General features: G+C 32.4%; 25 protein-coding genes, 2 long non-coding RNA genes and 1 pseudogene across 69 annotated transcripts; 19 read left to right on the top strand and 9 right to left on the bottom strand.

Annotated features, from left to right (window-relative positions):
- The first annotated feature begins 2110 nt into the window (after positions 1-2110).
- Positions 2111-9885, top strand: LOC105342099 (ventral anterior homeobox 2b). The gene is made up of 3 exons (XM_011448954.4): positions 2111-2419; positions 8559-8746; positions 8943-9885. The coding sequence occupies exons 1-3, from the start codon at positions 2281-2283 to the stop codon at positions 9138-9140; spliced, it is 525 nt and encodes a 174-aa protein (XP_011447256.3). The 5' UTR covers positions 2111-2280; the 3' UTR covers positions 9141-9885.
- A 3020-nt stretch (positions 9886-12905) lies between these two features.
- On the top strand, positions 12906-20195 carry LOC105342100 (putative leucine-rich repeat-containing protein DDB_G0290503). Its single transcript, XM_066070389.1, has 3 exons — positions 12906-15521; positions 15593-15728; positions 18986-20195. The coding sequence occupies exons 1-3, from the start codon at positions 13076-13078 to the stop codon at positions 19152-19154; spliced, it is 2751 nt and encodes a 916-aa protein (XP_065926461.1). The 5' UTR covers positions 12906-13075; the 3' UTR covers positions 19155-20195.
- Positions 20196-29765: 9570 nt separating this feature from the next.
- On the top strand, positions 29766-37964 carry LOC105317131 (uncharacterized). The gene is made up of 3 exons (XM_011413680.4): positions 29766-31525; positions 32782-32923; positions 36712-37964. Exons 1-3 carry the CDS (start codon positions 29962-29964, stop codon positions 36878-36880), a joined length of 1875 nt encoding a protein of 624 aa, XP_011411982.3. The 5' UTR covers positions 29766-29961; the 3' UTR covers positions 36881-37964.
- Positions 37965-43266: 5302 nt separating this feature from the next.
- LOC105330783 (uncharacterized) lies at positions 43267-49037 on the top strand. 2 transcript variants are annotated; one of them, XM_066070391.1, is made up of 4 exons: positions 43267-43928; positions 44481-44637; positions 44940-45057; positions 48150-49037. In XM_066070391.1, the coding sequence occupies exons 1-4, from the start codon at positions 43859-43861 to the stop codon at positions 49035-49037; spliced, it is 1233 nt and encodes a 410-aa protein (XP_065926463.1). In that variant the 5' UTR covers positions 43267-43858. The 2 variants fall into 2 exon arrangements, with proteins under 2 accessions (XP_065926463.1, XP_065926462.1); XM_066070390.1 differs by having other exon boundaries at positions 44476-44637.
- Positions 46246-47541, top strand: LOC117684781 (uncharacterized). The gene is made up of 2 exons (XR_004598493.2): positions 46246-47000; positions 47232-47541. It is a non-coding gene; the product is annotated as an uncharacterized lncRNA (long non-coding RNA).
- Positions 49038-49053: 16 nt separating the features above from the next.
- On the bottom strand, positions 49054-52868 carry LOC117682415 (uncharacterized; annotated as a pseudogene).
- A 16895-nt stretch (positions 52869-69763) lies between these two features.
- On the top strand, positions 69764-73470 carry LOC117689744 (uncharacterized). The gene is made up of 3 exons (XM_034471567.2): positions 69764-71767; positions 71867-72002; positions 72229-73470. Exons 1-3 carry the CDS (start codon positions 69973-69975, stop codon positions 72398-72400), a joined length of 2103 nt encoding a protein of 700 aa, XP_034327458.2. The 5' UTR covers positions 69764-69972; the 3' UTR covers positions 72401-73470.
- Positions 73471-75143: 1673 nt separating this feature from the next.
- LOC105322237 (uncharacterized) lies at positions 75144-84581 on the bottom strand. The gene is made up of 14 exons (XM_011420838.4): positions 84463-84581; positions 83741-83863; positions 83320-83425; positions 82725-82815; positions 81580-81725; positions 80752-80890; positions 80315-80500; positions 78826-79026; positions 78438-78527; positions 78060-78167; positions 77540-77656; positions 76469-76582; positions 75933-76031; positions 75144-75539 (listed from the first exon to the last, which is right to left on the bottom strand). Exons 1-14 carry the CDS (start codon positions 84473-84475, stop codon positions 75327-75329), a joined length of 1746 nt encoding a protein of 581 aa, XP_011419140.3. The 5' UTR covers positions 84476-84581; the 3' UTR covers positions 75144-75326.
- Positions 84582-85443: 862 nt separating this feature from the next.
- Positions 85444-103560, top strand: LOC105322236 (amiloride-sensitive sodium channel subunit alpha). Its single transcript, XM_020064842.3, has 12 exons — positions 85444-85562; positions 89566-90218; positions 91086-91166; positions 93099-93190; positions 93562-93725; positions 94065-94154; positions 94300-94420; positions 94837-94945; positions 95421-95478; positions 97114-97187; positions 97276-97357; positions 99192-103560. The coding sequence occupies exons 2-12, from the start codon at positions 89584-89586 to the stop codon at positions 99366-99368; spliced, it is 1683 nt and encodes a 560-aa protein (XP_019920401.3). The 5' UTR covers positions 85444-85562; positions 89566-89583; the 3' UTR covers positions 99369-103560.
- Positions 103561-113447: 9887 nt separating this feature from the next.
- Positions 113448-119186, top strand: LOC105322235 (degenerin unc-8). Its single transcript, XM_066070437.1, has 9 exons — positions 113448-114129; positions 114660-114823; positions 116160-116249; positions 116490-116610; positions 116843-116954; positions 117428-117485; positions 117871-117956; positions 118063-118144; positions 118564-119186. Exons 1-9 carry the CDS (start codon positions 114102-114104, stop codon positions 118813-118815), a joined length of 993 nt encoding a protein of 330 aa, XP_065926509.1. The 5' UTR covers positions 113448-114101; the 3' UTR covers positions 118816-119186.
- A 12075-nt stretch (positions 119187-131261) lies between these two features.
- Positions 131262-154992, top strand: LOC105322233 (Na(+)/H(+) exchanger beta). Of its 9 annotated transcripts, XM_066070299.1 has the most exons (26): positions 131262-131493; positions 135862-135887; positions 137692-137944; positions 138483-138528; positions 139944-139985; positions 140596-140667; positions 142040-142121; positions 142420-142447; positions 142826-142938; positions 143115-143190; positions 143487-143569; positions 144112-144223; positions 144864-144945; positions 145382-145477; positions 146474-146592; positions 146927-147009; positions 147503-147631; positions 147929-148021; positions 148241-148306; positions 148601-148710; positions 149258-149320; positions 149449-149531; positions 150094-150135; positions 150797-150823; positions 152170-152282; positions 152693-154992. In XM_066070299.1, exons 3-26 carry the CDS (start codon positions 137716-137718, stop codon positions 153173-153175), a joined length of 2472 nt encoding a protein of 823 aa, XP_065926371.1. In that variant the 5' UTR covers positions 131262-131493; positions 135862-135887; positions 137692-137715; the 3' UTR covers positions 153176-154992. The 9 variants fall into 9 exon arrangements, with proteins under 9 accessions (XP_065926371.1, XP_065926368.1, XP_065926376.1 ...); XM_066070296.1 differs by lacking the exon at positions 135862-135887 and having other exon boundaries at positions 131263-131493; XM_066070297.1 differs by lacking the exons at positions 131262-131493; positions 135862-135887 and adding an exon at positions 132636-133199.
- A 457-nt stretch (positions 154993-155449) lies between these two features.
- On the bottom strand, positions 155450-176579 carry LOC105322232 (uncharacterized protein PF3D7_1120000). 2 transcript variants are annotated; one of them, XM_020064836.3, is made up of 6 exons: positions 176407-176579; positions 157927-159248; positions 157664-157729; positions 157114-157227; positions 156349-156467; positions 155450-156201 (listed from the first exon to the last, which is right to left on the bottom strand). In XM_020064836.3, exons 2-6 carry the CDS (start codon positions 159224-159226, stop codon positions 156001-156003), a joined length of 1800 nt encoding a protein of 599 aa, XP_019920395.3. In that variant the 5' UTR covers positions 159227-159248; positions 176407-176579; the 3' UTR covers positions 155450-156000. The 2 variants fall into 2 exon arrangements, with proteins under 2 accessions (XP_019920395.3, XP_019920396.3); XM_020064837.3 differs by lacking the exon at positions 157664-157729 and having other exon boundaries at positions 176407-176577.
- A 5937-nt stretch (positions 176580-182516) lies between these two features.
- On the top strand, positions 182517-184380 carry LOC105324336 (uncharacterized). The gene is made up of 4 exons (XM_011423399.4): positions 182517-182667; positions 182840-182930; positions 183599-183745; positions 184060-184380. Exons 1-4 carry the CDS (start codon positions 182647-182649, stop codon positions 184326-184328), a joined length of 528 nt encoding a protein of 175 aa, XP_011421701.2. The 5' UTR covers positions 182517-182646; the 3' UTR covers positions 184329-184380.
- Positions 184381-189431: 5051 nt separating this feature from the next.
- On the top strand, positions 189432-191690 carry LOC105324337 (uncharacterized). The gene is made up of 4 exons (XM_011423400.4): positions 189432-189533; positions 190129-190219; positions 190455-190589; positions 191371-191690. The coding sequence occupies exons 1-4, from the start codon at positions 189513-189515 to the stop codon at positions 191637-191639; spliced, it is 516 nt and encodes a 171-aa protein (XP_011421702.1). The 5' UTR covers positions 189432-189512; the 3' UTR covers positions 191640-191690.
- A 1595-nt stretch (positions 191691-193285) lies between these two features.
- LOC105322229 (uncharacterized) lies at positions 193286-198289 on the top strand. 2 transcript variants are annotated; one of them, XM_011420824.4, is made up of 4 exons: positions 193286-193421; positions 194847-194940; positions 195386-195532; positions 196981-198289. In XM_011420824.4, exons 1-4 carry the CDS (start codon positions 193401-193403, stop codon positions 197250-197252), a joined length of 534 nt encoding a protein of 177 aa, XP_011419126.3. In that variant the 5' UTR covers positions 193286-193400; the 3' UTR covers positions 197253-198289. The 2 variants fall into 2 exon arrangements, 1 of the variants encoding a protein (XP_011419126.3); XR_010708885.1 differs by lacking the exon at positions 193286-193421 and adding an exon at positions 193517-193535.
- On the bottom strand, positions 198100-206785 carry LOC105338850 (protection of telomeres protein 1). Its single transcript, XM_034471583.2, has 12 exons — positions 206623-206785; positions 206169-206308; positions 205566-205706; positions 205312-205419; positions 203898-203971; positions 203434-203569; positions 201210-201714; positions 200234-200396; positions 199489-199515; positions 199319-199389; positions 198724-198818; positions 198100-198310 (listed from the first exon to the last, which is right to left on the bottom strand). The coding sequence occupies exons 1-12, from the start codon at positions 206750-206752 to the stop codon at positions 198128-198130; spliced, it is 1773 nt and encodes a 590-aa protein (XP_034327474.2). The 5' UTR covers positions 206753-206785; the 3' UTR covers positions 198100-198127.
- A 200-nt stretch (positions 206786-206985) lies between these two features.
- LOC105338849 (inactive ubiquitin carboxyl-terminal hydrolase MINDY-4B) lies at positions 206986-223731 on the top strand. Of its 4 annotated transcripts, XM_034471584.2 has the most exons (16): positions 206986-207112; positions 207957-208146; positions 209920-209940; positions 213410-213521; positions 214368-214438; positions 214709-214828; positions 216705-216799; positions 217725-217890; positions 218498-218563; positions 218900-218970; positions 219125-219284; positions 219619-219642; positions 221321-221407; positions 221757-221934; positions 223096-223192; positions 223624-223731. In XM_034471584.2, exons 2-16 carry the CDS (start codon positions 208027-208029, stop codon positions 223670-223672), a joined length of 1437 nt encoding a protein of 478 aa, XP_034327475.2. In that variant the 5' UTR covers positions 206986-207112; positions 207957-208026; the 3' UTR covers positions 223673-223731. The 4 variants fall into 4 exon arrangements, with proteins under 4 accessions (XP_034327475.2, XP_034327477.2, XP_065926335.1 ...); XM_034471586.2 differs by lacking the exon at positions 209920-209940; XM_066070263.1 differs by lacking the exon at positions 218498-218563.
- LOC105328946 (probable ATP-dependent DNA helicase HFM1) lies at positions 221298-244893 on the bottom strand. 2 transcript variants are annotated; one of them, XM_066070261.1, is made up of 40 exons: positions 244774-244893; positions 243431-243485; positions 242245-242448; positions 241527-241822; positions 241379-241429; positions 241115-241182; positions 240842-240980; positions 240529-240680; positions 240217-240297; positions 239868-240026; positions 239640-239683; positions 239064-239220; positions 238587-238725; positions 238165-238266; positions 237879-238024; positions 237363-237410; positions 236862-236908; positions 236620-236752; positions 236203-236251; positions 235764-235847; positions 235427-235518; positions 234949-235055; positions 234683-234730; positions 234322-234419; positions 233789-233917; positions 233366-233451; positions 233146-233229; positions 232641-232798; positions 232411-232514; positions 232088-232185; positions 231501-231731; positions 231186-231340; positions 230962-231065; positions 230826-230867; positions 230683-230731; positions 230505-230591; positions 229519-230365; positions 229383-229423; positions 229167-229248; positions 221298-221434 (listed from the first exon to the last, which is right to left on the bottom strand). In XM_066070261.1, the coding sequence occupies exons 2-39, from the start codon at positions 243481-243483 to the stop codon at positions 229170-229172; spliced, it is 4791 nt and encodes a 1596-aa protein (XP_065926333.1). In that variant the 5' UTR covers positions 243484-243485; positions 244774-244893; the 3' UTR covers positions 221298-221434; positions 229167-229169. The 2 variants fall into 2 exon arrangements, with proteins under 2 accessions (XP_065926333.1, XP_065926332.1); XM_066070260.1 differs by lacking the exon at positions 221298-221434 and adding an exon at positions 228089-228229.
- Positions 227024-228229, bottom strand: LOC105328923 (glucose-dependent insulinotropic receptor-like). The gene is made up of 2 exons (XM_020067490.3): positions 228040-228229; positions 227024-227904 (listed from the first exon to the last, which is right to left on the bottom strand). Exons 1-2 carry the CDS (start codon positions 228191-228193, stop codon positions 227135-227137), a joined length of 924 nt encoding a protein of 307 aa, XP_019923049.2. The 5' UTR covers positions 228194-228229; the 3' UTR covers positions 227024-227134.
- A 72-nt stretch (positions 244894-244965) lies between the features above and the next one.
- On the top strand, positions 244966-252331 carry LOC105328924 (transcription initiation factor TFIID subunit 6). The gene is made up of 13 exons (XM_011429969.4): positions 244966-245113; positions 246101-246354; positions 246713-246799; positions 247102-247255; positions 247338-247564; positions 247731-247796; positions 248195-248272; positions 249261-249362; positions 249905-250029; positions 250352-250484; positions 250738-250863; positions 251022-251231; positions 251554-252331. The coding sequence occupies exons 2-13, from the start codon at positions 246196-246198 to the stop codon at positions 251998-252000; spliced, it is 1914 nt and encodes a 637-aa protein (XP_011428271.1). The 5' UTR covers positions 244966-245113; positions 246101-246195; the 3' UTR covers positions 252001-252331.
- A 2168-nt stretch (positions 252332-254499) lies between these two features.
- LOC105328926 (vitamin D3 receptor) lies at positions 254500-349011 on the bottom strand. Of its 17 annotated transcripts, none has more exons than XM_034471591.2 (8): positions 348890-349011; positions 338907-339041; positions 316811-316851; positions 310302-310343; positions 288137-288174; positions 262807-263023; positions 259008-259183; positions 254500-258330 (listed from the first exon to the last, which is right to left on the bottom strand). In XM_034471591.2, exons 2-8 carry the CDS (start codon positions 338920-338922, stop codon positions 257520-257522), a joined length of 1341 nt encoding a protein of 446 aa, XP_034327482.2. In that variant the 5' UTR covers positions 338923-339041; positions 348890-349011; the 3' UTR covers positions 254500-257519. The 17 variants fall into 17 exon arrangements, with proteins under 17 accessions (XP_034327482.2, XP_065925308.1, XP_034327483.2 ...); XM_066069236.1 differs by lacking the exon at positions 348890-349011 and adding an exon at positions 339546-339563; XM_034471592.2 differs by lacking the exon at positions 338907-339041 and having other exon boundaries at positions 348890-348908.
- LOC105328925 (uncharacterized) lies at positions 276301-352598 on the top strand. 4 transcript variants are annotated; one of them, XR_010708565.1, is made up of 7 exons: positions 276301-276518; positions 281977-282100; positions 287815-287876; positions 295721-295867; positions 304519-304611; positions 347638-347905; positions 350162-352598. It is a non-coding gene; the product is annotated as an uncharacterized lncRNA (long non-coding RNA). The 4 variants fall into 4 exon arrangements; XR_010708568.1 differs by lacking the exon at positions 350162-352598 and adding an exon at positions 316759-316843 and having other exon boundaries at positions 347638-347836; XR_010708566.1 differs by lacking the exon at positions 350162-352598 and adding an exon at positions 283901-283918 and having other exon boundaries at positions 347638-347836.
- Positions 352599-356197: 3599 nt separating this feature from the next.
- Positions 356198-364087, bottom strand: LOC105328928 (hydroxylysine kinase). Of its 2 annotated transcripts, none has more exons than XM_034471610.2 (6): positions 363960-364046; positions 360982-361251; positions 359654-359764; positions 358525-358652; positions 357993-358167; positions 356198-357136 (listed from the first exon to the last, which is right to left on the bottom strand). In XM_034471610.2, exons 2-6 carry the CDS (start codon positions 361229-361231, stop codon positions 356661-356663), a joined length of 1140 nt encoding a protein of 379 aa, XP_034327501.2. In that variant the 5' UTR covers positions 361232-361251; positions 363960-364046; the 3' UTR covers positions 356198-356660. The 2 variants fall into 2 exon arrangements, with proteins under 2 accessions (XP_034327501.2, XP_011428298.3); XM_011429996.4 differs by having other exon boundaries at positions 356199-357136; positions 363970-364087.
- Positions 364088-388853: 24766 nt separating this feature from the next.
- LOC109618835 (E3 ubiquitin-protein ligase TRIM33) lies at positions 388854-391704 on the top strand. Its single transcript, XM_020067494.3, has one exon. The coding sequence runs from the start codon at positions 389059-389061 to the stop codon at positions 391384-391386; it is 2328 nt and encodes a 775-aa protein (XP_019923053.2). The 5' UTR covers positions 388854-389058; the 3' UTR covers positions 391387-391704.
- Positions 391705-397725: 6021 nt separating this feature from the next.
- On the top strand, positions 397726-404341 carry LOC105328929 (homeobox protein HMX3-B). The gene is made up of 2 exons (XM_011429997.4): positions 397726-398459; positions 402507-404341. The coding sequence occupies exons 1-2, from the start codon at positions 398153-398155 to the stop codon at positions 403148-403150; spliced, it is 951 nt and encodes a 316-aa protein (XP_011428299.1). The 5' UTR covers positions 397726-398152; the 3' UTR covers positions 403151-404341.
- A 16981-nt stretch (positions 404342-421322) lies between these two features.
- LOC105328930 (serine/threonine-protein kinase 36) lies at positions 421323-466139 on the bottom strand. 3 transcript variants are annotated; one of them, XM_034474502.2, is made up of 32 exons: positions 465995-466139; positions 464281-464371; positions 463983-464123; positions 463516-463773; positions 463333-463400; positions 462757-462983; positions 462257-462417; positions 461932-462096; positions 461419-461439; positions 460687-460842; positions 460154-460374; positions 459271-459370; positions 458791-458888; positions 458556-458661; positions 456351-456501; positions 455877-456007; positions 452732-452839; positions 451327-451425; positions 450088-450182; positions 449646-449709; positions 448995-449105; positions 447591-447665; positions 447128-447459; positions 436886-436999; positions 436446-436605; positions 435601-435742; positions 434861-434984; positions 433691-433751; positions 433210-433339; positions 423637-423709; positions 423102-423198; positions 421323-422560 (listed from the first exon to the last, which is right to left on the bottom strand). In XM_034474502.2, exons 2-32 carry the CDS (start codon positions 464362-464364, stop codon positions 422363-422365), a joined length of 4071 nt encoding a protein of 1356 aa, XP_034330393.2. In that variant the 5' UTR covers positions 464365-464371; positions 465995-466139; the 3' UTR covers positions 421323-422362. The 3 variants fall into 3 exon arrangements, with proteins under 3 accessions (XP_034330393.2, XP_065924199.1, XP_034330394.2); XM_066068127.1 differs by having other exon boundaries at positions 466068-466096; XM_034474503.2 differs by lacking the exon at positions 461419-461439.
- Positions 466140-466346: 207 nt separating this feature from the next.
- Positions 466347-473857, top strand: LOC105328931 (GPN-loop GTPase 1). The gene is made up of 12 exons (XM_011430001.4): positions 466347-466514; positions 467785-467878; positions 468348-468387; positions 468657-468723; positions 469598-469635; positions 469752-469830; positions 470529-470669; positions 471376-471522; positions 472092-472174; positions 472580-472704; positions 472878-472964; positions 473512-473857. Exons 1-12 carry the CDS (start codon positions 466362-466364, stop codon positions 473634-473636), a joined length of 1179 nt encoding a protein of 392 aa, XP_011428303.3. The 5' UTR covers positions 466347-466361; the 3' UTR covers positions 473637-473857.
- A 27096-nt stretch (positions 473858-500953) lies between these two features.
- On the top strand, positions 500954-509560 carry LOC136270766 (uncharacterized). 6 transcript variants are annotated; one of them, XM_066069418.1, is made up of 11 exons: positions 500976-501128; positions 501751-501802; positions 501925-502016; positions 502867-503049; positions 503482-503616; positions 503824-503955; positions 505953-506084; positions 506297-506335; positions 506693-506810; positions 506899-506992; positions 507749-509560. In XM_066069418.1, the coding sequence occupies exons 1-11, from the start codon at positions 501101-501103 to the stop codon at positions 507956-507958; spliced, it is 1215 nt and encodes a 404-aa protein (XP_065925490.1). In that variant the 5' UTR covers positions 500976-501100; the 3' UTR covers positions 507959-509560. The 6 variants fall into 6 exon arrangements, with proteins under 6 accessions (XP_065925489.1, XP_065925491.1, XP_065925488.1 ...); XM_066069417.1 differs by lacking the exon at positions 501751-501802 and having other exon boundaries at positions 500954-501128; positions 503485-503616; XM_066069416.1 differs by lacking the exon at positions 501751-501802 and having other exon boundaries at positions 500956-501128.
- Positions 509561-512405: the final 2845 nt, after the last annotated feature.

Here is a 512405-nt window from a genome sequence, read left to right as displayed (position 1 = left end):
GGACAACATTGGGTTAATCTTTTTTTTATTCTTTAATTATAGCTTGCACTTAATTGGTAGAATTAATTTGGGCATGCCGATTCTTTAACAGACAAAAGATGAATACTCATATGCACATACTTCGCCTAACAGCTACAATTTTTGTAAACATGGGAGAGGAGACAAAGAACATGCCTTCTTTACACATTTATTTTCAAACTGGTGATCATTAACATTTTATGTACAGTGTACATGTACAAAATGTAATTATAAACCATTTAATACTGAACTAAAAAAGCCATAATTAATTTAATTCCCCCTCACTACCCCCCCCCCCCCCCTCCCCCCACCAAGTTATGAAATAAAATATTAACGTTGCAAAGTTTGGATGACAAATAAAAGAGTTCCAGTATTATGTAAGGAATGAATTTTAATTTTTTTTTTAAGAAACATGTTAAAAATAATTAAGATCACAGTATATTTTTTTTTAGAAACATGTTAAAAATAATTAAGATCACCATATTTATTTTTTTTTAGAAACATGTTAAAAATAATTAAGATCACAGTAAATAAAAATGAAGAGAAAGAAATCAAGGTATATGAAATCCTTTAAAATTGACAAGAACTTAAGGACACCGCAGCAACAGTTTAAACTCCTAAATGTACAGTTTCCCACGTTCTCATAGCTATTCAACGTATTATATCACTCACAGCAGCTTAAGGAGACTTTATGTTTGCTCGCACCTCTATGACTGTTTTGACCTTCATTTGTTAAAGAGTTCGAGTTGAATAATGCATAATAGTCTGAAGATGCGTCTCAACGGCGTTCATCTACCTCAAGGGTGCTTGAAGATACTTGGATATCCGAAAATGGAAAACGGGCAAACAGAACAATATCTCTCTCTCTCTCTCTCTCTCTCTCTCTCTCTCTCTCTCTCTCTCTCTCTCTCTCTCTTTCTCTCTCTCTCTCATTAAATGATGAGTAGTATACTTATACATGGTGTCCATTGCCACTGGAATGGAAGTTGTATCAAATATTTGTAAATTTTTTGGCATTTAAAGATAAGAAAATTCCATATTCTAATTCCAGATGCTGATATTTTTAACATATTTATCAATAGGTTAATCAATATTACAACTTCTTTATTGTAGAATTGCCAGCTTCATCTCAACTTTAGATGTACACACCTGTCCACCTGGCACACCTTTAATTAACGGACTTGCTCAATCCTCCCTCCTCTTCCTGACACCCCCCGACAATAGCTCTCACCTAATCCTCTTGACCCGTCAGAGGCAGGGTGCCGATGTCTTTTATTGTCGACCCCGCCCAGAAACCTCACTTTCTATTCTGGAAGTACACTTGTATTTGAAAAAAAAATATTTTAATGAGTTCTCAGGAATCCCCACCCCTTAAGACATTTTGTCCACTGTTAAACAGCAAGACTTGTATGTTTTGAATGAAAACATTCGAGTCATAAACATGTAGATGAAATTCCTCTTTAGTAATAAACATATGACATACTTTGATCAATGTCTTTTTCTGTAACATACCCAAATAATATAGCCAACATATAGTTTTTTTTATCTGGTTGTTTCCTTTAATTGTTTGATATTTTCTGTAAATTTCTTGGCATGTTGATTTCAAAACTACTGAGAGGTTTATGATTTTTTTTCTTGCTCAATAAATGTAAATGTTGTTTTTCAGAACTTAAAAATCATCCAAAGATACATGTAGAGCTACTATATGGTGGATAACATGACCTACTTTTGAATCTTATCATTTTCTGCAAAATTAATTAGATTTTATATTTTAAATCAATCATCTCCCTCTCTCCCCCTCTCTCTCTCTGAGAGACAGAGGGTTAAATTTTCCCCAGAATAAATTATTCAATTATATCGTTTTGTATATAATTGAGAAAGGAATCAAAATATACTATTTTGATAGAAATCAATAAGTTCTGCATATCTGTCTGTTATTCTCAAAAGAACGCACTTTGTGTTTGGACCACGAGCTTGATCGCGTGCCCAACATCCACGAAAAATCGACTAAGAGTAAGGGGCGGGGCCGAAGCTGCAGGACCGCAATCACGTGATAATCTAAAATAATGAGACTGGGAGTTACGATAATCTTTGCAGTCATCTAATACATTTAATTTCATAATATCAATAAGTGTCACAATTCGCAAACGTTGTATGATATTATAAATTAAAGATTTTTCAAAATAAGTAAGAGAAGAAATACAAATCCCGATTCAGGGACCATGGCTGTTTAATTCTGATCTTACTATCTGAGACGAAAATATGGACTGCAGTCGAGTTCATGAGACGAGTTCGTATGATAAGTGTATGAAGGAGTGGGATAGAAGTGTGCTAGGACCGCAGGAGAAGGAACAAAGGGCAAGGCAGTACCCCGACTACTGCAGGACCATCAAAGTGCAGGGTGAGTCACGGAAGAAGGTACATGACGATAAAAATGAATAGAGGACCTTTGGTTCGTTATACATGTATTTAAAATAATCATATTGTGATTTTAATACGTATTTATTTGTATTTTGACATGCATCTTGCAATCTGCATGTAGATTATATCTCTCATTTCCAACTCTCTCTCTCTTTGAAAATTAAGAGATCAAATCTTGTCATTTTTAACTTCATATTACAGTTCCTAATTTTTTGTTGTTAAGAATGGAATTTTCTTACCCTTAAAAGCCAGTAAATGTGATACATCTTGCATCACACTGGAAATAGACAACATGAACTAGTCTAATACTTATAATCTTACAAGCCTATAATAATTTTTTTTTTAAACAGGACAACCGGAGAGAGAGAGAGAGAGAGAGAGAGAGAGAGAGAGAGAGAGAGAGAGAGAGAGAGAGAGAGAGAGAGAGAGAGAGAGAGAGAGAGAGAGAGAGAGAGAGAGAGAGAGAGAGAGAGAGAGAGAGAAAGAAAGAGAAGGAAGAGAGAGAGAGAGACTAGTACATAATATTATTCGGTGGTTGTAATGATCTAACAAATTTAAAAGAAAAAAACCTGAAAATGTCGTCTCACGTGTACGATCATCATAGTGTTATAGAACTAAATATTTAAATCCGAATTCGATATTGACATTACATTGTCAATTTTTCATTCTCAAACTAACTGCCTCAAGACTCAAATTCCGCTCTATGTAACCTGCTGAGTTGTATTTCATTAGATTTGATGGTATTGTAAATTTGTTACTTTTTCAAAATGCGATTTCTTTTGGTCGTGGATACGGATGTCAGCTGGATAGCCGCCATAAAAACGAACCTGTTAAATTTGTTATTCATTCCGATTGAAAGCTCATTAGATTCGGCGCGTGAAAGTATTTGCATTTAATTCTTTAGTCACAAATGATTGTTACAAATATTTAAAGAGTTCTTAAAATATAATTGGAAGTCAACAGGAAAGGATAAATATGAAAAGAAGACAAATCGATCATCGATATTTAAAGAAATTGGTCTATGATTACTTTAAAAAAATTAAGAAAATATAAATCTTGACTGAAATAATAACTGTTCAATATTTGAAAGCAGGTTTCTTAAGAAAATGATGAAAGAATTGAAGAAAAAAAAAACCATGAACAAGAATATCGTATTCTACCCTTCGGACATCTCTCGTTAGTGCACTGTTCTCTTAACCCGTAGATGATATTCTACACTTAATTTGGAACAAAAGACTCAAGGTTCGCAGTTGTCAGATAAATCAGTAAAAATACCCTCTATACTATTCTTAAATTTCAAAATCTTTTAGGGTTATGAACATGATTCTTAAACAAAAACTATTTTAAGTTGTTTTTAACCTAATAGAATTTCTAGATTCAACAACCTTCACAGCAATTCGAGTATAAGAGGCACTTTTTTTTAGTGAAAATGCAATAATTTGAAGAAAAAAAATCCTATGCTATTTTATGGAAATATTTTCTTTTTGCAGTTTTGCATTTAAAAAAACCCCACCTGTAATACAAATAAAACAAAAATATCAAAAACAAATTAACTTACAATTTTTAAAACAAAACAGAAAAGGTTTAAAATGACACAACTACTAGATGTACCATATCACTATGTTTTTCATCGATGTACCGGTATATGTTCATCTGCATAAATATGCATGATAAAACCATCTATTAATATAATAATAATAATAATATAATAATAGTTTATTTCCAATTTTGTGCCCAGAGGACATACAAGATTACAGATATTAGATAGAAATGCCTAAAAGAGAGGTATATATGTTCATCTGCATAAAGACGAACGATAAAAAATCATCGACTGATTAACAATAAATGATTGTGTCGTTCACCTACTGAATTTTATTTTATAAATCTAATTACACAATCATATAAATAGTCGTGTACTTATTAAATAAAATAAAATTCAGTAAAAGACAATAATCATTGTTATCCTTTTGACTCCAAAATTATCAACAAACGTGTACACTATTCTTTGTCAATAACTTCATACACTTTTCATTATTTTGACAATTTACAAACTAACAATGATTTAAAAGAAAATGTTTAAAACAATGATAGTAAATACTTAATATTTAATAGTATATTATCTTTAGACTTAAATTTTGTTTTAGTATTGGTTGTTAAAAAATCCACAAATTCTTATTACATGTTCAATTCAATTCAATTCGTTTCTTCTCTCAAAACCAAGTAAACTGTACAAGAGGTACATTATATACACATAACATATTTACTGGGTGAGAACCTAGTAAGTTGCAAGAACTTGTGTTCGAACCCTTTGTATATTATATATACAATAAAATATGTTCAAACCAACATATTTACATACACACAGTCTGAATGAGCAGAGCTGGCTCATTTCGCTTATGGAGAACAGATCAGACTGACCTCATACATTTTGGTAATGAAAATACATAGTTTTTTTTATAAATAAAGAGTTGGTATTCATCAACAGATTACAGAACTTTATAATATTTAGATAATGAAATTCGGTTGTTATTACATAGATTGCAGATTCTTTCGTTAAGTTGTAAACTATTCCAGCGACCAACTTACATCAGAAGGCGATGTGATGTTCTAAATTTCACAGGGTTTAAACTCTTAAGAAGATGTATTTACTTTTAATTTATTTTTTGCGAGTTTAAACCCTTTTTTCATTTATGAATAATAATACAATATTACACCTACTGCAAATGTAATTTCAATTACGTATACCGCCTTATTGACATACTGAGTTCGTATATTTGTTCACACATCTAAATATTTGCGGTTTTTCTATCTATGTAATCTATCTATGTAATACTACACATTGCTCTATTCCACTTAAAGACTACTTTTCACTGTGTTTTTACTTTATGATTTGTTTTAAAGAACTCATTAGTGAAGTGCATTTTCAAGGGAATCATTTTTGAAAGATGATTGCTGATATCATAATGAAATCAGCATTTTAAAATGGGTAGCGTAAAATCTTAACAAACAGTGGATAACGTAAATAAAAATGATAAATAATTATCTTCATTTTTAATGCAATAAATATTTTAAAAAATTAATTTTGAAACATAGGTTGCATTATCAAAAAATTGTAGGAAGATTATTGCTTAAGTTACATGTAATTATAGATGATAGGAAATGTTCTATAAAAAAGTGGTTTTATCTCGGGGACCTTAATTCTTCTAGAAGATCTATAATCTTTATGAAGGTCACTTTCATGGCGGACGGGACGATGACATTGTCACATGTCAATTATGAAAGGCTATTAAAGACTCTATAAAGTATGATTATTTCATGAATTTTCCATTTTAAACTTTTAAAAAGCGTACGTCTTTGCAAGTCTAATTCTTTGCATTTGAATTAAATAAAGGACGCCTTCCCCTTTGTACTTGTTTATAAAACAGATTCATATTAAATACCGGTATATATACAGAATAGTATCAAAGGTCGGTACTGTAATGATGAAGTATCTAAAAGTGTATTTACAATGTAGTAAATTAAAAAAGATGGCAATTCAGCTAAAACACATACGAAAGTCAACAAATGCATTCTCAATTTATGTGATACTTATGAAGTCATCTCCCAAAGACAATACCATATATACTTGTAGTATTTTAATGTAACATGAATTAAATGTATATTAACAACATCATTAACCAAACATTATATCTATCCTTGCATTTTGTGTAAGAAAATGTAAAATTGCTAGTCGACTTCTACTTTACCACAAGAATGTGAAAAAAATGTCTATAATGTAACATTTTAATAAATCTTTCTTTGAAGTACAATTTTGTCTTAGTCTTGTATGCCAGTATATCAAAAACACTATTCCCTTTTTGCATATTTCAACACAGGTCTTCCAAACGATACCACAATGTATCATCTTAATTCTAATTATGATGAATTTATTGGATTTAATACAATAAATCTACGATAATATTAACCATGCGTTAAAATATCAATGTGAATGTGTAAATCATATGTGCAGAGAATCTATAAGAAAACAATTTTCTTTCTTTTTCTTTTTCTTTTTTTTTTCTTTTTTATAAAAGAAATAAGTAAATCCAGAAAAAAATCAACCCGCAGTTTCATTTTAATTAATATTATTTGGACCAAAAAATACTCTTGCTGAGAACATTAAATTTCAAACTAGCAAATGAAGAACTACCGAATGTGTTTATTGACATGTATTGAAATTGGCTCCATTTTGACACAGAGACGACATTTTTTGATACTGAGGTCTTGAAGCGAGGATAAAATGTGTTAAGGTGATCTAATAAAAAAATTACTTTAATCAGTATTCAAAATGAACACTGTTCAATTAGCAACAATACTAATAGTTTACTGACCTTCATTGGTTCATGTTATTTTAGATTCAATTTTGTAAATGTTGTAAAGGAAGTATATGTAAGTGTTCTTTTGCTAAGACAGGAGTTGAGATATTAATAAGTGTAAAAATAATAAAAACAAAATTTCAAGTAAAATGAAATTCAGATTTTTTTTTATTGTGGAAGACACACAACACACATTATAATTCACACCTGTTGCCATTTAAGAAATATTGTTAATAATGAAGTCCTTACCGTCCTTACAAAATCTGATCATCATGCAGGTAGTGAACTACATGTAGTACTGTTTTTCTATATGGAGGCAATATAAGGGAGATCTTTTAATATTACACGTTAGAGCCAATACTTAGCCAATTCTTTGTACATCGTATATAAGTAATATTTAACAGGCAAATGTTAATAAATTTGCATCAAATTAAAAAAAAGAATTGCATATAAATTGATATCATGACCTTTCAGTGACAAGCGAATTATCAATGTGCAATTTCTTTTGCAATCACCCATTCTCTCTCCAACAGATAAAATTGATGTAAAAATCAATATCTCAAAAATAACGATTAGTTAAAAGGCTTACTTACCAAAAAAATTATAACATATCATATTTTCAGAAATAAGACTTCAAACAAAAAAAGATTGTTCTTTATTAAATGTCGAGATACTAGTAATCCCACGTTTTTAAAACTGATTTTTATATTCCTTTACATACACAAAAACGTCTCGAACCATTCTAAACTGTCTCTTTGACAATGTGTAAAAAGCACATACACTTCAATTATTTTTATTTTGATATGATTAATTTCAGAACAATCACACAACTCATTTTCGATTACCAATTTAAAGCAAAACCACCGACACGAACCAGCAATATAATTTTCAGTAATACTACGCGTCGAGCTTAGTGGAATCAATTGGTAATTAGATTTATGAGTTCATATTTCATCGACACAGTCTCTTATATAATGCAGCTAGGCAGCTTTCGTGAGGTAAAATGAACGCCCTTGAATATAACCAGTGGAACCCTATACTCTTGAAAGAGATACAAATGGTTTTTGAATGAAAACTATTAATTGTACTCTGTAGATATTGTCGCTGATTATAGTAGTTGATTGAGCGAGTTTTCCTTGGGTGGTATTTGAACTTGGGCATTCACAATGAGAAAGAGAGGGGAAATCGGTGCAGCCTGTTTTGATGATGTTTGTAATGAAAAGCGAATCTAATTGGTTGTGATTTGCCGAATAATAAGTACCGCAGACATTTTCAGCGTCAATTTATATCCTCAAGATATATCAAACAGAGGTTAGATTAAAATGATAAAAATCTTAACATTTGTACAGTTTAAAAACATCATAGTTTATTGCAGTAAAAAAATTTCGATTTGATTTTCATAAAATATATCTTAAATTTTATTTCATATAAAGTTGAGTTGTTAATATTTTTACATCCATTTTTCCATCAAATTTGAATATGAATTATGTAAATGAATAGCAGAGATGACAAAACTTAATTCACCAAAAAGGACAAGAAAACTGTAACGAGAACAAATTAAAAGACGCTTTGATAAAAAGGATACCCACAAATACTGTATTCTCTCCTTTTTTTAATTAAAAAAGAAACCTTATTATACAGCTTTGTGTTATACCATATACACGGGAGAAATTAATGCTAATACAACTAATAATGGTCTGGACAATTAGTGTGAATTTGCTTGCTTTCTTTGTTTGCTTTATGTATATACTTTGTTCATTTAAGATTCTCACGGAGGAGTTAAGGAGTTAGTTTTTCCAAAAGCTCTTGATTTAGACCGTCCTAAGAGGGCAAGAACGACATTTTCCCCGGAGCAGTTATATCAGCTGGAGAAAGAATTCCAGAGAAACCAGTATCTGGTCGGCAAAGAAAGAACAGAGCTTGCAAAACAATTAAAGTTATCGGAAACTCAGGTTAGTTTTGATATGTACCAGTACATTGTATATTAAACATCTATTTATTAGTTAGATTATTTGATTTCTTACAAAAGTTTATGAAATAATATAACTTCATTTAGGATACTGCTTTTCATTATCATTTTTATTTCATCATATTACATCACGTATTTCTCTTATGATTATGGTACTGAAATCTTCTATTTTCTCCCAGGTGAAGGTGTGGTTTCAAAACAGACGAACGAAATACAAGCGAGATAGGTCACGTGACCATGAATCTGCAGATTCTAAATCTGAAAGTTTAGCGACATGTAATATATTAAGACTTCTGCAAAATCAAGTTCCAAGACCAACTTGCACGAGTTACCTTCCTCCATATCCCTATGGATATTCTGGATTCAGTGTTTCATGATATTTTTTTTTTATTAAAGGAGAAACTGTTGTATATTCAGATCAGTAAAATGGATGTTGTAAATCTTAATTATTTGTTCACATATGTATTTCGTCAGTCAATTTGATGTCATGCTTTGATATTTGTTTTTGCTACCTGTATGTACATATAATCATTTGATTTATTATTTGTAATACTAAAAAAGAATAATGCAATATACAATTTAACTTTAATTCATAGTTTTTTAATTTCTTAAAATCTTTAGTGTTCATACACATATTCAAAAGACTAATCTGAATGATATTCCAGTAGAATGGTTGAAGATGAAGTTGGTTTGATTAGGAAGGTTATGGATATTGTACACCATATCTGCATAAAGATTCTTGTTTCAAAGTGTAAAGCTTTTAGAGAGGGCTTAAATAAAATCAAAATGTAACTTAATTGCATGATGGGCCACCTTTTCAATTTACGCCAAGATAATTCACCGACATTATGTCTTATTGTAAACTTTGAATTAGCTGAACGAACGTAAATGCAAAAATACCGTACATTTTGTATTTACACCCATCCGGTATATTTCAAATGAACAATATATGACAATTACATCTCACAACACCTCCATATATTCTATCTATGCGAATTTAAAAAGTTAGGATCAAAATAATCCAGGAATGAAAAAGCTTATGAAACTTAAACATCTTCAGTTATATGAAAATAAGATAAAATTCTGAACTATACTTTGGCTATAAAAAACGTAAATTATTGTTGATCATACAATGTATTTTTTTAAAATATCTTTAAATAACTTATATATATCAAGAACAATCAAGAACAATAAGAACTATGAATGTGTATGTATGTGTATTTGTGTAACTTAGCAACTTATATTGTCAAACTACTGATGATTGATAATGAAACTAGTTGAGTTTATTTCGGTATTGTGATTTTTTCATATATATATATATATATATATATATATATATATATATATATATATATATATATATATATATATATATATAATCAAAAAAGAAAAAGAAAATGAACAGTTCCAATTTTTTTTATTCAGTAGCGCTTTCTGGGTTTACACCCTTCTTCAGGTGAACGTACATAAGTTTTATATATATATATATATATATATATATATATATATATATATATATATATATATATATAATTTCCCAATACAACAAAAAATAAATCGGCACAGTTTTAAATAATTTAAATATCTTTAAATAATAGGATCAATTTGTGATTTTATTCTGGATATTTATTATTTTTAAATTATATATATATATATATATATATATATATATATATATATATATATATATATATATATATATATATATATATAAAGCATATATATATATATAAAGCACAGGGAAAATTCACTTTTGTTGGAGCTCCACCTCCGCCTCGACCGAGGCTTGAACTCACGACCTCTGGAACCCATTCTCCTAGCAGTAAGCGGCCACCGCGCTACCCACTCGGTCATCTAGACAAGACAAAAATCTTGCTTATTATTTATGTGTGTATCTATGCAATGTGTATCGTTCCAATCCACTCAAATTGTCGTTTAACTGTATTCCACCTGTATCTCAAGCGACTGTATAGTTCGCGGCCAGCGCGCTAGGTTCCGTTTGTCATCGAAAGCAAGATTTTTTGTATATACAGCTTGTTTGTTTTCCTAGTTTTTTGTACACTGTAAATTTGAGGCTTTTTAATGTTTCAACATTTATATTGGATCCGACGGAAACTTTATTCCAAATTAGTGATATCGGGACAGTTGTCCGATTTAAAATGTTGAAAAAAAATCCAAAATTATGCAACAAGTGTAAAAAAGTAAACGGATAGATTAGATTATGACATTTGATTAAGATTAAATTCCTTTAACATTACATAGCCAAATGATTCCCCTTTGAACTATGAATTGCCAAATAATGATTTAAAGAATATCAAGATGACAGGCGAGAAAATCGAGTTATATTATATGCGCTACGACATACATGTATGCTGTGCAGACTAATTACAGACAATTAATATTAACAAGTAAAAAAAAATAATCAAAACTTGTAACGAATTAAAGCGTTCCTAGAAAAGAATCATACTAGCTGTGGGAAAACATTTTGATAAAAATAAGCACTCAAAGGAATGTAAGTTATATTTGAATACGAAATATAACATATCCGACACATAACTTCAGATTATTTAAAAATCAAAATTTGTGTCTACACGGAAATTTCTGTAAATCTTTACACCAATATACTTAATTTAAAATTTAAAATATTACAAAATTTAAAAAATATTGATTGATTGATTGATTACACCTATCTGTGAGATTTGAAGTTAAACAATGGCAAATAAAAGCGAGTTATTTCATGATCTTTGCCCAAATAAATATGTTTTTCATGTTTCTAGCTAATACCAATATCAAAACAACAGACAATTATGATTCAGATATTTACCCTGATGTATATACAAAACTAAATAGACTTTTGTTTGTTTGGCGTAGTTGTCATGGCCGTTTAATCAAATGTGCAAAATTAGATACTAAGTACATGAATATCAGATAGATATCAGTCAGATATATAGTACATGTACATCAGATAGATTTCACACATGTACATTGAACTCGGCATGCGCCGTTCAAACAATATGGCAGCATATATCAAATATATATAATTATGTAATATACAATATTAGAAATACTCTCTTGACCCGAGGAGCTCTCGTGCCAATACACTATTCGAGGCAACTGTATTTGTTCCATTTGGCACGGCTTCGTATGGGCTTCTCGCCTTAGATGCCCTTTGGTTCCTTACCCTCAGCATGATATTGTAATAATATGACGGTATAAATAATCAAACTCGCCGATTATAACGATAAGACTTGATAAATATCTCTTGTTGATTTTTTGTGACCGACTCAGGGAACAGTTGAATATAAAAGGAAGAGCTTAACGCGCACGCTCCAAGACCAGGAAGTTTGGAGTTATTGCCCTTGAATAAACATTACTAGAGTTATAGTTCTTGTCCCAAACAATATGCTTAACTGCATGAAATAACAGAGTTTATCCATATTTGATAAACCTAGTTATTTCTCTTTGCATAACATTGAAGTTATGGAGATTTGCTAATGTATACAAAAATACTATACAGTCTAAAAATTACCGCCACCAATCAGTCCAATCAGCCCTCTTAACATGCACATAAATTTACAAATTAATACTAGTAGTAAAACGATTATCCTCTATTATCTTTTGATTTTTTTTTTGATTGCCTTTCATTTTGATTTCCTCTTGATTCGGGTATTTTGACTTATTTCGGCGAAAAAAATTGGGACGCGATTCACTTTTTGGGGGCAATCGTAACTCTGACTTGTAAAGTTTTTAGATGTGTGAAACTCGATCAATAAGCTGTCATAACAATTTCGAACATTTTTTAACCTGTCCAAATCTGTCACAAGGTAAGGAATGGCGGTTAAATTAAACCTATATCTTTACAATCAAAAGATTTTAGTTCTCAAATAATGTATTTAAATGTGATTTACTTGTATTTTTATATGTAGTTTTATTAACATTTTGATATTTTATTTAGGCGAGTTGAGTAACATGAATAGCTAGTAATGTCATTTCAAGTACGTTTAGGGGGCAATCCCTGGAAAAGGAAACACGGTAGTGTCAACGTGTCAAAATGCTCTACAGAAGTGTCAATGATAATTGTGTTAATAACACGATAAGTGTTTTAAATTCAGTAGATAAAACTGCTAAGAATATTCAAGTATTAACACTCTAACTGAATATAAGCCAGCAGAAAATGTTTAATATAAAAAACAAACTGCTTCATTGCATTTTTTATATTCAAAATACTGGTTGGGCAGAATTCGTCGAAAAAAATCCCAATCATTAGACACTGACAAAAGGCCATTTTTAAAGTTAAAGAACACAAAAGAAGATGGCGAAACTGAATGGGATTCTATTTATTTTGTTTGTTTTAGTAGCCATTAAAAGTGGTGTCGCGCAAATCATTTTTGAAGACCAGGAAAGCGTCGCTGAACCTACAAAACACGTGGATCAAAAGGTAAAGAATCTTTTGCTGTCAAAATTTGCTTCAATTGACTACGAAATAGGGAGAACGTTAAATGACATGAAAAAGCAAATTACCAGTGACTTGGAATATAAATTGATGTTGAATGTTAACAATCGTATTTCTAAAATGGAGGATGAAATACGAATAATGAAGGAAAAGTGCTCATTAAAAGAGAACAGTGAACAAGAATTGATCACAAATATTACAGACACTTTGCACTCGAAAATAAATTTAAGTCTTAAGGAAATGGACCTTTCTTATAATGTATCGTATAATTCAATAGAAGAGAAAATGTCAAAGTTGACAAAGAACTTAAAAATCAAACTAGACCGATTGGAACCAAAAGTAGCCGAGCTTGAAAACAATGTTTCGATTTTACATTCAGAGTTTAAAGATAAACTTAATACCAGTCAGGAAATTTTCCAAATGATAACAAATCAGAGTGAACATGTTCTTCAGGAAAGCTATGCGTTCGCTGTTAACCATTCTGCAAGAATGAAACAGCAACTTGAAACTTATTTCAATGAAAGCGTATCGTCATCTTTAACAAATATCACCAACTTGATACAGATCACAAATGATCGGCTGGACCTTGAAAGTTTTAATAACAGTGTTACGATGTCTTCATTTAAACAAAAAATGCAAGATTTACAAACTGAAAAAAAGGAGCTAATAGCGAATACAACTGAAACTCTTGACTCAAAAATTCATGCAAAATTTCTAGAAACAAGTCTTGCAATAAACAAATCGCTCGTTTTAGTGGGCAAAAATATGTCAAGTCTCGCAGAAAGCATGAAAGTCAAGATAGACCGATGGGAATCAAAAATAGCTGAGATTGGTCAAAATGTTTCAATTTCACAATCAAACTCTCAGGAGGAATTCAATAACAGTTTGACAAGTGTCCGAATGGAAATTATAACAAAAGAAGAAAGTCTAGAGAGAAGCGTATCGATGGCAGTGAATAATTCTTTACAAATGATCCAGGAACTTGAAACCTATTTCAATGAAAAACTTTCGTCATTTTTAAACAACATAACTAAGTTGATACAGATCACAAATGATCGGCTGGACCTTGAAAGTTTTAATAACAGTGTTACGATGTCTTCATTTGAACAAAAAATGCAAGATTTACAAACTGAAGAAAGGGAGCTAATAGCGAATACAACTGAAACTCTTGACTCAAAAATTCATGCAAAATTTCTAGAAACAACCATAACAATGAATAAATCGCTCGTTTTAGTGGACAGAAAGATGTCAAGTCTCGCAGAAAGCATAAAAGTCAAGATAGACCGATGGGAATCAAAAATAGCTGAGATTGGTCAAAATGTTTCAATTTCACAATCAAACTCTCAGGAGGAATTCAATAACAGTTTGACAAGTGTCCGAATGGAAATTATGACAAAAGAAGAAAGTCTACAGAGAAGCGTTTCGATGGCAGTGAATGATTCTTTACGAATGATCCAGGAACTTGAAGCCTATTTCAATGACCAGTATTCGTCATACGTGAAAAACTTCACTGAAATGATTCAGTTTACAGATAAACGCGTTGAACTCGAAAGTTACAACAACAATTTTACAATGTTTTCATTGGAAGAAAAAATAAACACACTACAAAAAGAGAAGGTAAACCTAGAGGATGAATTAATGAAAGCGAAAACAAATTTGTCAGTGTTAAACAGACAAGGCATAGTTAAATGGCAAGTCATGCAATATCAGCTGAACGAAAATTATCAACAAGTTTCTACTTTGATAAACGAAACACGAAAGGATCAGGAGAAAATGGTTCATGAATTTGCAAAAAATTTGTCGGATGTATTAGCTTTGCAACAGGATGTCTTTCAAAATGTGTCAGTAATTTCAGCTGAAGTAAAGAATCTTGGATTAAAAACCATTCCAGAGATTGAAAATCAAGGCATGGAAATAAACAAAACAGCAGAACAAGTTTTACGATTTGAGTTTAATTTAAATTCATGTAATAGTCGTATTGAAACCCTCGAAAAATATCAAAATGTTTTGAGTGTACAGAATAATATCACCATACAAAAGATGGAGTTGATTGAAAGAAATATGTCAACATGGAACAGACAACTTCAAACAGCAATCGATGTACACAATGACGCCAAAGCTCTAAAGAATATAACTATTTTAGAGCTCAATCGAGTGATGTTGAACATATCAAATATACGGGACACTATTCGTGGTTTCGAGACATACCATGCCAACCAAAATTCAAGACTGGGAACCATTGAGAGGCGCCAAACGAGCATTTCTTCAAGCCTTTCCGATATAAAAACTACATTGAACTATGCTGGTAGGTAAATAACATATGATATTTAGTTTGGATCTCTGCCTACATCTGGATTTGATATTTTATTTTCAAAGGCATAATTCGCTTGTCCAGTGGTGGTCGTTATTATGGGAGGATAGAAGTTTACTACAATGGGGCGTGGGGCACTGTTTGTGATGATTCATTTGATAGCCAAGATGCATATGTGGCTTGTCGCATGTTAGGACTAAGGTAAGCATCAATTTGTCGATTAAACTATATATTATCTGTTTTTCATTTCTACACTATGAAACGATGGAAACGTTAACGCCCTTCCATATGTTGTATACGCTTTAAAAAAAGTAATGTCAATTGGCACTTTAATTAAGTTTTAGTGGACTTTTAGTGATCAATGTGCAAAAAAGATTCACGGCGGGACATTAAACAACAACACATTAATTAATCAAGCAAATTTAATAAATTAAGGTAAACTAATATCTAGGTGAAATTTTTATGATATAGATAGATAGATAGATAGATAGATAGATAGATGATATATATATATATATATATATATATATATATATATATATATATATATATATATATATATATATATATATATATATATATATATATAATATTTTGAAATAAAAACTGTAAAAAAATATTTAAGCAGTTATTGATTTTTTTATTTGTTTGGTCTTAACCGAAATGAGACTCTGTCTGTTTCAACCTTAATATCACTTAAACTTTTAACTCAAGAAAGCTTTCTTTAAAAAAAAATGACCTTTTAAGTTTCCAAAGTGACCCATGGACTTTAAAGGAGCATGACGATTTGGTCAAATTCTATTGATCTGTTTTTAACAATTACGTATACAATGCTTGATAATTGCATTTTTAATGATAAAATAAAATTATAAAGTCAGACGTAGAGTTATAAGAAAGATACAGGACTTACAATTATATGTCAAGTATACAAGGTCTTTGCTCTGTTTTTGTTTACATATTCAATATCACAGTAAAAGCTTTTCTAAACCGATTTGTCTATCTTCAAATTCGTTTTAAGCATAATAAAACAGTTTCTAAGGTTAAACACATTCATTTTAGGTCTAAAATTTCACTTCAACATACAAAATTTAAATAAAAGCTTTGTTTACATAATAAAAAATATGCTCTGTAACTTGCTTGCTGTGGTTTCATTGATATTCAAGGGTTTTTCGTGAATAAAGTGAAAATTAAAGTTTCAAGGATACCTAAATTCGTGCCCAATGACCCTATCAATACAAAATGTTAATAGAAATTGCATTTCAATTTCGTGCATCAACTGAATAACGAAATCCAAGAAAATTGGTATTCAACGAATATTGATGAAACCACAGTATCATCCAAGGACTGACACTCAAATTTTGGTTGCCTATTACAAATACCTTACTAAAGCATTATAAACATTAAGTTCGGAAAAATAATTGTTTATCTAAATCGTGACCATGCCCCTGTTCATGTTCATCTTCTTTGAAACCTTCGACTCGTATTCACCTATCGCTTAAATTTATCTCGGTTAAGGAGTCTAGATGGTCAACAATTTAACCATCAGATCTGCTTTAAACTTTTTTACATGATATTTTTGCCATAAACTGTCATTTAGTAAAGAAAAAATCTAAAATCATATCTTCTTTGAAACCTTCGACTCGTATTCACCTATCGCTTAAATTTATCTCGGTTAAAGAGTCTAGATGGTCAACAATTTAACCATCAGATCTGCTTTAAACTTTTTTACATGATATTTTTGCCATAAACTGTCATTTAGTAAAGAAAAAATCTAAAATACATAAGTTTTAAATTTGGACATTTTCCTATATCTTTATATACGACCTCTTCGTATTTAGGAGGTAAATAATGTATAAATAATGCAACGACCATTAAGCCCTCCTAAGGTTTTAAAATGTTACGAATAAAGGACTTATCAATCTTCATATTAAATTGTTATCTTCCGATTAAGAACACTATTCAAACCATTCTTCACTGGGGTTAAGAGAAGAAGAGTGTAGGCAAACCATTACTCACTAAGGGTTAAAATAGATCCAGTGCTCTGTGATGTAATACTTTTTGGTAAATCTCGAATTCTTTAAAATTTGTGCAAGATAGTTTTGCATATTTTATGTGAATACAATCAAATGGAAGTAATTAGAATTATTGTTAAGTTCAAGATATTTTCACAGCTTAATTTTTTCCGACATTTCTAATTTTTGGGAGTTGATTTTAATCAACTCTCCTATACACTTACTCGGGCAAAGCGAAAGTGAAACAGTGTTTGGACCTAAGCACAAGCAGAAATCAATTATACCGCTAACAACACTTAGTTCTTAAAAATAATAGATAAATCCGATGCTTTGTATTTTGAAGCATTGTTTTTCAAGAAAACTTATTTATAAATACCATGAAAATAGACAGATTTTAAATTGTACAAACAGTTTAGATATTTTTTAAAGTCGTATGTATTCGACCTACGCTAGAGTTCAATGTTGTCTCGTTCAACCAGACGCTTGGCTATCTCCGTAAATATCCGACAAAACAGAGTCTCTCTTGCTTGTCGGAGATAAACGGAGACAGTCGAGCGTTTGGTTGAACAAGACAAAAGTTCAATCTTGCCTAAATCCATACAATTTCTCAGAAATATTTCGATTACTGATACTCCTTGCCATGCAAAATCACATATCGTTGATTTTGAATAAATGATAATCGATAAAATCAACTCCCGTCAGTACTTCAATACTTTGATTTATACATGTTATCTATGTTAAGGGGAAATAACTCTTTTTCTGACTTTTCCCGAAGTTGTATGTCTAAATGCTATAGTTTTTCTTATCCGAACAATTTATTTTAAATTATGTTTGTAGTTTTAGTTTTCTGATAAAGTTGACAATAAAATTAAACAAGATAAACAAATTTGAGTGTCCACAATGTGGGATAAAAGTGAAAATTTAATAGGTTAACACTGAACAATTCTGTATGATAATAGAAATGCGACTACAATTATGAACTGCAAAAAGTCAAACACTACAGATATAAATAAGTTTCTGAATTGAATTAACTACAAGAGAACGGGGGAAATTTGACTAACAAAATTGAAGCTAGCAGTTTTGTTAAACAGTGTAAAATGTATCTTATTTTTTTATGTATTTTTTATATTTTTAAAATATACATGTGTATGTGAGCTGATATGAAAAGTATCCGGATAATGGTTGAATAATAAGGGGTAAAAGTGGTTAGAAATGAAAGATATCGTGCCTTGTTGTCTTCTTAATATGATAAGCATTTATATCTACGATTTGATATAAAAAATGATAATCATGCAAATATATTTTACTGGTAGTAAAACGTGTTACTGATTATTTTTTTCATTTCATTTTTCTTTCGTTGCCATTTCTTTCTAAAAATCTTTAGTTAAATTGTTTACTATAAGATTTTTTGAAGAACGTTTTTATTTAAAATTTTATCTTTTCTAGTGGTGGCACACCCAAGCCTTCGGCAACCTACGGTCAAGGGACCGGATCAATCTGGCTAGATGATCTTCAGTGTAGTGGATCTGAGTCCTCTTTGTTTGCCTGTGTTCATCCAGCCGTGGGTTCTCACAACTGCGGACACGGCGAAGACGCAGGAGTTATATGCTCTTGATTCACACATCCTTTGAATAATTTTCATCGCCCTGTATTTTTGTTAGGGAACACAGATGAGAAAAATTAACATCTATTAAAAATTAAAATGAAATAAAAATAAAATTTGTCATCATTGTACTAAAAATCATATAAAAATAATGTTAAAAAAGCAAATTGGGATAAAAAATAAAATAAATGACCTTTTTGAGGTCATTAAGTGCAGATGAATAACCAATTTAAGTTTCGTCTTCTAAAGTTTGACGGGGGGGGGGGGCGTTAAAAACTAACGTTAACGTATAAATAAGATTAATCCCCCATCATTTAGCAGCTCTATTTACAACTATATAGTCTTGCCATTTTCTCTGATAAAACTATAAAATTAACATTACATTGTAAATATTTCATTGAAATACTATTCAAAGTGTCAATAAAAGAAAAAGCAAGGAAAAACTCCCTGACATAAGAGCTTTGTACAGAACAGATTAAATAGACGTCTGTAATTAGTAAGCCATTGCAGTTATAGATGTTCGCTCCTCTCTTTTTGGGTAACTATTTCATGTCACTAGTCTAAATATTCTGCATCATATGTTAATTCTATTTTTATATTTATACCTAATAATACTTATCAAACCATATTGAAGAAAACTGTGTAAAGAAAATTACATATTTACAGAATTTATTAGGGGACTATATTTTGTTGCAAAAGGTTTTCAAGACAAAAAAAAATTAACTCCAACTTTTACCTAAAATTAGCTTATTTCATGTCATATCTTACCCTACTTTTTTACTTTTACATGGGACATTAATTATATGTCTATTAGCATGCAAAACTTTGTAACAATCCCCCACCACCAGTGTAACTTGCCAATATATTACATGTAAAGTCAAGAATTCGTTAGGGAAAACAAGGACTTTATAATTAATGCATGCAAACATTTCTTGTGCCTCTAAAAATGTTATATACAACATCACGCGCAGCGGATGCAAGTTTCAATTTTATATAGAAGATACTGAAACAACTTTTGCACCCGTATTCGTATACACAAACAACACTTCGATATATATATATATATATATATATATATATATATATATATATATATATATATATATATATATATATATATATATATATATATATATATATATTAGACACCCATATGGCTATTTGTACAAATCAAACATTATTGAGTTTTAACCATCAATTATCCTATTGCGGATGGGAAATTCCTCTATTTTGATTGAATAGATTAAATGTACTTAAATGGTATTCATTCGATTATTCGTTATAGTACGATTAATGTACATAAATATGTCATGTTTATATACAGATATCGATTGAACATGCATGTTCAGATTTTCAAATCTTCGTTTTACATATCAATAACTGTATACATAATAGTTTTCGCCCCGTATAATTTTAGCCATTCTACACCTGGAAACAGTTGCGCCCCATCTTGAATTCGCCCACGCATAGTTGTGTTTTGAAGAACCAATTTAAGCCACCTCCCATTCAATTTACCTTGATTGAGATCAATAACATACCGCTTGTCTATCAAATAAGAAACAAAAGCCTGAGTTCTGAATGACAAGTTTGGCCAATCGTGTCAGCTGGGGACACCAAGACCGAGACATGGAAGAATGTTAACCATGTGTTCTCTTTGAGGCCATTTATAAGATAATTGCCTAAACATATATGAACCTAGTTTTTTTGTTTATTTCACCTGGCATGTGAAATGGTTAATTTATAAATAAATATCAAATTGGAAAATGCTAGAAACAAATAAAATTTTGAAAGAAAAATCTTAAGGGGAGACATGACGTTAAACACGTGACTTTTATTGATCATTTGACAGTTATAATTGATTTTATAGTAATATACAAAGTAATTGATTATAAAGATTGTGGAATTCGAGTTGTTGGGAATCGTTAAATAATCTATACATATGATAAAGAAGACATCTTCATCAATAACTTTCGATTACTCTTCAAATAAATATTTGTGATGCACATATTTTATAGATAATATAATTCATGTAATAAAATAATGTTTAAATTCGTTTGTTATTTTAATATTTAATACTTTCACTTAAAATGTAATAATTGTTCATATGAGTATATAATCAGTTCTTCACTCTGTGTTTCACACTTCCTTGTAGATTTTTTGAATTATTTCACCTTATGTGTTAAAACTTAATGTATTAAACCTTACATGTATGTGTAAAATCACTAAAGCTACCTGAAGATTGGCCATTAGAGAGAGAGAGAGAGAGAGAGAGAGAGAGAGAGAGAGAGAGAGAGAGAGGGTTATACTTTGTGTCTATTTTTTCCAGGGAAAGCGACAAGAGGGTGTGTAAGTGTCGTTAAGTGATTTTGTCTTAATTAAATAATTCACCTGACCACCGAAATGTTGAGATAACAATTTTAAAAATAGCCAATTCAATTCAATTTCAATTCAATTTATTTCACTCAAACCGTCAACATGACGGTACATGAGGTACATATATATATATACATGTATATATATATATATATATATATATATATATATATATATATATATATATATATATATATGTATATATATATATATATATATATATATATATATATATATATATATATATATATATATATATATATATATATATATATATATATATACACACAAATGTAGGTATAGAGTCAGAGGTACATGTTCAGTACAAATTAGAGAAAAAAATATGAGAAAAAAGTACAAATGTTCAAGGAGGACAGACTGATTCAAAAATTTCATTTATAAATGAACAGAGTTTTTTTGTTGGGTTTTTTAAGTTTAAAAGTAGACAATAATTCACAAAATTTAAAGGTGTTTGGTCTTTCACAAAATCTAGGTTCCAAGTATTTTTGTCTAATACATGAAAGAGCATTACATTCTAATATAAAGTGCTTTTCATCAGCTATTTGATTGTTATTACAAAATGTGCATAATCTTTCATTTAGAGAAATACCTAACCGGTGAACAATTTCGCCCAGTATGAAACCATTCTAGTATATATATTAACAGATAACGGAAACCTTCCGGTTTCTCCATAAACCATGTATGATGGGGTACAGCCTTTTAAATTCAGTATATGTTTCAAAAATTTCAAATGAATACGTTCTATAATTTCTATGTTTTCAAAGCCTCATACTTCACATCCGTTTAATAATACCAGCATTACTACTTTTTCGAAAAGGTCTAACTGACAATCGACAGGTACATTAAATTACCTTATTTTCCTGATGACCCCATACATAGCCTTCTGTGCCTATTCACATAGATGTGTTTTTGCTTTTCTGAAAGACCCTGAACGTGAAAAAACAGTTCCAAGGTATTTAAACTCTTTCAGGTTTTCAATTATTTCATTTCTGAAGTAAAACTCCCTTTTTATCATTGGACCTTTAGAAAATTTCAATATTTTGTCTTATTTATATTAACCATTAACTTCCATTGGTCACAGTATAAATGAAACTCGTTCAGAGCATTTTGTAAATCATCAGGCGTTTCAGCAAGAATTACAGTGTCGTCAGCATAAAAAAGAATGCATAGTTTAAAATACATAAACAGTCTATCCTCTATAGGTTTGGTAACACTCTGTAACCCAATTATATTTTTATCAATCTTCTTAAGTAATGAAACATATTATTAATATCAACAGCACACTTATTCGATGATTTTGATGTATTTAAGATTTTCCAATATTCCTTGGAGTTTGTAGAGCGCAAGTTCTTAAGTTTTCTAGTTAAATCCGTTTTATAACCTTTGATGCATTTATCTATTGTGTGCTTGTATTTTTTACTAATTGTTTTCAGATGACTGACATTTTTTATGAATACATTTAGCCGCTATTCAATACGGCTCAAACAAGACGTGGGTGAGTTGATCTCACGGACACACACACAAATAGATATATGTACTTTTATAGAAAGTTTTTGATAACATAGGTAGTTCTTACAACCTGAATAAATCCAATAGTTTCAACAGAGTTGGGTCCTTGTTCACAAGACATATGCATATGCAGAGTTACAGTTCTCTTATAGCTGTGTAAGACTTGTTTTTTTTTAAAGTTTTCACTGGAACCCAAAACAACAACGACTTAACGGCTCGATGACCTCTGACCTCTCTCTAGCCCAAACAAGAATCTATTTTATTAGAACAATTACCATTAATATAGGCTCCAAAAAACAATTCATAGAAATCATCAAGCAAGGCTCCCTCAAAGTTCTTTGCCTATTGCCAATATTATTCAATTATAAAATTTTAATCGAATTCTAATTTTCAAGAAATCAATAACAACACTCTATATTGCTTATAATTTGAGATTTGAATTTTAAAAAGCAGTATTAATTATAAAATGTTATTTTATTAAGAATGAAATAAAAAGTCTCAAATTTTCATATTATTCATAATGAAAATACTCCATTTAACCCTAAAACCAAATCAAATGAAGAATTTATACCATATGTTCAGAAGAGGTATCATTCACGTTTAAGTGAATATTAAAAACAAGTAATTGATTATTAATCGATTACCTGTTTTAAGTAATTACATGTATATCAATTACAGGGCAAACATGAGTGAAATCGATCAATAATCGATTAAACAAAATTAAGTTTACCTGCCTATGCCTGGCTGACATATTTTGATCAATTGTATTATGTAAAACTTCTTACTTAAAAGCACACAAGTTGGGAGAACTATAACGTTTTTAATTTTGGAAATGTCGATGTATATATCTAAGTGAGTTGATATAATCATAGATAATAAAATTCTATTTTTGTTGATAAATCCAAAGAATGTATTCCTTTTTTGATGTTTCAGAACAGAAACTGTCACTAAAGTCATAAATCCAGAAAGAGGGATATAGGGAAATTCCTGTTGTAGTATCTCCATTGAATGTAAAGAAAGTGGCCATGATATTTTTATAGGTTATAAAGCACATAGTAAGGTTGATAGATGAAATTTTATAGAAAATTTTATTGAGTTTCTTTTAAGTGCTATCACATTCTGTTAATAAAAAAAATCTCCAAACTTTGATTTGAAGTTTTGATTTCATCAATATTTTTGAACAATAATGATATTGCTATGTACAAAGACAAATGTTGTAATTCATTTTATATGTATTTCTGTTTGTAAAGTTATAAGATAAAAAAAATCCTTCAAATCTATTAATTTATTTAGAAAAAAATGAAACTGTAAATAAAAAAATAAAACCGTAATTCATATCAAAATATCTCCCTTGCAAGGCAGAAAAGTGGCCACAAAAATAATGAATTTTGTCTAGGACATCTTAATGATGATGTGTAAAAGTAAAGCAAAAGAATCATTGACTTCATTGACATTGGTCTTTGACACAGAACAGAAATAATCTTTTGGCACAGAAGAGAAAAAGGGAAACTACATATGTATAAATGAAAGGGGAGTCTCGGTTTAAAGTAAAAATGGTGGTTATACAGGAAACTTTCCAGAGGAATGCTCACAATAATCGGGGGGGGGGGGGGCTTCAGGAGATAATAGAATTACTCATTTTACCGTTTTTCGGTTGATATGTAACTTCGACGGAACTCTCAGTTTACATCAAGATTACGTCAAAAAAATAGAAGTAGATCATTGGATCAAGTCGCCGCTCATACCTTCGCTATTGTAACGGGTAGAATTGAAATAATTATGTAAAATATTGTTTAGGTATTACAACAAAATTATTATTTATTAACACGTTCATCTATTTGAACCTATTTAATAAGAAATTATGACCTATATACATGTAACTAATATTTTTACTGTCTTAATGTGTTACTTGTGTCCAAGTAGTTTACTTCTAAATCTGTATTTACTTCAATCTGATTAAAATGAGATCCTCGATGTTAACGTTTATATGATTTTTTGTTGTATTTTCCCCCATTTTGCTTTAAGCTTTTGCTTTTGTTTTAAGAAAACATTTTTCAGACAGTTTGAAGTTTGAAAAATAAACACAAAAAAAATCGGAAAAATCTTAATAATAAGAATTGATTTACCGTCCAAAAATGGTATGAAAATAGTGTACTGTAAAAATTAGCTGCGTGAGATAATTTGTTTTAATCATATAAAACTACATTTCGGTGGAAGGTTAAATGTGCTTTAAAACTGCGTTAAAAAATAGAAAGTAAATTGTTATAATTTTGTAAAATAAAAAAGGGAAAGAAAAAACCCCCACTTTCTACGTTGATTTTTCCATCCTATTTTTTGAAATTGTCACGATCTTGAACTATTTTATGACCTTAGGGCGTATGATTGCACTCTACGTAAGTATTCACCACATTTAAGTGGACTCTTTATAAACCGGAAAAACACACGGGAGAAGTATCTAAAGAAGCTTGCTAAGAGGACAAATGAACAGGACTTTGAACAAAGGTTAATTTAAGAAAGAATCACTTAAGTATATTAGAGAATATATATCTTATTTTGAAATAGAAATTGAAAGCTCTTGTACAAAGTTCAATGTTGAACTGATGGAAGTCCCGGGTAGCTTCGACGAACAATTGTGATACAGTATTTGTTAGCAGCATATGTTTTAAACAAAATTATATTAATATGTCAGTAATACCGGTATATAATAATTGGAAATCTTAAAAAGGTAATTGATTAAAAATTAAAGGATCAAATGAATACCAACGCATTTTTTAAAGCTGCTTGGTCCGATTTTACATCAAATTTTATGCACTAATTTAAATGATGGTTATGCTTAGTATATGTATAATAATAGACATTGCAGTAGGTTTCTCAGTCAATTAAGCCAAATTTCAATGAAGAGAAATGCGTACAAAATTTGCGACTTTGAAATCGCTATAAATAAAGGTCGAAATGATCAGACAAATTACAAATAAACATGTGTACGTTTTGTTCGCTAATATTTATGAAGTTTGCTTTCTTTACAATCGATGGATAGCATGCGGGTTGAATAACCCCAATTGTTCGGGGGACGAAACCAAACGGTTTCCTTTTCTAAACATCCCCGTGATGCATTTTGGTTTGTTTTCGTTTGCCCAAAAAGAAATTATTTTTATTTACTTTGAATATTTCTAACTTTGAAAGGAAACTGATTCTGCTGGTGTAAATAGGAGAAAGTCCATAACTTTCTAATATAAATGGTTTGTATAGAAAAAAATCCTATACTGTAATTACAAAAAAATCGGACCAAGCAGCTTTAAAAATCTAAAATTAAAAAAAATCGAATCAGTCCGTTGCTTACCAGATGTGCTTCACATTAATAAAGTGTTGTGTAAAAATGATTTTCTGAAAAACTTCCTCTCTCATTTATTTGTTTTCACGTTTATTGCTTACAAATCATATCGGATTTTCAGTGTAACGTGCAATAACCTAATAAATTGTGAATTATTGTAAAAAAATTCCCTAATTAATGCTATATGAACTGTTAGAGTTATCAAGAATGGAATGTGGAAATAACGAACAGTATTCGAAATCAAAAGCCCAAAGGAAAAACACAAAACAGGAGCAGAGCAAACGAGGACCTCTAATAAAATTATAGGTAGGATCAGGTGTTATGTAGGAGTAAGCATCATCTGCTGACCGGTCACACTCGCAGTATGCTCTTTGTCGTAATCGGGAAAACAAGAATACCTAAAGAATATTTAAAAATATTCTGTTTTTTCCCTTAAAATAACTAACTTTTTTTTTGTTTTAAAATGTTATATGAATGCAGTAAAAATCCGATCATATAAATAGTGAAATTTTTTATACATTTTGATTTTGCCTCACTAACGCACTGATCAAAAGGTTAATGGTACGATGTGGTTTGCAAATTAAGTGGCCTGGACTGCTACTAAGTAATCGAAAACAAGTTCAAAGTTTAAATGACAATTTACAGTGACCAAGAGAAATAAAAATATAAAAAAACTAGACACGATCTCGTTGCGAGCAAGGGTCTGATTTTAGAATTTGAGATATATGTTTGATCTTGATTTTGCTATTTCACAGCTAAAAATGATTTAGAATAGAAAAACAGGGTCTACATTCTAAGGGCCAGATACTATTTCTTTTCAGGGATATGAGCTTTGTTTAAGAGATGTCTAAGAAGAAAAAGAGTTTTAGGGGCCGGTCCCTTATATTCTTATTGGAGCTGCTGAACCAAATTTTGAAGGTTGCATTTTGTAAAGTACATCATTTTGAGCATCTTTTCTTGTATATTGCTTTTCAGAATATTTTCCTTTTTGAGATGTAGGTGGTCATAGTTTTGGACTCTTGACCCCTAAAAAATCATTATTACATTACACATGAGTAAATCATTATATTACTTGGATACATTACTGTAAGATAAACATATTTGCTTCTATAGCCTTTTATAAATTTCCCTCAGTGAAGAGTTACAGATAAAATATTTTAGAGCCTTTTGGTTCCGTAATTTAAGGGACTAGCCCCTTTTTCTTGATCTCAAATAAAAGGTCATTTAAATGTATGGGAAAGAACATTATAGGGGCCGATCCCTTAACTCCTTATAGGGGCCGTTTTACGAAATTTGAAAATTGCATATTATTCATTACATCATTCTGAGCATCTTTTCTTTCTATACTGCATTTCAAAATATTTTTCCTTTCTGAGATATATGTGATCAAAATTCTGGACTTTTGGCCCCTAAAAACCCTTATTACGTAGAACATGAAAAAAATCTTTACATTGCTTGGATACATAACTGTAAAATAAACATATTTGCTTCTATAACTGTTCACAAAATATCCCTCAATAAAGGGCTACAGATAAAAAACTTTCAAGCCCTTTGGTCCCCTAATTTGAGGAACCAGCCCCTTTTTCTTGATATCTAATGAAAGATCATTTAAATCTCAATACATTTTATTCAACAACTGTTTATAAATTCGTTACCGTTCTTGTATTATATGGGAAAGAACATTTTAGGGGCTGATCCCTTAACTCCTTATCGGGACCGTTTAGCGAAAGTTTGAAAATTGCATATTATTAAGTACATCATTTTGAGCATCTTTACTTCTATACTGCATTTTAAAATATTTTTCCTTTCTGAGATATATGTGATCGATCAAAATTGTGGAATTTTGGCCCCTAAAAACCCCTAGTTACATGAAACCTGATAAAATCATAACATTGCTTGGATACATAACTGTTAAATAAACATATGTGCTTCTATAACTGTTCACAAAATATCCCTCAATAAAGGGCTACAGATGAAAGATTTTAGAGCCCTTTGGTCCCCTAATTTGAGGGGCCATCCCCTTTTTCTTGATAGCAAATAAAAGGTCTTGTAAATATAAACTTTTTTTGCTTTACATGTGTCAATAAAATATTTTTCAGAAAAGAGATAAACTAAGAAAACCGTGAAAAATTACGACGTTTTTTAGTCTCAAATTTCGGGACAAGGCGAGCTTTAACGCCTTTTGAGGATGACAAATATGAATGCCAAATTGCACATCTGCAACCTCTTGTCTACAATCCCTGAAAGTTTGAATTCAACACTTTTACCGTTTAGAAGGAGATCCCTGGACAAGCAGACACTCTGAAAATCGCTAAAACGTCATTTTCTCTAGAACGGAAATGACATCATAAAAATAAAAAAAGTATATTAAGTTTGGATTAATATCTATTAGATCTGAAAGTTTCACGAAAATCGGCTAAGCCATTTCCGAGAAATCGCCTGCACAAATTTTGTAAGAAAAAACAAAATAATAAATGGGAAAAAGAAACCGAACGAAAACAATAAGGTCTTCCGTTGGAAAACGGAAGACCTTAATTATGAGAATTTTATTTATAGTTAAAGTTATCAAGATCGCGAACGAATAATTAGATAGACACAACTCATATTAGAAGGATTTTAAATCAAAATAAATGGAGGCATTTTTATGCATAACAAATATCATTGGGGTTGCAACTTTTGAACAGAGAGAGAGAGAGAGAGAGAGAGAGAGAGAGAGAGAGAGAGAGAGAGAAAATGAGAGGGAGAATACTAGTATTTAAAAATTTAGCCTTAAGGTCATCTTCCTAAGTCAAGGGGTTCTGATCCTCTCTGCTCTACATAAACCCTTGACCTAAAAGGCAGAGTTTGACGGGGTTAGAAACCTCGCACGCTGGTTGGTGTCATACAAGTTTGCAGGATCCAATTAGAAATGTTGTTTCAATAATGATGTAAATTGTGAATTGATCAGTGTTGAACTGTTGTCAAATAAATAAGAGACGGAATAGTAAGTATTTGACTTACTGTTAACGGTTTTTAGTTTGAGTGAATCCATATTTTCTATGAATTTGATTTTGTTCATGGGAGCAGCCATATTGCTATACTGTTTCTGTTTATAAAGCATTCTCTGATTGGTCAGAACAAGAGGTCACAAAAGTTTAAAAATGAGTACTCTCACTAGATGGCGTAATCGTTAACCCACATATGTGTTGTCTTTTCGGTCAAGGGTTTATGTAGAGCGAAGCGGATCAGAAACCTTTGACTTGGGAAGATGCCTTTAGGCATAGTGGGTTAAGTCGTTATTATTTTAAATACTTATGACTACGAGTATGAAGTGTAAGAAATATCCTGTGACAAGTACATGTACTATCTCACACTTTGGTAATAAGAGAGTTAAAGTTATTTTAAGACCACTTAACTTTTGCTGTTTTGTAACTTATTCATTTGTTTTGCAAATTTATTCAAAATGCGAAACTCAGATTGCTTTCACTAAAAAGGGAATTTTTGACTGAAAACAAATTTGAATAAAGCCAAAAGAAGTAAATACGCTTCTAATACACCGTTAGTCAAGTGGGGAATTAAAAATTCGACAATTTTTAAGTGTATTGCATGCAGGAGCAAGCAACTATTTCCACGACAAGAATGAATGTGTTGATTTGGATGCAGTTTTTCTGTGTTCTGTTGGTGAATACTCAAAGTGGTGATGCACAAGTAATATTTGACGAACTTCAAAGTTCAAATGGACTTGAAACGTCGGGTTATGCTAAGGTAAAAGACATTTTGCTGTCAAACTTTGCTTCAAGAGAAACTGAAAGAAATCATGATAATATTGAAGGACTAAGTCAAAAGGTAAACCTAAATTTAGATCGCATTTTAAAACTGGAAGATGAACTAAAGATTGGAAAAGAAAATTATTCTTTGAATGAAAAAAATACAATTGATCTTATTTCCGATGGATATTCAAATTTAACAAAACAGATTAAAACCCTTGAATCAAAATTGACCTTGACAACTCAAACATCAAGAACATTGTTTAATGAATCTTTGGAAGAGTTCGATGATAAAGTTGTCAAGCTGTCATCAGAAAATGACAATAAGTATGAAATGATAATGGACAAATTGGACATAAAAATAGCCGATCTTATACATAATATAACGATGTCGATGTCAACGTTAGAAAATTATATGAAAGTAAATAGTACAAACATTCAACAGGATATCGCCACAATCGAAAATTATTTTCAGGAACAAATCGCCAAAACTAATGATTCTTTTAAGATGAACCTGGAACTTAAAAAGGAATTGGATGAGAAATATTGCATATTTGCCGAAAACATAACAAATAAGCTACAAAACTTTAATGAGCAATTGAAAACTGAAGGAATAGAGCAAAATATGACACTTCTTTCTCTGCAACAAAGACTGAACGATTTGGTCGAAGACAAGATGATATTATCAGATGAAATTACGAATGCAAAAACTGAAATGAGGAGAAACGTATCTGACGTAATCGCCAAAAATGAACTGTTTAAAAACGACATTTTAAACAATGTTACAAACTTGATGGATGATCAGCAACAAAATATTGTTCAAAACATGTCTGTAATAGAAGAGTCCACTAAACAGAACTTTGAAACGCAGCTAAAGGCAGTTTCAAACAATATGTCATCACAAATTAAAAATATTGAAGATGTGTTCTTTACTCGTTTTGAGGAACTTGGTTCCAAAAGTAACAAAACGATAAAACATACTTTTGATCTTATAGAGGAAGTCAGCGAGAGAAAAAACGAAAAACTGAACGAAACCAGAAGTGGTCTAAAGAATGTTACCGCTGAATTGGAAAATTTCCACCAGAGAATAACATCTGTGGAAAATAATCAAGAACATCTTGGAATAAGCACACATTCTTCACTTGAAAGCATTCAGTTGATTGCAGCTAATATTTCTTCCTTAAACGAATCTTTGACACAAACAATGTCTTCCCTAGATGATGACGTCAAACTCATTTCTAGACTGTTCACTTCCAGATTAAACAGTTTTTCTGAAAACATAACAGAATTGCATAATATGACTACAAGTTTTGAACTAATTCACGACAGTCAGAACATGCGAATAGTGGATATAGAAACTCGACTTTCCATTACAACTGAGACAAGCGTTAACATATATTCTGGTAAGTTTGGTCAATTTTACCAATTACCAATTTTAATCAATTTTTTTAACAGTATGGCTTATCTTGGCTAAAACACTTAAATAAATTTGAGTTTAAATACGTTTTACATAATTCTAATAAGCTTTTCACCGAGTGTGGACTCAATAATCGTCTGCTGTCGTGACGACACATTTGCCTAAATATTTATAGTTCTTGTTGATTTGAAAGACATTTCAATATCTGGTTTTTTATCTGTCTGATTGGATCCAGTAAGTTTTCCTAAATTTTATTGGATTGTGTTTATCAATTTGTCGTCCCAATTGTTGATGATGAAACAAAATAAGAAATTCATGACCACATTAAGTGTTATTAAAGCCAACATGAATTCAGAAAAAGTGTTTTTTCGACTCCTTCACAATTACTCTGGGGTACATGTATATGTACAGGTTGAAAAGTCACGGGCAGATGCTTACCGATCGGAACATTCGAGTCTTCGTGTCTTCTATATACAAATACACGATCTGCACTTTCTAGTAATATATTTAAAAAATATAAACCCGTAGACGACTTTCAACAGAAAAATAGGGTTATTTATTTATTTTTTTAAAGAAAAGTACTTTCTTAGCATCCCCTTCTAACATGTTCATGATCGGCGTTCAAACAGCAAAGGTTACGTTGCTAGATCCAACAAACAATACCAAGTCAAAAAAGTAATAACGGGAAGAGGTTTTTAAAAAAAAATGTTGTCAAATAACACTTCTTTTTCTAAAGTCTAGCATGTCATTCACTACAATTTACGGATATGCGTATATGGAATAATATAATAGTACAACAAAGAGAACGTCTGCAATACTTAACGATTTTTGAAATATTTCTGCTTGCTTCAGCCTGTCTTGTTTATTCTTAATAAAATATTCTCTATCACAACAGCGTTATATATATATATATATATATAAACTTTTAAATATGCAAAATCTTTTAGGCTAAATCTTTTTGTCAAAAGTAACGCGTGTTTGGCGAGTAAATTAAATATCTGAATGTGTGTTCTCGCCCTTAGAAATAAGCGCACTTATAATTTCATGTTAAGTTTTACGCGTTGATAAGATCATTTTGTGACGCAATAGACATCAAATGTGTAAATTGCATAAAAGTCATATGCCTAAATATATAGCTCAGTGAAACTATTTATTTTTCAAAACTTCGATCATGAAATGAAACGCCATACTAATAAAGAAATGAATAAAACTATATATGACTTTCAACCTCTATTTCACTAGATATTATTCGTTTGAGAAACAGCCAGGGTGATCGGACATATGGCAGAGTAGAGGTCCTCAACAATGGTGTTTGGGGAACAGTTTGTGACGATAATTGGGATAACAATGATGCTAAAGTAGCTTGTCGTATGTTGGGATTAGGGTAAGTACAGTAAAATGTCATGTCAATGTCAAAATTATATCATTTTTGGGAGTTGATTTTAATCAACTCTCCTATGCAGTTACTCTGGCAAACCGAAAGTGAAACAGTGTTTGGACCCAAGCACAAATCATCACCGCTGACAAGACTTAGTTCTCGAAAATAATCGATAAATATGCTGTAATGAATTATGAAGCACTGTTTTACAAGGAAACTTATTTATAAATACCGTGAAAATAGTCAGATTATAAATGGTAGGAACAATTTAGATATTTTTTGTAGTGGTATGTATTCCTACGCTGGAGATTACTATAGTCTCGTTCAAACAGACGATCGGTGGTTTCCGTAAATTTTCGACAAGCAGAGAATCTCTCTTGCTTGTCGGAGATTAACGGAGAAAGCCGAGCGTCTGGTTGAACGAAACTAGAGTCCAGTATTTTGCTTGGATCCATACAATTTTTCAGAAATATTTCGATTACTGATACATACATGTACCTTGATGGAATTAATAGTATCTTTAAATATTACACGACATGATTCATACGGGTTTTATCAAAATTATTTTCGGAAAAGTCCGAGTATTCATATTATAAAAATGTGTGTAATTCAAATACATACATATATAAGCAGAGACATAAATATTTATGTCTCTGGTATAAGAAACTACTTGCCATGCAAAATAACGTATCGTTGATTGTAAAATAAATAATCATCGATAAAAATAAAAAAAATCAACTCCCATCAGTACTTCAGTACTTTGATTAGGTTTGTTGTTGATTGACTACGGAAAAATATCAAATTGAACCCCCCGATATATTTATATAGTTAGTCAGTGACAGACCTATTAAGTGTTTTGTTTTCCCAAGGATCGCAAAGGGTGACATTATTCAAAAGAAGCGATTAACTACGCAAATCCATTAAAATTGACCTTCTCGTAAAATACTACTACAAATATCTTTGCTTCACCCTTGTTCACATTGAATGTTTTGCTTTTTTTCCCCCAACGTGTTGCCTCTTTCCTCAGCAAAGGATTGACTGCGCCATTGTATTCCTCTTGTAGACACATCGAAGTTATGTCATTTCAAAGTTGTAACTACTCTATTTCAAAAGTAATTTCAAAGGGCCACTACTCTTAACTCAAATAAATTTGACGGAACGCGGTTTATGTATTAAAAAATTGAAATGTCGGGATAAGTAAGCGAAGCGTCGCCATATTGCCATATATAGATTCACCAGTCGGATATAAAAAATAAATATAAATATATTCACGTGCCATATTCAGTCCAAGGGGAAACAAATACCATAAACAAAAATGCATTCAGACCTCTCATTTGGGATTTAAAGTTAATTTTAAGACAGGTATTTTCAACAGTGCTTTTACATAATTAATTCGATCAAATAGATCCATCTATGATTATTTAATTTCCAAAAAGACATTAGCTACACTAAAAATGCAAAGCACTTTTGAAAAAAATATATAATATTAACTCATTAGCTTTATGGATTCTTGCAGAATTAGATATTACTATCACTTTATGAGCATAAAAGATACACCAAATTTTAATTATCAGTCATATTAAAAAATGGAAGTCTAGTACTGCCACCAATAGGCGACAGTTCTCTTAATGAGAGTACTGCTTAATTATTCACCTAAACAGCTTTTTAGAATATTAGAATCAAAATAATGCAAAACTTTGCTCGTGGGTCCACTGGCTATTATAGCAATTTGATCTATGTCAGTAGCTGGTACTTCTCAAACTCACTGTCTTTAAAGGTAAAAAAGGTTATATTTACAATAAGAAATACAATATCTCTGACAATATATACAGATGAGTCGCATGCATTCTGAACGAAAGGATTCCTGGCCGTCAATCTATAAAGGAGTAGTAACTTGTGGGTTTTTTTTTATTATCTATATGAATAAGTCTAAATTACTCTCACAAATCTCTGTACAGCTGTCTCATATTTTTAATTGTAGACAAAATGGTAAAAAAAATTTAAAGTGTTAAGGTTTGTTAGCATATGCCTTATTAAAAAGATATAATGTGTATGGTCATGTTGCATCATGTATTGTAACAATCCCTCTAAGATGAATCACGAGTCTGTCCACTAGACATACATAAATAAACTTAATTTATCTACAACAAGTGTGCACTCGAACTTTCGCAAGTCTTACATGGTTGAATAAACAATAAGCTTGCAGAGTCAAAGTTCGGAGCAGTAATAGAACACTCCCATCAATCCGATACTCAGCCTTCAAAAAGCACGGATGTCTCACATTGAAAAGTAAACTCTGAAATACAAATTATCGTAAATGAATTAAGGGTTGTAAAGTGATTTGCAAAGAGTAACAAGCATGACGTTCTAAAAATATATTAATCTTCTCTTGTACAGTATGCAAAGGTCAAGATAATTGTGAATCAGAAGGATCATTTTCCTTCCAGCTACCCCTTTTGCATTTGATTAAAAAAGCAGAAACAACCGTAATTAAGCATTACCATAACTATATACCTAATATGCCAACTCTTGTCAGAAAGAAATAATGGATAGTAATATATATGTCATATACCTTTTCCAACGATCGTGCATTGAAATCCACCATTGGTGCAACTCATGCAACCCAGCATGCACAAGACTGTATATTCGTGGATGTTATATTTTCATAGTTTTGGAAGTTCCCTTTACCCAAAATAGGTGATAATGCTTTGTGGGTTTCCGCTACCCAAAAATTATTATTTCCAACATAATCATGAGTCACAAACTTTATTGATCATAAATTTAATCATAGGTACATAAAAACCGCAACAAGCTTACCTAAAAATTGATAATTCGGGAATGTTGGGTTACAATAAGATGAATTGTTTTTTATTTATGAAAATAACAATTATGTCAATAGTAGAATAAGATTTGTTACCTTTTAATCAAGCTACGATTTAGAAAAAAATCTTTTTCCCTATGTATTATTATAGAAAACGCCATGTAAATATAAATGAAAGATTGCAATTATTTATGAGTTATCTTTAATTTAATTTATTCAAAAATGAATTTTTCTCCAGTGCCTTATGTTAGAACAGGGAGACCAAATATTATTTTTTTAAAATGTTTTTTCTTGTTAATTGACAAAAGTAATATTGAACACCTCTTGTCGCATGCATTTTACACACTGACCAAGTTGACGATTTCCACCAAAGTGTATGTTTGTAGAGTTGTATTTGATTGCGACGACTAATTTGGACACTGTAACACCGGTTCGAGGCCGGTCTGTCGCTATCGCGATACAATTGTAACTCTGACATTACATAACCATGTACTTTACTTGTGCACTCTCTCCATTCAGAGGTTAATATGGTTACATGACATATGAGACGAGCTGACTATGTGAATAAAATAGCATTTGTGCCGTTATTTGGCAGCTCTGCTAGTATGCTCCCCAGAGAGTTGAGGATGCTATGGACTGTACAGGTCTCGCCAGGGGGTAGTATATTGAATTAAGTCATGCAAGGCAATTTACTTTGCAAACAAGACTATAAATCCCTACCTTTAATGTTTGTAAAAGAATATAAATATAGTGACTGTCCTTTGCATGTTACTTTTAAATGATTGTTTAAATTGTTGCATAGAAATAGTTGGGTAAGAGGTACCCAGTTAGCTTCTATGATATAAATGCCAGTCATTTTTGCTCATGTGAGATGTATGCGATTATGCCTTTTGGTCAAGATCGTTTTTCAAATTTGACTTCTTTAATCCTGTAATCCTGTATTTAATTCTATGGTCTTAATTTTTTTTTCAAGCGGAGGAAGGGCTATGAAAGAGGCTTATTATGGAGCAGGGACAGGAACTATATGGCTCGATGAAATGGGCTGCAGCGGGAACGAACTGTCTCTGTTCGATTGTCGTCATAACACAATAGGGAGTCATGATTGCAGTCATAGCGAAGATGCCGGTGTTGTTTGTACTTAATCGTATAAATTACTAACGAACGAATTTATGCTTTAAAACGTATCTCCAAATGATTGATTGCGTATGTTGCTTTGTATGAGGGCTAATTTTAACTACTGTTTTTTGTATGAATTGTATATTTTAGAAATGAACAGTTATAATTTACATTTGCTTGTAACACATTCAAAGATATCATTTGTTCTTCGTTGTATATATTAACATTATATTATATTATATTAACATATATTATTCTAGTTGATATGTAGAAAATGTAATTGTAATTTGTCTATATAAAAGGCAGGATTATGGTACGAATAAAAATATCTAGATTGTTTAGAGATATCGAACATAGCTGAGGATTGGGAATCGTTAATATATGAAGAATAATCCATTTTCTATAACTTATTTTAAGAATTGTCCTAGTTTAAATAAACCCGATGGACAAGCCAACATAGCTAAAATTTCATAAGGACATATCCTCAAGTACTTGTTCAGAAATATGAAAAATGTATGCACATATTTTATTTATAATTACACAGTATATATATATTGTAGGGAAAAAACAGTGTCTGTGTTTGTTTGTTTTTTAAAGAATGCGTTAATAATTGAAGCATACTATACCTACTCTTTTTGATTTAGGAATTCCTGCATTGAAGAAATCATGCATATCATTTCTGGTTATTGTTGAGAATAACACATGATATTTTTGAAAACCTAGTATTTAAAACCTAGTATTTAAAATTACTTTTTTAGCATTTAAGGAACTTACCATGAAATACATATTTGTATATCTAATTTATTTGAGACCAGAAACACTGAGGTAATAATTATAAACTACAAAAATCAATATTGCTTTTGTGATTTCACATACTAAAATGAGCTTGATTATATCTCTGTCAGAGAAATCAAATATAATCAACACTTTAATTCACAATGCTTGAGTTACTGTAAATATCTTTAATTCTACGTGTCACGGTGTGCTGTGTTTGTAATTTTCATGATGGTTTTAATTTCAAGGATAATCTATTTTTCTATCAAAATATAATCATGATTATTTCAACTATATTTCTTATGAGTATTAAAAATGTACTTTTTGATTACTTTATCTTTTATTTCTGTGCTTTATTTATTGCTTAAGACAGAATGACACACTTTATTAGCAGTTTGAGAGTAGTTACGTTAAGAAACCGTCAGCTTCCTTTCCACTGATACAAGGAAGATAGATACATTCATAACTGTTATTTATGCACAATAAACATGGTGGCCTAAACCCAAGTCACATTTTCAAAAATGACCAATGGTGGGCGGGTTTTTTTTGTGATTATGATGTTGATTGTCGTTAGTCTTCGCCAATAAAAACCTCTTTTTACGTCAGGATGACATGAACACAAATATTCAACTTTTGAAGATACCAGTGTTACTAGAAATTAATGTGACTGCTTCGCGTCGTTCGATACCAGTGTCGGGTGATAATGTTTCTTCAGCCGACGATACAATGGAAATTTATTCGCCCAACCATTGGCATGAAAGTTCGTGGAAAAAAAATGTAAACTCGTGAATATGGTGATATTAAACACACAGTCATGATTTTTACTTCTACATAATTGTACCTTCAGGGCAGTTAGTTGATAAACTGTGTAACACAATAAAAATACTTACGGAACAAAATGCAAAGATGATAGGTACTGAACAAAATCAAACCATTTCCGAACACTTACATGCATGATTTGATTTATTCCATATAGTAAAAATATAAAAATAGCTAAAGTGATTGCTAACATAACAAAATTAAAAAAAAAATGTCAAACAGACAAAAGTTAATACGATCAATGTCCATTTTGGATGATTAAGTGGATTAAGTGGATTTTCAGAGAGAGAGAGAGAGAGAGAGAGAGAGAGAGAGAGAGAGAGAGATTTCAAATCAGTTTTAATGGATATAAGGAAGTGTCAAAATTTTCTGCTCCTTGCGACAAGTACTTAACTCATGTCAGAAAAGGTGGGTCCTATTACTATCCAGTTTGGGGGGTATAAAAATTGTTAAATAAGAAGAACTTAGCATGCTCTACTATAACAAAACAAGCCTTAATTGAAGAGAAATCAATTAAAAAAAAAGAATTCAGGGTGAGACAAAGTTTTGAATAGTGTTTGGTAATTAAACAGTGATAACTCGTCTATAAACAAACTAAATTGCGCCAATAATAAGTGAGTATTTCTTTCCAAGACAAGAATGGCATTGCTGCTGTGGATGCTTTGGACTTATGTTCTGTTTAAAACCTTTGATTCTGGTAATACACAGATCATATATGAAGAACGGGGTGAGAAAAATTGTGCGCTGGAAAAACTTACTCCAAGCAAGCCTGTAGTAATGCTTTTAAATGAACGCATTTCTAAGTTGGAGGACGAATTACAAATTGTGAAAGAAACAAACTCTCGGCAAGAAATACTTGGCTTTGAGCTTTTAAAGAATGGAAGTCAAAATTCAACGATGCAGATTGAAAATCTCGAAACAAAATTAACTATGACCTTTAATAAAGCAAAGACAATGATTAATGAATCTTTTCAGAAACTCCTCGAAAAAGAAAAAAATTCTACGATTGAAAATAAAAAAATATTGCAGGAAACAGTAGATAGATCTGAAATGAAATTATCTGAGATGGTGAAAAATCTATCAATATCCGTGTCAAAGCTGGAAAATTAAATAAAAGACCAGTTAAAAAGAACTGAACAAGACGTTTTCTCACATAGAAACGATTTCAATAGAAAATTGGAAAATATAACAACTTCAATACAAACTACCAATGAACGACTACAACTTTATGGAGTGAATAACAATTCGACTATCTTCCTCTTAGAACAAAGCATCCAGAATTTGCGTATGGAACAATTAACATTAGTGGAAGACGTAGCTTCGGTGAATAAAAAGATATCAATGTTGAAAAGTTATGTTTCTAACAACTCAGCCGTTTTACAGCATCAGTTTTCCGAATTGACTTCAAATATGTCTTCCTTAACAGACGAAATCAAAAATAGCGCAATGAAAAACGAGGTCTCGTTGATAAAGGTATGGTTAATCAATGCAACAAATGATTTGAATAATTTGATGCAACTTGAGTTAAACAAATCAGAATCAAAAATAGATCTGACGGTTCAAAATATATCGATTTCCATGACAACGCTAGAAAACGAGATAACAGGCAAGTTAAATAATGTTCGACAAGACCTTTTCTCTTATAAAAACGATTTGCAGGGAAATTAAAAAATATAACAACTTCGATACATATACGAATGTACGACTAGAGCTGGGTGAATTGAAAAACAATTCTACTATCTCCCTTCTGGAACAAAACCTACAGAATTTGCATAAAGAACAATTAACATTAGTAGATGACGTAGCTTCGGCGAATAAAGAGATATCAATGTTAAAAAGTAATCTTACTAAAACCTCAAACGTTTTACAGAATCAGTTTTCAGAATTCACATCAAATATGTCTTCCTTGACATAGGAAATTAAAAAATAGCAGCATGATACGTTTGGGTTCGTGGCAAATAACATTTCAAGCACACTGGAAAACGAAGTCTCGTTGATAAAGGCATCGTTAACTAATGCGACAAACACAATGAATAACCTTATTCATCTTGAGTTAAACAAATCGGATTCAAAAATAGACTTAACGGTTCAAAATATATCGATTTTATTGACAATGCTAGAAAACGAGATAACAGGTAAGTTAAAAAATATTCGTCAAGACGTTTCCTCATATAAAAATGATTTGCAAGGAACGTTAGAAAATATAACAACTTCGATACAAACTGCGATTGAACAACTTGAACTTGATGTAGTGAATAACAATTTGACTATTTCCCTTCTGAAACACAACGTACAAAATTTACTAAAAGAACAATTAACATTAGTAGATGACGTGGACTCGGCGAATAAAGAGATATCAATGTTAAAAACTAATCTTACTGAAACCTCAAACGTTTTACAGCAACAGTCTTCCGAATTGACTTCAAATATGTCTTCCTGGACAAAGGAAATCAAAAAAGAGCAGCATGATATGTTTGGGTTAGTGACAAATAACATTTCAAGCGCAATGGACAACGAACTCTCGATGATGACGGTCTTGTTAACTAATGCGACAAACACAATGAATAACCTTATTCAACTTGAGTTAAACAAATCGGAATCAAAAATAGATCTGACGGTTCAAAATATATCCAAATTCCTGTCGGGGTTAGAACTTGAATTAAAGAGCAATATTGAAAATGTTCGACAAGAAGTTATGACAAACAAAAATGATTATCAGGAAAAATGCGAGAAAATGGTTAACGATTCTGCCTTGCTCAACCTGCAACTTGTTATGGAACTAGATGAAAAATGTTCAATATCTGTAGAAAATGTTACAAAAACTCTACTTAAAACCAACGAACGATTGAATTCGGAAGAACGGAAGCACAACTTGGCGTTAATTTCATTTGAGGATAAATTAAACGTTTTTCTAAATGACAAAGTAACATTAGCAGAAAATTTTGATAAAACAAAGCAGGAAATGTCAATGTTGGCGTTTGAAAAGTCTGACTAAAGCGTTTGAAAAGTCTGAAGCAAATAAAATTCAGATTTTAGAACTAACTTCGAACATTTCAACTTTTGCAAAAGAAATGAAAAAGGAGCAAAACGATTGTCAATATTTCCTGTAGGAGAATCGTGTTTCATATGGGAATTATCATTTTCCTTTTGGATATTAATTTTTAAAGGTAAATATCTCAACAGTAAGGTGAAACACACTAAAAACAAAAGTGGTTATTATATACTCTCTAGGCAATAGTCTATCATTCGGTATGAATGGATTTTTCTGAAACTGCATCTTAAGCTGGTGCAAAAATGATACCTTGCACTGGCATAATTATCCGACACAGTGTCCCAAGTTTGTCACTTCTTGCTAATTATATATAATATTTCGATAATTATAAATAATCTTCAAGCCTAAACTACATTCATTTAGTAAAACGAAGAAGTCCAGATATAATGTATTGAAACGCCTCCTTAATCACTTCAGGTTTCAATACAGATCCCAAAATAAAAAAGTTACGAGGATTTTGCATTGCAAACGACTTGAAAAGAACCCTGATGATAGTGTTAAGAATTGTGGGATGAGTCCCGAAAATTTCCGAATGGATTAAAGATGTCAGATTTTTGAATTATACACCCACGTAAGAAATTAATTTTCGTGCCTGTCAATTTTTCAGAGCATAAAGAGAGAAGTTGTGAAAGAAGAAAATAGACAATTTTTGCCTTGCATTGATTTCAATCGTTTTCGTAGCATACGTTTACAGGTACGTGTATTTGTAAAGAAAATCAATAAAAAAGGATGGAAACATTTACATGGGATAGATATAGTATATTGTAATGGAAATAAACTAGCATTGTCATTTGGAACCCTTGGCCTTTTAATTTCTGTCTATTTCACTCTATTTTCTAATTGTCAAAACCACAAAGCTAAAGATTTAAAAAAAAACTTATAAATTTTACTACTACATGTTTAAAACAAGCCAACGCACTAGACCATGACTACATGTACCTTTTAGCAGTGGTCGTAACAAGTTACCAAATTCAGGTAACTACAAAACTGAAATGAAAGTACGCAAAAAAAAAGATTGAATCACCTTTCTTATTGTATTAAGTTTTATTAATGAAAAGCGTAGAAAAATTACTGCACAAAAATAAACAGCACAATTGATCGATTGTAAAAACAATTCAATGTATAGATGAACGTATGAATAAGTTAATGTTAAAAATTCACATCTTCTTGTTTTTCAAAAGGTCTATCATTTATAGACAAAATTAATTTTTTGCACAAACAAATGCTTAAAAATGTCGCATTTAATTTAATTCTACGTTTTTAAATTAAATTGATTGAAATATACCTGTTTGAATTAAATCATATTAAAGTGAAGTGATGACGATTTGAATTAATGTTTTAATTTTCTTATATTTTTCATAAATATCAGTTTCTTTAGCTACATGACAACAAGTAATGCATCGTACTACCCCCCCCCCCCGAAAAAAAAAGAAAAAAGAAAAAAAAGAAAGGAAATGGAAAAATTTTATTAATTCAAAATTTTCAGCTTAAATCCTGACCATGCAGACAATACAGCTAACTACGATTTAAATGTTTTACCTTCAACTGTACTTCAACTGTACTCTGATCATATCGGTAATACTGCTGGAATGCTCCTCCCAATTCTCGCCATTTAGAGATATACATTGCTTGGCATCGACTTCCACTGCCTATATGCACAAGGGAAGTTATTTATTTTTATAAATCATACAAAATACAAGTATACTGGAACATAATTCTTAATAGATGTTGGGATATCAATTACATATAAAGTATAAATTAAACACACGAACGATTAGACCATTTCCGAGTTTCGTTTCGTCAAATCAATGAATCTCATTTTTATACGCGGAATCACGTGACTACGGACAAGAAGTTGCTTAGCGCACGTAAACAATCTCGTAAATGTCGGCTGCCTTCAGCGAAAAAACAGTTCCACAATTGCACGAGTTTCTCAAAACAAAGGGGATTTCAGTTGCTGGGTATAAAAAGAATGAGTTGGTTAAAATAGCAGAATTTATTTTCAACTTTAAATGCCCTACAGATCCTGATTTTACTGGCGATAACACAGAGAAGGTCATCAAAGAGAGATATAAAACAGCAGGCTGCGATGTAAACCCTTTTAAACTTACTGGCTTCACTTCAGACCTTTCCAATATTCCAAACTTTACTCTTTATGATATATTCAATTATCTGCTTTTACACCGGGCTGATTATGACAAGAAGAAGCTCAAAGCTTTCAAAAGCGCAGAAGATTATAGACTGTACTATGACGGGCATGTGGAACATTTAGAATGTGTGCGTAATGGACAAACGTTTGTTTTCAAGACAAGAGTAAAACCTACTCAGAGGGACAAGACATTCGATCAAAAGAAATACTATGAATCTTGGTTTATCATTTCAAATGCCACTGGGGAAGTTTTGGCTGCATACTGTGAATGTCCCGGAGGGTAAGTTGAATAGCCTATGAGCTACTTGCATTTCGTATGTTTTTCTACTTTGCCTTGATATCAAATTCCACATTTTTAAAAGCAATTATTCTGCAGTACAAGCTATTTATGAGTATTTATGTTAGCTGGTTTAATATATATAGCGCATGTAAAAAAATATCATTTTTATAACCACAAAAAAAGCAAACTTCAATATGCTATTGATTATGCAAATTTCAAAATGATTTTAACCATCTACATAAACATATACACTGTCTATGGGTGTTTATAGCGCATGTAAAAAAATATCATTAATATTTTTAATTCCAAACTGCATACATGTGGTTTATTACAGGCATGTAGCATCGTTTTTGAAAGTGGGGGAAGGGGGGGGGCAGGCAAACTCATGCAAAAATTCTTGAAAACAAACAAAACAAACAAACATGATGATTCCACAGTAATTTAAGAATCCCCCTTATGCTATGTGCCTGCAATATCTGCCCACACAATAAAGTTTTGTAAATTTTGGAACTAAGTATTTTATATCAGTTTTATAAACTTATTTTAGAGCAGACGGAGCTTGTAGACATATCGGTGCAAGTTTGTATGAACTGGAAAGTTATGAGCAGAAATCCGTCACGGATGGTCCATGCCAATGGAAAAAAAGGCCACGAGCACATGATCAGCCAGTAGAAATAAGCAAACTAAAGATCCACAAGGCAAGCTACAGGTATAAACAATACAGTATTTAATTATAGAAACCTTGTACATGGAAATGCATGTACATGTACCAAAACAAGATATGTTATCAGATTTTACATTTAAAAATTGTAATTTAGTACAATTATTTTTACTTAACAAATATAAACCTCAATTTTGATTTGTAATGTTCTATTGATTGACAATGAAATTAATTAATTGAAAGTATTTAACATATTGACAACATATATAACCATTTTATAAAAATAAATATATGTTGAAGCAATCTAATCATTAAGAGTTGAATGATATGTTATGTCAATTGTATTTCAGTGACAGGAATGCGCCAATTGAGGAAGTAAAAAATGCCTTCTTTGATCCTCGACATTTAAATGACAGAGCCCCCATTAGCGAGGAAGACAAAACTGACTTTGCTCGTAAACTCCATCAGGTAAAACATAAAATTTCCAGAATCTGCGATTGGTATATTATTAGTTGCTGAAAAATCTTTGACAAAATTTGAAAATTTAGGCTAAAAAATCAAAGTAGACATTTAATATAAGTTGATGTCCAATTGGTTAAAAAATGAATCCCTGAACAAAGAGTGTGTTAAAATTTCAAGTATCTGCAATTAATAGCTGCTGAAAAATCTTTGACAAAAATTTGTTTGAAAATTAAGGCTTTAAATATAAACAAAGTCGTCATTTAACACAGTGAAACAGGTACAAAAAAATGGATCCCATTTTATGGCATGCCTAAACAAAGAGTAGGTATGTTAAAAATTCAAGCACCTGCAATTTATAGTTTCTAAGAAAAATGTGACAGAAATTTTGTTTACAGACAGACGGACGGACAGACAAACACAAGGGCAAAACAGTAAACCCCTCTCTCCTTCGAAAGCAGGGGTGTAAAAAATCATAGTTTGATCATCATCATTATATTAAATACATCCCAGATAGCATGACTACGTTGGGCCAACGTTGGTAATTGGTTGTACCGTTGGTCGATGGTTGGCGTTGGGCACACATTGTTGGCCCAACGTTGGGCCAACATTATTACACATCTTTCATAGCACATTGATTGCTTTGTTGGCATGACAACGTCGGGCCAACGTTGGGCCAACATAAGTAAAACATGTGATCTCTATTTGTTGGTAATGCACAGTTGGCCCAACGTTGGGCCAACATCTTACAATGCCATGAATTTCGACTAAGTGTTTGTTGGTGTAACAATGTTGAGCCAACGTTGGGCCAACATAAATAAAACATATGATCTATATTTGTTGGTAATGCGCAGTTGGCCCAACGTTGGGCCAACATAATAACATGCCATGAATTTCGACTTAGTGTTTGTTGGTGTAACAATGTTGAACCAACGTTGGGCCAACAAAAGTAAAACATATGATCTATATTTGTTGGTGATGCGCAGTTGGCCGAACGTTGGGCCAACATCTTAACATGCCATGAATTCTAACTAAGTGTTTGTTGGCGTAACATTGTTGGGCCATGGGTGGGCCAACGTAGGTAAAACATGTAATCTCATTTAATTGTTGGAAATGGGCAGTTGGGCCAACTTTGGGTCATTATTTTTACATGCTACGAATTATGACAGAGTTAAAAGAAACAAAGATAACATAAATACAACCACAAAAATTTAAGGTATAGGTGAGTAAATAATGTGATTTGCTCTGTTAATTTTGATTGCAATTATAAGGAATTTATAGTGTCTTAATTATGTTTTAACACATGAACATGTTAATTAAAAAGTTTGTATGTATAACTAGTTGAGTTTAATCTATTTTTCTTACTTTGGAATACATAACATCATCATGATAAATTGTATGCATATCGATCTCAGTAATTTGGGTTGAAAAATAGTTAATATATGTTATTAATATAAAAAGTTTTAAACTGTCAAACGTTGGCCCAACGTTGGTTCGTTGTTAGATTTTAAACCCGACAATGAATTTTTTATTTTTTGAGAAATTTAGTGGAGCATTGTAAATTGTATTGGGCTTAATTATTTAAAACTGTTGAGTCATAGATGTTGGCCATTGTTGCTCTGTTGAGGGATGTTTATTGTTTATATAAATCTGATGAGCTGTATGTACACGTGTAGCTGGAGCGCCTATTGCATAACGAATCTTAAAGTGTCGAAATTAAGAGGCAGACGGAGCTCCTTTACTGCCCAAGTATCTAGGTCAGTGCTACTCACAGCATGGGACTGGCCAGTTTCCTTGGAGATCGGTCATCTGATATAACCAGGATGGTCAAAACTGCCACGTTTTATTTTGAATATATTGCAACCGTTGTGCGTGTACACCTATAGTAAATAGTGTTTTTTCTACTCTACGAATTATACATAAGAAGATTGGGGATATATATGCTACAAAAAGTAAGTACATGATAATTTATTATATTAACTTATGCAAGTAATAGTTTTCTTTCAAGAAATCGAATGCTTGTGCAATGTTTCTTTATATTATATAATGTTTGAATTGTCAATGAGTTAAATCAAAAAAATATAGAAGCATTCATAATCATATTATACATTCCTTTACAGTATAACAGATAACGTTAATTCATATTGCACAATAAAAATAACAACTAAAATTTACATTTTCAGCCGCAGTAAGAAAAAAACCAGACTGTGTGCCTCTGCAACAGATGTAGAGATAGGGAAGGACGGGTTCCGTTTTTCAAAGACCGTGAAGGTGAAGGGAAAAAAGGGAAGAAAGAAAAAAAAGCAAGGAGGTAACCCAAGCCACTGAACATGCTGAAGCCAGTGACCCGGACAGTGATCAGACCCTACAGTTCGATTGTTACTAAGGAATTTACATAGACAAAGAAATATGCTAGCGATTCTTTTTAATTCTAAAAAGTGTTTAAATGTATTGTAAATTTTTACTAAGAAAAAATAAAATCTGTATACTATGTTTTCGTTGCATAGAATATTTGAACTCCTGCGTCTTAATAGCCAAACAGCAAACAGGAATTAATTGAACAAGAGTGTTGAATTTAAATTGGGATTACATTGAATAAGTGCCGACATGCTACGTTTAGCCATTGAAAGTTTGATCGTTGTCACTACGTTAGCCCTCACCTGTTTACTAGGATGGACCAACGTTGACAGAGGACGTTGGGCCAATGTTATTTTCCTCGTAATCTTTACGTTGGGCCAACGTTGACCCTCAGTTGTTCATTAAGTTGGACCAATGTTGGCAGGCTACGTTGGGCCAATGTAATTTTGCTCATCGGCCCTACGTTGGTCCAACATGTTGGACCAACGTAGGCCCAACATGTTGGTCGAACGTAGGGCCGATGAGCAAAATTACGTTGGCCCAACGTAGTCTGCCAACGTTGGTACAACGTAATGAACAACTAAGGGCCAACGTTGGCCCAACGTAGTCATGCTATCTGGGATATGAATTACATGTATGACTGATAAGAAAAGAGTATAATTAAATGAAACATTTACCAATTACAAAATACAATTAATGTATGGTATTAATTATGGTCATACAATATTGTTTTCTAATTTCAGATTAACCCAGATGCTTGTGCTCTTGAATTCCTCCCTCTTCCAGAAATACAAGATGTAAACGAAAAAGTTAACAAATCAGCAGTGCCACTTAACATTATAACAAAAGCGAATAACTTCCTGAAAGAAAATCCCGACATCTCTAATACTGATGAGCTTTCTTCTAAATTGTTTGAAAATTTGAAGTTTTCGTGTGAGGAAATATCCAACATACAGGAAATGACTTTGGGCCAAAGTGAAAACAAATGTTGGTTTGAAATGAGGAAAGGTCTCCTGACAGCATCAAATTTTGAAAAAATATGTACCAGTAAATCTTATAATGATAGCTTGCTAGCTGAACTGATGGGTTATGTCCAAAAACCTTCAAACAAATTCAGTACAATGTGTTGTGACTGGGGACTGAAAATGGAACCTAAAGTGCGCAAACTGTATAAAATCAGTGAATGTAGAAAACATAAAAAACTCAAAATCTTTGAGCATGGACTTAAAATTTCTGAGCAACACCCATTTATTGCTTGTAGCATTGATGGAATAGTGTCTTGCTTATGTCATTCTAACAAACTTATTGAAATTAAGTGTCCGTTTTCATTGCGGAACAAGCACCCGAAGGAAGCAGCGCAAATGAAAGGATGCATTCTGGAGAATGGAACATGGCATGTAACAGCAGATGGACCTTATTACCACCAGATTCAAGGCCAGCTTGGTATCTATGGCTTGCAGCAATGTGACTTGATTATCTATACAACTAAAGGATATGTAGTAATACCTGTGTATTATGATGACAATTTCTTTCAGATGATGGTTTCAAAGTTAAAAAAGTTCTATTTTTCAAATGTATTACAAGAGTTGATAACAGGTGATGTAAAAAAAGCAATTGCTCAAGAGTCTTAAAACTACTGTACATGGTACATGTGGTACAAATCCATATAGTGTAATATTGTAACTTAAATTTACAATACTATGTGAATCCTACTTTACTCTTCTGTTGTTTAGATTGCAAAGAGCAGTACATATGCATACAATATGATCTAAATAGGGTTTAATTTTCAATGGAATAATACCTTGAAGAATCTTAAAACTTTTCAAGTCCCCTATAGCTCTTTCCACATGTATTCTGGCTCTTGCTATTCTCCTAGTCTTAGTTGTTGCTCTGCTGCTCAGCTGTTTTCCACATGTAAAGGGTGGTATATTTAAAGTGCAACCTTTAAGAGCGAGAGCACCACTTATCATAAAACCCCTATCAGCCATTATATCATCACCATACTCTAAGTTATTCAGAAACCCAGATTCTTCAACTATCTTTTTATCTGATGCAGAACCAGCCCAAAGTTTTGAAATAAATGTAAATGAGCCTGATGGGGAAATAGAAACCAATAGTTTAACAGTGTTAATGTGTTATGGTGTTTGTATGAACTCCATGTCACACGCTGGCTAGATGGTAGGCTTGGTCGTTGAATAAAAAACTCAGTGCAGTCAATCACAGCTCTAGTTCTCGGAAAGCACTTGAACACTTTAGGTAATTTCAGACAAATTTGATCTCTGGTCGGCCATTGGATTAAAAACTTGAGTTCTAGTTGTAACAAATTAATCCAGGTTATAAATATGCGGCTTATACTCGAGCAAGATATGGCGAAGATGTCAGCCAATACCTCAACATCAAGGCCTCTTCTGATTCTTACAAGGGTTAGCAGAAATTCTTCAAAGGAGGATAGTACACGTACAGGTCCTCTTTTCTAATTGAATGAAAAAGAAAATTATAAATTGCTATGGAGAGAGAGAGAGAGAGAGAGAGAAAGAGAGATATCTCTCTCTCTCTCTCTCTCTCTCTCTGACAAATGTAATAAAAAAAGACTGGCAATAACCAAGACTCTAAGACACATGATAGAGCATGTCAATTAGTTTCAGTTGTTTGTGTTAATCAGTAATCAAAAATTTGTTTCATTTTTGTATAATTAAATTTCAACTACACCATATAAGCAACCATGCTTTTGATATGGATGTCCTTTTATATTTTGCTAAAGACACAGCTAATTGATTGACATTAATACATGCTTAACATATTTAAAGTCTATTATTTATTACCTTGACCTTAGTTTACAGTGGACCACATGCTTGGGCCATATAAGCACCATGCATGCAATGAACATTTTTTATATTTAGCTACTTTTAAATTTGTTCTTGCAAATTACCATAATCGTTCAGTATTAAATTCAAGCAAATTCTTTACATTTCCATTTGGGGCATCAGGTAGGTCTCTTGCACTTCCCTGCCAGTATCTCATTCTCTCTGCCTTGCTTCGGATTACATCAAAGATCAACATCAGAGTGGCCAATGTCACACCTGTAATTCATTGACCAAATTTTAAAGTGCAAATTTAAACATATACATATGCAGATTTTTTTATATTTTAATTACCAAAATATTGACTCTTGAATAAAAAGCTGAGAAGCACACAGGAACAAATCAATTAAATTATCTCCTGGGGGGGGGGGGGAGGGAGTTTTGGAGGGATCATGAATTTCACAATTACATTCTCCTCTTCTATTGTTTGATTAAAAACCAAATTTAGGCAAGTTTGGCTCACAAATTAAAAACTTAATATGTAGATTAATTGGTAAAGGACAGCTTTTTAAAGTTGACAAGGGTCTATGACAATAGAGTGACCTTAAAAAAAGATACACATTTGGTAACCATGCAATGCATATGTTTAAAATGTAATAATTACTGCATGGACTAAATTACATGTATACTAGCTAGCTTTTGTATAGATTTAATATTTTTGAAATGTTCAATATCACCAAGGACCATACATATAAGAATGGTTATATAGGGGTTAAATCAAAAGGATATAAATGTTTGACTACTGTGACATGTACATTCATAAGTTTTTGGGAGCTAGAGGCTTGCAGATACATTTTCTAATTCCCAAAGGGAAAGTAGCTATGCAAAGTTAAGTGACTCATTAGCTCATACTTACTGCACTATTTTCTGGTATTCTAGCTAGCTGTCCTTCAGTGTATATAGGGTACAAACAGACTTGAAGTATTAAATCTGAGATGTGAAATATAAATTAATTGACATATAATATGTACCTGTATAGAATTTACAGGATGTGTCATCCTTGGTAACATTCTTCACAACGATGGTACGGCTCAGACTTCCCCCTTGAAGATCTTGGTCAGTGCAGTCCTTAAGATCATTAAATGTCAAATCTGTCTGCACTGCCATGTCTGTCATGACTCTACCTACAAAATTACAAATTAATAACTTAATAGCCATATAATACTGAAACTGATTAACTGTATTTTTAAATTATACAATAATCATAATGAGGGGTTTTTAAAACGTGAGAATAGATAAATTTAAATGTTGATCTCAAGGGTCAGCTTAAGTGTGTTCAGTGGTGACAGCTGTATAAAACATTAAAATTTATTTCCTTGGTGAATTTCCAATTCACTTAGTACATGAAATAACTGATACAGCATCTTGTAGGCCTTAAATTACACTGAGGCGTTCAATTAAAATGACTTCCTTTTAAAAAAAATTAATGGATCTCACAAGCTAGACCATTATATGACATAAAAAATTTTAACTGTTAATTGTACTGCATGAAACATCTCATAGTAATATGTATATTTATGTTTACTGTCTTTTTAATATACAACCACACTTAATTGTGCCATACAAGTCTCAATTAATAACCTCGATGAATTATATTTATATACAATTAATCTATCTCTGACATTTTATCTAACTTCAAATATTTGCCAATCTCTGTAAAAAGATCAGCTGATTCAAGCTATAACCTGTTTAACACCATTACACATATAGCTTAATATAATTATATACACCTGACACAGGTACCTGTACCATTAAATTATATTATAAACTATTGTAATACAATGTCTGACCTACATATCCATGTGCATATGTATAAAAAATGACATAATATATTTATTTCATACTTACCATTATGTACATCATGCATTGTATTGTTTTCATCTGTAGTGATTTCAATCTCCAGAGTATCCGTTTCTAATGTCAACAACTCCATCTCAGACTCCATCGATGTTTGTACGCTACTAGTGTCACTAGCCACACCCACCTTCAGGCCATCTCCGCTTCCACAGTCTTTTACATGGGATGTGTACATGTTATGATCATGTAAAGCTGTTGGGTTTTGCTTCTGTTTTGGTTCACTTACAAGTTCTTCTGTTTCCGTTTGTATGAAACGCCCAGCTGTAGTTCTTGGCAAGGGGCCTCGTCTTTTCTTGTTTTTGAAGACGAAGTGTTCCATCTCTGGGCCTGTGATACCGTACGGCACAGGGTCTGGATACTTAAAAGTCCCATTTCCGCTGTAAAAATGCTTCGTACAAATGTATGTGTCTCTTGTCACTTTGTCCAAAGTGAAATTAGCACGACCACAGGCTTTGACCCACTTTTTACAGCGGTCTACATCCGTATGTTTACTTGGAAATTTGACAAAATCAACGCCTTGCATATTTTCTTTAAAAGAATATCTATTGTCACTGCGACAATCACCCCACGCACAATGTTTAACGACCATTTTCGAGCTCAGTCACCTATCGTATTCAGTGAAATCGTTCTGAAATAGTGTATTTCAAACTTACCGCTGAAACGTCAAATTGTCCGTAGTCACGTGACATGTTAAACAATTTTTAAGATTTTGTTAAACGAAACGATATCTCGGAAATCGTCTATTAATATAAACCTACTATGAATAAAGATATTTTTTCCCTCAACATTAAAAATTTTATTACATCTAAATTAACTTTTAACATCATCTGTTTCATAAAGAAATCTAAATGTCAGAAAAATAAAATCACTGAATTAATCATTCTTTTAAAATCAATTGGTTGACATATATTGATCTATCCATCATGATTTTCAAATGCAATTATTCATTTACTATTATGAAACGATTTTTTAACAATTTTGTATTTACTATTCAGAAATCAGTAACTTACCTCATCTAATGAGCTCAGTAATTTGGGTATTGAATAAAAAATGTGGTACTTATCACATAGATGTAGTGTCTCAAATATCAACTGTCTCACGTAAAGTTGTGCGCTTGTTATTGCCTGTTTAAGAAATAAAACGAACAAGGTTATCATTTCTGTCAAATGTGAAGTTGGTCTACCCTCTCTTCACTTTTCGTAAACAATTTTCTTTTCAGAATTTATGACTTTACGAAGAATAAAGTTAAAATACAGAGATTGAAATAAAATGCATATCATTTCAACATAAATTTCAAGGCATAATATAATTATTGGATACTGCTTTTTTATCTGACTTAAATGATACAAAGACATCAGATCTTACGATAGTTATCTTTCTTATCTAAGCTGTATTGCGCCTTTAAATACATGTACCATATCACTCATTCGTTATGTTTAATTAAAAAGATGTCTTTACAAACATTATTATTATAGACAATGAAGGCAGATGTAAAATGTTAATATATATGTTTTATTTTGTTGGCGAACGTGGCCACGGCCTTAGGACTGCCGTATGTAAAATGGCTAGCCCTATCATTAAAACATTACATTATGCATTACATTATAGTTTACAGTATGCATTATATTATACATTACATTATGTGTTACATTATACATTACATTATGAATGTCAACCATTAATGACCATTATATCATCCATCACTCATTATGCAATATTCATTATTGAGACAATTAGTCAACATTATACATTAAAGCATCATGCTCATTATACATTATGCCATCATGCATTACATTCTTGGCTAAATGATTTTGCAAGATAGACAAACCAATACTGGTACTGAGAACAGATACTCAGTATTATTTTACTATCAAATCTATAAAACCAAAAGCGTGGCGAAAAATCGCAACATGGTTGTTCGAGTTAAGGGAGAACAACCACCGCCAATAACATTGGAGGATTAGCGACGCTTAGTACACTGGCCGTGTCCTACATTAAAAGAGCAGGTTTGTTGCAATGCACTTTGTAAATTGTATAGTAGTATGTCATTTCCAAGTTCAGTTAGATGAACTCCGTCTTTTCTGAATACGCCATAAGAATCCCATGCAATTTCTGGATAGCTGATGTTAAAACAATCATTTGTACAAACAATTTGCTCATAAAGCTGATAATTCTTTTGGCTGCAAAATTTTGAGATATTAAATTATTGCTATAACGCCACGAAGATCTAGGAAGAATGAGAGACCAACCAAGACTGGTGTTTGGAAGCCTGGTCTGAATTCTTTGAAATATTTCTTTCATGTTTGTACGTAAGTCAAGAAGAGGAACATTACCAATATCATTTCCCCCACAGTGAATAATTAAAATATCAGGAGACGGTTCGTACCTCAACAGCAACTGAATTCGAGGGAACAACTTATTTAACGTTAAACCGCTCTTGCCCTGCCAAAGGATGCGATAATTTTGTCGTTGAAGTCCTAGATGAGCTTTTTCTTCAGAAAGGCGAGCGCGTTGGAAAGCCCACTTGATAAGAAATGAACCTATTATCCAAATGTTCCTTTCTTGACCTATATATGATAACAAATATGTATATAAGGAAAAAACAAAAAATTCTTACTGATTCGATATTTTTAAATTCTAATGTAGCTTTTGTACGCATTTGATGACCATGCCATCTACCTTTTTCATAATTTCTGATTCAGTATTTAAAAAAAACTATTAGAAGCAGTCCCTATTCGAAAAGAGTGGGAAGTGTAGAGTGAATTTGAAAGATCTATGATATCTATTGGTTTATTCAGTACTGACGTAAACAGATTGCGCGTAAGTGAACTGCCATCCATGTGAATAAAGAGTTGCCCACCAATATTTGGCCTGACCGACAGATATCATAGTAAAAGCAAAATAGGGCAAATAGCTCGAGTATCGGATTCAACCAACTGAATTGATGAACTTTTTCCTGATTGGTCAGTTTCGAAAACGGAACAGTAAGCTTTAATAGTTTCCTATTAATTGATTGGTCGTTGATTATCTGTATGTCCTTAATACCAATAATATGGTGAATGTTATTGGTATTGTTCCTTGTAAATTCACCTACTCTCAAAAAGGCGTGATATGCCAAAGAAAATGCAGTATAAAATAGGAAGGTTTCAAAATTAGATGAACAAACATAGCTTGAACTTGATATGAGCTTTTTTAAAATATCTTGAGTTATAGGCAAACGTTGGTCAATTGCTTTGCGTAAACGTTTAACACCTTCTAAAAGTTTTGTAACTAGCAAGTATTTTGTACAATCATTGGTGCATAGAAGTTTGCGTTTGAAACTTATTCCAGCTAAATATGGTGATATTGTACTATATGCTAAACCTTTCAGGGACATATGAGCAATGAAAACACGTAAGTGGGAAACTGGAGGACCCCAAATGTTGGAAAAACCATAGTCTTTTCGAAAACTTGAAAAAATTCTTAAACTGTTATTGTATGAAATTTTTGTTTGCGGCTACAGAGTTTAGTATTAGCAGTTTTATTTCAGCTCTGATATCATCCTCGTGAAATCTTCTGGAATCGGCAAAGGATGAACGTCCGCTTCCGGTGCAAGCGATCTGAACCTTGTTCACTGTTAATATGTTTACGAGAAAAAGAATCGGTGATTGAGTTATTATAGCCACTTTTATGCCTTGATTTGAAAAATGTATTATTAATCACAGCATAAAGAACTAAAGGGCGAACCAATTGCATTGCTCTTTTCGATTTTGATGTCTTCTTGTTGAGAATTGCCACTAAAGCAATCTTGTTTGTATGAAACATAATTTTCTTATTGTGGAAATGGCTTTTGAATAGCATAACTGCCCAACCTATTGGAATAAGTTCTAAAAAAAGTAATATCAGATATAATATCTGTATCCTGCCATTGATGAGGCCATTGGAAATAAGCCCACTGACCCTGTAAATAAACGCCGCAGCCAAGTTGTGGATTACCTGCACTATCCGTGTATGGGTGAAGGTCAAAATCGGAAAGCCAATTTATTTCTAAAAAATTTAAGCTTCCGTTAAATTGTTCAAAAAAGCTTAGCCAAACACGAAGGTCACTCTTCATACATGTACCTTCATTGACCCTTATGAAATGAGATGGGTGCTTAATACCACACATAGCGTCACAGAAACGACGGTTAAAAGCACGAGCTGCAGGAATTGCCATGGCGCAAAAATTCAAAGTACCTACCAGGGACTGTAAAATTTTTAGTGTTATTTTGGATTTGCCCAAAATCTGTAATATACTGGACTTCAGAGCAATTATTTTATCCTCAGGTATACTTATAACCATTTTTTCTGTGTCGATTTCTATGCCTAGAAAAACCAATGACTTTTTAGGCCCAAATGTTTTTTCATCTGCTAGCGGAATTCCAAAATCTCTACAAGTATTCTGAAAACTTGACATTAATAATCTGCACCCTTCAATATCTTTCGCTGCAAAAATGAAATCATCAAGGTAATGACTTAATGTATCTTTACCTGTTTTCGTTATTGTCACCCATTCTAGAAAACTAGTAAATTTTTCCCATAGAGCACAACTTATCGAACAGCCCATAGGGAGGCACATATCAAAAAAACTAGTAAATTTTTCCCATAGAGCACAACTTATCGAACAGCCCATAGGGAGGCACATATCATAATAAAGCTGATTTTTAAATTTAAAACCTAACAATTCTTGATCAGCTGGATGTACGGGTAATTCACGTCAATTTTTGCAAGAAAAGAGTCTTTACCTAAGTTAGCAATCATTTCATTTCTAGAACCTCATCAAACGGTATGTAATGAACCGTGCAATAATCTGGGTCAATGAAATCATTCACACTACTTCCTTCAGGGAATGATAAATGGTGTATTAAACGCCAACCCCCAACTTTCTAAGCATCAATGCCTATGGGTGATAATATAAAATTATGCATAGGTACTTGATCGAATGGACCGGCAACACGACCCCATTCAACTTCTTTGTATATTTATGTCTTACTTCCTCTGGGTGCTGTTTGATTGAAATTAAGTGATCACAGGTTGATGCAAAACGGGGACCTAATAGTTGATTTTAAAACCATATTTAAAGCCATCCCTCAACTTACTAGCATCCAGAGTTTTAGGATACAAAGAAAGGTAAAGATGCATATTACACAATTTAATAGGTGTTGTTCCTGGTTTTTTTTTGATAGTTTGTTGTATGGGACTTTTTCCATGAGCTAAGAGGTGAGGAACGGGCTTGTCAGAGCTTGGTTGCGACACAACTGTTTTGTTGTTTTGATATTTTTCATGACATTTAGTTGCCAGGTGTTTACCAGAACATTTCAAACAGGTATGACTATAATGACAATAGTGTCGCATACAAAACCCCTTATTGTTAAAGTCAAAGCATGCATTTCGCTGAGGCGATTGTTGCCCAGGCGCGCTTGATGGTGAATTAATATACAAAAGCCATGATTCTTGATCGATTTGGTTCCAGGGAATACAATCATTTCTTGCTTTCTTGATGCGAAATTGTCTATCATATTCCCTCCAACCAAATCCATGTGATCGACTAGCAGCAGTTTTTACATTTGCCATATATTTTAGCATCGTTTGTGCTTGGTCGGGATGGGCTACTAAGTATATGCTCATATAAATGAAAAAAGCATCGAGCCTTGTTTGGATATCAAAAATTATGTTTTGGTTCACTGGTTTGAAAGACAATTGACCGTTATTCAAAACAGTTTTGTTTTCCTGGTCATTAACTTGATGTCTTACTAATAAACTTTACAATTCCACGAATTCCCCTTTCATAATGTTTTATTTTGTAGCAGGAACTACGTGCATGCCTAGTTCATCATTAACGCTAATTATGGCATTGAATGAACATTAATGCAATCAAAACTGGTACCTTCACATGAATCTGGCTGATGTGGGTTGATGATTGTTTCAATTTTTTGCTCAGAGTCCGTACTCGGGCCTGCAAGGGATTCCATGTTGATTGCTGGTGAAGATTTTTCAACCAGTTGTTGGTTTATTGAGACCACGCCATTATCTTCCCGCTGGGATATTAATGTCTGAATCGTCTGTGTCAATTCCGGGAGGATCATTTAAGATACAGATACAGCTACTTCCTCGATGCTGACTCCGCTATTCGTCGGGTCTGTTTGGTCCGGTACGTTTTGAAGTTTCGACCTTTTAATCCTACCCGGTAGGCGATCTTTCCCGGCCGATTTCCTTTTTTCGGTACGCCGAACATCCTTTGAATGGGAACCCTGACGGGGCTGCATTTCAAACAATTTTTTCTTCACTTAGTCTACCCAGCTGATCTGTTTACAACCGTTGTAGAATTTGACGCAATGAGAAAAAGTATGACGTCACAATGTATACGGAGAATGAAATTTCCCAGATTTATTTCTAGTGCAGTTAGGTTTGTTCATTGCTATAATTATCTGATTTATTTTGAAAATAAATTTTATTGTATGAAAAAACTTGTTACATGTGTATTGAAATTGAATTACAGTCACTGGATGATAAAAAGCTTTTGATATTCATATCCCTTCACAGAAATATGCATTCGCCAAAAAAAAGAGTTGTAAATCACAGGGGCCAAGACCGTTTTGACATTAATTTCAATGTGTCCATAAATAAAGAAAGGGGTCAAACTCTGACCCACATAAAAAACTACCAGCTCGCTTTAAAAGCCAAATAAATTAATTAATTTTTAAAACACTCGCAATATACATGTATTTTTCAGAAAAGTCATGTCTGAGATACACTCATGCCGAATTTCAAGTTGATGGGTCTTAAAATAGCAGAGATATACGTCATTATTCTCTCGAAGTCGCCAGTTTATTTTTACTCGGACATTTACCGGTCCAGGGCTCCCGGTGGGTTTTCACCTATGAGAGCTGCAGCATTTCGACAACTAGACAAGCATTTGCACTAATTGTTTTAAAAACACACCAACGCACGCTACTGACATTCCCAAACTCTGATAAAATTTCTTAAATACTCTCAGAACTGAACTTTTGTTCTGCACCCACATCGACTTCTGACAAAGCAGGCCATTTTGACGATTTCAAAGTTTTCGAGAAAGAAGGATTTTGATTGGATGAAAATTATCTAATGAAAAAGAGGTTTTCCGTGAAATTCATTTAGCGGACTATTTTGACTGCAGACATGTTTCTCCTGTCATGGTAAATACGAAACAGAAACATTCATACATATATAAATATTTATATTTTATTAGGTGAAGCAAATACCGAAGACTTGTTATTTATTCATATATTATTTAACAACTTACAAAACAGACACGTAGCATTGTTTTTCGGGGGGGGGGGGGGGGGGTCTTACATTGGTTTAAACTTAACATGCAATGATAATAATGTTAAACATTTAAAAAATATGTTAAATCTTCAAAATCATAATTGGAACGACATGTGGGTACATATAACAAACCTTTTTTTTTTAAAGAAAAATGGCGGTACATGTATTAAAGTTTCATTCCTATGTACATGAAATTCTAAATATATACTGACAAAAATGCGTGTCCCCAATGCTAGAATGCTAGGTGCCTACAAAAGGATGTACAATCTATATATATATATATATATATATATATATATATATATATATATATATATATATATATATATATATATATATATATATATCAGGCTTGGGGCGAATTACATTGTAAAGTAATGCATTGCATTACCATTACTTCATGAATTTGGGCATTAAATTACCATTACCATTACTTTATTTTCTTGAAGTAATGCATTACATTAGCATTACTTGAGTAAAGTAATGCATTACCATTACCATTACTTTGTGAAAAGTCAAAAATAAGTCTTAGAAAAGTAAAGCTAAATAAAGAGTTTTTGCAAATGTTTTAAATATAAAACACTCTTTAACATCTCTACAGGTTCATGTTCAGTATCAGGTTCTTAAACATTGTACAAAATTCATTCTTTATTTGCTCAATATATAATCATAATTATGGTATAACGTTGCGGTTATTAAAAGCTAAATAGAGATGTTTCCCCAGATTACTCAAATCTTTAAAATTGTCGACATTTAATTGTATTATTTATACACAGAGAGGCTCTAACAGTAATATTTCTTAATGTATTTTAATCGGATTTGTTAATACTGAGGACACTTAATGATATCATCAAATTTTCAAAGGGTCCGTCTTTCAAATGCATCCTGTCAGGTTTGAAAAAAATCCCAGCTATACTAAATAAACGTTTTACAGGAGCAGTTGAAGCTGGGACTGAAAGATTGTTTGGCAATCTTTATCTTAGGATATATCAAGTGGAATAATAGAAAAAATAGATTAATCTTGTATTTTCTTTCAGTCCAAACTAATATTCTTAATATACAACAGAGAGAAAGAGAGAGAGAGAGAGAGAGAGAGAGAGTAATAATTTTCAAATGGGTAATATTATTGGAAGTGATTTTGATTTCATCATGGAAGGACAGTGATTTCATGTTTTTTTTTAAAGTTGCATGTCTGTCCACTATTCTATTGGAACATGACCAAGGGAAGGGGATTGGGGTGTTTAGCACTTCTTAAAACAATAGATTGTTTCTAAGATTATCCTGGGGGCATAGTGTGTTGTTGACACATTCTTAATTGAAGTGCAAACTAATTGGAGTAAAATTTTTAAAATGGTTTCAAAGTCTTAATAACAAACCCTTAAAAAGATTATTTAATTGTGTTGTTAGATCTATCATTATTAACAATCTAAAAATTATATTTTTAAATCTTTTTTTAATACATGTTTTACATGTACAACTAAAACATTTTTTTTCTCAAGAATTTTTTTTTCTTCTTTAAAATAATATTAATTAAATACAATTTCAGTTATTCATTTATTCATCACATTTTTTTAAGGGAACATGCATAAATAAGCATTGTAATGCAAAGTAATGCCATGTAATGCCAGCATAACACTAGATTTTGGAAAGTAATGCATAACATTAGCATTACTTGTAATGCTAAATTTGTGGCATTACACATTACTAGCATTACCTTGAAAACATGTAATGCATTGCAATGCATTACCATTACTTTTAGCATTACCCCAAGCCTGATATATATATAAAAATGCATATGCACATGGACTTTATAGCGCTGCATCGCATTGAGGGTAGATTAGCTGCAATAATGGAGCCTTCTCCCGATTTTTTTTTTTTGGGAGATGGCTACAACTTCATAGGATCTCCGTAATGGTGCAAGTGCGGGAGTGATTCACTCCCGCAACGATTTCGTGTCAAATCGTATATAAATGACAATAACATTTGCATTTCTTACCTGAACCCAAACATTGTAGATGTCTATGGCATAAATTAATCAAAAATATCAAGTATAGTCCATATATCGGTTATTTTTTGTGTATGTCAACAACATAACTTGAATTTGTCCGCCATGTTTACTGACCTAGACCGGTCTTAATTTTTTGACAGCCAATGAGAATTCAGGAGCGGATCTTGAACTGAATATAGGAATTCCCCTATTATAAACATTATTAACGCGGTGAATATGAATTTTCCATTATATACCATTTCCTTAAATGATGTTTTAGTGATAGAAGGAGGTAAGATCGATTATCTACACTGACATTCACGCGAGAACTGTCATGGCTGCTAAAAAAGACGACTGGTAAACATGCTGACGTGTTTTATCTGGTTTTGATTTATATATGGTTAGTTTGTTCAACCTGAATTTAAAAAATCATTTTATCTAAAGGAAGTCACATATAAAATCGATCTTTTCAGACCAAAGATTCGCACATTTTATAAGTGAACAAATACAAGGATATGATCTTCATATGCATTCTTGGGAGGCAGTTGACAGACTTCAAATGTTTGGTTTTCTATGTTCTTTTATTTCCAGGGATGGGACAGCAAATAATCGTTCTTTTATGAACATAAATGTTGCAGACAAGAATAGCAGAATGGTGAAGAATTCTTGCAACTTTGAAGAAAAAGCTGCATTCCTCATGGACTATTCACATGTTGTAAAAAAGACTAGAAATAATATATTGGCCAGTTGCATTAAAAAGGGTTACACACGGAACCTTAAACTAGTATCAGGAGAACTCATTCAGTGGCAAATGTTCCAAGACTGCTACACCTAAGATAAGAAAAATGCCTTTCAGATACATACACAAGACTTACAAATGAACATTTATATCCATCACAGCAATCAAAAATGAGAAACCATCTAGCAGATGAGGTTTTTGATGAAGAAATGCTTCACCTATTCCTAGAATATCAAAGTACATTGGGATAAAACGGTTTTATTTTAAATTGACCCATCAAACTTCTGCAACAAACAACAGATTTTAAGAATTTTCCGTGATAGAAGACCAGTAATGAGCCTTGTGATGAAAGACTAAGAGATCTCCAACATGTTTTTGCTTGGTTCCAAGAATGGAGGGAAGGGATACAGAAAGACTCTTTATCAAACAGCTGTCTGATGTCTTACCAGTGCATGGATGACATAAAATCCTGCATTGTTGGTTTTCTTGAGCTTTGTTCTGTTCTATTAGGGAGAATAGACTTGGACATTCTTATTACCCCTGCACTAATACACTCTGACATTGTAGAAAACATTTTCTGCCAGCAGCGTTCTACATAGAACGGGGCAAATTCAAACCCAAATGTTCTGCAATACCAAAAAACTCTTAACAGTGTTAATTTAGGACAATCAACTATTTCAAAAAAAGCAAATTCTTCAAAATCTGGAGAAAGAACTTTATCCCTGACTCTCAACAAACCCAAACCTATCAAACAGCAAAAACATACAGCTGTACCTACAGTACCCATTTAAGTTATTCGTCTATGAATGTTAAATCATTAACTGTTTTATGATCAGTAACCAGTTTGTTAAATTGTGCTTATGATTGAAATTTAAAAAAATTTAAAAAATTTTATCAATGAAAACTGTGTATATTGTATTTATCGATGAAGTAAAATATACATGTAGTTTTACCTGCTAAACCGACAGCAAGTGAAGTCATCTATTTGAGTATGACAGGGGGATTCCAGAAAGTCATCAATTATGCTTGGAGGTGGAATACAGGTATTGGCGTTGAAATTGATGTCCCTCACATATTTGGGTGACCTAACTCTGCTGATTGCAACCCCCAACTGTCCAGGCGCAAACATGTTACGGCAGTCCACCTCTACACTGAAAAGAATTTGCACAATAAATATGCATGTATTGGTACATATGTTTTGCTAAAAAACTAAAACATGCTATCGCTTTGACAAGATAAAAGTATGTAAGTGAAACATCCATTGCCTTATAGTGTTTAAAATTCTGAATTAAATTGAAATTTTGAACAGAAAAGTTCATAATAAAATACAGGTTGGAATATTTTTGAATCATGAACTATAGAATATTTAGGTAATGGCAAGAACTTATAGAGATTAAATAAAGATAAAACTAATTGAGAAAATTTTTTTTCCCAAGTTGCTTTATAATAAACAAATGTTTTACTACTATGTTTAACAGAACTGAAAAAGGTGAGAACTACAGATAGACAAAGAGTTATCATTATGATACTAAATGGTATTTATCTTAATTGTTCCAATGTTTATGCTATTCTCTACAAATTTTTCATAATGATTCTGTTTATTGTGAGTCTTTTCAAAACCACAGATGCTTACTGTACATTTCTATATACTTTTACATGTACCTATCTAAAGTCATGCCTTGGACCTTGTGAACTGTCATGGCAAATGCCAATTTCAGAGGAATTCGGACCCTCTCTGCCACATTTTTCTTCAAATCTGGACTGTAAACTGCAAAATTGTAGTTTAAGAATTAATAATAACAAATATATGTGCATTACTTTAAAAATAAGGCTCATGGGAAAGATTTTGAAATATTCAGCATTAAATTAAAGAAAATCTTGAATTTTTTATCAAATGACACATTAAATTTTAAAATTGTTATACCTGAAAATGTTTCTATAGTGTTTTTTCTGGTAATGTTGACGGACTGAAATTGAACAGTTGGCCATCACTGTCGCATGAAATAACTCTGCCCTAAAATCCATTATACAGTTTATCTGAAATGTTTTGCAACAAGATAACTGGACATCCTTTCTTCAGCCAAAGTACTGAAGGTGCTAATAGCCTATGAAGAGATTCAAGTTTACCACTGTCGGTACTTAAATATTCAAATGTTTCTCCGGGTCACCTTAAAATTGAATCCCTCTTATGTTTTTCAACAAGATCATTTGTAGCATATAGTTTGAGAGAATCACATGCTTGAGAACAAAAGTCTTGACTTAATGAATTTACATATTCTTTGGTGTTTAAGCTTACTTTCACCATTGAAATTCCATTCACAACTTTAATAAACTGGGGATCATTTTGTCTGATAACATTATCTAAAATAATTTAATGTGGGATGGCTTGTTGAAATATAGTACTTTCAAAACAGAACTTTCCCTCAGCATGGTACAAAAGATTTCGCACGGGTGGAAGTTGGTAAAAGTCACCACAGAGTATCACTTGTATGCCTCCAAAAGGCAAGTTCTTATTTTTTTTGTAGCACAAGCTTTCTCTAAAAGTTCAAACTGCCTCTGAGACAGCATTGAACATTCATCAACAATAAGTACATAAGTCTCAGAAATTCTTCTGTGTGTCCCCTTCTTATTGTTTTCAACTACACATTGTATCTTGGTTATATCATACCTAAAAAGTAAGAAATAGTATCTTGTGATCAAGTAAAAAAGCACATTTTAAACTGTGTACCGATTATATATCATTTTATTACACACAAGTATTTAATATAAAGTTTCAAAAGTCTGATTTTTAAAATAATAAAAGTTATAACATTGCAGAGTTTAAATGAAGAATGAAACTCTTTACACACTAGTTCAAGGGTGTTATAATATCATGTTATTTTATCAAAAATTGAAGAAAAAACTGAGATCTAGGCATGTGTGTATGTAGCTATATATAATATAACATATATAGTATATTGATTATACTATATTTATACTACATTGCATTACACGTATACAAGTTTGTAATCGCAACCCCCCTCCCCCCAAACACACCCACCCAGCTTAGCTCCGAATCACACACTGCTAAATATGCACATTAGACAGATAATATGTAAAAATAAGAATAAACCAATGCATCTGCCCAATGCTTACCTGCCATCGTCAATTCCACTCCAGCTGTGGACAGTCTGCGCTTTACACACAGCTCCAAAGTTTGAGCAGGCAATGCCTGTCGTGCACGTAACATGTACATTCTTAATTTGGCCAAAAGTCGTGTAAATTCTCTAAAGAAGCCATGTCTTGCACGTCCCTGCTTGACCCCCGATGTACAATGTGTCCAGATACAGCCAAAAAAACGCTCGCTGTTGTGCTTCATCGTTATACTGTCAATGGATTTTTGTTTAAGTCGTTATGTATATTTTACATCTACTTCCGAAAAGTCCGCCAAAATCAAAAGGTCATGGTCAGATATAGCCAAAAATATACACCAATGAAATTGAGTTTAACATTAGCTATAAAAATGGCCGGTTTTGTCAGAAGTCGATGTGGGTGCAGAGTTAAAGTTCAGTTCTGAGAGTATTTAAGGAATTTTATCGGAGTTTAGGAATGTAAGTAGCGTGCGTATGGTGTGTATTTAAAGGAATTAGTGCAAATGCTTGTCCAGTTGTCTAAATGCTGCAGCTCTCATAGGTGAAACCCACCGGGAGCCCTGGACCTGTAAATGTGCGAGTAAAAATAAACTGGCGACTTCGAGAGAATAATGACGTATATCTCCGCTATTTTAAGACCCATCAACTTGAAATTCGGCATGAGTGTATCTCAGACATTGCTTCTCTGAAAAATACATGCATATTGCGAGTGTTTTAAAAATTAATTTATTTGGCTTTTGAAGCGAGCTGCTAGTTTTTTATGTGGGTCAGAGTTTGACCCCTTTCTTTATTTATGGTTACATTGAAATTAATGTCAAAACGGGGTTGACCCCTGTGTTGTAAATAATTTTTATTATGTGTATCAGAAGAGTAAAATCAACGAAGCTATCAATGAATATTTAAGGAATGAATTCAATATTTATTTGTTTTATACGATATAAAATGGTTTGGGGCAGTTTACGCTTCATAAACCGCGAAGCGGTTTATAAAAAAACGTAAACTGTTTCAAACCATTTTATATCGTATAAAACTAATAAATATTGAATTCATTGCTTATAATTTAATTTTTTAACTCTTCATTGTAGATAAAAACGGTTGTTTGACCTTTAAAATGACCTAAAATTGTACAAAATTCAAACGTAAAGTCAGGCGAATTGATACGTTTTTGACGTTAGTCTTACTATGACGTAGGCAACATTCTTTATACGATATAAAACATTTTTTTAGCCAATCAGAAAGCGCGTTACAACCAGAATTAAATAATATAAATATGCATAGTGATCGATTTCCTAGTTAATCAATATTGTCAATATATTTAAAATCAATTCCATGTTTCAAGAGGGACTTCAAGCAGATTTAATATGTATACACCATAATGACAATGTAATTGAAGAATAGAATGTGATAAACAGTCAGTCACTGAATTATCAGAAGATATCAACATTACTTACCAGTCACTTGGGTGTCTTAACTAAGCCTGGAGTCTTGTGTTGTTACCTGATGCTCCCAAGCAGACCAACATTTGTTTGTGAAGTACCATGAGGGCGGATACCCACTGGAAGGGGTACTGGGGTCTGCAAATTTCCTGATCCGCGCATGCCCCCCCCCCCCTCCCTCCTCGAAAAAGAAAATTAATCTTCAAAACCCCTTGTAAAATTAAGTCAATTATAATGATTAAATAAGTTTCTCAAAATAAAATGCACATGCAAAAAACAATACGCGGCGAATCAAACTATTAATAGACAAGTTTTAAAGATCTGTATTTGCTATATACATGTAATATACTACTGTGTTTCTTTTATTCAGCGTTTATACATTTAATATTGTACCATGGTCAGGTATCGATATTTTGTATTACGTCATAAGTATGACGCAGCTACGACTGAAGACCTAATCGTTGCTTGCAACGAGCTCGTCTCTAGTAATATTTATAACTGATATTAATGCACAATAAACACAAATCACATTTTCAAAAACGACTAACAGCGGACGGTTTGATAATTCGCGCGACCGTCGTTAGTATTGGCCTATAAACATCTCTTTTTACGTCAGCATGACATGGACACATGATCGAACGACGATTCAGCAACTAATAAATATTCAAACTTTTGAAGATATCGGTGTTACTAGAAATTAATGTGACTGATCCGATACCAGTGTCGGGCGATCATGTTTCTTCAGCCGCCGATACAAGGAAAATTTCATCGCCCAACCATTGGCTGTAAGATGAACTTGGCATGAAAGTTCGTAGAAAAAATGTAAATTCGTACATTTGAGGATATTAAAAACACAATGATGTTTTTCCACTTCTACAGAATTTACCTTCAGAGCAATTTGTGCAACACAATTAAAATACTTATAAAATGGAACAAAATGCAAAGATGTCATGCATACTGAACAAATCAAACCATTTTCGAACACTCTACATGTGTAATTCACAGGGGCCAAGCCCGTTTTAACATTATTTTCAATGTCACCATAAATAAAGGGGTCGAACTCTGACCCAGATGAAAAAAAAAACTACCAGCTCGCTTAAAAAGCCTTAAGAATCAATTAATTTTTACGATATTTGCAATTTTTATGTAGTGTTTACAAAAATGATGTCTGAGATATACTAATGCCGAATTTCAAGTTGATGGGTCTTAAAATAGCGGAGATATACGTCATTATTCTCTCGTAATCGCCAGTTTATTTTTACTCGGACATTTACCGGTCCAGAGCTCACGGTAAGTTTTGCAGTTATGCCTATGAAAACAACAGTATTTCGACAAATGGAGAAACATTCGCACTAATCTTTAAAATTCTTATATCAAACGCACGCTACTAACATACAAAACCTGAACTCCGATAAAATTCCTAAATCCATGCTGAACTTTCATTCTGCAACCACATTGACTTCTGAGAGGGCCAGCCATTTTGACATCTTCGAGAAAGACTGATTCTATTAACCAATGAAATTGAGTTTAACATTAGCTATCACAATGACCGGTCTTGTCAGAAGTTGATGTGGCTACAGAATAAAAATTCAGTTGGGACACAGGAGTCGGCAATTTTATCAATAAATAATACCTAGAGTCAAAATCAGTAAAAACCCAGCCTGGTGAGCAACTTAACTCTGTCCTAAACTTCGGGTAATTCAACCCCTAAAGCTCTACATCGGCGAATAATTCAGATTTCTGTCAACATTCGATCTACCGAGAGGCCATGTAGTGACGTCACATTCACCCCGAGACTGCGCGGATTGTAAACATTAGAAGGACAGTAATTACCTCCCTTTTATTTTTAAATCATATAAAATAAAAATATAACAAAGCCAACATTGTCCTTGGTTTATTATGTTAAATCATCTTTTGATTTTTAAGGACGTTTTCAATGCTTCAATAATTTTTTAAAACCTGTTAAATGTAAAAATATTTATTTACAATACGCGCAGTCTCGGGGTGAATGTGACGACACTACATGGCTTCTCGGTAGATCGAATGTTGACAGAAATCTGAATAATTCGCCGATGTAGAGCTTTAGGGGTTGAATTATCCAAGGTTTAGGACAGAGTTAAGTTGTTTGACGCTAGTTCTCTTGATTGTTATTGATTTAATCGCCAGGTCAAAGCAAATATCGACGCGACAGCAGATTTGTGAAAAATCGCGTTGCATTCCTGTTCGCTTCGCTCACTTTGTGAGCGAAGCTCACGGCTGGGTTTTTACTTATTTTGACTTAAGGTATTATTTATTGATAAGATTGCCAACTCCTGTGGTTGGGAGAGTATTTAAGGAATTTTATAGGAATTTGAGGATGTAAGTATCGTGCGTTTGGTGTGAAATTTTAAAAGATAAGTGCGAATGTGTCTCAACTTATTGAAATACTGTTGTTGTTGTAGGCAAAATCCCATCGTGAGCCCTTGACCGGTAAATGTCCGAGTAAAAATAAACTGGAGACTTCGAGAGAATAATGACGTATATCTCCGCTAAATTTAAAACCAACCAACTTGAAATTCGGCATGAGTGTATCAGACACCACTTTTCTGAAAACTACATGGATATTGCGAATGTAATAAAAATTAATTGATATTTTGCTTTTGAAGCGAGCTGGTAGATTTTTATCTGGGTCAGAGTTCGACCTCTTTCTTTATTTAAGGTTACATTGAAATTAATGCCAAAACGGGCTTGGCCCCTGTAAAATATACAAAAGTAAATACGATCAATGTCCATCTTGGGTGATTAAGTGGATTATCTGAGAGAGAGAGAGAGAGAGAGAGAGAGAGAGAGAGAGAGAGAGAGAGAGAGATTTGACTTTAAGTGATCAAATTAGTTTTAATATAAAAAGGAAGTGTTCAAATGTTCTGCTCCTTGCGACAAGTACTTAACTCATGTCAGAAAAATTGGGTCCTGTAACTAATCAGTTTGTGCATATCAAAACTGTAAATAAGAAGAACACTTAACATGCCCCTCTATAACAAAACAATCTTTGATTGAAGAGGAACAAATTTAAAAAAAAAGAATTCAGGATGCAACAAAGGTTGAATAGTGTTGGATAATATTGTAAACGTATAATAATTGGCTGTGTATTCTATTTTGCGTTATTGGCGGAAGGTTTTTGAATAGTGATAACTCGCCATCAAACAAACAAAATTGCGCTGATAAGAAGTGAGCGTTTCGTTCCAAGACAAGAATGGCATTGTTGTTCTGGATGCTTTGGATTTCTGTTCTGCTTAAAACCTTTGGTTTTGGTAATACACAGATCATATATGAAGAACGGAGTGAGAAAAATTGTGCGCTGGAAAAACTTACCCCCAGCAATCCTGTAATAATGCTTTTAAATGAACGCATTTCTAAATTGGAGGACGAATTACAAATTGTGAAAGAAACATACTCTCGGCAAGAAATACTGGGCTTTGAGCTTTTAAAGAATGGAAGTCAAAATTCAACGATGCAGATTGAAAATCTCGAAACAAAATTAGCTATGACCTTTAATAAAGCAAAGACAATGATTAATGAATCTTTTCAAAAACTCCTCGTCGAAGAAAAAAATTCTACGATTGAAAATATAAAAATATTGCAGGAAACAGTAGAAAAATCTGAAATGAAATTATCTGAGATGGTGAAAAATCTATCAATATCCGTGTCAAAGCTGGAAAATGAGATAACAGGCCTGTTTAGAAGAACTGAACAAGACGTTTCCTCACATAAATACGATTTCAATGGAAAATTAGAAAATATAACAACTTCGATAAAAACTACGAATGAACGCCTACAACTTGACGCTGTGAATTGCAATTCGACTACCTCCCTCTTGGAACAAAAGGTACAGGATATCCTTAAAGAACAATTATCATTAATGGATGACGTAGCTTCGACGAATAAAGAGATATCAATCTTCAAAAGTAATGTCACTAAAATTTCAAACGTTTCACAGCATCAGTTTTCCGAATTAACTTCAAGTATGTCTTCCTTGACAGAGGAAATAAAAAAAGAGCAGCATGATTTGATTGGGTTTGTGGCAAATAACATTTCCATGGCAATGGAAAACGAAGTCTCGTTGATGAAGGCATCGTTAACTAATGCGACAAACACAATGAATAACCTTATTCAACTTGAGTTAAACCAATCGGAATCAAAAATAGATCTGATGGTTCAAAATATATCCGTTGCAATGACGACGCTAGAAAATAAGATAACAGACCAGTTAAATAATGTTCGACAAGATGTTTCTTCATATAAACCCGATTTGCAGGGAAAGTTACACGAATTTTACAGTCTAATGACGAATAACATGTCTAAAGAAATTGCAAACGAACTTTCGTCTATACTGATCTCCTTAACCACAATGACAAGAAGGATTGATGATCAAGATCGACTAATTGTTCAAAACATGTCTGCAATAGAAGATTTTATCACACAAAAATGTGAAACACAAATTCAGTCGATTGCTATTAATACGTCATCAAAAATCACAGATATTGAGAATATTTTGCTTACTCGACTTGAGAAACAAGGATTCCAAAATAACGAAACGATAAAAGATATGAAACACCTAAACGATTTTAGTGAGGAAATTAATTCGAAGTTGAATGAAACTAGTTATCAACTTATAAATGTTAACGGCGACTTCCGACAAATTCGCCAGCGGATGGATTCCATGGAGAATAATCAAAAACAGCTGGAAATATATACCAATTCCTCCCTTGCACACATTCAAAGTATTGAAGCCAATATTTCTATATTCAAAGAATCTGCGTTCAAAACAATTTCATCTAAGGTTGATGATGCCGCTGTAAATGCTAGACAATTAACCTCGAGATTAAACCAAGTGACAGGAAGTATATCAACTTTGCAAAGCAAAGCAACAAGGTTTGAACAATTTCACAGCAGTCAAAACACTCGGTTGTCAAATATAGAAAGTCGTCTTTCTAGTGCTTCATCATCTCTGACAAACATAAAGAACGATTTAAAAAAGAGATATTCTGGTAAGTAGAATTAAACTTCACTTCTTATTTGAAATTAGGCTGAGACAATACAGGAATACAGGAATAGATAACATTCTATCATTATTTTTTTTTCCTTAGGTGTTATTCGTTTGACAAATGGTGGAAGAACCTATGGAAGAGTTGAGGTGTACCACAATGGGGCTTGGGGAACAGTATGTGACGATGGTTGGGATACCAGTGATGCCAAAGTAGCCTGTCGTATGATGGGACTTAGGTAAGGACATTGAATAACCCTGCTTATATGAAGCAATATAACAAAATATGTGCTGCCACAAAAACTTTCAAAGTTTGTAATCAAAATATATAACTTTTGGAAAACGTGTAAATAAATATTATTGAATAAAGTATGAATAACGTTTTAGACAGTGTATCTACGTGCAATCATTTTAGGACGCGTATAAGTCAAAATTATTAAAACAAGATTTTGTTATGACTTGAAGCGGTGGGACTGCTAGGGGTTCAGCTTACTATGGACAGGGAACAGGGACTATCTGGCTTGACGATCTGGGCTGCACGGGATACGAACCATCTCTGTTCGCCTGCCGTCATCTAACCATTGGAAGTCATAACTGTGGTCATGGTGAAGATGCTGGTGTTTCCTGCAGCTATTGATGATCATAATAAAGATAACCGTTTTACATTTAACAAAACGAACTATGATGTAATATGCATGCTTATTTGTGTTAAAGAGGTTCGTTCCTCTGTTTTGGGGTAGCCATTTTGGATCACCTCTATTCTAGAAAGTATGCATCATATATTTGATTCTACTCATAAATTCAAATTTTATAATGGCAATTAAACTATCTTAAATAACATAGTAAAGGAAAAATTACATATTTACAGAGTTTAGTATGGAACTATATTTTGTGGCGGAAAGTTTTTAAGAAGAAAATGAACATTTTTCATAACTCAGTTGTTTTAGAGTATCGTCACTTTAGCTTCCTTATTTTCAGTGCAAACAAAAATTCCAGATAGTTTGTGCATTTGGGTATCTTCATTTTGTTAGGTAAAACATAATTTTACAATTTTTTATTATTTCTAACGACACATATTGGTAAATTTAACTTGTATTTCATAAAAGTCAAAGAAAAATAAATCCCCATTGTTGGCTCTAATCAGCTTATTTTATGCCATATCTTAAATTTTACATTATAGACCCATACTTTTAGTTTTATTTTCTGATATTTTAAGATTTTTCTGTCAAGTTTATCCTAATTTGAGAAAAAGTTTGTGACTTTTAAATAATTTCATTACATGTTGAATTGGTAATGGAATAAAATAGCGTTTTATCAGTGCAAAAAGGTCAATATATCAATTAGGTGAAGAAATTGTAACATTTTTCTTTATCATATATAATGGTAATTCATCTTAAATAGTATGAATTTGTATTTAATGGCATGGTTCATTTCGATAATAAAATATAGAGGGAAAAGCGATTTATGTGCAGTCTGCACTTTTAGTGCAGAAAGGTCATATTGAATACACTGTAGCACCAATTTAAGCATATGGACCCCAAAAATTTGTTTTGAAATCTGGTAAAGCTGTGCGAGTAGAATTTTAAAAAATACTTTAGAAAAAACTAAAAGACTTTTTATCACAGGATCTAACGTCCTTAAGTTGAGTAATAACAATATGCATTGCTGTAATTCCAATAAAGCCTTTGCAACAGCTACAGAAAAATGTTTCTTTTGTCAAGTCTGTGACTTAAGATCACGAAACGATATATTTTTATGGGCATTTTGGGTAAAATATAGGAAATATACACGTATGATACCTTCATTGGGTTACAAGGTTTAAAGTCACGTGCTCAAGTCATATTTTACTATATTCCAGAATTCCAGAAAGTTTACAACCACCTTTGTTATTATTGTATCTCACATGTCAGGTAAGATATATACCTCTCAAAACAAAATTCCTAGAGGAAAATGATTTTTCCCATTGGAAAAACAGTATTCCTATAGGAAATTAGAAATTTCCTTTCGGAATATAGTACTTCCTGTAGGAATTTGAATTCCGAGAGGATTTGATAAAATCCGATAGAATTTTAATTTTCTATAAGAAAAATTACCTTTTCTGAGTCAAATTTATACAGGAAATAGCTTTTTCCTATAGGAAATATAGTTTGTATAGGATTTTTAGAAAATCCTATAGGATTGTCAATATTTCCTGTAGGAGAATCGTGTTTCATATGGGAATTTTCATTTTCCTATTGGATATTAATTTTTAAAGGTAAATATTTCAACAGCAAGATGAAACACACTAAGAACAAAAGTGGTTATATACTCTCTAGGCAATGGTCTATCATTCGATATGAATGGATTTTTCTGAAACTGCATCTTAAGCTGGTGCAAAAATGACACCTGGCACTGGCATAATTATCCGGCACAGTGTCCCAAGTTAGTCACTTTTTGCTAATTTTATATAATATTTCGATAATTATAAATAATCTTCGAGCCTAAACTACATTCATTTAGTAAAACGAAAAAGTCCAGATATTATGTATTGAAACGCCTCCTTATTCACTTCAGGTTTCAATACATAATTGCAAACGACTTGAAAAGTGCCCTGATGCTTATGTTAAGAATTGTGGGATGGGTCCCGAAAATTTCCGAATGGATTGAAGATGTCAGATTTTTTTTATTATAAACCCACGTAAGAATTTTCGTGCCTGTCAATTTTTCAGAGCATAAAGAGAGAAGTTGTGAAAGAATGAAATTTACAATTTTTTCCTTGCATTGATTTCAATGGTGTACGTAGCATACGTTTACAGGTATGTGTATTTGTAAAGAAAATCAAGAAAAAAGGATGGAAACATTTACCTGGGATAGACTATAGTATATTGTAATGGAAATAAACTAGCACTGCCATTTGGAACCCTTGGCCTTTTAATTTCTGTCGACCGAGGCATTCTATATCCACTCTATTTGCTAATTGTCAAAACCACAAAGCTAACAATTAAAAAAAACTTAAAAAAATAAATTTTACTACTACATGTTTAAAACACGCCAACGCACAAGACCATGACTACATGTACCTTTTAGCAGTGGTCGTAACAAGTTACCAAATTCAGGTAACTACAAAACTGAAATGAAAGTACGCAAAAAATAAAAGATTGAATCCCCTTCCTTACTGTATTAAGTTTTATTAATGAAAAGTGTAGAAAAATTACTGCACAAAAATAAACAGCACAATTGATCTATTGTAATTACAATTCAATAAATAGATGAACGTATGAGTAAGTTAATGTTAAAAATTCGCATCTTCTTGTTTTTCAAAAGGTCTATCATTTATAGACAAACTTAATTTTTTGTACAAACAAATGCTTAAAAATATCGCATTTAATTTAATTCTACGATTTTTAAAAAAAAAACTTCTTGACTTAAATTATATTTCAATTGAATTCAAACATCTGTTTGAAAATACACACAATATACAGAATGCAAAATCTGATTGGTCAAGATATGTAATTCATAGGGCAATAACCGGTCATTTAAAATGGATATTTTACCATTTAGTGCTGTACATATCACTGCGAAAACTACACTGTATGTAGCACAACGCCATTTAAGCTGCTTTTAGTTTTGTCGAGGAAGGATTTCGATGTTTGAAAACTTTTGTCTGTAGATTTCATATCTAGTTGGTCATGCACCTGTTGTAGTGCTTCTCTGGTTCGTTTAGAGATCATCACCATCACGTGGTCATGCGCGCCAGACGATAACTGAGATCGTGATAATTTAATCAACCGGTGGTCCTAGTAAAACCAATAAAAAGATTTCAAAAGTATTTTCTACCCATATTAATCACACTTCATGCAATCAGCACCTCTGCCACCTAAATGAGTGGTTTAAAATACTCACATTAAATTGATTGAAATATACCTGTTTTGAATTAAATCATATTAAAGTGAAGTGATGACGATTGAAATTAATGTTTTAATTTTCTTTTATTTTTCATAAATATCAGTTTCTTTAGCTACATGACAATAAGTAATGCATCGTACTAACCCCCCCCCCCCCCAAAAAAAAAAAAAAAAAAAAAAAAAGAAAAAAAAGAAAGGAAATGGAAAATTTCTTTTAATTCAAAATTTTCAGCTTAAATCCTAACCATGCCAACAAAACAGGTAACTACGATTAAAATGTTTTACCTTCATCTGTACTCTGATCATATCGGTAATACTGCTGGAATGCACCTCCCAATTTTCACCATTTAGAGATATACATTGCTTGGCATCGACTTCCACTGCCTATATGCACAAGGGGAGTTATTTATTTATAAACTTAAGGTTTTATAAATCATACAAAATACATGTATACTGGAACATGATTCTTAATAGATGCTGGGATATCAATTGCATATAAAGTATAAATTAAATAACGAAAGATTCAATTAATATAAACCTACAATGAATATAGAGATATTTTTTCACAACATTAAAAGTTTTATTAGATTTAAATTTACTTTAAACATCATCTGTTTCATAAAGAAATCTAAATGTCAGAAAAATAAAATCACTGAATTAATCATTCTTTTAAAATCTATTGGTTGACATATATTGATCTATCCATCATGATTTTCAACTATTTTGTATCCATGCAATTATTTATGTACTATTATGAAACGATTAATCAGTAAATTTTTAAATACAATTTTGTATTTACTATTTAGAAATCAGTAACTTACCTCATCTAATGAGCTCAGTAATTTGGGTATGGAATCACAAATGTGGTACTTATCACAAAGGTGTAGTGTCTCAAATGTCAACTGTCTAACGTATAGTTGTGCACTTGTTATTGCCTGTTTAAGAAATAAAACGAGGTTATCATTTCTTTTACATGTAAAGTTGGTCAACCTTCTCTTCATCTTTTGTCAAAATTTTACTTTTCAGAAGTTATAACTTTACCGAAAATAAATTTTGAATACAGTGATTGAAATAAAATGCATATTATTTATTATTAACATAAATTTCAAGGCATAATATATTGGATACTGCTTTTTTTATCTGACTTAAATGATACCAGGTCATCAGATCTTTCGATAGTTATCTTTCTTATCTTAGCTAAATTGCGCCTTTAAATACATGTACCATATCACTCATTATACATGTATGATTAAAAAAGATGTCTTTACAAACATTATTGGCATGAAAAAACTTGTTACATGTGTATTGAAATTGAATTACAGTCTGTGGATGATAACAAGCTTTTGATATTCATATCCCTTCACAGAAATATTAATTCGCAAAAAAAAAAAAAAAATGGGTTGTAAATGATTAATATTATGTGTATCAGAAGAGTAAAATCAGCGAAGCTATCAATGAATAGATAAATATGCAGAGTAATCGATTTTTTTGTGAAACACCAATATATAAATGAAGGTGGAATAACACATCATCACAAAATGGCTGACCGCTGATTGAAACGACATTTCATTTTATTAAAATGCTTTTATGGACTGAAACATGTAACTTACTCCATAGCCGAGTAGATAAAGTGTCGGACTTGTAATCCGTACATCCCGAGTTCGAATCCCGCAGGGGCTTTTGTTGTTACTTACTGGAATAATTATTTTAGATATTCAATTTTTAGCCTCAAACTGCAAATTTTTCCCTAATTTGACATTTGTACAGTTTATTTATCATCGTATCTTTTATTATCAAGAAGTTTCCTGTAAATTTTAGTGACTTTTTCCAGGTGTGTTATTCCACCTTAATCAGACAGTAGAAGGCTTCCCTCAGTACTGATGACCACATACATTGAGATCCACCGTTTGCTGAATCACTTGAAGGGTTTCTGCAGGTGCTGACTTCTCTAACTCCCGCTTCAACTTACGAAATGTAAACTGGTTTTCTATATAAAAATCACATTTACTCTGCAAAATAAATGAATAGATAAATTTAAACAAAAACATTATTTGATATATTCTTCAGAAAACAAAAATCAAATTCTCATTTTCTTTATCTATAAAAACAAAAAGGTTGTGTTCTAGAGATATGGAATTCATGTTGATTAAGTCTAGAGATATGGAAATCATGTTGATTAAGTCTAGAGATTGATTAAGATGGTTTTTAACTGTGCCATTTCTTTCTACAAATGAAGAACGCCAAAAAATCATGTACAACTGATGGTATCAAAGCCCTTCACAGTTGAAAGTGAAGTGTTCTTTTTATGAAAATATGACGCTGAAAAGGGTTTTATTAAAGTATTTTATTAAATATAAATTAATATTGTAAATCCTTCTAAAAACCAAACAATTATGAACCCAAAAAACAAACCTTTAAGCAATTTCTGAAGAGCATGGCCTGTGTATTTGTAGAGGGCTTTAGCTGTTTCATTTTCATGATGTTTGTGTTGTATTGTGACAAAAAATCAGCCAGGTCCACCTGTCAATCAAATTAAGAGATTTAAAGAGTACTTGTTCATTGTACTGATTTTTATATAGACTTGATTTTTTAAAACAATTTTGTGTTTATTTCAAACAAAAATATCATTTTCCAAAAACAAGATGATAAATGAGTACATATTATTTTTTGTGATCAGTGCAGAGGCATGGATTTCTTTGATATTTTTTTTATTGTCACGATGAAAACCAAGCATGAATAATGAATCAATTATTTACCATGTGAGATGTCATTACATATAAATAGGCTAACCTGTGCCTTGGCAAGAACTTTAATATTGCTTCTACTGGAATCTGAACTCACTCTGGAGTTGTCCTCAAGAGACTCTATCACAAGTTGATACTGGAGAAAAACCCAAGTTAAAACTTTATTATCTTAGTACCAAGACTGTGCATATTTTGAGTGGGGTCAAGGGGTCCAGACCCCCCCCCCCCCACCCCCCTGGAAAACTCAAACTTATTAAAACAAAGAAAATTAGACAAAAATTAAAAAATAGGCATTGGACACTCCAAACTTCCAAAATTTGTTGGATGCACACATGACTTTAAGAGACAATTCTTTGGTTGCATGCGTTTGATTTTTTAAAAACTAAGTATCAGAGAGAGAGAGAATGATAATGATATTCTAATTGGTTTTTTACTTGCGCTAACTGACTGTCTGTTTTCTGCTCCAGTTTTACACTGTTGTTATGGAGAGCTTCCAATCTGACTAAGTTATCCCCTCCTTCTTGGACCGCATCTTCAGTGGCATTATTATCAATAATTTGTTTGTTGGAAATTTTCTCCTGACAAGGGTTGCAGACTCTCATATACAGAGCTATATCTGGCTCCTTTGCAGGACACTGCATTTAAAAACAATAATTTTAATTTTAGAAGCACTGGACGTTGACCAGCAGCAAACATCATGCTAAAACGCACCGATTTTGTTCTTTAAACCAGTCAAATATTAATAGTAATTTTTATAGTTTCCTCCCCACCACATCATGGTTTCACTGAACAGTACCAATTTCACTATTATGATCAGTGTGGCCCTAAACTTGATAAATATTTAACTTTTCTGTTAAGGTAATTTTATGTGAAAAATTAGGTAAAAACACCTCATTAATAATATCGAAAGAAAGCATTCAAACAAAATTCCTGATCCATTTGTCTATGTGTTACAAATTTCATTAATGCATTCTGTATATATGTACATTTAGATCAAATTCTTAAAGATGGTGTTTTGAATTTAATGGCTTTTTTTACTATCAGTATAAAATTTAGCATAATCTAGTTTTAAATATGTCATTTATGCAAGCATCAGAAACAATCAAAGATGTAAATCTTCAATATCTTAGGCAACTGTGAAAGATAATACTGTAAATAACACAGATGCATAAGTTCAATGTTCTTTAGCCCAAATCCTTTGAGGCTTTTTAAAGTATAACAATTTTAATCAACCAAATCCATTAATGATACAGTAAAGCACGCTTATAACGAAGTCCCAGGAACGGCCAATTTTACTTCGTAGTTAGCGTAATTCTAACGTTATATCCACCAAGTTAACCAAAGATTACATCATTTAATAAAGTCACAAGGAATGAAAATCACTTCACTTTAAGCATCAATTCATTATAAGCATGTTTGCTATAACCTTGTTTTACTGTAATGAGATATATTTACAAAATCTTCCTAGTGACAAAGGCACTAAGTAATGTAAGTAAATAGGAAGTACTAAGGAATCATTATTGTTCGTAGGGGAACAATGTTCATGGTTTTCGTGGGTAACCCTTTCTCAAGAATTTACACCCATAGAATGTATATACAAGCATTTGTTTAATTTCATTGAAATTCTTCCAAACTTGCTACAATAAAATTAAGTTCCTGGGATGAACCAGGAAAAGTTTGGCTGCCCCTGAACATTGACCCCCATGGATTAAAATGATTCCACAGTAATAGTATTTTATTTGTCATTAATATCAATAGTTCACATACATATAGATTATAATGTCCACTCTATGTAATGGCAAACAAAATGAATATAACTTCAGCTTGAATTGTTATTCAATTGCTGATGCAACAAGACAGCTTCCGGAGCTAACCCAACGCCTAAACGGTTGCGGCTCTAAAAATGCAGAGATGAAAACTTACACCAATGACACGAATGATGGCAAGTTGTGGCTCCCCTTCTTTGTTGTTGTTTGGCACATACAGCAGAAGATCTTTGGTGGAGCAGGTTTTACAGACTGCTCGCGCACACACCCTACAGTGTAACTTCTTCCTCATCAGGCCAAACTTACTGCTACAGTTCTGGCAGGACTCCGCCAAGCTCTCTTGCTGTTAATAGAATGACAAATTTTGTAAAAACTGTTTTCCCTTCAGAGATTTAAATCATGAGTTTTCATTATGTGCATGTTTAATGTTCAATGCAAAGCACCGACAACAATTATTTCCTGATTTTAAAAAGTCAGTGATATTCATGTAGTTTAGTTGCAAATTCACTTCTTCACAATTAAAGTGAAAGCCAAATTTACAATTCGATAAATCTGATTTTGAGAGGTTTGAAAATGGCTTGTTCATGTACTTGCCAACCATGTTGATGATTTCTGCCAGCTTGGCATGGTGACTAAGGTGGTCAAATCATGGAGAGTCTTCTTTATTTCTGAAGTACCAATGGCTGTTTTGAAACCTTGAAGCAAACGGGCACACTCTGCATCTAGATCAAGCCTGTTAAATATAAATTCAACTGCTCAAAAAACAAGTACAGCAGTTAAGATAAATTTGGACTAATTTGAAACCAGTCTGATAAGAAATATATTTTGTGATTAAAGAGCAGTACAACTTATCACACAATGTATTCATCCAAAGCCCTGGTCAATAAATAGTGCATAAACTGAACTGAACTTTATTCATTTTACAACGATTGATAGACAAGTTCTACAACTTACATTAATATCTCTCTTTGGCATGGATGTTAGCGTGAGGGGGTCATTGGTGTGAGAAGAATATTACATCGAAAAATGAAGTCTCAGTTACAACTCCAAAACCAAGCATATTTTATAAAGTTACTACTGCTAGATCAAATTCATTGCACACAAAAACAGACCACAATAATATTATCGGTTGTGATATCTTTAAACCTGCAATCATCTTTTCATGTAGTCAACTCTCTCTCTCTCTCCTCTCTCTCATGATCACTTAATTACATGCAAATAAATGTCGTTAAGATTATATTATTTTAGGCTACTACATGTAGTAATCATGTCATTTCTTTTTCATTTATACTATCTTAAAATAAACAAATTCTTAATGCAAACATACAAATTGATAGAACGTACTTTTATTCATTCCAATGAATTCTGATTGTTACACTGTTTGTAATGCAATGTCCTCAAGTGTACACAAAATTATGCTACCTTTGTCTCCAACATTTGGTAACTTTTCCATTTTCATTCACAGTGGCAGTCACTGATGCTTGTTGGCGTAGTCTGTGAAAATATCGGGTGAGGTTCCGACATTGACCTGCCTGCACTTGTCCCTCATCAAAACATGTTTGACACACCTGTAGGGTAAAATAACAACCCAATTTAATCCCCATGCAATGCAAATATGAATTACCATTTTTATTATTGATTACTCAAATAATTGTATATGGGGACTAGTTAGATAAGAAGTTAGTGGAAGTCTAAATTGCATGTAGCATGAAATAAACTTTGACACCAGTGGCGGTGGAAGCAAATTGAATGGGGGGGGCTAGACTTTTCAAAACTCTTGACAAACAAACACTGTTAATACACACTGGTTGTGTATTACACAATATGTACCATTATTTTTGTGTTTGGTGGAAAGATGTTTATAAACTTAATAAAGGACATCACTTAATGTCACACATAAGGATATGCATGTATGAATTACAACATTTAAAAATAAAACATGCTAATCAAAATTCCTTTAATTTAGTTGCAAATTACTTTTTCACTAAACACTGTAAACACTTAATATATATATGTAAATACATAATGTTGTACATTGCAAACATAATCCTATCCATGTGGCCTGTGCCATACAGACTATATATATATATATGAATCATAGAATTGGATAAAAAGCAACATACCAGGGTATTCACTGATAATGGGTTTAAATCATTGAATGAAATTGGTAATGAAGTGTACACTAAGGTAAATCTACTATGTGAATAAAGATAATTATATAGTTCTGCCTTTAAGAATTTTAGAAATATTGTTGACGGAGTTCAATTTTATTATGTTTGTTTGACCCCTCCTATAATATCATAACAGTAACTCGCAGGTAACAGGAATAGGAATGGAGTTCAAGTTTATTTTTAAGCAAAATTTATTAATATAAAAAACAAGAGAACCTTTTTTTGTTTTTTTATCAGTATTGTACAATTGAAAACAAGAAATGTAACTTTTTCTATGTTGTATCATTATATAGAAAATTTGAACCTCCAAAATATCCTTGAATTTACAAAGAAATGTATAATATAGCTTTCTGAGAAAAAAAAAGCATTTATTTGCTTTTAACCTTAAAAAAATACCTTGTAAGACTTTCCCTCTGGATCAAGATGGGCAAGTAAATTTAATTTTCTTTGAAACTGAAGACATGGGTTGCAGAATACCTTCCCACATCTATAAAACCATACCAGAATTAAGGATGTCTATTGTATTCATGTATCGTTGTACAAATTCAACTATCAAATACTTTCTTTTTAAACATTCTAGCAACAAAAGGCAAATTATTAAATAAAGAGGATACATTGAAATAGGTTTATAGGGTTGTAACTAATAAATTGTGACAGTGTTTAAAGACAGGCTATTCTAGATGCTGTAGGCAGTGAAGTTACAATTAAGTGCATTATATAAAATGCATGTACCTTAAGATTTAAAAACCATGTGAAATGTAAAGGATTTGGACAAAATGAGAGGTAAAAATTTCCACAAGTTCAATTTTAAAGAACATTTATATAAAACCCTTTGAAAAATGTACAAGCATTTTACCATTATTACTGCCTGACATTGGTTACATGTACCTTCACATGAATTCATGTGTGAAAATGCCAAAATGTAGAAACCTTGCTGATTGCCCTTAGAATTGAAACAATGATTAGGTGTTTGACAAAGACATCCTTATACCTTCTACAGTGGTGGGGACGATCTAGTAATGAAAATTTCCTCCGACATTGCTTATTACAGCAAGTTGGACAGGTTTCAGAGGGAATCCAGTGAGATTTGGTGATTTCTGGGAAAAAAAAATTATGCAACCATATCCTTTGTATATGCTGAATAAAAGCTGGTTAATACAGTTTTGTCAAATCAGAAATGAAATATAATTCAGCATAATGTTACACCTATTTCGTGATCTAGTTGAGGTATATTTTTGTCGTTTTTAATGAACATTACCAATATGGTCAATATTTAAAATCCGCTCCATGTTTCCAAGAGATTAGCAGATTTCATATGTACATGTATACACCATAATGACAATGTAATTGAAAGAATAGAATGTGATAAACAGTCTGTGACTGAATTATCAGAAGATATCAATCTTACTTACCAGTCACTTGGGTGTCTGAACTAAGCCTGGAGTCTGCTGTTGCTACCTGGTGCTCCCAAGCAGACCGACCTTGGTTTGTGAAGTACCATGAGGGTGGGTACCCATTGGAAGGACTACTGGGGTCTACACATCAATGTAAAGTACAGTGTTAAAAAAAACCATTTCAATGAAAAAAAAGGATTATGCAATCATTTATATCAAGCATGCAATCTTGACAGTGTAGTAGTTGGGGCAAAATCCTAGCCTCTTACATAGACCTCTTCCATGCATGACAGAATATTAAAAAAGCCAAATTCCTGGTCAAATGAGCCTCAACACGCTGTAAAACAGATCTCACCATTAAACAAATGTCCAGAGATGCAGGAAACCTTAAGTCATTTGAGTTTTCAAATTTTGAAGTCATGTCATAAATATAGAAGATAAATGTATATATCATATACATGGCCGAAGAGATCACCACATTTTGTAGAAAATGGCTCTTATAATGACTTATAAGTCTCCGCTTTAATAATATGAGTCGAGTATGGAAACGTGCTGTAGCTTAGAATAATCGTGTTACCATTATACAGCTGTTATATTGTCAATTTGGGATAAATAGAAAAAAGTAAATTGTACAAAATTGCATTTTCAATTATCCTCACCACCCTGACAACAGTAGTAAAACACAAAATAACGCAGTTATATTATCAATCATTCTTTCGTTCTAGGACGCGAAATATTACCTTTGATATTCATTCCGCGACCTCAATCTCGTGATGGGAAGTAAATAAAAGGACACAATTTTGTAAAACCAATGTGTGTAATAAAAATAAATCCGGAATACATTCAATGCCATCACCCGAGACCTCGGCCAATATTAACATAATTATGTGTCTTTTATTCGAATATTCTAATTTTAACTTCCAATTACAAGCTAAAAAATTATCCTGTCGCTGTCACATACTTTGTGTGACTACGCTCTCTCTCTCTCTCTCTCTCTCTCTCTCTCTCTCTCTCATGTGTTGACGCTGCGACTGATTTTAACATTATGGATAGATAAAAAAAAAGTCTCTTATTTTTCAGACGATGATTTGGGCGATTATATCCACCGCCTCATGCATGTTTATTTCTAAAAATCTATGCACTATCAAGAACACAAGATCGCGAATAGATCAACTATTCCTATTGCTTTTGGTCATTGTATATTAAGTACATGTTTGTATTTCGATAACGATTTATTAACGATTCATTTAATCTTTAATCAATTAAATTACTTGATACAAAATAATTAATATTTGAATACTCTATCCTTTTTGTAATTACACTCCTTTTAGGATTTAAACTTTACAATCTAATTAAAATTAGACCTTTCATCTCGCTCTTTGTTGCTCGAGCGATAACCATACATAACATACAGCGAGATGAAAGGTCTATTTTTAATTAGATTGTAAAGTTTACAACCATTGGTTCTAAAGGTTTAAAGTAAGTTAAGTAAATAGATCGAAAAAACATTAAACTTGAGATTTTAAAAGCCGCCGGTACATCTGTTATGATACATTTATGCTAAACTCTGGTTTTATCAAATGGTTCATTCCTATTGTCCCAAGAGACACTTTACAGATTTCGTTGAAGCATTTATCGATTTCAGTTTTTTAAATTCATCATATAACAAGGTATTTTATATGTTTTTATATTGAATAATTCATATAACTGACGATTTATGTTATTTAACGCCTTTCACTAAAATGACTCCATTCCAGACTCCAAATGAATAAATAACGAACAGTAAACTCTGACGAGAGAAAACCCTAGCTAGATGTAGACTTTATGGGACAAGCTAAAGGTAATTTAATTAATATACTTTTGTAAAATTAGTTAGTATTGCTTACTATAATTATGATACCTTCGAGACATAGTTCGAGTAGAAAAAACATACAATGACAATTATATTTAGAACATAAAACCTTTTAATTCTTTTATTTTAATAACTTTCGGTGTAAGACTTTTTTCCTTTATGTTTTAAATAATAACCATTTTCATTTTGGCTATCAGTTTTGGGAACGCAGTTCGCAGGTCGCTATTCTAGAACGCAGTTCGCAATTCAAAATTTACATTCATAATTGGTGCCTCAAATTTGTAGGGTCATCTACTAGTGGTATACCACTACCAACGTGCATATATTGTGAAGTGGCCATCTCTAGTTTATTTTGAGATTAGGGCTTATTCGCAAATGAAAAGTAAACTGCGTTCTAGTTCGCAATTCTAAATTAATAATTCGATCATATTTGGGGCCTCAAATTTTCAGGGTCATCTACTAGTGTTATACCACTGCCACTGTGAAAATATGGTGATGTGATCATCTCTGGTTTTTGAGATTCGGACTTATTCGCAATTGAAAAGGAACTTCGTTGTAGAACGTAGTTTGCAAAATTTTCAAAATTTATAATTTATATTTGGGGCTTGAAATTTTCATGGTCATCTATTAGTGGTATACCACTACCAGTGTGAATATATGGTGAAGTGGTCATCTCTAGTTTTTGAGATTCGGGCTCTCGATTATAGAACACTATTCATTATAATTGCATTTTAAACATCGGGCTCGGAAAACATCGAGGGCCCTTACCCTGGACCCTGAAATTTTCAGGATCATCCACTAGTGGTATACCCCTATAGCTACCACTGTGAACATATTGTGAATTGATAGTCTTTAGTTAATAAAGGTCAGACTCCTTCTGAAAATACACCTGAAATTACACAGTTTACACACTCTTTGGTTTAAAGGTGTATTGAACCATCTCCCAGCCTCCACTGGGAGATGGTGATTTGAGGTTCTAAATTTCATAAAAACCTTTCTGAGCTTATGTGGCAATATATTAATGTAATTTTCATAATTAAAATTTTTCTTAAAAATCTTGTAAATTTGCCCTATTGACGAGTCATTAACTTCACTAGACCATTTTTGGATATATTGGTCTTGTAACCTTTGTTTTACAATTGTAGAAATCCACTGGGTGCGACATTTGGGGTTACGAAAATATAGAAGTTATTGAACGTGTACATCTGAAATGTTTAAAATATGTTTTTAACTTAAAAAGTAGTACACCATTCTATATGGTTTACGGGGAAACAGGTCGTTTTCCTTTATATATCAATGATATATCAATTTCTTTCGCACCCATACAATAACACTGGAACTACAATTTTATTAAATAAGTCAAACTGACAATCGACTGGTAAATTAAATTGTCTTATTTTTCTGATAACACTGTACATCGCTTTCTGTGCCTGTTCACACAAATGTTTTTTAGCTCTAGCAAATGATCCTGTTCTGGAAAAATTATACCTAGGTATATAAAATCTCTGACATTTTCTATAGCAACCTTATTGTAAAATAAAAACTAGAGATGACCACTTCACTATATTTTCACAGTGGTAATGGTATACCACTAGTAGATGACCATGAAAGTTTCAGGCCAAAAATTTGAAAAATAAATCTTGAATTGAGAACTTCGTTCTAGAATGCAGTTCACTTTTGAATTGCGAATAGCAAACTGAACCACTTCACCATATTTTCACAGTGGTAGTGGTATACTACTAGTAGATGATCCTGAAAATTTCAGCGTCCAGGGTAAGGGCCCTCGATTTTTTTCGAGTCCGATGTTTAAAATCCCATTATAATTAATATTTATAGTGTTCTATAATTAAGTGAAAGCTCTAATCTAAAAAAAACTAGAGATGGCAATTTCACCATATATTCACAGTTAAGGGGTATACCACTAGTATATGACCCTTAAAATTTCAGGCCCCCAATTTGAATTGTAAATTCTGAATTGCGAACTGCGTTCCAGAACGCAGATCTCTTTTCAGTTGCAATAAGCCTGAATCACAGAAACTAGAAATGACCACTTCACCATTATTTTACGGTTGTAGTGGTATACCACTAGTAGATGACTGAAAATTTCAGGCCCCAAATATAAATTATAAATTTTGAATAGCAAACTGCTTTCTAGTTCACTTTTCAATTGCGAATAAGCCCGAATCTCAAAAACTAAAGATGACCAATTTACCATATATTCACAGTGGTAAAGGTATACCACTAGTAGATGAGCCTAAAAATTTGAGGCCCAATTATGAAGTTCACCTTTCAACTGCGAATAACGAACTGCATTCCAAAAACCGATTGCTAACTGTGCGAAGGAAATGCCTTGTTGTTTATTCCTTAGTCTTAGTACTTTTGAAATTTTAGGTATTGCTTACTATAATTATGATACCTTCAAATAAAAAACAACATAGTCAATGAAAAAAAAAAAAAAAATTGAAAACAAGACACCAATTGCATTAAAGTGATAATCTATATAATTTTATTTAATTGATAGTTAAAGTATCATTTCAGAAATATAATTTCATTTTTTAAAGAAAAATATCTGTTTTTATCATTGTACAGGGTTGCTGGTTTTTTCTTTCCTGACAAAACGAAAAAAAAACAAAACAAAACAAAACAAAGCGAAACAAAAAAAACCACACACACAAAAAAAGCAACCAAAAAAAAATACGAACAAACAAAACAAACAAACAAAAATAAGAACAAAAAACCAAAAACAAAACAAACAAAAAAAAACCCACAAAAAACAAAAAAAATATTTAAAAAGCAAAAAAAGAAAGAAGAAAACAAACCAAATCAAACCAAATCAAATAAAAAAAAAAGAAACAAAGAAACATCTGATATAGTAAGACAAGATAAGTAAGACAAATTAGAGTTTTCTTTCAATAAATCACTATGATTAACATCAAATAAAATATAACTTTTTTAGTTTAAGTAACATAATTGCTGACAGATTCCTTATTCAGAAATTTACGTTATAAAAAAAACTGCAAATATTCAGAATATGAAAGAGATTGGAAAGCAATTTGTGATTTGCTGTAGGTAGCATATATATTAGCTATTATAGTTCCTAGGAACCCAATATCCATCACAGTTATTACTATAAGCAAAATAAACATAGCTGTTTTATGTTTGATGTACATGATGTGATTGCCTGTCTGTCCTTTTTCTCTTTTTTCTTTCTCTCTCATATATAACTCTTTTGCAAAATATTATGCTATATATTAATATTTATTGGACCACGTGAAATTGTAAAAGGGTTTCAATAAAATGTCTCATATATATATATATATATATATATATATATATATATATATATATATATATATATATATATATATATAGCTTTAGGTGTAAATAATAAAATGCGGTAATGGAGATAGAAGGTATTGTTAGTACTAAGTGAGTTTATTATTTATTTTACTGCAATGCTTTGTCTCTATCTGAGTTCGTGTAAATTATAAATATTCTATTTGTTTTTTTACAACTACTAGTTAATTAATTTTTCGTGAAAGTTAAGTAAAAGTATTCAAATTGATATTATTGTTAATCACATCGTTACAAAATGCATGTACTAACAGTTAGTTTACCATGAAATTGAAAGTTGTCATAATAACTACGAAGTCATAATCGAACGATATTATTCAGCTACCTCAATTAAAAGGCACAGAAAGAACTACGGGACGACCTCACAGTAGTATTTCAAAACTAAATACACAATTCTGATTTTACATATCAACTATATATCGACGATTTTTCTTTGTTCACATTGCAATATTTTTTATTCATGTTTACGATTTTCATGTATGATATTTTAATTGCAAAGAATTCTATGATTGATGTCAAATTTTACATTTTTTTACTTACTTCGGGTAATTTTCATATAGTATCAGCGTGTACACTGATCAGCGTGTACACTGTGTCAGATATAGGACTTAAATAATAGTTCATGTCTCTATTTAAGTTCAAAGCCAAGAGAAAGATGTACAAATCGGTAAAGGAAGTCCTCCACTCCGTGATCTCTCAATCCAGCGTTCACGGCCTTCCCAGAATCCTCTCTTCCAAACACAGGTATCAGCGCGTGCTATGGTTGTGTTTGGTTCTTGGAACGTTTGGATTTTTAGTGCACCAACTCTATCAACTGTTTTGTGAATACAAGAGCTATCCAATAAAAACAAAGGTTTCCATGAAAAGGGAAACGCTGCGTTTTCCAGCTGTTTCATTTTGTAATATGAACGCTGTGAAAAAATCTCAAATGAAACTTATAAATGAATTAAAACTTTATGAGCACATTATGGACATACCCGATGAAAGTGATTCGAATGAATACTTTAATGACGATGAAATGTTCGACCCAATGGGAAATCAAATGAACAATGAATACAACAATGCAGAAATAAATAATACAGACTTTTATTACTATCATGATTATTTTAATTATTTTAATTTTTGGTATCTTAATGACTACGATACCAATTTATTCGACGATGACGAATTAAATGACCAACCCTCTTTGAATCAATTCATCACTTATGAAAAGGCTCAGCAGGAATTGAAAAATGATCCAAGAAGTGAAAAAGTGAAAGTTTTTAAGAACCTCTTTCAAAACATATCCAAGTAAGTCAAGCGTATTCATAATTCAACATATTTTCATTTTTTTTTTTGAAAAATTCGTTTCGTTTCGTTTCATACAGCGTGAGTAGTTTTAAGATACGTTTTTACATATCCGGTGCATAAACAATAAGTCCATTTCGTTTTAAAGTCTAATACGATTGAACATTGGCGTGTTCGATAACAAACGCCCTCATTTATCTCTTTTTATTTTCCTGATATAAAATATCGATCCCGTTGATCGCTTTTTAAAATTATTGCATAGCTCTATCAGATAAATATATGTGTTAACCTTCATCCTTTTAGGTCATCTTGACAGATATTTGTGTTAAATTGCAAGAAAATTATCATCATGTTCAGAAACTGTACAGTTTGTTATTAAAACGTGTTTATGCAACTAACTGTCAGCTACATGTATCAGAGAAGCGGCGACAAGACCATGCCACCATATATACATTGCCCAATTTGTGCCATCCAGTTATCATATATTTCTGATTAGTCCAAAAGACTCTCTGACAAGACAACTTACGGATCTGACAAATCAACTTTACTTTTTTGAAAGTCGCCATAATGACAAAGAAATTGATTAGTAGAAGATGATGTTTACTTGAAGGACACTTATGTCGAATTGTCCGAAACCATAATGATGATTATGATCTTTAATTGATGAGCTGACTTCCGGATCTTTATGTTGTCTTGCCAGATCTTTGTGTTGTCTTTTATGATAACAGGTAGCTGACAGTTGCTTGCAAATCTGAGACGTTAACATGATTTCCGACAAGTAGAGGTAGAACTATGTCGCCAACATGATTACTGATTGATAGATACAATAAAACAGTCAATATGACTTCATTAAGGTCTCTTCAATTTTAGATCTACCCGGAAAGAGTTAGGACATCGCATTGAGGATTTACTGATAGAATGTTCCTTCAACGGCAAACAGTGTTCAGCAGAGTAACACAGATGTTTATTTTCTAGTCTTACTATAAAAAGTCTGTCCCAAGATATTTATGCAGCACATTTGGACGATTTTAAAAAAAAATACACATACCTTTGAAAGAAGTGCACTTGTAATAGTTGAAAGGGATAATTTCCAAGATAATTTCATTGACACATTATCAACTGTCACTCAGAAAAATTCACAGGAACGAAAACAGATTCCTTACGGAGATTTATAATGGGGAATGTTTACATCTTAACTCCATTCGGAATACACTCGGAATACATCGCGCAATTTTTCAACGTTATTATCCGGGCTTGCTGCAATACAAAATCTCCTTAGACATTACATTTTTTAGCATTGTATTGAAACCTGATACGCTAACAGGGGCGTTTCAACTGAGAAATCTTGGACATTTTTTATACTTTTGAATGAACATAGTTTGAACCCTGAGGTATTTATAAATTATCAAGCAATTAAGCAAAATGTGAATCCAAGATACCTTGTGACAGACTATAAAATTAATGTATATAACGGCATATCGTTCTGAATTGAACGTTAGATGTAATGAATACTTTCTGCATTAAAATTGTAATGAAATTATGCAAACATGATTACATCAATTTAACAATACAGAGACTAAAATTCCTTGGTCCGATTTGTACGGAAACGTAAAACCGCCTCTTTATGTTGTGTTAAACCTCTAAATGGCAAATTAAAATTAGTGTCATCGTCCTATTAAATGTATATACTGTCAAAATTATGTCGACTTGTACAAAGAAAAAAAAAGAAGTCGATATATTTTGGATAATTTAACCGCTCATTTCATGCTTTTTAGACTTTGATTAAGTCAAAATATTATGTTGCATAATAAATTTGTCGCATTTATATAAATGCGTAGAAATTTTCTCGCTATCTTTTATATTGAAAATTAATTATGTTGAAATTGTACAATTTGTGGAGCTTTCGCGTTCATATTTTGATGACTTCTTGTCTGTTTACAAGGAATGTCAACTTAAGTTTGTCGTCTTTAGCTTGAGAAACAATTTAACCCATTTGATGTCAATTATAAACACAATAATGTAAAACATAATAGCTAACTGCAAAACTCCATAAGCGTGAGTGACAGGGGCGTAGCACATTCTTTAGTAATTGAAAAAAAGAACAGCTTTAAAGTGTAAATAAACGAATGCAAAATTACAAATATGATACACCCAAGATTTAAACATTTTGTTTATTATATCAGTGAATATTTTAATTAATACATGATTTTAGTTAAACTAAATATGTAATACAAAACGAAGAAACTTTTTGAAGATTTTAATTAGGTTTCAAATAATACATGCAATTATGTATAAATGTATACATGAAGAATTTTAACTATACCCAATTAATGATTATTCTACATAATTTGAAGTGCTTTTGAAAGATTAAATACAAAATTACTGAGAGAAATATTTCCGAATGCTCCATATATTTCTTTTACTTCCATCAAAAGTAAAAGAGAGACTAAATCTTTTGGTTGGGAAATAGAATTATAGCTTAGATTATTTGATGGTAACGAAAAAAGATATGAGAAATCACAAAGAATGCAGTTTTTGAAATGTTTAATGAATAGTACCTGGAATAAAAAAAAAATGTTTTTCTTTAACTAAAATAAGTTAATTTCAGTCTATATGTATGGTCCTAACCAGAGCTTTAAGTACAAAGCATCTAGGGAGTTTACCGTCTCTTCTCCATATCATAGCATTCTATCGGTAAACTTCTTGTCGTTCAAATGTTGGTGAAAATTCCTCTCTGACTAAGATAAGTCGCCTAGGTGAATTCGCCAAACACAATTTTGTTATATTAAATTCTGCGACATTTAATTTTGGCGGCATATTTTGAGCTATGAATTGAAATCAATGTAAAGTATATATATATATATATTTTCCTCATATTGATAGGAACTTTACTCTCTTTCAATCTCTTGACTTTGGAAATTGTTATACTTTGGAAAGCAATCTATTCATTGCCAGAAGACCGGGTCCTATGAATGGTAATCTTTTGATGAGTTAGTAAAATAAATGGTTTAAATAATCCATATTAATATGCAAAATATATTTTAACATAGTTATTCATCGAAAAAATGAAAACGTGTATTAAAAAACATATTTTTTGCTGATCTTTTCGTTCTCGCGTCTCATGAATATGTTTCTCTTTACGCAAATTGGATAAGCTCACATGATCTAAAATAATAAATGGTTAATGCAAATTCGTTGTTTATACATGATACTATGTTCTTCTATGAAATCACAGATATAAAATATTAAGAAAAGATCTTTAAAAAAAAAAGCACTCATAAATTTACTGTTTTACACTTTTCAGTACGTGTCTTCATGTATTTGTTAATGTTACTTCTTTCCTAAGGTTTACAAATGATATTACAAGTAGAAAAGTTTGAGCAAGAGGAAAACTTTTTGGATGGGTCGGGTGTTCGACTGGTCATACATGAACCCGGAACTCTTCCGTTTCCTGAAGAAGAAGGATTCACCCTTAGTCCTGGATATGAGACAAGCATAGGAATGAAAATGGTTGGTCTTATTAAATTGAAACATTAAAATATTAAATATCAATAATTTTGATTAGCTTAAAAAGTCATTTTAGAGAAAACTTTCAATAATGCTAGTAGTATTAGTCTGGAAAACATTTTGGCAAAAAATAAAAAGCTTTCAAGTAACACCATATTTTAAATTTTTTTTGCATAATAATGTGGAAAAAAAAGCTTACATGTACATATAATCCGAGTCATTTACATATTTTCTTCAATTTTTTTCCCCAGTCTTTATCTCAACAAACATCATTTAAAGACATATTCGTGAACTATAAAACTGAATGATTTGTATTTTTCAAAATTTATCTACTATCAACAGGTCGCATTATCTCGATCCAAACCTCCTTATGGCAATTGTAGTGAAGGGGAAAGTTTCTACCAAACCTACGGCGTGCACTACACAATGTCGGTAGGATTCTTTCCTCAGTTCCTTTTTATTCCTTTAGAGTGTTCATTCCATTTAAAGATGTCTGAGTATCTTGACCTATGTCATTTACTGGACTTTACATAGAGAGAGATTATCTATATTTTTATTGACCTTTCTTTTTTTCCAGACATGCCTTCATATTTGCAGAAATATCAATGTCATAGAGATATGTAAATGCAGACCTTCGGAAAATATAGTAGACATTGACTATATGGACCAGTTTTATTCGCTACCTGTTTGTTCTCTAGGTAGATTACTTAATTTTTTAATATCCCTTAAGTAAAGTACGAATAAATCTAAATTTCTCACTTCAGTTGTGAACATGATACTTCTTTTGATGCATTACTTCATATATGTTTATAAAATAATGTTCACAAATCATGGGTTTTAATTTTAAAACATGTAATCGATGATTATTTTTAGTTCATATTGAGAAAGAGAAGTTTCGTAATGGTTTATCTCTTTTTTATAAAAAAAAGTTATGATTTCCTTTTCTTGGAATAAATATCTGTACAAACTATTTTTGCCTTAATCTGAAACAATATCAAGAAACTTAGTTTAATTTTTTTTTTCATTTTTACCTATCAAATCTCTTTCAATTATTTTTATATTTTAAAAAAGAACTTCATGAATGTCCATCATTAAAAAGCATTTTAAATATCAGTAGAAAATAACAAGACTAAAAAACACAACTTCAAGAGGACTTGTGAGGAATATGTATACTACCAGATAGAGGAAAACAAAATCAATTGTGGATGTGAAAGTGCTTGCAGGTTAGTTGATAAGCCAGTCGTATTGTTGTTTTTTCTTTACTTCACGAAGGACTTTAGTGGCTTTTATAATCATCAGTCGTCCATTATATGCCTGTGTGTTCAAATATTTGTACCAAAATTGACAAAACTTGTTACATTGAATCCTGAGAGAGAGAGAGAGAGAGAGAGAGAGAGAGAGAGACTATTTTAAGATTATGTCAATTTAGCTAGATATGGTTGTTGATGTTCCCATGCGTCATTCATTCTGTCCTATGTTGATTTTATTTGCAAATCATTTTAAATAGGTAGGTTTTAAATAAAATCATTAAGTTTGAGTACAAGGTTGGAGTTTATCGAAATGTGACTAAGATTATGACTTTAGACGACCAACTCTTTTTCACCATTGTACTAGTTATTTTCATAAATTGTTGCCTTGTGCATTGTATGTAAGTTATATGGTTATTATGATACATTGATGAATTATATCAATTTGCAGAGAGACTGTGTATAAAAACATCCTCTCGGGCCGCGTGTGGCCAAAAGATTCCTACTATGTAAGTACAATAAATACCAAATGTTTTTAGTAGTTAAACAAACGTAATTTTGTATCATACATCGCTTTAAAAAACTTCTGCTACAGATATCAGGTAATACAAAGTATCGAATCCAGCGAGATGTTCTTCCTGGTCATCATTTACATTATATAAATAGTGCCTGTTTCGGAGGGTAACAGTTGAAATTGACACCCCGAGAAAACCATTGTCAACCGACTTCTGTTTGGTTCCTTTCCACATTTCTTTAAATTAGCAGCTTAATTATTTGTTAAGTTTTATTTATTAATTTGATTATTTAAAAACATCAAATGAAAGATCCCCACCGCAGGTTTACACAAGGGTTATGAGTAACGCAACAAGGTCACCATCTAGGCTAAGCCTAAAGGGAAAGAACCATTCTTTATTTTGTTTCAAACCACACAACCATTCTTGTATTAGGGTAAAGGGTACGTTTTTCATGCTTCGATCTCAATTATTCACAATTATGTTATTTTGGATTCTTGCTAACCTATTCTGCTTTTTTTTTCAGACGATATGTCAAAAAAACTGGACAAAACAAAGAACTTGATTTTCCTTGTTTTTAGTTTTTCTTTCACTATATTAGCTTTTATGGTGAACTCTATTTTTCTTTTCTGTTAATTTACCATTATACTACTCTAATAAAATTCTAACCTGAAAAACCAGTTTATCTTAGAATGGATCACGGTTTAAAGGGGCATGGTCACGATTTTGGTCAAATTTTATTTTTTTGCTTTTATAATTTACAATGCTTTAGGAATGCATTTCTGATGATCAAATGAAATTTGGGTGCCAGTCGATGAGTTTTAAGCAAGATACAGGGCTCACAATTCTTCGTCATGTAAACAAGGCTCATGCCATGTTTTTGTTTACATATGTTCAATATACCAGTAAAAAATCTTTTTCAAGCTGATTTGTCTATCTTCTTATTCATTTTAAGCATAAATAACCAGTTTCTAACGATTAACACATTTATTTGAGGTTTAAAACTGGAATTTTCACTTCAACATTCAAAATGTAAATAAACGCTTTGTTTACATAGCAAAGAATTGTAAGCTCTGTAACTCGCTTATAACTCAACAAATGACACTCAAATTTTAGTTGCCTATTAAAAATGCCTTACTGAAGCATTGTAAACTTTAAAATAAAAAAAAAATTGACCAAAATCGTGACCATGCCCCTTTAAGTTGAACGAAACTCAAAGTACAGTAGCTCGATGTTGTTGCCATTTGGTAACGATGGGGCACCATGAAAAATACACCAAATATATGACGTCTTCATTTAATTTTTAGATTTTTTCCGCACATTAAAAATGATATAAAATTTTAGCAACTGGATATTAGAATGATACTTAATTAAACAGTTTATCTCATCGGGTAAGAATTTTATGAAGTTTTAAAATGGTATCAGAATTTATGGATAATTCTGTATTATCGAATAAAAATCTAATCCGGTTTTTTAAAAGAACTTTTTTGTGTGTGTGTGTTGGTATTTTAAAAAGTAAAAGGATAAGGAAACCGAAGAAAATCATGTTGGTCTTAAGTTAACATAAAATATCGATTTATGAAGTATTAAACTTGAAACTTGATTTGACGAGTGATTTTCTTTACTTAACAGAGACAAGAATTATTGAATTTAACATGTTCAAAAAGGAATCATACATATTGTTCAAAATACGACTTGGACATAAAGTAAGTCTCTCTCTCTCTCTCTCTCTCTCTCTCTCTCTCTCTCTCTCTCTCATGACATTATATAAACAATCTGTCTGATTTGTTTTAGTTTAAAAGACAACTTCCTAAAAACAGTGATTTATTACGAGGATCTAAATTTTGAGGAAATATCCGAGGAGCCTCTTTACGATGTAAGTTTACACGAAATGTAGTTTGCGCTAATGTGTACAGGGAAATATATGCCCCGTCTTATTTTCATCACCTTCGCCCTCGTTGTCAAACCAATATATTCGCGGGCAAATTAAGACTGGGTGAATTATATTGTCCTAGACTATTTCCTTAAAACACACCTATGTCTGGGCGAATTCAAGACGGGGTGATTGCAGGTGTAGAAGGGCAAAAATTACACGGGGCGAAAATAAGTTTGTTACGGTATTATAATCGTATTCGATGCTCTGGCCCAGATTTCACAAAAATAATTGAAGTCAAATCTCAGACTAAAGTCTCAGTTTTTCCTCAAATATTTGAATTTTTTTCAAATTTGAGGAAACTCAAATCTCTGCATTTCACAAGAAAATCTTAGTCGTGTTTTTTTTTACCCAATATGAAAAAAAAATTAAGATACCTCTATAACGTTAACAGACTTAAGTCAAATCTCAAATATGAATATGTCATAAACGTCATTAATACATTATCATATTGTCTGTAATGCTAATTTTTTCAGTTCTATTCCACTCAATAATTAGCGTATATGCAATATTTCATACAGGTTTGATTATATTTTTTTTCCATTAATAAATACTAATTTTGGCGGAGTTATCTCCCTTGACAAAAATGTAAACAAAATGAACTCTGTCCCGAGTTTTTGCTTCCACCACTTTTTGCTTGATATTTCAATAATAGTAAATACCTTTGTGCTCAAACTACGTTCATTCACTAATATAAAAAATGTCCAGATTATCTAATTTGAAACGCCCCCTCTACCGCTTCAGGTTTCAATACACATCCCGAAATTGAAAGTCTACGGAGATTTTGCATTGCAACAGCCATTAATAAGCCCGGATGATAACGTTAAAAAATTGCGCGATGTATTCCGAGTGTATTCCGAATGGAGAAAAGATGTAAACATTCCCCATTATATATCTCCGTAAGGAATCTGTTTTCGTTCCTGTGAATTTTTCTGAGAGGAAAGGGATAATTGTTCAATGAAAATATCTTGGATATATTCCCTTTTAACGATTTCAACTGTATTTCTTTCTTAGGTATGTGTAATTTTATTAAAAATCATCAAAAAGCGATGGAAGCAATAACTTGGGACAGACTATAATTCATTTGTTTGTGTTAAATGGAATAACTGTGCAGTGATTCTATTTTCTAATGATTTTAAGGTAACCATAATAAAATGAATGTGTTTTTTCTATATATTATCTAAGATCATGTCGATATGATCTATATTTAGCACAAAAAAGTGTAAATCTTATGTTTGATTGACATTTTATGACTCTTGTTGATTTAATCCGATTTTCGTCTGTTTAAAACATTAGCAGACGATTGTTTTTATTGAGAATTAAAAAAAAACATATAAAAGTTATAAGGGACTTTTTGTGAGAGTTAATTCTCAGGATTTGAGATTAAACTTTTTAAGTTTTTTCGTGAAATCGGAGCTGGGTCACCTGAAATTGATTCAAATGATGGTATAACATGCATAACAATGTGTCTACATTTTATCATTAAAATCATTTATAATCCTGTATATGAAAGAGGATCCAACAAATAATATCAAAATTGTATCATATAATGTGTTACTTCATTTAATAAGATAAAATTGTCATGGATTGTGTATTTAGTTGCGTCGCAAATTATACAAACTGAGCAATTTTATCGACTGCGGTTTGTCTTTATGATATATGTTATATTATAACGAAAACTCGAAGACATCCTAATGAGGTACAAAAAATGCAATTATAATTTTTTTTGGTGAAATGATTTTTTTTATGCTCAAAAAACATTTTTGCATTATTTTAGGGTTTTCGGTTCCTCTCGGATATAGGCGGTACCCTTGGACTCTTCTTGGGCGCGTCCATTTTGAGTTTTGTCGAACTCGTTCAACTCATGGTAGAAATTTTATACTACTTCCAGTACAAATGTTTGAAAAACAAACCAGCTGTGAAGAAGAATCGCATTCAAGTTGAACCTGTTTAGGGACCTAGTATGATTAATGGTTGACAGTTTAAAGCGAAAACAAAAGAACATTGTCAATTAAATTGTGTTTAAATAATATGATCTCTCTGGAAATTGATATCTTGGATTTTGACCGCCATAAGAGAACGTCGATAATCGAAGGGAATCTAATTGAAATTAGACGTTCTGAATTTGCTACTGCTACTCGTCTTCAAAACCGGTAGCGCATTCAGAACATCTAAATTTAATTAGATAAGTCGATGACAAATAATGAATTTTTAGCAATTTATGAAACTAGCCACATTGCTTTTTTATATAAATGATGACACTTTACTTTTTGCCTTTAATAGATCAAATGGATTTATATGTATGTTTTGAGCTATAATGATTATTTTAGAATATGCATGGAATTTTACAGTAAAATGTACCTTCTATGTAGAACCACTACAATAAGAGATTGCATTTTTTATCCGCTTACAATGAGAAACCTTCAGTAAGTCAAACAATATTAAATTTTACACTGATTTCCCCAAGAATGACTTAACTTGAAAATCTTTTTACCTGGACTAAGAGATTTTAGTGTACACTAAAGTGGTGATACAATTTAGAATATATACCTTATTAAAATAGTTGTCTGATTTTATAATAAATAGCATACTCGTAGCTTTCTTTTAAAAAAGTAACCACATCTTTAATGTCTTGGGATATCAAATGTTAAAAAATGGCAACTATTTTGATTTCTAGGATGTTGCTCATAAATTTCACTTACATATGCAAATAAGAGATTAATCATTATGTACTGCTAGAAAACTTATTTGAACACGAGATATATGTATACTATGTGTGGTTTTGTGATCGTATTCTGAATTCATCACACATAGCGAGAGCGGGAGACAAAAGTAGATCTCCATATTGTTCTTATGTTTCTAACCCGAAAGACACATTCCCTCAGTATTAACTGTTTATTTTACATGATATCTTATCTCAAATCAAGACTGTCTTAAGACGTGTAAGTTTCTTTAAATCTTACTAAGATATGACACGTTTGTCAAACATGCAGCTACATGTAGTGATGAAATCTTATGAGACAGGTGTTATTCATAGGATAACTTTGTGAAACAGGCACATGATTTTTTTGCTATTAATTCGTTTACGGCAATTTAATTTCACAGAATATTTGATATAACGGGTTGCTTTTGTATCTCGCATAATTGTTTAAGAATGATTAAAAGCACAATATTTCCATAAGAATTTTTTATTGTCCATTTTTAAAAAAAAAATTGTGGTATTTCTTGTTTAATGTTGCATAACTGATAATTTTATTTTAAGTATAAAGTTGTCAGCATACAATCTGTAACCGTTTTTAACTCACCTGAACCGAATATTCACGTGAACTTTTCTGATCACTCGTTGTCCGTCGTCCGTCTGTAAACTGTTCACATTTTTGACCTCTTATCTAAAACCACTGAGCCAAATTTAACCAAACTTGGTACAAAGCATATTTATGAAAAAAGGATTCTAAATTATTCAAACATAGGATACAACCCTTTTTAAAGTGGAGATAATTGCGAAACAGTGAGAATAGGGTGCATGTCTTGATTTGTTAAAATCATGATCCCCGGACTAAAACCGGGGCCCCAAATGTGGTGCAAATTGAACATGGTAATATATAGGGAAAGTGTTTAAAAATATTCTTCTCAAAAACTACAATGCTACATTTTGATTTTGTGAGATTACAATGCAAGCATACTCCTATAATGTAGATTCTAAATTATTAAAATTGTGATCCCCAGTTCAAAGTTTAGCATAAAAATATATAGCGAAAATGTTTAAAAATCTTATTCTCAAAAATACAATGCTACAATTTGTAATATTACTATGCAAAAACCGGGGCCCCAAATGTGGTGCAAATTGAACATGGTAATATATAGGGAAAGTGTTTAAAAATATTCTTCTCAAAAACTACAATGCTACATTTTGATTTTGTGAGATTACAATGCAAGCATACTCCTATAATGTAGATTCTAAATTATTAAAATTGTGATCCCCAGTTCAAAGTTTAGCATAAAAATATATAGCGAAAATGTTTAAAAATCTTATTCTCAAAAATACAATGCTACAATTTGTAATATTACTATGCAAAAACCGGGGCCCCAAATGTGGTGCAAATTGAACATGGTAATATATAGGGAAAGTGTTTAAAAATATTCTTCTCAAAAACTACAATGCTACATTTTGATTTTGTGAGATTACAATGCAAGCATACTCCTATAATGTAGATTCTAAATTATTAAAATTGTGATCCCCAGTTCAAAGTTTAGCATAAAAATATATAGCGAAAATGTTTAAAAATCTTATTCTCAAAAATACAATGCTACAATTTGTAATATTACTATGCAAGCATCCTCATATAATGAATATTCTAAATTATTAGAATATTGACCCCGAGATTAGGGGCCCCAGGAGGGGTTTAAAGATAGACATAAAAATATATCGGTAACATGTAAAAAAATCTTTTTCTCAAGAACTGCAATGCTACAATTTGTGAGATTACGATATAATCATCCTTAAATCATGTAGATTATAAATTGTTAAAACTGTGACAACTGCACTATTACAGGGCTCTTTAGGGGGGTTCAAAATTTAACATATGAGGGAAAATATAAAGATAATGTTTAAAAACCTTCTTCTAAAGAACTACAATGCTACTATTTTTGAAATTACTATCTTATCATCTTCAAATAATGCAGATTCTAAATTGTAGAAATTGTCAATCTTGGACTAATACTCAAAAGGGGTTCACATTTTTACATAGAAATATATGGCGAAAATGTTTGAAAATCTTTTTCTCAAGAACAACAATGCTACAATTAGTATGCAAGCATTCTAAGAAAGAATAAATTCTAAATTGTTTAAACTGTGATTCTAGACTAATACCGAGGCCTTAATAGGGATTCAATGTTAACTTTAAAATATATTTCGAAAATATTTAAAAACTGAAATAAAATGATGCAATGAACTGTTATTCGGGTGAGCAATGTTGCCCATGGGCCTCTTGTTAATATTTTTAAAGTAAATATCATCATCTTTTTCAAATGAAGAGATGGTATAATGTAATTCAAAAATATAAACATTACTATCATTGCTAACATGCGTGAAGTACTTATACGAATACCTTGATAAACATGGTTCGCAGTTCTATAAAAGTGCGCGAAGTTAGGAGATTGTAAATTATTAAACAGAAATTAAAAACAAAACAAAAACAAACCCTCTCCTACTAATGAATAATTCCAAGTTATCTTAGTATATATTTTCAACTTTACTTTTATTTTTTAATTAAGTTGCAAGGCGATAGGTTAAATTAGAAGAGCATGATTTAGTTTCTTTCCTTAAAACAAAAACAAATTTTTCTTTAAAAGGTTTGTTTTTAAAGATTTGATTATGTTCCTAAAAGTTGTGATATTTCTTAGAATATTTAATTGTTACTGTGAAGCAGATTTTTTTGCGTCTATAGATGATAGCTTGCGCAAGCGCGGGAATAACACTGTACACATTAATGGGCTTTGTTTGTTAAACCAGGTTTTTTTTTGTTTTTTTTTGGTTTAAATATGTATACATTGTGTCTGAATTTTTTTCATAACCGTTTGTTAAATGTCAAATAAAATATGAAGTGACTGTATATTTAGAGGAACATACATCACATGATTATGAAATATACATCACAAGATATTTCACAATTTATTAAACATGCATCACAATATTTTGAATATATATCACAAGATATTGAACATTCAGCAAAAATTTTAGAATGCACATCACAAGATTTTGAACATACCTCACAATATTTTCGAATAAAGCAACGCTTCACACGCTTTTAATGACAGCTACATGTAGTTTTAAATCTGGTGGTCACATGAAAAATAACTTGCGGATGCGATTTTGCTACATACAATTTTTTCTGTTAACTGCAACACATCCCAAATATCGCTGATTAAATTCACGTCAGATTTTTCTTATCAATATAATCAAAGACTCTTAAATACTTCAGACAAGCGATGCGTCAACTGTCACCCACTGCATCTGAATTAAAAACTGTAGAATGTAGAAAATGATTGACAGCTTTTAATTTAATCTTTTCTTTGAACATGAAGTTTTTTAATTTAAATTTTGAACAAAAAAATTATATTTAATGTATTTTTTCAAAATAAAGTTATATCAACGGTAAATTGTTTGCTTTTTTTTTTTTTTTTTTTTTTTAACATTTTTTTAAATTTATTTATTTAATTATTTTTCCTACATAAGATCTCGTTTGCCGTTCTTTTCAAAACATTCTTGATACTGTAGATTCCTTATTTTACGCGAGTACTTAATTCCGCGATTCAATAATTTACCAACAAATCGCGAGAACATAAAATCGCGAATGCCGAAATTTTATCGTAGTTTCATGTAGTTTTCATGTGTCCTAAAATTAAAAGCGAGATTCTAGAATTCGCGAGACGGGCTTCTCGCGATTTTACGCGGATATTAATTCCTCGCGTTTAATTAGGAATTTACAGTAGTTATTCCAATCGCTATCAAATCTTGAAAATTAACTGATATAATACGTTGGATTGATTAAAAATGATGTTGATATCTGCGCGCATAAAATGTAAATTCGAAAACACACTGAAAGATATCAACCGACCTGAGAAAGAAACATACGTTTATTTTAACACTAGGAAGTACAGTAGAATTATTGAATGATTAAAAAATAAGTATTATGCGTGATAAGCATCTAAGGATGAAAAGGCATTTTAAGATTTTCAATGTTTACAAGATTTTCAAACTCGTTGAAATCTTATCAATTATCCAGGAAACATTGGAGTTCGATTGGAGTTGTTGAGCCTTTATGAGTTACAAAAGAATAAAAAGAATGTACCTTTTTTAAGCTTCAAAGTACCATTATTTTATGTCCATAATAGTAACTCTTTGGGCATGAAATATAAATGAAGCCGAAAGTTAATTTCACAGAATGTAAGTATAAAACGTACCTCTTTTAAGCTTTAAAGTTCCATTATTTTATGTCCATTATAGTAACTCCTTGGTCATGAAATATAAATGAAGCCAAAAGTTAATTTCACGGAATGTAAGTATAGTCAAACAGGATACTTTGAGCTTAAAGTTTAACCATATGTCATTTTCTTTTATTAGTGTTCATTGATTCCACTACGTAATAATGTTATACGAGATGAAAAGACTTTATTATTACCACTGACAATAGCGTGTCTTTTTTATACAATTGCAATGCTATACATAAAGGGGCGCACCATAGAGAGTTAAACTTCAAACCTGTATTTATATCATTTATCTAAAACAATTGAAAATGATTGTTAACACAAAACATTCCAATTTTTTTTTTTGGCTAATATTAGCGACATAAATAACAGAGATTGGCAACTGATCGAAATCTCGCGTCCCTATTGTTTTAATCAGTATATCTTTCTAATAAACAAATTTATCGAAAAATAAACAGCTAAATCCTTTTACCAAAACATTAAAAATGTTACATTTTCATGAGTTTTTGTCATATAAACAAAATTAAAAGAGGAGTTATAGTAGGCAGTTGGCTACCCGTCGTCCGAGATTACGCCGATGTTTTATAGCTGACCTATACATTTTCTATATATAAATCTTATTTTTAAATTTTTTGTTTAAAAAACTTCTAAATCCTATGAAAATTTTTCATAAAAACAATATACTTTTGGTTTAAGATCAATTTATCAATTTACTAATATGAAGTTCTGAAAGTAATGTTGGTCCCGTAAACTTTTTCAACAACAAAATACGCTAATGGCGGAGGTGCAAATCTCTGATATTTATGTATCTGCTGATACGTATTACGTGATTCTTTCTGAGTTAAAAAATATATTTTCAGAGCAGTATTTTTATCCAAATGGTCGCAAATTTTAAGTAAGAGTTTATTTTTATTTTCAATAGCATTGCCAAGTAAATATAATTAATCTATCTTTTTGAATCTATCGAACAAACGTTTATCCAAAAGTAAAGTCACACAACGCACCGCACTTCTCATGGGTGAGCATATTAAATGATATATCAAAATTAGCCTGAATTTTTTTAATTCGAATCAATAATTTGTTTTAATTTCCTAGAATAGTGAAGAAGATATATAGAAGATATCTCTATTGTGTGATTTTATATTAATTTATATTTGCTTTATCTATCGAGTTGAAATGGTTTAAATATTCGCGAGGCCTGTCGATCGAAAAGAAATCCGACTTCAGGGAGTCTGATGAAGTAAATACTGTATACAGGGCTATTTTCGCCCGTGTTATGTTCGCCCTTCTATACCTGCAAACGGATTTACCCAGTCTTAAATTCGCCTGCTGACAATGAGGACTAAAGGAGAAAAATAAAACGGGGGCGAATATTTCCCTGTATACAGTACATCATCACAAGTATAGATGTTCTGTTCATCTCGTGCGTTTGGATTAAAAAATTGATATTAAACGCACACACGCACGCACACACGCGCACACACACACACACACACACACAATGTGTTCATTGTGACTTTGCACAACACCGTTAAGTAATATAGGTGATAGCTATGGTTGTTATAATGCGAATTACCGTTTTATAAAACCTTGTATTTTAATTTTTTTTTGTTCCTTCGAGCTTGATCACTTCAATAGAAATACTTGACTTGAATTGTCCAGTTTGTTGACATACATAAAGTTTCGAATGCACGTTACCTTGAACAAGAAACAGTTTTTGATATTTCCTGTTTCATAAACTATTGATTCGAAATTCATAATATTTGTAAAAGATGTCCACTAATGTTGAAATAAAAGTCTAGAGAATAAGTCAAACATATTTCCGATCGGGAGTATTTGAAAAATCATCGCAAGGGTTTACCACTCGCGTTGTATACACCAGACGGATAAATATTGTAGTACATTCATTAAGGTCGGGTTCGGCATTCCGATCAGTTGATAGATCGTTCCTCAGTTGTGAACTGAACCTGGAATAGTACGGACGTCCCCTAGATCGGCTAGGCTATTTCAGACACAACTCGGGTGGGTTGTAACTTAAAGTAACCCCTCATGACTTGCCACGTTTTCTACTGACGTTATATTAAATCCAATTACTAACAGCACTTCACAACATTGGCGTTGTAAGCAGGATATTCGATAGGTGAAGTGTGACTTTGTGTTTTTAGATTTCGCGCCATTTACTTTTTTGTGTCTTTGTAAGTGTTATCAATTAAAATATTTGTTTTGATTTATGTCATTTTGGGGTTTTCTTTCATTTCGTAGAAAACATCACTAGACATTTTTCTGTTGGATTGTCTGAAAGAGAAATCATTAACACGGCTATTTCTTCTATCTTTATTGGTGTTCATTAATCAATTAAGATGACGAGTAGTTCAAACCCTGCAGGCAAAAACAATGTCAATTTTGGCAGAATTAAAATCAATTCCAAACATTGGAGAGAAAAGGGCTGAGGCTATTGGTAGAGAACACATTTGAATGTTGAAGATCTGTCAAGACAGGTATCTAAGTTACAAGCAGAAATTCTTAGACAAGGTAAAGACATAGAAAGAAGGGGCATTCAAATTGCATAATCTGAAAAGACATTACTGCTAAACAGAGACAATAAGATTCTTTGGAAAATACTTTGACATTAGAACACAATGAACGACTGAATAAATTACAGCAAAAATTTGTAACACAATTAGAAAACACTAAAACTCGTTATGAAAAGACAAATAGTGAAACAATGACTGTTAAGCACAATGAACTTGCACTCATAAAACAAAGACTAGTTGATCAAGATAATAAGTGGATAAACAAAATGGAACATGTAGAAAACAAGCCTAAAAAACTCGAAGATGAAAAGATAAACAGGGTGGTCGACCAGCTGGCACCACGTCGGGTATATTGGAAATCATGATCAAACCCAACTGGAAGTGTAGACACGCTTCAGTCAAAGGGTCCTAGTCCACCAAAGATGTCGACTTTTGATGGAAACCTTTCTTCACACAATTCAATCACATTTCATCCCGGTATAATTGGTCTGAAGAACGAAAGCTGTACAACTTGATAAAATGCCTCAGAGACAAAGCTTTCAAATATTTCAGCTCCAGAACAGTTTCAGACCTGAAAAGTTTCAAAAAGCTGAGTACAAAACTTGATGAACGGTTTATAAAAAACACCTTTCCCACATTATCAGACGACAACTTCAAGACGTCAAACAAGGTTCTGAGGAGACAGTTGAAGAGTTTGCAGACATAGTTCTGGAGATGACCACTGATGGATACCCAGACACACCAGGGGACTACCGCCAGACCGTGGCCATAGATGCGTCCGTGAGAGGTTGTTACAACAAACAAGCTACGATGGACAAAAACCCATTTACACTAGATTTGGCAACACAATAGATTAAAACTGCAGTCATAAACCAAAAACTAATAATAAGTGTGAGAAAGTCTGAAACAAGAAGGGTGGTTTGCGAGTTTTGAAAATGAGAGTAAGGACGACGATAAAAACCTAAGCAAAATTAGGGCTGTTTACAATACAAAACGAGTATCATATCAATTCACAGATCAGACAAGACTATCAAAGTAAGAATCAAGGGTCAAGAGCTGAAGAAGATAATAGTGAAATTAAAAACAATATTTATGATATTCTTCAAATTCTTAGAACAAACAGGTCTAGATGAAACAGTAGAGAAAATACAAGAATGTTTGGAACAAACAGGTCTAGATGAAACAGTAGAGAAAATACAAGAATGTTTGGATCTCCCTCTAGCAGTCCTATAAAACAAGGTTGTTTGAAGTGAACACTTTGCGAGAGAAAGTCCTATCAGTAAATGTAGTTCACCATATCAGTCTAAGAATAGGTCACCATATCCTCAAACAAAAACCTGTAAACTAACCGGTTGGAGAAGTAGGCCATTCTTCAACCTACTCAGATACATCAGATAGGCCTTCTTCTGAAGTAACATTTAAAGCCTTAGAAAAAGAACATTAAAGGAACAAAAAAATACTCTCTATGTTCCCTGTACTGTAAACAACAACACAACCAATGCTCTTATAGATACTGCTGCCCAAGTAACTGTAATGAATAATGAACTTTTTGAGAGTTTAATACCAAAGCCCCTACTTAAAAAAAATCATACTAAAAGATGCAGGGAAAAATATCATGATTAATGGCAAAATACCAGAACAGGTCAAGTTAAGAGTATGGCCAACAGAACAAAGATGGAATGTTGTAGTAGGAAAAGTAGCAAATTCTTTATTACATGGTTTAGATTTTTGAAAGCTCACAATTGCATCATCAATTTAGAAAAACTTTACTCTGAGAGCAGATAAAGCATTGTCTTTATAAAAAAGATCAAAACAGAGGGTTCAAAGAATGGTGTTGAGATATATAGAGTTTCATTGCAGAAAAGAACTATTATACTACCACAGTCAGTTAATTTTTTCCCGTTCAGATTGACAAATCCTTCGAGGCGATATAACAAATTTTTATAACTGTTTCAAAAATAAGGGAATTTTAAAACAGTTGTATATACAATTGAATTAAAAAATATATTTATTTAATTTTACGATTTTGTATGTTAGAGTCAAAATAAGACTAAATTGCGCATATGACTCCTTAACCAATAACGTACCCGCGAAGCTTGAAGATGAAAGTTTTCACTATTGTTTAGACTGTAGGCTTTCTTTAAATTATTTATCAATCTAGAAATACAGAGCAATTTGTAAAGTAATGGATTCGGATAAATTGATTTGGAAGCAATATATAAAGCGTTGGAGGATCGGTATTAACTTGCTATAGATAACTCTTAAGTTGAACTTATTATTTAAGCATGCATATATAATCTAAATAGATTAAGTCAAATCAAAGAACGCTTTTAACATTGGATGAAACTCAAGTGATTGCAAGAACTAAACAAAGGTAAAATTAATCTTTAGTTTTCATATTACGAAGTTTTATTCTGCTAACTTTACTTATTTTTGATCTTTTTAAACAATATTTTGCATGGAATATTTTGTTACATCTCAAATCTATTGTGCTCAGAAAATATACAGTAATTGATCAAATGATGAATAGAAATAGAAAAGGTATGCCTAATATTTAACTCGGAAAAATTGAAAAGAATATTTTTAAACATGTTATATTATTATTTTAAACACGTGTTAATTTCCGTAAACCAAGACAGCTATAATTATAACAATTAGAAAATTATCATCTTAGAAGCAATTAACTAAATTATATAAACATAATAATTATAGGGGCATGGTCACGATTTTGGTCAAATTCTATTTTTTATGTTTTTATTATTTACAATGCTTTAGAAATGCATTTCTAATGATCAAATTAAATTTGAGAGTCATTCGTAGAGTTATAAGCAAGATACAGGGCTCATAATTCTTTGTCATGTAAACAAGGCTCGTGCCCTGTGTTTGTTTACATAGGTTCAATATACCAGTAAAAAATCTTTTACCATGTTATTTGTCTATCTTTTTATTTATTTTAAGCATAGATAAACAATTCCTAACATTTAAAACATTCGTTTTAGGTTTAAAACTAACATTTTTACTTCAACGTTCAAAATGTAAACAAACGTTTTGTTTACATAGCGAAGAATTTCAAGCTCTGTAACTCGCTTATAACTCAACAAATGACACTCAAATTTTGGTTGACTATTTAAAATGCCTTTCTGAAGCATCGTAAATATTAAAATTGGAATAATAATTTTTTACCAAAATCGTGACCATGCCCCGGTAAGTCCAAACGTTCGAGAGGAGAAAAGATTGAAAAAGTAAAGTATAAGGTACTTTTTCAAGAACTTATTTTCTAATCAGTATAACTGCTAGCAAGTACTATTGTAAAAACACTTTCTAGCATTTTTTGTATAACTTGATGGAAGGGCTGAAATATATCAGAAGATCAGGGGAGAAAAAGATAGTTTTCGCTGTACTTTTTGTTTAATGCTATATTGGGTATTAGCATATGATGTCTAAAAAGCATACGTGTATGGTACCAGTGTAACTATTTTAGATATGAAAGTACAAATTATGCAATGCTATGGTATTTGATATAATTTTTAAACATCTGCCTGCTAACCAGCCAATTCTAAATAGAATATAGCAGGTATAATATTATAAGGTTGTAAAGAAACATTTTTAAAACAAAAGTGACATTTTTCTGTTTGTGCAGACACACTCATGTAAATATGTTCATGAAACCTTAGCTTTTAGTAGCTTAATAAAAGTATATATTAAAGTAACATATTTTATAATTATTATGCAGATAATTAGCTTCTTATACTTTGAGGAACTCATTCCGAAAGTGACTGAATATGGTATTTTTTATAAACATATATCTTAAACAATATGCATATCAATGTTTACTTAAACGAAAACCAAATTACACGAATTTAAAGGTTATTCAAGAATATGATACTTTTTTTTTTATTATTGTAACGTGTTTGTTCTGTGATGATTATTATGGATGTATTAAAAGCGACTGTTCGTGTTGGACGTCCTTCAGCAATTCCACAGATTATAAATGCTCTGGGGGGTTGCACGTCTGATCATTTGATACATATCAGAGTAGTTCCTCGAAAACGAATATTAATTATTCTCTCGGTAGAATGCGATTGCAATTAAAATGTTTGATGATTTTGGCTCATGGGCCTAACGCCTGAGTTGGACACATTTACTTTTATGGCAACTGTATTCTCTAATTTATGTAATTATCCATAGTTGACCTTAGTCATTGTTGTATCGTAAAACAGTTATTCGCGCGTCATCTGTTATATCACGTCGAAATCTGTTTATCAATTTTTGTTTTTTTTGAATTTTTGGGTTCTTATGTTGTTAACTTGTTATTGAATAATTGAAAAGTCGCATCAGAGGTGAATTTTTTATCATGCGATTCTGACATACAGGTACATCAATATAATCATTTTAAACCAAAATAAACCAAATTGAACGTCATAAATAATTAACAATACATTTAAATCGCCATCTTCTGACGCAATATCTAAAAATATAAGTCTTGATGTAGTGAGATACATTTAATTTGAAATAAACTTGTTTATCCAAAATTGTTCATTTCTCGCCAATTTGACTAATATGTTTTTCTCATCTATCGTGTAAAATACAATTATCAAGTTATTTTTCTGCTGATTTGAGATATTATTTCAAGGTGAAATGAGCTGCCTTAAGTTCGAATCACAACAGATAGTATACGATTAGGAAGTTGGGCAATTTTACCTTTTAAATTTGTGCTATTTTTCCGCATATTAAGCACAGTCTTAAAAAAGCATTAACCCTTTGAGTCATCTGAAGAATGGATTTTTTTAAAAGGTTTGGATGATACATGGTATAGAAGCATACTTCAATGAACACATTTATCAGACAATTTTTAATAATTAATGAATAAATAAATTAAAAGAAAAATGTTTTTGCATCGTTGCTATGTATAGCCGATTTCTCGCAAAGCGACTCACACCAAAATGTGTTTATTACCTTTCGTACCTTAATTTGGTTTTTGTAAAATGTGATACAAACTATGTTTGGAATAAATTAAATCATGAAAATAAAAAAAAGTATTTTTTTTTTATAAATTGGAAACAAGACAGAGGCAATTATTAACGAGGGTTTACAATTTTGCTGTATTGCTTTAGGGTTTCAATACAGAAGGCAAAGATGTACAAATCGGTATGGGAAGTTATCCATTCCTTGATCTCTGAATCCAGCCTTCATGGAATTCCCAGAATCCTCTCCTCCAAACACTGGTATCAACGAGCACTCTGGTTGTGTTTGGTTCTTGTCACGTTTGGATTTTTAGTAAACCAACTCTATCAACTCTCTTCCAACTACAATAGCTATCCAATTAAAACAAAAGTTTCAATGAAACGAACTCCTCTTAGATTTCCTTCTATTTCGTTCTGTAATTTGAACCCGGTAAAAATGTCAAAGATGAACCTCATTCAGGGAACCGATCTTTATTATCAGATACTGCGCATACGCAATCCTAATGACAACTTAGATATGTTTACAAATTTCAGTGGAAATAATGATGTTTTTGGAAACTATTTGTACAATGAAAACTTCAATGGAAGTACTGATTTATACGGAAATAACATTTACGACCAATCAGCCACCGGGGGAGAAAGCAATACTAATGATGCTCTGAAACATACCTACGACGATTATGGTGTAAACTTACAGGACGATTTATCTCTCCTAGCAAAGTTCCTGGAGTATGTTAATTCTCAGATATCATGGAAAAACGACCCACGAAGTGAAGATGTAAAAAGATTTAAGATTCTTTTTCAAAACGTGTCCAAGTAAGTCATAAGGAATGGATATTGATGTTCCTTATTTTTCATTATCTCTTTAAATTATTAAAACAGAGACGAAAGTTGGTGGGATTTATATGTAGTTTGAATTGTGAAAGAAATAAAGAACTAAAATAATTTTTTTATTTTGAATTTCAGATATACTCGGAAAGCGATGGGACATTCTATTAATGATTTACTTATTGGGTGCTCCTTCAACGGCAAACACTGTTCAGCAGAGTAAAATGAGGAATTAGCGTTCAATATAACATGAAAAACATCATTTTATGTTTGAAAACAAATCAAAACATTATTTTAGTGTGAAATAAAACTTTTTATAAAAATACAAGGACAATACCACATTGAAAAAAAAAACAGCAGACATTAGCACACATCAGTTTCCACAGAAAATCAAATACGCAAAATTATCATTTAAAAAATTTCCTTTGAAAAAAATGCACAGTTACTCCTGACAATCAAATGACACAGAAAAATTACTTGAGTAATTAATGAAGATTTAAACCTAGAGTTTTTTATATGCTGCTTAAGAGAGTTGTTCGGAAATTATTGAGACATTTATTCTTACTCCCTTGGATAAAAAGGTCGTTGAAATTTCACCAAAGAGTACACCAGGATACCTTTTTAATAATGTAAAACTTTTGAAGTTAATGACATCATTTGTTAATTCCTGGTATGCTAACAAACTTGTTCACATCCATTGACCTGGAGCAACCACAAACTCTTCGCAACGCCATTTTAACGTTTCTCCTTGCTCCTGTATCTTAAGCATCTTATATACGAACGGAAAATATGCACTTTTCTTCATTTCCTTCGTATTGGTTTTAATTAAGCAATTTTTTTGGCCAGAAAAGGTCTTCTGCCGAGATTCTGACCAATGTGATGTACTTTCGTTGCGCCGCCTTGATGTCAAAATTCAATAAACCGTCACAGTCGGATTTCTACTGCTTGATCGAGTTTTCTTCAATATTCATGCCAATTTCCACTAAAATTCGTCACTTAGATAGGGAAGTATTTATGTTGTCTCACAATTTCTAAACAACCCTCGTATACATCTTGGGACAACAACAATACAAAGTTGACAACTTAACATTTTTAATATGCATAATGTTAAAGAATCGAGCAGATAGGAGAATAATTATTTTCCTACACAACAAGAAAATCGTTTACATGTAAATGTAGATAATCAAAGAAGGAGCATGAACGCCTCAGTCTACTCAACAAAATCAATTCAATCGTGAGACAAAAGAATTTCATTTATAAAATATAATATATATCGAATTAATTCTGCAAATAGAAATCTTTTCTCTCAGAAACTTCACCACATTTCAATCTCTGGACTATGGAAATTGTTACACCTTGGACAGCAATCTATTCATGGCCAGAAGAGCAGGTCAGATGCACGGTAAGTCACAGTTCTACCAGATCAAATGTGAAAGAATATTTTTTTATTAGTAACGTATGTGTAGGTACTAATTATAGTAAAAATTGGATTTATAAACTTAAAGGGACATGGTCATGATTTTAGTCAAAATTGTCTTTTTAATGCAAAAATGGTTCAATAAGGCATTTCTGATAAAATTCAGTTTTAGACCTAAAATATATTTGGGACATGTAAACGCTAGGAATTGTGTGTTTATTATTGAAATAAGTTAAATGAAAGATAAATCTGCTTAAAAAGAATTCATAGTTCAAAGTTCATAGTATATTGAAACAAAGTAAACAAAAACAGGGCACAAACCTTGTTTACATGACCAAAAATTGTGAGTTCTGTATCTTGCTTACAATTCTTTGACTGATACTTAAATGGTTGTCGTTAATTAAAAAATGCATTTCTAAAGCATTGTAAAATATAAAACTAGAAAAAGGAAATTTTTAATAACATCGAGACATTGTACCTCTAAAGTATTTACAGGCACTAATATATTTTCCAAGGTTTACAAATAGTATTACAAGTTGAAAAGTTTGAGCAAGTGGAGAACTTTTTGGATGGGTCGGGTGTTCGACTGGTCATACATGAACCCGGAACTCTTCCGTTTCCTGAAGAAGAAGGGTTCACCCTTAGTCCTGGATATGAGACAAGCATAGGAATGAAAATGGTGGGCTTATTTGAAAGTGAACATTTTAAAACTTCTTGGATTTTATAATTATTAAAGAAAATATATCTATTAGAAAATGCAGGGTTGTAATATATACAGGTATTAATATGGAAACATATTGATTACAAAACATAATTAATACAAAACCGTAAATGATACTAAAATTGCTAACTACGGGATTTGGACAAAGGTCTTGAAATTGCTGACTCAAAATAAACGTTTCATATACATTACATTCTTTAATACATATTTAATGAAATGACGTAAACGGTTCGTAAATGGTCGAATTTTTCAGAGTCATTTGCCGCTTCCTGCATGTAAAAAATACTGATAGTTATATTTTCAATTTATAAAAGAGAAAAGAATGACTACACTTCAAGACGTATTTTGGACCTTTTTTGGGTCATTTATCACAATTGTTGCATTTATTTATCGCTCAGTTTTACTTCAGGTCATTTGTAATAGGACATGGTCAATTTCCGATAGAAATTGAATCTCATAATGGTTTTAAACTGCGTTACAATGGAATAATTCGTTATTGTCTTACCCTTACTGCTCTGCAAATATCTAGAATTTCGACTCGTCCGCCCTTGATTGAAAATAAGGTTTGTAAATATGCATGGAGGGTGGAACTCGTATTGTATATCCAACAACATTGACAAATATTTCCTATATGTACATATAACATGCATATTTCACCCCAGAGAAATAAAGAAACCATCATTCGATTGAAATGAATTGAAATAGGTTAAGACAAGTCGCAGAGCAGAATGCGTGCTACCTTACACGTCACTTGACGGAATATGGTGTTAAAAATCACGTGGTGAATGATAAAATAAAAACAGGTCAAAGTATTCCGTTTACAACAGAGAGCACAAACGCGAGAAGAAACAGTTTTTACTTTGTTTAACAATAATCGCATGCTATCTACTTATCTCCCTTTCACATAAGTTGATGAAAAAAAATATACAACTACCATTAAATGGAGAACAATAGACAAGCAACCTACAATGTATTTAGTCTGTAAAAAAAGTGGGCGTCCTTATTATCATATGGAGATTCCAAAAATATAAAAACGCTTACCTTTGAAAACGGCTTCTTACTTTGTGAATATGAACTTTTGATCAAATAAATGTAATTACAGTTATAACACTGACAAATCTTGCAATTAAACGAAATATGCCCATTTGTAAACTTTAACTTTATTTTTTCGCATTTTTTAAATGCCCTGAAGTGAAGTCAGTCTTGTACACATAAAGAAACAAGGCGTTTGATTTTATTTATATAATTATAACAAGAATGTATATGCCAGTTATGAATGTGCTTTTATTAACAGGTTCATTTGACTCGAACCCACCCTCCCCATGGCCGATGTGATGATGGAAAAAAATTCTACCAAACATACGGTGTACCTTACCGCATGTCGGTATGTTTCTTTCGGGTGGATCACATTTTATCTCTCTTGTTCTATGTTTTTTATAAGTATCTAATCCGTAGTTCCATTAAGCAAAGATTCATATCTACGTACATTGTACATCAAAACATATTCGTTGCCTCAATGTGCGGGGCATTCCCAGCAAAAGAGAAAATTTTACTTTTGTAATTTCGTATAAAATGAGAAGTTGTGTTGTATATAAAACTTTTCTCCATCCATTTTATTTTTTAGACCTGCCTCCATATGTGCAGAAATATAAAGGTCGTTGATATATGCAAATGCCGACCATCAGAAAATATCGTAGATATTCCCTATATGGACAAGTTTTCATCCCTTCCTGTCTGTTCTCTTGGTACGAATATTATAATTTACAAATTAACTCTAAATTTAAAGGTTGAGAGAACAATAGAGTACCTTATTAAATATAATTTGTTCATTTTACCTATAAAATTATATGGAAGCTTTGAAGGATTCGATAAATATGTAAATATAGAAAGATAATGAAAACTTTTATAACTATTGATACATAATTTTAAATTTTTTAAATGCATGACTATCAATGGTTTTATTTTAAAAATCCCCAGCAGAGAAAAGTATTTATGACGAAACTGCTTTCCACATGGAGGCTTGTGAGCATTACGTATATTATCAAATAGAAGAAAACAGCATAAAGTGTGACTGTGAAAGTGCTTGCAGGTTAGATTAAGATGAAGCTTTCCCCTGTATATTTTAGCTAACTACTATACTAAGAATGTCAATATCAAAAGTTTGTGATCTACTGGTATAAAAATATACAAGTCCCTTAGAAGTGTAATAGTGTAAGATCTCTTTCAAATATAGATTGAAAATGGTTGTTTAAATAAAGTTTTTCCTAAGTCAAAAGTACACGTACATGTAAAAAACTTTACGTCAACGCAGCTGATGATCAGAAACTAATGAAGAAAAATATCTAAAGTAAAATGAAAAGCAAAATTACTTCATTAATATTAAAATATGTAAGTAAATTTCGATTTTGGATTCCTTTAGCACAGGCTAATTTCTTTCTTTTATCTATTACTTCTTTTTTAAACTCTTTTTTCTTTATTTTGTCATGGACTTATAATGATTACCATTGTTTGCGACCTAATGTAAGTGATTAACGAGGTTTACCACCCTTTTTTATTTCACAGAGAGACTGTGTACAGGAGCACTCTCTCGGGTCGAGTGTGGCCGAAAGAATCATATCTGGTGAGTACTTAAGGAATATTGTGGTACTAGTAAATGTAAATCACTTTTTAAAAGCGAGAACAAAACGTGTTCTTTTACGAAATATGGTACTTGTCTAGGTAACAGAAAAATTATATTCTTGGAAATCATTTGTACATGAAATTAGACTGAAAATGTTATTTTTACAAATTCCACACTGTAGTACTAATAATTCAGTTATTTGGTTCAGTCACAGAACCTACAGTTTGAATGATTACATTTTATGTTCATTTGTGTATTTACGAATAGAATAAAGGAACATAAGAGCGTTACTGAATGTGAAGGATGATTAATTTCAATGTCCAATGAAAAAAAATAGGATAACATAAAAAGACAATTATAATTTTATGCTGACTTTATACCACAGAGAGAAGAACTGTTAACTTTAGCATGTTCAGGAAGTAACTTTTCATATTGTCCATATCAACCAATGGCAGCGATACAGATGGATTAGTAAGTCTCTCTCTCTCTCTCTCTCTCTCTCTCTCTCTCTCTCTCTCTCTCTCTCTCTCTCTCTCTCTCTAACGATCTGATCAGACTGGTTGACTTGATTTTTCAGCTTTAACGACAATTTCCTTAAAATGGTTATTTATTTCGAGGATCTCAATTTTGAGGAAATCTCAGAAGAACCCCTGTATGATGTAAGTACAGTTACAGCTTAGGCTTTTAATGTGCGCGTACAATAGTTTTATTAGACATTCATGACATTTTTAGTATCAGCTCGTTGATGTTTCCATGAAAATGCCGTTGGAGAGGATATGCCATGGGTAGTTTGAAAAACTAGACCTTTTCTTTTTAGAAAATGTGATTATTTAAAAATGTTGAATTCATGAAGATTTTGACTATAGGGGGAAGGGTTAAATGAAATAGTATATGACATCTCATGACAAACATGAACATGTATATACACTATCTGGAAAACTGGAAAACTATTTAGCCATTTTACATAATAGGTTTTGAAGAGAATTGGTAAGAAAAGCCAAACAATAATATCAAACATATATTAATGTCAAGAAAATCTATCTACATGTTTATATAAAGATTGTATCAATATTTACAGGGTTACCGCTTCCTCTCGGATATAGGCGGTGCGCTTGGACTCTTCTTGGGTGCGTCCATTCTGAGTTTTGTTGAACTGGTTCAACTCATGGTAGAAATTTTAAACCACTTTCGACATATTATTATTAAGTATTTGAAGAACAAATCAGCTGGAAAGAAGAAGAAGACTCTTATTACCGTGAAACCAGTTCAAAGATCAAAGGTCAAGAATAGAGTGTTTACAGTGAGCAAGATACAAAGTGAAGTCGTGTGAAATTTTAATCTTCAGGGGTGTGTATTGTCGAGAAAGAGATCTACCTAGTAACAATTCAAGATTTTATGATACTAATAGATGAACTTTTTTCGGTAAAGAATATTTTTTATAATATTTTGATTTAAAATTTCAATATCTTCCCATATCTCTAAACAGAGCTCCGTCTCATTCAAGGAGATCGATGAGGTATAAAATTGGCCACGACTACCCCGCCCTCTTGATCAAAGAAATGTATATATTTGTAATTTGTAGGTACATGTAACGCAAGGTAAAAGGTCAAAACAGGCACAACAGACAAGATTCAGGCATCATTTTAAAACGTTGTAACATACATGTACTTTTATTACAACTGCTTGTAAAATTTGCTTATCTTTGAATAAATTATAAATATGTTAAATTACGTTTATGTATATCTAATAAATTGTAAAGAACATTTCCGAATTCTATTTAAAATTTGACTTTTAAAATGCATGTATAACTATATGGTTTCTATAACAATATTTTTTAATTTATCATTGATTTGCATATTGTTTTGTTTTTAGCAAAATGTAATATTCATGTTGTATTTATTATTAACTCGAATGCATTATATTACAAAGCAATTTCTTATACCTGTAAACGGCAAGACTCTCAAATAGAAAAAAAAGTAAATAAATAAGAAATCATTAAAACATATCGGCGGTTACTTAAAGCTGCTTAGTTTGAATTGATATCAAATTTTATGTACGTTTTTAAACGATTGTTTTGCTTTGTTTGTATATCATTAATAATAGGCATTGCACTTTTTTTCCTGTCATAAAAGCCATATTTCATTGTAAAAATGATATTCAAAATTTGTTTACAAAATAAATTTTACATTAGAGGGTACCGGGTTGTTTTTTTTACCCCTTATTAATTTTCAACCCCGACGTCGTGGCAGGTATGATTGTGTTACGATTTACATTCGCTAAAACTAAAGGAAATTAGATTTCAAAAATGGTTTTTTTTTTCTCAAAAATCAAAAGTAAACCTGTGTTTAATTTTTTCACTGATTCGTGAGGTTTTTGTATACAATTGATGCAGAATATTCTGGTCGAATAAACCCAATCAACCGGAGAATGAAATCAAACAGTTCCCTTTTTTAAACTCAACCATGGCGTATTCCCATACTAAAATTATTCTCAGCTGTATATGCAAATCACGTTTTAATATTGATTGTCATAATTGATTTAAACTTTTATTCCTTTTTTTGCATTTTCAGGTATAATTCTTTATTTACAAAATTATTTGAAATATGCAATGTCTGCGTTAGACGGAATTGTCGGTCTATAGATCCCTAAATCCCACATGACTTAATGATGCAAGGTTTACAGTTTCTTTCGCGTGAACTTTGGAAGAAAAGTCTAAAAATTCACTATATTGAATAAATATTGTTTTGATTGTATTTCGTGGGCTTTGATTTATATTAATTTTGTTCCTATACAGTTGAGAGATTTTGAATAAAAATGTGTTGTTTTATATTTAATACCCATTTTACGTTATCAACCTTTTTTCTTTGGCAAAAATGAAATGTATAGGGTCATGGTCACGTCAAATTCTGTTTTTCTGTTTTTATTATTTACAATGCTTTAGGATTGAATTTCTAATTGTCAATTGTTAAACTCATCCATAGCTTTACAGGCAAGTTACAGGGCTCATTATTCTTTGTCCTGTTAACAAGGCTCGTGCAAAGTTTTTGTTAACATAACCAGGTTAATATACCAGTAAAAAAGTTTTTCAAGCTGATTTGTCTATCTCCCTGTACATTTTGAGCATAAATAAACAGTTTCTAATGTTTGACACATTCAGCTTAGGTCTAAAACTAATTTTTCCTTCAACATTCAAAATGTAAACAAAAGCTTTGCTTTTTACTTTACATAACAATTAATTGTAAGCTTTGTTTCTCGCATTTACTCAACTAATGGCACTTAAATTTTGGTTGCCGATTTAAAATACCTTATTGAAGCTTTGTTAACATTAATTTATATAAAAAAACGGGAAATAATTTTCGACTAAAATCATGACCATATTCTTTTAATTTGGATATCTTAAAGTAAATTGCAATTATTTTCTGATTCAGTGTTACGATTAAATTTTGTTTTCCCAGTTATGTTTTTAATTAACATGCTGTACAGGTGATTCCATAGAACTGCTTTATTCGAATAGTAGACACTAGATCTAGAACGATTGATTTAGAGATTGATTTATCATTTCCCTTGTATAAACATTATATATATGAGTGCCACTGTACAAAAATAAAATACAATGCAAAAACGTTTTATTTATGCAAATAAGCTGATAATGTCTTTATGGTAGTTTAATTAATAATATGACGCTTGTTAAAACAGGACTGTTTGTCATTTATATAAAGCATCCTAAAATGTTTTAATCCGTAAGAATAATAGACATTCAATTAAAAATAGTTGGTTTCAGGTTTAGCCATTTACATAGTTAATATACAGCAAAGACAATCCGATATACTACACAAATTGTTTTTCTAGTATAAAACAATCTAGAATATTTTTTTTTAAGTCGATTTTTTTTTATTATTGAAGTATGCAAGGCGGTAAGTTAATTTAGGGGAGCACAATTCACATTTTTCCCCCCAAAAAACAAACACAATTGTCTTTATTCTTTTTTAACTCTATTATGTTAAGTTCTTTTAAGTAATGTTTAGTTCCTTAATAAAGGACTATATGCGGTATTATGCATTTCCCGCCTCCAAAGGTTTAATAAGGTGAAAAATAGTTTAAATCATCACAAAAGTTACGCTATGAACATTGACTTATTTTGATAAATTATTGGTTTAAAGCAAAACATGTTGTTTTACAATTGTTTTTAGACTGGGAAACTTCGAACGCTACTTGCTCAAGTACCTTTTAAATGTGGAATACCACATCTGAAAAAAAGTAACTCAAATTAACATTATATTATTTAATAATGAAAGATATAATGCTAAATAAACTGTGCATGTGTTAAATAGGCGAAAATTATGCAGTTGAGGATAAAAAATGAATATCTAAAAAATTCAATTTATCACTAAGTAACAACAAAAGCCCCATCGAAATTCAAACTTTGGATGTACTGATCACAAGCCCGACACTTTATCCACTTGGCTTTTGAGTAAGTTACATGTTGCTGTCGATAATACCTTTCAATTAAACGAAATGTCTTTTCAATCAGAGGGATGCCATTTTGTGGTGTTGTGTTATTCCATCTTAAGTTTAATGCGTATAATTATATGAACAAAAACCTATGTAAAAATCGTACAGACCTGCGCTCTATGCTTTCAAATGAAAATTATAAAGAAAAAATGACAATATTTTCATCGTTTTGCAAAATTGCGGGAATTACCTCATTACAGTGACGTCATAGATGTTTATTGGTAAAATAAGATTTTATTTATCATTCTCAATTTGTTAATGGTAGTTATTCCAACTGTTATCAAATCCTAAAAAATAACATTTGTTGACGAAGGAATAACATTATAAAATATTAAAATAGTATTCATCAGTATGTGATATAAATATCTGATTACAAGAGGGTAGCAAATTTAATGATATTTTTGTGTTTGAAATTTTCAAATAAGCTATATCATGAAAAATTAGTCAGGAAACTAAGCTAGCTTAAAATTGCGCATTTATAAATAAAAGTTAAACAAAAATATTGGATCTCTGTTCAGCTTAAAAGTGTTGTCATTTGTGTTTGAAATTTTTCAAAAAAGCCATATTATGATGAATTATTCAGGAAAATGAGCTAGCTTGAAATTGCGCATTCATAATAGATTTATAACGCAATTTCAAGCTAGCTCAGTTTCCAAAACAAAAAGATTGTATCTCTGTTCAGCTTTAAGCTCTTGTCATTTGATGTGAATCAGAGTAACTCCTTAAGCATGAGACATAGTTAAAAGAGAAGTTTTAATTTTACGGGTATAATCAAACAGGATTCTTTGAGTTTGAATATTAATCAAGAGACATAATCTTAAATGAGAGATAATTGCTTCCTATGTTTAACCTTGTTTAGTTATACGACATGTGAAGACTTTATCATATACAATGTACATGTACTACAATCAAATATTTGATATCGCTGTCATATTTTTTCCATGATCCATGATAAGAATAAACAACAGAGAACAAACCTTTATATTGCATTTGAATTGCATTATTATTAGCATTTCCATTATTATGTTTATTCTTAACATGGATCATGGAAAAAATATGACAGTTCACTCTTTTTGGATAAATAAATCATATTTCAAAAATGCAAAGCAAAAATATGGCCAGTGTTCATCCACCTGAATTACAGCGCATTAACTTTTATTGAATTTAAATGTCAATTTTTTAGTATCTTTATTCAAGCAGAAAAATATTGTCAAATGTTTTATACAGTATGCCAAATGGTCACTGACAGATTGAATAAATGAATGAAAAAGGAAAGATATGTGAAAAGCTACATAATTTTTTGGCACTTACAATTGGGTTTTTTTTCCTGACAGTAACATTTACATACAATAAAACTTAAATCACATGTATAGTGGATTGATTTTTTTTTTATTTACATGAATTTTACCATTTTTGTTAAAAACGTTACAGGCAAAAAAAAATATTTCATAGAAAAACCTGTCCGTTTATTGATTTTTATATTAATGCTGTTCAATAATGAAATAATAGTCTTTCCATGTTGAATAAATGGAATTTGAAAAAAAACATGACGAGTAAGATACTATTACTTATCAGGTTTGTTACTGACTTTCTACAGAAATATATCGGATTGATCAATCTCATAGATGGCGATGCGAGCTGATCAATCTCATAGATGGCAAAGTGATGCCGAGCTGTCAATAAGATTGATCAACCCGATATATTTCTGTAGTCTGTCAGTTACAATCCTAATACACTGTAAGTGTTTTGTTTTCCCGAGCCGTGATCAACTGACATATTTATTCACCAAAAGCGATGATCTACGCAAACTCATGAATACGAGTTGCCTAACATCTCGTCTAATTTACCTTATTAAAACTCTTAAAAATTATCAATCTCACCTTTTAAATACTCTTTGAAAATCTTCGCTTCACTGGTTGTTACTTACAATGTTTTGTTCCTATTAAATATAATGATATTTTTGTGTTTGAAATTTTTCAAATAAGCTATATTACATGTATGAAAAATTAGTCAGGAAACTAAGCTAACTTAAAATTGCGCATTTATAAAAAAAAGTTAAACAAAATATTGGATCTCTGTTCAGCTTAAAAGCCCTGTCATTTGTGTTTGAAATTTTTCAAAAAAGCCATATTATGATCAATTATTCAGGAAACTGAGCTAGCTTGAAATTGCGCATTCATAATAAATTTATAAATGCACAATTTCAAGGTAGCTCAGTTTCCAAAACAAAAAGATTGTATCTCTGTTCAGCTTTAAACTCTTGTCATTTCATGTTAATCTGAGTAGCTCCTAAAGCATGAGACATAGTTAAAAGAGAAGTTTTAATTTTACGGGTATAATCAAACAGGATTCTTTGAGTTTGAATATTAATCAAGAGACATAATCTTAAATGAGAGATAATTGCTTCCTATGTTTAACCTTGTTTAGTTATACGACATGTGAAGACTTTATCATATACATGTTCTACAATCAAATATTTAATATCGCTGTCATATTTTTTCCATGATCCATGATAAGAATAAACAACAGAGAACAAACCTTTATACTGCATTTGAATTGCATTATTATTAGCATTCCCATTATTATGTTTATTCTTAACATGGATCATGGAAAAAATATGACAGTTCACTCTTTTTGGATAAATAAATCATATTTCAAAAATGCAAAGCAAAAATATGGCCAGTGTTCATCCACCTGAATTACAGCGCATTAAATTTGACTTTTATTGAATTTAAATGTCAATTTTTTAGTATCTTTATTCAAGCAGAAAAATATTGTCAAATGTTTTATACAGTATGCCAAATGGTCACTGACAGATTGAATAAATGAATGAATGAAAAAGAAAAGATATGTGAAAAGCTACATAATTTTTTGGCACTTATAATTGGTTTTTTTTTCCTGACAGTAACATTTGCATACATTAAAACTTAAATCACATGTATAGTGGATTGATTTTTTTTTAATAACATGATTTTTACCATTTTTGTTCACGTGACCTATTACTTATGACTAATGGGCGGTGATAATTGCATAACTGTTGCATAATCTTAAAAGCAACAACATACAGACGTAGAGGGGCTTAGTATTAAGAGAATTGTATGAAATAAACTACGCTTAAAATTTAAAAAATAAAATAGGTTAAGCTACAATTAAAAACGTTACAGGCGAAAAAAAAATAATTCATAGAAAAACCTGTCCGTTTATTGATTTTTAGATTAATGGTGTTCAATAATGAAATAATAGTCTTTTCATGCTGAATAAATGGAATTTGAAGAAAAAAAAAAAAAAAGACATGACGAGTAAGATATTATTACTTATTATGTTTGTTACTGACTGTCTACAGAAATATATCGGATTGATCAATCTCATAGATGGCGAGGTGAGTTGATCAATCTCATAGAAGGCGAAGCGATGTCGAGCTGTCTATAAAATTGATCAACCCGATATATTCCTGTAGTCTGTCAGTAACAAAACTAATAAGTGGTTTTTTTCCCGACCCGATGTAAGCTTGATGATGCATCCTATCAAAATGTCGGAGAAATAACCCATATATACCTTCAGGTTTGGTAATTGGAAAAATTATGTTCTTTTTCTATTCAGAAATTTTGATTTTCTAAATGATGAACAAATACAGAAGATATGTGATTAGCTACGGAGTAAGACTAAACCAATCTTTATGATAAAAATATATCTACATGTTCGTATAAAGACTGTATCACATTTTCCAGGGTTATCAGCGTCCTCTCGGATATAGGCGGTACTCTTGGACTCTTCTTGGGTGCGTCCATTCTTAGTTTCGTCGAACTGATAGAACTCATGGTAGAAATTTTAAACTACTTCCGTCACAAATGTCTGAAGGAGAAAACAGCTGTCGAGAAAAAGAGAATTCATATCCCGGTAAAACCAGTTCGAATGTCAAGAGTCAAGAAAAGACTATTTAAAGTGAGCAAGATTCGAAGTGAAGTTGTGTAAAATTCTCACTTTTAGGTGGCTGGGTGTTCAAGAAAGTACCAAATCTACTTTGAAATTTTAATTTATAATTTTATATATACTATAAACACAGGCACTTGTTTCTGAGAAAAAAAAATTACCCTATAGTATATTAATAACACAAGGTATCTAACTCCGAATGAGGTAAATCACCCCCTCCCGTGTGTTGCAGTCGTTTTCGCTTTTATACGAAATGCAATGCAAAAGTGTTTAGTACCATTTTCTTCTACAACAAATTATCTAAACAACCATATATAGCATGCTTACTTTTGTTGTATTCTAATGTGCATAATCTGCGTCAAAACATGATAGACTCAAATTGAACCGTAGGCACTGACATGATAGTATCGCAGAGAATAGTAATTCGGATTCTGATTGGCTAGGAGTCTGTTTCTAAAATAACACAGGAAAACTGAACGAGTTATTTATAACCTCGAAGGAAAAACATGGATGCCAAACATGCACTCAGAATTAAAAAAAAAACCCTCCTTGGTATTATACAGAATTATAAGCATTGTATGCTGTGGGTTTTTTTGAGTAAAATCAGAACCGAGTGACTGTGATTTTATAAATTGCAAAATACACACAGCCCATTGTAAACTATGTAACGTTAACTATATTGAAAAAAAAAATGTTTTTGTATTTTTCTTTTATGTGTAAGCTGTCTATTATATAGTTATTCATTTAATTCATAGTTATTATTATACTATAGGGTAAAAAAAAAATTTCAGAAACAAGTGCCTGTGACTATAAACTACTATTTAGTAATGATTAGTTTTGACTTTTTTTTTTAAAATTTCACTACTGTCCAATATCACTACACATGGATCTTTCTGTCAGTGTACATATAAAGGCTGGGTGGTAAAAAAATTATCCATCTGATCTACATACAAATTTTAGTTACGATTTGTTAAGCTATAAACTATTATTGAGTCAAGAGGAAACCCATAAATTTTAAGCTATAAACTATTGTTTAGTCAAGAAGAAAAATTTTAGCTTTTAGATTTGAGTTCTTCTTCTAAAAGAGATCAAGACAGTCTAAAAATGGTCACGACCACCCAGCCCCCTTAATATACATATAGTCTAAGAATGGCCACGACTACCCAGCCCTGTTGATCAAGGAAACTGATATACTCAGCTCTCAGTACTTGCATTAAAGGCAAAGGTCAAACGTCAAGGACAACGGTCAAAATTCGGGCTTCATCATAAACGTTATAACACTTTAATACTTTTTTCATATTTACTATGGAATTTGCTTCGAAAAATTGTTCTATCTTTTTAAATTAGATTTTAAAGGTGTATGTAGAATTCTATTATATGAATTAATTTAGACATTTAAAATATACCTCTTGATATGGTTGTTGTAACAACATTTGTCATTTCATTATTAAATTGCAGATTTTAAATTTTTTTAGCCCAATGTACTGAAGATGTTTTTGTTACTAACTTGAATTCCTTGTACATCTAAGTCTTTTGTTTGTACCTGTAAACTGCAAGCCTAGCTGATTAATATCAGAATTCTTTAAAGAAATTGAAGCTATCGATGCTAGTAAAAATCAAAGGACTGAGAGTACTGAAAGACGGGGTCCTGTAAGTTTAAATTTGTAATTGTCCTGGATTTCCTCGAATATGCTTCCAAAATTTATGAGTTTGAATTAGTTGTTACAGTCTATGTTAATTCGGCTTTTTTACAATTGTCTGATAATTTGTCTAAATTTTACTCAATCCCGGCCTTCATAATTGTAGAAAATTGACACAACGGTATATTATGTAAAATAAGACCCCTATGAAAAATTTTAAAAATTACTTCTAACCGGGAAAATCAAACACCTATATCAAAGTAGATAATTTTAATTATTAGATTTATTCAATTTTGTGATTCTAGGGAAAATCCACGAGTCGGACGGTATCCGTAATAAAAGTTTTATGAAAACCCGGAAAACTCTAAAACTGCTGAATTAACAAACAAAGTAAACATTTGTATACCGATAACAAACACAGGCACCGACGTTAGAAATATTTTTTTTACAATAAGATTCCAAGAATTTTGACAATAAAAAGATTTGTCACGGTCGCCATTTTGATTTTTAAGACCGACTTATCTGACACGATTTTCTTCATTTGCGATTCATGCAAAAGTAAAAATAAATCCGTTCGCCACTTACTACTTTTTTGTGTAAACTCGTGCATCACCTACACGAATTACGATACAACCGTTCCTTTCATTAAAAATCATACTCCGAAAATCAGAGACATAAATGACAGAGATTGTCAACTCCGCCATTAGCGTTTAAAAGTTACGGGACCAACCTTACTTTGAGAACTACAAGTGCAACAGCAATCTTGTATAAGTCATTAAATTTGAACCTGATAGTGAACATGAACCTGTAAATATTTTAAGCATGTTTAATTTATGAAATATTTACAAAAACTTTTTATTTAGTTTTTAAATTACTTTTTTAATACTTATTGACTTTTCACAAAGTAATGGTAATGCATTACATTACTCATGTAATGGTAATGTAATGCATTACTTCAAGAAAATTAAGTAATGGTAATTTAATGCCCTAATTCATGAAGTAATGGTAATGTAATGAATTATTTTACAATGTAATTCACCCCAAGCCTGATTCCAACTAAGCCGGAAAACATGAACATTACCATTTAACTTGGTTCTTCAATCGATAAGATTGTATATATTATATGATGTATAAGTCTTCCAAAATGTATAATCTATTATAGATTTTGCTCACAATGCATTGTTTAAAATTTAAATTCAGTTTAATCAACTGAAGAGCCAACGAACGAGAAGGCAAATTTAGACTTGTTTTTATTTTCTTTGTACAAAATTCTTTTAGAGACGAACAGCAGTCATACCGCAAGTAGACTGGAAGCCAATGAAACACCTATTTAATTTGTAAAACATCTGTGTATAACCCGTCCCGATTTTAACTTCGGCATGCGCATGAAGTTTGGTAGTATTAAGGTGAAAGACTGTCAAAATAAAATTCACAACTTTTCAAATATTGCACATTGCGTTTGAGAACTTTAATTTCGATTCCACCATCAACCTCTTCTATTGATTAATGAGATCGTATACCAACTGAATCGTCAACGGCGCTGTGCATTCAGTTACGTAACTCATTCCACATTTGAACCCGAGCAAGAATATTTTGATCAACAAAACTATTTGTTTATTTTCTAAATAGAATTTTGTTTATACACAGAACACTTAAAAAGATTTAATGCATGTTTTTATAATACATATTTACTGAAATGCATGAAAACTTTCTGCACTATTTTCTTACGCGTAGACTCAATTCATGTGTTCTACGCTTGCCTTCCGGTTTGAGACTTCGGCTGACAGTAAACCATTAGACGGGGTCACGTGACCCCGTCTAAAAATGACATTTGCAACACGCAAGGGATGACGGGATCTGAAGGAGGGTAGTTGGTTACAATTTATCCATTAAATTTACTTAAATTATTTTTAAGACAAGATGTGATATGTTCAATTATAAACAATCATTCAATGAAGGAAAATCTTATAAATTTTACTTTTTTTATAGATATTTTACCATATCTTTATAGAAAGTTCTTCTTTCCAAAGAGGTTGATGTGGTCTTAAAGTGGATACGGACATCCAATCCTCTTAAGAATCCTCTGTGACTTTATGACAGAGGTGGTCATGCAGTTTCTTCCGCGTAACTTTATCTAGAGCGGAAGTAAATATGACACTGTATTCATTGTGCTATGATTGTATTTGTTTCTTGATTCTTTATATCCTTTATGCAATTTTGAGATTTTAAATAAAATTTATATGGCAATGCTGTTTTTATATTTAAAGCAATATGAGCTGCAATTTTCATGTTGTATTTGTTTTTCACAAAAATGTTATTTTCTACTATAAAAATGATAAAAAATATCATGGTTTTTAAATTTCTATAGCCATATTTTGGTGGAAAAAGCCGTCAAGAAGCCGTAAATGGAGCAAAATTGAATTATTGTCGTCCTGTACAAAAATTGATTTGCTATATATTCCTTAGAAGATAAATCTTTCTTTCATTTCCAATAGAGCTCAATCTTAACCTTAACGCCGTTGAATAGTATACTATTTCACGTTTAACTTGGTAGATACCTGGTATTAATGCATTATAATAGAATTGCATGCATGTATTTGCTGCTTTGACAAATTCAGATTCTCTGTTTCCAAATCTGATATACAACTGTAATCTGCAAATCATTTTTGGGGGGTTACAGTTCTGATAGACGCACGATAGTATACGGTAAGAGGACGCTTCATCTATTTGAGATTTTCGTTTTAATCCCTATTTTAAAATGTGTGGGTTTCCTCAACAGTGTATACATTAATTTCACCACAACCCCCTCTCCCTCCCCCTCTCGTCTAATTTTATCTGACAGGGGGAGCATTTTCATCTTGGATTTGGATATTACTTTTTTACCAGCACTCGCTGTAAATGTTTTATATTCATCCAATATCACAACGAAAAAACAATTTATAACAATAGAGGAAATTGTATATCTTTTTTGTGATAGTTGATGATGTGATATTTTACAAATCTATCTATCTATCTATCTATCTATCTATCTATCTATCTATCTATCTATCTATCTATCTATCTATCTATCTATCTATCTATCTATCTATCTATCTATCTATCTATCTATCTATCTATCTATTCACACACACACTTGTGAAATTCGGATTAATTTAATGTTTGTGGATTACAAAAATTGCTCTAGCACATTTTTATTGAATAAGGTTTCATAAGAAAAAGAAAGGGATGGTCCCACATCTGACAAGTGTACGTGATAATCAACTCAAGAGGCCGCTGACACTCAGTTACAGTGATGTAACTTCCTGTTAGTTAGTCATCACCGTCTTCACTCGCATTTGTTGCTTCCTGCTTTAAGAAAATGCACAACCACATAATATAATAAGCAGTGGCGGACCATATCATGTATAACAGTATTTCACCGAGTAGATGCAATGTATTACATCTTTATATTCTGTTAGACTTCAACGTGTATCGACCTTTAAAACGTCTCACCATAAAAACCGGAACGATGTCACGCACGTTTTTCATTAGTTCCTGTCTGAAATATTCACATTATTGTTATGATTGATGTGCTTCTTTTCTTGTGCATTGTTGTTTTTGTTTGTTGTTAATTCTTATACTTAAAAATAAGATTGACTGATTTTCTTCCAATTTTGAAATTGTTCATGTCCCAAAAAGTATTCACTTTTTTCCCGATTATCTGGCAAAATGCATGCACTGATCAAATCGGAAATGTGTGATTTTCTTTCCGTTGTTTTCCGATAGAGATGAAGTTACTAACGAAAGCGTAAACAGTTGAAGTAGTTTATTAATTTCTCTGTCTGAAACATGTGTGCTAAACGGGCGGTTAATATGGGAGGTTAAAACAACACAAGTAGCCTCACTTCACATTCCGTTCAGTGAACGTGTTGTACATCGAAGCGAAGGTAAGCGCATTAATATTCATATTCATTATATCCAATGCAAGTAAAAGTAATGATCTAAACGATTATTAAAGGCAAGCAGACTAGAGGCCAAAAAAAAACCCCACACCCAACCTTTGATTTCATTTAATGCAAAATACATGTAGTTATTTCGTTAATTGTTATACATGTATCATATTCCTCAAATTGATATTTAAGTATTTTGTGTACAAAAATAAATTCGGTTCATTATAGATATGCACTGTAAATACGTTCACTCTGTGTATGCATGTACATTGTATACTACATGTATATATAAATTCAGTCTTGGGTGAGTGAACTATAGGTAACAGATATACTCAAGTTTGATGCTTACAACCTATATACATTTCTTCTTTCAATGTCTAGTGTTGTTTGGATTCCTCTTTCAGCCAGCTTTACCACACGCTTGTAAACAAGTATATGAACGATCGACTTTCAATCATACAAATGCACTGTTGAGAGAGAGAGAGAGAGAGAGAGAGAGAGAGAGAGAGAGAGAGAGAGAGATGAATTCGCCGCAAAAATACATATGACTATATTTGAGTGTACATATACGTGCATATTGCATTGCCCTTGATCAAAATCCCCTGGCATTTTATACGGGTTTTTTTATTTTAGAAAAAGTTAGCGAGCACTAAACATGCTCGTTGTCAAAGATCTGTACTATTCGGTCTTCTCTACTTCCTTCTTGTCATCTCTTTGCCTTGATCACTCGATCGAACCCATTCGTATGGTTTAAAAAATTAACTCCAAATGAACAAAAGGGACGGACACAATTATTGAAGCAAAATATGTATATAACAGATTTTTCAACAAAAAAAGAAATATCTTTGAAAATAATAAATTATAACGTTTACAGGTTACAAAATACATGCAATGTAAAATATGTTAATTGATACATTAATTAAACGTGTGGAACCCGTTCGCATCCACTTAAAGCTGAATTGCTTGTCCATTATGAAGCTTTAGTCACTTAATCAATATTTTTGGCATACTCGTCTTCATGAAAATAAAAGACTTTTCGGAATAAACGACAATGTTTATTTCATTTCTACTTTAAGTTCAGCAATATCCATTTCTTTCTCCAGATGATGCATAAAGCAGACCACAAAAATCGAATTTTAAACTGGGAGAACGGGAAAGTTCCAAACGTTATCAATCTGTTTATAATCATAAAACCGATGCCGCGTTATCTATCATATGGCTTTATATGGTTTGATCTAGAGGAATACCTCATTTTCTCTAGAAAAGAATCGAATTAATTGTCTCTTCTGATCAATATGAGTTGTTGTGAGAGGGTATGGGAGTAGACAGTGTTTAGTAACTAAACATTACATCAATTTTCATATATTGTGCAAAATGAATCGATCTGCATCTTTTTCATTCCTTGGAGAATCATCGGCATTGCATCGCAGGAATTGGACCAACATGCAGCTTCGAAGTAAATCTATAGATTGCTTACATAGATACATTGCACATCTACACGTTTTATTACAATGTAAATGCTTGGCCCGTGGAATCACCTGCGTTAATTAGTGATCTGTGCAATCCGAGATTGATCAGACTTGATAAATGGATTGATAACTTACAAACTAGTGTTACAATTCCAATGGGAATTGGAAGCAAAGTTCAAACCAGTGTCATATGACTGCAGGGGATACACTGTATATAACGAAATGGGTATAAAGGTAGGTTCATATACCGCGGTCCACTGCGAAATATAGTAAAGTTACGCAATAAACACAATGCGATGAAAATATGTGTATGCAATAAATTGATATATAGTAATTTTAAAAGTTCATTCTACAACTCTTGGAATTGTTGTACAATATGGCATTGATTGATTGCATGATTGATTTTGATTTTCAAAAGAGGCGAAATTTGTGCATCATCAATCAGCATTAAGTATCATTTTTTATTACAATATTTTTTACATTATCATCGTTTATCACTCTATAGTTTAGAATATAAAATTAAGAACATCTGTAGGCTGTACATGTACAGAACAGAACAAAACGGAACAAAAGTTTCATTTATTTCTAATATAAAGCCCGAAACAGACAGGTATGAAATTATACATGTAACAATTACAACGAACAGACATGCCAATGAATTAGTTAAGAATGGCACTGCTCATTTCAACAATGATCTTGTACTATTTCTGCATAAAAAAGTATATGACTACTGTTAACATGAACAATGCGGGCTCGATATTCCGTAAATTAGAATACACTGTAAACAAGCGTGAGAAGTAAGTAGACTGTAGACCGGTGGTTAAGAACTTGAGGAAGAAGAGAAAAGTAAGCAGTGATGAATTCTATGTAATTATATGGTTCAGTTTTTTAATGAGGTGTTATTGATTAATCTTTGCAACACATTGTTACGAAAGTATTTTTCATAATGTACATGATACTACATGCCATGTAAAATTGTCTGGTTGTGGGCTAGACTTTTGTCGGGAAATCATTCACGTAGTGTAAAATCTAACGACTTTATTAACGCCTCTCTCACCTACAGTATTTAAACAGATCTATGTGTCACAATGCACAGTAGCAAGGGGCTCATTCATCAAAACATCCCTGGGTCTGATCCTGGTCCGCATCATCTTGTGACAGGTCATTATTTATCACATGACGTAAAGTGAAAGTCGTGTGTATTGGATTCAGCTTTAGTATCTTCTACATGTCAGACAGCATGCATATGTGTCACTTGTATGAAGCTCAATTGACTATCTAGCTGACCAAAAATGAAGGTGGCCTTTATTCAGATGTTGGTCATGGTGCATTTAGAATTATTTCCTTGTCAAGTTTTTACAATCATTGTTTATAATACTGCCTGTATAAGGATGAATTTGATTATGAATATCACAACTCAACTATTACCTGATTTCTGGATTTCTGGTTCCTTGTGGTTCTCTAGACTATATAGCTTCCTATTCTGTATTTTAAATTCTTCCCTTTCCCCATCTGTAACAATTGCCTAATGTACATGTCAATCAACACATCTGCTGCTTATTGACTGTTAAAAATAGATGTAAAATAATATTGTTCTGCATATCCGCTAAATGGATTTTCACATGGATTTGTCTTAGGTCATGTAATCTGCTGTTTGCCCAAGAGAACACTTATTTATGAAGATATAATCGAAATATTAGTTTAATGTGATCTAGAGGAACATATACATATGTAGTCCATATCGCCCCCAACTACTACATTCCTCTCTCCTTAAATAGTTTTCGACCCCGAAGACTGGACACAAGTTCACCTTGTTACGATTATTTTATAATATGCCGCAACAAGGAAGACCACGACTTCATCTGTTGTAGGAAAGGAGGAATGAGCATATAAATACAATGAAAATATGTGACTAGATTAAACCTGAGACCCTGCAACTCCAGTCAGGAGCTCTACCACTGAGCTTATCCATGGTCCATATAGCCCCAACTACTACTCAGAGAGAGAGAGAGAGAGAGAGAGAGAGAGAGAGAGAGAGAGAGAGGGAGAGAGAGAGAGAGAGAGCTATTGCTGATGCATACAAGAAAAGTTCTTTTAGCAATTATAATCTATTATGATATTTTCAACAAATAATAATTCACAGGGATGAAACACTGTGTACCCATATACCTGCATAATAAAAATATATTAAAATCTCCTTAAAATTCTCCTTGCAAATAAGATGCTTGAAAGTCCAATGATCTTTCATTCTGATGAAATAGAGTGAAACATTTTAGTTCTTGATGGGATATTGAAATGTTACTTCCATATTCATTTTTTAAAAATTGTCACATATTGGAAATGTTAATTATCTTTGACGTAATTTACTTTAAGGAAATCATTATTTTGCTCTATCTTTCTAGTACATGTAGTTGTGATCATTAAAGGTTGATGAACTCATGATATCAAATGCCCCATGAAATTAATTTGGAAAGGTAATTCATGACCTGTTTATACCAGACATAGGTTGTACAACGAAGTCATGTGTGATTTACTGGATGATGCAGTATAAAGAGAAGTGAATGTACTTTAAAACCACATTGTGGAACAGAGAAATACTGTACTAAATAATCTGCCCTTGTTTACTCTATCAAAACACCATTTGGAAAAAAATCAAATGAACATCAGTATTAAATCTCCAATGTACTAAATGTATTTCATAGTTGTGGATATATTCAGCAGTTGTTTAGATTTATTAAATGCTGTACATGTGAAGTGAAGGACACATATTTTCTATATTTCATAGTTATATTTTATAGTTTATATATAGAGACTATACATGTAATTGGTACATTTTTTAAAAGTTCAATAAGTTTATCTGTAGATGAATGATTTCCCTGCATTGTGATAATTATAGATATAGGATTCCGAACTCTGCGTAAGGTAGGTGACTTTTTTCTAGGTCATTTACTATTGTACAGTGTATCAGTTTACATAGCACACTTTACAAACCTTTTTAAACATTCACACTCTGTCCAAGGTAAAGTATGTATGTAAACAAGTCGGGTATTTGTGACTTTAATTTAATAGCTTACTTTCTCTGTAATGGCATGTGAATTGTATGGGGATGTTAGTCACTACACTTACTAGCTATGATATTTCAAGCACATGTCACAAAACAGCTCTACATAGACTCCCAGCATTCTTTCATGTGTTTCCCTCTTTGTGTACATTTAGTACATGTTTGTGATTTTTATCATCTATTTATTTCTAGAAATAGAAAAAAGGCAACATTTTGCCATGTTTACTTTTCCCCCTTCCTCATAATGTGTATATGATTAATAGAATTGTGTTTGTTTTTGTGGAATGTGTAAAACTAAAACTAGTACTAGCACTTGATCATTAAGCTGTGGACTGGAGGTTTGGGACCAGTAAAAGCTATATAGGTGAAGTGATCAGTTGATATTTGCGGTATTGTTAGTTTTGTTGACTTAATTTGTTCTCTGCTATTTTCTGTATTGCAATTCTGATTTATTGCCTCTTGAGTAATCTAGAAAATAAACCTACAGCAATTTTGTAAATAATAAAATAACAGATATTTATAATAGATGCCTGCAGATTTTACACATTTATCATAAGCGACAATGAAACCAGTATTACTCATATTACTTATATCATGTTTTAAAAATTGATTTATTTAAATGAGTTTACTTAGATATTTATATATATGATGAGGGTTATATTAACTGTATATATTTATACAGTCATGTAGTTATATACTGGTATTATTTTTTTTTTTAATGATTAGTGACATTTAAGTTTGTTTGCAAAAATAAGAGGCATGCATTTCTGGATTATTTTTAGCTCCCCTGTGCTGACAATCAAGTGAGCTTTTCCAATCAAAATTCGCTGTTGTCTGTAGTAAAATTTCCCCAATTTCATCGTCTTCATGAGAACCACTAGGCCAATTTTAACCAAAGTTGGCACAACAACTTTTTGGGTGAAGGGGATTCAAGTTAATCACTTTAATTGAAGAGACACATCCTCTTTGAAGTGGGGGAGGGGGTAGATTTTTGCCACAATATGTGGTCAAATTTTTTGAAATTTTCAAAGAAGAGTAATCAATAAAAAAATAATCTTTAAAAAAATTTCAGTTGTTCAATTCATGATCCCCAAGAGAAGGTTGGGGGCACAATGTGGGATCAAATCTTTTCATAGGAATATATAGAAAAAATATGTAAAAACATTTTTCTTAAAAACCAAATGGCAAGGATTGCTGTGACTAGTGTGAAAGCATCCTTAGGTTGTGTAGTTTAAATTTTAAATCATGATCCCAGTGGTAGTGTGGGGCCACAGTGGGGGGTCAAATTTTTACATAGAAATAAATAGAGAAAATCTTTTAAATCTTCTAAAACACCATTCAGCCAGAAAAACTAAAACTTATGTAAAAGGGAAGGTTGTGCAGATTAAAGTTGTTCAAATCATGATCCCTGGGAGAAGGATGGGGTCATAAAGGGTTGGGAGTTTAAAAAGGAATAGATAAAAATCTTCTCATAAAAATATATGGATATAAGTCAGAGGATTTTTTTTTTTCTATTTGAGCAATATATTGTAAAAAAATTGTCAAGATATTTTAAATTTGACATTGTTATGCTGAACTGATAAGATCGAGTTATGGCTATTTTTGCTAAGGTGAGGGATGTAGCCCCTGGGCCTCTAGTAAATTTAGATGATAATTTTTTTTCAGACTAGTCCCAAATGACAAAGAAAAATGAAGATCATTTGTTTGATTTTTGTCCTGACCTTGTCCTGTGCTATAGCTAGTGAAGCTGTGACATACTCCACCTTCTCTGTCAATCAAACCAATTCAACCAATCACACAGCTGAAAAAAGTGAAAAACATCCAGAGGGTGTGGTTTTGGTGGAGATCCGTTATGAAGCCATAAAGGAACCATTTTTTCTTACTTTGGTGGTCTTAATTGCTGGTCTTAGTAAAATTGGTAAGGAAGTTCTTTTTTACCAATTAATTACTACATTATGTACCATTTTATCATTAAGCTACAACTTATGATACCAAACCTGTGAAAAAAATCCCAATAGTAAATATATTTGATTGATCCATAAAAGCAACATGAATATTAGTTTAGAGAGAGATGCTTGCAACAAGTATTAGATAACTTTACATTATATTATACATGTATGTATACATGTATAGATATCACATTTGTTAATGTAAAAAATAGCAATAAATATGACCTCATCTTTATTGAAGATTTGTTACATGTATCATGATTTTGTAAAAAAAAAATTTAGCAGTAATTTCACCATAATTATCATATTGCCCAGGTTTCTGTTTGTATTTCAGTATGAAACTTCTCTCATGTATGATTTCTGAATGTCTTTATTAATTATCTGCACATACATAATCATATGAACTACAGAACTGATTAATTGCTGAATGTTTACCATCATAAAATGAGAATGCTGGAATTTTTAATGCTTATAACTTACAAAAGTTTCATGATTTTTTTTTTGCAGGATTTCACCATGCTGATTTCATATCTTCATATGTCCCAGAGTCTTGGTAACTATTCTTTTAATCGCAAAAAACTTTTTGAGCAATTGGTTTTATTTTTAAATGTCAGCATATTTTTGTATTTCCTTATGAATTTTGAAAATGTTATTAATTGAATGACCACCACAGATTTTGCTGATTTTTAATGAATTTAAATATTTTTAAAGGGGGGGGGCACACTAATATAATTCTTTTGTTTTTATCACTTACTTTTAGGTAAAATATTGAACTATTTCTGTAACATACGAGGGTTGTTCGGAAATTATTGAGACAACTCGATTATTTTCTTTTCTAAGTGACGAATTTTGGTGAAAATTGGCATAGACACTGAAGAAACACTAACAAATAATAAAACAAAGTGATATTAAAAGAATATTTAATATTTTGTTTACGACAGTAGATAAACAAGTCGGTGGTCGGGGTACCCGGCGCAGCCATGAACTCGGAGATTAAACAACTTAAACATCTACTTTATAAGTATCCGTAGAATTACAGTTAATGATAAAAGAAATCAAATTAAATATGTTCATTTTGCTATTCTTTGCGACTAACTGTCGATAAAGTTTCAGTGATGTTCGAGTTGAAATACGGATATGGTACACATATATTTACCAAACAATAAAAATCTGACAACGACTTTACATTGAATTTTGACGTCAAGGCGGCGCAACGAAAACCATTAAACTGGTGGAAATCTCGGAAAAAGACCTTTTAAAGCCACGCAATTGCGTAAAAAAACTATGCGATGACAAGACAAGGTATAGAACTTCAGTTCATCATATTTTTTTTCACTGATTATTTAACTAGAATTAGGCCTAACGGATTAATTAACAACTTTTGACACACAAACTGTTGTCAACAGTTCTAAAATATGTAAAAAATGACTGCAGGAGACATTCACAGTAATTAGACTTTCAGGTAAAAATATCAATATTGATATAAAAATTCTCTAAAAAAAAGCAAGAATGAGAGAAAATGTAAATGATGACATCTTGAAATTAAAACGAAAGATGAGAAATAAAGAATAATTCCTATTTCAGTTCGTTTGTAAGGTGTTTAAAACACGGGAGCAATAAGAAGCGTTAAAATGACGTTGCGAAAAGTTTGCGGTTGCGCCGGGTTACAGGACGAAGGCACTTTGGTCAGCTTACTAGGAATGATCTATTCATGCCATGAACAAAAAACTGTTCACATTGATACACTCTATCCTGATTTACGTTTTGGTGAAATTTCAAGAGTTTATCTTTTTTACTAAAAGAATAAGAGAAAATGTCTCAATAATTTCCGAACAACCCTCGTAGTGCTGCTATTTTGCTTTTTACTTGAATTTTGCAAAGAATTATTCCTAACATTTTCCAGAATAAATAATGTGATATTAATTCAATGTTCATGAATATTACTCTTCTGTTTCTTTTTCTACATAGCCTCCTGATCATACTTGGAACTATCTTTGGAGGATTGTTCAAGTAAGTTCATTCATAAATTTATGCAATTAACTGAGAATGTCATAAATACAAATTGCTGTTCTCACACATTCCTGTCACCCATCCCCATAACCACCACCCCACCCCCACCCCACAACCCCTCCCCCCCCCAAAAAAAAAACAACAACAAAAAACAAAAAGAAAATAAACACTTAAAGGGCTGCATGTTTATTACAAATAAATCTATTTGTTGATGTGCAATTGAACTTCAATATCCAAACATCATCATCTCTAAAAACATGTAGATTGACATGTTAAAGTAGTGGTATGTTTCTTGGACAAAAATTAATGTTTCTTTAGTATTTCAATGGTCATTTCTCAAGCCATTAGATATCTTGATGATATCTTACTAGCAATTGCCACATTCTATCAATTTAGTTAAGATTAAGAGAAGACAATGTTTTTCTGTACACCATTTTTTGAGGGGATTGTAAGTTCCATGGTGACATCAGCAGATTTTTGGGATTGTATTATTTTACAATATGGAAAATGGTCTAAAATTTTAGAAAGATGTACTGCTTGTTTCTATGACATCTGTACATGTATCATTTATATTGTACTAAAACCTTCATATTAATGTGTTTTCTTGCAGATTGATCGGGGTTAGTGCGAGTTTGCCAGATTTCTTCACCCCTGAGATTTTCTTCCAATATCTACTTCCACCGTGAGTATTTCTGACTGAACTTAAATCAGCACATATCTTATTCGGAAAGATACTTTGACTTTCTGTTTCTCATTTTTAATATGATGAAATTTTACTCCCAGTTTATACAGAATTTTTTCGTGAATAATTACGAAATTAAATCTAAATGGTTTACACTTACCCAGTAAATGTACATCATAATACATAATGAATAAAGTAAGGAAGTATTTAAAAAGCCAGTGAATATTTAGGGCATTCTTAAAATTGCAAATGAAGTAATAAAGTTATGATGATTATGAAAGTTTAAAGGGTGCATGTGGCCATATTTAGTAAATGGTGGGTTTTCCATCCTGCTTGAAAACAAATAGGGTCAGTAGATAAAGGGAAAACATTCTACTTTTGATCAAAATTATATTGTTGTTTTTACACTTAGCTGTTTAGCTGTTTAGATCAACTGTCCATCTAATGCAGTTTTTGTACATTTCAAATTGCAATTCTTAATATTAAGCTCTAGCTGTTTTGAAAATTCCCATGTCAGTTAGGGTGAATTTAACAAGAGAAAATAAAACTTAGGCAAAATTTCTTTGAAAATTAGTTGTAACAATAGGTATTTCATTGTCATGCTTATGATCCCCAGTCAATCAACCTATCTATAAGACCTTTCAGCTGCTAGCTGCTATACATATTGTATGGAAATGGAAACCATATGTTTTATTATTTTTTTACTTAAAAGCATGAAGGTGTTACACTGTATGTGGAATTTTATATTCTCTACAGATATCTTGATTTTTTTTTTGTACCCTGATAAATACAACTTACTTTTTTTACTATAATACTAAAGCATTAATAATAAAATTACATATAATGTTAAAATAAGATACCATCTTTTCATATTTTAAGAAAATGAAAAGTTTTTGTATGTTCTTCTTTGTGTCTAAAAGACATCATGAAATCCATGTTATGGCGTAAAAATATGGCATTTAAAAAGATTTGAAATATGCAAACAAATATACACATGATCTAATATGTTAAACCTTTGTAAAGTGTGTTAATTTAGGCTTCAAGATATAATCTGTTTTGCAAAATGTTATTGCTGAATGGCTTCGATCTTCCAAGAGGTTAGAGCGCAACAATTGACAACAGACCACAACATTTTTCTTGAATCACCATTTTCAAGCAATGACTCATGAATCACAATATTGGTTGTCATTTTTAGGCTAAAGTTATCTGTCTTACATGTCAAAATATGACCAAAAAAATTATAAAGGTGTCAAATTATGAACTTTTTCCATCTCCATTGATTAATAGAAAGATTTTGTTTTTTACCTTAAGAATATCAACTACCGGTATGATCATGGATATTGAATTATTGATAGCTTGAACTTTTTTGTAGAATAATACTAGAAGCATCTTTCAGTCTTTTTGACAAAACCTTTGCAGACAACCTTGGAAGTGTTCTGATTTTGGCAGTAATTGTAAGTCTGACTTTGGATATTCTTATTAGATTTAAATGTAAAAGGAATTCTGATATTAAATATCTATATTACAATAAAAGTGACATTTATATTGTGACATGTCCATCTGTTTATCGATTGCAATTGTTGTAATCAATGAGTATAATAAACAGTTTGTTTTTTTGTTTTTTTGTTTAACAACTTAATCATTATTTTTATAATATATTTTTTTTTTCTTTGTACACCTATGTAATAAAGTCTTGATTTTCCTTCATCATAATGAAATAAATATGCACATTTTTACTTCAATGTCTTTTAGGGAACAACAATATCATGTTTCTTAATTGGTAAGTGAAGCCTTACGGTAATTATTTCTTAAAGATTAAGAATTACATTTATAGCCTGGATCAGTAATTAAAGATATGCATTCTTCCTTTATATATAATATTGTTTGTTATAACATTGATGCATTCATTTTGAAAAGTTTTATATAGTATATATAACCATGCACCTGTGCTTGAAAGACTTTATTGATTTAAGTTAAATGTGTGTTAATTTTTTACACTAACAATTGAGTTAGTATGGCCTGATTTGGAGCTACATGTATTTGGTACAGTGTCTCAGATTCCAGTCATACCGACGTTTATGATGTTGTACATCTATCTAAAGGAAAGGTGGTTGTGTTTTCGTTATAAACTTAAGAGCTTTATTTTTTCACCACTAAGGATTGAGTTTGTATGGCCTGATGATTGCTGGAGCTATGGGAACAGTGTCCCAGATTCCAGCGATACAGATATTTGTGTTCTCCTCACTCATTGTGGCTGTTGACCCAGTGGCAGTAAGTACTTAATATTTTTGGTTCATATTTCAACTTGAGATCAAATGGCTTTGATTTGAGACAAGTATTATTTAAATTATAAGGTAAAGCATGAAAATTAAAATCTATGTTTTATATATGTACAATTCTTTGAAAAAGAGAAGGAAAAACTTGTTAACAACTCTTTCATTGGTCAGGTGCTGGCCGTTTTCACAGAGGTCGGAATCAACCCCACCCTGTACTTCTTAGTGTTCGGCGAGTCTCTGCTCAACGGTTTGTCCTGCATTTATAAACTGTCTGAAGTGAAATCAAAAGAGCATCTTTATTTTCAAGTGGAAAAATCAAAGATTTTCACACAACAGTGTTACTCAATTCTAAACTGTAGTGAAATGAGATAAGTATACATTAAATTAAATCAATCAGGGTTAATTTGAGGCAGCAAGAGGCAAAATAAGTAATTTTCTTTAATTAAACATCTTTTAAAAATTGCCAGTACTGCAGTCCTTTCACTCAAATTATTTGATTTTAATATTTATCTGGTTTTGAAATATTGTTGGTTTTTTTAACAGATGGTGTAACTGTGGTTTTGTATAATGTAATGCAGACATACAACAGATTACAAGCAGAAGGGGGGACAATTGATGCTACACAGGTAATAATAGATGATAAGCAATCTGTAATTTTGAATAAAAAAAACTTTTTTGTGATTATTAGCACAATCCACTTACTCAATGATCATCATGCATGTTACATCTAGCTCTGTTATAAGGTGGTATGTGACACCTACATGTTTTGACGTACTATTTATTAAAATAAACTATAAAATCAAGTGTAATTTTTAGACATATAGTTTTTTCCAAGCATTGTTTTAAGCAGAAGTTTGTTACTTTTAAACCCATCTCCCACTTAAGGATTTAACTTGAAAATAACTATCTTCTTACAAACTGTGTCTTGTTTTCATTGAGTAGACATTTCTAAAAACATTTTGTTTTAGTATTGATTGTTGCTGATTTTTTGTACATGTATGTTTGGTGCTATCTGGCGTACTTTAAAGTTGAAATTGATTGCAAATGTTCATGTTTGTACATCATTTTCATATTTATTATTTTTGATTTGAACGTAAAAATTTACCACCGATGGTGTATTGTGGAATTTAATGACTAATGTAATTTGTAATTTTTTTTTTAATTTCAGGTCGTGCTGGGAATTGTTAAGTTTTTTATTGTTGTCATTGGTGGCCTTGTTATTGGGATTTTAGTTGGTTGTTTATCAGCTCTGCTTACAAAGTTCACAAACACTGTCAAAGGTACATAACTATATCTGCTCTTTTATTCATGTTACCAATTTTTGAAAATGAGGTAATCATCCCATTTTCTGATTTCAAAGTCTTTTTTATCATAAAGACTTAACATAATTTTTATATGTGTGTGTGTGATTTTTTTTGCAATAACAAAGCTTTCACAAAAACTGTATGATTGAAAGTTACATTGAAATACATAGAAATGACAGGATATGAATTTCAAATTGTTTCTTCGCATTATTATATTAGCTGCTACACGTGCAGTTTGAAAAAAAACTTACAGCCATTGTTTTTGCTACAACTACCCAAACCATATTTAAGATATCTTGGAGCAGTAAAGTAGGTTTAAAGTATTGTTCAAGTTTATTAGAATAAATGAATATTTAGTTAAATAACTAAATGTGTAATCCGTTTTTGCACCATGTACATGTAGAATTGCACATACAATATAATATTTGTGTATGACTTTATAGAGACGATGCTAAGAAAAAAGCTTTCCCCACAGTTTATTTATCCTGCAATGACAATAAAGGTGCTTCTAACTCTCAAAAATGACCTTTTTCCAACGTATCTATATATATGTGCTTAGAATTTTACCTGTTTGCAGTGTGTGACTAACCAGTCAAAACAAATTTGATTTTTTCAGTTGTTGAACCTTTAGCAATATTTGGAATGGCTTATCTCGCTTTTCTACTTGCTGAATTATTTGAGTTTTCTGGAATTATATGGTATGTTTTAAAAGCACATTATTGTTATTAATAATTTATGTCCAATGAAAAAGAAAAAGTCTGAAATTTTAGATAAGTATAATTTGGAGATATGTTTTAAATGTACTTATAGCTTAGAACAGTTTATACTATGTGCATGTTAAAGTTCAGATCCTGTGTCATTCGGTAGTGAATGATAACATAATGAAGGATTTTTATTAAATTAATTTAATGTTAGCCTAAGAAATACAAAAAAAAAAATCCAATTTTTTATATACAGAGTTTTCACTTCAAATGATTAACCACCTTTATTTGAGAAATAAAATATTCTTACAAAAAATCAGATTTTTCAACCAATTAGTTGAAATGTGTACAGTTTGGTAAGTTTACTTTGACAGTCTTCTGCTTCATGAAATTTTTAGGTGAATTTAATTCAACAATGTTTTCTACTCTTTAGTATTATTGGATGTGGCTTGGTACAAGTAGCTTACTCCTTCCAGAATATTACTCAAAAATCCCGAGTAGCAATCAAGTATTTCACCAAAGTACTAAGGTACTATATGTTTTTATTTTGTTGTTATTTATAAGTAAGATTTTTTGTTATTTATTATCATGCAGTCAGTAAAGATGGCTTATAGGTAAATTTGATATCATAATTTTAATATACATGTACTTGTAAATAAGTTGTGTATATTATCCTTCATATTTTACTATAATTTGTAATTTATGAAATAAGGGAATCTGTGATATTTGAGCTTAAGGTACCTGACCCATATTTGGACCTAATTTTTCTTATCTTGAATATCCTTCTTGAATTAAATACTCTGGTATTAATTCAAAGCATTTTAGAGTAGAAATAAGATTTACTGAGAGAAATTTTCAAAAATATTGTTAACTATAAAGCAGTAATTTATTAATGAAGATTGCATTAAGGTCTATAGGGACAAACACACTTTTTAGAATAAAAAAGTAAATACAAAGAATATCAATAATGCTTCGGTGGAAAGATGTATTTAATCATAAGAAATAGAAAAGCTATTGAAAATAAATTTAATACCAAATACTATTTTTTAGAATTAATTTTTTTTATTAAAAGCAAGGGGGGGGGGGGGGGCAATTCTTCAAGAAAAAGAAAAGGTCATTTATAAGGACATATTCCTCTCTTACATATTGATACTTGAACATGAAAATTATGTCCAAGTATGCAGAGTAAGAAGCCCATACACATCTGTAATGCATCCAGATTCATTTAATCTGGTGCTATTATGGATCGGATACCTTAAATTTCTTGTTTCTTGTTTCGGCAAATTTATAAAATACAGTAATAGAAATAGGAATAGAAATAGGCTGAGAAAACAATGTAAAGATCTTACAGTTTAATTTGAATTTGGGTTGAAATATTTTCAAATTATTTTACAGTTGTTAAAACTTTTGTACAATTTTATTTTAAACCATGAACCCATTGAGACATAATTAAAGCACTGAATACTTAATAAAAGTGAAATACATACCAAGAAGTAAACAATACATGTATTTATATTTATTTTAGTACTACATCAGAGATTATCATATTCCTGTTCCTGGGACTAGCCCTGGTCACAGAACATGACTGGCAAACTGGATTTGTATTGTGGACCCTGGTGCTCTGTATAGGTTTCAGATTTCTAGGTAAAATGCAAAAAGAAGGGACAAATAAGCTGTAAACAATGTAATTTATAAACCTTAAAATTCTCTCAAATTCGTGATATCTTATTTATAGCTTCTTCATTTTAAACTTCAAGTTCATGCTTTTAGTTTAAAATTTTATTTTTTATTTGATAGACGTTTTATTAATGATACTTGGTCTTTTAATCTAAGATGTTTAAATGAAAATCTTTGCATACAGTGTACCAAGAGTAATAATTGTCGACTGAAGGGAGACATTTCATATCTTTTTACCAAAATTATTTTGGTTGATATATATTTGCTGTTCAAGACTGTTACAGTTTTAAATATTTTACAGTTGTCTACGCCATAACATTCTTGATTAACAAGTTTGACACGTACAGAGTTCGGAAGATAGGATACGATGAAATGTTTATCATGGTAAGTTGTGTTAGGTACCTCACTACACCCAGACTTATACTTTTTAAGACTCTACGTCACAAGATGGCGATTGAAATGTTTTGTTAAACTGTTTATATCGTTTGATTGGGTTGTATATCGTCGTAGCTCAATGGCTAAAGTATTTGGCTTCTGAACCGCAGATTGTGAGTTCGAATCGCCTGGAGCTTTTGTTCATGTTAACTGAATTAAATTTTTGAAAATGTAATTTTTCATCCAAAATTGCACATTATTTGCCTGTTTGACTTAAATACTTCTTATCCATTATGATATCTCTCATAATCAAGTAATTTTCTGCTGATTTGAGAAAATATTCAAGGTGTAGTGAGCCACCTTAAGGAAAAAAAATACCAGTAGTCTGAAAAAAAATTCTGCATAAATTAAAATTATGAAGTGTTGAATCCTATTCTGGCCTTCTTTTAGCCCTTTTATTTCTCTGTTTACCTTTCAATTGGTATAATGTTCCTCTCATTAGAGTTATGGTGGGCTTCGTGGAGCCGTCTGCTTCTCGTTGGTTGCGCTACTGGACAAGAATGAATTTCCAGAAAAGGACATGTTTGTCACCACAACACTGTTTGTGATCCTATTCACGGTCTTCTTCCAGGTAAGGTCTCCAATGGTCTTCTCAAACAATTTATATTTGGGTCGTCCTAAACCTGTTTTAGTTCAATAAATGGTAAATCATTGTTTCATAGTGTAAATCATACATGAAGGGTTAAAAATGAACATATTATATACCGGTTATTGACATGCATTTGGTTTTAGCATACTTTGCAAAGCAAAACTCAATTTGAAAAATTGCTGTTAAACCTTATATTTCATTAAGTTATCTTTCTTTAAGGAGAGAAGTAGTTCTAAAATGTTTGCCTGAAATATTAATGAAATATTGATATTTTCATAGGGTGCCACTATCAAACCCATTGTAAATGCCTTACGAGTGAAACTGGCTCCTGAGGACCTAAGTCCAACTATGTACACAGTTCTTCATGAAAAGGCTAGCACATATAATATATATTAATAAATTCTTATGTAATATAAGTACAGAAAGTTTGGCTTTCTATGTATTTATTAGCTAAATCAATTAATTTTCATATTTTTAAAAACAAAAAGAATGATGTTAATTTGATTAGGTTTCACTTTTATTGAACTTAATGGAATATGTTTATAAACATGTTAATAGACATTTCTTATCTTATTTTGTTCCTTTTTCCAGATAAACGATCACCTGATGGCTGGTGTTGAAGAAGTATTGGGATACCTTGGAAAGTTCCAGCTTAGAGTACTTAGTAGCATACCCATATTAATCATTACTACATTAAGAATTGATCAATGTTATTTTTATTTGCTTTACAATTATGTCAATGTGAAAAAAACTCTTACCTCACTGTTATTAATTAGAAAATAGGGTTAGTTTCTGCTTGTTCACAAGTTATCTGGAAATTGAGATACATACATATAATATAGTATTCTATTTGTAGACAATGAATTTGATATCTGTTGGTTGCATTTAATTTCATTGTAGAATGAAGTAAAATGTAGTATTGTTATATAGCAAATAATTTCTATTTAATAGGAAAAATTTCATTATTTTGATGACCATTATGTTCGAAAACTATTGCTGAAAAATCCTAATGGAGAAGATGGAGCAGAACTAATAGTAAATTATGAGAAACTTGTAATGAAGTAAGTCAACTGTAGTCTGTTCAATGTTATTTTTAAAAAATACATATACCTATGAAAGGAAAAATATCCAAGATATCTTCATTGAAACATTATCATTTTTCACAGAAACGAAAACAGATTTCTTACTAGATTTATAATTGAAAATGTTGACATCGTTTCTCAATTGGAAGTCACTTGGAATAACGCACAATTTTCCCGGTAATTTTCAAAGCTAAATTCCCGTGGACATTTTTTTAGCCGTGTATGAAGGGGCGTTTCAAAGGCGAAATCTTGGAAATTTTTCATACTTTTGAATGAACACGGTTCAAACTCTCAGGTATAAATGATTATAGAGTAACTAAGTTAGATTGTTTGGAATGAATCTTTAGTCATACTTATGATTTGTTAACTAGTGAAAGGTACTAAAACAGTTTTAATTGTTTGCCAAATATAAACCTGTATCAACAATGAAAACCATTGAATCCCAATATTCTGAATAGGTTTTCATTTGTGCCTTTATTTGACTGGAGTGTTTATGAAAAATTGTACCAATTCATATGAATTTCAGAGAACATTTCAAGAATCTACATCTTTGTGGAGCTGCTAATATGCCAAAAGTTCCCAGTGACCTGTAAGCATCACTTGGAATAATTTGTTTAATTTAAATAATTAATTAACTGAATCTGTATATTTTCTCATTATTTCAAAACGGGCTATTTCCTATAAAAAATGAACTACGTTTATGTTTAATTTGTACAGGAAAAATGTAGATAGTACAGCCATTTTACTGAAATTAGAAGTTGATGAAGATGAGGATGAAAAGAGTACAGATAATGTCCCACGTAAGTATTTTATTAATGACTTTTTATATAGTGGAACTACTTGTTACATACATGTAGGTTACATTACAACTGTGTAATGATTTCCTACGTGATTACAGTTGAGTAAAGCTAACCTTATAATATCACCCATATTGTTACGATAAAAAATTCATTATCCAAGATTTGTAAAGCGTCATATTCTTACGTTATTTTGTATTTTCATTTTAAAAACAATTCAGATTTTTTAAAATTAGAAAACTATTTAACTACTCTTTTTTATTTGTTTTTTGGTTAATTTTCCTGCGGCTTATATATTATAAAAATGAAAATCTTTTAATAAATGGGTTATTAGCTTAAAAAACGAATGTTCACTCAATGCTACAATATGTCATTAATGATTTTAGTGATTGTAACTAAAGGTAAGTATATTGAGGAAAAACTCCTCTTCATTTAACCCCTACCCGTGGGATTGTGACTTTACACAACGAAAACCCTTTTCCAAATGAAATTATTCCCAACAACATTTCTTCTATGTATTTTTATATGCAAATAAAATTGTACATAAAATATTTTTCCGTTTTAGCCGCTGTATTGAGACCACACGGTGATCGTGTTGTTACTTATGGTAAAACAGTTTTAGCGTATTTTTCTTTAATGCTTTAATACATTTCTTAGAGAGTTTGTGGTGACTTAATTTCTTGCTTCTATTATTTACTTCAAAAATTGCACTATGATCAAATATTTAAGAAAACAAATTTGCTTTCTCACTCAATATTGTTTAGCTGTCGTAATAACGGAAAAAATTATTTTAAAAAAACTAAGTGAATATTTTAACACCAAAAACTTTGTTTTATAAAAGTCGCTGGTCAGCTTTTGATGAAATTTCAAATAATATTTTACAAAAAGAAATATCCCCTAAAATATTGAGTTACAGTTGTCAATAAACAAGTTAAAGACGTTATAGCCCGCAATTCTATGGTAATATTTACAAAGTTTGTGCAACGATTTGTAACTAGCTGGTACTTCAACATTCAAATCTTGGTTGAACATCATAAAACAATTAGAAAAAAAAACGATAATAAATTTGAACATTTTTACTTTGTACTATACACTTTCCTCCACTGTGCATATGTGAACTTTTGAATGTTTTATTCTCACACTTTATTTAACACAACTCACATATTTTTAAGTGTTTATAGCAAATAATGATACTATTGCATAATCGATTTTGTAAGATACTAAAACTCTATATAAGTTATTTATAGTAAAAAAGTATAATTTAATAGGAGAAGAGCAGCCTTCAGCTAAATATAGTAAGAAAGTATAATTTTCAGCTTGTCAGATCTCTCTCCCACCCTCTTTCACTGGATCAATTGAGTAACCTGTCTAAGCCTATTTGAATACGCGTGTAATCTAGCAGTTATAAAAGGCTTCGAAAAAAAAAATGCACACATTGTCTGAAAACTGTGTACCGTTACCAAGGTGACATTTTCTTTGTATTTGTATATGGTGTTATTACCTACATTATAAAAAAGACGTTTTGCAACTAACCTGAAAAATACATAGAAATATCTTAGAAATTTAAAACTTTGACAAGTTCTGAAGCCTTCTCTTTGGCAGTGGCAGTGTCGACTTGTAATAAATTATTTTAAATTTTTAAAGCATTACTTTGATACTCTTTCCAGACGATATTCGTTTAGACAGGTTCCATTGTGTACCATCTTCACAACGTCAATGTTTTGTGATTACGGAACTCCACACAAACCTTTGAGTTTGTGTGGAGTTCCGTAATCACAAAACCTTGACGTTGTGAAGATGTTGTGTACAAGTATGCGTGTTTTGTATTCACTTCTTCACTCAGTTACCTTAATTTCTTCTTCTTTTGTTGTCGTTAAATTAAATTTTGTCTGTTTTAGCAGCATTGATTCCCATTAAACCCATCCTTCATATGTGAAGGAAATCTCGTCGATCACTTGGATGAAGTTTTAAAACTCGGCGTCACCTATAACGTTTACTGAATATAATAAATGTTTAGGAAAAATTTAAAGAAATATTCAGTGCAAGTGCCAGAAAGGGTTTTTACGCTTAAAAATAAGTGCCAGGAAAAAGCTGTGGGTACTATTCTGTGGATCAAAATATATAGGTTTTAGCATTGATAAAGGGTTTATTCGAAATTAATTTTAAAAGTAAACGTTTTGAATATAAACCAATTGCTTAAATTGAATCAAGCAAGTGGTTAAGGGAATGGTTAAACGATACGATCGAAATAGTTTTGTCTGCCTCATTAAGATTGAGAATTTGTAAAATATATACTGCCTGTGGTAACTGGGGCTGTTGGATTCTTTCCTTCAAACTTTCTTTGTGATTTCCATGTCTTTATGATTTATGTTACATTTTAAGTTCTTTGTTTTTCTATTTCTTTATGAAATATCTTTATTAAATAAAGGAGGAGTAAAGCTCATGAAAACAAACTTATTGTTGAAATCTTATTGTTGAAATTTAAATTCGTTGTTATACTTTTTACAAATTATTCAACAACATTAGTCATCCAGATGTGAAATAAGTTTAATTTTTTTTTAAAATACACGTTAAACAGAGACATGTACATGTTATTCGACTTTCATTTTCATGAACTGTGGAATTCAATCTTCGTTTACAGATCGGAGCACATCCTCGAGCCACCCGATTTCTATACAAATAGGAGGAGAGCAGCCTTCAGCTAAAGACTTTAGGAACATGTTAAATGACTCTATGCGGACTCCGTCAATGCTGGTAAGGTTACCTCTTTTTATTACACCACGAAGCACAATCCTTCAAACACTTCGCAATGATTTCCTTCTCAAAAGGTGAAATTAAAAAAAAAAAACATTGAAAAACCAGAAAAAAGCAAGTGATACAAAAAGAGATTAGCAGTACTCCTACATTTGAAATTTTCTTTTTCTATAAAATGTGTAATTTTTTAATTTATGCATTGTACTTCTTTTTTCAGAAAAAGTAAGCAAGCGTAATTTTTAATTGACTCATTTCCCATTCCCCATTTACTGATGAATTTTATGTTGAAATCAATTGAAAAGTTTTGCATTTGAAATAAGTTTGATTTATAAAATGTTATAACAAAATTTATCGTCTAAAATGTCTGTTTTTTACTGTGTAATATACTTAAGTCACTATATTGTTTTTAGGTTCCAAACAAGAGGTTTGAAGACCAGATAAAAGAGGCTCCCAAGTTTGATTTTGAAAACTTGAAATTCAGACGAAGATTTAATAACCGCCTGCAACGAATGAAATCCATAAGGAAGATGCCAGAAAGAGCACTTTCTTGGGCCGAAAGCGATTCTGATCTGTGTCGAGCAAGATCAAATAATCATAAAGCAGGTCGAGCACAGAAAGCTATGACAATGGACTATTCTCCAATGGAGGGGGATAGAAGTTTCGACACTTCATTAGTGAATCAAACAATTCCAGAGGATGATGTCTTCGAAAAGGAGCATAGTGCTGAGGATAAACCACTTTTGAAGGATGACACTGACTCTAAAGAACCAAAGCAAGAGGATCAGAGTACACAGGCAGCCAAAAAACTTACCCATGATGCTCTTCACCGCCAGGACGCTGTGGATAATATCCCACTGTCTAACGTCCACGTTCAGAGAGCGAATTCAGAATGATGATTAAATAGATTCCCAATATAGCTCTTATATACTTAATGTTATTTATGAAAATACATCTTGAGATATGCTCCAGTGAAAGGATTTCAAATATGATGTGCATGCTTGACTTCATTTTATATCATTTCAGTAGTAATTAAAGTTTACTAAATTGTCTGTCATATTTATAGACTAATGAGAGTTTTAATGGTTTTTATTTATGCAGTAGTGAATAAGCTCATATAAAGTTATAATATAATGTAGGTCTGCCAAATTTTCTCAAGGTTTTGCATTGGTTTTTACTCGCAGGAATTCTCTCTGGGGGTCATAATTTATTTTCATTTTCAATAACTTGTTATGCAACTGATTGTGTGTGTTGTTTCAAATCATGATATTTTGAGCAATTATTGTTGGCAATAAAGTACTTATTGAAAATAAAACGTTTATTCAATATCCAACGGCTGATAGAGTTCTAGGTCTCAGCTGATATTCTTGAATTTTGTTTACAACTTTTTTTCTTTTGATTTTCATTATATTTCATTATATAGTTACTAGTATATAGAAACTAGCATATTTTAAAATCATGTACAGCTTGTGTGCTAGTTATAAGGCTCAGTTAACATTCTGGAATTTTGTTTACAACTTCTTTTGTTTTCTTTGTGTAATATTTATTTTTTTAGAATTATTTTCATTCAGTAGTTATATAGAGCCTTGGGTATTTTAAAATCATATACAGCTTAGGTGCTAGATACAATAGTTATGTGATGCTAATTGATTTTATAGGTGACAAATGTAGAAAGTATATTTTGTAGAAGTATTTCTATTTATTGTATTACTTAAACATATCCATATATATACTTGATGATGTGTATCTGGAGAATTTGGAACTAAATGATATGCAAAATTGACTTAGAATAAATCGTTTATATTAATGTATGGCATGCCATGTATACAAAGAACTAAACATAGTTTCACACTTGATAAATAAGTTTATGGACTGTAAACCTTTGTTTACAAATCGTAAACTATAGTTAAATATTCGTTAGCTCTAGTTTTCATCTGTAAAACAATATCTAATGGGTGTAAGCTGTAGATTACAAAAGCTTTTCTAAGTTATCTTTCTATAGATAAACGTTAACAGTAGATTTTGCTGATAAATAAAGATTCACGATTGTAAACTGTAATTTACATTCGTTAACTGTAGTCAAGAGTTGTAAGTCATAGTTTAAGTATATAGTTTACACACCTGAAACATAAATGATCGCGTTAACAATGGTTTACAGATGTGGAATATATATTACATAAACTATAGTTTACTGTATGAAATCTACAGTTAGCCTCTGATTAACCTAAATGACTGTGAAATTATGTTTAGCTCATTTTTTCATAGATTTCAATGCTTTACATGGAAGTGGATTGGTTTATATTAAAACAAAAGCAAAGAAATACAAAAATTTAAATGAAGAAACACGTTTTTAATTGTGAGTATTACGTAATCTGATGGTATCTCTTCATATAGAAGTGTTTCTAACGTGTCCATTTATAATCCCACTCAAACATGGATGGTGTAAGACCTTTGTATTAATACTCAAGTTCGACATTTTCATTGAATAACAAATCAAAAATGCACTGTAAACAATCTATCGCTTTATCAATGCATAATAAAACCGTTACATGTATGTTCAATATGTATGTCAATTAAATGATTGGTTAGTATGTATGTTTTGTGCCTTATACGTGTATTTTGGAATTTGTGTTAAATATGAAGCTTACAAAAAAGCGCACTATATTTATCATATATGGCAATTATGTTGATCAATAAAGTGCTATAAAATGTGTTTATACAGCAATTAAAGTAAAGGCTATTAGGTTTACATTTAAAAGTTGTCTTGGTAGTTCATGAATGCTTTTTTATGCGAAGTATTTGAAGGAAATGTAATGATGGCACCGTTGCCAAAAACCATAGCCAGTCGCACATAAATTAATGAACTTTGAACCCTATGTCAAATTCCTGAATTTGCCTCGTTTTTAAAAACCTAAAAATTAAAAAAAATTATATTTGATATTAAACAAGAAGAAATATGAGTGTGAAAAAAGCATGTTGTAACGGCATTTAGCTGGTGTTAATAAGTACGTGTTATTTAATATATGAAGACACCAATCGGAATAGTGATAACTTATTCATTATTCAGAAAACGTTCAATGAGGTAGCGTAAAGTCAGTCAATTTGTGCACAACCAGTCTTCATTTTGTTTTCAGGAAGTAGTTCAAGCGATGTAACAAAACAGAGACAAGTTCACGGGTATGGAGACATTTTATTGAAACAAAATTTTATCTTTTCTATTCAAAAGTGTCTTTTAAACTTTTGAATTGATCACAATTGCTAATAATTTGTAGTACCAAATATTTGTTTCAGTTTTTAGGCATATAAAAATGCAAGGTTGACTTTATTTTAAGGTCCAAACAAATAATACCGATAAATTTATAAAAATTCATGTAAATGTTCAACGTTAACGTGCTATGATAAAAAAATTATGTTTTCTGACTGAGGCTCAACAATATTGAAGATTACAACCTATTATTTAGCTACATATATAGACCAACTGAGTAAATATCGAGTAAATATCCAGTTTAACACTACAGAAATTTAAAAAGAGTAATTATAAACATTTTAACAAATCAAGCTGTACGTGAGCAAACACCCAGTCCACAATGATTAAGTAAACTTTTTTCATCACATTTTTGTTTCTTTTTTCTAAAGACTTTCAAAAGTCTGATCATATTGAATTTCGGAATATCCAAGAGATAATAAAGCCATATAACTTTTTGAAATGGTGATTATAATTTCATAGACCTTTTATGAAATCACTAACACATCCAGAGTCACATTTGTCCAGGTAAACATAGTTGTACGTATGTTCTGATTTTAAAAACCATAGAAATTTGGCGCCATTTTCAATGCATTCCGTGTCCTTCCCGCACATTTCTATGACGTCACCACGGAATCCAGCGTCGCATGTCGATTGACTGAATGACAGAGATCCTCCCTAGAATGGAAGGAATTGTAAGAGGGCGGTTTATATATCAAAGACTTTAAAATGTTCATATTATCGATGCACACATAATTGCAATTTTCTTTTCATAATTATTATCCAATGACGCATACATATTATTTTAGTAGCAACTCTACTTACACACGTGTAACATATTTCATGCCTATTGCAGAGATTCTTTGCTTCATCGTCTATTCGAAGACCCGCCATTTTTGCCACGGAACACTGGGAAGTAAGGTAATTGACACCCGGACAATTATCTATAATTTTGATAATATAGAAGAGAATTAATGAAATCATGATCAAATTCAATGCATATATATTATTGTATCGCATACTGATTGGTCCAAATATCGAAACTGTATGTTCGTCCAACCATTCAAATTCCAATTTCCAAATGAATACTATTCGAAAAATTCTTTATTAGGAATCTCATCTTGCATTTGTCTTTTTTTACTGTTGTTGCTATGGAAGGGCATTGCATTTGTATGTATTGCATAGTGATAAGATATTAGCTCTGATGCTTTAAGTGTTATTGACGTTCATGTATATTTGATTAATGACCTGCAGTCAACTTAACATTAACCTTTAAAGTACATTTCAAATTAATATCTTTGCTTGGTTAGTTGTATATTTTACGTATTATAAAATCTTTGATTAGCTGTTGCTTATTCCGTAGCTAAATACAAAGCTCTATCCTTTCAACTTGTCCTTTGAAGGGCACTTTTGAAAACTTTAAAAAAAGGATGCATCCTATAAAGTACGTTTAAATTCAAAAATATGCGCATTTCTTGGTTTTTTATAAATGATGTAAATGAAAATTTAAAGACTGCATACTGATCGGTTTTCCAAATTCTGATATAAAACTCGTAGCATATCGTAACAAACGATTTTGTCAGTATTTACTTTCATTTGAAGGTTCATCATAGGCACCGTTTCCAAGAAAACCCTCTGCTAGCTGTTGTCTTTCAGATGGACCGAGACTGGACATAAGTTCTTCCATTGCATTTTCATTTTCCTCTACAAAATGAATAATTATACCTCAGTGAATTTCAGTATGTACTCACATTATTTTTCTAAATTGTTTAAACATTGATTAGTCATCCCGATAATAGACATTTGTGAATAACTTTCTTCTCTTTTGTCTTCACACAAAGCTTTTTGAACATATGTACTTAATATACATTGAATTCAGTGTTGCATATCTGACTTGGCTTTTTGTAGTCAGAAGTACTTTTTAAAGCTCTGCGTCATTTATGTTTTATTCCGCTATTCTTATTGACACCTAATTAGACTGGAAAATTGCCAACCATGTGATAGCAGCGTATAAGAAAGAGTTAGCAATGCAAATCGTGCACAATTACGATATTTTAACAACGTGCTCTTGATTGATGAGTTGGATTGTGCTTTTGGTGAAGTACGCGTTAGGTTGTGCTTTTGTGCAACGATTACTTACTTTCTTTAATTTGTTGTTTATAAGCGAGAGCTTTTGCAGCAAACGCTCGTATTGTGTCGTCTGCCTCTGAAATCAGGAACCTTACTGTAACCCCTATGTTCATAATGTATTATAAACAGGCGAAGAAGTTTTTGACCAACACAGTGATTCAAAACAATATCTTTTCTTTCTTATAGCCTAAAATAAGTTTGTATTTTTATTTATTCTCATTTAAATTTTGTTTAAATGAATCCTGCATTAAAAATCACTAAGTTAACCATTACCTTCCTTTTGTTGTTCATTGCTTTCCTCGTCATCTACGGGATTTTCATACCACTGTCCAATATTTGCGTTTTCGTTTTGGGTCAAATCTTCAGAAATAGTTTGTCGTTTGTTAGCTACTGGGAATTCCTCTTCTACACTGTCCTCATCGCTAGATTCATCGTTTTCCTCTTCTTCGGGAGTTTTGATTGATTGTAGTTGCTCTTCTACTCTAATAGCATTTTGTATATCTAGAAACTCTTTCTTCAGATTACCCTCTGTGCCCTGGAGTTGACCTAAGGTTGCCTGTTTGAGAGCAGATGCTAGGAGGTCGTTTTCTTTATCTTCTAAGGCTTCAGCAATCTTCAGTCGTGCCACTTCGTCACGAAGTGCTGCAACAGTTTTTGTTAAATCCAATACCGATTGTGATAGTTCTATCTCTGAATCGTAGTCACGTTTTTCCACTCGTTTTTTCTTCTCCGATTTGATATTTGCCAAGTTTTCATACCTTGCCAGAGCTTCAAATCGTTCTCCTTCTGTTGGGGTACTCCGCTCTTCTTTGCTTTCTTTCCCTGCAGGTTCAGGAGCCTGCTCTTGAGTAGATGTAGGCTTAGCCTGTTCCTCCTTATCTCCCACTTCGTCTCCAAATACGTTCTTCAACTCACTGTTGCTGACTTGAGTATGTTTCTTGTCGTTTTCTTCCTTTTGATTGGTGTCTTTGCCGTTGTCTCTGTCACTGTTTTCCTCAAACATTTTTTTCATTGCTGACTTGGACACTTTCTGTTTCTCCGAATTTAAGCTGTCGTCTTGTGATGAGAAATCTGATCCAGGAAGCTGTGTTGAAATTTGTCGTTTATGAGTCCTTTCAGAAGCTTTGTTGATGTCGCCAAATATTTCAGCAAGTTCTGCTTTTGATGGTGCTGTTCGAGAGCGTTTTACATTTCTCTTATCAGGCTCATATAAATCGAACAATCCGACATCCTTATAATTTTTCGGTTTGTATGCATCCATAAGCATCTGCCTATCTAGAATATCTTCTGCATTCGGTTGCTTTGAATAATAACTCTCTAAGTTAAGGCCATAGTTTTCATTTAAAGCATTTAAATACGACGGTGGAATCTTGTTACGATTTTCTAAAAGATAGCTCCTGAGATAGTCTATGTCAGAGGCCTGTCTTCGATGACGTTGGAGAACTGCAAGAGCGGCCGTAAGATCGGCATCAGAACTCGCTACTTGTCGCTTAATGGAGAGGGATTCCGTTTGAGGCGTTGTAAACAAAAGCAAGATGGCGGCGAAACATAAAGTCTCCATGACACCCATCATTTTTCGTCCGTTTTCAACGCTTCTAAAAGCAAAGCAAAATTCAAACGTTAGATTCAACTTAAAGTTGAGTAAGATTCATTTTGCACAAATGTTGATACATTCAGATGAGAAATATTCCTAACGTTTCATTCATAAATCTAACCCAGTTTTTAGCAGAGCACTCCCGTTACTTAAATACTTACATAACTGCAAACCGTGAGCACATTAGAGCTTTCATCAGAGATATTGGGTTTTTATTTTACCGGGGCTCGTAACAAGGGCTATCAGGATGACATTGCCATTATTTTTGTGTGCAAGCGTGGGACGAGGATCGTGCCTCAATCCGTTATTTTCTCTATACCCTCATCATAGTCACATATGCAGTTTCGTTATGGTGGTATCAAAACAACGTCCAAAATTGAATATGGAAAATACATTTGAAATGTCAACAGGTGCTGACTATTATGGATTATTGCTACTCTCGCCTGAGATATGTATACAATGTCAAAAGATTTTGATTTATATTTATTTTATTTCTTAACATGTGTTAGATACCTTAAAAGAATAATAAAAAATATGGGAGAGCAATTTTCGAGTCTCTTCAATATTTGAAGTGTTTATTCCACTTTGATCTATGTTGGTAACTGTTTCTTCTTTGTTTTAGGTGTGTTGGGGAAGTATTGATGAGAACAAAACTCTTTCATAGATATACTACAAAGCAATGAAAATGCGATTTAAATGCATACAAAATGAATATACAATTACTGTAGTTCATGATTAGCAGTTTTAGGATTGTTAAACGCGAACTAAATTTCGTTGTACTTCGAATTAGGTATTGATGATTCATAGCTCCCTTTGAAGCGCTTAAATTTTAAAACGCTATCTTTGAACTACAAACAAAAGGTGTGTAGCAGTAAGGTCGTCACCCACGGTTATTTTTTTTAAATATAATTATTGTTGTTGTTATTTGCTTCCTTTCCAAAACGTTCTAAACAAATTGAGGAACATTGCATGGCTAGCAAAATGACGTCACACTAAAACATCAAAGACTGTATCGACAACAATATCAGAAGAGTTGATGTTACGAAAAAATGGATATAAATACAAAAGACCGAGAGGAATTTACGAATCTTTATTGTTTTAATTACCATTTAAACGCTTACATCACCTTGAAAAATCAATAATAGCGTACTTATCAGATCGTTTGTTATTTCTGTTTGATCCCATAATTGACTGGGTATTAAAACTGAAAACCGGAAGTTAGATAGTAACGGTAATCGCATGATTAGGTCCTTCCGTGTTCAACATGGGAAATTTGAATGTCAAATGATGACGGAGAGCATTGGAAATTCCAAACGGTAATACATGGGCAATCACTCCGATATATTGTACTTTCACTGCATCAGAATTATCAATAAGAAAATTTGTTACAGTTTAAAATACAAACTACCTATACTAGCTGAAATGTACATATTTATGAAAAATATTACCCTAGTAAAAAAGAAAATGTCAGTTAAAGTATGAGCGTTCACTTTGCTAATTTCCATTGTATCAATATTAAAGAAATTATTTCAAATGGAAAAGAAGGGGCATGGAATATTTTACTAACTAGTATAAGATGTATTACACATCAGTTATCCATATTATTCATATACTGTTATCTAAGGAGAAGGATTATTGATTCATATCACGTTTTCCAGTATTTTTATTTTTTTTCCCTTCAAGATAATTCCTTTCCTCAAGTGGCAGTTTGACAAAGGGTTTTACTCATCATCTGATTTATCAACAATTCTTATATAAGATACATTAGTTTGACATATTCGTTACACAATCGTTTCAACGAACCTTTTAACATGCGTTTACCTTCGTTGTGTTATTACAGTATTCAACGTGTTTGGTTATTTTTTCGCTGAAATAAACTTTCTTTATATAAACATGTATATTTATGAGACTTTTTTATTTATAGACATACTAGACACATTTCTAGACATACTTCTCTTGTATAAGATATATACTTCATTTACCTCAGGATATATTAAACATTACCACACATTTAACAACACAGTATCATTACCTCTCGATGGCTAGACCGTAGTGCTATAGCACACCAACCACCATCAATAAAATACGTCATTATCGCATGTTCATGATGTTGCTATGGAAACGCCATGCAGAAAACTTTTTATTGGCATTTCTGTTGGCATTTTCACCTAGATCCAAAATTATGCGCATGCTCTAAATGTGTGGAGTTTTTTGTACAAACTTGTGGACTTTTATTCCGAGAACTATATAACAATTATCCAAACACTACAAAATTTGAATACATGTAGCATCATCTTTACAACATTTTTCTCATCATCGATATTGAAAAACTCAATAGACAAACATATATTAATTTGATATTGATAGTGATATCATACACTTCTTATCACCATGCTACACATAGTTATATTTCAACATGTTACACTTCCAACTAATGCGTTTTTGGTTTTTTTGTTGAAGGGTATTCTCTTTTTATGAAAAATATTTTAAAAATATTCCATCAAGGAAACAAAATAAACGATAGATATTCACAAATAGATGTGTATCTTATAGTTTCCTTTTAGAATTATATTTAATTATCTCAAATATATAATCTACGTGTATGATAAAAAATATTTTATATCAAAAGTAAACTTTACCTTTCAAATTGTCATCCAAAGTTTTTTCAGACAGATTTATGCATTAGGTATGTAACCGATTCAAGATGGTGAAAATTCAAATCGAGCAAGAGAATTACATCAGATTGATATATGATAACAAGTCCCCGGATTCACCCTTAATTTACATTTATATTAGTAGAATTAGTCATTGAAAAGCGCTGTTTCTTCATCAGGAATGGCGCCAAAGGATGTGTGCCAAATAATCACAGAGGACGATATCTCTTTGCTATGTCAGTGAGTGTTGACAGCAGATTCTGGGAATGTCCGAATTGGGAAATAAATTCTTCGGACCTTTTCCAATTGGTTTGTCATTTCTGTTGTTTATTTTCAGCGCCAATTTCAGAGGTTGTTGATGTGAATGAAAAGATGATAGTTACACAAAGGATCCAAGGCTGTTGTTAAAGGCTTATAGGAGATCAAGAACATACAAGGGATTGTGGGTGTTGTTTTTCTTTTGAATATTGAAAGGTCAACAAGATTGGAGTGGTTATTCTTCTATTTCAGGTCAAACATGAGATTGTCGTGAATGCGATGTATTGTTGAACAAAAGAAAGCGTGACCTTTAAATATCATTGCCCTTATCATGAGTTGATGCTCTTATTCATTGTAGTCTTTCACTTACCTGGAATGTTTATTACAATGTGTTATATATATATATATATATATATATATATATATATATATATATATATATATATATATATATATATATATATATATATATATATTATTCTAAAAGATATTTTTATTCATACAAATTGTACTGTTCCATATTTTGACACTAATTGATGTTCCTGTATAAAATGAGTTTTCATCATTTCCTGTTTATCAGACAATTTGAAACATTTGATTTTCCATTGCTTTAGTATATGCATTCATATCATTGTTTGAAGAGAAGATTTTTTTTTTAATTTCAAAGATTATGAACATGTCTTTTTGATGTTATATTTCTCGCGAATTGGAATTTTAATAACACAAATGATGGTCTCATTACAAAAAAAAAAAAGAAGAGATATGATGTTTTGTTTTTTTTTCAGCTCCGGCAAAACATAATAAAATATCACCAAGCGTAACTATATTTAGATTGTATTTTCTATCATTGTGCGTGTGTGTGGTTGGGGGGGGGGGGTAGCAATTTAAAAGATGTTTCGTATACGTTTTCATTAAATCAGTGCTGTTTGTTGTTGCTTTTGTGAATGTCAATAGTTCAAAATTCGATTTGACATTGATTGTGTTTAACAACTATTATAGCTTAAATAATCTTGTACAAAAAGATTTTTTAAAAGCTAACTGACTGATATAAGTATCAGAATAAAGTCTAATGTTATGATGATTATACATGTACAAATATGGTAAACAAAATGTAAAGAACAATGACTTTTGTACATGTATGTTTAAAAAATGATGTTTCCTTTTTTTTCTTGCAAAGCCTCTAAGAATCCAAAATATTCTTTCACACAAAACATTTTATGGTCTAGGTAAAACTTTTTTCAAAATTGCTTTATTGATTCTTAGCAAGTGTATTTGCGGTAAAAACTTGTGCAATAAGAGAAAATCATCCAATGGGATTTTGGAATTTTTTTCAATTTGTCTATTGATGATGCGTTAAAAATTATGTTGATGTTATTGTTAGTTTCACAAATACTAGATAATGTTCAATCTACCATTAAAAAGGCAAAACTCTTGATAGTTTTTGGCTGGAGGGGTGAAAACAAAGATATGAGTACATTTTACCTTCTATGAATTTATGTTAGGTACAAGCATTTATTAATCATAAAAGGAAGAGCTCATAAAACCTTATCGGTGGTGTTGAAATATTAGGTTCCATTGTTTTGGATATTTATTGAACTTTTCCGATAAATCTGTGTTTTCGATGTATGAAAATAAAAAGTATATGCTTTTTCTTTGATATGAAAATGGTTCTTGTTAAAATTTTGAGGGAGGCTGCTTTTACTTGTAAAATCGTCTCGATTTTTTTACTTAATTACAGTAAAACAAAAAACTTCATCAATATTTTTCCGAAAAATAATGATTAATATCACAATTAAGGTTGGAAAAACTCATTAATTTTACCGTTTCGCCAAATATTGTAAACATCTGGTGATTTTTTTTATCAGGGTTGTTAATTAATAACAGTAATGAGAAATCCATGGAGACAATGTATAATGATGTACGTCTAGCCCTTAAAAGTAATTTTAACTATAATCAAAATCAAACTTCAAACGACGAAAAAGTACTACATTGTAAATATCAATAATTAAATATCCACTACTTGGAAAGTCATTTGTCACACACTATAAACACCTATTTGGTTTAACTTTGTTTCAATTGCAAGTGCCAATCAGTATGCCAACGGCGGTTCAGTTAATGTATACTACTTTTTAACCTTTTGATTATTGTTGCACGGAATTTGATTTCCCTCTCCCCGTTTCTCTTTTGTTTTAAGGATTCTGCCAAAGTTAGACTGTACTTTAAGAGGGCTGTATGGTTTAGGCCATTTTAAAGCTATATTTACCTTCTTCGAAAGTTCTGTATACAGATCTAGGAAAATGTTCAAAATTTAAAGCTAAAATACTAGAATGTTTTCCTTACTAGATAATAGTTCATATCCAGAAATATTATCTGCAAAAGTATAAGGCAGATTTAATGGTTAATTTGTAAACCATCCATACTCCTTAATGTTCAATTTTAAATTGGTTTTTTATTTAAGACGCACTAAGGTTTTGACATACATTGAGATTATAATTGTTTCTTGTAGTGAGGAAATTATCTTCAATGAAAGAAGCAAGAAAAAAGGAATACATTTATAGCACCCTTTTCGAAAGTAAAGAATAAAATATATCTAAAGGTTATTTTGAGTTTTTGATATTAAAATTTTGCTTCAATTTTTGTTCTCTTCCTTGAGATAGAAAATAAATAGTTGCAATGACAAATTAAAATATAAAAACGCATGGTTTTTCCTATTGCAAAATCATACAACTCTTTTAATTTTAATATAATTACCGATATTATTACCGGTATTAAATACGAAATTATCAATACATACATATACACACCCTAAGGTGAAACCTGTAACCATAAAAAGTAAATGATAAAAATTGGCGATGTAATAGAATATTTTAAAAAATGTAGAAAGACAAAGAAAATTCAACAGTATCCTAATGCTTTAAAAGAAAAACAAAATAGCTTAAAATTATTAACAGAACATGCAAAACTAAACAAATCCATGAATGAATTTACAGATTACAAATATTGATTCTATTTAAAACGCCCTCAAACCCAGAGAAACAAGCCCAAACTTGCTTTAACACTATAATTGGTAATTCGACATGTAGTTATCACCAAAATCTATTATTTCTAATTTTCTAGCAATAATACAGTGCTTGCTCAAAACCCCAGTCGACAAATAAATCACCATTTATAACTTTCAGAAAAGAAAAGCCAAATTGGAACAAGAGGGCCAGAAATTGCATTATATGTGTTTTTTCCAGATATGACGAAATAACTCTGATGGATTCGTTGTTGTGACGTCGTTTCGGGGGTGTCACTACAGAGAAAATGTCGAAATGTCAATAATTTTAGCGGCCATATGACGTATTTTGGGCTTTCGCAGCTCAAACTCAAATAGGTATAGGCAATAGCTTATCGCCATCGACTCAAAGGTATAATCACCACAATATTAGAAAATTCACTATATAACCATCACTCGAAAATAAAAGATCGTTTACTAAAAATACAATCTTTGGCTTTTTGTGACATTATATTTTACTTCTTAGATCTTAATGATCAATAACAATACATATCTAAAATCTATTGCAGATTTGCAGTCCAAGATTGAAGAGTTTAATTCTTCACAGAAAGAACTTTCTCATAAAGTATATAATTTAAATTTCCTCTCAATTAGGACTAAGAAGTCAAGAAAACGGATTCAAGGGCAATAAATAGTTAACTCTAAACCATTTTAATCACAATTTTTTTTTAAAATTCACACCTAATATACTTGACTTTTGCACAGGTAACCTAAAGAATCTTCATTAGAATAATTAAATTCGTTTCAGAGTTGTTTTCCAAAGTATATATATATATATATATATATATATATATATATATATATATATATATATATATATATATATATATATATATATATATATATATAAAACACATTCCAATTTGTAATCAAATATTTGGCATACTGGTTTGTTAATTTTCCTTTGCACCAACATATAAAGAGTGTTTTATGCCACAATCGATAAAGTAATTGGGTGCTATGAGTATAAGCAACAAAGGTTTTTGAAAGAAAGATTTCTAATCAGATCTATAGATATTGCAATCTCAATTTGACACAAAACCATTGTTTATATAATTATACGAATGACTTCTACCTACTTTTTGGTCAGATATTTGCCATAATTTCAATACACATACAAACACATATTGGGCATCATATATTTTGGTAGACATTAACATTCACCAAGGCTGATAGTGATGGGATTTGAATTATTGTGGAAATATGTCTGGAAAACCTAACGAAATGGAAAAAAGAGATTGCAATAAATGGTGGTTATCTCATACTATAAGTTGATATCCCTGATCTTCTGCCAATAGAAAGTGACATATATGGAGGTCGATGTGCTGGATTTTACACTGCTCTTTATTTTTTTCCTGGAGATTATTGATCATTTTTATCACCGTTATCTTCAATTGTTTGCCAGTGAACGAATATGCGTTTTATTATATGGAAATTTATGTATATTAACATTCTATTCTCTGTTTGTGAAAAAATAAGGATAAGTAACTTTCTTTTGATTTTTATTCATTGGAACACATTTAATAATATTTGATAATGTACTTATAAATTAAAAAAAATTGCATTTTGTTTCATAACAAGTAAGGTTTATAGAAGGAAAGCTTACCGAGGAATGCAATAATGACAAGTCATTGTTTTTTGTGATATGATAAGACAACGAATCACATGCATTGATCTATACTTCAAAATGTCTGTGAATATAGAAGAAAACAATTCACAACGTGATCTTAAAACACGTACATATATCACTTGGCAGTTTGCCAGGTGATACGATAAAAAAATTAATGTGTCAAAAAGGCAAGGCATCATCAAAAGTAAAAGTACATTACATTACCATATCAAAAGTGTCCCTTTATTAGTTAATAAATATATTTAATTTCAAAAATAGGTATATACATGCAGCTCATTTTGCTATGCATAAAAGAGTATATACAAAAATAATGATTGAATTGTTAGTCACTGATAAAGCTTACAGTTAAATCTGTATCTCGATAGCAAAAAGTGGCATTCAAATGGCACCTGTCAAACACTGCAGACAATTAGTGTCATATTTGGAAAAGGTTATCAAACACATATTTATTTATTAACACCAAGACTTGCAAAATGATATCAGCTGTACAGCTGTGTAAGGTTTTCCCCTCTTTTCTATTGCAACTGTCTTTAGTTTAATATGATATTCTTTACCAAAGAAATTACTTTTGTGGCACGGATTATAACATTAAATAAATGATGACTGGATTAATGGGAGAGATTGGAATGATGCGTTAGACAAACAGCTTAGTTTTTTTGTCTAATTTTATATTAGGAAACATGGGTTTTCAATGTGTTTTTGAATTTTGATAACGAAAGATTAAACGTGTGCACAATTGATAAGATGTACTTTGAGTTGTTTATCTTTGAAGAGTATATGAAAAGCCTTATTGAATGTTAATTAAAACCACATTGTGAGATTTTCTAAATGTTGAACGCTTATTCCAAGATTTATCCATTATAAAAGTGTCTAAATGAATATAATGACACCTTGTACGTACTTGGCATTCAACGACGCAACGGGCAATCTTTATCCTTCAATATCAAGTATATTTTTGGAAAAGACTGGTTACAGGTGAGAATGACATGTATAAGCAACTTAATGTTGCGATCTTCTCACGACATTTAGCCCATTGTGACCAGGCATCGAACTTACAGCTTTTCGCTGTCGGACCAAATGTTGATTTATTTATTTTTGCCCAATATTAGCGACCATCGACCTATTGAGGGCTTTGGAGTTGTGTTATATCCCCTTTCCTTTGATTATCTGTAGGTCTTGTGTTGATTGCTCGTTGTCGTGATTCTGAAGTCCGTAATGACTTAATGTCGTGAACATAAACATGCATTTTGCCTGGAACTGTGGCACTTTGGTCACATTGGCAGGTAGTCGATAATTATGTGATAATGGCTACACACTCAAATGCAATAGTAAAGATAAATACGGCCCTATTGGGGTAAATGAATAAACAAGAGCGAGTTGATGACTTCATCGCATCTTTAGACATATTGTTTAAACCGATGTTTCGCTAGCTGATCTTTACCAGGACTTTGTATTTTGCTTTAGTAAGCTGCAATTAAGATCGTCTGGTTTGCTTTCAACTTGGTAAGGAGTTAAACACGATATCAGTATTACATGTAGGAAAATACTACTAAAACACGGTAACCTGCTCCTGTCCCAAAAACATAATCAAAGTTTAATTGATTTTATGATTAATTTGTTTACTCGGTAGTATTGGCAGTAAAGGTTGATGCTTCATAGTCACGTGATTGTGTATTTTCTGTTAATGCTCAAAGCCTCTCGTAATACATTGACATCACTGTTTTAGCATAAGAAACTTCTTGAATCCCAAATAAAATATAGACTGCGAATTTTGCATGTAATTTTCCTTTTATCTGGAAATAATCGATGGCAAATAATTAGACGCTTGTCGGGTTAACAAAGACAAATTGATTGGTGTGGCATAAAACGCTGTAGGTACCTCATATAATGAATCGACAAGACACATATCCCGTCAACTCTCTGTCTACATGCAGTGAGGATTATTACGATATTATTGTTCTTCGGGGAATAAGGCAATCAACAGCTAAAAAGAGTGGTGGGGGAAGAAAACCTCAGACAATATATAGTCTCCCACAATTCATCTATCCCTAGCACCAAAAGACTTTTCATCCTCAAGAAAATCAATACCAGAGAGTATGGACATGCCTTTCGTTCTATATGTAGTGAAGACATCCGGAGAAACGAGGATGATTAGTTTTACAAGAATGTTGAGATCAGCTCAGACGGTTGATCGGCCTGTAGAAATGGTGCATTTACATAATAAGACAGATGAAGATATTCTTTTTCCTCATGCCTGATTCTCTCTCACAGAGAGAGAGAGAGAGAGAGAGAGAGAGAGAGAGAGAGAGAGAGAGAGAGAGAGATTACATGTAGATATGGGATGTTGTGAATGATGAATACGTGTAAGAAGTGTCTCTTTCTTGCTTTATTCAGCATTTATAAGATATATTGTAAAGAGTGTACATCTACACTATGATTATAAGCTATGGGCAAAGTTCATTGATTTTAAAAGATTTTGTTATCGATATATGACCTACATCAAGACATTCTTAAGCCCTAAATAATCAAATCAATGTAAATTAATACGACATCTAATTTTAAAATCTACTCTCATTTCCAAATCGAATAATCAGAAACATTAGTTCCAAGAGTATTTGTTACTCTCGATCAATAGATGAATACTAAATTCAAATAATTCAAAGGCAATCTGGCAATTAACGATTTTATCAACAAAATTCAAATAGAAAAGTCTTGTTATGGATGGAATCACTGTATTGATTTTTTCAAGATGAACAAATAGTCACTTAGCAAGTTTGTCAATAACATATCATAAACCCATCGTATGTAAATAAGCTTGGAACAAATTTTCCACAATATGCTCATGAAATAAACTTATGAACAGTACGAGTTTAGTGTATTGCTCCTCCGAAATGACTCAGGATTTAGTCTATTTAATAGATCCTTTTACCACTTTATCATATATTTTGGCCAAAGGGAGTGTTGTAAAAATGAATTTAATTATTATTCTAAAAAAAGTGTTTTTATTACAAAAATTAACGAAAAAAATGAGAAAACAATCATGTATATATTTATTGAATGATCTATTTTTCGAATTTTAGCTTTCCTCGCAAACACTCAGCGTGCTGTCAATAAACGTGATGCATTTCCGGTGTCTAGATCACGTGATTATTGAACTGAAACTTCCAATACCTTATGCATAAACACTATGCAACCTTTAATGTTACGGAAATGATAAAGAAATATTAATGATTTCTCCTTAAGATTCTTAGCAACCATTAGAACAGTTGAAATCTTTAGCCTGTAAAACTGTTTCGTGTGATAATGCCAGTGTTAAAAGGTATGTTCCCAAAGCCATTAGTTTATAACATGTCACTTCAATGGTTGACCATCTTTTAATTAACATATATGTATTCCTTATGGGTTGCAAATTTTCCCCTTGGCACTGGCATAATTCACCTACACATACAGTGTTCATTAATTTTATCAATCTATTTTAATATATGTCCTGTTTGAAAATATTGTGATTTATGAATGTAAGGTTTAATTTTGTTTTAATTTTTAATTTTCATTTTAATTATTAATAATTCGCAGAAATGGTTTAAGAAAATGTCGCTTATTAACCGACTTAATTTATGTAGCGGTTTAGTATTCCAATTATTATGAATTATTGCATCTTCAAATCATTATTCAATCGATAAAAGTAGCTGTTATTCAATTTTTGTAAACGGGATAGAAATAACATGATGACAGCTACTAAGATGAAATCGGAATCAAAATAATTATTTAAAACTCTTCGAAATAAATCTCCGGGAATAAAACTTTTAGAAATAGTCACATGTATTTACAGCTTTGTATACGCCTCTATCCTAGCAAAGTACTCTTACAGCATAACAAGATTTTCATGGCGTCATTTTTCTCAGAACCATTCTGCAGATATCGGCGCCAGAAATCAGATATACAACATTAATATTTAATAAGGAGCACGGATGAAGTAGCAGAGGGATTGTTTCGTAAAAGCCGTTGGCATAAAAATGAAGAAAGATCTATTGAAACGTGCCCTCAGTGCCTCGTTTTATTGCCCTGTATTGATAATTACATGTAGAAATCAATAGGCTACATTATAATTGGCTCCAACATAATATTCGATGTATTTCAAACGTCTTTGAAACAGGTATTAAATATCACAGATTTCCTGATCCATTATCTTTTGTTCTTTATATGAAAAATACTTAAAAGCAATGTAAAAAATTAATGAGGATGGAAGAACATCAATTTTGTGACATACTTTCTTCGGAAATAAAGAATATACATGTACTTTATATTATACCCAATATAAATAATATATATTAATGTCTAAATGTGTTTTCATGGAGTTTGGTATATTGGAGATTAAAGCACAAGGCGGTGTAATCCGTAAGTCATAAGTTCGGTTTATACTATTGTTTTTACAATTTTTGCTTTAAAGAAGAATATTTACGATCATGTTTAATGTCCAATCGCAACTTCTCGGGCCTTTCCGGCAAGCTCGGAAAAACACCTCGAATGTATTACCTAGGCGTCCATGACAACCCCCCTTTTTGTAAAACTTGAAATAAATAGAACACATTTTACGATCTGTTGAGATGTGAGCTATACTTCATTAAAGTAAACGATATACACTAAAATATAACACAGAAGCGACATACAAGACTGTCTAGTCGATACTTATTTTAATGGGAAGCGACTCCATTTTGTATAAAATTCTAACATCCGGTGATGTTAATACATTCGAGGTGTTTTTCCGAGCTTGCCGGAAAGGCCCGAGAAGTTGCGATTGGTTTAATGTCTAAAGATTTTGTCTTCGGAAAAAGAAAATTGTCTCTGTCGTAAATAACAAATTTTTGCACCTTGTTAATATAACAAAGTGCTGTATCATTCCACCTTATTGTTTGAATCCTGTATAATTATAACGTTCGTGATGTTTATAACCAGATATATATGGATACAAATATCACGCTTTTGTGTCGAATTTCACCCTTAATCATACTGACACTCAGTAACAATAAGGTAAGAAGACAGGCTTCTTTATCAATACTCTATTTATCATTCAGAATAGTAACTTACATAACATAGAACCTATAATACTCTACAAGGCTACATTTGTTTGATAAATTCACAGAAAAGAATCCAAGCTATGTATTAATTAAAAGATAATTCTAAGACAAAATGACGGTTTTTGTCGAGAATCAAAGCACAAATGATGAAAGAAGCCCCACAATACATAACCCACCGAATACTCTATTGTGATCGAGTCTGCTGATGAATTACATAGGAATACAATGTTTACAATTTTCCCTTACAGACGGATAATAAGAACACAAGATGATTCTGGAATTATCAGGGAACGACAGTAATTTAACATAACTTTGAAGATCCGTGGTCTTGTGGCCAGCAAAGAAGCTTTAAGAACGTGATAAGCAACAATTAAGTCTGTAGGAATCAGTGTAACATTAGGCTGAACAATTACATAATCCCACAATCCCTAGATAACTGAAAGTTCATAGAAAGGTTGCAGAACAAGGTATTTAGTTTTGAGAAGTCATGAATTCGAAAGAGGAGCTTTGGGGTCAATGATTAGCAAAATGCAAAGAAAATGCCAACTGAATGGCTTGTCAGTGGTTTGCATGAAAAACAAATGAGGAAACCAGAAAACAAAAATCCAAAAAAGCATTAGCAAAAACTCGTTTTCAAATAATTAATGGTACTTACATTTATAAACATGTATATTTTATTCATCACTATTTAATTGCATCTAAAATGACGTAAGAGTTTATGATAGAAAAAAGAAATAAACTAAAAATTAAGTATGACATTAGCATATGTATTTAACCTCCACGAATTTTTAATGTCAAATATTATGTCGTTTAACAGGGCTCCTCCTAAATCTCTATCATAATGGCAATCTGTTCATAAATTTTTATGAAGTTTGACAAATTACACTTTTAAATGAAGAATTCGAATTTACAGCAATCACATGTAAACGATGCAAACTCTTTAACAATTCCGCTTAGATACTGTGATATCATAACGCCGATCAAAATCGCATTTGGCTGTTTCTCTCAGGCGATCCTTTACTGTAACACCATTGGGACTACCTTTCTCAGTGAAACCAAAATTAGATATCCCCAGAGTGCTGGTTAATTTAACATCAAACAATCACAGTCTGGTTGAAGTTGGTACATAAGTCCTTATTTGCACCAACATAACGATTAAAACGCTCATAAACATTGTGCTGGTTGTTTTTTTATTAATAAAGATCGATAGTTTTGTAGAATCTTGCTTAGCTATGATAAAATTAATCGCATCAATACTGTATTGATCGCCTAAACCACAAGAAAAAAGTACTAAAACTTCATTTAAAATTTTTAGTATCGTATAAACATTTCTTTTTTTCATTTGCACCGATTGATTGAGTTTTCAGATTGACTCGTGTTCTAACTACCTAGTATCATATCTTTTTTACAAAAGGGATTGTTTAGTTATAAATTATTTATGAAGTTAAAATCTGAAAATTTCCCTGGTATCATGCGAATTGTCCGCTCACATTCGAACTTGTCCGCGAAATTTTCTAACAACCTCGTAATTTTCAAATTTGAATGATTACTTATGTCTTTGAACATATCTCTTCTCCTTAACGAGATATTTACAGTCTAAAATTGGCCAAAACCATTTAGCCTCTCTTAAATTCACATTGCGCTTTAAACCCTCTCTCGGAAAGATTACCAATTATTCAATTGTTTTTATTTTGATAGTGGCCAACGTAAGCGAAGAGCTAATTGATTTCACAGAGGACGCTTAAAATCTCTGCAATCGGATGCCGGTTAAATTCTGCGGTCCTGAAGCCAAACGATTTCTGTGTGGTATACTCCAGAAGGGAAGAGGATTGACAGAGGTCGATGGAGCTCTCCACCATTGATATAGTATGATGAAAATTTAATTATCAGACTTAATATGTCAATAAGGATGATTTGTTCTACAGGACCGTTTTCAGCACTTACAAAGTATCCTGATCGTGGTTATGATAACCGATTCGATTTTGGGGTTTTTTCAATGAAATCAATATCGGAATTTTTAAAAAAAGTTTTCAGCTCCAGCTGTCTATAGTTTTCCCTAGTTTCATACCGCTTAAAAAAAGAACATTTAAAGCAGAGTACTGGTTTAATTTTCGATTCAGTCTTAGCTAACTAGAAAATATTGGAAATGTGTAGGGAACTTAAGAATTCCACCTGTGTACACTTTCAAGCAAGGAAACGATGTACGCAAAACAAACTCGATTTTGAAAAAAAAAACCCACACCATTTGTAAATAGAGATAGCTACTGTATTTGTCTTTTTGTTGATGTACATGTAGGTAGCACAGTCAAATGCCATGTAAGGTCACAAAACAATGACATCAAATGCGTATTATATTTCTCTCTCTGTTTGAAGTCAGCCAGTGGATGAGAAACCACACCAGGGAGCCCCTTATAGAATGCAAGAAAGGTTAATTATGTTTCTTTATCGGGATTCTATTTTCTAACCCTGGTCGGTTCAGATTTCCGATTTCGTTATCAACTTCCTGTGATAAAGCTAGAGTTTCCGACATTACATTTATTTAGACCATGGTGAAGATCAGTTTTCTTAACGCGATATTTCAGCTCTTGGAAACAATCGCTGTACGTCATCCGTCCTTGAATAATTGATGACAATATGACCGGGATATATCCAGATTCAATCAAAGACCCTAATATGCACTATTTAGTTCACCCCACTCCTCACCCAAACACTTCCAACTCATTTAATTTCTCAGAGGGAAAATTTTCATTATGTCTCAAAAGTTCCTACAATACAGACAAGTATGTTTTTATCCTATGACAGATTATGAGGCTTTGTAGAACCTCTAAGGGCTAATATCCCTATAACGAAGGCACCTCCTTATAAATCCTATCATTCCTGATACCTAAGATAATCCATAAGATAATAGCTGGATTCATATATGACGTTATGTCTTTAATCCATGAGGGCGAGAGTCTGAGTCTTGTTAAGTCGTCATCACATGCATGCACGTAATTCTCGAATTAGAATCGGGGTAAACCTAGTACACGTACGGCGAAGGTCGACAACATGCGATCTATACTGATTTAAGCCTTAGGGGGGACTTTCTATCAATTGTCTTGTTGCCTCCCACTATCAATAATAAAGAAGTTACGATTAGAAACGGTGGCATGAACAATTGCAATTAATGTTTCCTAGAACAAGAAACAGCAGGCGGGCAATGTTCAAATCAGCCACCATTGTGATATATCACACTATTCTACGACCCAAGGTATCCAATCACATTGAGGGAAATTTACCGCAAAACCTTTCAAATCTCTGACCCAAGGACAAGAGTTATTTCTATCTGTAAAAACAGCCGTATTTGTTCATTTAATGATGTAGTGATATTTAGCAATAAATAAGTTAATTTTTAAGGATTTTCCAAGTTTTTACCAATATTCATCAAGACAAAAAAGGTTCGATAAACTCTTATGATAGAAGAGAAACTATCGTGTAAAATTAATACATATAATAGTGCTACAGAGACTCAAGGAGTATAAATATTTCAAATAGTAATGTTATCTTTGTAAAATACTCACGTCAAATTTTAATGGTATGAAGACTCTTGTCGACTATTTTAAAATTTAAAAAAAGGGAGACAAAAGCCCGCCTCATTTGATCATCAATTTAATTTTCGTTAAACTTTCAAAATTACACTTTAAATGTTTAGGGGTTTTTTCATGCATTTTGAAGAAAGTCAAAAACATAATTAAACTGAAAAATTTAAAAATCTTCCATTCAAAGGAAATAGTTATGAAAAATAAACTAATCGTGGCAAACACATATTTGAACAGTACATCAGACCAGTTTTGTTTTGTTAGTGTTACATTTAATAACAATATACCTGCATATCAATTTGTTAATATTTCTTACACATTTTCATTTCATATAGTTACATTAGGAGATATTTTTAGAACAACATGTTTAAAGATTTTTTAAAGTGATCCTTTTACACCAATATCAAATGCAGCAATAATTAAGACAATGCCGATCAAATTTCTCAATTCCTTTTTCATGGATGTTACAGGGACAGTAACTAGATTTGATTTTGTGTTTCACTCTCTGTTTAATTTCCATTTCCAGCTAATTGAATATTAAGTTTATCATAAGAGAATCATAAATGTATATCATAAATCAGGAAAACCAATAGAGTATTGTAATAAATTTTATCAATTAGTTTGATTCTATGCTATATTCTCTTATTTATTTTCGTTCTAACATATTTTTCTCTTTACTCTAGCCGTTTTCTATCATATGGTTCAAAACCGTTGAATTAAAATTTCTAAAATGTTAGCCTTTTTAAGACTCCAATTATAAATATATTACTTCCTTTCTAAAGAGCTCACGGCAAAACATGTATTTGCCTTCTGTTGCAAATATATCATAAGACGGAATATTTATAGTCAATGCAATTACCAACATAAAGTAAATAAGATTGCAGAGATAAGCACTGAATTACATACCTCTCAAAAATCTCTTGAAGACAATCAGCTTCTGAAAGACACTTGTCTTCCTCAAATTATCCGTCTATCCGCCAAAGAACGGACGGAAAATACAGACAGCTCCCCTCAGAAGTCGCTTGCTGCTTGAATCTGCAACAAGCTTTTGTAACTACGTTGGACAATTAAGTGCACTCGTGAGAGATGCGGGAGAAAAAATCGACCGTACTGTCATGCATTTTGCAAGTCAATCAGCCAATCGGATAACAGGAGACATCGAGTTCTAAAGAGCCTATAAATAAGATGATCTCAATAGGTAATCAATAGATCTGTGGGATCGTCTGCAACGATTATAAAGCGCGCCAGAAATGGAGGCCAAGGGGATGATGTATTTACATACCTACTCAACCAATGTATTATAAATTTATTAGCATTAATTCTTATTATTGCATTAGTTTTCAAAATATCTAACGAGGAGGGTTGTGTCGAATACGATGGTAGAGTGAGTAGCAATTCAGCATTCCCAACAGAAAAATAGATCGATACCATAAAAGCCTGATATTGGTTTGTTGGTGGGAAACCGCTGTGTTTTCAGATGAACACCAATAACTCTGGTGTTACCACATCGCAGTACCAATGTGTCAAGAGGATTCAAGTTGCTTTATGATGTTGTGTTTTTATTTTGTTATTACTCGCATTTCCCGACAGAAAGGCACTTTGTTATTTTAATAAAGTTGCAGGAATTAGCAATTCGAAACCTTTCTCCTCATAAATCTACTCATCAAATGTGAGAGACGAAACTGGTTCAAGTGTGCAAAACATGAAAGATTTGTATAACGACTTGATATTAAAAATCAAATAACATTAAATGAAATAATCTACTATATACTGAATCAATTAAAGCTTATGTAAAATTATGACAAATATGGGTAAAGAACAAGAAGCCCATGGGCCACATCGCTCATTTGAACAACAGTTTTTGTATCATTTTCGTTCAAAATCTTTAAATAGAAATCTCATAAGCAATTTAAAGATATTCTAAAATATTTTTAAAAAGTATTAGCAGGAAATCGTAACCTTGTTTTCAGGTTATTGAGATATGAGGATGCTTAGATAGTGTTAGTAGTATAACTGAATGAAGCATTGAATTTCTTATGAAGATTTAAAAACATGTCCTTCTTTGTTAAACTTTGACCCCACCTTTTGGTCCTGTATTGTGTAATTATTTAATGTGCGTCATTATGTAACCAAAAATGTACAAAGATTCATTGATGAGTTATTTCATTACATTTGAACAGTTTTTATAGCTATTTCAATTCTTGTTACGATTTCTCCAATGTACGTTTTCTCTCAAAGAAAAACGCACCCCTTTATGGATACGCTCTCATCGGTCATGTTATCTCCAGGGTACGATTTCTCCTAATACCACTGTGCACGCCATCTAGCATTAATTTGGTGCATGACTGTTAATTTCTCATCGGTGATCGTTTATTTTGCATCGGTGTCTGTTGATTTTGCAAAAGAGGCTGTTGATTTTGTTTCAAGCTGGTCTGTCTTGTATTTTATCATGTTTTAAAAAATAAGTTTTGTTATGCATTAGCACCTTTTTTACCCCTTTTGCCGTCCATATTATAATTAGCGCCAATCTTAAATGACGGGAAAATTTGTTTACTTATTCATAAAAGTTACCTTTATTCTATAAATCGTATTCAGGCACGTAGCATCAGGGGGGGCCAGGGGGGGCCTGCCCCCCCCCCCCCCACTTTTTCTCGCAGCAACAAATTTCTTAAAATTTACATATAAAAAAATAATCATAATGGAGTTGCCCCCCCCCCCACACTTTTTTGGAAGTAAGGAAAAAATTGAAATGAAAATAAGGAAATGAGTAGTCAAATTGAAGTGCCCCCCCCCCCCCCCCCCCCCCCACGGATTAGGAATTTCATGATTTGAAGGAAAAAAAATTTTGGTAGGAAAGAATATTTTTTTGGAAGTATAGTTGAGTCCGTCCCCCCCCCCCCCCCCCCCCCCCCCCCCCCCACGGATTAGGATTATGAAGATTTTTGGAAACTATAAATTTCCTTCTTTTTTTTTTTTTTTTTTTTTTGCTTGTGAAGATTTTTTGGATGGGTCTGGCCCCCCCCACTTTCAAAAACGATGCTACGTGCCTGGTATTAGCGTGCATTGGTTAATTTAACCTAGTCAAAAAGATATAGAATTTTAATAATTTATTTTCCTGCAAGGAAAGAAGTGCTTTTACTAAATATTGATGAAGGAAGAGCGAAACCGACCCTACTGCGCATTTCCGCTGGAAATCAGATGACCGTTATTGTTCTTACATATCCCTCTCGATTTTTGAATATGGTTATCAGTTGTTGATTCGAAACGTATTCGTGGTTTATGAATGTAAGACGGTTGTCATTCACGATCCCCTTATCTATGCATGTTAATATTGGATAACACCCATATTAACTAAAATAGCCCTTTGGGGAAACACATACATTATTGTTCAAGAGAGGTATATACTTGTAATTTTGTTTTCTATTGTTCGTACTGCAATATAGAATACCATTTTCATCATGAAACTATAACAATTATGAAAGTGTTAACCCTCCAACAATTTAGTATGATAGTCTTTTAACTGCCGATATTAAAAATTCATTTTCAAAAGGAGACATGACGTTTTTGGCAAGCAAATGAATATTTTATATTCATTTGTTTAATCTTTTATATTTTTGTTACGTGGTCGAATTGAACATTTATAATTTACAGCCTAAAGATAACTTTTAGAAGTTATAAATTAAAAATACATGAATTTTCTCCGTTATTTGAACTTGCCACATATTATAGCGTGTATAGTTTAAAATCTCATTTGGCAAAATGAAAGTTGCATGTGATGATAAAACAGTTTATGATTGCACCCAGTGCAATATCGTGTTCAAGAAAGCGTTTTTAACAAGGGAATCCTCCATACGAACATTAATAACTAGTACTGGATATGCATCAACGCATCTGATTGCCGAAATAACCGTGGAGCATTACTAAGTTTATCTATTCTTTGCAGCGTTTCATTGAAATTTCTGTTTGTTAGTTACTTTGTTTTTTAAAGTTTTTTTTTAGTTTGTAGTTGACCAAAGTGTGTTGAACAGATATCATGCCACCATGTACTTTGTGTTACATGGAATATGAAGACCTTCTATTGGTGATTTGGTAACTACGGCATATCTCTAAAAAGTTATCACTGGTGGCAGCAAACTAATCTCATTAAGCTGAGTGCGCATAGGTTGTACACTGAATAACTGCTGACTGCTATAAAGGTAACAGTACTAATGATACCTACCTATCAAACAAGTGGGAGGTCTCACCTGTATGTTGGTATTGTATCATGGTATTTTGGTATCTTTCTAAGGTTAACCACATACCTTGTTAACACATATCTTGATTATTTTGGTGTTCTTCCTTGGAACAAGGGTGAAGAACGTGACAGGTTTATAATTACGTTGATTGTGTTACAATACTTTTTTATTTGAAGAACCAAATATCTTAGATTTTGTTTACACTATGCAAAAAGCATAATTTTAATTTAACTTTCCAAAAGTTTGCGATCGCAAATAACATATCGAAAACATATCACACCTCCTAGGCACCTCTTTTGGGGGGTCCGTGTTGCTCTGCTTTGAATTTGTATTTCGTTTTATGGATTTTTGAGATGGTTGACGGTTTGTTATAATTGTCATTTTTTTCATTAAAAATTCTTAATGCGGGTGATGTGCATCGTATTTCCACCTACATCTGTATCGAGTCATTGAACAGTGATATGTTTTATCATGCTGGCATTATAAATTTGGCACATCGGAACAAGTCATTAGGTTTCATTTAAACGAATTGCAATTTGCAAAGAAGATTAATTACTTTATATACAACAACTCTATAGCTAGATTTAGTTACAACCTTTGTTTTCGCGGTGGGGTTTTTTTCATTTTCATTTTAGGAGCCTCGGGATCAATCGGGAACTAAATTCTTTCATTAATATGCATGTACACATCGTTTATCAATTTTTACAATGAGGATTAGTTAAATCAAGTTTAACAAGATCCAAAGGCGGATTGTCTAACTTTATTTACAACGTTAGACGCTAGCTTGAAGCTTTATTTTGGCCATCTGTCCTCTCGGGCTATATTGTATTCAAAAGTAAGCTTTATCTATACGAACATATTGGAACTTCATAAATTCAGTTGTATATTTCGGATCCGATTTCCCTAAGATCAAGGCTATCATCAGAATAATAATTTTCAAAGGAACTTAGTCAATATGATATTTTTTCCACAGTGTAAACTCGGATAATTTTTAATGATGACTAGATACCGCTTTTTTTTATGACGCAATAGTAAAAAAGCATTGCCAACGAAATTTAAGAAAGAAACCTGTAAGCCCATTTTTACATACGGGTGGTCCAACGTCTCATAATTTATTGTACAGGATTACTATTTTTGGTACCAGCCACTTAAAAAGGAACAGTCTAAAACTTTATGTTTGTACATGTAGTGTATAATGTGGAAAATTCGGAAATAAGTTTCGTGTGTTTGTGTTTCATGTATCTGTCAACCAGCCAAAGTGCATGAAGGATAACTCTCACAAGCATTTAAAACTTTTACTCCGGCTTTTTCTTAATTCCTTAAATTTTTGGATCGTTAAATCTTTCATATTTAAATTGCGTTTGTTAAATTATCATAATCATGGACGTACTGGTATATACTACTGCCTTTATAATTACACATGTAGGTTTAACAAAAAACATTTAAATAGACATCAAATATGTTTTTAGTCGTCAGAATTAATACTTATATTTTTAAAGGTAGGCAGACTCTTATAAAACAACATTTTTTCATAGCAACTGATTTTAGATATCATTACTTATTTTAAACCAAAAAATAAAAATATAAAAATGTATCCTCTCTGGCAGAAATGTTTTCCCTGTGTATCGACATATTCATTTTTGACAATTTCATATCAATCAAAAAATGACCTAATGACTTAAGTTAGCCAGTACATGTATCACAAAAATTTGAATTTCAAAATTCAAATTATGAGCCTTACCAATTGTTGATGATAATTCAAAAATGGAACATTTACTGGATATAGTTATTCAACAGTGCTAAACGAATATTTTTAATTTGTGTGCAAAACCAAATTTCATTCAGATAAAAGGTATCAAAATAAGTATAAGTTGTATTGCCTTTTTTTTTTATTTTATCTCAACCTGTGATTGTTTGAATATCATTTATGACCTTAAAATTACTTTACGCAAACATTTTTTATGAATACTGACTTTTAAACCACATCTGTTCCAACTTATGCTGACCATAAATTATATACTTTAAAGAAACTGACAACTGTAGTTATTTGTTGTTTGATTTCAGCGTTTCATGTACTGAGGCGGACCAACTAAGGTACACTATGCTAGCCTGTCTGTGATTTTAGATAAAAAAAAAAATACGCTTGCAAATTGCTATTTAATTCTTTTGGACCTAGGTTTATTTCTAAGGATGAAAATCAAATAATTTCTGGTACGATTATAAATGAATTGATAACTCTAAGCTTTCTTGTCACTGATTGATAAGGAAAAAAATGTGTTTAATGTTTTTAAACAAAATAAGATGGCTGTAAATTCAAATTTTACATTTGAACAATTTAACTCATTTAATTGAAGTGAAATGTTTTTAGACCATAAATAATATTATTTTACTTTCATGTTAAATACTGAAATCCAATCAGTTTAGACCAAGTTGATAATCCGTTCTATCACCTTCAGCGTTTGCAACAAACTTGGCTGGCAAGGGATAGCACAACGAATTGTTACATGCGCGTAAATTATGCTCGTGCGGTTCACCATAAAATTCACGTCATTTCTATATAAAACCAGTAATTTTTTTCTCCAAAAATTAAGATATTCAGTATAATAAAATAAATAGTGCCTGTTTGGGAGGGTTGCAGTTGGAATTGACACCCCTCGAAAACCATTGTCAACCTCCGCTTTGCGTCGGTTGACAATGGTTTTCTCGGGGTGTCAATTTCAACTGTTACCCTCCAAAACAGGCACTATTTATATACATGTAATGTCACATGGTTTCAGTTTTTGTCAAAATGTCCAGGCTAGCAATCTGATTGCAGTAACAATCCGGTTGCAGTAGCAATCCGGTATATAAATGATAAATTAGTTGGAATACCTTACACTGTCGATGCGTATTCTATGGTCATCAAAGCAAGATGCATTTGAAACTGCTGACGGTAAGTACAATTTTTTTTTCATTTTTACAATAGTGAAACATTTTTTTAACTAATGGAGTTCTATTTATTTCATTCCTTTATACATACCTTTTTTGTTAGTGAAGGCAATTTGTTTGTACTCTATATGTGAAAGGAGTTAGGTTTTTTGGTTGTCATCTTCTTTTTCATGTAGGTGGCTATTTTGGTGATAGCAATGTTCTGCGATAACGCGGACGCATGGTGGTGGAGAAAGTACAAGAAAAATAAACAATGTGGAAAAAGAGGTATTTATATTCTTTGGATTTTTAGAAATAAAGATGGTAATAGAAATACTAGTAAAAGAATGTTCCTTTATATTATGTTTTGTATGTAAGAATTGTAGACAGGGAAGGGGGTATGAAATTTAAAAATGTATTTTCATCGGAGAAAAGATTTGATTTTTAATAATTTCCCTGAATACTCGGGCTTTACATGTACCTATGTCGAATGTTTCAAGTGTATACTCTGTGAGCTTATAAATATACAATCATACACAGTGTTCAATGAACACGCATTCAGAAAACCCCGTTATCACTTGAGTTTGATGTTAAACATGATTAATTTCAGAGATATAACATTTCACTTAACTAGAGAGGATACATTCAACGTAGTCTTTTGACTAATCTACAATGAATATGAAATGTTAAACACATTTAAAATTTTCTTAATAATTATAATAAAAATTAAAGCATTTTTGAGTTATGCTTATGTTATTGACTTTATTTCTAGGAAATTTATGTAGGTAAAAACAAACTTGATACGAATTTTATACCGCAAAAGTTTGTACGAACTCTTAATCGAAACGGATATTTATTCCAGTTTTTCTATGACGTTGATGGTACTTGTACATGTGTTTTTGGGGGGATGTGGTGAGTAATATACTACATTAGTCAGGTGTTTTTGTTTTACATAGGCGGTGCTTCCCCATACTATTTTGGCACTACCAACTTATGGTGCATGATGAAACACGGAAAGGGAAAACGCCGTGCTCCGTGGAGATCCACTATAGCATTGAGTCACCGATTCATCTACTACAAAGGATTTTACTTCGACTTCATGAGTGAGTACAACATATGTCATATATTGACTCACATTGCCCTTTCTTTTCAAGATGAACATTTTTCCCACAAAAAAAAAAAAAACAAGTAAAAGTTTGTACATATGTAAATGTTAAGTTCATCTTTACCTTTGTATCAAAACTGACAACAAACAAATTGTAAAAGCAATATCTTTAATATTTCAATCAATCAAATGAAATGAGAATGTGTTATACATTTAAAAAGGAGAAAGATAGATTTGGATCTTTTATATTGTTAACTTTGCATCACAAATTGTATTTCAAATATCATGATATAGAATTGATTATAATAATAGGCAATTCGTATGCTTACTATTCGAGACAACGTCTTATGGGACACAAATGCAAAGGGAAAATGGAGAAATCCCCGGCCGGATACAGTGAATTGAGTGTCAAATGCATCAAGGGCTGTGCCAAAAACTACAGATGTAGTTTTGGCAAATATCATCTTCTTCGCAACAACTGCCACAAGTTTGCCAACCGTCTCTCTGCAGCGCTGTGCAGAAAAGGGAGAACTTGCCCCGCCTGGTGTCAAGGAAGTTGTAATCACGCCATATCCGCTTAATGTTTATGACTGTCTTGTGGATAATAAAGTGATCATTATAGAAATCAAAAAATGTCTATTTTCTTAAAGGACAATATCACTTAACATATTTCATCTTTTTTTAAATTGAATTACAGAACATCTATCAAAATTTTGCTAATTTTCAAATTAGAGTGAATAAAACTTCCTGGTTTGTATTAAAAGCTTGGATCGTTTTTTAATGTATTGAATGGCACATAATCGGCACATTATCGGTGATTAACAGTAAATTTCATTCGTAACATTCGTTACTGACTGTTTACAGAAATGTGTGGGGTCGGTAAAGTCCATAGAAGGCAAGGCAGAGCCGAGCCTTCTATGGACTTTACCGACCCCACAAATTTCTGTAAACAGTCAGTAACAAACCTAATAAGTGAACAATATACAAATATTGACTGGGGTTGAGGGCAACATTGATTATATTAGCCCCCGAGGGATAAATATTGCTCGACGCGAAGCGGAGGGCAATATTTTCGTCCCAAGGGGGCTAATATAATCAATGTTGCACGAAATCACAGTCAACATTTGTTTTGTTATATGAAGAAACAAACCAAAATTTAAGAAATTAATTGAAAACAGATCGCCGTAATTTTCTCAGCTCAACAAAGAATTCACGAATTCAATTTTGTGCAAAGTACATTTCCAAAATATCCTCGGCATCAAACGGTCACTGGTGATATTCCGCCGACCGTAAGAATTAACATACAGATGTTCAACCTGATTTTACTTAACAGTTATTCGCAAATCCTTATATCCGTTATGATAGCAAACCATCGTATTGCGCGTTCGTTGTTTACTTGCCTTGACTGACTGTCTATTATGACGTCACCTTGTTTTGGAGTCGCGAAGAGTTATTTGCGTCATCGTTTACGAATCAACAAATCAGAGGCGATTATTTGAAATAGAGGGAATGTTCTCTAGATATTATTCCTAGCCGGTCAATATCAAAAAAATATTGACCGGTCAATATTTTTCGGACGAGCTAATATTACAATTATTGACTATTCGTCTATATAGAGTTATATAGTGAGAAAATACTACTGAATATAACAAAAGATAATATATAACGATTAAATTCATAGCTCAATTCTCTAATTTTTTACCTTCCTCGTCAGTTGTTTGTGCAAACCTCGATGCTATTGTAGGATCATAATATTACGTCACGGGCAAAGGGGGGTCACTCTAAATATTTTGGGGCTTAAAAATTAAAGGTATGGTTGAACGTTTGTGTAAAAAAATCAGCTCAAATAACGTTACGTCCGCCATGTTGCCGTATAAATTTTGACGCTTGCCCTGTAAAGAAATATATGAGGCTACCACGTGACGCGATTCATCCAATGACGTCGAGACATTCTAGTCCGAGGCAAAACAATTGCATATATATAGTCACATCGAACACGCTAACCAAAATGTATGTCACGTGACCCGCCTTGTTCAGACGAGTAATGTTGTGAAAGAGTAAAATAGTTCACGCCAGGTTATCAATATAAGTTGACTTCTGCATCTTTTAAAAAGTTAATATAAGCAGAGTCTGCTGTAGGGAGATGCAAAATGATCGATTGATATTATTCACTAAGTAATTGTTTTGCTTAATTGATTAAAATTTATTATATTTTTATTGAAAAAAAAACCTGTCGTAAGCTCTTACTTTGACTTGCGCTTTTTAAAGCACGCAGAGGGATAAACTGAGAGTAATCTTTTGAACGTCCTAACAGAAAGTTGTCAGACATCGTTTTTTAATGTAAAATAATCCGAGAAAATAATCATTTATTATATATATTCGTGTGGGATGGTGAAATTCCACCTCGGGGCCAAGATTAACGGTCTAGGATTCGGCAGAGCCTCGTCCTAGACAGTGAATCCTGTCCCCTCGGTGGAATTTCACCATCCCACACTCGTAATAATGAATGATTCTATTACTCATTTCATACATTGTATATAGATTTTGATAAAATACATTGACCAGCTGAAGGAGTAAAATGTATGTGTACCTAATTGCACTATAAAGACTTTGAAATGTGGTGGAGCTTTAAGTCTATGAAAAATAAATGAAAACAGTGTGCCCCTTCTTCAGATATTGATGCATAACTTCCAAATGATTTTTACATCGCGAATAAAAAAGAAATTTTATGAAGGTACATGAATCAAAGATTAAGTACATATAAAATGAAACAGATATATTCTTGAATTGTTTTTTGTATGTTTACTGGGGGCCGTATTAATTTTTTTTACCAGCATCCCTATTCTTATTCTGATAAAAAGCCTGACCCCAAATTCTACCTCTTTTGCTGACCCGTATTTTACTTACATACACCTAATCATTGAAAAAATTTCATTGTAAAGTAAAATGTTAATCACTATTGGTAGGGGTAATGCGCTGGTTTGGTTCATTCATTTGTAAGCTTAGATGTCCACGGACCGATCGGAAAAGGAAATGATCGCAAAGTAATTTTCTTGACGAGTTTTGAGTGAAACTTCCAAGCTGATGATGTGACAGTTTAAAAAAATCCAAGATGGCTGCGATTTGTACCTTGTCAGGTAGAGGGAATTTATTTTTTATTATGAGAAAAATATATATCGCCAATTCCCTGTGTTCACGACCTATTTTCACCTAAGTAATATTGTTACGGTATCCTGTTTGAAATTCAAGACTTATAAAGGATAGTCTAATTCGGCTTGTACATGTGCGTGCTTTTTTTTTTTATTTATTAAAAACTGTGAGTGAAGATGTTAAAATGTACGGAGATAGAATTTATCACGAGCAGGGATTGATACAATGTAAACACATAGCTCCGAGGAACAGCTTACTCGCTCTGGTAATCTTTGGAAAAAGACCTAAATGAATCTGTGTTATAATTGATTTTCTTTACAACCATGTTGTACTGTCTTGTTCACATCAACTTTCACTTACGGAAAAATTCTTAATATCTCTATGAGCATTATATTTTTGCTGTCTTAAAATAGCATTTACTTTTTGGATGCATTTTTCACACACAACGTCAAACAATACGCAACTTGATTTACAAATAACACTGATTAAATAACACTCTTCGTCTTAAGAGTCCTTTCAACAAAAAACATTGTTATACCCCTGTAAAACAGTTACTATATAACTCTATACGAAAAAAAAAGTCCAGTATTTTGACTGTTGGACTGGAACTGTTAGATTAGAACTGTTAAAATCGACTGTTAAAAAAGACTGTTGACCGGTGACGTCACATTCCGGGAAAACGTGTTATTGATTAGAAGGGATATAACAAAACAGTTGTTGACTGTGTCTCGGGCAACAGTTGATCTGTCGGACCGGCTCGCAAACTGTTGCCCGCGGCCTTCGGCCTTGGGCAACAGTTTGCGAGCCGGTCCGACAGATCAACTGTTGCCCTCGACCCCAGTCAACAACTGTATACTGTTGCGTTATCTACGTTGAATATAGGGTGTGTAAGAGAGAGAGAGAGAGAGAGAGAGAGAGAGAGAGAGAGAGAGAGAGAGAGAGAGAGAGAGAGAGAGAGAGAGAGAGAGAGAGAGAGAGAGAGAGAGAGAAGTTCCGACGCAAAACCTGAATTTTTACCATTCTTATCAGATACTTCTATTTATGATTGATTGGTAATATCCACTTCTAAATGCTCGTTCATTATTTTGTTTTGAGGAAATATGCACCCTTGTGATGTACTAACACAGCCACTGCCGTGTTTGTTTCCCTATCATTACATGAATTTATTCATTAATCATGCAACATGTTGTCATTCTAAGTTAATTCCCGTGGACGTCATCGTGCTCACCTGTAGCACGCACAGTTGAATTTAATAAAAAAAGATATTAAATGAAATATATTGCCTTATCTTTTCTCACGTTGAATCATTTTTGTGTGTTTATTTTTGCTTATGTTTTGTTTCTTTTGTTTGCTCTTGTTTTTGTTATATGTCGGTTTTTCGTTTTTTGGTGGTGGGTTTTTTTCTATTCTTTTCAGTTCACCCAAGCCGAACGCTCAAGTAAGCTTTTCTGATTAAAATTTGTCTGTTGACTGTCGTCGTTTCCGTTGGTGTTGTCGTTGTCGTACACTTTTCACCTTCTTCGGGTCAATTTCAACCAAACTAGGTACGGAGTATCATTGAGTGAAGGAGATTTATGTTTGCTCAAATGAAGGGCCTTGCCCTTTTCAAAGAGGTGATAATTTAGAATTATTGAAAAAAATTGGCATTTTTCTAAATTCTTCTCAGAGTCTGACTGGCCAGAAAAGCTGAAACTTAGGTGGAAGTATCCTTACGTAAGGTATATTAAAGTTTATTCAAATCATGATCCCCGGGGGTAGGGTGGGGACACAATGGGGGTGGGGGTGGGGGTGAAGTTTAACATAATATAAAGAGAACAATCATTCAACATTTTCTCAGAAACGATATGTAATCAGCAAGGACAACTGAAAATTTTATATCATGGATCGTTAGAGTATTATTTCTGAAGCATGATGTCGTTGTTCAAAGATGGATATATGCTCTTAATTATTCAATACGATTTTTTTCTATCTTTTTATGAGAAAGTACAAAAATTATTTTGGTTGCAAGTAACACATACTAGAGTTTAAAATTTGGTGTGAATAAATGCATGCATGGTATTAATAAATAATAAATCATGTCCAGTAATGTCATGAAGACTTTTTTTTAAATAACAAATGAAATTATGGCATGTTTTATTACATTTGTGATGGCTTAAACTATTCTTTATTCTGAAATATATTGATTCGTGACCATATAATTTGATATATGTACCCACCGCCTTTTCTATTTCTTTTTATTTCCTTCTCTCCCTTTTTTCTCTCTTTATCTACTGCTAAATATTGATTTATTTTTTGCAAGAAAAACACATATTAACACAGTATATAGATAATTTATTTTTTAAAATCAATAAGATATTATAATATATATATGTAAAAATTTTAAATGTATGAAATATGTCTGAAATATTTTTATACGTCTGTGTACATATGTATGTGGATTTATGTGTAATAAAAATAAAATAAATTAAAAAAGTATCAAATGAAAACTGAAAGAAATTACTAAAATATTACAGAAAAATAGGCATTCCAGGCTAGCTATCTATGGATTTTCATAGAAAGTATAAAGCCAGAGTGGATATTGCAGCGGTACCTTACTAACAAGGATCTTGTCAACAATGCATTTGAAAATCATGAGTGTAAGTAGTATTACTTTTTTGCAACTTTTTTTTTTTCGACAGAAAATAAAGTAAGAGCTGAGATGGCCGAACAGGATTGATTATATTCAATTTTGCTTTTAAGCAACAGAAATTCCAACTTGAGATGAATATTAAATAACGTTTCCATTGTCAACCGTGACCGTGCCTTCTCAATCATCAACATGTATATTCTAATATTTCATTGAATTCCACAATTTTTTCAATTTGTCTCAACTTTACCGTTATTGGTTAATTGTTTTTGTATTTTTCCTTAGAGTAATTCATTCAAAATAAAACAAATTAAATTGGAGGCTACAGATGAATTTATATGGATACTAAAAACCTCTTACATTAAGTATATATGACATACTGCAAACTAGTTAAGATATTAGTTTATTAATTTCTACCAAAATAATACTATATGAAATAAATTGGGCTGTTCATCTTTGTTTTTTATAAACTGCTTTGCACTCGAGTCATTATGATATTGTGACTAGGCAAGTTATCCACGATATAAATGAATTTGTTTGTTCCAATCAAATAAGGTATTACAACAAGAATTAATTTCATGTTCTTTTAACTTTATCATGCATAGGCGTTGTTGGTTGTCGTCTTTGTTCTCTTATCTGAAGCTGACGCTTGGTGGGTGTTCGGGGGTGGGAGTAGCAGCCAATGCCCAAGTAGAGGTACAGTAAAATGTATTATAATAGCTCTTTTCAAAAAGAAACATTTTGGGCAAATGACGATATCATAAAACATGTAATTCAAAACTTCTTTAGCCATTAAAAGCTTTGAGACCAAGCGCATCGGTTACAAGTTTACAGAACCATGGGGATTTTACATACACTCGTTCTTATTTTTTGTAAAACTTGTTCTGCATCGTTTATATATACATTTATGTTAGCGGTTTCCATTAACAAGGTGGGGCAAGCCCATACTACTTTGGTACCACGAACCTGTTTTGTATGGCGGGCAAAAGAGGCGCACCTGCAAGAGGAACCTGGGCGTTATCCCATCGGTTTATCTACTACAAAGGGTACTATTTTGAATTCCTTAGTAAGTATATACATAATTCAAGTCAACTTTAAACAGACAGTCAAATACATTATTGACTGATCGCCAAAACAGCAATTACCATCAGAATTTAAACCGTAATCGCTTTAAGAAATGGTTGGTTAACCATATAAATAGAAACTAATACTTTATATATCATATTTCTTTTACACTTTAGAACAACTTTTGCAGTGAACAAGTATTACATGTAAGGTGGCCGACTTTAGTTCTCATTTCATGACGTTATGATAAAAATGAAGTTTTGTAGGACCGGAATTATAAGAAAAGACGTAAAAAAAAGTGTAAAAAATGTAAGCCTTTGAAATTTTACACACAGAATTATGCTACCCTTAATAGGGTTATTTTTCTAGATTCTTGAATGAAATTATAGTTCCAATCTATATCTTTAAGACTTTATGTTCCTACCAACATTTGGGACATTCTGAAATCTTGAGATGACTGCATCTAAAAACAAGGTGGTAGAATTTGGGTTTTTTTTTTTACATACATGGTAAAGATGATGTAACTAATTACATATTACAATTTGAGAAAAATCCCAATTGTAGTATTTTTCTAATTTGTTTCTATGTGCAGAAAATGGCTATTCCTTAAATATTCCTGTAGTAAATGTACTAGTCCTGCATTTTGAGATGGAGCCTAAAATAGCGAGATGGTAGAATTTCTTTAAACTTCGCAAATAACTACAGGTGGTGAAATGATTAAAAATAAATAGATTTGTTATTGTACTTCTTACTTACAAAACCCAAATCCTTTTCTGTGGTAGGTAGTTCAAAGGCCTCCATATCAACGCAGCGCCAGGCTGCAGGTAGATGTTCTGGTGGCCGAGAAAGCTCGCCGGCTGGGTACAGTGAATTGAGTCTCGAATGTATCAAAGGGTGTGCCAAGAACTATAGGTGTCACTTTGGAACCTACAGTCTTCTGGGCAACAACTGCCACAAATTTGCCAATCGGCTCTCCGAGGTCCTCTGTACCAGAGGCACAAGTTGTCCTTCCTGGTGCCAGGGTAGCTGTAACGACGCCGTGTATGGCTAGATCATGATTTACGGTGCTGTTAAACAATAAAGCAGATTTTTAAAGCAGTCATTTTATGCCTTTCTTCGTTCATTTCAAGTAAATACTGTGGTTTCATTAATATTCAAGAGTATCAATTTTCGTGGATGAAGTGAAAATCACAGTTTCAAGGATAGGTAAATTCGTGGCCAATGACCCTATCAATACAAAATGTTAATAGAAATTGCACTTCGATGAACATTTAATTTCGTGGATCAACTAAACAACGAAATCCACGAAAATTGGTATTCAACGAATATTGATGAAACCACAGTACCAAAATCTGATGGCCACCCATAATCATCATTTTCCATCGCATTCCGAAATCTGGTACATTTTGATAAACAAAGAAGCAAGGCATTCTCAGTTATTGGTATATGGCCATGTTTCAGTTGTAACAGAAACTAATGATGGAAACATAACAATTTAAGTTTATCTATTGAAAAAATACAATTGACCGCGATAGTGTGAGGTATCTACAGTAGAATTTGCAAAGCAAAATATTATGAGTAAAGGAAAATTTAAAGAAAGTTATCTCTGTAACTACACGGTATTTCTTTTCAAATATGCAACATTGTCCTTACCTTTTATACAATATAAATTGAAACTGATTCTCCGCAAAACGAACGTATGCATTATGTTGGAGTTTTCAAAAATAAGATCTAGAGATTTTCTGTCTTTAGATATTTCACTACATCTTTTTTAACATTTGACAGGTTTGTAACATTCTATAGTTTCTTTGTGACATGTACAAAATAAAATCTTTGAGAGAGTAATAGACGTTTAGTATAAAATCATGCAAATATATAGAAAATGTCTGAATATTTTGAAGCCAAATTTTGCTAGAAATTTACCTTTGAAACCATATATCTAAAATGTTACATCTCTGACCCCCATGTTTTATTATGTCGAAATGATACTGAATACATATCCATGGAAACTGGATTAATCTTATAAAACTCTTGACATTCAAAACGTTTTTATTCCAAATCAAATTTCAACAATTATAAAAAAAATTTCTATTTTGAGTGCAAAAAGATCACAAAAGAATGTATGCAGCTTCGTACAATTTTTTTTCCATAATTCCTCTATTCATTGTGACCATCGTGCATGATTAAAAACAATATTTGAAGAAATAAATTTGCTTAATCAAAAATACTGACAACACATCCTAATCAGGCTGAAATTGCATTTTAGGTGCAAAAAGGTCAAATTATATAGGTCATAACTCAGAGGGTTTAATACTGACCCCCCCCTCCCCCCCCATTATCTTTGTATTGTTTAAAGTATGTTTTATCTACAGATTCCAATGAAATACTTCTCACGAAATTCTTGATACAACAACCTTGAGGAGTGTGATACCTTAAATAAGTAAATTAAAATAAGACTTAAACACATTACCATTAATACATACATTCAACATTACGGTTTAGTAATTGTCGATTGCTGTTTTGATGAAAGCTTCAAAGCATGTACATTTTTGTTTTACAAAAGTCAACAAATTTCAATGAAATACTTCTCCTCAAGATATTCTTGATACAAGAACATTGAGGAGTGGGATACCTTAAATTTATGAGTAAATTAAAATAAGACTTAAACACATTACCATATAAGTGCCTATTCAAGTATTTAAGACTACCCAAAAGGAGACATAAGCGAGCGAACATCCTTCTTCCGTAAAACTGAACTACTATAAATCTGTTCTACTTCACAAGCGTCAGATTCACATTGGGATTTGGAAAGATGCAGTGTTTCGCTTTTTTGGTAAGTATACGTAACACTAAGAAGAGCATGTCGATATGATAATTTTTCGTCTTTTGAAATAATTACAGTGTAGCAAGATGGTGGAATAAACAGAATACTACTAGTATTTTTCTGGTTAGATAGTTTTTATTAGTACAACAATTGTTTATTATATATTTCTTTGGGGAAGGGGAGGGTAAAAAGTGCCTAATAGTATGTTACATTGTACTTTAACTTGTAAATTTTATGTTTATTTATTTGCCATTGAAATATCCTATTTACGAGGGTTGTTCGGAAATTATTGAGACAACACGGATATTTCCATTTCTAAGTGACGAATTATGGTGAAAATTGGCATGAACATTGAAGAAACCTTTACAAATAATTAAAGAAAGTAATATTTAAAAAATGTTTAATATTTTGTGTACAACAGTAGATAACAAATCGGTGGTCGGGGTACCCGGCGCAAGCATAAACTCGGAGAATAAGAAAGCTAAAACATCGTTTATCTAAGTGTCTGCAAACTTGCAGCTTATACTAAAAGAAATCAGATTATATATGTCCATTTTGCTATTCATTGTGACTAACTTTTGATCAAGTTTCAAAAGTGTTTGAGTTGAAATACGGATAAAGTACAGATATATTTACCAAGCAATAGGAATTTGAAAACGACGGTATATAGAAATTTGACGTCAAGGCGGCGCAGCAAATATACATCAAATTGATGGAAATATTCTGAAAAAGACCTTTTAATGCCACACAGTTGCTTTAACAAAAACTATACGATGGCAAGGGATAAAGAACTTCAGTTTATCGTCTTTTTTCACTGATTGTTTAGCTAGAATTCAGACAAAGTGACTAAATATCAAGTACTTTTTACACACTAACTGATGTCAACAGTTCTAAAAAATGTACACAGAATCACGGTATGAGACATTTCACAGTAATTTGACCTTTGGTTAGAAATGACCCGATTTTTTCCCACAAAATTCAAGAATGGAGGGAATATGCGAATGTTGACATCTTGAAATGTAAACAAAAGATGAGAAATGAAGAATTAATTCTAATTTCCCTTTGTTTGTTAGGTGTTTAAAACATAGGATCAATAAGAAGCGTTAAAATGACGTTGCGGTAAGTTTGCGGTTGCGCCGGGTCACTGGGCGATGGCAACTTGGTCTGCTTACCAGGAATGATCTAATCACGCTATGGACAATAAATTTTTTACATTGATAAACTCTATCCTTGTGTACGTTTTGGTGAAATTTCAAGGGTTTATCTTTTCCCCCAAGGAAATTAGAGTAAATGTCTCAATAATTTCCGAACAACCCTCGTACACATTTTTTTTTTAGATTTTTATAAAACCATACTAAGTAGTGAAGAAGAAAATTTTTGTCGTTATCGTGAAGTTTGTATTTATTATCACTGGCCCCTGTTCTATTTTTGTAGGCATTGGTGGTTGTTGCCCTTGTTCTGGTGGGTCAAACCGACGCTTGGTGGCTGGTCGGGAGGAATGGAAACAACAACCAATGCCCCAGTAGAGGTACACGGTATTGATGTTCGAGTAAAAAAAAAAGTATTTCGTCTAATCATCGGTTTTATCTTGAATAATTTCTATATTTGAATTTCAATCTTTGACATTGTAGCATTTTTAGTAAAAATCTAGAATTCCAGTAATACAGAGTAGTTTTCTTAATTAGTGGTCTCAAAACGAAATTGTACCAAATCGGTGCGTATTTTTATACCATAATTCAGTGGTTGTCATAGTTCGGGGATAGAATACAACAACACTGAAAAATATTATTATAGTCAAATGCAATCACAATAGTAAAAAACAACCATAAATTATTTTAGACCCCAGTTAATGTTAATGTTGCAAACTTAATTTTGCGAATAATACAAAAGTGTACAAAATACTTTTTTCTTGCTAAATTCACGGTTTTTGGGTTTTATTTATTTGCCATCATAACTTTTTTTTCTATAATAAGAAACGGCCACTCCTTATTACTTCGGCACGACGGACCTATCCTGTATGCACAGAAATATAAGGGGAAAGCGATCTGCGCCATCTAGAGGTACCCTGGAGTGGGTGCATCGATTCATCTACTACAAAGGGTACTACTTCGAGTTCTTCGGTAAGTATAACACTGTCGCTGAAAAGGACGGAAAAGCATATCTCCTAGTCATTTCGAAAGCCAGAGTTGCTGTCATGCAAGCAGAAACCATTCTTATTTTGGGACACTTTATACAAGTGAATAAAAAAATGACAAACTACCGTAAAATTTTGGTGTCTCGTATGCTAGACAGATCTACGAAATCAAGTGTTTATCAAAATAAATAAATATGTAAAGAACTCGTATGGCTTAAGCAATTGCTCATGAATAAACGCATCTTCAAAGCTTTGCCTTTTCCAAGTTCAACTGATACTACAAAAATTGATGAAACCACTGTTCCATTAATATTTCGTAGTGGTTTCATAGTTCCAGTAACTTCTATACTACTATATTAAAATAATAGACTCGAATTATTGGGCTTTAATACGGAGAAATCGGAAAAGTATTGTATTTCGTTTTATATATTTTAAACATCATTGGAACTTGAAGATTACCAATTTTATTTTATTTTTTCCTAATCAAGCTTCGCTAATTAATTATCAACAAAAATTTCTTTAAAAAATCCGGAAATGATCTGGATTTTTTGGATTTTACAATTATGCGCATGCGCATTACATTCTCGCTAAATCACGGGAGGCTCTTTAAGTTTCCACAACATTACATTTGCATGGATGAACTTAAAAACGATATTACAAATACGTGTAAATTTTCATTGAAATTTTGTCATTTATACTGTTCATCAAAGGAAATACGGGGGATTACTCTAACTCAGTGCGTTTAATATGAAAAATCCTGAGAGTTCCGAATGTCATCATGGTGTGTAAATTCGAAGCGAGTAAAAAACGTTGGTAAAAATGTTGAATTGTTCATTAATATGAATTAAATTTTTAGATGAAAGGTATTTACAGCCTCAAAATGGTTTTTTATAAACAATTTAACTGTTACTTTCAATGCATTAATTTACTCTAAAATCGTTTCGGAGCGATTCTGCAATTTTTTGCTACATTACGGGTATATGGGAGGCATTTTAACTGTGGTGAAGACCCACCCGAGACAAAGTTAGATTATTCTAACTAAGCAGAGTGTAGTAAAATTAATAGCATTATTGTAGGCTTAAAGCTTGGTTGTGTAAATGTCAACAATACGGTGTGTCGATGTATCTATTTCGTAAATATCCGATTTCACATGCAATGTCGACACGTGCTCACACACGGGTCAAAGTCTAGTATTTTTTAAAGTATTTTATATTGATATCTCGAATCTTTGAATATCTCGATTCTTGGTCTAATGGCGTTCGTTGTCTTGATTGTACAGTAACTACAAAACGCTTGAACAGATACACACATAAAATGTGACTGAATTTGAATTGAAATATTTCAATAAAATTAATTCGATGTTATATATGCAAAATATCAACAAAACATTTTGTACGAATGATATTAACGCTGTTTTTTTCAAAATGTTCATAGACAACTCGAAGGCGTACATCTCAACACAGACTCTATTCGCAAACGTCTGTCCCGGGGGTCCGGAATCCTCTCCCGCCGGATACAGTGAGCTAGATATCGACTGCATCAAGGGGTGTGCCAGGAACTATCGGTGTCACTTCGGAAGCTACAGTCTCCTGGGCAACAACTGTCACCACTTTACCAATGAAATCTCCCAGGTCCTCTGTACTAGTGGACAGAGTTGTCCCGCCTGGTGCCTCGATGACTGTAACCACGCGGTGGAGAGAAATTAACTTACTGTCTATAATGATAACACAGGATGAAAGCATGCGATTATCAAATCATCATATTTCTGACTCGTGGTTTAGTCAATTTTGAGAATAAAATTAAGTATTAATAATATTGATGTTCTCATGCGACGACCACCCTCCCCCCTCGGAAGAATTCCCATAGTACGAAAATTACGAAAATAGGTAGCGCATTGCTTTTGTCACTCACGAAATAATATTCTCCCTCTTTGTTAATGACTGTGAACTACATTTGATTTGTACATCTTCAGAATTCATTTTTCTTTATAATGCTGCTGACGGTCACAGAAAACTACTTGGCCCTTGTGATATACTTCACTTACATAAGTACTTGACAGAGACACACTTTTTCACGAGGAAGTTCTTATCGAAATCTGATACACCAAAACAGACGTATCTAAAGATTATTTGTATTTGTTTTTTTATGACTACTTGGTGTTTTTTTTTTCACAAACCACAAAATTGTTTTCCCCAAGCTTTGCTAAATTATGGCTGCGAAACATTTGTTGTTGTTTTTTTGTAAGGTTCAAATTTTCTTGCAATGAGTGGCCATACTGACCTTATATATTGTCCAAATTTAAACAGTTATGGGAAATGGGGAGGGGGGGGGGGGTCGCTGGTTTGAGCCCCATTGCGATCACTTGTGTTCTATATACACGGGTCTTCATTCTTCATTAAATTTGCTTGTTAAGTGTTCCGTTGAAGATATTTCATTTTTCGATTTTCAAAAGTAAAGTTCAATTTTAAAAAAAACAGGACACCTGATATGAATTTTCTGTATATAAAACCAAAGCCAGTGTACATGAAATATAAAGAAAAAACTCTTTTAAGGTATTTTTTTAAATAATTTTTTTAAATTCTTAAACTAAACACGTGTCAAATATTTGGTAGCGGACTCCACCGAGCGTTCTATAAGATTTCACACAGCATTCGAACCAGGGACCAGAGGGGGTAGAGATCGCCCCGAGGCCCTTCTTGACCAAATTACACAGCACCGACTCTGTGAACATTTCTACTGGAGTGATGTCTTGGAAAAATGTCACCTGATAAAAAAAATAAGGATATTGCATTAAATGCTATCGTACAAACAGCGACTTTAAAACCACTGACACTGCTCACGTACAATAACTTAAATTATGTTAGCATTGACATATACTAAAATATTTTACTTCCAAAATTTGTTTCACGTTTTAGATGCACAGAACATGTACATGTATGTTGAAGTACATGTGTATCAATAAAGTCATTTTTTAAATAGTTTGTTCTTTTTAAAGCCCATGGTTTTTTTTCCTTAAGTTATTTTTCAATTATTTTATGGACACGAAAGCAAAATAAACTGGTCTCCATGGGAAGGAATAATTATATTGTATAGCCAGACAGCATTTAAGCATACAATGTATGCAGTTTGAATTTAACCATTGTCAGAAAATGCTGGTACATGTATACATATGCTTACTGCATCTCTCCTCCAAACATTTGCGACTAATTCCCCTGTACTGTCACTCAACAGAAATCTCATCATAAAGATATACTCCATTTCACATTGTGAATCTGAAATACACAAAGGCATATCTATTCTGTACATTTTCTATTCTTTTCTACACCTTTTGAACAATCAATTTTACTTTTTCTTTTTTTTCTGTGCAGGTTTCAATACTTTCTGTGCTAATATTTCTGTAGTAATACAAAACGACAGATTTTATTTTAACTTAGTTATAATTTGATTTTTCATTTAAATTTTTCCCCAACATATACTGCGAAACATTAGATACTCAGTTTTCGAAATAAATCTATCGAAAAGACAAAGAGGTGGTCAGTACATGGAATCGGTCCATGCAAATATTCTCAACCTTCCTTAATTAAAGTTTACAATTTAACCTACATGTATATGAAGTAACATTTTGTAAAACTCTTTGTTTTGGGTGGAATTTTAATGTAAACTAAAGTGGTCACTTCTCCACCCTCATTTAACAAAACTTGAGCTCATGACAAAGTAAAACCTGAGAATTATGTATCAACAAAGGTCAAAACAAGATTTGAAGAATTTGTACCTTTGCTACATTCTGGACAGAAGTAATGATTTATATGTCTGCTGCTTCGGCTGATCTTCAGGTCTTTTGCACTAAAAAATAAATACATGTATGCATAGCTATGATGAAAACAACTACTATACTTTTGAAGAAAAAAATTTCATATTTGACGAAACTTAGAAAAAACTTACATATTTTTATTGTTAGGGACATCACACCTGCATAAAAAAATACATTTACTAGTAGCTATATTAACTTGGAATTGTACAGTATTTGGTATTTGCATAAGTCATGACAGAATGCTAGAAAGGTCCAACAGGTGGAAGAATACCGGGGATAATGGAGGCTGTATTCCATTACCAAATTGACACAAGAACGAAAAAGAATTCATTCATCAGCAAGGTCAAAAAAATCATTTATCTGAAGTTGTAAAGCAAAGAACTTATTTTTCACAAACCATAAAGGAGTAATTTATGATTACAGATTACATTATTTCAAATATAAAGTAATACTGTGGAATCATTAAAATTCGTGGTGGCTCAATTTTCGTGGAATTCGTGGGTAGCCCTCTCCAACGAATTTAAATCCTCGATGAAAACAATTTTAGAAAGAGTTATCTTTGTTACTGAAACAGTAGGCAACGCATCCATGAAATTACATGCCCACGAATGAGCCAAAAAGTCATAATCCACGAGAATTGGCCCCCATGAATTTAAATGATTCCACAGTAATTTATTCAGAAGAAAATAAATGGAAATACATGTTCATGTATATACGGGTATTTATAAAATGCAATATTAATGACAAGAAAAATTTAGAACGTACTTGTACTAATGAATATACATGAAAGACTTATAGTTCAATTAGAGTTTTTAATTTCACCATGTTTGCATATTGAATAATTTTTCACAGATATAAAGCAGAGTAATATCTTACAAATGGTCGCATTCCGTGCAGTAAAGTTTACAGATGTCAGATGGTTGACTAAACCTTGGGAAATACTCCAACACTCTAGCGAGAATCCGGAATTTGTACGGAACTTTATGAGTCAGTACATCCTTTATCTTTGTGCACTGAACATGGGGGTGGTTCAAAACAACTACAAAATCAACAATTACAGAGTCCTTACCGTTCATAATGGCTTTTTTAATTCTGTTATTTATACATATTTTCATACACATATTCTTTACATTGTATTTCAAATCTATTAGATCGTGTTTAGGGTTACCCAAAAAGACTTGCAAGCATATATTTTTGATTGGGAAAACAAATAAATGTAGTTATCTCTCATTGTGTGCATAAGTGCTATATAATATTAAAGGGATATGGTCACGATTTTGATCAAATTTTATTTTTCTGTTTTTATTATTTACCATGCTTTAGGAATGCATTTCTAATGATCAAATGAAATTTGGGTGCCAGTTGATGAGTTTTAAGCAAGATACAGGGCTCATAATTCTTCATGTAAACAAGGCTCGTGCCCTGTTTTTGTTTACATCGGTTCAATATACCAGAAAAAAAATCTTTTTCAAGCTAATTTGTCTATCTTCTTATTCGTTTTAAGCATAAATAAACAGTTACTAACGATTAATACACTCATTTGAGGTCTTAAACTGGAATTTTCACTTCAACATTCAAAATGTAAACAAAAGCTTTCTTTACATAATAAAGAATTGTAAGCTCTTTAACTTGCTTATAACTCAACAAATGACAATCAAATTTTGGTTGCCTATCAAAAATGCCTTATTGAAGCATTGTAAACATTAAAATCGAAAATATAATTTTTGACCAAAATCGTGACCATGCCCCTTTAAAGCTACATGTACATATTTGATGTTCATGGTGGGGTTGTTTAAGTGTTTTCATTTATACTAGTACATGTATCTGAACTACCCGTGCCTGACACACTCACCTGTTGATGTTTGAAGCATACACCTTGCAATAGTCTGAGACATTTGTGAATCTGATTGGTCGGTTTCCTCATGTGGTCTACTCTTATGAGATTGTGATTGGCTAGGCAGGTCACATGACACCTCCATCTCCACTTCCTGTGAAGTGAATCTTTCTTTACTGCTATTATAACAAGATAAGTCTACTGAGGGTTGACTAAAAGAAATATCACTTTCTGGACTTGCACAGTTTCTGGAATGCTCTAACACTCTACATTCTTCTTCATTTGAAGAAGTTGATGTTATTTCAGCTGTCCTTCTTCTTACTTCCTCTGATACTTTCTCAAGTCTTTCTTTGAGTGTCTTTAATCCCACAAAGTCATTGTTTATTAGGTGCACCCCTCTTCCATAGGCTGTGCCGCGATGTATGACGAGCTCAATCATGGGTAATTCTGACAATTCTGGGCGGGTGTCAGCAGAATGAAACTTGGCAGCATGGAGGTTGTTTAACTTTATATACTGTCCTGGCTATGAAAAGGAAACAAATTTTAAATACATGTATTTATTTTCTTCACAGTTCATATATAAACACTTTCCAATTTTTGACTGAACATGCTATATAAACAAGAGGCCCATGGGCCACATTGCTCACCTCAGCAACATAGGTACGATAAAATCAGTTTAATGGAGTCATATGGAAACTATCTGGACAATGAAGGTTACATGTAGATCCTGTATAAATAAAAGTCTTCTTTTTTTCCCTGGATATTCTTATGTTTATAATCAAGTCCCTTTTCTACTATGATGATTTTATATCTATATCACCTGTTGAGCATTGCAGTTCTCAAAAAGATTGTAAACAATTGTTTATATATGGGATATAAACCTACTTCATCAAACAATTGTATAAACCTACATCAAGCATCAAACAATTGTAAAATTGGAATCCCATTGGGCCCCACCCAACTCCTCAAGATTCTGATTTGAAAGAATTTAAATCTACATTATCTGAGGTTGCTTTCAGTAAAGTTACAGCTTATCTTAGCAAGTGGTTTTTGGAAAAGATATTTTAAAAAAAAAATTCTATCTATATTCATATGTATATTTTAACCCCCCCCCCCCATGTTGTGACCCCATTCTACCCGGGGTTCATGATTTGAACAAACTTGAATCTACCCTACCTGAGGATACTCCCAAACAAGTTTCTGCTTTCCTGGCTGATTAGTTTTTGAGAAGATGATTTTTAAAGATTTACACTTTATATTCCTTTGAACATGTAAAAGTTCAACCCCCCATTGTGGCCCCACCTCAACCCCACGGAACATGATTTGAACAAACTTGAATCTTCACAATCTGAGGATGCATCCACACAAGTTTCAGCTTTTCTGGCCAAATGGATTATGAGAAGAAGATTTTAAAAGATTTACACTATATATTCCTATGTAAAAGGTCAACCCGCGATTGTGGCCCCACCCTAACCCTGGGGGTCATGGTTTTCACAACTTAAAATTTACACTACCTGAGGATGCTTACACACAAGTTTCAGCTTTCTCGCTGATTGGTTTTTGAGAAGATTTTGAAAGATTTACTCTATATATATATTCTATATAAAACTTCGACCCCCAGAGTGGCCTCACCTTACCCCAAAGGATCATGATTTTCACAACTTTGAATCTACACTACCTGATGATACTTCCATACAAGTTTCAGCTTTCCTGGCTGATTAGTTTCTGAGAAGAAGATTTTTAAAGATTAACTCAATATATTACTACGTAAAACTTCGCCCCCCCCCCCCCATTGTGGCCCCACCCTACCCCCGGGGGGTCATGATTTTAACAACCTTGAATCTACACTATCTGAGGATGCTTCCACAAAACTTTCAGCTTTCCTGGCCAAATGGTTTTGAAAAGATTTTTTTTAAATATTAGCAAATTTTCAATAAATCCTAATTAACTCCCCTTGAAAAAGAGTGCCGCCCTTCATTTTCGCAAATTTGAATCCCCTTTACCTAATGATGCTTTGTGCCAAGTTTGGTTAAAATTGGCTAAGTGGTTCTGGAGAAGAAGTCGAAAATGTAAAAAGTTTACAGACAGACCGATGGAAGGACAGACGGACAGACGAACAGACAGACGGACGCCGGACAAAAAGTGATCAGAAAGCTCACTTGAGCTTTCAGCTCAGGTGAGCTAAAAACTGAATCATTAAAGACATGCTGTTCCTTTGATGATTTTTAACACATTCCATTACTTTGATGTTTTTTCCTGTTGTGTAATGATCATCATACAGGGCTACATCTAGGGCCAGGTTCCCTGCCACATCCAGCAGATCCTGTCTCTTATCCACAACCAAATCAGCCGCTGAGATGTCAAACTCTCGCACAGGGCTGCAGCAGCAAGAATTAATGTGGTGGTTAGGAACAATATTATCACATTTCCAAATATTTAACCATAGGCTGTTTCTTTTAGATTTCAAGGAAGATTTTTAGAGCATAAATATCTTTTTTTTCACAATTTCAAATACATGTACCATTATTATGCTGTTTTTTTTTCTTTCTTTTAAAAAAATGAAGGTTTTGAGAGTCCAATTATTATCAAACATTTTAAAGGAAAGTTCTTATCAAATTCTCAATTTTTTGTGTTGATCTGCTTATCCCAATCATTTTGATATTTGAATAGCCGTTTAAAACTACACATCAATGACTTAACACTTACTTCATTGGCTTTGTTCCATCCCAGACTCGTAACAGAAAACCAACATTCTCCTCTAATACACAAGTTGCTATAACCTGTTGACCAATGGAAACCAATCCTTTAAAGTTTTATGCATCATTAATGTACATTGCCAACAGAGTGCCTGCACAAGAATTTCACTCCAAATGTTCTTGGTCTAAGACATAATTAACAATATCAGGAGCAAAAAGAAAACATGATATTCACTTTACATGAATACTTAATTTATTCAAGTCATTTGACTCTGCACAAGAAATTTTGAATTGAAAAATTCATAAAGGGAAGATTCCCTTAATAGACATGTATTCCACATCACAATACATACATCATCTTCGCTAGCCAAGGGTTTTCGGTCCACTTTGCTCCCTATAAACCCTTGGCGGATTTCATTGCGAAAACTCGGTGACGAGCTCCGTTTTATGATTGGCTGCAGCTGCGAGTAGCTGATCCAATCGCAGTGCTTGTAAATATAAACTTTAAAAGAAAACACAGGAGTGATCTTTGGTAAATCATTCGGTGCTTTTAACAAATTGAGACACAAGTTCTCTAATACAGTGCCTCGCCAGCGATGGTCTAACCAGATCGCTTAAAAAACCTATATATTTTACTGGGATTGAACATAGTTCTACACATTTGTCAAGGCTCGCGTGATAGCATGGGAAGTAAATATGGCGAATGTAGACGCTGCCCATCCCGTTAGTATATACGTTCCTGCTTATGGTTATTGCTTTTTTAAAAAGGTTTAATGAGATTTATTTTATTTTATTTCTTTACGACAACGATACCTGGTTTAATGACATGAAAGCTTTGATATAAATCGCGACTTTTTCACTCCTGGTACAGGTCCATACAAAACACTATGAATAAAACATTCCATGCTTTCCCTAGTTTATAACTTAATTCGTATTTAATAGCATCCTTAATTATGTTCCGATATTCGGTAGTCAACATGTTTTCAAGTTGTATTAAGCCGTAGTGTGTATATAACACGTTGTTTAATTCGATTAAAATGTAAATATGCAAGGGGCGCAACTCAAGTTGCTCGCTAGATAGCGCCACCACATCACCGAGTTTTCGCAATGAAATCCGCCAAGGGTTTATGGGGAGCAAAGTGGACCGAAAACCCTTGGCTAGCGAAGATGTACATACATATATATATATATATATATATATATGTAGTAAAAAAGTTTCTATCAATCCAAATACGGTAAGAGGAGTTGTGTGTTTGGTTGATAGTTTTTTTCAATTCTTTTAATAAAAAATTGTAAAAAAGTGAAATAACAAACAAGAAACGAAACTTGACACAGAATTTTTTATTACATGAGTAGCTGATACTACCGGTAAATATTACACAAATAACATTAATTTGAAAAAGAAAATAATTCTTTATACATACCTGACAGTAAACATCATAATATTGTTGGGGAACCATGTCTGCAAAGCAGGTCTTGTTTGGCTGTTGAAGGTCGTCACGAGAGGCCACCCATTCCCGTAGTTCTTTAACCTATCAAAACGTTATACCAATTCATGTACTGAATTATGAAATTTATCATCTATAATAACACATGATCTAGAACTAGAACTGCATGCTGTAAAGCCTAATGTTGAATGCTATCCTTAGCATCATCATGATATGTAGTGTAACCAAACCCTGTTTATGTCAGCTTCAGTAAAGGTGAAGTTTGAACTTGATGACACTGGTCTGGTTGGAGATTCCCCATCTTCATCAAAGGCAAGCCAGGAAAACCCCGGTCCACTCTGTCCCTGTAAGTCTCCATGAAACTGGGTGATCTGTATATCAGACAGAAAATTGCTTGGTCTTATTTGTTTATATCCAAGAACTGTCAATTAAACCATACATTCAATCTGTTACTGAAGAATGCACTCCAGTGTTTTAATCTAAATATTTCAAGCTTTCTTGCCTTCATTAATGATCATTTCAGAAAAATATATTTTTATTTTATTTTTATTGTATTACTTTAACAGTAACTTGATCCAAAGGGTTAGATTAGTCTTGTTACTAGGCACGGATTATCAGATCAAACGAAAAGCCTAGTGTCTTATTTGATCTGATGATCCACGCCTTGTAACTCAACATGCTAATTTAAAATACAGACGGTTATTTAATTTGTACTAAATGTACTTCTGAATCATCAGTTTTAGAGAATCTGGAAAACTAGTGTAGATCACTCTTTATCAAGGAAGGAATAATGATGGTTTTTTTTAATAAAACTAGATATATCCAATTTTTACCTTTAGTCGATGTAGCCTGACAATCTTTCCAACATCCAGGAATGGTAATTTATCCTTTTCTCGATGGAACAAGAGGCACTTGAGCTTTTGATCATTTTCGTGAAGAGAAGGACCAATAATACTCAGCACCATACTGAAGTCTGTGGAAAGCAAACCCCCAAATAAGAAGAGCTATTCCCTTGTATTGTCAGTGATAGTAGTTAATGTACATTTATTTAAGTTTACAATACAAAATATGATTTAGAAACTAGAGTATATATATATAGATGTACTTCAACATGGCAACGTGCCAGATGGGTCAAATGACCCTTTATGCGATCAAATGTTTGAATATATTTCAACCAATAACTAGGATTATTATTATAAACCCAATAATGGAATTATTATCCATTACATATACATTACCAGATTACATAAAAATACATTTCATCAACCAAAAAAAAACACCACTTACCCGATCCTCTGGTCTTTGTAGGTGGTCTGGCGAATTTGACGACACCAAACACATTAACCGTTGTATTAGCCTGCAATTCATTGAGCTTTAGGTATTTGTATTCAGTTGTTTTTGTGCTTTTCTCTGTCATTGCTTCTGGATTTCTTCTTTTACCATCAAAGATGGCGCCAAAATTTGTTTTTGTTTGTATATCGATCCCGAGTGGTTTTTTTTTTTTTAATGTGATTTGTTGAGATAAGTTTCATGCTATTTGACAAAAGAAATAATTGATTCAATAATTATTGTTTTCTATGCTAGACAAATTAAAAATAATAAAATAACTAACACAGACATTTTCTGATTAATTTTCTTTTCATAAACTCCAGTAACTCGATAAAATCCGAGAAGTCCCGAACACGTTAAAAAGAGCGTCTTTGACAACAACTTTAACGTGCCCATGAAATGACCTAGGGAAATATGTTATAATACGTGCACTAGGAAGAAGACTAAGGTATGGCTTGTTTCTCATACACCATGCGATGACTGGCATAACTATTATCACTTTTAATTTGATTTGATGTGTCTTAATTGTGTATTCCCCGTTCAATCTCTATGTCCAGTCGCATTCACTACCGCATGTTCATACAAACCAATGAAATTACATTATTGAAAGGCCTGTGATGTAGAGTTAACGGTCTTTAACTAAGTGATAACACATCATATGTAGATACACCGCAATATTTAGCAAACGTTCAAGAAAAAATAAAATGATTAGTACAACAGTCAACAGCTGTGCAAGTCACAGATATGCATGCACAAGAGTGCAGTATACTATTTACTGTATCCTTTCTATCACGTGCACTTTCTACAAAGCAAAAGGGGGGGGGGGTGATGCTGATGGGGAATGAATAAGAAACTCAAATGATTTTTATCTCATTTTCTCAGTGTGACCACTAAATATTTTTTTGTAGGTTTAATTTAAATTGTCATTTGAAAACTAATAGTGTAATGTGTAATACATAATTTGTCCTATTTAATGACACAGATAAGAGGAGCTGATTATAACAAACTCTTGAAAATCTGCAATAACAAAAGGGTCAACTTTGATGATTAAAAAAAAAGGTCAAACCAATTGATGTATTAATTTAAAGTTACACATGAAATGTAGAAGTTCATGCATTGAAACAATTTGATGATTAACAATCAGTTTCTCTATCATATATTTAACCAAGAAATTTTAATGAGTAAAAATATATCTATCATTGATACCTGCAAGCTATTTTTTCACACACTCAAATGGTTATGCGTATGATTTTAATTAATTTTATATATATCGAAATATTATAATTTTCCAGCAAAAATATATCATGCCTTAGAGACAAAAATAAAGAGAAATCAAAGCCAAGAATCTGAGTGCTGTGAGAAATGTCAGCCTCAGACACCATGAAGAGTATGGGGCTGACATCGCCGGGGGCGGAGAGAGAGAAGCTTAACAAACTGCTGAAGATCTTCGATGACAAAGGGATCAACCTGGAGGATTCAAAAGTAGGTCAAATGACTCAAATCAATAGATACATTTTGTTAAAGATGCATGTTTAAAAACTTAACAATCAGCTCTAACTTGTATTTCACAGATGTATTCATGAATCTTAAAATTGTCTTAATTACTGTTTAAGGGAAAACTCTCCCCATCATATGTACAAGTTCATGTGTAGAAGGAGGACATTGTTTTAGTGCCTCTCTCCCTAGGTCCATTTCAATTCCCACTCAGGCACCAAGAAAAACTGTTACATATATAGATCTGTTTACAACATGAATTTGAAGATTGTATGGATTACCAGTAGGTTGCTATCCAAGTGTTCAATATTTTTTTTTATAATTAGAGAGATCAATGATTATGAATATTGCAGGTTTGACTGAGAACTGCATGAGTACCATCAAAATAATTAGTCACTGTAGGCTCAGATCTCAGTCTTTGTTCAAAATCTGAATAAAATTCCACTCAAATATATTAAGCCATATAGTTTCTCTTTAGTTCAGATTCAATGCATTGTGTATTTTTTTATGACAAACATGCAGTCGATGCATTTGAACATGCATGCATGCATGCATGGTCCTTTTCTAGTTTATAATGTGTGTCAGCAGGATCTAGACTGATATTTTTATTGCTACAGTAACTTCATTGTCTGAAAAATAAATAAATCATTTTAACAATAGAAATCCTGACAATAGGAGAAATTGATGAGCTTTACAAGGGAATTGATGTAAACTTAATGTTTGCATAGTGTAATTGTTTTTAACCTCTGAATTTTTTATATTAGAATTGTTCAGCAGTTCATTGTAAAATGGATATAATGTACTAGAATAATTTTTTTTTTATCATTTGATCACTTTTAGATATTTAAAAGCAATGTACCCTTAAATTCATTGTGTTCTTTACAAGTATAATAGATGATTTATGCTAGCAAGTGAGTGTGACAATTTTTTATTTCAATGATAAAACTTATGTATGCAGATTGACAGTAAAATTGGTTTATATATGTTATTTATATAAGCACTGATGATAAAAAATAATGATAAGCAATAGATAAAATAAAAAAAAATTCATGAAGGAATAATTAAACAGATTGATAATTTTTCTTACAGGTAAAACTTAATTCAAGGAACTTTATTTTTATCATTTAAATATCCACATAGTTTAACAGCTATATATGCCAATTTAATTTAAATGCACTTTTATCAAAATAAGGTTCGAAAAGACTTGTATCGATAGAGGGCTTAAAAGATTTAAATGCATGTCCTTTGTACATTAGATATTGAAAATTTTCAGCTAAATCTTGTCTAAAACTACAACAATTATACTTTCCATATTTGGTGTGTAAGTATCGTTAGGGGGGAAGTGGACATCAATAACTCAATACATGAACCCCATCCTTTCTAGCCCCAGGGCCAAAAAAGTTTAAGGAAAAAACTGAAAAAATCGATGCAAGGGTTGTAGGGGTGTGTGGGTTATTGATCAGTATTTCTTTTTAATCTAATTTAATTGCAGGAAACCTAGCAGACAAACTCAGTAAATGATTATATCACTGTATATATAACCCCGTGAATCTTATAAAGCAACATATGTTACTCTATCAGCTTATTTGGCATTATCCCATATACCACAAATTGCCAATTTTGTTGAACGTTACAGCATATATTAGTGCTCAGGTGACTTCTAAGGACGTTGTATATGCATTTTTGCACTGTATGAAGAATATAGCTATACCTTAGATTTATTGGAAATAAAATGAATTGATATGTATGCAAATGTTTTAGCCTCCTCGAGACCTGAACTATGTATGTATTATTATGTCTTTGATTGGTTTAATTTTTTATCTGTATTATGATTAACATCACAAGTCTTTTTATTGCTTGTCACATTATTCTCTTAATATATCTTAAAAGGAAAGTCTAAAAAGTCACTTTTAAATCACAAATCATGCATTTAGTAATTTAACATTTTATAATTTATGTAGTAAGTATAAAGAACCAGATCATACACACTTCTTGTTGTATATAAGTTTTTATTCACTTCTGTTTCACAAAAAAAAAAATCACAGAATTCTCTAGATGTTAACAAGTGCATCTTTGATCAAATCTTTATTCACTCTCTAACAATTACCATCCTCTTAAACTTCCGTCGTAAGTAAAATAATATTATGTGTATTGTATAACTTAATTACATGTATAACTATATAGGGAAAACTCTCGTACTTTTATAATGTATACAGCAAAATTTTTAAAACAAAGAAATATATTTATATATTTATATATATTTTCATGGACATATACTTGTGATTCAGAATGGGACTCTTGAAAAACAACGTAACTTTGATTGTACAATGTATGTGTCTTAATTTCAAGGAATTGGGCATCAAACCCATGGTCAGTATCGCATAGGTTTTTTCTTTCTCGTTCTTATAAATAATAAGTATTCCCAATCTAGAAATGATAGAGCCAATATCTTTATTTTTTGAAAGTACATGTGCACGTATGTTATTTATCATTTTATGAAAACATGAATGTATGTACATGCATTGATTAATAAATGCATCATACGAATTGGCATAAACGTGATTGGTGAGATTATCTTCATGAAAGTGCGAAGGAAACTGTTAGAATATGATATGAATTATTCATGAGAACGAAATAAAATCAGCTAGTTGACCCAGGGTCAATGAGCATGTGTGAGAAAATGAGGAAAATTATTACATACAATATTTCGACAATACAGATCTGCAATGTCATTCTCCGGACTAACTTTGAAACACCCGTGTATAAAGTCTAGGAAATTGAATAAAACGGTCTTCATTAATGGATAAAACAACGGCCGTCGATTGACGTGTATTTTATTTCCTAAGACATTGGTTAAACAGTTGTTGGGGCGAATTTGGATTTATTTTTCACAAACTTTTTGAAATGTGAGTTGGTTGGTCCTCAAAATGAAATGATCACTGAGTAAAAAAAAATGGAACATTTCTTATATATTTGTCCACGCATATAACAGAAAACGTAGGAGTGTTTTTCGGGGGGGGGGGGGGGGGGTTCTGTACAAAATCTACCACACATTCTACAACAAACCAAATCATTCTCAAGAGGCATTGATTCCTAATAAAAAGCCCGGAACTGAGTAATACGACCTTGTAGTTTTGACTCTTCAGATTAGAAGGTAATAAAATATTGCTATCAGGAACCTGCTTTGATTTTATTCCAACTTCTGTAGAATTCGCTTCATATTACCGTGAATCAAGAGTACTCAACTGACGACAGATATCAACAAATCAATGGCTTCCCTGCTTCCTCGCAAGTCGATCAGAATAAAGGTGGCACTTTAAGCCCCCGAACCGCAGCTTTTATATTTAGTGTTTCATTGTCCGATTTGTACCAGAAACTGTTTAGTATAATAAATGATACATCCAAAATGATTGTGATTGCGATTTTTAGCCTCACCCCGTTTTGCTTATCTATTCCATAAAATTTGTGATGATGTATTGTCATCTCACTGTAATTTGCATTTTTTGGTTCATCTCATATCTTTCAACAGTGCTGTTCAACAAAGTAAAAAAAAAATCTTTGGTATCTCATTTCGGGCACTTGTCTCCTATCTTGTTTCACGCTTGAGATAACTTTTAACACCAAATGTTGAAATCATTTTACTGATAACCTATATGCTATAATATAATATAGCGATACACATTTAAAAAAAAGTCCCATGGGTCACATACCCGTTAGTTCATATTGAGAACAATGTCATGGCCCAAATGTATTTCTACACCATAACTAGCGTTGCTATATGAAATACAATACTATTGCATGTTTAAATGCTAAATATTAATATTGTATAATATCTATTTAAAAATTGTCCAAGAGAGTTCCTTTCATTCAGCAGAATAAGTATGAATAAATATGAAGCATCTTTATACTAGCTTTTAAAGGCGTCTTGCTATTTTCTTCTAAAGAATTTTCTATAAATATTTTTGAAATTGGACTCTGGACACCCCTACACAACCGGGACCTTTATTGGATATCTTGCGTAATATGCAACAATATGGCTAAACTTTAGCATTCTGTATACTACTCCTACATGTACACGGCCCTTACGTCTATATCATATTTTACAAATTATGGTTTTTTATGTTCTTCAGTAGAAGAGCGAAATTAGATGATTACATACACTGATTTTAAATTATTTCAATGTATACGATTTGAAAAGTTGTTTCAGTTATTACATTCATGTTATGAAGATATAGCAAATGCATTGCTATCTGTTTTTAATTGTTCGTGTATTTCAAAAAAGAAAGCATTATCACTTTTGTCTTTTTTTTGTTATTATGATATTGGGTATACATTTGTATATCGATAGAATACATTTCCACATTGATTGATCAGATTCTTTAGCAGGAACTTCTTTCACGATCAACGTGTGAAACATAAATATTACAGTAAATGGTTTTTAATTCCAATTTGTAAATTATCAGCAAAGAGCACTTTAGTAGAAGAAATTGATACTTGCAACTGTGTTACTATTTGAGAAGGTAGTATTATATGCCATAACAAGGAATTTCTAACTTTTATTACAAAAATCAGACCAAATGAAATGTTTTACACAAAACATAAGATTATTAGAAAATATGCCCCATCTATCTCTCAGAATAAGTGCACCGTATTCTTTAGTGTGTTTTGAGAGAGAGAGAGAGAGAGAGAGAGAGAGAGAGAGAGAGAGAGAGAGAGAGAGAGAGAGAGAGAGAGAGAGAGAGAGAGATCACAAATCAATATCATCTAAAGCTGTACCAATAGTTTGATACAATTTCGTATTAATGAATTAATTGTACCAATATACGGTAACATGAGCACGACAATGAGAAGTCCTGAACTATTCAGGAGTAGAACTCCGTTTTGATCGAGGTATGCAATAAAGTGATCGATATTATACAGAATTTCTACACCCTCATATCACGGATGTTCATATAATAATCAAATAAGTTATAACCAAATACAACGATTCTCCATTATAAACATGATAAGTATCATTACATTAAGGAAAGTTGCAAATTGATTTGTTAAAACAAAAGTTAAACTTTTTCTGAACGTTTTGGGGAACTACTCGTGTACAGAATGCATGTGTAAGTTATACATGTATATATATAAATGTAAAAATATAACTTATTTCTAGATATAAGAATTTTGAGAATTGCAGGGAATGTACTTTGTATTTGTGATTGACTTAATTCTTGAATTTTGTTGAAATGAATTTCTCGTTTAACAGAGGCGCGTGCGTTTTAACGGCCCTTCAGCTGATGGTGACGGTGATCCAAAACTGACCCAGAGGGTGAAAACCTTTTACGTGGAATCCTGGCCAGAACTAAGACTCAACAAAGGTGAGAGAGAGAGAGAGAGAGAGAGAGAGAGAGAGAGAGAGAGAGAGAGAGAGATGTGCAATAAATTACATAATTACAAATACAATAAAATTCTGTTCAGCTCAGCGAAAAAATGTGAATGAAACCACTTCGAAATTACGCAGGACAACAAGAGTAAATATCTGTTGTTGACTTCCATTTTCTGCTTGAGTGTTTTATGATCTACTCTATCGACTGATTTATTTGTTTTCTACATTAAAAACATCAGGTTTGTTTCGAACAGTAATAAAAATTGAATTTTGAATAGCGAAACACATTTAACACCCAATATACATCGATTGAAAATTGCCAAAAGCTAAAAGTTTATACATTTGTGAGAGATGGTCGGGAAATTTTATCAATACTACAGTCTATATAATTTTCATTACAATTTCAATTTGAGCAATTGATAGAAAGACATTGATAAGTCGGAATTGCGCTTTCTCACATTCTAGGTCTTAATTTGTATTGGATTTTTTTGTTCAATATTGGAAGTGTATTAGTCCACGTCAGAGGGACCGAACTTGATGAATCCCCAAGGCATTCTATTAAAGCCGTAGGAGAATATTGTATTCATATTGTTTTATTTTTCAAAGTGTCGCAGTTGCGTTAACATTTTAAAATATCGGATGACTCTTTTGCGAAGTTGTTGATCAAAATGTGTAGGAATCTGCGCAATTCATAGATTGGTATCGGAAATATTACATGAAAAATTCTTGTCTCATCAGCAATAGAAATAAAGGACACAAATTGTTCATGAATTTTTCGTCGTTTTGAGGATTTATGTTATAACAGAAATGACTGAGATTTCGTTGATTTTGCCCCCAGATGGGACTGTAATGCGGCCTAGGTCAGGAAGGAACTTAGGGGGAACCCCCATCACTGAGAATACGGCAACGGTAAGAATATTTTTTTATCTCTCATCTCTGTGGAAATTTGCATTCAGTATAGCCACAAAATAATTACGAATTTCTTAAACTATATATTTATTTTTTTCTTCAAAAGCATGAATAAATGTACCTGTAGATAGATTAAGAATATGGACTGCTTTCGGTGCATTTTTAAAAATAGTTACATAATTTTCCTCTGTTGTTTGTTTGAGTGGTTTTATGTTAGGATTTTTTCTATGACATTTTTTGGATAAAATTTTAATTTGTCTTCCTGGCTAGCTGGTGCGAGAGATTGTCCATGGTTCCACAGTCCACTCTTTCTGCCGGGAATGGAGGAAGTCCTCATTCATTTTCCAGGACTCCACCAGTCCCTACCCCTGGGGATTGCAAACACAGAGGGTGAGCAAGAATACTGCTAGTTATCCTACAGATTCTGTACATGTACTACCGCGTATACAAATAAGTACACTTGATTTTTTCTGTCTCTTTGACCATGCACGTGATAGATAATCAAAGCGATCTGTTAATGGAAAACTTTCCACATGCTCATTTTTCATTTATTCTTATAAATTATAAAATGATAGTTAAATGTTGCTCCGGCTGGCACACTATGAATGCCTTTCGAACTTTTCACTGGCAAACATTGTTCAAATCCCCCTTCCTCCTTCTTCAAATGGTGACGGAAGTCAAAAGTTTTTAGAAACCACATGACATATAAGCTTTTCGTCTATACATTTTGAATACCGTAGATCATATATTATCGAAAAGGGAAAAAAAGAAGATAAATGGAGAGGAGGAAAAAAAGTTCTCTCACGCCATCACAAAATGTGATTATTCAGCAGAAGATCCCAAGCTCAGTCGTGCTCGAATAACTCTCCGAGTAAATAAAATCTCTGCTGATCCATGCTGATCATTAGCTGATCAATAATAAGACAACTTGTGCACAATTGTTATAAATGGACGTTAATTTTTCCCATTATCAAGTATTTTAAGGAATACCATAAAGACTCATTCTGTTAAATTTTAATGTCGTTAGCTAAAATCAACTAGCAATATAAATATAAAACAAGAACGGAACGCAAATTATGCTGGGTTTTTTTCTGCTGCTTTTAATAAAATCTCTTGAGGGGCCGTGTAATTTTACAGACATAAAATGGTGTGCTTGTAATTTTATCCACCCTTTTATTGCAAGATGTCTTTTTCTTTTACGTCATGACCGAAAAAATAACACAATCATTTCCCAAAATAAGTCTAAGAAGCTCTTGTGCAAGGCAATTATGATATAAAACATGCTTTTTATTTCTTCCAAGTCCAACGCCTGTACCTCTCGTATATATACTAATAGCAGATCGCTTGAATATTATAATTATAGCGAATATATAATTTTATAATTGACACGTGATACAAGTTGCATGAAAATTAAAGAATCTGAATTTTTTAATCAGATGCATAATTTTGAAGTCGAATTTCCTCGCCAATTAAGTAGTATTACTTTTCGTTACATGTACGTGTCTGGCGTGATTAACTGGTAATTTGGTTTCACTTTATTAGAGGAAAATTGTAGAAAGGAACGACCTCAAATAATACTCTTTCATCAAACAAATTTTGTATTTTGAAAATATCAATGTTATAAAATGTATTCTAGAAAAATAATATCTATTTGTTGCACTCTGAGAAATTTTGGTGACTTCATATTTGCACGAACATTTGCGTAATGAAAAATATTTTATTGGGCAAAAACGTACTAAAATTTTGGACTTAATTTCCATAATTTCATAAAGGGACTATACCTCTAAAGCTCATAGAATCTCTTCGCCAGATACTATATCTTTACTCTCCCCGGAAGTTTCGGCTCTTTATTGAGAACCGCTCACCAAACATTTATGTCAAAAACTACCAGACGTTATCCCAATGGATCCCAATGAATTCCTATGGCCAGTAGAAAGGGCAAACATTCATTTTTACAAAATGAATGGTAATTTTAATTCAACAATCCAAAAAAATATCATAAATGACCATAAATGCAAAACTGTCTTCTTTGCAATATAAGTACAGTTTTTACATAAAATCAACCAAATGTGTATACATGTTTTTAAATTTATGATGTTTTGGATTGTTGAACCAAATTACTATTGATTTTGTTCAAATGTATTTTTGTCCTTTCCGATGCCCATAGATTCCTGATATATATAAACTTCAGTTTATATTTTCTGTTCATCTTCTTATTTCTGAAAGTGTCAATTTAATTAACAATATACGGTATTTCTTTTTCCAGTGCGGATCACGTGGTCTAATTTTGGCAGTCCAGGCTTTTGTTATCAAACAACTGATATTTGATAGAGAATATGTATCCAACATTCTTGCTCAAAAGTATGTATACTCATGTATATATTATGTACTTACTTTAAATATAATTAATTAAGCCTTTATCGTTCTCTTTGACTGATTAGCGCTATCATGAATTGCATTCAGTACCAAACTTTTATTGTATTAATTATCATTATTTATTTGAATATATTAAATGACAAGACGCAAGATAGTTACATATGAGAACTTTTTTAATTAATTAAATTGTGTTGCTAACGTTTGGCTGCATGGTCATTGCATTCGATGAACAGATTCTCGGCCCATAATAAAGCATTGTGCAATAAGTATTTTGTAGGTTTTAAAAAAAATGTGAAGGACTAAATACTCCTGTGTTTGACGATCAAACGGCTATTGCTCTGTAATTCATTTCAGAAATAGAATGCTATGTAAAAGATCACAAGGATATGCTCTTAATTGATCATAAATCAATTCATATACATTGCTAACGTTTGGCTGCATTGCATTCGATGAACAGGTTCTCGGCCCATAATGAAGCATTGGGCAACAAGTATTTCGTAGGTTTTAAAAAGAAGGGCTTCTCATCAAATCTGATCACCCACCAACCACTGAGGTTCATTACAAAATAAATTCATCTTAATATTCTCCATATTATCTAGAAAATCTATTAACATGGGTTTGAAGTTATGCAAATAATGTAATAGTAACCTTCTTTAAAAAAGAGCTTTATATAAAGATGTTGGAAAGATTTGAAATTTCAAAAATAAAATATATGAAAATTTTCTTTACTAAACATCAGTTTTTGGCGAAAAAACATATTTAAATTTTTAAGGTAGACTGATGGGTAACCTCCTTACATGTGTTTGTATAAATATTGATTAAATGTACATGTAGTAGAGAAAAAAACCCCGCTTTGATGTGGATATTATCATCATTCAATCAATAAATGACAATTCTATTATCTTTTAAGTGCTCTTAAGCCCACCGAGTTTGAGCGGAAGCGAGCTTTGATAAGCGCCGTCTGTGAGATTCTGTGGAAGGCAGGGGACGGTAAGCGATGCTGCGTCTGTCTCTTGCAGGACAAGAGGAGTTATCCCCAGGACCACAGACTGAGGGACGATGACGTCACAGAATTTGTAAGATTACTCACAGACAGTGAAACAACTGCTCCATTGTATAAATCATAAAATATTTGTAAAAATTGAATTGAAATGCAAAAATTGCGGCACAGGATTCGCATGTTCACTGCTAGACTGTGAAACAGCTAGTCTCCAAATCATAAAATATTTATAATAGACAAATGCGAAATTATAATGTACTAGTAAATATGCAATTTATAATTCGAATCATTTTTATACATAGAACTGATCTTGGCACTGTTCGGCAATATATATTAACTTGCAAAAAAAAAATGTACTACTTGAATAAAACTTGCCATAAGAATTGATCAAATTTGAAATGTATTACTACAGGGAATACTTTGGAGAGTAGTTTTCAAAAACAAGTCAGTATCAGTGGGATAAAAATCATAATTTCAGTTAAACACTTGGTCGCCTTGTTGTTTTAGACATAACTTTTTTTGCAACTATTTTCAATGTGACACTTCACGAACTCTAAAGTTTAAATAAAGCTTAATGCATGTACAATTACACTTGCATTACAAATGGAGTCCATGAGCGAGAAATATTTAGTATTCACGCCCCTTATTTTTCGTTCTTGCACTTGCATGCTCTTCTGTTGTAGGTTGTCTTGTTTGAGTTTAAAAAATTTACAGACCTCACCACGTTTATGAGAAGAAACATTGAGGAGGTATGCACAGCTTAACACTCTATATGGGTTTTTTTGTGTTTTTTGTTTTTGTGTATTGTCACACGAGTAAATCTTGTTCTGTGACTGCTGCCAAGAGAAAATGAAATTTGCACAAAATTGTACGATTTCTTCAGAGACAAGTTTGTTGCAAAAGGAAGTCTTAAGTTGAACTTTTTCCTTTAGGCTACTGAATTATTTGTGATGTAATTGTTTATCTATAATTTTGATAACAAACCAGCCTTGTTAACAGGGTACTCTTCCTAAAGATTCACTCTGGCTTGTAAAATTTGCTACGTTAATTCAACTAATACCTCTTTATTGTTATATTTTCTTTAGTTCACATCAGACAAAAGCCCTGGATGTATATTGTTCTTGTATAGCTTAGTCCTATCTGCTTCCGTCTTTAAGTGAGTATATTTGATGAATTTCATGACTTTCAAGCCAGTATTGATTCAATAGTTATATGTTCTTTGTATATTATATAGCTGTTACATATAGTTTATTTTACTTTTATTCTAAGTACATATATAATATTGTTGAGTTTTAATTTTTGGATCATAGGTTGAAAGAAGAAATGTTGATTACCAATGAAACAACTTACAAGCTTTTGAGTGATAGAGAAGAATGCAATCAGGCCCTTTACAGCTTGATCATCACTGGACATGCGTGTCACTACATGCACAACGGAAACCTTGTCTACAGCTCAAATGGAAACCTTTTGGTAGGAAATAACACAATTTAAAATATTTCATGTTTGTCAATGGTTGGAATAACAGTTTGTTCTGGTATAATTTTTAGTATAAACGTTTGCAATTAGAGATAGTTTTTACTATAATATTCTCATTATTTGATATTGAATTAGGAGCATTTTAACCAGTGGTTGCTATTATCTTAATAAACTGTATTTCAACCAAAGAAATGTGAGCTTTAGATCTACATTAAAAATATATACTCTATAATAAATCCCTGTAAACAAAGCTCCAAGATGTTAAGTACATTGTAATTGGTGGTGTCTGTGAATATGACATAAACTTGTGTCATGCGCCACATTTTAGGATGATGTTGAACCTGAAGAACTTGTAAGTATTGTAACAAAACAAATCATTTTTATCAGTTTTACAGTTTTATCATGCAGGATTTGCTCGCGTGGTCACATGAGCATTAAGCGAGTTCTCTTCAAACCTCCGACTTTCCCTCTATAGACTGTTATGTAGAATATCTGCCATTTCTGTGTGGTAGCTTGTGGTGCCTAATTTTGCAAACACAGAAAATTGCGTTTCTAGCTGATAACTGTATAACCAGTTTATTTTCTTTAACATTTTTGTTGTTTGCAGAGGTACGTGTAATACGTTTGTGAGCTCAGCCTATCATAATCAATGCTGAAGACACCTAATAACAATGATATTAACAGAAGACCATTAATTCTTAAAAATTGTTTGAAAAAAGGTGTTAAAGGCCCTCTTGTGCACACTTTTATTAAAATTTATGGACTTTGAGAAAATTAAACCACATAAAGGTCCACAGTATTGGTTTATTTAATTCTGTTTCAACATAGGGTATATTAAAATTTTAAAATGTTCCAAGGCAAAAAGTACTAATGAATAAAAAATCGCCTTAACTTACTTAATTTGGAAATATATATGCCCCATAAAATACAGAAAACGTAATCATGTTTTAATCTAATGTCTAAAGTAATTGAAATAATTACATATTATGATATAAACCTTTGACAGATTTTAATCTTTCTGGTTTGTGTCAAACAGTGTCAATCACTATAATAACAACCTGAAAATATTATGAATCGGCTTGCAGTATAAAGGGCCTCATTAACGATACGTTTTTAACAATCAAGTTTCGAATCAGGTGAAAGCCATCTTTGATCATTTTTTGCAGTGATTTTTTTATGGGTAAGGTATGTTTTTTGGGAAACATAAACTAATGCAAATGATTTACAGCTTCTATCGCAACTTCTTTCTATTATACTCCATTGGTTACTTTTGTATATAAATGTATGGGATCCGCTTAACATGAACAGATATTCTTAACAATTGGGATTCATTAAATTAAAATGGAGTTTTAACAAAAAAGTGAGATACTTTAATAAGCTGAATTTGGTTTCGTATCAAAAGAAATCAGATGGTTCTATGTTGTTGGGTTTTTTTTTCATTTAAGAAATCAATATTGATAAATTTTATCATAATTGATTAGGACATTCCATTTAATGAATTCAACTGGTGATGTTAATACTTTTATTTGTGGTCTCAGATATCACTATATTGTGCACTTTTTTGAGTAGTTAGTAGGGATTACTGATAGAGAAAATAAGTTATACTATCTCTGGTAATATTAGCGAATATAATTATAGTCCACATATAGATGAAAAGCACGAACTTGTGTCGAAATGCGCAAGATTTTGAGTGGTATCTCACTTTTTTGCAAAAAACATGTACGATCGTCCTTAATTATTAACAATAGTGGCCATTTCATCAATTGTAGTAACATAACCTAAATCCCTAAAAAATAAACAAACCTAGTATTCATTAGAGCCGATGCATTAGAAATTATTAAACGAAAGCATTTTATAGTAATCTATTATATAAAATCTTTGTAATTTGGTACAACACTCAGAACATATTTTTATTAAATTTACCAAAGTAATGAAGTTTTCTGTCAAACACAGTTTCATTACAGTTATACCCAATTTCTAGGAAATAATGTCAGGTAATTCTGCATAATTCTCGATCTCTTCTTACCCAGGCTACTCCATTAAAAGGCATCCAGGAGAGAAGTCAAATCGGGTTTCTGTACTGGGATAAGGGAGAAAATGACGACAGTCGTACAGAAGTATGGGCACCTACATTGTACTCACATCTAAGCAGAACAAAACACTTATATCATATACATGTACAAACCAATGTAATAATCTTAAATAATTTCACCAGTGAATTCCGACATCATTTACTTTTATCGAAAAAATTATTCAAGTATCTTGTTTTAAAATAGTTAGTTAAAAGCACATACTAAAGTATTTGGACTTCAATACTAAGCCAGAATTAGCTATCTCTATATAAATCTAAAGCATCAAACATTTTGTGTATTTTTAGCAGCAAATCGGTGATATTATATTAAATTTCAACACAAACAAATTTCATCTCTGTAACACGGGTTGCAAGAGGTTTGTTTTCATTTTCAGGTTGGCAGTATGTTAAAAACTCCAAAGAAACCCATATGGCTGACGTTGATAAACAACCAGCCTGGTTTGTTATTCAGTACAAACATTGATCTTGTCAGTGATTGGAGGGTTGAAACGAGGTTTATTTTGAATTACTATACGGGACTCCCGGGGATGCCTGCATGCCCTCTTCATATAGGTAAGGTGATGTTTGAAGCTTCGTTTACTGGTTCTTGTAAATTGTTTAAAGGGTTTTATATCATTATAATTGTTTAAATTTTAATCTGACAGTTGTATTTCAGTAATAAAATTGGGCACTTCAAAGATGAGAAGCCAAAAGTTTTTGAGGTGTAAACACACATTCATGTATATATATTTACATTCAGTGTATATTTCCCCTTATGTTTGCATTGGAAATCTGCGACGTTCAATTTTCTATGAATACACTTTGCTAATTCATTCGCCATGAGCACAGATAGAAAGTCTTCACGTGTTTTGAGTAAAAAAAAATTTTGCAAGATTATTTAAACTTACAATCTTACATAACCAATCTGATATGTACTTTTGAAAAACAATCATATATATATATATATATATATATATATATATATATATATATATATATATATATATATAATACAATAATATATATCTACTCCTTAATAAAAAAGATTTTTCTCCACAAAGTTTCTGGCACTATATTTTTTGTTGCGGAAGCTAATTAAATAACATGTCAATATGGCTGTTCCATCTTTGTTTCATATCCCAGACTAAGAGTGCAAATAATGGCTTTATAGCGGTGATAAGCAATATTTCCCACTAATAGACATCAGTGTGAAAATATAAATATAAGCATTGAATGTTTATTTTTGGATGTCGTCGGTCCTATGACACACCAAGCGGTGCAGGCAAATTATCATACCGAGCTATCATTAAGCACATTACTATTCTGGGGTCTATAGTTATTTATTGAACACCTTTTTCCTGGGGTTTTTTTTTGTTAATACACGAAATCAAATGTTAATCAAAATAAGATATCTTGTAACAGTCAGATTGTATTGTTAGGACCGTAATGCACGAATTCATGTATCATCGATATTATATTTAACTAACCAACGAAAACTGATTCCTGTGTTTATAAATAAAACCACAGTACTTGTATTGAAAACTAAACATTTTACCATAATACAAAGAAAACCGTATTTAAGATTTCCTTCTTCAAATTTCGGGCGTGCGCGACTCTAATTTTATCACAAGAACAACACAATATTTCGTCTCTCATGAGATTTATATGATAAATATTACATCAACAGTCTTGCAACCAAAAATTGGAAATAAAAAACTTTTTAAAAAATTTCAGAAACACGGTTTGGAAGGAACGCACTAGGACGCACAAAACTTCACAGAAGACAACAGGAGGAGAACATCCCACAACTAGAGAGATGTATCATGACAAAGTCAGTAGCCTTGATTATTAACTTTTTCTATAATGACACTTTTAGGAGTGTATCATGACAACGTCATTACCTATGCTTATTTTAATTTTTATGACACTACTAGGGTGTGTATGATGACAACATCATTACCCTATCTTATGATTTATTTTTATGTGACAAAGACAATATAATACATGGTTAACATGCAGTTGTGTTGTGTGTCAAAATTGCAAAAGTTAAAAATAATAAGGATAGCGAATATAAGTACCAAATCATAGAATGTTACTGGTCTATAAGGGTCAGAAATTTAAACAATATGTAGAAGAAAAAATGCAATTTATGTTTGGAAACGGAAGGACGCAATCGAATATGTGTTTAAAGTCAGTTCGAGAAATAATTTTTCAAATAGATATCAACGATTCTAAAGTTGCTTTCTTTATGTTTTGATTCAGATGGTATGGTGCAGCAGTAGATTGGCCCGATATACTTCCGTTCTACTGAATACATAGAGATGTATTCTATCATTTATAATCATCTATGCAAACGCTGCTACACAAGAAGTAAGTGGCAAACAGACATATTGCCTGGGATAAAAAAAAACCCCGCCTACTTTCAACTTTTGGACGTATAAACTTTTGATAAGCCAGTGTTAGATAAATTAATCATGTATATCATTCTCACACCTTTACCTGTTTTATTCCTGTTTTAATTAATTTAAATTGGGATTTCAATGGATGGGCCTATTTCTTCATTTTTTTTCGTTTGGGGGTGGGGGTCAGGAAACTCTTTAAAATTAAAAAAGTTCATAAAAATATATTCCCTTCTTCAAATTGAGTAGAATGAGTTGCACCATTGCATACAAACTTTGCACTGCATTTAGTATTTTGACTTTTGAAAGCGTGGTCGAGTTTAGAAATTTACTCAAAGACATTTACAGTAGTTTGTTCTTAATTCAAGTGAAGCATGACTTATGAAATTATTTATTTTTGCATTTATTAGAAAAATGGAGGGTGAATAGAGTCCCATGCCTTGTTTGGCATTATTGTGCTTCTCATCATGTTTGCTGTGATTGAAATTTGTAGCATTAGCGAAATAAGTATTTAAATCAACTTTCACGAAATACCTCATTTTGACAACTGTTAAAAAAAGAAGTCATTTTGTCCATGTATCATAGATCAAGTGCTTTGAAATTTACGAAAGTGTCACTCAAGAACTCCTATGCATCCTATAGGTATGTTGGATGCACTTTAAAATGGAATATAACGTAATATACATGTACGTCCTAATAACCAAAACCCAGGAGAGCTGTGACAAATAACAAATTTTTATTTTATCAAAGATTGATATACTTTTAATCATAGTGAACTACTTTTATCTCTGCATTTATCATTACCATCAGGTAATAGAGAAAAATATCGGGTTGTTGTTCTTAGTTTGCAAAATTGGCTTTTAAAAAATAAAGGGTAATGTTAATGTCTTTCATTACATGTTAATTTTGAGTTAAGCAGAGAGGTGCCTCCGAGATGATCAGAAAGTACATAGTTTTAAGATTGCCTATCATTTGCCTATTTTTTACATATACATCTACATGACTACTGTTTTTTGTTAATGCTGTTCAAATAAAATTATTTATTTTTATCATGTACATTGTTTTAATAGTGTATTTGAAAATAGAAACAAAAGCGTCCAGCTTGTAAAGCTGGTAATTATTTCTCTGTATTTTCAAACTTTGAAAATGAAAATGATACATGTACATTTACTTCGTATCTGAATTTGTTAGAGTTCGCTAAAACTGGATTAAATATCGATTTCATTTTGTCGTTATTATTGAAAATACATTTTGAAAAGTGGCAAATCGACCCATTGTTGCCATTGTCCCATGCGTTTGTTTTACTTTCTTCAAAGAAAAAATTATGTCGTTTAAGATGAAAGGTGTCATGTTTGATAAGAATCAAGTGTGGCTTAATATGCACAATAAAATACAAGATTAAAAACGTTGAAAATCAATCTCTCTCTCTCTCTCTCTCTCTCTCTCTCTCTCTCTCTCAATAAGATAATGTACATAAGGGAGCTGAATGATCGTGGTCATTTTTAGACTGTTTATTTCCTCTAAAAGAGGTCTGTATAAAGATATAATAAAAAAGAAATAAAACTTTTGTTTTTCTAAACAATAGTTTATAGCTAAAAGAATCAGCTCTAAAAATTTATGTTATATCTGGTGCGTAATTTGTTAACCACCCAACCTCCTTTAATAGAACTAGATATTGCAAAAGTAGAATTATTTAAGAAGAACGGCATCCTCAAATTCTCTTTTTATTCTTTTATGTTGACATAAATAATGACATGTATTGTAGCGATTAATTCATTCACAAACATTATATAATCTATTAAAAGCAACACTTTTAATTTCAAGTTGATTTTTAAAAAAGAAAAAGAAAGACTTCCCTAATCCTGCTTTTATCTAAATTTTTATCTTATCAGGCATCCGTCACACAGATTTAATTAATACAGGATGCCTATGTATCCAATTATCAAGTTGACATTTCTCGGAATCCAAGAGAGTTTTTAAAATCTATTTTTAGAAAGGTTGGTTTTATAAGAGTTAAAGAGTATAAGCGATAGTCATTTGAAAGAATAGAATAAATTTTCTACAGGGTGTAGCAAGGAAGTAGTAGGAAATGTATATAATTCACCAGTAATATAAAAACGACTTTGTTTACAATATAAATTTTCGTTTCCAAAAAAATTGTTATATATGCGATAGCATAAATTTAAAAGACAAATATGAAATTTGAATATTTACATTCATACGTACATATTGTACGTCTGATTTTCTTTTTCTCCTTTCATATCTATGAATGACTGTTGTTCAAAAAATATACACCATTGTCCCTAAAATAGGCCATAATGTCGGTCGACCGCTTGGCCATATGTTGTCGACCGATAACTTAACAACCATTAGCAAATTCAAACTTCATATGCAGATTGACCTTGACAAACGAATGAACCCTCTTTATTTTCATGACCATGAGACAACAACCACCAAGCATTGGGAAACAAGTGAAATATAAGATTTTATTTGATAAAACTGCGCGCCGCAATTCCAAACAATTGTGCAATTATCGGATCTTCTCACCACGTGTTGGAAAATAAGTTCAATTGAAATATAAGATTTGATTTGATGAAAACTGCGCGCCGCAATTCCAAACTATTGTGCAATTTTCACAGCTTCTTTAATTGTTATCAAGTTTTGTAAGCAAAATACTAGTACAGATAAGCATAGAAAACACTTGAAAAATAATTAATTCAAATGTTCTGGCCTCTTCCAATCTTAATGCCACATTTAAAAAAAATAAAAATAAAGGTAATTAACACACCATTGGAGTGTTAAATAGTAGGCTGTTTATACGGCTTTTGATCCAGATAAGGTCTTTTAAAATGCATTAATCATCATATTTGCAGATGATAATGTAATAAACACTGTTTAGTTCATTTTTTAGGGTGAGTGAAATAATAAATATTAGTATCTTTCATTCATGTGTATTTTATTTTCAGGTGTTTATCTCTTTAATGTTTTAATGTTGCCGATGTATTAGTTTTAAGTTTAGTCTAACACATGATATAAAATGCAAACTCATCCCTATATATGTTTATTTCAGAACTAAAAATTGAAATTACATGTATTTATGTTATCTTTCACACTTGAAAATCTATTGGCTATATAGTATATACATCATCATTTTAAATTGAATTTTGTCTAACACATTTATAAATCATGACAAGAACAATTGAGCTGTGATCCCAAAATACTTGTACAAAAAGTACAAACCCCAAAACTAATCAAAACAACACTTGTAAATAATTCAACGTTAACATTTATTGAAAATTAACAGTATTACAAATTAACAGCACATGTATTTAATCTTATTTCACCAAAAATATAATTCTATGTGTTTATAACAGTTATTCATTGTTATTGTCGGGAGTATAACTCGCACATAATTTGTACCGCTCAAACCTTTCCTTCACTTTCTCCTGAAAGTCTTTTGTACGAAGGACGTATATCAGAGGATTCAAGAAAGAATTTGAGAATCCCAGCACCAGGAGATGCGTCCCGACTATGTCCTTTAGGACACACATATCCTGGCCAACTGATATTTGTACAAACGTCCCAATAACGAATGGACTCCATGTGAACAGAACACAACCGAATACATAGACCATGGTTTTAAGGGACCTCCAGCTCCGTGACGACATTCGGAGTATGCCCATGTTTCTTCTCGTGCTTTCTACCACCATAATGTTTTCAAGGGCCTCGATGCGCTTGATGTGAAACCTTGCATTTCGGTAAAGTTTAATGTAAATCACAAACATAACGCTAAAAGGCACTAGTGCTCCAATAATTGTTATCGATATAATATAGTTTGGGGAAAGAACGTAGAGATATGAACAGTACTGATAATAGCTGTCGTTTCTCCAACCGAGTAAAGGTAAGAATCCAATCCCCATTGAAACTATCCAAACTGCGGCAATGGTTGCGGCCACCCTGTTTCTAGACACGAGCGATTTGTAGTTTAGAGAATATGTAATTGCAATGAACCGTTCTAAGGCTATACACATTAGGCTGAGAATGGATGCAACACAAGTTGAAATGGTGAAACCGATCCGTATAAGGCAATGGTCGTAAGTCTTCTCATTCGCTTTCGTTATTAATGTTCCAACAGACACGACTCCTACAAAGAGATCCGCCACGCCAAGGGTAGAAATAAAAGCCACCTTGGGGTTGTAAAACCTTTTGTCCGTCACCACCAAAAACAAGATTGACATATTTATTCCAATAATCAAGATTGTTAAGGGTATAAGTATACCTTCCTTAATTTGTTCGTGAATATTATCAGCTCTCGGAAGACAATGCACGGTGGAATCTCCGTTTTTGCCAACAGAATGAATAATTTCTACCAATGTTGATGAAACAGTAGTAGGCATGTCCATGAAAGCATTTGCAAACCTGCGGCGTCCCATCAGTTGATGACAATTCTGAAGCAACCGGCGTAAACACTGCAAACGAGGAAGTTGATTTTAAAAAATGCGATCTACGATGCTTTCCTATGATATTGTTTACATGTTAAGTTCTCTGCATTGGTATATGCAATATCAAAATAAGGACTGCCTTGAATTAAACAAACCACTTGTAAAGGCCAAACATTTGGAATATGTTTATAGCTTAAATAACTGTAGAGTCTAGAACTCTAGCTCGACCTTGCAAACGATACGACTTTTTTCTTTTTAGATACCAGGTCTGGCCAGTTCACCTACAGACAGCAATGACAACGAAAACTTGGTCAAGATGCATGTAATTAACAATGCGTCAGGCGCTTGCTGATCAAACGAAAATATTCCACCTCAAGCACTTTTGATCTGGATTTGTTGCGACCGTTGAAGTCAGTGCATGGTTGTTAAATCAATCTCTGCCCATTAAATCTTAGAATATCTCATGTGGTAGTTGCACACAAGTAGGTACCTTAAGCAGATATCTTGATGGCCTTATCGCCTGTTTGATTCTTTGCAGTTTATCAATCAATAGATTTGATAAATGATGTCACGGATATGAGGTCACTATGGCAAAGGAGCGGTCTCTCATAATATTAATTCATATATCTTATCACAAAATACTAAATTTGATAGAATCGGGTCGATTCTCTTTAGAATCGTTAGTCTCTACGAATTTAGCAGATAACCTGCATCTGTTTGGCAATCAAAACAACGGTTTTTAGAAATGACAAATCAAGGATGGTTTTCATTGAGAGATTTCCCGACAAATAAGGAAACATATCAAGAGTAGATCTCCAATGAACAATTGTTTCGATTAAAATAATGCTTGATGGAAGCTCTAAATATAGCTACTGTGGTCAAGTATTGTTACTCGACAATGGATTAGAACAAATATGCGTAAACATGAAAACTACTTAATATTTTTTTTATATTTAATACTCACCTATTAAAACAGAGCATCAAATATACTACTAAACGTTTTTCCGTTGGGTCTGGGTCCACCATAACAGGGTGTACAAGCAGAACTTAACAATAAAAAGACAATTTGATATTTAGAAAAAATTTAACAACCACAAAAATCAATAAATTTGATTGGCCTTCACATTTGTAAGGCACTTTGCTGATTAGATAATTAATCAATCTGTGAGATTAAGTATACCTTTGTTGTGCTAAGTTCACATCTGTTGATATCTCATCATACTACAATTGCAAATAACATGTATCAAGATTCAAGAATGATGCGATTTATAACAAATGCGACAATGATCATTTTGCATAAAATGTTCTAGTAGAACCTGCTTGAAATCCTGGGGTTTCTGATATATAATGTCTCTATCGTTCAAGGTCAGTACTTTATTCGGACATTTGCCACTCTCTTTTGATTCAGTATATCCGTTTGAAGTATCGGTATCTTTAGTTTCCATTTTGGACTCTGCGTTAGATCCAAACAAGAAAATTTCCATTTCTCGCTCTGCCTTTCGAAGTTTTTCAGACTTCTCGCAATAACTAGAGCCAACAGAATACATATTCTGGCAAACATCGTCCTGTACGGAATTAGAAAAGTTTGAAGTGACTCTGGTTTTCTCTTCTGGTGAATCTTTACAATAGAGGATATCCCTGAATTCTTCGTCATCCACAATCATTAGATCACTGTCACTCCCACTCCAATCTCCTTCCACAGCAGAAGATTTGGATTTATCATCCAACAATTCAGGGACTGTTTTATCCCTTTGACACTCTAAGCCGTCCCATGCCATGGTGTTTAACTTGTTTTTAGAATTAAAACGAGAACAATTTTCGTTAGAGATGCGGGGACAACATTGGAGATTGTTTTTCATATACCGGTATTTTGGCTTTTTACCACTTGTTTGTAGGGGTGGATTGATATTCCAATTCTGTTCCTGGATATAACAGTCCATATCTGCGTGGCTATCATGGTTGCTTCTTTCATCACGCATGTCCTTCTGGTCAAAAGATGTCCGATTCCTATCATCATAACCATCTGAACATGATAGAACGTCCAAAGTGTCTCGATTTAGACCCCATGGATGACGAGAGCTCTTTAGCATGTTTCTACTGCTCGATAGAGGGCACGGTCCAATGTTTTCTTTATCATTACTCCAGGCAAGGACTTCACCGAATCTGGAAAACAATGCACAATCTTTCTTCACAAATTAGCCTAAGTTAAGTTATAGTGTTAAGGTTTATGATAACACATCCCCTCTTAACTTTGTTACATTTGAACAATATATTACACTTGTGTACTCAGTTATTACTTTACCGTGGTGTTGGAAATTTCAAACATTCCTTTGATTTGGATACAACACCCGCAGTTGATGTAAATCTTTTGAAATCTGTGTCATTCTCTCTGCATTAGAATGTCATTGTGTTAAACTTTCAACTGTATTGCATTATTTCACATTTTAAAGTTTGAAATTACGCTTAAAATAGTGGCTTACTCAGTAAAATTTTGATCCTCCCCATAACCGTATTGCATCTCGTCCTTAACTACAATGGAAGGTCGTGATTAACAACATTGACAAACTACTATGTACTAGCACAACAGAGACATTTCGCTTAGCCATTTTTTATAGTAACTAACCTGGATCATCTTCTTCATAACCACACTGCATCTCATCCTCAACTAAAAAAAGAATTGAATTTTACAAATATTGAAAAGCTGATATGTGCATGTGATATGTGCATGCATAGAGTTAACTTAGAGATTGCATTTTCACCCGCATTATGTTTCAAATAGATGTCCAAATCAGTCCAGTCTTTACTACAAGAGGGAGCTATATCCTTGTTTGCTTGGTCCGTATAAACACTTCTTGAATTTAACCTTTAAACAAAAACCAGACAACAAAATGCATTCATGTAGTTTAACCTATGATTAGTTCTTTCTGCTAGTTGACAGCAAAGTAAAATACTTAAAAATTTTATTAATATCTAAACAAATTACATTTCCAGTTCATCTAAGCATGTTTCTTCAACGTCATCATCATTTGTGTTTTGAGCAAGCTGACATGGGCGAGAACTGGTTACTTTCCTCTTTTGAGGACTGTATGCAAATCTATTCAAGTCCAATTTGGTGCAAAACGTGTTGTTACCTGCCATCTATGAAAATTAAGGTGATCAAAAATATTAAAAGGAAAGAAAGGCTGAATTTATTAAACTAAACAAGCTCATATGAGTTGAAAGTAATACAAAAATATGTTTTTGTCAGCTCCTTAACTATCTTTAATCTATGCATGATCTAATGTTGTATACAATATACCTTTAATCGTTTTGCAATATTCTGCGTTTGTGAAACTCTGTCTTTCAAGGTGCTAACATAGGAGTCCATAGGTTTGTGCTTTGGGACCTGGAGAGTTTTGGGTCTGGTCTTGGGTGTCTTCCTTTTATTGACACCATTTCGACAGCAGTCGTGACCACACATAGCCTTATTAACACAGCGGTGGCCACATTCTTCGGTGCAAGCAGAAAAAGCAGAGGGAGTTCTGTTTTGCTACAAGAGTGTAAAGTTGTTTAAGCAAGACTTTATATAAAGTGGCTTTCTATTTTCGAGTTTAAAGCATATATAGCTCATAAAATCAAAATATCATATGTACACGTAGCTTCAATGTACGTAGATATACATAATTTTCCACGTGAAATTCCCGAGATTCTCCTTTCATTTTATACCATACACTATAAATGTGTAACTTTAACTGTTTGCACGTTTACCATATTGTTAAAATTCAATATTTACCATTGTACTGCAAGATACTAATGTTCTTAGAAAATTTTCAAATGTTGATTTCACATTTCATTGATGACTGGTGTATTTTTTCTCTCCAAATGTTTGTAAGAATTTATTAGTACCTGACTAGTCTGAGTCGACTCCAGAGAGTTTGCGTTGTTTGATATTTTCTTTGCCCCAATGTAATAAGGAGTATACGTGCTCTGCACATCAAGTCCAACTGGACAGAAAATGAAATTCTTCTCAAATATGACATTATATATATATATAACATGAATCCAAAATAAAGCATCATCTCTTAGATATGTCATGACAATATTGCAAAAAAGGGATAAATGCTTTTGTTTACTTTTACCATTAAGAAATTGTACAACTTTCTTTTGTGTGAGTAAAAGGAAGAACTATTGTAAATACTGCAAAGCAGTTCTGAAGTAATGGCCTGTACCCCATTCTTGGCTGATAAGGTTGATAAACAGATTGGGTCCTTTCTCTGACCGTCTGACCTCCAGTTTCTTCGTAATTCCATGTTCTTTCAGTAAATATGCATCCCTGATTTCATAAGGGAAACAATTATGCAAGACTTCATTGTATAAAAAGGAGAATTTTTTTTAATTGAGAAGAGCAATCCTCTGTTAAAGGATTGCATGATTATAAACAAAACTAGAATTTATTTACATTATCTTCCTCTTATATACAACTCTGTTGTCCTCGTCTCCTATGAGAAGAACGCATGTGTGGTTTTCCGGAAGTGTCCTCCTCGTGCCGACTTCTTCCGGGTTGGCGATAACTAGGTGTACCACAATGTCAGCCATGTCTTCGCTGTATTTGCTAACCTGTAGCAAGAACGATTTCAAATGCGAGGCTATCAAAGGGGGTAATAAACCGACAGACAGATTGCATGACATAAATGTATGTAGTACCTAACGGTTAGCTTCTTGATAGTCCTAGAAGAAGATTGTTTCATCAAATCTTATATGGTTTGATTTTCGAAGCCTCAGTGGAGACTTCCTTAATAACATTAAATAAATTAACATACGGTAATAACCTGTCTTTAAAAAAAACAATCCTCCATAATTAATATATCAACTGTCGTAGGAATATTTCACACTAATAACAGGAAGCTTACGTTTATATAGTTCTGGTAGTGTTATATTTGAAATATATAAATACATGAACATGCCTGTTCGATAGTCAACTCGTATTTTGGTAGTCCGGATACCATATCCCTCAGCTGGTTTCCAAATGGTGGATGCCGGTTGACAATCTAAGAAAAGCAAGATATTATAAGCTATCTGTTCTAGACAGTAGATTTCTACAGACCTTTAAAAAAGAAAATATCACAATTAAAACAGGGATGAAAGTTTAATTGATTATATTTAACGGTGTTTAATTTCTCATACCAATTCTAGTTCCCTAGGATTTGTGTCGGAAATCTTCTGAAAAGTTGTTATGCCGGCATTGACCAGAGCGTTTGAAAGCGCTGGTCCTTTAAAAGAAAAGTAATGAGCTATGAGATTAAAAGTCGTATTATAAATAATATTTGATCACATATGCCGGTGTTTGTTTTTGAATTGTACACATTAACATCATATTACAAATGTTGTTCTTAAAGTGTAATCGAATAGTTGAACTTTTCCTAGTATAATAATTTGAACTCATTGTCGACAACATTGAAGAATTTTACAATTATGTGTCCAGTTGATGCTGGAGGAGAGACGATTTTTACTCGACGATATTGTTTTTATTAATATATCTGCAAATGGCGCGATTCTTATGAAATGTATAAATGATAATCATTTTAAAGTTGTGACGTTGTCAAATACCAATTCCATCCAGCTGCTTAGAGACATATCTGGAGTCCTCCCAGAGCCTGGCTTTCAAGCATTTCATCAGCTGGACACCACTCAACAGAGACTTATATTCGTCTTTGAGCCACAGAAGTTCCACTAAACCTTTACAAGAATAAACAAAAATAATTTAATCCAAAAAAATAAAAAGCCAGATACTAGTATAATTATTGTATGTTTATTCTTCACTTCTTCTCTTCTCAAAGTCAATGTTTGCATTTCCTAAACAAACCTATAACCGTTATTTCATTTTACAAATAACTTTTTGAAACGTCTTTTAACTTTGTGATAAGATCATTTTGATTAATGTCTCTAATTCTCAAAGAAAAACGACATTTATGCATATTCTAATAAGGAAACGAAGACTTAAATTAAAATGCATAGAGTAGTACGCAAATTTACGCTTCAAATACCATCCTCATTTGTTTCGAATACAGACACTACACACGTTTCGGTTGCGTTAGATTATTTCTGTACGTGAAATATATCACATTGTGGAGTGTACGTACATCTTGACATCCTCTGGGCCGCCCTAAATATCCTGGTGGTGTCTTGTTGTAGGGAGAAGTCTTGCAGCAGAAGACAACCAAGAGCCACTTGGATCAAACTGAAATAACAGAAGTATCGATTGAAAGGTGGGCCATAGAAATCTTGACCTTGTAGTGACTTTGAAACTCACGTCGGCATTTTTGTAATTAATCGAATCAAAAGTATAAAAAGGCTTGAAGTATAACGGCGATAATTATCAAAAACAATTAAAGCAAACGATAGCAGTATTGTAATATGCATGTAGCTTCTTAGGAATTTTGTAAAATATACATGTATCTAGTTACTTTTTAATTATTATCTTAATTATTTTCGAATACTTACATATTGACCTTCATTTGTTTCGTCTTTACTTTACCAGTTACAGGAAATCTAAAATCCAAAAAATCCACATTTCATATGTCAACTCATATTATATTTCAGAAATGTCACATTAAAGACTCATATTAAAATCTCCTTCATTTATCTATAACAAGCGATGATTTCTTGCGAGGAAGAAAATAAATCCAACTATTAGTAGTCTAGAATTCTAAAGACGGCATTGGGGATAAGCTATTGGAGGATGTAATGCTATGATAATAATCTCTTACCTAACAGTGATCCTGTTTTTATCTCTGTTGAAAGTATTCAATGTTTTCTTCTCGTTGTTTCTGAGCTGGACCTCCGAGAATTCATCACAGCCACACATCTCGTGCAACTTACAACCACATTGGATGAATTTAATCATTGGATAAAATTCAAAGAAAAACTACGTGGTGTATATTCAAAAAGAAACTTTTGAATTTCAATGCATTTAAAATTATATTCTTAAATCAAGGTAAATGCAACTCAACAGTTACTATTTTATTTTAAATAAATTGCTTATAGTAACTCTTTTGGAGGAACAGAACTCTGTTGTTCAGATGACACAGTAGGTATGAAATCTTTAAACACACGTCATTCACAGGAGTAAAAAAAATTGTACAAAATTATATTATTAAGAAGAAGTTGAAAATTTTTATCTTGTTTCCAAATTTAAAACAAAGTCCAATCAAATAAAACAGCTTATAGTTATCTCTAAAAACTCACTAGTTCAGCGATTGTTTCTGTTGGCCCTAGTTTAGAAAATCTCCTCATTGTCTCAAATGCAATACAGTATCTGGCCATTAGTTTTCCTGGCTCTAAAATACAGAATTCGGTCAAGATTCAAATTCATTACAAAACACATGGAATCATTATGCATCTTTTAAGCAGTTATTAGATACTACAGTATTATTATTACTAATACTAGATTTTTCAGATACTGCTATTTTAAATAAACTAAATATAATCATATGGATTCATTCAGATGCTTAATTGTGATGCTAAATTGTTTATTTCAAATTAAAGTGTTTCCATGTTTTTATGAAAAAAAACCCAAACAAACCCGTGGACTTGACATCAATGGTTTCGTCGTCCATAGTGATCATTCCATGTGTGTTCAACAAGTTCAAGTTCCGCATACAAAGTTCTTAATGAAAGATATGCGAAATATACTTCAGTAATTATAAAAGATCTATTAAACAAAAATGTTTTTACTTCTCTATTTTATCTTACAGATTTTATCGCAATAAATTGCGAACAAATGCAATTTAAGTTTTGTATTCGAAATGATATAGCAAAAATAATTACTTGTACATACATAATTGATACTTCGCTAAACTATAATTAAAAACTTTGAATTGCAGACTTATCAATCATTGCAGCATATTTGCCGTGATAGTTATTTTTATTTTATATTCAAGATTTCGTATACCAGGAATATTGATATTTTCAATCAGGATCGTTTTTATATATCAACAGAACCTATGTGATCCGCCCCTCACCTTGTAGCCTCTTTTCTATTTGTTCTCTGTTCATCCCCAAAGGCATACCTGTAAGAACGAATTACTCTAACGTTTGACAGATTCAATCTGTATGACCACCTGAGATTATTTAATATACTAGAATTGTATGTTGACTTTTCTTTTCATTTAAAAAAAAAACAAGTCTTGAGATGAGTAAAATCTACTCAAGTTTGAAGCGGAACTAAAATATGTCAAAGACTTAAGAGTAGGATAAATTTTACTCATTTCTGGTATATGAACGTTTTACACTTGTACCAACATAAATGCCTCTGAAAAATTTGGTTAACAACCCCATTTTATCACTTTTTACCTATAATATAATTTGAACCATATTTTATCTAAATTTTAAAATAGGCATAATTCCTTATTTGTCCTCATTTTATTCCTACACTTCCCATAATGTTTAGGATTTTTCATGACACGGATATACAGAAATGTATATCTAATCCACTCCATGGCGATAGAGATGTCGTTGATTGTATGCAGGACAATCTCGGCATTCAAGTGTTCGATTAGGTTCTTGTGCAAGCTGCAAAATGAAGAGTTGTTATATAATTCCTGAAAATCAGATACTGGTGCATATGCATGCTAAAATATTTTCTTGTAATAATGATTTGACTTCAGAAAATTGAACAGACCTGCTCTCGATCAGCTGGGTTCCATTCACCAAAGATTCGTATTTTTGCTTTAAAAAAGAATAAAATTAATATACATGTAATAATGAATATAATTACGAGGACAAAATAATTCTTATTTAACCAAACACTGTACATAACCGACATAAATTATTTCTTTCAATTCTAATAATTATGTTTATCAGAAAAAGAGCCATCTTGAGACTAGTTTAATTAAAAGTCAAATGATATATCAAAATGGTGTAAAAATGTACTTACGGATATCGGACTTTTACGAGTAATTAGTAAAAGATTCAATATCTATCTGTACACTCAACTTTTACATAAAATAACTGACTTACGATGTTTTTTTTTAAATAAATCATTTTCAGCAAACCTCTGGGAACATTTCACGGAAATAGTTTTTATGAATATAGTTTTATAGAGCATAAACATACCAGTGAGCTTTATTTCTCGTATAGGGAGTCGTTGTACCTTGAAATTGTAGATAATATAAGGTAGTACCTTGGTTTGGTTTTTGGTCATGATGACTGCAGTGGCTGTAGTGTCAAACTGAAAATAAATTTATAACTATCTTTACTCATATAGCCAAAACATTCCGCTTTACGGAGTGGAAATCCATGGTTTGTCACTGTAGTTAATGAATTACATGTACGAATAATTATCATGCCAGGAGTTGATAAATTACTCAAACATACATACCATTCTGATTTTTTTCTAAAATAGTTACTTAAAAAATGAAATGATGATAATTTAACTATATAGGAACTTTTTAAAAAATTGGATAACAATTTTCTAAACTCTACCTTATTTTGTTTTAATAATCCAAAACAAAAATAACTGTCAGGAACTTTAAACCATTGATCTACTCAAATAACTTATAATGTCCTTATACTTTTCAGGGGGCGGATTTACGATTTGAAGTTAGGGCGCTGGTCATAGGAAGGGGCTCTTGGGTTTCATACAAATTTACAACGAAGACAACCTATCCAGTTATCCAGTAAGCTAGGTGTAGGATACCTGTGGCCGCCCCGCTCGTCCAATCATCTGCAGTATCTGAGTGTCCGAGTATTCCACGTGAACACCCAGGTTGTAGTAGGACGTGGATTTTAGAACCACCAGGTGAGCTGGGAGGTTGACGCCCATTGCTAGTGTGCTTGTTGCCACTGAAAAACGGAGGTGTAGGTAAGCTTAGAATTAATGGTAAAATATTACCATGGAAATAACTCCTTAAAACAAAATATTTGTTATGTTATTTTATGACTTATTTTCAAAGGTGTGGCAAACAATTTTGATATCTCAGTACCTAACACCATCAGCTGGCCCTCCAGAAATATCTCCTCTATGGCTTTCCTGTCGTGGACATCGAGACCAGCGTGATGATAGCCCACTCCCCTGGCTACCAAGTCTACAACGTGGGCGAATCAATGAATTAAGATCGCAGAAAAAAGGCCATTTTCATTTGAAATAATATTCACATGAATTGTTTATTAAAAAAAATGTTTTGCAAAGTTAAAAAATACAGCCAAGAAATTTAATACAAAACATCTCACAAATTAGTGATTTCTTTCCTGTACGAAAAGAACTTCAAATCAATTAGTCCAAACATTCAGTCGAAACATTTTTAAAACATAATCTGTGTATATACATGTGGCTGTTCCATCTTACAGCAAACAAACATTGATTTTTTATATTTATTGTAATCATTTAGAATGTATATAACCTCACCCCTGAGCTTGTTGTCCTTGAGTGAGTTAGCACATGTCTGTAGGGCCTGCCGTTGGAAGTAGGTCTTTATGTAGGTACTACCAATGTCCTTCACCAGAATCTCTGCCGCTTGCTGGGTACTCTTTCTTGTCGAGCAGAACTAAACAAAAAATGTAAATGTGTGAAGATGTAGAGCATAAGATGATTTTAACACATTATTTATACCAGAAGCCCCAAAAGTATATAAATATGCTTAGTTACAATAGTTGCTGAGCTTACAATAAACAATATACTCGTAACTATATCATGAAAAATATCTACATGTAGCTTTCTTTTTTCTTTTTTTTTTTTTTGCTTTTTTACAATAAATAAAGCATATACACGTATTGGGTTTAATCCGATTTTCTAGGAAAATATGTTAACATCATGCAAGACTGGAAGTGATAATACCATACATTATGTTGCCGACTAAAAGTTTATCTGAACAAAGTTGGATACCACGAGTGTTGGTTTGTTGTCAGAGTACGTGTTAATGATCCTGGCGAGCTTATAGCTGAGGGACATGTCGAACTGGAAGTCCGAGCCTTTTTGTTCGTCAAACGGGAATCCCAGCACCACCTTCCGGAGTCGGACAGGCCGCAAACTGTCATCCATACTGCAAGACACAAGCGGTTCTGTATTTCTGGGAAAACCTACGGAATACGGCAATAACATACAAGTCGGGCACGTAAAAATGCTCTGCAAAGTTGGGCGGGGTTAGAGCAGACCTTCTTTAAAAAAAAAGTTTGACAAGAAATTGATGATAAAAAAAATCATCTCACTTCGCCAAACCTCAAATTCCTGATCGGGATGGGAATATTTTTTTTTTAATCAAAAAGTCGAAACATTTTTTAATAATCAGATTTCATTGTCAACTTTCAATATCAGTTTTATTCAGTCTCAACGATGTAGAGAAAAGGGACTTTTTGTCTAAAAATTTATGTTGTTGTGGAGAATGATAATAGAATAAAGTAAACCCCTTGTTCCTACGTGCCTGATGATGAGGTTCTTAAATTTATTTTGATTTCGTCTTACTTGAAATTAACAGCAGGAACTTTATCCCCCAGCCATTCGGCGATCTGTTTCAAGATATAACAGACATACAAAAAAGCATTTAATAACAATACTATTTTTGTGTGTGATTCGTATATCACTTAGTAAAATATACGCCTAGATTGACAACGTTATCGTTACTTTATACATGTGTGAAGGCATTTAATATAATATTTCTTTAAAACTATAACAAGGTAGAAAAAGCCCTACATCCTGAATGTTTGGAATGGTTGCAGACACGGCCACGAATCTAAGCCTGGGAGTTAAGGATCCGGGGGAACATCTATTCATTGACGCCTGGATCGTCTTCATCCGGGAAATCACCGCCTCCATGGTAGCACCACGCGAGGCGTCACTCAAAACGTGCACCTATATTTATAATTATAAAAAATGTAAGTATTCTAAGCATCAATCTCGGGGGAGGGTTCTCTGATTTGTATTGATTGCAAAGAGTTTAAGATAATAGTTGTACAACTGTGGAATAACTAAGGCCCACGAAATATCGGAATAAGTCGCATTACAATGAACAAAAATATTGTTATCAAGACAGTAAATGTACCTCATCAATCAGAAATAAACAAATAGACTGCACAATAAATGTATTGTCGCGCCATCTTCTAGTCATGCTGTCCCACTTTTCCTGATAAAATAATAATTAAAATAAATGTAGAAATAATCTGCATGATTTACAAGTATATTCTACCATTACAAAGTTGATAATATGTTAACTGAAGTAGTCACATGTACCAGTGTTGTGAATATGATGTTAAGTATTTACCGGTGCTGTTAATATGATGTTAAGTATTTACCGGTGCTGTTAATATGATGTTAAGTATTTACCGGTGCTGTTAATATGATGTTAAGTATTTACCGGTGTTGTGAATATGATGTTGACTTGCTGGAGTTGGTAGTAATCATCAAGCTCCGAGTCGCCGGTCAGTTCTCGACATTTCAATCCAAACCGTTCAAACTTTTCGGACCAATCAGAACAACGCTCACTGCACAAGGCTTTTATTGGGGCCACTGTAAAATAGAGAGGAAAACAAACGTTATATTGAACATCACAAATATACTACCTAATCGCATAATGTGCTTGACGCAGAATATACCAATCCATATAATTACTTTTTTATAAAGAAAAAAAATATATTGTGATTATGTCTGATATAAAAAAACCGACTTACTATAGACAATTTTGAAATTCGCGCCCAATGACGTATGTTCTGTTTTCATAAGGAGACGGATGATCGCCAGTTCAAACACCACTGTCTTCCCGGCACCGGTCGGTGCGCACACAACAATAGGGGAATCCTTGTAGAAAATCTGTAATTATATCAAACTGTTTTTATCATATTTATCATTTAAATTTTTTTATTGGTCGAAAAAGTATCAAACTGGCATGGCAATATCCTTTGCTTTTTCTATATCCGTATTCAATCATATCCGTAATCATATACCTCATCAAACACTTTGGTCTGCACAATGTTAAAATATGGAAATGGGAAAACACATCTGTATTTTTCGGCTGAAATATAAAGTAACTTCGTATACTTCGGTTGCTTTATACTCATGCATTTATATTCAGCGTTGGTTTATATCTAAAAAATTATTCTTATATAGATACCGTAATTATGGAATACCATCAATGATTTGAATTCCTTTTTTCCGAAAACTATATAAACCAATGAAATAACAGGAGAAACCTAAAACTGTATGCTTACCTATTTCTTTGGTAGATTTCAACTCAACTCCTGCATTCTGTCCTTGATTTACTGCAAAGTCAATTAAAGAATAGTGAAAAAGTGCAAAATTTTAATTTTATCACACGAGTTCGATTCAAAAAAACACACTCAAACTCCCCTAACTTACACACAAGAGGAGATGGAGTGTAATATTTCTTTTTTAGAGCTGGTACAGTAGATGGTGAGACGATCTGAACATTACTCCCAGGTTGTGTGAGTGAAAAATCCTGATTGGCTGCAGAATCTGACAGTGTGCCAGATCTTAGCGCGCTATTGTCATTAGATGAATTTGATTGGAAAGTGCGGCTCTCTCCTTTTCCAGGCGCTTGAAAATGGTTTGCTTTTGTTGGCGGCTTAAATAGCTGTCTTCTTTGGGATTGAGAAACCATCGGAGGATTTGTCTTCTCTGATGGTGTACGGAATCTTAAAAAGACAGTTTTTATTATTGCATTCATGTCATGAAAACTTTCACTGTTTACCGGACCGAAAAATATCGGACAAAAAACCTAAACAAATGATTCCAATTCATATTATTTTGGACTTGAGATTCTTCTCTTTTTTGCACACCCCATACCTGATACCAATGCTTACTTGAACTTCTTACACATGCAAAGCAAACAAATGGCCACAAACAATTTTTGTGATAAAACTAGTAAGTACAGTTATATTTCTACTCTATTCGGCAAAGCTTTTCTAAACCTTTTTGCAACATGTTACAAGATTCGTTTTTATTAAGGAAAAACCTTATATTTTGTTGTTAGAGTTAACTGTTTTCATTTCTTTTTCTCTCTTTTGTATCATACAAGAAATTCTTTATATTACTATATGCTTTATGAATCTCTTACGAGTCATTTGGAATCTCCTTAAGAACCTTTTCTTTTGATGCCTTATTTTGAGAGCTTCGGAATATCTGGGATGGTTCAAAATCAATGAATGGATCTAACTGGGATGCGGGCAGAAAATCGGCCCCCGGGGCCGCGGGCACTGGGCAATCCTCGTTATCTTCGAATTCGTCAGCATCGCCCTCGTTACTCGGTGGGTGTGTAAATCTGAAATGTGTTTTAAAAAATCAAGATACATCTAAAAATAAAAATCGATACGTCTAAAAGCATATGCCTTAATCTGTGACATTTTGTTATTCAAGATATATCTAAAAACAAAACTTAACGGATGTCTGCATCATCTAAAAACAAAACTGGACGGGTGTCTAAATCATCTATAAAAACAAAACTGACGGTGTCTGAATCATCTAAAAACAAAACTGGACGGGTGTCTAAATCATCTATAAAAACAAAACTGAACGGTGTCTGAATCATCTAAAAACAAAAGTGAACGGGTGTCTAAATCATTAAAACCAAAGTAAACGGATGTCTAAATCATTTATAGCAATATGAGCTGTATTTTTTAAGATTTTATTTTGCTGCAAAAACATGCTAGTATGATAAGTCTGCATATAACTTAAACTTTTATGATAAATGAGATTTGAAAAAATCATTAAATTTTGTCTAAGGAAATATTTCTCTTCTAAGGAATATAAAGCAAATCAATTTTTGTACAGGACGACAATTATTCAATTTTGCTCCAAATAAGGTTTCTTAACGACCTTTTCCCCAAAAATATGGCTAACAGAAATTTAAAAAAAAACATGATATTTTTGTCATTTTAGTAGAAAAGAACATTTTAGTGAGAAAAAAAATTCAACATGAAAAATGCAGCTCATATTGCTTTAAAAACAAGACTGAGCGGATGTCCAAAACTTTGATACGCAAGAGATTCATGATATGTGTAAAATAGGTATCCAAATCTATAATGTGAAAGACATATTCTAGATTGTTGTATTCAGTAAAAACTTCACATTATTTATTCCGACTTCACTTGATCTTTATATTGCGAATGTAAATATGTAGGCAATTAATATTTTAATTTTTCTGAACTTTTAAACAAACTTCACAAAAGCAATTGTGTTAAAGATGTATGTAAACATTTCAATATAATATCATAATGATACATGACGACCTAGGAATACCTTACCGTGTGTCCTGGCTGTCTCCATAAAACATCTGGCTGTAGACACTGTTCTTCATCGCTGTAAAGCACAGAACGAATACAGTTAGGATTCTCAGTTTGAATAAGACTGAACCATTCAACAATAGGTCTTCAGCGCCCATTTAATCCATACACCCCCCCCCCCCCCCAAAAAAAAAAGAGAGCATAAGATGAACCATTTTAAAGACCTTGACTTTTGTCGTACACCTCTGGCTTAGATATTTAGTGCAAAAACAATGTACATTCTTTATCCACCAAATATTCTGTGGTGGTAGTAAAATGCAAACAATGCTAAGGTTACAGAAATATATTTCCAGAAAAGGACTTTACCCAAAGGTCTGTCATCACATTGACAAATGACACAGAACTTAATTCTATGTCAATGTACACACCATATCTGCCAAGGATATAGAATATTGGTCCAAAAGAGAATTTTTTAAAGGGATCTGCTCTGATGACCATGACATCTGACCTTGAATTTTAATTCAAGGTCACCACACATCATATCTACAGGCAGATTTTTATCTAATTTTTTTTTTTTGGAGGGGGTGTGGGTTAAAGGCAGAGCATGTATAGGCCGAGGACAAGAAATTAAGGTCCAAAACTTGATTTCAATGATACCTTCACCTTTGACCTTGAAACTATTTTCTAAGTGATCACACGCTCTTAACCCAAAGGCACTTTTTATATGAAGCTTTAGTTAAATATGAGCATCATGGGGTAGAATACTAGTACATGTACATGGGCCAGAGGTTATTTTTCACAAATATCTGATATAAAGTGGACCCTATGTCTAGAAAATTAGTCTAAGGTCACTGAACACTTGAGGAAAGTTTGTGACGGTGGGGCCTGGAGAAGATAAGCCGCCAATTCTAAGGCGGATTCAGCGCCGGCGGACAAACCCCCTACCCCATTTAAGTATTTATGCTTTTCAACATAGAGGTAAGTCTGTCAACCCCAACCCCTATTTGTTGGTCGCGTGCCATGCAACAAATCCTCTGTCTCAGGAAAAATTTTCGCCCCCCCCCCTCCTTCTAAAAAATTTCTGGATCCGCCCCTAGGCATTGTCGAAGAATAATGGACGCACGGGCATAGACTGGACACTAAAAGGCACACGGAGAGCATAACCCCAACAAACTACATAATGAAAGTAGGCCTAATTAATATAAGATAATAAGTAGGCCTGGTTTTTAACTCTCGGGGGAAAGGGAGATATTTTTTTATTCACACTTGTCTTCAGCTTACGTTTATGTCTCTGCTGTACTGTAGCGTTATTTTTTTTTCATGTAATGTTAGCACTTGATAAAAAGGACTTCAGATAAACTTACCAATATCTTTAAACTTGCAAAGTTTTGGCTTCCTTTTATATGTTGTGTCTCGACATGATCGTCTGTATCCTGCAGACGATCATTATTTCACGGGTGATCTCCCTTGCAATATTCCGGAATTACCTTTTTTGAAAGTATTGTGGGTTTTTTTTAATTTTTGATGTGTGTATATTCTTAACGTTTTTCAAAAATTAAAAACAAAAAGTATCGTCAATTAATCATTATCAGGATATATTCGTTTTTATTTTCAACTACTAGTTTTGGTTTTCTCTTTTATTTACTTATTAGTATTTCCGAGTCGGAAAGCATAATTTTTTTCCTCCAAAAAGTGAAAAACCAGGTATTTATGCTAAATTGTAGTCATTCTTAACTACAATTGACCATGTTATCTGATTAATTTGAAGTTATGTATGTCTTTACAAAAGCATAACCATTCTGATGGACAGAGAAACAACAGTGCATCGATTACATTGAATATATGTACAGTATATATTCAACAATTTTTAAATAGAAAAGCGGGGTTACAATTTATATTCGATCAATATGAAGTTCTGTGTGTTTATAAAAGCATAAGCATTCTTATCGACAGCGGAACACAGTGCATCAATTTCAATGAGTACAGTATATATTCAACAGTTTATATGAAGTTTATAGAAACATGAGAAAAGCGGGGTTATAGTTGAATTTATGATTTTTACAAAAGATTATATAGGCAGTCGGAGGTACAATAGTATGATATACTTAATATTGATTTCGATTTGTTTTTCATATTTAGGAAATGGTCTTACAGAACACATTATTTTTATTATTAAAGCAATATGAGCTGCAATTTTCATGATGATTTTTTTTTTACGAAAATGTTATTTTCTACAAAAATGACAAAAAATATCATGGTTTATAAATTTCTATTCGCAAAATTTTTGTGAAAAAGGCCGTTAAGAAGCCTTAATTGGAGCAAAATTAAATTATTGTCATCCTGTTCAAAAATTGATTTGCTATATGTTCCTTAGAAGAGGTATCTTTCCTCTGACAAAAATTTTTCAAACCTTATTTATTATTAAAGTTTAAGTTATATGCAGACTTATCATACTAGCAGGTTTTTGCAGCAAAATAAAATTCTAAAAAATACAGCTCATATTGCTTTAATATACAGACTAGTTTTGTAAACTTTGCCAGTTTGTAAATTGCCTTATATAATGTGTTGTAATGAAGCAAATCATTCCTTAAAAAAAAAAACAGGCTTGTGAAACATTGAGTTCATTGATACTATATACAGTTTATGTCTTTATGATGTGTTTTTAAAGTTCTTTTGTTTTTGTTTTTCCAGAAACTTTCAATCACTCTGTACAGACTGTACTGTCATTAAAGTCTGCAAGATACAATATGCCTTAGGCAAAACACCTAGAGAAATATCATACAAAAATGGCTGAAAAAGAACATAAAGAACAAAAGATAGGCAGTCAGTTGCCAGGGGAGTCTATTAAGGTCATTGCTGAGTCTGTGGGCATTAGTGGTATCCCTGATGATGCTGCCAGTGTTTTAGCTGAGGACAGTAGTTACAGACTAAAGCAGATTGTACAGGTCAGTTCAGTACTCAATATGTATTACAAGTATACAATTATTGACTTTTGATTTAATGTATGAGTGAATGCAATCCAAACCAACAATAGCTGTCCATATTGTATGTCATCAAGAATAGACCATGATAAGAAGTAAAAACGGTTCCATATTTTTATTTAAGGAATTGTATATTTTCTACTTTATTTTTTTTTTCTATTTCTTTAACATATATTATCTGTAGAAAATCATAACATGCATACAAATTTACTATAGTAGTAGACAAGTTAAGGTGCAACATTTTCTGTATATTAAAAAGTACTAGTCATAATCCGGTTGGTCAAATTTATAAAACACTATATTATATTTTTGTGAACCACAGGAAGCTGTAAAATTTATGCATCATGGGAAGCGACACAGATTATCAACAGCTGACATAGATCATGCCCTGAGGGCCCAGAACATTGAGGTATTTTTTGTTTGCTCATATACCACTATTCCTTTCAGAATTATCCCTTTCTGTCTATCAAGTTATCTCACATGTTGTAATTTTTTTCAAAATAGAAATGTCTTGATATATGAGAATTTTATTAATTTAGATTGCCTGGTTTTCTATAAGGTGAAATCAAATATGAACTTAAAAAAAATCAATTAATTCTGTTTTCTGGTACAGGTCTAGTTTTGAATTTTGTCGTAAAGAGATAGATGTACACACACAAAAATAAATGGATCTCTGCCTAATGTTTATTGATCTCTTGATTGCCTTTGTAGCCTCTATATGGTTTCCAAACTGGAGATAGCATTCCCTTCAGATTTGCTAGTGGTGGAGGGAGGGAGCTCCATTTTGTAGAAGAAAAGGAGTTTGATCTCCAAGAAATTGTTAACTCCACATTACCAAAAATACCCATTGACATTGCATTAAAAGGTTTGCATTTCATTCATTTTCACCTCAACATTCGTACAGACTTAATACATCTCAGTACTTTAATTTTTGCTTCCCTCTCCAGCTCACTGGCTGTGTATAGAAGGAGTGCAGCCCTCTATCCCCGAAAACCCACCCCCGGCCTCCAAGGACCAACAACAGAAAGAGATATTGGACACCACTGTAAAGACAGTGATTGAGAAACAACCCAAGGTGGCTCCCATCCCAGAACCACACAAAATCAAACACAAACACAAAGGAATCACTGACCTTGCAAAGGTCAAGGATCTGTCCAATCATGAACTCTCTGTGGTAAGGTCACATTGAACATTTTAAAGAAAAAAACCAGTTCTTTTAAATATTTCTTTATGTGTTATAAACAAATTTAAGTTTAATACTAATGGATATCTATAAAGTCACAGCAGTAAAGATTTTATGAGAGTTGAGTGTTTTGTGATTGTTTTATTGACTTTAATAGGAGCAGCAGCTGTACTACAAGGAGATCACTGAGGCCTGTGTGGGACCAGATGAGGCCCGCAGATCTGTGAGTAATTGTATACTGTGTAGTGTTCAAGTCTCATTTGCATGTTTTCACACATGCATTCTGATTGGTATATAGCCATTAGGCTACACTTTTAAATATTCAAGTTCCAGAAAATTCAATACAGTTTCACAGCAAACAAAATGCCATATGCAGTGGTTGTGAATTTCTATTAATGAAAATTGTAAAATTTTAATGATTTATGTCTTATTTTTATTCATTTTACTCAGTAGTGAATGCCTATATTTCATTGTTTCATTTGAAAACTCTATTACATGTATATGTGATTTATTTTAGTTTAAATTGTAGGTAGGTGTTAAACATGTGTACCATTCTTGGATGCAGTTTAAATATACCATGTATGTGTGATATATAATATAGCTGTACTTTCAATTTGACAGGAAGCCTTACAGAGTTTGGCCAGTGATCCTGGTCTCCATCAGATGTTGCCCAGATTCAGTACTTTTATTTCTGAGGGGGTATGTACAGATTAATTTTTTAAGGGATATTAATTCCCTTATTTTTTTGTTTTCATTCTTTCCTTGACAATCATATTTTTTTTAGCAAGAGATTAAAAAAAACCCAATAAATAATGCGTTTGATGTCTGACTGTAATTTACTTACATGAATATTTATAAACATAAAGTTTGATTGGCATGAATTACATGTACCGAACATTGTATCAGTAAACCAAAAATTGAGCTATGATTATCATATCATGATGTGGTATTGGTGGAGAAGTATTCTGCCTGACTTAATTTTACCAAAGTTTTATTTGCGATTAATATTTTACATTTATCTAGCACTGTTAAAAGACACATTGAGTAGAGGATGTTGCATATATGATCTATCAATACATATGTAGCCACCAGCCAATCCCATTGCTTTTTATAAGAAAGATTGAATTATTGCATTGTTCATTAGATTTAGATTTTACAGGTACCTGTAATAAACAATATATTGTGGGGGATTTTTTCGCGATGATCTATATTCAATATTTTATACCACAGAAAAACATCCGGAAATTATGCCAGCCACACATGTATTATGTCCTCTAATGCTCTTAAAAACTTTTAAAATCCTCAAAAAATTAAGATTTTTACATACTTCATTTTTTTCAAAACTTGCAACACAAAAATAACCATTGCTACCTTGTACCTTTAAGGAGGCTAGATTAACAGTCAGATCTACCTAGAATTATAAGATATGATTTGTTTAGCTATAAAGTATTATTTGGTAAAATCCAAATAATTTTTTAAATTTGGGTATTTTCCTACCATATATTTTTATATAGAGCTCATCTGCTAAAGGAGATCAATATAATCTAAAAATGGCCTAGCTTAACCATTGACCCCTCTTAAAATGATTTTCAGGTTTATAAAGCAATACTGACTCAGATCTTGTTAAATATTTAAGAGAATTTGGGTGCTAGACATATTGTATCAAGTTGTTTCCCTTAATTTACAGGTGAAGATCAATGTCGTGCAGAATAACTTAGCCCTACTGATTTACCTGATGAGGATGGTCAAATCCATCATGGATAATCAGACACTTTACCTGGAGAAATATGTAAGTATGAAATGTGCCTGTACAATTGAGAAATTTGTACTGTAGGTGATATAGGAGAAAATAATTTACCATAGGGTCCTCCATTACTTTGGGAGGAGTTTCTGAAATCAGCTCAAATTGCCATATTCTTTGAAGAAATGATATTATAATATTGCATGTGTAGGATTTGAAAAAGACAACAACAAAATATTTTTTGGATAAAAACATGATTTTCAGAAATTATTAGCAATTCAAATTTAACACAATTCCTAGAGCTCTGTATCCAAGCTTAGATCTGCAAGTCAGTAATCAGGTGCTTTATTCGAGCTACAGAGTTAGAGGATGACATTGATTTACTTGTGTATAAATAATTTCACAGAACATTTAAATCTCTGTCAGGAAGTGTGCTGTCTTGAAAAAGAATCAGTAAGAATGTGTGGAGGACCATTAATAACATACACTATTTACACATCATAATTGAATTTTATGATTTTATTTTGTACATGTATCGGTAGTTACACAGGTTTTTCTACTTATTTTAATCATATTTTGTTTGACACTAGCTACATGAGTTCATCCCGGCTGTGTGTACGTGTATTGTCAGTAAACAGCTGTGTATGAGGCCTGAAGTGGACAACCACTGGGCTCTCAGAGACTTTGCTGCTCGACTCATGGGACAAATGTGCAAGTAGGTGGTGATGTTTAGTCTTCACTACACAAAGCAATCAATTTTGTTCCAAACTTGTGAACAATACCAGTTTTAATCAGAACAAGCAGAAAACAAATAACACATCTCATTTGCCACATTTATTTTAAGCGGTGGAGCCATGCACATGATTTGTTTGTGCATGAAATGCTACATTTGTTTTATTAAAACACAACACTGTAAGCTAAATATATGAACTATTCTTGGATTTTTATGAACAAACTGTAAACAACTGAACCAATAAGGCAATTTTGTTTTGTGAAGAAAAGGTAAAGTAAAGAACCTTCTTTTGTGATTTCTTCAGGAATTTCAGTACCAGCACTAATAACATTCAGGCTAGGATCACTAAGACCTTCACCCAGGCCATACAGAGTGAAAAAGCAGCACTAGCCACACAATACGGGGCCATTGCTGGGCTCGGAGAAATGGGGTCAGAGGTAAGTAATGCATTGATTCACCAAAGAGTGTTTGCTAACCACTAATACTTATCTACTTATATGTTCTAATTTTCCTTTATCCTAATGTTATGCTTATTTCATTTAATAAAATCAAAAGCAGAAGATATTATTAGGAGAATGTGATGAGTTTATTGAGTTTTTGAGCTTGAAGTAAAATTTTGTCACTAAATGTGAATTATTTCTGTCTACATTCATGATTTTCATGTATTTATTATTTATAACAAATTTGCAGGTCATCAAATCATTTCTTCTGCCACATGTTAAAGATATCGGTGAAAAGGTTAAAATTGTTTTGGAGGGTCCTATCTTAAACTCAGCAGACAAAATAGCAGCAGAAAATATTAAAAAATCATTGGCGGTAAGTGCCATAGTTGTATCTTCTTTCTGACTTCATGATTGTAGTTTTAACCAACTCTGTAAACATTAATTTCCTTATAAAGCACAGTAACTGGAATAGGTCTAAGAGGGCAGGCTTCCATCAAGAGATGGATGGTTAATCTATTTTTTTCCTTAAAGAAATATCTTTCACCGGTGCTCAAGGCTCTGAAGGGTCCTTCTGCCTCTATTGAGGACTACACGGCAGAATTTGGCTCCCTGGGAAGCATGCTTCACACCGCGGTGGGAAGAGAGAGAAAGTCATCCGGCAACCAGGGCAATCAGCTGGCCAAGATTGCGGCAGGCACACCCACCCAGGAGAGGTCAAGGCCAACAGTTACCATCCCAACGGTAAATAAACAAGTCAAAGAAATAAAACCTTTGAAAGGTCATAGCTTTATCATTTAACTGCTGGCTGTATTTTCAATTAAAGTCTTTTCATAAAATAGTGTTTCTGTTATGGCCTTTTTATCATGATACATAAAAACCAAATGCATTTTAAGGGAATGGCACAGAGAAAATTTTTATTAATGAAAAATGGATTTCTGTGGCAAGTGCACATGCTTTAAGGTTGATACAGGTAGTGAAAATGTACTGGTACGTGTACATGTACTTGTGTATTAGATTGCTTCAAAATAAATTTTAAATACCCGGTAATATTAATTATTTTTAGCCTCGGTCCCAGTTTGTCATTCAACAATCTTCATCCATTGGAAATATGCCAGGGACACCAAAACAGGTCCAAGGTGGCATACGTACCCCAGGCACTCCCTCCATCATCCAAGGTGGTCAACCCAAAACTCCCAGCACTCCAGGGCAGCAGAAGTTCATTGTCATGACCTCACAAGCCAGACCCAGTAACAATGGACAATCTGACAAACCTCTCTCCATGAGTTCAGGGACACCCACTGTGGTCAAGGTCATGTCGGGCAACCCTCAAGGTCAAATACCAACAGCAGTGCCTCGGACACCCACCACACCTAAAATTGTGGTGATGTCGATGACCCAGGGGAATTCCTCCCTCCCCGGACAGGCTGGGGGTAACAGTCAGGACCTGGGCATGAGGAGTGTGTTCAGTGAACAGATTAATAACATTAAAAAAGAAAATGAAAATAGCTAAGAGTAAACATAACAAAAATAGCTAAGATATTTTTATTAAAATGAAATAAATGTATCATATGAATGATCTATCAGAGGAGGATGATCCATGTGGGAATGTAGAGCACTACATGTGTGGATGCTAAGGGACAGAAAGTGAAATTAGCCAGGAGTTTAATGACATGAATGAAAATGAAATCTGCCAGGCGTTCTGTGACAAAAATAACGTGAAACTAGACTGGAGGCAGCATTAAAGTTAAATGAATGCTGTTTTTTTTTAAGAGATTGAAAGCAACTAGTGGTTGAAACTATGTTCAATGAACAGTTGCTTGATAATAAAAGATAAAACAAGACCCCTTCCTTGTGATTGATCTATTAGCAGATATTAGATGAGACATCAAACAGAGTACATGTAAATGCACAACTTTTTACTGAACTTTTTTGTGTTAGGTAAGATTAAAAGTCATACACTATAAACCTAATTTTATATTGATATCCTTTGATGTCAGATGTGATTTATTTTGTATCTTACACACCTGCAGTCTTTTTTATGCCCCTTGACTCTCACTTTCCTCTCTTAACTTTCGAGACATATAAGACGGCGTCTTCCTGCTCGGTGACTTTCACATCACGTCCTCAAAGTGTCAAGTGTTCAGAAGCCATAGTAGGACTCTGTGATACAGACAAGTAAACTGTTACTCAAAATAATAGTGTAAGCCTGTAAGATGGTTCTTTTATTAAATATGTATGAGCCAACTCCAGTGACCATTCTATGCAGTATTTAACAATCATTCTGACAATGTAATTTAATGTGGTGGGCATTTCACTCATTTACATATTAAAACTAGACATCATTGAGATTGAGACCATCTCAAAGCTCCCTGCTAAAATAATAAACATTAGGATGGAAGGCATTTTAAAGGATTTTCCTTTGATTTTAACCTATGACTTAGAAATTTTCCATTTGGCATGCATAGAACATTAATTCAAGCTCAATGCAAACCCCAAACCTTTCAGGTATTCTTTTGATTTAATTTAAGCAAGATTAAACCAATGGAAAAGAATTTACAGTAAAAGTGGATTTTAAGAGATTTGCCAAGACCTTCACATTTGACCTAGAAACCAGTAAGGTCACTGCACAACCTTTACCTAAAAGCTCTGTTTATTTGAATTATGAGTCAGGTAGGGCTAAGGGGAGAGAATATGTGCTGTGGATGAAGATTTTTCAACATGTTCTGATAAGATCTTTACCTAGAACTTTGTTCAAGGTCACTGCACATCCTTCGACCAAAAGCACTTTATATGAAAAGTATGAGCCAGATGAGACTAGGAAAGAAAATATATGACCTGGAAAAGTATTTTTCACATAATTCTGCTACAACCTTAACTTAGGACTTAGAAAATTTACCCAAATGCACTCTGTGGGTGAAGTATGAGCCATATTATGCCAAGGGGAAAGGAAGTATGCTCCAGACAAGTGATCTCAGACAGACAGACTGATCACCACATGGTGCCTGCTAAGCAGGGCTATAATAATATATTATATAGTCATGGTTAAAATGGGTAGATAGGGGCATGAAATTACTTTTAAATGCAAAGACGGTCATCTCCCAGGCATTGTCCTGCTATTCTGATCTGGTTTGAGAAGCGAGGCAGACAATGGGTATCTAACAATGGTTTTCACCTTTACCTTGCTAACAATTACATAACTTCTTTAAACAAATTTGTGTGAACACCTGGGCTGTATTCAAGTCGTAGCAGCTAGCCTAGCCGCTAGGTCGTAGATATCTAGATCTAATGAACGGACTGCTAGTTTCTCCGCTAAGTCTCTGATTTGAAGTTGGTCAAATTCATAATTTGTTAATTTCAAGTGGAAATATATGTGTATTGGTACTGTAACAGCTATCGGCTATAGGATCAGTTATCCGCAAAATCACGATATCGGGTATTTAGAGCATGTTTATCAAAGATGAAGTATCTCAGTCGTCTACTGCCAGAAAAAAGTTTAATCACTGCATAACATATAATGATATGTGATAAGTAGCAACAATCACTTTACTTGCAGTTTACTTTCATTTTCAGCGATAAAATTATGATGACTTTCTCAACTTTTAACCTGTAACTAGACACTTTCTATTTTCCATTCAGTTTTGCATACCAAAGGCAAAACAGTGAAAAAATAAACTGTATTCTACCAGATGGAATTTGTAACACAGTTTAAAATTCATTATAACTAATAGGATGAACAAAATGTTCCTAAATAAGATAAATTTCATGTTTGTTACATGGTGGTAATTAAGATAGCCATATTGAATTTTTATAATTAATTCTCAGCATCAAAAATTTAGGCTACGAATATCTACTTAGCTGTACGTAGCAGCTAAGATCTTGAATACACCACTGATGCCTCTTCTCAAAAACAAGGAAACTGAATAAATCCACTCTCTTGTAAAAAATAGGTACATGGGCCTAGTCAAGGGCACATGCTTTCTTTTATGGGTGGTAGTAAAGACAAAGCCTGTTAACAGTACAATACATGATTTATTTATCGTAATGTACATAACCAATTAATACACAGGATGATGGTAACATAGAGATATAGCAAAAATAGTACAAGTCTGTCAGCGGGGAAATATTGCTGCAGGGTCGCATCCCTTTATCTAAAACCAAGTAACAGACATAATCATCTATCTGCCTTCTGTAAATTGTCTAATTTAGCACTATAATATACAAAAATCATGCAAATTATCCATTTGCACAGATTCAGTAACACAGGAACATCTAGCTATGAATGTCTTCATTAACTTTCAAATTTAAAAGATCAACTTGTAAAACAGTTTTAGTCACAGGCAAGCAAAGTACATGTACATATAAACATGTACCAACAAATATGATCTGAGTTCATGTAATATTATATTACAATGTCTGCTGCAATTCAATATCTACAGGAAGTTGAATGGGGTATATGAAATATTGAAACCAACAACAAACTGCACTTCTTAAAACTTGTACAGTGAGCTGACAAAAGAAATTATCTTTGATTTGCTAAAAAAGAAAAATAATAACTTTACTGTCAGACTTGAAAGTAAGTATCTAAAATTTTTGGAAGCTGAGAAAATAAATGTTAAAAATTAAGTCTAAAATTATTCCCAAAACAAAACATGGTTAAATCCAATCACTTCAGGGTAATAAAACAAGGATCAAAATAAAATACACAGAGAAATCACCACACCCCTACGCTCATTGCAACACAAGGAAATCGAGGTATATACTCATACAGGTATAACTGTGTTGGTTTTCAAGCAGAGTTTTTAAAATCAGTCTTGCTGTAGGAACATTAACAATGTACATGTCTTCACTTGAAGAAAATTCACAAGTTAACTTGAAATCCAAGTATAATTAATAATAGACAAGTGAAGTTGAAACAATTATATATACAAAACATTGATATTTTTTTTTTGTTAATAATATATGAAACAACCATCTTCTGTTTTACCAGAATGAGCAGATTTTTTCCCCTCAAATAACAATACTCAGAACATAAAATAACTGCTATCAACTAACCAGGCTTGAATTTTTTTTCTTCAATAAAGACTTCGATTATCTTGATATTTAGAAAATTAATCCAAGTGTAGGCATTTATGAGAAAAGCATAAAACATACAGATGATAGAAACTGTTCTGATGTTTTTTGTTTTATTTGGCCCGGATTTTACATACAAAGCAACAGAGTGAATTTTTTTCCGTAAATTTTTCCAATGAAAATCAATTTTGGCTCATTTCGATTATTGACAAACGATTTATTTAAAAATTGACCACGATTCCCTCATTGATGATATCTGAGCATAGAAAAAAGTCTTGCATCTGAGGATATTGTAATACTTCTCAGAAATTTGTATGAAAAAATAAAAATATAAAATCTGTATAATGTGCCTAAAAAGACAGATATTTGCATGGCAACAAGTTAAAAATACAATGAAAAAAATCTTTGCTGATTAATTACTATCACACATTTTGTGATTGAAAAATACGTAATTAATAGTCTTTATGCTCACCGGTATTGCAGTAGATACAACACGTGCCAGATATATATTTGTAATTCACAAAATGTCCTCTACGTCAATCAGGGCTCACTGAATTTTGTCTGCAACTCCCATAATTTACATTTTAAAATAAACCTCTGTAAAATGATACAGATCTGATGTTAATTTAATGAATTAAACACTTGGAGAGTTGTTGGAATTCTTCATTTGTCAGTAATGTGCTTATTAACACCATGAAATAATTGACAATTTTTTAGCCTAATACCTAGTACTAATGGTAGTTAAGAGAAAATAGCTGTTATTTCTGAATTAGCTTCGATTCTTGGGTGTCCACATTATTTTATAGAATTCTGTAAGGATAAAGATGGGGTTTTCAATCAGGTAAGCTTATAAGCTTGTTAATGAGCTCATCTCAACCAGAACAATTCTTGATCAAGTGTACAGAAATATTGTAGATAATTAGTGCTAAATCTACAGTTGATTAAATTTTCTTCTAATTATGATTATTTTAGCTGTTTCACCTACCAAGAGATCGCAGTTTAAGAGAGAGAGAGAGACAAGGAGAGAGAGAAAGAACGAGCAAGAAAGAATGAGAGTCCTAATAGCTATATAGTTATGTTTATCCATCACCTTCCCTATCTAAGAAGAAAATAATATCACAATATTCTGTTATCATTTCACACAGGCACTTGGTGACAAAAGGGAAATTTTTAAAAATGTTACATTTTTTTTTCTCATCATACACAATGATTAATTAAAGAGTACAACAAGACAACAAGTACAGCACATTTTGTTTTCCCTTTCAGAATCTTGACGATTATATTATGGAGCCCGATTCACATTGTAGCTATTTCGTAAGGACAAAATTAAAACTTCACAGCAAATAATGATTTAACATCCATGTTAAACAGAGAAAAAAAAATGTTGGATATGAATGAATACAGGATATTAATAAAATCAGTATATGTATACAATTTTCCACTGAATGCAATACTTGTGGAATTCCCTCGCGATCTGGCAAGACCAAAACACATTGACTTATACAGTCTGAGTTCCACCTAGCACTTACACACACACACAGACATACAAATTGAGTGTGCAGTTATCCAAGTACATATGCACAACTATTCAAAATATTTTCTTCAGTTTGTGTTTTTTTTCTCTTTCAAATAAAGTGCTACATGTACTATTTCTGAATTAACAAAATATACACGTACATGAGAAAGACTTCTCTCTTTTGAGAACTGCCCTAATTCATGTCTTTCTTGTCCTGTACAAAAAAACGGAGGAGGGGTTTGTTGAATTAGAATTCTACTGCTCTTAAAATCTGTGTACTTGTACGACAAGTTACATACATTCACTGTCAAAATATTTTCACAAGCAGAAAATTAGATTTTCATCCATTCATACTTGCACAACAAGTGCCCACTGGGACAGATATATTCATATATTTATATATAAACCTTTTTTTAATCATCTCTAGCTAGCTACCTCCCCAATCACATTGGGCTTTCACAGTTTCCAGTGATGGTGTCCTTTAGATTCATATCCAGGACCTCCTTCATGAGGGGCTGTATGCCCTCGGGGTTGACCTTCAGCAGGACGTGAGAATGCTCCTCGTTCAGATCACGAATGTCTGTCAGCTTCATCAACAATTTCGGGTAAATGGCACGCACTGTGTATGGAGAGTACCTAGATTCTAGGTAACGTAAAAGTAACAAAGCATACTTCTCCTGCTCCTGGCAAACGTACGATTTGTCACTGATATTGGGCCTGTCCGGCGAGAACAGGGAGATGACCAGCAAGAGAATCAACATGGTTTCATCCGCCTTCAGGTCAACAGCCAGGGACTTTGTGAACTTCATGTGTTCCGCAAACAAAGTGGCGCCCTCTCCTTCCTGGAGGTTCTTCATGTTCATGGAGTGGTCCTCGCTGTCTAAGGGGTCCAGCCATTGGTTCTTCTCCTTGTCGAATGAGATCACTGACCTCAGAATAAGCAGCTCGATCGAGCCTCCTTTGAGCAGGCTGATCTGATCTGTTTGCGACAATGCCTTAAATGATTTGATTTTCTTTGCCATGTCTATTACTCGACGTACACTCAGCTCTGCAATGTTTACCAAGTCTTTCATGTGCATTTGCGGTTTGTCTTTTGGCAATTCGGAAGCGATGGACACCTCCAAAGATTGTCTATAAGCTCCCACCACTTCGTTTATCATATACTCCTCATCAGGCTCCAGTGCGCGTAGTCTGTTTTCCGTCGTACTCACAATCCCAGACTGTGTCTTTGTCTTATCTACATCTCGTACTTTCCTGAAAAATTAAAAACACAAAAGTTAGACACAAAAATAAAACAGCAATGGAATTTCTTCTTTTTTTTAATTTTTTTTGGTAGAGATTAAAATTCAAATTCATAATTTACTTTAAAATTCAATTCAGCTTGAAATTTTTTTCAAAAACAGAGTTATCTCTCTTGCTCTTAAGCTACTAGTAACTCGGTCTGCCAACACATTATATACTCAGATGGACAATCTTCATCAAATTTTTTTCTCCTGACTCACTGCATCTTTAAAACTTTTGATTAAAACATCTGTTGTAAGATTCAGTTATGAAAGAAATGTTTTTTTTCCAAAAATATTTTCGCTATCAGCTCATTGGAGGAACTCAAAATTAACTTGCGAAAAACAAAGTGTTTTTTTTTTTTTTTCAACCAAAGGAGTGGAATCTTATGATACGTATTTTTGTTGTTCTTTTAATGTGGTATGGGGATCGATGCTTCATTACAATTGTCAATACCGGTAATTTTTCACAACCAAAGGGGAGTTGTGCAGCACATTTTTCTCTCTCTTATTTTTCTTTTTAAAGAGTGTGGGCTGCCTACAAGTGGGATATAGATTTATTCCTTCAATGGCTACAATTTGTAGAAGCTTGTCAAACCAGAGCAACCAAAGTTTGCCAGACCGAGCCTTGGAATCAGAACAATGACACACTGAATCAACCTGTTCTCTTCTATTCGCTGCCTTTTTCGAAGTTTCTCTTCTTCAGTCAGGATGTATTCCTTACGCATGCCAATCTCGAAGCATTTCCTAAGACGACAGCGCTTGCAGAATCGCCGGTTTGAGACGTCCATCTTGCATTTTTCCTCATATGGACACTTGAAATATTCCTGAAAAAAAAAATTCAACTTCATTGAATTTTATTGAATGATTTGTACCCAATAAGCATTTGAGACGTAATAATTGATAATCATTAAACGCAAAGTGTCAGAGCAAGATGGATTGATGACAGTGTATAGAATTTCATTAAATTTTAAATATTTTCTACAGACGTAATCATTTATCTAATGCCTAAAACATGTCTGTAGCATTAATAGATATGCAATAACAAGAGATAAACAGATCTAGACAAGTCAGTGCCTCCAGCTGTGTAAAAAATGCATAAAACAGCTTATGCACTGCTAAATCTTTCTTAACCTAGCATTTATCTTCCCCAAGTTCACACATCATATTCTCTCTCTCTCCCTCAGTGCACCTAGGGTAGCAAATTCTACCCAGAGTGCTAAATGTGGGGCTTATTTCACACACAAAGCCTTCAACGGCATTGTGTGTACACCAGCCTTGCAGTGACAAACAATCATGGAGATTTATACAGAGATTTATACAGCGATATAATGCTTTGTCAGTTTCCATTGGGCTCAGATAATACCACTCCTTGCTTGTCTTTGTCAGATAGACATCATAGTCATTCAGCTGTCGAAATTCTTGTGTGACTAAATTTTGACACCTGTTTAATTCAGTCCATTCCTACCGAAAATGGATGTCAGAAAAAGGCATACATGATTGGCAATAATTGGGAGAAGACATAATTTCATAGCCATCTCCTGCTTAATTGAAGTTGATTCTGATTATCATCAAGTAAATGTTAGTTCATTATATGCAGAAGTAGGATTATATGAACACGAATGTCTATACATATCACATTCTCAATGAAATTTTTTATTTTGATAAAGCTAAATGATGCGTAACATTCATTTAAACACAGAACATGGAAATATAATTCAAAAAACATTGGTCAATTATAAATGTGCAACTTATACATATCAATCTTTTGCACCATAACAAAACCTTGGATGAATTGCATATAAATATAAAATCTTTAAATGATAAAGCATTATAGAACAAGAAAAGCAGGATTAGAATTTTCATAAAGATTTATACACACATATCGATACATGTATCATCTGCATATTAAATCGATATTATCCATATTTCGATATTTTGTCCCAGCCCTACCCTAATCCCCAACCAATACATGTATTGTGCAATCTTTGTTCTGAAGATAAGAGGGCCCTAAGGATATTGAAATACTTCATAGTATTCTATTTTCATCTCTTCACTGTTTCAAAACTAATGAGTGTTCCATAATTTGAAATCTATATATAAATAAATTGTACTTTGTATGACTATTGACTATTGTGAGAACAAACTGTTTCTGACTAAGAGTGACAACCTGAACAAATTAAGACACAAGAATCCAACACCAAATCATCTTTTCGCTTTAATTAATTGTCATAAATATTCAAAACTCATTTATGCTAAAAACCACTAAACAAAATAAGGATATATTAAATAGACTTTTTGACTGACATCTTGACAGAATTGTGGCTTTCGGTTGATTGAAATATCAGCACATTGCAGCACATTATGGCTTGCAATTGCATTGCAGCTAATTATTATAGTGATCCAAATCTACAATTTGACAGGGTTGACAAAGAAGTTGAGAAAATGACAGACAGAATGATTTCTTTGTAAAGTGGGCACATAATTTAGAAATCTGAAGAATGGGTTCATTTTCTCTTGCTATGAATCAATGCACTCTTATAATAGAGCATGACAGTATGATACCCTTTTGAAAAGGGGCTATTAATTCTAGCAAATGTCATGCCTATATAATAATCAAACAATACTTTCTCATCGAAAACTTTTTATCTTCTGTAATATCTAATATCAAAACTTCTTGATTTTCTTCATGACATTAAAGTCTCACTGGTTGGTATTTTCTTCATTTGCCACCTAATAATTATAAGTATCCTATCCAACATCCCTTCCCCTGCTCTATTCAAAAGAGTGTCTCATTTATCACACGAGCATAATTCAGTCAGTGAATCAGTACTATTGGTGAACTCATTCCCATCCCATTGGCAAGATTCTGCTTGCGTACTTCATGTACTGCGAACTTAAAACATATCTATCTTTGTTTACGTGTAAGCTTTACGTATAAACATAGAGGCCGATTTTTCTCTCCACTACTTGGGCACTAAGAGTGGGTTTCCTTTTTCCTGTCATTAGAGGAGCATTTTGGGGGTGTTACCCCTCCAACTCAGCAGTATTCATGCAATGACACTAATTAATCCTTTTGTTCTAACGAGTCCTAGACATTTATCTGTCAAAATCTATTTATACCACTGTCAAGGCCAAGAGCACCCAAGAACCTAAGAAAACCAAATAAATGACTAGCTTACAGCCATCCCAATTCTGTGCGTAATACTGTAAGTGTCCTAACTGGTCGTAACAGCCAAAGCTGATTTACTACCAATTTCTGATAGAAATCGGTGCAGAGGTGGAATACAGTAAAACAAGGTTAACGTGAACATGCTTATGATAAATTCATGCTTACTACGAAGTCAGTTTGACTTCCCTAATCTTCAAGTTTGTATCTATAAACTTATAAAACATTCAGTTACACAGAATCAAAACCATTCATCATAGCATCATTTTGTCATATCATTTTTTCATAAAAATAATATTATGTTCTACTGTCTGGAATGGATTGATGGAGCAAATTCTTTACCTCATGACTATACTGATCAAATTTTTTTTTGTTCTTTACTGAAAGGTAGCTACACCCAAAATGACATCCAGATCATATAATAACCTGAACCCAAAGAGAAAGTTATTCTTTAAGCAACAGAGGATGGCGACATCCAATTGTAGACATTTAACACATCATTAACTCCCTTTTACTTACTCTCCTCTATTGGCACTTTCATAAAAATTTATTTTTGTCTCTGCAAGGATTAGCCTGGAAAAGGCTTTCCTTTTATATAACAACTAAGCTTTTACATTTTCAACTAATGCCCTTAGCCTGAAACTTATACTGATTTCCCTTATACTGACATGGAATTTAACATACATAGTTTAGTTTCCATCAATACTGCTACCATCTGTTTGAGCTTTGTAAACAAATCTATTTATTGCTTTCCACTGTCCAACAAAAAAAATTCTGATTACCATAATAAATCATTTTAAATACTGTATTGATTGTTAAAGTGATGGTGTTAAAATATACAAGCTTTGTCCATTTAGTCAAATTAACAGTATTTTCCTGGGCAATTGAAGGGGAGAGGGAACTTAAGTATTGAAAATTCACTAACTGTTAAAGAACTTAAATTTACAGAACCTCCCTCTCAAGGAAAAAAAACATATACTAGCATTCAAGCAGTTAAACCCAGTATTTAGCTGTCTTAGTGTGAATTAACACCCATTTTTGAAGGTTGATTTTTTAATCTTCTATATGCAATATCATGGGCACTGAAAGTGGCGTGGACCTGTGTACTCATGTATTAAATTAATTAATGCACATGCAACATAAAATAGCTCTTTGTAAAAATGAGAAGACTGTTTCTGTTTTTCATTTTAAAGCATTACTTGTTCAACAATAATCATTAAAAATCAACTCCCTTAAGTAGTCTCACTACTTTGATTTCATCCTATAAGTTCCATGACTTACCAGTCCTTTCGGTGCGTTTCTTCTGAAGAACGCCTTGCAAGACTCGCAGGATATGGCATCAAAGTTGTATCCAAGAGCTCGGTCCCCACACACGCCGCAGTATTTATCCTCTTTATTCTTGCGTGCCTTATGTGCCAAGTCATTCGAACCCAAGTCCATTGGTCGATGGTACGGATTTGCCATGCTTGGCATGGTGTTGCTGTTTGAATCTTCAAAGCTGCAATGACAAAAAAAACGAAAATAAAAGCAACTGCAATCATAAGTAAATTGTCTATCTGAATGTTTCTCTTTCTTCTTTCACCATCTCTCTCCTCACAAAGTATCTCTGACTTGCTTTCTCTTTCTCTCAATCACATTTTCTTGTTGACAGAGTATTGTTGTTGACATTGTTTACATAGACTGTTTGGAGGGTCTGCATTAGTATGATATGATTTATGACCCAACAGTTTTATTACAGCATGGGTATTTCCAAATTCTTTAAATTTAAAGGCAAATATATTACACATAAATTCAGAGGTTGCTTGAAAACCTGTACTGTACTTATATACTGTCAGCTTTGACAGAATTCATTTTTGTACAGTAAAACCAGAGATGGTAGGCATGTAATGGCAGACCATTTCACGGACTTCAACACGCCCATTCCTGATATCATAGTTCACTAACAGAATTCTTACATCATCATGCTCATTCTGGCTTTATCTATACACTTATGAAAAAATTCTTAAAAAATTTTGGTTCTGGTGTACACAAAGTAATTGAAAGACATTTACATATGAAACCCGAGGGTCAAGAATACCATGAAAAAAGAGAAGAAGCGTACGTGACTCAGAAAAGGGTAAATGTATATGGATAAAAGCCTTATATTGACCCAGAGATATATACAGTCAAAGTCAGAAGATTCCGTCTCAAATTGTTCTCGAGACTGAATGGATTCAAAGATGAGTGTGTTTAGCGGGAAAATTACCACATTAAAACACCCCTTCCATCTAAATCACTTCCTTCATGATAGGTATTAAATAACTGCTCTGTTCTCAAGGCGTATTTTTTACAAGCATTTATGTTAAGAAAGGCTCTCTAATCATCTTACGCTAAGTCACGGATGGCTGCTTCCCTGCACCCAGTCACCCCTTCAGAAATCCACTGCCACCATTAGATTTTCTGTTGACCCATATTCACAAAAACATATCTCTCACACACACACAAAACAAAATGGCTGCCATGTTTTGAGGTTGTAAAAATATTTTTTTCAAACAAACAATGAGGCCAAGAAGCATAACTCTTGAAGGTTTAATATATTGGCCAGATAATGAAATGCCAGATACTTTGTTACAGGTAAGCTGGAGTAATTTTTTCAATTTAATTCTTACTTTTTTGGAATAGTTTTTCAGACATATGTGAAAAAAAGGAGCTAGATTAGTGTGATTTCAACCCCCAGAATTTCTCTCTCCTTTTTATTCACAAATGGGCCCTAAGAGATTTTGCAGAGAAGAGATGCAGTCATCCATGAAAGGTTATTCAGTACAGTTTTTCCAGAAGATCGTGTCAGAAGAGAAAAACTGAGGTTTTTTCCAGCTGACAAGTTAAAACAGATCTACTGCCAAACATATAAAAGCTTCATTTATTAGCCTGCAAATGAAATGCAAGGCACAAAATTTCCATATGGTGTCTATTTATTTAAAAAAACCTTTAAATGGAAATCGTTCTATTTTGACTGTTCCTTTGAAATTCTATTTCACGTAAAAAATTCGAGCCACAGTCAGCTAAGTAATACAATACCTTACAAATAGTCAAATGTTATATATAATTGCAGCAATTATCATGAGATATCATCAACAACATAAAAAGCTTTTAAATATTCTACCCAAAACATTGTTTTCTTTTTTCGGTTCATCCGACTTCAATTATGCATCAATTAACGGAACAGATATTCTTTACTAAAATCTTTCAAAACTTCATTAAAACTTGTCAATCTAAATACATTCCATCATGTTTTACCAGTTTACTGCTTTTAAATTTCTAGTGGGGGTAACGAAAAAAATTGAGAAAAAAAAATGCTTTCTAGTATCAATGTCAATGGCAGAGTAAACAGTTTCGAGCTGGTCGAAAGAAAAACTGCACCCAGTAACCTTTTGTAAGAAAATATTTACACACGTTAAATGGCTTTTGCCTCTTAAATAAAGGAACTGAAAAACGATTTCTTTTCAAAACTTAACTCAAGAAAAAAATTGAACTAATAGCCAAACAGATTTCTTGCTTTCAATACAAAAAGGTGCTGGAGGGAAAAATTAAAAAGAATATGAAAATTGCGTTTAGAAATTCTGATACAGCCATGAAAAAGGAAATATGACACTATTTAAAAAAGAAACTCCCATTAACATGTTTGATCAAATTTCTCTTATTATAACCCCATGCTTGTTAAATCCAACAAAATTGATCGAAATATATCAATTTAAATTTTTTTTTAAACCCTGAAATTCAGTGATTTCCTTTACTTGATTATGATTCTAAATTTATATCTATATAAAAAAAATGTTTTTGTAAGGCGTAATAAAAACTACATAATTGAAATGGGCAGTTCATTTTTTTTCCCCATCGTCATAAGACCTTGTTCCTAACAGGTGCAGAACATATCGTAATTCAAGACTTTAAACTGTTGTGTTAATTAATCCCCTTCAATTTCTTCAACCTCTTGAAAAGATAAAAATGGCTATTTGATACACAGTTTCATCATTGGCTTAGAGGCATTTTCAGTGTTGTGCAAACAGTGAATACCAACAGATGCCAAAATGAGGCTGTGTACACTGGGACATAAGGCCTATTAGATAAATACAATCTCCATCTCATTAAAAACCTCGTCCCAGCATGTGTGTTTTTACAAACTCAATGCAACGAGACTTTTTTTCTTCTTAGATTTCAACTAACCAGAGAGAAAAGGTTGTACTGGGTCATTCCAATCTGTCTTTAAAAAAAAAAAACAAAAAAAAACTTGTGCGCACACAAAAAAATCAAGTAGCAGCAGAATTTATCCTTATTGCCTTTCTCTCTCCTGTATCTTGGAAATGAACCATTAATTATCATTTCTTGTGCAAGAATTGTTCTCACTTATTAGTCAACACAATTTTGTAAGTACTCAAAAAATAAATGCTATTATTTTAGCATATGGGGTAACTTATAATCATCATTCAATACAAAGCATCCTTTTTCCAAGGATGCAAAGAATTTGTAACATAGATAATTTTGCGCATCTCTATGACTTTTGATCTTCTTAATTTTATCCTTATATATGTTTACTTGTTTTATTTTATAAACACAATATAAATACATAAGCTATGAATTTTGAAATAATCATTGATTACCAACATTACCAATAAATGTTAACTACTGATTGTTGTATGGAGAATGAGTTGGGGGGGGGGGGGCTACATTCAATCAATAGTACATAGATACTTTACCACAGAACTTTAAAAAGAGATATTGAGTCAAAAATTCATTTCTACTTGAATAAACTTTGTAACCTTCCAGCATACTTTACGAAAATCCAGTAAGCCTGGCATCTGTTGAGTACAAACAAAAAATGAGATGTGCAGGCGCTTTTTAAAAGACAGTAAAAAAAATCTCTGGCAATGCATAGAAATAAATAACCTGCACATCACAGAGAGAATGCATGTTTAAACTTTTCAGTCCATCAAGCATTGGGTCTCCTGTACTCTAGTTCAAACACAGAAAGTGCAGTCCGCCATTAAAAAACAGGCTGGGATACTGAGCGCATGCAAATCATGAAAATGATGCGTCTTCCCTCAGCGTCGCCTACACAGCGAAATAAAATCCAGAAATACCTCATCTGTGACACTGCAAAACACGTAAAGTAATACTGGAAAGTACTGACGATACTTCCAGGCACTGGACACACAAGGGTGTCAAATTCTAATCTTGGAATGCTTTTATTTGTTCTCTACCGAATTTCATTACGATGAATCAAAACTTTAAAAGTTCATTGAACAGAAAACTTCTTTGTTTGAAAAAAAAAAATCAAAGATGCATTCTTGTTGCAAATATTTTAATAAACTGATGGAAGTTTGCTTCTTCCCTGTTTTTTTTATTTTCTCATTTCTAATAATCAACTATAGTAAACATTCTAATGAACAAACAATAAATTAATCATAAAAAAAATGTTTAAAAAGAAATCAGTTTATTCCCTTTATCAAGTTTTGCTTCAATTAACAGATACAAGTTTGAATAGTATAACTTGTCAATTATTTTTTAATTTAACAGCTATCTTTTAAAAAAATAAATAGAATCATCAGGAAAAAACCATATCAATTTACTGGAGAACCACAAGAGTGGATAATATCCTTTTTAATTAATCCCAGTGACTTTTAATATACAGCACACCGCAGATATCTAATTATGTGGCGGTAAATATGTTTAGATCATAAATAAAAAACCACCGAACACAACAGGAATTCTTGACTCTATTTGGGGGAATTCTCATGCTATAATAGAACTGTTATTTGCTTGTACCGAGTGACCCCTTCCCAACACAGATTTGATATCATGGTTTGTAAATACTCGAGTAAATAAAAGCTAAAGAATCTAGGATCTTCATGAATCATGGTTTGACTGGGGTTTCTTTTTCGGTTTACAAATCGTTTTGTGTGTCATTGGCAGCATTGTTTAAATTAAATCTCTCCTGATTTTTAACTTGTTCCTCCTGTAATCATCCTATAAGAACAAGTGTAGACCTAGATGCATCTAGTTGAATGGTCAATTAACATCCAATCTCTTTTTAAAATCAATGTTTCGTGTACCTTTAGAAGGGCTTACCATTGAGGTAAATGAATATGCTTCATACTACATCCATTGAAATTCATCCACATCACGTTTCAAATCTCAGATCTCCGAGGGTCAAGTTTGTCCTTTCTCATGCCTTAAACAAACCTCAAGAATGATCGGATGCCAGATAGAATGTAAACGGAGTGGATGCAAAACAAAGCAAGCTTTGTCTGAGGCACAAATCATTAATTTTTGACACCTGTGCCATAAGAAACAGTGCTCTCTCTCTCTCTCTCTCTCTCTCTCTCTCTCTCTCTCTCTCTCTCTCTCTCTCTCTCTCTCTCTCTCTCTCTCTCTCTCTCTCTCTCTCTAAAAAACAACAATATACTCATGGTCATAAGGTTGAAGCTGACATTTACAAAAAAAAAAAAAAAAAACACCTTTGTACATGTAATTTGATTAACAGGTATAATTAATCGAAAAATAAAAATAAATTAGCTGATAACTAATCTATTATTCAAATCATATAAGACCTCTTAATTCTTTTCTATTCAAATAAGGTAGAGACAGAATCTGTCAACTTGAATGGAGAACTTAAAAAAAGAAGTCCATTACTATTTTTTTAATCCAATTTTGTCGAGTCATCAATGAACTTCATTACTAGCCAAATTATTCAATTCCATAATTTTGTGTCCATTCACTCAAAGTGTCTTTATTCTGTAACAATTACATTTTCAAAACCTCTCTGACAATTAATTCAGTGACAAGATGTCATGAAAATCATTAAAATCTCCAGATTTTGGGGGCAAAATATGGATAAGTTCCTCATGCATATTAAAATTCTAGCACTTTTAAATTGTAGAACTTGTTTCAATCATCTTATAACAAGAAAAGAAGTGGGGAAAAAAGAGATGTATCACCTTCATTTGGAATGGAAATTTCCCATGAAAAATTCCTCAATTTCTGAAAATCGTTTTATAATATTCCAAAATAAGAATGATTAGATGTACTTTTTCTCTCCATAACAGTGCACAAAGCCATTGACCTGGAGACATCTTTCTGTCCAAGATTCAAATTAGCCTTAATCATGTTAATACAGATTCTAAAGACCCTCGAAATTCCACTGATGCAACGAAATTGAAAAATTAGGAAATTAGGACAGAAGTTGTGATCTAATCTTAAAACACTTTATGTGTCTGCTGTTGGTACAGTGGTTAAGGGCTCAATCAACTGTTGAATTTGCAAAGATCTAGCTCAGCTCAGGAAACAATTTAATTAACAGCAAGATTCGGTAACCTCTCTGAGACTCTCTCTCCACAATAAAAAAAAAAAAAGGTAACCCTTCAGAGTGTATCATGCATTAAATAAAAATATTAAGGATCAACACTAGAGGGAGACTGATGGAATAAAACATATTGGTTTAATCGAGTAACAGATGAATGTAAAATATAGATATATTCATAAGAAAGGGCAATGAAATCAAATGTCTTCCAGGAGAAACTACCTGATAAACATTGCTAATGATCAATTATGATGCGCTGTAAATGTGAGGATAGTAAATTGTACTGAATACTACAAAATTAAGGGCAGTGATCTGTACTGAATACTACAAACTTCCGGGCAGTGATCCGAAGTACTGAGAGGAATCACCAGTAGTACGTCAACCAATAATTACTGCAGTCTAAACATGAATGGTATCACACCCACAAAGATGACTTGCAGATGGACCGGGATAGATATACATTCAAGCTCAAACCTATTACATTGTCTTAATAAACAAGTTTTGTATGAAAATATGCATTTTGCAATTTTCATCCAAAGTTGCTGTCATGAGAAACTGTCAAAGACTTTATGATATTTAATTGAATAATAACAATTCTCTCTCTCTCTCTCTCTCTCTCTCTCTCTCTCTCTCTCTCTCTCTCTCTCTCTCTCTCACACACACAAGCCTTGCACTTTTACTATCATTAATTACTAATCAGAACACATTGTTTAATTATGAATTTATTGGGCTAAAGTGCTAAATCAGCATTTTAATGTCAGTATTAGCATAGTCTGTGCAGAGAGTGGTGACACCGTTCAGATCTAAGTGACAGGGGGAATCAAGGGGAGCATATCTTTAACAAAGCCCTGTGACATTACCCCAGTGCAAAAAGTTGCCTTTCAAACATCATATTAATATCTCTTGTGAAGTATCAATCAGAAGTTAGAGATCATTTGAAGTGGGGGTGAGAGGCATGTTGAGGTTTTTTTGGGGGGTATTTTTAATTAAAAAATTGTGGAATCAGTCCAGTAAAATAGATAAATATGTGTTTCCTTTCAAAATTAATACGAACATATTTTATGGATCTGGGCAAGACATACTTCATTTCCAAATGCAAAATCAAAATTGGCAGCTCTTTTTTGCTGCATATTGAAATTACCTGCAAGAGAATGTCTATAACAGCAAAGTTAGGAGAAGGTATAATATGTTGCACACAAGTCTTAATAGTCCACTATAGTCCAAAGCACATTGTGTGTGTGTTGGGGGGGGGGGGGAACCACTCCTGATTCTGCTTTTTGTATAAGATTGTGAAACACCTGAACATCTAAATGTACTGTCTGAACTTAAGGTATATATGACAGCCACCAAACTGAGTCTCCAAGAAACAGGTCTATGTGACATATCCTCTTTATCTCCTTCTATCCGAGACAGAAAAGCTCCCAAGTCCTAAGGATTTCAGTATTTCAATAAAGATACGTCCCTGATCCTTGTGGGGCTAACTTTCTTTAATAAATTTGCTCAATTGCACAGAGATTGCACAGCTGTTAGACTTCATTTGTTAGAACCTATTAACCAATGTCTGCCAATTTCCCAGCAAACCATTTCTTCTATTGGACATTTTCTCTGCAAAACATGATATTCTGCCACTCTGGGAATTAAAAGTTGTCTCCCCTCCTATCAATATGTATTACCAAGCTTTACTGCAGCTATAAATTCATCTTTTTCTTCATTCTAATGTCTGATATTTCAAACTTGTTAAACAATCTTACATTTCCTATTCTTCTAAATTAGGACTCGAAACTACCTTATTTTAATTCATCCAAAAGTGAGCAACAAATACCCACCAAAGTTCAAGGCTAAATCTTATTTCTGCTCATTAACTTACTTAAGTTGATCATGAGGCCAATAAATACCAAAATAGGCGATTGTAACACCGCCCAATTACGTTAATCCCACAGAAGTTACTGATTACCCATAATTAGAATGTTATCTAAAAAATGGGCTTTTCATCCTTAATTGTCTTCAACAGAAATTCAGGGGAAGTCACTCCTTACCCCCAAAACCTTCCGCTCTTATCAGGGCTAAACGAAGGAAGCCAAGAGACATAATCATGATTAACTAATTACTAATTTCAAAAAACCCTCTCTAATCAACATTTAATAGATTCTCCACGAATCTTCTAAAGAGTGTTTACAGCTGAAATACATGCAACACGCAAGCTAATTTGTCAGGACAACAATGTTCCCTCCCATTTTTAGGAGAGCTATGACACATTTCCTAAAGGGACATTAAATGCAAATCACGGCTATCTTTTCAATCGGTTTGCCTTATAATCAAGTATAAGTATTCCAAGATGCATCTTTAGGCAATATTTTTCTTATCTAACATTTCATCCAGATATTTAATGCTGCAGCTGTTCATTCTCTCTCTCTCTCTCTCTCTCTCTCTCTCTCTCTCTCTCTCTCTCTCTCATATTTCATCATCAATTGCTTTGGTCTTTGAAGAGAAGTATTTTAAGGATGTTCATCTATTTTCCATTAGCATTTCGTGGTTCAATCAGTCGCACACTACCATCGAATTTAACCCCATCAGATTCCTCTAGACTTTTCACACCGACCGATTCTCAATGCCAAAATTGAAAGCAAGATCGAGAAACATCAATATACCCATTGACATTCGAATTTGCAACACTGGGGTTTCATTGAAATTCTGTAATTGACTTTATGCCTGTATAAATCCTGAATATATTGGCCTTCGTCCAGCTCTGTGGAGGCTTTTCTTTTTTAAATATCTACAACACACATAGAAGCTGCCATATGACTGATGTTCCAACACAGATATTGAACCTTAATTTCAAGCAGAGTTTAATTTTTCGTGCATATAATGCTAAGATAACTCCATGTCATAGGTTTTAATAAACTTTCCTAAAAATATATGTGAATAATTATCTAGGTTTGCAGTGTTATTCAAACACCATTCACAGTGTCAAAAAATTTGATATAGTTTTTCATACAGACACCCTTTCTTGACATTTCCCAGAATATTCTTCCAGATTGTAAATGCTTTGGGGTTTTTAACCCCTCAATTTTACAGAGTCTTCACTTAAATACCAGAACCCTATTTTCTTTGAATGCTTTTTGAAAATAATTTGATCTCCCCCCAAAATTACAGCCTTTAAAATTTCACAGTCTCAAATAACAGTTTATGTGAAATCTCCAAGTGTTTAGCGTTTGTTTATAGTTCTTTCCGCTAATTATACTCTAGCCCTTCAGCTATCTTCTGACAATCTTCTGATAGACCTGACTTGGGGTTACTTGGTGCAATGCGAAACAAGGTGTTTGACCTCAATTGACCTTTGGCCTTGCCTTTGACCTGGTAATTTATTGCTCTCTTACATAGAAAAACATAGAAATGAGGTAAAAGTGTATCTTGCCCTCGTGTCATGCTCCATAATGATCATGAACATCATTTTTCTCTCTATATATATTTCTAGCAGAGGTGTCCTATTTATTTCTAAGCTGACCATTACGAGGCCAATAATTGATTCTCAACCAAGACTAAAAGCCAAAGCATGCCCCTCCCAACTACCTTCTCCGAAATCAACCTTATATTTTAAGTGGTGATATCTATAATATGTTCTTTAATCAAGAATGGAACTGCCTGTTGTTCAACGATTCTCCATTAACGATGAAATAATCATTCTCTATGACAATGTCGTATGATTTATTTAATTCTGGTTTAAAGCGTTTAAAGACACCTTGCATAATTATGTTATTCATATTATGGTTTTTTGCATATCATGTAAAAATTTTGTTTTCTGCGTTTCAGAAATATTAACGAACTTTTCAACACAGAAGGTCGGTATTGTACACATACCCTGAGGTCTATATATTTTTCAAAATGGTTTTCACATTGACAAGTCATATCGCGCCTGCAGATGTGTCTGTACTTTTGCTTTAAAACCCCATTATCTAAAATTTATTTTTATTCTTTTTTTTTACGCAAAACCATTGATCAAGTTTGTGCAGCATCCCACAATTCTCTGACTCGAGGTCTCTGCGACATACTCTAGTGGAAATATCAGGAAAACTGTCAGGATATTGATGTTCAAATCCAAGATTCATCAAAAGTTTTTAATGTTTCAGAAGTAAAAATAGAAGAAAAAAAGCTTAGTCCTGGATGAAGGATTGGCAACTTCAAAGATGTTACTCCGACACTCCAAAGACCTCTACAAAAACTTGTTTTCCGTGCTAGTACATTTTAACATAGTATACTACACATTGTTTCCCTTAAAATTATTTAATCTGGTGATGAGACAGGCAGGAAACAATTCATTGAGCTTCCCTTTGTGTTGTTCGTTGTTTGATACATCTGTTGAAACATAATATAGGAAAACAGATTGTGCAAGAAGTCATGTATTATATTAGCTCTTAGATATTGACCAAGACAGGCAACTTCTGTGGTGTATTGTAAACAAATTAAGCCTTAAAACCTAAACTATAAAATTAGAAACACCTATCACGGCTTAAAGAAATTTAAATTTCTACAGACTTTGCAGCTTAATTGGGGGAAAAAAAATATCAACACAATTTTGTTCATTCATTACTTTGAAGTTCCTACAATGATATTTTTCTTTGGGGGCAGCTAATCTTCAAAAGGACTGACGTCTTCACATTGTTTGGTCCTTGCTCTTGAAGATACAGATTTCTACATACATTGAAAGACAAGAAAGAAAAAAAGCAGGTATTTAAAAATATGAAAAGGAGAAAATTAGCCATGGGCTTGGGGGACGGTGTTTTGGAGATTACAGGTATTTTACTGATCTAAAACACCCCTCCTTTTTTCATTGTTTACCATGGGTATTAAGAGGGGTAAGCTACTTACACCACAAAACGCTGGAGCCAATTTACAGCACAGAAATTTTACGCTGTTCACAACTCATGATATAAGTAGGCCATAACAACACTAGTGCTCATATCTAAAGGAATAATATGAAACTTTTTTTAAATTCCTAAGACTTCAAAATCCGCTAAAGCCCCCCTTTTCCCCACCAGTCATACAAACACTATTCTTGTATTTGTGTTTTTCTGAAAAAAGTGGCATCCCCAGATCCATCTTTTGTTATTTGTTCCTGTGTAATTCGATCAACATCAGAGGAAATGGGGTTCTTTTTTTGGTTGGCTTATACAATACCACGAACCAGGAACCTATCCTTAAATGTAAGAAATTAGGTCAATAGGAAGAAAAAAAAACAACTCAATGGGTAAACCTATCACAATTTGAAAACAAAAGTACAAAAACGCCTGACTCATATGTTTATCAAATGTCCACCATCATAGTGTAATTATTTAAACATCATGACCTAGGGTTCACACATTTCATGTACAACAAGAAAATTACAGCATAAACTCCTTGCTACTTGCTTAATCAGAGAGACAAAGCCATTTTTTACAAGATTTCAATAAGAGACCATCTGAAGCAATAAACATATCCAAATAGATGTCAATTCACCATGTTTTTAAAACCTCAACACGAGCTTTACAAAGGTTGGTAGCCATAATTTGGACAGGTACACATGTCCTTTTACTAATATTCTATCACTTTTCCTTCAATATAGATGTTCTGATGAATTTTGTTTTGTAACAGTGCATTTTGTGTAATGGTAGAAACATGGGTGGGCCTTTAACATTAAATTTCATTTCGATGCACAAATAAAACAACTGCGCACCAATGCAACAAAAAACACAAGAAGGCCGCCATATCTACTATGCATACTGCATTAACGTAACAGTGATGATCATTCACAGAATTAGCAAAAGCCTACACACTACTTGTAATTCCTTTATAATACCACAATTTTAGTACTACAAAGTGAAAAATAAGTTATTGTCCAACCTTCTTTTTTCTACTGACACTTTATTTTTTATGCATATATCAACTCTGTACAAGAATAAAAAGTGGTTCATTAAAATTGGATATCTAACAATTTCCGGACTTCTCAAGGGAACAATTCCTTGATACTGAGAGCAAACTTCCGAATTTACTGAGGAAACACCACAGAAACAAAATGCAGTGTTTTCTGTCCGGTGAAGTCATTTAGTAACCATTCTAACAATGCTGACTTGGCCACTTCATAACGTAATGTATGTGTAACGTGTCATAATATGCAGGATGAATAATACATGTTTTTTAGTCATGATGATAGGATTTTTACTTGTCACATTTTCATATGTATATGATTCAAAATTTAAGAATAGGGAATTTCCTGTGACTCTTCATTTCATAATTCATATTTGAAATTTTTTTTTTAGATATTCCTGTTAAAAAAATCTCCATCTATTAATAAATAATGAGGTTAAGATGAATTGATATCTTTATGCGTGAATTTAGCCGAATTTTACATCATATTTCCTGTCAATTATCTACAAGTAGGACTTTATGTAATCTCCCGTCCATTAATCAAAACATACATACATAAACCAAATCATAGGTTCCGAGGCAGCCATTAATTCAAACACTGAGAAAAGATGAATGAATTCCAATTTAACAACACTCTCCATTTCACAGAAATAAAAAAAAATTATCATTTGTCAAAACAGAAAAAGACAATTTCAACCAAAAAAAAAGGAGAAAGGACACCTTGCTATTCAGCTCATCAAACAAAAGAGGACTTTGCTAGCACTCACCATTTGACGAAGAGGTCACCAAAGAGACAGGTAAATACATCGCTGGTGGGGTCCATTCTGGGTCTCATGTACGGGGAGTAGGACTGAGGTGGTCCAGCCATTGGGTGGTGGTGCCCAGTGGGGGGCATGTGTCCCCCATGATGGTGGGGAGGAGGAGGTCCGTGAGGTCCCCCATAGTGTGGGGGGACATGGTGACCATTGTACTCGGAAAACATGGTGTCCAGATACAGCTTGCTTGTTTTTTTTCTTTCACCCCTTTTGAGGTAAAACTTGTTCAGAATAAATGTAAATCTTCACTGAACACTGATGTCACCTTCCGTACTGACAGAAAAAATATGAATACACACACAAGTCAAAATATCTACCAGGATTCTTTCCAACTCGGAGGTCCAATTTCCACAAGAAAACGGAAAAATAAATTGTGTCTCAAGTCATATCCATTCATAAAAAAATCTATGTCATTACACCAGGTGAATCTGTGAAGTATTCAACCCTAGAAACTGACCAGTCGACGGAAGTATTAATGAATCGTTCAATAAGTGGCTCACAACCCACGCCTGTGTTGTAGTGGAGCTGGCAGATTTAAATGTTACGTACAAAATACCACTGCTGCATGTACTGAACTCTAACACAACACTAAACCAGAAAAAGCACTCGATCAACTGGCTTAGTAAACAAACTGTGTCGCACAGTTCACCCAGTGCAAATTTCCCTCTCCGCCAATCAAAGGCCACCTTTCCTAGCTAAGCCCCACCTCTAAGGCCATGTTAGGACAGTGATGTGAAGCAATTTACATACATATCCATTATATTTTTTCCTCCTCTATCAATTTTATCTCCTGGAAGATGTGAAAGATTAGGAACTTTATCAACCGACGTTTCCATCCACTAGTCTTGCAAGCAACCAGCTATAATTTTATTTTTTGCACGAATAAAATCCCCCTTCATCTGCAGGATGTCACAATCAACCGTCTCCCAGCACTAACTAAGGTAGGTATGCATATTTCCTCTTTTTTTTATGTATTTTCCCCCGATATTTTCTATCTTCATTGGCTAATATCCAGTGACTTGGACCCTGGGGGGTTGATGTACATAGCCTGATTACGAATAAAAAGGTCCCAGTGACATGTTATGCTACACTTTTTTGCCATTTAAGCGTTAACATGACCTCAGACCCAAAACTAATGGTTATACCGGGGAAAAAATATGTGAGCAAATCAGAGCAAATATCAAAAGTTACGTAATGCTAAAAACTCCATTCCCTCCCAGCAAAAAATGAACAGAAACAAATGAATTGAAACAATGGACCTCATTGTGGTCTGAAATTGATTTATATGCAGTTGGCTTATTCAATATAACGTCAAATTATGTATAATCACCTACATAATCACTAAACTCTTGAAACTGATTGCTTTTCAAATGATATATTAAAGATTAGGGTTTCAGATTCCATGACTGTTGGCATGCATTGATAGGCCGGCCTCTCTCTCTCTCTCTTTCTCTCTCTCTCTACCAGTCCCAACATTTTGATGGGAAGATCAAAATAAATATACAATGTACTGTTAAGATTTATCATTTTTACGCAGATATAGGTCCTACTGGAAGAAGTGAAAGTTATGAATGATACTTTTCTCCACCCCTCTATAAAAATTAGTAACTCTCTTTTTTTTCTCCAATTTCAACATCTTTTACCATATTTCATCCTCTCTCACAATTTCTTTGCAATTACCTTTAAATTTGTTAAAATTAACTTCGAAATTTAACAGTTTCATTATGCCTATACAACTAAATGCTATGCTGATGAGATTGGTTTATAAAGTGCTGAAGGAGACATTAAGCTATAGAATTTGGAGAGACTTGATACATAGAGTGTAGCTTGGTTCAACAACACCTCAACAGTTCAGCTCATCAGTTCATCAGATACATTTCATTTTTCCTGTCTACTGGCAAGCGACTTTTATGGTCATAAAACAAGATGCTGCAGCCAAAAAAATACCTTACAAAAGAAAAAAATTCCAACACGCCATAACAATATTCACCATCACAAAAAGTGTGGATCTCTAATTATCTCCCTTGATCATGCAAACGTTTGACAGTTTCCGTGAAATGGTCCATTTATCCAAGCTATTTACTTATGGCATTAGTTTTATGAATTTATCTTGGGTAAAATAGAGGATCTATTAATATTGGTTTTATGGAGATAGGATGATATTGACTGATTATCATTAATACCACATCATATAGCCAGACCACTGCATCATTCTCTCTGGATGAAAATAGATGTCCTAATAACCAGACTACCTGAAGTTTTGTCAACTATTCCCAGAAAAATGTTAATCAAATAATGTGTATCTACAGTCAATCTTTGGCACAGAATTCATCCATCATTTAGTCAATTATAAGATAATGACATAAGAGAATTAAATATCTAGTGCTCTGAGACTCTGTTATTCAGGGCATCAGTTTTGTTTTTTTATCTTCATTTCTGTCCTTCTTTGAAACTCTCCAAAAAGCCATTGATCTATATTTTTTATTACTTTAATATTGATCGTATCCATGAAAATGAGACATTTGGCGTGGTGTTTGGCATCAGGCAAGGGGATGCAGTGCAAGGACCTCCTTTATGCTTCATAACTTTCGTGTATAATATGTTTAAAAATATATTTAAGGATTTGGCAATTATAATATACTATATTATTGTTTGCCAAATCCTCAAATAGAAATCAGTTTACAAAAAATCACATCATATATTTAGTTATATTACAGTGATTGGTTCTTTCTTTCCTAATTATTCCATATTATATAACTTTGAAAGTCTACAAAGATCTAAAGAACCAATATTTTGACCTTCCCACAAATGTTTGGAAGAGCTGACAGACATTTTACTATACTGTGCTTTTCAGATTTTCCCTTTCTCTATATCATAAGAGAATAAATAAGATTAATTATCACCACCCCTTACATCCACCCCTTTGTTTTTCTCTGTTGATAATATACAAAAGGACAATCACTCCTTAAAAGCAGTAGGTGTTGTACAATTAGCATTTCATAAACCAATAAATTATAACTGTTCAATCCCATCACATACTCTGATGCTGTCATTCCTAACACTTGTTATCAACATCGCAGTTTCCATACTCCATACACAAGTATGTGTAGGAGAGGTCTGTCTGTCTGTCTGTCTGTCTGTCTGAGGGTAACATCCTCGAGGAGATCAACTAATGTATATCTGACGCTGAATTCTTAAAGCAGTCCCAATCAGCAGCATGATCTCAACAGTTTACAGATGCATTCAATGGTCAACACAATTCTTGTTTAACCACCAAATAACATTTGTCATGATGACAAAGCTTTTTTTTCGTTAAACCTGTGTGGTTTATTTTCTGACAAACTTCTTATCACCTAAAAATATTACATAACAGTTAAAGATATACTGATGTCAATAACTTCTTTCTTTAATTTAGTGAATGATTTTTTGACGAAACAATTTTTCATTTCTACATAAGGGGTCCCTGAACCTGACCAAAGTAAACAGGGTGGGATTTCCATCAGATATCAACTTGTTTCAGGGAAGCATAATTTGCTCAAGTAAAAAATTCCTCTTCTAACAAGGCTTTATATCTCTCTTATCATATCCTAAACTTAATTATCGTCGATGAAATTTAGCATCCATTCAATTGGTACACACATTGCCAATGTAAAAGAATATCACATGCCATCAAATACTATAATGAAGTAACATTTATATGCATACCAGTAAGAATTCTGCCTACATCAACAGTCCTGAAGTTATTGCAAATTAAAAAAAAAAAAAATTCCATAATATATAATTCTTTTTTTAGTTACAGATCTAAAAATTAAAATTACAATTTATAAACAATGTGATATGCAACCATTACAATTTGGTGGTCCTTCAATTTACTTTTACTTTTCACCAAGCCTTCTATGGACTTGAATAACCCAACAAATTTCCATAGACAGTCATTAACAAACCACATATTAGTGTTTTGTTTTGATTTGTTGAGCACCCAAACTTTTTGTATTTAATGAAAAAAGATGTTTCAGCAGCTATTGTGCCATCTATAATTTGCTGCATGCCAACTGTAGAAATATAACTGGGAATCATGTGACACGTTTTATCCAATGACACTGTAATAAATATAAATGTATCAAATGTAAAGGCTGTATTACAACTTCAAATTTGCAACAACAAAAATATCTACAGTTAAAAATTTCTAATCTAATGCATATTCATATAAACCAACTATTTTCATGATTTTGAATTAAACCTGAAAGTCTAAGATTCTCATCCAATGCAGATAGTACATGTCCCAATCTCTACTATAATATTATTAAATAAAATCTAAATACCAGTACCTTAATATTTCAAACATCTTAAAAACAAAATTGATAAAGGGTGTTTTATTTCTCAATGTGCATTTGGACTAAATCCTTTCAATAATACCAATACATTGATGTATAAAAAAAAGGAGCATTTTCATCAGCAAATGCTTTCTCTGGATCAGATTTCTTAATGATTGAGGAACGAAAGATAGCAAGAAGAACCATTAATAATGTATTTTCTCACACCAATCCTACACACAAACAAAATAAAAGACGGAAATGGAGAAAAAAAAATTAAAAAATAGACCTTGAGGCCAAACTACTCCTCAACAAATAATCTGCAGAAGTACATTATAATAGGCGAAAAAGAGAGTGCAGAGAAGCTGGTTAAAAGCGTTCACTGCCCGACTGCAGTACTTTCATAGGATTGGACAAGAGAGCTAGGCTATAAAATATGCAATCTCTCCAACTTCCTCCCAGAATACACCACACAAAGTCCAAGATAAAAAAATTCGCTGCAGCAAAAAATACCAGTCTCTGATTCCGCAATTATGGGGGTAAAAAATTTGCGGAATAATAAATTGATTTCGTTAATAAAGGAAGACCTCTCTCTTTCATCAATGAGATATTGGTGCAGTTTGCTTTCGTTGTCTCTGATCCTACAGATTTGCACTTCTGACATTCATGGGGGCTTGCAGTACTTCTCCCAATCATCACAGAGCTTCGGGCCTTGTCACTTCATTAAAAGTACACAGGTATTTTTAAAAACAGAAATTTAGATATTTCAGTTTTCTCTTCTGATATAAGCTCACTGGTTTTGCACTCAATGAATTAATTACAGTTACAAGCTAGAGAGGTAATTAATGAAATGTTATGAAAATATGATAAACTGATAAACAGAAATATGCTCTTGTCGACCCACTGCACATCAAGGCATAAACAAGTCATCTGTGGCCTTCGAAGCGCGTGATCTCAACTTAAAGGTACATCGAACCATGTCATTCATTAACTTCATTCTTACTTTCTCCGAGACAGAATGCATTTGAAATATCTTGAATTTAATGGGAGTTTTCTGCTTTTCTAAAACATTACAACATTTTAAAACATCAACATTTGAACACTTGTCAAAGTAAAAAACAAAACCACACAAACACAGAAAGATTTTTTGTAACAAATCAAGTTAGATCTTTTCATAAAACTTTTTCCTTGAAAAGTGAAAAAAAAATATCCACTCCTGTTACTAACTAGACACAATTAACAAGGTCCAAGGTCTTTATTATGAACCAAAGGGAAGTAACTGCAACTGGGCCTTCCCACACACATTTTGATCCCGGATCCTGCGTTCCGTTTGTATAAGGCTTGAGATAAGAGGCTTTATGAACTATCATCAAGGCCAAGGCTAAATTAAAGCCTGTTAATTCCCAGACCTAGGTGCCACATGCCTAACAATCTAAAATCTCAATAGTCACCTTAAAAATAATAAATGCATAGTCCTCCTGACTGTTTCTGTAACCATTTTTTAATATCCAGAAAAACATTTTTTTGATCCCTTCCTAAATTGCCTTGTAATCAATAATTATCAGTTTGGGTGTGGGACGTAGTTAGAGTTAAAACTATAAAATCATCTTGTCAGCGGCAGTCATGCAATGTTTTATAACTCCAGTTGCTTCACATAAATTGTGTTGGGGGCTTTGATAAATTCTCATTATGATGGCAAAGCATGCTACAAGATTATGATATTGGCATCACCTTCCAACTCCCAATTTGGTCTATTGATTGCATAACACAATGCGTTGCAAATATTTGAATAAGGCAGAGGGTTATATTGACCCCGAATATTTAAATCGAAACCTAGTTAAAGTACTTTAGTAATGACATTGTTTTCCTTTTGGTGATTCAACTTTCGTAAATGTCTGAAAATGCAACCTTTTATCTTCCAAGTACATATTATGACTATAGATGTATAATAAAAGAAAATAAGAAGCTTTATCAATCGGGACCATTTTATTTACAAAACCTTTTTCTCTGAATTGATACAAAAAACAGAGAATAAATGCAACCTCCTATTGCTCATCTTAATCTCTTTCTGATCTACATGTTTCAGGGGAGATCACTGATGGACTACAGAAAACAGATGCTGCACTGGGATTTGAAAACCCTACAGCATTTTTGTTTTTGGCCATAGTACAAGAAGTGCATCCCGAAAAAAGACTAGCATCATGCTTGAGGTATGTCTCGAACATTTGAATGTCCCTATTTTCTTTTTTATCACACTGAAATCTTCAGCAAGATCTCTTCAAACTAATGTATTCACATGTACTTTGTAAACTCCAGGATATATAGATTTGTTTCCTTGGTAGACTGACTGCAGACAAGCATAATATTTATATCTGCAGCCTATCTCTCAGCATTGTTTATGTATCATTTGAATGCATAATGCCATTGGAACGGTTCCATTAGGCCCAGTTTACCTGGTTCAGCCGTCAACATTCCCGCAATGAATGATATGTGCGCAGACCCGATTCGGCGACGGAGCCCAGTGGGGGAGCCTGCTTCTTGTCCTGTCACATGGATGACATGCATACTTACTGCAACATAAATGCAGCTGTGTGCAACACATCTAGTTTTTTCCTGTCAGATCACCTAGCGGGGGGGTTACCTTGGACCTGGGTTTTTTTGGGAGGTCATTCAGTGTGTTCAATACTGTTTTATGTAAAAACATGTAAAACCTTCATAAAACTAGGACAGAGGATGTTAAATATCACAAAATCTGGAAATGAATCGTGCATAATTTAAGTGTGGTATTCATGAAGCTAAACTGATTTGCCTTCATTCCATTAAATGGTATGTCTCTAAACTGTAATTTACCAAGAATAAATTTTTTTTTGAAATGTTCTGATTCTTGCGGAAAAATAATTTTTGCAAACAAGAAAAACACAAAAAAGGATTTGTTTGCCATCAAAAGAATGCACACAAATTACTGCAGTGATATCAAATCCATGAAACGTTAACGCCCAAACTTTAAAAAAAAAATGGATTGATAAACCTTTACGGGGGCTGCATTTGAAAGTTTATTAAAAGTGTATCAAATGTTAATACAATCGCACTGTTCCAGCGATGACTTCTTGCTGTGTTCTCAGCACTGTAACTGATAGAACTTCGATTAAAAATTCACCAGAGCCTTTAAAAGTATATCAAATTTAATTTAAAAGGAGACATGTTTTATTTTTAATCCACCTACATTAGCTCTGCACTTTTACACCCCCCCCCCCTTTTTTTAATTTATCTAAAAATAAAATGAGATTTATATCAGTTAAGATTGAACAGCAAAATGAAACAAAGACGATTTTCTTCTAGGTCAGAAAGAGTGGGGTGTTGTCCCCCATTGACTTGCATTAGAAGCCACCTATTTTTTTTTTTTTTTTTTTTTTTTTTACATCATATTGCACTTCTGTACCTACATTTAAACATGACCGACATCTTTTCTTTTGTTGCCATGGCAATCTCTCTTAAACCTAATTCCTGAGAGTTCTGCAAATACTTCTAATTTTTATTCTTCACAAACTTTTTCGTGAGAAAGAAAAAAGGAAGACTTTTTTACAACAATTATTGGAGATGTCAACAGTTACTTGATGCATTATTGTATGACCTCAATCAAACTTGTTAGGTGGCTCTACACATTATTAGGAAGATAACAAACATCATTTCAACACCAATACAAATATATCATAAAAAAGTAATAAAAAGATAGAAAAACACAGAGAAAATCTTTATCAAAATTATTACACCAAAACCCCTGGCTATTTCCATCTCATCATCTCATAACCTGTGGTTAATAAGTCTCAGGGATCTAACCAATATGGGCTTATAAACTCACCATCTTCTGATTAAATTGGATATAATCTATTGGGTTACAGTTAAAGACCTTATGGAATTCATGCACTTTCTTGCTTAACAGAAAATAATGCCAACATAGTGAATAGTTTTTTCCTTTGCAATATTACACTTTGTCTTTCACCCTTTTTCAGTTGGAATGCTATTTATTGGTGAGTGCCAAATTATTATTTTCATTAATCAAAGATTTGCTATTCGAATTCATCACCCAGACACAAAAAAGAATCTTTTACCTTTATTTTGACCAGAAAAACATTGACCTTGCATGTACTTGCACAAATTCAGAGCTCCCAAGTGTGGGTGATGTACAAAAATAAGTCACTGAAATTGATTAGCTGAATTACTTGTTAGCCTTGGAGGGTTTTTCGTAGGCCTCTAGTTTACGCCTGACCCTCAGTACTGAGTCAGATGAGGCAACCTGATTGGAGGTCCAGACTTCCATTAAACAAAGTGAAGCTGTCGGTATTGATGAACCATAATACGCAGTCTTGGACTACCATTTTTTCCTGACGCGGACAAAATTGTTTCCTCCGTGGAGACACCGGGAACAGGCAATATGGCGAGATAAACGGGTTTCGAGGAGATAATCAGACTCGTGTGCTTAGTGCCGACTCAGACATCACACAATCTCAATTTAGAGTTAATTAAATTACATACGTATATACTTGTGCTTTAAAATACCATTCCTGCTGCCTCCAATTAGCTTCTAATTTTATCATGCCGAATTAAGCAAACCCAATAATTTCATAAAACTTGCTGTAACCTAGATGCTTGTTGTTTTTTGGCTGTTGCACTTTGGAAATCTTGCCTTCTGGGATATCTATATGATATTCGGCAGCACTCAGAATAAATCTGTATTAAATTGAAAACCTCTTCTTTCCACTAAGTGCATCAGTAACGCTCCAATTAATGGAAGATTCTCCATGATCCATCAGAGAACATTAGCCTTATACAAACCCTATTCACCTCAACCAAACCAACTAACCTTTGACCTCCAGTGCACCACTTCTAATTAACTCTTTGCTCCATTATGTAAAAAGGTTTAGTATTTCTTAAGTGGGGCAAGGAGTTAGAGTAATGTATTTTTGGTTCTACTTTTCACCTTTTTTTTTTGGTGGGTGGGAGAAATGGAAATGCTTGAATCTTGCTTGGTCATGCAAATATAAAGTCAGGTGGATTTTTTTAGTTCCTGTTTCTGTCTGTTTGTCTTATAAGATAAAAAAAATTCTTTTCTTAGAATTTTAGTAAACATAAGTCCAAAAACTTCTATCATTCCTTCCATAACCATGTACTTGTGTAATGATATATATGGCGGAAAAAACAGACAAAATGTATACGGAATAAATGAATCTATTAAATTCTAATTTGTCATCTGGGTGATTGAGCATGTGTAGTGAACTCCTAAAGATCTATAGCTTTGTAACTGATCACCTGATGACCTCATGTATCTATACATAACACAATTTAAGCTCCACAAAATCTATCAATTAGTCAAACAAATGATATCATTTTCTTCTTTTTCCCCTTTTTTACATCACTTTGCATAATGTTCCAATCTTGAGACTTTTATTAACAATGAGACAATAGATGGAGCCATTTGCTATCAGCTCGATCTTCTATCTTACAGTACAGTTCGAATTGATGTGTTATTTAGGTAATGTTTAAAGATAGCATGAAGGGTCAACCAGTTCATTTTGATTTTTCTCTCTTGGCTGCTTCAAAGACCTGCAATACTAAGAGTTTTACGACGACACCAAACTGTTTCTGTGTTCAATGACCAGAGAAGCCCTTTGAATGAAGCAAGAGAGACAAAAAACATTTAAAAAACAAAAACAAAGCCCTACTTAAAGTGGCTCTTCCGTTCCCCTATCTTATCACTATGTAAGTCATGCAGGCAAGCAATCAACATTCTCGAGATTCCCTCTACGCTGATGTAAGGTACAATGCATTCATCACCAAATGTCATTTCTCTGCAACAGCAGCCCCGAGATGCATGCATGCTGTACCACATCTACTTGTCTCTGCCGAATGCATTCTCAGCCAGAACATCTTGTAAATTTTATTCTCTTTTTTTCCCCCTTCATATTTCAGCTTCACTTTTTTTTTCCTTCAATTTTTTTCCCTTCCTTTTTCTTTATTAATTATCGGAGAAGCCATTTTTCTTTTGGTTCTCTCTGTGCATGTCTTTTTTGAATGGAATATACTGGAAAAGTACAAAGCCCTCATCTATTTTCGCAACTTTTTTTCCCAACTAAACCACAGTCAACCTTTCATTTTTTAAAACATAGAAGTCTTTGTCTATGATCATATATTTTAATGACTCGATCTTCAGATCTACAAACAAGAGCTATTTTCTTTTTTTCCTCATTCCCACCCCCTACTCTATTTGGTTGCAGAATTTGTGAAGTAGAGAAAAATGGATTCCATTGTTAATAAATCAACCCTCGCTTTTCATCTCCAGTTCACTTGAACTTGTACTAAAGGTGGTTGTATGATGCATTCACAAATATTTATAAAACCTGGAGGAAAAATGCTCCCAATCAATACATACATAAAGATAACAGCCAGGAAAAATACAAATATTGCATTGTATGGCTCATCTCAGCTAAACTTGGAAATGTTTCTGTTCCAATTTATCAATTAAAACCTATTCTGAGGAAGATAAATATATATAAGATATGCATTAATAATAACGATACTGTATTTTAATTAATATTTCCTACATACATCAATAAATTTAAAAATTGTAGTAGTGCCTGTTGATACAAATCAAGGTTTTAATTAACAAACCTTTACATACAAATAATCAGATAAAACTCTCCCCTCTCACTCATTTCCTAATTAAATATATTTTTTTCAAATCAATCAAAGAGATCAATGCTCGTTAATAATTGACAATTTGAAGGAAAAAACATACATCTTTTTTTCGTCAAGCGATTTATATTACAATAAATCAAACGCAATGTGAAACTTGTGAAATAAGCATAATCATATTCTAAGTGTATCACATGAAAAGAGAAAGGTGTAATCATTTGAAGAACAACAGAAAGGCCTGACATTAGATAGTAAAGCTGACACATTTGGTACGAGGGGCTTCACGTAAATGAATTGGTTGTACTTTTCTCTGACAACACATAACGGAGACACCGCCAGCTCGAGCCAGGAACCACAAGCCACGCGGTGCTGTTCCGACGTGTCCATACAGGGCTATTCTCATTAGTGGTCATACATATTCATGACTTTGAATCTCAGTTGTTCATCTTCGGCGATCTTCCGTCGCCAACAAACAAGACGTGTTAGCGAGAAAACGTGTTGGACTTCACAACAGTCAATTAGCAATGATTCGTAAACTTACAAAAAACAAAGGGTTTTTGGGGGTCTCTGTAAGGTACGAGTGGCCCCATTTATCCGAGATCTGTTTTCTGAATTATGCATGCACAGTGTAAATAAACCAGCTAGTGCTAATTATGCCACCCAAAATCTGACACATTCAGAAAACTGAAGGATCTTGCCTCATGCATAATAAATGAATATAATCCCATCAACTGTTTTAATTTCCTTTACACAACTTTTTTGTCCATACAAAGAAAGCTTAATGTGATCTCTAATATTCCAAATCCAAGCAGATATATTCCATATACAAATAACAATTGACACTTCAGGGAATATATTTCAAGAAACAACGATAAATCAGAAATCATTTATTGATGAACTTTGAAGAGCAAATAGAGAAACATTAGGTTTTTCATTTGAGTATTTTAATTGTTTTCTTTTTTCTGATGATTAAATTAAACAAGCAAAGACATAAATAGACAATTGAATCAACTTTACAAGACTTAAATACCTGACCCCCCCCCCCCCCCCCCCCCCAAAAAAAAAAAAGGGAGGTAAGAGGAACCATTGACTGTGAAGAAAATTTGATATGAAAATTTTTTCTGACACCTGCAATTGTAAATTTGATTCTCCTTTCCTGCAAATAAATTCTTAATTCTAACAAATCATTTAAGCTTTTTCACACTTTTCTATTTTTAAAATTTCTGCTTAATAGAGCTGCCGATTGGAACTACAGGAAGTTGATTGCATTAACTGCTGCATAAGCCAGGCATACAGGTAATCAAAAATTGTTTACTGATAGAGGAAAATTATCTCCAAATGCAAATTGTGTGCCAAAATAATGATTGTTGCACTCAATCACACATTGTCCAAGGAAGGTAACTCTGAATCCTTCCACAACAATTTCAAGATTGCTGAACTGCATTACTTCCCTTCAGTCAACAACAAAATCTCTCTCTCACTCTCTCTCTCTCTCTCTCTCTCTCTCTCTCTCTCTCTCTCTCTCTCTCTCTCATAATTATTATTTAATACATTACCTTAGATCCATCTTCACTGAAGAATCATCATAAAGATACTGAAAATAAAAATAAAAAAATATTATACTCTATTTTCTTCAATGGAATTCAGTGTACAAATTGATTGGCTTTCCTGATCAATTTTTTTTTCTATTTTCATTTTAACTGAACTGCTGAAAATTATATGCAAATTTAAAAAAAATTCATGTAAAATGTAAGATGAATCAGGACCTCTACACAATGGTAAAGGGTCACTTTACAAAACGAAGCATTGTCATTGTGCACTAAAACACTAGACACATACCATTATCTAACAATATACCCAGCGGTAATCGTATTCAAGTTGAGCACTTAAGGACTTAATAAGAAATAAATCCAGATATTATCTAGTAAACCACCCCAAATGACTGCCCCTAATTTCCAACAATCCTACAATGGGTTGCCAACAAAAGTCGACTGATAATGTTTTAACTGTCCTAAATGTCTAATTGTTTCCAAAGTCAAGTGTACTCTGAAATGACAAGAGAACTCATTTTAAAGTCTGCTCCAAAGACCTTGCCTGATATACATATCCTCGTTAATTCAAGACAGTAAATGTTTGGGGACCCTTCTATCTCAGTGCTTATGGGTCAACCTGTTCTTTTCTCGAAGCATTGTTTTAATCATACAATCAGCAAACAAAATATATCTCCTGCAGACACAAATTAAAACTATTTGTGTTTTCCAAATAACCGGAAGTTTAAATTTCAAAAAAGAAAAAAAAAACTTGATAAAAATTACAAAAGTCTTCCCACTTCTTTAGGTAATCAAAATATTAAATCAATGGACTGAATCAAAAGTTCAAAAATTACTTTGTCAATTTCTTGTTTTTCCATGTATAAACAAACTGACTGGCTAAAGCTTTTAATTATTGCAGATTAATCATGTGCAAGTACTGTGAAATCATTAGAATATGTGATGTATTGGTGGCTGAATTTTTTCATGCAAGTCATGGGCTTAGTTTAATCATACAAGTAAATCAACAAAATTATGTCTCCATGTTTCGGTAACACATTAAGACTTTCAAAATTTTATTCCCACAAAATTTAATAATTCCCTGGTATAATTGGATGCAATTCAAAAAGTGTCCTTCATGGTTTCATAATCTTACTGACAGAATTTTCACACTGCCCTATATACCTAAAGCCAAAAAAAATGGGACCATGTAATACATCAAGTTTTTTTGCAAAAAAAAAAGAACACATAAGAGTCAAAAAATGATTAATAAACACCATAAAACTATCTACATTTTGACGAATAATAGTCCGACGGCCCATCTAAACATCGCTGGCTGTGTATAGATCAGTGATCAATTAGCATTCCTACATGTTATGATGCAGCATTGTCACTCTATACAATGGGCCTCTCTCCACGTGACTCAGCACAGCTTCATCACATCCAGGATGAGGCGAGTGTCTGCTTTTGTTGACTTAATGCACATATTCCATACACAACACAATGTTATAGATCCCCAGGACGTTCATTATAGATCATAGACGAGCTTTGTTATCAACAATGCACAAGACAATCCAAAACACACACATGTATGGATTCTTCTGATCCCACCTATTAAGAACCTGTTTCATGGAAAAAATTCTTAAAAAATATACCATATGATACACATTAAAAATTTAGTAGGGATTTATATTAATAATAGGATATGTTTGGAACATTATGTGTATCACAAAAAAAAAAGATGAAATTATTAAAAGTGTATCTCAAAACAGAACATAACTATTGTAACAGACCTATATCCTCATTATTTATGATCATTCAGAACTGTTTCATGTAAAGCAGAACATTAGGCAGTATTCAGAGATGTACCATTCAAAGAAGATATTTAGAACTTAAAGTAAAATTCATTCAGAAATGTACCAATGGAAACATATTCAAAACACAGATCCTTAAAATATAGATTTTAACAAAGGACATATTCAACACTGAAAGTGCATCAAAATATGCAGATTATTTCGTTGTGCATGAAACAACAGCACACAGACCTGTGATGGATTAGCTGCAGTTTTTCGGTTATGAATTCTGCCTTTGTACAATATACCAGACCCCACCCACTGACACACATCTAGCTTCCTACATGAGGAAATACTTCACATCTACACCAATAGTTAAAATGCATGTCTCAACTTTACCATAGTTATCTTGAGATATTTTTCCTATATTAGTCCCCCTGCAGAATATTCCCCTTCACAAGCTCACAAACTGTCTAACATGATCCATTAGTCTTGGAGATGAGAGGCTGAATTCAAAATTCACTGTACCTGGACCTGTTAAACATGCATGAGGGGCCAGTACTGATCGTACACATCCACCGAGCCTAATAAATTCTGTCCATGTGCGGTGAATCAAATTAACCCACAAGACCCTTTATGATAATTTTATTTCAAATACATGCCCCATGTACATATTAACCGATCAGGAAAATTCCTCAGGAACAACAGTAGAGCTAGAGTCCCATTGCATACTGTGGTTTCATCAGAATTCGTTCAATATCAGTTTTCCTGGGTTTTGTTGTTGACTTGATCCACAAAATTGAATGTTGATTGAAGTGCAATTTCTGATAACATATTATATTGCTAGCATCATTCGCCATGAATTACATATCCTTTAAACTGTGATTTTTACTAAATCCATAATTAAAGAAAGAATATTGATGAAATATAAAGAGTTCAGAGTCAACAGTCTATAAACTACATGGATCTTGGTTGGTAACAACTTAAAATCCCCACCAAAATTATTCTTACTAATTCATTTTCAGTTTGCTCATAGATCTGTATTAAAAAATACTGCTTTATATAAACCATAACAAATGATGCCCAGTTCCTGCATGCATTTCATATCTATTTTCCCTTACACACCTTGCGATTGAATTACCTCCCATCTATGTATTTATAGATCATCCAAAAAAAAAACCCTTCTTTTTCTTAATTAAGGTCTTCCGTTTCCAGCGGAAGACCTTATAGTTTTCGTACTATCTCTCTTTTTGTTCCCCAATCTTTTTTATAATTCCACCATTGAAAGGTACTGAGAATGGTTTGACAAGATCAGGCAAATTAGAACGGATTGACTTTCCCTTGGGTCTTAGAATATAGGAATATGTAGAAAAGTGAGCTAGTGCAAGTGTCTCCGTGTTTAAGACATTTAGCAGCTACACCCAAAGAGACCAATTTTCGAGGAAAAGTTAAATTTTACAGGTTTGTGGGGGCATAATTTTGTGTAATCTCTTATGTACCTACCATAAAAAATATGACTTTATTACCCTAATTTATTAATTCATGGATTGGAGGTACCCACCAATTCCATGAAAACTGAGCCACCAGGAAATCTAATGATTCCCGGGTATTATGAACGTAATAGGAAGGTAAGAAGGAACCAATAGGATCCGTTTGACAAAAATAAGACTGGACAACTGACAAAGTTGCTAATCAAACTTGCAATGAATATAAGTATTCAAAGAAATTCAAGACAGTTAAGCTTTAAAGGTATATATGTCATATTTTGCTTAAAATTTTTTTATATATATGAATCTGCATTGCATAAACATCATTTGTGTATCAGTATTAAACTTTTCAAGGAAACAAAATAGTTTTCAAAATTTCGATCATGAAAAAAGTATGCTATACAGGTATACACTTTTAATTATAAAGTAATATTTGAGCCGTATATTAAGTTATTCCAATTAGCTGCAAAAAGGTGCCTTCATAGTACAATACTCTGCATATAACTGACACTCTAAATATTTATTTTTCATACATTTAATCTCTAAGTATTGATGATAAGAAAAATTTGTGATTGCAATAATTGCCTCTTATATGGATTTATTTACTTCAAAGGACCAGTAACCCAGATGCAGTCTCATTTCTTGTTTTCAAAATTGTATAAACAAATTATTTCATATAATCCTTCCATCTATTTTATATCCAATTTTCAAAATCTCCAATATAACTGTGTAACAATCCTCCCCTTAATCCCTTAAAAAAAAACCACTTAATAAGCTATACCTAATAAACATTTGCAACTCCTCCTACACTCTATTTGACCACAATTTTGAAAATGAAGCTCTTTTGAAGAAAAAAACTAATATTTTTGTAGCTTTTTCCAAAGTCAATAACTTTCTGTCTTCACCATTCAAATTGCGTGTTACCACTTCTTGTGAGCAGCTCAAACGAATGAACATACATACCATTTACCTAATATAAATGATTACCACACTTTAAAAAGCCATCTGCAAATGCTTCATTTACCCCCGTTTTTTAGGCGCTCAAATCAGCAGTGAGCAATTGTGCAAAGCATTTAAAATACATCTCAACCACGTTTTTGAAGCAAAGATGAAAAAAATTAAAAGGATCAAAAAGTTATCCATATAATTACAGCGCTTACAAAATGTTGAATGTGTAGAAAACTTTTGAGCAGGAAGAATATAAAAAGAACGAAGCAGAAAAAGGTGCTAACAGATTGTCTGGGGAAGTTTGGTTAACTTTAATTTAATTATCACCGACTTTGTAATCCACCGAGGCCTGCCCATTATTGCTCATTGTATTTCACCTTAACGTGTAGACACACATAAACATCAGCAATAAACCTATAGTCGTAGCCACTCTCAGTTCTAAAGGTAGAAATTGATGGCGAGATCTTTCCAATTTTACATAATTTCTTTTTATCAGATGGTTTTTCTGAAATTACATGATTAATACATAACACAATTGCAGTAAAAATATAAAAAATTATATCCCCCACTGTTCTCTGGCTGCCATTAAGCATTTCTAATTTTAGAACTCCGCATTAACTTAATTCTGAATTTCTCAGCTAGGGGGTGACTGAACTTTTATGGCACTATTTTTCCTGCTAAAAAGACTTAGTTTTTTTTAACCATCTCTGTTTCTATCTCCAACCGACATCAAAGCAATATTAAAGCAAGACTATTTATTACAACATTTAACAAAAAAAACAACTGACTCAACATCAATAAACAAGTTAACTCACGCCAAATTGGTTTTCCTTATACTTCCATGTAAAAAATTTGACTTACATTTTTAGTAATAGACAAAATTTGTAAAATGAAAATTAGTAAGTCGATACAAATCATGCTCTCTAGTAAATGTGTCACTTAATTCCCCCCCCCCCCCCCCCCCCCACAAAAAAAAAAGAAAAACCCAACTATTTCACCAATTATGCAATAAATATTTTGCAAGCGGCTGTATCAGTTTCCATTCAAAACTGAACAGAATGCAGAATCATAAACCCTAAAACAACATTGGAGAAAACCAGTATTGACAATTCCATTCAGCATGGCATTTGATTGCATTGCAAGAATGACGACCAAAAAACAAAAGGCATGCATCACCACATGATTAAACATATATTGATTAGTCCTTACAAGGCAGCTGACATAAATAAAATACACTGCAGACAATGATAAATGAGAGGAGATGCTCAATAAAACTAGGCAATGTGTGCACTTATCTAGCTCTTTCATTCATAACACTTATTTAATCTTTTGTAAGTTTGTTTTTGCATCTTCTATTTTTTTTGGGGGGGGGGGGGAGATTCTTTCCATATTTTGTTTATTAATAACTATTCATTTCTACAAGAGAGAGTTTGGTAATACACTGTACACTAAATAGATATGAGTTTTAGCTGCCTAATTGACACGTATGAGGAGTTTTAAAGTTTGATCATAATTAATTTTTTCCTCATTTCTATAGAATTATCACTGGAAAAAAAACATTCAAATGCAAAGGACAATATTCTGAAAATCAGATATTCAATTTATAAGTTCAACAATTTCATTCTGATATTTAATTAATAGAGAATGGCTATGTCATGACTTCATAATTTACATTTTTCTTTAGATAGGGAGATGTCATAGTGCATTATTTCCTTCCAAAATTTCTAAAAATACTGTAAAAACTCCAATAGAGAGAGACAACATATTTTTAACTTGTTGATACATGTATATATGATATTTATCAACAAAATTAGTCAATGTTAATACCCACAGCTTGAACTGATACTAATTCATGTTATGATAAGCTACATTCCAGACAGGTATTGTAAATATTTTGCTCAATATTGTATGTAAAACAGGAATTAGATCTCTCGCCCTCAAGATTAAATTGCATCACTTGGATATAATACATACTGAAGAAATCTATATTGGGATAAAAGCCAGATAGTATGGAGATTGGTGGGGAGGGGAGGGGGAGGGCAGAAGGGGGTGATGGATGTATATAACTTAAATACTAGTAGTGCACCTGCTCTCAGCTAATGATATCTCTGTCAGCACATAAGTATAAACAACTCTGTCAGCACATAAGTATAAACAACTCAGTCCAAATTTCTAAATGCATCTATGGCAATTTACCAGAACATAGTAACTATCTGAATAAGTCAAGGAGAGAACTTCACTGCATTCTTATTTTCAAATATCTTTATAGTCATTCAACAAGTCCAGTATTATCATTTGAGGAATGAAAATATTTTCCCCACTAAATTCATCAAAATATGAGGATTGTTCAATAATTTGGGCAAAATAAATGTCAGAAAAACTTACCAATAGTTTAAATCAAAGAAAATATTATTAAAACTTACCAGTATCAAGAGTCATAGAGAAAAATTGAATCAATTTTTCATATTTAGAAACTATTGTAGTCATCATTTTTCTGGCACCATAGCTATGAAAAATTATGTTTCGGGAAAATTTCATTTTTAATTTGTTATGCCCATAAAAGTAAGCAATAACTCTGTCCCCATAATTTTTGAACAGCTCTCATTGGAATTGGGTTGGGACAGTTTATGCTTTATAAAACATGAAACATCTTATCAAAAAGCTTAAAACTGATCCAACCCAGGTTATATCTGAATAAATTTGGTAGCTCACAGTCCAATTTATTCCTTTTAAGTCAATTTTCTATACACTTCCAAGCACAACAGATTACATCTGACTTACATTTTTGCTTTCTCAAATGAAGTTCAATCTGTGAGATGAATATCAAATTCATCCATCTCATCTTTTTCTTGAAAAACACCCCATATACACCCATAGCCATGTTCATTTGTTTATTTCTTTCAATTAATGGACAAAAACAGGACATGCTCAAAGCAAAGCAGGACATTATTTTGGTTGAAATGTTATAAAGCCATCAAATAAGACAATTTGGAATCCATAAAGCAAAGTACAAACAACAGATATACAAACAAGCCCAGCATCACATGCACATCTTAACAAGATCACTATATTCAGACACCAATGAAGAGTTCTCCAATTCCACTTGGTTTACAATTAAATGAAGTTTACCAAACAATCTTACTTGATAAAAGGCCGATAGATCCATGGTGTGTGTGTGTTTTTTCCCCGAGTAAACCCTAGCTGACCAAAGAACTTTGTAAAGTAGTATCAGACATCAGATGAATCCAGTCTACAGTAAATCAAAAGTTACTGTGTCAGTAGGGCTCCACACTCACAGAAAGGGGGACATGATGATCAGTTCTGATATTGAACTGTCAAAAATTCTCAAATACTCGCTGATCAATTATGTACTTCTATTTAAGGAAGGGTGATTGGACAGACAGGAAATTTGGGGTGTGATGCGAGAGAGACCGCATTACACAGAGGAAGGCCTACTTAACTGTAAATGCAGATATGAAAGATTAAGATATATGGTGAAATGTCACCTACTGTGGACTGAAGTCATGCAAGTAAGGCAATTAATTTAGCTATAATTACAAGTCTGTCTGCATCAATACTACAATTGCTTGCTGTGCTGAATCTGTATATAGTAAAGTTGTTTAAATTTCTTTTTACATCAAGCAAGTCTGATTAACTGTTACAGTGTATTCAATTGTTCATAAAATTGAACAGATACTAATGTATCACCTTTTGGACCCCCTTCCCCAGTAATGCCGAAACTCCTTTTGTCACAAACAATAAAAATCTTAAAATGCATTGTCTAAATAGATTATAATTAAAAAACCCAATTTGCTTTTGATGCTTTCAACACAATATAGAGGTGAAGAGGAATAGAACATTATCCAAGTCAAGCCTCTTCATCTTCAAGTATTAGGCTGATGCTCAGAAAAGTGCATTTGAACTTAGTGTTATAAATAGATCATAAAAACATAAACAAATGATAATGTATGGCAATGCTGACAATTGCATGGAGATATTTTGGGGTCTTTTTATTGGGGGGGGGGGGGGGGGGGGGGGGGTTATTGGACAGGGATGCTTTGAGAATGGAATAGGTTTCCATAGCCAACAGTGTTAACTCAGAAGAAAACCATGAACATGATGAAGGTCCCTGACTGTCAATAAAGCTATCCATAGATTACCACAGTCTGCAATGTGTCTCATAGTCTGGACAGCTTGATAAATCACATAATAATTTATGAAAATCCTTATCCCCATCATTCAGGTATACACATTTCCTGACAGGATCATTGAGAATTTAAATAGGTCAACCATCCCCCCCCCCCTATTAAAACAACCATCATATTATTGGAAATCAACCAATATCATAAATCTATAAATACTGCTGTATTTATACCTGAAGTCAGTCAATTCTCTCAACAGGTGCTTGGTGACTGACAGATGTCAGAACCGTCTCTAGCATTAGGAACATTATCTCATCATTATGCAGCACAGAACATTCATCCCATTAAAATCCATGTTCTAACAGTTTGTCAATATCCTGGATCCCAGGAATCCATACACTACACAAACTGATGTAAACCTCACTGTGGGAGACTTACAGTAACATGCTTTCTATAATCTCTGCAGGATTTCCCTTCATTGTGGCAAAAACTGTTTTAGAAACAAGGAATTGAAACTTTCACAAATACTAGTGGTTGTTTTTATCAATGATACAAGGATAATTTTAGCATTACCTTCTTTCCAGTATGAGACATTCCAAAGCTTATAATACTACACATATAGAATCATCCAGACATAAATGTTACCATTAAGTCCTCACACAACAGACACCACTAGTAAATTCTCACATAAGCCACATCATGTGGTGCCATGAAACCACACCTTAGTTCCTCACACCACACAATAAGTACATTTTCTTTATAGTAGACCACCCCCTTCTCTATACTTGTGGCACCTCAGAAGCATTCCCCTGGGAGTCCAAAGGAGAAAAACAGTATTCCAAAGAATAGCACCATTGACTTGTTGGCCCCTCTTTAAGGGGAAATCCTGCCTTAGATTGTTGAAGCAGTGGGTTAAATTATCTAACTCAGAAAAGCAAACATCTTTTCATTAGGGCCTAGTTCTGTGTACATAAGAGGTTCCCTAACTAAACAAGGCAAGTGTTTATCACGAAAACCTAACATTCAAATACTCATGTGTGACTCTCAAGAAACTTTGTAAAAAACCTCTTGGCACTTAAATTTTTCTTTAATTTACACACTGGATCAATACTCTTGAGATGCTTTACACTAACAAGTGATTTTTTTAAAAATCGGTCACAATTTTAAAAAAAAAAAATAATTTAAACTCATCTGTGATGCACTTTCTGCAAGAACTTGATACAAGATGATACAATATGGTTGATGTTCAGGTTTGAAACACAATAAAAATCCTGTTTTCTTTCAAGCTTTTTACTTCAATTCATCAATTCTGGGACATTAAATTTCAAATAAATACTGGTCGTATAATAACAACCCTTTAAGATCTAAAAATTTGTTCAATCTAGTCCTCATTTTTTTTTAAGAAACACAAATAATTGCATTTTAAGAGTACATTAATGTCTGCATTTCCTTCAGACAATTAAAAAATCCTTTGGACACCAACTCTATGTATTTTATAGTACTGCATACTTGAATGTAATCTTTGAGTACATATCTGATACCAAAATTATGTGCTTGAGACATTAGAGTCAATCAAAGTTACAGTATTTCATAATATCATACACCTAATATGAATTTATTTATATGCCTAATAAAAAATTGGATGCAAAAGTGGCACTTTAGACTAGAAAACAGTAAAAAAAAATCTCTCTCTCTCTCTCTCTCTCTCTCTCTCTCTCCCCAAGTTTTAAAAACTCATGGAACTACCATGTGTAGCCCTTTGAAATAAAAATTACAGCCTATATCTATATCAAAAATAAAACCTATAATCATTTGCAATAGATTTATTCACATTTTACATTTAGTTCCATAAAAATCTAAATTAAAACTTACTTTTGAAGAAAGAAATAAAAACGTGGGAGGCTATATCATGAAATAGTCATTAACCTATAAGCTAGAATCTGCCTTAAACACCACTAAAAAAAGCCTTTAATAACAAAATGATCAGACCAATAACCCCGAAAATGCCCATCTAAAGGACATGTAATGAATGCCAGATTATGGAAATGGTTGCAACGTAATCATTGGATGTGAGGAAAGAATATTGACCTCAGTCAGAACAGCTGCAGGACATGTTCATAATTTGTGTGAAGCATCTAACTGCAACTCTATATAGTAGTCAGTGTTCATCTGTTACACTGAGATATTGAATTTCAGTGCCTTACATAATATCATTTCTGCATAATCTACAGACCTTGAATTATTAGTGTTATTAATTACTTAATGTGATGATCATTTTGCTCTTTCGTTAAAAACAAAAGAATAAAAGCAGATCAAATAATTATTTCACAGTTAATTCTTTTCTTTTTTACAAAATATCGACTTATGCTAACGACACATACAAATTTGAGACTTTCACTCAATTAGGATTTATCTTCAAGATCAAACCTCTTGTAACTAATATCATACCACACATACACTTGGATCAATTACCTCACATTCACTTGGATCATACCTTACACACACTTGTTCATACCTCATACCATACCACACAAACACTTCAGGATCACTACCCACATACACTTAAATAAAACATTTATGGATTATACCATACACCTCAGGATCACACCTCATATTTACTTGGATCACACCTCACAGACACATGTTCATACCTCACGTATACACTTGTTCATACCTCACATACACATGTTCATACCTCACTTACACTTGAATCATACCTCACACAGCTTGAAACATATTCTAACATATATCAAATCCATACTTCAATCAAGAGGGAATGATCAGAAATGGCACACATAGCTTACAGTGCTACAATTGCTCTATATGGTTCATACCTCATGTATCAAAACTAACATACTCCTTATGAAGCTTGGAACATTCTTTAGTTAGCTAATATAACACAGCAAGTTACTCCTGAGCCTTCACTGGGTATTTCTAAACCATTTAATTGCTACTACCTTGTGTTAATATGATATGGTATACCTTTTGTAAGACTACCTCCAATCTCAGTTTTCAAGTGGTTCATTGTCTTTTCTAAATAATTCAGGTCACTGTCCCCCATCCCAACCATCCCCTCAAATAGGCAAACAAGGGAACAAACAATTATTGGTAAAACAACCCTTTGGTCATCCAAACAGCTGAACTGTGTATGAATAAAGGGTCAAAATTAAGAGTCATTTCTAGTTTGTTACAAATATTCATTAATATTGTCTTTTCTCTAAACATTATTTCACTGTTAATGCCAGCAGGCTGGGAAGATGAGTCAGTTGTACATGCCAATGATGCAGTACTGTCTCAATTAAATCATGCATGAACACATGTACACACACATTTTATCAACTGAATAATACTTAGACCATCATTTACTTAATTATTGCTGTAAATCCTTAAGATGTTGATCATGCATACATACTATTTGATAGTAATGAACTTTTAATACCAAATTGTGTTTCACGTATTATGTGCACAAATTTCTTATGATTACAAGAACAAAAATAAAAGAAAAGAATGACAAATAAACTACTTAACCAGGTATCAATAGCACGTTATATTTAAAAATATAATTTCTGAGCACCAAACTTGTCTTTGAAGTCACCTTCCTATTACAGGTAGTCACAAAATGACAGAAAAGAGAGGAATGTATGTTAATGTTACAATAAATCAATACATACCAATGACTTCATATGGGACTCTTTAAAATCCATTGTATAAATAAAAATAATACAGAAAAGTAGTGTATGTCTCAAAAATAAAGGTAATTTCTCGTAATTCACACATACACACTAACAGATCTGCAAGTCACCATTCTAATTCACATTTATGAACAGCTCCTCCCTGCTAAGATTATGAAAGCAAAACAAGTGGCTCCATTGCTGAATGAAAAAAATACTGCAAACTTGTCATTCCATCAGAAAATCAATGATCATTTTCAAAACGAGTGTAACCCACCCACTGGTCACCTGTGGCTGGAGATTAACCTGGTCAGGGGATGAGACAGGTAAAAATTCCAGGTGGAAATTCTCTTTCTTTCTCTCACCTACCAGATAAATATCACTGGTTCAAGGTTTTGTAGCGATCAAATTCCTTGCAGGATTTTTACAGAGGGAATACTGACTTTTAGACATGGAGAAATCTACTTGTGCCAGCTAGGGAAGGAGTCAAGACAATCGTACATAACACACATCCAAGTTTTAACGGTGATATGCTGGTGTCAGACGTTGACAAGTTGGAGCTCAATATCCTAGTCCCATATAGCAGGAAATACGTACATCTATGAGGTATAGTTCCACACATTGGCAGCTGGAATACCACTGTATAGAAAGCACAGAGGCGTTATTCCTACTTCCTTGGCAAAAAACATTGCTCCTTATAGTTCTAATTCAACAACACTGAAAAAAAAATCTTGACAATGTGTGAAAAACTTCCACACCGTTCCTTTTAAACAAACAAAATCTTTTAAAATGATATGCCAAAACCTGAACAAGTGTAATTAAGTAAGAATCGTAAACTTGACAGACCACTTCAAGGTTTGCCTATCAATAACGGCCCAGAGAAACCCAGCCATTTAATTCTCCACTCATTGACCATTAAGGCTTACATGTGTAACCTCGCATGTAAATACCCCATAAAACAAACAATAGGTAAGTTACCTACACACTGCTGTCTGTGTATTTGAAGAGAGGGAATATACACAAGGCCCACAGTGCTGGTCATCTGGCCAGTGGGTCTAGTTTATAAAGCTTTGGCTCTGAACAACTAAACATAAAATCATCACCCCCTGCTTACAAATTGGTCTGGTACAATGTTGGAATGAAAGCTTTTATTTAAAGTCATAAAGTGAATGCTAATAAAAAAATAAATTAAATTTGGCTGAAACAAGTAGGTACTTCAAGATGCACTTCTGGCGTTGGTCGATGTATCAAGTAATTACATCCCCTTCATTCCGAATAACTCACGTGCCCAAGTCCAGTTATATTGAATTAAACATTTGATCAGAGGCAATTGAAGTAAATCATCAACCAGAAACTTCAGAGCTCTCTCTCTCTCTCTCTCTCTCTCTCTCTCTCTCTCTCTCTCTCTCTCTCTCTCTCTCTCTCTCTCAGGAATATAGGTTTACTTCATCAAGGTTATCAAAGATTCATGTCATAAAACATCTGGATTTTTTCTGTTTTAGCCCATGTAATCCACCATTTGTATCATTCTTTTTTTTTTGGCATCGTGATAAAATATCTACTTTTTGAAGTTAATATTTCATAAAATCCCAGCACTCCTTTCATAAATCTTCTGAATGGTCTTACAACACTGCTAAGGTTTCGCTGCAAAAAGAGCAAACCTGTGCAATAGATGCAACCGTTGCATGAAGCAGAGACATCACTTGGGTTTATTCTGTCTCTGTCATCAGTTTATGTTGTGCATCATAAGTCAGAATCGGGCAATGAAGAGGCATCTTGTTACAGAATTATGGAGATCTTCAGGAACCCTGAAACTCCTTCTCTGCATGATCTAAACAGATGGAGCTTCCACTTCCTCCTCTTCAACAAATTGATATCACAAGTTACATTCAATTTCAAACTTATTCAAATGCATTCACGAAACCTCATCATTATCCTTGCTTTCAATCAAGGTCCTTACTTTGAAGATTCAGTCCATCAACAAACATGTATGTAATGCAAAGTACCTTACAGAACAATAAATGTATTGGTATCGAAAATGTGTATGATATTCTGTGACATATGACTAGTTGCAACAGGTAACTGTGCTTTGAGGTTTTTAATTTTGCAATAATCTAGTTTTCCTTAACCCCCCCCCCCCCCCCCCCAAAAAAAAATTGTTTATCGATACTATGGGTAAAAATTAAAATAATTTCGTATTTTAAAATCCTACTTTATATGCATTCTACACATGTTATAATCTTCATTAGGCCTGTTTGATCATGATAGATTAAGAGTTTGATTGAAGACTCTAAAAATAGCAAGAAGAATTTTATACAATATTGGACCACCTAAACTGATTAAGTCTGGCAGACTTCATATCATATAAAAGTTGTTCAACTGATCAGAGTCCATGTATTGATCATGTAAGTTTAAAATTTGCTAAAATACTTCTTTGAAGTACAGCTCAATGTAAATAATGCAAAACTTAAAGGAAAGAAACATGAATGTATAAGCAAAGAATCTTTAAGCCACTAAGCATGTTCAGTTTGACATGCCTTAAAATACAACATCCTTCAGGTAGAACTCTCTCTCTCTCTCTCTCTCTCTCTCTCTCTCTCTCTCTCTCTCTCAGACACACAAAAATGTTGATGTGCAATGTTGACAGAAGACATCCTCAATGATGCCTCAATGACAACCAATGGTCCTGAATAATTCCAATTTGAGCTTTTGATTTTTTTTTTGGTCTTTAAAACATTTCTGTAATCACTGAAAGCTTTTAATTTAGCCACTATTATCTCCCTGACACAGAAATTAGCTGGAATGTTTCATGTCTTTTTGCAAACTAAACATACAAATCTGATAACCTAATGGCTGAAATCGAAAAAAAAAATTAAGTCGAAGATAATATCAAGAGAAGGAATTAAGCCAGCATGCCAGTCCTTGTAGTGCCTCCTCTATCTACAACAGATAATTCATCATGTATCAATTTCTCCACAATCATCATTGGTTACCACTGTATCTTCTAACAGACACAATATTACCCTCAAATAGTTCAAATGAGGTCAGAAAATGAGGTCAAGAAATAATGAGGACATGCAGGGTTCAAACCAGGTCAAATTGACTGTAATCTAGTTAAAGACAAACATGATTTCTTACATTGAATAAGTTATAAATAACAGTTTTAGTTTGGTGATTTTATAAAACACAGTTACACACTATAATTGCAATAAAGACATGTGATCCCAAAGGCCCTATTTTAAATCAAACCTTATATCAAATGAACATGCAATCATTGGTTTTGCCCTAAATTCAATTACAATTCTACTTGAGGTAAAACCCTGCAATTATCTGAAAAAAGCATGGATTAAAATCTTCCTTTCCCTTTGAACTTTATCTCTTGTCTAAAGCCTACATACAATGGATATCTCTAGATCACAAATGGACCTTAAAAAGGATACCATAATTAAAAGTGCACAAGCAATGCAATTACCACAGAAAACGTCTGATAAAACTTGGAAATTAGAACTCTTTTCATTCTTGCCATTCCTGGGTTGGAACCAATATGGAGTTTTTCAAGTTAAAATTTGTAATCAATATTGTGAAATTAAGAGCAGCCTTTCAACTTCAAGATGCTTAAGTGTTGTTTATATTTCTTTCCGCAATAAATTATATACCAAAAACCTAAAATTCATCAGTCTGAACAACTGCATGGGCAACGTAGTAAAAATGTTGATACTGTTGATCAAGTTTAAGAACTACATATCAAGAAATCTTAAATTACAACAGAAATTAATTTACTTGTTCAATTTTTCATTCTTTCATTTTAAAGATGGTTTACTGGTTTATTTTATTAGCAGGATCTATTCCTTATTGCTTTCCTTGCTTTCAATAAAATTATAACATTATAATACAAAGGCAAGAAATAGTTCAACCATTAAAATATTTGATACACCAAAGCAAACTGACTTAATGTTATCTACTCAACAGGTGCTCAGAACAGCAACAACACTCCTTAACAGAAAGTAAGGTGTATTCTTCAGTGTGTCTTGCGTGTTGAGCCCCCCCCCCCCCCCCCCAATAAAAATAAAAAATGCTAACACATTAACAGAATTCAACATAGGTAATAAGTTACAGGTATATGCCTTACCTCAGGGTCCAAATCCATTCAAGTTTCATATAAGGTCCAGTTACAAAGTCCCCAAAATCTGCACTATTTTACAACCCTTGAGGACATTTTACATGCCTTTTTTGCTCACTTGTGTCCATTAAACAAGGGGGAAAAAAGAAGAAATTTTCATCCACACGTTAAAGTGTGTTAATGTCACACGAGACCTGCCCAATGGTAATTATTCCTTTCGAATCAATAAATGTTTTTATTTTTCACAGAGGCAGCCAAGCAGAAAGAATGGTGTCAATCTAATTACATCACTACCAACCGAAGTTAATGTGAAAGATATGGATTGCAGCAAAAACCACGAGGTATATAAAACAAAACAAAGCATGAATCACTGACTGCAAGCCTGTATATCTACTGTACGAGATAGAATTAATCTTAAACTCCGCCAAAATTCCACGCAATGCAGACCCAATTCAATGAGAATACCCCCACGTGTAATCCACACAGTACATTCACGGTTTTCTGGTCTACGCATTACAATATCATTGTCACTGAAGGGGTAAAAAAATAATCTTTTTTTTTCTCTTCATTTAAATGCACAAGATGACAGTAGATAATGTATGGGTTGCCTCCACATTGGGTTCACTGAGCGTGTCGGCACACTGTATAGTAAATAATATGCCACTTATCAGCAAACATCTCCCTGATCTACCTCTAGGCCAAAGCTTGTTAATTCCTGGATTACCATCATTTAGGCATTAGTTATCTAATAGCTCATTAACCCAGTAATTTTTCAAAGCAACAGAACTGTTACTGCTCCCCACTCTCTACAAAAATTCTGCTTTAACTTTTAAAAAGAAAATAAAGAAACATAAATTAAAATATTTTAAATTTTACCATTATCCTTAAACACCATCAGATCTTTATCATAAGTTTTAATTTTCATACCTGCTTATCAATACATAAACATACATACTTCAGGAATCACAAAAACTTACCATAGATCTTCAACACCAAACCAATTGAACAACTGAATTATAACACCTGTAAGAGTCTCACGTGCCTTAATATACACCAACTTCAAGATGACTAATATATGTAATAACGAACCACTAAGCAAAAGTACTTTATATAGAACTCAGTGCATCTGTCAGTAGTTATTGGTATAATGATATTTGTTTCTCTAATAAAAGGTTTGTTACTAAGAACTCATGGACGAAAAGCCTACAAATGACAGTCTTGTATAGAGATTTGTTGAAATTTTTCTTTCTTCCTATTGTTCAGGGGAGGCAGTTCCACTTTCACAGTTTGCACAGATTATATAGAAACTCAAAGCTTACAAATGCACAAACAATGAAGTTGGCATTTAATTAAAAGCAAAATAATAATTCTTGTCTCCTCTTTAAGATCTACAATAATTAACCTAGCAAGGGAAGAGTCATAAGACATCCTGCTTAAAAAGATTTCCACACCCACAGAAAACATAAGGGTAGGTAGACAGGATGCTTCACCCATATTTCTTCATTGTTTTTGCCTCAAAATAAGATGTTGCAATGTCACTGGATAAAATGTGTCTTATAATATGCTGTCTACATTTATATAGTCGACAAGTAGCAATATAGTGGCCGTAATGTCTTTTCTATACTCTGTCCCGAGTTTTTGCTTCCACCACTTTTTGCTTGATATTTCAATAATAGTAAATACCTTTGTGCTCTAACTACTTTCATCCACTAACATAAAAAATGTCCAGATTATCTGTTTTGAAACGCCCCCTCTACCACTTCAGGTTTCAATACACATCCCGAAATTGAAAGTCTACGGAGATTTTGCATTGCTACAGCCATTAATAAGCCCGGATGATAACGTTAAAATATTGCGCGATTCCGAGTGTATTCCGAATGGAGAAAAGATGTAAACATTCCTCATTATAAATCTCCGTAAGGAATCTGTTTTCGTTTCTGTGAATTTTTCTGAGTGGAAAGGGATAATTGTTCAATGAAGATATCTTGGATATATTCCCTATTTAACGATTTCAACTGTATTTCTTTCACAGGTATGTGTAATTTTATTAAAAATCATCAAAAAGCGATGGAAACAATAACTTGGGACAGACTATAAAATATTTCTTTTTTTTAATTTAATAATATACTAAAAGTTTTGGTCCTCAACAAAACATTGAATATTGTACTCATTGGGTAGCTTAATCATTGTATTAAATTGATCTTAAAAACAGCAATAATTGTATAGTAACTTTTAATTTCCATACCTGCTTCATACCTTCATACCTGCTATTCAATACTTCATTAATGACCTCTGATCCTCTGCAATGTTTGATAACTCTAAATTACCCGGAATTGTTTTATTCGTACCATAATCTGCCTTTTATATATATCAATTTAATAAGTATTGAAGTGTTAATATTATGAAAAGTCTAGCTTTCAATGAACTGCTTGGCTTAGTGGCTCCATGGAGACCTACTCAGAGGTAAAGGGGTTCGAGCCACCGATGCACTGGTATAGCTAACATTATATACCCATCAGTTTTCCCTTCTTGATATTGTCAATTTTACAGAGTGTAATCCGATTTTCCAGATCATCACACTTTGGGTTTTAGATTCTGTATCATCACTCTATGACACTCATGATGTAGTATGCATTAAATAACGTCTGTATTTTAACATGTTTTAAAAGAGTTCGTTTCAAAATAGCTTTGTAAGTAAACTTCATACAGTTGATTTTAATAAGATAGTTTTGTAATTAAAACTTTTAAATAGACAAGGGTATATAATATATTTATAACAGTTACTTCATCCAAAGAGCCCGATCTCATCTCGTTGCCAGGCGCAGATCATCAGATCAAATTCAATGTTGATCTGATGATCCGCGCCTGGCAACGAGACGTGATGCGACCCTTTGGGTCAAGTTACTATAATAATAATATACATGTATACGTTATTTTTTCTATTAAATTCATTGTGGCCAAAATTGCAATAACTTCATAAAATGCATGGATTAATCATCGACAAATTTCTTTTAATATTATTTCATTTCATTTATAAAGTTTGAAGGATAATTAACATTTTTATGATGAAAAAAAAAACCTTTGAGGCTGAGGAATGGTGAACCTAAATCGAATCAACAACCAAATTCACAAAAACATTATTCTGAAAACTTACCATTGATCTTCAACACCAAACCAATTGAATAACCAAGTTTCAAAACACCTGGAAGAATTTCACGTGCCTAAACATACACTAATTTCAAGATGACAAGAAAATGTAATAATGATCCAATAAGCAACAGTACTTTATAGACAACTTACTGCATCTGTCTGGAACAGTAATTAGTACAATTTTTTTTAGAGATTTGTTGAAATTTTCCTTTCTTGGAGGCCATTCCACTTTCACAGTTTGCACAGATATAAACTTAAAGGCTACAGAAGTAAAAGCAAAATGAGTTTTGAAATGTCTTGCCTCTTAGTACAGGTCTATAACAATTAATGTTGCAATGGTAGGGCCAATAAACCTCCTGCTTAAAAACATTTTCTTATCCACAGAAAACAGGGGTATGTCTTAACAGAATGCTTCAAGCAAGTTTATTATTTTGCCCAAACTTAGATGCTGCAATATCATGGATAAAACTTGTTTTGTAATTTGCCTTCTACATCTAAAAAGTCGACAAGTAGCAATAGTGTAGCTGTAACATGTTTTTTTTTTAAATTATATTTTTTCCCCTTAAAATAATAAACAGAAACTTTTGGTCCTAAACAAAACAAAACACTTATCAGGTTTGTCCGAGTGACTGTCTAAAAAATTATAATTCATAAATTAAACATATTTTATTGAAAATTCAAATGGATTGGGTAACAGGCAGAGCCTATGTAAACCCTTTGAAAATAAGTAAAGTAAATAGAGGATTTGTCTTCTCCTCCTCTTCTATGGACTTTAACAACCCGAAATATTTCTGTAGACAGTCAGTATAGCTGTAATATTAGTCCTAAAATATTTGATGACATTTTTTGAATTTTTCACCACAGTGCAGCATTTGTGGTATCTCAATATAAGAGAAGTATTCTCAAATCGAACAGCATGATCAACAAGCAATAACAGCCTAGCAAACTGAGGAGGAGTCTCCATGTTTTAAAAGAGCGGGTACATGTATCATAAATTGTACAAAGACTTTTAAAAACTCTACAACCAGAACCATATATATTAAGAAATACTATGAGGGAGTGATAAATAAGAATTGATCTGCAATGAAATTACTGGTATTCATTAACAGACACTCCTATCTGTACCGTAATCATGGAATTACATGAAACAAAAAAATCTACAAAGCATGGCCATTATTACGGAGTCTTTTCACAAGGAATTTAAATTTTTAAAATATAAATGAATGGTGCAAAGTACACTTGTTCGACACTGAAGTTCATTGTTTAAAATAATGAATGTTCCAACTCTAGGTGGTTTGTTTTAAATCAAGAGAAAAAGAAACACACAATAACCCCCACACATTTAGCTAATTAATAAACATGAGATTTATGGAAGCCTATTCGTCATATGTCAGCTTGGAATACTTTAAAGTTTCATAACAAATGTACAGCATATATATCATATTGAAGCAAACAATTCATGAGGCAAAAAGAAATGGAGGGAGTTAAAGCACATTTAAAATTAATTATCATATGGAATGAAACAACAAAATCTAGTTAGAGGTGACTCTCGACCTATATGAAGTTTAGCAATTCTAACATGTATAAGATATCAATATTTTTTGCAATACACAATACCAGTAGTTGTCTAAAACTAACAATAATACATTTATATTATCAAATATCATTCTTGCAGAAAGGTATCAATGAAGACATTCAATGATTCCAAATGAAACTCATGTAAAATAGAAGTCCTTATCAGTTCAGAAACTGCTCTCTCTCTCTCTCTCTCTCTCTCTCTCTCTCTCTCTCTCTCTCTCTCTCTCTCTCTACTGCTCTTTCTATCTCCCTCTCTCTCTCTCATTCATGCTTTTTATTTGTAAATACTTTATATTTTGCAATTAATAAATGATTAACTTTTTCACACTTTTTATTTTTTATCATGGTATATTGTATTTAGTTAAAAATTACACCATAACACCACAAGATACGTTCACCATTGACTGATTAAAAAATATTGGATGACTTGAAGATTAATTTCATTCAATCCTTACTTCAATGTATTAGTAAATATGTACTAATACAGCAATATTGGCCGCCACCTTCAAACAAACAAATCCAGCCCCAAAATCTTCTATATGATCACCTGTTGATATGCCATTTGTAAATCTTTCATGATTCAATTTTCATTTCAATTGTCATCAATGGAAAGTCAGTCAGATAAAAAAAGTACATCATTTAATATGAATGACTAAATTTAAAAATAAACTTTCCAGGTCAAAGGTTTGTAATTTATTTCAAAGTTCAAAAGCATAATGAATTTCACCAATATAACTTAACAGCAGAGTTCCATGTAACATTTTGAACCATCAGAATTACCACACGCTGATCAATTTTTTCCCTCTTAAATTCTCTCATCACATATCTCAGGATGCACTCCCAACCTTCGATCAGCGATTACATCCTGGTATATTCCTAAATAAGAGACAGGTTGTTGTTTGGTGCCAGGAAGTACCATTTGTGGATTCCTGATTAGACATTTGACAGTTTGATTGTCAAGACCCAATCACGTGACACCAGGGAATTCTAGAGATTCATTCTGTCTTTTGCCTATCCTCTACAGCAGTTCTTAGATATCCAAGATCTCATATCTATCAAAACTCTCATGTTCTATCAATTTTTTTACACAAAATCCTGCAAACTTTTCAAATAAATCAACCAAACAGAACAAAAACCACCACCTGAATGCAACTCTTCACCAAAAGACCAAGGAGAAAAGATGCAGGGGCGGGTGAGGGAGAGAAGAGAAGAAGAGTTCAATTCAGAACTAGATGACAGCATGCATGTGTAAGAGCAATGTAATACCTTTTCCCATTTTCTATCCTTGATTGAAGAATCTTACCTCATTGCATGGAGAAGCATAGTCCATAAACCCTCTTAAAAACTGAAATTTAAAATTCTTATGTTCAATCTTTAAAAAAAATCAAAATCACTTTCCTCTGCTTCTTCAATACATATATCATCAAGTTGCAGCAAGCATGTTTGTTTTGCCCTTAAGTCCAGAATTCCTAGGTATAAAAACACTGAATATCTTTATCTGCAGTTTCTTTAAATAATGAGAACCACATTTATTTTCTTCTCTCTCTCATATTGTAACCCTATCTAACAAAGCTTTATTTCTAAATGAACTTCAGGGTCTTCCAAAAAAAAAAAAAACGAATTTCCCACTACTACATAGGAAAATGTTTGCTCATTCTTGTTACACTCAAGTTTCGCTTAGCTATAGTGCAAAAAGATCGGCCTCATGAAATCACCTTGTCAAGTATCTCTAAACCTGAAACAGCCCAAGACAAACAGATTCAACAGTCGTTCAACCTCAGTGGTCTGTTGTCATTCGTGCTGTCTTGTACTTTTCAAACAATAGACCTTGCCAAGACACTTTTCTCGCAGTGACAAATTTGCAATGGGGTGTTCAAAGGAGAAGGGGGAACCAAATTTTGAGATAATAATCTTTTAAGTTTTTTTTAGTCAGACAGACACACAGGCATAAACAGTTAACACAATCCAATTCAAAGCTGGTATCTTGTCTCCTTTGTATACAGGAATAAATTCTGGTAATGGTTATACAAGACTTTTAAAAATTGCATTAATATATTTTTTCTAACTGCATGGTCTCTAATTGCTGTCTATTACCCAAATTTTTTTATTAAAAATGTGACCTTCAAGTTGATTTAACAAAAATGACGCTTCTTAAATTACAAGATTTGGATGATTTAAATGATTATCATAACATAGAATAGTGTTAATGATAATAATGTGCAAACGTAATTGAACCTGAAGAACTTCTCCTAAGATTTCTTGATGACAGAATATGGTTAAGAAATCTCGTAGAAGAAGATTTTGTTGAATGTGTTGAACATGAGGACATTAAATGTGCGTGTTCAAAGTTCACTGTGGAAATTTCTGCCATATCCTTGAAATATAATTGGGAATTGATCATTTATAAATTTCCACTACATGCCTTAGTATCATGACTCTCTTTGTACAGACAGCCAATTTTCTTGTCATATTATACATATTAATTAAAAGCCACATAAATTAATGATAACCAATGGACAGAGTTTTGTGGCCCACACCACATAAGACGGAGCAATTAGAAAAACAAGGCGGCTGGTAGTTGAATTAAACAAACCTTATTTCTCACACAAAGTACAGACAACCTTCTGAATTCTGGCCAATTGGGGTTTTTGGCAATTTTGATGAAATACAGCATGGAATCTGATTATGAATTATCTTTCAACTCAGTCAAGAACTAATTTGTTGTGATATAACTTATGTTTCTTGGTTCACTTTTAAGAGAGGTTTTTTTCGTATTATTTTAATCATTTTTACAATTCATTCTTTTATTCAAATGTGTTTTCTCTACAATATCTAAACATTATATACATTTCAATGGCTGGGTACAGTAAAGTGCAGATTCTAACTCCAACTTTCCATCTTATCATCAGAATTTGAGTAAAACGCCAATAAATGTTCAAATAAACTTCTGATAGTGTATTAATAGCACAAATCTGTATCAATCATTCTAGTCATGGTATATAAACTTGTCCAAAGAAATGCATTTGGCATTTTTACATTCATTTTCTCAAAATGACCAAGAAGCATATTGTACTCTTAGTCTTACCCAAATTTCATGCAAATGAAGACTAGCAATTAAGAGCTCACTTATGATTCTACAATTTCCAAAAAAGTATTAATTGAAGGATACTGGTATAGAAAATGGGAGTTATCAAACTAAAAATTCATTTGATATCTGTATTTTTTAAACTTCCCACACCATTAGAAATCTACACATATTTGCAAAATTGATAAGACCCCATCCAAACTTGCCTGTAGGCAACATGACCTACAAAAGAGACTTTACATTGAAATTATGTTGAGCCATGACCAAAAAATCTATATTAATTTGGACAGATACGGAGAACAAACTCTTTTATTGTGGACCATTCCCAACCTGATTACAGCATCAGTATTCCACATCCATCTGATACTAAATATTGCATCCTGTTTCTATAATCATGAAAATGCCTCTTGGAGATTCCTATATTGTTCAATATGGTCTATACCATTAGATTCTACCACCCACATATATTGTCAACTCAGAATAGAACAATCACGTTCATTTAGGCTAGCACTTCTTAAAATTGGTCATGCAAGAAATAAAACAAAAACAAAATTAAGCTGTCATCTGTAAAAAGTCTCAATTCATTATGGAAAATTCTCTTCTTAGGGATACAACTTTAAAACAAACTACAATACACATAACTAATAACATATACTTGGGCAATATCTCTCAGAAAAATCTGAAGCTAGACCCCTCCTAGATTGACCATCCATCCATTTTTTTTTTTCCATTTTTTTTTTGGGGGGGGGGGGGCTATTAAGGATTCAAAAAGAACTGGAGCCAAAAATTCTGCACACATTTTCTACCTTGGTGTATATGCCAAGTTTGAAATTTTGTGCAGAATGTCAAGGGCTGAAACTTGAGGTGCACGTGGGTCCATTTAAGGATCCAGAGAGATTGTAATCTGTTAGTGTGTCTATACTATTAACTCAGTTTACATCATATATCAACCAAGGTTACATTATAGACCCAAACCGCATTGATTCGCATATGGATCATACCCAGCTAAATCACTGACACCCCATTATCTCATTGGCTAAAATCTATGACATCAGAAAAAGGTCACACAAGGTCATGAAACAATCTGGAAAAAATAACTCATTCTTGACATTCCATGTACCACAATTATCATAATTTGCATAAATTAATTCTTCATCCCCATCGGATTTCTGCTTTGCATAGATGATTCCTGATAAAGGCTTCTTATGCAGTTCTGTACGGATCATATGGCAACATTAAACTATTTTTATCAGTCTTATTTTTTTTCTTTTTTCAGCAAGTCTTGTTTTTAGGGTTTGGATAGATTTACTCTTTGAATTAACCAAACAAAATACAGCAGCTAGGTCAACCAGTAACACAAAAATGACGAAATTAACTGCGACATTACAAAGCACCAGTGATCCACATTTATTCATAAAAAACAAAATTCCTGATAAACATCTTAAGGATGCAATATCTACACTTGCGTCAAAGAAGAGGACAAACAGTGATCGAACATCAAAATCTGTCAATTCATCAGGAAACAGATTTCTTGTCAGAGCAATGAAGATTTAATTTATGTAACAAATTTAATTGATTCAACAACAAAAAGTCCAGACACTGCATGAAATTAAAATAAAAATTCATTACAGTGTATGTCTTGTTCTAAATTTAGACTCTTTACCTATCTGCAGTATTCTAAACACATCTTCTTTTTCTTTCCTCATTAAAACTTTCTTATAAAAAAAAACTTCATAAATCAGAAGGTTACAAACATTTAATTAATAAATCAACCAATAGACCTTCATTTTCATTCACAAACCTGTAATTTAAAAAAATAGTCAATTGTGCATGAATATTCTAATCTCCATTTCCATTCGAAAGACACTTGTATATGATAGCTTTGCCTGTCTACTAAACAATAAGGTTTTCTCCCTTTTTCTAGTATGTATGAGAAATCATTGATGTATACAGAATATGTATGGATATACTGCAACCACACTCCCTACGAAATCCCATCAATCACCACATGCAAATCAGTGAAGAAGAAAGCTGGTTAAATGGGCGAGTTATAATTCACAGATCTGTATCACAGAAAACCTACCTGCAGGCGTGAATTTCTCACTGACAGGGAACTTACTAGTCCACAAAGCCCTTCATACACACACCATATTGTCTAGCAAATACACATGTAAACAGAAAGAGGAAATGGAACAGATCGTGTGCCATGAACTTTCACCCCTGTATCTAGGTCAATGGGAGCTTCATTTTCATTCCACGTGAAAACTTTTGTATTTTATACTTGATTTTTCTTTTATTTCCTATTTTCATTCTTAAAATATAGCAATTGCCTATGGAGAAATAAAAGATAAATGCCTTATGGGATAAATTGATTTTTTCTGCAACCAAAAAAACTTTAATTACATCATGTTATTTCCAGAGATACATGCAAAGCTGTCATTTTTTATTTATTATATCACACTTAATTGCAGAGAACACTAAATTAGAATATAGAAGAGAGTCGGAAATAAATGGGATATCCTCAATTAAACCCTGTTTTAAAGAAATTAATAACATAAGTTTTGTAATGAAAGAAAGCTGACATTATAGCTCGGGTTCACATAAATCTGTGCTATCTATAAACACCAAGTTACAATGATTTCTATAACAGGTGACTGGTGTATGATTTATTGGGGGTGCTCTTAATTCACAGCTAAAGTTGTCCTTCAATAGGTCCACCACAACAAGAGTATATACTAAGGGAACTTACTACGTGTAACAACGAAGTCAACAGCCTGATTGATCAACTTCTCACGCAGAAAACAATTGTCTTCATATTTCATTTCTAATTTAACAAATTATATGACCAATGAGTACTAGATTGGAGAAGCACAACTATATTTGTAGTCTTGTGTTTCTTGTACAATAAAAATTAGGTATCAATTAACGGCAAATGAATATATATGTACATGCAGTCAAACTATAACATGTGATTGAGATATTACAGAAGTTGTTCCCCTTGAATTGATATCAATCTCCCAGAAAAATCCACCTAATTTTAACGAACTCTTCAAATAATTTTTCTAAAAATAATATTTTTATATCCTGCTAACCTAAAGAGTTTTTTCTGAGAAAGGAAAACTTTGCACTAATGACTAAATTTCTAGCAAGAAATGCTAATGGTAATCACATTTTTTTTTACATTTTGAAAAAATAGAATTCTTTTAAAACATTTACCTAATAAATCAACATTCCAAAAATTTAAATATTTCAATATTTTACAGGTAGCATAGTGTCTGCACATGGCCACATCACCATTATTTAATAAGTACAAAGACAAACATGATATCTTTTTTTAAAAGCATAAATTTGAGGTAAATCCCCAGATGTCAATTATCACCACTTCTCTCATTTTAATTAAAGGAGGCGAATATCACTTGAAATTGTAATTTTAAAAAATTATTTACATTTTGAAAAGTAGGATGAAAGTTTTGTTGTCAATTTTTTCAATTTGGAATGCAAGAAAATGTTGCATAATTATTATAAAAAAAAGAAAACAATATTTTAATCACGTACATTATAGGTCTTAATGGATTCTTTTTAATACATTAATTTAAATCAAAAGTAGTAATTAAGTGTTAAACCACAATAGCGAAAAAGTAAACTTTTTGCTTAAAGAAAATTGAAAAGTGAAGAAAAAATATATGAAGACAACAGATTATCTTGAGGCTAGAGCTAGACAACCTTCCCATGCGGAAAAGCTCTTTGTTCTGGGGGGTAAGTTTCTATCAGAACCCTGGTATCTTTTCACCGTTTCACCTGACAGGTGAAATTGTTTGTACACATGTAACAAGGCAAAATAGACGACTGCAACCTGTAGAAAACATTCACAATTCCCACTCCACATCGGGATAAGGTTACTTCGCTGGCCCCAACAGACCTGGCTATCACACTTTGAGCCAGGAGCTTGCTATGCCATTACACCTTTCTTTTCTTAGACTATAATTACCAGTTCACTTTTCTCTTTTTTTTGTATTTCACAGATTCTGCACTACTATTCTTAATCTTTCATTATTTCTTACTATTCTACTTTCATAATTCTTAGAATTTACTCAATTCAAAGTGGCAAAATAATGTACAAGTATAATATAATATACTTAAAATGTAAGTGGGAAATAAAACACTTTCATCTTCAAAATAAAAAAAAAAATCATAATATCTAGGGCAAAATTGTTTTCCTGGTTTAAATATCAATACATGTACACAAACAAAAGTTCATTTCCGCATTTAAGAACACTTGAAATTAACACAGCATTATAAACAGCCAAGCTTAGTTTGATTCCTGGTAAAATGTGATATCTGGGATGTTTTTCTTAATTTTTTGTTAGAATTTACTCAATGCAATTTGGATATAAGGCTAATAAATACAAAATCAAAAGAGAGTTATTAGAAAGTTTGCAATGTACAGAGATATGAATCCTTTTGTACAATTTAGTTCATAGTTATGTGAAACATATTGTAAATGAAAATGCCTTTTTAATCTCTACCTCTTTTCTTGAAATAATCCATATTCGTATTATACATGGAAATCATCTGTTATTGAAATTATATTCAACATCAGCATCATTCAATCATTACAAAAACAAATTGATGATTTACCTCGTTTTCACTGAACTATTTTTATTTCAATAATTAGTAAAGCCCTGTAAACAACAGTAAATTTCCAACATAAAAGAAAAGATACTCACAACTCCATCAAGGTCAAGGGCAGCAGCTTCAAGGTCAGCATCTAAAAATAAAAATAAATCTTATCTCAAATTTCATTCACTGTTCATAACTTTTTTTTTCAGTGTTTTCACAAACTGCTGAAATTCTGCTATTAACATTGCAAAACATACATGCATCGATGATTCCTCATGCATGCTGAATTACTAACATCCTTAAAATCTGAATTTTTCCAAGAAAATTGATTCCGTGAAATCTTCCTTATATCAATTCTAAATGTAACAATAGAGCACACTTTCTGTGGAACAATACTGATCCCTGCACTGGATGCCTGCACACAGGCTGCTGGGATTGACAGGTATGAACAGTGTCTGATCCATGCCAGTTAATGAATGGCTACAGGTTGATGTCAATGGGGCAAGGTCAAAGGTCAGAGGACTCACTGACCAGGGAGTAACCAGACCTGAGGGAGATTTGCCAATTATGAGAGAGAGAGAAAGAGAGAGAGAGATGGATGGATGGATGGTTGGATTAAGGTTTGATTAAACAAATTAACTCTGTTTTCATACCTGCATTACCTGAATACATATTTCGCCTATCTCCCTTATATTGTTATTTAAGAAGACTGGGATTTGATCCTATACTGTGGGTAGCAAAGTGTCTGTTATTTTAATAAACACCTGCTATCTATATATTGTGAAATACAAACACTTGTCTTATTTCATTAGTCTGTTGTTTCTTAATTTTACTGTCTTCATGACGGCCTATCCTAGGAAATCACCATCTGGCATTTGTACAAACAATAAATTAACAAGCATATTACTTCATCTCACAATTACTGGGTAGTACAGATGCTCAAACCGCATTCATGATACAGCAAAGGATTACATGACCTGTATTTCACTTCTGCTTTAGTCACAAGACTAAATATCCATGAGGTCCACAAGAATTCCTCTGCATTCAGATTTCAGAGTATCTTGGTGAGGATTTCTTACATTTTCAGTAACAAAAAAACAAGACGTCCTTAGTCACATCACTTAACCAGCTAACCTTGACCCTTTAAACAGTCTGACTGCAAAGTCTAACATGGTGTCTGTAGGTCTAATTATGGGTGTTCAAATGTCTTAAATGTGTCTGTCCAAATGTCTAATGAGGGTGTCCAAATGTCTAATATGGGTGTTTAAATGTCATATATGTGTGTCTGATTTGTTTCGAGGAGACGTCAAGATGTGTGGATGTCTGAAAAATTAATGTCTGTTAATTGAGCATTTTTCTTTAATACTTTCAGTGTGAAATCATTTCAATGGGAAAAATTCTTACTGAATGCCAGTTTCCATAGGTTTGAATAATGAACAAACACTGCTTTTGATAATTTGTTGAGGATGTAAAATTGTGGGTGTGAGGTACCCAGGAAATCCACACAAAAATTAAGCCAACATTTATCGCAACTTTAATCCTAATGATTTCACAGTTACTCATGGTAGGTGTCTGAATGTCTTTATTGATGGTATTTTGATGTCTGATGAAAATAAAAGTGATTATGTTTACATGAAGGTGCTCAAAGTTTATCTTAAGATGTTACTATTACTTCAAAGAAATATAATTTTGTTGTTTTGTTTTTATGAATAATGAAAAAGATTGCATGAATATCAAGTTAGGGCATCTTGATTTCGAACAGTGTGTCTAATTTCATACAGGGGGTGTCTATTGTCTACTTTGGTTTTAATGTGTAATGGATATGTAATGGATGTCTATTACCAGTGTCAAAATTTTTGAAAAGGTTGCAGGAAAGACTAACGAAGGCGTCTGAATTTCTGAATGTCTTATGAATGTGGGTGGTGTGTCTTTGTGCTAGCTCAGGGAATATAGCAGATCACTAGGGACCTCATTTACATCTAGAGCAATTGAATTAAAGAGAGTCTATTTTGCTTTTCTCCCTGTCCGATCAGGTAATACAGAATCATTATTATTGGGACAGTTATAATCTGCTAATTTTTTCCCTGCAAGGCACAGTTTTTACTTGAAAAAACCAAAAACAGAAATTGTGGTGATATGAAAAATTATATCATCTGTCAATGTCTCATTAATTTCTTCTTTAGTTCTTCAAGAATACATTGACGCACTGTTACGTCTTAAAAATGCAAATCAGGATATTTTTTTTAAAACTACAGTATGCCTTAATGAATAATATATAAAAATACAAGGTTCACAATATAGCTATGTCATGGAAAGTAAAAATAAACTTGTTTTTCTTAAAGCTGTTTACCTTGTTTGCTGTTTTTGATGTTCTAGTACTAAGTTTTAAGCTTATAATTACATTCTTGACTTTTCAGAATTAACATTTATACTAAATGCCCCATTCAATTTTTTGTTTTGTTTTTCTCCAAAAGTCAAGGTCTACCAAACAAGCTCTGTGTACAAACGTAAAAAAGAAGTGTATTTTCTTAGCTTATATATGAGTTAAATGAGAGACTTGGAATCACATTAAAGCAAATTAAAGTTAGAGCAAGCAAGGCTAGTTCAATGCTTAAACATGTCCCATTGTTGGAATTCTTATCTACACACCCTTCTGGAAATGAAGGTTATGCCTGTTCACATTTCAATAGTGCATGAATATTCCCTTTCCCCATCCTAACCCCCCAAAAAATTAAATTAAAAACTGCCATATATTGAAAACTGTACCAATATTATTTTACATAGTTGCATTTTTTGGGCAAATAAGTAAAATCAGAAAATAACTCTTATATCAAACTGAATAAAAAATCATTTAAATTCTATTCTTTCTTTAAACTTATTTACAAAGAGATTATCTTTTTATAAAGGGCCAGTGCAATATGAAATGTTCAAAATAATTGGTACAATGTATAAGGATATTTTGACCAAAAAACTCCAATGGAGCCTATACCACCCCCAACCCCCCTTTACTTTACTTGAGGTCAGACTGTAGGCCAATGTTGCAGACCTATAACTTCAACATAGAAGTTATAGTTTGATCTGTTAACAATTTGGATATTTTTTTTATTGGAATAAAAACTTATTGTATTTTTCAAAAAATACAAGCAAATATCAAACTTTGTGTCCATCATTGGAATGCAAACATATTTGACCTTTGACCTCTTCAAATGACTTGAAACATGACCATTACAGTCTACCATTTTGGATATCTTTTTATTTTACTGAAATAAAATCATATTGTATTTCTCAAAAAATACAAGCAAAAATCAAACTCTGTGTCCATCATTTGAAGGCAAACATATTTGACCTTTGACCTCTTCAAATGATTTCACTCTTGATCTTTTCAGTCTACCACTTCTTACCCTAGTTGACCTTTCAGTCAATCAAATCCATCTGAAGTCTCTATTATGTATGATGCTACATGTAAATATATTATTAAATGGTAAATATTAAGACAAGGAGATAGCTACCAAGTAGTTTGTCCCTTCATTGGATGACACACAAACAAACCCTTACCTTAATCAAAGTACTGAAGAACTGACGGGAGTTGATTTTGTCAATGTTTATTTATTTTAAAATCAATGATATGTTATTTTGCATTACAAGTACATGTAGTTTCTAATTTGTATTTGAATTACGCACATTTTTATAATATGAATTTTTGGACTTTTTCGACAAGATTGTCGAGAAACCCCCATATGAATCATATATTAAATAATATTTAAAGATAAAATTAATTCAATCAAACTATGTATCAGTAATAGAAATATTTCTTGAAAATTCTATGGATCCAAGCAATATTAAAAAAAGGTCCAAACACTGTTTCACTTTCGGTTTGTCCGAGTAACTGCACAGGAGAGTTGATTAAAATCAACTCCCAAAAATATATAGTTCTAATAATAATGTATCAAATCTAACCCCATTTATCATTTAGTACAACATCATAATCTACTTCAAATAGAAAACCCTGAAGTCACAACTGGAAATTGTCAACATTTGTAATTATGTCATCATTATTTCTGAGTTTTTCCAGCCTGAATCCACAAACATAATGACATTCATAACAAAAGAAGCATGTATCTGCTTCTATGACAATTTTTTTTTTTTTGGTATGAAAAAATTTATTTCAAAGGAAGAAAAATTCCGGTTTTACTGATGTATGATTTTTTTGGTATGTAAATGGTACAACTAGTCCATACATGTAACTCTAGATCAATACAGCTCTAGACATCTTTTTTTTCATTCCCAAACACATCTGTGTCCCTCTCATATATAGTGATTTTTATAAAACCCCACAGCCTATCATCAAAGAGAACAGCCTCGTCTAATATTATACCACAGGTCTCTTTTTGTATTTTCTTTATCCTGCGATACACAGGTGCTGGTGCTTCTGCAACTTATAGACAGCACATTTCAAACCTCTGACTGACACTGACAAATGCCAGACTTAATGACTTATCTTTCTGTGCAAACCAGGAAAATCGGTCACTCTTGACAAAGAAGAAAGCATTGTTTCCTCTAAGCAACATAAATAATACTTCTGAAATGAGGAGAGATACTCAAGATGACAGGAGAACAATACTTTTAAAAACTATTCACTAATTAACAAGTTTATCTCTCAGGAATTCATAAATCCCCCGACCTTGATCTACCTACACTGGGATCGTCATTTCACACATAATTTCACTTTCTATAAAATATTTTCACTAGTCAAAATGTCTCACCAATTCAAATTATAATCATGTCCTGCACATTTCAGCACAGCCTTGCAAACTTACGCAAGACGATGAAGTACATGCATGCTTTCGTCTGCATTTTTTTCCTCATGAAAAATCATGAGTATCCAATGTTAAAAAATGATATCTTGGTCAATAGCCAATCAATACTTACAACATGTATTTTGATCAATTACCCCCCCCCCCCCCCCCCCCCCCCATTTTTTCTGCAGTAATGAAGGAAATGACAACCAAGATGCTTTCCGTTGGTTAATCTCAAAATGTCTACAAGGGATAAATATTTTCTTCTAATTATCAAACTTGTGCTGGACTCAACAACACGATAAGATAAGATCATTTTATTTCCAAATTCTGGGCCCTTTTGGGCATACAAAAGTACATGTAAAGAAAAACAAAGAAAAAAACAGAACAAAACAAGAGGCCCAGGGGCCACATCGCTCACCTGAGCAACAATTGCCTTAATTCTGATCAAATTAGCATTACAGTATCAAAATATCTTGACAACTAAGTACAGTAGATCTTGCTAAAAAAAATTGAAAATCTGCCAATTTTTATCCACCTCTTTCTTTTGGTAAATACCAAGCCCCTTTTGTTGTTGTACCTGTAAGATGATTTTTCTCTTTTCCTATATACCCCCCCCCCATTTTGTTGCCCCACTTTTCTCTAGGTTATCATGGTTTCATCAAACTTATATCTGCATAACCTGTGCTTTCACACTAAGTACTGAGTTCTGGACCGAAAAACTTTCCCAGAATATTTTTAAAGATTTTCTCTATATATGTAAAAATTCAAACCGCCATCACGGCCCCGCCCTTCCACTAGGGACTGTGATTTTGAATTTACACTACCCGAGGATGCCTCTACACAAGTTAAAGCTTTTCTGGCCAAATGGTCTTTAAAAAGAAGATTTTTAAAGATTTTCTCTATATATTCCTATGTAAAACTTGATCCCCCAATTGTGGCCCCACCCTACCCCCAGGGATCATGATTTGAACAAACTTGAATCTACACTACCTGAGGATTCTTCAATTCAAATTTGAGCTTTCTGGCCTAATAGTTTTTGATAAGGAGATTTTTAATATATATTCCTATGTAAAAATTGATCCCCCCATTGTGGCCCCGCCCTACCCCCAGGGACTATGATTTGAACAAACTTGAATCTACACTACCTGAGGATGCTTCCATTTTAATTTGATCTTTTGTGGCCTAATTGTTTTTAAGAAGAAGATTTTTTAAGATTTTCTCTATATATTCCTATGTAAAAATTCATCCCCCTATTGTGGCCCCACCCTACCCCCGGGGACCATAATTTTAACGAACTTGAATCTACACTATCTGAGGATGCTTCCACTCAAATTTGAGCTTTCCCGGCCTAATAGTTTTTGAGAAGAAGATTTTTAAATATTTTCTCTATATATTCCTATGTAAAAATTCATCCCCCTATTGTGGCCCCACCCTACCCCCGGGGACCATGATTTGAACCAACTTGAATCTACACTACCTGTGGATGCTTCCATTTTAATTTGAGCTTTCCTGGCCCAATAGTTTTTGAGAAGAAGATTTTTAAAGATTTTCTCTATATATTCCTATGTAAAAATTCATCCACCAATTGTGGCCCCACCCTTCCCCCAGGGAGCATGATTTGAACAAACTTGAATCTACACTACCTGAGGATGCCTCCACACAAGTTTTAGCTTTTCAGGCCAAATAGTTTTTGAGAAGAAGTTTTTTGTAAAATACCAACAAATTTTCAATAATTCTCAATTACCTCCCCTTTAAAGAGGGCGTGGCCCTTCATTTGAACAAACTTGAATCCCCTTCACCTAGTGGTGCTTTGTGCCAAATTTGGTTGAAATCTGCCCAGTGGTTCTTGAGAAGAAGATGAAAATGTGAAAAGTTAACGACAACGACTACGACTACGACAACGACAACGACAACGACAGACAACGGACAAATTGTGATCAGAAAAGCTCACTTGAGCCTTTGGCTCAGGTGAGCTAAAAAAAATAATTATAGAAATTCAACAACACCTACACACTAACAGAGAGAGAAAAGGTTTCTAAATGATAGTTTATATTTACATAAAAGATGAGTCTATAACAGTGTAACTGTGGAATCATTTTTATCAATTTCAGTGGGTAGCCAAAATTTTCCTGATTCATTGGGACATTATTTTGTTGGTAGTGTAATCGGGATAATTTCAATAAATATTAAACAATTATGATTGTATATACAGAACATTGGCGGGGATGTAAATTCGTGGGCAAAAATTACCCACGAAAACCCCAAACATTGGTCCCGATGCAACAAACAATGATGATTCCATAGTGTATTTTGGATTTTTTTTCTTTATTTAAATTTTAAATTTGCAAGGTTTTTCTATATGCCCAATACATCTTTCTAACCTGAGACAACAAACATCCAACGTCTAATCGGCCAGACTATCACCTGACTGGAGCACAGTAACATATCGCAAAATCACACAATCAGATGTCTGGGAGCAGTATCTATCAATGCATCCATGCATGTTTTATCACCACTGCATCATTTTCAACCCATTAAAATATATTTCAAAGTTTTCCTGTATTACTCCGACTTATTTAAGTGTCACCTGTGATTCAACATTAAGAGAACATGTAACCTGGAAGATAAACAACTCTGAAAGATAAACAACTACTGCACCAGATGCTACCACAGGGGGATCGGCCATTAATCTGAACAAACAGTCGACTTATCTAAGGTTTACATGTGTGGGGATGTCCATCAGAGATAGCTGTACACTTGGTGACTCTATGACAGGCCTCACTATCTCCTGGACACTTCCTTCAATTAGATCTAGCGGTTCATTCTCGCCTCTCATCAGATGTACAGTGATCAAACCTCCTCCTCCACAAATTCTAGTATTTGATTTCCAAGCTTGAATGTCAGTCACGAAAATTTATATATTGCAGTACATGTATCTTTGCAATATCATGCACTTTTCTTCATCTGGGTGCCAGACTGTGAGAACTGTCCAAACCGAACAGGCTGATGGGGTTAAATTTTGAGAAGAGATGTCATCTTAAATGAAATTAAACCAGTATGTGTCAACACCAAGATCATTGACTGGGAGAGGTTTACCTAGTAATTTACCTTACAATTCTTTTCAACCCCCATGATGCTTGGCATCCACAGTTGTAGATATCTGTCCTTGTTAAGCCTCTTCCATCATTTTTTTTACATGATATTACCAAAAACATCAGAATGCAGCAGTACTCTTATATGAACATTGATGACAAAAAAAGTTTACAAATTTTGTATCACAGTTTTGAAACTACTGGTAATATGCATAATGTACATATATATATATAAAAAAAAAAAAAAGAAATTTCAATAGACTTTCATAATTTTTTTAAATATCAACATTATGCAATCATACAGTTCTGAGTATTACATAATTTGTCCTTTGGATAATTTTTTATAGATATATATGAACATGTTGAATTGTTAATTACAGTAAATATGCAAATGATAAAAAACCTACATTTTTGCAGAGATTAATTGTGTTTAGGCCCCCTAGGGATTGGGTAGGGTTCACCTGTCATTGCTTACTTGAGGTATATCTGGTAATAACTTATGTTTGCAAATATACTTCCTTATACAAACCTATTGAATAGCAAAAACCTTCTGAATCAATTCTATATACTTTTTAATGACGTCACAATGCGTTAGGCAGACGCTTATTGTTTGATTTTTTTTCTGAGAAGCCCTTCAAAGGACTCGATCATGTGACCAATGAAGTTCATATCCCAGTGAACTTTCTAACTTACTGTTAATTTTTTAAAGTAGCCTTGCTACTACACACTTACAGTAATACATGTACTTCGTAATTACACTCCAAAAAAGGCCAACTTCTTCTGCAGAGGTTACAACTATAGAAATTAGGAGGGTTTCTCCTATCACTGCTTTATTCATGGTATTTATGGGGAAATCCCACAAACTGAGCTTCAGCCATTGGTGAGTTTATAGCCATTCTATTCCTTCTACTTCGTACTTATGCCCCAAAAAAACCAATTTCTTCTGGAGAGGATAAAATTATATGGGTCCAGGGCTTCCCTATTGCTGTTTATTTCCAAAATTATTTTCAAAATGTGAAAATTATGAACCCAAAATATTTAGCTTCCTTGACAAAAAAATAGACAAGATATCTCTTACTTCATGGAAAGACTCAGCCATGCAAATCAGAGATAGTGAAAGAGAGAAAAAAACACTTATTTACCAGAGATCAGAAAGATTTGAAGTTTTAACTTTCTACATCTCAAGAGTCCTTATCTTAACTTATATCTAAGAATTTGTGTCAACAACATAAAAGAATATTATATCCCAAAAGATACTGTAATATTTACATTTTCCAGTGTCTTTGCCTGTGATAACACTACGTATCGATTTTGTACTATAAAACCCATAACTACAAATGACACCAAATTGAGGAGCAAGCGGGTTTGCTTATTCATATTTAAATATTTAATCGTACCATAGCTTAAAAAAATTATATAAATATAAGTAATAAGGAATCATTCGGGCTTTATTGGATTTGATCACGCCCCAACCAAAATTATCACCTCATAATACCCAAAGAATGATTCCTTATTCCTTAAATAATCATTTCATGGTTGAATGTCTTTGATAACTTCCACAGTAATAGCTGAAGAGAAGGTATCAGTGACTCTTAGCTATATCTCCTGTTTAATGCACATTACCAACTTGCAGACTACAGGAGCTAGCTTTGAGCATCATTAAATCGGACTTCCCCTATCTAAACTTCCTTTTCCTTTCGAAATATATGTCACAGAACATTGGTTTGATAGTTAGGTTGTTGCAAAATGATTTAATGGAGACTCAAAGAAATGTGATCTAAGTTGCTTTGAACACTATAAAATTCGGGTAATATATTCATGATGCTTAATCTTCCAAAAGTGGAAGACCGCAGGGTAAAAATTCCCAACAAGTGACTGATTGAATTTGTGTTGTTTGATGAAGCAGCATTCAAATGAAAATTACTACCTCCAAATATGTGAAAAGCACCAAGAATTATGGCTATATAATGTTGGCATTAAAGCAACTTCAATTTTGTATTTATGATATAAACAAGTAACAAACCAAACTTTTATGACATGACATAATGTTTTCATTAAATTACGATTAAGAGCAATGACAAACTGAAAGGCACTTTTACACAATCCATTTATCGAAAAAAAATTCCTCTCTCGCTCCAATGATCAACGTGAAACGAAACGTACAGCGGTTCTCTGCCTATTTGATTTTTGTTTATAAATATGTATAGAAAAAATGGATGACTCCAGTTATGATTCATATCCCTGGTTATAATCAGAGCACAAATAATTAACCTAACACCTGAAGCTGTATACTCCAAGGTGATGTGCACTATTTCAGAAAGGTACATTGAGCCTCTGACATTTCTCACTACATGCAGTACTGTGGATTCCTTATTAAACACGCAGAATAAATATACGTTTAAAATCTCAAGAGGAAACCCTTGCGGATTTTAAAATCTCGCTTATATTTTTCAGACAGTTTTGAAGTAAATGAAATTATAACTAATAATTTGTACTTTGAATTGCAATATAAGGAATCTACAGTATACAAGTTACATTATTAGAATGAAGGTAATTTGTTTGTGACCGTGTATATATAATTTGATACTTTTTTAAAACTTAAGATACAAGATTTTTAACCATATAATCTTTTTAAAATATAAAGTACCATTTTACAAGAGTTATCTTTCCTTACATACCATTGAATCAGGTGGCTTAAGAATTACATTATAAAACCAAATTAGTCAATGTCTTCTAAAAGTAAATTCTAAACAAGGGTATAAAAAACTTTTTTTTTCAGCCTACAAAATGCAATCGAACCAAATATTACTACAAAGGATAATTTTCTCCATACAACCTTTTTAATCATTGAGATATTGGAATCATGGAGAAGATTTGTAATCACAAACTGTTAGCATATTACACCTTAATTATGTTCATTTTCAAAAAAACAGTATTCAATTTGAATAAGAAAAATATTTCCCCGAGAGAAAGGATTAATATGCATTTTCTCAGAAATTTATTATTTTTTTTAAGTAATGGAAAAACATTAGAGAACTTTGCCTGAACTTGATCTGTAAATTTCATTTTATGCAAATGTCAAAATTTCATGGTTTTCAAATCTGTCACATAAATATTTCACTAAAAACACACACATGAATGTAAAAATGTGTATGCATGGAGAGTGAGGAATAAAATCCCCACCCCCCCCCCCCCCCCCCAAAAAAAAAGATGAAAAAAAATTGTAAAGATGAAGAAAAAAAGGACTTCATAGCATTGCTGAGACTCACCTAGATATAGAGGGATTTTTTAATGCAAACCTCAGACCACTAAACATTTCACAGACACATTCATTTAAGAGAATTCCAGCTTAGTACATTCATTTCGATCAGTAAAGTTCTGCATTTAAGGAGGCTGGATGGTCAACAAATTACTACTGTACGTGGTTTCATCAATATTCGTTAAATACTAATTTTCGTGGATTTCCTTTTTAAGTTTATCCATGAAATTAAATGTTCATTGAAGTGCAATTTCTACTATCAATTTGTATTTAAAGGATCATTGGCCACGAATTTACGTATCCTCTAACATGTGATTTTCACTTGATCCACAAAAATTGATACCCTTGAATATTAATGAAACCACAGTACATGTAACCATCAGATCTGCCTTAAACTTTAAGTATGATATTTTTGGCCATAAACTAATATTTCATAAAGAAACAAGAGAAAAGCTGTCAATGTGACAGCAAACCGGGTTTTCTTTTATGTGAACTCTATCCATAATCCTATCAACACGTATCCAGTGAAATGGAGTACCCTATATGCAAAATTTTGCCAAAAAATGACTAAGTTCAAAAGCTGGTATTTTTTTCATTAATTATCAGAAATCAAAATCCTAGCAATATGCACACCTCTGATATATGAACAATTGATCTTCAAAAGAACAACTTCCTATCTTAAAAACTGTAGGAGGAGTTATCCGTACAATGAGGGTACCCTATATGCAATATCTTGCCAAAAAATGACTAAGTTCAAAACCTGGTATTTTTTTCATAAATTATCAGAAATCAAAATCCTAGCAATATGCACACCTCTGATATATGTACAATTGATCTGCAAAAGAACAACTTCCTATCTTGAGAACTGTAGGAGGAGTTATCCGTACAATGAGGGTACCCTATATGCAATATTTTGCCAAAAAATGACTAAGTTCAAAACCTGGTATTTTTTTCATAAATTATCAGAAATCAAAATCCTAGCAATATGCACACCTCTGATATATGTACAATCGATCTGCAAAAGAACAACTTCCTATCTTGAGAACTGTAGGAGGAGTTATCCGTACAATGAGGGTACCCTATATGCAATATTTTGCCAAAAAATGACTAAGTTCAAAACCTGGTATTTTTTTCATAAATTATCAGAAATCAAAATCCTAGCAATATGCACACCTCTGATATATGTACAATTGATCTGCAAAAGAACAACTTCCTATCTTGAGAACTGTAGGAGGAGTTATCCGTACAATGAGGGTACCCTATATGCAATATTTTGCCAAAAAATGACTAAGTTCAAAAGCTGGTATTTTTTTCATAAATTATCAGAAATCAAAATCCTTGCAATATGCACACCTCTGATATATGTACAATTGATCTGCAAAAGAACAACTTCCTATCTTAAAAACTGTAGGAGGAGTTATCTGTACAATGAGGGTACCCTATATGCAAAATTTTGCCAAAAAATGACTAAGTTCAAAACCTGGTATTTTTTCGATAAATTATCGGAAATCAAAATCCTTGCAATATGCACACCTCTGATATATGTACAATTGATCTGCAAAAGAACAACTTCCTATCTTGAAAACTGTAGGAGGAGTTATCCGTACAATGAGGGTACCCTTTTGGCAGCCGCCCACCCGCCCGCCCGCCCGCCCGCCATTTTCACCATTTTAATAACCGGATTTTTCCGTTGGAAAACCCGGTTAAAAATCCCAGTAATTTATATAACTTTAAAATCTATATTTTTATACATAGCTCTTCATGTAAAGGAGGTAAATATATCCTAAATATGGCCATGACCATCCAGACCTCTACGTGAAGCTTTCAGGTAGATACATATAAATCAGCAGGTGGTCATGGACTGTCAATTAGAAGGAACCCTTTTCCCCTTTCCAAAATTCATTATTACGTTGGCTAAACTTCTAAGTTTGGCAGTGACATATTGGCTCAAAGGAAGGATGGAGGTCCAATATGAATATTTATACAACAAATTTTAAAAAAATACCAATAATAATCATCATCACCAATGAAGCTCTCTGACACAAAGACCTCATAAAATTAACAAAGTGTATTTGAAACTTGACCTAACAAAAGAGTTGGGCTAAGGGAGAGTGAAAAACACACACTCACACAAAACAAGGGTTGGGAGAAAAGAAGCAGTGGATGAGGCAGAGAGTATAAAAATGTAGGCTGCTAATGCCATACAGATAGTTGCCCCCTCCCCCTCCAAATGAGGAATGTGTCAGCACTGCCTGTAGCTGTCCAGGGAGAGATGACAGACATAGATGATATTTATTGGGACTCCCGCAGAGATTCATGCAACCTTGGACCAGACACAGTGTCGCTCTGTTCCACTTACCCAGGGTCGAAGACCAATGTCACACCAAACTTTGAACTGAGCAGAAAAAGGGGAAGGAAACTAAGTTTTTAAAAAATGTTGGATGCTTTTTCTTAGAAAAAGAATGCAGCTCATTGTTAAATGTCACCAACATTAAAGCTGCTTGGTCCGATTTTTTTGTTATTACAGTATCAAATTTTTTTTCTATACAAACCATTTATCTTAGAAAGTTATGGACTTTCTCCTATTTACACCAGAAGAATCAGTCTCCTTTCAAAGTTTAAAATATTCAAAGTAAATAAAAATAATTTCTGTTTGGGCAAACAAAAAAACAAACCAAAATGCATCACTGGAATGTTTAGAAAAGGAAACTGTTTGGTTTCGTCCCCCGAATAATTGGGGTTATTCAACCCGCATGCTATGCATCAATTGTAAAGAAAGCAAACTTCAGAAATAGTAGCAAACAAAAGGTACACATGTTTATTTGTAATTTAATGTCTGATCATTTCGACCTTCATTTAAAGCGATGTCAAAGTTGTAAAACAACCATACCCGTCTCATCGTCAGGGGTGAACTTTAACATGAGGCGAAATAACGCGGTACCCTTTTATGTCGTTTGTTTTGTTAGCAAATTTTGTAAGTATTTTTCTTCATTGAAATTTGGCCTAATTGACTGGGAAAACTACTGCAATGTCTATTATTATAGATACACTTTGCATAACCATCTTTTAAAAGCGTGCATAAAATTCGATATAAAATCGGACCAAGCAGCTTTAACCAACTTTACATTTTATAATCCATCTGGAAAAAAAAGTGCAAGTATCTGTATTTACTGCAATACACCTGAAGGAGTTCTAATTTCTGATAGAGTTCACCCTTTCTCAAAATACTCACTTTCTTTTAAGTTAAATGCCAATACATTATCATTGCATTAAGATAGAAACCACTCATCATATACAAACTGCTCCTTGTCAAAAGTTGTACCGGTCTCACTTTCTGGCAAAGATGCTCAAAGAGGAATACTTACCATTACATTGTAATGAATTTGACTTTAAAGGACCCCTCAAGGACTCTGAATGCAACACTCCAAACAAATTCTAAAATATATGGTATATAATCTTCCATATCACTTTAACCAAGTTCTAGGACCTGTTGACTTCCAAATATTCCTCATGGTGATTACCTGACATATATCTTAACTGATGTTGTAATAAACATGCCCTTAAAATAAGGCCAATTCATGGCTGTACAGTTCAAAATATAACTGTTATTATTAAATCTTTTTAAAATGAAAATCATTTTTATTTACTATTCCATTTACAATGGATCTCCATGTCTTAAGACAAAATTTCTACCGCCTCACCTAACAGACAAAATCAAGTTGATCAATTACTTGTTTTAATCAAACTTACTATCATATAGCATTGACACAAGTATGACAAAAATCAAACATCAAAATACTTGCAAACTATCTCTTCTACTATTGCCATTTTATGGGAAAACATTTTTTCCCCAAAAGAAGTTAAAAGTTATCAAATCTGACATCTTATGTAGATGTAAATAATGAACTCATCTACAATGGCAAACATTCTTTGAAAAGCCGTCAAAAATGACACCTACATCCTTATCTTTCTTTCTGTTCTATCATTAATCATCCTCACACAAACAAGCAAAGAATCCAGCGACCAGAGCCATCTATAGTGCTGCCAACGCTTCATTTAATTATCACCTTCCACTCACCAAATATTGCTGGTAAGATCCTTGTATCAAAAGATCCTTGCTGGCATCTTAAAAGATTTTGTCAAGCAACAATATAGATAGGACAAACACAGAAATCATACAAAGTACAGTATTCAACTTCCAGCACAGCAAATAGTACTGCTTACTGTAGCAAAGATAGCAATTTCAGATAACTTCCCAAAATTGGAATAATGAATACTAATTATAAAACACCTGTAAAGGAACCACTTTGTAAAACAATAGAGAAAAGAACGGTCCAAGGTGTTTGAAGGGGACTGGTATGGATCCACTAAAGAATGTGTCCTGAAGACCAGTTTGGGACCTCTCAAGAAACTAGAGCTTGAAGGAGCATCATATATGTTGAAAGGGACCAATAGAGAAAAACCATTTACCATTCAAGAAAAAGCTTAAAGAAGTGATGAACTTGGAAGTGAACTAGTAGAGAATCAGTTGAAAGATCAAGCTCTCAAAGGTGTATAGAAGGCGACTGGTAATAAAGGAACCAGTTGAGACAACAGCTAGAGCATATAGGAGTGTTGGAAGAAGGTCAGTTGTTAATATGCAGGACAAATATTGCAGAAAGATACTGGTATGTCAACAGCCAAGAACATGAAACCAAAAAGACTCTGCCCTTTATTAGTTATGAGCTGCTTTTCAACTTTATACAGTACACATACCTGCACAATATTAATGCTCACATCAACCAAATGTACCAGTAAGACCTGGGCTGGCAAAAAACCAGTTGAATGCAAAATGCCCAAAGGAGTCAATTAATTTGTCTTTATCATGTTTGTTTATCATATATCTCAGTTATTCATTCAATTTCAAGAAAAAAAAACTTCAAAGTTTCTTGTGTAATGACACATTTGCAGAAAACAAGTTGTGCAGGTTTTGTTCCTTCTTTTTTTTAAATCAAAAATTCAACCAGTCATCAAAACTTAATTTGCTGCTCTGATCTGTACACAATTACTATGCATGAGGATGTCAAATTATCAAACAAATTGTTCCAAAAACAATAAAAAATATACTTTTTTAATAAGTAAACAATAATGCCTGACAACAATACAATTGCATTGTTACAATAACAAAGAAATCAGAAAAAGCTTTGAATTCAATCAGATAAAACAGACCAAAATATGAACATTGCAAACTTGTGAAAGCTCACTGACCCTGGCACAGTGATAATTTCCCATTGATATAGTTGGTGAGAGAGATGATGTGTGAAACCTCCTTGTATCATCCTTTGTAGCCTCTATTTGAGAAGAACTTCCAGAGTATTGTATTAACAGGTGCAAAGAGTGCAGACACAGTCTATTCTGCATACAAGAATTGCTGTAAACAATTTAATCATCATTATCTTTTGACTTATATTTTCCTGAACACTCTGTTGGTTGAATGTAAAAATCTTTTCATTTGATTTTTTATTTTTCTAAAAAAACAAAATTCCATTAACATGTATTTTAACTATGTTTTTTATGATAATTTTACAAAGTAATCAGGAATTTAATCCATAAATTCCATCAACAAAACAATATTGTGCAATTGCATCCAAAACAAAATTCTCTCAATCCAAATAAAGGAACTGTCAGCCTTATTTAAATTAACAATTTTCCAATTAAGCAAACCTTTTTGCTTTGTTAAAGTAAAAACTATATTTTGAGCTAATATGTGTATTTTATTCAAGTGATCATGAAAAATAAACTATGATAGTAATTAAAGCTTAATTCTGCTTCATTCTTATTAAGTCTAATGACAGAGAACCTTTCCTATTTAATCAATTAAAGAGAAAAATATTATCACATGACACTGAACATTATGACAATTAAAAACTGTCCATTAAGTTGTAACTGCTAAATTCTGTGTTTATTTTTCTTCATCCTTTGCATTTTTCATTTTTTTTTTCATTTTAAAGTTTTGAATACACATGCCCTGCATACTAACATAAATCCATTAGTTTACCATATGAATTATGTTGTCATATTGTGGCTACTTTCACAACAAAAATTCCTTTAGCCCATTATCTATAAGAAAATAAATATGCCCTCAACATTCTTTCTATGTAATGCATTAGGATGCTTTAACCAAGTCAAATTAATGAAGGTAAATCACTTCAAATGCGTGTATTCGTAATAATAATTAGATCACACATCTTCTTATCAAATGAGAAGTAAAATCAGAAGGGCAGCATTTACCGAGAAAAACCAGCATTGTTAAAACAATAGATTAGATACAATAGATTCCACGAAAGTTCTTTCTTTTCATTTGAAATATTTCTGATGCTTGAAAGCATGCAGACAAAATGCAACAAAAGAGAAATTAACAAAATTTATTTTAACTGATGACTACCTGGTAATAATAAGCAAATTAAGCATCATAATATGAAAATCATCTTGATGACTAGTACGGTAAAAGTTGTTTGTAACTGGACATTTTATTCAAATACTGGTAATAGACAAAAAAAATAATTATGCAAATTATACACAGATTGTCAAAGTGTGGAAGTTGTAAACATGTAGACTATAATTATAAAATTATACAATTGAAGTGTTGACGATCATAAAAGTTGGAATGAACAGGCAGCTAGACATTAATTATTACTTTTTAGATTTGTTACTAACTGCGGATATATATATCAGATGGATCAGTTTCATAGATGGCTAGGCGATGGCTAGACGAAGCTGAGTCGTCCATGAGACTGGTTAACCTGATATACTTTCATAGTCAGTCTGACAGTGAAAAGTTTTTAATCTGTGTTTTGTTTTCTTTAAGGCTATCAAGTGAGTCATTTCTTTCAAAAGAAAAGACATGATCTATGTAAATTAATTCATATAAAAGTGGCCTTACATCTCTTTCCAATTTAATGTTCACAGGGGTCTTTGCAAATCTCAATACTGTCATTTTATTCTGCTCCAGACACAACAAAATGACGTCATTTTGAAGGGCATCAACTCTAATTTGAAAATAATTCAAAATTGTAACTACTTCAAATAGTTTAAAAACTTTCAAAAAGTGGTTTCTGTATTAAATATATATGAATGTCAAGATAAGTAGGTGAAGCATTGGCCTGTTGCCGAATTTAAATCCAACCAAACAGAAATATATCCGGCAGTCACGTGCCATGTTTAAACCAATAAAAGTGTGACATTTCAGTTTGAGGGTGAACAAGAATGTATATTTAACCAGAGTAATGCAGATTGTTGATAGGTTGGCTATAACTTGTAATTTATACTCAAGTAAGCATGCATTCAAAAAGTATAGAAGCTGTTCACAGGTGACTAGCTTTATGCCACAAAGACTGGTAAACTAGACACTAGACAATAACAGAGAGATGGTAAAAAAGTTATAGAAATGTAGACATTGTCAAGAAGACTGCAAGTTGTAGACATGTAGACAAGATATAGACAGGTAGTCAATAAGTGAGCAAATCCATAGACATTAGAGCAGAATGCACAGGTGACTTAAGCAGCACATGATTATATGAAGACTTATTGACCGTAACTGTCTAAACAAGAAATAACAAGACAGTCTCCCAAAGAGATAGATGATTTCATGATGACTAATGCAATGCTTTGGTTGCAAGGAATGTTCTTGACAAGATTTATCCCTTTTTTTATAAGCTTGATCAAGACCCAAACATGAAAAACTCCCTCCATTATCAATACTTTAATATAATTAGTCGGGATACATGAATATGCCATTTTTCCTGTAGTTAAAAAGTTTCAAAAGCATTAACCTGGTTTTACAAACCATCAAGCCTCTCTGATAAAAACAGCAAAACATTACCCAATTTTTTTTCATTGATCACAAAATTCTAAAACCATCTGACTTCAAGTCTGCCTCCACAAAGGATCTCTTTACAAATTGCACTTTTAACCATTTTTTTTTCTTCTTCTAAATTGGAAAATCAAAGCAGATTAAATTTAAAGATCACGCTGACTGGGCTACGTATTTCGGGAAGATCCCTGACGGGGAAAACTTGATTAATATATGCAGACTATTCTCGTGTTGCCCAGATATACAATGTGCATGTGCAAAGATACCTGACATGCATTCCTCACAGCAGATTACAAAAACTGGAAAAACAACCCCAGACATCTATCCCTTGACTACCTAGAAGCGTCGACCAACAGATTTTCACCTGCTTGTTGTGTAATTTAAACATGCCTTTAAGTGTCTTTCACCTGATTTTAATGTTGTTTTTTCTCTCATTAAAACATTCTAATAATAATATTTCCATCTCAAACATGTACTTTAAGGTTCTTCAATACCTAGCCAGCTAACTTTCAAAGGGTTGTTTTGATCGCAATTATGTTACCTGTTCTTCATACATCCATTGATAAGAGAAAAAAGAAATTAAGGTTTTAACAGATTTTACAATATTATAGCATGTTTACATATCTGAATTGTAATGGAAAACATTAAAAAGAAGAAAGTATCTTATGGAGATTTGTGCAACGCACACCTTCTGTTTGGTGACAATTAAATCTTCAGACAACAGGCATTGTTGATAAACATAATACCATGGAGCCAATTTGTTTCAAAATTGGCATTTCTCTGATAATTAATGTCTGTTTAAAAGTTAAGTCAGAGGTCATGATCAATTAATATGTCACAATCAATTCAGAACTAAAAATGAAGCATTTTCCTTCATAAAATGTGCTGGTAACTTCATCTATAGACTTCTGTTTTTCATGTAATACGTACAACTCCAGATGCAGGGGCAAAGCTATGCCAAGAAGGGCATCCCCTTGCGACTGGATACTTTTTTTTTTTAACAGAGTGTGTTTCAAGATGGTAACTCATTTGTTAATTGCATTCTATTGTTACCTAGAACAAAATTTTTTAATTGTTTATACCCTCAATGATGTTTGGCATCTTAAAAAAATAATTCACTGATAACTTAATCATCAAAATACATAAAGGTTATTGTACATTTATTGGAAATAAGATTTTCTTTCATTCTTGTCCATATGATTTTATACACTACATAACCATATAAACACAGCTACTGACTTGCTGTATGCCCTCTGTAACAAGTTGTGTGAGGGTATAATAAATAACAGACATTGCACACCTCAATGTTATTGTGAACAAGGTATTGACCAGTCAGATAACCTTTGGCCAAGAACAAGAAAAAGACAATATCACCCATGGGTATTCTACAATGGAGGTATACCAACTAAATGGAAAAATTTTGGAATATTTAATTAGTACAATTCATACAGCTAAAATCATTAAAAGATTTCAAAAAACTTTTAAATTTCAATTATTTATCCTTTAATAATTCTTGATTTTTAAGATTTTTCTCTATCAAAGACTATATTGTACTGTTGGGCATTATTGCACGCTTTTTTTAAAGTTCTAGATCTGACAAGTTTAAAAGGTACAATGTCTTGCACACTGAGATCATGTAACCTTCTGCCTAATAAAAGGTCATTGTACAACCTCTTTGGAAACACAATTATATAGACAATGACAAACATTTAATCTTTAAAACAATGATTTGGCTGAGGATACGTAAATTCATCTGAGCTAAGCAAAATAACGACTGGAGAGGGGAATAAGAGGGGGTAAGGTGGAGGGCTGATACGTAATTACACAAGAATATGCACTGCAACAATCTTGTTATTTCAACATACCTTAAGGTCATATAAATCTAGCATTTTTATCTATATTGCTCTACAATACATTTATTATTTAAGTCAGCTAGTCCATAGGATATTTTTTTATTTAATTAATGGTATATCATTCTGATCTGTGTCATTGAATAAAACTAACATAAATCAACCAAATTTGATATCTAAAGTCAAAATTTTCATGAACTGCAATTAAAGAAAAAATAAAATATTTGGATGACCTTGAACTTTTTCTGAATTATTTAACAAATTAATATGACCTTGACCATGACACATACTGGACAAGTTCACCGTCAGAAGTGCCTGTCCTTAAAGCCCTCATCCATAGATGATCGATGAAGGTCATGCTTGCCATGTCTCCACTTCTCTGTACAGAGAATCTAGGGTTTGGGATGTGTAAGCTATGGATTTCTGCTATCAATACTACCCAAGCACAAACTAGAGACCTTGGAATTTCACGTCAAGTTTGTCAAGAGTTTCCTTTTTTACACAAAACAAACTGCGTGCATGATAAAGGTAAAGTGCACAGTGCTTTTAGTCTCACACCGTCTGCCTATCATTGTTTTTAGTTAGACATAACAGTGAACACAATAAAATAAAATTCATATCTACTGTTAGATTCTTATGATGGGACTTCAAATGTTCATTTGGTGCTTGCTAATATTAAGTATCTCAAAATTCATTTCTGCCCCCCATAAACTGTATTGCCGTTAAAAGCAATTTGATTTGATAAAATCACTTTGTTCTAAAAATTTCTAATTTTCGTTTTCAATTCAATTATATCGCATTAGTAGAGACTAAGGGCCCCACAAAAAATATACAGAAATATCAATGGGAACAAATTGATGAAAGAAAATGAAAGTATATTTCACTTTCATCTCCAGTGTAGCCTTGGTTAAGAAATTAATACGGCACTGAACTGCAGACCTACATCAAAGCTTGTCTTAATAAATCAGATGCTCATTACCTCGATGCTAGGTTTTCTCCACAAAAACCAACACTTATTATATATTGCATGGTTGTGCACGTCCAACATGGCAATATTTACCTCAGTGAGAATCTAAGGAGCAAAACTTTGTAGTGATAACCTAATATTGTGCTATTTATTTAGATCAGGGTGTATTTATCCCTTGTAATATAAACGCGCTGTAGTGATCAAGTCTATTATCTTATCGTCTCTGAATAGAAGGAAATTTGAAGTCTGGGTCCGAGATAAGAGAATTGATCAACACTTTTCTGGAAAAGTAGCTTTCTTCATACTATATATCAATTGAACCATCTGGGGGGTTTTTTTCCAGATCTTAATTTTTTAAAAATATATATATTAAGATTCTCTCACCTGTACTGCAATCCATGATAGGACAGAGCCTCCTAGAGCTTTTTTGTAGGTTTTTTTTTGTATAATTCCACCAGGAATTTTTCTTCAAGGGAGAGATTGTTTCAGATCATCTGCAATGTGCGGTACCAATGCAGGCTGTTTGCAAAAAAAAAAAAAGAAAACTGGAATCTTTTGGAAACACAGGGGAAAAAATGAAAACAAATCCCCCCCAAAAAATATTGGGAATGAATTTTCTTTGAGAGCTGTTCACAACAATGGAAAGACAATCAAAAACACAAGCTCTGGGAAAGGAGAAATTGTACTTCACAGGCACTGATATCTCATCTGCAAGGCTCCAGTTTCATTCTGATGATCCTGAACTAATGAACTAGCACCACTGATGATTTTTTCACCGGTTCTTCTTCCTTTTTTCTCCCTTCTCTATCTCTTTCTCTCTTACTCTAGGTATAAAATGCTGCACAGATTTTTTTTTGTGTGTGTAAATAATTATACACAAACACACTCAAAACAATTGGATGTAGAAGTAATATATAACTCCTCAGAGAATGGAGACACACACATACACACAAACACACAGGTTAATATACACCATGCGCTAGGAAATTTTCTGGTTGGAAAATAATCTTTTATCAGACAGACCTCGGGTCCCTTGATAACCTAGCGGTCTAGGCTGCCTCCAACATGTAAATATATATCGGTGTCACTCACTGTACTTTTCTTATCATTTACCAGCATACATCCATGTGAAGGGTTGAGGCCTAGCCAGAGAATTAATTCATGCTAAATGATGCTTCAACCTGTTTTGTTACACTCCTAGGCATTTTTAAGGGTCAGAACACTCAAATAAAACGGTGACACAAATTTTATGCATAGCTATCTATTACTTTAAAGCGTTCCTATCTTGTCTGCTTATTTTGGGAATTTTTTTTTTTTTCAAATAAAAATAAATGTACGACTTTCGCAGGGTTGCAGTCTTAAGAGGCTGCAGAATTGAGGAATTTATCTTTTTCATAATTAAATTATCACCCACTGATGCTCCTCCTTTAGGACTTTAAATAGACTTTACAAGGTGAATATTGAGTGATCAGGCTGGGTTCCAAGTCTTTACATGGGTGACTTCACATTACAATCGGATATCATTTGAATTTGAACAAAACCTGGGGCACCACTGAATATATATCTATAGTTAAATCAGGTCCCTACCAGCACTTCACAATGTGAAGGCTGAAAAAAATCACACTCAAAACAGTTGCACATTTAGAAGTCACCTCATGCATGTCTGAAATCTTCAACCTGTGCGAAGGACTTTAGATTATTTCTAGCATTTTGGAAGTCAAGTGGAAAAGAAATTTTTAAGAAAAGATTAACAATCTTGCAGCATCGAGCAAAAATTCAGATAATTTTGATTAAGTACCAGCCAACAAAATTTTAATCCGACTGCATGAAAAAAAAAATTTTATATAACTTTATCTGAGCCACATATTTACTACAGACACTGCAGTGTAATGATATACATAAAATTTCAAAAATTTGCAAGATTGATCAAATATTTATATAATCACGTAGATGTAAAAAGAAGTGAAGACAGATCAAGTGATCATCTTTATTTTGCAAAGTATGAGGGAAATAAATGGAAATTAATTTCTCAGGAAACCTACAAAAGGCCACTATGCTAACCTGAAGTTCCGAAAATGAATCCATTGTTTTTAATCCATCGCTGTTGGGTTCTTGGGAGGGAAATTAAGGATTATGTCACCCATTTTGATTTAAATTAAGGATAGTCAACTAACATTTCTAGACAAATCAAACAATCATTTTCAATCTAATCTTTCCTCCTCTCCTCCCTCTCAACAGAAAGTCACGTGAATTGAACAATATATAGAAATGAATACAAGTATCTAGTGGACAAGACTATGGCCCACATGTCCAATGGATTAGACAATGGCATTATGTTTTGCCTTGGACTAGAATGAGGAAATGTCATTGGATAAAACACATAAAGTGATTGCTATCTATATTTCTATTGCCGGCAAGTAGCAAACAATAGACAGCAACATGGCAACCGTAGTGTCTTTTTTCAATATATTTCTCTCTTCAATTTATCAATTTCACCATAATTTGAGTCCTTGACAGAACAGAACAGAACAGATATAATGTTTAGTACGGACTGTCTACGGAAATATGTCAGGATGCTAAAGCACATAAAAGGGTTTACTTCACCTTCATTTTATGTTATTCATTTCAATCTGTAGACGGTCAGTAACAAACCTATTTAGTAAAAATACCTTTAAAGGATGCGGTCGGGGCCTGCTCATTGAATAGCTTTGGAGGTCATGAGGTTGGAACTGATAAGGAATTGCATGATGACTGGGACTGTAGAAATGGATGTCTAGTCACAGTGAATATGGAACTGGGCATTAATGGATCAGACAATGTACTTGAAAAGAACTGAGAAATTGGATGTTAAAGGATGGATGAGTTGAATGGACTATGGAACACGATGTTATAGTGGATAGGATTATGGACTGGATATGACTCTGAAACATTCATTTTACAGCAATATGTTTATCTATTGTGACTGACAGTAAACTTGACAAGGGAGCTAGTGGACTTAAAGGTTCTCAGGGTTACCATGTGTATCATAATGAAAGTTATAATAGGGGTTACCATGTGTATCATAATGAAAGTTATAAAAGGGGTTACCATGTGTATCATAATGAAAGTTATAATAGGGGTTACCATGTGTATCTTAATGAAAGTTATAATAGGGGTTACCATGTGTATCATAATGATAGTTATAATAGGGGTTACCATGTGTATCATAATGAAAGTTATAAAAGGGGTTACCATGTGTATCATAATGAAAGTTATAATAGGGGTTACCATGTGTATCATAATGAACGTTATAATAGGGGTTACCATGTGTATCATAATGAAAGTTATAATAGGGGTTACCATGTGTATCATAATGAAAGTTATAATAGGGGTTACCATGTGTATCTTAATGAAAGTTATAATAGGGGTTACCATGTGTATCATAATGAAAGTTATAAAAGGGGTTACCATGTGTATCATAATGAAAGTTATAATAGGGGTTACCATGTGTATCATAATGAAAGTTATAATAGGGGTTACCATGTGTATCATAATGAAAGTTATAATAGGGGTTACCATGTGTATCTTAATGAAAGTTATAATAGGGGTTACCATGTGTATCATAATGAAAGTTATAATAGGGGTTACCATGTGTATCATAATGAAAGTTATAATAGGGGTTACCATGTGTATCATAATGAAAGTTACAATAGGGGTTACCATGTGTATCATAATGAAAGTTACAATAGGGGTTACCATGTGTATCATAATGATAGTTATAATAGGGGTTACCATGTGTATCATAATGAAAGTTATAATAGGGGTTACCATGTGTATCATAATGAAAGTTATAATAGGGGTTACCATGTGTATTGTATCATACTGAAAGTTATAATAGGGGTTACCATGTGTATCATAATGAAAGTTATAATAGGGGTTACCATGTGTATCTTAATGAAAGTTATAATAGTCTATCTGTGAAGTAATCTTAAAATGCCTTTTTTTTTAAAGTACTAATAGTGGCTAGGAACAAAGGTTATTGACATAACAAGTAACTGCAAAAATCAATCACATGCAGTTTCAGTGTGCACAAGAGATGCCCATCTCTGTCCCAATTCTAACAAACACTTACCTGAAAAAGATTATCACATTTATGTGGAAACCTCTGTAATTACTTTCATCAAATCAAGTTGTACACAAAGATATCTACATCAAATTTTCGAAAAACAATATGATGAAACTGTCAGTATGATACCTGTATCAGTGCATGTATACACCTTTAATATTGACTGATCTACAGTAATGGTATAGTTGACAACCCAGGTATAACTATAATAATTAACAAGACTTCAAAAATTAACTATAATACTGAGTCAAAAGTTTGGAAAACTGATTGGGTGACTGGATGACTCTAAAAATAAATAGTCCTTAGTCAAATGAATTCAGGCCAAAAAAAACTTCTTTGATGGTCATATTGTAAAGCAACTAATATGAATATTACCAATAAAACTTAGGTCAAATCATATCAAGGAAATAGACTTGAATGGAGTTTAAATTTTAGGGCCAAAAAACTGGAACTGAAATTGAGCAACTGTATCCTTGATATCAGGTGATGAAGACAACCTATATTCTGTAAACCATATTGCATACATATGCTGTGGCTTGTTGTGGGGAATAAAAGTTTTAAAGGGATTCCTGTAAGCGATCTATCTCATCTTCCACCTAAAGATTACGCACAAAAGCTGTCATTTAACAAGTTGGCATGCCGCTTCAATTTTGGGTTTTCCTGTGTAATAATTACCTTTTCCAAAAAGAGGTATAACTTACAGGCAGGTGTAAATTTCCTCACGAATATGTGCACAATCATAAGTGAGCATGTAAAAATACATTATAAACTCAATTTGGAAAACTGAAAAGATGAAAGGGGTCGAGTGTCAAATGAAATCACATGCTAAGAGAGGTTTCACAAAGTGGGCTTTAACACACACATTAATCCCCTCTCTATTAATCTCACATTAAATGTCTGCCAGTCAGTTATCCATTCAACATGATGTGTTCCTCCATGAATACTTGAAACAAAATGTCAACTCTCTTCGAATTAATTCTTAGACCATTTAATTCTGTTTTATTAAATATAAACAAAATAAAAACATACACTTCGTTGAAATTGAATTTAATTTTTGTGAAACACGTCACCTTTACAATCTAAATTAACAGAATTTTGTATCCCAGATGTTAACACTGATTTCTAATCAGCACGGATGAACTTATAACCAAAGTTCTCTTAATCACTTGCAATTGTCAACCATTGCTTAAGATACTTAGAGAGCACATGCACATTTCAAGTGAACAAGTGGCCATGATGGAACTTCAGCATGGGACGTACTTCTTGATCATTTAAAACTGCTAAGCAGACACTAAAGAACTATATACAACAAAAGCAGCTTAGTGACACTTCAGGCTTCACACAAAGAAGCATCTGCCTTTCTCAGATAACTGACCACCACTTTCAAATGCATAGATCCGAATTTACCAAATAAAAAAAGGATTACTTTTCTTTAATCAAAGATGTGACAATTTGTCAAGGACAATATATATATTATTTATAAATAGCAAGTGCAACTTGCCAGCACAAAGAAAGCTACAAGGACTTATGTACAGGAAAAAACTAATTATGTATGTGTACATGTACGTTCGTCTAGGAAACTTCTTAGACTGCATCCAAGAATTCCCTTGTTTGAAATATTCCTTTATAAAAAATGGCTGTTGGATAATTCATAATAAAGTAACAGAAATAACAAACTCTTTCATTATAATACCTCCATCATATTTTTTTGCAACTGTTTTCAAGAAAAGCGTATACAAAGCTAAGGTATATGAAAACACAGTGAAAGTTCCTTTGTGGTTATATTTTCCTTATTAAAAAAACAGGTTTCCATGATTTAGTTACAAGGCATTCTAATTGCATGGACATGTTCAATCTCAGATACCAGAGAAGTGTCTCTTTCTCTATATAATCTAGCTCTTTGCTTTTAAAAGGCATATATTTACATCTACTGAGTATGATTCCCTCTATTTCTTAAGGAAATTAATGATTGTTAATTCATAGCTCTATAGAAACTGACAGGATTGAAATCTACACGCCCTATTTATCAATTGGTCAAAACATACAGCGGCCTAATAAAATTCATTGACTGCTCAAAATAATCATTATAATCAATGTCAGACTCAAACTCCCATTGGCGACAATTTGGCTATTTTTTTAAGCTAATGTAATGATGTACATTATAATTAACAATAATTTAGTTAATTCAACTTCATTTTTACAATCAATTTATTAATTTGTTAATAGAAAGATGTAAATACGAACAAAAAATATGCTTTCTATGATGATTCATGCTGGTTATGAAAGTAGGGATCATTGCAGATAAAATTTACATAACCCTCTACCATGGGTAATGTATTTTTTCTGCAATGTCGCCAACTTCATATCCAACATGAATCACCGACGAAAGCATTTTATTTTTTAAATGATTTTGAATTTCAAATTCTTCAATCTTATTCATTAATTTTTTTACACATATTTTTAAATGACACAATACAAAGGAAAAAAGTTTTGTTTTTTCTTTATTTTAAAACATTTGATCTAAAACATATTGTTAAGAATAATTTTAGAAAATCACTTGTTTTTGATGATGGGACATTTTCTTGTCTTTTAATTTTCATTGTTTCTTTATTTCAAAATATTTGATTTGTAAGAGAATAATTTAAGGAAATAATGCACTTAAGCAAAGGGACCTATTTTTGCCTCCTAGTTTTAAAAGTTCTTTTATTTTGAAATATTTTGATTAATCAGTTGGGCGTTGTGAAGAGTAATTTCGAAAGCACTTGTTTTTTAACATTTGGAACGTACAGGGCCTTTTATTTTTTCTGATGACAAAATGATTCTGGAGAAAACAATGTGATGATCAATCCATATAAGGAAAGATGATTTTGCAATAAATAAAAAAATAACCATTTTATGATTCCAGAAAGAATCTTTGTGTGGTAGCATGCATCACATTATACTAGTACAACTGAAATGATTTTGCAAGCTGATTCTACTCTCAACTTGATATAAAGGTTGATTTTCATGCAGTGCTTTCGCTTTTGTAACTCGTTAAGCAATGATTTAACTTTGTTAATAAATTTAAGTCCGTGTGTATTGTTAGGACAGCTAGCTTCTTTTTAATCAAATATTGGTGGAATAAATTAGTACACAATAATATATGTATTTATTTATAGAGTTTAAGGCAAAGCACTGATTGGGAGTGGGGGGGGGGGGGGGTGAAAGCTTTGTTTTTGATATTTTATCTCAATCTTATTTTGGCCTTTAGAATCATTGTAAAAGCCCAAAGGCTTGAAAATGTTACACACAAATGGAATGTAGGAATTTCTGACCTTGACCTTTAGGCCTCAAAATCAATAGGGGTCTTCTTTAGGCCATAGGGAAAAGTTTGTTGCAAAAGCTCAAAGACTGTTTGAGATATTGCACTGCAACAAAAGTGTAACACACAGACAGAATGACAGAGAGATGGATTGTAAGACTGATGTGTGGACAAACAGATGGACACACCCAAATTTATATTCTCCACTTTTAGTGAAAGCAGGGGACAATTAATTTGTCTCACTTCTTTAAATCAATGAAAAACTTCATACTGAATCAAACGTTATGCATTTCAATATTTACACAAATTTAACTGACAATTTTGTTTTCCAATTGCAATATGTACTAGGCCATCCTTTAAAAATTGTTTGTTTGGAATTGCCACCTGGAGGTTTCTAGACCCAGGAGGAAAGGATGGGGGTTTTTTTTCTTCCAAACTTGAAGTTTTATAACTAATTAAAAATAGGTAAAAAAAATAAAAATGTCCATATTAAAAAAAAAATTCTAATTTTTTTGCTACTAAAATTTTATCAGTATGGGTATTTCAATGAGGCAGGAGGAAATTCCAAACAAACAACAATTTTTTTTTGGCCATAGCTGTTTCAATTTATAATAATTTGTTATATGATTTGCTATATTTCTACCCCATTTCTGAAAGTATATTTCACTGCGCAATAGATTTTTTAAAGCAAAAATTAGGTACAAGTATTTCCATTAGTTTTTTGACTAAAAAAAAACCACAGCTCGTTCATTAAGGTAAAAATGGTGGTGGAATAACCCCTAGCCATACATGTAAATTCCAAGTATTAAGAAAAATATGTCCTTTATTTGGACTTTATGAGAAATTGCAGCAAATTTTTTATTTTTGTGAATTAAGTCATAAAAACACAAAGAACAAACTATGTTGACAAATTTCTAGACTGCTGTAACTGAACAAATTTTGTTTTGTGTTTTATTAAAAAATCTGAATGATATGATGATTTTTAAACTATTTGTGTAAAAGTGGGCAAATATTGGACTTATTAAATACAATCCTTTTTTGAAAATTCTTATTTAAATCGTGTATAATATAAATAATCGGTCTAAATTATCGAATATAGAAATCAAAACGCCTACATAGGAAAACAGGACTCTCGAAATCAATAGCCTATTTGTGGAACTTTTTATCTCTGAAAGAAAAAAACTACAATCACTGACTAAAAATCTAGCTGACACTAAAATACCAGGCCTATAGCTATATAAAACCATTATCATTCTGAAATTGTGAATCAAATAAAAGCAAAAAGCATCACTAAAGCGTAGACAAAAAAGGCACCTTATTAATAGCTATTTCAAATCGGCAGTCAGACGGGCTTCAACAAAAAAAAACAAAATTTAGGAATTCAAAGAGCATCTTGCCCATAGTAAAAATGTCTTTTCTTGATGTGAAGATGAGGACTTTTATTGAAATTAAGGAGGAAGTTTACCTCTAGCTATCAACCTGCTGTACGATTTAACTGTTTGTAAAACCCTGAATTTACATACTTTGAAGATGAGGCCAGCCTTTATGAATCAAGACAATTTGTACCCATGTGTTGAAAGGTTTAACAATTAATGATAAAAGTTTACGGTGCTTTTCATCTCGTATTTTGCATTAGAAGAGGATCGAGTTACTCGTAATGAAATTTTTTGGTCTTGGAATTAACTGAGATATGTCGCCTTTTATTTCAGAAATAAGATGTGACAGAAGACAATATGGCAGAAATACATGAATGGGCGCAAGCTGCGCAACTGTCTGATGTATAAGTACAGAGAATTGGACTCCAAGTGATGTTTTATCCACCTCACAGAGGGGATTGATAACAACAGATCTATGTGTAAAGGACTGGTGCCAGGCAATCCAATGAAACAAAAATGGACAATGCATGAGCTTTTTTCCCAAACAAATTAGTACCCTTTGAAGCTACACAAGTAAATAACTTGTTTGCTTCGATTAAAGGTTTGTTCTCATAAATTGTTGTCTTAGATGTTATTTGTGTGGGAATCGCATCTAATTTAAATCATCTTGCATACCCCCTAAACATCCATTCAATTCCAATCCCTCCCTTACCCCTCTCTACACTCCAACCCTTCAATCACAAATTATTTCTGTATATGCAGAATCTGCTATCCAACCAATGCAGTACAAAAATATTAGGTTCCAAAAGCGTCCTTTGTGCCGCAAGAGGTTTGAGTTAATTTTCACTTTACAGAAATTTTAAAAGATAAAAGATATGTAAGCCTATGACCACAGCTAGAGGATTGAAAGTTAAAAGCCTCTACATTGAAGTTTGTGGTCAGAGCTACTAAGAAAGAAAGACCATATTACTATTCTTATTACACATCAGCATATTTCAAACAGTACCTGTTTGAATACAGAGTGTTAAATTATAGCTCGTTTTGTAAAACATCACAGCATATTCCCAATATTCGATCAATATACCATTTAGATAATCACCATTGGTTTCTTCTGATTAAAAGACGTCACATATGCCAGGTCTTCAACTTTTCATCTTGTTTACAATAAATGCATTATTACATAACAAATAATCACATGTTTATGAGTACTTTTAGCATTTTCTTATCAATTTGTCAATATATTTTTGATGCATATATACACTTGAGACTGCTAACTGATAGAAAAATGCACAGATTGCAGTCAGATTTCTATATAAAAGTTTAACTGTACTACAAGAACAGTAACTCTTCCTGTTTTCCTGGTGTTGTCACCTTAAACACAGACCAGTGAATTTATTCAATGCATTGCAATTGACACATCAAAGCAAACACCGTTTGATTGCCGATTCACTACCAGTATGTTAATATTTTAAATGAAAGAGATGAAAGTGTAAAATAAAACAAAACAAATTCTGGGGCATTCAAAGATTTCTTGTCAAACAGAAACATAATTAAGACTATCGCCTTCTGTTACAAGAAAACTCACCCATGTTCCGACTTGATCTTCGCTTGTTCTGAAGTTTGGAACACCACTATCTTGTATCTCTTTATTGTTGTTCTTCACTGTCTGCCTGATGATCTCTCGTAATTCACACATCACAAATCAACCTTAAAAGGCATTAAAAGAATTTGCAAGTTTCGATCATCTAAAATTAAATCAACTTCAAATTTTTAACGTGATCTTTATTTTCAACAAAACATGCTTATTGAACAATTCTAAAAATCTGAGCAAAAGGATACACTCCATACTAAGAAATTAGAAGTCTCGATTAAAAAAATATATTAATTATTTAATACTGGTACATGTATATAGTACTTATATCAATTGCCAACAGGGCCATTTTTGATTACACTTTATAACTTAAACTAAAAGATGCATGTCACACATAAAATTTTGATATTTTTTATCGAACATTTCATTTTAATAATCATTTCTCATTTTGACATCACAAATGTGGCAAGTAACAAATCTTTTGATTGTTGTTGACCGAAATGTAATTTTTGAAAAATTATTATCTAGCTGCATTAAAATTAAAGTTGCACATAATTTTAATGGATACTTATCTATCCATTAAGTATGACACATTGAAGCAGTTTACACTTACAATTACACAGTTACATATGCTATCAAAGATGCATAATACATTTACATATGTCCTTTGTAGATCATGTCTACAAAGAACTATATATGATAGTCAAATTTGGCCCCCATAATTCAGTATTTTTAAAGTGATCCATATTTTTATTTTATAAAAGAGTTGACATAAAATATTTTTTTCACCTATTGATTTGATCTATATGCACTCACTGGCAGTATATGACGTCAGAATTGGCTCTTTTTTATAATTCAATCAAAATCAGTCAAAAAGTGACAATTTTTCTATCTTTGTCCCAATAGGAAATATAGAGCGACTCTTTGAACAAGAACGAACTTTTTGTCACTTATAAGTACTGGAGAGATACATCTTTGGTGAAAATATTTTGTTTGTTCAAGCAGTCACTAAATGTTTCCTTAAAGAAAAACTGCTTTGAAACAAGCAGTTTTATGCTAAAAATGCGAAAATGGCAGGAAAAGGCAAACTTTATGTTGTCTTATTTTCAAATTGTGGGCACTAAAATCAAAATGAAAATTATGAAAAAACTTCAAATGTATACTTGAACAAAAAAAACAAAGAATTACGGTAAAATGACACTGTTCATTTAAGGGGGCCATTTTAAACTCAAACCATGTATAGTCCTTTTCGAATATTCGTTTCAGCCCATCTGGTGGGTTCTGTAAATCCTGTAACTCAGTCAGTGTACCAAAAAAAATCCTACACCATAGAAACAAAAATACAGAACATTTGTGGCCCGAGTACTTATGGTACAAGATTGCACAGATATGGAAAACTAAATGCTGCAATAGGCATTCTCTATTGGTGCTCTAAGTGGTCAGGCCAACAAAATAAAGTTTCCACTCCTCTATATAAAATACTATCCTTCCACTTTCTGTCCTGTCTTGAAAATACATATGAAATGTTTAATTCTATAGTATTTTTACATATGATTGTACATGTATATGGAATACAAATACATATTGTGGGTTGTATTTCAGTATCAATACTACATGTATTAAATTAATGTACTGCTTTCATGGAATGTGTTTATAACTGCTCATACATGTACATGTATGCAAACCTGCATACCCTTGCATATGTGTTTGAAAACTTGGCATGTTTTATATCAGATATAAACGTCTATGCTTACATAAGCGGTACAATATTTATACATGCACTGCTCTTTGATATATCCTTGTTATTGTATAGCTGCAGTTCTGTTTCATTACATCTAGAAATCATTTCATATATTTGCAACAGACTAAAATCTTGTAATGTGGAGCTAGACATTAATATTTTTTCCACCTATTTCAACTAATATCTGTTAAAATCATGTATTGATCATATGATTGTTTTTAATGTATATGACACATGAGGGCCCTTTATTGGTGAATAAACATATCAACAGAGTTTTTGAAATCAGCCGTACTGGCAAAACCGATCAATATTTCAAATGTCCGTTAATTTTTCTTACTTAATCAGTCAGAATGTCCGGCAATATAATATACTACTTCAAGACTTAACATCTTTACACGCAGGATTTAAAATTTTGCAAACACCTTCAATTGACCAGATCGAAGTTTACATGCATTGTAAAGGTCAATCGCAACTTCTCGGGCCTTTCCGGCAAGCTCGGAAAAACACCTCGAATGTATTAACATCACCAGATGTTAGAATTTTACACAAAATGGAGTCGCTTCCCATCAAATTCAGTATCCGCTAAACAGTGTTGTATGTCGCTTCTGTGTTATATTTTAGGGTATATCATTTACTTTAATGAAGTCTAGCTTACATCTCAACAGATCGTAAAATGTGTTGTATTTATATCAAGTTTTATAAAAAGGGGGGTTGTCATGGACACCTAGGTAATACATTCGTTTTTCCGAGCTTGCCGGAAAGGCCAGAGAAGTCGCAATTGTTGTAAGGGTAAGGCTACCGTAATTAACAAATTAAGGTCTCCGACTGCTATTAACTGAAAGCTATGATTTCCAATTTATTTTACAGTCACAAACTATGTTTAAATTTTAATACCAAAAAATGATAACAAATTTAAACCCTTATATAGTTTTTTTGTGAATTTATGCCATTTGTTATGTTTCATCATTTAATACAACCATACTCTGTAAAACAACATGGCTCTTGTCAACCATGAGAAGCATGCAGTCACTAGTTTAGTTTGACTTTCATTTTACGAGAAATTTAGACGGAATTTGAAATATTTGTTAAACATTTACAAGAAAAACAGAAAAAAAAGTACCTTGATGAAATATCCTGCGCATCAAGCATTGACCAGTTTCAATATCTATTAATAAGGCGATTATGAAACATATGCTTACATTTTCAATTCAATGAAATTAAAAGTAACAGGTCTAGGCAACCTCCGTTTTTGGAGGATAGCTCAATTTCAAGATGGCTGCCAATTTTTACCATATATGGAAAGTTGCTTTGAATTGTGGGTGAAATTATCCTCCATTTTTGAAGGATAGCATGGGTATATTTTAAAGGCTTCATGCATATCTTTAATGAAAAAATGCAAGCACCAGACCATATGGAAATTAAAGTTAAGGAAACAAACTAATGATTGTATGCGGCGATTTGAATTAAATTCTATGTATAGTATTTTTAAAATATTACATTGTCAAATGTACTATTAATCAAAATGATACCATTATTTTTATAAATATGAATTAAACTGAATTTTCAAAAAAAATGTGAGAGTCTTCACATAAAATATTTTTCATTAAAATCAGCCCTGCAATAATACAAACTTTAATATTTATTAAATATTATCAATAAATATAATTACTGACAGCTAAATAAGGTGAATTTTTGATTGTCTAGTTATTAAAGTTTATGTCAGAGTTAACTCCCTTTGTAAAAACTTCATCTGAAAAGATCCACCAGGGGGCGCAAGCATCTATCCTCCAATTTTGGAGGATAAAATCAATCCATTTTTTCCCCATTTTTCTTTTAAAATGCATTTTTTATATTTTATTTGAAAGTCAAAAATGTACCGTGAATATTTGTTCCGATCAGTAAATTTCATAAAATCAATGGTCCACTTGACCAGTGAACTTTTTTTAAATTTCAAAACCTGTATTAAAGCACAATTGTCAGATTGTAGTATTTTCATTCTTAGCACAGGCACCTGACGTCATATATTTTTCTCATAATAAAAATAATACACCGCTTACCTAATAATACACAAGGTACCCATCCCCGCCATCTTGGATTTTTTTAAAACTGTCACATCGCCGTGAATTTTCGCTTATAACTCAGCGGTAACATTTTTCTGCGATCATCTCCGCCGTCCGATCGGTCACTCGATTTATTAGCTTACTGCTGATTCAACCAAAACGGCCCATAACATCGTTTATTAATAAAAATATCTCCTCATTCTGCATCTACTGCTGCTGATTTGCGACAAAAGGCTAAAGGGTGGACGGAAGTTGACATCTTTGCGTCATCTTTTGGGATATCCCTTTTCTGATTGGTGCATTTTTTGCAGTATTTTATTAGGGAAAAAATGCACCAATCAGAAAAGGGATATCCCAAAAGATGACGCAAAGATGTCAACTTCCGTCCACCCTTTAGCCTTTTGTCGCAAATCAGCAGCAGTAGATGCAGAATGAGGAGATATTTTTATTAATAAACGATGTTATGGGCCGTTTTGGTTGAATCAGCAGTAAGCTAATAAATCGAGTGACCGATCGGACGGCGGAGATGATCGCAGAAAAATGTTACCGCTGAGTTATAAGCGAAAATTCACGGCGATGTGACAGTTTTAAAAAAATCCAAGATGGCGGGGATGGGTACCTTGTGTATTATTAGGTAAGCGGTGTATTATTTTTATTATGAGAAAAATATATGACGTCAGGTGCCTGTGATTCTTAGCTATTGGAATTTTTTTTAAAGAACACTTGTTCTCTTTTGAGAAGTGGGCCCACCCCCTAAAACTTTTTTGGTTAAGTTAGACCTAACCATTAGGCACATAGCATAATAGAGGGTTCACCCCCCCCCCCTACTTTTTCTCGCAGGAAATATAATTGTTCCTAAATTTACCTTTAGCCCCCCCCCCCCCCACCCCCACCCCCTAAAACTTTTTTGGCTAAGTTAGACCTAACCATTAGGCACATAGCATAATAGAGGGTTCACCCCCCCCCCCACCCTACTTTTTCTCGTAGGAAATATAATTGTTCCTAAATTTACCTTGAAAGATTGAAATATAGAGTCATAGGCATAGGCATGCTAATTCTGGTGATCTTCACTAAGTGTTTATCTAATGATTTTTTTTTTGCTGACAAGATGTTGGGTAAGTCTACCTTAATTCCCTCTACAATTTTCAAAAACGATGCTGATGTTTCTCTGTGGAATCACAGGGGCTCGTCACGAAGTTATTTTATTGTATAGAGGTGGTAGATATAAAAGGTTGAAAAACTTCGTGACGAGCCCCTGTTGTAGAATATTGTGATTTAGCTAAAAGTCATTACATCCTCTCTTAGTCTGATTTTATCATGTTTATGACAGATGGAGAAACCAGACAACTAATTAAACACAATATTTTCACACTTAAAACAGTTTTATTTCATATATGATATACACATGAAAAAGAGCAATGTACTACACACCTTTCACCGGTATCATGGTTATCAGCTTATCATCAGGTTTCAAAAATGTGGAAGGAAAGACAACCTTTCTGTTTTGTGGCATCATGAAACCCGATCCACGTCAAGAAACGCGGGAAAATATCCGTGTATCGATCCCGATGAAAATTGTGCCTAAACATGCTAAGTGCCAATATTTTCCTTTCCTAAATTGTTTGAGATTTGAAACATGTTCAAATTACCAAATACATGTATTTGACCCCGGTCACACTGTCAAGATTTAGATATCTTAGAGGGACTTGGACACGATTTGACTCAAAATTTTCAAATTTTATTTTTCCATTTTCAATGTTTATAATGATAAATATAGAAGTTTATATAAATGCTATGTCAAAATTTAAAAGTCAAATATTAAGTTAGAAGCAAGATACAGTGTTCATAATTCTTTGTTTTGTAAACAAAGATCGAATATTTCATTCCGTTTACATATGTGTTGTATTAGTGAAAGTTTCAATCAAATGTAGCTTTCTTTTGTTGATATTTATGAAGATATTGAATTGGTTTAAATTGTTTTTTTACATGCCATTTTGTCTAAGAAATGCTTATTCTCTACATTACATTTGTTGTAAACAACTATAAGACTGGAGCTTTGTTTACATAACAATCAATTCTTACCTCTGTATCTCGCTTGTAACTTGACTTTAACATTCAATATTTTGGTCAATCATTTAAAATGCACCAATAAACCATTTTATACAAAAAAATAAAAATAAAATTTTTGATCCCAAATCGTGCCAAAGTCCCTTTAAGCAATGAAACTTTTTAAAGTTACATGTATATTGCATGTCAGAGCAGTGGCTGGTCCGAAGGGTGAGTATCGTTGTTACATGTATATATAATCCGCAATACAAGTGATATGACAAATTATGACAAATTATATAGTATATAATGTATATCCTGTCAACCAGACCCTGCGCATCTGTTAAAGTCGGAACGAGTCTTGGCGGTGTTTGTTCTTGAAAATGAATAAAACGGCTTGAAAAAGTCACATGTACCAAGGTCCGCATTTATATATATGGCCATGGTCCATGCAAATCTACAATTTCTTTCAATTCTAACCCTGACTATGTAATCAAAGAACGCATGGTTCTGTGACAACAGAGATTGCTGGTAATACTGTGCATTCATCGTGTCGGTATTGAAGAAGCCGGTGGGTTTTTCCTTTTTTAAACCATTTTTTTCTATTCAAATATTGAATTTGTTGGCCAAATATTTAGCATCATGATCTCATTTTACATACTTATACTATTTCTTTAGTATTACTTTTGGTTTTTAGCTTTTTCAAATCATGTGCATTGTGCCTGTTTAGGAATTTGAAGCTGTTAGTAGGTAAAGTGTATAAACTAAAACCCAGTACATGTTCATAAAACTCACGTGAATATAGATGACCATGATAGCATCGAAGTGTCGGAATTTAAGATATCTGTGACTAGAATTTACAATTTAAAATATGTCTCATTACATTTGGACAGCCTTTGAATAATTTGAAACTATCATTTCTAAATTTACCGTGGTAACATTTTTTATTGGAATTACGGAACTTTTAAATGAAAGTAATATAACCAGTTATACCCTTCCTGCGCCCGCCAGTATTTTCAGTAGAAGGACAAACTCCCTCATCACCTTCAGTTGATTTTTAAACTTTAAGTAATCTATGATTTTATCTGCATTAGAGAAAAAATCTGAGCTATTTGGTGAGTCGGATGATGTCCGATAAAAAATCGTCTGCTTTGTATGCTTTATCAAAAGACACGACAAGCTTCTTAAATTCCATGTTAGGATATACTTACTACATAATCTATCCACCCTTTGAACAAATTCTAGATCCGCGCCTGCCTGTCCTATTGGCTAGAAAAATTCATTTTTATTGAGGGGGGCTGCATTTGATCATTTTTGTTATTAAATTTTCACTGATTTATCGATTATCAACCTATCAATCAACAAGTTGTGATTTTGTATCCCCAAATGGTTGTTCGTTCTGTCCGCACGTCCATCTGTCTCTGTGCCTATAAGAAAATACAAGAAATCATATTGACGCAAGCGTCAAATGGGCCGCAAAAATATAATTGTTGTATGAATCATTGGTTGTTTACATAAAAACACACCACAAAGAAGAAAATAAGAGTTGGTTGTTCAAATATTATGGTAAATTTTAATATACTTTCAGCAACTTGTTTTGAAGTTCAACATTTTAGTATTATCATAAAGAATCGAGTTCGTTACTGTAAGCATTTCTAACGGTAATTGTATGATCATTTCCATAGTATGAAGTAATGGAGAGCACATTGATTTGTACATTACTCTAATACAAAGTTCAACTTATCATTTTTCTCTTGGAGATTATGTATTTCAAACCATTTTGGTTGTTTTGTTTTTGCATTGTATTGAATGAAAACTTAATGCATCAGTTTAATACATGATTTCAAGGGACCACATGATAAAATAGAAATGGATTAGTTCAAATTTTCCGGAGAGTCCGAATTCTGTATACAGCACACTACACAGATTCCTTGAACTTAAAGGTTAGGTTGTACAGTTTAAGCACGCTGTCCCATGAGTCGAACACCTCTTGGTCTGACCTTGCACACAGTGAAAAAAGCTGCTCCCAGCCACGGGCCTGTGTTTGTAGCACATAGGCGGCATTTTCTGGTTCCATGGACGCTGTGTAAGCACCCAATACAAGAGTTTGGATAAGGCGCCCTGCAATGCAGATTTTCAACACAGACAAATCTGCAACAGAGAGGGGAAACTCGGACAAGTAACCCGCCAGAGCGTGACCACCTAGTTCGATGGGATCATCCTCTGCGCCTGCGTTAATCATGACGTAACAGATGAGAATGGCGATCTCAAACACATAGTAAGCTTCATTGGCATCTCCAAAATCCAAAAAACCGACCACTTCATAATCCCCGGGCAAGGACGATGACGCCTTGATAAGGATGTTATTGTCACTGAGGTCGCCGTGGATCATACCTGTATATTAACAGACGGACAATGTAAGACTATCATGTACAACCACAGTGGATAAAGGAGGCTGAATGGTGAACAAAGTAACATGCATCCCTATAGTTTTAAACATAATATTTGTTTTTGATTGTTATTGACTGAGTAGCAATAAACTGTCGTTTAGCAAAGACAAGTTCCAAATACATGTATTATAGCTTTAAAGGGGCATGGTCACGATTTTGGTCAAATTTTGTTTTTCTGTTTTTATTATTTGCAATGCTTTAGGAATGCATTTCTAATGATCAAATGAAGTTTTGGTGCCAGTCGTTGAGTTTTAAGCAAGATACAGGGCTCACAATTCTTCGTCCTGTAAACAAGGCTCGTGCCCTGTTTTTGTTTACATAGGTCGAATATACCGGTAAAAATCTTTTTCAAGCTGGTTTGTCTATCTTATTATTCATTTTAAACATAAATAAACAGTTCCTAACGATTAATACATTCATTTTTGGTCTAAAACTTAAATTTTCAATTCAACATTCAAAATGTAAACAAACGCTTTGTTTACATAGCGAATAATTGCAAGTTCTGTAACTCGTTTATAACTCATCAAATGACACTCAAATTTTGGTTGCCTAATAAAAATGCCTTACTGAAGCGTTGTAAACATTAAAATCGAAAAAATAATTTTTGACCAAAATCGTGCATGTCCCTTTAAAGTTTGAATGTTTCCTTCATCTTTTTATAGAGCTCTTCTCTTCAAGGAGGTAAGTATAGTTTAAAAATGGCAACGACCACCCAGTCCTCTTAAATGTGTATTACAGTATTATCTGAACACGCGGTGGTAAGTCACGTAAACCAATCACCAAGAACTAAATGGGTATACCTTTCTTGAGTGTGCTATAATTAGACACCACGTATTCGTCGAACTCTTTGACTACTTTCAGCACTGCCTCCTCCTTTTTCACATCCTTCAGACAACCAACGAACTTGGTAAGTTTTGGGACTTCCGTTAAACTCCATATCCGCTTGTAGTTTGAAAAGGCTGGGTCAAAGAAATCCTGCAAGTTTACAGAGAGACAATTCGGACAATGCTGATATAACAATAAGTAATTGCATGGAGGGTGTAATACTATCATAATGCCGGTTTTTACTGACACTAAAAATTAGTATTTCCATATGATCGAAAAGTCATTGAAAGAACATGAGTGCATGAATATGTAACCAAATACATGTATTAAAAATGTTAAAAATGCTAAATGCTCATAATACACGATCGAGACCCCTTTTACTTGCAATGACAATACATGTAATTATAAATCTTACACAAAAGTAGTTAATCGATGTCTGATCGGATGCCTTTTACAAAATAGTTAACATGTATATTTTTAAGAATGGCAAAATTCTGGATTTCTCACCGAACACGCTGCATTCATTTTTCCCGCTAATTTTCCAACGCTGTGAACAAGCGATGGAGAGTATCTGACCCCCAAGAAAATTTTTCCGGGGACGTAAGTAAATAGGCGAACTATAAATTTGGCGTCTCCTGTGGGAAGAAGTAACCATACAAACACAACATATCTAAAATATAAACATAATTATTTAAGAAATAAAGTACGAGTTTTCGTGAATGTTGCAGAATAACCTCCGAGGTCGAGAAATGTTGTTTTAAAATATAAAAGCCGAGGCGTTAGCCGAGGCTTTTATATTTCAAACAACATTTCGAGACCGAGGAGGTTATCCTGCAACATTCACGATAACAAGAACTTTATTTCTATTCTACTAACAGCCCAGTATTTCTACAGATCGTTTCTCCTATAGAGAGACGATCTAGGTCATTTTGACGGCTGTTCCGTGTAACCCCAACGGTTTTGTTAGTAATGTTTACATGTGTATCGATCAAAGGAATCACATGCAGACGACAGAATTTTTGTTTGGATTTTTAATACTCTTCACTTATTTATAAAATATCTTTGACTCATGTTCCTAATATTTTAAGGGCAATTTAATACGATTATTACTACTACACGTGATATATTTTATGTAAAAACACGCAGTGAAAATGTGGTAGGGAGGTCCTAGGAACAGCCGCATTGATCTCTTAAAAATAAACATTTGAAGCAATACACATTGTTTTGACTGGAACTAACACGTGAAATTGACATGATTTTAAAAAAAAATTGCGGTTTGAAGTTGTACTTTCATGATCAGTGCGAGACAAATAGGTATTTCTGATCTGATAATTTACTGATGACGTTCGTGGTATATTGGAGAATAATGTCCGCGGCATCTCTTTGATCTCGGCAATAACTGTAGTAGAATACATACTAATATTTGTTCACAGATTTTTAGGAAAAATCAAACATCGAAAAATATATCAGAAAATAATCATTATGCATATTATAAATATAGAGCAACTTTTTGTTGTTGTTTCGGATGGATATATTTAATTCATACCTCGAGACTTACTCGAGTTAGTCGAATGTAGACAGAACTCAAATCGTTACAACCATTTATAATTGCTGTTCTACACTATCATACCGTTACCTGATCGCTCCAGCGTTTCCAGTGACCACAGTTCGTTCCGCAGGTTCGGTAAGGGACGGGAGGTACATATACCCCTGTCTGCCACATGTAGAATTAAACGATTCTGGGCTTCTAAAAATCAATCAAATATATTTGTTTTATTCGTAATAGTAGAAAAATACAGTATGGTTTCTGTTTTAAACTAATGTTTGATCCGTTTTCAAAATGAAAAAAATCCTTCGATCTCTGATTTCATATTTTTTTTCACAAAAATTTCCCGCATACACATGCAAAACAAAATCAAAGTACAGAAGAACTTACGGGAGTTGATTTTATCGATGGTTATTTATTTTAAAATCAATGATATGTTATTTTGCATGACAAGTACGGGTAGTTTCTAATCTGTATTTGAATTATGCACATTTTTATAACATGAATTTTTGGACTTTTTCGACACAAGAATGTTAATAAACTCCCATGAGAATCATGTTAAGTTATACTTAAAGATAGAATTAATTCAATCAAACTATGTATCAGTGATAGAAATATTTCTGGAAAAATTATGGATCCAAGCAAACGTTCAACCGAATGCTTGGCTTAATCTCCGACAAGCAAGAGAGACTCTCTGCTTGTCGGAGATTTACGGAGACAGCCGAGCGTCGAGTTGAACGAGACTATATTGAACTCTGGCGTAAGAATACATACGACTACAAATAATATCTAAATTGTTCGTACCATTTAAAATCTGACTATTTTCAAAGTATTTATAAATAAGTTTCCTTGAAAAACAATGCTTTAGCATACATTTTATCGAATTTATAAGTTATTTTCAAGAACTAAAGTCCTGTCAGCGGCGATGATTTGTACCAGGCTTGGGGCGAATTACATTGTAAAGTAATGCATTACATTACCATTACTTCATGAATTTGGGCATTAAATTACCATTACCATTACTTGATTTTCTTGAAGTAATGCATTACATTACCATTACATGAGTAAAGTAATGCATTACCATTACCATTACTTTGTTTTAAAAAAGTAAAGCTAATAAAGAGTTTTTGCAAATGATTCAAATATAAAACACTCTTTAACATATCTACGGCTTCATGCTCAGTATCAGTGTTTGGACCTCAGTACAAATTTTGTACTGAGGTCCAAACACTGTTTCACTTTCGGTTTGTCAGAGTAACTGCATAGGAGAGTTGATTAAAGTCAACTCCCAAAAAATCATGTCAATTTTCTTGTTTCGTGTTTTGTTTTTTTTTGTTTTTTTTTTTCGTTTCGAAGTTTACGATAAGTTTTCCAAACACGATGCTACATGCCTGATGCAGTAAATATATGCCCCTTACCTATTGCTTCTGGAAATTTGGAATCGAGAGAGTTCAGTATTTTTAGAACATATCCATTCTCGGATAAATTGACTTCATTGGAGGTGTCCACGTGGATATGGAAATTCTTGTCGTCATAACTACTGAGCTCATCCACTTTAATGGCGGACATCCCATACAGACGCTGAAGCAGACGGCCCGCTTCCTCCTTACTTACATCCGGTTGAACCTTTTCCCCAGGATTCAACACAGCTTTGCTTTCGTCTGTCATGACTGTTTTTCAAAAACATCCTAGGAAATAAAATTACTATAACTCACGATTTCATACATCTTTTTACTTTTAATATGTATAACGTTACGTGTTATTTCATACGCAGCACTGCATGTTAAGGGTTCTCCACACACTTGGAAACACTAGTAGTTTTGCATACAAGCCCATTGTCCTAAAATACTTAAAGATATGGATTCTTAGCATGTGTTCGGCTTGAAAATGACCAAAAGAAAATTCAATTTTGGGGGGAAAAATCAACTTTTACAATTTTACCGCTCTTCATGAAAATAAAAGTCTCTCCAGTATTCGAACTCGGGACCTGCGGATTGATAGACCGAAGCTACACCTTGCGCCACAGAGATATGTATTACACCGAATTTTGCCGATATAAACTGTTTTGCAATGCGTTTAAATCGCCATGTTGTGACGTACTGTCATAAAAAGTAGAAGTCACGGGGTGTCGAGGATCTTTAATGTGTACTATGAAAATACAATGGAAAATATCATAAAACGATGTATCTATTATTACAAAATATTTATGTCAAGTAATTATCCTCTCACACAACTTATTTCGAATGGGATATAGCATTGCTGCTGGGCGTGTGTGTGAATATGTGTACAAATTTACATTCCGCATATTTTTTTTTAGCATGTTAAGTGTTTGGAAAGCTACTGCAGTTATAACGCTGTAACACACACAGGGCACCTGAAAGGTGAAAAATGACGAGTGTTAATTATGTTTTAAAATTAACGCTGTAAAATGCAACGTCACAAGTGAAAATTAAAGTTCGTGCGCTTGTGGCTGTTACAGTGGCTCTTCCATTCATCTTCCATCTGATTGAAATTGCCCTTAGGATAAAATAGAACTTTTTAAGGTATAAATCGCATTTGCAGGCTAGGCAAGAAGTTAAAAATGTAAATATAAGCATTAAATCATTATTTTTTTGAAAGATATAGTCTCATAACTGCAGTGGTGTGTGCATACAAATTTTAAAACCGCGCGTTTCTCAATTTGCATGCACACACAGCAGCAGTTATAAAACTATATCTTTCAAAAAACAATGATTCAATGTTTTAGTGTCCATTTTAGCTTAACGGCAAGCCATCGCACGAACGTTTATCAAACTTTCGTACACTTATTGGATATGGTAAAAGCACAAACCCTATTACTTATTTTTCAAGTAAATTTGTTAAATTTTTATAAAAATAAACAACAAATATTTCCAGTAGCAACAATAAAGCTCATATGGAACAAAGTTCATATGGAACAAACAGCCAAAAGCCGAAAAAGTTTGTAACTTTTCAGTCAGAGGCAACAGGAGTTTGGGCTCTTTAAAAAATCCTAGGCCTGCAATGCCTTTAATATCAGTTTGAATTAAAAATGGTAAAGAAAAAAATATTTTAAAGATTCGAACTATGTAAAAATTAAAAAAATAATAAATATGATTCAACGTACAAAGTCCATTAATGTGTGAAGTGTAATTTTCGAGTGGTTTTTAACGAAGTTTGACTGCCCCCCCCCCCCCCCCCTCCCACCCTAGGTAAATATTTAAAATATATATTGTAGATTTAATAAGGTTTAGCAACCTGTATATGTGTCTTTGAAATCAACAGATCCGTTTTTTTCATAAAAGGGGGGAATCAACTTTCTACATTGCTACGTGCATTGTTTTAAAATCCATTGTAAAGAAGAAAATGTTTGTAATGCAAGTTAATAACGGGGACTTCAGTCACTTCACATAGTTATAATGTTGAAAAAAAATTAAGCACACATGCAGAATATTACATTATCAAGCGTTTCAGTAACTTTATTCTAACATTCATAAATCATGTATCCACATAACCTTTTCATGTGATTAAAAAAATCAAATTTATAAAATGTTCTTATAAAAGTTAGTACAAACTTACCAGATAAAATTCTACACTTTTTTATATGCAACGTTGCAACAACAACAAAAATTACATCAAATTCATTTGCTTTGATTTTTTATTTCATACAAACTTACCAGATAAAATCCTACCCTGCTGCAACAAAAAAAAAATTACATCAAATTCATTTACTTTGATTTTTTATTTCATCTGCAACTCCTTTCGGGAAAATTAGCATAGGAAGCGCAACGCCCTCTTTGACCAAAATCGTGACCATGCCCATTTAATGCAACTATGTCTGTTTACCTTCTCATCACTCAAAAGAATATTGAGTAATTTTAAATAAAATAAAATTAACTCCAAGATGAATAAAAAAAACAAACCCTTTTTAATAATTAAAATTTACATCTATTAAATGTATTTAATTAAATTTTTTTTTATTTCAAAAAATAATCTTGAAAATTTGTTATTTTTTCATTGAATTAAAAAAGTACCTAAGGTCAATAATTGAACAGACTATAGTTCACCTATAACTAATTTCCTTTGATCTTTGACACCCTTACCTGTGCACCGTTCCCACTTAGCTAAAATCAGTCACCCATAGAAAATTCAGAATTTTAGCTAAGTGGGAAGACACCAGTAAGATGCATGGCAGGATATCAGTATATACCCCTACTTACACGTACCATTTTTAACGTGTGTCGAAAACTCTTTTAAAACATGCTACATCAGCACATGTACACTGTATAATTATCACCGCCCCTTTCAATTTCAAAACAGACCCTCGAATTCAATTACGAATTCAGTGACCACCAATGACCTGGTACAGCTAACATGTTCACATATAAGATTTACCTACATGTACTTACCGTCCTCAGTCCGTTATGTTTAATCACAGCAAGATGACCTAGTTTAGACTATGTTTGCTAATCTGGGTTATCCTCGTTAGCTGCCAACAAGCTACCATGCAGTAATAAATATTTTCAAAGCCTTTTTATCGACTATTTAAAACCTTTTCCGAACCCGATTACACTGTTCACTAACTAAAACTTCTATAATACATTTTTTTTTTTCTTTACATCAGTATTCGTTTTTAGAAAGAAAAAATACATTTGACGAAATAAAAACCCAACAGGGACAGACAGATAAGCTACATTTACAAGTTCAAGGTAATCTACACGTACTAACATTGTATTTACAATGTTTACAAACATGTACTTATATGTAAAAATTCGTCAACACTAAAACTGGAGTTGCATATTTTTCCTTCTACACTTAGATGTACGCGTACACTGGTTTGCTAAACCTCTCTATAATAAAGAAAAATGTTAAGGCGTTATTTTCAGAAATACACATGTATAGTACCGATATCACCCTCACTTACAAGTAAGCGAAAATTTGGTAAAATCGCCTTGAACGTTTACCGAATGCATCATTCTAATGCACCATGCTCGTAAACACACCAGCCAATAGGGCTTTATTCAGTTCTTTGTGCTTCCTTTCATTGTCATTGGTCCTTTTCAGACTCACCATAAGTTAGTGTTAAATCCGTCTCCGGGCCATGAAGGCGCATAACGCCGGTGCTTATCCCCAATTTTTGTGGTGCTTAGCGGATGAGAGTCATTGACTCCCCATGGATGGGACACCAGTATATCGCAGGTTAATTCCCAGCGTAAACCAGTACCTATTTTCAGCTGGGTGGACTGAGACAATGTAGATAAAGTGCCTTGTCTTAGTGCACAACACACAACATCAAGTGACCACAGTGTAGTTTGAACCAGCGACCTTTCGGTTACTGGCCGCCTATGACCACTGAGCCATCTGCTCCACTTTCGTTCCAGAATCTCCGAGTCACAATAAATCGGATTCGGAATCTGCTTGTAAAATAGTAGAATCTTATACTCATAGATTAGAGTATGAAATCTCTACAACATAGGGTCCATTCGACACCCTGGCGCTTTGCTTTCTTTCGAACTTCAACTTCTAATATTGGGGTCTTATCCCTTTTGTCACAGGGAACCAGTGCTTATATTAAAATTGCCACTTTTTGAGCTGGAATCCACTGGGGACATTGTTAACTTTGGGGTCTGTTGTCAGCTAGATGACGCAATTCTTAGGTTCAGCTTTCATATCTTAAAGCATGAAACCTCTAATAAAAGGTCCATAAAGCAAATTTATTTTCAATCGGGCTCGAAAAGCTTCAAATTATAGTCGATAAAACAAATAAAATTTCGTTCTTCTATCTATTGGAAGATTAGCTTCTCTTAGGTGTAGAAAAATAAGTGTGATCATGATATTTTACACCAGATTCTATAAACATTTGCCAGAGTTATTTCTCTTGCATTAGAAGTTTCACTGTAACTTACGGCATCACACCGGTATATATTGTTTTCAGTGTATAACACTATAGAGGAAAATTAAAAACCAGTTTGAATTCTTCTTGAGAAAATATTCGGAAATGATGTTATTTGTTACCTATCTCATCAGCTTACATCTAAAAAGGGCACAAGATACGGCATTTTCTCAATATATCTATATACATACGTAGTTACAAACAGGTCTACCCTAAAAACTACGTGTTTGTATGACAGACTGCAGCTGCTGTATGCGCCTTAAAACAGGAAGTCCCTTTGAAAAATGATCATCTTCTAACAATATATCCCTCTCAGTGTTACAGATTGAGTAAAGGAAAATGTAAAACTCAGTTTAGGAAGAAAACAATTCTGAAGTATGTATGGAACAAAGTTCATTCTGATGAGTCAATTAGTAATGTAGACCCAGTTGTGGTGGGGTGTTTGTGTAAATCTACGGATGTGACTATTTGTGTGTGGGTCGGGGTATATGATTCGCTAATTATATATGATCAAGACTTCACACAAGCAATATTGATTTTGCATTTATATCTTGAGAATTTATATAAAAAATATGTTTTAAATACTTTTCAGACATACATGTACCAGATGGAGGGGAACAACCCCCACCCCTCACATTTTTTTTTTTTTGCAAATAGACCGTTTTTCATTTCTACACAAGATGCCACTTTTACAAGTCATTTCTTCGGTAAATCGACCCCGTTTCCTTTTCTGTAAATAACAGTCTAAAATGCCGAGGTATTAAGAAAATAGAGTTATCCTTCCTGCTACGCTCAAATCCTTCCGTTGCGCGCCCTCTAGTGAGGGAAAGCTGCCCATTTGACACATTAATTTTTTAGTTACTCTGTCCCCTGACTTTCAAGAAAATTCAGATTACGCGTTTTGTATAACTTTATATATGAAGTATGCTAATAAAAGTATGCGAAACGTACAGACTGAGTACTTCCAAACTGGTTAGTTGGTTGGAATTAATTAAATGTATTGAAAGGAAAAGAGGTCATCTAGACGATATAAGAAGTATTTTTAAGAGAAAGAAATATTAATTTATATGTGACATTTTACACAATTTACATAGTTTTTTTTTTGTTATAACTTTTGGATGATGGGTGTACTCTTGCAAGTTTCTATACCACAGCCCAACCGAACACTACTGAATACGATGACTAAACTGAGCACGACATATGAACCGGAAGTAAATGCATTTATTTGCATTCCTTGAGAGTTGTGGTTCTGAAGAACGAATAGTTATCGTATTCAGTAGTGTTCGGTTGGGCTATGGTATAGAATCTTGCAAGAGCACAATCTCAATTCAACAAAATTGTCTTTTTGTTCAGAATCAGTTTTTGGATATGTCAGAGGTTGCCTTAAAATATTGTTTGTTTGTCCTTTCCAACCGACAGACAAAACATAGACCCGATTTAAGATATGTTTATTATTTACAGTTTTTTAATGTAATTTTTCTACGTAACAGTTATGGTTGCATAAAAAAATCAAAACCAACCGAATCAAATTGTAAACGCTGAAAGGAAAAGGACAACCATTTGTTGATGAGGTAACTTGAGAAATGATTTATCTATTCTGTTGAATTACATAAACGGTAGAAAAAAGAAAATCCCTCCTATTAATGTACCTATGCAATGAAAATTTAAATGATAGGTTTTGTTTTCAGTTCGCTACTTATATAGCAGCAATGGCAAATGCATAGAGGTCTCATAACACTATTTTATGTCAAAACATGGCTGAGGCAAAATAATTCCTGTATTCCCCTTCGTTTTTAGACGGTTTCCGCAAGCGACAGGGATTGCACTTATGAGATGAAAAACAACGTGTAAAATGCCTGATTTTCCCACTTTTGTAAAATTACGATGTCTCTTGAATTTTTTTATGCCAGTTGTTTCGGCAAGGGGGTGAAAAGGCTCGGACATTATTTTCAAGCACATGTGTAACTTTGATGTAAACAAACTCTCGTGCCTTTGTGGATGGCTGTGTGTTTTTTGCTACAAAATTGGTAAGGAACGATTGTTTTAAAAGTTGTAAAGACGAATTTCCCCAGAAGTTTGTTTTAAACTCGCTACCCTTGTCTAAAGTTGCGTTCTTTTGGTAAGAATATATAGTAAAAATTAATAGTGGTATGCCACTTATACATGTACATGTATGTAGTAATTACGTTTATTTTCTCTGCAGATAATTATTCACGTAATTGGCAGATAACTCTAGCGATAGATAGATACTAACAATTCATTTTTATTGCCAGAGAGAGAGATAGATTTAATCAAGGTAAATTTATGTAACATTTTATACAATTTACATGGGGTTTTTTTTTGTTATAACATTTGGATGATAGAGGATGAAATGTTAAATCATGAGTAAAATGACTACTTTTTTTCAAAATTGAGACGGAAAAACATTTTTAATTCATCTGAAAAATTAAAACCTTATTCTCTGTTTACAAGAGTGAGAATTTCTGACAACTTAGTGTATCAAAATCCAAGCGCAGATTCCAGAAAACAAGGAGAGAAAAGAACAGCTCTGTTCACTTCTTCTTCTTTTTCTAAATCATTTGTCCAGTAGGGGATGGCGCGGTGGTCGGTTTTGCGTGATGGCCATTGACAAGCTATTACAGGGGATTGATGACACTTAGAAATGAACGCACGAAAACTTATAAGTGCCAAATCAGGGATTAAATAGGATGTCCCGCGCTGGTGCCGCACGTCGCTTCCTTCTACATTGGATAATTCTCAAGAGTCAATCGGATTAATCTATTGGTAGATTTAATTCCAAGGAGACTATAGGCCCTTGGCACGCATGGTCGATAGGAAACATGGTCGAGTATACTTCCTCTGAACGCATGGCTTAGAACAAATTGTGGTATTTCATTCGAGGAAGAGCGCGTCTTCACGGAATGTCACACTCTGATTTGCGTACTTTCTCAGGCAAAATATTGAATACGTTTAAAGAAAAAGGAGACCCTCGCTTGATATTTTATGGCATCTACAATTTGAGATTACTCTGTCTTTGATCTTTTGGGATTTGATCTTGACGTCGATAAAATTAGCTACGTTGTTTCATGGTGTGTGGCTTTCATAATTACTAAATATTCTGCCGAAAATATATTAATGGCTAATTAGTGATAAAACGTAAAATCGACATAATGCGTTTTAACTCAAAAGGCTTTAAAATGAAATGCAAAGAAAATACCTGACTTTGATCCTTTTAATCACAAATGAAATATAACTATTTGCTGTTGTTAGAAAAAAATCTACAAAACCAACCCTTAAACATGTAAAAGTATATACGTCAACGTTAGCTGCAGAACTCCACAGGAAATTCGGGTTGACAGATGGTGAGACCACGGTCTGTCAACCCGAAGTTCTCGCGGAGATACAGTTCTGTAGCTAACTGTGCTTCAAAACAAGCTCTACCTTTTCCATGATGCGAAAAATGCCGATATATATATATATTTAATTTGCTTTTTCTTTTCTATTATATGTATTCGAATCTGAGCTGAATTTATAAGATAATGTATTTTTATAAGGTGCAATTTCTGTTTCAAAGTTTTAATTGCCCCCAGTGTCGGATGCTTTTAATTTGATAATGAATTCTTGTGATGTCTTTTGCTCATTAGAATGTTTTAAGTTTATCTGTACACATGCTCTGTGCATTGGAATTTTCCTTCTTACAACTGTACAATTTGACAATGATATGGCTAAACTGATATTAGAATCCATCCGGGATTATTTGTTTAAAGCAAAAGCAATGGCTTACTAGATAAATTTTAAAAATTTTGTTTCTTCAAAATAACAACAGAATATTGTATTTAGTTCAACAACCAAGGTCATGATGATTTGTACACAGTCAAAAAGTTCATCCTTGCATGCAAACAAACTTTGAAATGTAATTTAGGATTATTTCCCAACCTTGTTGTTACATAAGCATTTCAATAAGTGTTAATCTATTATAGCTAGATAAGTATTTAGTGAAGTACTGAAATTTTGACTTTTGAACACCAAAGTCTTGAAAACTTTTCTTAGCTATTAAGAAATTCAAAATAATTTTGGTCTAACCCTAACCCTGGGTTTCTGGAAATATGAATGAATTATTTTAAATAAAAAATGTCATATAATATTATTTAAAATTTATGAGTTCATTCGTTACACTTTAAGTTGAGCAATGTCCCCAATTTCTCAACCTTGTAACTCAATATCAAGCTTAATGTGAATTATGCCAGATACATGTATATGTGTCCTCAGATTGAAATTAAATGAACATGATTTGATAATTTTCGACTGTGAATATGAATAATCAGATTAATTAAAAGAAAAGGGTGTATAGAATTACATTAAAACATTTGTAAGTATACATCGTAACTGCTAAATAAGAAAAATTTCTGGGAGTGGTACGCGTATTTCTAACCTGTAACCTACACGTACAAGTACGCGTACCCGTTGGTCTACTAAACCTACAAATAATGAATATTCGTGTATTTTAGTTTCAATGTACACTTATTTACGTTCCTGATATAAAGAAACAGGTGTAACTCGAATTGGACGTTTTTTAGTCATCGAATGTAGAGCATTTTCCATTTTTTTAACCTACTTATTACTTGTTAATATATAACCAACAGTAACAAATTGAACCTTTAAGGAGATTTTTTTTTATCAATTTAAACATTATCACAAGATTTTAAACTTCAATACGTAAAAAATTGACATTAGATGTGACCTCTATATGACATTCACAGGTAAACAAGACTGACTGGGCCAAAAGTTTCAAATGTTAAAATAATGTTCTGCATAAATCGAGTATTTGACTTTATAAAAAGTATGTCAGATACTCTACCTTCGTTGTCAGTAGAAATTTAAGCGCTCAACAGACACAGATAGATATTCAAAGAAATAGATACCGGGTAGGGTATAATTTACGATAAATCTTTCAATCAGAATCTCAATATGATCATAAATCCATGATACAATCACCGCGATGATTTTCAATGAACCTCAAGCAAAAAATCTGTTCGCATAAAAAAGCGTCTTATCATTAAATTCCCGCCAGTTTTTTGCGTTTCTATGGCTTGCCACAAATGGTGATAGAAAAGATGTTAACGAGCAGATAGGAATGCTACAAATTAATAAACGACAATCTCTTCCACTTATTTCTCAAGTTGTGTCAAATTTTTTAGGCTTTGCGCGGATTCGGAACTACTTTTTGGGTTTCAAATTGAATGCTTTGATAAACATGTTACCAAGGATGAGTGCCACTTTGTTTTCCCAGTTAGATGAAAGCGAAGCGTAATCCGGGGATTAGGTGGGAATACATTGAAAAGCCCCCTAATAACCATTAATATAGTATTGGCAATTTAATTTACTCGTCACAGGAACAAATCTTCGTCTTAACTCCGATCAATCGAACACGCCGCAAATCTTTCTAAGATTTCAATGTCTTGCTGCATGTTATCGTAGTTGTCAAAGGAGACAGCGCCATGGGTGAAACAAAACGCGGCACTTCGCACAATTTGAATCCCCCCAAGGATCTAAATAAAATGGACGAGACGCAAATCTAAAAGGGCTGGGTAATCTGTGCAAATAACTGATGCTTTCGGCCAAAATGCATTAAACAGATCTGAAGCTTAAAAAGAACAATAAACTAGATTTTCAATTCTCATGATATTCTGTTGAGAGCATAACATTATCTGAGATCAAGTGAATACCGAGAGCACGGGGATCGGATTTAAATAAATTAGCAATTCATCATATAATGAACGTGGCTTATTTCATTATATCCTGATATATATTTCTTTTGAAATTAGAAATGGCTGTAAATGCTTTTTCAAAGAGACCGGTATTGGTTTTGAGCGATTACATGGATGCCCTCTTCTAAAAGGACTTGGACACGATTTTAGCTTAAAATTTTCTTTTTCTTTTTTTACGTATAAAATGGTTTATTTGCTCATTTTGAACGATTGAACAAAAGTCAAGTTAATATGTTTAACGGTTGACCGTTCGGGCGAGCACAGAAGGAACACATCTCTCATCATTGTTAAAGGCAACCCGTGGACTTGCCCAAACAAAAAAACTTTGGCTTTGTCTCGAAAACTTTTACCATCGCAAGGAACCCGAAATTATCAAACATTTATTCCAAATGTCCCACCCTAGTCTAATACACTTAAGCAAACTACCACTGAGCATTGATTAATGTTAAACACACTTATTAAAATATTGTGATGAATACAAAGCCGTTTAATTTTTTTTTAATGTAAATACAATTATGTTTCATCATTCCTCTACTTTTTAATAATGATCATTAAAACCAGTAAACAATACACTGTGTGTCTGTGTTATTTCTCTTGTTCCTCGTTGTTATCTGTGTGAAATATTTTCCTCTGTAACATAAATTTGTTTTATATCTTTTTTTTTATTTATGCATGCTATATATGCGTTGTAGAAATGTGCCGTGTGATATCCAATATTATTTATAGCTTTGACCACATATGCAACTTACAAATACATGTAGATATTATAACAGTTTATTTTTTCTCTCTTTTTTGTTTTTGTTTTATTTATTTATTACAAAATGACGTGGTTGCACGTAGATCTGATTATAATTTGACTTTTTTATTTTAATAATTTTTTGTCACCTACCTAACGTATGCTTATATGATTGGATCAGTATGACAGTAAATTAAGCATGGAACTTTCATGTGTATATATTTACTAAGCAAAAAACAATATTAAAACAAAACTAATCGGCCGAAGAGTCGCTGTTAATATTGATACTGAGTAAATACCAGTACAGACGCTTGATCCACCTCTTAATGTATAGCGGGAAATTATAGCGCGAGATCCCTGTGACGTCATACTTAACTTTCTTTTGCTCTAGTCTCGTTCAACCAGACGCTCGGCTGTCTCCGTATATCTCCGACGAGCAAAGACTCAATCGCAACTTCTCGGGCCTTCCCGGCAGACTCGGAAAAACACCTCGAATGTATTAACATTACCGGATGTTAGAATTTATTCAAAATGGAGTCACTTCCCATTAAAATACGTATCGGCTAGAAAGCCTTATAAGTCGCTTCTGTGTTATATTTTAGGGTATATCATTTACTTTAATGAAGTCTATACTCTGTCCCGAGTTTTTGCTTCCACCACTTTTTGCTTGATATTTCAATAATAGTAAATACCTTTGTGCTCAAACTACGTTCATCCACTAATATGAAAAATGTCCAGATTATCTGTTTTAAAACGCCCCCTCTACCGCTTCAGGTTTCAATACACATCCAAAAATTGAAAGTCTACGGAGATTTTGCATTGCATCAGCCATTAATAAGCCCGGATGATAATGTTTAAAAATTGCGCGATGTATTCCGAGTGTATTCCGAATGGAGAAAAATGTAAACATTTCCCATTACAAATCTCCGTAAGAAAATTGTTTTCGTTCCTGTGAAATCTTATGAGTGAAAAGGGATAATTGTTCAATGAAGATATCTTGGATATATTCCCTTTCATCGATTTCAGTTGTATTTCTTTCACAGGTATGTGTATTTTTATTAAAAATCATCAAAAATTGATGGAAGCAATAACAAGGGACAGACTATAGCTTACATCTCAACAGATCGTAAAATGTGTTGTATTTATATCAAGTTTTATAAAAAGGGGGGTTGTCATGGACGCCTAGGTAATACATTCGAGGTGTTTTTCCAAGCCTGCCGGAAAGGCCCGAGAAGTTGCGATTGGCAGAGACTGGACATCTCGTTCAACCAGACGCTCAGCTGTCTCCGAAATCTCCGACGAGCAGAGAGTTTCGTTCAACCAGACGCTCGGCTGTGTCCGTAAATCGACGAGCAGAGATTCTCGGATAAATTCGGGGAACGAAATGACGTCATACCGGTATGTCAGCAAAAGTTCAGATAGGTACATTCATATTGTTGTTTATTTTAGTGTTTTTAGAGGATTTTTTGTTGTTAAATGAAATAGATGTACATGTATATGACATTTAGAGGTAAGAATTTTCCTTAGGAACGCTTCCTGTTCCACCATGTTGCTATGCACCGCAAAGGATTCTTGGGATATGTAGAACTTTTTCAGGCGGGTCCACACAATTTTCTTTGAACAATGTGCAGATTTCAACTCGAATTTCCTCCATTCGTACACGATGTCTATGGAGCTCGCTTCGCTCGCTATAAGAGAGATAGGTACAGCGGACGGTAAGAAATCATTGTTTTGCAAACAAAGCTCGAGTCTTATATTTGTTAACAAATAATGTAAAGTATGGAATTACCATTTCTTTGACCAAATGACTCGTGGCAAACAAGTTTAACTGATTCAGTGGGTTCATTGATAATATGGTAAACAGAAAAAAACAACATTTGATTGAGACTTATACCAAAGAAAAAAAAACCACATATGTAAACCTAACAAAGCTCGAGCTTTGTTTACAAAACAAAGATTTTCAAACTCTGTATCTTGCTGATAACACAATATTTGACATTTAAATTTTGACAAATTTTAATAGTACCTATAATAACCATTCTAAACATTAAAATTGGAAAAATAAAATTTTGAATTTTGAGCTCAAATCGTGTCCAAGTCCCTTTAAATTTGGAATCACACAAAGGTAAAACGTTTAAGCACATCTTCCACCAACTTTAATTGTTTCATGCAATAATGATTCGGAATTGCAATCTTCATGATTATGTTGGAATATATATATATATATATATATATATATATATATATATATATATATATATATATATATATATATATATATATATATATATATATATATATATATATATATATATATATATATATATATATATTACCAGTAATTACTAACAAGGCCTATATACGATGCAGTGTTGTATCAAAACATGGCAAAAATAAATTTCATGATTTACAATCACATGTTCAATGTAAATATGGCCAGCCATGAAGCCACATTTAATACCTGCTTAAAAAAGGAGACACATTAAAAGAAATCAATCTAGAGCTCGAGCTCGAGATAGAGAAGTTTATTAATTGTGAGGGACATATTGATACACAATGCTTAAGAAATATACATTATATGTTTATTTGTTCATAGTGAAAAGATACACATGTACATGGATACATCAGTTTTTTTATTGTGGGAGATATATACATCTTATGGTATAATTACAAAAACTATGAACAAAAACTGAATTTCACAAAGATTGATAAACAGGTTATAGCAACGTATATTTATGTCTCTCGTTGGCAACATGTAAAACATAGTAACGAAAAATCATGAACAACGTTGGAGCTTTACGTCCATCCCGACCTGAAGGTGAACTCATACCTTCATTTATTAGTCACTGAGAAAGATTGACAAATACTTAACCTTAAAGTGCAATAATATTTATTAGATGATACCAAATGACAACGGATAACATGTATTTCAGCCACAAACAAAATACTAGTTGTGGGTGATAGTAAAATTTTAAAACAAGTAGGTGATGATAAAATCTGACGGCGGGAAACTGTGGATTCCACTACCAATAATTACAAACTTCATAAACCTGTGAAGAACCCACCAACAACCAAGAAAACGTTGTTTAGCACCGAGCTTTTTAAATTAATTTTATCGTTTGTTAGCATCAGACGATGGTCTACTAATCAACGGATCATTATGTAGCGGTCAACACCAACATTTCGTCATTATAAGAAAGGGAATTGTCTTTTTCGATAATATGGTGCTCTTTCAAATGCCGACAAAATTTCCCTCCACTTGAGTGTGATTTTTAACAAGCAGACCCAGATCCTTTAAGCCAAAGTATAAAGCAACATGTGTTCTCACGTTAGGTAATGGGCCGCTAACACTTGATTGACATAACAAAAACAAGTGTGAAATTAATCATATCAATCGAACCTCACCTGCAGGCTCACCTGAACACTGTCCGAAACTTCCTTTGTGTAAACCTATTCAATTATATTAATCACTTCGTCTCGGTATCAATTATCTACAATGTACAGTACTGTTATAACAATGTATGATCAATTAAATACCTGTACCACGAAAGGTTTGTGCGAAGATACTGGGTTTATTGTGCAAATTTGTAATCAAAGCATGTTATCATCTTCGTTAGTTTTGATTGATGAGAAGAACGCTTTTGTCATCTACGATGCGGCAAAAAAAGTCTACTTCAACAACACTAATTGCAATGTTTGTTCTATCAAACTTACTACGCATTTGAATTATAGTATCATGAATATTGCACTTCTGCAACCAACTGCTATTTGTTATAACACACATATACTTTAAGTAGCATCGAAGGAGTCATATAGTCAACTGATATGCATAAACATTTTTCCAATGTACAAGTATATTTATATTTGAAACAAGATAAATCCCACTTTTTTTTTACAATGTGATTTAGCATTTTGATTATAACTAGATAAATAAGTTGATCGATAAAAAGTATCATACCAAATTATGAGACATTTCAAGTAGTCGATTTAGTTACTTTGTCAGAACCAAAGTGACATATTGGTACCTTCCTGCGGTGTCTTTTTCTAAATGTATCTACATATACATATGTCGTATAATAGAAAATTGCTTTAAAAAAAACCCAATTAAAATATCATAATGCAGCTCTTGGGGCATAGAATTATTTCGATATATTTACATTTTCCAGTGTCTTTGCCTTTGATAACACTACGTATCAATTTTGAACCATACAGTCCAATAAGTTCAAATGACGTATAATTGAGGCGCAAGCGGGGTTTGCTTATGTATACTCAAATATTTAATCGTACAAGCCTGAAAATTATTAAAAATAATGATAAATAATAAGGAATCATTCTTTGAATATTATGAGGAGATAATTTCTGTCGTGTTGTGATCAAATCTATCATAAAACCCTTCGGGGTTAACTTAACTGTTAATGTACAAAAAACCAAAATTGTAATTTTTAGAAACGGAAAACGTGTTAAAGATAGTGAAAAATGGGAATACAATAGCAAGTACTTAGAAGTAGTGAATCAATTTAACTATCTTAATATGTTGTTTAACTACAATGGTAAATTTTCATCTACACAAAAGCACTGTGCAGCACAGGGAAATAAAGCAATGTTCAGCATATCTAGTAAAATGAAAGATTTGAATTTTAATGTTGAAACTCAATTAAATGATTTTGATACTTATGTGAAAAGTGTACTAAGTTATGGTGCAGAAATTTGGGGATTCCATAAAGGTCAAGATGTAGAAAAAATGCATATACATTTTTGTAAGAAGGTTTGGGTGTCAGAAAAAATACTTGCAACAGTGCAGTTTATTATGAAGTAGGTAGATTTCCACTAGAAGTTTTCAGAAAACAATTTTTTTTTCAATACTGGTTTAAATTAAGAAACAGTAAAAACTGTATTTTAAAAGCATGCTACGAAGATATGGTGAAAAATAATGACTCATGGATTTCAAATTTTAGGAAAGAATTATACATGTGCACCTTATGCCTAGCCGATTTATATCAAAGTACTATGAAAGAATCTTATTTTAGATATTATATATAATAGAATGTGTAATGTCTTTAAACAAAAAGTTGTTAACGATATAAGCAATGCATCAAAATGTATATTATATAAACATGTTGTTGATCATTTTTGTTTACAAGTTTATCTAAAGAAACCAATTCATGTAAAATTTCGTAAATTAATTACACGCTTACGGTTGTCCTCACATGACTTAACGATTGAAACAGCGAGGTATGATAATCTAACACGTGATTGTCGAAAATGTGAATCTTGTAACTTAAATGTAATTGAAGATAAATCCCATTTTTTACTTATTTGTCCATCACTTCTTAGTTTAAGAGATAAGTATATTAAAAAATACTACTCCCGAAAACCAAGTGTCTATAAAGTTATACATTTATTATCTACCTCTAATACTAAAGATCTAGAAATGTGTAATTTAGGTAAGTATTTATATTATGCAAACAAGCAACGAACTCTTAATGTGAATTATCAAAATTGACTATGTACACCATGTTTTTGTTACTGTTTATTTAATATGTATATGTTCACATGTATAACCTATAAGATATTTGTCTCTTGGAATAAAGAACTTCAATTTGAAATTCAATTCGGGCTTTATTGGATTTGATCGCGCCCCGACAGAAATTATTACCTTATAATACTCAAAGATTGATTCCTTATTACTAAATTAGATATGGAATATTTTCAGTTCATTAATCTATACGTGTACATGTATACGTGAGATGTAACTGATAACACCCTCATGTATTTATGTATATGCATGCATAGCTTATTGGTCAATGAACACTTAGTTAAGTTCATTTCGGTATATGTTCATTCAATCAGAATCGAATCTAGGCAATTCAATGGGATGGCATCAAACGCTTATGTTGACATGTTGACGATGCCATGTGAGAGGAATTTGATTTTATTGCACTGTTCGATGTTCTTTTTTAAAAGTATGTTTGGTCAATACTTGACGTAATGGAATTATAGATTTATATCACTTATCATATAACATGTCAGACTTGAATCGTATCAATTTCCTTCGGACAAAGGATCCTAGATTAAATGTGAAATCTTTATGGAAACCATTTTTTTTCACGTGCTTCAGATGACAAATTTTTATTCTCATATCCATGACTGCGATTATGATTTTTTTTTTTTTAAACTCCAGACAATAACCAAAATGATTTCGATATTTGTATAAATGTGTTAGGCCCGTTTCAAAATTAATGCCAACCCAAATTCCTCCGCCTAATGAGGAGTATGCTATACTATAAGTATACTAGTATTAGAAAGGCCCATTGAGCTCATTTTCGTAAGTAAAAAATGTCTTTTTCGCGAATAAACGCGAAACTTTCCCGAAATAACGCATAACTTTTGCGAATAAACGCTAAACTTTCGCGGTATAACGTGATACTTTCGCGAATATTTTGGAGAAAAAAAATAAGGAAGTTGAATGGTGAACATATCATCCAAAATCATCCAAAATTTTTGAGATATTTTTTGATAAGCTAAAAAAATATACAGTTAGGGAAAAATACTTATGATTTAATTTGAACATCCTATGATAAGAGTCATAGGAAAACAATACAGTCTTTAAATGGCAACAGCCATCCATCCCTCCTAAAACAGTTTGAACTTAATGTTTATTATTTTCAGATGTGCAATTTTTTTCCATTAACATTATGTTAAACGATCACTGTCTGTCACTTTCTGTCATTAATGTTAACATTGAATATTTATTATCTAAAATATTTGAGAAATAAGGAATCACTCTCTGAGTATTATGAGGTGATAATTTTGGTCGGGGTGTGGTTAAATCCAATAGATTTGACCACGCTCTGACCATAATTACCACCTCATAACATTCAAACAACCATTAGTTATTACACATATTTGTAATATATTTACATAAAAATTGTAAAAACAAATACAGTTTCGAACCGATACAATGTAATCTGATAATTTTAATGATTTGATAAAGGTATTCCTAATGAGAACAATGCAAGTAAATTTATACTAGTCGGTTACAATACAGAAAATTAAACACATAAGAAAAATAAACTGGTCATATAAAAGTACATTCAATTAGGATATCGTACATATATAGCAACAAATCATCTTGATATTATAAAATTTATATATGTGATTATTAAAAAGCTACAGGTAATGAGCTATAGAGCTGACAACATGACTCCATAGATACGTTTATAATCAATATGCCATTTGTCCAGATTTTTATCATTGTGTTACCAGCAGAACCTATTATATTGGATGACCAGCTAGGATCCTTATATTACAATCACATTAATTACGATTTGAATTTGATACGACTTAAATAGAAAAACAACATGCCAGCAGCTGTTTTTATCAATCGCAGATATTAATTCTGTAAATTACCTGTAAACGACAGGACAGTGTGGAAAAGAGAAAGGAATTGGATTTTATAATACATTAGGACAATGGTTAGGATTGGGCGTATAATCATCTTCACTCTATTTATTGTTTGTTTTAAGATGGTCTGTTTTGTATTTCAGTATGTTTAACTTTTTCTTTACCTTGTATTGAACCGTTTCATTTTGCAAAGTGTATTTTGAATACATAGTAAAATAACTCCTGATTTTTTTTTTACCTTTTAAAGATTTTCCCCTTATTTATTACATATATTTCAGCGCAGTTCATCCAGTAAACGTGACTTTGTGACACTTTGTGTCTGTAAGCTATGGACCCAAGCCTGACTTGTGTGATTAGTTTTATATTTATTTCAAGATACATTCATCGTAAACGCACTTTATGGCCAAGTATGATTATGAACTTGTTACCTGTGTATTTCATGTTTCCTTTCATATAATCAATATGTGAGTGTAAGATGCATCTAAATTCAAGAACAAGAGAACAATGGGCCACATTTCTAGTATTATTCTATGAGCAACAATGTACACTAGTAGTTCATGGAAGTTCATGCACATTGTATGTGTCTTGTATGCATAGTCTTGTTTTTGAAACACATTATTAATAAGAAAACTAAAAAAGATAGACAATTCTCTCGAAATTAAAAAAAAAGAAACAAAATGCCAACACTTTTGACAAAACGTGGCTCTTTGTGTAACTATTTGGTATAGCGGAAGCCTTCTATTACTTTGACGCTGTTTTGTTTTTGTTTACTTTAGAAGTTGTGCTATTTATAGTAAAATTGGCGACTTGCCTGCCTACAGCCAAGACTCTGCTTTCAGCAGCACCCGGCTAAAAAGTAAATGATTTTCGTTCAGAAAAATCATTTCTCTCATAAAAAGAAACCTGCATTGTAAAACATTCCAAAATTTAAATAATAAATGTAATTGCTAACTTTTTGTGACAATTTATTGATTTCAGAAGAGTAACATATTATAACAACTTGTACATGTAATTAAAACTACATTTAATTAGAATAAAAAAATTAAAAAAATATTTTTGTTTAATTCAACTTTTTTTTTATTTACACCTAAATAATTTACATTTGTATTATCTTAATTTTTGTTCCAACATTAAAAATTACGTGACTTTTTATTCTTTAGTATTTTATCACTTTTCAAATATTTCTTTACTCTTAATATTCCTATAATAAGATTTAACAAACACAAAAAATTATCCCCTCAACATGTTGACTATTTTCAGCGGGAAAAATCTGCTTGACTGTGTCAACAAATTACCCATCAGATCTGCTTCAAACTTGTTAATATGATATTTATATCCATGATCTATTAGATGTATTTAGTAAGGAAAAAATCGAAATATTTTATCTTTAAAATATGACCATTTTTAAAATATCTATACTGAGCTTTTCGTGTACACACCACGTAACCCTGTTTACTCAATCGCCCACTGGTTGGACACTAATACGTACCTCTTATATTTGCAATTTAGACTCCGCGACATGAATGAAAAAAATATCAATCCATGACATTGGAACCTTAAATCTAATTAGCCTTTTTAAAAATCTATATCGTTAATAATATTGTAAAATTATTAGGTTTGAAAGTTAATCATATAGTTATTAATTAGGGTTTGCATTGGATTTTTGGAGTAATTAGAAATTGTAGATGTTTGATGAAGTGGACAAGTTAGAATTTGACAGTTCTCGCCATAGTACGTGATAAAAGACAAAAAGTGCAAGAAACTTTGACATTTCAAGCTTATTAATAATTTTATCCTTCATCATCATGTGCCGCTTTTTATTGACATCTGCTAATTAAATGAAAAAAAAAGAAGATCGGATCTAGTATTTTTTCGGCGTAAATTGCATTGAGATTGAAATGGTCTCTATAAATTTGCATAATCAACTATCATAATTTCATTTTAGTAAATAGGCTTGGTATGTAAGTTTTTATTTTTGAGCCAAATGATATTGATATCACCAAAGAACAAATACATGTTAAGTTATACATACATACTTACATAAAATTATACGTCTACCAGTTAAGGTTTGTCTCTCATCAATAGTTTTACGCCAATTATTAATACATTCAAATCCTAAACTGTTATATTTATTTCCATGATTAAAATTAGCATGTTAGGATTATTATATATGTTATTGTAAAATTCACACACCCCATCCAAAACAATCCTTAATACAATCAAAAATCTGTAATTGTTAATATTGGGTTAAAAAAAGTTATTTATTATTATTTTTTTTATAATTCCTAAATGTTTCCTTTCGCTTTCATTTAAATGCATGTGAATTTTGTTTCATTTAGGGAAAACACTTTTTCTTGCATCATACTGAGCAATTATTAGCATGGATTTTTTTTCTTTCCGTTCTTTTATTTTCTTTAAAATCACGATGAATAAGAGTCATTTGATTTAATGATTCACAAATGATAGTTCTAGAGTATCTGTATTCTTCTCGTCGGCTCTGAGTGGCAGTTTTCCGAAATTTTATCCACTGTGCATGTGTTACTCAGGTGGTTGGAAGAACTTTGTAATTATCGATAATGGTGTTCGGTATGATTCTTCAGATATAGGAGGAGAGTTGATCCCGTAAATAAACCTATATATAATATTTCCTGAGAAGTTCTGACAGATTGTTTTATGCTCGCTAGATTGATTCAAGATCCATACAGGTGCTGCTCGTTTTTTTTTCTTCTGAACGTGATAATCTGATGAATTGTATTACATAAAATAATTTTCTATATTTGGTCACCATTCACCTTTCTGGTTCATAAGAACCTCCATACCTTGAAGAATCTTCTATTTTTATTTTATTTTTATTACTCTCTGTGAATGGATCCATCTATGAAATGTTACAAATATAACAGACTGCAGAAAATTGTAAGTAATTGTAAGTAGCAATAAAACTCTTATTTATACCAATGCATAACTAGACTTCTTAACTGTATTGACAATTTGACAAAACTATAAAACACAACAGCCAAAAAGCTTATATTGTCAATCTTTCGAGGGTACTTTGTGTTTCTTTAAAACTCTCAAGTAAAAAATGATATACTTTATGAAGAACTCTCCAGGAACTCTTGAGGATAATTGAGGAACCACATGCTGTTGAGCTAAAATAAATGACAACGAAAATCAGAATATCCTATAAAGAAAACATTATTGCTTTGCCAATTTCCACAGTGATTAGAATGAGAGGTGAGCGACGGATGCCGAGATATTCACCAAACCTATTAACTTCGAACAATATCCCATACTCTACTCGTTCTTGTCATTAATTTGCTCAAATCAATGTAAAAGCTCCGTTAATAGAGTATAATTAGCGGTAACGTTCCAAACTGCTGGCCGGAAAAAAAGCGTCTTATTCCCGGGCTTTTAAAGCTTCTAATTCTTTTATCTAACGACGATGAGTGATCTGGTGACTTTAAGTGTAACTGAAGAACCGGAGTGGGGCAAGGTTTCCGGAAATATTATCAATCTTTATCATAAATCACTGATACACTGTATCATATAAATATAAACGGTTTTGTTGAGCACTAAAGAGTTATAACTTTTAACATATACATGAACTTGATCATGATAACAAGTAACAAAGGAAAGAAACAAACCGTTTTAAAACCTTTTATCGATATACCGTACCGGTATATACTAATTACATATTTAAGCATCATAGTTCTGTTTTGTAGATTTTAGCATATGTAAAAGTTTAGCAACAATGTAGCTGCAAGACCATTTCTGATGGATACACAAATAACCACGTTTTTCCAGTCAACTGTCTTTGGGTCTTTCAGACAATTTTGATGTATTAAATGATGTTTCTTGAATTCTGTGTAATTTTTAATAACTATAAATTACCATATTTTTGCAATTTACTATGCTGTACTGTTAACATTTTTTTGGAAAATTACAATGTTGCATTGGTTTGGTTAAAATCCACAATGTTGCACTGCGCTGATTTGGTGAAAACCCTAAAACCATAATCTAAAATGAATAACACATAAGTCTTTGGATAATAAATTATAATAACAACAACACATAACGCCAACATGGTACAGAGACCACACACTACTGGACGACTTTGAAAGATATATATTTATTTTCTCTTATCATGTATCATTATTTGTTTAATTTATCATTTTTGAAATACAATCATATATACAACTAGACTCTCGTTGCTATAGCAACAAAAAGGTCTTCCGTTCCTCATGTTTAAATCTGTACAAAAAAACCCATTTCTCTTGTAAACAGAAAATGGATATTATATATACTGTACAGGAATTCCCAAGAAATAAACAAAAGAAAAAGACAAAAAGTCAATTTCTGAGTACTTTTTTGTGACGACCGGAAGTTACGCCGGACCATACAGAACATAGTAAACATATCTTTATACATTGTTTTGTCTTTCCTCAAAGTAAGGATGTTCAAGTTTTTGTTAGTTATTATATTTCGTTGAGAAAAGGTTTTTGTAGGTTTTTGTCTCGGGACCGAAAACGAACAAACGGAAGCGATTTAAGAAATTAAAAGTAGATATTTAAGTGCATTTACCTAAGGTACGTTACTGTTCATCAAATTGAAAAAAATGTTTGAAAAATATAAAGTGAAAAATGAAAACTTCTATTGCTTGAACGCTTCGAGTAAGAACCGGAAGTGACGTACGACCAAATAAAACCCTTAAAAGACATGTTCAATCAAATGTCCATTATCCATATAAATTATGTGTCTTGATCTCTCACAGTTTCTGAGATCTTGTTGGTACTTTGTTTTTTATAAAAGAAAGCTACCTGAGATATTTTTTTGAGATGTCTCACCGGACGTAGAACTTATTTTTGTTTTTTTACCATGTGTAGATGACCTTTCGTATTTCTATTGCTAAAATGTTACTTCCATGTTAAATAACCAAATTATATTAAAAAGACAAAATTGGATGTACTTCCTGTGACAAAACAAAATAGTGTTAACACATGTACATACATAGGTCTATCATCCCACAAAGTTTGGTTGTTCAAGTCGTAACCATTTTTGAGATCTCGTTGAAATAGGGTTTTTTGTCTCGGGACAGGAAACGGACAAACGGAAGTGCTCAATGTAAATTGTATTAAATATTTCTTGTATACTTGCTTATTACATATTATTGTTCATTTATCTAACTAAAAATATCAAAGGAAAACAGTTAAACTGATAAACAGCTCGATTTGTTTGAACTCTTCCGGTATGGACCGGAAGTGACGGAAGACAAAAGGAAACCTGTTAAACACATTTCCAATCAACTGTCTATCATCCATTAAAGTTTCGTGTCTTGATCGCTTATAGTTTTTGAGATCTCACGGGTACAAAATCTGTTTTAAAAAAGCTTTTTAAACACACATTTCTTTTTGGGAGTTGATTTTAATCAACTCTCCTATGCAGTTACTCAGACAAACCGAAAGTGAAACAGTGTTTGGACCTCAGCACAAATCATTGCTGCTGACAAGACTTAGTTCTTGAAAATAATTGATAAATTCGATGTAATGTATGCTAAAGCATTGTTTTTCAAGGAAACTTATTTATAAATATCTTGAAAATAGTCAGATTTTAAATGGTACGAACAATTTAAATATTTTTTGTAGTCGTATGTATTCCTACGCCAGAGTTCAATATAGTCTCGTTCAACTCGACGCTCGGCTGTCTCCGTAAATCCTTGTCGGAGATTTACGGTGTCAGCCGAGCGTTTGGTTGAACGAGACTAGAGTTCAATATTGCTTGGATCCATACAATTTTCGAGAAATATTTCTATTACTGATACATAGTTTGATTGAATTAATTTTATCTTTAGATATTATTTAACATGATTCATATGGGGGTTTCTCGACATTCTTGTCGAAAAAGTCCCAAAAAAATCATTTTATAAAAATGTGCATAATTCAAATTAGAAACTGCATGTACTTGTCATGCAAAATAACATATCATTGATTTTAAAATAAATAAAAATCGACAAAATCAACTCCCGTCAGTTCTTCAGTACTTTGATTTAATCTTTTTCCCATTCATTTGCTATTGGGAGTTGACGTAAATACTTCATATTAGAATGCTTAATTTTTATTGATATTTCAGTCGAATATGGTTTTAAAAATATATACAAACAGACAGACCACAGACAATAAGATTCATGTAAACTTCTCTTCAAACATTCAGATAGCATTCAGATAGCATTTCAGGTGTTTCTTCCAAATGTAATTAATAATATCTTTGCCCTTTTTTTCTTGATTATAACCGTCGTTATAGCAATCAAAAGAAACACGTCGTGATAATCAAGTAAAACATACACCTTTTATTTGTATGACGCACATTGTTTAAAAATCCGACAGGCTTGGTTTCAATGGAGATTGGATTTGTCATTAACTTAAGAGAAAAAAGATGCAGAAAAGGGAGATATTAATCAATAATCTTAGAAAAGTTGTTGTCACATTGTGATTTGATTAAAAAAAATATAACAATATCACTTCGCTTTATTTAATTTTTAATTAAAATTAACAAAACATTTGCCAAGGAAGCACACCTTTTCGTCGCGGTTTGATAAAGGTTTTGACCTGTTTGCATATTTTGAAAATAAGAATTTATATGTTTTTCCCTTCTTTTGTCATTTCTATTCGTTGATCTTAAAATGAAAATCAAGATAGCACAAATTCAATAACAAAACAATCCCAACAAAAACGCGCATCGGTATTTTTATGGCTGATCTTTAATGTCCATGTTAATCGATTAGGGGGTGGGAGGTTTCAAACCCAGTGAAGTTAAGCAAGTACCAAAATATTCTTTTCAAAATATTAACTTTTGTTTTAATATAAAAATAAAACTTGCGAGATTACATTGCATTTTCTATTACATCTGTATGCCACATAGAAATCAAATACAAATATACTCATTTCGTTACATATTTATTTACATAAATTCTAAGAATTAGAAACAAAATTGATATATGATTATGCCTTAGTTTCCTCAATTACAATCAATTAACTCGTTTTCTATTTGTTCAAATTGAAAAAAAAATGACAATATGCTATTTAAACTTTACATCAATTCTTATGCTCAGTGGTTGGAAATTTATCTGCAAAATGTAATGACGTGTTATAATATGATAATTAGTCGGTTAGATTGCTTAATCTAAAAAAGATTATTATAGCGAAAAGGTAAAAATCTAATTCAATGGATCATTAATAGATGTTCAAATCGAATTGTTTTGTTAAGTAAGGATTCGATTGCCTTAAGTTCTTTCAGGACTTTGATTATGCAAGAAATTGGTTGAGTTTATGGGCTAATGGAAGCAACAATTTTTTCAGGAACTCTGATAATCTAAAGAGGTCAGACGGTACACGAAAGTAACACATACAGTATGCTTTCATGGCCTTACGTGGATATTTACAATAACATTATATATAATATAATATATATAATATTTTATGCAGTAATTGCTTTTTTATGAACCTGAAAATTTCATATCAATACAATAAATGTCTTATATTATACAAAGTAAAAAACGTGTTGTTAAAGATTTAAAAGAAAATAAAAAAAATTAATTGTGGGGAAAAATATTAAAACACATATTTGAAATAGAAACATCATTGATATGAATAGATTTAACAAAGAAAAATAGATGAATACTTTTTAAAAATAATCATGCATAAAAAAGCGCATACTTTCCGATCGCTTTTATAAGTACATGTACTTTAAGGTGGAATAACACGTCATAACAAATTGGCTGACCGCTGATCAAAACGACATTTCGTTTTATTAAAAGGATTTTATGGACTATAACATGTAACTTACTCCATAGCCGAGTGGATGAAGTGTCGGACTTGTGATCCGTACATCCCGAGTTCGAATATCGCTGGGGCTTTTGTTGTTACTTACTGGAATAATTATTTAAGATATTCATTTTTTGTCCCGAAACTGCAAATTTTTCGCATATTTGACATTTGTACAGTTTATTAATCATTATATCTTTCATTATCAATAACTTTCCTGTTAATTTGAGTGACTTTTTCCAGGTGTGTTATTTAACCTTAAAATGTTCTTACCAACCGACATAGTACCTCAATTACAGAAAACTACCAGACTGTATTGCGTTTCTACGTTTCGTATTGTAATTCAAATTAAAACAATTTGTAATTCAAATAACAAACGGAGAAATGACGTGTTCCTTTTACCATTTCCAATTACATTGAATAAACAATGTCAATTAATATACAGAACAAAATCTTTCCTTAATTAAAAAGCAACTGTTACATAAGAGAGTAAAAATTACGAATCATTTTCTCCTAAATTTTGAAAGTTTATCTCGGATTACGTCACGCAAATGTGTCGTCGTAATTGCTTTTAAGCATGCGTGATTGGACGTGTAATAGTTGGCATGATAAACAATCATTCTCATGTAATTGTCGACTTCATTATGCTACAACCGAAATTAATACTAGTAATTCTTATATAATACAAATAATGCGGTATTTTATGTCTGATTTGGATTTTGCAAAATCCTATCTCGCACGAAAGTTGATACGGATATACAAAATATAGCACGGCGACTCAAAAACTTCTTTTACCAAATCGAATAAAATTCATGTCCACAATAAATCGCAGGACTGTTTTGGACAAAGTGTTTTTTCTTCATAACAAAAACTCTCCTCGTTTATCTCTATCTTCGGTTCAAAACGCAAACCCTCATACATGTAGTATCAAGATAATTAGAATAGCGACATTTACTTTAGATGACCATTTTAAAAGTCATTTTGTTTAATGTAGAGGTGTCATGGTGTGTCATTCATAAGCTGGGGAGCGGATCAGATCATTCTTTTTAATGGAGGGTGTGAACACTTTAAAACGACCTTTAAAATTTGTGACAAATGATTTAAAGCAGACGTATATCCTATCAAATCTGTTGGTTGGGGTAGGGTCCATAATCATCTGTTTCGGATGGATGAATCGATTTAAAATTCATACTTTTGTGCCTTGATTTGATGCCACTATCTCAGAAATATTGCTTACATGAAAGATAACGTGTTCTTAAGGTTTGCACTACGTACTTTATTGATGATTTTGAACAATCACACCTCGGTCGAGAAGAAGAACAATCAGATTAAATGTTTAAGTGTTTTGTTAATTGAATTAAGCTAATTGAGATGCCTCCTTGATTACTATTATTAAGTAACATTGTTTAGGACATTTAAACTGTATGTGCGATTCTGTCAAAAACAAAGCACAAACTTTATATAAAGCATCCATTCATTGGCGTTATCTCGTTATCTTTGTTTTAGGATTTTAACCATAAGGTGGCACATACCTACAATATTCATAGAAGATTATGGACATACTTTAATGTAATGTAATGTATTAAAAAAATATTTCTGTTTTCACATATATGACAATTTTATCAGTTCATATAACGGACGGATTTATCAATAAACGCTGTGATGTCTATTCTCAGTAAATAACATTGGTATCCATGCCAATGTATCGTCAGGAACTTCTTCCAACACGAAATTCGTGTCTTTTAAGGCTTCCGTAACTGTCCTGCAAGTTGCTATGTGAGCATTTCAACTCGGGGAGATCAGACAATCCTCTAAGTGACGCATTTGTAATAATGAAATGCAAAAAGTACTTGGTAATTTTATGACTTATTGAGAACAGGAGTATGTCTGCTCATCTTCCTACAATGGATTCAAATGGAAAAGAAGGATCTAGTGCTACTTTGAATAAAGGATCTAGTGCTACTCTGAATAAAGGATCTAGTGCTACTCTGAATAAAGGATCCAATGCTACCCTGAATAAGAGTGAAGTCACTCTAAACAGATCCCAGTTGACATTAAACCGGGCTTCGATCGATGGTTCACAAACTGTTCAAAACGTCCAAAGCAAACCAGGTTCAAGAATGACAGTTGACAATGTCAGTCTCCCGCCAATAACACCAACCAAAATGGAGACCCCGAAACCGTCGCCATCTGTATACACAAACGGAAACGAGAATCGGGCCATTTCTCCAGACATTAATATGGAAGCGATCGGTGCCTCCATGATTTCTCTGAGAACTGACGAAGTTGAAGTATCTAAATGTCCCATCTGTGCACGGGAGCTAAACTCACCAAAATGCCTCCCTTGCCTACACACCTTTTGTGAAGCTTGCGTAAGTAGACACGTAGCTACATCTCTGTCGCAGGGTAAAGCAGTTCAGATTCGATGTCCAGTCTGTGCCACGCCTGTCTCTAGCGCGCGTGCCATCACGGATCCAATGGAGTTCTCGAAATCTCTTCCTACCAACCATTTTATATCCTCTCTGATGGCAGAAAGATTGTTAAAGCAGAAACTTTGCAAACCATGTCTAAAAACGCATAAAAATACTCCAGCTATCACCTGGTGTTCTTACTGCGCCGAAACGTTGTGCAAAGAACACGATTCTTACCATCGTGGGTTAACCTCACCGGACGTGCACAAAACGGTAGCAATTGAAAACGTACAGAAAGATAAAATGATTTTGTATGCCCCTGGTCTTTGTCCAAACCATTCTGATGAAAAGCTAGTCTATTTTTGCCACGATCACCGTGAAACATGTTGCGATGTTTGCAAGAAAACTGTCCACAAAAATTGCGAGGATGTGGTCACTACAGAAGAAGCTGCTAATGCTTTAAAGAGTACCAAAGAAACACATATTCTCTCTCAGATGCTGAAATCCATAAATGCCCAAACTGATGAAATCGTTCATGGTAGGAAAGAAAACATCAAATCGCTCGAGGAGGAAAAGAACAAAGAAGAACAGACTATTAAAAGTTATAGAGAAGAAATTGATAGACATTTAGACAAGCTGGAACAGAATCTTCGATCAGAGCTTGAAGAAAAGCACCAACAAAAGATTTCCGAACTAAAAGCAGAAATGGACTCGTTTGAGACGAAACGAATGACCGTAGCCTACTACAAGGACCTGCTTCAGGCTTTAATGAGTTCATCGTCAGGAATACAAGTTATTAACGAACTTGGAAAAGTTGGACAACAATGTGCCATATTAGAAGAAAAGGTACAGCATCGAGCAGCCAAAGTCAAAATAGTCAACTACGAATTGAAGCAAAATGATTTGACTGCCAATCTGGATTCTTTGGGGTCGGTAGAATTTAGGTCCACTTCGGTTGTTCCAAACGTAGTCACAGAAGACTGGAATAAGCTCCGGAGCAAGAAGTCGGTTAACAAGAACAAGCCGCGAGAGAACACTCACGATTTTATGGTCATCAAATATTCTCATAGCAGAATAACTGGAGGAACGTCGTACAAATCAAAACTGGTCCTCGTGGACAACACTGGAAGGGAAGTCCGCGGATACACAGAAATGGGCCAACGAGATGATTCGTTCACAATATCATTCAAAAAGAACCCATGGGACATAACATGCTTACCAGAGAGAGAGGGAAGGGACATGATAGCGGTTACTCTTCACAATGATTGCGAAATCCAAGTTATCGAGTATGGCGATAAGGCAGTTCCGGACAAGCATGTATACCACACCCGAACCAACTGCTTTGGGATAGCGTACCTCGAGGGCTTTGTAGTAGTTGCTTGTGTCCAAGGTCTAGAGGTCGCCGAATTAGTTGATGATCATCGTTTAATTTATAGAAATTTTCTTCGAGTTTGCGGGGAGAAGATCTACTACGTCTGTTCGGGGGAGAAAAATCGAGTGTACTATTCTGATTCCATCGACAAAGGCTCGCTATACTGCATCACTCTGGACGGAACTGAAATATTCCAGTACTCACACGTCAACCTCAGATCCCCTCGCGGTATTTCCACGGATTCGACCGGCAATGTGTTTGTTTGTGGATATTACAGCAACAATATTCATCAGCTGAACGCTGAAGGAGTCTTGATGCACATTATTTCCCCGAAAAGCAAAACTTTCTATAAGCCCCTTGTCCTCATTGAACACAATGATAGAATGTACTCTGTATTTGGCAAACATAAAGTTATCGTTTTCACTTGATCTTCACGAATACTTTGAAATAACACGTTAATGTGACGTTATTGTACAATATAAGTGAATTCTGGTTTTATTTTACTTCTTTGAATGTTTTCTAAACAGAATTTTTTATATACGTATTGATATATATGTGCTGCATGATTTTTTCCTTCTTTTTTATCAAATGATGTTTTTTTCATTGTTTTTTTTTGGTGTTGGCAAAACAAAAACAAAAACAAAACATACTTTTATATGTTAAGAGTGTGCTGCATATTGACTACATTTGTATTTTGTGAACTTATGAACGTTCCCCGATACATTAAATAAAAACTTAAATTAAACGGTGGAATTTATTAGTTTCGTAATAATTGTCACACAAAAAATAATGTATTCATTGAATATATCTTATAGTCATTTGTTCAAAGTATTTGATTTCTAAATTATTTCATCTAAATATGCGTTGCGTTTTTCTTCTTCTTGTGTAGCTAAATAAATATGTTATTGGGCTTCATTTACTACTCAGGCCACGTAAATATCTCTTATTCAAGTCTAATTCATTTACCCGTAAAAAGATAATTTAATATATAAAATCAGAGAACATCTTGAACACCAATTGACCATCCGGATATAAAAAAAAAAGATAAATCAGGCAGTGCCCGGAACACACTGTAACTTACAGGCGAAGAATGTTAAGAAAATAACGCGGCTTTATTGCCTGTAAAATCATTTGGGGTGCTACCCAAAATACGTAAAAAAAAAAAAAAACATGTTTATAATTGATTTCTTATATAAATAGAAAGAAGATGGTGTCAGGAAACAGATCTATGTTACAATTATGTTTTGAAATAGCGATTTCAACAGGAGTTTCTCACAACACCGCCACTTAGTGAATTGTGGGTCACTTCCGGGTATTTCGAATCGGTAATTTAACTAACAAAAAGCAGTCCGACAAAAATAAAATTCTTAACAACATTCTTTTAAAAAAATTTTAAAAACATTATTTTAGTCCGTTCTTTTGACTTTTGAAAGTAATATCCCTATTCGTCGCTTGCACACTCTACATGTTTCTGTAGAAACACAGAGTAAAAGTGCGCAAGGTTCGATTTGAATAGCCACAGCATTGTGAGATCATTGCTATACATAAACAAAAATGACTGAACGAAAAGTAGCCAAGACACATGTGGATAAGCCCTCATTTATTCGAGTGCGGTTATTGTGTACACACGTAATTCAAAATACCCTAAACTGAAGGGGGTTGAAAATGTAGCAACTGGTGTCTACGTTTGACAGGTTTTGTAAAAAAAACAACTTTACAGATTTTGAAAGCCTTTAATATTGAAGATCTATTGATATAAATTATTGTACATTTTGTTAATGTTCTTCTTTTATTAAAGGAAGTGAACATGAAAAGAATAATTGTTGCTTAATAAATTATAAAAGCCTTTTGAAACTTAAAAATGAGGTCTGTTACCTATTTGTTTATTTCTATCAAGAGATTTTATCAATTTAACACTCTCAGTGAAAGGTTTATGGAGGTAATCCATTATTCCCCAGCATGCATCTCTTCTCTGACGTAGATAAGCCACATTGCTGCTGGTGACTGGGTCAATGTTGGAACTAGGCCAGTGTTTATGTACAGAGTTGATAAAAGTTGAGGAGAAAAATTATGCCTTGATGTTAAGAAAAATTTTGTGTACTGTCATGAGAAGACAAGGATTTAGTACATTTCTATAAATGAACCTCAGATAACTATTTATGATTTGTACAAAAAATGAATATAGATAAATTAATTTGTGAAATATAAGACCATCACATTCCAGATGTTTGTACGGAGATGCATGTGGCAGTCAGTGTTTACATATATAAAATGCTGTTTTTAGATTTCAATTTAAATTAATATAAAATTGTAATTCCATTTTCCATGTGGGGTTTCTTACCGTTACTTTTTATTTAAATGCCCTGGAAATTTTTCTGATTTGTTTTTTTTATACATAAGATCTTGATGATATGTACGCAGGTTCTGTTTATGCTGTCAGAAGAATAACAGGACTAAGACACTTTATAAAAGTCAGGATGCTGTGCAATGCGCACCTTGTGTGCTCATTTATGTAGCACACGTAATGTTCAAACTCATAAACAAGAAATTCCCGAGTGCAAGAAAAAATAGGTCACAATAACACTGATCCACGGACATTCCATTCTAATTACATGTCACATTAACTCCTGGTGGGAATGCATCATTCTGAGATCCCAAATCTTCCTCCATAAACACTGTTTAAAATGACAACTCTTTACATTCCTGTAAAGTTTCCATTCACATTTTGATCATGTTACTACACGTGTGTAAAAATGCAATGTGTCTCACTGACGGCAGCATCAGTGCTGCCCTCTCTTAGATGCTTAGAGATAACCCAGCAGGGAGGTAATGATTTTAACAATATGGCAGCGCTCATGGATTGCAAGAATTAGTTATTCTAAGTGGTATATCTTTTTACTGAGGAAAGCTCTGTCTAAACAGTTTTCAGATATCATTATACACATCAAACAGACAAATTTTAGCCCTTGATAATTTTTTCATGTTCACTTCCTTTAAGGCTACAGGATATATACATTGTATGAGAAATATTGAACAGCGTTTACAACGTGCAAATGAAATTTCCTCCATAGAGGATATCGACTACATGTTCATTAATTAAATCACACATTATCTTATCAATATATACTAGTGTCTTTTATTAATTTTCAATCTAAAGTTGAAAATGATTACATAATTTTTTGTCATGTAATCATTTTCAACTTTAGATTGAAAATTAATAAAAGACACTAGTATTATTTTGTAAATAGATAACGTATATTGCTGATGATGATTGTTCTGTAATTTCACTGTTTTCTACAATAAATAGCGAAACATCACCCCCCCCCCCCCCGACCCCACCCCCACCCCACCCCAAAAACCCCCCACCAAAACACGAAACGCAGGGTGATACGTAATATCCCAAATGGCTGTAGCTCACCAAACAAGGCGATGTTCTTCGAGATATGATTGCCGTTTAAAATTCACAAGCTCCTTGTTTTCTTTTTAATTCAGATTTTTTTTTTCAAATAAGTTTGGAAATTTGATGAAGGCCGAATCTCTGCCTATGTTATGGTTAGGTACCACTTAATTTACGACCAAAATTCTACTTGCCAGTGATCATTGTTTAAAGATTGAAAAAAGAACAACAGTCAAAACATACAATGTTACTTCTTGCAAAGACAAGGGTGCGTTAATATCTAAACGAGGTGGTTCAAACAACTTCCTTACAACTTAAACGAATTACAGAAAAATTGAAGTCGATAATCGGTAGAACTGAGCGAGAGTTTTAATCCCTAAACATACATTTTTATTACGTGTATAAACGGATGCGTTAATATTTAATATCTAAACGAGGTGTCCCGTACAACTTCATTACGACTAGATGGCTTAGAGAAAAATATGTTAATGATCGGTTTAACCGAGCGAGATTAAGCATTTAATTCAATGCTTAATTTTTGATGTCGTCGGTCCTGTAACACACCAAACGGTGCGGACAAATTGAATGCGGCGCGTTAGCGCGGTATGAAAATTTGTCTGCACCGCTTGGTGTGTTACAGGACCGACGACATCCATAAATAAGCATTCAATGCTTATATTTATATTCATACTGATATCTATTGTGTACTGTCGCTGTAAAAAAAAGTCATTATATACGCTCTTAGTCAGGAATATGAAACATACATGGAACAGCCATATTAACATGTTATTTTAGTTCGCTTCCGCGACCAAATATATTTAGTGTCAGAAACTTTGTAGAAAAATCTTTTTATTTAGGAGAAGATATAATTTAATGATTATTATTCAAAAGTACTTATCAAATTGGTTATGTAAGATTGAACGTTTCATTTAATTTATACTCAAAACACGTGAAGACGTTTATATTTGTGCACATGGCGCATGAATTATCAAAGTGTATTCATTACATGTATATACACACTGTAAATGTGCGACATTTTAGAATGAAACTTGAAGGTCAAAAATACTGTCATAAAAGAAAGTTGTCGTCGAACTGGACCGTAATGATGATAGAAAATATATACATTAATAATAATTGATTTATGAAAAAAAAAATTACCCTTTAATTCCCATTTGGAATATTCAATAGCCTGTTCACTTTTGATTTGTTGTCTTTTGTTATTTTTTCAGAAACATTCTAATAGAACATAGTATAAGTTGTTGGGGTTTTTTTTAAAAGGCCAGGGATGCGGCACCCAATACGTTACTTTGTTAAATCTAAATAGTTTTAACATATATATTAATTTTCATGATAATAACTTTACATTTTAAATTGCTTTACATTACTAAATTCTAAAATAAGTGAGTGGATGGTTACCAAGACAATCCCCCATCCCTTCCCCTTCCTCTCCGTTGCTACGGGTTGTTGAGAGAGAGAGAGAGAGAGAGAGAGAGAGAGAGAGAGAGAGAGAGAGAGAGAGAGAGAATAAATAGAATTGACAATAAGAGCAGAAAAGGGTGCAATTTTTCAATTAAAATGAGTATAATAGTCACTACATAATAATAAATCCGTCAGCGTTAGTGGCAGTTTACAATAATACAATACGATGAGAATTATATCATTTTAACAAGACCTTGGACTTTTGGTAGGAATAGGACGTCACTGCCAATCCTTGCGTCAAAACAAATTAAAAATGACACCGGTTTCTGCACCGATTGTGAAGTCTTAGCTCGAAAGCCAGACAGATCTTGTTGGTTTCAAAGAGCCATGGCTGAGTGGCCAGCAATGAAATAGACGAGGCTACGTCGCAATACTGATTGCCACAATTACCAAAAGTCCAAACTTTTGTTAAAATGGATCTAAGTATGAATTCGGCATTTATTGGCATTTTTTCTTGTTCCATATCTTCAATGATCAATTTTGCATGTAAACATGTACATCTTTGTTATTTTGTTGTTTGGAAATGATCAAAATATCTTGAAATCGAAAGAAGAAGAAGAAAAAACAAAAGAAAAGCCATAACAAAACAAGATTATTGATATCAAAGAACATATTTTCCCAACAATCTACATTTAAAGCAAACAACCCTCTAGACAGCTGTTTTATATCCTGTTGTTTACATTTTATGGCGGAGAATAGTCCGTTTATACATGTATCCCTTTTTGTTGTTTTGGGGTTTTTCTTTTCCTTTTTTTTTCTTGATCTTGAAAAAATAATTGCCAAAACTAATATCAAAATAAGCATCAGTAAATGATATTAAAAATCATAAGGGACAAAATAAATAATAAATTTAAAAATCAATTCATTAAAAAAAAGGAAATAAAACAAGAAAAAAAAATAGATAAATCACAAAAAAATTTGACAACTCATGCTTTGACTTTTTAATCATTTTTATTTCATTTTATTCACCAAAATGCATTAAAAGGGTGAGGAAAATATTTAATTTTCTGTGTTATTTCAGAAGCAACTAGAAGGCCGTTAAAAAAAAAACACCAACAAAACCATAAACGTTGTTTATTGCTCTTACTGCCCACTTCACTGCGGCCAATTATATTTCATATTCGCCATGGTCATTTACTTTTCACTAACCGCCTAATTACACTTTAGAGGGGGACGATCTTGATAAGGGTCCTATGAATCGAAAGGCTTTAAACTAATTTGTAATCAATTTAACGAATCAGTTGATATTTTCATCACGAATTTGTCAGAGTCGGCCTCCAACCACAGGGGCTTGGAGCCGTGTGGCCGTTAAAAGGTCCAGGACAAAGGCGCCTGGACTTAGAGGACAATAGAGCACGCGGCGCTGATAAACACTTCGCTAAAACACACCCTTGGGCTTCAGGGGGGTTTGGCGCAGATTTCCCTCACAGATATCGTATTTATAAATGTTGTAATTTTCTAAAACACATGAGCGAAAATAATCGTTTCGACGAATCCAGTTCTGATCGACCCGTTGCAGGGTGTCTTTAAATCTGTCTTTGTCTTACAAAAGAAGTTGAAGCGACTGTTTGTATCTAATTTTCGGCAGGTGGAAATCTAGAAGACTGCAGAGAGAGAAGGAACATTTCTACGTCTCGCTCCACAATCTTTAGAATTTATCGTTCCGCTGATATCTATCAAATACGTGATTATGTGGGAGGAGTTCCGAATGAATAGAATTTAAACGATACAAATCTAGTGTCGATAGGACTCCTTTGTAAAACTTTTATTTAGTGGCCCCTAATTTCGCATCCCCCTTCATCTTGCTTCATTAGGAAAAATGCATTTTCCATCCGCAATAAAGAATTCACGGTAAACTGCTACTAGCGGCAATGGAATATTTCGCCGACTTGGAAGTTATAATTATCGGATCAATTTTTGAACCAATGAAAGAGTGAGAGGAAAGCATTGCTGCTTTCTACCTAATGAGATGGGCGGAGCGCTATTGTTGAATCACTTTACATATAGTATTGAGTGAACAATAACAAGTCAACATTAAGGGTTTTATCGTTTTGAAAAACAGATTGTCGTTTGCAATTCTTTGTGAGATACTGTTGTATTTTTTTTTCTCGCGGTATGAAGAGCAATTAGATAAGAAATTGATCTAATATTGCAGAAATTTGACAAATATTTTGTTTAGAAAGCGGAGAAAGGAATCGGTATTCACTAATAGTTGACAAACGGTTGAACTTAAAAAAACCGTAACTTGTGTGAATAATCTAACGAAAAGAAAAACTTTTAATAACACAAAACAAACGAGGAAAAAGAAATCTTCAAAAATGGCTAGCGAGGACAGAAATTCCACCTCAGCCAATTCGTTACAGAATGGGAAATCCTTCTCAATCAGCAGCATTTTGGCTAAAGAAACAGAACAGAAAGAAATGACAGAAAGTAAAGACAGTGACCAGCCAGCAGTGGTCTCAAAGATTGGTTTTCCGTCCCTGGACGCCAGCAAGCTATTTTCCCTGAGACCGGAGGGTGCGTCCAGTTTTCCTGTGTCTCCCTTATCCTCACTGCCTGCATGGTACCAGTGGTACACCGCGGGACACCAGTTCCTTCAGCAGCTTCACCACGAGAAATTATCACGTAAGTAGGATTAGTTCGACCATAGCTGATATAGGAAGCGAGAAAATCGCCCTTTAAAATAATTTTAAAAAATATATAAAAAATAAAAAAGAAACTAAAAAAAATGAAAAAATAAAATGAAGGATAAGAATGAATTAAAAATGAATGAAGGAAAAGAATGAATAAAATATAACTGCTGATAAATAAATGAATATTTTTGCACATTCAAAAGAAATTCAAATGTATCGTTTTGCGTTTGATCTTCGCTCAGTATAAATCACCAATGGATAAGACATTGCCGCGGACAATGATTATTAATTGAAAATCTGGGTCTTGAGCTTTCCTTTGTATCATAGACCCAATATCAGAAATATAGAATGGTCTCAATTCAATCAGAATTCACACTGATGAAAATAACGTTATTTTAAATCTACTTATATTTCTTTAACAATTTTTTCATATTAACTCTTAGTGCAAAGATTTCGTAATATCCAGGAATTTTTATTCTTTTTTATTTCCTTGTAAATCGTCGAAATGTATCTTCTATAAATACAGGAAGAGAAAATAACGTAGTTAAGATTACATCATTTTGTCACTTTAATCTCCACCAGGTGTGTGTTATAGAGAAAAGCTTTACTGGTCAACACAGCGAATCGTCGTAGTATTCATCATACAAATATTTAATTAACAACTCTTTTTTCAAATAACAAATAAAACCCCAAACCCAAAAACGCAAGGAACCAAAAAAAAAAAAAAAAATAAATAAATAAAAAATAAAATTCAAAATCAAAAACTAAAAAATACGGTGACGGTGAACTACATTGGGTATCATATTAGAATCAGGTGGCAACCATATTCAGCTTGATGGCGTCGGTAAATAGTAAGTGTTAGAAATCTAAAAACTATCATAAGATTGGCTGTCTAGAACTAACGATTATTTAAAAAAAAAACCTTTAATTTTGTTAAAAAACACGCCGTGTTTTGGCATGAAGTTTTCCCGGTCGGCAATCTTTGATGACGTAACTGTAGGAACACACTGGACCCCGGCGTGAAATTTGACTGGTGTCCCGCTTTGCAGACACACGCAATAATTATGGGTCTTGTTGATCAAAGTCTCTCTCTCTCTCTCTCTCTCTCTCTCTCTCTCTCTCTCTCTCTCTCTCTCTCTGATACAACTCAACTACACAAGAAATTACAAATATATATTAGGGGACAATTTTCTAGGTATAACTTTTTAGGATTACATGTACTTTTCAGGTTTTATTTATCTTATTCACCACTTACGTAAATACACACATACATAAATAATTAATGCAGAGAAGAAGACCTGATTAAAATGAAAACAATGAACGATCAACGTCTATTGAATATATATGTTCTACATTTCTTGTAAATAAAAAAATAAATTTAATTTCTTTACACAGGAAATTTTCTCAATAACTCTTTCAAATAATGTAACAGAAATACGGATAACATGGACTTGTTAGACACGACAGTCGCATCTATCGATTTGTATTTGCTATACATAAAGCTTAATTATATTTACGGAATATCAATTATTATTGTGCGGCAATTCACCAGCTACAATTAAGCAGAATCTAGATCTAGAACTTAAAAAAATATAATTTGTTTTTCACCTTTGTTTTTTACATTATTATCATTTTATTTCTGTTGTTTTGTTTAATCTGTTGTGATTATCATCGATACAAATGCCAAGAAAAAAAAATAACAAACTGTTTTTCAATATATGTTATTTTTATATATTCATTGTTTGTATTTCTTTTTAATAATCGTTATTTATGAGAATAAGAAATGCAGCATGGCACACAAAACAGTCTACACAAACTTGAAATAGTTTTCTTCTCTTGTTCGATTCCTAAAAAAATACGTTTTGAACAAAGGGAATAATTTTTTCCAAAAAAAAAAAAAGTCTTGATCATCCCAGATCGTTAGCATCTACAGCCAGTTAAGGAGGGTGGGTGATCAACAAAATAATCATCAACTCTTCCTTTAAATCTTTCTATCGATAAACTATTATTTAGTAAAGAAACGTTCCCTAAGATATTATAGCATTAAAATTCTAATATTTCCCTCTATCTCTGTACAGAAATCTTCGTCTCAAAGATTATAGTCTAAACCACAACGACCATGCTGCCCTTCAAAGTTCAATTTATTTGTCTCAGAGCATCTTAAATGTTAATTAAGGTACAGCAATTACACAAATACAACTAATTAAATAAAACCACAGGATTGGTTCAAACATTGAAGACCCGACCTTATCATTTATGACAACCGTATATGGACTGGTTTTTGCATTGAATTAAGAACATGCAAAGTTATTGCATTGAGTCATCAGTGAGAAAACAAGAGCAAGTTAATAGTATTTATTAAACTTATCTAAGAGGAAAAAAACCATTTAACAGGCATATCTTTATTTTATTTTTTTAAAAGACTCAAAGGCCATCGAAGGCAATCATTGTGTGTATATATATATATATATATATATATATATATATATATATATATATATATATATATATATATATATATATATATATATATATATATATATATATATATATATATATATATATATATATATATTAACGTTATCAAGCTCTTACCAAGAAGGAATAATTTACTTGAATAATTCATGCGTATACATGAATTGAATTTTAATTGTAGGAATCGAAATTCGCAACTATGAATACAATAATTTTAACTTATAAAACTCATTTCTAATACTTTTATGAATATAATCCAATTTAAGCTATAACGGAATAATACATTTTACTTATTCTTAGCATATTATCAGTATTTAAACCAAATAAATTTATTTTCAATAAAGATATTATTTGTTTGTTTTTAGCTAAAATGTTGCGTAAAACCCAAAATTCAATTAATTTAAGTTAGACATACAGCATACAGAAGTTATTTATTGACACATCTCCAATCTCCAACCACCCCCCCCCCCCCAAAAAAAATATATTTAAAAACCCAAACACCCCCCCCCCCCAACCAAAAAAACCCAACAAAACCCTACAAACTTGTGATACGTGTAGCGTGTACAGACACAAAGAAATCAATTAAAGAAAAAATCTTCTTCCTTTTCTTCTTCGTATTAGTTTTATTGTGTAAAGATATCATTTTGATCTACTTGTGTAATAGATCAAATATCGACCACCTTTGGTTAACGCCATTCTTGCAAACATTCAATGCGCTGGAAAGATGATTGTATTGATTCTTATGATATACATGTAGCACTGGCATCATAATAAAAACATTTATAATGAAACAATTTGTAGAAACTCTTAAAGAACAAAAGCCCTATGAGGGCTCTTGAGTCTCTCGATCGAGGGAAAGAAAAAAATACTAATGATAGTAAAGAGTCTATTAAATTCAGATCAGCAATTCGTTTGTTAAGAGCTTCGTAGAAGAGCATACGAAGGGAAGCCTAAATGGCATAAAATTGACAACCTTTTAACAACTCATTTCACGCTAGCTTTGTGTTTGTTGAGCTGATAATGTCCGCCATAGTAACACAGAGGTTTAGTTCAGCGTTTCGGTCGAGGGATTGGCAACCAGTGCATTGATTTCTTCAGGGGGCATGTCAAATTAGAATAAAAAAAAGGAAATTGAACGACAATTGGAAGGATACAGACCTCGAACAAGTTTACTAATTGTTTTTGCTGGCTCTTTTCCTTTTCTTCCTCAGATGATGATACGATGTTGTAATTATTATTCCGTTATAGTAAAACGCTTCCCTTGATAGTAACCTGACTCTTAATTATCTCGATACGATAAAAGTCAATAATTTTTATTCCCCCCCCCCCCCCCATTTGTCTTTACCTGAGAATTAATGTAAGAGGGATTCTACATGATCTTTAAATATTCTTTTATTCTTCGAAATTAGTAAGATTGTTTGCTACACCTTGAAATCCATTCAATTATTATTTGATACCTTACAATATTACATGTGCATGTAAGTTCGACTTGGAGTATTAGTGCATCAACAGAAGTCATTATGTTAAGAGTCTCATAATTATTACTTATTTTTATATTTTTCAGAAACTAACAGTCTTGTCAACAAGCTACATTTGCAGCCAAAAGATTTGTCACCAATATTCAGGAACTCACTCGCTAACTGTCACAATTCAGAGTCTGCCAGTAAAGATTCGAACGAGACATGTATTTCTCCCCGGTCGAGGTCTTCTTCGCCGGAAGCCGAGCTTTCTGACTCGAAATCAGACGACGAAAACACAAATGCTATTTCAATCGAATCGAACTTGAGTGACAGCCAAGACGAGGACCGGAAAAATAGAAGAAAGAAAAAGACCAGAACAGTTTTTTCCCGAAGTCAAGTATTTCAGTTGGAGAGCACATTCGACATGAAACGTTACCTGTCGAGTTCAGAGAGAGCTGGTCTTGCGGCATCATTGCAGCTCACAGAGACCCAGGTTAAAATTTGGTTTCAAAACAGGCGGAACAAATGGAAAAGACAGTTGGCAGCAGAGTTAGAAGCAGCGAATATGTCGCAGATCGCAGCGGGGCATCGGTTGGTCAGAGTCCCTATTCTTTACCACGACACCCCTGGTCATAACAACTCACAGGAAGTCAACACATCTCTCGCGCATGCGAACTACAGAGACCCACTCTACCTGGCTTCCGCCGGATATTCATCGTTATCACAGGTTAGATCTGCAATCGTTTGAGAGACATATCGGACCTCACCCTTTTTGAAATCTTTTCGCGCGAGAGCTCGAAGCTGTCGTGGCATCAAAGTGGCCATGTTGTAATTAATTTAATAGTGCTTGAAGTCAGCAACTCTCAGTTTAGTAGAGTTGTTTGGTTAATAATATACAAAATATCATTACCTGTATTGTGAAATTCTTTGATAACAGCTACAACGAAATGTGATAGCTGTTTTATTGACTGATGCGCCAAAACAATAAAGGTACTATGTCAGCCACTTGACGTACAAGCGAGGGACACAAAAATGTGAAGTTATGACGAAGAGGCAGACAATCCTAATTTGGTGTAATGTAACACTCCCTGTTCTGTTATTAACATTGATCCTTGCATGTTGTTTTATGTTGATTCTTATTGCTTCCGTTGTATCATATTGTTTCATTGGTGCTCTGCTATCCTTTACCAATACTCAATGTACAATTTTCTTTCGTCTATTTTATAAACTTTTTAATCGTTCAGATATATTGATACTCAGCTGTTACTCAAATACAGGAATCGTTTTTGCGATATAGGAGAAATATAAACTGTATATGTATATATTTGATATTACTCAGTACGCTTGCAAGTTATTAAAACTTACATTGTAGATTACATTGGTACACATTTATGGAATACTGTGCATTTCTAAAATTAATGATTATAATTCTTTTTAAAAATTTCGCCTGAACCGTGCAGTTAATTGAAATAAATATTTTTGCAGAGTATTTATAAATATATAAATATAGATAATATTCGATCTCAAAAATATTTTATTAGGATTTTATTACCTACTTTTTAATTTATTTTAACCCCTATCTTTACGTTTTTGCCTTTTAAGTGTTTAAAATTTTCTTTTCATTAAAGGTTTTACAACTATTACAACATTATGTTAGCAACTAACTTTTCATATTCTAAAAAAAGGAGAAAAGAAAAAATGTAACAACAGAGCAAAATTTACCACGTTCGTCATTGGTCATCCAATTGAATTCATTGTCGAATGAAAACTATTCAGAAAATTGTTACCTGCAAAAAACCTGATATTCCCGCGAAGACAAAATGTTCAGTTCTTGATACAATTTCATCGATTGGGTTATTTGTTTTGACAATAGCATCTTGACACGCCATGGCTTGTGCAATGCTCTTCTAGTCTTTTTGTGTTGTTACTGTTGATTTTATTTTAAGAAATAAAATATCATATCAAATATTCTGTTTCGTCGTCTTTTTTCCTTTTTCCTTTTTACAGACTGAAACGTCAAAGAGCTCCTTAATAAATATATCTTTTGCAGATTTCCTCTCAGATGGAAAATCCTGGGCTTAAATTCATTAACACGGGTTCTTACGCTTCACTATTCAGACAATTGATAGTTGCGTTTAAGGAATGGACTTGTGTAGGGTATAATTGTCTCGCATTGCTCTAAAATAGCTGCATATAGGTTATCAGGAAAAGAAATATGAGCTATAATTTTTAATTATTTTTAAATTTGGAATTAATTTTGGCTTTTTTTTTCAAAGTTTACCTCTTCTTGGTCATTTATGAATTTTAAAGGATGAAACAAAAAAAAGATACTAAAAACAAAGGTAATTTATGTAATTTAAGATCAGTTGATTAATTAAACAGTACATGTTGTGATAGGTCATGCGTCACCGCCCAGATGTAGAGAACATATACTAAGGTTGTGTGCATGTGTACATAAAAAGCGCTTAAACCCATAAACTGCGGCTAAGAATTCTGTCATGATTTCTCCGTCTTAGACAATAGAAAACGCCACATTAACACTGATTACGTACGATGGAGAAAGAAATACCATAAAGATATGTAAATAACCATCGTTTATATAAAATTGCATTCGATTACATTATAGATATTTCCCATCCAAGTTAAGCAAAAAGTCATGAAAATGTGTTAAAAACGGCAACACGCTAATTTAATCAATGAATTTATTTTAGCTTACCGTGGATCGCCTGTAATAAAAATAAAAATATTAGCGATAAAGTGAACGAGTGCATTGCGGCAGTTTTATTCCAAGTACAAATATGTCTGTTTTTAAAATTAATACTTTAATTGTGATTTCTTGCGCTTTTGAAATATAACAAATAAGAAACAATTTGCAATGAAACAAAAAAAAATTAAAATAAACAAAATACCAAAAAAATATAAAAAATATTAAATAAACAAAGTAATCAAATAACAAAGATAACAGGATTTTGATTGACAGAATGTGTATAAAAAATTCAAAATATTTGATACACAACACGTATTGTTTCGACCGACCGAAAAGGCGGAGTTTTATCTTGTCAGCTACGTATACCCAAGGTACCCAAAAGTCCGGCGTCACGGATGGAACTGAGGCGAAAGAATAGCACCATTCAATTAGTCACCCGTATGTTGGAATACTTAGGAAGGTAGCATGTTTATGTTACTTGGCCCCGTTCCTGACCCACAAAGAAAATTAGTTGAGATCTAGATTTTAGCCATATATTTGAACGTGTGCCTAACCCTTTTGTTTTCCAGTAAACAATAAATTATGTTCAAATCAAAAGCCGAATAGTGAAAAAAAGTGTGAAGCAAAGATTTTTTCTCAGCATTTCTGAAGAATATAAGAATATTTAACAAACAGTTGTTCCATTTGTCTTACATATTAAGCAAACCAAATTTTGTATTTAACAGCAATATTAATGTAGTTTTGCTTCTATTACATTTTTCTGCAAAAATATAACATATTTGTTATTGAAGTAGTAAATGACAAATTAACATGTACCCCTTACACAAATATTTCCTACAAAAAAATACGGATCATGTTGTTTTAACTTACATTCACGTTTTTAAATTTTAAAGTAGACGTGATTCTGCGAATTTATTATTAAAAATGATAATAAAAACGACAAAACATATTTATGATATATGGTATTGATAATTCTTAATATTTTCTAACCGAAAAGAAGTAACCAAATTAAAAATTGTACTTTTTGTAACGTTCTGAGTGCGGGACTATCATAACTAATATTTGGCATAATCTAAAACAAAGAACGCCTTCAGATTTCTGAATCAGGAAACGAGGAAAATACATGTTTTACTAGATGCCACACAATTTCCCGTCAAAGTAAGTAAATCAGCAAAATCTATTCGACAGATTTTATCAGGGCTGAAATCTTTTTACCCTTAAATGGCGTTGAATTTAAAGAAGAAGCATTTAACAAATGTCTTTAAGTTTGCTATACGATTCTGTCTGAGGCAGAGGGTAAAAACCATACTCCATGATAAAGATAAATGATATGCTTTGCTTTGTTAAAGCTTATGATACACATACTTAAAGGGACAGATATCATTCCAATCAATTTCAAAATCTGAGGAATTACCATCTGTTACATTCAGAAAAATATCAAAGACAATGCAGCAAAGAAGATTTGGATAAGGTTTATATATAAACAGAAAATTACTGTATATGACACGACACAGGGCACGTGGATTGCGTTACGGAGTGTTGCGCAATGGATGTTAGAGAATAAAGTAGATTTCTATTATTTTCACGTCGTTTAGCCAGATTAAATTTGATACTAAACCAAGTTAACGTAAGGTAATTCGAACCTTGAACTATCTTACAAACGTGATCTAGCAATATGTTGGAGGATGAGGTAAGAAGATGATTCGGGTAATTCTTATATTTTATTTAGTTTGATAAATTTTTTAAATATTTTTTATCGAGGTTTCGCGAAACGAATGCTCCAAAACTTGTTATTAGCAGTTTGAAACATTAATGAACAATCTTCCTCCGTTATTTTCATCACTTTCAAGGGTCTGATATTATTAATCTTGAATGATATTGATTTTTCAACCATTGACTGATCATTCAAAATCCCCAAACAAACCCCAGAAATGATTAATCAACTTAAAATGATATAAAGTACATCACTCACAAAATTCTATCTACAGCCACTCGCAAGTTCTGCTTAAGCTTAACTTATTAGCCATAATTTCTTTCTCTCTCCAAGTGATTAAAAGCACTTTGATGCTACTCTGACATTTTGGCGGATGGAGGGAGTCTTTAATGGATGTTCAGTAATAAAGGAATGCCTTTATTCCCGATGGAGTTTAAGTCAAAGAACCACTGCTAAAGAAAACGAGTTTACGTATCACATAATTCACTTTCTAATTCTCGACAATGTTATCGTCGCTTTAAAAGAGGAAAAGTATTAAGCTATCGTAATTGTAAAGGTATTAAATCTGATGAATAGAATATCCTCTAATTAGCTCTTTCGATAATGGCCGATCACACGGGAGAACATTGTTCCTTTTACAGCAGTTCAGATTTTAGCGTCCGCAATTTAATCAGCTTCGGAGCCGGGCCAGCGATGTAACATACTACGTTTTGCTTTTTTCCTCGTATCCCTTCAAAAAAATGAGGGCGTATTGTCCGAGTGTCGGGTCAGAGATGTGTTCGAGACATGACCTTTATAAAAAGTCTCGTAAATTTGACGAAAAGTGACTCTAAGTGATCTCAAATTCACAATTATAGATCGCGACTCCTTCATGCAGAGGCCTCAAATTTCTATTAAGGAGTTCATCTTAACAATAGGATTCAATTGTAGTGATGTCCGATTGAATCATTTACACATGAACAAATTCGGAAGTCGTATGTTCGATCACGTGATTTTAGGCGACCCGTACCTCGTTCGCTTGTCAGAAATTATTAAAAGCAAAAACCGCATTGAACATACACCTCAGAAATTTACAGAGAGTACTGAATTAACAGGTGTTTCGTGGTTTAGAATTTGCGTGTTGGTCTTCCATTTGTGTTTGTATCAATGTCCACGGCACAAATAAGAGCAAAATTAATTAATTTTCCAATTATCCGGATAACCAGACATCCAGATTCCTTTGTCAATAACATCTTTGTCTCGTTTGTTTACTTTCAGAAAATCAAAGGATATCAAATTCAATCCAGACCCAACTCTTGCAATTTTCAGCAATCTGTTAAATTTCATTAATTTTATTTTACTGTATTTGATGACACATATATATAAGCTCAATACATGCATTGTGTTTTTCTTTATTTCACTTTAATTTTTAAAATTTTATACTCAAGAGAGAAAAGATGGAACATTTTAAAAAAAGCTACATGTGTTACTTCAATCTGTTTTGATTCATAGAAACGCACATATTTTATAATCAAGAAGTATGAAAAAATTGTGAAGAGTTTTACTTATGTCTCTGCGAGAAACGAATAAGATTTTAAAGATGTAAAAAATTGAAAGGTTTTTTGTAACATTTAACAAACAAATCGTTGTGATATCACAAAGTCCAGAACATCAGGGATGTTATGATGACCGACCATTACGTCATAACTCTTTCATCGACACCATAACCTTACGCGTCTAAAGTGCTTACGTTAATACCCAATAATTAAACATGATACAATTTATATCTATCTGTTTACACATAGATTGGCAAAACGAGAAATTGGTAATGAGAAGGGGAGAGAATATATGAATATACTCAAATTATCATCACACGAAATTTCTCAAATATTTATCTATTTTTCGGAGCCAGTTTTGTTTGTCCTAATTTGTAACGGCACATGGAGAATTGTCATTTTTGTTAAATCTAATGATGATGTGACTGTTATTGATTCTTGTTGGTTTTGATTTTGTTTTGTGCGATCAAGAAAAGAACTTCACATTACGCGAATGAAGACAATTTGCTTGCTAGAAATATGTGGAGAAAATAAAATGAGAAGGGACGCCTATTCAAATACGTTCGAATGCAACATATTTGAAATCGTCCTCTTACTATCATTTAAATACATCACATTCAAGGAGAAATATTTTCATTTTATTACCCAAAAATCTGAAATAAAATTTTACCACATTTGATAAAAACCTCTTTCTACACAAAAACAACACAGTTATTTCAAATTTAACTAGACTCTTGTTGCTTTAGGAACAAAATATTCCTCCGTTCTTCATGTAGTAGTCTGTAAATAGAATTGCATTTATATTGTAAAAAGAAAATGGATAAAATGTATACTGTGCAGGAATTTCAAGTAATTTTTTATATGAAAAACAAAATAAAACGACGAAAAAGTCCTTTTGAGTACCTCCTGTGACGACCGGAAGTAACGCCGTAAAAAAGGACATGGTAAACATATCTTCATACATTGTTCTGTCTTTCCTCAAAGATTGGTTGGTTAAGTTTTTGTAATTTTGAGATCTCGTTGAGAAAAGTTTTTTGTTTCGAGACCGGAAACGGACAAACATAAGTCATCAAAAAAATTAAAATTAAGTGTTTTTTAGTAAAAGTACGTTACTGTTCATCAGATTGAATGAAATATTCAAGGGAAAAGTCTTAACTATTACTAAAACTTTCATTTACTTCAAGCCTTCCGCAGAGAACCGGAAGAAAAAATGAAACCCGTTAAACAAATCATCTATCAAACATCTATTATCAATATAAGATTCGTGTTTTGATCTTTTACAGTTTTTGCGATCTTGCGTGTACAAAAATTGTATAAAAGAAAGCTATCTGAGATATTTGAGATGTCTCACCGGAAGTAAAATTTCTTTGTTTATTATACCATGTGGAGATGACTTAGCGTATTTTAATTACTAAAATATAAATTCAATTCTAATAAGCAATTTAAAATAAAATCAAATTTTGAAGTTATTCCTGTGACGATCAGAAGTTACGCCGAATAAAACAAAATAGTGTAAACACATTTTCATACATAGGTCTATTATCCCACAGAGTTTTGTTGTTCAAGCCTTTGCCATTTTTGAGATTTTGTGGAGACAAGGTTTTTTGTCTCGAGACAGGAAACGGACGAACGTAAGTGTTCGTTTAAAATAAAATTTGCCTATTTCACAATAGACAGCCTTACTAAAACTATCAAAGAAAAACAGTAAAACTCATTAACAACTTGATTTGTATGAACCCTTCCGGTGTGGAAGTGATAATCGACAAAATGAAACCTGTTAAACACATCTTCAATCAAATGTCTATCGTCTACGTATGTTCCGCATTTTGATCACTTACAGTGTCTGAGATACCGCGGGTACAAAAATTGTTTAAAAAAAACTACCTAAGATAATTGCGATATCTCACCGGAAGTAGATTTTTTTTGGTTTATTCAACATCGCATGGATAACATATGTAAGGATTTATTTAAGGATTACGTTTACTCAGGGTTTGAGATTTCAAAAAATATGTTTACAAAGTTCAATATCTGAAGTCCAAAGTTGTTTTAAAAACACAAAATAACAACGTTATTAACACATATCGATATTGATATCCATGATTTGTTTATTTGAGGAAAATATACTCCGACAGAGGTAGATTAATATTAAAACAGAGGAAATTCGGACTAATTTTTTCATTTTCTTTTTTTCTCTTAACAACTTTCTGTTGCAATGTAATTGCAAAAGTTAAGTTTCTATATGTTTTTTCATATCATTTTACATATTTTATGGTTGTATTTACTCGTCTATAAATTTATATCACTGGCTAGCACGCGATTGGAAAAATCTTGAAAATACATAAAATCGATTCAAGATATAATATCTCGAAATTTTGATCATTGACCTTATATAATGTTAATGTCAACATAATACAGACAACAAAAACAGTTTTAGGCGATCAATGGTTTGGAGCTCCTATTAGTCAGCTTTTGTAAAACTTGATCAAAAATGGGTGCAATTTTGGAAATGGATAGAGGAAATTCGGATTAAATTAAACTTAAAACATGTGCTTAAAACGATTAAGTCAATTATAAAATTAGTAAAGCTATTCGTATTTTATCATTTCCCAACCTACAAATTGTTTTATTATTTCTAAAAATTACAAAATAAAGAAAACCTTGAAAATGGTGGACAATTTTGACAAATTTTGACAATTTTTTCAAAAAACATTCAGAGGTCACTAGCAGAAAAAGTGGGTCATTGACCTAGTTATTTGAAAGTGAAAAATAGCACCACAATAGTGGGGCTACAATGTTCAATAAGTAGTTTTTCGTTCCTATTAGTGGATTTTTTTCGCCCCTGAGTAAACGTAATCCTTAACATTGCATGGGTGACAAAAACATTTCGAGGTATTATCATTTTCCACCCCTCCTTAGAATATCAGGAAAATCTACTCAGTCATCTCTGATTAAATTCTGCCTACAAAAAAGGGGGGGGGGGGAATAATAAGAAAGAAAGAAAGAAAGAAATTGAAAGAAAAAACCCTACAATCACTATAAGGTCTTACGTTGGAAACGGAAGACCTTAGTTATGGTAAAATATTGAACAATTTAAATTTTTTAAAACGATTGTTATTATTATATTAACTTTGATGTACCTTTTAAAACAAATATAAATATTACTTAGTTTCCAATACAACCTTAAATACACTTGACGAAAACGCATATTCTTTCACATATAATACAACCACCCAAAAATTTAGAAGCTATATGTAGTTTTAAAAATATCATAATAATTTAATTCTGATTGTAACGCCTCATTTGATTGGCTAAACAAATTCATATATATCGTATACCATAACTTGCCTACGTCACAATAAGATGCGCGTGTGAAACGTATTAATCCGCTTGACGTTACGTTTAAATTTTGTACAAATTAACATATTTTAACTAATTAATGGGCCTTATTATCTAATTCAAATATTAGAAAATTAAATTATAAGGAATAAATTTAATGTCTACCTATGTTATATGAGTACAACATAACTTGGAACAGTTTACGCTTTTTTATAAACCGCTTCGCGGTTAAGTAACTTAAAATTCGTAAAACTCTCTTGATTAATACATGCATACATATTTTCTTACAAATGTTATTAAAATAGGAAATAAAATTAATAATTAATTGCAGACATTTTGACCAAATTATTCCATACAAATATCAAAAGTGTATTTCAAGATTCAGGTTGTCTTCGCATCAATTGTCAATAGAAACAGGTCGATTTTATAATATTGAAAGACACAATAGAAATTTTTTTATGTTCAAATTCTATTGAAGACGAATTTCATTTTATTTACATATGTCCCATTATATACTAAGGCTATCGCAAAAAATACATTAAGCCTTATTACTAGAAAAAAAACCTTCAATGTGTACACTTTTGCAGCTTTTTAATGTTGAAAATGTAAAAGAACTATGTAATTTGGGTAAATTTATTTAATTTAATTTGAAAATAAGACAAGATTTACTTAATGCAAATTAGATTATATCATGTGTACATTTCTGCAACATTCTCCTGTTAACCTACTTTACGTGTATATTGTTTATATTTATTGTACTGATAAGATGTACAGCTTAAAGTTGATAAAGAATTTTAACTGAACTGAACTGAGTGATTAATCATTGAATTATTAAATCATATCATTGGCCTTTATTGATATAAAATTTTCTGCATAATTAGAGGATGGACTTCAACCATTAATTTTGATAGATTTGATAGATAGATTTATGATAGATTTGACTTTATGATAGATTTAAAAGCAAAGGAACAAATCTACAGTTTTACAAAGATATCTAGGCCAATACAAGTTCATCTTATTTTTTTAAAAATTGGTTTGTTGCGCCTCCTTTTATTCAAAATAATCATATGATGTTATTCATTTTTTATCTCAAATATCATTAAATGAGATATCAAGAATGAACTGATTATTACAGAAAAGGCAATGTTGAAAACTCAAACTAATTTTTTTTTATTCATTTCTTTCTCTTGACATTAGATTTACACTACACTGTATATAGATTGGACCCAAAGTACTCAAAATAGGAGTCAATAACTATAACTAACATGTAACATCACTATCACAATTGTATACATTGTACATATTATCATTAGGAGATTAAATTAAATTCAATTTATTTTCTCAAACCATTAACATTCAGTGGTACATAAACATATTTGCGTTAAATACTAATGTCAAGAGGAGAGGAACAAGTAAGTTGTAAGAACATGTTTTCAATCTTCTTGAAATTAATTCCAGTAAAAGAACTGGAAATCAAAGGTGAAGCCGATTGAATAATCTATTTAAACTCTTTATAGCTACATGTAATGAAAAATAGAAATACCAGTAAACAGAGGTGTAGTAACCTCTACTGATACAATATCTTTTATATTAATAAGATTATTTTTTCACTAACAAAACAAAAACGCAAAATAAGTATATGTTACATGTGTATCGTTGACTATGAATCATTATGATTAATATTGTAATAGGTCTAGTGGATGGTCAGCTCATGCATTTTTCCGTGTGCGACTTTATTTTTCCTTCTTATAGCTCAGATGAGTATAAGACACTAGTAGATTATTTAATTTTTGCTAAAATAAGCGTTGACCAATAATGATACATCTTTAAATTGCATTACTTCTAGTTAATGGTTTTGTCTAATGGGTGCCTGCATCTATAAATGATACAAATATATGTGAAGAAGTAGATGAAAAAATGCAAATTTCAAAGTGTGCTATTTCATACATACGTATAATTGAACATGTATCTTAATGGTCGAGGTTTAACAACTTATACAATAAAATTCTATGACTAAAGGTCAACGATGCACTTATTTCGCGTTTTTCTCATCTATCATTAGTGGATCTGAATTTTGACCGTTTATGATATGATTCAAAATTGTATCATTCATGGACAGCTAGTTATTTTGTTAATGATAAAATCATATCATTAAATGTAAGGATCTGATCACTAATGCAACTTTACATTTTTAGTGGTTACTGTATAATTAGAGGTTGCAGACGCGGATAATTACCCGATTTGAATAACGTTCCTCCTTTTTGGTATATATGAATCAAGGACTAAATTTAGATCCAAATTTTTAGAATATAATAGTGCATATATTTAAACTATTAACAGTCTGCTTCTTACAGGAAATTTTCTTCCAAGTAATTTACCCCCACGTAATTTTTTTTAATAAATGTACACTTTGCTTATTATCGACGGCTCAATATTTCAATAAAAAGCAATTAGCACTTTACTTTGACGTTCTTACCATCCACTCCAATAAAATTCTAGCATTTGGTGCGTTTAATTGATGCTTTATTATAACTTATGTATGTCAATTAAACATGTTTGAAAGCAATTTAGATTGTCTGACTAACTGATGAAGATGATGAGTGTCTACCTAAATGTCTTCCTAGATTCCTGTTTGTCGACCCTTTCGGAAAAAACTTGTTATTTGGAAAGCTAGAGACATCATCTCTAAGTATTCCTATTTGGGAATACAATCGATGCAGCAAGTATGCTATTTAAATAATGCGATTACTTAGCATTATTAAAATCAATACTGAATGACATATAGCTCAAATTAAGTGAAATCAAGTCAAGAAGATGGATTTGAATAATCCACAGTTGAAAAGAATCCATCATCATTTAGAGTCTTTTTGCATTAAGAATTCTATCCCCAATTAATTCTACCGATAGATGTTTTACGTCCATGCATACGCGTTAAAACCCCAGGTGGCTATTTTCAATTTTCTATTTTACATGTATTCGCTTGATGCATTTGCGATCCCTTTTGCGGTTTCCTTTGAAATTCATGCTAGCAATTTCCAAACACAATACGACATCGATGTCTATTTTACTGGTAGATCACGCGACCTCGATTTAAGCTCTCGTCTTCCATTGAGACTGGGAGAAGGGGATCAGGAAAAGTTAATTCCGCCAGGTGGAAATGTGAAGCGGTCGAAATTGATCAGTAATTTTCTTCTTATTAACGATCAGGAGAGAGGATCAAGTGCGCCCGAGTAATTAACTGTCACTTTGACGATCCTCAATCACAAAATATTAGTCACGTAAACGAGAAGTAAACGCGATCTTAAGGACCTATTGCAAGCCTCGCTTTAGTGTCAACATTAGTTTGGATTTTAATTGATTGTCGGGGTGTCGATTTCGTTATTAATACAAAATGATCACACACTAGCGTTTATTTTCCCTTGATTGACACAGTAACAAGTTCGACAATTTGACAGTTTCAATTTAGTATCAAATTGAAACCGTCGGTTGTTTTCCTGTAGCTGCGATGTACTGATATCTTAACCAAACTCATCCCCGCCATCCCATCCTCTAATATATATTTATAAATTAATACATTCATGCTTGAAACGAGGTTTCATTGTTTTTAAGCGCGAGGTATTTTGTATCGTATTCCAAATTTTTCATACAAAATCCCGAGCTCAAGAAGAAGAAGGGAGAGTTCTACAACACTTGAAAAGAAATGAATTTTTAATATATAACATGATGCTTGTGCAACATTTATAGAATTTGTAAAATTGTATATCATGAGAAAACGATTTCAAAGATGTTTCCCTTTATATTAAAAGCTAAATTGGCAGTCCTCGTAAATCACCACTATTTGTCAAGGGATTACTGTTTTCTATGATCTGTTTAGATATTTGAAAAGTAAAATACAAATTGCAGCGGCGTTTAAAAAAAAATGCTGTGATTTTATTCCGCATATACCTATAATTATTTATTTCGTCCAATCCCTGTATACCAAAGGTGTACATGTGTTTTGGCAATCAAACAGATTCAGAATAAAACAACATACACACCTCAGAATAGCAATACACAAACTGAAATATTGTACGTCCTTAAAAGAAGATTTTTATGATGATATCCACCAAATAATAATTCAATACAAAGGCACCAGTCCAGGTGTCAAGAAATAAATTCAAACTTTCTTACAATAGCTTGTTCAACTAGAATTTCACAATGTTCTTCCAAAAAAAAAAATTCTTATCAAAGTTTAAATCACATGCAGAAGTATCATGACAGGAATTTTGCAACAAATTAGATTTAAAAAAAAAAAGAAGAAAAAGAAATAAAGCTTAATTATATTGCTTTAATCATTTTCCCTAAAATCACCGTCCATTAAATAAATCTCTTAAACAATTTAACTAAGTTCACCCAGTATGTTTTCCGGCAAGTTTTTTTTTCAGCAACTGACACATTGGTTACGGAGATTAAAAAACCCCCGAAAATGTGAAAAGTTTACGACGACAACTCCGACAGACAACGAACTTATTGCGATAAGAAAAAGGCTAACTAAAGTTTTTCTCAAGTGAGTTAAATATAAAGGAACAATAAGTACTCAGCTATACGGTCTGGGGGATGGTGAAGGGGTTAACAAAAGATCGTTTGTTATTCCTCGTACGCGTATAAGAAAAAATCAAAGTACTGAAGTACTGTCGGGAGTTGATTTTATTATTTTTATCAATTTTAAAATCAACGATATGTTATGCAAATTTTTATAATATGAATTCTCGAACTTTTCCGACAAGAATTTCGAGAAAACCCCATATGAATCATGTTGTATAATATTTAAAGATAGAATTAATTCCATCAAACTGTGTATCAGTAATTGAAATGTTTCTAAAAATTGTACACGTCTGGATCCAAGCAATATTGAACTCTAGTCTCGTTCAACCAGACGCTCGACTGTCTCCGTTAATCTCCGACTACCAAGAGAGATTCTCTGCTTGTCGGAAATTTACGGAGACAGCCGAACGTCTGGTTGAACGAGACTATATTGAACTCTAGCGTAGGAATACATGCAACTACAAAAAACAATTGAATTGTTCGTACTATATGAAATCTGACTATTTTCAATGTATTTATAGATACTTTTCTTTTGAAAAACAATGGTACAGCATACAGTACACTAAATTTATCTATTATTTTCAAGATCTACGTCTTGTCAGCGGTGATGATTTGTGCTTAGGTCCAAACACTGTTTCACTTTCGGTTTGCCAGGGTAACTGCATAGGAGAGTTGATTAAAATCAACTCCCAAAAACCAGAGATCTTGAACGCAATACGATGCATGAGAGAAAACTTATTGACTGATAAGCACCAAAAGAGTGTCGGTGTGATTATAGTCCAATCACGAAAAGATATATGTATACTTGTAGCGCTCTGATACATGTGAGTGCTATTTCTATTGGGGTTCTCGCCGTGAAAGAACAAATAAGGTGATTATAGCGTAAAATTACCTACACACTGTTAAGTAAACCACTGAGATCGGATAAAAGCAAACTTCGTTACTCAACAAGGCTTTACTGAAGAAACTTGTGTGAGATGCAACGGTAGGAAAGTTTAAGTAGATTGAGTAACAGCGCCTAGTATTACGTAAGGATTCATGTAAAAAATGATACAGACAGTTATTAATGACTAATTATATAGATCGGCATATAAAGAAACGTTGATTTATAAATACACCGTACATATACTTTTTCTCACAGCTATGACGTAAATAATTAATTAGACATAATTGTTTTCTGTTATTTATGTGTTGCATATCCATAAATGATGTTTTGTTAATTACAATATACTTTTAGTGTCTTAATAATAATTACATAAATTTGACATTTCAACTTTTGTGTCGAATGCGTTTAATTTATTGCAACGATTTAATAATTAATAAACAGAGAGAGAGAGAGAGAGAGAGAGAGAGAGAGAGTGACGAATCTTTGAAAGGCAGTAGTGATCTTATTTATTACTAAAGGTACGAGCAATGGGAAACTTCAAGATATTAATGTGGAAAATAAAAGTATATGATATTCAATTGTCATTTATATAAAAAAACCTAAATATTACAATATTTTATTTTTTTAAGTAAAAAAGTAATACTAGTAGCCACAATAGGTATCAAAATCAAGACTAGCCAATCAGTTGTTGACGATCTATCTTATTATTATACGCTGTCAGAAAACGCAATTTAGAAAGAAAAAATACCATTTTTTTTCGGAAAGAAAAAAATATCAATTTGGTGCGACCAAAAGAACTCATAAAGAACTTTGTAAAATTGTCCAATTTCGTGATGATTACTTATGTCAACTATAAATGTGATGGATATTATATTAATTGAATTAAGCTTGTCAATAAATTAAATTTGAAAAATAATCAAAAGAAAATGTTTTAAACAAAAAGGGAAAATCCCAGAGAGACAACATTAAAAAAAAACCTAACAGTTTACAGGAAAGTTAACAGTTTTGTATTTGTGGTGTTCAGAAGAGATGTCCATATGACCAAGCCTCAAAGCAAATCTGTTCCTTAGGGTTTTACATTAATAACTGCTACTCATAAAAGACTAAATGTCCTTCTTATCCGCGAATGAAAATCATTTAGAAAGTAATTAATTTCCCTCTACGTTTACCTGAGTAATAAAAGTGATTAGAGTAAAGAAAAAGGATGTCTTTACTTCGTCAAATAAGCTATTGCTTCAATGGGTTTGCAATAACGTCAAAAAAGGGATCTCTCCAGTTACAAATTTTACGTTTTTCGTTATTAAAGATTCAGTTCGTCATTAAATCTCCTCCATTGTCTCCAATAAATGGTCTAATATGCGACAACTGCTTGTGATTTACGTTAAATTGCGAGTAATAAACTTTGGACAGCGGAAAATTGAACATGACCCGGCAGATATCGCTAGCTTGTTATTATCACCCGATTCCAAGCTGATAAAGATGTTTTTATTGTAATTTTCTTTTATGTTTAACGTTAATTACATCCTGACTTGGATTAATAGTTCTCCTTCGAAGAAAACTTAGACTTTAGACCTTTTTCTGCGGCGATGTCTTCCCAGTGTCGTTTGGCGCGCTCACCAGTTATCGTCTGCGACTCGATCTTCCCGAGTTTTTCCTGGCGGGCTGGTTTGTCGTCTGTTAATTGTTTGCTACAGGAAGAAACCGCGCTTCTTAAAAATTGGACAAATAATCGCTTTTCAATAATTGGTTCTAATTTCACTTCTTTTGGCAGTAAATCTACGATTAATCTTCGGGCATTGTTAGAATAGCGGATGGATTTTTGTTCGCCGGTATACTTTTTCTGTAGTAATTAAATGTTAGCGGGATCAATATTATCCAAGAATGAACTTAAGAAGATGTATTGGAGAATTTCATATCGCAGAATATTAATCCTTCGCTTGTAGTAATTCTTCTGTGTAAGTTTTTTATCCACCAATCTATTGTTGTATTTGTCAGTCTTTTTACTTGGCACGTAAATGTACATGTACATGTACTTCATAATGTTGATCATACGTCTTCTCTTAATGCTTTTAAAAAACTTTTTATCTGCCATTTTGTTTTATTCATTGATTGTTTCCAATCAGAATCAAATTACAGTCTTGAAATTGGAGACCAAACTAAATGTTGAAACTTTATACATATATATTCATTCATGTTTGTAAAAACCAACAAAAAATGTATCAGTATCTAAAATTAGTTTAATTAAAAATTCATCGTAGTGGACGGTTTATAGAAGTCAGATACATACACGTGTAAACATGTACAAAACAAAAGATTACAAAAATACAACCAAATACAAAATCAAAAAACCACACTGAATGTGGGTACAATAACTCAAAGGAATGATGAAGTCAATAGTAAATACACGTTATACATTGATTTAACCTCATGTTCCCCATGTCTAAAAGAAAGAGTGAATCAGATGAGCAATAAGTCTTTTACAAGCATGACTGATAAGATAATGAAATAAAAATACCAACATATCTATAATTTCTTTCAAGCTTTACGTTTCAGCGATGCATATTCAGCATATTACATGTATTGAGTTCAATGCCTAAATAAGGTCAATTCTCGAATCATATTCTAGTATTGAGACAAAAACCAACTGGTGTACGCGTACAAAATTATTCAAAGTGTCTTTTGTCTTTTGAAATTCAATGCCAATTAGTTCAAAGCGCGGGTTTGTGCTCTATAATGTTTTTTTTTTCATGAAAATAGTACCACCTTCATTTAGCAAATTCTTGGGGTGATGATTCAATATCATTTTGTTGAACATTTGAATTTTCATGAAAATAATAATAGATTTCATTTCACTCAAAGACAAAATGTAATATACTACCTTTTAGAAATCTCAAATGTTGTGAACTAAATATGGGTAGTTCAGTGGTATAAGACTTGAGCTTTTAATTAAAGATTTCACCAAAACTTTAAACATGTTTTGTTTTTCTTTGTGTTTGTTTAAATCATTAAACCCAACAATATGAAATTTAATTTTCTGCACGATTTCATTTTATAACTTATTAGGCAGTAAATTTACCAATATTTTTAACAATAATATTTAAGATTAGAAATTGTATTTTACGATTTGACCAAAAAATAAATAAATAAATAAATGTGTCATTATTTAAAAGTAAAAAAAATAACATGTGGTGAAGACATTGCTTTCATGTCACTGTTGTGATCTAGCACTCTTTTATTCTATTTTGGCAGTCTGATATTGGTGAGTTTTATATCAGTCTCGTATTACACTTCATACCAGTCTGTTTCAGAACCAATATTCTTCAAACTCGGACTATCTTAGGTAAATCAAGAAATCAACTAATGAAATTGAATTGCAGTGTTTTAAGTACAATACAGGACTCTAGACACTCCTGTATGAAAAATACTTGCATTCGTTCTCAAACTATGTGATGCTTTTCAATGCAAAAAAAAACCAGTATATCCAATACTTGCATTCAATGCTAAATAAATACACAAAGGCATGATAAGACAATGGTCAGCTATGGACGCTGAGATGGCGGTAAAGGTACAAAGTCCCCACTATAAAGCGTGATAACTCTCGCTGACATCTAGTTGAAGAACGATTTCAGACATGAAAATACAATAAGGTACAAAAGTGATATCTTTTCCCCTTAAATTTGAACATAGTTTAGTTCTAAAAATTTTGTATTTACATTTTCAGAAACAAGAATTAAAGTTTTACGACTTCCTATTTAATTCTTAATGGCAATATCATCAATACAACGAACTTCTATGTTTGTTTGTTTGTGTTTTTTGTTTTGTTAAGGTTCCTCACTACACCTTGAAATAGTTTCTAAAATCAGCATAAATTTACTTCATTATGATAAAGAGCATGATGGATAAGAAGTGTATATGTCAAATAGGCGAAAAAATGTGCAATTTTAGATAAAAAAATGATATTTTCAAAATTTTTATTCAGTAAACATAAACAAAAGCCCCTGGTGGATTCCAACTCATGACCTGCGGTTTACAAGCCTGCTACTTTAACCACTATTTTTTTCTATGACGATATGCATCTGAATCGATTGATACAAACAGTTTAACAAAACATTTAAATCGCCATCTTGTGACGTAGTATCTTAAAAAGTATAAGTCTCGGTGTAGTGAAGTACCTTAATACATGTATTGTAACACTTTTCAAGTAAAAAATCAGGGTAGATTTTGACAGGAACTGATGGCCGCATATAACCACAACGAGTTTCAAGAATTTACATTACAAACATTTTATGTATCAAACGTATTATGTTTATATTGATAAAGACTATGACCCATGTTTCCTAATGTTTTCTAAAAAGAATGTCATTATTTTTTGGCAATTCACGTTGGAAAAGTCAGTGAATGCAATTATTTGTGACGTCATACACATCCACAAAATGATTTGTGTTTAACTCTTGATATAATTCAAAGTTTACATAAGTGTATTCTGATGTAAAGTTTCTATTCTGTTTTCAAAGTGAGCCTTGTTCATTTGTCTGAAAAGACAAGCCTAAATTAAAAGCAGTTCAATCGCAACTGATGCATTTTTGAAGAAAATAAATATAGATACAAATATACTGAGAGGAAGTGCACCTTGAATGTTTAACGATGCAAGATTATTCTGAAAGTTCAAACCCTCCACTAATGTTAACCGGTTCAGACAGGGAACCACACATCTGTATAATAAATTACTTGAAAACAGATTTATGAACACCATAATACTTTGTTGGCACATACTGGTACTGAATCAGTTCTGGAAATAACTCAGATAAAGCGCTTTTCTAGAGTCTACAATGGTTGTTTTTCAATTCAGTACAATAAAATAAAATACAATGGATCTTTGCCTCTCCACCTGATACCAACACATATAAAAGCTCTTTATTCATATCTTTTGTATTCAAACCATAACCTAAATAATGTGCTAAAACATCATCATATTCACTGATGTTTCAGTTCCATCAACAAACATCCTGAATTTCTATAGCACTTTGAGGAATGAATATTTTTTCTGGTGACCATCACACAAGTCTTTCCCTGCTTTTATTTCGAAGATGAAAATATCTTCCAACATAATAGAACACATTCACAGTGATCATTTTCTTCACAACAACTGAAGTGACCCTTTGACATTGTTTAATTCATCACAGCTGGAGCCTGGGAGCCTACGATTTGCCCTGTAATAGCCTGACCAGCTTACTGCAGTGAGTGTAGACAGTGGCATTGCCTTGTCCGTGACTGCTGTGGATACTCCGATTCACCTGGACACTGTTTGAGTTGGACATGATAGAAGAGGAAGGACGTGGTGTGTTGGCCACAGTTACATTGTTCAACTTATCCACAGCATTGTGTGTTATCATTTCCTAAGTTGAAAATCAAAATAGTCATGATTTTTTAAATAAAAAATTGGAGCATTATTAATTGCTCTTTTTTTAAGGAACTGCTAAGTGTGGCCATCTAGAAAAAATTTGGACAACAGCCTTATAAAGATGAATGATTCTGATTGTTAAAGCTGATATGAATTCATAAATATCAAATGGAAATTTTATCTAAGAATAAACCATCTTTTATTTTTCATTGATTGTAGTTTCTTTCATTCTTGTCCACAAATATATTACTACATTGTGTAGTTCTATCATTTAGAAGTCTGTTTAGCCTGAATGCCTCATCTGTAACTTCCTCGACCAGTTTATCTACCCCAGTGGCAGTTGAGGAACGATCGAAACTGATGTGGCGACCCAAGCATTTCTGAATTCATGTCAGCTTTAAAGTAGGTCCTCAAAAAAGAAACAAGTCTTCAACTCTTCTTTTCCTGAACCCTTTATTGTCATATAAAAAGGTAAACAATTTGCACTGCATCTGCAACAAATAATTACCGTACAGTGTTGACACTAAGTATCTTACCTTTCTGAGGTCATCCAAATTGGAGAGACTTCTCAGGGCCAGTATTGCACTAATTTGAACACTCTGTTGTTGTTCTCGACAAACCAAGTCTAACAACCTAAAGATAATCAAATACAAGATCAAAATGCATACAATCCTGCACTTCATCAGCAAATGTTAAAAATTATAATACATGTACTGGATATAAGTCAATTAAGATACCATGAACATGAAATTTTACAAGGAAAGAAAAAGGAGAAATGTTCTAAATTCAAACTGTAAACACATAAATTCAAGGAATTTCATTTTTATGAGCATAATTTTAGGAAAAGTTCACAAAAAAGTATTGGATAGGTAAATTGAACAAGTAAAATCTTGTCTTTGTAAAAATCATATGTATCCAAAGAAAGATTTTCCGGGATTTTAAGCTTCGTTTTAAAACAAAAAAAGTTCTTCTGTACACACTCCCTTCAATTAAATCACAAACTACATGTAGCTTATTTGTCACCTAGAAATGTCAATAAAATATTTTTAGATAATACTAAGAAGAAATTACCTGGCAACAACTTTTGATTTCTTCAAATCCAAAACTAGGACATTGGAATGAATTCCAAAATTACCACAGGCACCTGTTCAAAATAAAAATAAAAAATCGTGAATTTATTGAGACTGATATAATTTTATTTCCTGTCTGGAAACAGTGTCCGTCATGGAAGGACCAATCATTAGACTGGGAAATAAAAAAAATATAAATTGTATATCAGGCACTACAGTGGAATCATTATATTTTTTGGTGTTTCCATCTTCGTGGATTTCATGTGTACCCCTCAACAACAAATTTACATCAGGAACAAATTATTTAAAAACAAGAGGCCCAGGGGCCACATCGCTCACCTGAGCAACAATTGCCTTAATTCTGATCAAATTAGCATTACAGTATCAAAATATCTTGACAACTGAGTACAGTAGATCTTGCTAAAAAAATTTTTTTTAGTAAAGCCCCTTTTGTTGTTGTACCTGTAAGAAGATTTTTCTCTATTCCTATAAACCCCCCCCCCCTCCCCATTTCGTGGCCCCACTATTCTCTAGGGAATCATGGTTTCATCAAACTTAAATCTACCTTTAATCTCATAACCTGTGCTTTCACACTAAGTACTGAGTTCTGGACCGAAACCTTTCCCAGAATATTTTTAAGGATTGTAAAACTTGATCCCACAATTGTGGCCTCACCCTACCCCCGGGGACCATGATTTGAACAAACTTGAATCAACACTTCCTGAGGATGCTTCCATTTTAATTTGAGTTTTTCTGGCCTAATAGGTTTTGAGAAGAAAATTTTTAAAGATTTTCTCTATATATTCCTATGTAAAACTTGATCCCCCAATTGTGGCCCAACCCTACCCCCGGGGACCATGATTTCAACAAACTTGAATCTACACTACCTGATGATGCCTCCACTCAAAGTTGAGCTTTCCTGGCCTAATAGTTTTTGAGAAGAAAATTTTTCAAGATTTTCTCTATATATTCCTATGTAAAACTTGATCCCCCAATTAAGGCCCCACCCTAAATTTGAGCTTTTCTGGCCTAATAGTTTTTATCCCCCAATTGTGGCTCCACCCTACCCCCGGGGACCATGATTTGAACAAACATGAATCTTTACTTCCTGAGGATGCTTCCATTTTAATTTGAGCTTTTCTGGCCAAACAGTTTTTGAGAAGAAGATTTTTAAAGATTTTCCCTATATATTCCTATGTAAAACTTGATCCCCCAATTGTGGCCCCACCCTACCCCCGGGGACCATGATTTGAACAAACTTGAATCTACACTTCCTGAGGATGCTTCCATTTTAATTTGAGCTTTTCTGGCCTAATAGTTTTTCAAAGAAATTTTTTAAAAGATTTTCTCTATATATTCCTATGTAAAACTTGATCCCCCAATTGTGGCTCCACCCTACCCCCGGGGACCATGATTTGAACAAACATGAATCTTCACTTCCTGAGGATGCTTCCATTTTAATTTGAGCTTTTCTGGCCAAACAGTTTTTGAGAAGAAGATTTTTAAAGATTTTCCCTATTCCTATGTAAAACTTGATCCCCCAATTGTGGCCCCCACCCTACCCCCAGGGACCATGATTTGAACAAACTTGAATCTACACTACCTCATGATGCCTCCGTGCAAAGTTGAGCTTTCCTGGCCTAATAGCTTTTGAGAAGAAAATTTTTAAAGATTTTCTCTATATATTCCTATGTAAAACGTGATCCCCCAATTGTGGCCCCACCCTACCCCCAGGGACCATGATTTGAAAAAATTTGAATCAACACTTCCTGAGGATGCTTCCATTTTAATTTGAGCTTTTCTGGCCAAATAATTTTTGAGAAGAAGATTTTTAAAGATTTTCTCTATATATTCCTATGTAAAACTTGATCCCCCAATTGTGGCCCCACCCTACCCCCGGGGACCATGATTTGAACAAACTTGTATCTACACTACATGAGGATGCTTCCATTTTAATTTGAGCTTTCCTGGCCTAATAGTTTTTGAGAAGAAGATTTTTAAAGATTTTCTCTATATATTCCTATGCAAAACTTGATCCCCCAATTGTGGCCCCACCCTACCCCCGGGGACCATGATTTGAACAAACTTGAATTAAGACTACCTGATGATGCCTCCACTCAAAGTTGAACTTTTCTGGCCAAATAGTTTTTGAGAAGAAAATTTTTAAAGATTTTCTCTATATATTCCTATGTAAAACGTGATCCCCCAATTGTGGCCCCACCCTACCATGATTTAAACAAACTTGAATCTACATTACATGAGGATGCTTCCACTCAAATTTGAGCTTTTCTGGCCTAATAGTTTTTGAAAAGAAAATTTTTAAAGATTTTCTCTATATATTCCTATGTAAAACTTGATCCCCCAATTGTGGCCCCACCCTACCCCCGGGGACCATGATTTGAACAAACATGAATCTTCACTTCCTGAGGATGCTTCCATTTTAATTTGAGCTTTTCTGGCCTAATAGTTTTTGAGAAGAAGATTTTTAAAGATTTTCTCTATATATTCCTATGTAAAACGTGATCCCCCAATTGTGGCCCCACCCTACCCCCGGGGACCATGATTTGAACAAACTTGAATCTACATTACCTGATGATGCCTCCACTCAAATTTGAGCTTTCCTGGCCTAACAGTTTTTGAGAAGAAGATTTTTAAAGATTTTCTCTATATATTCCTATGTAAAACTTGATCCCCCAATTGTGGCCCCACCCTACCCCCGGGGACCATGATTTGAACAAACTTGAATTAAGACTACCTGATGATGCCTCCACTCAAAGTTGAGCTTTTCTGGCCAAATAGTTTTTGAGAAGAAAATTTTTAAAGATTTTCTCTATATATTCCTATGTAAAACGTGATCCCCCAATTGTGGCCCCACCCTACCCCCGGGGACCATGATTTGAACAAATTTGAATCTACATAGCATGAGGATGCTTCCACTCAAATTTGAGCTTTTCTGGCCCAATAGTTTTTGAAAAGAAAATTTTTAAAGATTTTCTCTATATATTCCTATGTAAAACTTGATCCCCCAATTGTGGCCCCACCCTACCCCCGCGGACCATGATTTGAACAAACATGAATCTTCACTTCCTGAGGATGCTTCCATTTTAATTTGAGCTTTTCTGGCCTAATAGTTTTTCAAAGAAATTTTTTAAAAGATTTTCTCTATATAGTCCTATGTAAAACTTGATCCCCCAATTGTGGCCCCACCCTACCCCCGGGGACCATGATTTGAACAAACTTGAATCTACACTTCCTGAGGATGCTTCCATTTTAATTTGAGCTTTTCTGGCCTAATAGTTTTTGAGAAGAAAATTTTTAAAGATTTTCTTTATATATTCCTATGTAAAACTTGATCCCCCAATTGTGGCCCCACCCTACCCCCGGGGACCATGATTTGAACAAACTTGAATTAAGACTACCTGATGATGCCTCCATACAAGTTTAAGCTTTACCGGCCTAATAGTTTTTGAGAAGAAGATTTTTGAAAAATACCAACAAATTTTCAATAATTCTCAATTATCTCCCCTTTAAAAAGGGCGTGGCCCTTCATTTGAACAAACTTGAATCCCCTTTACCTAGTGGTGCTTTGTGCCAAATTTGGTTGAAATCTGCCCAGTGGTTCTTGAGAAGAAGATGAAAATGTGAAAAGTTTACAACGACGACGACGACGACAACGACAACGACAACGCCAACGACGACAGACAACAGACAAATTGTGATCAGAAAAGCTCACTTGAGCCTTTGGCTCAGGTGAGCTAAAAACAGTACTTTATGAATCAAGCAAATAAAACATAAAATTATGTCCAAATAAAACGGTGAAAAAAATGACATTCCACGAAAATTGGCTACCATGAAAAATAAATCCACTGTATACCGATTAATCATCACAAAATGCGTGGTATATAATTATTTGTGTATGCACTTGAACCTTTAGGTAACATGATGCGCAGATATACACAGCACGAGAGTTAGTAACTACATCATCAATATCAGACACTTACGTATCTACCCTTAACAAATAATGTAATTTTACATAAGAAAATGTCAAAGTTACTGTGGGATCATTTAATTTCGTGGAATGTGGTTTTATTTTTGCTTATTCATTGGGATGTAATTTCGTGGATGCGTCAGTTTTCAGTATCAGTAAGAAAGATAACTCTTCATTAGCTTTCGCTGAGGACTTAAATTCATGCAGGAGGACAACCCATGAATACCTCTAAATTCGAGTCACCATGCATTCTAATTTAGGGTTGCACTATTTTTTGAAAGAATAATTCAAACACATCTTTATACCAATATTCTAAATAGATTTCTCAGTATCTTTTATTCATCATTCCAATTATTTCAGCAGTTCTCTAAGTACAACAAACAGCTCATGTAGTATCAAATAATTAAAGCATGATTTTAATGAACTTCTTTTGTGCAATATTCTACAGAATTAATGACTAATAATTTCAAAGCTTGATGCCTTATTTATACACATAAATGACGTAAACATTTTATCTGATAAGCCTAAAAATAATAGGATTAAAATGATGAGATTAAAACAAGAGGCCCATGGGCCACATCGCTCACCTGAACATTTACTTGGAACACTCTATATTGTAGCATATGCTATATCCATTTTAAACTTTGAACCCCTTACTAGGGCCCCAGCATTGGTCCATGGTTTATGGATGGCTTTAACAATTTTAAATCTACACTATTTGAAGACCCTTGCATAGTAATCTCACAAACTGTAACAGTGTAGTTCTCGAGAAGAAAATTTTTAAACATTCTTCATATATATTACTATGTTTAACTTTGAACCCCTCTTGGGGACCCCAGTATAAGTCCGGTGGTAACAGCTTTTTTAATTTAGAGTAACATTACATTAAGGATACTTGCAAAACAATTTCACATGTTGAAGCATTGTAGTTCTTCAGAAAAAGATTTTTAAACATTTCCCCTCTATATTTCTAAGTTTAACTTTGAACTCCTTTTTGGGCGCTAGTATTAGATCAAGGGTCACGGCTTTTATAATTTAGAATTTACACTTTTTTAAGGATGCTTACTTAGTTATCTGACAAACTGAAGCATTGTAGTTCACGGGGATAAGATTTTTGAACACTTTTTCAGTCTAGTCGGAACTCCGAAAACGGTGTTAACTCCCAAAACGGAGTCTTTGGCTCCATCATGCATTGCGGTAAAATAGCGTGTCTAATGTAAACAACTTGTGAGTTATGCCCCTTATTTCTAAATAATTTTTTTAAATTGCCCCAAAACACGCCAAAAATTAATTTTAAACTTTAAAAAACATTTCTGAACGTGTATGAGCCATATTTATGTCATATGTTCATAACAGTTTACTTGTATTATGTAAGATTAATTTTTAAAATGAATAATGCGGCCATAAATTCGATCGGGCACAATTATAACTGTTTAAATAAATTAAACGCTTAGATATGTTTATTTATCATTGTTTGTTAAAAGTATAATTTTATTTTAATCATTTTAAGGCTAAATTATTCAACTATTTTGATTAATTATGCAATTAATATGGGTTCCTTACATCGGAAACGCCGCTAGCAATTATAATTGTTTTGACGATAATTATCTGTAAAATTTTAAGAGTTATTGTATCTAGAGTGACAATTTGTTTAATTTTCTAAGCTTTGAAACAATCAATGCTATTTTTTTCAATACAAATAAGACGTTTTTAATCATCGCTAAAGCAGCCAGTTTTTGTTAGCAATCGGAGCTCTTTTCTTTTACACACTTACCATTTTGTATGTCTGGTGAATTAAGATTGTAACACAATACAAAAAAAAGTAAAATTGAATGCAATTTACCTTTTAATAATGATAAAGGACTATATATCATAAGGGCCTAAAATGGCCCCCTAAAATGAACATCATAATTTTACTGTAATTCTTTGTTTTCTTTGTACAGATATATATGTGATGTTTATGCATTGTGTTCATTTTGATTTAAGTGCTTACAATTTAGAAATATGGTATCATGAAGACAGCCTTTTCCCGCCATTTTTGCATTTTTAGCATAAAACAGCTTGTTTTCAAGCAGTTTTTTTTCCAGAAAACATAGAGCGCATGCTTGAACAAACAAAATATTTTAATCAGAGATGTATCTCGCCAAGACTAATAACTGACAAAAAATTTTCCTTGTTCAAGCATGCGCTCTATATTTCCCATTTGTTTCAAGGTAAGAAAAATGTCAATTTTTGACCGATTTTGATTGAATTATAGAAACAGCGTCACTTCTGACGTCATATACTGCAAGTGAGTGCAAAAAAATCAAATAAATAGGTGAAAAATATATTTTATATCAACTCCTCTAAAAAATAACATAACATTTTAATATTTCCGAAACACTTTAAAAAATGGCGAATTATGGGGGCCAAATTCAACTCTTATCATATATAGTTCTTTCCATGAAAAACACAAAATATCACTTTTTAAGCATCGTCAAAACATCCAACTTCGAAGATAAATAACTTTCTTAAGTGCAAATAAACCCCTATTTCGTGCAAATACGATCGATTGTAAATTATATCCTGGATCTTTTAAAACATGTTAGAAGTCTGCCAACACATGCAACACTTTGCAAGATGATTTCTTGAGGACCCCACGTTTTCATCGAAAAATCGCCATATTTTGTACAAGTGCGCATGCATAGACTCCCAAAACGGAGTCCAACTAAACTGTTTTTACTTTTATGCTAAACTTTAAACCCCTCTTGGGGCCACAGTATTAGTCCGGGGTCTCAATATCCATCTAATAGCCATAGATGCTTGCATAGTAATCCCATAAACTGTTGCACTGTAGTTCTTGAGAAGATTCAAACATGTTCCCTATATATTTCTATGTTAACTTTGAATCCAGCCTGGGTCCCCAGTATTTGTTTAGGGGTAATGGCTTCTACAATTTCAGAATCGTCGCAAATCGAGGATGCTTGAATAATAATCTCCAAAAACTGTAGCATTGAGGGCTTAAGAAGAAGATTTTTAAACACTTTCCCTATATACTTCTATGTTTAACTTTGATACCCTTCTGGGCCCCCATTGTTGGTCCGGGGGTCATAAAACAATTAAGAATCTACAATAGTCAAGGATCTATGTATTGTAATATCCCAGACTGTTGCATTGTAGTTCCTGAGAAGATTTTTTAACATGTTTCCTATATTGTTAAACCTTGAACTCCTCTTGGGGCCAAAGTTTTTATCTGGGGGTCTTGATTTTTACAATTTAGAATCTTCATCATATACAGGCTTTTGTGTAAATATTGGCATTTCTAGTGTAGTGGTTCTTCACTTTTCCTACGTATTTCTATGTTAAACTTTGGTTAAATTTGGCCCAGTGCTGGTGTAGTGGTTCTTGGGAAGATTTTTAAACATTTTCCAATTTAAATGTAAAACTTTGAACCCTCCCTGGGGCCCCAGTTTTTGTCCGGGGTCACAATTTTTACAATTTAGATTCTTCACCATATATGCAATGTACAAGCTTTTGTGTAAATATTGGCATTTCTGGTGCAGTGGTTCTTCATTTTTCCAACGTATTTCTATGTTAAACTTTGGTTAAATTTGGCCCAGTGCTTTTAGAGAGGAAGTCAAAAATGTGAAAAGTTGACGGAGGGACGGACGGCGGATAACAGGTGATCAGAAAAGCTCACTTGAACCTTTGGTTCAGGTGAGCTAAAAAGTAAAACCGTAAAACTAAACACAACACAGTCATAACTATTTTTGTTCAGTTAAAATTTAAGGAGGTATCAGACAACCCCACTTTTTAAAAGATTTTCTACTACAAAATAAACAGTAAAAATAACTTAAATTTTAAATATTTTATCTTTAGTACACTTTATTTCTAATGTAATATTTCATATTGATTACCATATCAAATACCCTTACACAAGGCTACTGGTATAGGTGTTTCTATCCAACTGAGCTAATCAAAATGCATATGTCTAGTTATGTTTTTACAAAAAAATTTAAATTTATTTTCTCATACAATTAATAGAGTCATACTTATAGTCTGTCTCAATATATTTATGCAGCACATTTGGACGATTTTAAAAAAAAATACACATACATGTGAAAGAAGTGCACTTGTAATAGTTGAAAGGGATAATTTCCAAAATAATTTCATTGAAACATTATCAGCTGTCACTCAGAAAAATTCACAGGAACGAAAACAGATTCCTTACGGAGATTTATAATGGGGAATGTTTACATCTTTACTCCATTTGGAATACACTCGGAATACATCGCGCAATTTTTCAACGCTATCATCCGGGCTTGCTGCAATACAAAATCTCCGTAGACATCACATTTTTTAGCATTGTATTGAAACCTGATACGCTAACAGGGGCGTTTCGACTGAGAAATCTTGGAAATTTTGTATACTTTTGAATGAACATCGTTTGAACCCTGATGTATTTATGAATATCAAGCAATTAAGCAAAATGTGAATCCAAGATATCTTGGGACAGACTATAGTACTAACAATTTGTCAAAGCTAGTGCACTTTACCACTCAAGTTCATAAAACACAGTAACAAAACAGTGTCAGCACAAGGGCATATTCCATTTTAAATTTTTTTGTTGTGAATTTTAAAAACTATACTTTAGTAACTGATTTCAGATTAACAAAACAATATATCCCGTCAAGATCGGGTACAAAGAAGATTATGACAATACTCAATCTGAGTTTCAATATTATCTAGTTTTAGGTACATTCTATAAAAACATTTATTTCTTTATCATATAGTTTATTGTTTACATTACCAGGTGCACCAAATTTGGCCTTCCACTCTGACCTCATTTAAAAGTTATAAATTATAAATAAATCTTAGAAACATGCTAGGCACAGGCTATTTTGCTTCGTTATAAGTGTAATTCGTTATATCCATTAAGTTTAAAGTCACAGGGAATAAAAGTCACTTCGCTGAAAGTGTCAGTTCATTATAAGCGTGTTCGCTATAACCATGTTTTACTGTATACTGGAATATATAAAAAATTTTAAAATTCAAATTGATTTAAAATATTGCTCTTTTATGTCTACTATATTTGATGTTATTTTGACGTTAAGAAAAAAAGCTGTGTCTCTGTATTTTTTTATTTATTCTCTGTCCAAGTGGTTCTAGGGCAGGATGTTATTTAGTTGCCATGAAATTTTCTCTAATTCTTTATTATTTCCACATAAAAAGAGAAGTAGTCCTTTATAAACTGAAAAATTTTAAAGAAAGTTACCACAGACTTCAAAAACACTTCAAGTTTTCCGGTAATTTTGCTGTATCTGTGTTTGCTCTATAGAGTTTAACTGTATTGTACATATTTACATGTACAATGTACAGTAAAACGTGCTTGCAATGAAGTGCAAAGAATGGGCAATTTTGCATTATTTGTTACTAATGTCATTCCTTAAGCTTTGCAGCATGTTTAAAACTCACAGGGAATGAACCTCACTTCACTATAGGGATCAATTCATCATAATCCGGGTTTGTTATAAGCATGTTCTACTGTACTTGGTGTGGAGCTACAACCACCACCTTTAAGGACACTCCATCTCATTGTTTACTTACTTGCAGCATTTGCCCTAGTTTTTGCCATTGGATCTCTAAGGAGTTCCATCATAGTTGGGATGACCGGTTTTAATTTCATGTAAAGCTCAGATGAATGGAAGGCAGCATTTCCAATTGCATAAGAGGCTCCCTAATATATGATAAACATTTACAATTTTACACTGGAATTAAAGTTTTCAGTTTTATATATATATAAAAAAATTAAAAGGCAAAATACATTTTTATCTAGCATTCTGCAAAGAATGTACAGCTGCTATCTTTAGAATATGTATCTTTATCAACATGTTTGTTATGAATTTGATCTGAACTTAATCAACAGCTCCATCTTCTATCCAATAATATCATTAACCAAAGACCAAAAATTGTAGGCATCTATATCAGGGTAAATTTTTAATCCTTAAAAATTAACACAACATTTTATTTCTGCTTTTTGTTATTAATCAAACCTTTTTTATTCAGTTTCAAAATACAATAATCTTACCTTTCGAACATTTGGATCTTCATCTTTCAAACATTTTGTTAATGCAATGAAAATTTTGTCTCTGGAAATAAAAACCATATAATATTAAAACTTCATGTTTACTGTATGATAAATTGTTCATCGACTACTATGAATCAAATATACACCAAAATATAGTCCATAAAAAATATTGCAAATGAAAAATTTAAATGTGGAATTGTGCATTATTTGCCCCCCCCCCCCCCCCCCAATCAAAATTTTAAAGAGAGTTTTATTATAAGGTAAAAGATATTTACAAGCGGGCATTAGGCTTTAACGGTCACCTAAGGATCAAAGCTTATACACAGTCACATATATGCATTTAATTATAAAGCTTCAAAATTCTTATGACCACCCTCGCCACCAACATGAAATATCACAATTACCCGAGTTTATAGGCAATTTGACGATTTAAAAACTACATGTACAAAAACTGTTTTCTTTTTTTTTTTGTTTTATATAATAAAATACTTACCAGTATATAGCTCTTTTAATCAATTGAACTCTTAATCCAAATATTTACCATGTTTACTTTTTAATTTGAACAAGCAAGGCAAAAATACTCTACTCACCATTTCAATACCCATTTAAACATGATTTAAAATACATTTACACTATATCACCATTTGGTCTTACCCTAAAGTTAGAACCCCTGCCTTGGGGGACATGAAGTTTATAATTTTTGGTAGAAAGATTTATGGTCTTTCTCAATATGCAATCACTTTCTAATCAGTATCAGCAGAAGTAAAGAAAAAGATTTTTAAACCTCATATGCATTTACACTATATGACAATTTGATCTCACCCTAGATTTAAAAACCCTTACCCAAAGGACTTGAAATTTACAACCTTCATGGAGGGCTTTATATTCTATCTAATTATGCAATCAGTTTCTATTCAATGCGATTTAAAGTAATGAAGAAGATTTTCAAACATTATAAACATTCAGGGTCATTTAACGAATAAAAAAAAATTAATAAATGAAAATTTTCACATCATGTATTTCCTCCCCATCAAGAAAGAGAGGAAGTGCACAATGTGGAGACTGTGTATATATCATAAGACTCTGTATACAGTCTTCCTAGAAACAGTCTTACCTGTGATAAACATTTTCTTACTTATGGAATACTAATAATACCCAAAAATGACCTACTTTTGTTTAATTGTGGAGTAGAAATGGTTGTTGTGCTTGAGCAGGTTTCCAATGAGACTACAGATCCGAGACCTAACAGCTGCTGATTGGTGAGACAACAGGAGGTATAGGGGCTCAAAGTCTCCTGAAATCAACATATTCTTTAGAATACAACAAGAATAATATTCACGATCCCCATGAGATAAAACATGCAGCATGTGATTTGGATAAAAAATATCTACATAATATTTTTTGTCCATGTCCCTATTTGTTCCTCCTATTTGCTATTTTGTACAATATTTCAAAAAGTTATTGGAGAATTCATTAGATGGTTTGATTAATGGAAAATTCATTTCATGAATATCAATTATGATGTATAACAGTTTGCTTCAAAATTTTTTCAAACATATCAAAAAAATAAAAAAAATGTAAGACCATATATTACAATACACAGGATATTAAAATATCATATATCCTTATATGCATGTAAAATTACTTTTTTTATAACTCTAAAAGAAGACATAAGAAGTACTTTTTATGACAATCCAATTAAATGCAGATCTCAACAATAGAGACAGGTGCATAGAGGTCTAAAAGCAACTTTGAGGGTCATGCTCTGTGATGTCAGATTAAAACAATTGTAATATTCTTCAATCCAAACATTGTTCAATTTACGAGGACTTCCAGAACCACTCTTTACTAAACTTGATAATTCTGACTGTACTAGAGTGTTGACTTTGCCCTGTGGCCATGTGACGTACCTTTCATCCCTAGGAACACACTTTTGACCATCGTGAGGTTCTCAGGCTGTAGGCGGATGAGATGACCACACATTGATATGACATCACAGATGACAGAGAGGGGGCTGCTCAGTTGAACACAGTTAGAGAGGAATGGCACTGCCTGAAAGTGGTGAGACCCTCAAACAATGAAATGACATCATAGACATCTATATACTGTATACAGGGTTATTTTTGCCCCCCTGTAATTTTTGCCTTTCTACACTTGCAAACATTTTCACCCTGTATTGAATTCGTCCAGATACAGTTGTTTTTAAAGAGAGAAAACATAAAACATTAGATTTCGCCCAGTCTTAAAATTGCCATTTGACAACAAAGGCAACAGGTGAATAAAACGGGGGCAAAAATTTCCCTGTATACAGTATATTTAACACTTAATAAATGGCAGGTCCAAAAAAAATAAAAAAAAATTATGGCCCATGTATGGTAACAAATCTGTAAAACTATTTTATTTAGATAAAGTGTTATATTTCTTATGTATTGGGTGAGCCGGTTTCATTGTTACTACTTGATCTAAATTTTCAAAAGTAATTAAAAGAGAGATACAAAAAATGATTTGTTTTATAATTGTGTACATAAACAAGATCTAGGTACACCCTTAATTGAAAGACCTGGCTTTTAAGTAATGGACAATTGAATATAAAGTGTAAATGACTGTGCTTTGACCATAACCATTGACTGACATTGTAAAGTTTGATGCAAACATTTTGCTAATTAATGAGGAGATGATGATATCAGAACAATAAAAATGCTGCACATATGTATGCAAAGGCAAGATCGATGTTTTTAAATACATGTCTGTATACCTTAAAATCATGCACTGCTTGAGCAAACTGTTCTACAAACATCTGATTTCCCAGTACCAGTCGGTTCAGTAGGCCCATAGGTGTCTCTATCTGTTCCAACTGGAGGTACTTGGTACAGGCAAAGAAGATTCGAGGCAGGACTTGTGTCTCATACAGACATCTAAATCAAAAATAAAAGACAACGACTAATGCCCATGTATACCGTGTCAAAAGAATAAATTAATGTTACATTTTGCGTACCGCTGGTACATATTACATGTATGTGTATTTGTATAGTTTTGTTTCAATACAATGCATGGGAAGCAAGAAATTAAATTGATGTGGCCTAAAGCAATAATGATATGAAAACTGCTCTAAATTTTTTTCAACCTCTGGACCTCTAGAGTATCAACCAAGTTTTTTCCCTTATGAAAGTAAGAAGTGTGCATTTAAATACTCACTGTTGGACCTCTTGGAGGATATCTTCAGCAATGTCTACAGCAAAAGGGAAGCAGAAGAGTTGAGTGACCTCCAGAATCATATCAACAGTCAACTGGGGACCATCGCTGCTGAACCTGTACGTAAAGACTGGGGTAATTAGTCGAACTGCAGACATAAACATACACGCGTAAACTTAACATAGAGCTAGCTTGTACCTTTGATAAAGGCCTTTCTGCATTTTTTGCCCATTTTAAGATTTTTACAGAATTAAATTACATTAACTTACACACATAATACTTGCATAAAGATTATTTTGATAACTGATACATAATACACCGTGGAGTTTGATAGCATTATAACTCTATCTTTAGATATTGAACAACATGATTCATAGTGTTTTCTGTAAATAGCTCGGAATTCTTGTCAGAAAAGCCCAATATTTATCATTTATTAAAAATTTAAATATTCAAATACAGTTTGTAGGCACATTTTACCTTGATGTTTTGTTCAGTGTAATAAAGTCAAATATTTGTCCCATTTAAACTATTTTTAACTTTTTAAAAAAAAATCTCTCATTAGAAAATTATCAAAACGGCATATTACCGCATATAGTCATTTTCGATGTGATAAACAATAGAATTATTTCTTGTTTTCAACAATAGTGAAAATACATCTGTATCTTACAGGTCAGGTATTTAATTCATTCCAGGGATGTTAACAACTATGTGACTCAATCATCGACAAAAATTTTCTTAGAAGAATATTGGACAGTTACTCTCTATAAAGTAAATGAAATTTAAATTTGACCCTCTTGTTATTCTGTTGCTTCTTTTTAAGGTCTTCTATTTTATTCGGAAGACCACTCTATTATTCTATTGTTTCTTTTACACATTTTTTATAATCTTTACAATTTTTTGTGCAGAAGATTTCTCGGAGATTAGCTGTCCAAGTTTTGTCAAATTTTCAGCATCAATCTATCATCATCTGAAGTTTATTCATCTTTGATTTGGTAAAAATCACATTCGGTTCATACTAATCTGCCATTTAATAATTTTTCCTTGAGTTCTTGTTCACGCATCTCCTCAAAAATGAGTAAAGATAGAAAGCTGAAATTTTCATGAATGATAGAGGAAATGCTGAACTAGCCTAATGAAGAAAATCATTGTCTGGAAATTCTGATAATGAAAGCCAAATCCGGAAATTGGGAGATTTTCGGGTTGTTTGACAAAAATCGGGTGAAAAGCATAACCCGCCGGGTCATAAAAAATAATCGGGTGTGTGGTCGAAAAATCGGGTATGACCCGACGAAATCGGGTCAGTTGGCAAGTATGGGGATCAAATAGGCATATTACCGCATATAGTCATTTTCGATGTGATAAACAATAGAATTATTTCTTGTTTTCAACAATAGTGAAAATACATCTGCATCTTACAGGTCAGGTATTTTAATTCATTCCAGGGATGTTAACAACTATGTGACTCAATCATCGACAAAAATTTTCTTAGAAGAATATTGGACCGTTACTCTCTATAAAGTAAATGAAATTTAAATTTGACCCTCTTGTTATTCTGTTGCTTCTTTTTAAGGTCTTCTATTTTATTCGGAAGACCACTCTATTATTCTATTATTTCTTTTACACATTTTTTATAATCTTTACAATTTTTTGTGCAGAAGATTTCTCGGAGATTAGCTGTCCAAGTTTTGTCAAATTTTCAGCATCAATCTATCATCATCTGAAGTTTATTCATCTTTGATTTGGTAAAAATCACATTCGGTTCATACTAATCTGCCATTTTATAATTTTTCCTTGAGTTCTTGTTCACGCATCTCCTCAAAAATGAGTAAAGATAGAAAGCTGAAATTTTCATGAATGATAGAGGAAATGCTGAACTAGCCTAATGAAGAAAATCATTGTCTGGAAATTCTGATAATGAAAGCCAAATCCGGAAATTGGGAGATTTTCGGGTTGTTTGACAAAAATCGGGTGAAAAGCATAACCCGCCGGGTCATAAAAAATAATCGGGTGTGTGGTCGAAAAATCGGGTATGACCCGACGAAATCGGATCAGTTGGCAAGTATGGGGATCAAATAGGCATATTACCGCATATAGTCATTTTCGATGTGATAAACAATAGAATTATTTCTTGTTTTCAACAATAGTGAAAATACATCTGCATCTTACAGGTCAGGTATTTTAATTCATTCCAGGGATGTTAACAACTATGTGACTCAATCATCGACAAAAATTTTCTTAGAAGAATATTGGACCGTTACTCTCTATAAAGTAAATGAAATTTAAATTTGACCCTCTTGTTATTCTATTGCTTCTTTTTAAGGTCTTCTATTTTCAACGGAAGACCACTCTATTATTCTATTATTTCTTTTACACATTTTTTATAATCTTTACAATTTTTTGTGCAGAAGTTTTCTCGGAGATTAGCTGTCCAAGTTTTGTCAAATTTTCAGCATCAATCTATCATCATCTGAAGTTTATTCATCTTTGATTTGGTAAAAATCACATTCGGTTCATACTAATCTGCCATTTTATAATTTTTCCTTGAGTTCTTGTTCACGCATCTCCTCAAAAATGAGTAAAGATAGAAAGCTGAAATTTTCATGAATGATAGAGGAAATGCTGAACTAGCCTAATGAAGAAAATCATTGTCTGGAAATTCTGATAATGAAAGCCAAATCCGGAAATTGGGAGATTTTCGGGTTGTTTGACAAAAATCGGGTGAAAAGCATAACCCGCCGGGTCATAAAAAATAATCGGGTGTGTGGTCGAAAAATCGGGTATGACCCGACGAAATCGGGTCAGTTGGCAAGTATGGGGATCAAATAGGCATATTACCGCATATAGTCATTTTCGATGTGATAAACAATAGAATTATTTCTTGTTTTCAACAATAGTGAAAATACATCTGCATCTTACAGGTCAGGTATTTTAATTCATTCCAGGGATGTTAACAACTATGTGACTCAATCATCGACAAAAATTTTCTTAGAAGAATATTGGACCGTTACTCTCTATAAAGTAAATGAAATTTAAATTTGACCCTCTTGTTATTCTGTTGCTTCTTTTTAAGGTCTTCTATTTTATTCGGAAGACCACTCTATTATTCTATTATTTCTTTTACACATTTTTTATAATCTTTACAATTTTTTGTGCAGAAGATTTCTCGGAGATTAGCTGTCCAAGTTTTGTCAAATTTTCAGCATCAATCTATCATCATCTGAAGTTTATTCATCTTTGATTTGGTAAAAATCACATTCGGTTCATACTAATCTGCCATTTTATAATTTTTCCTTGAGTTCTTGTTCACGCATCTCCTCAAAAACTAGCTGCAGGTTTGTAGCTCCCGGTCTGAAAAAATTCGGATGGACGACCTGGGAGCTACAGTGCCTCCCATAGTTAAAAACTGCAATTTACGGCGCACAAAAAATTGCGCTAGTTTTGGACTGATTAACCTTATTTTCACACAAATTCTGTGAAAACAATTAGTACCATTAAATTCTTCGAACAATTTACTACTGATATTGTTACTTTACTTGCCGCAGACTTTCTTCGGAACATGCTAACCGACCTCGGAAAATAAAGTAAATCAATTCACATCGAGATGGAGAGTCGCCATTTTTACATGTAAACAAATTGCACCACTTCACTTTACGGGACTGGTGATGGTGTTTAAAAGAATATCAGAGGCAAGTGAAGTGATGATATATATAGTAATTTGTCCGAGGAATTTTTTGAAATCAAATATTTGTACAGAATGTGTTCGGAAATGAGATTAATCAGTCCAAAACTAGCGCAATTTTTTGTGCGCCGTAAATTGCAGTTTTTAACTATGGGAGGCACTGTAGCTCCCAGGTCGTCCATCCGAATTTTTTCAGACCGGGAGCTACAGACCTGCAGCTACTCAAAAACGAGTTAAGATAGAAAGCTGAAATTTTCATGAATGAAAAAGGAAATGCTAAGCTAGCCTAATGAAGAAAATCATTGTCTGGAAATTCTGATAATGAAAGCCAGCTGGAGTCAAAATATAGATCATACATTTGCGATGAATTTTCTTTGTCCATGCATCTAAGACTGCATTTTCGAGATTTTAGGCATCAAATTTCTGAAGCTCATTCGTTAAGAGTCATCATGCCCAGGCAACCTAGGTTCAAGCCCTGAGTGACAAAAAAGATTTCTCCTCCTTGTGTGCTTAAATTACGATTTTATCTTTAAAATGATGGATTCTGTTCTTTTCCATTTTAATTTTGTAAAAGAAGTTACAATAATAGTGCTTTTTATCATATCTGTGTATTGAGTTCCTTAGTTACACATCTATTAATACTGAAATAAATTAAAATACTGAAGAAAATAATCACATCTAGCTTAGTACAACGCTTTTACATTGTTCCAACATATAAAAAATATAAATAGTAACTAGACTCTTGTTGCTATAGCAACAAAAAGGTCTTCCGTTCCTCACGTATAAATCTGTACAAAAGATCCATTTCTCTTGTAAACAGAAAACGAATATAATTTATACTGTAAAGGAATTCCCAAGAAACAAAACAAAACAAAAAGACAAAACGTCATTTTTTGAGTACTTTCTGTGACGACCGGAAGTTACGCCGGATCATACAAAACATAGTAAACATATCTTCATACATTGCCTTGTCTTTCCTCAAAGTTTGGATGTTCAAGTTTTTGTTAGTTATAATATCTCGTTTAGAAAAGGTTTTTGTTTTGGGACCGGAAACGAACGAACGGAAGTGATTAAGAAATTGAAAATACGTATTTGAGTACATTTACCTATGATACGATATTGTTCATCACATTGAGTAAAATGTTAAAAAAATTCTAATGTTAAAACAAAACAAAAAACCTTTAATTGCTTGAACACTTCGAGTGAAAACCGGAAGTGACGTACGACCAAATGGAACCCGTTAAACACATGTTCATTCAAATGTCCATTATCCATACAAGTTTTGTGTCTTGATCTCTCACAGTTTCCGAGATCTTGGGGGTAGTTTGTTTTCTTAAAAGAAGGCTACCTGAGATATTTGTGATGTCTCACCGGAAGTAGAACTTTTTTTTGTTTTTTTACCATGTGTGGATGACCTCCTGTATTTTTGTAACTAAAATGTTACTTCCATGCTAAATAACCAACATATTTTTTAAAAATCAGAATTTGATGTACTTCCTGTGACGACCGGAAGTTACGCCGGATGAAACGAAATAATGTTAACACGTGTCCATACACAGGTCTATAATCCTACAAAGTTTGGTTGTTGAAGTCGTTACCGTTTTTGAGATCTCTTCGATATAAGGTTTTTTGTCTCGGGACAGGAAACGGACAAACGGAAGTGCTTAATGAAATTTAAATTTTTATATCTTGTTTACTTTCTTATTTTACATTATTATTCATCGAAGTAGCTAAAACTATCAAATAAAAACAGTTTAACGGATAAACAGATTGATTTGTTTGAACCCTTCCGCCGTGGACCGGAAGTGACGGACGACAAAATGAAACTGTTAAACACATCTTCAATCAAATGTCTATGATTAGTGAAAGTTTCGTGTCTTGATCACGTACAGTACCTGAGAACTTGCGGGTACAAAATATGTTTTAAAAAAGCTTCCTGAGATAATCGAGATATCTCACCGGAAGTAGAACTTTTTTTGTTTATTTAACATGGCATAGATGATATATGTTAGGATCTATTCTAATATTTTTATTCTATGGAAAAAAAATTAAAAACGTAAAACGAAAAATTTTGAAGAGCTTCAGGTGACGACCGGAAGTTACGACGAACAAAACAAAAATGTTTAAACACATCTACAACTATAGGTCTATCATCCCTCAAAGTTTGGATGTTCAAATCTTTATCGTTTCTGAGATCTCGATGTGACAAGCTTTTTGTCGCGGGACAGGAAACGGACGACAGGAAGTCAATTTTGAAAAAATGAAAAAAACGCCTCGAGATACGATCATTTTCTATCACTCCTAAAAACTTAAAGTAAATCTATCTAGCCATCTCTGAGATATTTTGTGGACAAAATATGGGAAAAAATAATAATAAACTAGACTCTTGTTGCAAAAGCAACAAAAAGGTCTTCCGTTTTGATATACATGAATCAATTTAACCGTAGACATTGCTTCTCTTACATGTATAGAGAAAATAGTTAATATGATAAATATTGTAAATGATATATCCAGACGTTACTTCCATGTAAAACAACAAGATTGAAAAAAAAATCAGTTTTTGAAGTACTCTCTGTGACGACCGGAAGTAATGCCGAACTAAACAAAACAGGTTATAAAGTTTGGTTGTTAAAGCTATACACGCTATAATTTGCGTCAATTTTGAATAAAGGGGAAAATGTATGTGTTTGATTACTAATAAAAGTTACCTTTATTCTGTTAATTATAATGCTCAATTCGATCACGTATCAAATATATCAAATATTAAACAATAAAAAATATTTATTTTCCTGCCAGGAAAGTAATGCCTCCTCGTGAATATCAATCTATCACGTGATATCGACAGCTAAATTTAGCCTATCATACCAAAACTGGTGAAGGGTCAACATCTTCATAATTGTGATAATTTCACAAAGGAAAGGATATTTTCAGTAAAGCATAAATTTGTCCGATATACGAGTACAAACAAAAGAAAAAAATACAAGCCTGTGAGTAGATATGAATACTTCCTTTAAAAAAATGACGTAGACCTGTGGTTTTCCCCTATGTGCTATTTATAGATCCTATAAGTGTTAATGCAGAAGTAAGGGTATCGTGAATGGCAAGCGTATTTTACTCATTATACATGTAAGTATTTCAAATTAACAACTGTTAAGCATATTAAAAATCAAGTTGGATATTTAATTAGGCAAACAATAACGACCACCTAGTTCTCCGCGGACATGCGCAATGAGGTCGGTTTGCTCTTCCTTCATCAATATTCATGAAAAGGTATATTTTCCTGGCAGGAAAATAAACAATTAAAAATCTATATCTTTGTAACGAGATGGAATTCACCCTTGTAATTTACAGATTAAGGATAACTTTTATAAGTAGACAAACACATGCGTTTTCACTGTCATTCAAAATTGACGCAAATTATAGCGTGTATAACTTTAAAAATATGATTTATTTGAATCCTTCCGGTGAAAACTGGAAGTGGCAGTTGACAAAATAAAACCCGCTAAACATATCATCAATCAAATGTCTATCATTCATGAAAGCTTTGTGTTTCATTCACTTACAGTGACAAAAATTTTGCGGGCATCAAATTTGTAAAAGGGAAAGCTACACAGAGATATTTGAGATATCTCACCGGAAGGAACAGTTATTTGAAAATTTAACATTATAAAGATGACACATCTAAGATTGTGTACTGATATATTCATTCCATGTAAAAGAAATAAATAAAGAAAAAATATATTATTTGTAGTGCTTCCGGTGACAACCGGAAGTTACGCCGAACAAAATAAAAAAGTTAAAAAAAAAAAAATGTACATATATAGGTCTATCATCCCACAAAGTTTGATTGTTCAGGTCGACATCATTTATGAGATCTCGTCGAAATAAGGTTTTTTGTCTCGGGACAGGAAACGGACCAACGGAAGCGTTCAATGTAAATTGTATTAAATATTTCTTGTATACTTGTCTTTTGTACATTATTGTTCATCGAAGTCACTACAAATATCAATGAAAAACAGTTAAACTAATAAAAAGTTCGATTTGTTTGAACTCCTCTTGTGTGGACCGGAAGTGAAGGAAGACAAAATGAAACCGGTTAAACATATCTTCAATATAATGTCTATCATTCATGAACGTTTTGTGCTTTGATCACTTATAGTTTCTGAGAACTTGTTTGTACAAAATGAGTTTAAAAAAAGCTACCTGAGATATTTGAGATATCTCACCGGAGGTAGAATTTTTTTGTTGATATAACATTGCATTGTTAACCTATGTATAGATTTATACTTATATATCTATTCTATGGCAAAAGAATTTAAGTCGTAAAAATAGTTATTTTTGAAGAGCTTCCGGTGACGACCGGAAGTTACGCCGAACAAAACAGAATATTGTAAACACATGTACATACATTCGTCTATCATCCCACAAAGTTTTATTGTTCAAGTTGTCACCGTTTTTGAGATCTCTAGGAATCAAGGTTTTTTGTTTCGGGACAGGAAACGGACAAACGGAAGTGCTTAATGTAAATTTTATTAGTTATTTTTTGTATACTTGTCCTTTTCATTTTATTGTTCATCGAGCACACTACAGATATCAAAGACAAAAAGTTTAACTGATAAACAGCTCGATTTGTTTGAACTCTTCCTGTGTGGACCGGAAGTGACGGAAGACAAAACGAAACCGGTTAAACACATTTTCCATCAAATGTCTATCATCCATGAAAGTTTTGGGCCTTGATCACTTATAGTTTCTGAGATCTCGCGGGTACAAAATGTGTTTTAAAACAGCTACCTGAGATGATTGAGATATCTCACCGGAAGTAGAATTTTTTTGTTGATTTAAAATTGCATAGATAACGTATGTGTAGATTTATACTTATATATTTAATTTGTGGAAAATAAATTTATTACGTGAAATGACTATTTTTGAAGTGCTTCCGGTGACGACCGGAAGTAACGACGAACAAAACAAAATAGTTTAAACACATCTACATACACAGGTCTATTATCGTACAAAGTTTCGTTGTTCAAGTCTTTACCATTCTTGAGATCTTGAGGTGACAAGCTTTTTTGTTGTGGGACAGGAAACGGACGACCGGAAATTATTTTTGAAAAAATGAAAAAAACGTCCCTAGTGTTTACCATTTCCTACTATTCCTGAAAATTTCAAGGAAATATATTCAGTCATCTCTGAGAAAATCGGGGAAAAAAATAAGAATAATAATAATAAAAAGAAACATTACAATCACTATAAGGTCTTCCGTTGGAAACGGAAGACCTTAAAAATATGCCGAATAAAATAGGCATATTACCGCATGTAGTCATTTTCGATGAGATAAGCAATAGAATTATTATAATGTGTTTCATTTAGTAAGTGCAATATGTAATATTTAGAATTTTTTAAATACTCTAAGTTTAATATAGAAGTCACTGAACCAAGTGGTGCATGTATAATTCTTGTTTTCTATTTAGTTTTCTATTTAGTCTGTATCTATAAAATCGTTTGAACTACTTCAGAATGTTGGAACTGTGAAAAACTACTGTCACCTATTTTTTACCCTAATTTTCAAGAAGAAGTTAAAAATGTAAAATTGTTAAAGCACGACGCACAGACAAAGACCAATTACAATAGGTCACCTGAGTGACTCAGGTGAACTAAAAACTTTAGTTTAAAACAGGGCAAAATATGACTAAAACTGTACCTGCATGGTTCTCAATGTTCTTAGATATATATACATATATGCATGTATTTGAGGAAAAAAACATTTTAAAACAAATACATTAAATAAACATAAATTATCAAATGATTTTGAGTTGAATATACATGTATTGTGACAGTAGAATTATTTTATATGAAAATCTAGAACACACTTACAAAACAATGAGTACTTGACTATAGTTTGACTGGCTGACATGGCTAAAGCCCTAATTAATTGACTTACTAAGGCTAACCAAGGAAAATTGAGATCCCTAATCAATTCATTAGTTTAATAATATATCCTTTTTTATGTGTAAATTAGAGCATAGTTTTATTTAACATTCAGTCCCATCAACCTTTCAAAAAGATATGTAAACCAGACCTGATCGAGTGACCTAAAAATCTGAGACCAACACTCATTTGCATATTATTTTTATCTCATTTGTGTAGTATACTAAATGTTTGATAAACCTTTGCTTTATCAAACGGGTGATGCGATTATCAAATACTTCAGGTCAGAACTATTTTTGACCCAATCTCTCACTTCAGTGACCTAGTTTTTAAAGATTTTTCTGTATATTCCACATGATCATCATTTCTACTGTCCAAAATATATTTTTTGTACCCATGCAAAATCAGCTGTTTTGAACGTTTTCCTAGCGTGTACTTTTTACTACCGAATATTATTAAGTATTTGTTTTTCAAACTGCTCTGTACGATCTCTAGTGCACTGTGTCAACTGCATGCCTTGTTGTGCAGCGATATGCCTTTGATGCTGGATGGAGTGAGCAGCCAGCTGAATTTAGCAGTGGCTGATGTTATAGGACATTTTACAGGATAACTGCATCTTCAAAATTTTGGAAGCTTACCCTTTGTACATACAACTGAGGAATTCCCTATGCATGAGGTGTACAATAGTCAGAAGTATGATGCTGTCCGGCACTGCTAGGTTAGGGATACACTGATTGGTCTCCTTCGTGAACACTGTGACAGCCAGTTGGAGGACAGCCATGAGGCCCTGAGGGGAGACAAGGGACCAATCAGGGGCATGGAATCCCGGCATTTCCTCACACTCCATCTCTATGTCATGAATGGGAGCATTGGTCTCTGGGTTGGTGACCTGTAGAGCTTGAGCCACTCTGTGCCAAAGGGTTCCCCAGATGCCTGTCTCTATGTAAAGCTGTGCAACTGGGCCTTCAGACTTCATAGAGCGATAAAAACAAGCTATACATGTAGTAAATGGAGTAAAACTTTTATCGAAGGAATAACATGATTGTAGCTTAAGTTTTAGCTACATTTATCTTTGACTAAAAAAATCTGAACATTGATTACCTGTGCTAACATCTCACACAGAAGCAACAACAGTCCATCTAACACTCCATAATCAAAAGGACATCTAACACAGATCTGGAACAAACCAAAAACTATGTTACACATAAAGATACTGTAAGAGCATAATAATGCTTGGTTTTAATTTCCAAAATCCATGACTCTCATGGTTAAAACATTCTCAATTTTCCCAAATAGCAATGGGCCGAACTGATCACCTGAATATAAAAATCTATCTAGAGACTGAATATAATACTACATGTAGATAATTAAGTTTTCCTTTTTTTAATATTTGCTTATGATGCAGTGGGATAGTGGTTGGGTTCTGTTGGATATATGTGTGAAATATATAAAGTCAGAATGTGAAAAAAACTTAAGTCTTAATTTGATTACATTATTTGGTTTCAAAAGATATGAAAAATTATCAAGAAACTATTTACTTGATATTTAATAGTTTAATAATTTAGATAAACTTAAAGCAATTGCTACTTTGATCTTGGGCCTTTCCAACAAGTGCAATTTAAGCAACCTCAAATGAATTGTGTTGGAGTCCATGAAAATTTGAAAACCCTTCTTTATCAAAAAACTTGATATAAATACAAGACAGTGCATTATCTGATGAGATTTAAACTAAGCTTCATGAATTTCAATGATATAACCTGACAGTTATTCAAAGCTGACTAGACAAAATTGATGGGAAAAGACCCCCATTTTGTATGAAATTTTTACATCCAGTGATATGAGGTTAATTTTATTAACTCTGTCAGAAAAGTCTGAAAAGCTGCGTTTGACACTTAAGACCAATTATGGTCAGAAAAAAAGAAATTGACTTAATGGGTATATATATCACTCTTAATATTTTTAGAATTGGTGGGACAAATATTTAGTGAATTAAATCTAAATAGTTCCTACACTTGCAGTATGTATAAATTTTATAGTAATATTTTATATCAAAATGCTTGACATGTAAAAGAAAACAGAAATTGCAATTTTAAAGGCAGCTGGCAAATATTGAAAGGAAGGCATCGATACATTTCAATGTACAACCTTCCAAAATTGGGGAACTCCTAATTTAACTTTAATTTTTAGAGTTTTCAACTCATTTTGCAGGAAAACAAATCTAACATCCAAGCCCGAGATTTTGACATAAGAGAGATAATTTGATGAGGTTTACTCTACGGGGTCCTGCACTGCCAAACATATATATCATTTAAGTTAAACACTACTGCTTACATAAAATGTATTAGTGGACTATACAAAGTAGAGATATTATACAATAATGATCATTATAGAGACCTATTTTGGGTAATTTTACAACATGTACGTGAATCTATTAAGTTTGAATCCCCCCTCTAGATCTGTGCATGCATGTCAGGTGCTTGTTTCCAGGTTTTAAGGATGTTCTACCTGCTGTAAGTCTGTGAAGACGGCCAGACACGCCTGTAACATCTCCTCCGGCTGTACCTCTACACTCATCCCACAGTAGATCATCTGACTGAACAGCAAGGCTGCTGCTGCCTGTGTGTGGAAATAATATGGAGAATGTGGCTGCAGTTGTAGCACTTCAACATTCCCTCAACCATTAAAATATCTTTAATATCCAACTTGACCTTTATCTCTAGCAATCAATTAGCACTAGAATTAAGCAATACAGTCACTAAATATAACATCTCAATCTATCTTGTAAACATGTAATGTAAGTAGTTCAAAATAAAAAATCAGAAATACCCAGTAATCAATTAGCACCATCACTGATCTTTAAATGGAACACGCCCATGCAGTATTAAGTTCAAAATTTGTCTGTGTGAGTAACTTAATTGGAGAATACAAAGTAAACATTTTAAATGTAGTGGTGGCATTTCAAAATAAAATTACAAAACAATCTTTTATCACCAACTTAAGCTTGATTTCTTGCAATCAATTAGCAGTAAAAAAATTTAGATTAAAAAAAAAAAAACAAGATTAGAAAGATAGAAAGACCAAACTAATATAGATGTACACCATAAATTAAAGCAAAAACAAAGAATAATCCTTGAGACCAAATAAATCTATACTCACTGTATGACTAGCAATTGTGGACTCTAGAAATATGGAGATCATTAGGCCTGCAGAATCTGTCAAGCTGTTGCCACCAAAAAACAAAGAAATAAATAAATGTGATTTTTTTGCAACAATGACATGGACTGTGGGGTCATTTACATTTCTAGGGCCAATTTTTGTGAACTGGCAAATCTCTTATGATTGAGTTGCATATGTATGATTTAGTATTTTTACTTGCTAAATAAATAAATAAATACTGTGTTTCACAACTGAATTGGAACCTTTATTCGTGGGTGAAGGGTACAACAAAATCCATGAAAAATTAAAGGAGCCAAATTTTTTTCTTAATAATCCAAAGTAAACACTTAATAAGAATTGTTACTGACTTTATAAATATATCACAATATGCAAGCAAGTTACCCCCCCCCCCCCCCCCCACACGCACACTGTGTAAGCTTACGCTGGTGACATAGTCTGTAGTTGTATGATGATGGTACTGAGGACGTGTATAACCGTCTCTATCACCGCGTTTATTTCCATGTCTTGGATCTCTACCTTAATAAAACAAAAATGTTGATGTTAAAACATTTCACAAATATTGAAGACAAACACAAAGAATGATGTCCTAATAAACAATGAAATGATAAGTAAATATCAACCAATCAAAGGTAAGCAGTGTTAAACTAGACAACATGGAAATGGTGACCATCTCAAACAGCCCCCCCCCCCCCCCCCCCCCCAAATAATGGACAATAGGATGAAAAGAATTTCAGAGAATTTTGCTTTGTCGTTGACCTATAACTTAGAAATTTTTTAGCTGCACCTCGATCTAATTCAATCTCATAATCCCTTACATACCGGCATTTTTGTCCAATCTGAGCAAGATTAAGCATATCAGAATTAATCTACAGTCTAAAACTGATTATAAAGAGATCTGCTATGACCTTCATATTGACTTAGTTCAAGGTCACTTTACATCTAGCTGCAATAATGTAGTCCTCTCCTACATTATTGCAGCTACTGTACACCATTAACCAAAAAGCACTGTTGAAGTAAAGTATTAGCCAAATAGGGATAAGTGAAGTTAAATGTATGCCCTTTAGAAAAGGATTTTACTGTGATTCGAGATGACCTTGACACCTGCCCTACAAACATCATTCAAGGTCACTTCATTTCCTTTGATCAAAGAAACATATGGATGAAGTAAGAGCCAGATTGGAGCAAAAGAAAAGATATGCTCAGGGCATGGGTTTTTCATATAAATCAGCTATGACCTTCATATTTGACCTTGAAAATTGGTTCAAGGTCACTACACACGGTTTACTCAAAAGGTCTGCTTATGTCAAGTATGAGCCAAATAGGGCTAAGTGGAAAGTATATATGCTCTGAGAAAAGGATTTTTGTGTGGTTCAATATGACATTGTCCCTTGACCTACAAACTTCATTCAAAGTCACTGCACACCCTTTGACCATAGACTCTCTGTGAGTGAAGTATGAGATATGCTCCGGACAAGCAATCTTGGATGGACAGACAGTGTTATGGTATACAAATATCAACCAACCAAAGGTCAGTAGTGTTAATGTAAATAAATATCAAGCAATCAAAAGGCAGTAATGTAAAGGTGCATTAACTAACACCTTTGTGAAATTTTCCATTACAAATTTTTATCACATCAAAGTCCAAGGGACATGTTTTTACCTTTCCCATGAGAATACCCAGTAGAGACTCCATGTGTTTAGTGGAGTTTGAGATGTATCCACAGAAAGTCTGAGACACCTGGCAGCAGGCATAGACAACCTACAATGGTTCAATAAATAATGTCCAATTAAGATTTTTGATACAGTAATCACCCTAAAGCAATGGTATATGTGAGGATTTTAATTTCTTAATATGCATTAATATTTCATGATTGCAGTTATCTACACTCACTAACTTAGGATAAAACTTTGCCATTCAGTCAACTTTAAAGTGAGAAAACATTTAATAAAACTAAAAGATGACTTGATAGAAGGGCTTCCCCAAAATTTTCTGCCATATTCAGTGACTTTTTAAAAAAAGGAGAAATTTCCCTAGATATTCAGTTCAGTTTTATGCAATGATTTGTTTGATCAATTTAAATTTCATCAATTTATATTAAAATGTTATGAAGATATATTGATAAACTCCCAGTTAACCTCTGAGGCCAAATATTACTAATGGACTGGTTTTCATGTCAAAAATTTCAAAATTTGCAAAACGAAATAACTCATTTTTTAAAAATATTTTTACTTAAAATGGAAATTAAGTTAAGGATATTCCTCTTTTCAATATAGCAATTTCAAGAATTTTAAAGTCACTTTAACAGAAATGTAAAGTCAGAAAATTATGGTATAGTTGATCATAAAATGCTTTAGTAAATACATATAATTATCTTGGTGTGAGATCAATGAAAAAAGTAAGAAAAGGATTTTTAAATCTAATTTAGCACATTAAAATAGTTAAATCAAACTCATAGGGAAGATCAAAGTCAAAACTTAAAACACAGATGAATATCTCTCCTATTTTCTAAAATCTTTTTATGGATTTACGCATATATATACAATGTACATGTACACGAATCTACTGTAAACCAACATTTATTTGCGGCGACTTTATTTCGAGATTTACTTCCAATAAACTGGTTTGCGATGACTAATGTTTGCGACCAAGCCTTATCCAGACCCGTATTTTGTTATAACAACCATATGATAAAGACTGGTCCACGCCGAGAAAAATATTCGCGACGACGAGGCTCTCAGGAACCTTGCGAAAATTTCTCGCACGCAAATAAAAGTTGGTTTACAGTATCTTGAACAGTTCTCAGATACAAACCAATATAAACAAAGTTTGATAGGCTGGCAGACAGAGAGAAGGGTGAAGGACAAAAGACAGAAAAAACAAAAACTACATACTCCAACCATTTACACAGCTGAGCACTAAAATGCCATAGAAGTTGTGTTTTTTATAAATATTATTTTGATAACAGCATTCTCATAAAGACTAAATATAACTTAATATTTTTAATATTCTTTGATAACTGCATTCTCAAAAATACTAATTATAAGGTAACTAAAAATCCAATGACCTTGAGGACATTTGAACAGTGCGCTGGATGTCTCAGTAAGATGAAGACCTCATCAGCCAACTGTTCAGAGCCTTTCTGTGCTAGCTTGTCTCCAATGTACAAAGCAATCTACAAAACAAACACATGGTTTTTTTTAACAAGTAGGAAAGAAGTGGATTGGAAATGCTTGACTTGCATATCAATGAACGACTTTTCTTTCAATCTGTTGATAACATTTATATTATAACTAAAATCAAATCCCCATGGAATTCATGTGCATTTTGTATGTGATGTAACTGACTTTACTTTACAAACAACAAAATTAAATCCACGAACAACCAACTTAGATCACAAAGCAACTAAATTTTATCCAAACAAATATGTTATCTTCGCAAAATTCCACAAAACTGCATATCCTATGCTTCACCTCTTTCAGGGTATTAAGATACATGCATGTACAAATGCTTATGCATAAAAGACTTCAAAGGAAAAAAATGAACCATGATTTTTATATGATTTTTTAAAAATAATTATCAGAATCATGATATTGGTCACTAACAACAGTTTTTCCAAAATCATCCTTTTAAATAAAATTTTGGTAATACATGTATGTGGCTCCCTTAATTTAAATATGTCAGGTAAAACTTTTTTCTATCTGAGTTTACAATTTCTTGTCCCTATACCGGCTCTGTACCAGTTATCGGCTAAAATTTAACGTTTTCTTTTCGTATTTCCATATTTCTTGATATTTTTGGATAAAAGTTGACATACTCTAAATGGTGAACTCCTTATTCATCAATCTGTTCGATTATATCATTGTTTAGAACCCAAAACATCCTGTTTTTGTGCTCTTTCGCACGCCCCGAATTTGCCGAGATTTTACGATTTACTGTACCAGTTATCGGCTTCGTGATAACAACATAGTTAAATCCATGTACATGTTTCTACATGTTATATGTAGTGATATCATAAGTCAAATAAACAAGAGGCCAATTGGCCTTAACGGTCACCTGAGTAGCATACATCCCATACAAAAAACTTGTCACGGAACCTCATATATGCATCTAATTAATAAGGTTTCCTACTGGAGTAGAAAAATTATAAATTTGTAATGACGACCACATTTCATAAAGAACTGTGAAACCTATAATTTTGGTGAAAAACTAAGATCTGGTCTACAAAATCATGAATTCAGTTTTCCTTTCAGGTGTGTGGGAGTAAAGAAGATAATTTTTTAACGTTATATGCATTAACATCTATACATCCATTTTGGCCCTGTCCTAGAGTCAAAACCCATCCTTAAGGGGACATGAAAATTAAAATTTCAGTAGAGGACTTCCTGGTAAACATAATTATTAGTAAGTTTTTTTTAATACAGATGTGTGAGAATAGAGAAGAAAATTTTTAAACATTATATGCATTAACACTATATTGCCATATTGCGCCCCCCCCCCCCCCCTTTATGTCCTGAACCCCTGACCAAGGGGCCATGAATTTCACAATTTAGGTAAAGGAGATTGTGGATATCATATCCATGTATTCAGTTTTTTGCCCACATGTGTGGGAGTAGAGAAGAAGCTTTTTTAAGATTTAAAACAGTTTTACTATATGGCCATATTGCCCCACCCTAGAGACTGAACACCTAACAAAGGGGTCATGAATTTCACAATTTTAATAGAGGCCCTCATGGATATCATAACCATGTATTCAGTTTTTTACTCACATGTGTGGGAGTAGAGAAGAAGATTTTTTAAGATTTAAAACAGTTTTACTATATGGCCATATTGGCCCCACCCTTGAGCCTGAACACCTAACAAAGAGGTCATGAATTTAACAATTTTGGTAGAGGGCCTCATGGACATCATAACCATGCATTTAGTTTTTAGCAAATATGTATGGGAGTAGAGAAGAAGATTTTCTAAGATTTAATACATTTTTACTATTTGGCCACATTGGCCCCACCCTAGAGCCTGAACCCCTGACCCAGGGGTCATGAATTTCACAATTTTGATAGAGGGCCTCATGGACATCATAACCATGCATTTAGTTTTTAACAAATATGTATGGGAGTAGAGAAGAAGATTTTCTAAGATTAAATACATTTTTACTATTTGGCCACATTGGCCCCACCCTATAGCCTGAACCCTTGACCCAGGGGTCATGAATTTCACAATTTTGATAGAGGGCCTCATGGACATCATAATCATGCATTTAATTTTTAACAAATATATATGGGAGTAGAGAAGAAAATTTTCTAAGATTTAATACATTTTTACTATTTGGCCATATTGGCCCCACCCTAGATCCTGAACCCCTGACCCAGGGGTCATAAATTTCACAATTTAGGTACAGGGCTTCATGGACATCATAATCATGCATTTAGTTTTTAAAAAATACATATGGTAGTAAAGAAGAAGATTTTCTAAGATTTAATACATTTTTACTATATGGCCATATTGGCCCCACCCTAGAGCTAGAACCCCTGACCCTGGGGCCATAAATTTCACAATTTTGATAGAGGGCCTCATGGACATCATAACCATGCAACCGGTTTTTTCCTCACATGCGTGGGAGTAGAGAAGAAGATTTTTGAAAATTTGGCTTTTTTTGCATATTTGGCCCCGCCAGTGGCACCCCAAGGGTGGTAGAGCCATGAATTTCACAATTTAGATTCTTCTTACCATAGAGATGCTTCACACTAAAAATGGTAACGATTGGCCAGGTAGTTTTCAAGAAGAAGTTAAAAATGTAAAATTGTTAACGCACGACGCACAGACGCACGACGACGGACGAAGACCAATTGCAATAGGTCACCTGAGTGACTCAGGTGACCTAAAAAAAAGGGATATAAAAATGTATCATGAAGGGGTTATATTCTATTTTAAATTTATTACGTCACTTCCCCCACTGGTGAAAGTCCAAAGATGTCAATCATCCGTAAACACTGATCATTAAAGCTCATGTTTAAAACATTTTCAAGACAGTTTTCTAGCAGACTTACTTTTCTTTATTCGAAACAGACGACTGAATTAAAAAATCTTGGATAGTCGCGTGTTTTTAACCCGAACTCTCAGTTTAGCCGATAACTGGTCCTAGCCGATAACTGGTACAGTACCAGTATGCTACATACAAATTTGGTCAAGATCTTTTTTCATTAAAGGTGTACCTTTCTTCTTCCATCAGCAGCCTCATCTAGAGACAGAGGCAAATTGACCATGGCTGCAATGGTGGTGACGGCTAACTGTATCAGAGATTCCATCCTGTCTGTGGCTACCTCTCCGTTACCCTCTGCTAGCTCTGTAAACAGATATAGTTATAGTAACTGTGACAGTGTTAGGAAGAGAAGAGGAAGAGGTTTTCAAAAACCATACTAGTAGTCCATATCATTTGACAAAAGGTCAACGAACAATAATCATCATAATACATGTAATATGTTATCCCCTTGATGCTTAATCTAATCAATCCAAAGCCATGCATGCTCTACTTCACATATGTAAAGATAAAAGAGTTCAAAGGTTGATCTGTAAAAGTTTACCAATAAAAGACAATGGTAAATGGTGGATTATGGTAGAAAACTTATAGATGTATCAGACCTAATCCTGTTTTTATCTTTGGGCTCATTAACAATAAACTATTTTACCTGTGAGTTTTTTCAGAATGTTGGGGTCCCCCATTGTACAGTTCAGTATACAGTCCAGTGTGTTGGTCTGTTTGCTGGCCAGGTGAGTGAAGTATTGGTTAGCCACCTGTAGTTTGTTTCTCTCCATAGCTTCACAGGTGTACATAGCACACTTGTAATAAAAAAAGTGACATTTATTACAGCACATTGTATTAACAGCACATTGTGTTTACAGTACGAAAACTTGCTGTAAACCAACTTTAATTTGCAATGACTTTTATATCTTGTGATTTATCATAGTACATGTATATACTGGTACGCAGCAATAAATTTTCACTATCAAATCTAATCTAACGTAAAGTATCGAGTATAATACACACTCGTGTGTAATACGCACCCCCCGAAGTTGCTGAAAGATGGTGAAAAAAACATCAGGTCCGACCAAATTAGACCCAGCCACGTTAAAAACATCCTGTGAAGTCTGACACAAGACAGGTGCATGCTTCTGACACCGGATATTGTTAAACAAACAACGACCTTGTGTGAGTCAACAGGTGGCTGCTTACGTGATGGCAAATACACTGGTAATATTTTAACTTGTTTGATGCAAGGAATAGTGTTGAGAGAGGATAAATATTTTAATACATGGAAAAAACTAAGAATATGGTATTTCTGACGCAGTAAATTTAGTATACACTCATACAACATGGCATAACACGCTATATTGGCAATCACTATTCCCGAGGTATCAATAATCCTGCCTTGAAAAAATGGGGTAAAATTTTTGTCCAATATACAATACGCACCCCCCCTCCCCACTTTTGATCAAATTTTGGCTAAAAACAGTTACGTGTTATACATGAGACTCTAGGGTATAACTGTGTTGGTAAAAAATGAATAGATTTGCGAGGACTACACCATCCTAATACTCACAAAAGTTTCTCGTACACAAATAAAAGGTGGTTTACTGTATATCTAAGCGGAACAAGGTAAGCTTTATTCTTATGCAACAGGTCTTCCTGAAATGTTTTTTAAATCCACTAAAACGTGCCATAATAGTAAAGATTGTATAAAAATTAACTGAACTAACACAATAATAGAATTTATTAATAAAGGCATCAGATAACTGAATTTTAAAGAAGAGTGTAACAGTACATGTGGCAATGCACTTTGAAAAAAAATTTCGAAGTGCATTAAATTTTGGACAAAATCACACACTTTGAAATTTTTTTTCAAAGTGCCTTAAATTTTGGACCAAGTTAACCCACTTTGAAAATTTTTTTCAAAGTGCGTTCTGAAGGTACATCAACATTTTTTGGTATCAACACTCTTAACGCATTTTGAAAAAATAGTTCTACCGGGTATATAACAAATTCTGGAACTGAATTTCTAATTTGTTGTTAGTATGATGATTTGTTAACACTCATAAATCTAATTTATCGTATTTAGAATGGAATGGGGGTGGGGTTAATCAAAGACACAGGTCAAATACCAGTGCATCATTTAGTTGATTACAAGAAGAGGATCCCCTACCCCTCATTTTTCCTTCCAAAACATATGATATTCAGCAACTTTGGATAAACATTTAAGATCGGAAAAAGAAATATGCTCTGTATAAGTACATGCAGTGTTATTGAAACATCTTCTAAAAGATCATATTGTTTTTGATAAACAGAACTAATAAAAGTATCCTTTTTCACATTATATTTGCAATAGGCCAGTTGAAATATATATATTATACATATTGATCTCCATTATTCATATTCGTTTGGGCATAGCCCAATATACCAGATAAGAGGTAAATTTGCTGCATATACTCAAATAAAGGAAAATGCAGTTGCTAAGCAATGACGTTTATGTCATATTTGGATAATTCAAACCTCCTGAATTTTTCTTTCTGTGTAAATTGTCGATATTGTCTCATGAGAAAAGAATTCTCATGTAGAACTGTTTATCACGTTAGCTGAGAATGCAATATATCATATTATTAAGCAAACAAGGTTAAAACAATCATTTATAGTATATAAAACTATCAACTATTTTCACTAAACCATGAACATTTTTTTTCAAAGTGCGTTAATATCGACTATATCAACCCACATTGAAAAAAAATAATTTTTTATCAAAGTGCATTGACTTGGTCCCAAAATTAACCCACTTTGAAAATTTTGTTAAAAGTGCGTAATTTTTCAAAGTGCGTTGTAACAGTACATGTATTAGCCTTACAAGCACAGCCTGCTCTCTCAGTCGTAAGTCTTCATCCATTCCTTGGAACAAAAGCTGTGGCACCAGGGACATGAACTGAACCATGGCGTCGTAATACTCCTTAACACTACACACAAACAAATCAGAATGCAGATAACTAAGACATGAATATTAATTGATATCTGGTTGTATCTATTGCAATTTTTTTTTTATCAAATCCCAAAGTCTTGATAACTTTACATTTTACATGACTTACACATCTTTCTCTATGTCATCATTCCAGCTGATTTCACTGGCAAAGTAGGCATTCAAGGTAATGACCAGGTCAATCAAAATCTGCTGACACCAAGGTTGCTAAGAAGGAAAAAAATTATGTAAGTTATTTTTTTCTTTTGACTTTTTTCTTTACAACATTTTATTTTCAATGTGCTAAAACTATACAATTACTGGCCAAAAGACTTGCATGATGATGAATCATTATGCCATATTGCACATACATGGATGAATCATTGATTAGCAACAGTATCACATTGGTACATAAAATAAAAGCAAATGAAAATGTTTACAATTAAAGGGCTATAACTCTAAGAAATTCATATCAAAGATCAATTCAATATGTCCAAGTATTGGAAAATAAAGTCTCAAAAACTTTAGAATCCTTCAATCATTTTAGAATGGAAATAATTAGTTTTTCGTCATCAATCATAGCTAACGAAACTGAAGTCACATCTCATACCTGTTTTACTTTACTCTTGTCCAAAATCTCTGCAATCAAATTCAGTGGCTGCTTTGGTAATGACAAAGCTTTAACAAAGTCCATTATCCACTTCAGCTCACTGTTGAGGAAAAAGATCCTTGCTAAAACTCTGTTTATAAAGACTTGTACCCTGTATGTCCAAAACTATGCAAATCAATCTATGGGATTAATCCCAGTTATCTTATAAAACAGCTCTACATGTCCATAAACCTAAGATTTAAGGTGCTAAGTTTAATTTCAATAATTCTAATATGGCAATTCTACAATATTCTTTTAACTTGAAATACAGGTACATGGTATACTTTGTAAATGTCAAGAAATTAATATTTTCTAGAATATTTGGTTTTTAGGTTGTAGATGTAATTTATATGCTGAAATTATTTCAGATTGTCAAAAATGATAAGGCCTTACAGAAAAAATAAATACTTTTCATGCAAATTATGATATACCATAAAATGAATGCCCTTATAACACTTGAGTGAAACATAATTGGTGATGAATACTGTGGTTTCATCAATATTCGTTGAATACCAATTTTCGTGGATTTCATTTTTAAGTTGATCCACGAAATTAAATGTTCATTGAAATGCAATTTCTATTAACATTTTGTATTGATGGGGTCATTGGCCACGAATTTACATATCCTTGAAACTGTGATTTTTACTTTATCAACGAAAATTGATACCTTTGAATATTATTGAAACCACAGTATGACAATAAAAGTGATTGTCTTTTAAATTATTTAATTGTGACATGGTTGTTGATGAATATGACAATAAAAGTTTTTGTCCTTTAAATTATTTAATTGTGACATGGTTGTTGATGAATATGAATTCAAAATAAAAGTGATTGTCCTCTATACCATTTGAGCGTGACGAGGTTGGTGATGACCCTGAGCACAGTCTTGAGCCTGGCTGCCCCCTCCAACATCCCATCCAGCACCTGAGCCGAGCTGGTCTGGATCCTGGATTTGAGTTTGTTCTGGAACTTGACATCCTGTAGGAGTTTGAGGGCAATGTCTGGATCTCCTTCCTGGTCCGTCTGCTCAATCAACCCCTGCCACTCATCATCACTGTCCACTTCCTGGAGGCATTTCAAATTCATTTTTAAAGTAAGAATGTGATTCAGCGCTGTTGTATGGGCTTATTTAAAGGGGGGGGGGGGGGGGGGGGTTCTGTAAACTTTCCAAATAATTCCCTGAGTTATAATTCATGCATATATAGTAATGTTACCAGGATAAATCATTATGCAAACTAAGTAGTTCATTTATTTCTTATGGACAGACATGTACCTTTATCATTACAAGTATTACAATGTTTCTCTCATTTTATGTATTATTCAATTCTAAACTGTCAGAGTACTTTTTACATTAAGATGTAGTTGTGATTGAGGTACCTCGGTGTCCAGTTTGACATTGTCCACATGTGACTTGTTCCTTTTCTCCTTACTGGGACTCTTCCTCACCGTTCGTCGGCCCTCGATCTCTATGCTCGGGTATTCTTTCTCGTAATCTTTACTTATCCTGTCAGGCCTGGGAGTTGGGCTGATATTCTGTAAAAAGAAATATTTTGAATAAAAAATTTCATTTCAATCAACCACTACATGTGAATTTAAGAAAACAACAAAATTGATTTTGAATACTGTAAAATGTATCTTATACATTTCTTTTCAAAACATTCTTCACTTTTGTATAAAATGCATCTTCTACATTTCCTTCCCAAACATTCTTCATGCAGTGCATGCAAATATTATTTGTGAAATTCATGGCAAAAGAATGGTTCCTAGCTTTCATGTGCTGATCGTGATTCTATAATGTTACCCTAGCTTAGACATGAAGAATTAGTTTGAATGTACGGTATTTTACTGTATTATAGAATACAAAGGTGTAAAAGTGAATGATAGACTAAGTACCATTACAATCATAGTATTACTTTTCACTGTTTCAACTGTTTCTTATATTATAGCATGCATAAAATTGAAAATATCAAGTATAGATGTACTTGGGTATTTAATTAATCTGTACATGTAGCATCACATATAGTATTAGTAATAAACTACATTTTGTATGCTTTTTATATCAATTAAAGGAATGATAGGGCACATGCATAAACAGAATACCACACTCACCTCTTCTCTAATATCTGTCATCTAAATTCAGAAATAGAACAAAATACACAGTTAGAGGTCACACAGTGTTAACAAAAATCAGTTTTACAACACAAAGCTTGCCTACTTTCTGGAAACTTTTTTCTCACTAGTAAAGTTTTTGATCTTGAAAAAAGACTTTTGAATGGATGCAATCTTAGGAGAGGGTGAATAAATAATATGTACACATTTGGTAAAAAAAAAAAAACTAGATACCAGGTTATCATCTTCTTTCTGGCATTTCAGTAACCAGAAAATCAGCATGAAAATACGGTAGTAAAAAATGTTAGTGTGGACAATACTACATGTATAATTACATTTGACTAATGGTAAGTACAATTCAAATCTAAATTAAGAATATTCAAATTTAATAGATTAAACTGTACATGTAAAAATTAAAAACAAAGCCATGACAAATTTGATATAACAAGCATTATTCACAATACCAACAATAAGGAACTGGTAGCAGTATTTCACAGGTATGCTACAAGGTACCTTGCTGAGTCCTGTTTCGTCCCACTGGTCCCCAGCCTGTTGATTTGCCTCCACCTCTTTCTGCTGCTGTTTAATATCTAATTTGATCTCAGGCTTCTTGCTCGGTCCCCATGCTTCTTTGCTCGAGTTTTCTTTTTCTTCATTGGATGGAGCTTCTTTGTCACTCTACATAGGAAATGATATGCTACATTAATCATTTTCATACAATATACATGTTTCAAATATAACAGTTTACAAACATTTATAATGGGAAAGTGTAAATCAGTATCAGATTTCTTTCAAATACACAGCAGAGAGAAATTCTTTTTACATAAAAGCAACACACCTTTTTCTCTTCTTCCATGGCTTTTTTGCGAGCCTTGGCCAGAATTTTAGAGGTGCCTGGTGGATGAGCCTTTTCCTTGGACTGCTTTTCTTTCAGAATCATCATGGAGGCTGAAAGAGGCTGGGTGAAGGGGCTCTGTAAGTGAGTATCTTCTTCTCGTACTACAAGGAAAATCAACCCATGTCTTTATTTCAATTAAACATGGAATTTTTCCTTCTTAATTATCTATCTTGCATTTTGCTTACAGATAGAGATCAAATTAAAAAGCGCATCATGGTGTAAGTTTTTAATCTTTTTTCAAAACTTGCTTGCACATTGATACAATCATGTTATCATAAACAAGTAAATTTACACAATTTAACTAATAAATAAAATTTCAACTTGCATAATTACATGTGTTAATGTCAAATTTATCAGAACAAAAATTGTTAAATATTGTCAAAAGTATGGTAAATTTTCCTCGATAACACTTTTCACAATAAACAAAATTATGATCCTACCATGAACACCTTCAGCAACAAAAGGATGATGTAGGAGATCAGGCCAAGCCAAGCGAGATCTGGGGTTCTTGGTCAAGAGACCCTGGAGAAAGTCCTTGAATACAGGGGTCATGTTCTTGGGCCACTTAACTGGGTCCTTAATGATCAGGCTCACTAACTGGAAGATACTGTTGGTGTAGAAGGGAGGGGTGCCTGTAAAGAGCTCGTACAAGATGCAACCAAGGGCCCTGAAGGATAAAAGCAGTATATTTGTTAATAGTCTTTTATGTTTGCTCCATTACGTAAGAGAGAAAAATAAAGATCAGGGCTGCGTTTTACAAAGGAACTTACGACTTACAACCAAATTAATGAATGCTAATTAATCCCTAACTAATCAATGCTTTATTCGAATGGTTGTAAAATATATTATGAAAAATAAAATAGTTGTAAATAAATGGTTTTAGTTAAAAATTTTTTTTTATTAAAGACCATTCTATGAGACTAAAAACATTTACGACTTTGTCGTAAGTTCTTTTGTAAAACGCAGTCCAGATATCTATTTGTATATAATTTATCACATGATGTTTACATCATTACCATAAATCTGCAGTGTGATCATATGGTTTTTCTTCCACTAGTTCTGGGGACATGTATAATGGAGTGCCCTTTAAAAAAGAAAACACTTTGAACTTTGACGAAAATATAACTAATACATACATAGACGTAGCAATTTCATGTCGTTTACATGTAGTGAATAAATAGAGTTTGTCAAATTTGTACCTTTATAGAGGTCAGCACAAGAGTATTGAAACTCATGGCTCTAGCGAATCCAAAATCACAGAGCTTGACAATGCCGGACTTGCCAAGGAGGATGTTTTGAGGTTTCATGTCCCTGTGAAGGATTCGGTGGGAGTGTAGGTAATAGAGAGCAGACACAAGCTGGCAGGCAATCTGCTGAACCTGCTCTTCTGGAAGGCTTCCATCATCCTCAAGAATTTGAAATAATTCCCCCTCTGCATAATCAGTCACCACCACAACCTAGAAGTAATCATTCTAGAAAAATTATAATAATTGCTTGACTTCTACAAAGTCTACAAGGTACATTTACATTAATCAAATCAGGTTAATATGTCAAAATTGCTTTATAACTATATAAGATTAAGTATTATGTTTAGTTCATCTAATATAATTCATTATTTTACATTTTATTAGTCTTAAAGTTAAAATGCTGTCTTATGTCATATAACCTCTTTTCCAGTTTCAAAGCTATCCAACATTTCAATGATGTTTTCATGATGTAAATTTCTCATAATATCTATCTCTCTTCTCAGATTTCTTAGCTCTTTTTCTGGTTTTCCAACCTTTGGAATAAATTTCAAGGCAACAACCTGTAATTGAGATAAAAAAAAAATTATGATAATCATTTGATAATAAATTTTGAATTTATCTTAATCACGATATTTGAATGAAACCCTATGATTATATAATTATCATCATGCATGATTAAACCAAGGTAATACATGTTCTCAACCAAGTACATCTTACTTGTGAGGAATACTTTTTGCGCCCCTTGTACACCTTCCCAAAGGAACCTTCGCCAATAATTTCTAGCACATGATAATTTTCCATTTTCAAGCTGAAATTTATACAAAGTCATACATGTACACTAAATAAAAATAGTCATGTAGCAGAATGTTATATTTTTCAATATATTTAACAACAATTTAAACACAATAAACAATTTTTCTTGTATTAACAGTTGTTAAATGAGATTAAATCCACTTTAACAAGACCTTGAACTTTTGGTAGGACATAATTATCTATTTCTTGCATCAAAACTAGTTAAAATGATGCTGGTTTCAATTGAAATATGCATAAATTTCGTAGTAACAATCTTTTCAAAGTGTTATTCAATACCTTAAACATGTTATTCAATTCCTTTAGTTCGTCATATTATCATCTGGGTACTTGTCATTTATGATGCAAATCCCTTACTGGCATATGACCAGTTCTCGCCAAGGACCATTTCTCAAGAACTACATTAAACTTAACCAACTGACTCATACTCAAACAGACTTGCAATCAAATAATTTGGGTGAAAAATGACTTCCGTTATACTGTTATGCCTGCCTCCAAAGAGTAAGAAGAAATTATAAATATGTCAGTCAATATAATTTTTCAGTTTTTAAGATAAGATTGCATGCGAATCAATAGTCCGAAATATCTGACGTTTTTCTGGCTTTTTTAACGATTTTGATATTTACTTGCCAGGAAAACGTCAGAACCGGCGCCATTACGAAAACTGGAAATTTCGCCGCCTCCAATTGGAGGCGGCATTTTCGGCCCGATTTTAAATACTTGCGAATTGTATCAAATATTTAACTCACAACTTAACAATAAAAATCTGACTTTACTACTCACTCATATTGCTCAAAATTAAATATGACTCCGTATTTTGATAATAGAAGCACACAATTACAGTCAACCGTATTTTCGCTGTCTTTTGAGATAACGAGTCACGTGACTCAAATCTCGCCGGACAGTTCGATAAAAATGTGTTGAACAGACGGTTAGTAGAGTAAACAAACCCATTAAAGCAATATGAGTGAGTAGTAAAGTCATTTTTTTATTGTTAATTTGTGAGTTAAATATTTGATACAATTCGCAAGTATTTAAAATCGGGCTGAGAATGCCGCCTCCAGTTGAAGGCGGCGAAATTTCCAGTTTTCGTAATGGCGGCAGTTCTGACGTTTTTCCTGGCAATTAAATATCAAAATCGTTAAAAAAGCCAGAAAAACGTCAGATATTTCGGACTAGCGTATCAAATGTTGATCAGGAAACTCTTTTGCAAACTTAAAGGATGACTTCACTTGATTTCTTTCTCAACAGTGCATGATGTTGCATAATTTTATCGATTAACACATAAAATTATTTACAAAAAAAAGAAATAACAATGCACTGGCTAGAAATGGTCCTTGGCAAGAACTGCTTATTCGCCAGTATATTTTTAAAATTTTTGATTGTTTGGATTGAAACTTAAAAGCAATAGCCAAAGAGTCATTTTTAAACAGAAGCTAGACTGCTTTTATTCTGTATAGTGGATTAACATAGCTCTGGCACATGAAATACAGGAAAAACCAATTTCCAATACACTATTGTGACAATGGTGAGTGCATGCCTTTGATGAAAACTCGTCTCAACAAGTGTGACCTGTTTGCTTCAAATATTACAACTGAATCGCCATATAAATATGAATTACCTAGGGGGTTATGTAGAAAAAAGCACCCTCGAATAAGTCGATTTACAGTTGTCTTGAAGTCGTGTCACATTACTTAGCTTTGTTTACATCGCATCGTCTGTTGCCAGTTTATAGTCGCCGCTATAAATTACAGGTACGCATGCGTCACATTCTATGTTAAATATTTTATGTATGTCGATTCCGAGCAAAAAGTATAACAGAAGTTGTTTTTTTAAAGCGTACATTTCTATGACTTGTTATTAAAAAATTATTTTTAAAGCAATATCAATCAGTTTCTTTTTACAAATATAACACAACAAAATGCGATGGAAAATTATACGAATAAAATAAAAATTACATCGGGTGCAAAATACAAGATATTCTGTATATGTCAACAACAATGGCTGAGGCACCAGCACCACATGCTGAATCGGGAAATTCACCATCAGTTTGCTCTGACCAGAAAGCGGGACAGTCAAAACAACCAACATGTATTTTAGTGCTTGGTATGGCAGGGTCAGGCAAGACAACTTTTGTTCAGGTACTTCAAACAAGTAATGATCTTCATTCATGATCAGTTGTTGTTATTTTTTCAAATTCATCAGTTCATACAGAGACATAATCTAACATATTATTTATGTCTCTGGTTCATAAAACGATATGGATTCTTAATCAAAATATGTCTGCCTTGCTGTATTTATAGCTGGTGCAGTGCATAGCGTGAAAAGTGTCAACCATCTCTAAAATAGTAATTTTGGTTGAGAGATTACTGTATTGGCTGTTATTTATGTCTCTGCCTGTCTGCATATATAGATGTAACTTGCATAGTTTGTTTTTGTATTATCACAAAATACATTACAATATATGAATTACAATACAAATGATACAGTTAATCGATCATTATATCAATTTTATTGTAAGGAATACAATGCCATACAAGCTTTTTCTGAGATATCATATACTGTAAATTCCTAATTAAATGCGAGGAATTTATATCCGCATAAAATCGCGAGAGGCATCCCTTGCGGATTTTAAATTCTCGCCATTATTTTCTGAGAGTTGGGACCTATAAGAAATATGGATAAATGTCCTGCGTTCGCGATTTTATATTCTCGCGATTTGACAGAAAACAGTAGGATTGCAGAAATAAGTACTCACGTAATATAAGGAATTTACAGTACCTTATAGCACCTGTTAACCATTTTCTCTACAACAAACTTGTCAATTTATTGTCCAATACATGTTAGATACATGTAACTATATTTAGCTTTGTAACTTGAATACTGTAGTTTAATCCGCACTTTTCGAAAGTCGTTTCCCTTTGTGGGGTCAACCCAAACATCAAAAGGGAAGACATAACTTTTCTTTTCTCTATGCAACCAAATATTTGGGCATCCTATGATGAAATCTCTTTGAATTTGATTTATTCCTTCAGTGTTTGGGTTGCCCCTTCCTGGGGCAAACTGATTCACAGTGAAAACAGATTTTTAGCATCAAATGACACAGATAAAAACCTCAAAACTGCAGAGACTACTGCGAGAAAATCGTTTTTTTTTCTGCAAAGATGCAGGTCAAAGGACATAACTTTTGTAAAGTGTGAATTGGTCTTTTACCAACCAATCAAGTTTTGATCTACCTGAAGTAGCTTTATTATTGAACTATTTTATTTCAGTTTTTGTATGTTTGCTTTATTATTATTGAAAACATGCAGACAAAAATACATTTTTTTAAAAGCAACTCTCTGACAGGTATAACATAGCAGGTAAACAACATAACATGTAAATTAATCTTTTTATTTCTATACTCAAAAGAGAATCACATCACACCTTCATGCTAAGAAGAAGCCGCCTTATGTCATTAACCTTGATCCAGCTGTCCACGAAGTTCCCTATCCAGCAAATATTGGTAAAGTAATCCTCCTGTAGATAATTTATAATCCTTAGTATGATGGATTCTATTAACGAAAATGGATTTAAAATGTAATTAGGAAAAAATTTAAAGAAAATTATCAACAATTTGGATGTGATGGGATGAATATTTAGCATTCATATACTTAAACTCCTCAAATTTGGTAGTTTGATTTGTCAAAGCCACTGCACTGCTTTATGTATTAAAATATCAAAAACTGCACAGTATGCAAATTGATAGTAATACCACAGGACTTTGACCAAGACATTTATCAAATATCAGGGAAATTTTGATAGAAATCTGAACCACTGCTTCATCGTGAAATTTTAACTAAAAATCTTGAATCTTACTTTTCTCTCGGTATCTACTCAGCCCAATTATGCTATGGAAGAATAAATTTTTAGCATGTTATTTATTGCTGAAATGATATTAAATTATTGCTACATAAGTGGTTTTGTAATTTCAGATATCAGAGACACAGTCAACTACAAGGAGGTTATGAAACAGTATCCTTTTGGATTTTTTTTACTTTTGTTAATATTGCTAAAGATTGAAACAATCAGATATTATAAACCATAATTCAGATTATTTCAATATGAATTGCAGATTAATGAATCTGTTATCATGGTAACATTTTCATTTGTACCGGTATATACTTGTAGGTAATGATGAAAATTGTCTTGAAGAGATATGAAGTATTTAATCTTTTCCTTTTATTTAAATAGTTAGTGCAAATATGAAATTAAGCCTTTTAAACCTTAACCCTTACAAAAAGATATTCTCTAGGACCAAATGGTGGAATTGTTACATCTCTCAATCTGTTTGCAACAAGATTTGACCAGGTATACATAATACATATCTATCGTACTACTTATATATATCTACATGTAGGAAAAGAACATATAGAGTACTACACTATTGCTTTGATTTCTGATAAAGAAATTCTATATAGGGGAAAAGAAATGCCTTCTTCTATATATTTGATGCTTTAAATACATTTATCATCTCTGTCTTTCCCAAATGATAGGGTTTGTGTGTGTGTTTGTGTGTGTGGGGGGGGGAGGGGGGGGGGGGGGTCAGGATTGATTGATTGAGCATTTTGATTTAGATTTAGGTTATCCTTTTCTTTACAATGTGCACATGCCTGGTACAATATTCATACTATACACACTTTTATACTATTAAATTAATCTTTGATTTTTATGTCCCCCTTCGAAGAAGAGAGGGCATATTACTTTGCTGCTGTCTGTTGGTCTGTCGCTCAGTCCACCAACAGTTTCCGTTCATTTTCTTCGCAGTGGATGCACATATTGAAATGAAATTTTGTATACAGGTTTATCATTATAATATCTAGGTCAAGATTGATTTTTGGTTCAATCAAGCATTTTTTTGACAGAGTTATGCCCCTTGGACATAGAAAATTTCAATTATTTGCAGTTTCCATTCATTTTCTTCGTAGATGTTTCCTAGGGAGGGGGCATAAGTGTTTTACAAACATCTCCTTTTTTTTGGGTGGGGGGGGGGGGGCTTGATCCCTATCCTCTAATTTCTAAATTGTTGATCCACAGGATTATAACATTAATTCATATGTGATTTGGAAATCTTAGGATTTACTTCCAATTTCTTTTAAAGATGTACTCAAACCAGGTACAAAATTTTATCGTATTATCATGATTATTGTTTACATATATTTGTATTATAATTTTACTCATGAAGGTTATGCAGTTCATTGAACAGAAGACAGGGCAAACTGAGTAAGTACCGGTATTCATTCGCAGATTTTTAAAGCAAGTTAATAGACAAGATATATATTGTGCATTTGCAGATTTACTTATTTTGTTATCTTTTATCCATGATCTTTGACTTCAAGGTATGTGATTTTGGACACACCTGGTCAGATAGAGGTGTTCACTTGGTCAGCATCAGGAACTATCATTACAGAAACCCTGGTGAGAAAGTTATACTATGTGTCTTATCTCTATAAATGATTGCATCTATTCCAACAATATGTAATGATTCCAAAGCTGGTCATGTTTACTTTCAGTGAAATGTAATACATATAGCCTCTAGGAGCAATGCATAAATTTTTCATTTGCCAATGAGCTATACTTACTAGAATCAAATCCTGAAAGGCTCTATATCCTACCAAAATTTAGCACAAATTGGATTTGTTTTCTGAAAAAATGCCCCTGTTCATAGAAATATAAAAGGCATGCCATGGAATTTCTAAATGTTTGGAAAAGCTAATTGATACTTGTTTCAGACAGTTTAACTTCTTTACTTCAACTGTTAATTGAAATTTGGGAACTTTGTTAATCCAACATGTCATATACACTGTATTCTAGCTGAACTAGATGGTCACACTTAATATGAATAGTGTCCAGCAAGTTTTGGAACTTTTTTTTTTCAAAACCAATTCTTTGTTTTTCTATCAACGTCTTGTTAATTCTAAAAATTGCTTTCAGGGAAATCTAGTTTTGAAGTCTCTTGAGTTTTCTTTTTCACAATTTACTGAGGATGTTAATTTATGGGTAATATAGGTTCAAATGAAGTCAATGGAAGTTAAATTACCATTATCATTATTATCGTTAATTCCACAGTACATGTTTATATATATCCATATCCAATGAGTTGTAACATGTTTTAGGCCTCCACCTTTCCGACCATTGTGGTGTACGTAATGGACACATCTCGCAGCATCAATCCAGTGACCTTCATGTCCAACATGCTGTATGCCTGCAGCATTATGTACAAGGCCAAGCTTCCTTTTATTGTAGCCATGAACAAGGTAATTCATCTCTAACAGATTATAGTTTTAGGTACACATACTGATAAATGTACCTTTGAGATTAAACTACTGCAGATACATGTACCGTACCTTATAAAATGTGATACTGATCAATTTCTGATCTACTGATAAATGTAACTTTGAGGTTCAACTACTGCAGATACATGTACCTTATAAAATGTGAGGATTTAATATTGGCGAAAAATTGCAAAAAGCACCTGTAGAAGATTTTGAAATTTCATTTATCTTTTTTGGGCAGATGTAAATTTATATGAAAACATGCGAACAATTAGACACCTGCTATTTGATATTTTTGCGTTTTGATACAAAATGACAGAATAACTCTTTAAAATATAGAATCTACGGTACTTTGCAAATGATGACCACAGTTACATGTATTTTTAAAAGTGTTATTTACAGTAAAAATTTTGGGGTAATTTCATAAAGTTGCCAATGTCAAAGGGATTAACATTAATAGCTCAAGTTTTTTTGTAATTTAAAGTGTAAGTTATTAGATAAATCTTATTTTAAAAGTGTTAATATCTTCAACTGCAATTCTTTATTTTTACCTCACTTAATTAACTACTTCAAGAATATATGTTTATTCATTAAAACACTGTTTTAAGTTTTCTTTTGTAATACTATTGATTTTTTTCAGTGTCATAATACAATACCGAGTATGATTTGATTGCCTTGTGTATTGTAGGTGGACATCATCAGTAACAAATTTGCCGTGGAGTGGATGACAGACTTTGAGGTTTTCCAGGAAGCTCTGGAGTCGGAAACGTCGTACGTGACAAACCTGACACGGTCGATGAGTCTTGTGTTGGATGAATTCTATGCAGGGCTCAAGGTATTAAATGTATTCACTCTGGTTAGAAATATTAGATGTTTTCTGTGCACCAATGCTTGTTTTTCATGTATAGTATGTGCATGTAGTTTCAATGTACATGCAGTACTGATATCTACTGCAAACAATGATTTTTTTTACATTGTCAAATTTTGCAATTTTCTTGCAAGGAAGTTTACACATAAAGGCCAGATATTTTTGTAGAAGTCTTGAAAGTAAAGATTCCAAAAATAACATTCATGATACAGTGTGCAATATACATTGTACATGACTTTATATAATTCTTTTTTTTTTAGCTTAATAAATTCTGTTAAATTCTAGTCATCATAAAATTTTCAGATTTTTTACTTTTCAAACATTTTCTTGGTCACAGATTTTTGATATTCATTAAATAACACATAATTTGTAAATATATATGTATTTCAACTTTTAATCTCATTAATAAAATCACTATCTTATGTGGAAAACAGTCTCTCAAAAAATATTGGCAAAAAGAAAATTATCAATGAACAGAATGACAAAGAAATAATAACATTTCCTACCAATTAGATATCTTATGTTTTTTTCTTTAGAATGTTGGTGTGTCTGCAATGACAGGAGAAGGTATCCCACAATTCTTTGATCTTGTACAGGAAGGAGTTGTTGAATATGAAAAGTAGGTTTTTGAAGAGGGATCATTGGTTAAAAATCTCATACCATCTCAAATTTCAGATATCTCAAATTAATTTTATCACTTTTTATATTTCTTGTTTTGTACCCCCAAGGTTTACAGATAGAAAACACACATGTAGATTAAAATCATGAATAATTGTTATTATATGAATTTTTCCTATTTTAACCCAACCAATAAACCCTTTTTGATAGCCATATAATTAAGAAGCAAAAGGTCCCAATGTCATTTCAATGCTTGTAAGCAAGAAATGTTTGCTTTCATTACAATTACAGTGTATTATTATCATCTATGACATGAGTGATATTTTATACAGTTTATTGGTGCAAACGTGATATATATTTTAGAATGTGCACGTTTTCATAAGCATTGCACATTTATTCTAAATAGAGATTACCGTGCTGAGTATGAAAAACTGAAAGCAGAGAAAGAACAAAAAGAGAGATCAAGACAAAAAGATCAGATGTCAAGGTTACAGAATGATGTAAACTTAGGAGGTCAAGGTGACATGGAAGGTACCTAGTTGCTAGTGCAGCAAATTGGTTAAAAAATTGCCTCAAGATAACACAAATTTCAGCTGTTGTATTAAATTAAAAAAAAATCTTGACTCTGGATTCGGGTGAAACAAATAGTTTTTATCAGTTGTATACACCTGGTATTGAACAATTGTTTTTATTACTCCTTTTAGTGGATAAGAGGTTGAAAGGAATGGTTATCACTCCAGGTCAAAATGAAAGTGATAGTGATGAAGATTTCAGGAATGAACCAGAAGAGGGTAAGTAAGGTCAAGGTTATTTAAAGGTTTTAATGTCACACAACATGTCCTGCCATTATAAATTATTGTTGAAATGTCAGTATTTACTCAGTTTATCCAATTTTTCGACAATTAAATGCAGGACAACAGGTGCAAACTTCTTCACCAGTCTGCAACTTCTGGTTTTTTTTAACCTATAACAAAATAATGGTTAAATAATTTAAACAAGTTTTAACACATTCACATAGAGTTATGCATGTATCTGAAACATATATACTTCACAAAGTGTGTTTTTCTTAATAGATTCAAGTAATTATTTAAACCATTTGCATGCATTGGGATGAAATTTGTGAAACTTTAGTGAGTGTAAAACTCATTTTAAAAAGATATGTTAACAATATTCAATAAGTGTATCGAACAATCCTCTAAAACTTGGCCAAAACACTACATGTGTAGAACTTAGATTTGAAATTTTATCAACATACATGTACTCTTCTAATCAGTTCTTATCTATTCTGATATTCTTGGACAATCATATATTTAGGTTTACATACTTTATCTATTACAGATGAGGAAGAGCAGAGAGAATATGAATCCTTTAAAAGATTCATCAAACTACAAAAAGACAGACAACAACAAAAATATGAGGCCATTCAAGGGATCACAGAGGCCACTCAAGGGGACAAAACATAACAAAAGTCCCATTCTATTCTGTACCAAACTTGTTTTTGAAGTTGTTTTGTATTTTGTTAATTTGTAAACATGACACACAGTGAAAGAAGGATTGACACCAAAAAGAAAAGGCAGCCGTGACGAGCATACACATGTATTTGTTTTATACTTTCTTTCTGTAACTGTTCTTGATTTTGATAACTACTGTATGTCAGTAAATGAATAAATGCAAATGAATTCTCTTCATTTTATCCATCACAAGTACCTACCTGATATCATTAGCTCACCTGAGCTGAAAGCTCAAGTGAGCTTTTCTGATTATTTTTTTGTCTGGTATCCATCTGTCGGTATATATGTCCATCTGCAAGCTATTTACTTTAAAAAAAATTTTCAAGAACCACTTGGCCAATATCAACCGAACTTGCCAAAAACATCCTTAGGTAAAGGGAATTTAAGGGCGTTTAAATAAATTAAAGAGCCTTACCCTGCATGCAGTTTAAGAGGAGATAAATCATCGAAAAATTATTAGCATGTTTTAAAAATCTTCTTAAGGTCAAGATCTAGTAAATGATTCCAGGGAGTATTTTTTTGGTGCTAGAACCATTATGACGTCATAATTGATTTGAAGAATCCTCTCCCGTACTTTATGGCATTTCAGGAATTATGTAGAAAATTCAACAATTTCTTGACAGTCTATGTTAAATCATGGGGAAAAGTAATCCCGAGACCTTTATTCAATTTGACATCATTTTAAAGAGCTGCAGGTCAAGAGCTTGTTTAATTTTGTTTATGGGGAGACTGTTGGCATTCTAGATATATTTTATTAGTAAAAAATGAACAAAACTCCGAAATTTGTTTCTCAATTTCTTGATATTCCATTGAAAATGACAGTTTAAAACATGATTTTACATTGTGTTTATCAAAAGTTTTAGCCCCGGTTCACCCTATCAAACAAAGCTATTGTTATGAAGCATCATTGAAAGAATTTACATCTTAAATTTTAAGAACCTGTAGGCTATTCATTCATTAACTAGATCTTGACCTTAAAAACCAAGAAAAAGCATCCTAAGGTAGTGTTAATTCTATTTTGTTTAGATAATGATTTCGGAGGGTAGTGTGCATGGGGCCATAATTGGGAGGGGTGCATTTTACATTGGAATAACTGTGTTCCTTGAAAGGGTGAAAGCTTGTGTGAAAGCATCCTCAGGTAGTGTAGATTTCATTTTTTTAAAGTCATGATCCCTAGGGGAAAGATTAGGCCATAATGGGAATGATTGAGTTACTACATAGGGATTATTAGAAAGAATTCTTTAAAATCTTTTTCTCAAATACCATTTGGCCAGAAAAGCTGAAGCTTGTGTGGAAGCTTTCTCAGATAGTGTGGATTTAAGTTTGTTCTATAAAGTTTGGGTAGATATTTTGTATCTGATACTTTTTAAAACTGATTTGATCAGAATTATCATATGGTTATTATTGCTCAGATGAGCCATGTTGCCCTTGGGACTCTTGTTTTGGTTTGTGGAAGACAAGGCATTACTAGATTCATCACCGTGCTACACCATATTAGATACAAAGCTTAGGCAAACAAATTCAATTACGTAAGATGTTTTTGCTTGCTGAGACGAAATATAGGCGAGTTGAAGGAGGTTAAAGACTTTGGAGCAAGAAAAAAACCTAAAAAACCAAAAACAAAAACAAAATCAATAGAAATATCCAAATATTGTTCAAAAATGATTTTTCAGAACAACATGAGTATATTATAATACACAAACTATCTGGAAGTTTAGTCATCGCTGAAAAATTGGAGGCTAAAATAACAGTACTCTAAAACTATTGAGTTATGAAAATTGTCCATTTTCTTCCTTGAAAACCTTCCGCCACAAATAAAAATAAAGTCCCTTACTAAACTCTGTAAATATATAATTTTCTTTTAACAGTTGTATTCAATATGGTTTATTTGGCATTGTAAAATATGAATATACAAATAGAATTATATATGATGCAAAATTTTTATATAAGAGGTGACATAAAATAGTTACCCCAAAAGAGAGGAGCGAACCTCTAACTACATTTTTGTAGTATTTATTATATCGCTTATTTGTACGAAAATTTTACAGAGAGCATTTAGTAGATATATTATTTGAAAGGACAGTACTTATGATCGAAAATTCCCTATATTTTATATACGTTTTATATTCGTTTAAGTGTTTAAATGTAGATATCTAATTCTAACCTCCAACTCTGCCGCTCAAAACACAGTGATTCAATGTGAAATTGTGTTCAATGTATTCGATTCTTTAAAGGACACCCGTACTTTAAAGGGACCTAGACGAATTTAGCTAAACATTTTATTTTTGCCATTTCTAATGTCCAGAACTGTTAATTTGTGTACTAGTATTTAAATGCTTCGTCAAAATTTAAAATTCAAATACCAAGTTATTAATAAGATACTCAGTTTATTATTTTAAATTTTTTTTTCCAAACATAGCTCGAGACTTGTTAACATATGTGTTGTATTTGTAACAGTTTCAATCAACTGTTGCTTTGTTTTGTAAATAGTTTCATTTAGGAACACATTGAAACAGATTATTTTGTTTACCACGATTTATTTTATCAAAGAAATGGCGATTTTATGTTGTTGTTTTTTTGCTTTACAACATTTGTTAACAAATATAAGAGAGCTTAATATTATATATATATATATATTTTTTTTTTTTGGGGGGGGGGTGGGGTTCCACAGGAGATTATATACAACAGAAAAAAAGGGGTGATCTTCATTTCTAGTGTGTTTGTGTGTGTGTGTGTGTGTGTATTTATATATATATATATATATATATATATATATATATATATATATATATATATATATATATATATATATATATATATATATATATATATATATAGTTTGTTAGTTTAAAGTACAGGTGTCCTTCAAATAATCGAACACATCTAACACAATTTCACATTAAAGTACTGTGTTGTGAGCGGCAGCGTTGGAGGTTAAGATCAGATGTCTACGTTTTATCACCTAAACGAATCAGTTAGATTAACTGGATAATTTTGCGTGTATATATAAAACATAGGGAATTTTCGATTCGTACATGTGACATAAGAGGAGAGCTTGTTACCGGTATATTCACGACGATGGCTCGCAACGTGTGTTTGTGGACGGTTCTGTTGACCATTCTTGTTAGTCCTACCCTCCAACGATCACTAAGGGCTTCAGGTGAGTTTTAAAACTGCTAATGCATGCGCAAATCTTAATTGGGGGAGATGAAGGCTCCGACGGAGTTTTTAAATTTACATAGTAAAATGATAAAACATAGGCCCCGGAAACATAATCATCCCTCGGACCCCCCCCCCCCCCCCCCCCCACCACCAAACACCCGAAAAAATCTTGATTCGCGCATGTAAAGAAATTTACAAGTTTGAATAAGATTAATATAACAGCACTCTTGTAATCAAGTAAAATACTTAACAGAAAAAAATGAATTCCCATTTATTTTTTGCTTTAATTACCTATTATACATGTTGTGTGACTTTGCCTTTAACATTAACAGTGCTTTTCCATATCAACAACCCATAAACTTCATCTCTTATTTACCATATGCATTTAGTTTGTTTTCTTGTTTTATTAAGTACAGGACTACGTGTCTCCACTCAGAGCGTTTCGTCTTTACGTAGGAAGTCTTTGTGAACCTTGCGAAAACTCCTGCAACAAAGAATTGTGTGAATTGTATAACAAACTTCTTACATCAACAACAAGTGAGTAGAAATGATTCAATTATGAAGACTTCTGTAATTTTTATCGTAATACGATATGATTTTTTTAATAGGATGTATAGTTAAACTTACGAAAGACTAATAGGACCACATAATTTTTTTTATCTCGTAATTGCGAGAAAAGATCTCGTTAATACGAGTTAATTATCTAGTTACTACGAGAAAAGATCTCGTTATTACGAGAAAAGATATCGATATAACGAGTTAATTATCTCGTTATTATGAGAAAAGATCTCGTTATTACGAGAAAAGATATAGTTATTACGAGTTAAGGTAGTCCATCCATAACTAAGGCAAATTTAACAATTTTGAATGATCTATACTACATGTGTGTATGCAGTCAATTAAATGAACTTTTTGCACTAAATTTTTTTGTAGATTTGTATGCCCTTTAGGAAAATTTTAAAAAATCATTTTCTGAAATCATGTATGGTAAACTATGATTTATTTTAGCTTATTCGAAGAAAGGGAAAGTTTTTGCAACTTTTTACCAAGAGAAATGTTAGAAAATTACTTGTACTAAAGAAATATATTTGAAAATGCATGTTCCCCATAAACTCAGTTAACTTCAACATATGATAAATTTATCAATATTGAATTTTTTTGAAAGATTTCAAAGGTGAATCTTTATTATTTAATAAACTCCTTAAAATCACACTAAGATTTTAGTGATCAAACTGCCAATCTTTTAGATATGAAATATGATAGTTATGGATTGACTACCTTAATTATCTCGTTATTACGAGAAAATTCAAAATGACGCGTTTCATTGTTCTATTCTATTTATGTAAAGTGTATGAACTACTGCAATGTTTCTTATTATACACATCCTTAGCATAATCATCGTTTAAAAGCGTACTCATACTTTGATATAAAATCGGACCAAGCAGTTTTAAAGAAATTTCAGAAGAAGTAGCAAATTAAAGCAGATTGATTAATAAATTCATTGAACTGTTTATTAATAAGAATGATATATGTTATTTGTTTTCAGACTCCAAAGTGTTAAAATACAAAATCAATTATTTTTTAATATACATGTAGGTTCTGTATGAACATATAAAATACAATACGGGTAAATCCTATATATCCATGATTGAAACTATATACGTAGTCATTAAAGTCCTCTGTAACTAATAGAATTGTGTTTTTACGATTAAGGACTACCTGGTATTTACTTCGGAGTGGGATTATAATATATTAGTTAAAATCTTTTTTCACTTATTCATATAAGTGAAAAAGATGAAATGTCAAATCCAATCATTTTATGTAGAAATTATTGAATAATGATCGTTGTTATTTAAATATTAATCAAAATTAAATCAACGTTTCTGGAAAGAAAAAGATAGACTGAAAGGATAATCCAGACGACTAGGTCTTTTTAGAAACGCACCATTCTATATCAATCTTCCCTCGTAACAACGAGATCTTTTCTCATAATTACGAGATAATTAACTCATAATTACGAAATAATTAATTCGTGATAACCATATCTTTTCTCGTAATAAGGAGATAATTTCTCGTAATAACGAGATAATCTAACTCGTAATAACGAGATCTTTTCTCGTAAAATACGAGATAAATATATTTTTTATGTTGCTCTATTTGTCTTTCGTATAAAATTGAACTTTTATCAAAAATATTGATTTTGTTTTTCAACAGTTCGTCCACGGACAATCACTGTTCCAATCCCTACAGGCTTAATCCACTCAAACTAGACGAAAATGCGACACTGCTGACAATCTTTCCGGATCCTTGACTATTTTAACTGATACATACTGGTACATGTACATTAAAAGGACGTGATAGTTGTGGCAATTTTTAGATAATGTTAATTTCACCGAGAAGAAGAATTCTGAATATTATTGTTAATATAAAAAGACACCCCCCCCCCAAAAAAAAAACCGGACACGATTTTAGGAATACCAATTCAAAACAGCTCGTCTTCATATAAATATGTATATCTTATTAAAATGTAAAATTTAAAGTTTCAATTAAATATCATCTTACTGATTTGAATCAGTTGTCACTTCAGAAGATCTGTATTAATAACTGAATACAGTGTTTACATCATTAAGCAGTAATGCACACTATCAAAAATACAATCATATAACAAAATGCAATTTGTATACAATCATTAAATAAATAAAAATGATGATAATATACAATCACAAAATTTATAACAAAAATGCAGTTGGTATAAAATTAGTAATAACTAGACTTTGACCCGTGCGTGCACGGGTTGACATTGCATATTATATCGGATATTGACGAAATAGATACATCGACACACCGTATTGCTGACATTTACATAACCAAGCTTTAAGCCTACAATAATGCTAATAAATTCACTACCCTCTGCTTAGTAAGAATAATCTAACTGTGTCTCGGGACATGCCTTCACCACAGTTAAACTGTTAAAATGCCTCCCATATACACGTAATGTAGCAAAAAGTTACAGAACCACTCAGAAACGATTTTTGAGAAAATTAATGAAGCTGCATTGAAAATAACAGCCAAATTATTCATAACAAACGATTTTAGGGCTGTAAATACCTTTCACCTGAAAATTTAATTCATATTTATGAAGAATTCAACAATTTTTCACCAACATTTTTACTCGCTTCGAATTTACACATCATGTGACATTCGGAACTCTCGGAATTTTTTCATATTAAATGCACTGAGTTAGAGTTATCTCCCGTATTTCCTTTGATTGACAGAATAATTATATGACATACATAAATAACACGTTCATGTATTTGTAATATATCGTTTCTGAGTTTATCCATGCAAATGTGATATTGTGGAAACAAAAACTAAAGAGCCTCTCGTGATTTAGTGTGAATGTAATGCGCATGCGCAAGATTGTAAAAATTCAAGTAATCCAGATGATATCCGGATTTTATAAAAGGAATTTTCGTTGATTATTATTTAGCGAAGCTTGATTGAGAAACAATAAAAACAAATTGGTTATCTTCAAGTATCGATTCTGTTTAAAATATATAAAACAAAAGACAGTACTCTTCCGATTTATCGGTTTTAAAGCCCAAAAAATCGAGTCTATTTTTTTTTAATATAGCAGTATAGATACAACATTTGGAAAATCTTTACAAATATATTGGAAAGAAATTGAATAGAGCGATAAAGCGTCAGGCACACCCAGACTCTTACACATGGAAAGATATTAGTGGGCTGAGTATAAACATTAAAATGAGAGTTAATCTGATCAATTAGAAACATGAAAACATAAGACATGGATGTTTCAACATGTAGAAATATGCCAACAGTGAAAAATACAACAACAAAAACATATCATAAATAACAATAGTTGGATACATTTTATAATAATGATTTACGATATGATATAACAGTTACATTTAATAAAATTATTTATTTACTGTGAACTTGAAATCTAAAAAGTCTTCTACTAAACTGAACAGGATATAAAAAATAACAGGGACCCCCTAAGTTAGAGCGAAAGTGATGAAACCATTTTTCAATCAGGTTATGGTTATTTTTTATAAGGTGTCAAAATCACAAGAATCGTATCGTGCTGTGTATTTGTAAATGTACATTATTGTCGTTTGAATGACTCAAACAATAATCGCATATTTGTATTTAGCGTATCATGAGCAAATGAGCAAATTCTGAACACTTGGAATATAGAATTACCAAAAATGTAGAGATCTATTTTACTACGCTTTCTCAAAATACCAAACAAAAAAGTATCTAGTGGTAATCCGAAATATTTCACTTTTTCTGTGACTATGCATGTACATAGTACAATGTATATTCTGATACCAAGGTACCGTTTATTTGTTTGCAGGAACATGTATTTTGTTATCTATCGAATATGTATAGTAAAAAGCAAATGAACTATGACGTCTTTTCTAAACAACAAAACTGTGATACCAACCAAAGAGACCAAACATACAAGATCCTATTTTGAATAGGCAAATAATGCTCAAAGCTCTACAAGCGGACTATTGCAACGGAATCTGAGGAGTGAAGAAAACATATTTATGTTTCAGTAAAACTCCAATACTTTCCTCAGGGTAGAAGGGCAAAAATCACCCAGTTTTATTTAAGGCATAAATAAGTATGAAAATTTTCCGTTTTCCGTTTACTCTAACGGTCATCAGAAATTTATTTTCAAGTTGAAAAATTTGATTATCATCCCTAAGTATTTGGCTTTAATAGATTTAATTAAAATATTAAATCAAGTGGAAATAGTATCATTGTTTTTAATACTAGTAGTACAGTTTGTAAAATTAAGGCATTTCGATGTGATTATTAATTTGAACGTTTTTGTCAAAGATATTTTGTAAACCTTGTTATTCTTTTTTGTAAAATGATTTACAAAAACGTAACAGATAAATATATCCAAAGATACAAACTTGGCCTGGAACATTCTAACTTCATAATTTGCTATTGAAACAGTTGCTACAATATTTTCACAGGCTTTCTCGTACATTTCAAAAACTCGTCTCCTCACCAGAGCAGTCTCCCCTTATAAAACGTTTGTTTAAAGATACTAAACATCTTCACTTGGTAACACCAATGTTTGGACATTGATTATGTAGACATTGAATAAATGTAAGCATTCAGTGCGTGCTTTTTGTAGTTATATATTATCGCAAGAGAAATATTGGAAGCGCTTTCCAATTGCGTTTCGTCTGATTTCGAAAATGATTACAATATACGGAAGGTAGAACTCCACAAAATTTGGAGGTAGTTGCAATGTGTTAATAACTTTCATATATATATATATATATATATATATATATATATATATATATATATATATATATATATATATATATATAAATATATATATATATACACCCATTAACTTACTTTATTGACACTGTTTATTTTACGGTGTGCGATCAAATTTTCTACATCTACATTTTCTACATCATCACACTCGGATATGAATATTCCAAAATTATAACATCGTTCTCTGAACCTGATGACGAAGTACACAATAAATAACATTTGCATTTGAGTGCGCCCCTTGCCTTGTGTCTCAATGATTTAAAGATTCGCATCATGCAACTCGTTTGGGTCAAATTACGGCTATGATAACATATAGATTCGTATCTCCATCATTAAACCAGGAAAATTCACCACTGAATTTACAAATAAAAGAACAACATGCATCGGAGGGAGAAGCGAGACAGTTTTTCTTATTCATTTCTCATGGACATTTGAACTGTATGTTAATTGTTCACCGCTTCAAAACTCTCAGGATCGGTCAAACAGGTTCTGTGGTTGTGGTGGGGATTACCCATAACTTTTGATAATTTTCCATCCGGTGAAGTTTCTGTTAATTTACACGCTTTACATCGGCCATCTTGTTATTGGACCGTTCCGATGAAAAGGAAACGAACAAAACACTTTTACGATTAGGTTCGATTTAATTATGGTGTTTCTGGAGGGAAACGTGTATGCATGTACACGCACCACAATTGTATGTTATGTTCAACATTTAAAAAAAAAAGTAAACCACTGATATGTGTTTATATATTCAAAGCATGTTGTAGAAATTATTTAATCTATACACGTCATTGAAAAAAACCTACAGCATACAAATACATGTAAACATTGTTTTCTAATGTCAAAGTAGGGTATCAATACACTATGCCAGCATCAATGCAATAATATTTCATTTGTGGCCACAATGAGTAGATTATACCTTGTTTTTAAGAAAACCTATTTAAATTTACCCTAACATAGATGTACACATTTAAATAGAGAACAAAAATCGAAACCATTAACGGACAAAATTAAGCTCCTTAAAACATTTTTTAAAAACAAATTATTTATTGTTTACCTAAATACTTTGATAATAAATATTACACATGCACTGACTCTAAAGGATATAACAAAACTATTGTATCAGAATTTTATAGCTCACGTAAACAATTTTGCAATCAATTAAATAAGTAATCGCACCCGATACTGAAAGCACAACAATGCAACTGTCCGTACGTAATGATATAATGTTTATTTCCATTAAGATATATATGTATAATAAGTGGCTTGTTTCTACAGACTCACATATTGACTATACAGATCTTTGCAGAAATCAATTATAAAACCATTATACTGCTTTGTATATGTATAACACTAATGTAATATTACGTATTGTCCTCGATAGAAATATTTTTATCATTCCAATAAACACTAAAACATTAGAATTGTTCTGTAGATAAGAAATCTTACCTGGATGACTTAGTGAGTGGACGTAGATTTGGTTAACCAGAGCAGCCACCAGGTTTATTGCCAATGCCACTCTCGATTTCATTTCAGAACTACATCGAAAGATTTGTTAATGTATCAAAACGGACACCCCTTCTATAAACAAAATCTTTTATCAATTATTATGGTTTGATAGATTTTAAGAGAGAAGAATTCTTAGCAACAACATGGTTTAAACAGACGGCTCATGAGCCACATTGATTATCTGTCCATATACCATTTTTATATCAACTGTAACATTAACATTTTTTATTTTAAAACTATTTATAGATATAACTTACACTCTCTAGAATTATAAGAAATAGAAAAAGTCTAATATGAGATATTTTCCTGGTCAATTTTACATCAAAATACTAAATAAAAAAGACACACTTTATCCCATTTTACCTAAAACTTTATTTTTACTGATTAAAGATAGGTAGACCTTAGTTAAACTTGCGATATGCATGTATCGAGATCGGATTTACTATTTTGGTCGCCCTCAATATCTTAGGAAGAATTTTCTGTATCGTTGAACCACCCCCAACCAAACTAAAATTTATCCCCTCTTTTTACTCAAAAAAGCTGATTGGTTAATCCAAAATTCCTAAAAGGTTTCATGCTAATCGCTATTCATGAAAATTTTACAGTGAACCTTGTTAATGTTCGCATATCTATCTATTTAACGATAACATTAATTAGTTTTCGAGAACACAAAGGTGTTCTCTAAGAATATCTGGCTCTGAATGTTCATCTCTTTGTGATATCCTTCTAAACTCTAAGAAACAATGTACACTCAAGCTTTTCACATATCTCAACATCCATATAGTTTATCTTAAATTGAAAACAGTATCAAAAATAACCATATATGATTTGATGAAAATTAGTCAAATTGTTAGAATGTTTTTTTTTCAAAAATGTTTTTAACATCCTGTGTTGGTCTAATGCTAACATTATTTTTTCGTGCAAACGGCCGAAAAGACATGAGAAGGGCATGGTCACGAGTTAAGTCAACTTTGGCCCTGTTTTTAATGTTTAAAATGCTTAAGAAATGCATTTCTAATGACTAATCACACTTAAGTGTCAGTCATAGAGCTATAAGCAAGATACAGAGCTCACAATTGTCATGTAAACAAGGCTTGTGTTTTGTTTAGATTGGTTTAATATGCTAGTAAAAGTTATTTTTTTAAACAGATTTTTTTTATAATATAGAATTGTAAGCTCGCTTAAAACGCAACGACTGACTCTCTAAGGATTTTGGTTTACTATAAGAAATGCTATACTGAAGCATTATAAACATATGCGCATTAAAACAGAAAAATAATTTTTGACCATGCCCCTTTAAGTTGGGAAAGTTTTTTTATGACCTGACAACTAATTATTTAATCCAAGAGAATTTACCAGTAGTAGATTTTAGCAGTAGTTTATATAAACCTAAAATGTTTTGCCTTTACTAGATATGTTCATACCTTGTTATATGTTAAAACCTTGGGGTAGTGTTTTCTATCTCATTTTATGTTAAAGAATATACATAAGCTATTTATATTTGTTACGTGATAATTAGATGGCAGTGATGTAATGCTCGATATTTATTGACATCTTTTCAAACGGAAAATACAAAGATTTCGGTCTGATTCAATACAGGTAATCAATTTCACAATTTTGTATGTTGAATTGGAAATAAGATGCTAAATTGCACATATCTTTCCTTAACCTACATGTACACGGCTCTTCATCTCAATTAAATAAAAAACCACGACCAGCAATCCCTCTTTGATTTCATAACACGTTTGTTGATAAACTATGAAAGATAAATTTACACTTTGCCGCATTATTTGTTTTGTTCGTACAATTGATATGCATTAAAGGTGTAAGTTCTTGAGATATAAATCTTAATAGGCAATTCTGACGAACAGATATACTGAAAATAATTATAGTATGTCCGTGTAAACAGATATCCTTTTGTATTCTGTCACATTAAGATATATATCAATTAATTACATATTGACTATCAATTAACAGTGATCATTATGATAAATAAAATGTACAACAGCCACCCAACCCCACCAAAAAAAGAAAAATAAATATCTTTCAGCTTAAATATTGATCAACGTTGTACTTTAAGATCTAAATAAAAGTTGCCTTTCTAAATGTAAACTAAATTACAATTGAAATAAATGACCAAAAAAGTTTTCAATTCCGCGGTTCAAATGTTTTGCACCAAATCGCGAGAATATGAAGTCGCAAACACTGATTTTTCATCAATATTTTATAAAATTTACACCTGTCCGAAAAATAAAAGCTACATCTTATTAAATATATTAATTCCTCGAGGTTAATTAGGAGTCTACATTACTTTTTATTATCTTAAAAGCCCAAAGTAAAAATCAAAAGAGCAAATTTTTTAAAACTTCTCCTGTATTTAATTGGATTGAATTTTGTAAACAAAAGAAGTACACGTGTATGCTTATAACGTTATCTTGTCCGCTATCACAATTTGCCTGTTACCAACTGTCCGTCTTGTTCAAGGAATTCGTAATAGTTTGTCCGCCGCTTCAAAATATCCTCTTTTTTAAAAAAATCTTCACATAATGTCCGCTATTATTAAATGTCAGACGACATCTCAGTTTAAAATATTGTCACATTATATCCGCCGCCATGAAATATCCTCTTTTTCTTCAGGAAAAAAGAACCAATTTTAAATGTCCTCACAAATGTTTACTTAATCAATATTAACAGGCCAAATTGTTCCCTTCTTGATTTGTCGGCCAATTTAAAATTCGTTATAGTTATAAAGAGAAAAAAAACTACAATCCACAATGCTGTTAGCATTAAATTTTAAGAACTTTGATAATTGATTTTAAAAGCCGAATGGTCTAACGGCATATATTTAATTAATAAATTGTCAAGAACTATAAATATTACACCAAATAGAAATGTTTTAATTTGAAAAAAGTTCCTGTTCATTATGGTAGTAAAAGTGAGGTGAAAATTATTTAATATCCTAATTAATTTGCCACCAGTTTTATTTCAATATCAAACGTGATTTAAAAAATTATTTTTATGTTTATAAAATTCGGATCCTAATACGTGATGCGGACGTCATTTTTGCAGACTTTGGAGTGCCTTTTGAAGAACAGTGGTTTGGTATTGCAGAGATGACAACCTCTAAATCCTATCTAAACCTAATCTTCAAGATTTTTAGATACAACCTGGATTTCATATATGATTTATTTCATCTTGCATTAACAGGGTTGAACGGTCGTTTCTTTTGTCAAAGAGCTCTATATAATTAAAATATGAAGAAATATGTTTGATTTCAAAGCTTAAATACTTTTTTTGTGTCCGGATATGTAATTCTCGGTGATAATCCTTTAAACCCTCTAGATCTAAAAACCACTTTCACAGTTTTCTTCCTAATTTTCTAACCGGTTATACCAACACTTTGAACAATTTCCATTGTATGTGATGAATTTATGTTACTTAGCTTTTAACCAAAATTAACTATAATGATGCTGAAATGTGTTTAAATTAAGCTTGTAAAATGCATCTTAATGTTTAGAATAATACTAGTACCCCAAAAAGATGGGCATTCTGGGCTAGATAGTCTTTAAGAACGATTTTGTTTTTCGAAAACGAAACGTATAGTGAAATAAATATACAAGCAAACAGAAAACGGGTTGAGCTTTTGAAATTTCATATATTAACATGATATTTTTATAGAAATTTTAGATTAGCCAATCAGTTTGAGTAAAAAGAGAGGATACATTTTGATTTAGTTGGGTGTGGTTCAACAGAAAATTCTTCCTACGAAAATGAGGGCGGCCGAAATTGTAAAACTGATTTCGACACATGCATGCCACATGTTTTACTTGCATGTAGGTCCACCTATCTTGAATCTTAAAGTTTTAGGTAACGAAATTATGAGTGGAAAATCAAAGTGTGTCTTTTTTATTCAGTATTTTGATTTAAAAGTAACTTTGAAAATATCGTATATCAAAATAACCAGAGTAATTTTTTTAAAGTTTTTTTTATATACAGTTTGCAAATGTAAAATTTTACAATTGATATAAAAATGGTATATGGACAGATGAGCAATGTGGCTTATGGGCCATCTGTTCAAACCATGTGGGTGTTGAGGATTCATTAGCAGTCTCATCTCACTTAAAATCTATCGAACCATAATAAATGACAAAATTTGGTGTATATAAGAGTCATCCGTTTTGATAAGTTCACAAACATTTCAACCGCAGTTCGAAAATGAAAATGAGAGTGGCATTGGCAATTATCCTGCTAGATGTTCTTGTTAACCAAATCTACGTCCATTCCCTGAGTCTTCCAGGTAAGATTTGTAATCTAAAGAACAATTTAATTGTGTTATTTTTCAGTTTTCATTAAAAACTTTAAAAAAATCCATCGAGGAGAATACGGCAATTGCAATCAATACGTATACGGCTGAAATGGATGTTGTAACTGACTTCTGCAAATATCTGTATTATCACAGCCCATACGAGTTCTAAAAACATACCACTATTTCTAAATATTTCAAATGAAATCAAATTTTTGTTATTAGGTTCGAAAAATTGAGAAGACAGAACAACCAAACCGTTTACGTGCTTTCTGTATCGCTCGCATGAACTAATCTAATGAATTGCAAAATAGTCTACGTTAGCTTAAAAATAATTTTATCATAATAGTTCAGTTATCTCTTTTACAGCCAGTATTATTCAAATATTTTAATCACCAATGAAGATATTTCAAAAAAAAGGAAGGATGTCTTTTTTTACAAAGATTTCTATTTTGTCCGTTTATGATGGAAATTTCTTGCTCTCTTTAAAAATATGTATATCTTTGTATAGGTAAATTTCTTTTTTATTTAAAATTGCCGATATCTTATCTGATTTACTTTTGGTTTTTTTTTAATTGAATACTTTTACTGAAAATCGGTTTTCTCTAGAAATATATATTATATACTCATTGGGGCGAAATATAAAATTTTAGCATTGCAATGGAACTAGCATAGAGTATATTATATAAACTGTTCTCTGACAATAAAAAACCATGTGTACAAAGTTTGTAAGCCGTTGTTTAAAGCAATATAAGCTGCAATTTTCATGTTGTAATTTAAAAAAAAAAATGTTATTTTGTACTAAAATGACAAAAATTATCATGGTTTTAAAATTTCAGTTAGCTCTGTTTTTGTGGTAAAAGCCATTAAGAAGCCTTAATTGGAGCAAAATTGAATTATTGTCGTCCTGTACAAAAATTGATCTGCTATATATTCCTTATAAGTGAAATCTTTTTCCTGACAAAATTTAATGATTTTTTCAAATCTTATTTATCAAAAAAGTTTAAGTTACAGGCAGACTTATCATACAAGCAGGTTTTTTGCAGCAAAATAAAATTCTAAAAAATACAGCTCGTATTGCTTTAAAAGAATATCGTGCGTGGATAATAAAAATATATACAAACACAAATGTAGCGTGAGTACATGCATATACGAATTCCTTCAGATATATCTTGGTTAATTAAGTCGAATTTCATCTTTAATAGTGTTTTGTTTGTTTTATTCTTCCATCAGAAAGATCATTCAGCATGTCTGCCCAGTTAGCAGATGCATTATGTAAAACGTGTAAAGAGTCATCTCAAACACCTGATGAAATGAAAACGTGCTTTCCAATGTTCTGTGTTAATCCTACTACCAGTATGAATCCTAACACCAGTACCACCACCACAGAACCTAAATGACTGCTCCAGGGAGTTTTGAACTGTTTAACAACCTAACATTCAGTTTGAATGTCCACGAGGAATGAATAAATTGAATTAAAAAATAATTGCCTCGCTTCCTCCATTCGATTCATGTTGTGGTTATATTTGTCTATTCAATGAAGAATTTTCATTGATTAAGGATATATATATATATATATATATATATATATATATATATATATATATATATATATATATATATATATATATATATATATATATATATATATATGTATATTCGGAAAGTTAATTGGAATTAAAATCAATGTTTTGTTCATCCCAAGGTTCCATAAGTTTGCATACACTGTTCACTTATGTGCGGTTTGTCATCTTATCATTTTGTATATAGCCAAAGTTTTATTTTGGCATTGAATACAGAGAAGTGAAAGTGACTTATTGGTGAATCTATACCTTAAAAGGTACAGCATGCAATGCAATCACATGAAAAAAGAATTTTTAAATTTTTAAATTCAAAACAACTTGCTAGGAATTATTAAATGACCTGTCGTCCGTTTGTCCATACGTCTGTTTCTCCATCATTTTTAGGGCCATATTTCTGCACTGAAAATCAAAATCAAAATATCCACGTCATAAAAAGATCGCCCATTACTTGATGGTTTACATGAATGATACTTTCTCTTTTTCAATCAAATTATGTTTTCCGAGTTTGTGATTGGTGTACGTACATGTAAAGTGTCACACGTCATTCATATAGAGTGCACGTTATCTACTTCACAAAACGACGTCTGCGATACCCGTAATAAATCATTAATGTGTTTAAGTCATTTTTTAAAGACAACAATTTCCTTATTGTTTCCGTTGATAAAAAAGTAACAGATTTACCTTTTATTTAATCAAGGAGAGTAACTTTTATGTATACATAACTCGCGCACAAAATTCTAACGACCCCACCCCCTCCCCCCCCCCCCAAAAAATAATAAGATGGCCAACTAGAAAAAAAAAAGAGAAAACATTCCTAATTAATTAATAAATGTAAAACTTTTAGACAATGAAATCAGTCTAAACCGTACTTGAAATGGAAAAATGCAGAAATTATATTTTCTTCCTAATATAAGTTATGGATTATCTTTCCTCTCTTTTTTCTCATAAAATTATGCTTTTTTAGGAATTGACAATAAAATCCAAATTATAGATCGACTTACCAAATATTAACATAACTTATGGAAAATATTTTTTAATTGTCTTAATACTTGCCAATTTTTATAGGGGCAAGCTTATATTTTTAAAAATGTAGAAAGTTACATATTGTACTGAATTGGATGTGAAAAGGTTAATTTGTTAAAGTGGAATAAAATTTACATTAGCATACAGTGAATTTTAACTTAAGGTTATTGATTCTTATTTATACATTGAACCTTATACCTTATGCCTTTTGGAGATGGAAGGAGTGATGCATTTTGCAAACAGTAAGGTTGCATGAGGCCCCATTTCAAATTTAAAAGACTTTTTTACTATTGGTTTTGACTGACCATGGGCCTTTCCAGCAAAGAAACCAACTTAATTTTGGTTGAAAAAAAGCCATTTCATTTTTAGGCGGAAGCGCCTATTGCAATTGCTTTCATGACCTTCTACGTCATAGGTCAAATTCCTGCCCTTTTTCATGGTAAACTATCGGATGTTTTTAAAACTAAGGGCACACAACTCTATAACCCCCCCCCCCCCCCCCCCCCCCACTGTTCGAGCTCCGTTGCAACATCGTTTAAACATCGTTTCTGATAATAGAACTGTGGTATGTCTCTAAATTTTTACTTCATCGTTTTTAATTATCCATTGAAAATGCCCATAGCAGAGATTTACGTTTTTGATAGTACAGGAACGAACGATAACTCTTGCGATGGTATGCGACATAAACAAAGGATAAGCACGGAGTCTGATGCCTGTAGATGAAATTTCGAGGGAAAAAATAGTTCAATTTGAAATTGCGTGTTTATGAGTACAGAAGGAAAAACTGATAGGGAAACAGGTAATGAATGCTTTAAAAAAAACAAGGGTGTAAATAAATCTATTAATAAATAAAAGATTATTAGAATGATACAATGCCTATAAATTATTTGTAAACATACCAACGTTTCGCGAAGTAATCTCAGACAATACTGCATAACGTTATACAGTGTAAAATTTTTGTCAACAAACCCACGTTGAGAACAATTGGTGACTGTCCATCTTCGACATACGTAAGGTAAGTTAGGTAATTAATGTGTTTCTTCTCATTGTATAAACGTTTACCTCATCCGAAATTCCTCTTACTCTAATCCCCGCTTGTATAGTGTGAGGTGCGGAGGGGACATGTCACAATATAAAAGCGGGGGTTAGAATCAGAGAAATCTCAGATAAGTACATAAATTTTATGCAAGAATTTATATTGTTTGTGTTAGGCATTCATCGATAATTCTGAAATGTTGATCTTTTGTTATGAATACTGCACAAGGCGAGGCCTACAGGATATCTTTAAAGATTAAAATTTAGCACAATGGAATCGCATATAAAGGAAGATAACATTTCCTTTTTTTAAACCTTTAATATTTTGTGACATCTTTACAGATCTATATGTTCATATGGTGATTTATAATATGTTACGAACTGCACTGTATGATATAGGGTTCATTCATTTTGCTTACAAAAAATTACAATACTTAGCTTGGTTTAAAAATGACTCATGAACAATGCAAATGAATTTTCTCTAAAAATATCTCAAATATAGCTTTTAAGTATCATACAAGATACAATTCATTGGTTGATATAATAAATATTCCAGATAGGCTATTGCAAAGATATTAAATTGAACATTTAGAAAAATTAATATGATTTTTCCTTTTACCTACTGTATTTACTTGTATCTCAGAATTACCTTATCATTACTCTATAATGAAAGTGACTAAAATTTCCTATGGAAATTTCTCTACATCATAATTTATATGATAATTTTGATGACTGCATCTTTTGTTTTTAAATTTTAAAATTTTCAATTCATTAGAGCTTGGACTATATACCGGCATATCTTTGATTTACCATGTTCATGATTAATTGCAATTCTAAAAAGACTCAATTATATACCTGACAATGATTATAGATAATTACCTTACATATATCTATTTGTTTTATATGTATATGTTCTTTCAGATGAATGTCAAGAAACTTATTAACGTTAACTGACAAGAGGGGACAATGAGAGCTCAATATCATTCTTCATCTCTGGTGAAGGGGAGAGTTGTTAAAGTTGGGTGCAAATGCAATTAAAAACTGAAGAATTTTGTAGAAAAAAAATTTAACTTTCATTTACAGTTCAATCACTATATTTTCCATTACTTGTATGTAATATACAAAAATAACCTTATAATTATTGATAATTCATATCGTGTGATCTTCTTATATATCTCATCCTTTATTTGCAAGATACATGTATACTTTTGAAAATAAATTATTTAAGGTAAAACACATATAAATATAAAATATTTTATAGATTAATTCTTTTTTAAATCCATGTTTTCTTTATTGGAGGTCAAATATATTGTAATTAAATATTTCTTGATAATATATCCATTATTCATTTTTCATCAACACATTTTAGAGTATCCTGCGGAAAAAGACAGTTGTCATTGGTATAATGGATGCAAGACAACACTAGTGAATTGAAATTGTTGTTACCACAAAAGGCACACTTCAGGATTAAACGCTTTCCAAAAACACCATTACGGCATGCAGCCATAAAGGGATTCTTTGAAAGTCTATGTTCTGTAATGGTGGAAGTTCTCTTGAAGATTCCATTAGTATTTAAATAAAAACTTAAAAGTTAAAAGTTCCAATGTCTTCAATACTAGAAACCTGTGATTTGACAGTACAACATGGAGCAATTGTAAAGGACACATAATTTGTACATTATTGAATATCAATATATAGTTATCCATAAATTACTGGGCTTTTACATTGTATTGTAATTCTCAACATTTGCATATATGTTTGATCTTTGTAAAATATGTTTGGTATACAGTACAGTAAGTAAATACATTCTTTCTAAAAAAGTTTTAAACATTTGTCAACAAAATATATGAACTGCAATCTGAGGATCAATTAGAGGTCTGCAATTCTCCACATATAAAATGACTTTGAAATCATCCTGTTACTGTTAAACTTGAGAATATATTAAGAAAACATCAAAATCTCTTTATTGAATACCTTTTTACAACACATTGTCCAGATATTTTGTGTTTTATTCTATGAAGCTGATTTCTCAATGGCTATTGCTTCTCAGGTAAGCAAAGTGACACACATATTATTTGATTCTGTAAAATACTGTAATTAAGTGATGTACAAATGTAACTTCTGCATTTTTGTGAAACATTATTGAAAAGAATAAAATACTACAGTTTCAGAAGTTCAGTTTACTAAATTCTAATACTATAACATTCTTTCATCATTTTGATGTCAAAATGAACATTTTTAATAAATCGGCATAATAAATGAAAATGTATTCCTGTAATTTCAGCTTGCATGTAAGTATCAACTGTTATACGAATGTACTACACAAAATAAATGTTTTGATGTGTAAATTGCTCTTCTCATTTAATCGTTATTTAAGGCGTGATCCAGACTAATCTGGTGCAGTAACAGAGTATTTCCACATTTACTACATGTATAAACCTTAATTGACATATTAGAATAGTGTTTTATGTTATCAAACTAATTCTTAAAAAGAAAATAGTTATAATAACACTATGACATTGACAACTTGCAATCATGCTTCCGCCTATCAGTACTTTCAGTACTTTGATAATTCTTACAAATTGTTTCATTTTAGAACAAATAACGATGATTATAATTTGCTTTAAAAAATATTACAAACTGCTTGATAATATGTAAATATTTGAAAAATTAAATATTTTATGTTTTTTATTATATAATCAATAGTATACCTTACCCTTGCTTATAAATCTCTCACATCGGAGCCAAATTTTCTGTTGTTTCTTACCCTACTATTGCATCTAGTCGCAAGATATTTAGAAGTAGAGAGTTGAGTTTTGAAAATTATCTGTTTTTATAGTTTATACCCTAAATGAATGGCTTTTGGAGGATGGAATAGTTAATTAATTTTGCAATCATTAACCCCCTTTTTTCAAAAGATACATATAAAATTATATGTCATAATTTGTCAAATATTTGTTTTGGAAGGAGCTAAGCCTTTATTACCTTTCATTGTGTTTTTCAATGCTTTTTAAAATATTGCCAAAAGGTTTGCCATAAACATAACCGAAATGAAAAAATGGGAACTCTATGGCAAATAGATATATAGAAGGCTTTCCGGGGAAGGGTTACCTGGCTATAAAAGGAAGAATATAACTTTTTAGCCAGCTTTTCGTTGGGGAAAATTTACTACATAGCCATTTCGTGGGGGAGGGGTTACTGCTTTATAAGCATTATTACAGGGAAAAAGATGGCTAGGAGAAAAGGCACTATGCAACACTGGTTCCTTGAATCAAGTTACCATTTTGATGATACATTAATTATAAACCCGTTTATTAAAAAGTACAATTTACATAGAAATCTTTTTTATCAATTTGACAACGTTTACTTATTGAACAAAACCATTTTTATACAAACACTTTCAAAAGGGGCATATAAAACAAACGTCGTTTATCGTGTATTACGTCATCAGTATCAGAGAGTGGTTATATGGATTTTGAAAACCAAAGTCTTGTGATCAGCATAATTGATAGTATCACACTGTTTAATGAACAGTACCAACAAAAAAAAACTTGATGGTAGGTTGTTGTGTTCTTACCGGACTTAAATGTACAATTATTGTTATTCCTCCTCCTTCCAACCGCTTTTTAAAAAAAATCAGATAAAAATAATTATTCAAAACGCTATTTCCTAGAAACTTTATCTGTTCAGAAAATTTCGGGGGGGGGGGGGGGCGGTACGTTCTGCACAAACACGCACTACCAGCATGATGTATGACAGGGGCCAAACACACTAGGATCATGTTGTAGACTTTTGTTATAGAAAAACATTTCTGTGTTTAATAGTTTATACAGTGCATCACATTCGTATGTAAGTACATGTAATAAACTTAACTTTTAAGTTTAAATAAACCTGTGCACAACGTATATTTCACCGTTTTCCATTCTCTCTTAAATGTATTTTTTACTGGAAATGATTTGTAATTAAAATTAAAGAAAATCAAACCTTGATAAGGATGTACATTTTTGAGATGAACATTCATTGGTCACTTCTATGAAAAGTTTGTCAATCAATAATTATTTGATAGTGATAATAACTCTATAGAATAAGGGTTAAAGGGGAATGTCACGATTTTGGTAAATTCAAGTTTACTATTTTTATTAATCAAAATGCTTTATGGATGTATTTTTAATGAGCAAGTAAAATTTGAGAGTCAGTCGTAGAGTTATGAGCAAGATACATGGGTCATGTCATGTAAACAAGGCTCGTGCCCTGTTTTGTTTACATAGGGTCAATATACGTATAAAAAATCTTTTTCAAGCTGAGTTGTCTATCTTCTTATTCATTTCAAGCATAAATAAACAGTTTTTAACGGTTTACACATTCATTTTAAGTCTTAAAATGGAAATTTCACTTCAATATTCAAAATGTAAACAAACGTTTTGCTTACATAACAAAGAATTGTAAGCTCTGTAACTCGCTTAAAACTCAACAAATGATGGTCAAATTTTTGTTACATTTTTTAAACATTAAAATTTTTAAAATGAATTTTGACCAAAATCGTGACCTTGCCTGTTTAAGATACAATAATTAGTTTTTCGTTCTATTTTTTTTTTACACAATTGAAGTATGCCAAAATTATTTCTAAAATTAATGGGAATAAAAATCCAGAAATATTTTTCACAGGATACAATTACTCGATTACTCAATTAATCAACTAAACAACCCATCTCCGAAAATCAAATAAATGCATGTGGTATATAAAATATGAGAACAAAGTGAATCAAAATAATATTGCTATATGCACATGCTCACAAAATGTAGCCTTTTGCAAAAAAAATGTATCGATATAATCGCTTGTTATCATACTCCTTGAAGAAAATTTCATATTAGCTTTATTCCATCCCTGCTTGAGAGAGGAAAACTGGCTGTGCATTAGTATTATTATTCCTCGCGTACATGATTTAGACTGTATAAAATATAATAGAAGAAAATTCACAAAAACATTATCAAATGTCTTCCATAATCAATTGAAGCTGGATATTCCTTAATCAAGAAATAAGTTCTATAGTTCCTAATTTTTAAAAGTATGATTTTTTTGTAGTCTGTGGCCGTTTATGTAGTTTTTGGTAATAGTTCTTCACATTGACGTCTTCTTTTCAAATCAAACTTTGGTACTGATAATCCTTTTGTAATTATTGGCTGCCAACTTTTGTTTCTTTAAGATCAAAAAGTTATGTGTAAAAGATATTTTGAAAGAACTAAAATAGCCAATAATTTCAAAACTTCTGAATTATTTACATCATTTATCATAAGTTTATGGTACTATATAAAGATATGATTTTAAAGATTGCTGGTACAAGATGTCTAGAAGATTAGAATCTTAAACAGGAACATATTCTAAGATATATATCTAAGAGAACGAATTTTTTTCTTTCAAAAATGAAAACTAAAGTAGGAGAAGTATATACGCTAAATACGTTTCAAAATGTCAAATGTTTAAAATGTATTTCAGACACTTAAATAAGTAATCCCTTTGGATCACAGAGAATATATAATTTTGGTTAAGTTGGATGTGGTTCAACGATATAGATTTGTTTAAAAGAATTGGGGGTTTTAATTGTAAATCGATCTTGCCATATGTAAAGCGCAGGTTTTACTAAGGTCTACCTATTTTCCTATTTTAATGCTTTTTGAGTTATCATAGGAGTACGAAGTTAAGGATCATAGAAGAGCTTAATAGATACAATCCATACAATGGTAAATAATCTTGACTTCTAATATCATTAAAATTTGTCCTGTTAATTTACTACTTTGTAAACACATATAAAAAGGATATTTGCATAATAGGATCATTATTTTGATGCTAAATTGGTAAGAACAATATTTTATATCAAGATTTACAAATCTATTACTTTCACATTATGATTCACATACCACAATTGAAATTTTTTTAATATATACGGATCAACCGTTTTAAGAATTTCACAAACATTTCAATACTGTCCGAGAATGAAATTAGAAGTGGTATTGGCAATAGTCCTGATGGCTGTTAACCAAATCTACTCCCATCACTGAGTCATCCAAGCAAGATTTCTAATCTACAAAACAATGTAACAGCTTAAGTGTTTATTGAAAACATAAAAAGCATATCTGGGGTGGTTAATACTGAATACTTGTGGTCATCGCAGAAAATACGCATACGGGTTTCATGGGTTCTGTAACTGATTTTCGGGAAGATTGGTATTGTCAGACGCCAAATGAGTTCTAATATAAAAGCATGTAACTGTTCATATATATTCCAACTAAATTCAAAATTTTGTAAATACGTTTCGAAAGTTGCACAGACAGAAGAAATAAGAAGATTCCTTGCTTTAGTATTGCCTTTACCTATCGTACTCATAGCAAAAAAGCCCAAGGGAGCTTAAAATATTTGAAATGTGGTAGTTGAATTATATCCTTTAGAGTAAGTATCATTTATTTCAAGTATTTGATAAACAATAAAATAAAATCATTTATCTGAAAGGAAAATATTTTTTTCGGAGATTTATTTTGTTCGTTTAGGATTTCGGTTTTTATCTCATTTAAAATGAGTACTATGGGTTTATTGCAATTAAAATGGTCATTAATCTAATTAATTAGATCTGGATCGTATCATTATTGGGACAAAAAATGTAATAGTATTGCAGTGTAAATATCATACCAATACTTTGACATTTAGAAAACAATGTTTATATGTTTTGTATGCCGCTGTTCATAACAAATGGTAATATGACGGGATTATATGAATTAAATCTATACTACTATATTAAAATAATAGACTCGAATTTTTTGTCTTTAATACCGAAAAATCGGAAGAATACTGTCTTTTGTTTTATATATTTTAAACATAATTGGTACTTGAAGATTACCAATTTGTTTTTATTTTTTCTCAGTTAAGCTTCGCTAATTAATAATCAACGAAAATTCCTAAAAAATTCCCGGAAATCACTTGGATTTTTTGGATTTTACAATCTTGCGCTTGCGCAATACATTCACGCTAACGGGATCTTTAGTTTACGTTTCCACAATATTACATCTGCATGAATAAACTCAGAAATGATAATACATATACGGGTAAATTTTCATTGGACTTTTGCTATATATTCTGTTCATATATATTAATGATTTCTTATGAGAGAAAGTATAAAATAACAAATATACATTTCAAGTACATGTAAGTACTTAATTACTTTTGTCTTCGTGATTACAAAAAATATTTGATTACATGCGAAAAAGTTACACTATATTTGTTAGAGTGAAGATAGAATATGTTTTATCGTAAAAATGAATAATGTCCTACGGACCCAGTTTTACAAAGAAAATACGTGTACGTTGGTGAAAAGGTGTTGAATTCTTCCATTCTGTGGATTAAATTTTTTAGATAAAAGGTATTTGCAGTCTGAAAAAGGTTTGTTGTGATGAATTTGACTGTTATTTTCAAGGCAACTTCATTAACTTTCTCCATAATCGTTCCGGAGCGATTCTGCAATTTTCTGCTACATTACGGGTATAACGGAGGCATTCTAACTGTGGGGAGTACCTTTCCCGAGACACAGTTAGATTTACCAAACTAAGGAAAGTGAAGTGAAATTAATACCATTATTGTAGGCTTATAGCTTTGTTATGCAAATTTCAATAATAAACTGTGTCGATGTACCTATTCGTAAGTGTCCGATATGCAATGTCAACCCGTGCACGCACGGGTCAAAGTCTAGTCAAATATACATAAATTTGAAGTTTATATACAGTACACTTATATAGGCATTACATGTATGTTAAATAATGTTGAATATTACATGTACATCAATGTAGTACGAGTTCAGTTTATTTATATCCGTTTTAATTCAGATACACAATGATTTAATAGAACGTCGTCGTAAAAGTGTTTTGTTTGTTTTCAATTTCTATCATAAAGGTCCTTCAAAATGCCTGAAAAGATAATAAATACTTTAAAACGTGCGAATTAAAAGCCACCACACCTGAAGATTTAAAAATAGGTGCTTAAAATTTCTTTGTTATGCGTAACTCCACCTCAACCACAGAACCTAAATGACTGCTTCAGGGCGTTTAAAATTTTAAACAACCTGAGATGCAGTTGAAATTGTCACAAATGAAATAAATTGATTTTAAAATAATGTCACATCTCCTCCTTCTGGTGCATGTTACATGTATTCACGTATTCATATATTTGTCGTTTTCGTTAATCAAGGATGAAGATATATGTAGTTTGTTGTTTCTTACAGCACTGAAAGGTGCTTGTATTCAGAGATGTCTTTCCATTTACAGACATGAACTTGAAATATTGGCATAATGTTTGTAGCGATTACAGCTCTAAACAAATATTCATGTACAAAAAAAATACATCAAGCGATGTTTTGAAATTTAGTTTAAATTTAATGAAACTCATAGTTCGATGTTTACATATGTTTTCATTGACAACTCAAATTTCAAAAAACATTTAAACCACTATTTTTATTGTTGTATTAAGGAAGGAATGTGTCACAGGGGCAGATAAACAGAAGCTGTGATCTCGCGAGATTTATATGTAACGCGGAAAACGTTTCCGATTACTGTAACACATTCTTAAGCAAGTACTTGCAAAACAATCCATCTCACATATCAGGCCGAGCTTTGTCAAGGTGAATACGCTTAGTTTGTTGAAGCATTAAATGTTGGCTCAGACATCCCCTATTTCATTGCTGTATTAACAAGTCATTGATACAACCCCTTTAAAAGAGGGTTCGTTTTTCACAACGATGACATCCTATATGAATATTTTTGACGGACGAGACATGGTTACAGTGGATAGTTTGAAAATATGTATAAATAAAATGCATAATTTTGATTCCCCTATATTATTTTCTATTAACACAAGTAAGAGTCTTCTAGGGGTTTTTGATATATCAATGACATAAATGAGCTATTAAAGTGATAGCATAGTAAGGATTAACCATGAAATTTGAATTTTGCGGACAAAAGTGAAAAACACAAGTTTATACTCAGGAATGGTTATCTATTAATAAAGTAAATCTTTTTTTTTTAATTTTTCATTGCTTTACATTGTATATAATTTCACATATTGGCAAATAAAGATCATGATGGTACAGTGAATGTACGGTATCTTATTACCTTTACTTTTTTAGATAATACTGTATGGGTAAAAGAGTCCCAAAATTTTACTGTCTAAATTTTCATCTTCTAAATCAGGCTTTCACGGAAAAACGTCGTATTAAGTTTTCACACGCGTGCACAATCTTACACATACACACGCCTTTATGCATTGAACGGATATGATACATAAAACCTCGGTTGTAACAACTTTTTCCAGCGTAAAGACGTAATTTTTCATAAACCTCATAACCCTCGTAATATGCACAATACCATTTTGGGGTTTAAATGCGTAAGACGACAGGACCGGGAAGTAAAGAACAGGAATATATCAAAACATGGCGATTGTGTTTTTGTACACGTTTTGTAAGTACATTACATACATTTATTCTAGAAATAAAGACTCATTCTTGTAGTGTTGTAAGGTGATTAAGAAACATCTCTTTTATTTATATTTTCATAATTTTCATCAATTGTTCAGTTAAATATTAAATAATTGACATTATTATATTATTTTTATCGTGTTTAATTATGCAAATCCTGCTTGCGCCAAAAATACGTCATTTGTGTCACTGATTAAATGAATTTGACTATTTTATTACAAATTTGAATAGTACTGTTATCACAGACAAAGACACTGGAAAATATAATGTTTGTCTTCAATATCTGTTATGTTCGTTTTTGTTTTGAACATTCCTTTTTTCTCTTTTTTTTTGATATAAAACAAATTCCATATATGTATATATGTTTAAGAAAGAATCCTCTGTGATCTCATGACTCGAATACGTTGAAAACAAATTCAATAAAAGTCATTGTTCCTTCTGCTTCTCTCTGTACTTTTTTCTCTTTACGTTAACTTTTTCGTTTCTGATTCGATGATTTGTTATTGGCTTATTATTGATACTTTGATACTTATTATTGATACTATCGTGTTTTATCCGTGAATGACTTACCCAATTTAAATCATTTTTAAATCATTTTTTTCCAGATTTAATTTTGAATGTGCTATACGAATCAGCAGCTATTTATGACATTGACAGGTGAAAAAAAATTGGTTAACGACTTAAAATTGTCAAATAAAATCCTTCGCAAACAGATTACATGAAATCCTTTAAAAAAGATCACATTCTAGAATAAATGATTACTCTTTTCTTTCTTCCAGTAAACTTTGTTTAGAGACAGCTGTTGCATTTATGTATGACAAACATAAATGTCATTTCGATATTAAATATGCACAGGAAAATTTAGAACATGGTAAGTGTTCGAGAATTTAATTCTTTTAATACAGATACAATTTCTGGTAAATATACGACTAATACTATCAAATCGTCTTAAATAGACTTCTTTACGATATTATTGAATTATATATGTTACGTTATATATATTACGTCTTGAAATGTAAACTTAATATGGGCCGAGGGTAAGAAAAGGTGACGACAAGCCTTACCTTCTTCATGTTTTCGACCCTAAATTTATGGCTTAAATTTCAAGACAGTTATTATGTATTTTGTTTATCTTGCAACATACTTTTACATTTACGCATCAAATAAGCTATTTTCGACAATATTTGCTGTATATCAAGTTGATATGTATATGCAGTTGAAACCATTATTATACCATTAAGAAAGATGACGTTATTGTGCATTTGAATGTTGGATAAATACACGAGGCTATATTAGAGTTTTGACCAAAAATCTTTGGTTTAATATGTTTTCGTTCAATACAAGGGGTAGGTGCAGGATAAATAACGATGTTTCTATAAACCTTTATGAGCTCATGAATTAACCATAAAAGACAACATGGCATATGCAGCTTGTTTTTGTTTACTATTAATTAATCATGTATTACTTAATATAATTGATTTTACCCTTTCAGAATTAATTAATGTTAATTTGTACCACAATTATGGGAGAGATCTTAAAAAAGCATAGATTCAAGAAAAAATAAGAGGGGGTTCGGATGTAAATTGATCAAAAATTGAAAATCTAATCAGTGTAGATATTAAAATATAAGTTCCAAAATCTGATTCAATCTTGTTAGTGTTAGTATCATTTAGAAATATAAAATTACGTTATATCAATGATATCAACTTCTCTTATCACAGAAATTACTACATGTCAAGACAAATGTGATGTTGAAATTAAAGGCGTAAATGACGAAATGAATACCTTGTGGAATGTAGATATAACGTTAGGAAGACACAAATACTATTATTATTCCTGTCCAGACAACAAAGACAATCATAATATGCTGACCATGCTGATTAATTGTCCTAAATGGAATGAAGGCAAGTACTTGTAAGATATCTTATATATTTAAGTGTATCTTGTAAAGATTATTTCGAAAAGGCGGATGCTGATCGATGTCACCCATACAGTATAGTAACTTAGAAGGTTTTACTCTACTTTCTATGATAGGTGCTATTAATCATTACTTTTGATGAATAATGTCTCAGAGATTCAAAGAAAGATGAAAATAAAATGAAAATGAAATGACAAAATCATGAAAAGATTTTGTTGTTATAATCAAAATCTGGCACTGGAATCTGACCCTCTATATCCAGATAACCATTTAGGACAGCGTCAGCATTTGCAGCAGTAGTTCATTTACATCCTTCTAGTTTGATTGATTAATCAAAGGTGCTAAATTCAACAAATAAAAAGATGTTGGTGTTTCTCACTGGAGTGTTTGAAACAAAAAATGCAATTCATTTTATCAGCAGCTGAATACACAGAATGGCAGGATGAATACAGTTGCTGTGGAAATTTTGATCCACAGAATGCCATCATTCAAAGTAGTTGTATAAGTCATTGTTTGCCTGGATATACTATGAGGAATGAAATTTGCTCAAAGAGTGAGTTTTTATTATTGACAAATCTTAATTGAAATAATATATATTGATCTTGTTTTCAGTCTGCTGCTAGTAAATTTTTATACAGTAGTAAACAAACAATATTAGAATACAAAAATTTGAAAAATGATTAAGCTTGAGATATTCTTACATTATGAAAATTCAATATTACAAAATATTACACAGTTGTGTTACCGTTTAACACTTTAGGAAAAGTTCCAGTGGGTGGATGTTGCATGCATGACCAACAATGCCAGGAAAACGAATATTTTGGAGTGTGTAAACAAGGGAGATGTGTGTGTTCACCTGGATATATTTTATATAATCTTGAATGTTATGAAGGTAAGTATAAATGCTTGCAAAGACAAGCATATTGATATGTTTTATATTTTTAATTTCTGAAAGTAGGAATGGTATATATCCATGGGTTTGACGTCTTATTTTCTCTACTCTCACTATAATGTAATAAAGTAGCTTTGTATATGTATTATATGTGATAGTGGGTTGTCTCAAATATAAACAAGTCCACTTTAAGGGTTCTTAATTTATTTGGATACATGGATAGGATTAAACCCTATAATATAATTAATAGATATCAGCATAAAAATATACAATCATATTCAAATACATATTCATGAAATACATTACTGCTCAGAGTTCACTAATCAAACTATTTATAAAGAAGGACAACTCTGATTAAAATGCATCATAATTTCAGTGTCAAGAAGAGTTACTGCCCTTGAACACAATTTACAAAAATATAGAAATATGCTCTACATCTTTATCAATATCAATATTTGATTAAATAAAAACATATACTTTCAATGTAGCTCCTTTGTAGATTACATTATTTCAATATACATTAAATAAATATAAAAATATAACTTTGCAACGATCACCTGTTTATGGAACAAGGTTTCATGCACAATCCTGATTACTCTGACAATGGTACTCTCTAACTACAAGTTTTAAATATGGTAACAATAACTAACCTTTCACATATATTAGAAATGAGATACTATAGCTTAGATATCAAAACTATGAATTACTGGGATAATTTATAAAATACATTCTTTCATAAATAAGGTAGTATAACCTCAAAAAGTAGAATTAGCCAAATGTACCAATAAACAGAAAATATCATTATCATCTATTAAATTATTTATTAAAATTCAAGAATACCAAAAAAATAGAACACTTACTATAACCGACTGCTTCAAATATGTTGATGAAATAAATAAATCAGTTAAATCGTCTCTTGAAGAAATTATGTCTTACTCCTAAGAGTACTAGCCTTGGTCTGTCACAAAGGCTACTCAGTTAGAGCGGGAAAAATTATAAAAACATACTATTGGCTAAGTAAACCACCTGATCCTGTCCACATGTATGTAATTGACCATACAGGTGAAATGACTTAGGGCTATAAAATAATAGAAGCCACTCGAATAGGTAATTAAGTAATGATTACTTGATAGGCGCATAAAAGACAGGGAGTTATAGGGATAGAAGTCTGTTTCTAAATATGTACATGTAAAATATGGAATGTAGGATGATGATGATGATGATGATGATGATGATGATGATGATGATGATGAAATATGAATAATACGCATGAATGTAATTATCATAAAATGCACCCTATTACATATATATTATATTATATTTTTGAATATTGTAATTCGTTTTTGTAGATATACCGTACTCTCATAATCTTGGTATCTCCAAGGGTTCATTTTTATTTTTTATTTGAAAATGAGTTAATTATAAGTCATACCTCATGTACATGTAATGCTTATATATTTGAAATATATATTGCACTCATCGGCAATAAACATTTGAATAGTATTGAGACAATGGACATTGGCTTCAGGATGTTAATCAAAAATCCAATTGATTGTGGGTTTGAATACAGAAAAAATATCAGTTGTCTTAATTAGCTGGTTAATGATTATCCTAGACTTTTACTTGAATACTAATTCCAGGGTGAAGTGAGAACTCTACCAACTACATTCACAGACTAAAAAAAAACATGCTAAATGAAATGAACAAAGCTTGTAACATTAAGATATTGGAAACTTAAATCTAAAAAATATTTTTATGCCTAATACATGATGTAGTCGTTAAGTTTGTTTCAAACAACAATATTGGTGGTTCATTAATGAACATTATTTTTTATCAAAACGTGTGATATATTCTGCATGTTTTTGAAATATATATAAAAAATATATTTTTTAGTATAACTCACAACTCTGCACTTTAAAAATTCTGCACTTTCAAAATCACATTTACATAAGTTGTCAAGATTATTGAATAATAAATCCAGTTTATTGTTTGGATAGGAAACCTTGCTTTGAACCAGTCCTGCTCCTTTAGTGAACAATGTGCAGGATCACCGTACGCTAGTTGTCTTGAAGGATATTGTTCTTGTATGCAAGGATACACTGCTAGGAACTCCACTGATTGTGTTCAAAGTATGTAATGGTAATAAATATAAACAGGATTATCATTATATGATATTATAGTATGAATATTTGGTTTTACTAATAATTTATCGTGTTAAACTTTCATGCGATCTGAACACCTTTGTTCGTAACAAACATCTTACAATATCCTGATGTGCTTAATAAAGTCTACATACATGAACAGACAGTTTAGTACAAACCGTTTGTTGTTTTTCTTTAAGGTCAGAAAATTACCTTTTCAAGTTCTGAACATAATCAAGGTAATTATTTACAACCGTCCAGGATTTATAGAATTATTTCACAACTTCATAGTATTGGTAGTTTTAAATAAAAAAAATTCACAGAGAGTTACATGACTATCATGTTTGTGGTTTAAAAATAAATAAATATCTGAACTCTAATTAAAAAGGATAGACATGGCCTACACGATACCAAACTTTCTTTTATGCTTTTTCATTGTAAAAGAATTTTATCCTGTGGTTACTTATAACATTTGGCTACAAATAAAAGTTCACATTTTCAATGATTGTTCTTACCGTTTTACCTTGACATGCTTCTCTTGCATCCATATTCCATTATGCAAATTGTGTTAACCACATGTACGTGGTACATTCAAGAAACCATTAATGGAACTATATTGGGAGCATTATTTGGTGGACTACTTCTTGGCGTGATTTTAACAACAGTTGTTCTGGGGATTATTTATAGCCGATTCCATACACATGTCAAAAAACGGTCAGTTATCTCAATTAGAATTTTTAATGTTGTTTGTTATGTGTTCTGTATATGATTAATATATTTGAGATTTACTTCCTTTTTGAAGAGAAGAACTCAACGTTACATTCACTGGCAATGATAGTTCTGCAAAAGTTTCTGACCTCAGTGATTTTCAAAACATTCAGGCAAAACACAAAAAGGTAATGATGAAATTCGGTTTGATTATAAATGTCAAAGTTGAAGCAAAATTAGAGCTTTATTTTTCAGAATTCTTATTTGCTGCAAATACGCGTTTTAATAATAAGTTAACTTAAGAGTCAAACCTTCATGATAAATAAATAACAAATTTTATTCTAGAAGAAAAAATATCCTTTTTTTTAAAACGTTATACATTTTTGTACTGAATGACAAATACGTTTTTTGTTCAATTTTTTTAGGGGGGGGGGGTGGTGGTGGTGGTGTTCAATTAAGATCTTTAAATAGTTTTCCTTACTAACATTTACTAACAGAAATGTGTAAATAGGTTTTTTTTTTTTACATGAAAACAGTGTATATAAGGATGTTTGGCGGTAAATTAAAGTCGGCTTCCATATAAAAAGCTTCCATATCAAACCATGTTAAATTAACTTTCCTTTCTTTTTCTAAGTAAATAGGAATTTTGTTCCATTGTTTTTATTCAAAAAACTTATTCTTGTTTGAAGATAAAAAAAAAATATTCTCAATATCCATGACCTCGTGGCTTCCTTATTTTTTATTATACATTTACAATTTAAACAGTAAAAAAATATGCACATTTACATTTGAAATCGTAAAATTATGTAATTATGTATAGCCATAACCTTCATGCCTCGATAAGAAGATTTCGACCAAACAATAAAAAGAATATTGTAATCTGATGAAACAATCTAATAAACCGTATAAATACAAATCTAAACATAAATTTTCATCAATTTTAGTCAGAAGCATCCCCAAATTCCTGCTCGAAAGAAACATCAGTATACGACCAAGCGTCTAAAAAAGGTGGACAGATACAGGATGACGTTTACAACCATTTACACGAGCAAGTAAAGCAGGAAGACGTCAATTACTATGATCATGCATGCGCTGCATCTGTTCGTAATGGAGATATGAGTGACTACAGTCATATCCGTCATGCCACGTCATGAAATGTGGTGACTAAATTTATGAAATCTGAATGGTAGATGAGCACCGGCTTTTATAACAATAAACAATACTAATAACTGTTCAATGTAAATTATCATAGGAATCCTCTTTTTCCTGTAACCATAATATTATATAAAAACAATAAATGTAACTTTTTATTTTGCTTCTTACAAGTACATGTATAGAGGTATTATGTATTTTTTTTCTGCAACGATCCTTACATACAGACCTAATGACACATCAACTTTTTTCAAATGTTTTCATTCAAAATCTATGGAAAAAAATGGTAAAAAATATGCAAAAAATCGTTATTGCCAAATTAGCAGTTTACACAGAAGCAGCAAATCATTTCGGGTATATGAAGGTTACCAAGGTTACTACAACTTATTGGTAATCTAATTCCTTAGGGTTCATGCTCTCGATATAAGTATCCATCGATCTCCAAATAAGCCACACACTGTCAATAATAATATAATAAAATGTAAAAAAGGACAATTTTTTCAAATTTTTTCATTCAAAATCAATAAAAGAATATGTAAAAAAAATATGCAAAAAATCGTTATGGGTCTGAACTTGATTTAAATAGAATAAATCAAGTACATGGCGCTTTCAGACCACAAGGATTATGTTTTTCATAAATTATCTAATCAATCACATCATTGATTACATCAGTAATGGGAGTTATGGATTATTTTAGTTGTAAAATATTATGGGTAAAGAATTAAATATTCATAATTTTATGATTAATTTTATGAACTTATTAATTATTGTTATATAATCATCTATTGTCATTTTCCTGATTATTTCAAACCAAATTTGGTTAACAATAAAGTCACAAAAGTGGCAGAGTGCAACATACCTATGTGTTATGTGATGTTTTACTGTACAAAGATGAAGGGCTCAGGTGGTTCAATTTCGAGCGGATAGAGGTTAATTATTTCATGAGTGAGAAATAATGCTATACGCAGTAATGGTATACTTTGAAAATTATCAATTATGGATAAATGATTTTTAAGATTTCTTAAAATATTTTATGCATATTGATGATTTCTGTTAAGTTCGCGAGAGTTATCTTTCCTGCGGTATTGTCAAAGCTATACAGCATCTTCATATATGGACACAAAATCAACGTCGTCGGAGGTAACCAATGAATTTATTCCGCGGTAAAATCTTGGGAGCGTCATTTTAATAGCGTGGGTTCTCACTTCTTTCAGGACGCCGATAGCTAAGCATTGAAAATTTTCAAAGCGATCTATAAACCACCTCCACCCCTCCACCTTCCTTTTTTATGAACATGTTTATAAAAAAGAAAAATTCTTGTGTATTTTATTTTGTCTTTATTAAGCATGGCGCTTTCAGACCACAAGGATTATGTTTTTCATAAATTATCTAATCAATCACATCATTGATTACATCAGTAATGGGAGTTATGGATTATTTTAGTTGTAAAATATTATGGGTAAAGAATTAAATATTCATAATTTTATGATTAATTTTATGAACTTATTAATTATTGTTATATAATCATCTATTGTCATTTTCCTGATTATTTCAAACCAAATTTGGTTAACAATAAAGTCACAAAAGTGGCAGAGTGCAACATACCTATGTGTTATGTGATGTTTTACTGTACAAAGATGAAGGGCTCAGGTGGTTCAATTTCGAGCGGATAGAGGTTAATTATTTCATGAGTGAGAAATAATGCTATACGCAGTAATGGTATACTTTGAAAATTATCAATTATGGATAAAAAAGAATATGTAAAAAAAATATGCAAAAAATCGTTATTGCCAAATTAGCAGTTTACACAGAAGCAGCAAATCATTCCGGGTATATGAAGATTATTAAAGTTACTACAACTATTGGTAATCTAATTCCTTAAAGTTTATGCTCTTAAAATAAGTATCGATCGAACCCACAGACTGTCAATAATAATATAATTATGTAAAATAGGACACCAAAGAACAATGTGAACGTTGTAAATCATAGTTGTATCTACAAATACTTAAATTGAATGAATAATTTTATAAACCATTCAATAAAAAGTAAACAGGCATCTAGCATCGTTGTTCAAATTGGGAGGGGGCACAATTACCCCAAAAGGTTTAAAGTACGTACATTATTTTACATAATAGATTAGGAAATAACGTTATACAAAACAACCAGGCAGCCAATACAAACGTTCCATTTCATTCCAAATAGTTTTATCTTCTATTTGTTTGTGCAACCTTATTCGCAATTCGAAACATACTGATTGACAAGGCCATCGGCCAGTCAGACAAGACCAATCGCAATTTACATACATGTATCTATGCCGGCGGCTTACCATACAATTAATGAAAATGAAAACTCAAGATTGGCTATTCTGTTCACCCGCATAAGGCATTTGGCTTTTAGTACAATAAAAAATATTTATTCAGAATCTACAGTGGGAGAGTGAGAGCGAGAGTACAGAGTGATATCCACTACGATTTGTATGAATAAACCTCGTTTATAATACCCGAGTAACATCAATAGCATATCTAATCTTGTGTAGGTGTGATTTACTCCAATTCAAGTAATAAATTTTCGTCAATAATTCTATTTTCTGATTCCGATTAAATTACAGTTTTGAGACTCTGGTTATTGGGGCAGACAATTTCACACTATCTGTATCAAAGTTACTTGTATAAATGGGTTACTTTTTATGATCAAAAATTAATAAAAAAAACAACTTTTCTTCAAATAATCACCTATGTATAGATGAAACATTGTTTCATATAACGAATGTGATGTCATCGATTAACACCGATATTGTGTTCTTTTTTTAGCTCTGAAATCTACATAATCTTCTGAAAAGTCGCCTTAAATCGACACGATGCAATGCTATATTTGGATTTTCAAAACCATGAAGACAACACATTAAATCAGGGATAAATTTAGGAATTTTACAGGGGTTGTTGTGATTGTTGTTTCTTTCCGCGCTCATGCACACATCTGTTGAAAACATCATGTCTTGTTCAAATAAACAGCTAAATTACTGCAGCAGTTGGCGTTGAGTCCACACTTAAAAGTTAAGTTTCAATATATTAAACACGTAACCGTGCTCAAATTTATATAATTCTTTTAATACTAACAGCCACATGAATCTTAAAATCGATTGATTTGAATTGATTTTGGCAGATTGCAATGGCGGGACAGTCTCGACAGTCACCCATTGTTGCAAGTTTAAGATTACATAAACACCCCCATATTTATTCATTAGAAATAATTATAGATATACAATGACTTAAAAGTCGTTTATTTCAGTTGTAATTCAGCTTTTTCGACGGGCAACTGTAATTTGATCTAAAATACACGTACAAACTATGTCCATTTCTGAGCTCTGAGCGTTGAATAATATTTGAGGTTTTTTAAATTGTATACCGGTATATCAAAATAAAACATAGGTAATCACAGATTACAAAGCTCACCGAGACGAGATCACTTTTATGAGGCATCACTTTTATGAGACCACCTTTATCAAATTATATGACAATCATAATTTATGATCTTGGATATTCATAGATACTGTTTCGACACAATATCGTATATCATCTGTAAAAAAAACCTGTATGATAATCATATGTTCATTTCATGCAGTATTATAAGATACAATGTTAATCAACACAATAATATAAAATACAATATTGCATCATATCATACTTATAATATATGTCATATAACACAATAAAATACAGTAATAAATAATGATAAGATATGATATTGTAATACATGATATGACATTGTATTGTGTTTTACATTATTGTATTTGATCACATAATACAATATCATAATACATAATATATGATACAATATAGTGTTATATGATAAAATATCATATCACATAAAACATCATAATATTGTACAGTACCGATCAGACCCAATCTAACACCCGAGTAAACCCCAACTAAACCCCGGGTTTACTTTCTGGGTTTACTTTGGGTTTACTTTTTGAAAATTTGGGTCCACTCGGGGTTTACTTTGGGTTTACTCGGGGTTCACTTTTGGTTTACTCGAGAATTGCTTTTGGAGTCAACTATACGCACTGAAGTGTGAAACAGACCTGTTTTTTATCTTATCATCCTACTGCCTGTAATTCCTTCCCCTTGTATATTCCGAATACACATGTAGCGTCTGCTTTCAGGGTATACTTCTGATCGGAGTTTACTCTCTGTGTCCACTCTGGGTTTACTCTGGGTTTACTCTGGGTCCACTCTAGTAAACCCAGAGTAAACCCAGAAAGTAAACCCAGGGTTTAGTTGGGGTTTACTTTCTGTTAGGTCGGGTCTGATCGGTACTGTACATCATAATATCATATAATATATTTTAGTATGATATTGTATTGCATGATACTGTATCATATTCGATACATAATATAATATTGTATCATATGATACAATATGATTTGATACAACATTGTATCATATC

The sequence above is a fragment of the Magallana gigas genome, chromosome 8 (assembly GCF_963853765.1).
Source record: "Magallana gigas chromosome 8, xbMagGiga1.1, whole genome shotgun sequence".
Taxonomy (NCBI): Eukaryota; Metazoa; Mollusca; class Bivalvia; order Ostreida; family Ostreidae; genus Magallana; species Magallana gigas.
The sequence above is the reverse complement of the archived record's forward strand: the minus strand, read 5'-3'. Positions and strand labels throughout refer to the sequence as shown.

What these genes read in the sequence shown, in the direction of transcription:
- LOC105342099 (XM_011448954.4), top strand. Translation starts at nt 2,281, where the DNA reads ATGGACTGCAGTCGAGTTCATGAGACGAGTTCGTATGATAAGTGTATG. An exon ending in CAGGACCATCAAAGTGCAGG is followed by an intron (nt 2,420 to 8,558) that starts GTGAGTCACGGA and finishes TGTTCATTTAAG; the next exon opens with ATTCTCACGGAGGAGTTAAG. An exon ending in TAAAGTTATCGGAAACTCAG is followed by an intron (nt 8,747 to 8,942) that starts GTTAGTTTTGAT and finishes ATTTTCTCCCAG; the next exon opens with GTGAAGGTGTGGTTTCAAAA.
- LOC105342100 (XM_066070389.1), top strand. Translation starts at nt 13,076, where the DNA reads ATGGCGAAACTGAATGGGATTCTATTTATTTTGTTTGTTTTAGTAGCC. An exon ending in AACTACATTGAACTATGCTG is followed by an intron (nt 15,522 to 15,592) that starts GTAGGTAAATAA and finishes TTATTTTCAAAG; the next exon opens with GCATAATTCGCTTGTCCAGT. An exon ending in TGTCGCATGTTAGGACTAAG is followed by an intron (nt 15,729 to 18,985) that starts GTAAGCATCAAT and finishes TATCTTTTCTAG; the next exon opens with TGGTGGCACACCCAAGCCTT.
- LOC105317131 (XM_011413680.4), top strand. Translation starts at nt 29,962, where the DNA reads ATGCAGGAGCAAGCAACTATTTCCACGACAAGAATGAATGTGTTGATT. An exon ending in AAGCGTTAACATATATTCTG is followed by an intron (nt 31,526 to 32,781) that starts GTAAGTTTGGTC and finishes CTATTTCACTAG; the next exon opens with ATATTATTCGTTTGAGAAAC. An exon ending in TGTCGTATGTTGGGATTAGG is followed by an intron (nt 32,924 to 36,711) that starts GTAAGTACAGTA and finishes TTTTTTTTCAAG; the next exon opens with CGGAGGAAGGGCTATGAAAG.
- LOC105330783 (XM_066070390.1), top strand. Translation starts at nt 43,384, where the DNA reads ATGTCGGCTGCCTTCAGCGAAAAAACAGTTCCACAATTGCACGAGTTT. An exon ending in ATCCACAAGGCAAGCTACAG is followed by an intron (nt 44,638 to 44,939) that starts GTATAAACAATA and finishes ATTGTATTTCAG; the next exon opens with TGACAGGAATGCGCCAATTG. An exon ending in TTGCTCGTAAACTCCATCAG is followed by an intron (nt 45,058 to 48,149) that starts GTAAAACATAAA and finishes TTCTAATTTCAG; the next exon opens with ATTAACCCAGATGCTTGTGC.
- LOC117689744 (XM_034471567.2), top strand. Translation starts at nt 69,973, where the DNA reads ATGGCATTGTTGTTCTGGATGCTTTGGATTTCTGTTCTGCTTAAAACC. An exon ending in TTTAAAAAAGAGATATTCTG is followed by an intron (nt 71,768 to 71,866) that starts GTAAGTAGAATT and finishes TTTTTTCCTTAG; the next exon opens with GTGTTATTCGTTTGACAAAT. An exon ending in TGTCGTATGATGGGACTTAG is followed by an intron (nt 72,003 to 72,228) that starts GTAAGGACATTG and finishes TATGACTTGAAG; the next exon opens with CGGTGGGACTGCTAGGGGTT.
- LOC105322237 (XM_011420838.4), bottom strand. An exon ending in CAGAGGGAAAGTCTTACAAG is followed by an intron (nt 81,726 to 82,724) that starts GTATTTTTTTAA and finishes TTTACCCTACAG; the next exon opens with GTGTGTCAAACATGTTTTGA. An exon ending in CAGACAGTCAGTTAGCGCAA is followed by an intron (nt 78,528 to 78,825) that starts GTAAAAAACCAA and finishes GTTTTTCTCCAG; the next exon opens with TATCAACTTGTGATAGAGTC.
- LOC105322236 (XM_020064842.3), top strand. Translation starts at nt 89,584, where the DNA reads ATGTACAAATCGGTAAAGGAAGTCCTCCACTCCGTGATCTCTCAATCC. An exon ending in CAAGCATAGGAATGAAAATG is followed by an intron (nt 93,726 to 94,064) that starts GTTGGTCTTATT and finishes TACTATCAACAG; the next exon opens with GTCGCATTATCTCGATCCAA. An exon ending in GGCCAAAAGATTCCTACTAT is followed by an intron (nt 95,479 to 97,113) that starts GTAAGTACAATA and finishes TTTACTTAACAG; the next exon opens with AGACAAGAATTATTGAATTT.
- LOC105322235 (XM_066070437.1), top strand. Translation starts at nt 114,102, where the DNA reads ATGGCCAGAAGAGCAGGTCAGATGCACG. An exon ending in CAAGCATAGGAATGAAAATG is followed by an intron (nt 114,824 to 116,159) that starts GTGGGCTTATTT and finishes TTTTATTAACAG; the next exon opens with GTTCATTTGACTCGAACCCA. An exon ending in CAGAAGAACCCCTGTATGAT is followed by an intron (nt 118,145 to 118,563) that starts GTAAGTACAGTT and finishes CAATATTTACAG; the next exon opens with GGTTACCGCTTCCTCTCGGA.
- LOC105322233 (XM_066070299.1), top strand. Translation starts at nt 137,716, where the DNA reads ATGAAGATCATTTGTTTGATTTTTGTCCTGACCTTGTCCTGTGCTATA. An exon ending in TATAGGTTTCAGATTTCTAG is followed by an intron (nt 146,593 to 146,926) that starts GTAAAATGCAAA and finishes AATATTTTACAG; the next exon opens with TTGTCTACGCCATAACATTC. An exon ending in TTGGAAAGTTCCAGCTTAGA is followed by an intron (nt 148,307 to 148,600) that starts GTACTTAGTAGC and finishes TCTATTTAATAG; the next exon opens with GAAAAATTTCATTATTTTGA.
- LOC105322232 (XM_020064836.3), bottom strand. Translation starts at nt 159,226, where the DNA reads ATGATGGGTGTCATGGAGACTTTATGTTTCGCCGCCATCTTGCTTTTG. An exon ending in CAATGAACAACAAAAGGAAG is followed by an intron (nt 157,730 to 157,926) that starts GTAATGGTTAAC and finishes TCCTGATTTCAG; the next exon opens with AGGCAGACGACACAATACGA. An exon ending in ATGAAATATGTTACACGTGT is followed by an intron (nt 156,202 to 156,348) that starts GTAAGTAGAGTT and finishes CTTCCATTCTAG; the next exon opens with GGAGGATCTCTGTCATTCAG.
- LOC105324336 (XM_011423399.4), top strand. Translation starts at nt 182,647, where the DNA reads ATGCATTTGAAACTGCTGACG. An exon ending in TGCATTTGAAACTGCTGACG is followed by an intron (nt 182,668 to 182,839) that starts GTAAGTACAATT and finishes TTTTTCATGTAG; the next exon opens with GTGGCTATTTTGGTGATAGC. An exon ending in TAAACAATGTGGAAAAAGAG is followed by an intron (nt 182,931 to 183,598) that starts GTATTTATATTC and finishes TGTTTTACATAG; the next exon opens with GCGGTGCTTCCCCATACTAT.
- LOC105324337 (XM_011423400.4), top strand. Translation starts at nt 189,513, where the DNA reads ATGCATTTGAAAATCATGAGT. An exon ending in CAGCCAATGCCCAAGTAGAG is followed by an intron (nt 190,220 to 190,454) that starts GTACAGTAAAAT and finishes TCCATTAACAAG; the next exon opens with GTGGGGCAAGCCCATACTAC. An exon ending in GTACTATTTTGAATTCCTTA is followed by an intron (nt 190,590 to 191,370) that starts GTAAGTATATAC and finishes TTTCTGTGGTAG; the next exon opens with GTAGTTCAAAGGCCTCCATA.
- LOC105322229 (XM_011420824.4), top strand. Translation starts at nt 193,401, where the DNA reads ATGCAGTGTTTCGCTTTTTTG. An exon ending in TGCAGTGTTTCGCTTTTTTG is followed by an intron (nt 193,422 to 194,846) that starts GTAAGTATACGT and finishes CTATTTTTGTAG; the next exon opens with GCATTGGTGGTTGTTGCCCT. An exon ending in CAACCAATGCCCCAGTAGAG is followed by an intron (nt 194,941 to 195,385) that starts GTACACGGTATT and finishes TTCTATAATAAG; the next exon opens with AAACGGCCACTCCTTATTAC.
- LOC105338850 (XM_034471583.2), bottom strand. Translation starts at nt 206,752, where the DNA reads ATGACAGAGAAAAGCACAAAAACAACTGAATACAAATACCTAAAGCTC. An exon ending in CTGAAGCTGACATAAACAGG is followed by an intron (nt 205,420 to 205,565) that starts GTTTGGTTACAC and finishes ACGTTTTGATAG; the next exon opens with GTTAAAGAACTACGGGAATG. An exon ending in CAACAGGAAAAAACATCAAA is followed by an intron (nt 201,715 to 203,433) that starts GTAATGGAATGT and finishes TCCTTTTCATAG; the next exon opens with CCAGGACAGTATATAAAGTT.
- LOC105338849 (XM_034471584.2), top strand. Translation starts at nt 208,027, where the DNA reads ATGTCAGCCTCAGACACCATGAAGAGTATGGGGCTGACATCGCCGGGG. An exon ending in CTCCTCGAGACCTGAACTAT is followed by an intron (nt 209,941 to 213,409) that starts GTATGTATTATT and finishes CTCGTTTAACAG; the next exon opens with AGGCGCGTGCGTTTTAACGG. An exon ending in ATGACGACAGTCGTACAGAA is followed by an intron (nt 221,408 to 221,756) that starts GTATGGGCACCT and finishes TTTCATTTTCAG; the next exon opens with GTTGGCAGTATGTTAAAAAC.
- LOC105328923 (XM_020067490.3), bottom strand. Translation starts at nt 228,193, where the DNA reads ATGGGACGCCGCAGGTTTGCAAATGCTTTCATGGACATGCCTACTACT. An exon ending in TCACGAACAAATTAAGGAAG is followed by an intron (nt 227,905 to 228,039) that starts GTATACTTATAC and finishes ATCTCTTTGTAG; the next exon opens with GAGTCGTGTCTGTTGGAACA.
- LOC105328946 (XM_066070261.1), bottom strand. Translation starts at nt 243,483, where the DNA reads ATGAAGAACAGTGTCTACAGCCAGATGTTTTATGGAGACAGCCAGGAC. An exon ending in ACATCATATTCACAACACCG is followed by an intron (nt 240,298 to 240,528) that starts GTAAATACTTAA and finishes TTATTTTATCAG; the next exon opens with GAAAAGTGGGACAGCATGAC. An exon ending in CAAGGACAACAAGCTCAGGG is followed by an intron (nt 238,267 to 238,586) that starts GTGAGGTTATAT and finishes CCCACGTTGTAG; the next exon opens with ACTTGGTAGCCAGGGGAGTG.
- LOC105328924 (XM_011429969.4), top strand. Translation starts at nt 246,196, where the DNA reads ATGGCTGAAAAAGAACATAAAGAACAAAAGATAGGCAGTCAGTTGCCA. An exon ending in TGAGGGCCCAGAACATTGAG is followed by an intron (nt 246,800 to 247,101) that starts GTATTTTTTGTT and finishes TTGCCTTTGTAG; the next exon opens with CCTCTATATGGTTTCCAAAC. An exon ending in CCAATCATGAACTCTCTGTG is followed by an intron (nt 247,565 to 247,730) that starts GTAAGGTCACAT and finishes TGACTTTAATAG; the next exon opens with GAGCAGCAGCTGTACTACAA.
- LOC105328926 (XM_011429971.4), bottom strand. Translation starts at nt 275,744, where the DNA reads ATGTTTTCCGAGTACAATGGTCACCATGTCCCCCCACACTATGGGGGA. An exon ending in GAAACGCACCGAAAGGACTG is followed by an intron (nt 259,184 to 262,806) that starts GTAAGTCATGGA and finishes TTTTTTTTTCAG; the next exon opens with GAATATTTCAAGTGTCCATA. An exon ending in GAAGAGAACAGGTTGATTCA is followed by an intron (nt 258,331 to 259,007) that starts GTGTGTCATTGT and finishes TTAATTTTTCAG; the next exon opens with GAAAGTACGAGATGTAGATA.
- LOC105328928 (XM_011429996.4), bottom strand. Translation starts at nt 361,231, where the DNA reads ATGACAGACGAAAGCAAAGCTGTGTTGAATCCTGGGGAAAAGGTTCAA. An exon ending in CAAATTTCCAGAAGCAATAG is followed by an intron (nt 359,765 to 360,981) that starts GTAAGGGGCATA and finishes ATTGATTTTTAG; the next exon opens with AAGCCCAGAATCGTTTAATT. An exon ending in AAATGAATGCAGCGTGTTCG is followed by an intron (nt 358,168 to 358,524) that starts GTGAGAAATCCA and finishes GTAAACTTGCAG; the next exon opens with GATTTCTTTGACCCAGCCTT.
- LOC109618835 (XM_020067494.3), top strand. Translation starts at nt 389,059, where the DNA reads ATGTCTGCTCATCTTCCTACAATGGATTCAAATGGAAAAGAAGGATCT.
- LOC105328929 (XM_011429997.4), top strand. Translation starts at nt 398,153, where the DNA reads ATGGCTAGCGAGGACAGAAATTCCACCTCAGCCAATTCGTTACAGAAT. An exon ending in TCACCACGAGAAATTATCAC is followed by an intron (nt 398,460 to 402,506) that starts GTAAGTAGGATT and finishes TATATTTTTCAG; the next exon opens with AAACTAACAGTCTTGTCAAC.
- LOC105328930 (XM_034474502.2), bottom strand. Translation starts at nt 464,364, where the DNA reads ATGGAAAATTATCATGTGCTAGAAATTATTGGCGAAGGTTCCTTTGGG. An exon ending in GCTTTGAAACTGGAAAAGAG is followed by an intron (nt 463,774 to 463,982) that starts GTTATATGACAT and finishes GATTACTTCTAG; the next exon opens with GTTGTGGTGGTGACTGATTA. An exon ending in GATCACACTGCAGATTTATG is followed by an intron (nt 462,984 to 463,332) that starts GTAATGATGTAA and finishes TTTATCCTTCAG; the next exon opens with GGCCCTTGGTTGCATCTTGT.
- LOC105328931 (XM_011430001.4), top strand. Translation starts at nt 466,362, where the DNA reads ATGTCAACAACAATGGCTGAGGCACCAGCACCACATGCTGAATCGGGA. An exon ending in AATTCTATGCAGGGCTCAAG is followed by an intron (nt 471,523 to 472,091) that starts GTATTAAATGTA and finishes TTTTTTCTTTAG; the next exon opens with AATGTTGGTGTGTCTGCAAT. An exon ending in AGGTCAAGGTGACATGGAAG is followed by an intron (nt 472,705 to 472,877) that starts GTACCTAGTTGC and finishes TACTCCTTTTAG; the next exon opens with TGGATAAGAGGTTGAAAGGA.
- LOC136270766 (XM_066069416.1), top strand. Translation starts at nt 501,025, where the DNA reads ATGCACAATACCATTTTGGGGTTTAAATGCGTAAGACGACAGGACCGG. An exon ending in GAATGAAATTTGCTCAAAGA is followed by an intron (nt 503,617 to 503,823) that starts GTGAGTTTTTAT and finishes TTAACACTTTAG; the next exon opens with GAAAAGTTCCAGTGGGTGGA. An exon ending in CATACACATGTCAAAAAACG is followed by an intron (nt 506,811 to 506,898) that starts GTCAGTTATCTC and finishes TCCTTTTTGAAG; the next exon opens with AGAAGAACTCAACGTTACAT.